Consider the following 576,716-nt stretch of genomic DNA (forward strand, 5'->3'; position numbering starts at 1 on the left):
TTGGCAAAGTAATGTCTCTGCTTTTAAATATGCTGTCTAGGTTGGTCATAACTTTCCTTCCAAGGAGTAAGCATCTTTTAATTTCATGGCTGCAATCGCCATCTGCAGTGATTTTGGAGCCCAGAAGAATAAAGCCAGCCACTGTTTCCACTGTTTCCCCATCTATCTGCCATGAAGTGATGGGACCAGATGCCATGATCTAACACCCATAATTACCTGGGCTTCCCAGGTGGCTCATTGGTAAAGATGCTGCCTGCCAATGGAAGAGACATGGGTTGGATCCCTGGGTCAAGAAGATCCCCTGGAGAAGGAAATAGCAACCCACTCCAGTATTCTTCCCTGAAAAATCCCATGGACAGAGGAGCCTGGTGGGCTACAGTCCATGGGGTCACAAAAGAGTCAGACATTAGAGTGACTGTAGAACAACAACAATGATCTGATAATCCAGTTATTCATTTCCTCAAACAAATCATGCACTCTCCAGGACTGGAAGGAGATCACATCCGTTTTATTCACTTCTGTACACTCAGCCCTTCTCTGTGAATCTGCCGCATGCTGGACATTTGATGAATGTTTGTGAAGGGAACATACAAAAGGAGTTGAGAAAGTCATGTCCAGTCATGGCACCATGGAGAGAGGTCGACTCATAGGTAAAGGAAACCTGCCAGGGAGGAGGTGACCAGATAAAAGCAGGTAGGCCAGGTAGGGAGGGATTCCAGGCATCAGTGATGATATTTAAAGAGGAGGCTGGGGACTTCCCTGGTGCTTCAGTGGTCAAGAATCCCCCGTGCAATGCAGGAGACATGGGTTCCATCCCTGTTGGGGGACTAAGATTGCACATGCAGAGGGGTAAGTGTGCTACAGCAGCAATGAAACATCCACATGATATGACCAAGACCTGGAGTGCCACATGTAAGACCTGACACAGCCAAACAAATTTTTTTTTTTAAATACTAAAAAAAAAAAAAAATAGAGGAGGCTGGTGACAGCATAGCCCAAGGGAGCCTTTGCTAGGAGTTGGTGGGGCTGGAGGACATGGAGCTCGGAAGATGTGAAATTAACAGCGAGGGTGTGTTAGTTTGTCTGTGGTCCCTGAGAAGGTCAGCATCTTTCAACTGTCTCACCTTGTCTCTCCCTGACGATCTCAGAATTACAATCCAAGTCATGAAAGCTGTCAGAAGACAGCAAACAGTAACAAGCAAGTGTGAAATGACAGGGCTTTTTTTTTTTCTCAATAAAAATATAAAACTAGAGCTTCACAAATCATATGGAGCCAAGAATTTTTTTTTTTAAACCCACATATTTGAAAGCTGAAATCCTGATGAAGATTATTTTGGTCTGACAATTGCCTATGATGTGAAGCTCAAATCACTTGGGCTGCCAGGACACAAATATATATTCTTTTGCAGTAGACTTGCCGCATCTCTTTATCTGTTTAAGACTTTAGACTGAAAAATTAACTCCAGTCAAGTGTTTCAGGGTTCGCCCTGAGACTCGAGTTCTAAAGGACAGAATAGCTTCTAATTCTCTAGCTCCTACCAAGTGTCAAGGGCTTTGCATGCATTGCTTCATGACCTCTACTGGATTCTGGATTTCAGTGGAGGAGATGAAGGAGGCGAAGCCATCTCATTTTCTCAGGGTCACAGAGGTGCATGTTGTACACGAAGGTTTTGACCCAGGGCTGAGAGATTTCAAAGTCCGTGTCCTTCTCATGATGGCAAACTCTTCCAGAATTACTTCTATTTAAACAATAATTCGGGGCTTCCCTGATGGCTCAGCAGTAAGGAATCCACCTGCAGTTCAGGAGACACAGGAGACGTGGGTTCAATCCCTGGGTCGGGAAGATCCTCTGGAGGAGGGCATGCAATCCACTCCAGTAGTCTTGCCTGGAGCACCCTCTAGACAGAGGAGCCTGAGGGGTGGCTACAGTCCAAAGGGTTGAAAATAGTCAGACATGACTGAGCGACTAAGCATGCCAACAGTAATTTGGGGTATAGGAAGCATGTCTATTTTCTCTCGTGTTTCCTAAAAATATTTGGGATAACTGGAACATTTTAAAATGAAGACATGAATAATTTACAGAAAATGAAAGTCACTCAGTCCTGTCCCACAATACAACCCCATGAACTATATAGTCCATGGAATTCTCCGTCAGAATACTGGAGCGTGTAGCCTTTTCCTTCTCCAGGGGATCTTCCTAACCCAGGGATCAAACCCAGGTCTCCCTCATTGCAGGCGGATTCTTTACCAGCTGAGCCACAAGGGAAGCACAATTTACAGAAGCTAAACTCTATTCCCAGTTTTCTTTCCTCCTTTCTTCTCTCTTTCCCTCCCTCCCTTCATTCCCTCCTTCCTATATTTACTGGTCATCTAAAATGGATTAATCATTGTAGACGACAAGGACACAGATGAAGAAGACAGTCTTTACACTCAAGGAGCTCTGAAACAGTGGTAAAGTCTGCAGAGTTCAGTCAGTTCATTTAGTCAGTTCAGTCGCTCAGTCGTGTCCAACTCTTTGCGACCCCATGAACCGCAGTACACCAGGCCTACCTGTCCATCAACAACTCCTGGAGTCCACCCAAACCCATGTCCATTGTGTCGGTGATGCCATCCAACCATCTCATCCTCTGTCGTCCCCTTCTCCTCTTGCCCTTAATCTTTCTCAGCATCAGGGTCTTTTCAAGTGAGTCGGCTCTTCACATCAGGTGGCCAAAGTATTGGAGTTTCAACATCAGTCCCTCCAAAGAACACCCAGGACTGATCTCCTTTAGGATGGACTGGTTGGATCTCCTTGCAGTCCAAGGGACTCTCAAGAGTCTTCTTCAACACCACAGTTCAAAAGCATCAATTCTTCAGCACTCAGCTTTCTATATAGTCCAACTCTTATATCCATGCATGACTACTGGAAAAACCATAGTCTTGACTAGACGGATCTTTGTTGGCAAAGTAATGTCTGCTTTTTAATATGCTGTCTAGGTTGGTCATAACTTTGCTTCCAAGGAGTAAGCGTCTTTTAATTTCATTGCTGCAGTCACCATTCTCAGTGATTTTGGAGCCCAGAAAAATAAAGTCAGCTACTGTTTCCACTGTTTCCCCATCTATTTGCCATGAATAGTGACAAATGGTGTGGTAGACCAATGTGAAATATTTAATGAGAGCACAGGAGTGAGAATAGAAAACTCAATCGTGATGTTGGTGAAGGTTCACTGGCTGGTGGGTGAATTATGATGGTTAAGCGGCTAAGACCCACAGAGCCTTGTTTCGAGGAGAGAGAAAGGGTGCTCAGAAGCAATGATTCTTTACTTAGTGGTGATTGGCAACCTTGTGAGTGTCAGATGCTGTGTGAGGTCCTGGGGCCAGTGGTATTCCAAAAGGATGTGCACTCTCTACCCTCCTGAAGTTTAACATATAGTCGGGAAAAAAGACTGCATCAGTCCTAGGTCCTCTGAGGAGCAGGCATCCGTGTTAGATTAAGCATTTAATCTATTTAAAGTATTTAGGGCATTTCCTGTATGAATAAAAGCAAGGGAGGGAGCCGAAGAGGCTGGGAAGGAGTCAGACTGCGATGCAAGAATGACTTTGACATCAGGGAATCCTGGAGCCAAACTTGGCTGTCAGAGGAGTCCCCTGACTCTGGAATAAAAGTCTGCTTTGGTGCCTCTGCTTGTGAAGACAGGCATCGGAAGGGTTGTGCTGTGCCATGCTTCCCAGGAGGTGCTAGTGGTGAAAAAGCCATCCCCCAAGGCAGGAGATGTAAGAGACATGGGTTCGATCCCTGGGTCGGGAAGATGCCCTGGAGGAGGGCACGGCCACCCGCTCCAGTACTCTTATCTGGAGAATCCCATGGACAGAGGAGCCTGGTGAGCTACAGTCCATGGGGTCACAAAGGGTCGGATAGGACTGAAGCGACTTAGCATGCATCACACAGAAGGGAGGTTATCTAATAGGAGATGGAGAGTTGTAATATCACCTGTGGATGCGTGTGGCTCCTAACACACCTAGCGATAGAAGGCAGGTCCTCGAGGTTTGAGGAGGTGTGTATTTTCTGTATTCCTACCTGGTCATGTTTAGCTGGGAGCAGTTTTCCATGCTCTCCTAGTGTTTCTCCTGAACAAAATCAGACATGAGCAGGTGCAAAATCCACGTTATCCATTATTGTTCCCTGCTACAGCAATCATCTCAAATATATATGTATATGTTGTGATTATTATCAAATATATAGATGAGTTAGACATAATTACAGAAGTGATTCACTCAACAAATGTTGAATTAGTTCAGTATATGCATATTCACTATTAATTCTCTACCAGGCACAGGTTAAGCCCATAGGAAATTTGGTCTCTTATGTAGCCTCTCAATTAGTGGATTCTGCAGCATCTCAGTGCTTGATTTTGGTAAGAGGTCCTCAGACTTGAAAAAATTAGGAAGCATTTGTTTAGGGATCAGAATGATTGAAGATCTGGGAACACTAACCATCTAAACGATGCTTCAAAGGACACTGGGAAGAATGTGATGGACTTCCTGTTAATCAGGAGAATTGAATATATGAGTTTATTTCTGTTCCTTCCCAAACCCTACTAATGTGATAACAAAGAAACAAGTAAGAAATAAACCCACAAAGAGACACACATAATAATTCCTTTGGACTGAGCTATTTCTTTTGTATTGACAGTCACTGTATTTCAATTAATTAATTTTTAAGTGGGTCAGCTGAATGGTTTCTTGTGCTCCAGAAGCACAACCTCTTAGTTTTGTTGTTGGTAGATAGTTATTACTCACACAGAAAATTTAGATCCTCTTTTCTCATATTCCACTCATTTCAATTAATTTTCTTTGAAACTTGTGTAACTTAGAGCACAAAGAACAAGGTCCATGCTCCTAAAAAACTTTCAATATAGAGAAGAGAGGACATACTGTCTGGAATTTATCTGAGTAAACATGAAAGGGATCTCAGGATTTTGTCCATCTTTTCAAAAATTTTATTGAGCATCTATTATGTGCCAGGTTCTATTGTAGGCAATGGGGAGGGGAGTGTGTTGGTGAGAAAATAAAGATCCTTGACCTTGTGGAGTTTATAATCAGAAGGAAAGAAAAGAGAGGGTTTAATAATATGAGGTCAAGGGGTGAAATATTCTATAAAGCAGAAGAAAGTATCTCAGGGCATGGAATCAAGGGGTGGCTTCTATGACCAGAAACCTGCTCATAGATTGAGGAGGGAGGCATCCCACAGGGGAGGAGCATTCCAGGAAAGGAAGACCAGCAGTTCCAAGGCTCTGATGGGGCTGCTGCAACCCCTGTCCCAAAACAGAGAAGGGACCTTTGTGGCTGAAAATGGGGGGGGGGTGGTCACTGGCCAGAGGGGCAGCTGAAGGCAGCTCCCACAGGGCCTCAAAGTCTGTGAGATGGGTCTGGATTTCATTGTAAGATGCGAGGCTGCTGCAGGCCTGACTTTGGGGAGTGATGCGTTCTGGTTTGTAATTCACGGGAATCCCTCTGTTTGTCTCTATAAAATAGACCCCAGGGAGGTCAAGGACATGACAGGGGAGACCAGAAAGGAGATCATTGTCATAACCCAGCTGGGAGATGGAGGCACTTCTTCATTCCAGGGTGACCTGGAGACGGTGAGAAATGATGAGAAAGTGGACACAGTTGTTAATGGAATGAATGGACAGGGCTATAAGGTAAAGGCCAGAGTCACGGGCAATGCGAATAACAGGATGGAGTTAAGGTTTTTAAGGGAACTTAGGATTAGTTTTGGAGCAGGCAATGGCACCCCACTCCAGTACTCTTGCCTGGAAAATCCCATGGACGGAGGAGCCTGGTAGGCTGCAGTCCATGGGGTCGATAGGAGTCGGACACAACTGAGCGACTTCACTTTCACTTTTCACTTTCACGCATTGGAGAAGGAAATGGCAAACCACTCCAGTGTTCTTGCCTGGAGAATCCCAGGGATGGGGGTGCCTGGTGGGCTGCTGTCTATGGGGTCGCACAGTCGGACACGACTGAAGCAACTTAGCAGCAGCAGCAGAATTAGTTTAAAACATATCACAACTCACTGTGTTCAGAAGGGTAGACAGGCTTGGGGTGTAAGATCTACAGTGGGTGTGTCATATGTCAAGGTGACAGGCAGGCCCTGGGGGCAGGTGCATCAAGCCTAGCATCATCCTGGCTCTGCCGCTGTCTAGCTCAGTGATCTTGGACCACTTATTTATCTCCCTGAGAGTCTCAGTTGTATAGTTACTGTTACAATACTCTATCACAAGTGATTTTGACAGTGATCAAATGAAATAATGCAACAAAGCACTGAGCGCAATGCCTCACATATAGGAAAACAAAAGAAACATCATTGTGGTGATTAAAATTTATTTCACACTTTGTTTAGATTATATCCTGGGACACAAAGGTTGTCAGAAGCAGGGAGAAATATGTTTGACAAACAGGTGGCGTCAGACCAGGGGTCAGCAAAGTGGGATTCCAGCCTCCAATCTCCCCTTGAACAAATCAATTTGTTTCTCTGGACCTCGGTTGTTTTATCTACAAATAGCATGCCTATTTCTATCTCAAGGGTTTGCATGAGCGTGAAACAGAGACAACCCCAGTTAAACTGTCTAGCTCCATGCCTGGCATAGGGCACTCAGTGGGTTTTAGCTGACTCTCAAACTGAATGACTACCTTAGAAGCCAGTCAAGGAGTTTTTATGTGATTTGGTGAGGGGAACATCTTGAAAGAGAATTTAAAAATCCATTCATTGTCAATGTTTTCCAAATGACTAGAGTCCATAATTGTTAATAACTCTGTCCTGGCACTCCACAGAGTCACAGCCTTGCCAGAGTGGAAAGATATAATATTAAGAAAGATTGACCATCAGACGTTAATGTATTTATTTCACAAAGTTTTCAGGGTGCCTAGCAACCACAGAAGTTTCTATCCACGCTTTTTTCCCCTCAAATGATACGCAGTCACTAAAACACACATTTCATCCTGCTTGAGGGAAACAGAGGGGTTAGCAGTTCAGGACCGTGATCTCACCATCCCTCTTTCCAGCTTTCATCAGGGAAGAGAATCCTGCCGCAGCAACCGTTATTGATTACTAAGTCTCTGAATGAGTTTATTTCATCTCTGCCGCGTGTGCTCTTCCTGCACTGCTGATTCCGCTTCCTCGTGTGGTCACTGTATGGCCCTGGGGGAAGAGTGAATAAGACAAGGTGGAAATGTAGAGGAAAGCACAGCTCCAGAGGCCCCCATTCCATCTAAGTCAACTCATGGAGAGTTGAATACAAACTCCCAGTGTATTTCCTGAACTCATACAAACTGAGGCCCAGAGAGGGGAGGGTCTGTTGGTCAAAACAAGTTGCAAGATGAGCCCAGATGGATGGGGGGCATATAGACACCACTTCTGGATGAGAGATGTTCAATGCAAAGCCTTATTGCAAAGGGTATGGCCCCAAAGAAGTTTCGTCTTTACTTAAAGAACAGAGTCCCCAAAGAGCCACTCATAAAACTGCAGATAAATTGGGAAGTTCAGTAAGAGGAGGAAACTAGATCATTCCCAAGTTGGGTCTCCTTTATCCATTGGGCTTGCCGACCTGGCTGGTCTTCTTGGAACAGGCCACAGAGCTTTGCAGAAGGGGAGCCTGGTAACACGTTCCTGCAGAAAAAGGAGAAAAGACATTTTCCTTGTGTTTCCTTTCCCGAGGGTTATAGAAATAGACCCTCTCCGTGCCCAGGTCCCAGAGTTTGGGTTCACAGTGGTGTGAGACTGGGGGACTCAGGCTGGGCGAGGACCTCTACACAGGGAGCTAAGTTCTTGCAGCAGAAGCATGGAGTACGTTGTAAAGGTGGGCCCTGAGAGGTCAGCAGGAAGGCATGGCCTGATGTGGAGGGAGTCCCCGCAAAGGGGGCTTTGTGAAGCAAATATCCAAACATCCATCAACATTAACAGGGGTCTTCCCTTGCTAGCTCAGTCGGTAAAGAATCTGCCTGCAATGCAGGGGACCTGGGTTTGATTCCTGGGTCGGGAAGATCCCCTGGAAGAGGAAATGGCAACTCACTCCGGTTTTCTTGCCTGGAGAATCCCATGGATAGAGGAGCCTGGCGGGCTACGGTCCAGAGGGTCGCAAGAGAAGGACACGACTTAGCCACTCAACCACTACCACCATCCTCATCAACCTTTTAGAAGGCCATCACTCCCAGAGCTCCCTTCTCTATGCTGTTATTCCCCCAAATCAGGGGATAAGACTGGGAAGAAGGAGGTGAGAAGAGAACCCCACAGCCTCTGCTCCCTTCCTCAGGTCCAGGGCCACCGATGAGGCATTGATTAGCAGGCACAAGTGCTGGGGTGGGAGGCTCAGGGTGTGGGGCCCCTAGAGTCAGATATGAGACAGAAATGTGAAAGTGACCGGCCATGTGAGCCTTAAGTAACTTAAGCAAGATGGCTTCAAAATGACTAAAACTATCATCGGATCTGATTTAGATGCTAAAGAAAATGACTCTCCAGAGAGTTTCACAGATCACAGCTGGGAATCATTATTGGAAAAGTGAAACGTTTTTATGTCTCTGCCTCCAGCATATTTGGGCTCCTCCCTAAAATAAAGATGTGATGACTATACCATTGATTATGATAAAAGACCGAGAGGCCCTGCTGGGTAATATCCATCTCTTATTTTTTCCTTTTTTTTTTGGCCAAGCAGGCTTACAGGATCTTTGTTCCCTGACCAGGGATCAAACCCAGATCCTTGGCTGTGAAACCATGGAGTCCTAACCCCTGGATCACCAGAGAATTCCTCTTACTTTTTCCTTTTGAAACCATCCCTAAGTTTATTCTCTTTAAAAAATCTATAGTTGTACTAAATGCCCATCAACAAAAGAATGGATCCAGAAGATGTGGTCCATATATACAATGGAATGTTATTCAGCTTTAATAAGAATGAAATAATGCCATTTGCAGCAACACAGAAGGACCTAGCAATTGTCATACTGAGTGAAGTAAGTCAGATGGAGAAGGGGACATATTGTATGACATCCATTATACGTGGAATCTAAAAAGAAATGATACAAGAACTTACAAAACAGAGACTCAGAAACTTGGAAAACAAACTTATGGTTGTGGTGGGGGAGGGATAGTTGGGGACTTCGGGAAGAGCAAGAAAACACTGCTATATTTCAAATGGAGACCCAACAAGGACTTACTGTATCGCACAGGGAACTCTGCTCTTGTTATAAGCCAGCCTGGATGGGAGAGGAGTTTGAGGGAGAATGTATACATGTGTATATATGGCTGAGTCCCTTCACTGTTCCCCTGAACTCCCACAACACTGTTAATCGGCTATACCCCAATACAAAATAAAAAGCTTAAAGTTTAGAGAAAAAAAGTGTCTATGGTTGTAGATTATGGGGAATGGGTGAGGACTCCTGAAATGGAGTTTTATTCTTTTTCTTATAGGTTTGCTGCTGGTTTTAAGTTATCCCAAAGTGTGAGTCTTAAAATGCTTATTTCTTCTACTTACTCTAATATTAAACACAAGATCCCCGATTTTTTTTTTTTCTGAAGAGAAGAGGAGGAAAGATATTACTTTCCCAGCAGCAGAAGAAGTGAATGGAAAAAGTTGATGAATGTCACAGGAAAGATTAGTTCTTCTGGAAAAAGAAAAAGAAATTAGAACACAGACACGGACAAAAAAGCAGTGCAGGCTCCTGGAAATTTTCATCTGGTTCTCACAAGGAATAAAACCAAAGGAGAGTGAAGAGTAAGGGCAAGCTCAATGGATTCATCGCTTCCTCTTCATTAAAAATTTAAAGTTGATAAATACCAGATCAAGTAATCAGAGAAATTCATTATGTATAATAAACTGATGCACAGTGAATCTGGCTGGTGCTGATTTTCTATAAATATCAAAATTTAGGGATTGTCCCTGAGCTATTCATTAAACTTCAAAGTCAATGAATAATGAATAGGAAATCCATTTGTTCATTAACTTGAGAAACAAAAGATACCTCCCTCCCCTGTTATGTTTCTGATTAATTTGGCTCTGAAACGAGTTAGCAGGTCTATAAACATCCCCCAGGGCTATATCTGGCTCAGGGAGCAGCACTTTTCTCAAAAGAGATGCAAGCCTGTCTGTGCTCAATCTGTTAGAACCCGGCCCTGTTGAAGGTGGGCTGGCTGTGGCTTCTTTCAAGCGAGTTTTGCTCCAGTGAGGAACTGGGGGTCCTTTGATAACATGTAAGCCAGACTGTGCCCGTCAGGGAGTACCGATTACTGGGCGCCTTGGGTAGTACTCTTCTGGAGGCGGATCACTTTTCCGGAAAGCATTTGCTGTCTGTAAGGAGACATCCTCACAGGGACAAGGAGCAGGAACGCGTTCCGGCTCCAGACAGCAGAATTCCAATCGAGGTCATCTCTGCAGGTTCCCGTTATATTTACTGCTCCATTACATGTTCCCATGACTCTGACCTGATTGAGTTTTGTTAGAAATCCCTCCACTTACACATCTAGTTATTGGCCCATCCATCCATCTGTACCAGCTTCCCAGGTGGTGCTAGTGGTAAAGAACTGGACTGCCAATGCAGGGGACATAAGGGATGTGGGTTCGATCCCTGGGTTGGGAAGATCCCCTGGAGGAGGGCATGGCAACCCACTCCAGTATTCTTGCCTGCAGAATCCCAGGGACAGAGCAGCCTGGCAGGCTACAGTCCATGGGGTCGCAAAGAGTCAGACACGACTGAAGTGACTGAACAGGCACGTACGCACATCCATCTATTCATCCATTTAATAGACTCAGGTATTTGTGGAGCACATGCTTTGAGGGCCATGGGAGGAATCTTGAACAAGGGAGACAAGATCTTTGCCCCAAGGAAATTACATTCTGGTGGGGATTTGTCACCAAATAAATAAGCCAGCCATGCTGAAACTCCAATACTTTGGCCACCTGATGTGAAGAGCTGACTCATTTGAAAAGACCCTGATGCTGGGAAAGACTGAAGGTGGGAGGAGAAGGGGACACCAGAGGATGAGATGGTTGGATGGCATCACCGACTCAATGGACATGAGATGGAGCAAGCTCCGGGAGTTGGTGATGGACAGGGAGGCCTGGCACACTGCAGTCCATGGGCTCACAAGGAGTCGGACACAACTGAGTGACTGAACTGAACTGAACCACAGGGCAGTGGGTGCAATGGAGAAACGCAGGCAGTGAGGTGGGATGGAAGGGTGGACAGTGTGCAGACTTCAGAGCATGCCATGAAAGAGCCAGGAGGCCAGAAATGAAACGTTGTCAGCCAGAAAGTAAATCCCCCTCCACCGGCCCCCACAACCTGAAGGGAGGTAGGAAAAGAGAGCTGGGGGGAAATACAAGACTAAGTCACCAAGAGCTTAAAGAAAAGGAACGGAGATCAGGGAAGGGAAGCAGACAGTTATGGGAAGTCTCTTCTGATTAAGCATTAGTGCATTATCTCCTTTAATTATTGCAAACAGGGAAAGAGAAAATTGAATCTCAGAGAAAGAAGGTGGTTTGCTGTCAGAAGGGACTGAAGTGGGCTGTGTCTTTAGAGGGAGGGGAGGAGTCGGGGGAAGGGAGGGAAGCGTGAGAAGAGAGAGGGGAGAGGGACTGGGCAAGGAACGCAGGAGTAGCTGGGAGAGGGAGGCGAGCTGGGAGCCAAGGGAAGGCGAGCTTGTTGGGAAGAGATGCTGTTTGGGTGGGAGACGAAAGAACAGGAGAAGCTCAAATGGAGAGAGAGAGAGAAGGAGAGGGGGCTGCCAAAAATTCAGGAGGAAAGAAAAAATACGGCATGATATCATTCTATGCGGTATCTAAAAATAGCACAAATGAATGTATATGCAAAACAGGGACAGACTCAGAGACAGACACAGAAAACAGACTGGTGGTTTCCAGGGGTGAGGCAAGGGGGAAGACAGACCCGGGCGAGGGGGAGGGGCAGACCCGGGCGAGGGGAGGGGCAAGAGGGAGGGACAGACCCGGGTGAAGGGGAGGGGCAGACCCGGGCGAGGGGCTAAGGGATGCAAACTGCTGTGCAGAAGACAGATCCGAGCAAGGGTGTACTGTAGAGGGCAGGGGATTAGAACCATGATCTTATGATAACTTTTAATGCAGCTCAATCCGTTTCAAAAAAAAACCAAACCCGAGTCACTATGCTGTACACCTGAAACTAATATGATCTTGTATGAATAAATCAGCTGTGCTTCAATTTTAAAAAACAGAGGTAGCAATGGAGGCGCGAGCAATGAGGTGAATAAGTAAGAAAGTAAGAGAGAGAAGGGTGGAGAGGAAAAGAGAACCGGAGGTCCAGGGAGCAGGGAGCACGAAGCCCGCAGCACACAGGGGCTGGTCGCCTCTGCCAGATGTTCCTGGGGAGGCGTCGCTGGCCTCCGCTGCTTCCTCTTCTCTCCAGGGGTCTTCATGGGTACCGTCTCTCAGCCTGCCCTTTGCCCCTATGCACGACCCCTCCCTCCTCCTTGGCTCTGGGTGAGGCTGCATCTCCAGGCAGCCTCTGGCCCAGCAGACCCCATGTGGCTTCTGGGAGGCAGAATCTGGCAATGCGCCCAGGGACTTGGAGCCCCAGCAAGATCGCAGCCCTTCCCGTGGGAAGCAAGTATTCCTCCCACCTGGAATGATTCGCATCCATACCGGTGGGTCCTGTCTCCAGCCTCAAGGCTCACCCTGCCTTTTTCCCTCACTGTTTCAGTGATTGTCTTTCTCCATCTCCTAGCATTTGGTTTTGTCTGCTATGTGTTCATGGCTGTATCCTCGGCACCAAGAACATCTCCAGGAGCCGGAGATGTTAGTGAACTGTGTGTGGAATAAACCAGAAGCTGTTTCTTCTGCTTCTTTGGACTCTAGTTTCCTTATTTGTAAAGAAGGAAGCTGGATGAGATGGTCTTCAGAGTGAATTTTGCTTCGATATCCCATCCCATTCACACCAGTCCATTTATGGTAGGCAGATTTCCCATCCCCAAGACCACCCTCTGACCCATGCCCTTGAACAATTCCCCTCCCCTTTAATTCAAGGGGGCCTGCAACTGGATCCTCAGCCACAGATGACGGCAAAGGCGATGAGACAACAGGACCGTGTTTGCACATCACTGTCACCCACGTCCATCCTTGACAAAGAGAGAGGAGTTCCATAGTCCCTAGTCAGATAGCTCTAAGGGGACTGAATAGGAGATGATCCTGAGTGCACAGGACCCAGTCGAGCGAGGCTTTACTTATTTTTTATTCATTTATTTTTTGGCCATGGCTCGCAGCATGTATGATCTTAGTTTCCTGCTTAGGGATCAAATCTGTGTCCCTGTACTGTGGAAGCTAGAGTCCTAACCACTGGACCACCAGGGTAATCCTGAGTGAGATGTTTAGAGGGAGGTCTCGATGTGAAGAGACTTGCTGTCTTGTCGGTTTTGAAGAAGCAACTCCATAACTTCTGCAGCTGCCGGGAGATGGATTCTCCCGACGACCTGGGGGACACAGGTGGATGCTTCCAGATGAGAAGGCAGCCCAGCTGATGCCTTCACTTCAGTTTTATGAACCATGGAGCTGTGTCCATCAGAGGAGCCTGGCTGGCTGCAGTCCATGGGGTCACAAAGAGCTGGACACGACCGAAGCTCAGAGAGGGGGGCAATCTTGCCCAGGGCTCCCAGCTAGCCGGCAGGCATGTGGGGAGTTGAGCTTTTCTGCAACTCCACCTCCCTACGCCTTGCCTTAGGATTCTGGGGCGGACCAGAGGAAAGTTTTGAATGACAAAGCAGTTTCTGGCTTTTAAGAAATGACAGCAAAGCCCCTGATAGCGCCTCTGTGCTGGGCTGTGCCAAAGCTCTAATGGAAGACATTAGTCAAATTGGAAACAGGCTGTTCTCATTAACCACAGAAAAAAACTCCATTTCACGCCCAGATGGAAAGCATCCTGCTGTTCTCATCAAACCCCCCTCCCCTTGCCTGCAGGCCCCTTTGAATTTGTCCCCCACCCTCACCTCCTGGGGCATTCACCCTGCTGAGGGCACTGGGCTCAAGTCTGGGGGCTCAAGGTGGGGCTGAGTGCCTATCCCTCCCCCAGGGCCCTGCGCAGTGGTGACAGTAAAGTCTTGGACAGGTGACGTACTCACAGCTGGGCTGAGAAAATAGGCTCTGCTGACAGTGGGATGGATGAGACTCCCTCATTATAACAGACACTGGGAAGGAAAAAAGAAGACACGATCATTAAGGTTTCCATTAAACATCTTTTGAACATCATCTTGGGAGCTGAGCACGGGGAACCTGGAGACGTGAGGACTGCACGTTGGTGCTTACTGAGCTCAGAGTCCAGGGGGCTGACGACTAGGCACAGCCCATCGGATGTGCTGCGGGCCCCACAGTGAAGGCAAAGGAGCAGCCATCACTTCTTGTATAGGTGGGGGAGAGGGGTGGGAAGCCAGGAAGCACGCTGGACCTGCATCCGGAACGATCCATTTTAGTATCATTCTGCCGCAGGCAGGTTGCGCCTTCCGAATCTCCGAGCTAAAATGGTACCTGTGGTGAGTGCCTGCGACATGGGTTCATGCGCTGCCCGGTGGGCTGCTGTCTGCAGTCTCCCGAGGATCTGCCTCCGTCTTGTTGTCTGTGGAATGCCCTGGTCCTGAGAACAGCTCCTGGCGCGTGGCGGATGCTCACAAACTATTTCCCAGAGGATGCGGTAAAACGAGCCACCTGCACAAACCGTAAAATGGTGATCAGACGCAAAGCCTTTTCTAAAGTTTAAAAAGAAAATTTTACGTGTGAAGCTGTTCACCCATCATTCAGTTCAGTTCAGTCGCTCAGTTGTGTCCGACTCTTTGCGACCCCTTGGACTGCAGCACGCCAGGCCTCCCTGTCCATTACCAACTCCCGGAGCGTGCTCAGACTCAGGTCCATCGCTTCGGTGATGCCTTCCAACCATCTCATCCTCTGTTGTCCCCTTCCCCTCCTGCCTTCAATCTTTACTGAGGCAATAAAAAGTGGAAACCATCTAACAGTGGGGATTAAGAAAAGTGGGCATAGGGAAGGGGGTTCAGGATGGAGGGGACACGTGTATACCTGTGGCTGATTCACACTGATGGACAGCAAAACCATCACAATATTATAATTATCCTCTAATTAAAATAAATTAATTGACTAAAAAAAGAAAAGTAGGCATATACTTTTAAGATATTTTGCCAGCCATCACAATTGTATTCACAAACCTAAGCAAAGATGGAAAAAAGAAAAGTGAACAAAATATAAAATGCTAAATCTTGTATCCTCCATCTTCACCGCTGGGTTAAAAAATAAATTCTCAGAAGTTTGTTGTTAACATCTGTAAAGAGGAAAATAAAAGTATAAAAGGAAATGTATTACAATGCTAACAGTGTGTCTCTGGCTGGTAGGTGAGTAATTTTATTTTCTTCTTCCTGAGTTGATACAATTTCCAAATCCTTTTAAATGAGTTATCTATTTTTTTTGGAATGGAACAAATAATAAGCCCATTAAAACCCCTACAAGGTTTCTTCTTGTGATGTATGCAGTGAATGTTTTCTGCACGATCCTCTTGCTTGATGTTCTTAGGCTGACTCATTGAAGATTGTACCTCCTTTACCAAGAAAATAAATCTTCTTCCTGCCATACGCTCATCACTACTCAGAGCTAGAATTCTAATCACTAGCATTTGTCACTGAATAATAGATATTCTTCATATTATCTCATTTGAGTCACACTATATCCCTGTGGGGTTAGGCTCCTTTTAACACCATAGTAACTACCTTATGTGGAGTCTTTTTGACATCCCAGGACCTGTGCCAAGCATTGTTTTTAAAGATTTCCTTAGATTTCTACAACAAGCACGCATACAGAGAACAGACCAATGTTCACAGGAGTCAAGTGACAGTCACGAAGCTAGCAGGATGAGAATGTGAATCCAGACTCTTGTTTCATTCACGTATTCATCCTTTCATTCATTCACTCATCCATCATTCTTTCCTGGATAACAATGCAGTCCCTCCTGTTTTAAAGGATTGAATGCTTAGCACGCTGGCAGTCATGTGCACGACACGCCACATCCAAGGGAAGTGCTTGGTGACGCGTGGGCTTGTCTCGATGGCTCGGCTCAGACACTTGTGACATAGGCTGGGAGTGTTCGCCTTCCACGGGCAGTAGAGCAGGGCATGGCTGACCAGCACAGCAGTCTCTGTCCTCAGAGACTGTCAGGGTAGAAAGATACCTTTAGTGAATATTAAAGTGGCATATGGGAATGACCTTGAGTGTTAAAAGGAAGTGCTGTCTCAGCATAACCTACTTCTAGGGGTCCATGGTGTGGGTCCCTTGGGACCCCTGGAACTCCCTTAAAGCTGAGATTTAGGCTCACTTAGCAAGACGTTCTGGCTTCCCTGGTGGCTCAGATGGTAAAGAATCTGTCTGCAATTTAGGAAACTGGGATTCGATCCCTGGGTTGGAAAGATCCCCTGGAGAAGGGAAGAGCTACCCACTCCAGTGTTCTTGTCTGGGAAACCCCAGGGACAGAGGAGCCTGGAGGGCTACAGTCTACAGTGTCACAAAGAGTCAGACACGACTGAGTGACTAACACACACGTACCCAGCGGGATGTTCACATGCTCCATAACTAGGTCCTACCAAGCCTGCTTTGGACAAAGCACTAAGCCAGGGCTTTGCACCCATGTTTTATTACCTGTCAGCTGCCCTGCAGAGGAGGCAGCATCCCCGTTTTATAGATGAGACAAGGCTGAGAGGGGCGGGGTGACCTGTGCAAGGCCCTGTGGCCCTTTGGGGGAGACTTGGTATCAGAGCCCACGTCTGCTATTTGCACAGCCACTGCACATCTGTTCATGCCAGGTGGCTGCGAAACACTCACTCTCCAGAGTCCTGGGACCACCGACAAGCCTAGAGGGATGCTGCGCCTCTCTGGAGGCAGCTGAGGCCAGCCCTCCCTTTGATTCCAGGTCTCTGGGCTCCTTTAGAGTCAACCCTGATGTAATAAGAGCTACAGCTATCTGAGTTTGTTTTTTGTTTGTTGTATAAGTCTTTATTGAATTTGTTACAATATTGCTTCTGTTGTTTGTGTTCTGCTTTTCTGGCCTTGAGGCACCGGAGATCTTAGAATCCGCAGCACCTGAACTGGAAGGCGGAGTCTTAACCACTGGGCTGCCTGGGAAGTCCGGCCAGTGTGGTTTTCATCGGCCTTTTGTTGTTGTCTGCCAGATATTAATTTTGATTTGTGATATTGTGTTAGTTTCCTGTGTACAGCAAAGTGGATCGGTTATGTATATACACACATCCACTCTTTTTTAGATTCTTTTCCCGTATAGATCATAACAGAGTCCTGAGTGCTGTTCCCTGGGCTACACCTTCGGTCCTGGTTAGTGATCTCTTTTATACACAGTGTGTATCTGTCAGTCCCAATCTCCCGATCTGTCCCTCCCCTTCCCCACCTTGCCGCCCCCACCCTCCCCTATAGCTATGAGTTTGTTTTCTCCATCTGAGACTCTTTCTGTCTGGTAGGTAAGTTCATCTCTACTCTTTTTGCTTTAGATTCCACATATAAGCGATATCCTGCGATATTTGTCTTTTGCAGTCATTTGCTTGTTTGCTTCTTCAGGGAACGTGACTGTAGGTTTTAATGTTAAGCTTTTAAGTGTGATCTTGTTTGTTTGTGGTGGGTCCTTGCCTGCACCTACCAAGAACTGACTCAGTGACGCAGCACATGACCTCCGAACCCTCCCCGTCAACATCCATCCTGTCACGGCCCCGAACAAAGACCTGGGAGGGGTCGGGCACTAAAAATATGACAGTGCTTCTTCACTCAGCTTTAAAATAGAAGCAGTAACACGCCATCAAGTTAATGGAGAGAAGTCCCATGTGTTCTCATCCTGCTGCTATTTTAGTGTTCAAATAGAAAATCTTTCCAGAAGAGCTTTTTAAAAAATTATTTCTAATGTCTCGGCTGGTATCCCAAGCACAAGGCTGGTGTTATTATAATACTGAGTAATTCAACACAGATGTATCCCAAACTTTTCTGCATAATTACTCAATTAATTATTGTTTTCCTTGTTGTCTAAGAATGTAACTCAATCCACACACACACACACACACACACAAACACACCCTTTCTCACTCACACACATACAACTCATTCACATATACAACCCCCCCCCCCCACATACACTAACAAATACCACTTACACACATAAACACACACTGGCCAAAGCTTCTCTCCAAGGGTTTACTAAGACCCAGAATATTAGGTCACCTGCCCACTTATTTGCCTTCTACAGATCTGAGAGAGGAAGAAAGTGAGGTCAGTGTGTGAAAACTTACTCTTTGGAATCCTAACACTGTCTGTTCCTTTAACATACACCATGTGACAGTCCAGGTGGGTGCTAGAAACTTCAGACTCCTCAGCTCATATAATCCTTACGACTTGCATTAAAAGACGTTTTGCTGATGCGCTCTTTTTTTTTTTAAATTGGAGTGTAATCGGTTTACCATGCTGTGTTAGTTTCTGCTGTATATGGAAGAGAATCGGTTGTATATATGCATATATCCCTTCCTTGCCCTCCCTCCCACCGCCCCATCCCACCCGTGGAGGTCATCACAGAGCTCTGAGCTGAGCTGCCCGTGCTTCACAGCAGTTCTTGCCAGCTATCTGTTTACACATGGCAGAGTCTTTATGTCAGTCCCTGTTTCCCAGTCCCTCCCACCTCCCCTTCTCCCACGTGCCCACATGTCTGTTCCCCATGTCTTCGCCTCTATCCTGCCCTGCAAATAGACTCATCTGTGCCATTTTTCTAGATTCCACATGTATGTTTATAGTTGAGGAAACTGTGACCCTGAGAGGCACTGGAAACTGCCAACTACTGAGTAAATTGACTGGAAAACAGAGCCCTTCATGGGGCTTCCCTGACCCCAGGACCACCCTCTTCCCCTTCCTTTCAATGACCCCTTCTGCCTCCTCCTCTATGTCCTTACCCTTCATCTCTTCGGTGATTTATTCTATAGTACTAACTAGGGATTTCCCAGGTGGCCTTGCTGTCCATCTTCTATTGTAGAAGAGGTGGGAAAACTTTCTTCAGAGAGTCAGAGGCTTACTATGGAAGGCTCTGTGGGCACACAGCCTCTGCTGTAACTACCCAAAACTGTCGCTGTAGCAAAAGCAGCCATAGACAATCCATAAATGAATGGGTGCCACTGGGTTCCAATCAAACTTCATTTACAAAAAGAGTCTCGCAGCCCACCTTTGTTTGACAACTCTTCTCTGGATGTGATGGTGCAATAAAACTCCAGCTGATGAGTTTGTGGAAATCGTGGCATTAGGTTCCAATCCAAAGGCCACCCTCTTGACCGTGTGGACAACACATCTTAGCCAAGGCTGAGTGAGAGCTGGGAGAAGCCTGGATCCCTGAGATCTCGGTGCAGCAGACTGGACCACAGACCTGGAATGCTTCCCTCATGACCTAGTAGGTCAAGAGAGAAATTATCTTGCCTATGATAACCCACTGCCATTTTGGGGTTTCCTTCCCGCACAGCTGAAACTAATCCCGATACATAAGTGAAGCCAGGCTCACAGCACATATTTTGTGGAATCTGCCTTCTTCAGACCTTTTACAAATCAAAATGATGTTTAATTCACCTCCACCCTTTGGATACCTGTCTGTCTCACGAGTTTTCAGACATCAGCCCAACAATTGCATTCGTAGTTTTTCTTAGTGCTTCCCAGCTGGTGCTAGTGGTAAAGAACCCGCCTGCCAATGAAGGTAAACGTTAAGAGATATGGGTTTGACCCCTGGGTCAGAAGATCCCCTAGAGAAGGGCATGGCAACCCACTCCAATATTCTTGCCTGGAGAATGCCATGGACAAAGGAGCCTGTCGGGTTACAGTCCATAGGGTTGCAAAGAGTCGGACACAGATTTTTTCTTAATACTTTATAATATCCCTTCTTTCTTTCCTTCCACTTTTGAACAAGTATTTATAGAACACCATGAACGAGCACTGTGTAGCTTTGGGGGCAAGACTGTGGAGAGGATAAGCAAGATACACACTCTTGTGGAACTGCATGCCCGCAGTCTTAAGCGCGGTCTCACCTCATCTCTACCCCTCCTGGGCTTGTCTGCATTTATTTTATGCACTCATTCGTGTATTTAATTTTATTTCTTTCCTTTTCAGTTTTCTCCTTTTATTTATTTACTTCTTCTGTTTCCCTTTTGAAATCGCTCTGCCCTCTGACCTGGGTTTGGCTCTAACTCTCTGTGCTGCCCAAGGATGTAGTCTCTTCCTCCTCTCGGATTCACGCTTCATACCCATGCTCTCTAAAATTTATTCTTTATTTATCTGCTGGCTGCGTGGGGTCTCCTTTCGGGCTTTCTCCAGTTACAGTGAGCGTGGGTTACTCTTCCTTGTGGTGCACGGGATTCTCATTGCAGCGGCGCCTCTTGTTGCAAAGCACAGGCTCCAGGGCACGGGCTCACTGGCTGCAGCTCTTGGGCTTAGTTGCCTGTGGCATGTGGAACCTTCCCAGATGAGGGATTGCACCCATGTCCCCTACATTGACAGGTGGATCCTTCACTACTAGACCACTGGAGAAGTTTCCGCATCGTGTTCTTTATTAAAAAATAAACAGACCATGTCACTCACCTGCTCAAAATCTTCCAAGGGCCTCCTCTGATGCTAAGAATAAAATTCCCAAGTCTCACACCACAGCCCATAAGTGCAGTGCAGGGTTGGGCCAGCTCAGCGTCTGGTACATAACAGATGCTCACTCAACATCAACCAAATGTTGTGGGCTGAATGTTGAGCTAGAACAAGAGGCTTTCCAGATCTGATATTTGGGATTCTACAGTTTTCTTTATTTACTTCCCCATTCCCAGCCTGTGTTTGTGTGTGTGGAGAAGAGGAGGGCAGCATTTGATGGCGGAAGACACCCATTCCTCAGTTAGTTGTGATGAGGGCAGTTGTAGTAAGAAGATTCTGAAGCCTGGGGCCACAGAAGCCAGCATCCAAAATGGGCTTTTCGCGGCTCCAGGGAAGAATCTATTTCCTTGCCTTTCCAGTGAATAAAGCTCAGCTGTGTTTTTTTAGCTCATGATTACACATCAGTCTGACTTCTGCTTCCATCACAACATCTCAGGCTTGATCTTCCTGCTACCTTCTTTTAGGGACCCTCATGCTACATGGGACCCATACAAATATTTGAAGTAATCTCCCTATCATTGTGGACTTCCCTGGTGGCTCAGACAATAAAGCATCTGCCTACAATGCGGGAGACCTGGGTTTAATCCCTAGGTTGGGAAGATCCCTCGGAGAAGGAAATGGCAACCCACTCCAGTATTCTTGCCTGAAAATCCCATGGACAGAGGAGCCTGGTAGGCTACAGTCCACGGGGTTGCAAAGAGTCGGATACGACCTAGTGACTTCACTTTCTTTTCTTTCTTTCCCTATCCTTAATTTAATCCTGTTTGCAAAGTCCCTTTTGCCATCTATGGTAACCTATTCAGGCTTCCTCGATGGACAGTAAAGAATCTGCCTGTAATGCAGGAGACATAGAGATGTGGGTTTTATCTATGGGTCCACAAGATCCTCTGGAGGAGGAAATGGCAACCCATTCCAGTTTTCTTGCTTGAAAAATCCCATGGAGGGAGGAGCCTGGTAGGCCACAGTCCATGGGGGTCACAAAAGGGTCATAACCTATTCAGAGGTTCTGGGTTTCAGGGTATGGACATCTGTATGAGAGTCCCTTGGACAGCAAGGAGATCAAACCAGTCGATCCCAAAGGAAATCAACCCTGAATATTCATTGGAAGGACTGATGCTGAAGCTGAAGCTCCAATACTTTGGGTACCTGTTGGGAAGAGCTGACACATTGGAAAATACCCTGATGCCACAAAAGATCGAAGGCAAAAGGAGAAGAGGGTGGCAGAAGATGAGATGGTTAGATAGGCTCACCCATTCAATGGACATGAATTTGAGCAAACTCCAGGAGGTAGTGAAGGACAGGGGAGCCTGGTGTGCTACAGTCCATGGGTCGCAGAGTCAGACACGACTGAGTGACTGAACAACAACATCCATGTGAGGGGCATTATTGCATCCACCACAGCAAATATATTCCACCGGAAGCTCTTATTCAGTCTCTGACTCAAACCAGAGCACTCCGCTTCATGTTTCCCATATTCTACTTCCAATTTAGATTTGTCTAAAGGAAGTCCTGCAATGGAAACAAATACGTTTGTTTGAAATGTCAGTTGCCTGGGTTACCTACAGCTCTGAGATGAATTCAGAGCTCTTTAATTCAGAGGGTGAAGAATATCTCTTCCATGAAGTCTTCTATAGACCGAGCATCACCACTGGCCCAGCCTCTCCTCTGGAGGATCTGATTCAGTGGGTCTAGGGTGGGGCTTGCTCACACATTTGACAAGCACTCAAAGGGTTTCTTAGCACCAGGAGAGTTTGAAGGACACTTCTTAACAAGCTCTGCACCGGTATTCTTTCCTCTGTCAACTACAAATTGGCACTTGCCATCTTCCTCTACAGGGATTAAATCACGTGCTGCTGAAGTTGCAGACCTCCAACAGCCCCTCAAAGGAGCTCAGGGCAGAGAGCAGAAATGAGGTGCTCTGTGCTCTAGGAAGACTGGTGGAACAGGTCTCCAGATAGATGGGCCGATTTTATGAGCCCAATTCTTGTACCTCCTCAAGTCTAGAAAAGCACTAAAATTTTTCATGATGACGCCTGCTCCTTGAGACCAGCAGAAACCTTCTGAAAAAAAAAAAAAAAAATATGTGCTTGATTGCATGTACTCTTCCCCCTTCACCAAAATCACATATATACTGACCTTCCCCACTATCTCTTTGGAGCAATTTCTCAGAGCTATCTGAGATGCTGTCTCCTGGGCTTAAGTCCTCATCTTGTCCCAAATAAAACTTAACTCACAATTTTCACATTGTGCATTTTTTTCAAGTCAATACCTCTGTGACGTAATCCTCCAGCAACCCAACCTCCTCGAGAAGGAAGAGACAGGGGAGGGAGATGGATGCATTTCTTGGGGACCTGCTGGAGAGAAGGAAGAGACAGGAGGATGGGGGCGAATTTCCTGGGGACCTGCTGGCAGTTGGACACCATGCCTTAGAGGCTCCTCATGCTAACCTGGGATGTCAGCACTGGTCTCTCTCTTGGACGGAGCAGGAAGAGGAGGGACAGACGCCTGCCCTTGTGCCATCCTTCATAAAGAGTGGAGGTGGAATTAGAGCTGGATCTGTCCAGATGAAGACACATTCTCTTTTACTCCAGAGAAAACATGGCAGAGATTTCACCAGAATCTATGCATGAGCGAATAGGTATCAAGCTGACTCACGTGTCACGCACAATAAAATCTCTGACTACGAAACCCACTAGAGAGAATCCATTAAAAAAAAAAAAAACAATCATCAGGAGGATGAGCTTGACCAAGAAGGCTAACCCATTTGTGTCGCGTCTGCTGAAACACTGCTTACTCTCCACTCAGTTATTGCTTTCCTTTTAACTCAAACGATTGGGAAAACTGTGTCAATCTTCCACTTTCTTCATTGTGTTTAAACACAGCCTCGACTCGCTGTTGCTCTCAAAGGAAAATTGGACAACAAACAACCAATCAGAAATTGGACCCATCGTTTTTCAGAGAAATAGAAAAGCTGGGAAGTAACGCAATTGCAGCCAAACTAAGGGCTTCTCTTTTCATTCACAGAGTAAAGCTGCTTAATTGAAAAACATTCTTTGCAAATGGACAAAGAGGGAGTAATAGGTAGGAGCCTGATTAGAAGTAATGGACGGGGGTGGGGGGGGGTGGGGGGGTGACGGTGAGATTCCGAGCTGTGTATTCTAAATTTCCTTGTAGTTTCTTAGAAAATTAAGAGAGCACATGGCAGCATCATGTGCCTTTAAAGCTAGTGAGGGAGGAAAGGTACAGGCCGAGCTGACTCCATCTTGACAAAGAAGGAAACTCCATCTCACACTTACAGTGAGCTTTGGACCATGTGCCTGGTAGCCATGGGGATAACATACCCACGGCCGAACTGGCCTCCTGGACTAATACACACAGATTCCATCCCAAGATTTCCCATCGCCAAAAAGAATGTGATAATCCCCTATGTAGTCAGTCACCTTTGTAGTCTTTATGGCACCCATTGGTGTAGGCTACAGTGTATAACCAGCTGACCCTTCTGATGGTGAATCATGGCTGTAACCTGGATCTCCCTTTAACACTTTCCAGGCTGGCTTTAAGGAATTTGGGGAAGTGAGCTTGAGCAGTACAAATAAGGTACATAAGGTTTTCACAGAAGTTGGTCGGGGTCCTCGGCTAAGAGGAGACTCTACCCTGGGCCCGTCGGTGTAATAAACTGCACTCCACTATCTGCATTGCCTTTCTGAGTGAGTTTGTTTCCCAGAACGCGTGGCTATAACGCTAGCGGTTACAACCTTCTGGGTAGGTTTCAAAGGAAGTCCTGGCATAATAATATGCTGTTAATTCAAGCTCATTCCAACCAGTGTAGTATTAAGAAAACAACTTTCCACGACTTAGAAATAAGCAAAGACTGATGGCACATCTTTTGAAAATCAGACTAGAAAGTCGCCTGTCAGTCACCACAAGGATGTTTTCTTTGACTTACTATTTACTACCGATGACGGTCCGGACTCTGACATTGAATGCCGGTCTGAAGGTTTTTGTCCAGAAGAAATGTAAATTACTTCTTCCTAGAAAGGAAAATAACCACAGAGCTTAAGATTTTATTGGCCAGCAGGACACTGAATGGGTTTCCTGGGAGGCTCGGTAGTGAAAAATCCGCCTGCCGTGCAGGAGACGCGGGCTGGATCCCTCCGGCGGAAGGATCCCTCGGGCGAAAGGATCCCCTGAAGAGGGAAATGGCACCGCACTCCAGTATTCTTGCCTGCAAAATCCCATGGACAGAGGAGCCTGATGGGCCGCTGTCCATGAGGATGCAGAGTCTGACACGGCATAGCAACTAAACAACAACACAGGACACTGAACAACATATGAAAGTATTATTTCTAGTTTTAGAAAAAGTCTATAAAAGTTGCTGACACGAAACTACAAAATCTTATTTTTCTATGTTGAATAATTCCCTCTATCATTGCCTTTTATTGGTTTTGACTTCTCTGTTGTTACATAATGTTTGATTAGAAAAACAAGCCTCAAACTTACAAATAAGGCCAAGAGAGTGCAGGGAACCTTCATCATGTCGAATGGGGCTTTGTTTAACAAGGACATTCAAGGATTATTTAATTATCTAGGGGAATTTACCTCTGTTTCATTTTAAAACTTGACATTTCTGTGTGGCATTCCCTATTCACGTCTCAGCTTTCTCTAATGATGCAAATTCTTTCTGCCTGGTAGAAAACACAACCTCTAGGGTTGTGATTTTATTACCCTGTAGAACACTGACCGGTTTGGTTATCTATTGCAGGCAACTTCTCTGAAGCTGAACTTGCTAGGGCTCCTTTTGCCCAGCATGTGGGCAAGTTTACTCTGGTGAGTGTGGTCAAGTAGCAGCAAACAGAAGCCAACCGAATTCAGTTTGTCCGTGATTGGCTCTGGAAACCCGGTGTCGCTTGCTCAATACTTTGAGATTGTGAAACCATCTGTGTTTCTCCATGATTAGAAAAAGCCAGAGGGGAAGTCGGCTTTTTGTGAGCACTATTTTTTCCCTTACATCATTTACAGAAATCCTTACAACAAATGGTTACACCCATTTCTCAGATGAGGAAACTGAGGATCAATGGAAGTGTGTAAATGGCAAAGCCAGCATTTGAAACCCAGGGTACAAGCTGGGTTCTAGCTTATTCATTCTGCAACTGCAGCTCACAACACCCAGCACAGCCTAGAAAGTTGTTACATATTGATATTCATTGAATGGGAAGAAGCAACTGCAACACAGGGGATAAAAGGAAATTGATTTCTCCTTTCCAGAGTCTTGGTGTTTGTTGCCTTCTTTGAAAACTTCTCAAGTGATTACACAGTGTTTTTGTTCCTTTCTTGACTCCTGCCTTCATCCATACCTGCCCTCTTGATGGTATTCCTCATGAGTCCACGTCAGACGGGCTTCCCAGCAGGTGCTAGTGGTAAAGAATCCACCTGCGAATGAAGGAGATGCAAGAGATACAGGTTCCATCCCTGGGTTGGGAAGTAGAAAGTGCCATCCCCTGGAGTGGAAAATGACAACCCACTCCAGTATTCTTGCCTGGAAAATCCCATGGACGGAAAAGCCAGGTGGGCTACAGTCCATGGAGCTGCAAAGAGCTGGACATGACTGAGTGCACACACACACGCCATGGAAGACACTCTGATTCTGGAAAGAGCCCTTAGTGATTGTGCTACCTGGCTGCACTGTGCTCTATTTGGAGTCTGTACAGCATTTCCCCCTCCCTCCACCACCCCACACCATCCCTGCTGCGCGCCAGCCACTGCAGATGGCCAGGGCCTTAGTTCTTCAGGGTCAGGGTCCCATTCTGTAGGGACATTGGCTGGGTCGCTTAGGAGTGTGTGTCCCTCTGGGTGGGACAAACCAATAAAAGGCAGGGTACCCAGTTATGTGTAAATTTCAGACACCTTTTAAGTAGAAGTGTTTCCCATGCAATCCTTGACACAAACTTCTACTCAAAAATTATTTGCTGTTGGCCTGAAATTCAAATTTAACTACACATACTTATTTTTATTTGCTGCGCCTGGGATCCTTACTCTGGTGAGATGGCTGGATCCTGGGATTTCTTTGGAGTCCCTTTGATGTACTCCTTTCTTTCAACTGCCTTCCTCCACATCCTTCTCCTCGGCCCTTCAGAGCTCCCAGCCCCAAATGTGACTGTGGTCCAAGGCTCTCTTTAGTTCAGTTCAGTTGCTCTGCGACCCCATGGACTCTCAACTCTTTGCGACCCCATGGACTGCAGCACGCCAGGCTTCCCTGTCCATCATCAACTCCTGGAGTTTACTCAAACTCATATTCATTGAGTCAGTGATGCCATCCAACCATCTCATCCTCTGTCGTCCCCTTCTCCTCCTGCCCTCAATCTTTCCCAGCATCAAGGTCTTTTCCAAGGAGTCAGTTCTTCGCATCAGGTGGCCAAAGTATTGGAGTTTCAGTGTCAGCATCCATCCATCCAATGAATATTCAGGACTGATTTCCTTTAAGATTGACTGGTCTGATCTCCTTGTGGTCCAAGGGACTCTCAGGAGTCTTCTCCAACACTACAGTACAAAAGCATCAATTCTTCAGCGCTCAGCATTCTTTATGGTTCATCTCTCACATCCATACATGACTACTGGAAAAACCATAGCTTTGACTAGACAGACCTTTGTAGGCAAAGACATGTCTCTGCTTTTTAATATGCTGTCTAGGCTGGTCATAGCTTTTCTTCGAAGGAGCAAGAGTCTTTTAATTTCATGGCTGCAGTCACCATCTGCAGTGATTTTGGAGCAGAAGAAAATAAAGTTTCTCACTGTTCCCATTGTTCCCCCATCTATTTGCTGCCGGGAGCCGGCATATTGCATATCGAGTGCATAGTGCATATTGAGTGCAGCACTTTCCACAGCATCATCTTTCAGGATCTGGAATAGCTCAACTGGAATTCTATCACTGCCGGTAGCCAGCGTGAGGAACTCCGCCCATGACAAAGGTCATGAGGAAGGAGGCTCGGCATACGCAAAGGCGGGATCGAGCTTCAGGAGTCCCCCTGGAAATTCTTGATCATATACCCCCAAAACCAGAGTCTGCCTACTTTCTGCTTTGTGCTTTCACCTACACCTCTGACTTTACGGGGGGCTGTCCCCCACTACCTCTCTCTGAAAAAGAGTTAGCTTACAGCTCCAGTTAATAATTCTTGGGTGTGACAGTGTTTAACCTACAAACTCCTTTGGAAATCCTCTAGCCTGCCTGAATAGGTTTTTCCGGCCACATGTGATTGTTCAGAGCCTCCCAACTGTGAGAGGCAGGAGATGTTCTAAACTGTGTAAACACAGATTCTTTTGAATAGTTAAAAGGTTGATTAGAAATTGTATTGGTGAAGGGATTTTCACTTGTTGGGCCAATGTTTGCTGCTAAGTTTCCATATCCCTTACCTGCTGTGTCCCTGGCAGTGTATTGATTAATATAATTGGTATAAGTAGTAGCTTTAATGTTTGTAACCTGGGACCCTTGAGTTAATTCTTTTTCTTGTTATAGCCCACCACACCTTTGCTCTGTAGGAATGCAACTTTATCTAAAGCTTTTGGAGGGTGGCTCCTGACCAATCACCTTTAGAGAAAAATAAGTTTTCTGAAGAAAGGGTCTTAAAAGGTTAACAGGCCTCCGGGCCAGAAGATGATGCAAATCACCTAAGCTTTTGCATATGATAAGTTTGCAGGAAGAAAGCCTGGCTTGCTGCCTGACTCTACCCCTTCCCCCATTATCCTCTATGCATAACTTAAGGTATAAAAACTACTTTGGAAAATAAAGTGCGGGGCCTTGTTCACCGAAACTTGGTCTCCCCATGTCGTTCTTTCTCTTACCTTCTGGCTGAATTATTCAGCCTCTTTTCTCCACTGAATTTCCTCACTGAGCTATCCTTATTTCAGCCTCTTTTCTCCACTGAATTTCCTCACTGAGCTATCCTTATTCTATTGCTCTTTATATCCTTAATTTACATTTAATTAAGCAGTTGTTTCCTGATCTTCGCCTACGCCGCCGTCTCTCCTTCGAATACCCTGGATCAGCCGGGGCTGGTCCCCGGCAATTTGCCATGAAGTGATGGGCCCAGATGCCATGATCTTTGTTTTTTGAATGTTGAGTTTTGTGCCAGTTTTTTCTCTGCGTCAGCTCTCGTCCCTCCACCTCTGAGGCGTCTCTAGATGCAGTAACTCCCACAGGGATCTATCCTCATGCTCGCTGCCCCATGCCATAGCTCTAGCCTCTTTTCACTCCCCTGAAAATGCCTCCTGCTCTCGGAGCTTTTATCAACACCCTGGAGCTTTGAGGTTGTGTTAGCTCAGGTTCGTGTGCCCGATGCACAGTGAGGCCCAACAAACTGAAACGCTGGAGTTTGGAGCAGAGAAAGGTGTATTGCAGGCCATGCAAGGAGGAGGGTGGCTCATGCCCTCCCCCCCAAAAAAAGAAACTCCTCCTGGAGCTCCCCAAAGGGTTTGGACAAAGCATTTTTAAAAGACAGGTAAGGGGGCGGGTCCCATCACTTCATGGCAAATAGATGGGGAAACAGTGGAAACAGTGGCTGACTTTATTTTTGGGGCTCCAAAATCACCATAGATGGTGACTGCAGCCATGAAATTAAAAGACACTTGCTCCTGGAAGAAAAGTTATGACCAACCTAGACAGCATATTAAAAAGCAGAGACATTTCTTTGCCAACAAAGGTCCGGCTAGTCAAGGCTATGGTTTTTCCTGTGGTCATGTATGGATGAGAGAGTTGGACTGTGAAGAAAACTGAACACTGAAGAATTGATGCTTTTGAACTGTGGTGTTGGAGAAGACTCTTGAGAGTCCCTTGGCCTGCAAGGAGATCCAACCAGTCCATTTTGAAGGAGATCAGTCCTGGGATTTCTTTGGGGGGAATGATGCTGAAGCTGAAACTCCAGTACTTTGGCCACCTCATGCGAAGAGTTGACTCATTAGAAAAGACTCTGATGCTGGGAGGGATTGGGGGCAGGAGGCGAAGGGGATGACAGAGGATGAGATGGTGGATGGCATCACCGACTCTATGGACATGAGTTTGAGTAAACTCCGGGAGTTGGTGATGGACAGGGAGGCCTGGCATGCTAAGTCCATGGCATCTCTGAGTCAGACACGACTATGCTACCGAACTGAGCTGAACTGAGAGGGAGCAGCTGAACTGAGAGGGAGCGTCACAGGGTGTGTAATCCTCCCTTGCACGGTTCTCTGATTGGCTGATGGTGCGGTCACCAGGTGGTATCACATCATCAGCCTTTAGGCTCCAGGAGGCCTGGGGCTACATGCTCCTGATAGTCAAGTAGTTAACTTCTTCCCTTTGTTGGAGAGGTGGATGTTTTTTCATTTGTAGAACAACTCAGGAAATACCTCTCTGGGTATTTCAGAGAGGAGCTACAGCAAAGGATGAGGGGGTGGGCTGTCCTGGGAAAGTCGGTGGGTCCTGCTTGGTTACAGCTGCTCCTCCTTGGAATCATGTGAACATTTTTTTTTTTTTTTTGGTCACCCACCAGGGAGGCAGCATGATATAAAGCAGATAGGGGACTTTGGAAGGCAGAAGGTTCTCTTCTTGAATCTGCAATGTGTCTTCAGAGAAGTGAACCCATATCTTGCCCTAGCTTTGATGCCAAGAGGCAAATAAAATGATGTGTCTAAAGTGCTTGTCCACAGCTGATTCTTAAAGCCATTTTTTTCTTTATTTATCACTATGAACTGTCTTTCTCTCTATAGATTTTAATCTGGATAGTAATTGCAATAATCCATGCACTAATCTCATTTTTAAACATTTTTTTATTTTATTTTTAAAATTGTATTGAAATATGGTTGATTCACAGTGCTGTGTTTAACTTTGGCTGTACAGGAAAATGACTCAGTTATACATATATATATAAATTTTGATATTCTTTTCCATTATGGTTTATCATGGGATGTTGAATATAGTTCCCTGCGCTATACAGCACAGCCTCGCTGTTTATCCACTCTGTATAATAGTTTGCCTCTGCTAACTCCAATAAATTCATTTTTTGAGCTTGACCATGGAGGAGATAACATCCTAAAGATGGTAAACTCAGCAACAGTCTCTCTTTGTATATAGCAGGTGCTTCTCAAGCAATGGCAGATTGAAATCTGCTATTTCCTTTACCCTAAGCTGCATAGCAGGTCTCTTGTTTTGTAAAAGAAGCATTGGAGCCATTGGTCACGTGGTTTTAAATCTGTCCCGCACACTCCACAGGCGCTGCAATGATGTGTCAATTAAACGGTTGATTATGCAACGAATATATAATTTTCATATTCATAAAGCAATCATCTATTATTAAGATTTCTTCTCCATTTAAATGAAAAGAATCCTTTGTGTAGGAAGTTAGTCAATTACTTTTACATCAGAAGGGATGGTATGCATTTTCTTTTAGACATCAAAGTCTTATTTGGAGCCTTTACAGTTTCCAAAGATGCCTTTATGGGAAAACTGCTGTTTGTGAAATGGCTTGGGTTTCTGTAAACTGAAGTGGGCACGCATGAAACCTACTTGCAAAGTTAAACACAACACTGTAAATCAGCCAGTGCAAATCTCAGGTCACACATACAGGAAGTGGAAGCTTTGAATGGGCTTCTGCATCTGTGCATTCTTTTGTACCTTAAAAGAACCCAGGCAGGCAGGCCAAGCTGAGGCCTCTGCCCCACTTACAGACGCTTTTACTGAAGACAAGATTTGAGCCATTCCCTGGAGGTCACCGAGCCAGCGAGCAGGACATCAGGGTGCTCAGTGAAGCATGGAGGTGGTGTCTGAGACTTGGGAAGGGCTTGATCCACGGTAGTTCTCACTGTTGGAACCAAGCCCTGCTTCTGTGACCCTCATCCAGCAAATCTTCCACTGGCATCCACTGTTCTCTGAACCTCTGCACAGAGTCAGACTTGGGAGTCATCCTGGACCTCGCTCGGTGTGCCTCTGGCCCACTGGCTCCATGCCCACCTCTCCTGGTCTGCTCTTGGCTGCTCCAGCACAACCCGCTGGCACAGAGGGGATGCTCCTGGTTTATGCTGTGATATGCACTCAGATCTCACGGAAGACAGCAAGATGTGAAGGAAGGACCACTCCACGGCCCAGCACCTCCTCCTTCTGCATGGGCAGATTTCTAAACTTCCCAATGGCTTTTGTTATATCCCAAGGGTCTGAGGGAGTGACGCTAAGTAGTGAGATTATCTTTTTCCCCTAGGGTGGATGGATGGAAGGATGGACGGATGGGTAACTATTGTTGTTTATTTGCCTAGTCACTTCCAACTCTTCACGATCCCATGGACTGCAGCATACCAGGCCTCCCTGTCCATCACCATCTCCAGAAGTTTGCCCAAGTTCATGTCCATTGCATCCAACCATCTCATCCTCTGTTGCCTTCTTCCCCTTCTGCCTTCCTTCTTATCCAGCATCAGAGTGACTATTAAAAATACACAAAAGTCTAAAATTCAAAATTTGGGTTTGTTTGATTCCAAGTGATTAAAAAAAATTAAAACATTTATTTTTTACCTGATGACATAAAGAATGATTTCTTATAGGATATTTAGAAAATGCAGCAAAACACAATGGAGAGAATTACAGCCACCTGCACTCTCCAACTCCCAGAGCCTATCTCTGTTTTACATTCTTTCGGGGCATTATTTTTTTATTGCTGGTGGTTGTTTAGTTGCCAGGTCCTGTTCACCTCCTTTCGAGCCCATGGGCTGTAGCCTGAGGCTCCTCTGTCTGTGGGATTTCCCAGGGAAGGGTACTGGAGTGAGTTGCCATTTCCTTCTCTGGGGGATCTTCCTGACCGAGGGACCAAACCTGGGTCTCCTGCATTGCAGGCAGTCTCCTGCACTATTGTAGGCAGATTTTAAATGACTGAGCCACCAGGGAAGCCTGGTATTACAGCATAGAACTCATACAATGGATTTTTCCACATAATAGAACATTTCCCTTTATTTTAAAATAAAGGATAAAATAAAATAAAGCATTTAACTTTAGTGATTGATTGATAGCTTATTATCTTTTATCATATCCAACTAGTCCCCACTATTGTTCGTCACTAAGATGTTTTCCCCGTTTTGTGTTACTGCAAACAGTGCGGGGATAAACATCCTCACTTTGCAGAAGAAAGGTTATCTATGACGTCACTGCATGGAACTTCACGCTGGTTGAGAATCTGCAGGTCGGCTCAGGAGTAGACCTCTGCTAGAGCCCTTTCCCGACCACTGGGTTATCAGAATCTGGGGACATCGTGAGAAGGGGACTGAGCGTTGCTTAATGAATTTGGTCTTTCCTGACTTATCTTGAGATCAAAGAATTTACCCAGGAGAGACGCTGATGGCGCTTAGTTTGTGTCCATGTGCCCCTGTGTGTGTGGTGGGGGTGATGTGAGATTTTAATTCTGATAAACAAGCAGTTATCTGCCACATGGCAAGCAGGAAGAGAGCAAGGGCAGGGACGCACGACTGGATGTCGAAAATGTGAGAAATGTCAAGTTGTGTGCTGTGTGTCTGGAGCGCCGACCACGTTGCAGGGGTGGAGTAGCAGGAGCCGGAGCTTCAGCCACCTTGGCTGCTAAGTAGTTTGGACTTGATCGTGTCCCAGGGCAATCAGCTTCCTAATACAATTACTATTTGTAAAGCAATCCACAGTTTATAGAGTGCTTCCTTAAATCTCAAGATTTGCCACGCTGTGTGAAGGACTTGGTAAGGGTTACACAGCTAGTAAGTGACCAAAGCTCCCGCTTCTGAAACCTCTTCCCCGAGCCATGCAAGCTACACTCTGGTGGGCTTCCTGTAGTGTTTGATTTATGATCTGTCCACAGGTCAGTGGCTCCTTTGAGAGACTGGGCTCTGCTGTGTTTTCAGAGTCGACCACAGTGCAGAGGCCAGGGCATTGCTGTTTGGTACAGGGCTGAGCCCTGTATCATGGATGTGGTGTTTCCTCCTGCGTTCTTCAGGCAGAAGTGAACATCCCCACCCACACTCACTGAAATCAACCTATCAAGTCCCTCTCCGACCATCATTCCTGGCCTCTCCTGGCAATGACAGAGAGGGGAGTTGCCTCCTGAGGCTTTGGTTCTGCTGGAGTATGAAGGAAGAAGGAAGAGCCTGAGGTCCACGTACCCCGGATGACATAGAGACCATATGTTCATCAGAGCTGGGAAGGACCTTAACACATAGCTTGCACAATCTTCTTGTTCACAGGAGAGCCCCATGTTACAAAGTCCCTGTTCCTAGAAAGGGGACCCCAGATGCTTCTGGTATTGAAGAGGAACTCCAGGTCCTCACACCCAGCAGGTTTTCTCTAGATTGAATGAGACATCTTTAATTCTATTTTCACCATTTGCATTACAGATAGGAAGGGCACTTCATGGAAAGGAATATGGTTGGCTTGGGAAGAAGGGAGTGGAGAAAGATCTCGGAAAATGGCAGAGGGAATCAAAAAGACTGACTCTAAGGAAAGGATTGTGGGTTATAAACTCAAGAGAAGACAAAGTTTGTTCCAGAGCTCCCTACTCCCTCTCTCTCTGTCTCTTTTTATATTCAGTGGGTATGCTGCTGCTGCTGCTGCTGCTAAGTCACTTCAGTCATGTCCGACTCTGTGCGACCCCATAGATGGCAGCCCACCAGGCTCCCCTGTCCCTGGGATTCTCCAGGCAAGAACACTGGAGTGGGTTGCCATTTCCTTCTCCTATGCATGAAAGTGAAAAGTGAAAGTGAAGTTGCTCAGTTGTGTCCGACTCTTAGCGACCCCATGGACTGCAGCCTACCAGGCTCCTCTGTCCACGGAATTTTCCAGGTATAGATGAGATCAAATTCAATTCTGGTTTATTTCTCTATGTGTCTCCAAGGAGAAATTTCCTACATAACATTTACCATTGGCTGGAGTATCAGCCCACACTGCAGATGACAGGGTCTGCGCTCACAGGTCCATCCTTGGCTGCAGTGAACTTACACTGATGTCTGACCAAGGTCCTGTGGGTGGGTAAGTGAAAGTGAAAGTGTTAGTCGCTGAGTCATGTCTGACACTTTGTGACCCCATGGACTGTAACCCGCAAGACTCCTCTGTCCCTGGAAGTCTCCAGGCAAGAATACTAAAGTTGGTAGCCTTTTCCTTCTCCATGGGATCTTCCTGAACAAGGGCTTGAACCTGGGTTGCCCACGTTGCCGGCAGATTCTTTACCATCTGAGCCATCTGTGGGTGGGGAGTGTGTTAGTCACTCAGTTGAGTCCAACTCTTTGCGACCCTGTGGACTGTGGCCTGCCAGGCTCCTCTGTCCATAGGATTCTCCAGGCAAGAATACTAGAGTAGGTTGCCATTTTCTTTTCCAGGACCTTCCTGACCCAGGAATCGAACCTGGGTCTCCTGCCTTACAGGCAGATTCTTTACCGTCTGAGCTACAGGGAAGATCCATGGGTGGGGAGGTAGAGCTTAATCCACTCAGTGCTCATGGCTTGAGCCAAAGCAACTCCATGTAGGGAGAGTTCATGAGTTCTCTTTCCTCAGAAGGGTCCTGTGGGCACACAGCAGTTTCTGGAACTGTGTGACATCCTCTGCAGGGCACATACAAGGGGCTAAGTTTGAGGGTCTTTGGCTGCGGACATCATACCTTTTCAATATGAGAATTTCATCCAACTCGAGGGATAAGGCACAGTAGTTTCCATATCGTGAAAATGATACTGTTTTCCTGAGCATCTTCTCTGTGTCAGAATCTGTGATCGGCATGTATTATAGGTTGCATGGTGCCTTTCCAAAGTTCACGTGTCAAAGTCTGAACCTCCCCCTCCACTCCCCATCAGCACCTCAGAATGTGATTGTGTTTGGAGAAGAGGTCATTAAAGAAGTAACTGAGCTAAAATGAAATCATTAGAATGAGCCCTAATTCCATAGTCCTTGTAAGAAGAGGAGATTAGGATGGAGACACACAAAGAGGGAAGAGCCTATGAAGACACAAGGAGAAAACAGCATCTACAAGGCAGAGAGAGGCCTTGTACAAGTCAACCCCACGAACACCTTGATCCAGGACTTCTGGCCTCCAGAATGGAGAAAAAATTAATCTGTTGTTTAAGCCACCAAGTCTGAGGCACTTTGTTATGGCAGCTCTAGCTGACGAATACCGCAGCTTACTTATATTACCTCAATTCATCCTCCAAAGGGAAGGAAAATGCTGAAGTTGAGAAAAAAATAAAAGAAAAATGGAATTATGGCTTCTGGCTCAGTGAGAGAACTTGGAAGTTATCTTATTCTCTGGGCCTCAGTTTTCACATATGTTTAAATAACAATAACAGTCATCATCATTAATATCAGAAGCAAAAATTATAGAATGCTTGTGTTCAAGGATCATTTGTCACAACAATCCTCTTGTAGGAATATTGCTGGGAGTTTTGAAAAACAAAGATATTGAGGTAGAGAGAGGTTCACATCCTACTCAGGAGCATACAGCTAGTAAGTGGCTTAACTAGAAATTGTTGTTCAGTCGCTCAGTCGCGTGTGACCCTTTGCAGCCCCATGAACTACAACATGCTAGGCTTCCCTGTCCTTCACCATCTCCTGGAGCTTGCTCAAACTCATGTCCATCGAGTGGTGATGCCATCCAACCATCTCGTCCTCTGTCGTCCCCTTCTCCTCCTGCCTTCAATCTTGCCCCGCATCACGGTCTTTTCCAATGAGTCAGTTCTTCGCATCAGGTGGCCAGAGTATTGGGGCTTCAGCCTTAGCATCAGTCCTTCCAATGAATGTTCAGGGTTGACTTCCTTCAGCATTAATACAGGCAATTCAGCATGGGCCTGGGCGAACTGATCAGCACCTAGGCAGGGGCCCTGGAACTGGTCACCCTGGCCTGTGCTATGTCTCCTGCAGGGCCCTCTGTTGGCCCATGAGGCACTCCTTCAAGTCCAGATGATTCAGGACAAGGGATCTTCAGTGGGTGCCATGTTCAGCAAGGTCTTCGGGGAGCCCTGAGCCAAACTGGTGCTATTCACCATGGTTAGCCTGACAGTAATGTCTGGAGATTGGCACTTTTTCTCAAGTTCTGGAAGAAGTATCATGACCATTATACAAAGATCACAGGAGGGACTTCCCTTAGGTCCAGTAGTTAAGACTCTGAACTTGAAATGCAGGGGGCACAGTTTCGATCCCTGATTCAGGGGGCTAAGATTGCACATCCTGCACGGTGCAGTCAAGAAAAAAAAAAAAAAAATGACAGAGAGCAAGATGGACGAGGCAAGGCTTTGTCCTGGCTGCAGCATTCATGGTGATGAGGCTTGGATTGAGAGAAGACCTCCTCCTCTGCCAGTGGGGATCACAGGACTTGTCTCCTTCAGGAGTTCTTGGCAAGAACAAAATCAAGAGGAGAACATGGATGCAAAATCATACAGTAAATGATTTGTTCTTTCAAAAAGCTCTGCAATTGCAAGGGATGTTTGTACCAAGCCAAGTCTCAATCTCTGTGCTTAAGCTTTGTTGTGAGTAAAATGAGGATGATAATATCTACGTCCCAGAGTGACAACAGGGATCAGAAAAGATGCTAAGTGTGAAATGCCTTACTCAGTTCTCTTGCCAATTTTGGGAAGTAGGTGGCACTGAGAATCAGAGCAGGAGGGTTGTTTGTTTTGGAGGAAGAAGGATTGGAGAAGAGCGGGGAGACTCAAAGCCTATCTGTGTAACTGTGCAAAGGGCTTCCCGTGTGGTTCAGTGGTAAAGAAAGCGCCTGCCAATGCAGCAGACGCAGGAGACATGAGTTCAATCCCAGGGTCAGGAAGATTCCCCTGGAGGGGGAAATGGCAGACCACTACAGTATTCTTGCCTGAAAAAATCCCGTGGACAGAAGAGCCTGGCAGGCTGCAGCCCACGGATGGGGTCGAAAAGAGTTGGACACAACAGAGCAACAGAGTACACACCACTGTGCAGAACAGGACTGCCTTCACAGACCACAAAGGCCACTGTGCCTTGCAGTGTCCATAAACATGGCAGAGCCTCAGGAACCCCCGTTTTCGATGGGTGAGAAGGCATAGAACCTGGGGTTCCTGAAATCTGCGACAATGGATTTTCCCAGGCTTCACTTCTCACCGACATTTGTGGGCTCAAACTCTGTCTCCTCCCAAAGTCCTGCTATTTCCGTGAGATTTCAATGCCCTGGAAATGACTTATCCACATTCTTGGCCTCCTAAATAGTGTTTGAGGTCCGTTAAATGTAAAGTGGTTTGGATTAGAAAGAGTGCATTTGTTCAGTTGCTCAGTTATGTCTGACTCTTTGCAATCCATGAACTTGTAGCCCATCAGGCTCCTCTATCCATGGGATTTTTCAGGCAAGAATACTGGAGTGGGTTGTTATTTCCTCCTCCAGGAGATCTTCCCGACCCAGCGATTGAACCTGGAGTAGAAAGACCTGTACTTAAATCCCATCTGAAAAATGTCCCAAGGGCATCAGCTTTTTGTTTGTTTGAGTATCAGCTTTTCATCTGTACATTGGCGAAAACACTGGGACTCACCTTAACCATGCTGTGCCAGGATTAAACTACATGATGTCTGCAAACCCCTTAACACTGCAGAGAATGGAAGGGTGGCCTAAAGGAAGACCACTCTGCAGCTTTTGCTTTCAGCCCTGGCTCCGTTGTGTCTTACCTAGAAGGTCCCTCCCATCTCCCTTCCATCGTGTCCCTAGGATTGACCCTAATCGTGACCCAACCCCAGATCTGGAAAACTTGAGCAGCATAAACTCAGGCCTGTCTTTCCTGATCACAACATCTGTCTTTCAGCTTCCTTGCCCTCTCCCATTCTTCCACTAAGCTTCCTTTTTATTTTGGCCTCACAGACATCCACTCCCCTGTTCTCTCATTCTCTTTTGGTCTATCATGACCCATCTCTTCAACCAACTTCATGCAATGACCCTTAATTCATAGCCCAAGAGCTCCCTTCATTCCTGCTCTAGGCCCTAGAATCCAAGCCCAGCAACTAATTCCCCGAGGATTTCTATTTCCTTTCCTTTCTCCCCTTTATCGGAAGTCTCCCTCTTGATGGTTCTTTCCTCTCCGTTTACAAAAAGGTTCAGTCCGGAACAAGCATCCCTCCTCCATCTCTGGGACCTCCCTTAATAACTATACTTCTCTATCTAGCATCTGCATCAATAATTGAAATTCTTACTGCACAGAGAATGTTAAGACTCCCAGTGATGTTACAGTTGAGTTAAATATTCAACAAAGAAATTCTTGCTAATATATCATACATTTTTTTTCAAAGAAGTAAAAAAAAGAGGAGACCCTACAACTTATTTTAAGAATATGGAGTCACTTGATTTTACAACCAAACGACGTTGATAAAGTAAAGGAAAATTGCATTCAAATAATGAAATAATTCTAAATAAAACACTGGCAGTCTGAAGAGGAGCATATATACAAAAAGATGGTACATTGGGAGCCACCAGGGTTTATTACAGGAATGCAAATTCATATTAACATTATAGAACAGATTAATGTAATCTACTCTATTCACAGAAGTGAAGAGAAAAACCACCTTATCTTAATAGACTTAGAAAAGAATATTTGATAAAATTTCAATGACTATTCATTATTGTAAAAGTTTAGCAATATACGAGTAACAAGAACTTATTTAAAGTGGTAACTGATGAGTATTACAGATAAAATAATGGAACAATGTACACAATATTGGGTTGTTAAAAACCACTTTTTAGTATAAAGATTAAGGCAAGATTGCTCCCCTTTGCTCTTCTAGTCTATCTTCTGCAGGAGAGCTCAGCCAGGAACTATGACATGAAAGAGAAAAAATTTATATAAAATATGAGAAGTAAAAATTACAGTTTCATTATTTGCAGATAACACATGTTCTTCTACATAAGAAACTCAAAGAATCTATAGACAGATTATTAGAATTAGCTGGAGATTAGACGGATCTCTCCAGCAAACAAGGCTGTAGTAATTGCCATTTCTAGCTACTGATAGTTTGAAAAGCCACTTTCAAAGGGATACATTTAAACTAGTAACATGTATATCAGTGGTACCTTGGTCCAAGTCTAACAAAATATTTGTAAGGAGTTTAAATAGAAAATGATAATATTTTACTGCACTAGAAGACTGACATAAATGTACAGTCATTTTCATAAATATGTCAGTTACTCCCAATTGCTCTGTGGATTCAGTACAATTCCAATGAAAAACCTAATTGGTGATGTCATGAAACTTAACAAAATCTTCTCTAAAATTAAATAAAGAAACTTTAGTTCCATTCCTTGCAAACTCCTACAGTCTTGTGTTACCAAGAATAGCTGATATGTAGTTGAGGAAGTCCCAGGTGTGTGGCATTAGCCTGCGCTGTGCCCAGTCATGTCTGACTCTATGCAATCCCATGGACTGCAGGCCTGCCAAGTTCTTCTGTCCATGGGATTCTCCAGGCAAGAGTAGTGGAGTGCGTTGCCATGCCCTCCCTCAGGGGATCTTTCCACGGATCCAACCCAGGTTTCCTGCATTGCAGGCGGATTCTTTACTGTTTGAGCCACCAGGGAAGCCCAAGGATACTGGAGTGGGTAGCCTATCCCTTCTCCAGGGGATCTTCCCAACCCAGGAATCAAATTGGCAGATTCTTTATCAGCTGAGCTACCAGAGAAGCCTGTGGCATTAGCCTGCTGAAGAGAAAAGTTCACTGTAAAACTAGAGCATGATAAACAGTAGCATATTGTTGTAGCATATTATTGATAAGAGCGGGGAGAAAACTCCATCAGTGGAACAAAATAGAGAACCCAGAGCCAACCCCCTCCATGGATGATAGCCTTGTCTGTACCAGAGCTGGTGCTGAAGATTACTGGGCTGAGGGTGGTCTGGACAATGAATGGTGTGAGGGAACTGGATGAGAGATTTAAAGGTAAAAACAACAACAACAACAACAAAAGCAACGACTTACAATTTAAGAAATAATAATACAGAGGAGGATCTTAATGTCCTCAAGATTGAGAAGTGGTCCAAAATGCATACCATCAACAGAAAGTGAAGAGAGAAGTTAAACTGACATAAATAAAAGGCAGTTGACTATCAAAGGGGGCTTTCCTGATAGCTCAGTCAGTAAAGAGTCCACCTGCAATGCATGAGATCCCAGTTTGATTCCTAGGTCAGGAGGATCCATTGGAGAAGGGATAGGCTATTCATTCTGGTATTCTTGGGATTCCCTTGTGGCTCAGCTGGTAAAGAATCCACCTGCAATGTGGGAGACCCAAGTTCGATCCCTGAGTAGGGAAGATCCCCTGGAGAAGGAAATGGCACCCCACTCCAGTATTCTGGCCTGGAGAATTCCATGGACACAGTCCATGGGGTCTCAAAGAGTCGGACGTGACTGAGCGGCTTTCCCTTTCACTTTTACTCCTCAAAAGACACCACGGACATGTGGATAAACAACTTCCACAAATGGTGAGATGATATCTGGACACATAAACCTAAGAAATTCTATAAATAAATGAAGAATTTGTACAAACCCATAAGACACAGATAAACAATCCAATAATAAAAATCAGCCAAATAGAAGCATTTCCAGGGAACACGAACCATGAACGGCAGCAAACGCGTAGAGCCATCGGAGCATCATTGCTCATCAGAAGTGTGCAAATTAGAACCTGTTCTGAATGAAACGTCATTTCCAATCCATCACCCAGGCAAGATCAAAGTCTGATCTTCCGGCTGTTGGAAACGCATGCCGCCATGGAAACTCGTGTCACCTGCTGATACTCCTACGAAATGAAGTGCTTGTTTGGAAAGTAATGTGATGCTACCCAGAAAAATTGGAACACATGTACTCTGTAACCCAGCAATTGTCCTTCTAAATAGAAAGAAAAACTGGCACAGGTGTACCAGGAGGCGCGTACCTGAATATTCATGGATATTCAGGAGTACATGAATATTCATGGAATTTTTATTGGAAACGGTGAACACATATACACACAGAGGAAATGACTCAAATGTCCCTTAATAGAAGAATTCCTTAAATGAGTTCCATTGTGTTCTTAAATGAAATATTCTACAGAAATAGAGAATGAATTTACAGTACTTGAGTCAATATGACTCTCTCTCAAAAACACTTGAGGGAAAAGGTCTCAGAAGAAGAACACATATAATTTAATTATTTTTATCCAAATAAGTAAGCAATGAATCTTCATTATATTTCAATATAAATGGAATAAAATGCATCTTCATTATATTTCAATACAAAGATTCAGCTAAGCAATGCATTTCATATTAATATACAAAGAAAGCATAGGACTGAATAACTCAAAATTCAGAATCACGCCAACCAGTGGGAAAAAGCCAATAGAATGGCATCAGGATTACAAAAGGACGCACACGACACTTCAGGGGTGTGGGCAGCGGTCTTTTCCTTAAACTGAATTGATTGCATCCAGTTTTTAAAAATTATTTTTAAAGAACATGTATGAGTACACTCTCTATGTATGTGTATAATATATGTGTAGAAACATTTTATCTGGTTAATCTATTTCAAAATGAAAAAAAACCTTAAGATAGTAGGAAATACATTCAGTTAAGGGAGAAAACACTGATATCAAATAAAGTAATATATTGTGATGAGCTTTGTGTCAAACTTGCACTTTCTTACACAAACCATGAGAGACCCAGAGGGAATGGAGCCTAGGTCTGGAGGCCCACAATCATTAACATTAGGAGGGACATTAGTGTTCCTCTTATAAGTCCTGTCCATTCTAAAGATGAGGAAGCTGAGGCTCAGAGGGTCACAGTAATTTTCCCAGAGTCACTGAGCTGGTTATTAGCAGATTCCAGGACTAGCAGCCAGGTCTGGGCTCCCTGGCTGTGTTCTTCTTAGGAAGTAATTGCCTGATCACTGAGTCTCTTACATCCCATGCAAGGGCATCTCAGAATGAAGGTAAACAGCAGGTCTGGGGAGGCGGCAGGAGTCAGGGAGGAATGGGTCCCCCGGGTGTCAGAGCTATGCAGGGGTCCTTGAGCCCCCAGGACTATCTTATATGGTACGCCGTTCACCTCCTACTTCACAGAGAAGGAAGCAAGCCTCAGCGCCAGGCTCACGACGAATTCCTCCCCTTTATAACTCACTGAGGGAAAGGCCTTGGCACAGGGCCTGGCGCTTCTGCAGACAGGAATGATATTGACATCCCAGACACTTCGATTACGAGAAGTGAGAAGGTCCTGGCCGCCTCCCAGTGCTGTGTCCTTTTGAGAAGGAAGAATTTGTCCCTAAAGAACTACTGTAGTCATTTAATTGAATGATTCACCCACTTAAAATTATATACATATGTATATAACACAAATATCCTTTGCTACTGAAGGCAAGTTTGTGTGCCAGATGCACAGCGAGGCCAGACAAACCAGAAACTGGAGTTCAGAGCAGAGAAAGTCTTACTGCAGGTGAGGGACGGGCGTCCCAGGGTATGTGATCAGGTCGAGCACAGTTCTCTGGTCGATGGTGGCCAATCCTTGGGTGCCAGAAGGTCTGAGAGTTACCAGCTAGTGATCATCAAGTAGTTGATTTCTTCCATTTGGGGGTGGTTTTACCATCTGAAAAACTCAGGAAATATGCATGAAAATGTATTACGGAGGTGCTTCTCAGAGGAGCCAAAGCAGAGGACCTGGAGGAAGGGCTGTTCCTGGGAGGCCCCTGGGCTTCTGCCCCCATTATCTGTTGAGTTAAACAATGGCACCATTGTAGCCTCGCTAGTTCAGATCAGTTCAGCGCTCAGTCGTGTCCGACTCATTGCGACCCCATGGACTGCAGCACGCCAGGTTTCCCTGTCTATCACCAACTCCCGGAGCTTGCTCAAACTCATGTCTGTTGAGTCAGTGATGCCATCCAACCATCTCATCCTCTGCCGTCCCCTTCTCCTCCTGCCTTCAGTCTTCCCAGCATCAGGGTCTTTTCAAATGAGCCAGTTCTTCACATCAGGTGACCAAAGTATTAGAGTTTCAGCTTCAGCATCAGTCCTTCCAATGAACACCCAGGACTGATCTCCTTTAGGATGGACTGGTTGGATCTCCTTGCAGTCCAAGGGACTCTCAAGAGTCTTCGCCAACACCACAGTTCAAAAGCATCAATTATAATCTAATTCAGTTCAGTTCAGTCACTCAATCATATCCGACTCTTTGTGACCCCATGAACCGAAGCACGCCAGGCCTCCCTGTCCATCACCACCTTCCAGAGTCCACCCAAACCCATGTCCATCGAGTTGGTGATGCCATCCGACCATCTAATCCTCTGTCGTCCCCTTCTCCTCCTGCCCCCAATCCCTCCCAGCATCAGGGTCTTTTCCAATAAGTCAGCTCTTCGCATCAGGTGGCCAAAGTATTGGAGTTTCAGCTTCAACATCAGTCCTTCCAATGAACACCCTGGACTGATGTCCTTTAGGATGGACTGGTTGGATCTCCCTGCAGTCCAAGGGACTCTCAAGAGTCTTCTCCAACACCACAGTTCAAAGGCATCAATTCTTCAGCACTCAGCTTTCTTTATAGTCCAACTCTCACATCCATACATGACCACTGGAAAAACCATAGCCTTGACTAGATGGTCCTTTGTTGGCAAAGTAATGTCTGTGCTTTTTAATATTCTGTCTAGGTTGGTCATAACTTTCCTTCCAAGGAGTAAGTATCTTTTAATTTCATGGCTGTGATCACCATCTGCAGTGATTTTGGAGTCCAGAAAAATAAAATCAGCCACTGTTTCCACTGTTTCCTCATCTATCTGCCATGAATTGATGGGACCAGATGCCATGATCTTAGTTTTCTGAATGTTGAGCTTTAAGCCAACCTTTTCACTCTCCTCTTTCACTTTCATCAAGAGACTCTTAAGTTCCTCTTCACTTTCTGCCATAAGGGTGGTGTCATCTGCATATCTGAGGTTATTGATATTTTTCCTGGCAATCTTGATTCCAGCTTGTGCTTCATCCAGCCCAGTGTTCCTCATGATGTACTCTGCATATAAATTAAATAAGCAGGGTGACAATATACAGCCTTGACATACTCCTTTTCCTATTTGGAACCAGTCTCTTGTTCCATGTCCAGTTCTAACTGTTGCTTCCTGACCTGCATATAGGTTTCTCAAGAGGCAGGTCAGGTGGTCTGGTATGCCCATCTCTTTCAGAATTTTCCACACTTTATTGTGATCCACACAGTCAAAGGCTTTGGCATAGTCAATAAAGCAGAAATAGATGTTTTTCTGGAACTCTCTTGCTTTTTCGATGATCCAGCGGATGTTGGCAATTTGATCTCTGGTTCCTCTGCCTTTTCTAAAACCAGCTTGAACATCTGGAAGTTCATGGTTCACGTATTGCTGAAGCCTGGCTTAGAGAATTTTAATCATTACTTTACTAGCGTGTGCTGCTGCTGCTGCTAAGTCACTTCAGTAGTGTTCGACTCTGTGCGACCCCATAGACGGCAGCCCACCAGGTTTCCCCATCCCTGGGATTCTCCAGGCAAGAACACTGGAGTGGGTTGCCATTTCCTTCTCCAATGCATGAAAGTGAAAAGTCAAAGTGAAGTCACTAGCGTGTGAGAAGAGTGCAATTGTACGGTAGTTTGAGCATTCTTTGGCATTGCCTTTCTTTGGGATTGGAATGAAAACTGACCTTTTCCAGTCCTGTGGCCACAGAGAAGTTTAACATATTTACTGGCATATTGAGTGCAGCACTTTCACAGCATCGTCTTTCAAGTGTTTATTTGTTAATGTCATCACACTATCAACTCAATAGTTCCTGTTTTCTTTCAAAGTGTTTGAATTCTGAAAGACAGTAATGATATATTTGTTGCAACTTCTTTTTTCAGCAGTAAAGTGATGAACACCCTGAAGTTTGACAAGTAAATGCAAGTAAGTCCTGTGCCTGGCATTCCGTCTTTCATCTCATAAACCTTTTTTGAGATGTCCCAGAGTTTGTCAGAGGAAGTCATGGAGAGGACATGATCGCCATTTGACCCAGAGCTGGGGTCATTTCAGAGGCTCCTTACCCGTCCCCTGTCCTTGGAATGTAAACTCTGCCCACCTTCCCCTCAATGAGAACACTTTCCAAGAATGCAGCCTGGAGGACTAAACAGCAGTTGGGACCTTCTGGATGGTCATATGTGATTGAACCCCAGGACAGCCTCTCTACAAACTTTGGCGATCAGGGCTGGCAAGTGTGGAGATTGACTTGTCTCTTGAGGCCCAAGACAAGTCTCCGAGGTAAGTCCCCTGCCTAGTAAACCTGTCACCTGCCCATCTGAAGTGGCCTCTTTCTTTGGTCTCTCCTTACCTTCCGAGTAATGGAACCAGTTTCAGACTTCACCCTGGCAAGCTCCCAAGGTTTTGAAGCAACAGAGCAGAAGTCCCATGTGTAGACCTTAGGACCGGTTGGTTAGGGTCAAACCCTGATTCTGCTGCTTTCCAACATGGGGACGTTCTGTGGACAAAAGAAATGCTGCCTGCCTTATCAGCAAAGGATGCTGCAGCCATCAAGTCGTCACCCTAACGGTGAGCTATGAGGGAATTTAGGATGGAGACAAGCCCTCAGCCACAACAACCACCTACAGTAGGGCATTTTGAAACTGAAACTCCAATACTTTGCCCACCTGATGCAAAAACTGACTCATTTGAAAAAACCCTGATGCTGGGAAAGATTGAAGGTGGGAGGAGAAAGGGATGACAGAGGATGAGATGGTTGGATGGTATCACTGACTCAATGGACATGAGTTTGAGTAAACTCCGGGAGTTGGTGATGGACAGGGAGGACTGCCGTGCTGCAATCCATGGGGTCACAAAGAGTCAAACATGACTGAGTGGCTGAACTGAACTGAACTGAACTGAAGGGACTCAAGGTGGGAAAGAACAGGGTACTGGCCCTGTGTGGCTAAGGTAGGTATCAAAGCAATGATTCTGGTGAGTCCGGACTTTTGCATCTTTCCATATGCAAACAACACATAGCTAGAAAAGCACTAAATTCATCAACTCAAGATATTTAGTTTTCTTTAATTAACAATAATCTTTTGATGTTCTGGCTACCTGTTTTCTCTTGCATAGCACCTATATATCCCAGCTCCCCTCTTACCTCTTTGAAGCAGTCTCTCAAACGATTTGAGAGGCTGTTTTCCAGGCTGAAGTCCTTGGAAAAATCCACTGAGTAAAATGATTTTCAACTTTTAGGTAGTGCTTTTTTCCAGTCAACAACTAGCTGTGCCTAGTTTTCTCATCTAGGAAAAAAGTGAGCAGTAATAGCATTCATCTCCTGGTGTGGCCATGTCAACTGTTGTTGGTCTTGTGGATTAAAAAAATTAACATTTATTTACTTGGGTGCACTGTGCTGTAGTTGTGGCATGTGGGACCTTCAGTTGCAACATGTGAACTCTCAGATGTGACATGTGGGATCTAGTTCCCTGACCGGAGACTATCTGTGTGTGTGTATGCTCAGTCGTGTCTGACTCTTTCGTGACCCCATGGACTGTACCCACCAGACTTCTTTGTCCATGGGATTATCCTGGCAAGAATCCTGGAACGAGTTGCCATTTCCTACTCCAGGGATTATCTAGTGGTTTGGAAGTTTGTGTTTCTCTACTCAGTGTTAGCCAATGTCAGGTATTCAATGCTAACCTGTAAAGAGATTAACTGAAATCTCGGTGACATAGATAAGTTAACTTTTGCCCCATCATAGTCTGATGCAGGTCAGGCCACCACCGTCAGGAGCTTCAGAGGTAACCTCTGGTGAGTCTCCATTTTGAACTGGCCATTTTCTTGTCTGGGCTTATGCATTTTTTTAAAAAAATTTTTAAAATATACATTTATTTATTTTAATTGGAGGCTAATTACTTTACAATATTGTATTGGTTTTGCCATGCATCAACATGAATTGTACCACTAGAGGAAACATTATGTGAATGTGTGTGTGTGTGTGTGTGAGAGAGAGAGAGCCTGTGTGTGTAACTCACACCCACTCTTTTTCCTCCCATAGGAAGTCACATCACCTCTGCTCACCCGATTTGGTACGGACTCCATCACGAAGTTCCTCATCAGCTACGAGGAGGGCTGACAAATGCAGCTTCATAGCTGCAAAGAATTAGAATGAATTAGAATGGTCACCATAACTGGCCTGAGGTTAGAGTCCTTTCCTGTGTATTAAACACTGTAAATCTGCAGATGAGGAAACGTGCTCAGGCAGATTATGTCCTAGGCACGTAGTCCTAAGTCACATAAGTGGGAAATGGCTGAAGTTGGTTCAGCCAACATTGGGCCCTTCTGATTCTAATGGATCCCTAATTGATTTTTTTTTTTTTTTTTAAACAGCAGGCCTCTAGGTTGGGAGTGGGCAAGTGCGAGGCTATCATATTTTAGAATCTAGAGTCCGAATATATTGAAGTATCCATTTACATTGAACTCTGCCTTTAAAAATGATTGTTCCATTAATGTTAAGTATGAAGATGGATTGAGGATGCCTTCAGTCCACATGTCGATGGGCACCTGCCTTGCATGATCCCGGGGGGTGGTTCCAAGCACCCTATGGCAAGTAGAACTTGACAGTGGTTCCCTTCACTCAGCGTAATGGGAAATGCTACAGCACATAGGTGCTTGAAAAGTGAAGGTGATAGTCACTCAGTTGTACCCAACTCTGTGGTGCCGTGGACTGTAGCCCCTCAGGCTCCTCTGTCCATGGAATTCTCCAAGAAATAATACTGGAGTGGGTTGCCATTTCCTTCTCCAGCAGATCTTCCCCACCCAGGAACTGAACCTGGGTCTCCTGCATTGCAGGCAGACTCTTTACCATCTCAGCCACCAGGGAATTAAATTACGATCATGTACGAATTTAAACTGATCCTCTCAAACTGTTTAAATAACTTGAAAAGACCCCCTTTGAAATACATGTACATAGATTAAAGATAGATGTACTTGCAATGGAAATACAAGCGAACAAGAAGAAAGGATCAAGCAAGCACCTTGACTGGAAGAAAGCCTTTGCCAGCCCAGTCTTCAAGGAAAAACAAAGATGATCTGATCATATCTAATAAATTCTGGCCTAATTTTAAAAAATGTAAGTAACTTTATTCAAAATTGGATTTGCATTCATTATAAGTTGTTACAAAATTTACCCTAAGTCTATTTTTTGGATCAGTGATTCTCAATATAGGGTGATTTTTTTCACCCTGCTCCCTGCCCAAGGACATCAGTCAATGTCTAGAGATTGAGGGTGGTGGAGTGGGGGGCAGGGTGCTACTGGCATCTAGTGGGCAGGGTTCAAGGAAGCTGTTAAACATCCCATAATGCACAGGGTAGCCTTCATGACAATCAGTTGAATTCAGTTCAGTTACTCAGTCAAATCCAACTCTTCTCGATCCCATGGACTGCAGCATACCCTGTCAATTCTTGGAGCTTGTTCAAACTCATGTCCATTGAGTCAGTGATTCCATTCAATCATCTCATCCTCTGTCGTCCCCTTCTCCTCCTGCCCTCAATCTTTCCCAGCATCAGGATCTTTTCAAATGAGTCAGCTCTTCGCATCAGGTGGCAGCATCAGTCCTCATGACAATCACCTGGTCTCAAATATCAATAATGCAGAAGTTGATAACCCTGCATTAGATGATGCGGGTAGGATTCCTATATAATTTACAAATACGGATGACAGATAATGTAAACCATAGTCACAACCGAGCATATAGGCTGCGTTACACAGTAGTCAGGAGCTGAAATCCAGGCTTAGCTCCCTTTAGTTGTGTGATTTCAGTGAAGTTCTGCAATTTGCCTCCGTTTCCTCCTAAGAGGGTTATCTAGGGGTTGTTGTGAAGATGAAATGAGTTTAAAATAGTGTCTGGTGCCTACTAGGCCCATCTATCCATCTGTTGATGGACACAGGCTGTTTCCATGTCTTGACTATTGTAAACAACGCTGCTATGAACACTGGGATCCATGTGGATTTTCAAATTCATGTTTTTGTATTTTCTTGGCTATATACCCAGGGGTGGAACTGCTAGATCATATGGTAGTTCTATTCTTGGGCTTCTCAGGTGGCTCAGTGGTGATGAATTCACCTGAAGAGCAGGAGACGTGGGTTTAATCCCTGGGTTGAGAAGATCCCCTGGAGAAGAAGACAGCAACTTACTGCAGTATTCTTGCCTGGAAAATCCCCTAGACGGAGGAGCCTGGCGAGCTACAATCCATGGGGTCGCAAGAGAGTCTGACCTGACTTAGCAACTAAACAACAACAACTTCTTCTGGGACTCCTATGATTCCAATCTTGTGGCATTTAATATTGTCCTGGAGGCCTCAGAGGGATGGTATGGGGAGGGAGGTGGGAGAGGGGTTCAGGATGGGGAACACGTGTACACCTGTGGCGGATGCATGTTGATGTATGGCAGAATGAATACAATATTGTAAAGTAAAAAAAAATAAACAACATCAACAACTAACCAGGAGTGGAACTGCGGGGTTGCACAGTAGTTCTGTTTTTAGCTTTTTGAGCAGCCTTCGCATGGTTCTCCATAGAGGCTGCACCAGTTTACATTCCCCCAAACAGTGTATGAGGGTTCCCTTTTCTCCACATCTCCTCCAACGTTAGTATTTATAGCCCTTTTGATGATGAGGGAAGCCTCACTGTAGTTATGATTTGCATTTCTCAAAGGGAATTTTTGTCAAAATGAAGACAGCTTACTAAATGGGAAAAATATTTGCAAATGATATGACCAGTAAGGGGTTAATATACAGAATATGTGTGTGTGTGTATATACATATATATAAATACATATACATATACACACACACACATACCTATAGCTCACACAAGTCAATAGAAAACAACCAAACTAAGACTAAAAACCGAGCAGAAGATCGGATAGACACTTTCCAAAGAGGGCATACAGATGACCAACAGGCACATGAAAAGACAGTTGCTTCTTTTTGCCACAGGATGTCACCATCGAAAGCCTGCTTTCTACAACAAAGTGAGACAATGCAGGTCCACTCAGCTGTCATCGCTTGCTCATTCTGAAGGGGCTCGAGCCCCTCTGGTCCTGTGAGGGGGGCTACCTCCTTCCCTCCAGAACCAAACGCAGCCAGGAGCTCCCCACACTCAGCTGTATCTCTCAGCTCTTCATGTGGGGTGTTACCTTTCACCTGGAGCTGGACTGAGCTCTGTGTCTGTCAGTGTCTTCCTGTCCCATCTGGAGATGGCCACCTCAAACCATAATGCTGAGACCCATTTCTCTAGAGACACTAGTACTCATTGCCTCCTACTGTAAGACATTAAAAAAAAAAAATTCCTGCGAGGTCCCTGCTAATGACAACGTTGATTGCTGCTTACATGGTGGAAATGACCGAAGGTGGTATCTCATTAGGTGTGTGTGGGTCAAGTGGAATGGGATGGGTAAAGACAAGCAGGCAGGGAGCCCAGGACCCCAGGGTGATGCTAGGTCTCTGGCTTGTGTGATCTGACGGATGGTGGGTCAGTCCCTGGCTGGTGGGGTAACTGTGGAGGGTTACTTCTGCTTTTTAGTTGGTTCCACCTAGACCCATCCTGGGCAGTGGTCAGGGAGGGCTTTTCTCAAGACCTCTTGTAGTCCCCTAGCTGTTCAGAGCCTCATTCAGCCGAGCTGAGAATGCACCAGTTTGGAGCAGGGCCCTGAGTTTCTGTCTACATGAGGGCATGGGGCAAGGGCACCTGAGGACCTAGAGGGCAGTGCTCCAGTTGCATGATATTGGATATCTTGTTGACCACCAGGGATCTGTGATTGGTGTCCATGGGGAGACCCCTGGGTCCCGATACATGGGTAATGTCCACACAGCTCCCTACTCCTGACTGCCTAGAGGCCTCAGTTTCTATAGTATCTCTGTGCTCCTCTCCTCTTCATGAGCAGAGCAGGAAATGAAGAAGAAGGCTTCACAGTGATAAGCCATAATGCTATTTACCCCATTAGGAGTTGGGGGTGAGTGGGAACATAGGTCTTGGGGCACATTCCTTTGGGTTAGACACTAATCACCCTAGTTGTAACAGTTTGGTTACAAGCACATCTCTTCTTGGATTGTGAATTAGTGCAACCCAGTCTAAAGGAGGAAGCACTGGTCTCTGCAGTCCCAATCTTGGCTTTTGTCTTTGAGGCTCTTATCTGTATCATGGGTGCCTGGAGTCCTTCCTAAAACAGAGATGGCAAGAATTAGAGACCTCTCCATGTGCAGTGCCTGGTTAAGCATGCTCAGTAGGCGGGGAGTTGGTTTAACTCTCCTCAGTCTTCTCCCCTCTTCCGGGGACCAAATCGTAGACATGTCTGAATCTTTAATGTCCAGCATGAAGTAGGTGACTAGCCAATGATGGGTTAGCAAATTGATTGACAGCCACTGCTGACTGTATTGGGAATATTGATTGCTTAGGGCATTCACCCTTTCTCGGGCATCTCATGTGTTGCCCCTAGGCCCCTCTTCAAAGTTTACCATCACTGCCGCCTGCTCTAACTCCTGTCATCCGTACCCCGCCTCCCTGGGCAGGGAAGAGGGCAGAGTGAGGTCTGGAGAGAACCTTTCTATTTCCCCGGGCATCCTAGTCTTTAATTCGGGAGGGCAACTCCCGAGGCGAAGACTGAGCATGCTCGCGGCCAGAACTGGCTGGCGGGAGCCGGTGGGCTTCGAGCTGCTTGCGCCCCCTTACACGGGCCGGGCGGGCGGGCAGGCGAGCGGGCGGGGTCTGGCTCCTGGGCATCCGGCCCGGCCCGCGGGCTCCCGTCGCCGACTGGCGGCGGAGAGGGCCGAGGCTGGGGAAAGGGGGCGCCGCGCCTCCGCGCCCGACGCGCAGCCTCGGGGCGGTGCGCAGGGCTGCGGGGAACCGGGCCAGTCGGCGGCGGCAGGAACGGCTCTCCAGGCCGCGAGGGCGCGCTGCGCGCCGGGTGCCGGGGTCTGGCCGCGTCCCGGCGAGGGAAGGGGAGAAGCGAGGGCGCGGAGGTGAGCGGAGCCAGCGGGCGAGAGCCGAGAGCGCGGGCGCGGGCGCGGGCGCTCGGTCCTTTTTTGCCTTTTCGCAGTGGTGGCGGCGGGTCCTTTTCGCCAGCGTTGGCAGCCTTGCCACCCGGCCCCGCTTCACCGGGGCTGCCCCGGAAGAGGCCGCGGCCGGGCAGCTGTTGCGCCGAGAGGGGGGCAGTTGCGGAGTTCCATAACCATAGCAACCGCATCAGCACCACGGCGGCGGCGGCGGCGGCGGCGAGGGCAGCAGCCTCTCGCTCCTCCTCCAGGCAGCCTTGCTGCGGGGACCCGAGACCCAGCTCGCAGGTGCCCGGACTCCGCGGTCCTCCCATTGCCGCTGCAAGTGTTGGCGACTGAAAGAGGCGGAAAGAGCTGAGTGAGGGACCGAGGAGCTGGTGGCCCCGGAGGTGAGAGAGGGGAGCCCTGCAGTGGGAAGACAGGTAGGTGAGAGCGCTCCAGGCTCGGCAGCTGCAAAACTCTGTCCTCTGTGGCAGTGACGTTTCTGGAAGCGTGGTTGCTAGTTGGATGCCTTTCTTACTTAACAGGGATTCCGCCGCCGCGAAATGTGCTTTATCTCCTTCTGTCTCCACCAGTCTCTGTCTTCTAGTCTCAGGGCACATCTGGACACGTCTTGAGAGGGTACAAGGGGCAATCTGATGTGACTTGGTGGGGAGACGCTGGGTTAATGAGGTGATCCCCACGGAAGTCCCAGGTGGAGGCTGAGAGGGCACATCCCGACCCTTCTGCAGGCAGGTTCTCGGAGCCCTTGACCCAGAGCAGGCTGGGGGGAGGACCATGTTGGGAAGAACTGAGGCAGGGATAGTGGTTCTCTGTGGTCCAGGCTGACCCTGTGGCTTGGCCAGGGGCAAGGGTGGGTGGTATTTGACACGGAAAGGGAGCAGAGCGCTCACCAGGTCTTGTTTTGTAAAGTCAGTTTCAAGCCTAGCAACTGGAAGGGATATTTAGATAAGGGGGAGTGGTAACTGTTACCATCTTTGGACCCAGGGTATCCCTGAAGTTTATCACATGATTGCCTTTGGCCATAACGGGTGGAGTGGGAATAGATATAAAATTATAAATGAACGGTCAAAAATTTCCCTCTTTTTTTCCCCTTAACTCATGTCTAGCTGTCCTTACAACTATTGTCAGCAAAATAAGACTTTTAGGGATTATAATAATACTCTTTGTCCCCTTGGCCAAAGAGGACACCAGCTGTGGGCAAACTATTTCACTTTCAAACAGCTAGAAAATTCAGCTTCAGTTCTCTGTTTGAACTACGGAGGCATTGTTTTTCCATCAGGTTCTGCTGTTCCTGGTATTAGGGGATGTGTCAGAGCTGAGAGGCACCAGTGCTATTCTCAGAGGATGGACTGTTAACCTTGTCTGGAGACCAGAGAGAGGGGCAAAGGTTTGGGCATGATTCCAAACCCAGCTCAGCAGGGGTCAGGGCTCCAGAAGACTGTAGAGGAGGGAGATGAAGTTGGGTGAATAATTTGGGTCTAACGTCTCTTCTGCATATGGGTAAGTGGGTCTCTGGGTAATTTCTGAGATGGGCAGCCATTGACTTTTACAGGCTCTCTCTTTATACTCGGGCTTCTGGGGATAGTGATAAGTCCCAGTTAAAAGGCCATGTTCTTTAATTGGGCTTTTAATTTATGCTGTAGTTATGTTGCCTGTGGGGTTGTGACTTGACCAGCCTTTCATTTGGGATTTCTGTCTTAATGAGAATGATATTACTGTATTCCAGGCAGATGGTGAGGTGTAGAGAAAAGAGGACATGATTTGGGAGCCAGGAAACATTGATGGGAGCCTTGATTTCTTCATACACTTGCTGTGTGACCTTGAATTTCCCCACCTCACTGAGACTCCCTTGTCTCATCTGTGGAATGGGGATGCTAACAGTTCTTGATGCTTGCCAGGCTCTTGAGACAGTCAGGTGGGATGATGGGGAGGGTGGATGGGGAAGAACTTTTCAAAACCTAATGTCTCATGCAAATAAAAGGAATTATCATTGTTTTCTAAAGAAACTCCCTTTCTCAGATCATTTAATGCGCTTCAGCTATGAACAAGGAGTAGAAATACCGGTCAGTGACTCACAGCTGAAACCCTGTAGTCTGGTCCAAGATACACTCAGGGAAATATAAAGAGGGCTTTATCAGAGGAAACACAGCATGTCATCCTTGCCTGCAGATGTTGAAGGTCAAGGGCTTTGGCATCAAATGCAGTACTTATCTAGTTTGGGAACACTGAGGTTTGCTCTCCGCAGGGCTGGACTAAGCATTTTCCCCTGTGAACAGCGGTTTGCACATGGTGGGGACTCATTTCAGTGCTGCTTAGATGGATTCGTTGGACGCACATTGTGAGCTCGTTGGGGCAAAGTTCACCTTCACCCAGCTGTGCTCTGTAATGCCAGGTGTTTACCAAATCTTCGCCAGTTTGAAGGCTTATAGCTTGATGGCATGGCTGGACTGTCTTATACCATTCTCTGCTCTTTTCTAACCCTGAGATTGCTCACGCTGGTCTCTCTGCCTCAAATGGACCATTTCTCATTTCCTTTTTCTGTTCACGACACAACTCAAATGCCCCTTCCTCCAGGAAGCCTTTCTGGACTCTCCCCTGTGCTCCCACAGCACTTTGGACCTGCTCTGTGACAGCCTGTGCTGTGTCATGTTGTCGCTTGCATTCTAGATTCCATGCTTCCTGTGGGCAGGATCTGGGTTCTATTCTATCCCAATTGTCGTCCCTGCACCTGGCACAGCCGCTGTCGTGACAGATGGTTGTTGAAGGCGTGCACAAGTCTTACCTGCAGCATGACCGCCAGCCCCAGAAGAGGCTGCACAAAGGCTGACCGAGTTGCCTTCCTCAGTCTCAGTCTGTGCAGTAAGCCTGAAGGATGCTTGCTGGGTTGTTGTGCGTTATTTAGGGTCAACCCACTGAAGCAGAGTGAAGGCGAACAAAAACCCATATTTTGTCTTAAAAATGCTCATATCTTTTTCAGCGGGTACTTTAGAATAACGGTAATCTGGTGTTGAATGGCCTTCCTATAGCATTTGCTGGAAACATCTGATGGCGTATTTTAAACTGAAAATGTACTTCACTCCATTCAATATCTTTCCTTGATTTCAGCTCCAGTGTAATGGAAAAGCACATAGGCTGGATCAGGAAGGCCTAGATTTGAATCCTGGTACTAAGAGGACCCGGGACAAGGACTCATGGCCTTCCTGTTCTCTCATTTGTGAAATATGGTGATCCCTGTATCTTGAAGACGCCAAGCGCTAGGGATGAACGGGAAGCTGTGCAGTGAAAAGCAATCCCAGTACCTTATTTCTTTTCATTTTTTTTGGTCCTAGAAAATGAGCAAAATCTCTGTGTCTGATTACACAACGTAAGACAAAGTGAGCTGGAAACACTGACTCTTACACTTGTTAGCTCTCTGTGACCTTCAGTGCCTCGCTTTGTCCCCTCAGCCATCTGCCTTGTCTCTGTACTGTTATAATGGCAGCTACCTTTCACGACGGGTTGGCAAGGCATACGTTATAAGAAAAGTGACATGCCTGGCACATAATTCACGATATCTGTAATTTCCAAATGACAGATGTAATTGCCCATAATAGAAGTTCCAACTTTTTTGAGAAATGTCCCCAAATGCATTCTCTCTTTATGCCTGTGTTTCATTTATCTTTTAGAGGGCGCTGGGGGCAGAGGACAGGCAGGGGTAGAAAAGCTACTAATAGGAGGATGGTGGTTTCTAAGGGCCCTCTTTCCATGTAGGATGCCAGGAAACAGTGGAATAAGCTCAAAGTTTAGATTTGAGTGCTGAGTGCTCATCCCGACTCTGAAGCTAACTGCTCACAGGACTGTCGACCTGGCCTCCTCACCTTTGTGGGCCTCTGTTTATTCATCTATAAACAGTCTGGGTGATTTTGGTGGCCCCATCTTCCTGATTTCAGTGTTCCCATCTGTTAATTAATATTTGTCCTCACCAAGGTTACCTCTGTGGCCCTCTGGCTGTCTTTTGGGTCAAAGCTTGTCACTTGTCCAAATACTACATTTTAATGCACATGGCCTCAGCTGATAAAGAACCTGCCTACAGTGTGGAAGACCTGGGTTCAATCCCCAAGTTAAGAATATCCCCTGGAGGGGGGTGTGTGGCAACCCACTCCAGTATTCTTGCCTGTGGACAAATTTCAGTTCATTAAAAACTGCAAAACCAATCTGTATCATGTACCAAACCAATCTAAAATAAATCTACATGTTTAAAAACAAAACAAAACAAAACAAAAAAAAGGGATCTTGCCTGTGGACAAAGTCTACAGTCCTTGGGGATACATGGGCTACAGTCCATGGGATCGCAAAGAATTGGACATGACTGAGCGACTAAGCACAGCTCATGCCTGTATACCGGCTTCTTCCCCACCATATTTCTCTTTTAGAATTGTCCCATGGTCATGGGACTTAAGCAGGTATTGAGTGCACCCTACCATCTCTCCTTGTCCTACCCTGCTTCTTACCTGGCCTCAAGTAAGATAGTCTGCTGCTCTGTCCATCCTGGAAGATCTCTTTCATTAAAAATATAAGACATTGTGTGGATGAAACTCTGTCTTACCTTCAAGAACTGGAGGGGATTCACAGATATCCCTTATATTCGCTGAGCTTCCCAGACTCTGGGTGCTCAGCAACATCAAATATTTCTGTTCAAGCATGAATCATTTCTAGATGGCTGCACACTGATTTCAGGAGCAATTCTCAAGGGAGGTTTTAGCATCACAAGTGAAATTGGCCAGCTGGGCCAAGGCTCTTTCCCATGGCCTTCCACCTCTGATGTGGTTGGACAGGCACTGTGTGTGCCCAGGTCAGGAAATTTGAATCAAGAGCCTGCTGCGTGTGACTCATCACACCAGGGCAGGGGTTTCACCTGTGAGCAAGGCCAAGAGCTGCCCCAGGTATTTGGGGATCAGGCATGGAAACAGAAGAACGAACTAGGCAAGGCTGGGTTCTGGAAAGCAAAGGGGAGAGACATTTGATACATTTCCTGGGAGGGACTGTCAAGAAAGTCTTCACAGAAGAGTGCGTTGTGTTAAGGTGCTTCAGTCATGTCTAACTCTTTGTGACCCCATGGACTATAGCCCACCAGGCTCCCCTGTCCATGGGATGCTCCAGGCAAGAATACTGGAGTGGGTTGCCATGCCCTCCTTCAGGGGATCTTCCCAACCCAGGGATCCAACCCTCATCTCTTTTGTCTCCTATATTGACGGGTGGTTTCTTTACCACTCGTGCCACCTGGGAAGCCCTCACAGAAGAGAGAGGGCCTAAAAGAAATCTACAGAAATTTCCAAGTAGGGGGAGGGGCCCTCAGTAGGAGGTAACCTGTAAAGCCGTGGAGGCTGGGGGTAGTGAAGAAGTGATATGAATGGGCAAGGCTGGAACACAAGTAAAGCGGTGTCTGTTGAGGCTGGGGACAGAAGAGGGGCACGTCTTGGCAAGTCTTTTGAGGCCAGCCAAGGAGCTTGTCCTCTAACCTGAAGGTCTTGGGAAACATGGAGAGGTTTAGAAGTGGACCGACAACTCTCCCTAGCTTCAGAATAGAGTTTAGAGTCAAGAAGATGGTTCAAGCCAGAAATATGATGGCCTCTCTGGAGACTTTTCAGATAAGAGTCTTGAATTTAGGACTTCCCTCATGGTCCGGTGGATAGGACTTCCTATTTTCAAGACAGGATTGATCCCTGGTTGGGGAACTGGGATTCCACATGCCACTGGGTGCCATCAGAAAAAAAAAGTCTTGAATTCAAGAAGGGGAATTAAGATGAAGAGAAGTGATGGATAGGGGATAGTGAGAGCAGGAATCCTAATGAGGGAGAGATGGAGAGGGGTCAGTTGAATGAACAAGCTACTTCCTTTGTCATAAAAATATCAGAGGAACACTGTAAGGCCTTTTGACCTTGAATGTGGGTCAATAGGAGGGAGGGATCATGGGCGACACTCAGAGGTTTCTTTACATCTTTACTGCACCCAGCACCTTCATCTGTCACCTGAACAAACACAAGAGCCTCTAAATGGGCATCTCTGCTCCATATGTGCACCTTCACTATACTCTGCACAGGGCAGCTAGAGAGATCTTTGAGAAACTAAAATCAGATGTGATGAGAACACTTATTATCCCCCATCTTAACAAATTTCAAGTGTACAATACAGTATTGTTACCTATAGTCACCATTCTCTGAATTAGCTCTTCAGAGCTTACTCATCTTACAGAACTAAAACTTTGTACCTTTGGCCAAAGGCTTCCCAGGTGGCTCTAGTGGTCAAGAACCCACCTGCAATTCAGGAGACTCAGGTTTGATCCCTGGGTCAGGAATATTCCCTGCAGTAGGAAATGGCAACCCACTCCAGTATTCTTGCCTGGAGAATCGCATGGACAGAGGAGCCTGGTGGGCTGCAGTCCATGGGGTCACAAAGAGTTAGACACAACTGAGACGACTTAGCACGCATGCACCTCTGACCAGTGTGTCCCCATGTGCCCCTCCCCCAGCCGCTGGTGACCACCATTGCACCTGCTGTTTCTGTGAGTTTGACTGTCTGATTTCACCTTTAAATGAGATTGTACACATTTTGATCTATATTGCTTAGCATTATATCCTCCTTTTATGTTGTTACAAATGACAGGGTTTCCTTAATTATTTTAAAGCCTGAGTAACAGTCCATTGTCTGCATCCACATCTTCATTCATTCGTCCACACGTGTGCATTGCTGCTTCTGTATCTCGGCTGTTGTGAAGAATGCTGCAGTGAGTGTAGGATTGCAGATATCTCTTTGAGATCCTGATTTCAATTCTTTTGGACATACACCCAGAAATGGGATTGCTGAGTCATATGGTAGTTCTATTTTAAATTTCTTAAAGAAACTTTCATGCTGTTTTCCATAATGGCTGTACTGATTTATCTTCCCACCGACAGTGCACCAGAGTTCCCTTTTCTCCACATCCTTGCCAACACTTATCTTTTTTTTTTTTTTTTTTTTTGCGCTATTGAGTTGTCTGAGTTCCTTAGATATTTTGCATATTAACTCTTTATCAGATATATAGCTTCCAAAATTTTCTCCTCTTTTGTAAGTTGCCTTTTTACGCTGCCAATTATTTCCTTGTCTATGCCGAGTTTTTTTAGTTTAATGTGGTCTCACTTATTTAATTTTCACTGTTGTTGCCTGTGCTTTTGGTGCTGTATCCAAAAAGTCATCGTGAAGACTTGCATTTGTAACTTTCCCTGCTATGTATCCCTAGGAGATTTTTGGCTTCAAATCTTTTGTTCTCCACTTTGAGTTGATTTTTGTGCAAGGTGTAAGATAAGGGTTTGGTTTTATTCATTTGCATGTGAGTGTCCAGTTTTCCCAACACCATTTATCAAAGAGGTTATCCTTTCCTCATTGTGTATTCACGACACCCTTGTCAAAGATTAGTCGACTGTATATGTGTGGGTTTATTTTTGCCCTTTCTATGTGTCTGTTTTTTACCATGACCGTGCTGTTTTAATGACTATGGCTTTGTGATGTAATTTGAAACCAGCAAATGTGATGCTTTCAGCTTCATTCAGCAGTGAGAGGATTTTACAGTGGGAAATGACAGACACAGAAGTGTATTTTGGATTCTGGCTGCAGTAGAGAGAGTGCATGTGAGGGGAGCAAGTCAGGACGTGTAGAGATGTGATTGGAGGTCATCGCAGGAGGTAGTGATGGTCCTGACCATGGTTAAGGTCACAGAGATAAAGAAAGGAGAATAAACTTCAGAAATATTAAGGCAGGTGAACACTGGGAAGTATGGATGACTCAATATACAGTATCTGAAAGTGCAGAATTATCAAGGATGACTCCTAATTTTCTAATGGATTGGCCTTGATGTTGTTCACTGGCCTGGGGACACAGGGGAAGGAAGAGATTTTCAGGGGGAAATGATGACTTCTATTTTGGATAAGTAGATTTTTAGATCTCTGTGGAAACCCATGTATGTTTTATGCAATTTGAGTTATCAGTCAAGCTCAGAAAGGAGTTCTTGACTTGAATCTGAGCTTAGAAGATCATCAGCACATAGATGTTAATTGAGAGCATGGGGGGAGCAGTGATCACCCCAGGGAGTATATAGAATGAGGAAATAAAAGTGTTCTTTTAGACTCACAAGGTCGATAACACCGCCTATTCAACCCATTCAAAAAAAGAAAAAAAAAAATACAAAACACACATTCTAGAATTTCCTCTTCCCTTAAGGGCTTTTTACTCTGTCTCCATACTGCCGGCTAGGAAGTCAGCCTTGATGTTTCCAGGGCTCTTTCCCCTCATCCAGTCTTTTCTTTATAGAAGTCTCCCTGGACCACCCTAGTCAAATAGCCCCTCAGAGCTTGCTTCATTTTTCTCCACATCACTCATCACTGTATAACTGTTTTAATATTATTACATATGTATTTGCTTGTTTAATTGATTATCTCCATTGAAGATGGTAAGCTCCGTGGTGCAGGGAGTTTGTCGTGTTTATAGCTGCACCAAGTTCCTAGAAGAGATTTCCTGGCACTCAGTGAGCATAGAGCCCATATTCATTAAAGTGCATATAGAGGAATTAATACCAGGAATCTCCAGTAATAGAATAACACTCTTCCAATTAACACAAATACCCACAGTCCTATATAAGTGCCGTTCCAAGCTCCTGATCATCAGGTGGGGACACTGAAACACTTCCTGGTCCCTTATGCACCCGCTCCCTGCAGGGAACCACCTCCCCTTCCTGTTTTCTCAGCCAACCCTGACAAATATGTTTCAAGTTTCCATTTAAATTAAAAAAAAAAAAAAAAAAGGAAAAATTTCTCCCGGTACTGAGATGAAGACAACCTGGGGATGAAGGTAGATGATTCCCACCCACTATGCTCTAGTAAATGCAGAGGTGGGTGTTTTGGCCAGCGAGGTGGGAAACAGCTCTGCTTGAGGCCAGCAAGTATGAGACAGAAGTGCAGCACCCCACTGTTCAACTTAATCTGGAAATAAAAGCAATGTGTTCCTGGACAATGGTTCTTAACCTTCATTACGTTGAGGATCACTTTGAGGATCTGATGAAATCTGCAGTCATTCTCCAAAAAACAAACAAAAAGAAAGAAAGAAACAACACTTTTATCAGAAGGGTTATGGATCCCCTGAAGCCCTTCCTTCCGTGGACCCCAAATAAGAATCTGTGTTCTAGGAGAGGGATGGGGTGGTTTCAAAGCCTACAGACATCCCTTTGTGGGCACCATGGGGTGGTGTGTTCTCTGTTGATGCCTGAGCGAGTAGGTGCCTAGGTTATACATAAATCAACACGCATTTTATTTTATTTTATTTATTTATTTTTTTTATTCCTTTTTAGTTTTTAATAGGAATAAGTTTCCTAATATTCAACACGCATTTTAATGAAAGACACTTCCTAGAGCCGGGGGCTGTTTAGAATGTGACTGCCTTGGATCCGTTTGTTTTGGCCTCACCTCATGGCTTGTGGGATTTTAGTTCCCCAACAAGGGATCAAACCCCAACTCTAAGCAGCAAAAGCCTGGAATCCTAACCCCTGGACTTCCAGGGAATTCCCTAGACCTGAGACTGAATCCCAGTCTGACTACAGTGACCAACTTCTCTCTCTCTCTCTCTTTTTTTTTTTCTGGGACTGTTCAAGTTTGCAAACTAAGAGTCTGGCATCCTGGGACTACCCTCAGTCCTGGACAAACCTGGTTGGATGGTTATCCTAGTTCTGACATTTGTCAGCCAAGTGACCCCGGACAGTTATGTGGCCTCTGTGGAGTGGTCCCCCCTGCTTCCTGCCTCAGGTTCTGTGACACAGACTTACCTGTCGCATCCCAAGATGGATCTTGTACAGGTGATTGGTTGAGAGGCTGCTCTCAGTGGAAACCTCAGAGGGAGTGAGGAGAGCAGAAATAGGCAGGGAAGAAGGCAGGCGTAGGTGTGGGTGCCTCACCTAAGCTCAGCCGGATCTGCTTTCCATCCTGAAGCAAGCAAGACCATTCTTGTGGAGCCAACTCTGGGGGATCTGTCTACCCAAGTATTTCTGGGGCAGGCAGCTCCTGTCAGCTCAGGAAAGTCCTTTGGAGGACAGAGCAATAATGGGTTATTACCAGCCAACACGGTAACTCAGTGATGGGCACACACGAGCCTGGGGCAGGGGGCAGGGTGAAGCACCAGTAGGTCTACCACATTCTAACTGATGTTTCCACTTCTTCCCATTAGAGCTCCCTCCAAGTCCTCCTTTAAGACAAACAAACCTCCCCATAGCTGCTTCTTGGGGAGCTCACAATGTTCGGTCGCACAACCCTGTGATCCCCTTAGAATGTCTGTTCGCATTAGGCAGTTGTGTAAACATGACTAAAAGGGTCTCCTTAAGCTGTGTAATGCTTGGAGCCCAGGGAGCCCTGCTGTGGGTTCCTTTCCCCATTTAGCCACACCTTCTCCTGCTCATACATTTCTTAAAAACATTAAAAGTTTAGTTCATCATGGATTTTTTTGCATTGATATAATTTTTTTTTTTAGGTTTATTTTTGGCTATGCCACACAACATACCAGATCTTAGTTCCTCAAGCAGGGATCAAACCCATGCTTCCTGCAGTGGAAGTGCAAGTCTTAACCACTGGACTACCAGGGAAATCTCCCCCTTACTCTTCTCTTAAGAGCATTGTAGGAAAGTTACAGTGGGCTGCCAGCTATGCTGGTGCCTATTGGACTGACCAGTCACAGACTGGTCTTTTGCTCACACATTGCTGTCCAGTCTCCATTCATTCTGGTCCCTGGGTCTTGTTTGCTTCAGCACCTGCCATTATCTTAGATGCCTTCCTAGTCAAGCTGAATGCCCCGATAGCACCTTGGCTTTCAGCTTCTCAGCTTGGATAGCTTTTCTTCTATTCCACTCAGCCATATATTCATTCATGTCTCATACTTGTTATAGACGCACCGAATAATGTATTGAACCTGGCTTCCTCTCTTTGCTTGCTATATTTTACACTTATATATTCAGTATATCAATAGTTCTCTATGCTGTACTGTAAGAGATTGTTGTTTATGCATTCTATATATAATAGTTTACATCTGTTAATCTCAAACTCCCAATTCATCCCTCCCCTGCACACCCCCAGCAACAAGTCTTTTCTCTATGTCTATGAGTCTGTTTCTGTTTTGTAGGGAAGTTCATTTGCATCATATTTCAGATTCCACATATAAGTGATACAATACAGTATTTGTGTTTCTTTTACTTTGCTTCATATGATAATTTCTGTGTGTGCTAAGTCATTTCAGTCATGTCCGACTCTGCAGCCCCATGGATTGTAGCTCACCAGGCTCCTCTGTCCATGGGATTCTCCAGGCTAGAATACTGGAGTGAGTTGCCATTCCCTTCTCCAGGGGATCTTCCCAACCCAGGAATCAAACCAAGGTCTCCCGCATTGCTGGAAGATTCTTTAGTGTCTGAGGCACCAGGGAAGCCCAACCCAGGGAATCAAATCAGCATCTCTTTTGTCTCCTGCATTGGGAGGCAGGTTCTTTACCACTGGTGCTGCCTGGGAAGCCCCATGACAATCTCTAGGTCCATCCATTATCCCTCTTTTCTAGGAGTTCCCTCCTTATGGGTCTATGGTATGTAATTCCAGCAGCGCTCTCCTGATAACCCTGCCATAACCTCAACTTCTCTTGAGGATATTGTGTTACATTACCTGCACTGATCTTAGTTTCTTTAAGTGTGAAACAACAAAAACAGGCAACTCATAAGAAGATGTTAATGAAAATTGAATGAAAAAATAAAGCAAACTCAACACTGTTGTAATACTTGACATGCTATAGGTGATTAATCAGTGTTTATTGTAAGTAAAGGCTCATTTGTGAACTTTAATGCCATCTCAGAGGGTGGTGAAGGCTTTCCCGATGACTCAGTGGGTAAAGAATCCACCTGCAATGCAGGAGACACAGGAGACTCAGGTGTAATGCCTGGGCTGGGAAGATCCCTTGGAGGAGGATACGGCAACCCACAGTATTCTTGCCTGGGGAGTCCCATGGATAGAGAAACCTGGTGGGCTACATACAGTCCATGGGGTCCCAAAGAGTTGGATACGACTGAGCGACTAAGCACACACACAGAGAATGGTAAGGTTGGCATCCTGCTGTGAAAACTGAAGAACCTGAATGAGACTCTTGTTTGAATGGAACCTCTCTATGGGGTGGACGAAGGGAAATCCCTTAGGTGGAGCCTTTGGATCCTGAGTGAAGGAACTTGGAGATGTTCAGGCTTGAGGGGTCTTTGAGTGCGTCAAAGCATAATAGCACAAAGCAATAAGTTATGTTCCGAAGTGTGACAGTGAGTCATCAAGGAAGAACTAAATTACAGTCTGTAAACTCTGCTGAAAGAAGGCATGGGAGTATAATTTCTAAAATGAGTTACATTGAAAATTGCTAAAATTAAATATAAAAGTATTTGATATTTAAAGCATTTGGTATAAGTCATCTTGAAAATTAATTTCTGGGCACACATCCTCATGGCAGAGGTATTACTACAGGGGAAGAGTGGATGACTGAACGGTGGTTTTTGTGAAACCTTATTGATTTTAAATCAGAATATAAAATGCACCGAAGAATAAATGGCCTTTTTCAGTTTGCTTAGAGGAAATGTTTAAATATAAGATTATCTTTGGAATCTTGTGCCCAAGGTAGAATTCATCAAGCGTGATTTTTTTTTTTTTTTTAGCGTGCTGACTGGTGTGAACCTTTGGGAGAATAAAATGAATATTAATATAATTGCTTCTGAATATCAGAATGAGATTCCCTTGGCTTTCTCTTTTCCTCTTTCTTTCCAAAAACATGCATGTATTGGAGACAAAAAAAAAAAATGATCATCAATCCTTTTAAAGTGACAGGCAGATATTGAGTTCTATGTAGTACAGATGAGAGAGACAGGAAGCCGTTTCGGAATACCTTCTCTGTGCTGGTGACTGTCATAAATATTTCCCTGGTGATAGTTTTATTTAATCCTCATGCAGGAGGTGTTACTAGTGATCTTTAAAGCCGGAGAGACGCAGGCACAGAGAGGGGGAAATCACTTGCTGAGTCCCACAGATAGCAAGAGAGGAAGCCTGAATCGTCCCTGAAACTGGCCTGATCCCAAGGCTTATTCCTTTTCAGCCACCCCATAGGCGTCCCTTGTGAAGGGCATTTAAAATTAAGCTATAGATCATAAAAGCAAAGCAAAACAAAAGACCAAAAGTAAAAGCCCAAAACTACTCAGTCAAAATATTTGGCTTTTAACCATGCAGTTGTTTAAACTTGGGAAATGGAATTGAGCTTCTGTTTGACTTGGAATATGAAGAAGATGAGAAGAGGATTTGTTTGATGACCTTTAATACAGGTCTGCTTCCAGCGTCTTTTGATTCTGGATTATACATGAAAAGGATACAGCATGTTTACTTGAAAAGACACTTCTGGAATTAGCGGCCTTTAAAAAAAAGAAGAAAGAAATCTGGAGAAGTCTGTGTCTTCTTTAATTGTGTAGGTAAGCAGTTTGAATTTTAAGTGTTTGCCTTTCCACTTTATACTTAGTTGACTATCTCCATCCAAAATGAAAGAAAATGTGCTTACTGAAACAGCAGATCTGCCTTGCTTTCTTTGTGTGGTTTAATTGCACATCCTCCTGGAAATTTTCATTCAAAATTCAGTGATTAATGTACGTGTCAAAACTTCTGGGATGTTAATTTATACATCTAAACTTTAAATCAATATGTGCTTTAGGATAAATCTCATTTTAAGTTAAAACTGAGGCTGGGTTGGCGCCCAGGGACATATAATGTGAGTCATGGCAGGAATGAAGTGTGCACTGTGCTTGAGGTTTCCTTTGCAGAAAATCTTGGGGTCCTGATTGTGGTTGCCAGAGAGATGGAGAGTGAATACACACAGACACACATGCGCACACACACATAAACATCTGCACACACCCCCCACATCATACCCTGACACGCTTTCATCTGGGCAACTTCTTCATTGATTCAGATTCACCTCAGTCATCATCTCTTGAAAAACCTTTCTCCATCCTTCTGAGGAGCTTCCCAGGTGGCTCAGTGGTAAAGAATCTGCTGCCAATGCAGGAGATGCAGATTTGATCCCTGGATTGGGAAGATCCCCTGGACAAGGACATGGTAACCCACTCCAGTGTCTTGCCTGGAGAATCCCATGGACAGAGGAGGCTGGCGGGCTGCAGTCCACGGGGTCCAAGAGTTAGATATGACTGAGCATGAACACTCTTCTGAAGGCTGACTCCGTCATCTTCTCTGGCCTCCCACAGGAGCTGGATGTAGCTTGACCACAGAATTAAACCCTTCAAGGCTGCTGAGTGTGACAGTGAGGCTCTGCTCAAAGCCTGGCTCTGCTCCTGGTGACCTGTGTGCCCATGGGCAGATTACTCATCCCTGCTGTGATTATATTTATGCATTTATAAAATTGGGATTAAAAAAATAGTATCTCTTGGGGCTTCCCTGGTGGTCTAGAGGCTAAGACTCTGCACCCCCAATGCAGGAGGCCAGGCTTACATCCCTGGTCAGGGAACTAGATCCCACATTCTGCAACCAAGAGTTCGCCTGCTGCAAGTCAGGATCCCACAAGCTGCACGGAAGAGGGAGGATCCTGCATGCTGCAGCTGAGACCCAGTGCTGCCAAATGAGCAAATAAATACAATAGTGCTGCTTTCAGATCTTTGTGAGGATTAAAGAACAAATATTAATATAAGTAAAATGTTTAGAATGGTATCTGGCATATTGCAAGACTCAATAAATGTTACTGTCTGCACATCAAACATTGATTTAAGTCCTTCTTTGTCTCTTTCTTGGGACAGAATCTGTTGCTTTATCTGTCAAATAGAAGGGTAGCAAGGCCACTTTCCTCATAGGTGGCCTGGACAATATGCCCACCTCAGGCATAGGGCTTATAAAAATGCCTGACACAGAGCAAAAGAATTGAGAAGGAAGAGCCATTTTATTAGTGAAAGAAGTTTACTCAAGCATGTACTTAGGGCCAGGCCTCATGCTACATTCTGGAATCTTGTTGAGAAGACAAGACTTAGTCTCTCTCTCTCGGGACTTACATTTTTGCAGTGGGAGAGTAGGGGAAGGCAGACACCCCGGGCAGTAGTAACTTGTTTTATTTCTTCTTCCAGACGGTGCACTTGAACCTTCATTCATTCATTTACTAATGCGTATGTACCTTCAACACGTATGTGAACACTTTCCCTGAACCAGCCACTTGACGTGGATTTTCTCTTGGATTCCTCACAACAGTTGTATGAGCTGAAAAGATTCTTTCTAGACCATTTTCACAAATGGAGATTCTGAAGCTTAGAGAGATGGAGTAACTTGCCAGAAAATTGCACAAATGATCACAGTTAGAGTACAAATTCCAATTTAGGGCCCTCTGATTCCTAATCCCTTTCATGAGGCTGAGTTATAAAACAGGAATGCTGGCAAAGTGCTCACAGAATGACGGGAACGGAAGCAAGTGCACTTGCTTCTCTGCTGCTGCTGCTGCTGCTGCTAAGTCGCTTCAGTCGTGTCCGACTCTGTGCGACCCCGTAGACGGCAGCCCACCAGGCTCCCCCGTCCCTGGGATTCTCCAGGCAAGAACACTGGAGTGGGTTGCCATTTCCTTCTCCAATGCATAAAAGTGAAAAGTGAAAGGGAAGTCGCTCAGTCGTGTCCGACTCTCAGCGACCCCATGGACTGCAGCCTACCAGTCTCCTCCGTCCGTGGGATTTTCCAGGCAAGAGTACTGGAGTGGGGTGCCATTGCCTTCTCCGTTGCTTCTCTAAGGCTCACTTTTTTTCAAAACAAGCAACTTTTTATTGGAGCATAGATAATTTACAATGTTGTATTAGTTTCAGATATACAGCAAAGTTTTTAAGTTAAATATATGTATATATATTATTTTTCAGATTCCTTTTCTTTATGGGTGATTACAAGACATTGAGTAGAGTTCCCTGTGCTATGCAGTAGGTCCTTGTTTATCTACTTTATACACAGTATATATCCATTAATCCCAAACGCCTAATTTATCTCTCTCCCACCCTTTTCCCTTTGGTAACCATAAGTTTCTTTTCTGTGTCTGTAAGTTTATTTGTATTTTGTAAATAAGTTAGTTTGTATCATTTTTTCGATTCTACATGTAGGTGCTATCATAGGGTATTTGTCTTTCTCTGTCCGACTCCACTTTAGTGTGATCATCTCTAGGTTCATCCAATTGCTGCAGATGGTATTTCATTCTTTATGGCTGAATAAGTACTATTCCATTTATATACGTTCCACACACACGCACACACACACCACATCTTCTTTATCCATTCACCTATCCATGGACATTTAGGTTGCTTCCATGTCTTGGCTATTGTAAATAGTGTTGCTATGAACATTGGGGTCCATGTATTTTTTTTTGAGTTCCTCATTTTTTTCTGGGTATATGTCCAGGAGTGGGATCGCTGGGTCATATGGTAACTTTATTTTTAGTTTTGTAAGGAACCTCCATACTGTTCTCCATAGTGGCTACCTGTCTCCCTATTTTTAAAACAAGGAGGACGAGGAGGTGACTCCTGTTGTTGTTTCTGTTGGGCTTTCTTCCACTAAGAAATAATTTCAAGTTTCTTTTGAATTTGTTCCTTTTCTGATGCTCTCTTTCCTCCCCCCCTTATTTCTTTCGTATATACTGTATTTATTCTTTTAATAGAGGCATTTGCTACATATTTTTTTTTCTGTCATATTAGAATGTGAGCAGTGTGAAAACTGAATCTATTTCATAGTTCATCTTTCTTCCCAATGCTTTCATACCATTTAGCTCAGTTCAGTTGCTCGGTCGTGTTAGACTCTTTGCAACCCCATGGACTGTAGCACGCCAGGCCTCCCTGTCCATCACCAACTCCCAGAGCTTGCTCAGACTCATATCCATCAAGTTGGTGATGCCATCCAATCATCTCATCCTCTATCATCCCCTTCTCCTCCTGCCTTCAATCTTTCCCAGCATCAGGGTCTTTTCCAGTGAGTCAGTTATTTGCTTCAAGTGGCCAAAGTATTGGAGCTTCAGCTTCAGCATCAGTCCTTCCAATGAATAGTCAGGACTGATTTCCTTTAGGATGGACTGGTTGGATCTCCTTGCAGTCCAAGGGACTCTCAAGAGTTTTCTCCAATACCACAGTTCAAAAGCATCAGTTCTTTGGTGCTCAGCTTTCTATATAGTCCAATTGTCACATCCATACATGACTGCTAGAAAAACCATAACTTTGACTAGATGGACCTTTGCTGGCAGAGTAATGTCTCTGTCTTTTAATATGCTGTCTAGGTCGGTCATAGCTTTTCTTCCAAGGAGCAAGTATCTTTTAGTTTTGTGGCTTCAGTCACCATCTGCAGTGATTTTGGAGCCCAAGAAAATAAAGTTTGTCACTGTTTCCATTGTTTCCCCATCTATTTCCCATGAAGTGATGGGACCAGATGCCATGATTTTCGGTTTCTGAATGTTGAGCTTTAAGCCAGCTTTTTCACTCTCTTCTTTCACTTTCATCAAGAGGCTCTTCAGTTCCTCTTCACTTTCTGCCATAAGGGTGGTGTCATCTGCATATCTGAGGTTATTGGTATTTCTCCTGACAATCTTGATTCCAGCTTGTGCTTCATCCAGATTTTTTCCAAATTTGCTGGCACATTGTGTGTGGTACTTTAATGGCATCATCTTTTAGGACTTGAAATATCGCAGCTGGAATTCCATCACCTCCACTAGCTTTGTTCATAGTGATGCTTCCTAAGGTCCACCTGACTTTGAACTCCAGGATGCCTGGCTCTAGGTGAGTAATTACACCATTGTGGTTATCTGGGTCATTAAGATCTTTTTGTACAGTTCTTCTGTGTACCCTCTGCGTCTGTTATGTCCACAGTGTTTTTGTCCTTTACTGTGCCAGTCTTTGCATGAGACGCTTTCATACCATAGGTGGACTTTAAATGCTTATATCATTGAATCGTTCAACTAGGATTTTATTGTACTGCCCAGTGCAATGACCCACGGAAATAGGGTGATCCCAGCATGTCAAGGTGCAAATGTTTTGGAACAGGATGGATCCGAATTACTGAAGTTCTGAGGTTTCCTCTGAGCCACCAGCCCAGGCTGAGAGCTGCTCATGCAGCCTAGCCGCCCTGAGCTGCGCACTGGTTGTGAATGGCCACTCAATTCTCTCCAGCCCTCACTTGCCTCGAGAGCCCCCATGGAAGTTACACAGGAACATTAAATTCTTAAGAATGGAAAATCCAGAGCCAAACTCCCAGAGGCCCAAGGACATCCAGTTCCAACTACCAGCTGCATTGTTCAGCCTTGTTTATTATTAGCCCAGTCCTGCCAGCACAATTGATTCCACCGAGAACCTTCTCAGAAAGCTCCTGCCCCAGGGTCTCACTGTGCTTGGAAACAGACTGTCTTAAGCAGGCACTGAGTCTGCTTAATGGGGTAAGCTCCAGGGGAGAAATATCAGGGGATATTTTGGTGGGAAAATTAGGTATCCAGGGATACCATTATGATTTCTGTATTATTTTAGGCTGGGACTTCAGAATGCTTTATAATTTAGAACTAAGAATAAACCTGGATTTCATTTGATTTCTACATCCAGAAAATATTACTGGGTACTTACCCTGGGTCAAGTCCAGGGCTGAGGATTCAAAGACACAATCATTATCATCCCAATAGCTAATATTGATTGAACTTATTTAGCAGGCATTGTGATAAGCACTTTTCATACATTATTGTTTTTAATCTGCAAGGTGCTCTACTCCAGGATTCCATTAGGATTTTATTCTGCACACACCCAAGGGTGGGGCACTTGTTAGAGTACAGAATGCTATGGTCGCTTTAGGCTTATCTCTATACATTATTTTAGTAATTTGGAGAAGCTGAAGGTCACAGCTTCAGTAGATGGAAGCCGTAGATTTAGAGGTACCTTTAAACACATGTTGAATGCCTGATAGCTCTCTGGGTTTCAAGTTATGGGGGAGGAGGCAGATGATTAATAATTTGAAAGTAATTTACTAATTGCTGTAAGAAAATCAGCCATGGGGTGCTGTCTGGAATTCAAAGGAGGGAGGAGCTATCAAGGAAGACTGTAGAGGAGGTGAGCCAGCCTTGGTAGACTAGCTTTATGTCTCCAACTAGTGGGAAACAGTATTCCACATCAGAAGAACCTGTGCAAAGACAAGTTCCTGTGGAAAGAAGGGTTTTTTAGGGTACTTGCTAATGGACCCATTAGAATGATTGGGACTCAGAGAGCATGTGGTGATGAGGAGGTGTTAGGAGATGAGAATGATAAGGTATGTGGGCTCTGAGATGAAAGAGCTGTTATGGCAGTGGGTTGGGATTTTACCCTGTTGGAGAATGTATTATATATAGTTGTGTGTCAGCAAAAACTGGGTTTAGCTGTGACAATAGACACCTAATGACAGTAAGTTATCCAAATGGAGTTTTATGTAATGACATCTGGCTTCTACCACTGGTTGCAGGAAGACATCAAGGACACAGCTTGATGTTCTGCCCAATTTCCTGCTCTGCCATCTTTAGCACGCAACTTGCTTTTTCAGATTCATGGTGGTGGGGTGTTTTCTCTAACATCAGGCATGGTGTCCGTATTTCAGATGTATAGGAAGCAGGAAGGGGGAAGAGTGAAAGACTCCTGTCACCAGGTCTCTCTCTTTTGTCAGAAAACAATTGCTTTCTCATAATCCCATCCAACAGGCTTCCACTAACATCTGCTTGGTCTGAACTAGGTCTTGTGACCCCTACTGATGAAAAGGGTGTCTGTAGAGTGCTTATTATTGTGGTATGTGACTGAGCCAGATAATGCCAAAATTCCATTTAGAGAGAAAAGGAAGTTTTTTTTTTTTTTTTGGATAACAAATGAGAAAGCGCCTGCCATTAGGAGTGACGTCATCAGCTTAGGTTTACAGAGATGGCTTTGGCAGCTGTCAAGTGGCAGACCTTGCAACCGTGACCATCAAGTAGGGCTCAAGTGAAGAAACGGGGAGAAAAACGAGGATAATAGGATAGAAGAGAGGAAGTCCGTGGTGATGTAGAAGCCACATGAAGGAGCGCTTTACCCTGAGTGGGGCAAGGTCTGGGTAGGAGTTCCCAGAGGATGTGATGATGGGAGGGATTGAAGGAAGAATGTGGGTTGGTGACAAAGAAATAAGCACAAGCAAGACAGCTTGGAGGAAAGAGGAACAGCCCACATTAATGATGGGGATTTCACTCTGGCTTAAGAGCCTCCTGCCTGTCAGGAGCTGTTTATCTCATGTAAAAACTGTGTAAGGAGAGCTTCTAGGATGCCTGAAAACACACGCTTAGCACAGGAGTCTCTAAGTTCAGAGAATTCCAAAACAAGGCACCCCCATCCGATACCCATACTTCTCCCAGTCCAGATTCAGTCTCCCCAGCAGGAGTCATTTTGCAATAAGCAATATTGTTTAGCGATAGAGTTCACATCATTATCTGTTTCCAGGGAAACAGACTTAGAAAGCTTAACCAGTGGTCAGATTCCTAACCCAGGAAGGGAGAGATTTGCTAACCTGTTGCTCAGAGCCCTTTAATTTGTGAGTTGTTGAAAAGCCCTTGGAAGGGTTTTTTGGTAGTGGATACCTTGATCAGATTTTCTGTTTAGAAATGACTTCTGGACTCAGTGGTGGATTAATGAGATAGGACCATGACGGTCCTGCATAACTACATGGGAGGCTTGTTGTTTATGGAATATTTTATTTTTGGCTGTGCTGGGTCCTCCTTGCTGTGCAGGCTGTCTCTGGTTGCAGCAATCGGGGGCTAGTCTCCAGTTGCAGTGTTCGGGCTTCTCACTGTGGTGGCTTCTCTTGCTGTGGAGCAGGGACTCTGGGCACCCAGGCTTCAGTACTTACGACTCCCAGGCTCTGGAGCGTGGGCTCAGTAGTTACGATGCATGGGCTTAGTTGCTCTGCAGCACGTGGGTTCAGGGATTGACCCTGTGTCCCCAGTATTGGCATGCAAATTCTTTCCCACCTAGCCACAAGGGAAGCCTTGTTTGTTTATTTTTAATGGGCTTTATTTTTAGAGCAGTTTTAAGTTCATGGAAGAATTGCGTTCTCCTGTATTCCCTGCCCCCACACGTACACAGCTTCCCCTACCATCTCCATCCTGTACTACAGTGGTGTGTCAGGTACAACTGGTAAACCTACATTGACACATTCTTGCCACCGCGAGTCCACATTTTACATCAGGGCTCACTCTTGATGTTGTGCATTTGGAAACATTTGTAATGACGTGTATCAAATTCATTGTGACATGACAAAATACCATTTTACAGTCATGCAGAGTGTTTCCACTGCCCTAGGAATTCTCCACTTCGGCCTGTTTGTCCATCTCTTTCACTAACTCCTGGCAACTGACCTGTTAACTGTCTCTAGTTTTGACTTTTTCCTGAATGTCATATAGTTGGAATCACACAGTCTGTGGCCTTCTCAGATTGGCTTCTTTCACCTATTCATATACGTTTAAGCTTTCTCCATGTCTTTTGACGACTTGATAGTTCTGTGTTAGTGCTGAATAATATTCCGTGTTCTGGATGTACCATGCTTTCTGTATTTATTCACCTACTGAAGGGCATCCTGGTTGATTATGGTTTTGGTAATTATGAATAAAATGGTAAACATCAGTGTGTAGGTTTTCGTGTGGGCGTTAAGGTTTCAACTCATTGGGTAAGTAGCGAGAAGCAGGATTGCTGAATCATATGGTAAGAGTGTGTTTTGTTTCATAAACTACTGCCAATCTTCCGAAGTGACTGTTCCATTTTGCATTCCCACCGGCAGCAAATGATAGTGCCTATTGCTGCATTTCCTCATCCTCATTTTGCATTTTCAGGGTTTTGTTTTCCTGGTTAAAAATGATGGGTCAGTGGAGACAGAGCAGGCAGATTCTAGAACTACCGCGGATTTCACGTCGACAGATCTTGGTGATGGGTTGGCCTTGGGTGTTACAGAAGTGTGTTGAATCTTGGATGACTCTAGGGTTTTAGTTTGGGCGACAGGATGAACAGTGATGCTACTTGCAAACACAGAAAAGTGAAGGACCAAGACAAGCTTTCACAACCACAATCTGGCATCTTGGTACGAGATATCCATAGAGTGTGTGGATGTTTGGAGAGATCTGGGTTGGTGATAGAACTACAAGTGTTATTGGCATGAAGATTGTAGTTAAATTCATGAGATCTGATGTGACTCCCTAGTTAGAGCATTTTGGATTCTTTCCTGTAGAAAGAGAAAAGACGAGGACAGGAGAAAGAAGTATGGATGGTACAGAAATCAGCTTCACTTGGGGTCTGGAGAGAAAAGCAAGCTCACAGCAAACAACATAGCATCTTCCCGGAACTTTGGAGCCCGGCAGAGCAGATACAGAACTGGATTATCCAGTTATTTCTGGCTCCCTGTTATCCTTAGGAAACATAAGTTGTAGCTTTCAAAAGATATTTTTGGATTTATTTTTGGTTAATCTGGAAGCAAAAAGAGCAAATATTACACAGTTTGGTAACAGCACAAGGTGGTACCAGGTCTGGTCCCAAAGTGAGTATGTAAACTATTTTATTCATTTCTTGTTGACAAATGTTTCTTGCCACTTACTCTGGGATGGAGACCATGGGAAGAGAAGGCAAACGAACTGGACCACATGCTCAGTCTTCTGAGCCTCAGATCCAGTGGAGGGAGTCAAAATACAAAAATAAATAAATTTAATGGGAAGTAAAAGCAGCAAAATAAAAGATGACAAGTGGGTCAGATCGAGGGGTCGGGGACACTGTCTGGTGTCAGATCATTTGAACGGAGACTTCAGTCAAGTCAGGGATGCTCAGGATGACATCTTCAGAGCCCTATCTAGATTGTCAACAGGTTTGCATGGCTTAGAGCAGGAATAACACAGACATGAAACTTGCAGAAGCAGAAATCTGTGCTGGGGTCCCATCAGGTGCTGGTCTCTGCACTCACCACTTGACCTTTTCTCATTTGTCTCTTAGAGCCACGTGAGAGAGGCAGTCTTATTATTCTCATTTTGGAGGAGAGAAATTGAGGCTCAGAAAAGGAATAATTGGCCCAAGATCACACAGTTAATGAATGAGATGAGGAGAATGATACTTGGGAGTCTGTCTGCCTTCAAGGTTCGCACTCTTTGTTCATCTATACCATCCTCCACACATGGCCCTGACCATACCATCCACAGCATATTCCACAAGCAATTTTCAACTCTCTCTGCACTGGAAAGAAGGCACCAGGGCTATATTTGTTTTCTGTTGTCTGTCTGACTCTTTAAAATGATTTCACAATCCTCATATAGAATCACTGAATCTATTTAAAGTTTTGCTCAAGACGAGTTGATAAAGTCAAATAAAACATGAAACACTGATCTTTATGTAATGTGCATAGCAAATCTGTTCCAAGGCACTCCTTGCAGTGTTGCAGTCCCCAGGGCTAGCTTGTGTTTGAGAGAGCTCATTCTGTTTATAATTTTATGCACATTTACACAATGCTCAGCCTGAATTAAAACAATAAAATTACAGTTGAATAGAAAAATTCACGATCTCTCTCTTTCTGACTTTGGTATATAAAAAAGGAGCAACCCAAATACTATCAGTTCGTCAACAATAATTCTGTTCCTGTTTGTTTTCATTGTTGTTTCTTAATTGCTGCGATGATGACTGAGCTCCTGGTTGTGTGCTCGTGAATTACCAGTGCACCATTCCCGTTGGCAGCAAGTAGCTGCCTTCAGTATCCAGAGAGTCTTTCAGTTCAGTTCAGTTGCTCAGTTATGTCCGACTCTTTGCGACCCCATGAATCGCAGCATGCCAGGCCTCCCTGTCCATCACCAACACCTGGAGTTTAGGAAACTGCTTTAAAAGACATGAGGCTGAATCTGGTTGGAGCAATGACTTTTCTTTTTTTAACATTTTAAAATATTTTTTTGTTAGTTATTTATGGCTATGCTGGGTCTTCACTGCTGCATGAGGGTCTCTCTAGTTGTGGCAAGTGGGGGCTCCTCTCTAGTTGGTGGTGTGCAGGCTTCTCATTGCAGTGACTTCTCTCGTTGCAGAGCATGGGGTTTAGGGTGAGCTGGTTTCAGTGGTTGGAGGACTCGGACTCAGCAGTTGGCAGCTCTTGGGCTCTAGAGCTCAGGCCCCACAGCTTGTGGAATCTTCCAGGGATTGAAACTGTGTCCCCTGGATTGGCTGGTGGATTCTTTACCTCTGAGACACGGGGGAAGTCTAGAGCACTGATGTTCTCATCTTTTTATTACCATTTCAAGAATGACTGTCTTTTAGCAGTTAGAAAGAAAATGGTTATAAGAGTTTAGGACTCCCCAAGGTATTCATTTCCATGTGGAATATGGGATCTGTGGTGGAAAGGAGCCAGACAAGAGTCTGGAGAATTTTTGGAGACTATCCTAGAGGGTCATGTAAGGCACATCAAGGATGGTATGCCTTATCCTGTGGGCATCATGGATCCTTAAAGGACTTTTGAGCAAAGAATGACATGAAAAGAGTTTAGAACTTTTTATAGATTGTTCTGTGGCAATGAGGATGTGGCTATAGGCTAGGTCAGGTTGGATATAAATAAGGTCAGTACTTTTGATTCTTAACACTTAGTTTCAGATTCGTTGACTAGAAGCTTCTGTCTCTCATGATTAATACAAAGCTGTAATTAGTCATGAGAAAAGCTGATCACATGATCACAGTCTTATGTGGAACAAAAGGTGAAATCATTTCAAGCAGAGAAGAATTTAATTACTTTCAGCTTATTCTGATTTTTCCAAAATGTAATAATTCATATTAACAGCTGTGCTTCTGACTAGAGTTCCTGATGAGCGCATGCTCTTCAAGGGACTCACAGGATCAAATGACCTCTGGATAAAATGTGCCCCACCCCTTTGTCTTTAAGGAAGGTGCCAGGTGACAGGAGTTAGTGTAGCTGCTTTAACAAAGCAGTCAGCAAAGACAAACCTGGACATCTGCACCCGGTAGCATCCAGGCTTGAATGCACGGCTCTCTCAGGCTGCTCTAGAGCTGTCCAGGGTTCTGAAAGACACCCCTGGCCCTTCCACTTTAAACCATCATCTCTAAAACTAAGCTTGGTTCTTAACTTTGCCTAGGGAATTCTTCAAAACCTTCTTAATCTGCTCTTCCTTCCTACTGGAACTTGAAACATTCAAAATCTTCCAAATCACCACCTTCCTGGAGTTAGCCACCATTTTCCCTCACCTCTGGGGGGAGATCCACCTCTCCTCCTCACTGCTTCTACTGCTAAGTCACTTCAGTCGTGTCCGACTCTGTGCGACCCCATAGACGGCAGCCCACCAGGCTCCCCCGTCCCTGGGATTCTCCAGGCAAGAACGATGGAGTGGGTTGCCATTTCCTTCTCCAATGCATGAAAGTGAAAAGTGAAAGTGAAGTCACTCAGTCGTGTCCGACCCTCAGCGACCCCATGGACTGCAGCCTACCAGGCCCCTCAGCCCATGGAATTTTCCAGGCAAGAGTACTGGAGTGGGGTGCCAGTGCCTTCTCTGCTCCTCCTCACTAGGCAAACAAAATGAAACCCTAACAAGGTGGGCACTTTCCCTGTGAACGACCCTGTTCTCAGTGTCACTCCATTTGTGCACATCCTTCCCTGGAAAGCATAGACCTTCTTTGAAGGTTAAACAACCCCATTTCCTCCTTCTCTGGACCTCAGCTCTCTTTCTCTCCAGAGAGAAAATGCACAGCATTTTACTTATATGGCTCTTGTAAGTATAAAGTAAGAAACTGGGTTTCTGAATGGTGACTGTTCTGCCTGGTTTCAGTGGCTTCACCCATACACAGGTCACCTGCAGGATGACAGGTGTCCAGAGAGAAAAGGAGCCTCCTGACAAGGCAGGGTGAAGTGGTGTCCTTACTTGTCCTTTCAAGTTCATTTATTGTGACAATCTGGCATTTATAGGACCCAGATAGGTACATTTGTGGGTTAATATCATATTTACTTTTAATTAAACTGCCCTCAAAAGAATGCATGAGTGACTTTAAAACATCCCTACAAGAAAACTACAGGTTTAAGACAATGCTTGATAATTACAACTTGAATGAAAATCAAATAGCTTTTTCTCTGGTCATGTTACAACTTAAAAAATAGTTGATGTAATGAAATAATACCAGAAATTTGAAAGTGCATTATCAAGAAGACCCTTGGAAATAGAGATGTCTGTTTCCCCACATGCCCAGTGAGCTCTAACCTCTAGATATACTGAGACTTGAAATATTAATGAATGAAATAATATAAATGTATATAGATTATATTATGCATGCGTGTGTGTGTATATGATCTTTGTTATCTGCTTGTGATGGAATGTTTAGAAAGCACCCCATGAAAGCTGCATGTATTTTGTAGTAGGGGATACACCACCCTCTTCCTGAGATATGCTGGTCTCTTCCCGTGTATGTCTTTCAGATTTCAGCTCAGATATTATACCACTCATGGCACTTGTCCTTATGTTTTATTTATTTCTTCGGTTATTTCATTAGCCTGCATGCTCCATGTGGAAGGGGACATGTTTGCTTTTGCTGACATCTGGGACTGTAGCCCGTCCTGTGTACCCCACCACATCCTAGAGGTTGAATTAATAACTCAAAGTGTCAATGAATACACGTCAGGGCTTTTGGCATTTGCACTGCAGCTGTTATATTTTCCCAGTGAATGTTGCCATTTGAAGAGCATGCTTGAAGCTCTGGGTTAGAGACTGCCACCCAAGCTTGTTAAAAAACCAGTGTATAAAATTCACATCCCTTCTTCCCACAGTGAAATTAGGTAGCATTAGCATACTCAGAGAGGGAACTTCCCTGGTGGTTCAGCAGTTAGGGCTCTGCGCTTCCTCTGTGGGGGAAAGGGTTTAATTCCTGTTCGGGGAACTGAGGTCCTGTGTGCCAAAAAAACAAAAAGATTCAGAGAGATTACATCTGCCCATTCTAATCCCTATTTTTTTCCTGCTGTGACCCATGTCTCAAGACATACGAAGTTACATGATTAATTGAGGTATCTCTGATATTTGAAGTTCTAGGGCAGAGGGCTTTGTATCCATCTCTTGGTATCAGGATGAGTCCATTGTTCATTTGTAGTGGGTGAGCTCAGCGTTTTCTTCTTTCGTTGACACTTCTCTTCCTTCTTGCCTCCCGCACCCAGTCCCTAAGATGTGCAGGATCTTCTGTGCCACATGGATGCACCTTTCATTCTCAGGATATCCCATTAGCACCTAGGTTTTACACTAAATTAGCTGCCACCTAAGCTACTTGGGTCTGTTCAGAGAAGTGCCTGCTTACTAGTTGCTCTGTACAAATGGCCTTGTCTTCCCTTTCCCGCGTCTAATCATGCTAGGTTCTATTTATCATGGAGTTTCTTAATTCTAGGAACTTGATTCCTTTTTGTTTTCCTTGGCTCATCCTGACACAGGGGAGCAACTCTAATTGTCAATTAAAATATTTTCATATATGTATTTAATCTTAAGTTTTGGAGTTGATGAGGAGGCTTTCTTGTGAGAGCTGGCTGAATCAAATGCGAGTTGGGATCTATGCCGGAGAAATGAGGTGTGTGGTGTTTAACGGGCAACCTGAAATAGATGTGTGCATTTCAACACACAGGAAGAGGAAGAGAGGAAGGAAGAGGAGAAAGAAAGACCACTGAAGCAGTATTGCAATGAAATTTATTCCTTTGGGACTGGGAGAACTTTGTTGAGGATTTCATGTTAGGAAAATGTGCAGGCTTTCTTCTGCCCTTGGATGATGAGCTGTGAAAAGTTGAAAGCTGTTGAATCACAGAGTACAATAAAGTTATTTCTCTCACTTGATCTCCTTGACACATGTAAATAAAACTGTTAGAAGAATGGAAATCTTCCATTACTAGGTTAAAAAAAGCAAACAGGGCTTTCAAATACAAATTTCTGCAGAGTTTTGACATATGTCAGCTTCTGTAAATTCCACTGGGCTGCTGTGTCACAAAAATTTTGTTATGAACCTTTTCAGTCATCCAGAAAAATTGAAGAAAGGCATGATGCTTGCATTTTGTATACCTAGATTTGGCAGTTATTAGCATACTAGCATGTCAGTTTTATCTGCATATGAATATATGCACATTTTCCTAGATCCTTTGAAAAGCTGCAGATTTCAAGACAACATACCACAATAAATCTTAGGAAAAGATATTCTTCAGTGCAACCTGAATGACATCATCACCCTGAAGAAAATTACCATAATACCTTTCAGTGTATCCGCCATACTCATTATTCCCCAATTGTTCAAGGAAGGTGCTTGTAGTTATTTTTGGCTGTACCATTTTGCATCTCCACTAGCAGTGAATCAGAGTGCCTGTTGCTTCACATTCTCACCAGCATTTGATGTTAGTGTTCTCTGGTGTAATAGGGGTATAGTGGTAAATTACAGTTGCTTTAACTTGTATATGGTATGTTTTCATATGCTTATTTACCATCTGTATGATGGAATTTCAGTGGAGCTATTTCAAATCCTGAAATATGACGCTGTGAAAGTGCTGCACTCAATATGCCAGAAAATATGGAAAACTCAGCAGTGGCCACAGGACTGGAAAAGGTCAGTTTTCATTCCAATCCCAAAGAAAGAAATACCAAAGAATGCTCAAACTATGGCACAATTGCACTCATCTCACATGCTAGTAAAGTAGTGCTTAAAATTCTCCAAGCCAGGCTTCAGCAATACATGAACTGTGAACTTCCAGATGTTCAAGCTGGTTTTAGAAAAGGCAGAGGAACAAGAGATCAAATTGCCAACATCTGATGGATCATCAAAAAAGCAAGAGAATTCCAGGAAAACATCTATTTCTGCTTTATTGACTATGCCAAAGCCTTTGACTGTGTGGATCACAATAAAGTGTGGAAAATTCTGAAAGAGATGGAAATACCAGACCATCTGACCTGCCTCTTGAGAAACCTATATGCAGGTCAGGAAGCAACAGTTAGAACTGGACATGGAACAACAGACTGGTTCCAAATAGGAGAAGAAGTACATCAAGGCTGTATATTGTCACCCTGCTTATTTAACTTGTATGCAGAGTACATCATGAGAAATGCTGGGCTGGAAGAAGCACAAGCTGGAATCAAGATTGCCAGGAGAAATATCAATAACCTCAGATATGCAGATGACACCACCCTTATGGCAGAAAGTGAAGAGGAACTAAAAAGCCTGTTGATGAAAGTGAAAGTGGAGAGTGAAAAGTTGGCTTAAAGCTCAACATTCAGAAAACTAAGATCATGGCATCCGGTCCCATCACTTCATGGCAGATAGATGGGGAAACAGTGGCTGATTTTATTTTTCTGGGCTCCAAAATCACTGCAGATGGTGATCGCAACCATGAAATTAGATGCTTACTCCTTGGAAGGAAAGTTATGACCAACCTAGACAGCATATTAAAAAGCAGACACATTGCTTTGTCAACAAAGGTCTGTCTAGTCAAGGCTATGATTTTTCCAGTGGTCACGTATGGATGTGAAAGTTGGACTATAAAGAAAGCTGAACACCGAAAAATTGATGCTTTTGAACTGCGGTGTTGGAGAAGACTCTAGAGAGTCCCTTGGACTGCAAGGAGGTCCAACTAGTCCATCCTAAAGGATATCAGTCCTGGGTGTTCATTGGAAGGACTGATGTTGAAGCTGAACCTTCAATACTTTGGCCACCTGGTGCAAAGAACTGACTCATTTGAAAAGACCCTGATGCTGGAAATATTGAGGGCAGGAGGAGAAAGGGACGACAGAGGATGAGATGGTTGGATGGCATCATCAACTCGATGCACATGGATTTGTGTGGACTCCGGGAGTTGGTGATGGACAGGGAGGCCTGGTGTGCTGCGTTTCATGGGGTCACAAAAAGTCGGACATGACTGAATGACTGAACTGAACTGATGTTTCCTTTGGTGAGATACCTGTTAGGATCTTTGGCCCATTCTGTAATTGGGTTGTTTGTGTTCTTCTTATTGAGTTTTAGGAGCCCTTTGTATATTTTGGATACCATTCTTTTATCTGATATGTCTCTTTTTTATAGATATTTTAAAATCAAGTTGAGAAAGTTCTCCTAAGTGTACTGAGTTTTTGTAATGAATGGGTATTGAATTTTGTTAAGTGCTTTTTCTATGTCTAAAGTTATATTCATATGGTTTTTCTTTGTTATCTTGGGGATAGGATGAATTACATGAATTGATTTAAAAAAAATATTGAACTAGCCTTGCACGCCTGGCATAAATCCCAGTTGGTTGTGGTGTATAATTCTTTTTATGTATTGTTGAATTTAATTTGTTAATATTCTGTTGAAAGTCTTTGCTTCTATATTCGTGATAATTATTGATCTGTAGTTTTCTTGTAATGTCTTTGTCTGGTTTTGGTTTTAGAGTAATGTGAGCTTCACAGAATAAATCAGGAAACATTCCATCTGTTTCTATCTTCTTAAAGATATTGTAGGGGATTGGTATAATTTCTTCCTTAAATTTCCAGCCTGGCTGTTGAAAAAAGAAAAAAAAAAATACATGCACACATACCAGTTAAAGAATTTAGCCTCAATCAGAGACAGTAACGTGTCTTGCTGACACTAGCAAGTTGTATTATGTAGTTAGATCCTGAACTTTGATAACTATATGAGTGTGATCTATCAGAGTCCTTCAAATGTCTCTTCATTCATTCATTGAGAGGAGAGGCCAGTTGTGTTACAAAAATTGTCACATACTGGAGTTGCCTGCTTTCTCGTAATGTCATTCACCTTGGTTCTCTCCCCCTTGCATTTCAGAAACACTACCAGTTAGGTCTAAGGCATTCCTGTCCAGTTGAACTTTGTGTGATGATGAAAATATCTGTATGCAACGTCCAATGTGGTATCCGTTGACCACAGGCATCTACTGAGCACTTCAACTGTGGCTAGTACAACCAATAAGGAAATGAGGTCTTACTTGTATTTAATTTATTTAAAGTAACCACGGGTATCTGGTGCTATGATATTGAGTAGCACAGATCTGGAGGGATGAATAAATTCAGATAAAATATTTCAGCTGTAATGCCTCAGGATACTTTAAATATGTTTTACAATTTTAAAGATTTTAGTTCTGTTCACCCTTAGGTGAACATCAAGGTTAAAGTGATTCACCACTAATATAAGGTAGCAGGTGGTGAATCAGACTGTGTTTTCCAAGTCCTTCTGCAGGCTTATAGAATAAGCCAGACAGAATCTTCAGCCAGTATTCAGGGAAGGCAAGAATTATGTAGAACTTTAGTGACCGAGGACTTATTTGGAGTTTGCCTTTTGATAGATTTTTGGAAAACCACCAGGAAGAATCCTTTTTCACTGTCTTTATTTCTGGGATTGTCTTCCGTTCTTCACACTTTGTCACACCTCCTTAATACATATTTCCATGTGATAATTGGCAGTGTTTCATCCATGACACAACTGCCTGATCCTGAGTCATCAGAGCAAGGCTTATATAAATTTGCCAACCATACTTATTAAGAAAGAAAAAGGAACTTATCAACAGGGATTGATGCAAAAATGATATCTCATCTCTCGAACTAAACTTAAACACAACATCCCAGCCCTACATTCTTGTTAACTAGTAGCTTTAAAGGGATTTCCCAGGGGGCACTAGTGGTAAAGAACCTGCCCGCCAATGCAGGAGACGTCAGAGACATAAGTTCAATCCCTGGGTTGGGAAGATCCCCTGGAGGAGAGTATGGCAGCCCACTCCGGTATTCTTACCTGGAGAATCCCATGGAGCCTAGTGGACTACAGTCCATGGGGTTGCAAAGAGTCGGACATGACTGAAGTGGCTTAGCACAGTAGCTTTAAAAACAGAAAAGTTTCTTAACCTAGTCTAGTTGCATTGGCACAGATATGTTAATTTTTTCAGTTTTTAAAAAGTTTTTATAGAATTTGTTGCAATATTGCTTCTGTTTTATGGTTTTTGTTTTTCTGGCCAAGAGGCATGTGGTATCTTAGCTCCCTGACCAGAGATTGAATCTGCTTCCCCTGCATTGAAAGGCAAAGCCTTAACCACTGGACAACCAGGGAAGTCCTCTAGATATATTAATTTGCCATTACCTCTCATTCCCTAAGGCACAATTTCTTTCTTCTTTTAGGTTTTTGATTCAGTTGTTCAGCCATTATTTCCCATTATTTTTCAAGCAAACCTTACATGAACAACTTCTAGTACCGGACACCAGCTCTTCCACCTGAAGCCTGGTGGGCATTCTGGCGGCTCCCTCCAAGCTGTGAATCTTGCACACTCTAGACTCACCTGCCCACCTGATCATGCTGCTCTTTGTGAGATCTTAGTTCCTCCTAGTGCCTATTCATGGGCCTTTCCAGTCATCCGCAGGTGTACCTCATCTCAGCCTAGCATTGACCCAGTTTCACTCCTGATCGAGATTCTGACCTGCTCTCTTTAACTGGGTCACAGCACAGCTCTCTTACTGACTTTGACCTGTCATAGTTTCTGTGCTAGAAAAGAGGTGTTAAGAGCGGGGACAGTCCATATCTTCTTATTGACTTGGAGAAGCTTTACTTCCTCCCTGCCAAGTGAACAGGACTGAGCAGGAGGCTAGGTGCACTGCCAGACTCGGGAGAGAGGTCAGAGGCTTTGGCTGTTGGCAGAGCTGGGCTCCCTTCCATTGGCAGAACTTGAGTGACGACATCCAGATGGGACTTGAAGGGTGGAGATTGCATTTGTTGATGGTTCCAACGGACTCACGAGCATGCAAAAGGAGTTCAGAGATGCAGCTCAACAGAGAGGAGGAACGGGGTCTCAGAGTGAAAAGGACAAGGAATCTGGGATGGGACAGCCTTGAGTTCCTCTGGGAACCCCGCCTCTTATGTAATCTGAAGGCAAAGTCCTTGACCTTGTGTAACCTCGATGACTGCATCTATAAATTGGGGATCCGACTAATCCCTCACAGAAAAGTGAAGATCACATGAGATGATGTGTTGGAAAGACCTTAGTGTGGGGCCAGGCACAGAGCTGGTGCTCCCTAACCACTTACTAGTAAAGGATCACCAAGGGTAATTGACAGATGGCATTTGGCTTCCCAGGTGGCGCTAGTCGTCAAGAATCCTCCTGCCAATGTGGGAGGCACAGGAGATGTGGGTTCGATCCCCCAGTTGGGAAGATCCTCTGGAGAGGGAAATGGCAACCCATTTCAGTATTCTTGCCTGGAAAATTCCAAGTGCAGAGGAACCTGGCAGGCTACCGTCCATGGGGCCGCAAAGGACTGAGCAGCTAAACAGTGAGTGAAATTTGGGTGTAAAACGCCTGATATATACAACTTCCATCAATGTTCCTCCCTTCCTCTCCCCACTTCAGGACTCCCCAAATAGTGCCCTGATGTTTACTTGGAAGCTCGGCTTATGCATACGTTTCTGCATTCAAACTTGACAGTCTGCTTTCTGAAACAGCAGCCTCTAATTTTCTTAATTGCAAAATTGCCCCGAAGCCTGTATTCCAGCTTGTTGCTGTTCCCTTATTAATTGTTCTTTAAACAATGAGTCCAGCCAATAATAGTTTTCCCCAACTTCGGAATGTGTTTTTCTGCAGTAACTGAAGTGTGGTACTATGGCCGGGTACTTCCGAGTGCCAAGTACAAAAGAAAGGCAGTTTCTGCTATTTTAACTGCTGTATCCAGGGCCCTTGAAGCGGGTGTGATGCTGCCTAGGCACCGGATGCAGTGGTCCAAAGTGTTTGGAGGCATTTTCCACGAGAACTTGTTTTTCTAGCGTTCTGGGCAGCAGGCCCACTCCATCCAGCCCCAAGGGTTTCTGTTGGGGTGAAGGCTCTGCCTTCACCTGAAGGTCCTGAAAGGCTTCCATTCTGTGTTTTTCCATCTCGGAATTGCAGTGTAGTTTCAGCAAACCTCCCATCTCCCTTCCCTCCTTTCTCAGGGCACCACAGCCTGAATTCTAAGGCGAACTCTTCAAGTCTTTAGAAGACCCCGGACAGGGGTATCCCTGAGGCCAGAGGGCTCAGAGGTGCAAGTGGGAGTCTTGCCCTGGGGGTGCCCTGTGTGTCCTGTGGGGGCGGGCTGTTGAGAAGTCCTTCTCTGGAAGTTTGGATCTGAGAGTGGGGCTACTTGATGAGCCAGTGGCTCAGGCGGTAAAGAATCTGCCTGCAGTGGAGGAGACCCAGGTTTGATACCTAAGCAGGAAGATCCCTGGAGAAGGATATGGCAACCTGCTCCAGTATTCTTGCCTGGAGAATCACAAAGACTTGGACACAACTGAGTGACTCACACTTTCACTTTCACCCTGGGGACTAAACCCAGCAGACCAAGGAGGTGTCCTGCTCAGGAGGAAAGAGGAGGCCTCCTGAGCTTCGTGAACCCCTCTGCGTGGTGCTGATGCTTCAGCACCTCACTGTCCATGCTGCTCTGCCGATTCCTGACATTAAGGATGGTGTTCGCTTCAGTGTGTCACTGTCACTGTCCGGTGAGGCTTGGCACGTGGTTTTGATAGTCAAATAATACCTGATGAAGGGACGAGCGAGTCCAGCTACATCAGCTCCTTGAGTCTCTTTCTCCTTGTCTGCGAAAGTAAGTGGTAAGTGCTTGAAAGTGAATGTGAAAGTCGCTCGGTCGTGTCCAACTCTTTGCAACCCCATGGACTATACAGTCCAGGGGATTCTCCAGGCCAGAATACTGGAGTGGGTAGCGATTCCCTCCTCCAGGGGATCTTCCCAACCCAGGGATTGACCCCAGGTCTCCTGCATTGCAGGTGGATTCTTTACCAGCTGAGCCACAAGGGAAGCCTGGTAAGTACTCATGCTCTTAATTTTAGGGAAGATTAAATGAGGTCAGGCAGTTTCAGGATTTCCCATCAAAACTTCTATTTTCCATTGCCCAACGTTGTTGTTTAGTCGCAAAGCTGTGTCCGACTCTGCGAGTCCATGGACTGTAGCCTGCCAGGTTGCTCTGTCCATGGGATTTCCCAGGCAAGAATACTGGAGTGGGTTGCCATGTCCTTCTCCAGGGGATCTTCCTGGATCAGGGATTGAATCCGCATCTCTTGCATTGGCAGGCGGATTCTTTACCACTGAGCCACCTGCAAAACCCCTCACTGTCCAATACCTGTTGATTATTGCTCTTGTTGTTGCTGTGATCTCCCCTCAGAGCCTCTTGACCAGTGGGCTTTTCTTTCTATCTTAAAATGTAAGATGGTTCCCTTTCCATGGGACCCTTCTACTTAGAATTAATTGCAGATTCAAGGGCCCTTCTCCAGAAATGTCCCTCCATTCTGCCACATCTCAGATTACCATCCTTTGTCTCCTTCTCTTTATTAGCTCCAGAGGTGCCCAGACAGGCTGCTTCCTTTTTCTCCCAAGCCTCTTCCCAAACTCCTGCTCTGTTAAAGGACCCTAGAGCTTCAGGGCCCGCGATGCTCCGGGAACCAGGCAGGGTGAAGCACGCCATGTCCTCTGCCCCAGTTTACACGGAGGAGCTCAGGCAGGGACTGTGCCTCCAGGAGGTGGTGGATCTGGGATTCTGTGCTTTTCTCACTTCATTTCGGTTTCGTAAGTTGTGATAACAGATCTTCGCTCTATCTGAGAAGCCTGACATCGCATTTTCCATTATAATCCTCTCTCATCCTCTCTGAATTCTCGGGTTCAGCTGTCTCTCCTTCTCTAACTGGCTGGGCCTGTGTCTCCTCTCTGATCCCCTGCACTGCGTGGGTTCTCTCTTGATTTCTGATTATTTGATAGTCGGCCTTTTCACCCTCTTAGATTTTCAGGAATTTGAAGGTAGCAATGCCCTCTTTTCTGTTTCTTCGTCTTCCAACCTGATGAAGGACGTACTAAATCGGTGCTTTTTGACCAAAAGTTCAGGAGCAGATCCTATTCCTAGGACTTGAAAATCTTCAGCTGTTTTCTGACACACAACTAGGTGCTTGTGGATAATTTCCACAAATAGTTTCTTGTGACTTCTTACTGTCTCATTTAACAATGTGATGTGAATAGTCTACCAGTAGTTAATTTTGGGGTGAGTATATAGAACAAACTTTATCTTTTGATTGATTGTTGTATATTGATTTATTAATTGATCAATTGCTTTTATTTTTGGCCACACCGGGTCTTCGTTACTGCCCGCGGGCTTTCTCTAGGTGGGGTGAGTGGGGGCTACTCTTCACTGCGGTGCTCAGGCTTCTCATCGTGGTGGCTTCTGTTACTGTAGAGCACCAGCTCTAGAGTGTGGGCTCGGTAGTTGGGGCGCATGGGTTTAGTGGCCCCACGGCATGTGGGATCTTCCTGGAGCAGGGATGGAGCCCATGTCCCCTGCATTGACATGCAGATTCTTAACCACTGGACCACCAGGGAAGTCCTAGAGCAAACTTTGGATCCCAGTGACTCAGAACCCTTGGAGAGGCTGTAGGTGAAATTCTCAGGCAGGCTGGACCAGGCAGTGGCTTTGCCTAACCTGGGCCTGTGTCCAGATGTGCTCTGACTCCTCCTCCTCCTCCTTCTTCTGCGTCTTGACCACCTTGCTTCTTTACATCGCATGCTGGTCCTTGCTAGATGGATAGCTCCTTAGCATTTTCTAGGGAAGGGTGCCAACTTACTCATGAAAAGGTGCCAACTCCTTTTCAAAGAAGTTAAGTAAAAAAATTCATACAGAGGCAATGGGAGAGGAGAGCTACTTGGATTGACTCGATGGCCCTGGGTTTTCCACTGCCCACCCCTCCTGTGTCTGGAGCAGTCTTCCAGGACCCACAGGCTCTCAGGAGAAGGTTTTAAAACCCACTGCTCTGCAGTTATTCCTTGTCTCTCATTGCAAATGCACGCTGAACAGTAAAACCACCTCCTTTGGAGATGATTTAGTTTATAACAGAATGCGTGTATGTGCGTGCTCAGTTATGTCTGATACTTCACGACACCATGGGGTGTTGTCCACCAGGCTCCTCTGTCCTCCAAGTGAGGGCAAGCTAGGATACCAGAGTGAGTTGCCATTTCCTCCTCCAGGGGATCTTCCTAACCCAGGGATCAAACCTGAGTCTTCTGCATCTCCTGCATTGGTAGGTGGATTCTTTACCACTACGCCACCTGGGAAACTTACAGAAAAACACTGGGGCTTAGTCCTCACCCTCTTGAATCCTTGAAAGAACTTGAATGTGACTTCCTCTACCAAATAGGAGAGCCTTCTGCAGAACAGCAGAACCAAGAATAATTGCAAAAAGCAGTAGAACAAATGTGCTGTCCCCAAATGGCCCTTGATGCATGAGAAAGTAGAAATCAGTGGAAAGGAGAAGAAGATAATTGAAGTATTACATACATATTTATGCACTTATTTTCTTGGTTTCTGGAAGTCTTTACATCAGATAGATATATTTAATTATTATTATTATTATTATAATTTGTGCCCATCAGGGCAGCCTTGGAAAATGAGCTCAGCTGGCCATCAAGGTGACTCAGGTTTCTGAAAGAGAACCAAGAGCTCTGTAGGGTGTGTGTCATTGGAGCAGGGTGATGGCCACATGAGTCATGCTGCTCTAGGTGGGTGGTTATGAGCACCCTGGTGGTTGAATGTGACAGCGAGAGCATCACCATTCTTGAGCATGTGCTGGATTTGAGAAGAATCAGGGAGCAGTGCCATTGTAACCATGACTTATAGAGGGATCTAGCCTGGACTTTGGTTCCAATACTGTCTCAGTTGGCTTTGACATAGACTCTTGGGGTCAGAACTTTATCTTTTGTTAACTAACCCTACTCATTTCATATGGAGAAGGAAATGGCAGCCCACTCCCGTATTCTTGCCTGGAGAATCCCATGGACAGAGGAGCCTGGAAGGCTATAGTCCATGGGGTCGTAAGAGTCGGGACATGACTTAGTGACTAAACCACCACAACTCATTTCATAGGGTTCACTTGAGGGTTAAATGTGGTATGTGTATCAAAATAAGGCATTTGTTAACATTTCATTTGCATATTGTAATAGGAGCTCAAGAAGCAAGAGAGAGTCTTGTCAATTCTGAAGCCATCTTTAACTGATTTTCTGGAAACCTCACTTGTGTGCTCTGCCTTTATCATGCCACACTGCTGTTCAGTTTAGCTCCTCACTGCAGAAAGCCAAAACCTCCAAATTGAGATGAATCTCTTCTGACATTTGATTTTTACAAATCTCTTTTTACAAGTGAGAATTGATATTCCAGAGGTTGAGTGTTCTTTGGGGAACAAGGATGTGTCCCCTGAACATGGACATGTCCTGCTTCTTGGTGGGTGCTTAGTGCTGTGCAGGTCTGAGTACCTTGCAGTGTCAGCCAGACTACTGTCATCTCTCAGTCATAGTAGACTTGACCCAAGGTGATGGCTTCAACTGCTGTTTAATGACAGCGTTACCTGGGGGTAATGTGTTCTTGGCTTTTTTTTCCCCTTCATAGTTTAAAATAAGGGATTCACTCTGTTTTTTGAATAAAGCTTTTCTTTGCCCTCCTTAGCTAAGGTCTTCTTGGCTCATGTCATAATACGATGACTAAGGATCCAAACATCACATCTGTGTTCAAGGAAAAAGGGATGGGAAGTTCAGCCCCAACCATTCACTTCCTTTGTCAGTCCCTCTGTAACAAAAACAAAAAAATCTTTCCAGAAGCCTCATAGAATATTTCTTCTTTTATTTCATTAGCAAAGCAGGATGGCATAGCTATTTAAACTAGAGGTTAAGTCTGGGAAGGTAAATATCTGTCCTCTTTTCTCAAGGCTTTAAGGGCTTCCTAGGTGGTGTGGTGGTAAAGAATCTGCCTGTCAATGCTGGAGATCTGGGTTTGATCCCTGGATTGAGAAGATTCCCTGGAGAAGGGACTGGCAACCCACTCCAGTATTCTTGTTTGGAAAATTCCATGGACAGAGGATCCTGATGGGCTACTGTCCATGGGGTCACAAAGAGTCAGACACCGCTGAGCATGCATGCCCAAGTCTTTAGAGGCAGAGACAGGCGTGAGTGGAGAAGACTGGAAATGAACAGCTCTTGGGTTGGACAGCCGGTAGCATCTGCTATGCTGGGATTAATACCTTGGGGGTGTGAACTGGCTCGTGGGCTTTTGCCACATCCTTTTCTCCCCTCCACTTCCAGGGTTGGGTGTGTTTCACCCTCTAGGCTTGTGCTTTGGACTAAGAAGAAGGCTCCGGGTCTGTGGGAGTCTTGGGCATAGCAGCATGGCCCTGGGTTGTTATTCTCATTGGGCTTCAAACCAGACAGTCCATGGAATCTTCCATTCCTGGCTCCACTGTTTCCTGGCTGTATGCCTCTGAACAGATCATGTCCCTGATCTGTGAAATCTCAGTGATGCTTTTGTCTTCTAGCGAGGCTGTGAGGAATATATGTGATGATGAACAGAAGATGCTCTGCACAGCTCACCTGAATGCTTCACCTTCAGATAAATCAAAGAATGATAATTAATACTTATAGGATACCTTCTAGGAGCACAGCTCCATTCAAAGTGTTTTTGCAACCATTAAGTCAGTTCATCTGCAAAATAAACTCAGGAAGAAGCCTCCTTTATTACATGTTTTACAGCTGAAGGAATGGAGCACAGATGAGAAGTAACCACCTCAGGTTATCTGGGATTCCAACCAAGGTGAATTCCGGTGAATTCCAGGTGAATTCCAGACCCAGCTCCCTGGACCAATCACAATATTAAGATGACACAGAGACTTCACATTATTAACCTCTCCAGTTCCCTTTGCTCAGGATTGGAAGAGGAGATGGGAAGGCCTGAGATCTCATAATATGAGCCCTTTGACTATAGAATTCTGGGAACCCCTCTGTGTGTGTGGGAGGGTCTGGGACCTACTTAGTTGGATTTCCATCTGAGTATGTGCAGAACTGAGGTTCAGGGTGTGGTTCTTCTTAAAAAGGACCAGATAGGCTGAGGCTGACCATGCATCACAGTCTTTCTAATTTGAGTATTGTATCAGCACAGCCTGTGCCTCCCATGATCAAGCTGGTCCTTAAGGAGATTGCCAGTAAGGCATTCAACGACTTCATCATTTTCAATAATCAGAAAGCAGCCCACTCTGGCTAGCTGGGCAAGAAATTGGAGGAGTTTCTGAAGTGGTTTTTCGAGTTTCTGATTTCACAATTCTGGCATCCTGCAGGTTTCAGCTCTCCCTGACACTGAAGCCCTCGGCCTGCCTCCCTGCCAGATCCCCGCTGCTGTTTCTGCCTGTGCTTCTGGCTTTTCCCCATCATAGCATTTTAGCTATTGTGAGAGGTGGTTCTGGAACAATATCATCAAATTCTCCTAATGCCTGAGAATGGGAGCTTTCGGAGCCTGCTGATGTTAATGGCAAAATAGCTTGAGTCCTTAATGTCTTCCTTGTGTTGTTCCATCGGTTACAATTTCTGCTGAGTCGCTATCATTCTCCATCACAGAATTTCACAGCCACTGTGCTCATGAATTTCCTCACTTCCTTTTGCTCTGGGCGTATTTTTTTTTTTTAGGGTGGGGGCTGTGTGGATTCAGAAGCCAAGATTCTGTTGTATTTCCTTGGGCTTCTGTGTGTAAGGGATTCCGACACCCATGCACTGTGTAGCCGCTGGTACATACTGACAGTTTTGAAAGTCAGAAATCTCATATTTTGCTTTTCCTCTGCTGAAATTAGCTGTGTGCTGGCAGAAAAGTCGTCATTTGCTACTCTTCCTGAACTCAGCATAATTCATAAAATAGCAGAAAATTAAGTAAACTCCTCCATCAGGGGTCAGCAAACAATTTCTGTAAATGGGTAGATGAGTGGTCAGTCTTTTGGGTTCTTAGGCCATAGGGCTCTGTCACAACTAGTCTAAGCTGCTCTTGTAGTGAGAAAGTAGCCTTAGATATATATACGTGAATGGCTGTGACTGTGTTTTAATAATGCTGTATTTATACGGACAGGCTATAAGCATGAAATTCCCCAGACACGTCTATCGTCTACTTACTCCCATTTCCAAAGGTTTCAATCTGTAAATCTGGGGGGGGTGTCTAAAAATAAATACCATAAATGAGGTGGCTGGTCAACTACAGAAACTTCCTCCTCACCATTGCAGAGTCTGGAGTCAGGATGGTCGTGCCAGTTGGTTGGGTTCTGGTGGGATCACTCTTTGGAGCTGCAGACAGCTGACTTCTTGTTGTACCTCACCTGGTGGGAAGAGAGAGCTTTGGGTAACTCATCTTCTTGTGTGGGCACTAATCCCATTGTGGGGGCCTCACCCCCAGGACCTGAGCCAAACCTGGTTACCTCCCAAAAGCCCCACCTCCTGTAATACAGGAGACGTGGGTTCCATCCCTGGATCCAGAAGATCCTCTGGAGAAGGAAGTGGCAGCCCACTCCAGTATTCTTGCCTGGAGAATCCCATGAGCAGAGGAGCCTGGTGGGCTACAGTCCATGGAGTTGCAAAGAATCGGACACGACTGAGCATCTGACACTTTCACTTTTGCTTGGGGATTGTGCTTCAACGTATGAATCGTGAAGGGACACAGACATTCAGTGCAGACTCGGGGGATATGATATACACCATGGCTCCTCAGAAGGGGCTCAGGCCCTCAACTGTAATACCCATCTCTGAGCGATAGTGAGCTGCTTGGTCTGAGTATTACACGTGGAGAAACTCTGGCGGGAAGGACGTGGTGAGGAAGGTACAGCATGGCTCTCACTGGTGTAGTGATTAGACGAGTCCCTCTTCTCGCCCTTCCCCATGTGCCTGAGCCCCTGCCTCTCTCCTATCAGCACACACACATACCCTATGCCCCTTTGCCTGTTGTCTGCCTTCCAGTCATCTTCCGAGGTCTAACCCAGACACTTGGTTACAATCCCCTCCCCTTTCCAGATACATCTTGGCTATTCTTTTATTACCCTGTACTTTAAATTCTACATTAGAGCTTCCTTTGGTGTCCCTTTTATTTTTCCTTTGACATCTTCTGTGTGTCCCAGTTTTATTCTCCCCAAAGCTTTCCCAAAATGATTTTCCTGGCCCTTCATTTCTTTCATCTTTCCATGTCAGAGATGAGAGAAACTGGGGATGATTCAAGGAAGGGAGTGTGGCTCATATCTACACCACCCAGCTTCCCCTTCATCTTGCTAAGTGCTGATCTATGTAGAGCATCACTCTCACAACATGAACATCCTTTTCATCTTCTCTTTGATAGGGAAAACTGTGCTTCTAAAGAGCTTCAAGGGAATATGGGGGAAACACCTTTTGGTGTACATTGTAGAGAAGATGAAGGCTAGGAAGGCTTTAAAGTGATCTTGTTTTTCCAGCTGGTGCATAATTATTACCTAGGAATTGGTGGAGCTGCTCATAGGAGACCCAGACAAACCCATTACTTACAGGCTGTCCATGCTTTGGGGATGGGGGCTACCTGAAGCCAAGAGATACCATCTCCCTAGGCTGAGTGCCTGGGCTAAATAGGTGCCAGACCCAGAAAGGCTAACACCTTGTCTTAACCTTACAGTCTCTCAGTGCAATGCTTCCTCCCAACTCTTTTCATAGCCTTTAGAAATGCACTTGTTTTACAGTTCAGTTCAGTTCAGTCGCTCAGTTGTGTCTGACTCTTTGCAACCCCATGGACTGCAGCACGCCAGGCCTCCCTGTCCATCACCAACTCCCGGAGTTCACTCAGACTCACGTTCATCGAGTCAGTGATGCCATCCAGCCATCTCATCCTCTGTCGTCCCCTTCTCCTCCTGCCCCAAATCCCTGTCAGCATCAGAGTCTTTTCCAATGAGTCAGTTCTTCACATCAGGTGGCCAAAGTATTGGAGTTTCAGCTTCAACATCAGTCCTTCCAGTGAACACTCAGGACTCCTTTAGGATGGACTGGTTGGATCTCCTTGTAGTCAAGGGACTCTCAAGAGTCTTCTCCAACACCATAGTTCAAAAGCATCAATCCTTTGGCACTCAGCTTTTTTTATAGTCCAACTCTCACACCATACACTTGTTTTTGGCAGAATGGAAATCTGCAGTTCAAAGATACAAAGTCTTAGGGAGGTTACCTGGCTTTGTGGATCACAATTAGCAGTTAGTCCATCCTGATGATTTAAATGTAAACAAAGGCAGAGCATTTCTACTACAAGTCTGATAATATGCATGAGGATTTACAGTATAAATCTGGAGACTTTGATGAATTTGTTGCAGTTGGGGGATTCTGTAGATTTTGTAGCTCACACCATAACATAAGAGAGACCCACTGAATCTTGACTTTCATCCGTTGTCAACTTATTTACACAGCCTTTCAACATACATTTACTGAGCACCTACTATGAGCCAGTATAATTTTTGATCCTTGTACATTTTTTTTTTGGTAGAAAATGTATTTCCCCCATTTAATATAGATAGAAATTGAGGCTCAGAGAAATCACACACAAGGGCAAAGAGTTTGTAATTGTGGAGCTGGCATATGGATGGGCGTATCTGACTTCTGAGCCTGCATACACAACCACTATTCTTGGCCTCCCCAACAATCCAGCATGACTCAGCCCACACAACAGTTACCCACACTGAATTATGGATTCGGCTGGTTACTTGGAGACTGTGTATCCATAACAGTGACACTGCCTTGGTTGCTTCCTGCCTCTTTCCGTTCTTTCGTTCACCCATCCGTCTATCTATCCATCCACCCATCCACCCACCTACCCATCCATTCACAAGACGAATGACGCCAGACAGGAAGAAGCAGAATCAGCATTTGGATGTAGTTGGCCTGTTGTGCTTAAATATGTCTTCCTGCTTTAGTTGCCTCCTTTGTAAAATGGGGATGATAATAAAAACAACCTACCTCTTAGGTTTGTTGTGGGGATTAAATATGGTGATACATGTAAAGCTTTTAGAACAGTGGTTGGCTCTTTGTAGTTCTTGTTATAGTGTTATTATTTATTATTATTATTGCAACTACATTATACTTAATTTCATGTAACTGGCAGAAACTAAGAGAATCGGTCCCACCAACTGCTTGGGATCTATGGAGTATGAGATGCTGCTTACTTTGGCCTTCAGGGACTGACATCTGACAGCTGTGCAGACCATGGTCCCATTGTGGTTTTTGGTTTTTTGATTCATGGTCAATAGGTTGCTGAGCAAACAGGCAGAACTAAAACGTAACTGCTTGGTGGGGGGGGGGGGGTCATATTTAACCTCCAAAGCACTTTAAAAGGATCTGGTACCAACAATGCTGTTTTTGTTGGGTTTGTAGCAGTCTTCTTGTTCAGTAACTTAGTTGTACCCGATTCTTTGCAACCTGGTGGACTGTAGCACACCATATTTCCCTGTCCTTCACCATGTCCCAGAGTTTGCGCAAAAAGAAGTCTTACTTCTACATTAAAATAGATCCCCAAAGGACTTCCTCTTTCTGAAGGCCATACAGTTACTACTTGTTCCCACACTTATACCTTGATTGGGCCAAACATTGATTGAAGCTCAGTCTATCATTTTAAGCTCAGTCCTTATCTGGTTTCTTTGTTGTTGTTCAGCTGCTAAGTCCTGTCTGAATCTTTGTGACCCCTTGACCTGTAGCATGCCAGGCTTCCCTGTCTTTCACCATCTCCTGGAGTGTGCTCAAACTCATGTCCATTGAGTTGGTGATGCCATCCAGCCATCACCTCCTCTGTCATCCCCTTTTCTCCTGCCTTCAATCTCTCCTATCATCTGGTTTCTTATGTGGTTTTTTTTAAGATTTTTTTTTTTTGATGTGGATCATTTTTTAGTCTTTACTGAATTTGTTCCATTAGCGCTTCTGTTTTATGTTTTCATCTTTTGACTGTGAGGCATGTAGCGTCTTAGCTCCCATACCAGAGATAGAATCCATATCCCCTGAACTGGAAGGTGAAGTATTAGCCACTGGACCACCAGGGAAGTCCCTGGCTTCTTAGATTTAAGTGAGATCATTCATTGACTCAACATGTTCATTGAATGTCTACTTCATGCCAAGCTTTCTGGGTGACGGCTAATAATACAAAGGTCAGAAAGGGTGGATGAAGGTCTTGTATTTGTAGAGACTACAGTCTTGTGGGGAATACAGGCTCTGTATAGGACCTGTAGTAGAGCACTGGGCACACAGTAGGTCCACAGCAATGAGTTGTTCTCACCCTTGCTAATTCCAGGTTCAGTGATGCTCTTACAACAGCATCCCAGTGAGCCTTCTCCAGTGAACTTAATTTCAGAACTTAATTCTGAACAAAAAGGATCATTTCCTTTTTGTTTGTACATGTTGAGTGACAGAGGAAGAAAGCGTGCAGAGTCAGACCTTAGCACTTGTCCTGGTTCTGCCCTATTTGCTTGATAATATTGAGACAATTTTATAATATGTTTGACTTCAGTTTCTTCCTCTGTTTAATGAGGTGGTTCAAGTAGATAAACTCCCTGGTCCCTTCTAGGGGAAGACACTAGAATCTGACCACCATTTTGTCATTCCTGCCAAGGGAACTAACACAATAAATCCCTTAAAAACCATCATACAAGGGAGGCATGGAAGGCAGTTATTTTCCATTTGATGGATGAGGGAAAAATTGGGACAGTGAAACATGGCTGTGTTCCAGTAATCCACTTTCCCTCTAGCTCAGCCCATTTCTCGGCCAGGAGAATTGACCTTTGAGGAGAAACTTGGCCAATGCAATGGCTTAAACTCTGGCTGCTTGTCACAAAAGAATTTTCTCAAAATCATTCTTCCCACTTTAAAAGCAGTGGACTTAAAAGGAACTATCCCGCAGTTACCTCTCCTTTCTCCTGCCTCAGCAGAACTATTCTCCCCTTCTGTTATTTGCCTATACTAACTCAGCATCTACCCCAGCTGGTTTTTAAAAATTAATTAAGTAATTAAATTTTGGCTGTGTCGGGTCCTCGTTGCACGGGCATTTCTCTAGTTGCAGCGAGCAGGGGCTGCTCTATTATTTGCAGTGTGGGGGCTTCTCATTGTGGTGGCTTCTCTTGTTGCAGAGCACAGGCTCTGGGGCAAATGGACTTCAGTAGTTCAGGGAACTCAGTAATTGTGCTCCTGGGGCTCCAGAGCACAGACTCAATGGTTGTGGTACAAGGGCTTCATTGTTCCACAGCAGCATGGGATCCTCCCGGGTCAGGGTTTGAACTCGTGTCTCCTGCATTGGCAGGCAGATTCTTTACCACTCAGCCACCAGGAAAGCCCTACCCCAGGTCTTGATGTTAGGACTCATGAGTCCTGGATGTAGCTTGCCCATCTGCATTATCCTTAGAGAAACCACTTAACTCCCTGGGAATCAGATTCTCCTTTAGTGAAATGAACAGAGTGTAAGATTGCCAAGAGAGAAGAGGAGATCTTCATACTTTAGGTAGATTAGTGGATTTAGTTTCCCGTACAGCTGTTGTCCCTACTATACAGATGCTGAAATTGTGCCTATAGAGTGTAGGTCGACTGGCAGATGTCACAAGGCCAATGTGTGCTGAGTGCTGTCAGCTGAACCCAGGCAGCCTGGCTCCAGAGCCTGCTCTCTGAACCACCACACTCCGCTGCTCCTAAGGTACTCAGGACAGCGCGTGACCCTGTTCATCCCAAGGGGTAACCTTGACCATGGACCCTGCCTTTTAGCTGAAGACAGTCCTCTTCCTCCTGCTCATTTTCCGAACTGATCTTCAGTTCAAATGCTGCTAATTGAGTAAATCCCAAACTTCAGGGAGACGCTCCTTTGGTTTGCGGAGCTGAGGGGTTCTAGGTACGATGAGACTGAAGGGCATCATTTTACTTGTTTTATTATTATTTTTTCCACTTGGACCTAAGTGGGAGAAGGGGGTTTCTTGTTTTATTGTTTGGGGTTAACACAGTCTACTTTACCTGAATGTGATGAAAATCGAGATGAAAAAACTCACTGCCTGGAATTCTGGTAGATCATGGACTTTCTCCACCTCATGTGTACTTAGTCACTCCGTCCTGTCTGACTCGTTGAGACCCCATGGACAGTAGATCACCAGGCTCCTCTGTCCATGGGATTCTCCAGGCAAGAATACTGGAGTGGGTTGCCATTCGCTTCTCCAGGGGATCTTCCCCACCCAGGGATTGAACCCAGGTCTCCTGCATTGCAGGTGGATTCTCCATAAACACACAGTTCTGTCTAGACACAGGACCTAGGGGGGTCGTTACTGTCCACTTTATGCAAGCCTTGGAAAGAGTCCTGACTCATCATCCAGAGAAGCTGCCTTGTAGCTGTAACCTACTAACTTAGTTAAGGATAAACCATCCTTAAGGTAAAGCATGAGGTGATGCAGACTTGTTCTCCTGAGAACTATTGTCTAGTTCTTTCTGATTTGTCAGTGGCAATGCATTAAAATTAACTCACTTCCCAAACTCCATTGCTGTTCTTTACTCATCAAATTAGAGCACCTCCTATGGTGCATCTGCCCTTCCCCCAGGGGTGGGAACTCCCCTGCACAGCAAGGCTCTTTGACACAATATGGTTTGCTTGGAATCCATTACTTGAGGGACTTGGTGAATTGAAGAGCTATTACTTTTTACATTTTACTTTCTGTGGAGTGCCCAGTGTAAAGTTCTGGCTACTCCCCAGAATCATTTTGATTGCTTTTGTCTCTCCATATATATGCGTACGCATAAAGACACACACACTCTCTCTCTCTTTTTATTTATTTTTTAGCTTTGTTTTCTTTTTCCCTTTGTATTTGGCAGTGGAGATTAGGTGGAGATAATATAATGGAAAGATATTTCAATTCTAGATCTGAAAGATGGAAGCTGAGTCCTTGTCATTTTATTTAAAGCCCATTGAAAAGGGATGATAAATAGCATCTGCATGAGGGGTGTTGTGTGTGCCTGGCACATAGTAGGTGCTCAGTTAATGTGTGTTGAGTAAGAGAAACATTAAACACAGAAACACACACACATACTGTGACCAAAAAGAGATGCTCAACTATCAACAGTTATAATTTCCATCTTCTTTGTCTTTAAATTCAACCTGATTATTTTAAAATGGGAAATACAAAAGACTTAGAAAAGCTGATTCTAGTCATGTCACACTATGTGAAGGTATTGTCAACATGGCAAACAACATCCTTGCTCTCACAGAGTGTATTTGCTAGTGGAGGAAAAGAAGAAAAAAGAATAATAAGCAAATAGCATGTCAGGCTATGCTAAATGCAGTGTGTTAGTTCTTTGCATGATAATGGTGGTGATGGATGATAGTTCGAGACTCCCAGTCTAGTCTGAATCCAACCAAATGCCCTGTTTCAAAGTGTCAGTGACTGGTACTCCTTCCCAATTCATGATCTAAAGTTCACACAAGAGATTTGATGAGTATGGGACTTCAGTATTCCTTGTCATTATGCAAGCTGTATAAATAAGATTTATTTCTGAGTTTTAGCCATATCTGCTCTTTTTCTATAAGAAATAAGAACTTCTTTTAAGGTTACCGTAGAAGCACTCATATTCTCTGATCAGAGTTGAGCTGATGCAACAATCTGAAGCCTGCATCTTGTTACTTTCTTCCTGCTGCCTGTGCGGTGCAGTGAGAAGGGTCCATCCCACTGGTGTCCTTGTCGTCACCTTTAATACAGTAACCCAGGCCAACAGCTACTCGGCACTTGCTGGAATAGGAGCTTTCTCCCAAGAATGCCTGTCTAGGCAGCAAATGAACTGTCATGTGACTTCTTGCCGTGGGTCATCCGTATTCCATTTTTTCATTGATAAGGAGTTCAGCACAGCATTCAACTCTAAAGACATAAATAAACAGACCATTCCTTGACTCTTATATTTGAGGGTGTGCATCTTTGGAGTAATTCTGGTATGAAGCAAAGTAGTCCTCAAAGCCTAATCAGAAAGACAGAACCCACAGTTAACTATTTCAAGCAGAGGGTATTTAATAGAGGCAATTGATTATATAAGCGTGGCAAGGTTGACAGAGCAAGAAGGGGACATTGGGATGACTTCACAATTAATGGTTAATAGTTATCATTGTTAACGATTATTAATGACTCAGCGATCAACACTATTGTAAGAAGAGGCAGTGATTGCTCAGGCTGAGGAACTAAAAGGAGGAATTTGTGTTCCCAGAACGTAATAGCTCTCATCTCTAGGTGGAGCTTCCTGTAGTCCACGCTCAGACCTCTAAGGGGCTGTTGCAAAGCTATCGCACGGTCCTCTGGGGAGGGCTCTCTGCAGGTGATATTTTGACTGACAGGGAGGCGCAGTCCATTTTTGTTGGTTGCAGCTTTGAAAAGCTGATGCTGGGAGTGCCAAACAGAACTGATGTCTGAAGTGGAGCTGTGCTCTGTTGCTAGTGCTGCATAGGAGGGTCTGAAAAGATGAAAGAAGTTCATTGTCCCTTTTTGTTGCTTCTTGTTCTCCCTCTGGTACCTCCATCAGCAGCAGCTAAGAGGAAGTCAGCCTACTAGTGTGACTGGTAATGTGGTTTGCAGAGACCTAAACTCTGAATCAAAGAACATAAAGCGGTGGGCTTGCGGCTGTGTGACAAAAGGTAAATAGCCCACGTAGAGCTACGGAGAGGTGGAGCTCAAGCCTGCAGTTCCAGGGTCTCTGCTGAGTGCTGGCGACTAAAGATCCCCATCACGTTGTCCTGACGACTGAGATGGGAGTCAATAAGGATAATTTCTGTTCATTGAAGGTTCATATGTGTACATACTCACCCACCCAATCTTATTTGTGTAGCAGGGCTCTTTTGATTTCATCTTTTTCCTTCTCCAGCTTGAGTTAATCTAGTCAAGTCTTGCAATACTTACCTGTTGAGTTTGCTGACAGCCCTGTCTCCTTCTTCCTTCGTGTATAATGTGGTTTCAGTTTTGCACCATTTTTTGCTTCCCTTACTAAAGGACTTACCTGGTCTCCTTCCTTCCTTGTACTTGATCTCCCTCCTTTCCTGTGCTGTCCTTTTCTTTTTAATTTATTTTTTAATCCCATGTGCTATCCTTTAACATTCTTTCCTATTGATGCCAGATAATCTTTCTTCTAAATTAAAAAAAAAAAAAGTATAATTCTTCCAGCTAAATGGCTCACTGTGGCAGATGGATAAATCCAGACCTCCTGCATTTTGGCTCACAAGGCCATTGATGATCTAGTTTGGTTTTCTCTCTCTCTTTTTTTTTTTTTTTTGCCATACCATCTGAGATCTTCATTCCCTGACTAGGGATCAAACCTGGGCTCCCTGCATAGGAAGTGCAGCATCTTAGCCACTGGACCACCAGGGAAGTCTCTATAATAAACTTTTACAACAACAGTCAGTGCTTTTCTTTGACTTGCACACAGCCTGTCACTTCTCCTCCCACCCCAGTAGACTCTAAGCTCCTTGAAGTCAGGAGCAAGTTCGTCATCATCACTCTGATTTCGGCAGCCCTAGAAAGGTGTCTGGCACACAGCACATAATAAATGCACAGATAGTTTCAGAAGCTGTCCTTCCTTCCCTATGATTGATGTGCTGTGTGGTCCATGCCATTCCTTGGGAGGCAGCTGGGGCACAATAATGCATACCTGGGCAGGAGTTAGGATTGAATTAGGGAGCAGTGGTCCATATAATCAAAGCTATGGTTTTTCCAGTAGTCATATACAGGTGTGAGAGTAGGACCATAAAGAAGACTGAGCACTGAAGAATTGATGCCTTTGAATTATGGTGCTGGAGAAGACTCTTGAGAGTCCCTTGGGTTGCACGAAGATCAAACCAGTCTGTCCTGAAGGAGATCAACCCTGAATATTCATTTGCGGGACTGATGTTGAAGCTCCAGTACTTGGGCCACCTGATGTGAAGAGCTGACTCATTGGAAAAGACTCTGATGCTAGGAAAGATTGAGGATAGGAGGAGAAGGGGCTGACAGAGGATGAGATGGTTGGATGGCATCACTGACTCAATGGACATGAGTGTGAGCAAACTCCAGGAGATAGTGAAGGATAGGGGAGCCTGGTGTGCTGCAGTTCATGGGATCGCAAAAAGTCAGACATGACTTAGCAACTAAAGAACAACAGGGAGCAGTGGTGAAGCACCTAGGAGAGTCCCTGGCACATGCGGGGCTTGAACCAAGACAAGTCAGCTCCTTTTTGGTCACTTTGTGGCAGCCCATCCACAGAATCTGGAGGACCCCTTGATGATCTCCTGTCACAGGGAAGCTCAAAACACTCCCTCTCCCTAGATTAAGTCTTCCTCTAATGTTATGTGGGTTAGTGTGAAGCGTTTCCTTTTGGATTGAACATGAGACTGTGCATTTGGATTATGCCGTGTAGTGAAGAGAGAATGGGATTTGTGATCATCAAGCCTTAGCTGACTCACCATGGCAACATTTGTGATTAGTTACCACCTGATGCGAAGAACTGACTCAGTAGAAAAGACCCTGGTGCTGGGAAAAACTGAAGGCAGGAGAAGAAGGGGACAACAGAAGATGAGATGGTTGGATGGCATCACTGACTCAATGGACATGAGTTTGAGCAAGCTCCAGGAGTTGGTGAAGGAAAGGGAAGCCTAGCGTGCTGCAGTCCATGGGGTCACAAAGAGTTGGACACGACTGAGTGACTGAACTGAACTGAACCTAACCCTCAAGCCTCTTTTATGGTTCTGTGTGCTGTGGATTTCCCTTATGGTGACCACACAGGGCCATGATGGAATGACAACTCGTGTGACAGCGAGTTTTAATTTGTGACAGTAGTTTGTAATCTGAAAGGGTACCATCTTTTTGCAGCCCTCCACAGAGATTTCCGTGGACACAAATGCTGGAACCTTTGCCTGGTAAAGCTCCCCGTGGATAAATGAAATCCTTCAAATTGACAGGAAATAATCTAATTTCCTTGAAAGTTAATTGAGATCTGTGTTTTATAAAGGCTAATGGTCTGGTGAGAGATGTCCTAAGTCAAGCTCATGTGATGGCACACTTGTTTTTTCAGGTACCAATTATCAAACAGAATTCACATCTGTCTCTGTTAACCTACTTGCACAGTGGCCTCTCCTGCTCCACTCACAAAGTCTCCATGGTCATTAGAGGGGGAAAAAAAGCATCCCATTAAAAGACATAAAATGCTGATGAGTGAAATGCAGCCCACTGCAAGCTTGGCTTGAATCATGGCTACATTTCATTAAGCAGCAGGATCTGTATTTCCTTAGGCCTACTAGTAGCTCAGTAGGTAAGGACTTGTCTGCCAATGCAGGAGACGTAAGAGATGTAGGTTTGATCCCTGGGTCAGGAAGATCCCTTGGAGGAGGGCATGGCAACCCACTCCAGTATTCTTGTGTGGAGAATCCCCATGGACAGAGGAGCCTGGCAGGCTGCAGTCCACAGGGTCACAGAGTTGGACACGACTGAGTGACTTAGCACTGTATACCTTTAGGGCTTCCCAGGTGGCACTAGTGGTAAACAACCCACCTGTTAGTGCAGGAGCGGCAAGAGACTCAGGTCCAATCCCTGGGTCGGAAGATCCCTTAGACGAGGGCATGACAATCCACTCCAGGACCCTTGCCTGGAGAATCCCCATGAACAGAGGAACCTAGCAGGCTACAGTCCATGGGGTTGCCAAGAGTTGGACAGGACTGAAGTGACTTACCAGTCCATTCTGAAGGAGATCAGCCCTGGGATTTCTTTGGAAGGAATGATGCTAAAGCTGAAACTCCAGTACTTTGGCCACCTCATGAGAAGAGTTGACTCATTGGAAAAGACTCTGATGCTGGGAGGGATTGGGGGCAGGAGGAGAAGGGGACGACAGAGGATGAGACGGCTGGATGGCATCACTGACTCTATGGAAGTGAGTCTGAGTGAACTCCAGGAGTTGGTGATGGACAGGGAAGCCTGGCATGCTGCAATTCATGGGGTTGCAGAGTCGGATATGACTGAGCGACTGAACTGAACTGAAATGACTTAGCACCATTTGCCAGGCGTCTAAGCCTGGTCCTCCGTGTTCACAGGGCTGGCTTTTTTATTGCTGAGTGAGAAGAAGATTTGAAATAAAATCTCAATGCATATTATGAGCCACAGTTTCATATTAAATAGGTATGAGATGAGGATGGGCTGTCATTTAGGACAGTGAATGCTATGTCGGTGTCTTTAAGGATTCCTAATTGCCAAGGGAAAGTATAAATACCATATCACAGACTCATAGAAGGAAGCAAATCACCCATTTTTACTCTTGGCACACTTTCTTCTCTTTTATTTATTGTCTTCATACTACTTATCAAAATTCACAATTGCCTTATTCTTTCTCTCTGTCTCTCTATATCCACACACACACACACACACACACAGTATCCTGGAGAAGGAAATGGCAACCCACTCCAGTATTCTTGCCTGGAGAATTCCATGGACAGAGGAACCTGGTGGGCTACAGTCCATGGGGTTGCCAAGAGTTGGACATGACTGAGGGACTAAAACTCTCTCTCTCTATATATATATATATACACACATATTCGTATACATACACACCCACGCACACACACACACACAGTACAGGGAGAGCAATACCTAGTACAATAAATGAAGACTTTTGGGGAGACCGTGAGGACTGCTGCTGCTGCTGCTAAGTCGCTTTAGTCATGTCTGACTCTGTGCGACCCCATAGACGGTGGCCCACCAGGCTCCCCCGTCCCTGGGATTCTCCAGGCAAGAACACTGGAGTGGGTTGCCATTTCCTTCTCTAATGCGGGAAAGTGAAAAGTGAAAGTGAAGTCACTCAGTCCTGTCTGACTCTTAGCGACCCCATGGACTACAGCCTACCAGGCTCCTCCGTCTGTGGGATTTTCCAGGCAACAGTACTGGAGTGGGGTGCCATATGCATGAAATAAGATTTAAGAAGACCCAGATACAATAGTTTCAATGGTCAATTATATAGTGTAAGCTAATTATCTCACACAAAGTGATGATCACGTATGATGAATATTTAATAGCAGGCCCAAGAAAGCTGGTAGCTTGTTGAGGTCAATTCTAGAGCTCTGCCTGAAGCCTAGTATCTTTTCAATAATATTCTGAATAATTAATTAAGTGATTAATGATTGTACAAAAGTTCTCATAGCTGGCTCATTCAAATACTTTGTTTTCCACCCCCATGGAAAAAATGGAAACTTTCCTGAAACTGTTATCTTTGTGAGATAAAAACTTTCCAGTCATATAGGAGTCTTTGCTTATTATTTTTCCTTTTGAAGTCTAAGGGATATGCAAGCTTTGTAGCTAATTTTTATTAGTTCTGAGCATATTTTCTGTTATGTCATTGAGCAGAGTTAATAACTGCTAATTCTAACATCTGGATCCTCTTGAGGTCAGTCTCCATTGATTGTCTTTTAAGAATGGGTCACGATTTTATATTCTTCTCACGCTGAACCCTTTTGGACTCTGTCTTGGATATTGTGAACATTGTGCTATAGTCCATAATATTCTTCCAATGAGTGTGTTTTGTTAACGTTCTTGCTGATGTGATGGTTGTTGTTTGTTGGTTTGTTTGTTTAGAGTGAAATTAGCCTGGTTGAACTCCAATGGCATCTTCTGACTTTGGGACAGCAGCTCAAATCGGATTTCAGTTATTTATTTGTTTTTTCATGACTCAGTTGAGTTTATTCTAAGAACTTTGATTCGACATTAGAAAATCGTCTTGTGCTTAGTGTCTAAGCCATGTCCAACTCTTTTGCGACCCCATGGACTGTAGCCCTCCAGGGTCCTCTGTCCATGGGATTTCCCAGGCAAGAATACTGGAGTGGGTTGCCATTTCCTCCTCCAGGGGATCTTGCTGACCCAGGGATTGAACCCGCATCTCCTGTGTCTCCTGCATTGCAGGCAGATTTTTTATCTGCTGAGACATCTCTATTAGTGTAATTAATCACATTAATAAGTTAGAAGAGGAAAGCCAAGTGAACATTTCAATCTATACAGAAAATGCACCTGGTAATATGTCAACCTCTTACTTTTAAAATTTTAACCTTAGTCCGGAGGCTTGGGGTCTGCCCCACACATGCGTGGTTTTGGGGGCAGCCAGAGATTAGGACAGAATGTCTACAGAATGTGTGGTTCCTTTCTTTGTTTCTTTCATTTCTAGGTATCTGCAGAGGCTGAAATTGTCCTGAATTCTGTCCTCTAGTCCCTTAGGCCGAAGATACTATCATCTTTTATAAGAGTGGTGCCCTCCCCGCATGCTAAAGCCATTTAACAAGGAAGCAGTGATGCAGTAACAGGAGTGTGATTTGAACTTGATTTGTAGATTTAGGGAGAATCAGAATTTAGCTGGTGTTTGAAAGCACTCAAAATATCCTTTCTCTTACTGTCTTTTATAGATGCCAACTGTACTCCACACTTTTACTGAGTAAGTAGAGTTCCAAGAACTCTTGGGAAATCCATAGGGTCCTACCCTCAGCTAGAAGATACAGCACCTCCTTGAGATGAGAGGTGTGGAATTGTAGGAGCTCCTTACTTGAGAGTCCCTTGAGTAATAATCATAAAAGATGTTATAATAAAATTTTGCATTTAAATTACCTCTTATTCTCAGGATGTCAGAGTGCTTTACAAACACAAATCGCTGGAAACCTTTTAGGTTAATTAAAATGAGCAGATTTCCCAGACAAAGAAGGTGACTGTTTTTGTACTTTCAAGTGTGTTTTGTACAGGTGAGTGAGTTGAGGCACCAATAAGTTCTTGAACTAGTCAACCACTATGTTCTGAGAATGGGTGAATTCAGCACGAGCACACCAACCACGTTGCCAGATTCCACTGCTCTTCAGAATAATAATGATAATATCAGTGATTCATGAAACTCATGAATACTGATGTTCTTGTGAGAGTCTCTGTGCTACCACTGGTCAAACGCCTGCCAGTCAGCCTGGCCCGTGGTTGGCAGTCGGGCATTGCTTTCTCCCAGAGCCTCTGGAAGTAGGTCTTCCTTTCGCCTTATGCTGCTGTAAGTTAGGTCTTCTCTTCACTTTACAGTCTAGGAAACTAGACTCAAAGCACTTGAGCCGCTTGCCCTGAGTCCAGCTAGGAGGTAGCAAACCCGGGAGTTTGGCTCATTTGTCTGATTCTTACGCCTGGACTCTTTTTCTCTACCAATATCATTCACAAATGCTATGACTTTCCCCCTTATTCCTAACATCCTGAGGAATATAATGCATTCTCATCAGAAATAGCAGCTCATCACAGACCAGCTGACTCAGAGTGGGAGTTCAGAATTGGGGCCTAAAGGAGCTGAGAGGCTGTTGATAGAAGTTGGACTGTGAGGGGCTTGGAGAACAGGCTAATGCCTCAGACCTTATTCTACCTTATGTGTCATCCATTTGTCAGGGTCAGTCTTCAGCACTCAGTCGTCCCAGAGGCAAAGGGAGGGAGCAACCCATGCTCATGAGCACGTACTGTGGGCAGACACTTTAGGAAACACATTACTAAGTGTTGCCGCCACCGGCTCTATGAGATAGGTTCTTATCTTCATTATATAGAGTCATGGACCAAGACTTAGAAAGATGAAAGGATTTCCTGAAGATTGCATAGCCCTTAAGTAATGTCACCAGCTTATTTAATTGCCAAGGCAGGTTCCTACCACTCAGGCTGTTTAAAAAGCCATGTTCTGTAGATAACCAAGGACCTACTGTATAGCACAGGATACTCTGCAGTATCCTGTATAGGAAAACATCTGCAAAAGAATGGATATATGTGTGCGTATAGCTGACTCACTTTGCCATACACCTCAGACTAACACATCGGTGTCAATCAGCTCTTTTCCAATATAAAATAAAACATACACTTAAAAAAGTCACATTCGAATCTTACCTGATGGCCAATCCTGTCTGAATCCAATATGCCTACCTGTGTGGATTCTGCAAGTGTGCTCAGTCACTCAGTTGTGTCTGACTTCATGACCCCATGAACTATAGCCTGCCAGGCTTCTCTGTTCATGGGATTTCCCAGGCAGCTGGACCAGTTACCATTTTGTACTCCTGGGGATCTTCCCAACCCATGGATCAAATCTGCGTCTCCTGCATTGGCAGGCAGATTCCTTACCAATGAGCCACCTGGGAAGCCCTGTGTGGATGTTACTATGTAAGGATTTTCTGTGCAAGGTGGACACAAGGTTGCCAAGTTTGTATTTAGAGACTATTGTGATTTTATGACTTGCTCATACCAGCAAAATGCAAGAGTGTCCTTTCCCTTATGCCTGTGCCAGCGTGGCATGTTTATGTTACAGACAGCCTTGCCCAGAGTAAGCCTGGGGGTGCTCCTGTGTTCTAACCTACGTTGTGTTCACAGAATTGTTTCTGAAGCCAAGATTAACCCCCTGTGCCTCAGTCTTTGATTTCACACAGAGCAGACGGGATGGGCACACAGGCCAGATCGCTATGTTCTTTTCACAGAGAGCTGTACTTAGGACACGGTGGTCACTGGCAAAACCCACGGGCACTTCGATCCCTGCTGTCCAACTCAAATTAATACCTTTCAACAAATATTTCTGTGGAGGAAGCCACTTCTCCGCATTGCATTGCCATCACAGTAACAACACACATAACATAAAAATGCAGTGCAGGAGTGTTTTGCAGAGAAATGGAAGAGATGTACATGTAAATATGATCTTTTCACCAAATCAGATACGTTGGGCCTCCTACATTATGCCCAGTGAGCTCTTCTTGTGAATATAGGTTCTCCCATCATTTTATTACCAAGGATATTGCTGAGTTCCATGATTTCCCTCTCCAGTGACCAATTGTCATGTCTAAGATATGTGTTAGGTTAAATGCTCCCCGTGTTAGGGGAAGGAGACCAGCCCCACCTCTTTAGTGACACTATTATTACAAAGTGGGGTACCCAACCCTCCCAGTACAATAGGGCATGCCGATCATCACAGATGGTGTGGTCTGAAGTCCAGGAGACGCAGGTGGTAGAAAGCTGAAACAGCCCTGCTCAATGCATCTGTAGTTTTGCAATATCTGCTAAATCCAGATCCTAGCCTTCCAGCTGGACACGGGGGTAGCTTGCTTCAGTTCCAATGGGGAACCAAATACAAAGTCTCTCTTACAGTTTTTAAACAAAAGGACTACTAGAACTGTGGTTTAGAAAAATCATTTTGAGAGGAGAGGGTAGTTTGTGACCTTTACATAGGTGGGGGCTTTTTTTTTTAAAGTTAGTTTTTATTTGAGTATAGTTGATTTGGGCTTCTCTGGTGGCTCAGGTAGTAAAGAATCTGGCCACAATGTGGGATGCCTGGGTTTGATCCCTGGGTTAGGAAGATCCCCTGGAGAAGGGCATGGCAACCCACTTCAGTATGCTTGCCTGGAGAATCCCATGGACAGAGGAGCCTGGTGGGCTTCAGGTCCATAGGGTCGCAAAGAATCTGACACAGCTGAAGTGACTTTTATAGTTGATTTACAATGTTGTATTAGTTTCTGCTGTACAGAAAGTGGATCAGTTATACATATACATATATCCACTCTTTTTTTAGATTCTTTTCCCATGCAGGTCACTAGAGTATTGAGTAGAGTTCCCTGTGCTCCCAAGTAGATTCTTACTTATCTGTTTTATATATAGAAGAGTGTATATGTCAGTTCCTATCTCCCAATTTATCCCTCCCCCTTTTCCCCCTTGGTAACCATAATGCTATTTTCTTTATCTGTGACCCTATTTATGTTTTGTAAATAAGTTCCTTTGTACCATTTTTTATATCCCACATATAAACGGTATCATATATTTGTCTTACTCTGACTTATTTCACTCAGTATGACAGTCTCTAGTTCCATCCATGTTGCTGCCAGTGGCGTTATTTCACTCTTTTTATGGCTGAGTCATATTCCATTGTGGATTTATTTAGAAACTTTTTCGTGGAGCTAATGCTCAGAGCAGACTGAGACTGGATGAGATAATGTTGGTGAAAATTCACAAAAGGTTTCAAAACTCTTATACCTAGCTATTTATAGCTATTATAATTGTTGTTGCATTTGATAATTAATATTTAGTGTAATGCATTTTAATAAGTAAGACATTCCTAAGGTCACTGTATTAAAAAACAGTGGTGATACTACATAGTAAAGCAGTGCGCCCGTAAAATGAAGATGACACCTTTGCTTCCCTGGTGGTGAGGAGGTATCGGTGGGATGCTAAGCCTGGAGCTTGGTTTCAGCCAGACTTGGGAGACAAAAGTCCCAAGAGGAAGAGCAGAGGTTGTGCCTGGGGTGCTCAGTGCAGGTGGTGGGCTGCTCAGGGAACGTCCTGGAGCTGAGAGATGGCAGGCTGACTGCAGCCACTCTTTGGTAATAATGTCTTTACTTGAACCGTATATTTCACATCAACTCAGAGAACCAGGCTTGGTTGGTATCTCCAATTCACACACAGTTAACAGGTCCTGAGATGATTTGCTTCTCAACTGTTCATACAGGGTCCTAAGATGATAGTTGGGCCTCGTTGGTCGTTCGGTGGTAAAGAACCTGCCTGCCATTGCAAGAGATGCAGGTTCAACCTCTGGGTCAGGAAGATCCCCTGGAGAAGGAAATGGCAACCCATGCCAGGATTCTTGCCTGGAGAATCCCATGGACAAAGGAGTCTGGTGGGCTACAGTACATGGGGTCGTAAAGAGTCAGATATGACTTAGCTACTGAACAGCAACAAACTGACAATAGATAAGAAATGTCATAGCCATGTTAAGGAGAGCACTGAATGTCGCTTCCCAAAGCAACCATGTCACGGGGTCACTCTGACATCCTTTCTTTATGCTGTGACCCGGTGAGCTGGGCAGGAGCATTGCAGTGTAGGACTTGGTGTCTGCAGTCTGTAAATGGATCCTAATCTTCTGCTTCTTACTAGGTGTGTGATGCTGGGCCAACACATTGCTTTATAACCTCTAGGTTCTTCATCTATAAAATGGAACCGTTTATATCTACCGTGGCTTCGGAAAGTCTAATACAGGGTAGATACTCAATACATGTCATTTTTTTCTGTTCTTTTTCCTTAGCTTTCCTGACTATCCTCCCTTCCAAAGAAAATGAAGGTTCAGAATTGAAAAAAAATTCAAGAGCTGCAGAAACAACATTAGATTCATATTTAGACAGCAATTGATTTTTTTCCTTGGGTAAGAAAAATTATGCATTTGCTTCTAAAATATGAAGAGTGTTGATTATGATTCATGCACACATGATTCATAGAGAAAGCTGGAGCTAAAACACAGCTAAACTAATAATATTTCGTCCTTGTGACTAAAGCTCGTCCAAGCTTAGAATGCAGACCCAGAGTTAGAGCAAAGAATCCCGAGGGCAGTTTTGCCCGTGTTTTGACTTAGTCACAGGGACAAGGGCAGGAGAGACTGCTGTTCCCTGGTAACCTACCTCCCCAAGGTGGGTGCATTTGTATTATCTGCAGCTGCTCCCTTTTCTTCACCCACTGAGCTTCCAAGTATGATTGATTTCTACTAACGATGCCCAGAGCCGGGCTTCATCTTCTCTGTTGTGGATTATTGCAGCAGCTCCTAACGGGTGTCCCCACTTGTTGTATCTGCCCCTCTCCAGCATACCTGTTCTCTCTCTTCTTACCGAAGTGGATTCTTAGAGCACCGGTCAACTGTGTGGCTGAGAAGAAAGGTCACAGACTCGGGCATTAGTCATTTTCTCACCACGTGACCCTCAGCCGCCTCGCCTTGCCGAGAATGAATTTCGTCCTCTATGAAACAGAAACGACATTCATTTAGCAGTCTCTTTGATGAGGATGAAACGTGTGTGAAATAGCTTGCACTGTTCCTGAAATACAATAGGTGATCAGTCAATTTTGTTTGCTCCTCAGTGGCTTTGTATTGCTGGAAAAATCAGACCTAATTTTATTACGCTTTTCGAGGCCCTTCATGTGCATCTACTCCCTTTGCTGGCTGGATACCGCATGGCTTCCCTGCCTCCTCTTCCGACTTGGCGTTTTCCCGTCGGAGTCTTCTAGGAACTGAAGCTTGAGTGGATACCACTCCTTCATCTTTTCTTCTGTGTGCCTTTTTATGGCGGTATAATTGCTTTAGAATGTTGTGTTAGTTTCTGCTGTACCATGACCTGAATCAGCTATGCCTGCGAGCTCAGTTGTGTCTGACTCTTTGTGACCCCAGGGACTATAGCCCGCCAGGTTCCTCTGTCCATGGAATTTTCCAGGCAAGAATCCTGGGGTGGGTTGCCCTTTCCTACTTGAGGAGACCAGCTCTATGTGTACATATATCCCTTCCCTCTTGGACCTCCCTCCTACCTCCGTCCCACACGTCCAGGTCATTACAGAGCACTGAGCTGAGCTGCTTCCCACTAGCTCTCTGTTTTATATGTGGTAATGTATATGCGTCAGTCCTGACCCTGCAACTCATCCCACCCCTCCTTCCCCCACTGTGCCCACATGTCCATTCTCTGCATCTGTGTCTCTCTTCCTGCCTTGTAGATAGGTTTATCTGTACCATTTTTCTAGATTCCACATAAACGCATTAATATGCGATATTTGCTCTTTTCTTTCTGATTATTGTGACTCTGTATCCAGACTCTAGGCCCATCCACATCACGACCCAATTTCATTCCTTATTACAGCTGAGTAATATTCCATTGTATATACGAGCCACATCGTCTTTATCCGTCCCTCTGTCGATGATTGAGTACCTAGACTCTTGCAAGAAAATCAAGTTCTTGTGGGGCTCCTTCAACCCCAAGGAAGTGAAGCAGATAGCAGCGTAGATCTATACTGTGTTTAATACAAGACACGTTCACTCACCAAGACCGTGAGCGCTGCGACCAAAGTAGGCTCCAGTTGCTCATTTGCTTGGAAGCCAGTGAGGAGGCCAGGTTGCTGGAAAGGAGCGTTTGCTTTATTTTGGATGCTAACAATGGGAGGGGGCAGGGGGGAGAGGACAGATTCTTGTCCAAGGGCTGGCTTCCCCCACACTTCACCACCAATCAAGAAGCAAGAAGTTTTATAGGCAGAAGGAGGAGGCTACATGTAGAAATGGCACAATCAGCTCTCAGTCATCTTGAAATTGGTCATGCAGTGGGTCTGACCAGCGTCATCTTGATTGTTCTCAGTACAGTTAGTTTTCAGTGTCAGGGTTGGTTTGTTCTCATTTCTTTGAGGCCAATTCTCAGAATTGTGGCAGCTTAAGTCATGGCTACGGTCTGGTCATCATGCAGTTAACTTCTTCTACCCTGTGTGGGTTTTGGTCTCTACAAGGCAGCTCACAGGATGTGGCTCAGAATATTAGGTACAGCCCTGGAGAAGGAATTTGACTTTGTTTACTGATGAAACTGTTATTATGTTGTCCTGTTTCACTGTATTTCTTTGCTTCTGCATGTTCTCACTTCTCTGATTAAACTTATTCTCTGGCTAAAGCTTTTCCATTGCAAAAGGCAGGTGGAGGACATGGTCAGGGAAGGACTGTAGAGTCCTGCTCTGTTTCTGTGCTGTCTGCTCACACTGTTCAATACTGTCAGAGTCGCTATGAGTCTGAGTCAAAATTGGCCACTGACCTTCAGGACCTTACATCGTAATAGGAGAAGAGAAGGCTGAGCTAATCCATGTTCCAAGAATCATTGGCAGTACAGGTGGAATGAGACAGGGGGACACATCTGCTCCAGAGGACGTGACTGAAGACTTTAAGGAAGACCATGAAATAAGTGACAGCTGGTGAAGAACCAAGGACACATTCAATAGGCAGCTTGGAGTGGGGAGGACTACGCTGGTTTGAATCCAGACAGGGGCTCTGAATACCAGCTCTGCTCTTAACCAGCAGTTCCTGTACCTGAGAAGCTCTTTTATACAATCTTTTGAAGGCCTGCTTTTTTTTTTTTTTTTTTGTCATCCAGGTCTGTGTTCGGATGTCATATCCTGAGTCCTTCACTGAACTACCTTTGTAATGCAATTTTTGACCCTTTTGCCCGCTGCAATCGCTCTTCATGTCAGATGTTGTAGGTGTCTAGTTCTTTCCTCTGTTACCCCCAGTTCTTCACGTGTGTACCTCTCCAAAATGTGATTTAGGAGAGAGGAGTCCTCCTGCTCGTCCCAGGGATTCTCCTATGGGTATCCGTCCATTCAGCCTCCTTCCCTTCCAGTGGCTGGTTTAGGGAAGGGCATGTGACTCAGTCCTCTACAGTGAGGCCTGGGGATCATGGGGGCCTCTGGGAAGGACTGTTTTTTCTCTCCCAAAAGAGGCAGTTTTAGGAGATGTCTCTCCTCCTTCTGATATTGATGCTATGTCAATATGTGGAATAACTGTAGCCATTTTGCAAACCTGAAAGGCTTCAGCTTGGATAAAACTATAACCTGAAAGCCACGGGTGGAGCCTGAGAACCTCACAACAGCAGGGGCCCGGGGCATGATGTCATTTTCCTCTGACTCTTCACTTACTGTGTGTATGTGTGTGGGGGGATGAGTATACATTTGTTATGTTTCTGTGTTGTTTAAGCCAGAGATAGGAGATCTGTTATGAGTTGCAGGCTTGTGACTTGTTACAAGTATTTGGTACTGCAGTTGCACCATGAGGCAGCCGTGAGGATATGCAAACAAAAGGGTATGGCTGTGTTCCAGCAAAACTCTCATGAAAAGGGATACCCGGACAGCCCTGTGAGCCACTGTGGGTTTAATCATTGAATCAGGATTGTCTGTTTCTTTCCGGTGAAGCCATGCTACAGATGCATTTTCTCTCCCTTTACCCTGACTCATTTCCATAGATGCCAGTATTACTGCAAACGGATTACTTACTTGTTTGGTAATCCCTTCTCTGTCCCTGGAGATAAGTTCTGTGGTGACAGGGATGTGTATTCTCTTGTTCAACACCCGGCACAGAAGGGGAGTTCCATGAGTGTGTGAGGGAGCGTGCACGCAAGCACACACACTTGGGTCAGCTTATTCATCTCTTTGAGTTTCAGTTTGCTTTCTTCCTTTCTGAAAGGTGAATGATAATAGTAGCTGGAGGTGAATATACACGTGGAGGTTTATATAAATATAAACCTCAGTGGATACCTGTTGATAAAACATGATTACACAAAGCAGCCCCCTCCCCCCTTCTCAAAACTGCCCAAAATTGGATGTTAAATTGCACGGTCCCTTTAGCATTAGTAACTGTTTATAGAGTCTTGCTCTGCATAGGCCTCGTGTTGAGCTCATTTTATGTGTTACTTTGTCTGCTCCCTTAGGAAATCTTTTGAGTATTAATCTCATTTCATTTATTATTTTATCTATTCCCTTAGGGAATCTTATGAGATGACTGCTGTTAGTCTCATTTTAGAGGTGAAAAAAAAAAAAAAAAAAAACCCGAGGCTCAGAAAGGAGAAATAACGTGTTCATAGACACACAGCAATGGGAGAGCTGACATGTCTGACTCCAAGGAACGTGGCCCTAACCATTATACTCTGGTAGATTTCATGTCCAAGGATGCCTGTAATGACATATCTCTCCCTTTGCAAGGTGACCTCGCTCTCCCCCATGGAGGCAGAAATTCTTTCTCCTCCCTTTATGCCTGGATCAGTCATCTCACCTGGCTTGACAAGTAGGATGTGACTGAAGTACTGTCCTTTATCTTCCAAGCCTGGGCCTTAAGAGGTCTGCAGCTTCTACTCTTACCTTCCAGAATGTTCTTTCATGGAGACCAGCACCAACGTGAACTCTGACTGCCCCTTAAGACGGACAGGCCAGGTGCCATTTTGCACATCCCAGCCACAACTCAGAGCCCCCAGGCTGGATTTAGGGTCAGGAAGCTGAGATCTGATCAAATTTCTGACCCAGGGAATTGGGAGCCGACAATAACACTGTTGTTTAAGTCAGTGAGTTTCAGGGTTATCTTGTCATGTGTCAGAGGATATCCAAGGCACATGTAAATGCCCTTTCAGTGTCCATCCTAGCATGAGAAGTGGTGCATGTCAAGTGTCTGGGTGTGTGTGGCTCATGGGTGATCAGTAAGTAGTGGCTGCTCATATCAGCACAGATGGAATTAGAAACCACAGGAGCCAAGTCAGGTACATATGAAAGTTGGCCAGGGGAGGGTGGGTCTGCAAAGATGTTGAAAGGATTAAATGAAACAGTGAAAATACTGACTTTGCCATCTCTGTAAACTTTCCTCTCTAGAAAGTACTCTCTTAGCTAGAATTTCATATTTTGGGTACAATGGATATAAGGTTTCAGTTATACAAGATTAAGTAAATTCTAGATACCAGCTGTATAACATCATGGCTATAGTTCACAGTATTGTATTGTACACTTAAAATTTTGTTAAGATGGTAGATCTCGTGTTAAATGATTTAACACAATTTTTTAAAAAGATGCACAGAATATGTCACAAAGTACAAGGAAAAATATTAAAATAACCAGGCACAGTGGGGGGATTCTTGCATATAAAACCCTCAAAGCTGGGACCCAAGACACGGTTTTGCCCTTTGCTTGCTCATGTTCTGGAATTGATCTTCCCAGGTCGCAGTCAGTGCCTTTGTCCTTTTGTGATGGGGGAGGATTTCTGAAAGGGGCCTTTCAGGTATGTGTGTGCATATATATATATAAATCCAGCTCTAATATTTAAAGTACTTAAGAGGAGATTTTGTTTCATGTCAGGACAGTTTATTTGATCTCTGCTCTGGTCCGGATGCCACCTCTGTCTGCTGTCCTCCTTGTAAGCAGGGGTTTTAGCCAGGCTTTTTGCAAAACACAATCATGATATGGGATTTGCCCATAGTCATCCACAGAAAGCTTGCAAGTTTGTGCCAGTGCTACAAGGAACTTGAGAGGAGGTGCTGAAAACAAATGAACATTCCAGAGAAGTAGTCAGAGTTCCTCAGCTTCCTCTTCTCTTTTATCATCAGCAAATGGCTGTTTTCTTCCTTTAGCTGCCAAGAAGTTATGGTTAATATAGAGTTCATCACACAGGGTCTGTGCTCACTTAGATGCTTCCTACATTTTTCTCCAATAATGGTGGCAGCCACAAGGAGAGCAGGAATAATGGTGATGATCATACAAGTCAATTCAAGAGAGATCTATTGACTGCCTATAAGAGGCCACCCAAGTTTCCTCGGACGTGAAATCAAGGCATGAATAAGGCACAGTCCAGACCTTGTGTTGCTCACAGACGATAGTAGAGACAGATAGAAAATGAATTACAGTGCAGTGAAGAGAGTGCAAACACAGAAGGTCCAGATGGTACCAGGTTAATTAACTCTGCCTGAGGAAGTCTTCCCTGACCTCCAAGACTGGCCCTGATGCTCCCTGTTTTAAAGCTCTCTGCATTGTTCATTCATAGCATTTACGACAGCTGGAAATTGTATTTGAGAGCGATGCACATGAGTCCTGCTTCAACAATGTAAGCACTGGAAGGACAGGCCATTTTACTCACTTAGTAGCTGGGCTGGTGACATCTATGCAGTAGGCACTCAGGGACAGTTTGTTGAATGGAATAAGGGAGTACGAGATCAGGAAAGACTTCTGAGGGAATGAGATGTTTAAATTAGGTTTTGAAGGATGAATAGAAGTCTGCATCTGTACTAGGGACAAAAGTAAATATAAAAATATTGACAATTTAAGAGGAAGGTATAACCTCTTTGAAAGTGAAAGTGTGAAAGTGTTAGTCACTTAGTTGTGTCCAACTCTTTGCAACCTCATGGACTGTAGCGCACCAGGCTCCTCAATCCATGGGATTCTCCAGACAAGAATACTGTTGAGGGTTGCCACACCCTTCTCCAGGGCATCTTCCTGATCCAGGGATTGAACTCAGGTCTCCAGCATTGCAGGCAGATTCTTTACTGTTTCAGCCACAGGGGAAGCCATGACCTCATTAGCTATTTGTTATTGAATCCCCAGTTGGACCATAAAGAAGACTGAGTGCCAAAGAATTGATGCTTTGGCATTGTGGTGCTGGAGAAGACTCTTGAAAGTCCCTTGGATTGTAAGGAGATCAAACCATCCTAAAGGAAATCAATCCTGAATATTCATTGGAAGGACTGATGCTGAAGCTGAAGGTCCAGTACTTTGGCCACCTGATGCAAAGAGCTGACTCACTGGAAAGACCATGATGTGGGAAAGATTGAAGGCAAAAGGAGAAGGGGATGACAGAGGATGAGATGGTTAGATAGCATCACTAACTCAATGGACATGAATGTGTGTTTTTTTTTTCAGGATAAAACATGAGCCTTTTGAAAAAATAAAGTTAAAAGGCATATTGCCATATATTAATATTGTGGAAGAAACTGTAAAAATAATGATTGAAATAATGCATATTTGTATAATCTCAATGGATTTTCCAAAACTCAGAAATTCAGTTTAACCAGCATCTATATCAAACAAACAGGCATCATATACACTCTGCCTGATTCCCTTTGGGTACTGAAAACCACTGCTAAGAACATACTGTCCTGACTTCTGACACCATAGGTTATTAGTTTTGACTATTTTGAACTTTATAGAAATAGGATCACACAGTATGCATTCTTTCTCATTTGGCTTCTTTTGTTCAAACATGACTATGTAATCCATCCATATTCCTGCTTATAGTAGTATTTTACCATTTAGTGTCTAAAATATAAATATACCCCATTTAATTTACCCATTCTACTAAGATTTGTATAATTTCCAGTATTGAAATATTATAGGTATGATAGTATTCATATCCATGCCTTTTAATGTATATGTGTATGCATTTCTGTTGGATATATTGCTAAGATTAGCATAGCTATTTTATAGGGTATGTGCACATTTAGTTTTTATAGATACTGCTACATAGTTTTTCAAAGTGGTCATATCAATTTACACTAACCCCATCTGTACAAAGAAATTTCATTTATTTCACATCCTCTTACACTTGGCATCATCTGCCTTTTTCATTTTGGCCATCTGGTCAGTGTGAACTAATATCATATTACAATTTTTAATTTGTGTTTGTAAGATTGCAAAGGAAGTTAAGCATTTGGGCTTTCCTGGTGGCTCAGATGATAAAGAGTCTGCCTGCAATACAGGAGACCCAGGTTGGATCCTTGGGTCAGGAAGATCCCCCAGAGAAGGGAATGGCAACCCATTCCAGTATTCTTGACTGGGAAATTCCATGGACAGAGGAGCCTGGTGGGCTGCAGTCCATGGGGTCACAAAGAGTCAGACACGACTGAGTGACTGACACTTTCACATCCTCTTACACTTGGCTTCATCTACCTTTTTCATTTGGCCATCTGGTCAGTGTGAATTAATATCATATTACAATTTTTAATTCATGTTTGTAAGATTGTAAGTGAAGTGAAGCACCTTTACATTTGATTACTAGTCATTTGGTGCAGTCTATTGATGTATAGTTCGAGGCATATGTTCCCTTTGTGCTGTGCTTACCAAATTGTACTAAAATTCTCCAGTTCCTGTAAACGCTTGGATGCCATGAACTAAGCCTCCTTTGTGTGGCTTCAGCACCAAGGACAGTGCCTACCAGCCCGGTTGTTCCCCAAAGCTCATGTGAAAGCTCAGCGTTCAAATAAGGTTCTTATTCAAAGAGGTGAAACCAGGATGGAAAGCCAAGCCTGGAGGATGCTAATCATGTGCTCTAAAGAGAATGCATTAAGAAGGCTTAGCTGCCCCTTTCATCTCCATTGCACTAGAGCCATTCCAAATGGAATGCTCAATGAAGCCAATGAGTGGAGTCCTTCTGAACAATGGACATTCTAATATGGCCACTGTCAGGAGAACACCTGCCTTCCCTCTCAACAGTTTTATGGATACAGGAGTGGGTTCTGTCTCATCTCCCTCCACAGCCACATCTCATTTACATGGAGCCTACTCAGAGTGATCCTTGATCTCCCAGTTACACCCGATGCTTCCAAGTAAGTGCTTATGGCTGAAATACAGTGCCCAAAAGTATGTGCTTTGGGATCCAGTTCCATTTTTCATTTACTCCATTTGAGCTTTGGTCAAGTGACTTGCCCTTTCTGAGTCTTTTCCAGCTTAACATTAGGTTAATCTCCCCCACCTCCAAGGTCATTGTAAGGGTCAAATAGTCCATGAATATGAAATATTTGGGAGAACTCCTGGCAAAGACTGATGACTCACTTAGTGACAGATCTTGTTATTAACGGTGATACTTAAGAGTGTGTAATTTTGAGATTTAGTAAAAGATAGCGATGACCACGTGTTTGGCCCTACATAGCTTTGGGATGCATTTGTGATGGGCTTGTTGTAAAGTAAGAGGCAAATCAGTGGAGTAAACAAACTACGGCTAACTGAGCCTCGTGAAGTGGAGTCGCTCAGTCCTGTCTGACTCTTTGTGACCCCATGGACTGTAGCCTACCAGGCTCCTCCATCCATGGGATTTTCCAGGCAGGAATACTGGAGTGGGTTGCCATTTCCTTCTCCAGGGGATCTTCCCAACCCAGGGATCAAACCTGGGTCTCCTGCATTGCAGACAGATGCTTTACCATCTGAGCCACCAAGGTTACACAATATCTGTGCATAAGGACACTTTGAATAACTACCTAAGAAATAATATTTGTAAAATGCAATGTGTTGTATGGCTCAGAAAATGTCAAAGGGTTGAAGAGGAGGTTGCCTGGAAGGCTAGGGTGAGAGATGAAGCTAAGAAAGTACTTTCAAGCCATATCAAGGACAGCCTTGTGTGCTATGCCAAAGGGAAGGACTTTAGTCTCCAGACATTGGGAAGCCAGTGGAGATGTTTGACAGAGGAAGTAGATAAAACTATTTTTCAGGGGATGGGCCTAAGGGGAGCTGAGGGATTATTAGAGTAAGTTACTATATCACTGCCTTTCATTCTTAGACTCCAGAGAGTAAAGGATTCCCTTGAGACAATGTCCTCTTAATTGGCTCTTTATATTAATTAACTGCCTCTTGACCTTCTATCTTCAGCCACTTAAATCACTGATGATCTCCTGAAAAGGCCTCTGCTCTTTGGGAAGCTTCATGGAAAGTGGAAGCGACCCTATTATGAATCAGAGACCATCCCAACCCGATTTCTGATGCTCCTTTGCTGTGTCCTGGGGTGTCTCTTAACCTGCCATGGTTTCAGTGCCAAATTCTATATTGAAGGAGGCAGCCCAGCAATTTCCCCACCAGGCAAAAATTCTGTGATTAAATCCTTTGTCACTGTCACCACAGACAGCTAAACTGTAGAGATTTGCAGGAAGGTCAGGGTCAGTTCAACATCCCGGGGAGGAAGCTGCTACTTAGTTTACAGCTGCTCCAGATCAGACACCGTGCGAGGCCCTTAGCTCAGGTGACATAGCTCACCAATCAGACACCATGTGAGGCCCTTAGCTCAGGTGACATAGCTCACCAATCAGATACTGAGGGAGGCCCTTAGCTCAGGTGACAGCTCACCAACCAGACACTGTACCAGGTCCTTAGCTCGCGGTGACAGCTCACCAACCAGACACCATACCAGGCCCTTAGCTCGTGGTGACAGCTCACCAACCAGACACTGTGTGAGGCCCATAGCTCGTGGTGACATTGCTCACTAGACACCATACGAGGCCTTTAACTCAGGTGATATAGCTCACCAATCAAACACCATGCGAGACTCTTAGCTCATGTGACAGCTCACCAACCAGACACTGTGCGAGGCCCTTAGCTCACGGTGACATTGCTCACCAATCAGACAACATGCCAGGCCCTTAGCTCAGGTGACAGCTCACCAACCAGACACTGTGCGAGGCCCTTAGCTCAGGGTGACATAGCTCACCAACCAGACACCGTGCAAGGTCCTTAGCTCAGGTGACAGCTCACCAACCAGACACCGTGCGAGGCCCTTAGCTCAGGTGACAGCTTATCAACCAGACACCGTGCGAGGCCCTTAGCTCATGGTGACATAGCTTACCAATCAGACACCATGCGAGGCCCTTAGCTCACAGTTACAGCTCACCAACCAGACACTGTGCGAGGCCCTTAGCTCAGGTGACAGCTCACCAGCCAGACACCATGTGAGGCCCTTAGCTCATGGTTACAGCTCACCAACCAGACACCATGTGAGGCCCTTAGCTCACGGTGATGTAGCTCACCAACCCAGGTTTACAAGGGATGTAGCTCTTTTTCTGACACTGAACTTCATTTCTATTCTAATCTCCAGGTTATAAATAGTAGCCATAGAGTCCAGAATCTCTCTTTACTCTTCTGTGAGGTTGAAGCCAAGTTCTTGGGCTTGCAGAAAGTCACAGTATCGGAGGTGAGGGTGGAGGTTGGGAGATGGAATTGTTTAACCCTTTTTTATTATCTGCCCTCATCAACATCATTTGAATTTTATATCTTCTTACAGGAGCCTTAGTCTTAACCTCTCATCTCTTAGCCCAGGGCCTCCTTCCATGTCTGGCTCCATGAACACTTTGAGGTCCTTTTTCTAGGACACCAGTCAGTGCCTGGAAAATACTGAGGACTTGCTGTGTCCCCCAGCCTGACCTAGGATGAGCAGATACAGGGGCAGTCTGCACAGAGGTTGTCAGGAGAGACTCATTGTCTCTGTAAGTAGGGATACCTGGCCGAGTTTGCAGGTGGGGAAGAGCATGGAGCCTCTTACAGGGAATGTGGCATCATTCCTCCTTTCAACTATCTCTCAAATTGCCCTGTTCCAGTAAAACGTTGGTAATTTCTAGTTTGAAGAGGGGGAAGAATAGATTACACTGTAATGTTCTAAAGCTACTATTCAGGCTGGAATTCCTAGACTTTTGAAATTCCAAAATGTTTGCTGTCAAATTTTGGTCTTTCTCATTACATTCAAAAGTCTGTTTTGAAACTTAAAATCAGGGGCCCAATTTTCTCTTTCTGTGTCTTCAATTTAAATGCACTGTCTCTCTTCTGGGACTGGGGAAGGCTGGATGCCCAGTGGCCCCAGATGAAAGACAGTGCTGGGACAGTCGTCTGCATGGAAGAGGGAAGCTCCTAATATTTCGGAGTTTTACTCCATTTGTATTATTTCCTGTAATCACCACTTCCACCCCTTGTGGGGGAGCCATGCTGGCCCATTATGGTTTTGATTATAGATGAAGAAGCTGAGGGTTAGTGGGTAGGTGACTTGTCACAGATCACATCCTTATAAAGACAAATCGAAAATCCTGTGTGTTCATTATTTAGGTGGAAACTGAATGAGCTGCCCCAGGTGTTAATGAGCTTCCCATTTTGTGGTGTGTGTGTGTGTGTGTGCGCACGTGCATGTGCGTGTGACCCAAGGGACTTAAAAAAAGAAAAAAATTGGCTGCTCCAGGGCTTAGTTGCAGCTCACAGGATCTGTGTCGTCACATGTGGGATCTCAATTGCAGCAGGGGATCTGGTTCCCCAACCATGGATTGAACCCGGGCTCCCTTGCATTGGGAGGGTAGAGTCTTAACCACTGGACCACCGGGGAAGTGCCCCCCCGCACCCCGCCACCAGGGAATTTTAAGTGGCTTGAATTATTAAGTTATCCCAGAAGGTCCTAAGTATCTTGATTTAAAGTCACTGATATATAGACACATTTCTCAGGCTGTAGAAGTTTGGATTCTTCATGTTCTCGCTTTTGGAAATACAGTCGGCATGGGAGGTGAGGTGTTGAGAGGTAAGGGTTGTTGGCTTAGCCAAGGTAAACAGGGAGGTGAAAAGCACTTGTTACCTTCTCTCTTGAATTGCTGTATATTTTTTAAATATACAAGGTCTCAAATGCATGAGGAGGGCCATGTTGTTGGCCTTGCTGGAAAGTGGCAATGGGGCCTGTCAAACTGTGGGCTCAAAGCAGAGAATTGCTTGAAAAAAATATGTTCTTTTATTCCAACCCTTCTCTTTGAACACAGAAATGAGCAGCTTGCAGATTTACATTGAAATTGTCAGCAGTATTCAAGAGAAAAGTGTCTTTTTGCCATTCTTTCTTTATCCTATTTATCATTTATTTAATAAAGAGTAGTGACATAGTCCTAGTTGAGCTATTTCAAATCCTGAAAGATGATGCTGTGAAAGTGTTGCACTCAATATGCCAGCAAATTTGGAAAACTCAGCAGTGGCCACAGGACTGGAAAAGGTCAGTTTCATTCCAATCCCAAGGAAAGGCAATGCCAAAGAATGCTCAAACCACCACACAATTGCACTCATCTCACATGCTAGTAAAGTAATGCTCAAAATTCTCCAAGCCAGGCTTCAGTAATACATGAACTGTGAACTTCCTGATGTTCAAGCTGGTTTTAGAAAAGGCAGAGGAACCAGAGATCAAATTGCAAACCTCTGCTGGATCATGGAAAAAGCAAGAGAGTTCCAGAAAAACATCTATTCCTGCTTTATTGACTATGCCAAAGCCTTTGATTGTGTGGATCGCAATAAACTGTGGAAAATTCTGAAAGAGATGGGAATACCAGACCACCTGCCCTGCCTCTTGAGAAACCTATATGCAGGTCAGGAAGCAACAACTGGACATGAACAACAGACTGGTCCCAAATAGGAAAAGGAGTACGTCAAGGCTGTATATTGTCACCCTGCTTATTTAACTTATATGCAGAGTACATCATGAGAGATGCTGGGCTGGAAGAAGCACAAGCTGGAATCAAGATTGCCAGGAGAAATATCAATAACCTCAGATATGCAGATGACACCACCATTATGGCAGAAAGTGAAGAGGAACTCAAAAGCCTCTTGATGAAAGTGAAAGTGGAGAGTGAAAAAGTTGGCTTAAAGCTCAACATTCAGAAAACTAAGATCATGGCATCCGGTCCCATCACTTCATGGCAAATAGAAGGAGAAACAGTAGAAACAGTGTGAGACTTTATTTTTTGGGGCTCCAAAATCACTGCAGATGGTGACTGCAGCCATGAAATTAAAAGACGCTTACTCCTTGGAAGGAAAGTTATGACCAACCTAGATAGCATATTCAAAAGAAGAGACATTACTTTGCCAACAAAGGTCCGTCTAGTCAAGGCTATGGTTTTTCCAGTGGTCATGTATGGATGTGAGAGTTGGACTGTGAAGAAAGCTGAGCATCAAAGAATTGATGCTTTTGAACTGTGGTGTTGGAGAAGACTCTTGAGAGTCCCTTGGACTGCAAGGAGATCCAGCCAGTCCATTCTAAAGGAGATCAGCCCTGGGTGTTCTTTGAAAGGAATGATGTTAAAGCTGAAACTCCAGTACTTTGGCCACCTCATGCGAAGAGTTGAGTCATTGGAAAAGATTCTGATGCTGGGAGGGATTAGGGGCAGGAAGAGAAGGGGACGAGGATGAGATGGCTGGATGGCATCACTGACTCGATGGACATGAGTTTGAGTGAACTCCAGGAGTTGGTGATGGACAGGGAGGCCTGGTGTGCTGGGATTCATGGGGTTGCCAAGAGTTGGACACGACTGAGCGACTGAACTGAACTGAACTGAGTGACGTAGTCGAGGGCTCTCCAGGTGGTGCTAGTGGTAAAGAACCAGCCTGCCAGTGCAAGAGACATAAGAGGCACAGGTTTAATCCCTGCGTTGGGAAGATCCCCTGGAGGAAGGCATGGAAACCCACTCCAGTATTCTTGCCTGGATAATGCCCATGGACAGAGGAGCCTGGGGGGCTATAATTCATAGGGTCACACAGAGTAAGACACAACTGAAATGGCTTAGCATGTATGCACGACATACTCAAAAGCTAGATGAGAGAAGATTTCATCCTTCTCCCAGTTGAGTTTGTGGCATCTTTGGAGAAAAATGAATAATTTAAGGCAGACAAATGCTTGAGGTTCTTCCAAGATCTAGAATAAAGGATGTTTAGACTGAACAGGGGTCCTTGGGGCAGATGTCCTAGATTACAGGATAGGATGCCCTTTCACATGAGTTGTTAAAAATAAGGAGCAAGTGTATGGCACAGGGAACTCTGCTCAACATTCTGTAACAACTTAATTGGGTGAAAAAGAATAGATACATATATATGTATAACCTTTGGTGTTCACCTGAACACAACATTGTTAATCAATGGTTAGTTCAGTTCAGTCGCTCAGTCCTGTCTGACTCTTTGTGACCCCATGAATCGCAGCACGCCAGGCCTCCCTGTCCATCACCATCTCCTGGAGTTCACTCAAACTCACGTCCATCGAGTTGGTGATGCCATCCAGCCATCTCATCCTCTGGCGTCCCCTTTTCCTCCTGCCCCCAATCCCTCCCAGCATAATGGTACTCCAATATAAAACAAAAAATTTAAAAAAAGAATGCTTAATTAGCTAGAGGAAACTATAAGCAAGGTGTCAAGACAACCCTCAGAATGAGAGAAAATAATAGCAAATGAGACCACTGTCAAAGTTGTATGGCTTTGACATAAACAGTATGGCTGCTGCTAAGTCACTTCAGTCGTGTCCGACTCTGTGCGACCCCATAGACGGCAGCTCACCAGGCTCCCCCATCCCTGGGATTCTCCGGGCAAGAACACCGGGGTGGGTTGCCATTTCCCTCTCCAATGCATGAAAGTAAAAATCTCCAAAATATATAAGCAGCTCATGAAGCTCAGTACTGGAAAAGCAAACAACCCAATCAAAAAGTGGGCAGAAGCCTTAAACAGAAATTTCTCCAAAGAAGACATACAGATGGCTAATCAACACATGAAAAGATGCTCAATGTCACTCATTACTAGAGAAATGCAAATCAAAACTACGCTGAGGTATCATCTCACACTGAGCAGCATGGACATCATCAAAAGGTGTGCAAACAGTCAATACTGGAGAGATTGTGCAGAAAATGATACAGCCACTATGGAGAACAGTATGGCTTCTGCTAAGTCGTTTCGGTCGTGTCCGACTCTCACTAGGCTCCCCCGTCCCTGGGATTCTCCAGGCAAGAACACCGGAGTGGGTTGCCATTTCCCTCTCCAATGCGTGAAAGTGAAAAGTGAAAGTGAAGTCGCTCAGTCAGGAGATTCCTTTAAAAACTAGGAATATTTAAAAAATGAATGAAGAAAAAACTAGGAATAAAACTACGATATGACCCAGTGATTCCACTACTGGGCATATACCCTGAGGAAGCCATAATTGAAAAAGACACATGTACCCCAGTGTTCATTGCAGCACTATTTACAGTAGCTAGGACTTGGAAGCAACCTAGATGCCCATCGACAGATGAATGGGTAAAGAAGCTGTCATACATATACACGGTGAGATATTGCTCAGCTATAAAAAGGAATGCCTTTGAGTTGGTTCTAATTAGATGAATGAACCTAGAGCCTATTATACAGAGTGAAGTAAGTCGGAAAGAGGAAGACAAATGTTATATATTAACACATACATATGGAATCTAGAAAGATAGTACTGAGGAATCTACCCAAGGGCAGCAATGGAAACAGATCAGACTTTTGGATACACTGGGGGAGGGAGAAGGTGTGATGGTTTGAGAGAGTAGCATTGAAACATCCATTACCATATATAAAATAGATAGCCAGCGGGAATTTGCTGCACAATGCAGGAAACCCAAGGCTGGTACTCGGTGACAACCTGGAAAGGTGGGATGGGGAGGGAGGTGCGAGGGAGGCTTACGAGGGAGGGAACATATGTATACTATGGCTGATTCATGTTGAGGTATGGCAGAAACCATCACAATATCGTAAACTACCTGTCCTGAAGTTAAAAATTAAAGAAAAGAATTAACTAGGAACTTCCCTGGAGTTCCAGTGGTTAAGAATCCACTTTCCAATGCAGGGGGTGCCAATTTGATCCCTGGTCAGAGAGCTAAAATCCCACATGCCTTGAACCAAAATAGACCAAAACACAAAACAGGAGCAATGTTGTAACAAATTCAGTAGCAGCTTTAAAAATGGTCCATCAAAAAAAAAAATCTTAAAAGTATTAAGCATAAGGTGGGAGGGAAGCAGAGGGAACAGATGAGCAGACTTGGAAGTATGAACAGATGGTGAGATGGAGGAAACCTAAGTTGGGAAGTATCAACAAGGCAGGAAGGACAGGGTGGTGGTGGTGCGGAAAGAAGGCGGGGATGCAGGAAGGAGAGAGTTAAGAAGAAAGCTCTTCATTAATGTGATTCCAAAACCTGTTCATTGCCCAAGAGCTTTGTGCCCCAGGAAGGCGAGAGGCCGTGAGAACAAAGTAAAAAGCTATGGACTTGTAAAACTTTCAAAGTCAAAGGGGCACAGTTGGGGTCACCCAGCCATAGAGAGAGAAGGCTCAATAGTTCCCATTGACCTCCCTCTGTGCTACATATTGTCTATCTCAGCCCAGCTGGTCCAGAAAGCAGAACTAGAGACAAAGGCCCGTGTGCTTTGGGGAGAGTGATTCCAAGGAAGGAGGGCCAGCCTGTGCAGGGGGTACCTGGAGCCAGCTCTACCCCAAGTGGTTCCACACTCCAACGGGCAGCATAGAGCTTCACCTGGGAGCCAGCTTACACTGCATCTCTGATGCCCATCCTGGGTGGCAGGAGAGAGGAGACTGTTTATCCATTGTTCCTGCCTGCCTGTGGTCAAGGGTTGTTCCCCAGCAAAGTAACTCCCCTGCGCTTCCAGACTGGACATGCATGAGGTCAAGCAGGTGGGAGGAGGGAGGGGTGTGGTAAGCATCAGGCAAGGTGAACGAAGATCTATCTCATCATGCATGTGTACATGTATGTGTCCATGTGTGCATATGTATATATGTGTGTATATGTGTATGTGTATATATGTGTGTATGTGTGTATATATGTGTATGTGCATATATGTGTGTATGTGTGTATATATGTGTATGTGTATATGTGTGTATATATGTGTATGTGTGTATATATGTGTATGTGTGTATACATGTGTATGTGTGTGTATATATATCTTTATATGTATGTGTATATATATGTATGTGTATATACAGGTGTTTTGCCTCATTGGTTCTGTTTAGTCCTATGAATTTTATTCTGTTTTGCATTGTTCATTGTTAGTGTATAAAAACAGAAATGATTTTGCATGTTGATTTGTATCAGCAACCTTGCTAGATTCATTTAATTGCTCTGAAAATGTGTGTGTATCCTGCTGTTTGCGTATATGTGTGTGTTTATATGTGTGATGACTGTAATGGTTTCTACATACAAGGTAATGACATCTGCAAACAGAGAAAACATTGCTCTGTCCTTCCATATATGGATGCCTTCATATCTCTTTCTTGGCCACTGGCTCTGGCTAGGAATTGCTGTACTATGTTGAATAGAATTGGCAAAAGCAGGCATCCTTCTTTGTTCATGGCTGTGTAGAGAAGGTTTTCAGGGTTTACTTACTGAGTTTGATTACAGCTATGGGTTTCCATGTCCTTTATTAAATTAAAGTGTTGGTTTTTTTTTTAAGAATCAGGCAAGGTAAGATCAGATTCTACCTACATGCATGAAGGTGATTGGAGCCCAAACAGTCCAGTCTGCTCTGAGATGGTTGGAATCAGAGCCGGGTGAGGCCAAGAGGGTTTGAAACAGCCTGCAGAAAGCATCTGATAGGCACGCTGTATTCGTTTTCTATGCTGTAAAATAAATTAGCACAAAGGTTATCAGCTTGAAAGAGCAAACGTGTATTATCTCACGGTGGCCGTGGGTCAGGCGGGTGGTTGTGGCTCAGCCGGGTAGTCTAGTGCAGGTCTCTCACCTGGGTGCCGCTAAGGTGCTGTCGGGGGCTGCGGTCCTTTTAAGGATGGTCCCCTGCCCGGTTCACTCGAAGGGTCATTGTCAGGACTTGGGTCCCACAGACTGTTGGCTGGGGATGTCCCTCAGTCCCTTTATGGCTGGCCCTTGCCGTGGGGCAGCTTACGACCCTGCGGCGGGTTTATCTGACAGAACAAGCAGAGTGGAACCAGGATGTTTGTGGTCTTGGAAGAGGGTCCACAAGGGCATGCACCCCAGGAGCTGGGGTTCCTGGGACCATCTTAGAGGCTGCCTGCCACACAGACTCTTGCATTCACTATTTACAGTCATCCCGGGACACGATCCTCTTAGGCCACTGAGGACGTCAGCCCAGAGGCCTTTCAACCCTTCCTGGGCCTGGAGCCCATCCTGATAACTTCAGCCCCGTTGCGCTCTGCTTTCTCCAGCTATGCTGTGGGCACTGTGGCTATACCAGGTGACACCCCAGTCATCCTGGCCTTGGTTCTACTGTGTCTGCTGCGGAGCCTCCCACTTCGACCACCAGAGGAAAACACAGGCAGTGTCTTCTTCTACCATGAAGGGCAGTTTAGAGTGTGTGCGCCTCTGAGGCTAGACTTTAGGGTGTCAATCTCCATTCTATGATGCAGAGCCGGAGAAGGCAATGGCACCCCACTCCAGTACTCTTGCCTGGGAGATCCATGGAAGGAGGAGCCTGGTAGGCTGCAGCCCATGGGGTCGCGAAGAGTCGGACACGACTGAGCGACTTCACTTTCACTTTTCTCTTTCATGCATTGGAGAAGGAAATGGCAACTCACTCCAGTGTTCTTGCCTGGAGAATCCCAGGGATGGCGGAGCCTGATGGGCTGCCGTCTATGGGGTCACACCGAGTCAGACACGACTGAAGTGACTTAGCATAGCATTAGCATGATGCAGAGCAACTGCAGTCAACTCTGAGCTTTCCACTTCCTCCACTTAAACAGAACAGTAGTTTTACTCATCTCATAATGCCATTTTGAAGATTGGTTAGTTTAATGTATAAAAACATGAAACAATGCAGAATTTTCTTGGCATATGATTTTCTTTTTAAAAAAATATGTATTGTTTTATTTGGCTTCTCTCTCTTAGTTGCGGCGTGTGGGATCTTTAGTTGCAGTGTGTGAACTCTTACATGAGGCATCCGGGATCCAGTTCCCTGACCAGGGATCAAACCTGAGCCCCCTGCATTGGGAGCCTGGAGTCTTAGCTACTGAACCGCCAGGGAAGTCCCTATAATTTTCACTATATACACTCTACACAGAATTTCTCAACCTTGATACTACTGTATTGAAGTTAGTTGCATCTCAGGCCTCTACTCACCACATGCCAGTGACTCTCTCTGGTTGTAAGAGCCCAAAATGCCTCCAGATATTGCCAGAAAAAATGGCCTTTCCCTCCAGTTGAGGACTTCTGCCCTGTGCTAATCAAAACTCAGGAATTTAAAAAAAATGAATGGCTGGATGGATGTTGAGGGTTGTATGTCTTCCGGGAAATGAATGGGTAGAGAGAGCTGCAGAAGAGTGTGTAGAATGTGCCAAAGGGGGAAGTGTGTCAGGGTCACTGTGTCCTGAGCACAGCGTCCAGCCTGGCTCTCCACTGGCATTGGGAAGCCTCTTCTGCTGTTTGGTGTCCAGTTTTGTCCCCTGTAGAACAGGGTAAAAAAAACCCATTCTTGTTTGGATTGTTATAAAAAGTCCTGTTCTTTTTTGAATTGTTGTAATGTTTAAATCAAATAATCTCTGTGTAACACTGTGAAGAAAGTTTATTTTTCATAGCAGCAGAATCCTTTTCATAGGAATACTCTGAAGTGGGATTGCTAGATAATATATTAGCTCTGGATTTAATTTTTGAAGGACCTCCATACCGTTTTCCCTAATGGCTGCACCTATTTACATTCCCATCATGTTTGCCTCTTGAATGTGAATTCTGTTTCCAAATAAAATAATAGATCCATGATCTGTAAGTGTCCAGGCTTTAGAGGACCTAGAACAATACCAGAAATATCCTGCATGTGTCACACCCACGGGAAAGGTTGGTTGTGTCTGAAAGGAAATGTTCCAGGTAATTCTGAGTCTGCAGGCTCCTAAAAGCCCCACGAATTAGGAGTTTACCCTTGACTGTTCTTTCTTTTTCTCTGTGCACAAGAGCCCTTTTGTTTGGAGAGCTTCTGCCAATTCTCCCTAACACACACACACACACACACACACACACACACACACACACGCCAGGGACACACACATAGTAAGCACTCAATAACTGTTTATAAGCCTCTTGACTGGCCTGTGAACAATATAAATATCTGTGAAAGACAGAGCTCATCCAGGAAAACCAAGCCTAGCTTCCCAGAGCTCTACTTTCTGTGAAGATCCACCTAAGCCAGGCGGTGCTCAAAAGTGAGGAGGTGAGTTCACTTTCCCCTAAAACGTGTCACCCAGAGGTGATACTTCTTGTCCATCAGCCACATTCATCACCCAGCTCCTGAGAAAGGAAATGCAATTGGTCATGACCTCTGAAGGGAAAAACACTGCGTTCACTAGAAAGACTGGCCTCCTTAGACTTTCCAGGTCCCAGCGCTGTGTCAGCTGGGTTAAAAGGCCATTTTTCTTTCTTTTTGCTGAAGGCTGGGAAAATAGATGTGAAGATGTCTCTGGGACCAACATTTGGCTCAGAGCCTGGGCTGGTAAACAGATGGGTCCCTTGCAAGTGTGTGGCTATCACTCAGGGAAGAAGGGTGGTGTGAGTACCATAGGGCTCCCGTGTGCTCGCTCCTGATTTTATAGTTATTTCTCTTCTGTCTGGAGCTGGAGGTGGGAATTCAGAGGAAGCAGCCAAGGCTCTGAAAGTGTCCGTGATGTGCTCGGGTTGCAGAGCTGGTAAATGAGAATTTCCTTATCTTTAATGGGAATTTGATCATATTATTTAATAGCTTTTCTCAAGAAGTGGACTGTAGTCTATTAGTCCAGGTGATAACCTACAAAATAGGATTATCACAATCAAGGAAGGTAGAGAGATACCCTGTGCTAGATTTGCTTGGATTGTCACAGAGGAAATTGTCTTATTAAAGGCTCTGAGATCAGTCCTGGGTGTTCTTTGGAAGGAATGATGCTAAAGCTGAAACTCCAGTACTTTGGCCACCTCATGTGAAGAGTTGACTCATTGGAAAAGACCCTGATGCTGGGAGTGTTTAGGGGCAGGAGGAGAAGGGGACGACAGAGGATGAGATGGTTGGATGGCATCACTGACTTGATGGACATGAGTCTGAATGAACTCCGGGAGATGGTGATGAACAGGGAGGCCTAGCGTGCTGCGATTCATGGGGTTGCAAAGAGTCGGGTACGACTGAGCGACTGAACTGAACTGAGAAGTCCTGCAGTCTTGACAGCTGCCTAACCCAGTTTCTCCTAAGCTTGGGTGAGCATTGAAACCTCCTTTGATATAATGCCAACAAGTATTTCATATATAGAAGAGTATCCAGGCTCAAAATTTTATAAAAATATGCTTAGTTAGATAATCTTAGAGGACTAAGAGGTCTTTCCTTGGACCTCAAACATTTTGTGAGTTTCCTAAATCGCCAGCTTGCCCACTCAGCACTGTGGAATGTCATCAGAGGTCTTGACACGGCTGATGGCTTAGTTTCTGCAAACTCACCAGATGTTGGACAGCAAACTGTACATAGTCCACCAATGTTTCAATTCTTCATCTTAGACAGCATTTCTCAACCCTTCTTAGAACAGGGACCCATTCAGGGCAACTTAGAATGTTGGATAGGGAGGTGCCTAAAGTCAGGGGAAAGAGTCCCTGCCCATAAGTGTGGAGTGAGACTGAGTAGCCTCGGGGGGAAATGGCCGTGGCGGCCTTGTAAGGTAGAAGTTCCCTGTCTCTGGGGGGTTTAAACATGGGTTGAGCAGCAGCGTGCTAAGGAATCAGAGGGGATTCCTCGGGTTGGAAGCATCGTCTCCACATTTGGGGTTCTGCTGGAAGAGTAGGTGTCTGACCTACTTTCTCTGACGCATCTCTCCCTGTCCTCCTCCTCTCTTTCTTTCCTTCCTCCTACTTCCATCCAGAGGTGGTGGGTGGCAGGTGAGCCTGGGATAAACCAGGGATACACATCAAACCTTGTGGAAATGACCAGGTTTTAGGTCCACCACCTGCTCTCTGATCCTCGGAACTGTATCCTATTCCCCAGCCACTCCAGAACTGATAACAGGCAGCATGCTGTTCTAGATGGGCTCTGGGTAAATGGCCATGTGGTCTCCCAGTCTGGGACACTCATATTCTCCTTAAGTCCCATCCTAGCTGTGATATCTCTGGCTTCAGCACTAGCCAGCCTTCCTTTTGACCTCAAGCAGAATGCCAGCCTGGGCTTCCCTGGTGGCTCAGATGGTAAAGAATCTGCCTGCAATGCAGGAGACCCCAGTTTGATTCCTGGATCGGGAATATCCCCTGGAGAAGGGATAGGCTACCCACCACAGTATTTTTGGGCTTCCCTGGTGGCTCTGGTGGTAAAGAATCTGCCTGCAATGCAGGAGACCTGGGTTCGATCTCTGGCTTGGGAAGATCCCCTGGAAGAGGCATGGCAACCCACTCCAGTATTCTGGCCTGGAGAATCCCAGGGACAGAGGAGCCTGGCATGCCACAGTCATGGGATCACAAAGAGCTGGACACGACTGAGTGGCTAAGCACAGCACAGCACACAGAATCCCCGCCAAGTCTTGCAATGCACCCAGAACACCTGAGCCCACATTCCAAAGAGAGCCAGCACAGGGGAAATCTTTCACCCCAAACATCCATCTGTGCGTGCATGCTAAATTGCCTCAGTCGTGTCTGACTCTGTGCAACCCTAAGGACTGTAGCCTACCAGACTCCTCCGTCCGTAGGATTCTCCAGGAAAGAATACTGGAGTGGGTTGCCATGCCCTCCTCCAGGGGATCTTCCCAGCACATTGACTGAGCCCTCGTCTCTTAGGTCTCCAGCACTAGCAGGCAGGTTCTTTACCTCTCGCACCACCTGGGAAGCCCCAAACCTCCATCCACACATCTGATATTTATTGAATCTTTACACAGCACTAAGTACTCTTCAGAGCCCCTGAGGAATTAGATATGAAAAAACCAAGTCCCTGAGGCTTCTGGCCTGATGGGGAAGGCAAGCAAATGAGGAATTATCTATGCCCTGGATAAATATAATGATGCACTTCCAGGCACTGGGGGATCAGAGAGGATGGGTGCTGATCAAAGGCTGGTTTTCAGGAGAAAATAAAAAGTATGTGGTTTTCTAGGTAGTTTCAGCAGATAATAATATGTGTTCATGGCTTTGCTTTTCTGTATAACCTTGCCAAGGGCATTCTTTTTACCTGCAAGGTCAGGTGACCTCAAGGATTCCTTTGTAATTAGGACTTCTGTTGTTTTTCCCTCTGTGTGATACCCTCTGCCACTGGGATTGGATGATTCTGACTTCAATATTTTGGTAGTGAATTTTGCTATGAATGTGAAGTCTGTGTCAGTCATGTTCAAACTAGCCATCAACCTGGGAAGATATTCAATATTGATTATAGTTAATCTGTTTGTTTGGTTAGCCTTTATTGGGGACCCAGTATGCCCAGCATTGTTCCAGGCCTTCAGTAAGCAAAATTGAAATTCTGTTTATTTTTTATTGATTTATCTTATTAAGCTTTTTACTTTGTATTGGGGTATAGCTGATTAATAATATGATAGTTTCAGGTGGACAGCAAAGGGACTCCGCAATACATATACATGTATCCACTCTTGCCCAAACTCCCCAGTTCAGTTCAGTTCAGTTGTTCAGTCATGTGACTCTCTGTGACCCCATGGAGCACAGCACGTCATGCCTCCCTGTCCATCACCAACTCCTGGAGTTTACTCAAACTCATGTCCATCGCATCAGTGATGCCATCCAACCAGCTTATCCTCTGTTGTCCCCTTCTCCTCCTGCCCTCAATATTTCCCAGCATCAGAGTCTTTTCCAATGAGTCGGTTCTTCACATCAGGTGGCCTAAGTATTGGAGTTTCAGCTTCAGCATCAGTCCTTCCAATAAATATTCAGGACTGATCTCCTTTAGGATGGACTGGTTGGATCTCCTTGTAGTCCAAGGGACTCTCAAGAGTCTTCTCCAACACCACAGTTCAAAATCATAAGTTCTTTGGCACTCAGCTTTCTTTATCAGATCAGATCAGTCACTCAGTCGTGTCCGACTCTTTGCGACCCCATGAATCTCAGCACGCCAGGCCTCCCTGTCCATCACCAACTCGCAGAGTTCACTGAGACTCACGTGCATCGAGTCAGTGATGCCATCCAGCCATCTCATCCTCTGTCGTCCCCTTCTCCTCCTGCCCCCAATCCCTCCCAGCATCAGAGTCTTTTCCAATGAGTCAACTCTTCGCATGAGGTGGCCAAAGTACTGGAGTTTCAGCTTTAGCATCATTCCTTCCAAAGAAATCCCAGGGCTGATCTCCTTCAGAATGGACTGGTTGGATCTCCTTGCAGTCCAAGGGACTCTCAAGAGTCTTCTCCAACACCACAGTTTAAAAGCATCAATTCTTTGGCGCTCAGCCTTCTTCACAGTCCAACTCTCACATCCATACATGACTACTGGAAAAACCATAGCCTTGACTAGACAAACCTTTGTTGGCAAAGTAATGTCTCTGCTTTTGAATATGCTGTCTAGGTTGGTCATAACTTTCCTTCCAAGGAGTAAGCGTCTTTTAATTTCATGGCTGCAATCACCATCTGTAGTGATTTTGGAGCTCAGAAAAATAAAGTCTGACACTGTTTCCACTGTTTCTCCATCTATTTCCCATGAAGTGGTGGGACCAGGTGCCATGATCTTCATTTTCTGAATGTTGAGCTTTAAGCCAACTTTTTCACTCTCCACTTTCACTTTCATCAAGAGGCTTTTGAGTTCCTCTTCACTTTTTGCCATAATGGTGGTGTCATCTGCATATATGAGGATATTGATATTTCTCCCGGCAATCTTGATTCCAGCTTGTGTTTCTTCCAGTCCAGCATTTCTCATGATGTACTCTGCATATAAGTTAAATAAACAGGGTGACAATATACAGCCTTGATGAACTCCTTTTCCTATTTGGAACCAGTCTGTTGTTCCATGTCCAGTTCTAACTGTTGCTTCCTGACCTGCATACAAGTTTCTCAAGAGGCAGATCAGGTGGTCTGGTATTCCCATCTCTTCCAACTCTTATATCCATATATGATCACCAGGAAAACCCCAAACTCCCCTCCCTACTGTGTAGCACAGGGAACTCTGCTCAATGTTATGTGGCAGCCTGGATGGGAGGGGAGTTTGTTCAGTTTTTTAAATAATAGACTTTCCCCCCAAGGAACTCCTATAAAAGCCCTCCCTCCCCCTCTGTAAAACAGAGAAAAGAGGCTTGATCTGCTGACGGTAGTAGGGGTGGGAGACTCTTCAAGTTCCACCTACTTGGTTACCTTGAGTTCTCTTGATGAGTTCTAAGAATGGGTTCTCCCCTGCCCTGGGGTTTTAGGCGTACTATCTGAAAACCACTCATGCTGAGAGAAAAGGATTGGGGGAGAGATTAGCACTCAGCCTCTGTTTCAGACCAGCTAGATTGAATCCTTCTCTGACACTTGGCTGAAATAATTCATCTGTCTGAGCCTCCAGTGCATTCTTTGTAAATGGGCAGTGCTCATGTGATCATGAGGTATCTCTTAGGGGGTTGCCATGGACCAGAGAATGTCTTGTTCATATCTGGTTGCTTCTGAGCCTGAGTGAGGACCTGTTAACAATTCTGCCAGGACAGTTGGATGTCAACTGGGACGTTCCCTGGAAAATAAAGACACATGGGTTCCTTAAGATGACGGTATGTGATAGGTCCTAAATGGGTGTTTCTTTAAACAGATATTATTATTGCTTCTATTTGTTATTGCTTTTCAGTTACTAAGCTGTGTCTGACTCTTTGGGATCCCCATGAACTGGAGCACACCAGCCTTCCCTGTCCTTCACTATCTCCTGGAGTTTGCTCAGATTCATGTGCATTGAGTTGGTGATGCCATCCAACCATCTCATCCTCCTGTCGTCCCCTTCTCCTCCTGCCTTCAGTCTTTCCCAGCATCAGGGTCTTTTCTAATGAGTCAGTTCTTTGCATCAGGTGGCCAAAGTATTGGAGCTTTAGCTTCAGCATTAGTCCTTCCAATGAACATTCAGGGTTGATTTCTTTTAGGATTGACTGGTTTGATCTTGCAGTCCAAGAGACTCACAAGAGTCTTCTCCAACACCACCATCAATTCTTCTGTTATTTAGTTGGCATCAGTTGCTCCTATCATTCTTCTATCAATAGGGAGTTCGAGACCAAATATCCACAGCAAGGGAGTATGGTAGAACGAACTGTTCCAGAGTCTGGAGGAACCAGTTCAAGTTCTAGTAAGAAAGTGCATAGTGTGCTCCTAGTCTGTCTTTGAACAAGAGTACCCCAAGGAATTGACTGGATGATGAATCGAGGGAAGCAGAGGCTGGAGACAGGGCCAGTGGGATGTGCACTGAGCACAGAGCATGTTTAGCACTTTCTCTTGGGGTCTGAGTGCGGGTGTCTCAATAGCATATTTTCCATGGCTGCTCCGGAAAGCCTTTCACTACACATTTAAAATGGTCACATTAACGTGCTGCCTTAAGATGAATGAAAGCCCTGCCCCTGCACTTGGGGGGATGTTGTCCACCCATTCTTTGCTCCCTACACCAACTTCTCCCCCACCCCACCTGCCAGACCCTCTCACATCTGCCCTGTCCCCCAGTCAAGCCTTCAGTCCACACCCTGAGGTTGGGTCTGCAGGTTGATAAGCTGGACCCCTCCCTCTGGAGTCTCTGAACTTGACTGATTTCTAGTAAAACCCACAGCTCCCTCTCCTGTGTACTGAGAGCATCTGTTATTAGCTCCCTGAGGCCTGAAGGCATGAGGAAGGAAGGTAACGAGGTTAAGTTGAGCAGATTTAATGGGAGAACCCATAGGAGAGCTGCTATTAATATTTTCAGCAGCGTCCTTTGGGCTACGGATGTCCCTTATACCCTTGAAAAGCCAGGCGGTGCCTCTGCACTTACATGCTGGAGTGTCTGTGCTGTGACTCCTCACCGCCCTGGCGGGTGCAGAATGGCAGTCTTTCCCTGTTTTACAGAAGATGTCAAGTAGCTGACCCAGCATCACAGTCCTTGAAGATCAGAGGTGCAGAACCTCGTTACCAGGCTGTGTTGTCTGGAGCTGACAAAGACGAGCAGGCTGAGGTCCAGGAGAACCCCACGCTGAGCCGAGGGTGGGCAGAGGCCCCAGGGCTGCCGTGCACTTAGATGCCGTGTCCAGGGGCGGGAGGGGGCTGCCCCGGCTGGTCCAGAAGACAACTTGGGGGTGCAGTGAGCAAGGGTTGTTGACAATGCCTCTCTCTTGTCTGGGGCTGAACGATCCCAGCACGTGCCATCTTCTGAGGAAAATGCTCTTGGGACACGAGCTCTGGTGTCAGACTCTTAAAGCCCTGTCCTATGGGAGAAGGAGGCTTAATCTGTGGATTCTAAACCCCAGCAAGTGGAATCCAGGAGGGGCAGGTGGCCTTGATGTCAGAGCAAAGATGTAAGGAAATTATGAGTTATTTTCAGAATGAAGTAGTGTTTCCTGAGTTGTTGGATAGGGGAGTTGCCTAGTGCAAGCGTGTGTGCTATTGGAGATGACATCTTTCCAACTGAGACAGAATTCACAAAACATCAACGTTACAACTTGAAGTGTACAATTCAGTGGCCCTGAGCACATTCAGGGTTGCGCAAGTATCCCCTTTAGTGTCACCGCCCTAGAGGGACAGCCTCTGCTCATTTAGCATCACTCACCTCCACGTCCCTCCCCAGTGCTTGGAAACCCCACACTGCCTTCTCTGTGCATATGCATGTCCTGAACGTTTCCTATGAATGGAGTTATTCAATATGTGACCTTTTTGTGCCTGCCTTTAATGTTTTTGAGATCCATCCCCACCGTGGGGCTCGGCACTCTGACTCTCTGGCTCCAGATCTCCCGGAAACATTTCACCTGTCACAGAGCCGGGCCCCACGTAGGATCACAGATGCACACCAGTGATCTCAATCTACTGGAATAGCTCGCCGATTCTTGGGCAGCTCAAGATTGGGGGTGATTAACCACCTTGCTCTCCAAACTTGAGTGTGGACTGTACACCCTGGCTCAGGCACAAGGGAGCTGGGATCTGGGGCAACTCAGCCAAGGACACCTCCTTGGATACATGTTTGGTGTGTTTCTGCAGATGCTTTGGTTACATGACTGAATGAGCCACGTGCCCCCTACAGATGCTTGTGAGGGAGGGGCGTGCACATCCTTTGGGGCAGAGGCAGGTGCTGGCTGGCAGTAGGTCCAGGCCAGGGAACCAGATGGGCTCCTGCTGATGCTCTCTGGGTTGGGAGACCAGGCGAGCTGAGTCAGAGCACCTTCAGCTCTGGGTGAGGTTCTCCTGTGTGTGCCAAGGTGGACAGAGTGGAAGCTTATGGAGGAAAATCTGTGTTCGAATCTGCACTTCTGCCATGTACCTCAACTTCCCCAGTGCAACAGTTGTTATACAGAAAGTTGCTGTGAGGTTTGAATAAATGACTGAGTGCATCCACAGACTATTTATGGAGCCCTCACTAACAGTATCTGGGAATCCCAGGTGGCTCAGTGGTGGACAGTCTACTTAAGAGAGAGATGCAGGTTGGATCCCCAGGTTGGGAACATCCCCTGGAGAAGGAAATGGCAACCCACTCCAGTATTCTTGCCTGGGAAATTCCATGGACAGAGTAGCTTGGCGGGCTACACTCAATGGGGTTGCAAAGAGTCGGATACAACTTAGCAACTAAACAGCAGGGTGCTGGGGAGGAAGGACAAGTTGAATCTGCTCAGGCTGTAGTCCCTTTTCCATCCTCCCTACCTCATGCCCGTGTGCTGGGGACTTGGTAGTTTAGATGGAGACTGAAAAGAATCAAGAATGAGTGTTCGCTAGTTCATACGGTCTTTTATAGCAGAGCTGTAAAGTGGCTGTCTTTAATTTGATCACTTTCTCTCCTTTATTCACTCTCAGTGATAATGGAGCCTGCCACATGCTGGCCACCATTCTTCCCTTATGGACACAAGGTCAAGGGTACACACAGGATTTAGAGGTCTGTGAAAGGAGCCCTCAGAGGTCCCAGAGCCCAAGGTCACGCTGCTCAGTAACGGGCAGAGCTAGCCTTCCGGTGCAAGTCTGCCCCCCAAACCTGGGTTCTTCTCAGGAGGCAGAACTGCCCTTCCATTGCACAGATGGGTAAACTGAGGTCCTTAAACAGAAAATAAATGACATGAATTTTTGCCAGGGATACTGACAGTGAAGCCCTGATACCCTGCATCCTGTTCACAGGTTATCAGGTGAATAACTGCCTTGATTTGTGAAGCACTGGCTGTGATCCAAAGACTGTGGTAGGGATTTACCCTGTATTATTTTAGTCATCACAGGCATATGGGAAAAGGTAACTATTCTCTTTGTGCAAATAACAAAAATGAGGTGCTTCAGAGTTAAATCATCTGCCTAAACTTGTCTTTTTTTTAAGCAGCAGAGGGGTTAAGATCACACAAGTCTTTGTGAGTCAGAATTTTCCTGCTTTCTCCCCACGAAGCACAGGGACCATCAATCCACTTTCGTGTTCGCGTGCGCGGTGCCGAGCGCACTATTTGGCACTGAGCGTGCACTCTGTAAATGTTTGCTGAGTAAATGAGACCTGATCCCAAGGAGACCCACCTGGGGCCTGGGAGGATGACATTCATCATTATACCTGCACTGATCCAAACTCTGAAATCTAACAGGACTGAATCTCAACGAGGTCGGGTGATGGCACCAAGGCCGTCCAGGTGGTGAGCGGCAGAGACTAGATGCAGAAGCTCAGGTGTGAGCCTCACCTGCCCCCGCCCCCACCCCACCTTAGTGCTCCTCTGGCTTCTGAGCTTTGTCTGGCTTGGTGTGGAACACATCTGCAATGCAAAGTAGGAGACCTTCCACGCTAGCCACTAACCCAGCGGTGGTGTGCCGTCTCCCCGCCAGGCTCCTTCTGTTTGGGGGCTGGCAGTTCTGTGGGGAATTCCTTAGAGGACCCAGAGACCATGAGGTGGCTAGAGAAGCAGAGATATGGCAGGGCGGTGCAGGCAAATTTCTCGGACAAGTGGAGACATTGAAATATAATTAAGGTAACTGCAGTCTTATTAGATAAATAGCACTTGGGATTCGGGGCATGTTTCCCTTGCAGACATGGGCCCGCAGAGAAAGGCAAAGGCGTTAACTTACTACATCAGGAATGTCCTGCTGGGTCAGTGGGGGTAATTTAAAAAGAGCAGGGTGGAGAAAGGTAGAGAAATAGGGGAAAATGAAAGTCTTGAGAAGGGTCACAGTGACCTAATTGTACCACACTATTAAATGATTTTCCTTAAATGGTTATATGTGTTTCCTTCCCCCATCTTTCAGGAAATTGCATGAAGTACCAGCTTCCTTGTATGTGCACAGTGAAAGTCGTGCAGCTGTGTCTGACTCTTTGCAACCTCATGGACTATACAGTCTATGGAATTCTCCAGGCCAGATTAGAGTGCGTAGCCATTCCCTTCTCCAAGGGATCTTCCCTACCCAGATATTGAATCCAGGTCTCCCACATTGCAGGCAGATTCTTTACCAGCTGAGCCACTAGGGAAACCCAAGAATACTGCAGTGGGTAGCCTGTCCCTTCTCCAGGGGATCTTCCTGACCCAGGAATTGAACCCGGGTCTCCTGCACTGCAGGCGGATTCTTTACCAGCTGAGCCCCAGGGAAGCCCTGTGCACAGCCTGCAGCTACCTGCGGCACTGCTGTTTTCAGTCGCACAGACCTGAGTTGGGACCTGCCTGCACTCTACTGGGGACTCTCTGAGCCTCAGTGGACTCACCAGGAAAATCAGAACCTCTCAGGGCTGCTGTGGGGTTGAGTGAGAGCTGATGCCAAGGACAAGGAACATGCGCTTCCGTGCCATTCACAGGAGGAGGCTCTCCCAGGTCACCCAGCTCTGACCCTGCTGTCTGGTGACAGGGAAGTTACTGACTTAACCTCCCTGAGCCTCTATCCTCTCATCTGTCAAGTGGGGATGATGATCATAAGCAGTCCCAGAACCGGTGGAAGGTTGATGTTGTGGTAAAGCCCGGCGGCCACTGAATAAACACCAGCTCATGACTATCTGCTCCACATCTCATGAGCTGGTGGCCCTTGGGACAAACACGTTCCACAGATGGAATTTGTTTAGACTGCAGATGGTTTTGAAAATTACTAAATTTATTTCCAACAATTGATGTCAGGAGATTTCACCTAGTAAGGAAGATGTTCGTCTTTTCTGTTGGAAAATAGATTGGGCAGCTCCAGATCTACGTAGCTCAAAAGCCACTATCACTGGGGCTTGGGGTGCTATTCTCTGGCCCATCACGTGCCCCATGGTCTCTACTGACTCATGCAGGTCACTTGTTTTGTAAACGAAGAGGTGGAGTCACAGGCATATATGTGCTCATGGAAGATCTGGGTTTCAATATGGGTGGTATGAATCCTTGATTAGCACTTTGACTCTCATATCATTCTGTCTCTTCACCATCCATCCATCTATCCACCATCCATCCATCCATCCATCCACCCACCCATCCATCCATCCATTCTTCCATCATCCATCCATTCATCTATTCATCTGTCCATTCATATTCATCCATCTTTCCATCCTTCCATCTGTCCATCCATCCATTTACCCATCTGTCCATCCATCCATCTTTCTATCCATCCATCTATCTACCCACCTTTCCATTCACCCATCTATCCATCATCCATCCATCCATCCATCTACCCACCCACTCATCCATTCCTCCATCATCCATCTTTCCATCCATCCATCCATCCATCCATCCATCTACTCATCTGTCCATCCATCCATCTACCCATCTGTCCATCCATCCGTCCATCCATTCAGTCCTCCATCCATCCTTTCAACCATCATTCTTGTGGATACTTACTTTGTCTCACACTCTGCTCTCCTTCCCAGGATATCAGAGACTCTGAGAGGCACACACAGGGATAATGAAAAAGAACAAAGGGTGGGCACAAAGGAGGGCAGATGCCTGGCATGTGCTCAGTGGGGACTGGAAAGTAAACCGCTTGAAGGTTCCAGCCCCTGGATACTCACTGAGCTGTCACGCCCATGCAGAGGTCCCCACACTGAAATCATAATTATCTTTTCAGGCAAAAGGGGATTTTCTGCTAATGCACATACCCTTCCAGCCTGTAAGCAAAGTTTCAGGAAGTAAGTTCATTGTTGGTAGATAGCAATGTTCATGGCATGTAGCATATTCTTAAAATGTAATTTTTTAAATATAAATTTATTTTAATTGGAGGTTAATTACTTTATAGTATTGTATTGGTTTTGCCATACATCAACATGAATCTGCCACAGGTATACATGTGTTCCCCATCCTGAACCCTCCTCCCACCTCCCTCCCCGTACCATCCCTCTGGGTCGTCCCAGTGCATCAGCCCCAAGCATCCAGCATCATGCATCGACCCTAGACTGTGACTTGTTTCATATATGATATTATACATGTTTCAATGCCATTCTCCCAAATCATCCCACCCTCTCCCTCTAATTTTTGGGACAAATCAACATCATAGTCCTTGGCTTGAAGAGTTGCTGCAAGTAGCATCGTGTTTAAAGGTTGTGAGAAGTTCTTCAGGCTCAAGAATTAACCTTGCATAATCTGGTGATTCCCAAGCTTACTGAACTAAGAGATTCTTTTGGGAAGAAACATCTGGTAAGAATATCTTCAGCACATAGCCCGGGAGGTGCGGTAAGTTCCCTACATGCGAACAAGTTCTGTTCTGAGAGCACATTCTTAAGTCCAATTTGTTTGTAAGTCCAACGAAGTTAGCCTAGGTACCCAGCTAAGACAATCATCTACATACTGCTCCTTTTACCCTTGCTACTGGACATCCTGGGCTGGAAACACAGACACTGTTCTACTGTTCTCTACACATACTCTACAGTAAAGTTCACAAAAGCACAAGCCCTTGCAGGGGATGCGCACCTGTGACAATGTGTGCCAGACATGCGAACTAACTTACGTGACTGGACACACGTTCAAATCTTTGAGAGTTCACAACTTGAGGGTTCGTATGTAGGTGACTTGGTGTAATTTCAAAGTCCTTTCCAGAGACCTGGAGAAGGGGAAAAGAGGAGGAGTGAGGCTGGCACAGGGAAGAGAGAGCAACGCTCAGCACACTGTCCCCTTCTTGTGCCAGGACTGTTTTGGGCTGATCTAATTCTCTCCAGACCCATTTTACAGGTAAGAAACTAGAGGCTCGGAAGATGTTAGGTTACTTGTCTAAGGTTGCAAAGCTCAAAAGTGGAGGGATTCAAACTCAGGTCTAATTCTAAAACACTGTTCTTTTCCCATTTGGCTCAAAAATATGATGCCAGTGGACAACTGAGTAATTTGGCTTTTGACTTTGAGGGGGAGGATCAAGGTAGGCAGGCTGATGAGTTTCCGCGGTGACCCCGAGTTCCAGAAAGTTGAGGTGCTTGCAACAAATAGAGGATTTACTCAGCTCCCACCTTAAAATGCCTTCTCCTCCCTGCTCCCCTCCCACTGTTGGCTTCATTCGCACTTTAGTGTGAATTACCCCATTTAGCTAATGTCTTCACACATAGCAAAGTGCTGCTTAGTCTTCTGGCCTAGAGAGTTCTCTGAAGCAGGCCTGGAGGTGCATGCAAGTTGGGAGTAGAAGCTCAAATGGGTGGGAGGGCTTCCTGGGCTGGGGGCCAGGAGATGAAAGAGCAGTTTGCAAAGACTGTTGCAGAGACAGGAAAGGCAAATATTTATTCAAATGAGAGGTTTACATTCCAAACTGTATTTGAATGTGTGACTACGCAAGGTGGTTTGCATATGTGATCCAACTCCTTTCAATTAATGAATTAATACCCAGTCCTATTCAGGCTTCCCTGGTGGATCAGTGGTAAAGAATCCATCTGCCAATGCAGGAGACATGGGTTCTATTCCTGGGTCTGAAAGATCCCTTGGAGGAGGAAATGGCAACCCACTCCAGTATTCTTTCCTGGGAATTCCCATGGACAGAGGAGCTTGATGGGGTCCCTAAAGAGTCAGAAATGGCTTAGTAACTAAACAACAACTTCCCATTCTACTCACCGAGCACCCTGAGCTGCCTCCTGGGCTTGGTTCTGGGTCGGACTGGTAAGCATCCTTCCTTCCTGCATGGTGCCTGCAAGAGGCACTGTGGCAAGAAGCTGGGACCAGCCACATTGCCTTGATTCTATTTAGCTGTGTGACCTCCAGCAGGTTGCTTAACCTATCTGTGCATCATCCATAAAATGGGAATGACTATAGCAGTATTTACCAGTGGGACTGTTGGGAGGATTAAATTAATTATACAGGAAATCTTAAAATTGGGCCTGACACCCAGGGAGCACTCAGTAAATATTAGCTGCTCTAATCATTAGAGAATGACCTTAGTGAGTAAGAGGGGAGCAGCGTCACGACTGAGGGCCAAGCAGCTAGGCTGTTTGATGTCAGAGCGCAGCTGGCGTGTAAGTTCTTCTTGAGTGAAGTGAGTGAGAGTCGCTCAGTCATGTTCAGCTCTCTGCGAACCCATGGACTGCAGGATGCCAGGCTTCCCTGTCCATCACCAACTCCCAGAGCTTGCTCAAACTCATGTCCATTGAGTTGGTGATGCCATCCAATCATCTCATTCTCTGTCGTCCCCTTCTCTTCCTGCCTTCAATCTTTCTCAGCATCAGGGTCTTTTACAATGAGTCAGTTCTTCACATTGGGTGGCCAAAATATTGGAGTTTCAGCTTCAGCATCAGTTCTTTCAATGAATATTCAGGGCTGATTTCCTTTAGGATTGACTGGTTGGATCTTCTCGCAGTCCAAGGGACTCTCAAGACTCATCTCCAACACCACAGTTCAAAAGCATCAATTCTTCAGTGCTCAGCTTTATTTATAGTCCAACTTTCACATTCATACATAACTACTGGAAAAATCATAGCTTTGACTAGATGGACCTTTATTGGCAAAGTAATGTCTCTGCTTTTTAATATGCTGTCTTGGTTGGTCATAGCTTTTCTTCCAAGAAGCGTCTTTTAATTTCATTGCTGCAGTCACCATCTGCAGTGATTTTGGAGCCCAAGAAAACAGTCTCTCACTGTTTCCATTGTTTCTCCATCTATTTGCCGTGGAGTGATGGGATTGGATACCATGATCTTAGTTTTTTGAATGTTAAGTTTTAAGCCAGCCTTTTCACTTTCCTCTTTCACTTTCATCAAGAGACTTCTTAGTACCTCTTCGCTTTCTGCCATAAGGGTGGTGTCATCTGCGCATCTGAGGTTATTGATATTTCTCCTGGCAATCTTGATTCCAGCTTGTGCTTCATCCAGCACAGCATTTCACATGATGTACTCTGCATATAAGTTAAATAAACAGGGTGACAATATACAGCTTTGATGTACTCCTTTCCCAATTTGGAACCAGCCTGTTGTTCTGTGTCCAGTTCTAACTATTGCTTCTTGACCTGCATACAGATTTCTCAGGAGGCAGGTAAGGTGGTCCGGTATTCCCATCTCTTGAAGGATTTTCCAGTTTGTTGTGATCTACACTGTCAAGGTCTTTGGCATAATCAGTAAAGCAGAAGTAGATGTTTTTCTGCAATTCTCTTGCTTTTTCTATGATCCAATGGATGTTGGCAATTTGACACTGTTAAAGTGCTGCATTCAATATGCCAGCAAATTTGGAAAACTCAGCAGTGGCCACAGGACTGGAAAAGGTCAGTTTTCATTCCAATCACAAAGAAGGACAATGCCAAAAAGTGTTCAAACTAACACACAATTGCACTCATCTCACACGCTAGCAAAGTAATGTTCAAAATTCTCTGAGGTTAGGTCAGGGCAGTGGAATAGTCTGTGCAGAGCTAGGGAGGTGAGAATTATTTTTTTTAATTAATAAATTAATTATTTTTGAGCTTTTTTTTTTTTTTTTTATATTGGAGTATAGCCAGTTAACAATGTTGTGGTAGTTTTGGGTGGACAGCAAAGGGACTTAGCCATGCATATACATGTATCCATTCTCCTCTAACCGGGAGGTGAGGATTATGAACTGTCTCAAATATTCTGGAAATCTGTGGGGTCTGTGTGCTGCTGGCAGGTTGGGAGAGATGGATGGGGTGAGTCCTGGGCTCCAGCTGGGTGTGGCCCTTTAAAGGCAGGACTTCGAGAGCCTGGCTCTGGTGCTACGCCTGCATTCCCTGCGGGGCCAGCTCTGTCATGCTCCTCTGTCTAATCAAGCGTGCTATTTGTGTGAACTGTTTATTATTTGTCCCTCTCCTTTCTCATATAATCTTATTGATTTATTTTTGGCTGTGCTGGGTCTTTGTTGCTGCATGGACGCTCTCTAGATGGAAGTGGGGGTTGCTCTGTAGTTGTGGTGCACGGGCTTAGTTGCCCCTTGGCATGTGGGATCCTTCCGTTCCAGGGATTGAAACTCTTGTCTCCTGCATTGGCAGGCGGATTCTCAATCACTGAGCCACCAGAGACTCCCCCATCCTTCATCCTTAAATATCAACTAACACCTCATATGTGGTTAAGCATGTCAGGTTAGGTGGGAGACGGTCACCGTGGCAGAAGCACTTCACATGTGCTCAGCCTTCACAGGTGTGTGTCCTGTTACATGATCTCCATGCCCCTCACCTCTTACATGGGTGAGACAATGGTGGGAGGCTCCATGGCCCTGGGACAGACTTCCTGTATGATCCCCTTGTAGCACTTACTGTAGCACAGACTAATCATCTGTTGTCTTTTCTCCCTTTCTTCAACTCCTGACTTACACATGCCTGTCTCCCTGGTACCTAGTACCACTGCTGACACATGTGAAGCCTTTAGTTAGTATCAGCATTTTCAGAATGATTGAACCAGTGGTCTCATCATGGCCACAAAGGGAGTCTGAGCAGGTGTTGCTGAGATGTTTATAAAGGGAAGCTTGTTTTTAAAAATTAAAAAGTGTAAGCTCATGATTAATTCATGCCCCAAAGCACATTGTCATCATCCTTTTATAAAGATTAATATTCACACCAGTGTGAAGGTTGCTATTTCAAGTCTGCTCTATGTCACACTTGAAGGTAACTACCCTAATCCTTCAACCTGCCACGTCTTGCATTGTGTTCATCCCTTTGGGGTCTTACCTTCCATCCTTACTCCCTGTGACCCCATGTCTCAGCACAACCCTGGTTTCCATTTTCCAGGATACTTATCATCCCCTTCTCACTGGTCAGGGACTCACAGCCGAGGCTGTGCTGTGGTAGAACCATCATGACATTTATTAGCCCACAGAAATCTGGGCATTTCTTTTTATTGGAGTATAACAAGGAGATCAATCCTAAAGGAAATCAACCCTGAATGTTCATTGGGAGGACTGATGTTGAAGCTGAAACTCCAGTACTTTGGCAACTTGATGGGAAGAGCTGACTCATTGGAAAAGACCCTGATGCTGGGAAAGATTGAAGGCGGGAGGAGAAGGGGATGACAGAGGATGAGATGGTTGGATGGCATCACCAACTCAGTAAACATGAGTTTGAGCAAACTCCGGGGCATGGTGAAGGACAGGGAAGCCTGGCCTGCTGCAGTCCATGGGGTCATGAAGAGTCAGACAGAACTTGGCAATTGCACAACAGGAATTGCTGACCTTGAATGAAAGGCTTATTGCTTCCTTCAGTTATTGCTCACTGAGTATTTGTTGTCACTATAGAAATCATGTCAATAACAGTAGCAGCTGCTTGGAGTGTTTTCTGAGGGCTGGCTAGTGCAGTACCTACTTAGTATACTTTACATATCAATTCTTCCATTCCTCACACTAGCTCTGCTGGAAAGGTGTCAGGAGCCCTATCCACAGATAGTAACACTGAGGACCAGAGAAAAAGAAATCTGCACAAAAGCAGGAACTAATCAAGGCCAGGACTTGTGGCTGTGACCGTTCATGGCCTTGATGTCACCAAACTTTGCTGCCTCCTCTGCGTCTGGCTGCCTCTCAGTGTACTCTGGCCTCAGTTTTCTCTTCTGTGTCACAGGGGGGTCAGGCTTTCTAAGCGCCAAGGCCTATGTAGCTCTGTGGGTCTATGAGCCAACAGCCCAAGCCTCGGCAGAGACCATTCCTGGTGGGACGCGCCGACCCCTGGAGGTACCTGTGTTCCCAGAGGAGGAGGAGCCTGCAGCATCAGTTCTAAAGAGCCGACACTGGACTCCCCTGTTGGTCCAGCGTTTAAGACTCTGTGCTTCCAATGCAGGGACACAGGTTCAATCCCTGGTTGGGGAACTAAGATCCCACATGCCATGTGGCAAAAAAAAAAAAAGAAAAAATAGACGTGCTGAAGCAGGCCAATTCTCCCCTTCCTCTTGGCTCCCAGGAGGCTCCACAAAACATCATTCACATCATTTTTAAGTCCTTTCCTCTCTATTTTTGGCTGAAAGGGTGGCTGGGAGGAGGGTGGCCATCCGTGTGTGAGAAGGTTGCCAGTGGGGGCTTCCAGATCTCGTGGGTGGTCCACGTGGGAACACCGCCTCAGGCTGAGTCATTGCTGCCTTTGTGAAGCTGGTGACAGATGTCAGCAGAATCAGATCCCTAAGCTCCGCGGATGGGGCACCAGCACACAGCGCGCCTGAAATGCCAGCCTCAACGCGTTGGGTGGGAGCCTCGCGGCTGGCATTCACCGCCTCTCCTGTTTACACTGTGGCTTCTGGAAGGATAAATAGAGTGTCCTCTGCTGTGGAGCCACCATCAGTGACTGCCTCCCTCTCGGATGTTGGCTTCTCTCTGGAATTTTCTTAAACATGATGGATTGAACTGCCTTGCGTTTCCTGCACCAAGCACAGAAAGGAAGTCAGGCTTGCACTGAAACTAAGAGCCATGAATCATTTCAGACTCTTACGTCCTAAGTCGGGGCTGGTGCCAGGTGCTCAGGGAAACTTTACATTTGATTGGAAATAAGAGAATCAACTCATCGATTCATTTATTTATCAGTGTGTATGTAAATTTCTCTTGCATTTGTTTTTGTTTTATTCCTTCTCTGATTTGTCCCACAAATGCTATTTCATGCTCTTCTCTACCATGTTTTCTACTAAACTCATTGAATGTCCTTCCTTTAAAGAGCTAACATTTTTTCCCCCATCTGTGCTGGGTTTTCCTTGCTGCTCCAGCTTTTCTCTAGTTGCAGAGTGTGGGGGTTACTCCCTGGTTGGGGGCTTGGGCTTCTCCATGCGGTGACTTCTCTTGTTGCAGAGCATGGGCTCTAGAGCATTTGGGCTTCAGCAGTTGTGGCTCCCAGGCTCTAGAGCCCAGGATCAGTAGTTGTGGCACACGGGCTTAGTTGCCCTGTGACGTGTGGAATCTTCCCAGACGTGGGTTTGAACCAGTGTCCCCTGCATTGCAAGGTGGATTCCTTCCCCCTGGACCCCCAGGGAAATGTATAACCTGAAAGACAGATGTACTTCCAGACACAGGCTGGTCGGGGTGGTGGTGGCATAGCCTGTTGGGGGCATAACTGTTGAGGAATGGTCCTGGGGGAGCTGGGTTGGACATTTAAGCCCTGGGAGCAGGTCAGGGAGGGAGGAGATATGTGAGCCACCTGGTGGACAGAGCGGATCACAGTCACGCAAAGGTAAGCCTTGTTCAGAGGAGGTGGAGCGTTTCCATGAGGCTGCCCCTGGAGCTTGTGATGGAGGTGGGCAACAGGGTGGAAGAAGACAGGTTGGCAGGACAGAGTGCCCCAGAGTTTGAAGGGCATGTCTGTCTTTGGGGCTCAGCCCGGGTTCTCCTGCTGGTTCCCCCACCCTCCAGGATGAACTTCTTTGGTGCTCAAGCTTGTCTTTGCTCTGTATAAACTCCTATTGTTATTATTAACTATTCTAACATTAGCCTTATTCACTATTTATTGAGCATCCATAATGTTGCTGGAAATATGTTAGTGTCCGTTTGAAAATATAGTCACTGCAAAACAGACACTACTTTTTAGGGTTGCAGATGTGGAAGCTGGGAGGACAAAATCTGGTTTAACAGGCCCTTGCTGCTGCTTAGTCGCTTCAGTTGTGTCCGACTCTCTGTGACCCTGTGGACTGTAGCCTGCCAGGCTCCTTTGTCCGTGGGATTCTTCTGGCAAGAATACTGGAGTGGGTTACCATTTCCTGCTAGTCCTTGAAATGGTCTGCACGTGACACGTATTTGGCAGGATCAGAGCTGCTGCTTTTTGTAGGCTTCTGTGTCGTCTTTCCAAGAGGTCACTCCCAACATGCATTTTAAGTATGTGTGTGTGTGTGTGCACAGACACACAGACTTAGGTGCCCACTTGTGTATGTGCATTTCAGGAGGTAGAAGGAGCGACACATTGCCACCCATTCTGGCTACATGCTTAACTTCTGGGTGGGCGCCACCAGCACCGGTGGGAAGGGACCGGCTCTGCGCTGGGAGCTGCCAACAGCAATGGTGTCTGCTCCCTTGCTTTTGGTGCTTTTAGACTACCTAAGTTTACAATTCTGTCATCCTTTTCCGAGGTTATGAACCTTATGTGCCTTTATGCCTGGGTTTTCAGATGCTGCCTAAGGCGAGCTCAGCATCCCATGGGAAATAAGACCTCAGTGCAGTGTGGGATGCTTCATTTGGCATTGTCTTCAGACATGAGAAATAATAGACATATACAGCCCATTTTAATTTCTATGCTGAAGGAAAGAAAATACTATTTTTTAACATCAGGGGGGCCAAGTGGCTGAGGTTGCATTCGCTGTGATGTGTGGGAATCAGAGACATGAATTCTAACCGCCCCTCTGCCTCCTGCCAGCTGGGAGACCCCAGGGAAGCTCACAGTCTGCCAGGGGGTCCAGTAACTTGTAGGAGGAAGGCAGTAATCATTTCTTTCCTGCCATGCTCATCGTATTGTTTTTTAGGTTTTCTTCCGTATCAGAATGGCTTGTACTTATTAAGTGTGTATGATAGGCTGTTTGCAAAGCAGTTTCCAGTTGGGAAAACCAAGGCACAGAGTGCATAAGGTCTTGCCTGAAGTCCTGTGGCTCTGAGGGTCTGATCTTGGTACCTGAGAGACTGGCCAGCCTCCTGCAGGCTACCCTGCTGGGTCTTCTCTGTACACCTTTATGTCAGGGTACCTACTCCCATGGACCACAGCTGTGACCCGGCTCTCTCCTTTCTGGCCTGTGTCCTCTGATGACACGGTTGTCTGTCTATCCCTGGTGCTCTGGGTGGGTCCCTGTGCTCGATTCTGTTCCCAGTGTCTGAAAGGAATGAATACCCCCGGGAGATGCTCCAATTTGGATCCTAAGCAATCCTGCCTGAAAGCGGGGTGTTGGCCCACATTCCAGGTGTGAATACGGAGGCTCAGAGATGCTGCTTGGCTGGTCCAAGGTCCCGTTCAGAGGTGAGGCCCAGGGTTGGCATATAATGCAGCTGGGGTGCTCTTGAAGCAGGGCTCAAACCTTCCTCATAGGTGAAGCTCCCTTTCCAATGAAGAGATGCTGGTCTTCATTCCCAATGAGATTGTTTTCTTTGAACGCAGAGCTGATTCCCATTGCAGTGACCAGGCAGAAAAGTGGAGCTATCTACCTTCTTAGAATGGCTGCCAGGAGAAAACTGCCCTGGGGAGAAGGGCACTCATGAATGCAGTTACAGGAGGTCAGAGGACCATTTCTGCTGCATCTCTCAGACCAGAGGAAGCCGCAGGATCTGATAGAGTGTTCGGGTCCCCCTGGAACGTTGCTGGGTTGTGCTCTGGCGTGCCTTCTCTGTCCTCACTTTCTGCTCCGTAGCATCAGATGGTCCTTTCCTGAACCTTCTCCACTCGCCGTGTTGTAATTCTATGGCGGGTAATCTTTTGAGCACAGTAACTTTGCATGCCCTTTTCATAAAGTCAATGCTGATGCCCATTAAGATCAACATGCCTTTTTTCATTTAATCTTTCAAAGGCCACACACTTTGAAGATTGATGTTTTAAGGGAAAGATTACATTTTAAAGGAAGACCTGTTTGTAAAGGGATTTGTTTCCAAGCAGTATCTAATGAGGTTTTGACATCGTGGTATTTCTCCAAAATAGACTTAATATTTTTAACAAATTTCCTCAGAGGCTCTTGAGGATGTTCTGAAACATTTTCTGAAAATGTAAGTCACTAATGAAACATTTAAGAAACATTGCAATGAAAAGTGCAAACAATTTTTCCACCTTAATTGACATGGAGGGCAGGCCTCCAGGGACCCCAGAACCTCTAATATAAAGGAGAGAGAATGAGTCTTCATTGGGTCTGCATTGTGTGAGGGGGCTTTTGAATTTCTGCCAGTGGTGTTGAAGGCAGAAATAAAAATACTTGCTGCTTCCACTGATGAATGATTGACGATTTGTCAGAAAATGACGGAAGCTCTTTATATACCTGGTAACCTTCAATCCTCTGAACCTCCTTAACGCGATTTCTTTCACCATACCCATGGAGAGATGGAGCTGGGCAGGATCTCAGTGTGTGAGAACTAAGGGGAGGGGATTCAGACTCAGCTCTGACGTGCAGGGGGAGGAGAGTCTTGTGCCTGTGTTACTGAAAGAGTGTGTGTGGGGTCCGGCTGCTGACCACCCAAAAGCCGATGAACAGGCCAGGTGGGTGGAAAGGAAAGTTTGCTTTATTTCAGATGTTGGCAACTGGAGGAGGGTGGCAGACATCTGTTCAAATTCTGACCTGCCCCCCTCCCCACCACCACCAAAAGCAGGGGGTGAGCGTTCTACAGACAAAGTGCAGAAACAGCATAGTCATCTCTAACAGTCATCTTCAAATTGGTCATCAGTGGCCTGACCAGCATCATCTTGGTTGTTTCAGCTACAGTCTTCCTAATTAATATTTAATCAGTACAGTTAATAGTCCTAATCACTTCCTAATGGGCTGCATTTGTTCCCATTTCTTTGCGGCCAGGTCTCAGAATTGTGGCAGTTGTGTCCTGGTCATCATGTAGGTAACTTCTCCACCTGGTGTTTTAGTATCTATGAGACAGCTCACAGGATATGGCCCAGGCTATTGTCTGTAGCCCTTGAGAAAGAACTAAAGGCCCTGACTATGCTTAATGACTGCATTATTATTATTATTATTTAGGCTCATGTGATTGATTTCCTTGGTTTCCCCATTTCCCACTTCTCTGATTAAATTTAATCTTTGATTAAAATTTTCCACAGACAAAAGGCAGGCAGAGGATGTGGAGGTGGATCGGGGAGGGGCAAGGACCACAGAGTCCTGCTCTGTTTCACTAGTGAGTGGAGGTAATCCCGAAAGAGAGTGGTGATCTGGTCAACCAGGTGCCGCAGGCCTGGGGAGCGAGCCCTGTAAACCACTGCTGTCACTGAGCTCTCTCTAGGCCTCAGAAAGACCAGGGAGGGGGTTGGAAACAGAGCCAGTGAGTTTGAATTCCTGCAGATTCCTGCACCTCCTTCAAAGTGGACCTAGTGGTTGCCAGCAGAATCAATGTGGAGTTTTAAAACTGATGTTTTGAACGTGAGCTCATCACCCTCATTGAATTACTGGGTGTTGGGTTATAATGAACCACGTCGGGTTAAAAAGGAAAAAGCAGCTTCTCACCAAGAAGCTGGGTTTGCATATACACTTTCCAGGATTGCATCCTATTAGTCCTGAACTGTAGGAGGGTGGGGTGTGACTTCCCAGGAGAAAATGTTCTGTATGATATTTTCTATGTATTTTTTTTTCTTCTAAATGTTAATTCCCCACTCTAAAACAAGACACTGGCTATTCTGCAGGTGAGGCATGGCGCTGGGAAACCAGGGCTGTGGGCCCCTGGGTCAGTGTTCTTCCCTCATGTGGAGTGGATAATCACCTGTGTGCATGGGGGTCAGTACTACCTGCCTCAGAGAGGACATGAGGAGGGTATGAAATAATGAATGGAAATCCCTGAGCCTGTGGGTGTTGGGGTGTCCTGTTCCTGCCCTCCCCCGATCTTTCCCCCCAGGAGCAGAGATCACAGAGGGTTCAGGAATTATTGGAACTGATATCTTCAAGCAAGGGTATCAGACACCTTTGCCAGTTCTGCCGTATTTCGAGAATTGAGACCGAGAGAGGTGATGAGAAAGACAGGATGTTGCATGGTTCCTGTTTAATGTGATAATGAAATGAAGCTCTGAATGGCTTTATTCGTTGGTCCCTCCACTGAGCTTTTACTAGAAATGCCTTGAAACTGAGCAGCGGGTTCTGACCTTGACTGGCTCTGATGCCTTTTGTGGGACTGGGGCATGCCTCAATGGCTCACCCATTAGGGAAATAGGTTTTTAACACATTTTCTGAGTTTGGCCTTTCAGGCTTATCAGCTTGAAATTCCATCCTACAGAATTTATAGAGCTTGGGTCCTAAGATCCGCTGCATTTTAACATGGTATGTGGAATCCTGCGTCTTCAGACACGGTGCCCCAGATGGCACTCTGGCCAGAGCTGAGACAAAGCTGTTGTCATTGTTTAGTTACTAAGTCTTAAAGCCTAGTTAATCCCTTGTGCTCTTATTTTTGGGTCTGGCATAGCATGACCCCATTACCTGTAGTGAGGTTGGATTCTGAGTGCCAGCAATGGTGGTCTGGTCCTCCAGGCAACTTGGGGGCAGAAAGAGGGGGGCCTTTGAAAGGAAACTTAGGTGCCAATCATCCTTTGCCAGCCAAGAGAGACCAAATCTCTTCTTACTCCCTCCTTATTCTCTCCCCTTTCCAAGATCATGCCAGCTACTGTTATGACCTATTTAGAAACATCAAGTTCTTTGAGGCTTCCCAGGTGGCTCAGTGGTAAAGAATTCATCTGCCAATGCAGGAGACGGAGGTTTGATCCTTGGAGATCCCCTGGAGAAAGGCATGGCAACCCACTCCAGTATTTTTGCCTGGAGACTCCCCTGGACAGAGGAGCCTAGTGGGCTACAGTCTATGGGGTCGCAAAGAGTCAGACACGACTGAGTGACTAAATAGCGGCAGCAGCAACAGTCCCCCCAGAACCTGCTCAGTTGCAAGGAATTTCAAGTAATTACCTTTTAGCTTCCTCCTAGGTAGCTTGTATTGTCCCGTTACACATGGTAGTAAAGAAAGGCTGCTGATGAAAGCACACACCACTAGAACATTCTAAAGTCACAAAGGGACTTCAGGTTAGAGACTTCCTGATCTCTTTCCTTATCTGCCATATGGGGCAAGAACTTTTATCCCAGCATTCTTCTGGGACTCTCCCTTGGACTGCAAGGAGATCAAACCAGTCAATCCTAAAGGAAATCAACTTTGAGTATTCCTTGGAAGGACTGATGCTGAAGCTGAAACTCTAATACTTTGGATGGGAAGAGGCAACTCATTGGAAAAGACCCTGATGCTGGGAAAGATTGAGGGCAGGAGGAGAAGGGGGCGGCAGAGGATGAGAGGGTTAGATAGCATCACTGACTCAATGGACATGAGTTTGAGCAAACTCTGGGGGCGGGGATGAAGGACTGGGGAGCCTGGTGTGTGCTGCAGTCCCTGGGGTGGCAAAGAGTGAGACATGACTTAAGCACTGAACAGCAACAAGAAACTGTGTGAAGTGCTCTCTGTGGCAGATTTATTTAATCTCCCCATCATCTATGAGACGCCTATGCTGTTACCAGTCCTTCCATTACAGATGAGGAAACTGAGGTTGGGCGAGGTTCAGTGACCTGCTCAAGGTCACACAAGTAGAATAGGGGTTGTTGCACTGCTGGTCATTATGCATGTGTTCGTAGCCAGATGGTAGTGCCTCCAGGCACTGACAGGTAAGGAAGGGCAGGGGCTAGCCCGGCTTTAGAAACTAGGGTATCTGGGTCTGAGTCCTAGTTCTCGGAAGTGTGAGCTGTTTGGCATTATGTAAGGCATCCCATCTCTCTGTGTCTTTCTTCTGAAAGGAGCCCCCCTGAGTGATGACATCTGGTGGACACACTATGGCCCATTGGCCAGACACTCTTGTCCATCTACATCAGCTCTGCTTGGGGTCCAGTTGTAGAAGCCCAGGCTGTCTGTGTTTGGCTGATGAGACCTCAAGCTCTTCATTTCCCTCTTGTTTTTTTAGGTAATGAACCAAGAAGATCATGTCTGAAGTACAAGGAACAGTTGAGTTTTCTGTAGAGCTACATAAATTTTATAATGTGGATCTGTTTCAGAGAGGGTGAGTATGCTTTCACTAATTGTGCTTCTTTATCTTGTTGCTTGTTCATTTCTCTTGTTTTGTTTTTCCTCTGGCAGGAGATGATGGTGGTAAGGAGAGGTTGGAGGGAATTTTGGATTCACAAGGAAAGAATTGTATGATTATTTTTTTCCTGCCAAGAGGAAAACCCAGACTTTTAGTGCACTTGAATATGAGCCATAAGTTGACAAAGACCAGAAAATGCTAATTTCTCTCTTCCTCCTGCACCTCTACCTACTTGCTATTCCCATTACATCTGTCAGTCAGCATTTAAGGAAGGTGAATTTATTGGAGATGAAGCTTGCCTGTGTAACTCTAATAAAAAGGTATCTGTAGGATCAATATTTGTAGAGGCCAGCTCACCAAACCACATATCATACACCTGTACCCAGATCGCTCAGAAACTGAGAATTTACAATGTCTTTTAAAAATACACAATTAAAATACAGCTGGGTTCACTTTTTGAGGATGTACTCTGACTTTGGCATTTGAATCCCACGCTGACAAAGAATGACCAGTTCATCAGAACCAGCACTTGGTAGACTGAGAAGCGTGAACTTACATATGGGTTTGTGACCCTAATTATTAATAATGTACCTCATCTGAGCTGTATATTGACCTTCAATATTGACTGAAGCTTGTGTGAAATCATTATTGTTAGCAAGATATCTCAAAGTGGCACATCCAGGGCACAAAGAGAGCTCTGTGCGGGTGGTAAAACTGGTTGAAAATGAATATGGAAAACATGAGTTATCCAGTAAGTCTGTGGTACTCTTCTTTCCATATCTACATGGTTTGGGGAGCCATCTTATTTAGCCATGTTCACTGATAAAGTCTAATATTGAATTGGGCCGAGTTAAAACCAGAACTTTGAATCACTATTCTGTGTTTTTTTATATGTATATTTTAATATATAATACATATAATTTTTATTATTGTATATTACCGTATGTATACTTACCACTGTATATCTATGTTATATATGCTATATATATTTTGATTACTGTGTATGTTACAAAAAGTTATGTGTTCCATTAACACATAAAATATTTTTAAACCATCAATTATCATATTTCTTATCTTTTAAATACCTTTCTTACATTTATAACACATACCATTTATGAATAGAACTGTACATGCATATGATTTATAAATAAACACACATATATTGGGGCTGCATGCCTGAAAATATTTTTACGGGTAAATATGCAGATCCTGAAGCTTGGAGACCACTGGTCCATCTCATCTCCCAGAGCAAGGAAGACTCTCACAGCTTTCTTTCAGCTCTTAATGCTTCCATTTCATGGAGTGAAGGGGTATGGAAATCTAGGCACACTTCAGAGTGGATGGGGGCATAATTGTATGATCTGAGTTGCTTGAGAGTAGGTTCAGTTAAGCTATATTCGGGAATAGGCCAGGGCAACTTTTGGATCAAGTCTGTTAGACTTCTCAGGGAGGGATGGCAGGAGTTTTAAGATCCCTAAGGTCCCATCTCCAGGAAGAGCTTGGTGTAGATGGTCCCCAGCCCCCTGGATTCTGTGAGCAGGGAGCTGCAGACAGGCTCGGCTGATGCTAGCCAGGATTCTGCCTCTGCCAGCGGAGTTCCTGACAGGCATGACCCCTGGAGCTCAAGGGCTAAGGATTTTTCTGCTCTGAACCTCTCAGGCACCCTGTGTATGTGAAATATAATTACTTTCCTAGCAGGCACTCCATGGGGATGTGATGCCTGCTGTCCAGACCTCGTGGGCACAGTGGGGGCCTGGGTGAAAGGTGGCGGATGATCTCCTGATGTCGTCAAAGAGAGAGAAAGTAGGCTTGGGGGCTGTGTGCTCCATGCTGTCCTTGGATGGTAGAGAATAGAGCTGGGGCTTGGAGAAGAAGGAACGTGTCCTTCTTTGAACTGTGTTTGACTGTGGTCATCTGTGTTCCACTTGGTTTCTCCAGTTAATGAGAGGCTTCTTGAGCCTCTGTCCAGATATGCCAGTTCATTTACCCTGTCTGCCAAGACAGATAATCCTTTTTTTTTTTTTTTTTAATGTATTTGGTTGCACTAGGTCTTAGAACAAGTAGGATCTTTAGTTGTGGCATGTGGGATCTAGTTCCCTGACCAGGGATCAGACCCAGGCCCCTTGCATTGGGACCATGGGGTCTTAGCCACTGGAGCACGAGGGAGGTCCCAGCCACTTCCCCGACTCTTGATTTGCTGTGAGGTGCTGTGTTGTGTGAGAGGCTGTGTTGTGTGAGAGGCTGTGTTGAAATCACATGGCTACCGAACTGAGAATGCTGACCGGGGATTTGTCCTGATCAAGGAGTTACTTGCTTACAGGACTTTAATGTTTATCATTAGTTTTTTCTAGTTCCAGAATGTATACTGCTTTTTGGTGATGTTGAACAATCAACTTGCATTTATCTCAAGTCTGCACTGAGGTGAGCTCAAGGATTTAGGGCTGAGGGCAAAGGTGAATTCTCAAAGGAAAAGCATCTCCTGAGACCAGTCAAAAGCTTCATGAATGGTCACCTCTGTGCTTGGTGGTGAGGCTCATCCTGATAAAAAGGCAGGGTGGGGAGGCACTGGGGAGCCTGGCTGTGGGTCAGACCGGGCTTTGAAGTCAGGCTCTGCAACGTGTAGGCTCTGACAACATGAACCAGCTATCATTCTAAAATGGTGATGACAAAGTCCATCTTGTGGGGTAATCTGATCAGGTAGGGCACTAATTGCATTAGTTAATACATGCAGAGCAAGCAGCTAACATGGAAACTGGTATCGAGTAGAGGCTGTCTAAATAGTCCTTTCTACCTGTGAATCCTGGCTTCCAGTCTGTCCTTCACACTGTTAGTGGAGTTATTACCCCAAAGGGTTGATGTTTGATCTTGCTTCCCTGTTCAAAAATCCCCCCTTCCTTTTCTCACTCTCAGCCCAGTGCTCAGACTCCCAGTGGTTTGATCTTAAACTTCTGCTATATTATTGTCTGCACTCAGACCCTCCTGCCCCTAATATTAATATCTGCCTTGACCGTTCTACCCTCTGCAAGCTCCAGCTCAAATATAACCTCCTCTCCAAACTAGTTCTGTATGTTGATTGATATTCACCTGCTCTGTTCAGCCCAGTTTTTGTGAATCCTCTTTTCCCCTGCTTCGAAGAGTATCTTTTATGTTTTATTCTGTCATCCATTCACTCACACATGACTATAATGTATGTGAAGGTTTTCATTGCTTGATATTAATTAAGCTTCATTTCCTGTCTTTCCTCCATTCCTTCTTTACAATGTCACTTAGAAGATTTTTCTGCCCAGAAGTTTTCAATGATTTTACATGTAAATTTTGTCCTGCCCACAGAAGGGTTGCACACAAAAGGACCTATAATCAAGACCCGATGTGGAAGGCCAAATATTGTAGAAATATTAGGGTTGAAATCCCCTCTGAAAAAACTCACTTGCCTCATCTCTGCTGGAGAGAAAACGGTTCACTCCTAAGTCAAGTGGCTCCTGAAAGAAAGTGCCATCTCGTATTGTTGCCCTGACATTTCCCATTGTGCCCCGAAGCCCAGTGACAGCTAAGCTCCCTGTGAAATTAGCTAACTAGCCCTGATGTGCCTTAATAGACTCAGAAATACAATTATCTTTGCTTGCCAGAGATCAATGAATTGATTTGTCTGATTCTGTCAGAAACAATCCTTCTCTTCACTTTTCTTATTAAAATTTGTTGCTGTCCTTTTCAGTCCTTCCCGCCTTTAGAAAGGGAGGAAGGACTACACGAGGTTTGATTTGGGACTTTTATCACTTGCTGCCAGTGGTTCCATCTAGCACAAGGGAGAGTAGATGGACTCAGTGATCTTTAAGTGTCTTTCTTTCTGTGAAATTCCATGATATTATTTTAATAAAAATTTGATCTCTCTTTCCCCATGAAATGGCATTTAAAAAAAAAAATTATTCCTATGGAGAGGGAACAGACGTCAGACACCCACGGGCTTTTGCAGCTGGACCGTCCGGATTACTTTTCTAGCAAATCCACATTCCTGTTAACAGTTACCCTGTCCCATTTTTTTCCCCCATTTTTTTCCGCTTTGAATCTGTGACTTCATAAGCCTATGGCTCTAAGCCTTTTATCCTCTTAACCCCTGGCTGAGGATACACTCGGCAGATCTGTAGAGAAAAGACCCTTCCAGGGGGCTGAGAGTTGGCCTGCAGAGACTGAAACATCTCTGTGAGCTCAGAGCCACCCACAGGGCCTGATAACTTCCTGGAGGAGTGCAGGTGGACCAGAATGCTGGTGGGTGGTGCCGGCCCCTTCAGTTCTGCACTCACTGCGGTGCTCGCTCAGGCCTCTCAAGCGGAATGAAAGGGCACATGGTCATGAACCTGGTGTGGAGGAAAAAGCAGAGACACAGGTCTGGTCTAAGAGTCAGAGATCTCAGGCCTGCTTCCACGTCTTCTGTTACGAGCCGGGCACCCGTGGGCGCAGCACTGACTCTCTGGCCTCAGTTTCTTCTTTGGCAGTATCTTATGTATGCCTATGGCTGATTCATGTTGATGTATGCAGAAACCAACACAATACTATAAAGAAGTTATCCTTCAATTAAAAATAAATAACCACACATACACACACACACACACACAAGAAGTCATGAGTGAGGTTTGTAAAGCATCTAGTTAGAGAGAGCCAGGCTTGGCAGTGCTGGCAAGGTGGGCTAAGCCCATCCTAGCCTTTCTCTCTCATTGGTCACAACTGAAATCTGCACCCGATGGTCCTCAGCTGGTTAGTGCCAGGGCTGGAGCTGACCTGGTCGGGCAGCTAGTGAATACTGCCGTCACTAGAGATCCACTGAACTTCAGCGTGTTTCTTTCCTGGAAGGGTCTTTGAGTGCACCTCGGGTCAGAGGAGTAGACATAAGACAGTCCTTAGCTGCTCTGTTTTTGTTCCCATCAGTTGTCAAATGTTGCTCAAAAGCAGTTTTAAATGTACTTCATCATGTTCTCATTTTAAGCTTTTAATGGCACACACATACACACACATAAAGCAGTTTTGCCTATTGAAAGAATTATGGTGACTTTTTCATCCTTGTACTTTTTCTTACTTTTCATGATACACATCATCACTTTTGTAATCAGAACTCCATCCCTCTTCCTCTCCTTTTTCACTGGGCAAACATTATTTCATATGCACATGTGTTTTCCTTTACAAAAATGTAAAATATTGGACTTCCCTGGGGGTCCCGTGGTTAGGACTGCGTGCTTCTACTGCAGGGGCTGCATGTTCGATCCCTGGTCAGGGGACTAACATCCCACATGCTGTGCAGCTTGGCCAAAAAAAAAAAAATGTGCGATATTAATTTGTTCTCTATTTTCTCTCTTTCCACATGGTGAACATTTTTAATCACCTGTATGTCCCTTTGCAACATGATTAACAGCTGCAAAGAATTCCGTCATATAACTCCACCATAATTTATTTAACCAGTGCTCTATTTTTGGATGTTTTGCTTCCTTTTTTACATATTAAAATGCATCTCATTATTCAGAAGTTACCGTGACATTTTTGTTCTTGAATAACTAGGAAGCACTTTAGTCTTAATAATATAAACAATACACCCTGAAAATGAACTTTCCCCATGTGTCTTGGTTCTAGTGAAAGTGAAGTGAAAGTCGCTCAGTCGTGTCTGACTCTTTGCGACCCCATGGACTACACAGTCCATGGAATTCTCCAGGCCAGAATACTGGAGTGAGTAGCCTTTCCCATCTTTAGGGGATCTTCCCGACCCAGGGACTGAACCCAGGTCTCCCACATTGCAGGTGGATTCTTTACCAGCTGAGCCACAAGGGAAGTCTGCCTTGGTTCTAAGTCTCTGATAATGTTGATAAAGATGAATACTCTTTGACCAAGCACCTTTAAAAAAAATTAGAGTATAATTGCTTTATAATGTTGTGTTGGTTTCTGCTGTACTAGTAAGTGAATCAGCTATGTGTGTACATATATCCCCTTCCTCTTGAGCCTCCCACCCCCAATCCCCATCCCCACCCACCTAGGTCATCACAGAGCAGTGAGCTGAGCTCACTATTTTATACAACAGCTTCCCACTGGCTATCGGTTTCACATATGGTAGTGTATATATGCCAATCTTATTCTCCCAATTCATCCCACCCTCCTCTACTTCCCATGTCCACGGGCCCGTTCTTTATGTCTGCATCTCTATTCCTGCCCTGTAAATAGGTTTATCTTACCATTTTTCTAGATTCCACTGGACAGGGTGTGGCAAAAAGAGAACCCTCTCCGCTGTTGGCTTCCCTGATAGCTCGGTTGGTAAAGAATCCACCTGCAATGCAGGAGACCCCCGTTCGATTCCTGGGGTGGGAAGATCCGCTGGAGAAGGGATAGGCTACCCACTCCAGTATTTTTGAAGTTCCCTTGTGGCTCAGCTGGTAAAGAATCTGCCTGCAATGCAGGAAACCTGGGTTCAATTTCTGGGTTGGGAAGATCCCCTGGAGAAGGGAAAGGCTTCCCGGCTCCAGTATTCTGGCCTGAAGAATTCCATGGACTGTATAGTCCATGGGGTCGCAAAGAGTCGGACATGACTGAGCAACTTTCACTCTTCCTGTTGGTGGGAATATAAATTGACCAAGCACTTTTATCGTCCAGTGAGGTGAGGGAGGGCATGATCTTCAGCCTAACCATCCCCATTTACCCCCAGATCCCTGTTCCATCTCCTCTTAGACTTCTGCAGCAGGCATTTACAAAGCTTAGAGGAATTAAACACTGATCAAGAGTCTTCATGGCATCAGGCAAATCTCCACCTTCTGTTGAGGAGCATTTGTGAACAGTAGGGATGTAACAATCTCCCATGTCACTGGTGTCTGGGTGGCTCCGCAGGTCCCAGGGGCTGACACTCAGGTCCCTGCAGGTACTGTTTGGGAACTTTGGGAAAACGAAAAGACACCCCCGCAAGGCTGGCCCTTTGCTGCTCCTTCTAAATGTAGATAGAACTTAACTTTCATCAGCATGCTGTGTGTTCCAAGAAAGGGGGAAATTCTCTCTTCTCTTTGAAAAAAGTCTCTTTAGTTCCACTGCATGAAACTTTTATGTCTCAACCCACTAGAGTCAACAGCAATGTATTTGGGGTTGGAAACTGTAAAATCCAACCCAGGGACTGACCCTGGGTCTCCTGCATTGAGGGCAGATTCTTTCACCACCGAGCCACCAGGGAAGCCCATTATGAAGAGCTTCACATAAGCCCTCAGTTCTGCAAGGATGCAGTGTTATCCACAAGTCACAGAGGAAGCACAGACTGACAGGAGATCCAGGTCTGGTTCAGTTTTGCACTTTGTGCAAGTGGCCAGGTGAAGGGCTTCTCCTGGGGTAGCCTGCACCCCAGAGTCCACACATGTGCTTTCTGCCCCGCTGGGCTTGTTTTGTTCCTCTTGGAGCAGACAGAGGTGTTCAGATGTTCTGACGGACACTCTCCACTTCCACTTCTTTAAATACTCCCACTTCTGCAAACAATACAACTTCAGAGCACAACTTTTAGGGGGAACTCTCACCCAGACTTCCTTTCCTGGCTGCCCGACACTGTCTGTCTGTCTACCTTGAACAATCAGAGGATGATGTACTGAGAATTAGATCCTCTTGGCCAATGACTGACAGACCCCAGAGGCATTTTCTTACCCAAATCTATTCACACATCCTTGACAAAAGATCTTTCAGTGAATGGAATCCTCAAAGATGATCTCTTGCCCTCTTTTATTTTTTCTTTTTGAGTTTTATATGATTAATATTTATTGGGCTGAACCTTAGTTGAAGAATGTGCTAGTTGTTCTTATTTATTTATTTAAATAGGAGGATAATTGCTTTACAATATTGTGATGGTTTTTACTATACGTTAGCATGAACTGGCCATAGGCATACAGGTATCGCCTCCATCCCGAGCCCCCTCCCACTGACCTCCCCACCCCCTCACCCCCCAGGTTGTCACAGAGAGCCAGTTTGGGGTGCCCTGAATCAGTCATACGTACATTACCAGGTGCATGACGCCATCCCCCTTTTCTACCCATTAAAGCTTTCTCTTGTCATCCTTCTCAAGAAGAAATGTGTGGCATCCCTCCCATGGAACTGTGGTGCAGACGGCCCCTGGTGAAACAGACAGAACCTTTGTCGGAGCTGCTTGTGTGTGTGTGTGGTGGGCACATGGTCTGCGAATCTGGATGCGAACTGGCCCCATAGAGGGAAACTGTTCCAGGTGCTGGGGAGAGCTACCACCTAAAGCTGACATGGTAAAGTGGGTTTGCTGTTCAATGTAATCAAGCCAAAATCGGGTGGATGGGCTGATGAGCACAGTCACCCATCGCTTGATGGCCTGTCTGAGCTGATGCTGCTGAGGTTGGGGAAGATACACAGAGAAGGCTCCTGGCTGGAGGAGCAGGTCTGGAAATACGGACCAAGGTGTTTGAACTTTCTCCTCTAGGGATAGGATGAAAAGAAAAAAGTGTAAGTGATAGTTGCTCAGTCATGTCTGACTCTGCACCCCCATGGACTGTAGCCCGCCACGCTGCTCTGTCTGTGAAATTGTCCAGGAAGAAATACTAGAGTGGGTTGCCATTCCCTTCTCCAGGGGATCTTCTCAACCCAGGGAGCTAATATGGGTCTCCTACATTGCAGGTGGATTCTTTACCATCTGAGCCACCAGGGAAGCCCCAAGGATGGTATAGGAGGGGAGAGTATGGCATGTTTTAAGAGAGGATCAAATTTGGGTTAAAACAACCTTTGGCTGAAGTGTGGAGAATGCAGGCACTGCCTGACAGATAGTTGACACTCATACATTTGAATCCTACTCATTGGGTGAGGTTACTTATCTGAGTCCAGTCATGATGATTAAGGGGATGTTTATTGAGCCTTGTGACAAGAAAGTTTCTCTTTGCACTCCAAATCCTGTTGATTGGTAGTTTCTGAGGTTTGTATAAAGCTCAGATCCCACCACTGATTTCTGTCTTCAGATGACTTAGTGGGCTCTAGACCCATAAGAAACAGTAATGAAATGGAACCGGTGTCCTTTATTTATAGCTGGGAAAGTTCCTAATACTCTCTTAGGGCAGGGCATTGAGAAAATAGATTGAGCAATAAGGATTAAGCATAGGCTTGCATGCCAAAATGGGATTTTTTCCTGTCTCTGTCTACCCCAACTGAAATAAATCTTTAGACTCCAGTGTTTAGAGACAGGGGAGGAAGAGGGAAGGAGAGAAGATGAATGGTTACCTCGGGCCCAAGAGGGGCCCAGTGTTCATAGACTGAGCTGTACTTACTGAATACAAGGAATAAATAGCAGAAGTCTGTGCACGGTGCTTGATATTTATTATCTATTATTAAAATACATCTCTTATTATCTATTATCAAAATACATCTCTTTCAGTAGCCCAGGTTTTCACCAATCAATTTGGCAGTGCCTTCCTACATTCACCCCTGGGTCACCTGGTCCAGTGGACTTAAATACCACCTATAAGCTCTGTTGTGCTAAGTCACTTCAGTTGTGTCTGACTCTGCAGTAGCCCTCCAGGCCCCTCATGGAATTCTCCAGGCAGGAATACTGGAGTGGGTTACCACGCCCTCCTCCAGGGCATCTTCCAGACCTAAGGATCAAACCCTCATCTCTTACGTCTCCTGCATTGGCAGGTAGGTTCTTTACCACTAGGGCCACCTGAAAAGCCTGCCTATAAGCTACTGACTTCCCTATTAGGTCATCAGTTTCTCCTCTCTTCTCAACTTCACACTTGCCCAGTAGGTGTCCTCCATCCAACATCATCTTGCTGTCTTAAGGCATCTTAAACTTGCTCTATCCAAACAGCAAACCTGATCTCCTGCCCTCCCAAACCTCTTCCAGCAAACAACCCCATCTCAGTTCATGGCACTTCCATCCTTCTTGTTATTGAAGTCAACATCTTAGAGCAACTCATGACTTCTCTCTACCTCACACCTCGTGTCCACTTTATCCAGAAATCCTACTGGCTTTATCGTCCAAGGTTATGCAGAACATAACATTTCTCACCTCTACTGCTAATGCTCTCTGGTTCTAGCCACCATCAAGTTCCACCTGGATTTGCACCATAATCTGCCCAGCTGATCCTACTGATCCATGCCCATGTCTAGTTTCCTCACAACGCAGAAGCCAGATGGTCCTTGCAAAGCCTAAGTCAGGTAGTGATGCTCCTCTGTTCCAACTTGCTGTTCTCCAGTTGGCTATGAATGAAGCCGAAGTCCATACGGCTGGTTTACTCGTTCCCTCTTTTGCTTACCTCTGGCCGCAATAGTCTCTCTGTAGTTTCTTGATTATACTGGACGTGGCCCTGCCTTAGAGCCTTTGTGCTATCTGTTCCCATTTCCTGGAATGCTCTCCCATCAGCTCTTTCAAGTTTGCCTCATATATGAATAAGGAAACTGGGTGCAGAGAAAGGATGCTTTGCCTTGTAATAGACAGCTGCAGAGCGGAAAAGTCTTCTCAGGATCTCAGATTTCCTGGTTCCTAATCAATAACTCTTCTCTCATAACCAAAAAATCCCCAGTGTCTTCTGTGGAACATTAGTCCCTCCATGGTCTCCTGCCAGAGTCCTCTCTTGGGATGTTCCTTGCAACAGTATTTCTCTACTCATGATATCACAGATGTGTGCACACACACATGTGTATTTGTGTGTGTATGCACACATGTGGAGTGGGCTGTGTGATACGAATGTTCCAAAGAACATCTCTTGGAGGTTGCTTTTTCTCTCATGCTGTTGTCCATCCATCACAAGGATAGATTTGCAAAACTGTCCAAAGTTGGAATTAACTGGGGGTGGGGCGACGATGGTACCTGACTTTTTTCCATTTTGTCCCGAAGCCTTCTTTTGAAGAATAAGCGATATGAATGCTGATGTTGGTGAAGGATCCAGGGTGACATTTATTGCCCTCTATTTGTATTAAGAATGTCGAATCAGATTTTTAGTTTACATTTTTGAGATACCGTATGACTGAGGAAACTTCTTAGATGAGCACACAAGGGAAATTCAAAGGGGCTTGCTCAGTGGCTGATGTTTGGGCTCTGGTGTCAGAACATCTGATTCTGGGTCCTGATTCCAAGCCCCCAGAGCAGTATGGTCCTGGACACATGACTTCATTTCTCCACATCTGAAAGCCAGATAATGATAGTATCAACCTCCTATGGCTTTTGTGAACAAAAAATTACATGTGTGTGTGTTGTGCTCAATGATTTTGAGCTATCTAATTATTATTTATCCTTATCATCATTATGGTTATTACACAATTTGCCTGAAGGAGCCCTACTGCTGGTGTCAGCCCAGGATTTAAGCCTGCCTCCAGCTTGCTGTGGAGCTCATATATTCTTGTGCGTGCTTTGCATTGCTGACTCCACACTCCTTATCTCAGCTTGCAGAAGGGGCCACAGAATCACCTCTCTTGAGATTTGACCGTTCATCTCTCCACATATCCATCCCTTCATCTCCCCATTTATGCTTCCTCTCATCATGCAGATATCAAATAGGTAATGGGTGGCCCGACCTACGCAAATAGTGGGGAAGTAAGCAAACAGGAAAAGAAACAAAGAAATGAATTGGCCTCAGCTTAGTCCTTGTAGTATCCTGGGAACTGAGCTAGGCATTTTATCTCCATCGTTTCATTTAATTATCCTGGAGAAGCAGATATTATCTTTCCCACTTTACACATGAGCAAACCGCCTTTGACAAACAGTAAAACAAAATGCCTGAAGCCATGTAGACTACTACAGCTGCCATTCCAAGTCTGTCTCACTTCCAACCCCACACGCTTTCTCAGAAGCCACACGGCTTCCCTTCCAAAACCCATATCCTGGACCTCTACATCCACACATCTTCTCGGGGTCTGAAGAACTGAGGAAACTCACAGACACTGTTCGTTTTGTTGGCGGTAACTTCACAAGTGGCATTGGTCCAGAGTGAGCTCGGCAAGGCCTTGCCCAACTCAGATGTTCTTGGCTTGCATTGTCCAGTCCTGGTGCCAGAGGGAGGCTGGGCATCACTCCCTCCTCTAGGCTGTGGCCGCGTCTCAGGGGCTTTGAACGCCTCTCAGTGTCTCACCTCCAGGACACCTGGCAGCGTGTTGACAAGCCTGAGTTCTCTAAGCTTACAGATGATGCCCCAGCTATGCCCAACAAGGAGTAATTAAATGAGCTGGGGAGGATTCAGGATTGTGATCACCATTTCAGGATCACTAATAGTCTTCCAGGAACGTGAAAGAGATTCATCAATAGTTTCTTCAACTGAGACCAGAACTAAGCCTGTGGGAGTGAAAGGAAGATATATTTTAAGTGCTTTATGTCAGGAAATGTTTTCTAGTGGGCCAGTCTTTAGTGGGCCAGGCTGCTTTGACCATCACGAATGTTCTCCTTCTGAAGAAGATGGGGTTCGGATGGCTGAGAATCTTGGAAAACTACATATTTGATGCAAAGGTGATGATATATTCAATCACAAACCTTCAAACGTTTGTGAAAAACTTTTGACTTCCTTTCCTCAGGATGAATCTTCAAGGAAATCTGAAATATAAAAGGGAAAAGTAGAGTTGGTTTGGTCAACATTTCTTGAGGTGTGCCCTCTGAGGCTGTTCATCAGGACACGGGGGTATCATTGCATCTGTTCGAAAACCACTGGGAATCCACCAGTAAATATGTAAACACCACATTGGCTAACATTTTTTTGAACCCTGAGCCTGAAACTCTTTTAGGCTTCATATTTATTATCTCATTCAGTTCTTCAAACAACCTAATGAAGTCAGGGTTATGATTGTGTGGACTGTTATGCAGACGAAAGAACAGAGGGTCACATTTGATGGGACACATTTGAGTCGACACAGCTGGGCTCAGGATCACAGGGTCGCTAAGGTTGTGCCAATTCTTTACCAGTCTCTGATTATCCCAGAACTGGTGTATCTGAGTCCAGTCCTGACTAGCCAGCAGCCCCTGTAGATATGTAAGCAGAGTGGACAGTGGGTGACCGAGGGCTGCTACCTGGATTATCTGAAGAGCAACTCAAAAATCTCAGGAGACTGCAAGAGGGCTGTTCGCTGGAGGAGAGGCACGTTGTCCCTCTCTGTGAGTACAGTGCTAATGGCCTGTGAAATCTTCCCGGGCTGAGGATCAAACTCATGTCCCCTGCATTGGCAAGCGGCTTCTCAACCACTGGACCACCAGGGAAGTCCTCTCATGATTCTGGCCGCTTACTTGCCTCCCACCCACCCTGTGCATTGGAAATCAGCCGGGGTTTTGCATGTTCTGTTGCCTCCAAGCCTCGTGCCTCCCCCACAGCTGCTGCAGTATTCTGTCTGCAGTGTTCTCCCTGCTAACTCCTGCTCAGGTTGTCTTTGTCTCTTCTAAGAGATCACCTATCTCAGGAGACTTTATTATAGTTTAGCCTGATCAGGAGCATCCTTCGGCCCTCCCTTTGTCCCACCGCTAGTGCCAACCACCTCCTCATCACTTGCTAGGTCTTGGCATCCAGGTTCCATCCACTCCTGGTTCCCAGGCTTGCCACTCAGGGCTGGCACCCAGTGAAGCCCAATAAAAGCTTGTTGACAAGTGGATGCTTTGGGTTGAAATATTTTGACCCTCCTCTTCTCTGTATTGAACAGTACAACAGTATTCATTGAGGGTCAGTTGTGTAGTTGACACAGTTCTGGGTGCCGTTTTCGGGGTGATGACCCAAACAAAGCAGTCCCTGTTCTCACAGAACGTTAGTCCAGTGGTCAAGACAGTCATTGAATCTAAGCTCCCTTTTCTAAAGGAGCCAGTTTGGTATGAAACGTGTGCTGTGATGTAAAGTGCAGGTGGCCGTAAGAAGTATGACAGGAGATGCTTCATGTATTAATAGATGAGGGCTCAGGAGGGATCTCGTGGAGGAAGGAACATTTAAAAGGAGACTTGAAAGTTACTTGAAAAATAATAGCCAAGTACGAGTGGGAGGAAAGAGAGCAGGAAGAAAGGGCAGGTATGAGGCCCTGGAAGGAGCAGCTTCATCCAGAAGCTGAAATAAGGCTGCTGTGACTGCTGGAAAGGTGAGCTAGGGCCAGATTCTCTTGCGTGTTACTGCTTGTGCTTGGATTTTCAGGCATGTGTGTGTGTGGTGTGTCTGCTCAGTCCTGTGTGACTCTTTGCAACCCCGGGGACTGTAGCCCGCCAGGCTCCTCTGTCCATGGGATTTCCCAGGCCAGAAGACTGGAGGAGGGTTGCCATTTCCTGCTCCAGAGGATCTTCTTGACCCAAGGATTGAACCCAAGTCTTTTTCATCTCCTGCATTGGCAGGCGGATTCTTTATCATTGTGCCTGGGAAGCCCTTCAAATGTGTGTGTGTGTGTGTCTCTCTCTCTGTGTATAATAATCACCTCTGTTCTGGGAAAAGTCTTGAATGAATCGAGTATTTTTCTACTGCAGTATTTGATTCTGTAGAGGTAACACTGTTTCATCAACAGAAGAAGCAACAGGGCTGTGGATACATTTTTGTTACTATCTACCACCTCTGTTGTTCTTCTGAAGCCAGGGATTCATGCACTTAAACCATGTTCTATTTGTGTTTGATTTTAAAATATCCATGTAAATTATATTTTTAAAAAGACTACCTGGTTCTGCATGGCTTCAGAGCGCCATTGAAGGTCTTCCATTGTAGCTTCTCCTGTCTCGGAGAATCACAGGCAGCCACACACAGAGGAACCTCAGAGTTATTCCTGGTGCTTCTTATGCCTCGGGCAGTGCCTTGGACTTATACTCACCAGGTACCCCAGACCCTCCGCAAGGCTCTGTCCTTCCTCTCTGGATGCCTTCCACTGCTCTCCCAGGCTCTGCTTCCTCCTGGTTCCCTCTTCCCTCTGTTGTCAGCACAGCAGCCAGAGGGTCCTTTTAGGACCTAAGTCAGGGAGTGTCACTTCTCTGCTCAAAACTTCCCAGTGACTCAACTCCCTGTTTCACTCAGGACGGCATCCTGAGTCCCTGTGATGGCCTCCGAGCCCCTTCCTGATGCTCCAGCCACTCTGGACACCTGCCCGTTCCTCCATCACTGCCCTCTGTCCCCCGCTCCCACTGTGGCCACCAGGCAGGGGCCTTTGGGGTATCTTCCTCTATCCGGAACATTCTTCCCTAGTATGTTTGCAGAGCAAAACTTCTCACCTCCGTTAAGTCTGTGCTTGTCACCTTCTTTAATCACACTTTAACCCCACAACTTCTCTGCATCACCTTCCCATGTACCGTGGACATAACTAGTTTGTCCCTTCTTTCTTTATTTGATCCTCCTGCTAAAATGTAAGCTGCACAGATGCTGTGATTTTCATCTGTCCCTTCCACTGATGAATTTCAGTACTTAAGCTCCTCCCTAACACTCGGTGCTCTGTGATGACCAAGAGGGGTAGGATGGGGGGGTGGGGTGGGAGGGAGGCTCAAGAGGGAGGGGATATATGTGTGCCTATGGCTGATTCACATCGTTGTACAGCAGAAACTAACACAACATTGTGAAGCAGTTATCCTCCCTACAAGTGAGTACATTCTTCCACTACTCTTCATGGTCCAAACTTTCAAAGAAAAAAAAATGCAGGCATACCTTAAGAATAGGTGCAGGTCACTGCAGCAAGGAACTTAAGCAAGTTTGGTTCCTTAGGGACTTAGGAAGATTGCTTGTCTGTGAACATATAACTTGAGTGCAGTTGGTTCTGAATCTCGTGCGTGCGTGTTTGCAGCAGCGCATGGTGTGTGCACCCATGTTTGTGGGCATGTATGGTTGTGATCATGCTTGTTTCCGTGTGCCCATGCCTGTGGTCATGTGTGCTTACATTTGTGGGCATTGCATGGGCACACACTCATGTCTCTGACATGCATAGTTGTGGACATGCATGGCTGTGTGCGCATGTTTGTGGGCACACATGTATGCTTGTTTAAATAATTGCTCTAGCAGATGTATCTGAACTCTGGCATGCAGAACTGGGGGCTCTGGACTTCGAGGAGGGACCTTGGTTCTGTCGTTTCTCGTGTCCTTCCCCGGAGTCAGTCTTTAATTATCCACCTCATTGTGCTAAAAGTGAAGTCTCCGCCGGATGTCAGTCTCCTGCTCAGCCGCCCTCTTGGACGTCCTCTCCTCTCCTGGGGGTCTGCGTGGCTGTGTTCTAAGAGCCGTGTGATTAGCACCAGCCCTTTAAAGTCACCCGGAGGACTCTTTGTCACAAGCACTGTTTCAAGTGCCTCCCCCTGCCTCAGATCTGGAAGGAGGCGGTGCCTTTTGTGAGCTTGCAGCTGGCTGCATTCATTTAGAGGTCATTTTTCCTCTGGTGTATTCAGAGTCCAGTTGAATTGGTTTGGAGTTCAGCGGGCTCCTCCTGACTCCGGCATGGGTTGACTGTGCTCTGTGTTCACTCCGGTCTCTTCCCAGCCCCGTAACAGACCACACAGACCTTCACCCGGGTCTTCACTTGTCAGGGTTAATGGCATCATAATGCATCCATTGCCTGAACTCAGGCAGGGCAGAGTGGTACAGAGGATGAGTGTGCTCTTTGCAACCAGGTCCGGGTCCCAATCCCAGTTCTACCGCCTCAACAGATGGGCTGGTTTGACCACGTTGACCTGTGACTTTCAGGTTCATCTCCTGGGAATTGGGATGTGGCACCTCAATAGCATAACTGCCAGGGTTGAATGCTGTCATTTATGTGACAGCATCCATCCTGGTGCCCGGTGCCTAGTAGATGCTCTCTGACTCCATTCCATCAACCCTGGATTCTGCCCCAGCACACACCCTCACTGCCCTCCTGAAGCACATGTAACAGCGAAGTCTGACCTGGCCAGACTCATCCACCTCCGCACCTTCGCTGATCTCTTTACCTGGGATGAGTGGTAGGTCACCTCTTTTTTGTCATATACAGGTTTCTCTCTGAACTCCTGCTTCCCCTTAAAACTGAGTTCAGGGCATCACTGAGCAGACATGGGCTCAATCCCTGGGTCGGGAAGATCCCCTGGAGGAGGGCATGGCTGCCCACTCCAGTGAACTTCCCTGGAGAATCCTATGGGCAGAAGAGCCTGGAAGGCTGCAGTCCATGGGGTTGCACAGAGTAGGACATGACTGAGCATGCGTGCACAGCAACAAAAACAATCATCTCAGGGTTCTCAGGGGGATCACCCTGATTCTGTTACATTTCTTTATCTCAGCTTCAACTCAACCTGCCATAAAAGAAGTAGAAAACTAACCAAACCAAACAAACAAAACCCAGTGCTTTGGGAAGCACTCAGCAGGTCACTCAAGTGTAAAGACATTTTTTTTTTTTTCCTTTCAAGTTTTCACTCATTTATCTTCAGTGTGAGGTTATTAAGGTTTGACTGTGTTACGCTCAGCTTCGGAAGATCTCTCTCTAGTATGGGATTATGTGGTTTAACGAGTCTGACAAACCTTGTTTTTAATCCCATCTCTGCTGCTTCTTGGCTGCGTGGCCTTGGGGAAGTCAGTCAACCTGTCTGAACCTTTTTCCTCACCTGTAATCTCAGATAATGATGACTATTAGACCCACTTTTAGAACGAAGTGAAGCTGTTTTCTGTCATCCTGAAGATAGTAGGGCCATTTTATTTCTTGAGAACTAAGTCATAAAGTCAGCTACTTGGGGTTTGGCACATCATTGTTTAAAACCAACCAGAGACTCTTGATTAGTACCTTGTATGCCTGAGTCAAGTGACAGAATGCATGCTGAAGGACGCATGTGAGATATTTACTGCATTTATGATCTATGCCATTCATTACTCAGTTCTTCATGTTTTGGGGACTCTGTGTTAAGTCAGCAAACGTTCCCTAGCACCCACTATGTGTGACGTGCCAAGGACATGGGGATATAAATGACAGCTCACTCTGGAGGTGATTGATCGCCTCCAGGATACACGTCTCATTAAGAAAAAGTGGGGTGGGGAAAGGACATGGGCTTTGAGGCTGGGCACCCCACTTCAGTACTCTTGCCTGGAAAATCCCATGGATGGAGGAGACTGGTAGGCTGCACCCCATGGGGCTGCTAAGAGTCGAACACAACTGAGAGACTTCACTTTCACTTTTCACTTTCATGCATTGGAGAAGGAAATGGCAACCCACTCCAGTGTTCTTGCCTGGAGAATCTCAGGGACAGGGCAGCCTGGTGGGCTGCCGTCTATGGGGTCGCACAGAGTCGGACATGACTGAGGTGACTTAGCAGTAGCAGCAGGATCTCAGTTCCCACTCAGCTAATTACGAGCAGCAGAGCCTTGGGAAAGCCACTTAACCTCTGAGGACTCGTTTCCTTCATGGGTAAGATGAAGATGGCTGCACTTAGGTGGTTCACTGACCCCTGGACAGAAGGTGTCCTCCTGGACTGAGCTGCACTCACTGCAGGGTCAGGGCTTGGTGGCCGGAAGTTGTGCTTATTTCATTGGACAGGGCAGCACCTTCTGGTCGGACAGTGTTGAGATTGCGACTGTGCAGGGAGCTCTCTCCAGTGTCCTCTGTGGATCCAGACTGCCTGGGGCTGCCCTGCCCTTGCAGATGTTGGTTGGGTGTTTGTCTTGCCCAGTCCTCAAGGGCAGGGAGGACACTGGAAGTGGTGGATTGCTCTCCATAAAAACGACTGACATGGCCCTGAAGGGCCTATCCCAGCAGCCGGAGTTTTGAACTCAAGGCCCCTTGATTGTAGATTAAGGGAGAAATGTAAGAAAAGGCAACTGATAGTAAAATCGAGCAGCTGGTGCCTGGCTGCAGAAATACAAGCAGATGCCTCAGCTTTATCGTCAGAGAAGACGGTGTCGGTGATGGGGTGGAGGGTGGTGGATGGTGGGCAGGAGAGAGAGAATGGTTGGAGAGTTTGCTTAGGGAGAGACTGAGCAAACCCAGCCCATCAAGGAGCAGTCTTTTGCCACCGGGGTGAGAGGCACCCCAGATTTAAGCTAGCATTCCTGGGTTCAGTGTGCCACAGCTTTCTTAAGCTGCCTCTGCATTCTGCTCTTAAGCATTCGGGACTCTTTTCCCTTGTCTGTCTGTGCAAGTCATTTAACGTTTAGGTGGTGTCATCTGTCTCTTAACTTCCTGACCCGGGTCTCACTCGCACTGAGCCCAGGGCTTGTCCACATGCACTTATCAGGCTTGTATTAGCATTCACAGCTGTGACCAGAGAGCGAAGGCTTGGCTGGGAGTCTTGTTGCCTTCTAAATACACCCCCCCTTCCTCTGAGCCTCACAGCCAAACAGAGAGGTCTTCTCACCCCAAGGCCTTGCTTTCTTCCCCACTCCTCCACTGGCAGAGACAATTGGCCTCGTAGAAGGATATTTTGGTTTCAAAATACCTCCCCCATGGTAATTATAGAGTGCATCTCTTAGTCAAATGGAGCTCAGGGACTTCTTCGTGGTGGTTCTGTCTGAATGGTTTTGCAGTAATAAAGATCTGATGGGTGAGGAAGTGGACATTTTTATGCAGACAAGGAAATTCCTTGAAGTCTCCAGGACGCCTTCAAACTCCTGTTAGTTTTTATAGCAAAAGGCAATCAAGAGACATAGCAGCCAAGGGAAGAAAATTAAGCAGGGTAGTGACCGTGTCTTCTCAAAAGAGACACGTTCTCCTTGGAAAGGGCTGGAAATTGGTCAGCGGTTCCTCTGAGAGAACAGTTGGTGAGGGTGTTTATGCGTCTATCTCCGTGCACTCATCATCTTTCAAGCTGTTTTTAACACAGATTTAGTACCCACTTACTCGTCATCGTGGCACATGCATGATATATGACTCACACCAGATTCCTTGTGTTTTTTTCAGGAAGAAAGCAGAGTAGAAGGTAATATCATCCAAAATGATGTCTGAAGAATCTTGTATTTTCTGAGTAGACGTGGAGTGGAGGCACTTTTCATACATTATCACATTTATTCTTCCAACAGACCTACCAAATGGGTGTTGCTACCCCTCTTTGACAAATGAAAAAAACTGAGGCTCAGAGAGGTGCAAGATTTTCCCAATGTCACACTCCTGGCAGGTGGCAGAGCCAGGATTCAAACCCAGGTTTAACTCCAGATATTGGTCTTCCGCGGTGTTGCCCAATGCCTTCCACAAAACTACCTTTATTAGAATAATCGTGGTGATAATTAATTCAGCCAACAATTACTGAGGACTGACTCTGTGCTGTGCTAAACTATCGTATGTCACCCTTAGGAAACACTAGCAGTTTGGTCTAATTGTTTATCTGTATGTTGCAAGGGAGGAAATGGTAGCTCAGAGACACTGAGTAACTTTCTTGAGGTCAAACAGCTGGGAGGTGATGAATGTGGGACCAAACTCTCTTTGATTTCACAGTTGGTGTCTTTAGCCATCACACTTACATCCTCTGGTGCAGGAGGTTATCTTGGGTATCTTGCTGTTTATAATAGCAAATGGTGGTACTAGTGTAAAGAATTCTCCTGCCAATGAAGGAGACCTAAGAGGCAAGAGTTAGACTCCTGGTTTGGGAAGATCCCCTGGAGGAAGAAATGGCAACCCACTCCAGTATTCTTGCCTGGAGAATCTCATGGACAGCAGAGCCTGGCTCCGCTGGGCTCGGAAAGAATCAGACATGACTGAGTGAGCACACATACTAGAGTAAATATTTGGGAAATATGTATTTATAGTTCCTCCTACCCCATCCTGCAGTCCAGCCAAACTCAGCTCCCTACTGTTCTCACTCACGCTCTCCAGAAACCACCCCTCTGCAAGGTCTCCAAGTTGCTTTTCCACTTTAAAATATCATTCCATCTTCCTAGCATGGCCAAGATCTACCCATTCTTCAAGGGTGAGCCAAAATGGCACTGAGCTTCATCAGTTCTAACCTACACCTGTGAGATGGCTCAAACCCTACAGAAATCAGGTGAACTCACGCATAAATGCATCAGCTACGTGCAACATGAACACACTTCTGTTCCAGAGCACCCCTGCCTGCCAGGATCTCAGTCACGATCGGGGGCAAAGCCTGCACTCTAATACCTAAGAAGCACATCGTGGTTCTACTGAACAAGGGTCTAGCCTTATTTCCTGGAGACCAGCATTATAATGCGGGCATACTGAAAATGGGTGACATTCAAGTTAGCCCTCTCTGCTCCAGCTACTCTGATGTCTTCACTGGGCTTGAACACTTGGCTTGCACCCCTGTCTCTTGACATAGGACGCCTCTCCAGTACACTGTGCTATTTTTAAGGACGAGTTTTAATTCACTTCTGCCTTGAGTGGACCCCTGCTTTGTACCGGAGGCAACATCTCGCACTCTGAGCTAACCTTGCCCTTCATCTCATCTTCTTGAAAACTCAGAGAGCCTCCCTATGATTAGAATAATTTGTGAAATCAATTTTCATATCTGCTGGACTGTAAGCTCTTTAAGGGTGGGGACTGTTTTCTCGTTTGTCTCTGGGCCCTCAGCCCCTGCCTTGATGCTTTGCACTTAGCATAGGTTAATTTCCAGTTGACCATAACTGAGTAGCAAGAATGTGGATAAAGTGGACACAAAGGTTGCAAATTTTTTCGCCATTATGATCACTGGCATGATGGAATGTTTGGATTCTTCCTGTTATTATGAGCCATCACTGCACCCCACGTACATTTGCAGGTGACCAGTATGTATATGAAATGACCTTGATTTGTTTTAAGTTAATTTGTATTGGAGTATAGCTGCTTTACAATGCTGTGTTAATTTCTACTGTATGGCAAAGTGAATCAGCCATGTGCATACATATTTGTCCTCGTTTTTGGATTTCCTTCCCATTCAGGTCCCCACAGAGCACTGAGTAGAGTTCCCTGTGCTGTGCAGTAGGTTCTCATTAGTTATCTATTTTACACACAGTATCAATGGTGTCAGTCAATATACATCAGTATCCATATGCATCCTGACCCTCCTCTGTCTCCTGTGGCGTCCACGTGTTTGTTCTACCTCTGTGTCTCTTTCTGTTTTGAAAATAAGATAATCTATTTTTTCTAGATTCCACATATATGTATTAGTTTGTGATATTTGTGTTCCTTGTGCTGACTTATTTCACTCTGTATGACGCTGTCTAGGTCCACGTATGTCTCTGCAAATGATTCAGTTTCATTCCTTGTTCTGGCTGTGTGATGCTCCTTTGTATATATGTGCCGCATCTTCTTTTCTTTATCTGTTGATAGACGTTTTGGTGCTTCCGTGTCCTGGCTGCTGTAAATAGTGCCGCAGTGAGATTGGGGTGCATGTGTCATTTTATTTTGAGTTGACCTTAATTTGAAATATATGAATATATTTTTATCTTTGGAGTTACATAGCCATGAGTTTATATTTCAGTTCTAGCGACAAGCTATAAGTCTATGAGTGTTTAGTTTTGTTTTTTATGAACTTCAGTTTCCTCAAAGGAATAGTAGAGGAGATAATGACCACCTTTTATGAGTATTATCCAAATAGAATGTGACACTGCATATTAAACATCTGGTATGGTGCCTGACTCAGACTGGCTTGTAAGAAATATGCTTCCTTTATTCTTACTATGATATTGTGGTGGTTGTTAATATGTGCAGAGTATCCAAAGCTACAATAAGATAATTTAGTCATCTCTGTGTAGAGGGCCTTATCAGTTAATATGAAAATATATCCTAGAATTAAATTGTATGCAAATATATTGGTAGGGTGGGTTGGACAGTGGGCCAGAAGGAGCAGTCTCGTGTTCTAGCATGGTGTTGGCATGGTTTCTGCAAACCAGCTTGGTGGTCTTGGGATTGTTTTCTCTTTTGATGCATGTGCTTCTCAATGGCTGCATCTAGATAAGTCACGATTCTTTTAATAATTACAATTATAATTTTAAAAGGAGTTGGTGCTTCCCATGTCTTATGCACTGTGCCATGCGCTCTCCCTATAGGGCCCCATTTGTTCTTCACAACCATTAATTTTTAAGATGAGGAAATCAGTGCTCAGAGAGGTCAGATGAATTGCTGAAGGTCACTTATAAGAGATGAGCCAGTGTTTAACACCTGCCCTGTGAGGTACAAGCTCCAGGGTTCCATCCCATGCCTCTGACCTTGCTATACAAAAGACCTGTGAGTTGTGTTTGCTTTCCAACCCTGCCCCTATCCGCAGACAGCTTGGAACTTGTAGCTGGGTCGGGTCTCACCCATCAGAAAAATTCTCTCTGCAGAGACCCTCACCCCAGTGTGATACCGCACAGTAGATTTTCTGGTCTGAGGTTTTAAATTACCCCTGTCATTTCAAGCTGCAGGAGAAGCTTGCAAGCCTGCTTCCACCCAATGTCATTTAATCAAGCAACACAAATGTGAAGAAAATCAAACACGGCCTCCAGTCAAAAAGGAGGAGAGCCTGCTGCCCTAGGTGTCAGGCATCCCATCCTAGCCTGGCTCTTGAGAAGGCGCCTTCATTTTACCTGCACAGGGTGCTTTTCTGGGTGACATAAAGACTGGCGCTGACAACACTGACACACGGCCACTCGTGCACATTAGAAACCCCATCTGGCTGACTCATTAGGTGGGAACAACAGGTCCAGCAGCCAGTGTGAACGCAAACAGCGCAGGGAGATGCCAGGATGGGGAGGTGCATCTCAGTGCTCCAGCAGGCGCACAACCTCGTTTTTTACAGAAGCATTTCCAACGAGGCTCCTGGTGTTGCAGCTTTGCGTTCCTGTAAGTGGCCTGCTTTTATGAACACAGGCGTTTGTTTGTGAACCCGTTAGGGTTGATGTGTAAAAGTAACAATAGCAAAAATAATATCCATCATTTTTTGCAGCCCAGGGTTGCTCTTGGTTTTTATTTTTATCAGTGTCAGCTCCAGAAGGGAACTGATACATCCCTTGGTAAATGAGAAAACTGAAGTTCAGAGAGTTTAAATTGTCTTAAGTCACACAAAAGCATCATGGCTGTTGTTATTGCTGTTGTAGTTTTTTTTGTTGTTGTTGTTGTTTGTTTTTTGGCCATGCCGTGAGACATGTGGGATCTTAGTTCCCCGACCAGGGATCGAACCCACACCCCCTTGCATTGGGATTATGGATTCTGAGACAGTTCACAGTGTGAGTGCCACACACAGACCCTCTGGATCAACAAGGAGGAAAAGGATAAAGGAATGAGGAGGGTCCTCAACGTAAACATTACTGGAATCTGACTGAATTGTTATAATCATTGTTTGACCATGTAGAAATATCTAGATAAGTTTTGCTGAAATAGTAAAGTGAACTTTTCTTCAAGAAGTATCATTTGTTACTGGGGCCAAATGGCTTGTAGTCCTGTCATGGTGGGTGGATACTGTCAGAATAGATGAACCAGTCTATGAGTGTGTAGTGAAACTATATCGGTCATTCTCCTGGGTCTTTGTTATGGTTAAGTTTTCAGAACACTGAGCCTCTATTTACTGGCAGGCCTTTGCTGGTTTCCCTGCTACACCAGGGAGTTTCACCTGAAAGGCAGCAGGTCTTCCACTTTGCTTTTAATTTGCCATAAATGGAATTTTATTTTATTTTATTTTTTGACTTACAAAGAAATTTTAATAGTTGCATATAAAAACATAAAAGTTGAAAAGACAGTCGAAAACAGTATGTCCTTCAGTTCAGTTCAGTTGCTCAGTCGTGTCCGACTCTTTCCGGCCCCATGGACCACAGCACACCAGCCCCCTTGTCCATCACCAACCCCTGGAGTCCACCCAAACCCATGTCTATCAAGTCGGTGATGCCATCCAACCATCTCATCCTCTGTCATCCCCTTCTTCTGCCTTCAATCTTTCCCAGCATCAGGGTCTTTACTCACATCAGGTGGCCAAATAATTTGAGCTTCAGCTTCAGCATCAGTCCTTCCAGTGAATATTCAGGACTGATTTCCTTTAGGATGGACTGGTTGGATCTCCTTGCAGTCCAAGGGACTCTCAAGAATCTTCTTCAACACCACAGTTCAAAAGCATCAATTCTTTGGCACTCAGCTTTCTTTATAGTCCAAATCTCCCATCCATACATGACTATTGGAAAAACCATAGCTTTCACTAGATGGACCTTTGTCAGCAAAGTAATGTCTCTGCTTTTCAATATGCTGTCTAGGTTGGTCATAGCTTTTCTTCCAAAGAGTAGGCATCTTTTAATTTCATGGCTGCAATCACCATCTGCAGTGATTTTGGAGCCCAAGAAAATAAAGTCTCTTACTTTTTCCATTGTTTCCCCATCTATTTGCAATGAAGTGATGGCACCAGATGCCATGATCCTCATTTTTTGAATGTTGAGTTTTAAGCCAGCATTTTCAGTCTCCTCTTTCACTTTCATCAAGAGGCTCTTTAGTTCTTCTTCCCTTTCTGGCATAAGGGTGGTGTCATCTGCATATCTGAGGTTATTGCTATTTCTCTCAGCAATCTTGATTCCAGCTTGTGCTTCATCCAGCCCAGCATTTCGCATGATATGCTCTGCATGTAAGTTAAATAAGCAGGGTGACAATATACAACCTTGACGTACTCCTTTCCCGATTGGGAGCCAGTCTGTTTTCCTTCAATCTCACAACTTTTAATTATGTCTGATGTTCAGGCCCTCCACTTTGAGGTTTTTACATGACCAGTAACAGGCAGAGTTTCAGAGTTCACACTCTTAACCACTGTGCTATATTGACTCTGAAGACTCAAAGAAAGATGCTTCTTTTTGCAGCCATATGAACAAAGCCATATCAGAATAGAGAGTTCCATCTTGTGTCTCCCACTTGTATTATGAAGTACTCTGTGCCACAGGCATCTCTGAACCTTGTACCCCTAGACCCTCACCTTTCCCCAGCTCCACCCCAGCTATGAGGTTGGAGGATAGAGTGGGATCGTGTTTGGGGAGGATGTGTGTTTCACACCCGTCTTAGGTAACAGTAACACCAGTATCCTGTCTTTAATGGAATATGGGGTTTAGACTCACCCAGGGCTTTACAGGCACTGCCCTGTTCACATCTCATGACAGTTCTGTGTCATTAGTGGTGTCATTGCCCACAAGGAAAGAAGCTCAGAAAAGGAAAGTTACTATCTCAAGTTTGTCTGCTTGGCTCTGGAACATTCTGGCTCCAGAGTCTTGGTGTTGACCTTTCTGCAAGTACAGTGATTTGTGTTTTAAGTCATGTCAGACGTCCCTGGGTCAGAAAGGTGGTTTCATAATACTTCTGGCATGAAAGTGGTTATGACAAAATGCCATAGACCTCTGTATTCCCATTATAGAATAGTATTTCCACTTTGTATTTATTTTTATGTGGCCCATTTTTAAAGCCTTTATTGAATTTGGTTCAGTATTGCTTCAGTTTTATGCTTTGATTTTCTGGCCACGAAACACTGGAGCTTAGCTTCCTGACCAGGGATTGAACCTGCACTCCCTGCATTGGAAAATGAAATCTCAACCACTGGACTGCCAGGGAAGTCCCTATTTCTAGTTCTGTTAATATTAGAAGAATCACACGTGGGTTCTGAGCCACTCACCCAGTTGTAGATGTTGGGGTTGGATTGTATATCCTTGTGGTTTATTGAGGGAATCTTAATGTGGTTTATTGAATGAATGAACTCATTCATTCATTCATGCATTCATGCATTCCTCTGGCACTGAATGAATGTCAGCTCTGTGTCAACATCACGGTAGTTGTTGGAAATAGAAGAATAGGGTGTGGCTTGTCTCCCCCAGAAGCTGGATATTTCTAATCAACTAATAACTGATGTTTATAAGATGTTTTTCTTCCCTTTGTATGGTGCTGTTAGTAAGAGCTCTAAGAAACATAGACGCAAAAAGCAGCATTCATATTCTGACTGCATTTTTGAGAAAACAGACGAAAAATACATTAGTGATCAGAATAAGTGGGGTTAGGCTTCTGGGGAAAAATGGACAATGGGGAAATTTAAGTGAGCTTATGAATGTTAAAGCACCGGGCTTTGCTTCCACCACAAATAAGAACTTAAATTTTAGTCAAATGGTCAAAGGTTCATACAGTCAAAGCTATGGTCTTTCTAGTAGTCATATATGAATGTGAGAGTTGGACCATAAAGAAGGCTGAGCACCGAAGAATTGATGCTTTTGAACTGTGGTGCTAGAGAAGATTCTTGAGAGTCCCTTGGGCAGTAAGGAGATCAAACCAGTCAATCCTAAAGGAAATCAACCCTGAGTATTCCTTGGAAGGACTGATGCTGAAGCTCCAATACTTTGGCCACCTCACGGGAAGAGGCGACACGTTGGAAAAGACCCTGATGCTGGGAAAGATTGAGGGCAGGAGGAGAAGGGGGTGACATGAAATGGTTGGATGGCGTCATGGACTCAATGGACATGAGTTGGAGCAAACTCCAGGAGATAGTGAAGGACAGAGAAGCCTGGTGTGCTGCAGTCCATGGGGTCGTAAAGAGTAGGACATAGCTGAGTGACTGAACACTGACCACTGGTGTTTTAATCCCCACTAAATCTTGCCATTAACTAGCTGTGTGCCTGCAGGAGAATTATGTAATCTTTCTGAGTTGCAGTTTGTATATTGTTAACATAGAGATAACCTTTCCTGTCTATTTGTTTTGTCATGAGGAGGGGATTTGAAAGCCTGTACACATTAATCTATTATTGCTGTAATACATCACCACAAACTTAGTCTTAACACAATGTAAGCTTATTATCTACCAATTCTGGATAGGATGGAAGTCTGAAATGAGTCTCTCTGGGCTAAAATAAGAATGTTGGCAAGACTGTGATCCTTTGTAGAGTCTCTAGGGGAGGTTCTGTGAACCTATCTTTTCCAGCTCCTATAGGCTGTCCACATTCCTTGGCTGGTGGCCCCTTACTCTTCACAGCCAGCATGGATGATAACCTTTCTCACATTGCATTCTTCTGTCACTCACTCCTCTTTCACTGAAAAGAAGCCTGATGAATGCTTTGGACACACCCAGGTAATCCAGAATAATCTCCTGATTTTTTAAAAAACTTATTAAAACTTTATTGATTCACTTATTGGCATTATTTTAACTTTTAAACACCATATTGGAAAAAATTAATGAGGATAGTCCCATTAAAAATGTGTTGTACATTTTTCCTTTGTTAAGTAGTCCTCAAAATCATAGTTTTTATAGGTTAAATAATTGTCATCATAGGATTTTATTTAACCATTTCTTTGTTGTTCTAATTTTTCACTATTATAAAAATCACACACCCACTTTTAAAGTTAGATTCCTAGGGACTTCCCATGGTGGTCTAGTGGTTAGGACTCCGTGCTTCCACTGCAGGAGGTACAGGTTTGATCTCTGGTAGGGAGCTAAGATCCTGCATGCTGTGCAGTACAGCCAAAAAATAAAAATAAAGTTAGATTCCTATTGAACTATTGCGTCAAGGAAAATAAAAATGTTTGATATTCTTGCCAAATTGCTTTCCAGAAAGGCTATCATGATTTTTCCATTCTACCAACAGTGTACAAAAGTACAGCTCTCATTATACTTAAAATACTTTTTTTTCTTTGATTAGCAACTGTAATTCCACCTGCAACCTTAATTTTTCTTCAAAGGTTCTGAAGATCAGGATGTAGCTATCTTTGGAAGGGACATTATTCTACCTGCCACATTACGTAAGGGGCATAGTTCAGTGTCACTTTTACAGGTGGAAGCCAATAAAGGATGCCTGTTTTCCTCTTATTTCCCAAAAGGGCCCTTTGCAAATCTAGACTGTTCAAATATACCGGCATGTAGTCTGAAGGTTTTCGCTTCCTGGTCTTATCTTCTCCATCTCTTCTGACTGGTACTTACTCCCATCTTCTCCTACTGCTTGTTCATTCCCCAAGGATTGGTGCTAACTACTCCCTTCTTCATGGGGTCTTCCTTGAGTCATCACAACTGGAAGAAGGTGACTTTAAAATGGTTAAAGTATATCTATTTGAAGCAATAAGGTCTAGGAGATGCACTAACATTATTTACTGAATATGTGAACTTGGACAGATGCCTTCATTTCTAGCTTTCGTTTTCTAATCTTGAAGATGGAAGTCACAGGAAGTGCAGCAAAGATTTCCTGAAAGAATCAAACAAAACCATCTATGTCATAGATGTCATGGTTTATGAGTTTATGGCCTGACAGAAACTTGTTTTCAGAAAAAAGATAATTGCTAAAGGGATGGAAACATTCTGTGTAATCAAGACAGAAGCCAAATGGGCCAACTTAATTGAAACCTGTTTCTTTCAACATATGCCTATAAAACATCTGAAGTTCAAGATGACTAGTTCCTGGAAATAAGGTTCAGTACCATTAGCGCTTTTAAGGAGCACAATTCAGATAATGCTCCGGAGTTGATAACAAAAGAATTATAATTTGTGCAACAAATATGACTCTTATCAGATATAATAGGCAAAAACAAATTACTGTTGTTTCTCAAGTTAGAACCTCTTTGCTTTTTGCTAACTTAACTACTTTAGCTAAGTAGTTTGAGTCCTCCAAAACTCAGTGTCTTCTTTGGTTGACACTTGAGATAATGTTTTCTTTTACAAAGACTTTATTGCTTAGTCGCTAAGTCCTGTGTGACTTTTTTGCAATCCTATGGACTGTAGCCCACCAGGCTTCTCTGTTCATGGGATTTCCCAGACAAGAATACTGGAGTGGGTTGCCGTTTCCTCCTCCAGGGGATCTTCCCAACCCAAGGATCAAACTTACATCTCCTCCATTGGCAGGTGGATTCTTTACCACTGAGCCACCAGGAAAGCCCTATGAAGCCTTTGTGGAGGACCAAACAAGAATACATACATGAGAGTTCCTAGGATAAGTCCTAGCACAGAGATGCTTAATAAAGCTTGAGCATTATTGTAACTGCTCTGAGCATAATCCAACAGAAAAGCAATGCATAGCCTCTGGCAATAATTGACCCATTTTATGTTTGGAGAGGAAACCATTTGAATATTACAACTGCTGCTGCTGGTGGTGGTGGTAGGATTTGTGCCTCTTCCTTTGATGATGAAATTATTAAAATGCATTGGTCTTTTATTATAGAAACACTAAAAGTGACATCTTATATTTGTATAAATCAGAGTTTGCCAATTGCTGGCCCATGGAGATTCAGCCTGCAAGTGTATTTTATCTTGTCAGCACAGGGCTTTATTGTTAACACGGTGGCTGTGGTTGCTGCTGCTAATTGTTTTTGCTGTTGCTCTTGGCATTGGCATTGATTTATGAACCAACATTCAAAAATTTTAAAATGGTTTATTAAAAATCTGAATTACTGTCTTCCTTGGAAAAATAAAACGGTCTAGCATTACACAGCCAGCATTTCTGCACAGTGGTCATTAACTATTGCTAAGTAGCAACTGTCTGCTGTAGACAGCGCAAGAACCTTCCCCTCTGCCTCTGTCTCTCTGACTCAGATGCTTCCTCTCTGGATTTCATCATGGTGGTAAAAGATCCTAGCAGAAACACAGGGTTATGTTCCTGACAGCCTCTGGTCATGTTCTCATCACCTGATCAATATATAGCTTGTTTAGGTGTGTTTCTGTTTATAGCTGTATGTGGAAACACCTAAAATAAGTGTGTATATATATGTGCCTTTACATGGGCTTCCCTGGTAGCTCAGCTGTTAAAGAATCCACCTGAAATGCAGGAGCTGCTGCTGCTGCTACTGCTGCTAAGTCACTTCAGTCATGTCCGACTCTGTGCGACCCCATAGGTGGCAGCCCACCAGGCTATCCCATCCATGGGATTCTCCAGGCAAGAACACTGGATTGGGTTGCCATTTCCTTCTCCAATGCATAAAAAGTGAAAACTGAAAGTGAGGTCACTCAGTCATGTCCGACTCTTCGCAATCCCATGGACTGCAGCCCACCAGGCTCCTCCGTCCATGGGATTCTCCAGGCAAGAGTACTGGAGTGGGGTGGAAATGCAGGAGAGCCCAGTTCAATTCCTGGGTCAGGAAGTTCCCCTGGAGAAGGGATAGGCTACCTACTCCAGTATTCTTGTGCTTCCCTGGTGGCTCAGAAGGTAAAGAATTCACTTGCAATGCAGGAGACATGAGTTTGATCCCTGGGTTGGGAAGATTGCCTGGAGGAGGGTATGACAACCCACTTCAGTATTATTGCCTGGAGAATCCCTATGGACAGAGGAGCCTGGTGGGCTACAGCCCATGGGTTTCCAAAGAGTCGGACATGACTGAACGACTAAGCACAGTGTAGCATATATACATATATATGTATCTGCCTATACAAATATATTCATCTGATTCATTAACATTGAACTCATGGCTGACAGCAGTGTAACTCATTCCTAAGTGAAGCCTACCTGAACACCCTCTTTTCTGTGTCCGGCACATCGCAGGCTTCTTGCTTTTAGGGACACTAGACAGCACTTTAGCTCTATACTCAGAGGCCATTTTAAATATCAAAATAAAAGCTCCAACCAAAAATGTCTGCTTTCTTGAGACACAGGACCAGGAAGGAAGCAGCTGCAGTTCATTCAGTCGCTCAGTCACGTCTGACTCTTTGTGACCCCATGGACCGCAGCACACCAGGCTTCCGTGTCCATCACCAACTCCCAGAGTTTACTCAAACTCATGTCCATTGAGTCGGTGATGCCATCCAACCATCTCATCCTCTGTGGTCCCCTTCTCTTCCTGCCTTTAATCTTTCCCAGCATCAGGGTCTTTTCCAATGAGTCAGTTCTTCACATCAGGTGGCCAAAATATTGGAGTTTCAGCTTCAGCATCAGTCCTTCCAATGAATATTGGACTGATTTCCTTTAGGATTGACTGGTTGGATCTCCTTGCAGTCCAAGGGACTCAAGAGTCTTCTCCAACACCACAGTTCAAAAGCATCAATTCTTCAGTGTTCAGCTTTCTTTATAGTCCAACTCTCACATCCATACATGACTACTGGAAACACCATAGCTTTGACTAGACGGACCTTTGTTGACAAAGTAATGTCTCTGTTTTTAAACAGGAAGCAGCCCAGCAAGACAGAAAAGTTTTGACAATAGTAGTTCTGTATGAGCCAAGCAGCATAGGAAAAACTGTGGCTTGACCTCCACCCACACCAGCAAAGGCCGAGTGGGACCCTGGATGTCCAATGTTGCCAGGCTGTAACAAGCACCTCCCCCCTCTCCGCCAGCAAGAGAAGGTCTCAAATAGAGAGCTAGGTTTTCCCTACGAGCAGGCGGTGATGGGAACCAGAACTCCACCTGGCCTGGTTTAAACACAGACCACATGGGGAGCCTGGACCTGTAGCCCCACACAGCAGTCAGAGGTCACCCTGGAGATCCTTGACAAAGTTTCAAAAGTAATTCTATAAAGCCTTTCCAATAAATAGTCCTGAAGCAACCGGACACCCATAGGCCCCAATAAGACGAAACAGAAACTTAGCTTATCTCACTCCTCATGTAAAAATGACCTCAAAGTGGATCATAGACCTCAATGAAAAATAGAAAGCTTTTAGGAAAACAAAATAGAGGAGTTTTGGGATCTAGAACTAAGCAGAGTTTTTAAACCTGACACAAAACACATTACCCATAAAAAATGGTGAATTCAGCTTCCTCGAGATTAAAAACCATTGTTTTTTAAATGTGCTGTAGAGAGGAATAACAGATGAACTACAGTGAGAAGTTTGTGAGGCAAAAGAATATCCAGAAAACCCACCACCATGCCTTTCCTTGGACCTTGAGGTCCTAGACGGTTTGCTTTCTTCTTCACCTTTGAGAACCTCCTTTTGTTTCTTTTTCTGTACACTGTGTAGAACTTTTGGCTATGGTTAGTGAGAACAGGGAAAAATATGTCTACTCCATATTTCCTGGAAGCAGAAGTTATGACAGATCTTTTTCTTTCTTTCTTTTGGGGCTACCCTGGTGGCTCAGGGGGTAAAGAATCTGCCTGCAATGCAGGAGACCTCATTTTACAGATACAAACAGCTCAGAGAAGGTGTGTGATGTCCTCAGAGTCACCCAGCTCTCACGTGACGTCACCCAAGCTGCATGAGTGCAGTGCCTGTGTTCTCTGCTCTCGGTCTCCTTGGATCACCGTATACCCATGAACGCATCAACAGGGACCTTCTCTGACTGTATTCACATGCAACGGACTCAGTCGCAGAATAGCTCCCAGCTGTGAGTTCAGTGAGCCATGAGAAACTGATGCGTGTTCATAGTCTATTTTACTTCTATTTCAGTTTGCTTCATTCAAAGTCTTTTACCCAATGGGTTTGAAAACAGTGGAAGGGGAGGACAATGATAGGCCAGACATGTTCCTGCAAATGAAAGGATCGTTAATTGCGAGGTGCAGAACTTCCAAACATGCTTCAGCACATGTGGCAGAAGAGGACAAATAAGAGTCTCCCGACAGCATGGGAACCTGCTCGACATTCTGCAATGACCGAATCTAGAAATGGGGGTGACATGATAAAACCTAGAGTGTAGAAATATACTGTTGACATTGTTCGCTGATACCCCCAGGACTGGCAGCTCAGCTGCTGTGTTTCTAAAGGAAATATTTGTGTTGCAATGTGATAGCAGTTCAGTTCGTGTATGGATTGTCCATCACACACTCAAATCCTATTTTCTGTAAAATGGACTTTTTCACCTAAAGACAAGCCATCTCTCATAACGTACCTGTGGCATATGACTTATCGCTCCCTTGTTCCTATTTCTATTACCACAACCTTTTCTGTGTCTCATAGGATCCTCAGATGTACTCAACTTCCTGTCTCCATCTTGGCCCATCTCATCCCTCCCTGACAGTGCTGGCAAAATAAATCTCTCTCTGATGCTAGACGATCATGCATGCCATCCAGAAACTAGCCTGTTGCCTACAGTCTTTAGGATTAAGTCTAGGTGTTTTTAGAAGCAGGCAATAATAAGTCCGATATTCAGCAGCCTGTCCTCTGTTCTTTTCTTAGGTATTATCAGATCCGAGTGACCTTGAAGGTGTCCTCAAGGATCCCCCACAGACTGAGCGCCTCCATCGTTGGGCAGACAGGTGAGCAGGAGGATAACAGTGGGGCACTTGCTGCCCACTGGTAAGCCTTCATTTATCACTGTAAACCAGGGCTTAGCAGGGCACATAGAGGCACTCAGTGAACCATTGTTGATTGTTGAATAAGTGGATTTTGGAAACGTAGACCCACTGTTGCTTTGGCCCTGTGTTATTGCAAAGGGGACCTGACTAAAAGAAAACAAAAAAACAAAAAACTCTCCTAGGAGCGGCTGGTATCTGAGGATAATCCTGGCTGTGAATGCAGGCTCAGTTGCTCAGGTGTGTCTGACTCTTTATGACTCCATGGACTGTAGCCTGCCAGGCTCCTCTGTCCATGGAATGTTCTGAGCAAGAATACTGGAGTGGGTTACCATTTCCTCCTCCAGGGGATCTTCCTGACCCAGGGATCGAACCTGAGTCTCTTGGGTCTCCTGCATTGGCAGATCGACTCTTTACCACTGAGATACCTGGGAAGCCCCAAACCTGGCTGTAGAGGTTGGCTAAAATCAAACCAGGGAGGAAGAGGATGGGAAATGGCATCTAGCTGGTAGGTAAGAAGCCTGCTGTCAAAGAGGAGTTAATAATCTGCTCAGTGTATGGGACTGAGTCAGTAGGCAGGTGTGGTAGCACTTTCTGTGCACAATAAGAAGTCAAAGGCAATCCTCCTTGGGAAGAAGGATTGCCAAGGACAATCCAGGTTCTAACCTTGGAGCATTAGTTAGGTATCCCAGGCGATCAGCAAGTTCAATGTGATAGCATTGAGTCAGAAATACAGAACTTATTACATAAAAAGTAAAGCTAGACATCAAGATTATATTCTGGCAGAAGTATTTGCATTAGTAAGTTTGGGAGAATGTATATATAGATCAACCAGACCTTAAGAAGGAGGAGACATAGTTTGGAATGGAAGACAGAGAAGGTAAGGAGACAAAAAGACAGAACAGTGTAAAAGCTGCTTGACTTTCACTCTACAAGGTAGCCAAGAATACTGTAGAAATCAAATTTAGTAAGGTCAAGAGTTCTGGTCATTCATAGCTACATTTCCAAAAATTAATTTTGGGTTGCCTTGGCAATTATATTACCCCGTTGTTGGCAGTGATATTATGGCGAGTAGAGTTGTAGCAGTTGAATGACTGCAAAGTTAGGGTAGATGTGGTGGTCTGTTTAGCTCCTCCTTGGGGGAGGTGTGGGAGATGCAGGGTAGAGGGAGCTTACGTGGACCATGCAAGGGGCAAGCCAGGGAGGCCAGTAGTTTATGGGCAACAGGCTGGCTGGGGCCTATGATTCAGAAAGAGAAAGACCCTGGAGACCACTAGCTTCTCCCCTGACTCTGCATAGAGTTAAGCAGTAAGTAGTAGTCAAACCCCCACATTTCCAAGGAGGTCCTTCTCCTCCGCTCTTCACTCCTCCTTTCTCCGGGGAATGTCAGGCATCCGAGACTGGAGGTCACCCCCTCGCCTATGTCCTGTGCTCATTCAGGTGCCTGCGGGTTCCCCCTGTGCTGCCAGCTGTATTATGCCTCCTCCCACTGTAGCTTCTGCCAGAAGAAGGTTCGTGGAGTTGACTGAGGAAGTAGGACGCTTGAACCCTGATGCTGCATGACTAGTCATGTGATCCCAGGCCTTGACAATTTGAGCTTCACTTCCTCACCTGAAACATGAGGATAAATATCCGTCCTCTGTAGGGCTTTGTCTTACACATTATATGTCTGTTTTTGCTTGTTTGGGGCCTGTCTTTTCTTCTTGGTGAGCCTGGCCAGAGGATTGTGCATTTTGTTTACCCTTTCAAAGAACCAGATCTTGGTCTTACTGATTTTTAAAAAATTTCTATTTTATTTATTTCCTCTCTGATCTTTATTATCTACTTTCTTCTGCTAACTTTTGGTTTTCTTCGTTCTTCTTTTTCTAATTCTTTTAGGTGGTGGGTTAGGTTGTTTGAGATCTTTCTTCTTTCTTAAATAAGGCCTATATTGCTATGAATGTCCCTCTAAGAACTGCTTTTGCTGCATCCCATCGATTTTGTATGGTTGTGTATCTTAGAGATTATAAATGTAAAGGGCACTTTACATGTTATAGAGGTTATTAAAGGAAATGTCCCAGGTCAGAAACAGAACCTTTTTCAAAAATTTTTAAAATTATTTTTAAATTTTTTTGGAAAATTATTATTAATTGCAGGATAATTGCTTTAAAATAGAAATAGGAAAAACTCATTGTGTCTAGTGAGGCAGAATTCAGGAGTGGTACAGGCCGCACATTCCAAAATTTCCAGGTTCAATTCCTGCTTCTGACACTTCTCAGCCTTCTGGATTTAGAAAAGTTAGTTCACCTGTATGATTTCTTGGATTCTTCATCTATAAAGTTGGGCTGGTAGAAGGTCCCTACCTCATAGGTTTGTGTTCAGGTTTGAATGAATTATGCAAGGAAATGACTAGAATGGTCCTGACCCATAGTAAGCTCACAGTGACCACCAGCAAGAGTCAGTGATGCTCTTACACGTTCAACAGTTGTTTACTTAGTAGCATCTGCTGCAAGTTGGTGTTGTGGAACGCATTCTGGGGATGAGGAGATGCTTTCCTGCTCTGGAAGCACCCAGTCTTCATGGGGAGACAGAAGTGTCACAGTAATTAATACAGTAGAGGTGGAGGCTGAGATGAGATTTTTGTCTCCCAAGGCACAGCCAGATGACACAAAAGCACTGCTGCTGCTGCTGCTGCTGTGTCTCTTCAGTCGTGTCCGACTCTGTGCAACCCCATAGACAGCAGCCCACCAGGCTCCCCCGTCCCTGGGATTCTCCAGGCAAGAACACTGGAGTGGGTTGCCATGTCCTTCTCCAGTGCATGAAAGTAAAAAGTGAAAGTGAAGTCGCTCAGTCGTGTCCGACTCTTAGCGACCCCATAGACGGCAGCCCACCAGGTTCCTCCGTCCATGGGATTCTCCAGGCAAGAGTACTGGAAACTAAAGCACTAGGAAGCCATAAACCCAGTGCTGTTCACACGGAGAATGTTGCCGCGTAAATTAAGGGGCAGAATTATGCAGTCTTGTTCTCTTTGAAAATATGTTCCTTCTCTGGTAGCCATATGATATGAAATGTGCTTTAATTACGCAGGTTTAGATTTAGATTCTGCTTCTCTGGATGGGACTTACTTTCTCATTGGGTTTTCCAAGGTCGGTGTTTATGATTTCATTTTGTGAATAAGAAAAAATAGTAACTTCCCCTGGGAAATGTAGTCATAATTGATATACTACAATGTTTCTTTTCTCAATACTTTTTAAAAAGGTGACTTGGGAAAAATTGCTCAGGTAAATGGATGGCTCCTTCTTGTCTGAGTTAGCAACGTATCTTGTGGAATAGACTAGAACAGTCTCTGAGCTTGCACCAGGTAAGAGTTATCCTCCCCAGGCCTTCTAGAAAGACCCCCGCATTACAGTAGGGACATGTGTGTAAAGAGGTGAATACACCCCCACGGCGACAGTGCATTCCTCTGTTCACGGCACTGGGTGCAGGGCATCAAGGGAGCTTGTTTTCTGTGGATGTGGATGTGTGCATGGTTTGGGCTTAGATGTCAGTACGATTCTAAAGGCCACTGGATCTTGGTCATCACCAAAAATACAAAAGTAAAAATTGTAGGTGATCCTCTAATGTTTCACTGAAGCCAGGATGGCTCTAGCTCTTCCAAAACTTTTCAGATTCCTCCTATAAGCCAAAATCCTAAGCGTTGAGAGATACAGAGATGAATGATGGTGAATAAAAACATGAGGGTTACAGTATTCTAGGAAGAGAAACCAGAAGTAAGAATTTTTTTTTTTTAATGTGATTCTGCTTGATTTGAAGGCTTGCATTTTGTGGGTTTCACAGATTTGTTTTCTGAGTTCAGGGTTACAGGTAATTGTCTGTGAATGAATGTTATGTATACTTACCCTTGGCTGTTTCCTTTCACCCAAGTGATGCTATTTAATAGGTTTTGCAACCCTTCCTACCTGGAGATGTCAAAAAATATTATTTTCTCTTTGGGGGATGATCAGTTAAGTCATATATGGGGGAGGGACACTGCTTAAACTTACTGAGGCTGTGTTAAGTGGTTCGGCACAAACAGACATCTGCTAGTCACTGCTCATCAAAGCAAGAGAAAAGGATGAGCAGTAAATTGTGGAAGCATGAAAAAATTGCCATGATTAGTTTTAGTAATGTTTTGAGAGGTAATTTACATTTTCATTAAGTGAAAGCTTTTAAGAGTTTCACCGTGTAAGGGGTGGGGAGAGACGTTTATTCTTCAAATGAATCAAACTAATTTCTTTTCAGAGCCCATTAAAGTGCAGCTAAATACCAAATATGCCTGTTTTCATGGACAGTATTAATCAGGTAAAAACGCCCCCGCTCCTAGGCTGCGAGTGCCCTCCTGGGGTTGGAGGAGAGCGCTGCTCAAGAAGGACACGTCTGGAGGAGTCCAGACCTGAAGGATGTTGGCACCTCTGCTCCTCACAAAAGTCATCTCGGAAACTCTGAAGCCAGGGCCCCTCGCCTTGGACTCCCAGTGTAGACTGTGAATCTGCTCTGCCAGCTGGTTCAGTGATCAGCTCCCTGGGGGTCCAAGCCAGAATTGTTGTCCATCTTTGTCCTTGAGATCAAATCTTAAAGTCTGCTCAACCTCCAAGGTCCCTCTTTGGGAAGATTCCTTCAGTCTCTTGTACCCTGGTTCATCCCTCTCTGCTTTGACTTAATGGGCTTCCCAGGTGGATAAGGAATCTGCTTGTCAGTGTGGGAGGTGCAGGTTTGATCCCTGGGTCAGGGAGATCCCCTGGAGGAGGAAATGGCAACCCCCTCCATTATTCTTGCTTGGAAAATTTAATGCACTGAGGAGCTTGGGCTGCAGTCTACAGGGGTTGCAAACTTGGACACAACTGAGCGACTGAACACACACACACACACACACACACACACACACACACTGGTTTTTAATGCCTGTCCCTTTCTTCCTCACCTTCCACCCCTCTAGCCCACTCAACTGGCAGAAAGGATTTGTGTTGGTTCTCTGCAGTGATCCCTGTCCCTGTGAGAATCACTCATTCCCTGTCTGAGCATCCTCACTGCCTGTACACACGTGTGTCCCTCCCCGTCTCATGCAATTCCCCTGCCCCTTTGCTCTGGGGACCTGCATTTGGGACTCTGCATTGGAGGACCCAGCCCCAGGCTCCCGGGAGCACGCTGTCTGGGATCTGAACTTGCCTGGGAGTTTGAAGCCCAGCGTCCCCCATCCCCACCTCTAGCCCTTGCCACGAGCCTGTGATTATCAGTGCACGTGTGTGGAGGTGTGCTCCTGTCGGGGGATGGGACAGGCTGAGATGTAGTTCCCTCCCCTGCAGGAGCAGGCTGGCGCTCCCTTCGTGGGGACCTTTGCTGAGATGCGCCTCTGCCTGCCTTCCCCGCTTTCCCTGCCCTGGGTCCCTGCTTCCCCAGTCTCATGGGACACATGTGTGCTAAACCACCTGTGCACAGGTCCTCATCTCTGCATCTGCTCTTCATCATCTGTCCCCTGAAACCACTAGAAGTGGTACAGCTGCTCCTTATCACATGGGAGGCAGGGTGTGGAGTCAGCCAAACCTGCGTTCCCCTGCGTTCCGGGTGACCCTGTGCCAGCAGCCTCTATAGAAATGACCCTGAAGGACCATCTGGGGCATCAGTGAAAGTACTGTGTGGGGGTATTTAATGGGCTTCCTGTCGCCTGGGAGCCTGCACGTATACCCGCTCATCAGAACATAATGTTCTCGGTCACCTTTGTACCACATTTGTCAGGAGGAGTCCCCTAATCTGTCTACCCCACATTTAATGAGCTTCCAGCAGAGGTACTTACAAAGCATCAGACCCTGGTTCCTAGAGCTGGCTGTGTGTGAGGCACAGTTAACACAGAGCTGGATGGCTGAGGCTGCTTTCCTGGAGCTCCAGGACTGGGGTGGGAAACTGAAGGGTGAGTGACAATCACGAATGACAAGGTGTGTGTGTGGGGGCTGTGACCTCAAGGCAGCCTCCCTGGGAAGGCTTGACTGCCATCTTCCTGGCCGGTCTTCTGTGAGCACACCTGACTTCCAGGTGTCCTGCCTTCGGTCCAGGTCATCAGTGCAAATCTCTCTGTGTTCAGAAAGTGGGCAGAGTCCCGCCACCAGGTCTGCACAGCCTCAGCTGCCCGGGTGCCTCCCTCCCAGCTGAACAAGGCTCCTGGGCCCCCTGCTGCCCCCCCACCCCCGCTCAGGCTGCAGCACCACCAGGGTGCACCCACATCTGGGTGGGCACACCTTGCACCTGGGGAACCGTGTTTCAGGGAGACACACCTGGAGAGAAAGGTGAGGGAGAGGGCAGGGCCCTGGAAGCGTAAACCAGAGAAGACACATGCATCAGATACACATGCCTGTTGCTGATGAAAGAGAGAACAGTCTTTATCTCTAGACCCCACACACAGGCTAGAGAAGCAGGCAGCTGCATCCCGCACACCTTGTGTGACCTTGGACTCGGTTCTAACCTTCCTGTGTCTCATGTTCCTTCTCTGTAAAATGGCAATGGTAATAATATTAATAACAGTAACTTCTTCATGGGGTTGTGAGCATTTTAATAGGAATACATATAAGTGCTTAGAGGGGAGCCTGCCATCCTAAACCCTCAGTAAATGCTGGCTATTTTTAGTTTTATTACAAAAGCTGGAATCAGCAGACTTGGGTGAAATTTACACGGACTGAAATGTTAGTCCTGATGGGTTTTATGGTTTATTCAGTACCTGTTTCTCTGCCGCCTTCTATGTGTCAGGCACTGTTTCTGGAGCTCTTGAGCCTCCAGATGCCCAGCTTCTGATGTTATTATCTTCAGAAGTGGTGAACGTCTCATCCTTAGAAGCTTCATGCAGAAGTTTTCACATGGCAGAAGACAGTGGCTAATGAAAAGAACATTGCATGGTAGTGTACCTATATTATATGCAGTCATTCCAGTCTTTTTTATTTTTATTTATTTACTTTAAAAACATGTATTTATTTGGCTGTGCCAGTCTTAGTTACAGCATGTGGGATCTAGTTCCCTGACAAGGGATCAAACCCCATTCCCCTGCATCAGGAGCTCGGAGTGTTAGCCACTGGGCCACCAGGGAAGTCCCCAGTCTTTTCTAAAATAAAGGGGAATTATTATTATTATCATTATATACTTATAGGAATAAATTAATCCTCAGTGTGGAAGTTGACGCTTACGTTTACACACCAGAGTCCTGGTACCATGTTGCTTCTTTATTCAGTTCTGGCTCCCTGGTGCCTGCCGGAGTGCCTGGGACACAGTTGGCATAACAGGTACGCTTATTGTGTTAGTAATAAAGACCAGAGGGCAGAGCTTGGGCTTTAATGAAAGGAACGGGGAGGCTGAATTCCACGCAATTAAAAAAATTATAATAATAAGCTTTTGAAGCCTCAGTGAACAGGTTGTTTTGAAAGGAAGCATTTCAGTGGGAAAGGATACTGTTTTGAGATCTTGCTAGTCAAGCAGTTGTTTAAAAAAAAAAAGACAGTGAAAGTGAAGTCGCTCAGTCGTGTCTGACTCTGTGACCCCATAGACCGTAGCCTACTAGGCTCCTCTGTCCATGGGATTTTCCAAGCAATAGTACTGGAGTGGATTGCCATTTCCTTCTCCAGGGGATCTTCCTGACTCAGGGATCGAACCCGGTCTCCCGCATTGTAGGCAGACGCTTTACCATTTGAGCCACCAAGGAAGTCCCCCTTCCCCCCAAAAAAGCTGATGATTATTTAGAAAAAGCCCTGAAGTATGCAACAAAGGCTGGATAACTTCTTTCTGACTCAGCCAAGTAGTCACTGAGGGTCTGAGAATGGACCACGGGGTGTGGAATTTGGAGTAACAATGTGAGGGGTCTTCAGGAGCGGGTGGCAGGGACTGGGGTTGTTCAGGACCTCTCGAACCACTGCAGTTTCTCCCACTGTGGCCCAGGGACCTCCTCTCACAAGATCCCTCGGGACTCACAAGCAGTCAGTTTCTTGATCCATCCTGCCCCGCCTCCTAAGTCAGACTCTCAGAGTAAGATGAAATGATACGTGGATAAAATGCTGAAGAGGAAATTCACAGGGGGGCACACAAGAGCAGAACCTTAGAATTCCATAATTGCAGCTAAGGAGTTGACGCTAATGATGGATAATTAAATGATTTAGTCTTCTTCCTTTGGTGACTTACAGTTACAAGAAGAGATGCTGAAGTCTTAACACCTTAATGTGAAAGACAGGTCCCTGAGGATGGGCCCAAGCAGCAGAGGGTCTTTATTTCCCGTCTGCTGACAGGTGCACTTTTATCCATTTCCTCTGGAGAACAATGCGATCATGAAATGAAAAGGAATATTTTCTGCTGAGCTGGCTGAGGCTGATAGACAAGTGGAATAATAACTGCCATAAACTGCAGGAAGCCTGCTTCTCTTTGGTCCAAACTCTCCTAAATGTCTACCCTGACTTGGGCATAAGCTCTCTGTTTACCATGAGGAATGATTAAGTCTGTCCTATAAATGGGCTTCCTAGATGGCACAGTGGTAAAGAATATGCCTGCCAGTGAAAGAGATGCAGGAGATGAGGGTTCGATCCCTAACTCGGGAAGATTCCCTGAAGGGGGGACGTGGCAACCCACTCCAGTATTCTTGCCTGGAGAATCCCATGGACAGAAGAGCGTGTTAGGATACAGTCCACTGAGTTGCAAAGAGAAGGACAGCCCTGAGCACACACACACGTCTTGTCAATATTCTCACGTGTAGAATGAGGGAGTCTGCAGCCCCGTTTACATATGGATTTCTTTTTAATTCAAGGGAGCACGCAGAGGAAGGGTCAGATGCATCAGAACCTCTGGAATAGAGGGAGGAGAAACATGCTTAAGGGTATAGCTCCTGCTGCTGGAGCTTCTGCACTCTCCACGCGGAGCCCCAGAGCCATTTCGAAATCCCCATCCAGGCTCACTCTAGCCTTTTATAGAGTGCCTTTGATTCATGGTGCTATTTCTGTGCACCCAGTTAAAAAAATATATCAGGAAAATGTTACTTGAAGCTCCACACAGAGCAAAATTCCTCCACAGGTGCCCAGCCATTTGAATAATATCCATTTGAAAGCAGAGTGAGGTTGTCCTGGAGAGGGGTTACTGGATCAGGCTTTCCCACCCATGGGCTCTCCATGCTTCTGTCTAATAAGCCTTTCTTTCCATTACAGCCCCAAATAAGAGGATGGATAGATGTTAGAACTGCTCAGGCAGGAAAATGAACAGAAAATTGCTGTCTTACCTTTTCATATCTGTATGGTATTTGGACAGTTACAGAAACAGGGTTTCCTGTTTTGTCTTGGTAGCTACTTGTGACGATCATAGGAAAGGCTGTGAGGAATGCATGACCTCTGAAGGGCATGGCCTTTTACTCAGAATGTTCCTGAAGGAAAAGCTTGTTTTTCTTTACTCCATAATTATTTTTTTCTGTAATAATACATCCACTTTAAGTAGATGGTGGTTTTCTAAAAGACTACTTGGCTTGATCCCAGACACACACATTCTCAGGGAAACTTGGAAATCTAAATGCACAAAGCCATCCAGACTAGAATTTTTTTTTAAATTATTTTCCTGATGTATGGCTAACTTACAGTTGTTAATTTCTGCTGTTCAGCCAAATGATTCAGTGATACACATGCAGTACATGCATTCTTTTCCACGCTCTTTTCCACTATGGCCTATCGCAGGATGCAGAATAAAGTTCCCTGTGCTGTGCGCTGGGACCTTGCTGTTTATGCATCCTGTATATCGTAGTTTTCATCTGCTCATCTCAGACTCCCCACCCATCCCTCCCCTGGGCGCCCACAAGTCTGCTCCCGGGTCTGGGGGTCTGTTTCTGTTTAGCAGTAAGTTCGTTTGTATCACATGTTAGATCCCACATGTAAGTGATATCGCATGGTGTGCGTCTTCTCCTTCTGACTTTTTCCACTTAAGTGAAGTAATGATAATCTCCAGGTCCATCCGTATTGCTGCAAATCAGCCCGAGAATTGTTCCATCCAAGTCCATTGCAGCGATTTCTCTCCATCCCTCTCAGACTCACCTCATTGCAACCATTGCCAAAGGCCGGCCTGCATCACCTTCACAGAGAAGCCAGGGTAATGTATTTTACAGACAATTCAGACTATCAGGCCCCTACTCACAGTCTGCTAATGATGGCGATGATGATGATGATAATGACCCAGAATGCTTACTGTGTGCTGGGCACGGTTCTGTTCTTTGCATGTGTTACATTTTCTCACTTCTCACAACTCTACAGGGTAGGTGTTATTCTTATTGCCACTTTACAGATGAAGATACTGATGGGAACACCTGGGAAGAGGTGGGTTCAGGATCCCAGCCGAGAGATCTTCTGCATCACATTGCTTCTTGCAGACCTGGGAATAAAATACAAAGTCCTTAGCAGGTCCTGGTGGCCCCGTATGGTCTGATCCTTGACTTTGCCCCTAAACTCCTCTTTTGCCCTCTTCCCATTGCTCTTACTCTTCCTTAAATATCAAGCTCATTCCCAACTCAGAGCTCTGAACTTTGGGGGTCCCTCCCCCTGGAAGTTGGTCTTTCCTCTCCCAGTCTTATCCTGGTTTGCTTTCTCAATGAATTCAGGTCAGGTCTCTGCTCAAATGTCACCTCCTCAGAGAGGCTACTTGCTCATTTAAAAAAAAAAAAAGATTTCCTGTTGTAACTTAATTTCTTATTCTGCTTTATTTTTCTTCAGACTACTTCAACTAGTTTTATTACATATTTATTGTCTGTGTCTCCTCTACAATTTAATAATAATGCTACTTTTCAGTAAATCATCATGGAGTGTTTTCTATGTGCTAGGAAATAGAATGCTTCAAATGTGTTTAGTATTTATGGGAATGGATGTACTTTATTATCACACTTTTCCTTAGTGATAAGTTACATGAATAAGCCCTGTTTTACAGAAGAGGAAATTGGATATGGAGCACCTAAGGACTGGTTCAAGGTCCCCCAGGTAGTGGTTCGTGCAGCAGGATTCAATCCCAGTGAATCGGACTCCAGAGTCTGGTGGGTCCTGTGTGTTGCCTGCTCCACCCGCAGTGCTGATGGCAAGACTTGGGCTGAGCATCCGCTGGAGGAAGATGTCAGCTGTGCTGATGCATGGTCTTGCTACCCAGCTGGTCCAGCAGGATGAAGCAGAACTACTCCTCGGACCACTTTTCCATGCCCACCTCAAGTCCTGTCCCTTGAGATTTTCTCCTCTTCCTCATGTCTCTTGGGTCCCTTCCAAGCTCACAGACCCCATTCTGGTCATGCTCAGTTTTCTTTCCCCGCCTCACCCTTCTCCCAGCCTCGCTCCCTTCACCCTTCAGCCCTCATTACCCCCATAGATGCTGCAGTAGCAAAGTCAGACCTTCAGGGGCTGCCCTGCCAGTGCCCCATGGATGTGCTTTTAGGATGCTGTACGTGCATGCATGCTACATCGCTTCAGTCCTGTCCGACTCTTTGTGGTGCTAAGGACTGTAGCCCACCAGGCTCCTCTGTCCATGGGATTCTCCAGGCAAGAATACTGGAGTGGGTTGGGTTGCCATGCCCTCCTCCAGGGGGTCTTCTGACCCAGGGATTGGATTCGCTTCTCTTATGTCACTTGAATTAGACAGGTGGGTTCTTTACCACTAGCACCACCTGAGAAGCGCCACCCAAAATACTGTACATGTCATCTCAATTTTACTTTCTAAATATTTTCAGCGTTTTTAAAAAAGACGCAATAAGCCAAATGTTTGTCATTATTTTAATGAATATTTATGCCTGGAAGACCTATTGAAGAGCATGAAATAGTGGTTACAGTCTATTCGGGTTCAAATCTTGGTTCCTCGCCTTTGAAACAGTGAAACAAGTGCCTGGTGCCTCATTTCCACGTATGAAAACAACAGCAAGACCAGAACGTCTCTCACAGGGTCTGCTTGAAGACTCGGTTAGGTGATGCTCATCCCTTACAAGCAGCAGCAGTGTTCAAGCGTCAGCTCCTTTCCTCCTCCTGTTCTCTCTCCCATATTTCAGCTGTGCACTCCTGCAGAACTGACTTGGCAGGGACATCCATCTTTCATTTGGCCCGGTATGCACAGATCTGACATGTGACACCATGTCCACAGGCTCCTCCTTGTAGCATCATTGCGAGGGGCAAAGTGATTCAGTGTATCTGCCTGAAAGTGAAAGTGAAAGTTGCTCGGTTGTGTCCGACTCATTGCGACCCCATGGACTAAACAGTCCATGGAATTCTTCAGGCCAGAATACTGGAATGGGTAGCCTTTCCCTTCTCCAGGTGATCTTCCCAACCTAGGGATCAAACCCAGGTCTCCCGCATTGGAGGTGGATTCTTTACCAGCTGAGCCACAAGGGAAGCCCAAGAATACTCAAGTGGGTAGCCTATCCCTTCTCCAGCGGATCTTCCCACCCCAGGAATAGAACTGGGGTCTCCTGCATTGCAGGTGGATTCTTTACCAACTGAGCTATCAGAGAAGTGGGTTGGCCTTAACTTCCTGAGGAGGCAGACGTGCCCTGGCCCTCCAGTCCCCCGATGGGGGGTCTACATCATGCTGTTTGAGTAGGTGCTCTATTTTTGGCTGAAAGAAGTTACTCCTCTTTTCTCTCCTCCACTGGAAGTGGTGTAAATAGAGACTGACTTCACAGACATCAGTTCAGTTCAGTTCAGTCGCTCAGTCGTGTCCGACTCTTTGCGACCCCATGAACCACAGCATGCCAGGCCTCCCTGTCCATCACCAACTGCCGGAGTTTACCCAAACTCATGTCCATTAAGTCGGTGATGCCATCCAACCATCTCATCCTCTGTCGTCCCCTTCTTCTCCTGCCCTCAATCTTTCCCAGCATCAGGGTCTTTTCCAATGAGTCAACTCTTTGCATGAGGTGGCCAAAGTATTGGAGTTTCAGCTTTAGCATCAGTCCTTCCAGTGAACACCCAGGACTGATCTCCTTTAGAATGGACTGGTTGGATCTCCTTGCAGTCCAAGGGACTCTCAAGAGTCTTCTCCAACACCACAGCTCAAAAGCATTAATTCTTTGGTGCTCAGCCTTCTTCACAGTCCAACTCTCACAGGCATAGCTTTCTCCAAACAACTGTATGGATGCTCTCTCCAAAACCCTTTCTTCCCTCTCCACCTGATGCCATATTATTCCCCTAGTCTAACTGAGGAGTTTAAATCGGTGGTCTCACCCACTCCATTTGCGAGCTGTGCTTTTGAGTCTAGCCTTTGACATTGGTTTGCAGGGTGTGTTGTGGTCTCTGTCAAAATTTAATTTTAGTAACCCATAAGATGCCTCTTTTTACCTTTAGACGGTACACTTCCCCCACTCCAAATTAAGTGTGCCATATTCCTTTCGGCTTCTGTTTTTTCAGTATTTATGACATTATAACTGAATGGTCACTTGAGCATTTCTTTTTCCCCGTTACCCTAGTATAAGTCTTAGGAGGACAGAAACTCGCTTACTGACACCACTCACGCACCTGCTATCACACCTTTGTGATCCAGTGCGGGTATGTTGAGTCAGTGGACTGATGGATGGGTGAAAGGATGAGTAGGTGATTGCCAAGAATTCACATCACTTCCAGACCTCATTGAAAGATGCTTTCCCTTTCATCTAAATCCTCTTTGAAAGCTTCACCTGAACACGTTCTCCAGTATTGATTGCCTTGGTTTAAAGCAGTTCAGGTCGATATTATTAAAGTTTAAAACACGATAAAAGTCATGACTCCTGAAAATGAATGTTCTTGTTTATCTTCATTGAAGTCAATGTACTTTGCCTCAGCCTTCTGAAATATGTGCCAATGGATGACCCATATTTTCATGGATTGGTAGCAATGACAGTAATGAATTTCTATTGATTTTGCAACTGAATATACCAGGCACTGTGCTAGGTATTTCATAAATACTATTTTATCAATCCTCATAACAATCTTTGGAGAGAAGTTATCTCTGTTTCCATTTTCAAAGGAGGAAACCATCTCAAAGATTTTATAAATCAGTAGAATCAAGGAGTCAGGCATTTCTGAATCATTGCCACAGTGAGTGTTAATTTTGTTTGAAGTAGATAACTTGACCTCTCTATTTTTATTATTTTTAGTAATGGTAAAAGGAGAAAGAAATTTAAAAAAAAATTAAAAAGCCAGTAGGTTTAAGTATTTATACATTTTTTTCAAGCCAAAAATGTATATTTTTAAAATTTCACATTCAATAAAAGTCAACAAAAGAAGATTTCTTTGGTCTATTTGAGCAAAAAGAACTTATCTTTTGCAGAAGATTTAATGTAGGAGATTATTCAATTAGTCAGTTCTACATCAGCTAATATCACAATATTCAGAGAAATGCATTGTGTTATGTGAGCTTGTAATCACAGGTTTGACAATGTTTAGGGCGATTAGAGAGCATTTTCTGGGGAAGCAGACGGTGAGCAGAAGTGCATCTGGTCTCCAGGGAAATGGGTGTGGTCTCCAGGGGAGTGGGCGTGGTCTCAGGGAAGTGGGCGTGGTCTCCAGGGAAGTAGGTGTGGTCTCAGGGAAGTAGGTGTGGTCTACAGGGAAGGGAAGTGTCATACCAAGGAGAAGGAACGGCAGGGGCAAAGGTGATGTGACAAGGAGGGTGGCATTCAACTGTGGCTGCAGGAAAATGAACTAGGGAGCCTGGAAGGTGATGAGGCTAAACAGAGGCAGGTGGGCTTTGAGGACTATATTAGGGGGAAAAAGCCTTCCCTTTATTCTGGTTTGAAGCAGAGGAGCAGCTTGGTTCTATTTGCATATCGAAAATACACTTCTTTGGAAACATTGTGAAGCTTTGGAACCAGAGACAGGTTGAGCAGACTGAAGGCAATTGAACTGTACAGGTGTGATGCCAGCTAAGAGTGGGCAGGTTGGTTGGTGGTTAGGATAGAGAGAAGTGAGCATTTAATGAGGATCACACATGGAAGGCCAGGGAGATGGTGACTGTCAGATTTCTCGTTCACACGACAGGCTGGCTCATAGAGCCATTTACTAAAATAAGGAACGCCGGATGAGAAACAGGTAGTTTAACATTTTTTTTCCCCTCTAGTTGGGGTTTGCAGAATTTACTTTTGGAGAAGGAAATGGCAACGCACTCCAGTACTCTTGCCTGGAAAATCCCATGGACAGAGAAGCCTGGTAGGCTACAGTCCATGGGGTCGCAAAGAGTCGGATATGAATTTACTTTGGAACATGTTAAGTATGTGGTGCCTTTGAAAATCCAAACAGAAGATCACAACTAGATAACCGGCCTTAGAGGTCTTGAACGTTGAGAAGTCTGGGTGATTAATAGATGCATAGATTTCGTTGGCTGGCTATGTGCTACATTTTATGTACAGGACTTAGAGAATGCGTGAAACAGGCAAATGTAGTTCAGTCACAGGGCTTACCTTCTGTTGGAAGAGAAGACAGTCAATATGCCTCCAATGATACCGTAAGATTTAAGGTAACACCAACTACCATAAGGGAGGTAGGGAGTGATGCTGAGGATGGCAGAGAGGCGGCTGTGATAAGGAGGCAGAGGAAAGTTACCCAAGCATCAAGAGGAAACTGGTGGGACTTGATCTAACCGAGACAATGGGAAGAGAGTATTTTAAGGAAGAAGAGTTGACCAACTTTGCAGAATGCTTCTGAGGATTGAAGTACGATGTGCACTAGAACTTTCCTGAAAATCTTGCAGGCAGGTAGAGCATTCATCACCTTGATAGGAGTTCTTTGGGCGGTGAGAAGGGTCCAGAAACTATATTTGGGGGAGACACTGAAGTGTGAGTAAAACGATGAAGAAATGGAGACAGTCAGTAGGGGCATTCTTTGGGTAAGTGTCACTGCCATGGCATGGAGGCAGACAGAGAGGTTGCCAGAAGGGCTGTGAGTTTGGGCTATTTGTATTTTATTTCTAAAGAGAGAAAGTTGACTTCATTTCAAAGCCATTGGGAAGGATCTAGTCTGGGAGAAGTTAAACCCGTAAAATAAAGTAGGGAAAGTCATTGAAATTCTCTAGTCATTAAAGGTTTACTTTTGTCAGTCCCAGTCCAGTGGCTGCTGAGATGAACTACAGGATGACTGAATCCCAAGAAATGCATGCAGACGTGTAAATAAACACTTAGAAGCTAATGTGTGATCATGGGGCTTCTCAGGTGGCACTAGTGGTAAAGAACCCATCTGCCAATGCAGGAGACATAAGAAATGCAGGTTTGATCCCTGGGTTGGGAAGATCCCCTGGAGGAGGGCATGGCAACATGCTCCAGTATTCTTGCCTCGAGAAAACCCATGGAGAGAGGAGCCTGGTGGGCTACAGTCCATAGGGTCCCAAAGAGTCGGACAGGACTGATGTAACTGAGCATTTGTGATCATTGGACATGTGCTGCTATGGTGGCCCAGCCTTGGGGGAGGACGTCCAGCAGTGAGCTGCCCCCGCCCCCACATCCTGACCCCAGCTCATGCCAGTTAGGTGATTGTGGTCATGGCACACATCAGTGGATTTGCGCTATCCTCTCTTCACCAGGGTGGAGATGTTGAGAAAAATGAGCCTGAGAGAAGAGGCCATCTGGTAATTGAATCTAAAGCTTCAATAATTAATTCTGAGGCTCTAGGCCTAGGCGTGCATTGATTTTGGAGCCAACTGGCTAAGCGTTGGCTGACACCCAGCCAGGTGCTGCTGGTCACCTGGATGCTCTTTATAGAATTTTGGATGCTGTTTTGGATGCCGTTTATAGAATTTGCTCAGACACAAAGGCACTAAAGCATCCTTGGAAATAGTCCTTTGGTGCCCCACTGAGCATCGAGGGAGGGCACTGTGGGACGGGAGGAAGGCCCTGGACTTGGAGGTTGAATTCTGGGTCCTGATACTAGTTCTGCCCTTGGGCTGGGTCTGCCATCTTCTTGAGCCTCCCAGTTCCTTTCTGAAATGGATTTACAGAACTATGTTATTTTCTCTTTGCTCTTAGTCCCCGTATTTGTGTGTAGATTCTCGTCTGTGAAATGGGTTTATAGAGCTATGTGCTTTCCTTTTAGCTATTAGTCCCCACATTGATGTGTGGATTCTCGGACTTAGGATAGTGGCTCAGACAAAAAAAGAAAAATTTGCCTTCCTCAGTGAGGACTCAGTCTACCTTTGGGGGTAGCCAGGCAAATGCTCTACCTGCATGTGGGTGAGGATGAGGCGGTGCCAAGTTGAATGAAACAGAAGGTGGGATATGCACAACAAAGGTGTGAATGTGGAAGGATAAAGTGTCTTGTTAATACAAATAATGACCCAGTCACCGTCTTATTTAACTTTCACCATAACGCTTTAGAAGAAGAGATTTTCATGGTTAGTTTATACATGAAGAACATTAGGCTTAAAAAGCAAAAATAATTTGCAGGTGGGTATATAATCAGAAAAACTGAAAAATGCTAATTTGGAGAGATGCCTGCACACCTGTGTTCATAGCAGTACTATTTACAACAGCCAACATATGGAAGCAACCTAAGTATTCCTCAGCAAATGAATGGATGAAGAAAAAAAAATATGTATATATAGAGCGATAATGGAATATTATTCAGCCATAAAAAAGAATGAAATTCTGCCATTAGCAGCAATGTGGATGGACCCAGGGAATATTGTCCTTCATAAAATTTGTCAGACAGACGAAAACAAATACTGTATGATATGACTTAGACGTGGAGTCTAAAATAATGATACAAACAAATAAGCAGAAACAGACTCACATTTAGAAGACAGAGGGAAGAGGGAAGGGAGGACGGACAAGATATGGGTTTGCATTTAACATACATAGGCTACTGTGTATAAAATAAATAAGAAACATATAGTATAGCACAAGGAATTATACCCACTGTCTTGTAATAACCTATAATGCAGTATATACTATACACTACTGGAGGAGGAAGTAGCAACCCACTCTAGTATTCTTGCCTGGGAAATCCCATGGACAGAGAAGCCTGGCAAGCTATAATCCATGGGGTCGCAAAGAGTTGGACACAACTTCATAGCTAAACACACAACAGCTATATGCTATAATTCAGTACATTTTTTAAAAGAATTTTTTTTTTAAAGGCAAGTGAATGGAGAGTGTGAACGTGAATGCAGATCTGATGTCAGAGCCTGGGCTGCTTGTAACTACACTGAAAGTGAAAATCTCCATGAAGAGGTGACATTTGCGAAGAGACACAGGGTTTTGAGATGAGATCCAGGCTATCAATTCACTTAAAAGAGAGTAGTTTTGTGCCTTTTATGCCATGCTCCTTCCTAGAGGCCTGGCGCCTGGGGTATCTAGTGATGGAGATGTTTTGAGCCGGAGAGAGGAGAGCTGGCCCTGGGGTCATTCCCAGTCACACAGACTCGGCTTCTATGTCCTCACGCATACGAGGGCTCTTGGTGCCAATGCACAGCTGAAAGAAAAGATGCTGATGAACAGAAGCTGCAAGACCATCTATGTCCTGGAGGACAGGCTCTCAGGTGTCTCTGGGCTGACACTGAGTTTAGAAGGAAAAGGACTGAGGCAACAACAGCCTGAGAAATCAAGAAGGAAAATGCCTCTAGCTGCAGGGCCTGGTCTCAACAGGAAGGCTGGGCTGACCCCCCACATGGTATGGAGATGCCGTGCTCGTGTTAACCAGGGGATGTGTTCAGCCAATGCATCTGGTAGGAGCAGTTGTCAGAGCAGCCACTGCCCTCCAATTTCTAAGCTGCCCCTTCCCTGGCCGGTTAGCCTGGCCCCTCGCCCAGACCCTGGCATCCCTGTAGTCCGTGGCCCATGAATAAAGGCTTTGTGCCTGGCACAGCAGATGGCCTGCAGGACACTGCTCCTCACTGTGCCTGGAGTGCATTCTGATCAGTTGGTACCTGTCAAACGGACAGGGTCCATGCCCTAACACACAGGAGGCAGGAGTCTAAGCAAGGAGGGTGAGGCATCGGAGGAGAGTCCAGGTGAGAATGGCCTTGACTGGGGGGTTCAGATCAGTTCAGTCTCTCAGTTGTATCTGACTCTTTGTGATCCCATGGACTGCAGCACGCCAGGCTTTCCTGTCCATCACCAGCTCCCGGAGCTTGCTCAAACTCATGTCCATCAAGTCAGTGATGCCATCCAACCATCTCATCCTCTGTCACCCCCTTCTCCTTTTGCCTTCAATCTTTGCCAGCATAAAGGTCTTTTCCAGTGAGTAAGTTCTTCTCATCAGGTGGCCAAAGGATTGGAGTTTCAGTTTCAGCATCAGTCCTTCCAGTGAATATTCAGGACTGATTTCCTTTAGGGTGGACTGGTTGGATCTCCTTGCAGTCCAAGAGTCTTCCCCAACACCACAGTTCAAAAGCATCAATTCTTTGGCACTCAGCTTTCTTTATAGTCCAGCTCTCACATCCTTACATGACTTGGGGGTAGCTCCACTCATTCACAACTTAGGCGGGGGACTGTGGTGGGGTCAACCCTTGGAGAGAGTTGAGGCCTGAGGCTTCAGAGAGCTTGCTGGACTGGTCAGTCTTGGCTCAGCCATAGCCCTGGAGCTGGTCTTTTGGAGGGAACTTCAATGTCTATGGAAAAGAAAGGCGGAGTGACCACCCATTCTTATCTACTGAGCAGTGCCTCCGGGGACGCCCTGATATTTTCCTAGTAAATCTCAACTGCCCCTTCCATCCATGGTCTCCCATCAAGGACCAGGTCACCTTGGGCTGGAGAAGGGCTCCGCGCTCCCTGGAACACGCCAGGACCATGGCTGGGCGGGGACGCTGCAGCTCTTACAAATATTTGATTAGCTGCAATTGTGCTATACTTAGTTCTCCTTGCGAAGCATATGGCTGAGACAGATGGCTCGGTCAAGACTGAAGCACATAAACAGGGTTCTTTGCCTCCCATTTGCTGGGTCTCCTGATGACTTTCTACCAGTATGGGATTCAGAGTTAGAAGAGGGAGCTTTGCTTCTACTCTTCTCAGAAAACCCCAGGCTGTATGTTTCAGGCAGACTTAGTGCCGGCTGTTTGTAAGGGAGCAGGGTAGGTGTGGGTGACAGGTCATCATGAGGACAGAGCAGGAAACAGAGCCAGCTTCTGGGACCCAGCTGCTGGAGCCCAGATCTAGTTCATGTCCACAAATGTTTATGAAACACGGCTGCCAAGTTCTCAGGAATTGGATCCCTCAGCCTTGGTCAGTCATGCGTTTTATAAATATTTGCCCAACTTGGACACCAGGAAAAGAGTTGCTTCTGTGCTGCGTAAACCCTTACCTGGACTGCAAGCCTCCAAAGTGTTCACTTAAGGCCGGTTCCACCATAGTAAATAATTTAGATTTTATTTCAAGTGCGATGGGGTTTGATGAAGTCTGGTTGAGATTTTACAGTAATCAACTGAAGAGTAGTAATAGTAGAAGTAGAAATAAAGTTTTCCATGTTGTCTATTGAGAAAAAATTATGAAGTGACCCAGAATGGGTTCATCAGAACCACATTTTGAATGCAAACTCGCAGGATTTGTGCAAGATTGGATACAAGGCTGAGGGAGGCAGAGGAATCGATGAAGAGTAGGAAGTGTGTTACTCTTTGTGGTTAAGTTTTTGGGTAAGGGACACATGCGGGAAACACAACCATCTGAAGGCTCTGTATTGGATTATGTAAGTTTATGGTGTGGATTTAACACCAGAGGAATAATGTCAAGTGAGCAAGGGATCAGGTCTGCTTGAGAGAGCAATGGAGCTGGAGTCAGACATTTGAGGGCCCTGAGCTTGTAGGTGGCATATTGTTTTGTCTTGGATTGTTTAATTGCTGAGTCATGTCTGACTCTTTGGAGACCCATGGACTGCAGCACACCGGCTCCTCTGTCCTCCACCATCTCCTGGAGTTGTCTCAAACTAAGTCCATTGGGTCAGTGATGCTATCTTACCATCTCATCGTCTGCCATCCACTTCTTTTGCCCTCAGTCTTTTCCAGCATCAGGGTCTTTTCCAATGAGTGCCATATAAAATCTTGGAAACAGTGAGACCTGGAGGGAGGTTACAACCCAGAGACAGGAGGGGCAGGAGAAGCAGGAGATTCCTAGGGGGAGTTGGGGGATGAGAGGGAAAGCATGAACTTAGCTACTTTCAGTCAGCAGGCAAGTGGGGTGAAATAAGGAGTCTTCATCTGTCCACCCTGTTGAGTCAGATCTTTATTATCATCTTTTGTCTGTGAAGGAACTAAGGCTGGGAGAGCTAACATCTCACCGAAGGACTCCCAGCAAGTCAACAGGGAGATCCCCGATGCTCTGTCTTTCCAGGCATCACCCACTGCCCTGGTCCAAGCCCACTCTCTTCCCAGCATCAAGAAACAGTTGAGGGGACTTCCCTGATGGTCCGGTGGTTAAGACTCCACGTCTCCAATGTGGGGGACATGGGTTTGATCCCTGGTCAGGGAGCTAAGATCTCATGAGCCTCACAGCCAAAAAAAGACAAGAACAGTTCAGATATTATGAAATGCAATGAGACATTTGTCCATCTGATCATAATAAAGATCCAAACGAAAAAGAAACAATTAGGGGGTCTCCCTCCCACTACCCCAAGAGTTCTGCTAGAAGCTGCTGGAATTCCTTTCTGGATAATGTTTTATCATCGTATCAGCAATACCCTCCTCCCCCATCCAGTGGTGTATTCACTGCCATCTCTCCCATGGTGGCTTAGTCGCTCAGTCGTGTCTGACCCTTGTGACCCCATGGACTGTGGCCCACAAGGCTCCTCTGTCCTTAGGATTCTTTAGGCAAGAATACTGGAGGGGGTTGCCATTTCCTTCTCCAGGGGATCTTCGCAACCCAGGGATCAAACCCAGGTCTCCTGCACTGCAGAATCTTTACCGACTGAGTTACCAGCGAAGCTCTGCCTTCTCTCCGAGTGCCTGTTAACATGACTCTCTGCACAGTAATCTGGGTATTCAACCCTCCCTACCCTTGAGCACCCATCCCCCATCACAGGGGGAGGAAACCCAGTTGCAGACCAGGTACACTCCTGTTAACAGGTGTGTGAGGTACACGTGACAGTGGCCTGAGAAAATCCGCATCTTGGAACTCTTTCCATTTCTTGTCTTTACAAAAGTGAGAGGGACAAGGCCATGGACTGGGCTCTAATTAGAATACAAATGGAAACACCTGAGACTGCAGAGGGTTAGGACGGATCAGAAGGAAGCCCAGCAGGGAAACCACTGGGTGATTGGAGTGTGTTAGAGGTGACCCGCTGGTCTTTTACTTCTGAAATTACATAGCAACACACGTTATTGGCTAATAAAGTGTTATCAAGTGCTGGCCTTTCTGGGCTCATTCTAATAGGTAGGTGACAAGGGTTTATAATTAAGTCATTAAGCCCACTCAGTGTTGATGGGAGGATGCTCATGGCTAAATTACATCAGCAGCCCTTGTTCATTTTCAGCAATTTAAGTGTATTGTTTTTTTCCTGTATTCTTTGGTTTGGTCACTCTCCTTCTGCAGGGATGGATTTCTGCCAGGCCACAATCTCTGCTTTGAAACTTGAGTTTTCTTGCAGACTAAGATTGGAGTCAAGTGTCCTGGGAACTGAGCTACACTCAATGTAGGGAACCTTCCAAAAGCCATCCCTCTTCATCCCCGCCCTCATTGATAACTAATTGATTGATGGACTCGGTGAATATTTGTTTGGATATAACACTCAAGCCCCGCTGTTCCATCATGCTAGGACTTCAGTTCTTTTTCTGCAAAACAGAAGTGGGTAACGAGTTGGGATTTTGTGATGGAGTAACATAAGTGTGATGAGAGAAAAAAGAAGTTGGAAAATATTGCATTAAACATTGCAGACCATTCCTTACTGTTGGTGTACCATGATCAGTAACTGGCATTATGTCTAGCATTGCCTGTGGGGTCATTTAGTTACATAGTTAATGAGTAAATAAGCTCAGAAATGAAAGAATGAAAAGAAACACACGATTTGGAGTCGCCATGACATTTGCTGCTGAGGATGTGAGGGCAGGAGGAGAAGGGGCTGACAGAGGATGAGTGGTTGGATGGCATCATCTCCTCAATGGACATGAGTCTGAGCAAACTCTGTGTGTGTGAATTGCTCAGTCGTGTCTGACTCTTTGCAAACCCATGGACTGTAGCCCACCAGGCTCCTCTGTCCATGGGATTTTCTAAGCAAAACTACTGAACTGTGTTGCCATTTCCTTCTCCAGGGTATCTTCCCGACCCAGGGATCAAACCCAAGTCACCTGCAGTGAAGGCAGATTCTTTACCTTCTGAGCTATGAGGGAAGCCCTAACTGGGAAATAGTGAAGGATAGGGAAGCCTGGCGAGCTGCAGACTTGGGCACGCTTAGTGACTGAACAGCAACAACCACAGTGTAACATAGCCCTATGATCCTGAGTCCCTCCAAAGGAAGTGAAGAACTCTCATCCTCAAGGTCAAGTGAGAGTATCTTATTCTCTGGAGAAACAGTGACCATCTGGTTCAGGCGGCTTTTTTCTTCTGCCTGTTCTTTGAAACGGTTGGAAACAATAACGAAGCTTGGCTTCAGGGTTATTTTATATTATTATTATATCCCTTATTATAAAGAAGGGACTTTCTGTTCTTCCTGTTCCTAGAAATGGCCAGCAAATAATCTAATGTAAAGAGTCATCATCCTTGTCATCTTCATAATACCAGGAAATCTGTTGGGTTTTGAGAATTTCACAGTTAAACACACACTTCTTTAATCCTCGTCTCATCTGGACCTGACACTGATTGTGTCAAATAAGCAGGGCATGACTTTTGCCTCATTTAAGCTCCTGTTTACTGTCCTGCCTGAGGCCACACAGCAAGAAAGTAGCAGGGGTGAGCCTAGAACATCTCTGTTTGCTTTACTGAAGGAGAGCCTGTTCTAAGCCATAAAAAATTCAAGGTCATGACCTTGAGTTGTTCATAACCTTGAATTGTTCATAATCGGACTTGGCTTTTACAACTTCCCTGAACTCTAATATTCTGGAAAGTTGTCCCACATGAATGTGTCCTGGGTTACAAGAAATATCATGACAACTTCTTAGCATCTTTGTTTTCAAATAGCCTAGACCTCACCCAGACATCGTCAGGCCTGGAGGGTTGGGAGGGTTTCCCCCAGAGTTTTGACTGCTTAGCACAGACCTGATTCTCTGGGGGGCTCCTGTGTGCACGCAGAGTCATGGCCATCTGCTTGGAATGGGAGAGGGAGCTCAGGCTACAAGCCAGTGCCCTTGAGAGCATCCTGGCTTGGACTCTGGGACAGAGGGTCTCTGCCAGATCAGCAGCACCTGTGCTTCGTAATCTGTGCTCTCGGAGCCATGTGGGGCTGGAGGGAGATCTCCGCGGAGGGAAGGTGGTTGTTTGAGTTGTAGGCATTTAGAGGCACATAAATATGCAAAGTATTGATATCACTCATTTTTGGGGAAAAGAAATAGCAGAACCCAAAAGTGTTTTACTCTTGCTTTCTGGTTTGAAGTTCCAGATTGAACTATTTCCTTTGGACAGTGGGAGTCATTGGAAAGCTCCTCTCCTTCATCTACCTGCTCACTTGTTTCTACTCGTCTCCCCTCCCTTCTGTTCCCTTCTCTTGATCCACCCACCTTCTTTCCATCAATCTTGTTTTCCCTCAAAGTTCTAACTCTCCTTGTATATCCTCATCCATGATATTGATCCTGACATGTAAAAAATGAGACACATATTTGGGAAGACTCTAAGCTACATCTTCTCATTGGACCAGTGGTCTGGTCACCAAATATGCAAAAAGCAGTCTAAAGATAACCTCTAGGTCTTTCCATGTTGCTGCAAACAGCATCGTTTCATCCTTTTTTATGGCTGAGTAATATTCCTTTGTGGTTTCTCTGGTGGTTCAGAGGTAGAGAATCCACCTGCAATGCAGGAGATGAGGCTTTGATCTCTGGCTCAGGGATATTCCTTGGAGGAGGAAAAGGCAACCTAATCTAATATTGTTGGTGGGAAAATCCCATGGACAGAGGAACCTGGTAGGCCCAGTCCATGGAGATGCAAAGAGTTGAACCTGACTGAACATGCGTGAAATATTCCATTGTATATTTGTACCACATCTTCTTTATCCATTCCTCTGTTGATGGCCATCTAGGTTGCTTCTGTGACTTGGCAATAGTGAAATAAGTCAGAGAAAGACAAACATCATATAAAATCATTTATATATAGAATCTAATTAAAATGAGGCAAATGCACTTATTTATAAAACATAAACACAAATTTCGAAAACAAACTTATGGTTAACAAAGGTCAAACATGGCTGGGAGGGATAAATTAGGAGCCTGGGATTAATATTCACTACTATATATAGAATGGATAACCAGTGAGACCTACTGTTATAGCATGAGGAACTCAATATTCTGTACTAATCTATATGGGAAAAGAATCTGAAAAAGATGAATATATGTATATGTATAACAGAATCACTTTACTGTACACCTGAAACTAACACACTATTGTAAATCAACTATATTCCAACAGAATTAAGAAAAAAGTGAGTCAGAATATTTGAAATAACACTTGGGATATGCCAAGACATGTTCTTTTCACTAATGTAAAAAATATTAAACTGTGGAAAGAGGAAATGAGCATCATTTCAACAACAACAAAAAACAGTTGAAATAGAAAAGTGACTTTTACCCAGCAGCTGGGAAGGGGCAGCCTCCCAAAGTCTGAACAAGGTCTTTCAGCACAGAGAGAGCGGGCACCACCTTCACCTCTGGGTGCCCAGTACCTGGTGCATGAGAGGGTGCAGAGCACCGGGTGTGAACGAGCACCCTCTGTCTGCCAAGGAAGGTTCTGTGAACTAGCAAGAGAGCCAATCATAGAAAATTCAGGAAGTGGCCTTGCAGAAAGTCAGGAAGAGGGAGCCAGGATAATGAGCAAGGTGTCCAAGTGTGGGTTGTCATTGTCGAAGAAGGGAGAATCCTGGTGGGAACAAAGCTGGCAGGCACTGTCACAGTGATGCCCACAAGCCCAGAGGGTGCCTTGTGATCAGTGAACCTTCCTTGGCAAGGAGGCACTTGTTTATGCCCTGGTTACTAGTGATGAGAAAATGCCACAGGTCCCACAGGGCATCAGAAATGCCTCATCCTGGGCTTAATGGGGCATCTTGGGATGTGAGGGTCTCCTGTAAATACTGCTAAGTCCTGTTTGTCAATCTGCTGAAAAATCAGAGGAGCTCAGTCTCACGTATGTAGCCATTGGAAATGCATTCAACAGAAAGGTGCTACGACTTTTCTCGAAACACAATTGAAAAATCATCCTCCTGTATTTTGCATGTCAGCCACGTGCCTGGTCTTCAGATCTTGATTTATTTTATCCTCTTTGGTCTACACTGATCACAGAAGGTCAATGTGTGGAGATGCCCATTTTTCACATGGAAAGCTGCTCTTACAAGGAATGATGTCACTCGCCCAAGAAGGCAAGTGATTGAACTGTTTTGCTGGCTGTCCCTCCAGGTATTAGACGGCTCTGCATTGCTCTGACCTTCAGAGTATTTACTCCATCCATCCTTGGGCATGATGTCAGTCTGACTTATAGATCAACCTGGCCTTGACAGTGATAGAGAAAGGTCTGGTGCAGCAAATAAAAACAGAAAGGCACTTGCACACAAGGATCATTTCTGTTTAAAAACCACATCAATTTGAATCCAACAGGTCTAAATAGGGCTGCATTGAGCCAGTAATTTTATTTCCTTCATGATGAAGTGCCAATCTGAGCGGCCGTGGAAACAACCTGGGATTTTACATTTCTTTTTTTCTCCCTCCTCTGAAGCAACAAGGCAGGTGTGCAGCGTCACTGCGCATGGGGTGGCGGCCGTGACCGTGTGTCCCTGTTTCTGAGGGACAGTTTGAGCCAGCTGGGGACATTGCACAAGGCACTCAAGCTGTTTCCCCTTGCTGGTTGAGCTCATTTTTAAAAACATTTTCTTGCTTCCTCTGGCAGTCACATTAGTTGTTTCTCAAGAGAGCTTACCTTTTGCTAGGAAACGGGTGTGTTTAAAAATTAGGCATTTATTCATTTTGGGTTGCACTGAGTCTTTGTTGCTGCACGGGCTTCAGTTGTGGTGAGCGGAGGCTGCTCTGCATTGCGGTGCGCAGGCTTCTTATTGGGGTGGCTTCTCTTGGTGCAGAGCACAGGCTCTGGGTGTGCTGGCTCCAGTAGCTGCAGCAGGCTCGATAATCGCGGCGCTTGGGCTCTACAGCGTGGGCTCAGTAGTTGTGGCACGCGGGCCCCGTTGCTCCGTGGCATGTGGAATGCTCCCGGGCCAGGGGCCGAGCCTGTGCCCCCTGCATTGGCAGGCAGACTCCCACCCACTGTGCCACCAGGGAAGTCTGAAATGGGAGCATTTTGCTCATTCACCGGAGACTTCTCTTCCCGGATGTTATACATAGACCTGAGAATGGGTCCACACAGCACCTTCTCCTGTAGCAACCGACGGGACACCTGCCTCCTCCTCTTTGCACCTTGGTCTCTTCATCTGTGATGAGGACTTACCCTAGCAATTTTCTGTAAGGACTAAGGAAAGAAACACATTTAAAAAATATGTTGGAAGCTGTAAAATACCACTTGTTTGGCCATTATTATGAATGCATAATGATTACTTTATATAAATATTAATATTATTGATTTTAGAAGATTTCTAGATTTTTCTAACTGTGCAGTTTAAGTGATTTGGAGGAATTCACCTATTTTTCTCTCCATAGTAATTCTGATCAATGGACACAGGAAGATCCTGAAATTCAACTTAACTCTGAGTCAGTGTTTAGGGATTAGGGTACATTTAGAACCCATTCTAGTATTCTTGCCTGGGAATCCCATGAACAGAGTAGCCTGTGTAGGGTCATAGACAGAGGAGCCTGTATAGGGTCATGGACAGAGGAGCTTGTATAGGATCGCCAAGAGTCGGACACGATTGAGCATGCATGCACAGAATGTATCAGAGGACATGAAGTTGAACAGATTCCTTAATAAACTGGATATCTAGTATAATGAGAATTAACACATTTATCTAAAATGAAAGACAGATTATCCTTCATATCTTGTGTGGTATGTAAGCCACATTTTCAGGAGAGAGAGATTCTGTGGGCACTAGGGCATCTCTGGAGAAGGGAGGGCAATTTCTGTCTTTATCTCTGTGTTATTATCTCTTGGAGAGGGGGATTAAGGAAGACATTATGGAGGAAGGGGTGTGTAAGCAAGAGAAGAATTTCACAGGTACTAATTTCTAGCCAGGGGCTTCCCTGGTGACTCAGATGGTAAAGAATTTGCCTGCAATGTGAGAGACCCAAGTTTGATCCCAGCATTGAGAAGATCCCCTGGAGAAGGGAATGGCAGCCCACTCCAATATTCTTGCCTGGAGAATTCCATGGGCAGAGGAGCCTGGCAGGTTGCTGTCCATAGGGTTGCACAGAGTTGGACACAACTGAGCCACTAACACTTTCTCACTTTCACTGTCCAGCCAAGGAGCGTTGCCCATGTGATGGCAAGTGATTTTGCTAAGATCTCACGACTTACAAAGGATTGAACAATGTTCTTTCTGACATTTGGTGACCATAAATCTTCCATGATGGAGTCGTGTTCATCTGTAGACCTTGGTCTTTGGGAATTGAAATGCAGTTTGGGGCCACTGCTTTCCTTGAGCTGGACTGATAGCCCAAAAGGCTGAGGATCCAGGGCAGGACGGGAGTTCATGGGCTTCTACCGGTTCTTGTTTTGTAGACAGCAGCAGCCCACACTCAGCTTGCGTCCACGACAGCACCTTGCGCAGCCGGGTCTTCCAGATCTTATACAGGAACGAGGAGGTGCCCATCAATGATGCCGTGATCTTCCGAGCTCATCTGCTCTTAGACGGTGAAAGGGTAAGTCCTGAGCCTACCACCAGCCACAAGTGCTGAGTCCTCCTGTGCCTTTTGTACCCATTGCTAGGAGCCTGCCAAGTCGCTTCAGTTACGCTGACTCTTTGCAACCGTATGGACTGTAGTCTGCCAGGCTCCTCTGTCCATGGGATTCTCCAGGCAAGAATACTGGAGTGGGTTGCCATGCCCTCCTCCAGGGGAATCTTCCTGACCCAGGGATCAAACCCATGTCTCTTATGTTTCCTTTATTGGCAGGTGATTTATTTACCACTGTGCCACCTGGGAAGCCCCATTGCTAGGAGAATGGGGTGCAAAGAAGATGCTCTGGGTTGGTTCTGAAATCTGACAGATCAGGACTTGGGATTTTAGAGCATTCCTGCACTTCCTGATTTAGCCAGTTTTGTACTCATTCTTTTGTTCATTTACTTGCTTGTTTCATGTACCAAGTGAATCCTGTTGACTAACTTGCTGGGTCTCTGTCAGTGGGTCAATCAGCAAGTGTTTGCTGAGTACCTACTTTGTGAAGGGATGTGGGGCAGGCCCTCAGATGATGAGAAAGCCTGAAGAAGGCACCAGGAGTACTCCCTCAAAGGATGGATGCTTCATCAGAAAAAAGACATACAGACAGGCACTGGTAGCTGGAAAGACTCTTGAGAGTCCCTTAGACTGCAAGGAGATCAAACCAGTCAATCCTAAGGGGAATCAACCCTGAATATTCATGGGAAGGACTGATGCTGAAGCTGAAAGTCCAATACTTTGGCCACCTAAAGTGAAGAGCTGACTTATTGGAAAAACTCCTGAGTTGGGAAAGACTGAAGGCAAAAGGAGAAAGGGGTAGGGGAGGATGAGATGGTTAGATAGCATCACTGACTCAATGGACATGAATTTGAGCAATCTCCAAGTGACAGCGAAGGACAGAGGAGCCTAGCGTGCCGCCGTCCATGGGTTGCAGAGTCAGACACGACTTAGCGACTGAACAGCAACTAGTAGCTGAGATGCATGTGCCACTGTATCTGCAGATGAGCACAGGGCACGGAGGATGGAGGGGAACTCTGCAGGGAGACATTGATGCCTTCACAACGAAGCCGGCTTTGAGATGCCAGGACTAAGACTTCCTCAGACTAAGAGAAAGATGAAGGGCATCCCATACAGGGGGAACAGTATGAGTCAAAGCCCAGAGGCCTTGGAGCCAGGCATCCCTGGAGAGGGTGCCACTAGAACAGAGGCCCTGAGGTAGGGATGGGAAGGTGGTGAGGAATCCTGCCGTTACTAAACCCCAAGGTACCCAACCATCATCACTGGTTGCTTTCTTTACGTTCTCCCCACACCTTTGTAAATCAACTCTGTTTAATGAACTGAAGCCATCATCTACTTCTTTCCTGGACTCTGGTGGGTACAGGCCATTTAGGCAAAGATAACTAGAGGTGGTTTTGGGGGCTCAGGGACTCCCGGTTAGGCTGAATGCCCAAGCTCAGCTTCCCCGAATTCTACTAAGAGAAGGTCACTTGACTTCTCATGGGCCATTGTCCTTTGGCACATTGATCTCAGAGAGCTTCATGGACAGAATGGTTATGATTGGAGGCTAGGTTTTGGACATGACTCAGGTCTCTCAGTCATTATTCCATTTGAATTCCATCAGACTCTCTTTCCTGCCCCTATGAGTTCAAATCTTTTCAAGGTTTGCACTCAACACTCGAGTTGAGATCACATGAGGTCGCCACAAGCCAAGTTCTGAGCATGAACGGGGCATGTTTGCCAGCACTTAGTCCTGTGTTCATTTTGTACAAGACGTTGTTCCTATGGAACACTGTGTTTTCTTCTGTGTGGAAAGTCACTTATCTTTACTAGCTAATAATTTATTATTGTGTTGGGGTTAATCTTTATGGCAGCAAACAGTGTTATCATTAATCATTGCATCTGGATGAGTGACAATTAGAGTTAATTAGATATGTTCATAAAAGCTGTATCTCTGGAATGGATGTGTTAGCTCTAGGGAGTGTCTGTTTATGGTAGCCAAAGCATTGCGTATGGCCAGGAGGCCAGAGTTCATGGTCACACATGCACACAGTCCTGGGTGTGAGCAGTAGGCGTATGCAGTGCTGACACAGGCAGCACACAATGTGCTACGGTAAGTGCAGAATGGCCTTTCTTCACACACTTTTATGTGCTTTTTCTTGCGTAGTTACACAAAAGCAGTGATCTATGGAGTAAGAGTGGGCTTCCCCGCTGAGTGGGCACAGTGGTAAAGAATCTGCCTGCAGTACAGGAGCCACTGGAGACTCGGGTTCAACCTTTGGGTTGGGAAGATCCCCTGGAGGAGGACATGGCAACCCACTCCAGTATTCCTGCTTGCAGAATCCCAGGGACAGAGGAGCCTGGTGGGCTACAGTCCATGGGGTTGCAAAAGAATCAGAACGACTTAGCAACTTAGCATGTAGGCAAGGAGTGTAAGCATAATCATTTTACCCCCAATTTACAGATGAAAAACAAACTTAGGTTGGTTGGCCCAAGGTCACACAGATGCTAAAAGACAGAGCAAGATCTGCACCCATGTAACTTGGCTTCCAAAGCTGCTTTCTTATCCCCTCAGCTGTGGTACAGCTCAGAAAAGAGGTTCATAAGGGAAGAGAAGACACAAGAATTACTATTATAAGTGGAGTTGAAATCAGTTACCTTAAACTGTACAACCCACAACACAGGTTAGGCTGAGGGAGAAGACTGAAAAAGTGAGAAACCCTTGACTAAATCTGGACTTTGGACCCACTAACTAGTTAAGCCTTGGAAGTGACTTTCCTACACTGAGTCTCAATTTCTTCATTTGTAACTGGGGAAAATATGTCTTATTTCAGTTATTCCCACATTAAATAAGATAGTGTATGGCAGTGGTATGTGTCCTATATAGTGTCACTACAGAGTAACCCTTCTGTAAATCCTGGCTAGGTTATTGTTTCTATTACAGTATAAAACAGTAGCAAGTCACCCACCTGGGAGGTTGGCATTAACAGATGCAAGCTACTATATATAGGGTGGATAAACCACAAGGTCCTGCTGTATAGCACAGAGAACTATTTCAATAAGCTATGATAAACTGTAATGAAAAAAATGTAAAAAAAGAATGTATACGTATATACATTCTTTTTTATAGTTTTTACTTATATTGTACTTACATATTCTTTAACATATATGTATGTACTATAACATTCTTTTAAAACGTTTTTATGTTCTTTATATATTATGCATATATACACACACATATTTTATATATATATACACACACACATGACTGAATCACTTTGCTAAGTAGCAGAAATTAACATTGTAAGTCAGCTCTTCTTCAATTAAACAAAAAAAACACCCTTGAAAGGAAGCCATCTCTTTAACCAGAATAAGGCAGGGCAATGGAAGAGCAAGTTTGTGTGTGTGTGTGTGTGTGTGTGTGTGTGCGCATGTGAGAGTGTGTATTTGGAGAGAGAGGCAGGTAATGAAGAAATGAGAGAAGTGAATGGTTCAAGAAACTAGTGACTGCCTTCTGGAGCATCTTGCAATTAAAGATGTATTGGGACCTCAGTGAAGTCATAGCCAGGCTCCATCTAGTGACAGCTGATCCTGCTCCTAAATTTCTCTCTTTGCTCCAAAGAGCCTTGCAGCAAGTTTAAAACTGGAGCCTACAGTGAATTTTTGTTCAGTAGACAAATGCGTGCTCCGAGGTGGTTAGGAGGGCTGGTTTTGCCAGTCTCACTCCCCAGGGGCTGGTGACAAGAGGCTGAGTTGCTTGGGTTTTGTGTATAAAGCGGGGTGCATGATTATGCAAAACAAAGCTAAGAGAGGAAGTTATTCATAGCTCTCAGATTCAGCAAAATGTGAACTTTGAAATGCTTAGATTTTTTTTTCACAAATTTTAAAACCCTGGGAAGCTAAAGATAAATTTCATCCATATGTCTCTGCCTAAGTTATGCTTAACCAGGAACATGCTTCCGAAGAGGCTTTTGGGTAGGAGACTTCCATCCCTGCAGAATGAGGGCACTCTTGTAAAGAAACAGAATCTAGAGGTGGGGGTGGAGAAGAAACACATTTATTCATGAATGCTCTTCACATGGGGGGCATTTTTCCTGGAGCTGTGGATCCAGAATGGATTAAGCCTAGTCTGTCCCTTAATGATATCAGATTACAGGGGACACTAGGCAAGAAAGTGGCCAGAGGGGTTTAGCCACAGGCAGATGGAGTTTCTCAGTGAGTCCCCTGAGCCAAGTGGAGCTTCTGAATGCCAGCTCAGCGTGGCCAGATCCGGGGATTGTTTTTTCAGAAGCTGGAAACCTGCGATGGAAATGTGAAAACTGCCTGATTCCTAAGTGTTTTCTGCTTGTTCAAAACACAGTAAGAAATGTGATGAGGACTAAACAGAAGGTGTCCGCAGCTAACATTGTTGTTGTTCAGTCGCTAAGTCATGTCTGACTCTTGGCAAACCCATGGATTGCAGCACTCCAGTCTCCTCCGTCCTCCCCTATCTCCTGGAGTCTGCTCAAATTCATGTCCATTGAGAAGTTAATATTGGGTTGGCTAGAAAGTTCGTTTGGGTTTTTATGTACCATGTTATGAACTTCTTGGCCAACCTGATATTTGTCTCATGGGCTTGTAACCCCAAAGTTATAAAGCTGAGACGATTTTATAGGAAGCATTGAATGCTAAGATAGAAAACAACAATAACATGGTTTTGCGGTTCATGGAGGAGAATGGTCCCATCCGGCCTGAGGGTGAGGAGGAGGTGACCCCTGTCCCAGGCATGTGGTACTCACCTGGGTTTCCTGAATGGGGGCATCAGTGAGATCTGGTTTTTAGCAAGTGACTCCTGGGGTCACCATCTTTTAGGTGTGCGTGAGAAGTTGGCAAGTAGAACAAATAGGTTCCCGTGCTAGTCAAAGAATACGGTGTTTTAAAAGCTGAGAATGGAAACAGTCACAGGTAGGATGTGAAATGCTGAAGTGTCTGAAAGCATAAAAGGCTACATGTAATGGATTGCAAGACAAAAGTGCAGGGTCCGCTTTCTTGTGAAGCTGAGTTGCCTTGGGAAGTGACTTTATTTCCTTCTCTGAACCTGAAGGATAGTGCCAGCCCCTCGAAGGCACCACAAGTAATGCCACCTCCATCATTTTCCCATCTCTAGCCAAGTGGGGTTTCCTCTGTGGAAATTCCCTGCTTTCACCTTTCCAAAGCAGGTGCCAAAGAACCCTTCACCTCTGCTTCTGAAGATTCCAGATCAAATCTCTTTGGGAAATAAGTTTCTCAACAGTCCTGCAAGCTAGAAAACTGACTTAACATTTATTTTCCTGTAAACTGACTTTTCCTGAAATCTGACTGCATAAATCCCTTCCATTTTCCATGTAATATGGACGCCCTGTGCCACCAGAATTCCATAGAACATGGAAATTCTGCTTTACACATAAATGATATTTATTTTGCAATGAGCTTATTATTATTATTATTTAACTTTGGGAAATTGACCACCTCAGTGTTTTCTCTCAACCAGATCTGACTCCTGCAATCCTTAAACGTTGTTTCTCTTCCAGGTGGAAGAAGCGGTAAGTGAAGTCGATTTCCAGCTCAAGGTGGATTTGCACTTTACGGACAGTGAACAACAGTGAGTGTCCTTGGAATCCTTCAAGCGTGATGGTACAATTCCCTCTGCTCAGCCCTTCTCCAGCTCTAGGGTATCTTGATAGCCATGAACCTCAGAACCTCGCTTAGAAACCTGGTTCCTGATCAGCTGAAGAAACGTGGACAAGCAATATCTATGTGGTCATTTCAAGCGGCGTGCCTTTTAGGCAGCTTGCTCAGTGGCTGCAGACACCGACAACTCCTGACTTCCCAGCTTTATTCACTAGCACCTTCTTATCTCCAGCACTCACCCCCATACACTTGCAATGCAGTATTAATTAGGTCTTTAGATGATTGACCCTGCTGCTGCTGCTGCTGCTAAGTCGCTTCAGTCATGTACAACTCTGTGTGACCCCATAGACAGCAGCCCAACCAGGCTTCCCTGTCCCTGGGATTCTCAAGGCAAGAACACTGGAGTGGGTTGCCATTTCCTTCTCCAATGCATGAAAGCGAAGAGTGAAAGTGAAGTCACTCAGTTGTGTCCTACTCTTAGTGACCCCATGAACTGCAGCTCACCAGGCTCCTCCATCCATGGGATTTTCCAGGCAAGAGTACTGGAGTGGGGTGCCATTGCCTTCTCCGATGATTGACCCTATAAGCCTATAAACCTCAAGGCCCCTTCTGCCTCAGAGGAGATTCTGCCTGGATCCTCATCTTTACACTGAATTTTTGCTCTTATGTTTCAACTCTGAAAATCCACTGATGTATAACCTACTGATTCAGTAAGGAATCAACCCTCCTTTTTCTCATAACTGCTTCCTTTAAGCTTGTTCTGTGGCCTCTTCCTTCTACCCTAGGGGTGAAACAGTCATGTCACAGCCTGTTCTTTCATGTCATAAATAGTTCTTTTTTCAGGTATGAAAAAGTCCATTCCCAATGGGGAATGATCCCAATGATTATTGGGATCGGCACTGCCTCTTGGCTCCACTGCACCCCAGCTCCGAGATTTCTCAGGGTGGGAAACTCCCACTGTAGCAAAAGGGTTTGTGGAGCCTCTTTTACAGCTTCCTGTTTCCTTCCGCCCGGGTTGTGTGGGCCTCTCAGGGTCAGGCACAGAGACGAGGGAGGATATTGCAGATGGCGCTGGGAGTCATGCTTCATGGGTTCAGTTGCAGGCAGGACGCTTCACAGGGTAGATGCTGGATCACTGCTTTATCTACTCTCGGGGTGTGCTTGTGACTCCTTGGAGCTAGGCCCTTTAGCTGGTTCCCCTCTCCTCCAACCCCTGCAGTTCTTTGAAATAATGATGCCTCTTATGGTTGGGTTGTTCACTCCTTGCCAGAAGCTCTTTTGGCAGATTCTTCTCTGGGGACTTCACATCTGGCTCTTGGATAATGACCACAGCACTTTCATCCTCATCTCACGCTGGTGGGGACTCCCACCCCATTGCGGTTCACTCTTCTTTGGCCTTCCCAGCTACCCTCAGCTTCTTTCCTGAGGACCTTTGCAGGATACGTCAGGCACCAGGACCTGTGTTCCTTCTATTCTAGGGGACACAGGGCATGCCCCCTTGAAGACTCCCCTGATTAGGCTTAAGGTGAAGATGGAGGTGCTTCTTTTCCATTGGTTTTATTAGCACAATGTCAGCACAGTCTGACCACTTGATGCAAATTAATCCTCGCTTCTGAACTCCACAACCTCTTCAGCAAGTGCTTCGCCTTCTCCAGTGGGGAATAGATCAGGTGGCCAAGGGGCTGATGCCAGTGGAACAATTCCCAAACCCTTCAAATTTCAGAGTCCCTGTTAGAGCTTTGCTTCCTTTCTTAAGGACTGTCCCATCCCTGAGATGTGTCTGATTGTTAAGGGAGTTTTCATAACATGGGGTGTTGAATCAGAGGGACCATTTCTAAAATGTTAGAAACCTGACTGTGTCTCTGCTTTGAGAATAGACACCTGCTGATGTGTATGTAGATGGTAATGCCTCATGGCTTGGCTGGCAGGAGGATCTGTCCATGGGCCTGCCACTGGATCTGTGCTCAGCATCACAGATTCCTCACGCTTGTCTTTATCTGCACCCCAAGCCCTTCTGGCCACCTGCTTCTCTCATCACTTCTGCTTACCTTTTGGAGGGGTTGTGGATGCTTGAGAAATCTTACCTTCCTCACCCCATCCCCAGGACTTATTGTTCTAGCACCATGTGGAACTCAGAAGCCCCATATGAAGCTGGCCTTCTTTCTAAGCTATAAACTCAGAAGTGAAGTCCTTGTCTGTATTGTTCTCATGTTCCTTCTCAACAATCTAGGATTTCTATCATTCACTCACTTTATTAATTTCATTAGGACCCCCTGATCTATATTCTTACGCCTCTTCCTTCAGAGGTGTGCATCCATATCTCCCTGGCACACATTTCCACTGGATCACAGAACCTTGTCATTGATCCTAAACTCAGCCTAGAAGTCTTCCCCTACCCAGCCCTCCAGGGTGGGAAATGATCAGGTATGCGAGATACAATAAACGTGCCTTATTACCATCAGAATAGTAGTTAACAGAGAGGCTACGTGCGTGCCGGGGACTGGCCCAAAGCAAATGTAACACAGCAATGGGCTCTGAGCTCATTGACCATGAGACACTGGGTACATTCCGGCAGTTTTCTAAATCTCAGTAGTCTCGTTTATAAGACAGGCTTCATTACCGGTTCTGTACCTCACAGGTCTGTTATGAGGATAAAGAGAGGGAATATCCAAGCCGGGCCAAGCGCGTGGCCCAGGGATCAGTGTCGTCTTCCTCTCTGTGGCTTCCTAGATGTGTGTGGCGCAAGTTTCCGTGGGTCACTTCCTCCCTATAGCACAAAGTACTTAATAACCATCAGAGCCGAGTGTTTCCTTGGAGTATAAGATTAGCTAAGAGGAACAGGAAGCCAGAGGCCAGGCAGGACTTGAAAATGCCATATTTTTTAATTTTCATAAATTGGGTTTAGGAATGACAAAGCATCTCTATTACATCCTGGGGGTAGACTTCAGGCTTTGAAACATGACCCAGGCAGTCAGCTTCTTTTGGATCCATTTAGGCCTGAGCAGGATCAAAACGGAGGAGCATGCCAGGTGATGTCAGGGGCGCAAGGGCTCTGAATGTCCACCCTGTCCAGTGGTTCTCAGTGTGGATGGGATGATTGTGTCCCCCAGGGGAATTTGGCCAAATCTGGAGACATTTTCTCATTATTAAATTTTTTTTTCACATTTTAATTTTTTGGCTGTGCCATACAGCGTGGATGCAAGACCTTAGTTCCCTGAGCAGGGATCGAACCCAAACCCATGCCCCTGCATTGGGAGCTCAGAGTCTTAACCACTGGATGGCCAGGAGGGCCCTCTGGGGACATTTTTGATTGTCACTCTGGGCAGGGGGTGGGTGCTCCTGGCTTCTAGTGGGTGGGATCCAGGGACAGTCCTAAACATCCCATGATGCATAGATTGCACCCCACTCGCCAGCAGAGCATTGTTCAGCTCCCAAGGGTCTGTATCACTGAGGCTGGGAAACCTGCTCTAGCCTGACCTTGCATTTGAAACTGCTGCTCTACCAAGAGCCATGAGCGTGTGCTTGCACAGGGATGGGGGCCTCACTTCTCCCCGACAGATCCCACCCTGTCCTGGGCAGTCCTGCCTATCAGGACATTCCTCTTTACTTCAAGGGACAGGTCACCCCTGTGTGCCTTCCCTTAGTTGCTCTCAGGCTCAGTCCTTGAGGCTACACATGAAAGACCTCAGCTGGACACACACGGCTCTTCACGCCATCTCTTCCCCTCCAGTTAAACACCAGGGCCCTTTCTCTGTTTTGTGTTTGTTTGATTTTCTTCTCAATGCCATCCAGTTCATCTCTGTTTTCTCCCACCTTGTCGTTTTGTTGTTCTTTCGCTCAGTTGTGTCTGACTCTTTGCAGCCCCATCGGCTGCAGCACACCAAGCTTCCCTGTCCTTCCTCTCTCCTGAAGTTTGCTCAGACTCCTGTCCATTAAGTCAGTGATGCCATCCAACCATCTCACCCTCTGTCACCCGCCTTCTCCTCTTGCCCTCAATCTTTCCCAGCCTTAGGGTGGGAAAGATTGAAGGCAGTTCAGTCCTTTCCTATATTGAGACCCCCCCCCCCAAATAACTGAATTCTGTCTCCATCAGTTACAAAACACGAGAGAGGAGGTATGGGGAATCCTGGATGAAACTGATCAGACTCGATTGCTCTTCGGAGGTCATTTATTCATTCAGTCACATATCCCTTTTGATAAACAAATATCTGACTGATTTCTGATGTGTGCCCAATTCTGTGTTTGGTGTTAGGGATTCAACAGTGAATTAGTCACAGTTCTTGCCTTTAAGAGGTAGGACTCTTGCAGAAAACACAGTGGTAGCAAGGAAGTGCTGTGCTGGGGGCCCATGGGGGAAACACAAGAGCACGCTGGGACATTGGAGTCCAGGAGGGCTTCACTGTTGAGCCTGGGAAAGCATCTGGGCATCTTTTCATCACTGCAAGGTGAGCTCGGCATCCGTGATAGCAGAGTGTGAGCCCAGCTCTGCCACATAGCAGCTGTGTGAGGTCCCGGGGGTTGCTTTCCATCTCTGAGCCTCGGTTGCTTCATTTTTCCATCATGGCAAAAAAGTTTTTACCTGGCAGAGTTATTTGCAGGGAGGGATTGGATAAGCCAATGGGTGCACAGTGTTTGTGTGTGGGCAAGGTTGCCATGGGACTCTCCTGGAGGCAGGGATGCGCCACCACCACTCACGTAAATCACTCCCCTCCCTTGCAGGCTGAGGGACATGGCCGGGGTCCCCGTGATCAGCAGCCGTGTGCTGGGCCTGCACTTCCACCCCCGGAGAGGCCTGCATCACCAGGTGCCCGTCATGTTCGACTATTTCCACCTGTCGGTGATCTCGGTGACCATCCACGCCGCCCTGGTGGCCCTGCAGCAGCCGCTGATCAGGTATGAGGTTACATGTCCTGTGGTTCTGGGGGCAGGGTGACCGCTTTGGTTTCCTTGTTATGCTTGAGTCTCCCATGTGGCTGAGATGCTGAGAGCTGCCCAGGGGACATCAGTGCAGACCAGAGAAGCTCCCCCAGGCTGCAAATTTCAGCTCTGAGCCTCCCTGAGGGGCAGAGGAGAGGTGGACAGGGGCCTGGGGGAGGACATGGATGGGGAACCTAGGAGCTGAATGGTTTCAACTTGCTGTCTTCAGCTGGCCTGGCTTCTTTCTAACTGTGCCTTATTTGAAAAGCCACCTAACATCTCTGAGATACACGGTCTCCATCTCTAAGCCAGGACACTCGTGGGGGCTGTCCACATAGGTTTTAGTGAGTCTCACATGAGGACAGTGCCCAGCATGCAGTTTTCTGCCCCCTCCTCCCGTGGCTGTTTGTTTAAGGGTAGGACCACCTGAGTGGTCCCATGCTTTCTCTTCAGGGAATTGTCCCAGCATCTCCATGGCCTCAAGGTGCATTGAGGTTCTATGAATGCCACAACAGAGGGCCCGAACTGGCAACAACAAGCATGTCCTATCATACCCGGGCATCTTCATCCAAATGCCTGGCAGGACCAGAGGTGCCATCAGCTCGCTTCAAACCTCCTCCATGCATGAGGGTGTGGGTTACACATGTGAGCAGAGAGATATTTGGGGATGAAATCTTGTATTATGCAGTTTCTGGAAGGGAACTTTCCTGATGTCCCTTTTCAGGACACTTCTCAGTGCTGGGGGTTGAAATGCAGGTTGGGGAGACTCCAGTCCCCACTCATGGCTGCGTAGGGGTCAGTGTCCTGATCCCCTGCTGGGGTCAGCATGTAGGAAATGAGATCTTGGTGGGGTGATGTGACCATGCTGTACTTCCCTGGTCACCATGCCCATCTGCTTGCTGAGCTCCGTCCTGGGCTCTGCCTGCTAATGGGGCTATTTCAGCTCCTCTGCATAGAAAGTTTAACCTCCTAACAGAAATAATTCTTTGCAAGTTTGTCTGTAGCCACCTTGCCAGAGAGCGGCGCAGATAGAAATTCACCAGCAGAGTTGAGGCTTCTCCAGGGATGGGGGTAAAAATAGACCTGCCTTCTGTTCTCTGGGCTCTGCAGGAAGGATTCCTATGAGTTCACTCACAGTGTTTGGGAACCCTTTAAGGTTATGGGAAATACCTGTCAAGTAGGGCAAGCTCCAGTTTTTCCAGAAAAGCAGTTTTAGCATCAGTTGTTAAGTCCAGCGAGGAAGAAGCAGGTGTGGAATGAAAATTTTACCTTAAAAGATCCTTCCCTGAAACAGACTCAGGTCTGTTTAACCCTCAGTGTTTAAACCTCAACTGGGTACACCTGAGGGACTCGGCAGCTCAAGGTCACACTGAAGTCAACGATGAGTTATTCTAGTGACTAATTTGCAGTTGGTCCTCTGAATGTGCCATGAGCATCATGGCTCATACACAAATTCTCCATTTCTACTGCAGTGTTCCATTTATCCACATTCTAGCTAAACTGTAGAGTTGCTTCAAATCTCGGTTCTAAACAATTCCAAGACATGATTCTATTAGAGTGGATTGTATTTGTGGTATTATTAACAATAGCTACATAAATAGAATAATGGTTATGTTAGATTTTATGATTTTGTGGTATTATTGACAAGAACTTCTAGCATATATTGCATCATTGTTCTTTGCCAGACATTGTACTTGCACATGGCTAAACTCATGGAATCCTCAGACAACGCCACTGTTAAGGTGCTGGTATCAACCTTTTTGACTTATGAGGATACAGGGAGGTTTAAAACTTTCCCCATGGAGCTGGAAAATGCTGCTGCTGGAATTTAAACCCTGGTAGGCCTCAGTGGGTAAAGAATCCACCTGCAGTTGCAGGAGATGCAGGAGACAGGGTTCAGTCCTTGGGTCAGGAAGGTCCCCTGGAGGAGGGAATAACAACCCACTCTAGTATTCTTGCCTGGAGAGTTCCATGAACAGAAGAGCCTGGTGGGCCATGGTCCATGAGATCACAAGAGTTGGACATGACTTAGCAACTAAACCACCACCAACTCCCATGGGCTTTTCTGATCTCCCTTGATCCTAAGATGGATGGTTACCATCTCTCTGTGCTCGTTAATCTTGTGATGACTTGCAGAGCTGAGCAGGGTCTGTATTTTTGTCTGTGGAACAGGTACACAGTTTCTAACTAGTGTTGACACAGTGAAAATCTTTGACATCCACGATCCTATGAAACTTCTGTGTGGTCATGTCGTGGAGGTGGATATTGTTTTCCCTTCTCCCACAGAAGAACAGAGGTTCAGGAGGGGCCTGGGGGTTGAAGGACTTCACTCTGGGTTGTACCAATGACAGGAGTAGTTGTAGGACTCATACCACATCAGATGGAGCCTCCCCTTGTCTTTCTGCCCAATATCCCATGCTGCCTTCCCCTTGGTTAAGTCACCTCTGCCTCCATGCATCTCATCAAGCAGGTTGTGGGCATTTATAGACAAAGTGGAATGTGTGACATCCTTGGCCCCAAAGCTCATGTGCCAGTTACACCCACTTGTCCTGGTGGCATCCATAAATGTCCCACCCAAGCATCCCTCGGGGGTGAGCTGTGTGTGCGTGCTCAGTCGCTTCAGTTGTGTCCGACTTCGTGCCATTCCGTGAACTGTAACCCTCCAGGCTCGTCTGTCCATGGGGTTCTCCAGGCAAGAATATTGGAGTTGGATTGCCATGCCCTCCTCCAGGGGATTTTCCTGACCCAGGGATTGAACCCACATCTCTTGTGTCTCCTGCATTGACGGGCTGGTTCTTTACCTCTAGGACCACCTACTATCTCTTCTAAATGGCTTATCTCAGGCTCCCCAGCAACAGCGTCAAGGAGGCGGAATTAATGGCACCATCTTTTCCTTTACATCCTTTGTCAAAAGTTAGACACATTTTCAATTCTTTCAATTCACTTCTTTACAGTTTTACTCGCCCAGGAAGAGGCTCCTGGCTTGGGAAAGGCGGCCCAGACACAGGACCAGAGCAGTCTAGCCTTTCCCTGGAAAACCTGGTCTTCGGAGCTGGATACTGCAAGCCGACCTCCTCAGAGGTAACGTCTGCGTGCGGCAGTGGCCCCAAGACTGCAGACCTCACTTGGCAGGCTGTGTCTGTTCTGTGAGACTTCTGTTCATTTCAGATGCTGCATATAGAGTTTCTCTGCTCCCTCCATCCTTATCTCTTGTTGACCCATCCGTTCCTTCTTTGGTTGGCTGCTACATTTATCAATCATATTCCTAATGCCAGCCCCCAGGGTAGTGGCAGAGAGGAGGGTCTTCACATGGTACCCCTGTCATATGGCCCCTTGAAAAATATGGTTCCATGGAGGTCATGGGACATGTTGTAAGAGGCTTTCCCTCCTGGACCATGTGGAACCTCAAAAGCCCTTTGACCATAAGCTCATTTCAAAACCTGGCTCCATCCTTCATTTGCTCACTTCTCTGAGCCTCAGTTTTCCCACCTGTAGAGTGGGGTTGCTGATACTCAATAACCTCGCAGGTGAGTATGTGTGTTCGTTGCTGTAATAGGTAAAAAGTTCCATCCCTGCTCCAGACCCCCCAAGGCTTGACCGAAGGCTTTATCGTGACCATATCATAGCCCAGCCTCACCCTCTGTCCCATGCTGCTTCTCACTCCTGCATATGCTCTGCCTCTGAGACCTCCCCAGCAGACCCACCTGAAAATCTCCGACTTAGACTCTGTTTTCCAGGCAACATGGTTTGGAACATCAGGGCATATCAGGGGTTGTAGATCAATTCAATGCATCTTTGACGACACTTCTATCCCCAGACATGAGCCTTTGCTGGGACCACAGGAGCACAGGGTATGATGGTGATCAGGTGTCTGTCCTGAAGGAACTCCTGGGTGCCTGTCTGCACATCCTTGAATGCCCCTCTGAGAAGTGCTGTCTGATCTCCTAGCAAGAAATTCTCCCTCCCAAATGCTTTCTCTACAGTCAACTCTAGGCATCTCTGTCTTTCCTCCACTGGGCTCCAGACAGCTGGGGACAGAGCCCAGTGCCTTCAACTCCACATCCTTAGGGCCCAGCACCATGCCTGGCACATGTGGTTAACCCTCAGGAGGTGTGTGTTGGATGGATGACTGATCCAAGTACCTGGTCATGTTCATATAGAACTCTGAGCAGTGAGAGAGCTGAGTCACAGAGGGGTTCCTTGCCTTATACGATGGCAGACAGAGAGCAGGGGGAGAGTGAGGCATCTCCATGGACACCTGGATGCTAAGAGGGAACTGTTCAGAAGCCCTGGACCTGGTGTGGCTTGGGATGAGGAACAGGGTAGATCATCTCCGCCTGTCTGATTCTGTTACATCTGGAGAGGCCGAGCATCACTGCAGTGATGAGGCAGAGAGAAGGCTATGCTTTCAAATATCTGCTCTGCTCAATACTTTGTGATGTGGCGGACTCTATTCACCCTGTAAAAATTTAGGCTCCTTCAGTCTAAAATGGGACAATACCTATATCTTAGAAAGGATTTTAGTACAGAAATAGGCTCACAGCGGGCGCAAGATACAGTATCTTTTTTTTCCCCCTCCATTCTTTTCTTGGCTATTTTTGGGGATGTGTGTCAAAGAAGACATCTCTGTCTTTCACAAGAGTCAGATAAAATAGCTTATTGGTGGGTGCTCAGTGGTGAACTTGCTCACAGCTCAATGGGCTATTTTCAGGACCAGTTCCATTTGGGTCCCATCTGATTATGTGGGCTCAGAGCCCCGTGCCCATCCTGTGCCTTCCCCCCCGCCCCCCGCAAGGCAAGGGCTGCCAAGCAAGGAATAAAATCCACTCCCCCGCCTCCCTCACGGGCTGTGCCTTCAAGTCCCCGAGAAGCCCAGTGCATTAGCAAATAACATCACAATCTGTGGAGATTGCAGCATCAGCTGGAGCGATTAGGGAACAGGTGTTCCCTTCAAAATAAGCCTTTGTGTGCAGAGACATGTGCAGGAACTAGAGATTCACAGCAAAGTAAGGTCATTGGCATGAAAAATCCTCGGGGGGTGAGAGTTGCCATGACGTGACACGCCTCCTTCCCCAGGAGCCCAGGCGTCTCTGGTCCTGCAGCCTTGCTCTTTCCTGCAGCATCTTAAGCAAGGAGGGCTTCCAATTTAGGGCTGAAGCTGCAGCTTGCATCCCCTTCCCCTCCCACCTCCAGAAAGGCCAGCAGCTTTGCCCCAGGGGAACTGTTTTCCCTCTCCCACTCATGGCTTATCTGTCAAAGAGGATACTAATGCCTGCCTCGCAGGGTTGCTGAGAAGATTAAATGAAATAAGCATATAAAATCCTGCAGCGGAGAGCTTGGCACAAAAGTGCTCAATAAAATCCTCTGCTGGTCTTATTTTTCTTTGCGTTTGTCCACATAATTAAATTGAATGTTACCTCAAGAGCCTTGTGTTGTCGTGTGGGAGGGACGTGGAGGGTCTTAGATGTTCCCTGTTCTTGGCTTCCGCTCCACCCCGCTGTGTGACCCTGAGCCAGATAATTGCCCTCTCTGGGCCTCGGTTTCTCAATATCAGAAAGAGGATTGGGTGAGATCACTCTGGAGGCCTCCTTGAGTCCTCGCTGTGGTCTCTTATATTGTGATACCCTGACACTTCCTGGTGTAACTGAGGACACCTGACTTGTGCTTAGTGTATTCAGATTCTCCACAGAAACAGAATCAATAGGATAGTAAGATCACATGTGTACATACACACACACACATATACACATGTGTAAAGAGACAGAGAGATAGACAGACTTATCTTAAGGAATTGTCTCATGTGAATATGGAGGCCAGCAAGTCCAAAATCTGCAGATCTGGCTAGTAGGCTGGAGACCCAGGGGACAGTTACAATTTGAGTCCAAAGGCCATCTGCTGACTGAACGACCGGCTTCTTTCTCCTTTAGAGTGGGGAGGACAGGTAATGTGTGTGTCAGTCTTTTTTTTTTTTTTTTTTTTTAATATCTTCAACTGATTGAACGAGGCCCACCCATGCTGTGTGAATAACCTTTACCCATGATTCAAATCATGATTTAAATGTGAATCTCTTCTGAAACACACTTGCACAGAAACGTCTAGAATAACACTTGACTGCCTATCTGGGTACCACGGATGGGCCCTATGGACACGTAAAATTGACCGTCAGTGCTCAGGGTCTGACAGACTCTACTTGAAGGTCAGGAATCCAGTGACTCACAGTCGGGAGAAAGCCTTTTTTCCTCAGGAGCTCGGGCACACTCACTTTCTTCTCGCTGAAAGAAGTGGGGTCACTCCACTGCCCGGGGGAGGAAGAGCCACGTTGTGGAGAGACACAGACGTTAGGACTCCCCTCGTTCTCAGAGCCCCGCCTCCTTGGGCGGCGGAATCTGGGAGTCTGTTCACTTATCTGCTAGTCCTCCGCTCTGCTGGCCTCTGTGTGCCGCAGGGACAAAAATGAACAAAACTCAGTCTTTACCCTCAGTGGGTCATGGGATCTAGTGTGTGAGGCAAAGGAGTAATTAAAATGTTTAAATTCCATGTTTGTGTGAAAAGTGTCAGTCAGTTCAGTTGCTCAGTCATGTCTGATTCTGAGACCCCATGGACTGCAGCATGCCAGGCCTTCCTGTCCATCACCAACTCCCAGATGGACCCAAACTCATGTCCACTGAGTCAGTGATGCCATCCAACCATCTCATTCTCTGTCATCCTCTTCTCCTCCTGCCCTTAATCTTTCCCAGCATCAGGGTCTTTGCAGATGAGTCAGTTCTTTGCATCAGGTGGCCAAAATATTGGAGTTTCAGCTTCAGCATCAGTCCTTCCAATGAATATTCAGCACTGATCTCCCTTAGGATGGACTGGTTGGATCTCCTTGCAGTCCAAGGGACTCGCAAGAGTCTTCTCCAACACCACAATTCAAAAGCATCAATTCTTCAGCGCTCAGCTTTCTTTATAGTCCAACTCTCACATCCATACATGACTACTGGAAAAACCATAGCCTGGACTAGACGGACCTTTGTTGGCAAAGTAATGCCTCTGCTTTTTAGTATGTTGTCTACGTTGGTCATAACCTTTCTTCCAAGGAGCACTTTTTCCCACTTTTCCAAGTGAAAAGTGTGATACTTATCATTTGAAATCATTTTTTTTTTTAAATTCTGCTTTTATTTGTTGTCCTCAATGTGCAGCATGTGGGATCTTACTTCCCAGACCAGGGATCGAACCCACACCCCCTGCAGTGGAAGCACAGTCTTAACCACTGGACGACCAGGAAAGTCCCTGAAATCACATTTCTGAATGCCTGCTTTACACCAAGATACTCTATTAAACCACTGATGCATGTGGATTCCATCCATTTCCACAAAACAGTTTCCTATTTCCTTTGACAACTGAAGAAACTTAGAGGTTAAGCCGTATCTGTAAAGTCACACAGCTGGGCAGGGGCCAAGCTGGCATTTTAATTCAGCCTCATGCCAACTCCCCACCCATCTTAAGCTGCTGAAAAACTGAAAGTATTATTTGCTCAGTTATGTCTCTTTGTGACCCTGTGAACTGTAGCCTGCCAGACCCCTCTGTCCATGGAATTCTCCAGGCAAGAATATTGCAATGGATTGCCATGCCCTTCTCCAGGGGATCTTCCTGACCCAGGGATTGAACCGGGGCCTCCTGCATTGCAGGCAGATTCTTTACCAACTGAGCCACCAGGGAAGCCCCTCGGTTAATCAGCCACTAGGTTGATGGTAACCAGAGAAAGGGCTTGGGCTCGTCTGCTCTGCCCAGGCAGGTGAATGTTTGCTTGGCTCCCGTGGGTGCGCCTTGCACAGGGCACATGCTCAGGAAGGCTTTGTTGAGTGAATGAGTGGCTGAGATCCTAGAATCTGAGAACATCAAGATGAAAGAGATCAAAAGCCCGAGTCGGGAGATGGTTAGGCCTCTAACTTTCCCACAGATCTATTTCGTGCTGGTGCTCTGAGCCTCGCCAGTCCTGTGCTCACCGGCGGCGATCACAGAAGACATGCTGCCCGAGCAGAGGACTGTGCCTCAGAGGAACACGCCAGCCGCCAACGTGAAGGCCTTCCTTCCTCCACTTCCCTTAGAAGGTGCTTCCCCAGATGGAGGGACGTGTGTCCTTGAGAGGAAATGCTGGCTCCCTTTTGTTTGGATCACTGAGAAGTGAAGAGCAGCATCTTCCTCGAAGGGCGTGGTGCTCACCCGGCGCGTGCACACATGTGCGTGGCTTTGCAAGTCCTTCTGTGCTGAGCTCTGTGGCCTGACAGCCCCGCCCTCACTGATGGGAGGCGTGTGCCTGTCGGGGGTGGGCACGTGGAGGGAAACTGAGGCACAGGCCTGACTTCCATGTGGAAATCTCCCCTCTCCCAGATGCACTGTGCTCTTCTTTATTTTTTTCCTTTTTGCTCCATTTCTGTTGGGTTCTTTCCTCTGTACCCTTTGCTCTAAATACACCCTTGCTCCTTGTGAGCATCTTCAGGTCCCTCTTGTGGGGATCCGGAGTTATGAGGGTAAGACATGGACGCTTGTTATTACTGTTAACACCTCATCAGGATGCCGTAAGGAGAGACACTGCTGTTGGTTTGTTCACTAGTCAGGTGATCATCAGGCGCCTCCCGTGCCTCAGGCTCTGCACAAGGATGGTGACGTAGGGTGAACAAACACGGCAGCCTCGGCTCCCAGCTCGTGGGGTGCGGTCCCTTCTGTTGCCCTTGGGGTCCATCCGAGTTGCTGGCACATCACAGGTGCTCAGTTAATGTTGGAGGCACAGTTGAGTTGAAATGAGACCTCACTGGATTATTATTTTTTTAATGTTTATTTATGTATTCATTTGGCTGCATTGGGTCTTAGCTGGTATCTTTGTTGTCTCATGCAGGATCTTTCATGGAGGTGCTTGGACTTTCTAGTTGTCGTATGTGGACTTAGCTGTTCCATGGCAGGTGGGATTTAGTTCCCCAACCAGGGATTGAAGCCTCGTCACCCACTTGCAGGGCAGTCTTAACCACTGGACCACCAGGGGAGTCCCCCTCATTGGCTCCTTGGCTCTCTCTAGCTGCTGCAAGTGGGGGCCACTCTTCCACGTGTGGCGTGCAGGCTTCTCACCACAGTGGCTTCTCTCGCTGTGGAGCACAGGCTCTAGGGCGCGTGGGCTTCAGTAGTTGCAGCACAGGGGCTCATTAGTTGTGGCTCATGGGCCCGAGAGTGTGCAGGCCTCAGTAATTGTGGCGAATGGGCTCCGTGGTTACGGCCCGTGGGCTCTGGAGGGCTCAGCAGTTGTAGCGCATGAGCCAAGCTACCCCACAGGGAATATGGGATCTTCCTGGACCAGGGATCAAACCCATGCCCCCTGCATTGGCAGGCAGATTCTCATCCACCGTGCCACCAGGGAAGTCCACTTTCTACTATTTTGAGAATTAAGTTGGCAAACGCTGTTGTGTTCTCCCTCTCCCTCTCTGCCAAACAGTTTCAGCAGTCTCATTTAAATGATTATCTAATTTCCTTAAAATCCTGGGGACTAAATAGTAGGTTGCTAAATGGTGCCTGGGCTATGATGGGCTTTCCGTTACATCAGTCTGCTTATGGATGCAATATAATTGTACAGGTTATTTCTAAAAGAGGATATAAATCAGTGGAAATGGGCTTTTCGTGCAGAAGTCTACAGTATTGATTATTTATGCACCACCCTTTTCATTAGTGAAGAGCTGCTTTATTCCACACTGCCTGCTTTCAGATGCCTTGCTCCTCTCCAGAGAGTCAAGGCATGATGGGAGGTGTCAGCTACGAAAGGAGAGGATGGTACCCTCCTTCCCAGACTGCCTTGCGTTTCCTCACTGCGTCATCAGGGTCCAGTGCAGCAGACTCTCAGTAAACACATACCAAGGGACTTCCCTGGCAGTCCAGTGGCTAAGAATCTGCCTTGCAGTGCAGGGGATTCGGGTTTGATATTGGGTCGGTGACCTAGGATCCCACAACCCACAGAGCACCTGAGCCCGCGTGCTGTAACTTCTGAGCCCACTAGCCACAGCTGGAGTCCAGGTTCTGCAACTGAGAGCCAATGCAGCCAAATAAATATTAAAAGATAATAAACACATACCGAGTGAATTACAGGATGTGGATGCAGCAGGACACGCAGGCAATATCACCAGATTTGGAGGAAGAAAACCTGGTAGGCCAGGTTCTTCCACGGGTGAACTGTGAGAGCGTGGGCAAGTCAGATCACCTCTCTGAGCCTGTTTCTTCTTGTCTTTTGTTGTTATTCAGTGGCTAAGTCATGTTCAACCCTTTGTGACCGTGTGAACTGCAGCACACCAGGCTTCCTTGTCTTTCACTGGCTCCTGAAGTTTGCTCAAACTCATGCTCATTGAGTTGGTGATGCCATCCAACCATCTCATCCTCTGTCGTCCCCTTCTCCTCTTGCCCTCCATCTTTCCCTGCATCAGGGCCTTTTCCAATGCATTGGTTCTTCACATCAGGAGGCCAAAGTACTGGAGCTTCGGCTTCAGCATCAGTCCTTCCAATGAATATTCAGTGTTGATTTCCTTTAGGCTTGACTGGTTTGATCTCTTGGCAGTCCAAAGGACTCTCAAGAGAAGAAAACTGCTCACTTTGTAAATTCTGCTTTTGGTTCAGATGGGAGAGGGGGCTCCCCCTTGGCATACCCCTCTCTCTCTACTGTCTTCTCTCCCATCCTGTTCTCCAGGGATGATGAAATCATGACACCACATATCACATTTGCCTTCTAACGTAATTGTACCAGTTAAATATATCAAACACTTCTCCGTGTTAGGCTCTTGTTGGATATTTTTAATATGCTGTCTCTCAGCTCCCTGCATAGGTTCACATGCTATAATTGAGAAAACTGAAGGTCTAACAACTTCAGCAAATAGCTCAGCACCAGGCAGAAGGTCCCTGATAGGCCTGGCACATGAGCCCAGGAATGACTGCATCTGACCCCTGCCTTCTGTCCACTTGGAATTATTATTCACCTGCCTGTCTCCTTTAATCTTCTAGTAAGTGAGGGACCACGTCTGCCACGCTTGGCATCAAGCATTCAACACAGGTATCTCTTGAATCAATAATTATATTAATGTTGGCTCCTTTTTTGCAAATAATAATATTTTTTGAAGAACTCAAGTCGAAGCCATTCTGTGTGTACTTTTTCAGATAGTATTTTAGTTAATGCTCAAGTGTGAGGTTGAGTGATGTCACCATGAACAAATTAGCCCCATCTGTAGTCTCATGGAATTTACAATCTGGCCAGAAAAAAATACTGAAAAAATAATTTCATGCAAGATAAACATTAAGAAAGGGTCATCTACGGTGCTGTAGCTCTGCAGAAACATGTAATGGGGTCAGGGGGTTGGTCCCAAGGATACTGGGGTGGGACTTCCCCGATGGTCCATTGGCTAAGACTCCATGCTTCCCATGCAGGAGGCCTGATTTCGATCCCTGGTCAGGCAGTTAGATCCTACATGCCAAAACTAAAGTGGCTCAGATGATAAAGAGTCTGCCTACAATGCAGGAGACCTGAGTTCAATCCCTAGGTTGGGAAGCTCTCCTGGAGAAGGAAATGGCAACCCACTCTAGTATTCTTGCCTGGAAAATCCTGTGGATGGAGAAGCCTGGTAGGCTACAGTCCATGGGGTCACAAAGAGTCGGACACAACTGAGCAACTTCACTTTCATTAAAAAAAAAAAAAATCAGTAATTGAGGGCAGGCTTCTTTGCAGGAGGAAATTGAATCTGCTTGTTCAACTAGAAGGTACTCAGGATGCAAGACTGAATTTAGATCCACCTTTTGCCATGACTAGTGGCCTCCCAAGTCCTCCATCTTCCAAAGCTAGGCATTGCTAGGGGCCTCCCAAAGCATGTGGTCCATCTTTCTTTTTTTGAGAGAATATCCTTTGTTGGAGTTTTTACGTATTACTTTATTTAGCATGTTTCTATAGAATACCTATTTTCATTACCCCCCTGATGGATTAGACAAGCACAGCCAAGGGAGAGATGAGGACCCCACATCACACGGGGTCAGTCTTTGGCTGGGGGTCTCCTAGGGAGGCACAAAGGAGGGTCAAGCTTCCCGAACTCAAAAACAGTCACGAAACACTTCTCAGAGTGAAGCATCTCTAATCTGAGTCAAAATGAGTGGATTGTCGATTGTAGCTGGGAGAGGAGGGCTGGAGAAGAGTGTTAGCAGGGCTACGGGCAGGGAGTGAGAGGGCAGGGTCCATCTGGGGACTCCAGGGAGGTCATTGTGGACGGACATGGGGCTGGGATGGTCACAGTGGTCTGATCATTAGGAACCCTGGCAGCTAGCTTAGCCACAAAAATATGGCAAGTCAGGGATTGGAATGACAGGATGGGTTGTCATCCTTGCTGCTATGTAGAGGACTGATCGGAGTAGAGTTTACAGCTGAGGCCAGAGAGGCAAGGTTGGAGGCCAGCACAATGGTCCAGGAAAGAACAGAACAATTACCTTGGCAATGAAGAGGTGAGTTGAGCAGAGAAGAAAGATAGATGGATGTCAGAACTGCAATTGAATTCGAATGGGGAGACTTGCAAAATAAGTGATGGTCAGGGATCACTACAAGTAATCAACAAAATAATTGTTGGTCAGGGATCACTACAACTCGGTTGTGAGCTAAGTTCCTAATAAAGAGAGTTAGTAAATTTGATTCACACTCAAGTGTGAATGGCTAGAATAATCCATTTTCAGTTCAGTTCAGTTCAGTCACTCAGTCGTGTCCGACTGTTTGTGACCCCATGAATTGCAGCACACCAGGCCTCCCTGTCCATCACCAACTCCTGGAGTTCACTCAGACTGACGTCCATCGAGTCAGTGATGCCATCCAGCCATCTCATCCTATATCGTCCCCTTCTCCTCCTGCCCCCAATCCCTCCCAGCATCAGAGTCTTCCATTGAGTCAAATCTTCACATGAGGTGGCCAAAGTACTGGAGTTTCACCTTTAGCATCATTCCTTCCAAAGAACACCCAGGACTGATCTCCTTTAGAATGGTTGGATCTCCTTGCAGTCCAAGGGACTCTCAAGAGTCTTCTCCAACACCACACTTCAAAAGCATCAATTCTTCGGTGCTCAGCCTTCTTCACAGTCCAACTCTCACATCCATACATGACCACAGGAAAAACCATAGCTTTGACTAGATGGACCTTTGTTGGCAAAGTAATGTCTCTGCTTTTGAATATGCTATCTAGGTTGGTCATAACTTTCCTGCCAAGGAGTAAGCGTCTTTTAATTTCATAGCTGCAATCACCATCTGCAGTGATTTTGGAGCCCCCCAAAATAAAGTCTGACACTGTTTCCCCATCTATTTCCCATGAAGTGATGGGACCAGATGCCATGATCTTCATTTTCTGAATGTTGAGCTTTAAGCCAACTTTTTCACTCTCCTCTTTCACTTTCATCAAGAGGCTTTTTAGTTCCTCTTCACTTTCTGCCAGGGTGATGTCATCTGCATATCTGAGGTTATTAATATTTCTCCTGGCCTTCTTGATTCCAGCTTGTGCTTCTTCCAGCCCAGTGTTTCTCATGATATACTCTGCATAAAAGTTAAATAAGCAGGGTGACAATATATGACCTTGACGTACTCCTTTTCCTATTTTAGGTGACCCTAATTGACATTTTAGGAATCAGTAAACTAAAATGGATGGGAATGGGCAAATTTAATTCAGATGACCATTATATCTATTACTGTGGACAAGAATCCTTTAGAAGAAATGGTAGTCAGCAGAAGACTAATAATCAGCAAAACATTCTGAAATGTAGTACTTGGGTGCAGTCTCAAAAATGACAGAACAATCTTGGGATTGTTTCCAAGGCAAACTATTCAATATCACAGTAACCCAAGTCTATGCCCCAACTACTAATGCCAAAAGAAGTCAAATGATTCTATGAAGACCCAAAAGACCTTATAGAGTTCACACCAAAAAAGATGTTCTTTGCATTATAGGAGCTGTGCTTAGTCGCTCAGTCATGTCTGACTCTTTGCGACCCCATGGACTATAGCTCGCCAGGCTCCTCTGTCCATGGGGATTCTCCAGGCAAGAATACTGGAGTGGGTTGCCATGCCCTCCTCCAGAGAATCTTCCCAACCCAGGGATCGAACCCAGGTCTCCCGTATTGCAGGTGGATTCTTTACTATTTAAACTAACAGGAAAGCTGCAACATAGGGGATTGGAGTGCAAAAGTAGGAAGCCAAGAGATACCTAGAGTAACAGGCAAGTTTGGCCTTGGATAAATGAAACAGGGCAAAGACTACTTGAATTTTGCTGAGACAACACACTGGTCATAGCAAACACTCTCTTCTGACAATGCAAGAGATGACTCTACACATGGACATCCCTAGATGATCAATACTGAAATCAGATTGGTTATATACTCTTTGAAGCCAAAGATGGAGAGGTTCTATACAGTCAGCAAAAAAAACAAGACTGCGAGTTGACTGTAGTTCAGATCATGAGCTCCTCATTGCAAACTTCGGGCTTCAATTGAAGAAAGTAGGGCAAACCACTAGCCCATTCAGGTATGACCTAAATCAAATCTCTTATGATTATACAGTAGAGGTGATGAATAGATTCAAAAGATTAGATCTGATAGAGTGCCTGAAGAACTGTGGATGGAGGTTCATAACATTGTACAAGAGGCGGTGACCAAAACCATCCCAAAGAAAAAGAAATGCAAGAAGGCCAAGTGGTTGTCTGAGGAGACCTTACAAATAGCTGGGAAAAGAAGAGAAGCAAAAGGCAAAGGAGAAAAAGGAAGGTTTCCTCACCTGAATTTAGGAGTTACATTTAAAAAGATGAATGTTTATCTCACAAAAGGGGAATGTTTATCTCTATTCTCTCTGCCCAGAATATCCTTCTCTGACCCCTCCCATCACTCCCTCCATCCAGAGAACTCCTAGTTAGCCTTCAAAACCCAATTCAGTCATTACCTTTTATGTGAAGCTTTCTTTGACTAACCCAGATAACCATAAGCTGCTGATTTGTCTGTCCTACATTTGCACTTTAAGCATACTTCTCTCATTTTGCCTGAAAGTAATAACTGTTTAATGAGTCTCTTTTGTTCCATCATTTCAAAGCATTCCATGAGGACATAGTCATTCATCTCAATATTCAAAATTAAATCACTCCAAGGACATTTTACCCTCCTTTCTCAGGGTGAAACCAGGTCACCCCTTGAGGAAACAGATGACAGACTTGGTCAATAACCAGAATTTTAAGCAGAACAGGAATTAAGGACCCTGGGACTGAGCTGACAGTGTCCAGGGTACTTTACCTTTGTCCCTCTTTGTGGAGATAATGACAGGTCGTGGTGGGGGGGGTCTACATCAAGGAAATTGGGGGCCATAAGAAGTGGAGACCAAACGCTTGACCACTGCAAATACTAATGAGCGAATTAGAGAGGAGGACACAGTTCTGGCCACAGAGGCAATTGGCTGGGTGTTGGCTCTCATTCTGCCAGGATATATTTAGCATTGTGTGAATGTGAAAACAAGGTCTGAACATAAAGCATTTCACTGCTAATGGATTTGTGGGACCCACTTCTCTCAGCTGGTTCTTGATAGATGACAAGGGCCTGCAACTGACGTTGCCCAGCAGAGTAGTTATTCATTTGGTTCTTTCTTGACGTCTAGCTGGGCAGATATCTTCCAAAGGAAGTCTTGATGTCAGAGAGAAGGCCATTTCTATTTACTGCGGTCTTAATGGAAGGGACGCTGATGCAGGAGCCAGAAGCTGGAGGTTCTAGAACTGATTTCCCTAGTGTCTATGCTGTGAGACCCCAGCAGAGCCCACCCATGCAGATGGGCTAAATCAGGAAATGCAGAACCTTGGAGTTGGGTGGGGTGGAGGTCTGGAGGAAACTGCAGAGATGCTCCCACATACCCTTCATTCTTTTTGTAAATTAATTTTTAATTGGAATATAGTAGCTTTACAATGTTGGGTTTGTTTCTACCGTATAGCAAAATGCATCAGCCATGTGTTATACATACGTCCCTTTTTTCTGAACTTCCTTCCCATTCAGGCCACTACAGACCCCTGAGTAGAGTAGACACTCATTAGTATTCATAGTGTTCATAGACACTCATAGTATTGATAGTGTGTATATGTTAATCTCAGTCTCCCAATTCATCTCACCCCTCTCTTTCCCTTACATTTGTTCTCTGCATCTAGGTCTCTATTTCTGCTCTACAAGTAAGATCATTTATACCACTTTTCTAGATTCCACATGTATGTGTTAATATGCAATATTTGTTTTTCTTTTTCTGACTTACTTCGCTCTGTGTGACAGTCTCTAGGTCCATCCATGTTTTGCAAGTGGCACAATTTCATTCCTTTTTACTGCATTCTTTTAGGCATCTCTAAGGACTGCATTTCCCAGGCATACTTGGAATTAGGTTTAAGCCTTAAGACTAGATTCTGGTTAAATGGGAGCAGAAGTGATACAGGCCTCTTTCCCCACTCTTAAAACATCTTGCTTGATGATCTGGTCTTTCTTTCCTTTCCATGGTGACCTCAGTGGTCATGTGTTTAAGAGGGCAGTGGCACCAAACAGAAGAATTTGGATCTAGAGACACCCACACAGGAGAGTCTCTGAGCTCTATCAGACTTTGGGAAAACAGAAAGAAAAGAAAAATAATGTTAAGAAACTGAGATGTAGCGGTTTCTTGTTATATAGTTAGTATTAAGAAAAACGTATTCCTTTCTATGTGTCAGGCACAGTGAAAACCGAAAATGCATGGCACTGATCTTAGCGATCCACAATCTAGAAATGGAGACTTTGATACGAGAAGATGGACCCGTGAGGACCCATGTTCCAGGTGGCAGGGCATCTGGTAAACTCTCACCTCTGAGAATTGGAAGGCAGACCACAGGCTTGCTGAAATGTGTCTCTGGAGGGAGGTTTCTCAGACTCGGCACATTTGATACTTGGGACATTTGGGGACACTGGGGGTGGGTGATTCTTCGCTGTCCTGTGTGTTGCAGGGTTTTTGGCAATATCCCTCGTCTCTGCCCATTAGATGCCCCAGCACCTGCTACTCAGTTGTGACAACCAAATATATCCCCAGACATTGACAGATGTCCCCCAGGAGGCCAAATTTCCCCTGGTTGAGAACCTCTGCTCTGGGGAAAGAGGTTGGAAAACAGAAAGTTAGCAGCAGCGTATCTTACTGCATGTGGCTCTGTTTGAGGAGGTGTTACAGAAAACTGGTGAGCTCGGGAGGAAGTAAGTGTCTTCCAAACACACATGGAAAAGAAGAGAGAGTCTGTGCACAAGTTTGGGGAATGGCAAAGCTCGAAAATCTCTTTCTCTTTGAACACAAACATTAAGATGATTATTTTTAAAAGCAAACAAAAACTTTGTGTGACAAGAAAACTCCTCATTTAAATAAAACGACAGTGGGCTTTCCTGTTGGCTCAGTGGTAAAGACTTCACCTGCCAATGCAAGAGACGAGGGTTTGATTCCCAGTCCTGGAAGATCCTACATGCCTCGGAGCAACTAAGCCCATGCTCTAGAGCCCAGGAACTGCAGCTCATGAGCCCACATGGCACAACGACTGAAGCCCACGTGCTGCACAGTAAGAGAAGCTACCGCAATGAGAAACCTGTGTACCACAGTGAAGAGCAGCCCGCACTCCCTGCAACTAGAGGAAAGCTTGCAAAACCATGAAGACCCAGCACAGCCCAAATAAATAAATATATAAATAAAGTGACAGTGACTGGGGGCAGAAATCAGATTAGTGCTCCAAATCTCCCACATATCGACCCAGAAACCTTCAAGTCAACTTCCATTTAGTTCCTAAGAGAAACCTGGAGGCAGAAAATCAAAGAAATGAAGCAGATTTAAGAGCACATGGAAGAGACTAGGAGCAGATGCCCTAACCCTAAGCTGTGATGCTGAGAGCGCACGGCGGCGTGAACCCAGTGACCCTCCTTTAAGCAACTTTCTCCAGTAATGAAAATACACAGCAACCGGCTGATTGACTGTTTGGTGACACTGTTGCCCAGGTGAGTGTGGTGTGTGCACACACGCTCACACACATGCACGCGCACACGCACACACACACACATGTACTTGCACAGCCACGTGTGGTTATATTTGCAGGAAAGATGAAGCAGTCCCCCCAAAGTCACTGTGTTCTGGTTTGAATGCAATCAGCCAACAAGCAGGGCAGTGCACACTTATTTTCCTGATGCCCAGGCTTCTGTCTTTGGTCTGAGATGTGTGCTGGCCGAGGAGGAGCAGGTGCTGCAGGCAGATGGCTGGAGAGAGTCCTGGTAACTGGAGGGTGATCAAGGGCCTCTTGCTGCAATTCAGGCAGAACTTGCAAGCCCAGCTAGCCTCTTTGCACCTTCCTCCTTTCTCCAAGGCTCGCCCTGGACTGAAGGTGCTCTTGCATTGAAAAGGAAGAAAGTGAAATTGGGATGGGCAATGTGAGAGCTGACATACATGGCACTTGCCCCCAATAAACTGGCTCAAGAGTGTCCAGCTCAGCTCAGCCTGTCAAACCCACCTTGTCAAACGTGGGTCTGTCCACTGCTAACTCATGTCTGTCGAGCTCCATGGCTGCTTAGCTCTCAGTTATATTTGTTACCATAGTATAGACATCAGAAGTTCAGGATATTTGCACTTTAAAAAAATGCATTATTTACCTGTATTTTTGGTTGTGCTGGGTCTTTGTTGCTGTGTGTGCGGCTTTTTCTGGTTGTGGCAAGTGGGGTCTACTTTCCAGTTGCAGTGCTCCAGCCACTCTTATTGCAGAGTGTGGGCTCAGTAGCTGTGGGGCAAGGGCTTCATTGCTCCTTGGCATTTGGAATCTTCCCAGAACCCATGTCCCCTGCATTAGCAGGTGTATTCTTAACCTCTGGACCACCAGGGGAGTCCTATCCACACTTCTTAGTAGCTTATTGTCAGTAAACAACCTTGAATATGGTACCAGGTCACAGGCAGAGAGTGCCTTTCCCTGGGGCCTATAGTTGGCGATAGTTATTATATTAACCAGGAGTGCACATCAGAATCTCCTGGGAAGCACTTCTTTTTAAGATGATGTTTTCTGAGTCTTATTTCCAGAGACTGTGATTTAGCTCAATCAGAGTAAGGCTTAGAGAGCAGTATTTAAAAAAATCTCCCCTGATTCTGGTGTATCCTTGAGTGGAGGTCTCCTGGAATGAACCAGAAGGTACAGACTTTGGAGTTGGGCTCACTTGGGCACAAACCCAGGATGGGTCACTCTAGTCCTTGAGTTCATCACCTCTCTGAGCTTGGGATAATGTATACACACAAGTGCTCAATTTGGAGGCAAAGCTCAATGACCTCCCTTTTCAATTGAGATATTTGGTCCAGTCCATGAAGAAGGCAACCCAAGCTTTAACATCTATGATTCTGCATATTCTAATTAGGCTTTGTTGATTGTAGCATTTCTTCCCTCCAATTTCCACTCTTTCCTCTGACCCCAGGTTGCATTAGGAGGCCCTTCCTGGACCCCAGTATCTTCTTGCTCATTCTCATCATCACAGACTTTGTAGTTGATTGTCATTGCTCTTTGTCTAGCCAGTCTCTCATGAGACTTCAACTTTCTAGATTGCAAGTATTGGGGGCAGTTTCTGTTCACTGTATCATTTCAAACCAACAGGTGCCCCCACCCCAGAAAGAACCCTACGTGCACAGCCATTGTCACGTGACTCTTTTAATTAATTAGTTGATTTTGGGCTGTGCCGGGTCTTCCTTGCTGTGCGGGCTTTTCTGTAGTTGCTGCAAGCAGGGGCCGCCCTCCAGCTGTGGTATGCAGGCTTCTCACTGTGGCAGCTTCTCTCATTGCAGAGCAAAGGCTCTAGGGCTCACAGTCTTCAGTGGTTGTAGCATGTGCGTTCGGCAGTTGCAACTCCCGGCTCTAGAGCGCAGGCTTAATAGTTGTGGCAAACAACTTTAGTTGTTCCGTGGCGCGGGGAATCTTCCCAGACCAGGGATCAAACCTGTGTCTCCTGCATTGGCAGGCAGATTCTTTCCCACTGAACCACCAGGAAGTCCTGGTCACATGGCTCTTGATGCTTTCTATGCTTTATCCTATTTAATGCCCATGATAACCCTCTGAGCTAAATCATCACCTGTACTTTGGACACGAGGAATCTGAGGCTCAGGTCACACAAGTGCAAAGCTTCAGAAGAGAATCCAGTGTGGCAGAGAGTGTCTAACACTGGTGTGCCTGGCCTTGGAAATTGCCCATGTAGGCACCTGGTCCACAGTGCATAAGAATCTCATGTTCATGGCAGCAGCCTGCCACCTTGCCACACCTTGCCCATCCTATTGCTTCACCCTCATCCGCAGCTTTATAGAATGTTTCTTCCTCCTAAATATAGCAGGAATGCTCCCCAAACCTCTCTGTAATCATAATTGCTCCATCTGAGAAAACAAAAACCATAATTTGAGCATAACTACTCATTGAGGAGTTAAAGACTTGGCAAGAGTTACTGAAAAGAATCATTTTATGTTCTGGCTCTTAGGCATGCCCTGGACTTGGAGTTAAGAAATCCATAATTAAATTGGACTCTGACCTTTATTAGCTTTTGTTCTTGAGTAAGTCAGTAAACCTTCTGAGATTCAGAGCCCTGGTCAGGAAAGTAACAGTAATACTTGTTCCTTAATTCTTTAACATAATCAGTAACTTGGCCATCTCACCGTATTCCTGTATCTGGTCATTTTTAGTGAGACTGCAGCTAACCATGTGTTCTCCTTCTGTCACGGACAAGCAGGACACTAGTGGAGGGTATATATTTTAAATAAACAATTATATCATTAACTGTTAAATGTGTTAGTTGCTCAGTCATGCCTGACTCTTTGCAACCCCATGGACTGCAGCTCACCAGGGTTCCTCTGTCCATGGAATTCTCCAGACAAGAATACTAGAGTGGGTTGTCATTTCCTTCTCCAGGGGCTCTTCCTGACCCAGGGATTTAACCCAGGTCTCCTGCAATTCAGGCAGTTTCTTTATCATCTGAGCTACCAGGGAAGCCCATTATATTATTAAATCATACATTATAATTGTGATGAGAGTTAAAAATGAATAGAGCAAGTGATTGCTCTTCTACTCTCTCTGTGTCTTGTTTATGTCCTGTTTAGGATGATTCACCTACGTGCCAGAGAACTCTTGTTATATATGATCATCTTTGGGAAACCCTAGCATTTCAAAATATATACCTGTTTAAGTGTCTGCAGTATCTGCCATGAGCCCTGGACTCTGGACCCAGGTTGCAAATGTTGCATTCTTGACTCTCTGCGTGAGTGTGTGTGTGTGTGTATGTGTATATGTGTGTGTGCAATTTTAGACAGTTTACTTATTCTCTCTATACCTGAGTTAAACTCATCTGTAAAATATAAATAATATTAATATGGAAAATGTATAGGTTTGGAATGAGAAATCAACGTGTTAATATACGAAAGCCTGCGACATAGCACAAGGTACAAGATCAGCCTTCCATAAGTCGCTATACATGTACTGGTTCCTACTAACAACTTATCACGAGCACATCATACCCGTGTGCCTGTCAGCTGATGGCTCCTAAAGGGAAAGGGTGAAACAGGTGAACAAGCAGAGGGGCCTTGCAATAATCCAGGAAAGAACCTGCCCCCAGGTAATTACCCCAGGAAATGGGAGGAGGAGTGGAAAGGGTGAGAGGAATTTTGGAGGGAGAATAAATAGATCTGGGTGCGGGAGAAAAAAATTCAAAGACAACTCTGGTTTTTTTTTTGGCTAATTGGGAATGGTATATATAGCTTTTCCCATTTATTCCCTTAAACTCTTTTTTGGTATTTTCTCAGTCTTCCATCTCCAATGTGTAACCAGATCTGGTGCTTTCCACCATATGATTGCTGAGGGTTTTCCCTGCGTTTACAGTGCTCTGAACCTTCACTGGTGCCTGGTGGGTTTTTGTAATACGACTGAAGCCTGGAGTTCAAGGCCACGATGAAAGCTGCCTAGGTCAGGTTCCAGGCTCAGCAGTTCTAGAAATTACAGGAAAACTGGATATTGTGATGTTTTCCCCCCACATATCAGCCTGTTCTCCTAATCAGTGTCCCTTTTTTCTCACTGAAAAATGAGCAGGACCAATGGAATATTCCAAAACTCCATACTTTCTATCTCCAGTGTTATGCATAATTGAATATATTTGATAGTTTCTATCATCTTGAAAAATCACTTTTCAAATATTGAAATAATAAAAGATCCATCAAAGAACAGTGGTGTGATATTACCTTCTGTTCCCATGGAGACCAAATCACCAGTGTTCAGCTGTGTGATTATTAATGGCATCTGCTCATATAAGGTACACTGAGTGAGCTTGGTAAGTAAGCAAATGATATTTATCATCGCCTGCAATGTGTTCAACTCATTCAACTTATGTTTGTCATTGGGATTTTATAAATGGTTTTATTTTCTAGTTTGGTTCCATTTAATTTTTTTGAAGGGCATGTTGCCAGTGTTTGGTAAGATATTTCTTGGCGATGTTGCGTAGTCTTATGAGAAACACTTTATTTGTGTGTGTGTATATGGGTTTGTTTGGGGAGGCATGTCATTGAACAGGATTTCTGCAGTGTAGACTCAACAGCTATAGCATACTATAGGAAGTAAGAAACCCAGTAAAACCGGAGAGGAATTTTTATTGAGCAAGTACTGTATGGTGTACAGAATGTTCAATTTTTGCAAACAGGGTCTCTTCTGAGCCTTGTAAGATCCATGAACATTTCACATTATGAATCCCATTCTATAGATGAAGACACTAAGGATCTGAGAGGCCAAGCATTTTTCCTAAGGGCACTTATTTGAAACATAATTCTAAACCACCTGTATGTAGTTCTGAAGTGATTGCTCTTCTTTGTGTTTTTCACTAAACTAAATTGTGGTTCTGAGCATAATGCTGGCCCCTGTGGGTTGTTCTCATGGTTAATGTATTTAAAGCGATGGGCACATAGCCACTGTTGAGTGAATGGTATTGGGTTGGCCAAGACCGGGGAGCGAGACCATACCTCTCACTTTAACAGAGTCTGCTCCACTAACTGTTGGAACTGAATCTCATTCCTCGCTGACTTCTGCCATCCTCTCTGCCTCATTGGCTGCTGCCTCTGGGTAGCACAGAGTCCTGTTCCATATTGATCTCATTGTCTTTCCCAAGAGAACTTTCAATGAAAATGATGCCTGTTTGTGGCTGCCAGGGTATCAGCTGGAGGCTTCGGGGAGCACTCCAACTTTGGCTTAGCCCTGCCTGTAGGCTCTGATGCATTCATGGGAGGGAGAGAGGGTTGGAGGGTGGAGAGCCCCTGAGAACTTCCCACGGTGCCTTAGCTACACTTCTTGAGACTTATCGTCGATGCTTTGAGTCTTGGCACTGTGATCCTTGAGTACCATAGTGCGCTCTCTGTCCCAAAGCCCCTTCATCCTGTTTTACTTAGCGGCCAATCACACCCCTTTGATTCCTGAACCCCTTTCATAGACAGGGACCCTGAAGCCCTGAGAGCAGAAGTGACTTGCCTAGGATTGTCCATCTGGTAAACTTTAGATGTTGGATTTAAGACTGCATTCAGTGTTCTGTCTGCTATGTAAGTTGTCTTGGTGATCATGGCAGGGAATTCATAGAGGTGTAAGGAGTTTTGCTCCATGACTAAGATTCAGATCAGACTCTGTACTTTCTGTGAATTAATAGAATAATATTAGCTAAAATATACTAATAATATTAACTAAAATATCTTTTCCGGGCACTGTCTTAAGCCTTTGCATACACTCTCTGCTTGCAGCCTATGAAGAAGCTGCCTTTTATTTCCCTCGTTTTACAGGCAAGGCAACTGAAGCCTACAGAGATAAGCACCCGGCCCAAGTCCAGGTAGGCTGTGAGTGACGGGGCTGGAGTTTCAGCCCACGCTGGTATAACCCTAGAGATTTGCTCTTAGCCATTACGTCTGTTCAGCTGGGGTCATCTTCTGGGGACGCAAACACATTTTCTGTGTTGCTTATCTGAGTGAGTCACCAGAAACCTCAGAATCACCTATGACTGCTTCTCCCTTGCATCCTCATCAGTGGCTGATTCCTTCAAACTCCAGGAGTCTTAGTTTGTCTCCCTTATCCCTCTTCTACCGCCTGAGCAGATGCCCTTTTACCTGGAAAACGCTCAGCGTCCCACTTGTCACTCACCTTCTGGTCCTCTTCTCTCTCCTCGCCTCACCCAGGCTGATTGGAGATGATGGACCGTAAGCGCATCATCATGACAAACAAGAGGGGGCGTCATATTCACTTATTTTACATCTTTCAATCTGCACTCACCTTCAGCTTTCTCCCCACGTGTGCACTGTGCTAAAATCGTGTTTTCTTTTTTCACTTCTGCCAAAGGTCTTCCTTTACTTGAGTTTTCACATACATGCCTGGAATTTTCATCCTCCTTGAAAAAAAAATATGACTATGTCTTTTAAATTATAGGGTCACTTCTTACATGGCATTTTTTCTTGACTTGACCAAGAACGATACAGATACTGTGTGTGTGTGTATGTGTGCGTGTTGCTGTAGCATTTATACACAAATTTATCACAGCATTCACCAAGCTGCACCAAAACCATTCACCTGTGTGCTGCCTCACACACTCAACTACAAGGGACTTGAATCCAGAAATTATGTACCAATAATCTTTTAAACTTTCTAACAACATTCTGCTTAGTGCTTAGCCCAGAAACAACACCCAATAATTGATTCTTGAAGAAACTATATGCATGATTGATTTGGGCACCACGCTGAATATTTTATGTATGTATATTCTACTTTGGGTTTCCCTGGTAGCCCAGTTGGTAAATAGACTGCCTGAAATGCAGCAGACCTGGGTTTGATCCCTGGGTCAGGAAGATCCCCTGGAGAAGGCAATGGCAACCCACTCCAGTATTCTCACCTGGAAAACTCCGTGGATGGAGGGCCTTTGGCAGGCTACAGTTCCTGAGGCTGCAAAGAGTCAGATATGATTTAGCAACAAAGACCAGATGTATTCTTCTTCATTCTAAGATAATGGCTCTTTGTAATAATATCAACCATAATTAGGGTTAAAACCACCCAAACTCTTCTTGAAAATTTCTCTTGGCTGGGTGTAGAAGTATTACTAAAAATAACATTTGCATAAGGGAAATGGTGGAGTAGTTTGTAAAAAGAGAATAGCTCTCATTTACTAGGATCAAATGGCAACCCACTCCAGTACTCTTGCCTGGAAAATCCCACGGATGAGGAGCCTGGTAAGCTACAGTCCTGTGAGCCGCAAAGAGTTGGACATGACTGAACAACTTCACTTTCTTTCTTTCTGTTGAGAGGCAGAGAGTGGCCAGCCCTAGGGGATCTGTGACTTGGGTTTGGTGAGGGGAAGGGTATATAGATGCTGGCAGGTGGGGATGGGAGACTGGATTCAGGGTCAGAACAGGCTGGTGTCTGGACAATTGAAGTCAGGGCAAGGGGAAACCATGGGCAGAGGGCCCAGGCTTTGGTCTCTGGATTAGAGTGGCTTTCATAACAAACCCAGGGGGCCTACTTGTCAAGTTACTGGGAGTGAGCTTGAGAGCCAGGCGTCCAGCCACTGGTCTCCAGGGCTGGTGAGGGATTCATACCCATCAAAGCCCTCCTGTTCTGCATGGTGCCTACTTGGTGCCAACCTCTGCATGGGTTCCAGCTCAATGGAGCTGGCGGCTTTCTCTCTGCTGCTCATTGAGCTCAGCAAACCTTCCCTCCTTTGCACTCCATTTCCTTTCACTTCTTTTTCTACCCTTCTTTTGCTTAAATCCACAAACAGCAATTTTCAAGGGAGATAAACCTCCTCAGTATTTGATCCTGAACAAGCTAAAATCCAATTCCCAAAAGATGTTCGTGCCAGATCAGGGAGTCAAGTCTTTAAGAATCAAAGGCATCAAGTGAAACAAAAAAGGAATTATATGAAATCAGAAATAATGCCCAGAGTGGAACTAACCTCTCCCATTGCTCCCACTGCCTGCCTCCTGTAACCCTTGAGCGTGATCTGATTATGAGGAGAAATGAGATGACATTATATTAACACTAAAATATTATTAATAAAAATAATAGAATTAACTGTGATAGTGATAATAGTCATCATTATTATTTATTCATTGTATCTACTATTTATGGAGTGGCCATCTGGTGTACTTAATATCTACCAGGCTCTTGATTTATTACATAACTAAAATCTGTCATCAATCTTGTATTATGGATGGCATCTCATTCCAAATTTTTTAACAGATAGATTCAGTGATTTCATATGCAGAGTGGAGCCCTGATGAGGTTAAAATCTGCTACGCCAACATGTCAATTCAGACTGACCCTGACAATGGAGGGCATGCTCATTTCATTCAACACGTGGTCTCTCATGTTTTTAAAATATCACACATACAATTGTTTGGGAATTTTTAAAGAGCTTTGATATGCATCCAATTGCATTGATGGATAGTTATTTAGTTAAGTCAGAGCCTTCCTTCAAACTAGACTTTAAAAATAAAGACATTCATCAGAAAGGTGTTTGGGGTTTTTATGATGATCTGACAACTAAATTGCTTGTTCAGTTTGAGTTGTATAATGTTGCTCTCAATTAGATTAAATATTAAGCATCCAGTTTGCCAAATGCTGGCAAAATTGCTGAACATTACATACAGTTTGGAGAACTGCTTTTAATGAAGAACAAATGGAAGTTAAATACTAGAAAGTGAAAGTGTCAAAGCTATAAATGTTTTAATGGAAAGATTCAGCATTTTCAAATGTTGGATATTTCAGGATATTCTGCATTGTAATGATGGGTATTGACTCCAGTTACCTTAATTAAAGAATCTACTGTCTGCAGAATCCTCGTTAGTACATACAGTTTTCAAGTGGCCTATTCATATCATTTGAAGGCTCTGTCTATAATACTGAAAATCAAAATCACCCATATTTAGGGACTTCCTTGGTGGTGCAGTGGTTAAGACTCCACAATTTCAGTGCCAGGAGCATGGGTTCAGTCCCTGGCCAGGAGACTAGGATCCTGCATGCCACATGATGTAGCCAAAAACACAAAACCTAATTAAAAACAAAACCAGTATTACTCATCCCCTCAAGCGAAGTCTGTAATAAACTTTAAAATTAAAAATTAAAAAAAAAAATCACCTGTATTTGGAAGAGAGTAGGGACATGGGATTCTGGCTCACCTCCCATTTCTATGCCTTGATCTCTTTAGTACAGAGAAAAGGGAGACAGTGTCTGTATGGTGTGGTTACCAGTACAAAGGCCACCAGCATCATGCTAGCTTCTGGGCTCTCTGACCTGTCCTTTCTGTGCGAGTTAGAACTCTGTCATCTGTCCTCCCACATCTATAAAGTAGCATACATGCACCTTTTCTGTATTGCTGTAATACAAGCCCTTGTTATTTGTGAGATGTTCATTCTTTGCCAGATATTCTTCTAAGTACTCACCTTCCATTTCCTGTCTCGGTTGTTCCTCACTATATTTCTTGGTGGTAATTATTCTTACTATTTTTGTTTTGTAGGTGAGGTATTAATCACACATTCAGACTGGGCTATATGTCATATAGAAGGTGCTCACTGTATTCAACAGAGTAATAGCAAATAATATGCAGTCAATAAGTACAGATGGTTGGATAGCATTACCAACTCAGTGGACATGAAATTGTGCAAATTCCGGGAGATAGTAAGAGACAGGAAGGCCTGGCGTGCTGCAGTCTGTGGGGTCACAAAGAGTTGGACATGACTTACTGGAGCCTATTATACAGAGTGAAGTAAGCCAGAAGGAAAAACACCAATACGGTATACTAACGCATATATATGGAATTTAGAAAGATGGTAACAATAACCCTGTGTACGAGACAGCAAAAGAGACACTGATGTATAGAACAGTCTTATGGACTCTATGGGAGAGAGAGAGGGTGGGAATATTTGGGAGAATGTCATTGAAACATGTAAAATATCATGTATGAAATGAGATGCCAGTCCAGGTTCGATGCACGATACTGGATGCTTGGGGCTAGTGCACTGGGATGACCCAGAGGGATGGTATGGGGAGGGAGGAGGGAGGAAGGTTCAGGATGGGGAACACATGTATACCTGTGGCGGATGCATTTTGATATTTGGCAAAACTAATACAATTATGTAAAGTTTAAAAATAAAATAAAATTAAAACAAAAAACAAAAACAAAAACAATGATGAGTATGCTGCTGCTAAGTCGCTTCAGTCATGTCCGACTCTGTGCGACCCCATAGACGGCAGCCCACCAGGCTCCCCCGTCCCTGGGATTCTCCAGGCAAGAATACTGGAGTGGGTTGCCATTTCCTTCTCCAAGGCATGAAAGTGAAAAGTGAAAGTGAAATTGCTCAGTCCTGTCTGACTCTTAACGACCCCATGTACTGAAGCCTTCCAGGCTCCTCCATCCATGGGATTTTCCAGGCAAGAGTACTGGAGTGGGGTGCCATTGCCTTCTCTGATGATGAGTATAGACCAGCATAAAAATAAGTCAACTGCCCTAGCCTCAGTTAAGAAGTGTTGCAATATTAATGCTGTCACTTTAGTGGCCTTACATTTAACAGTTTGGTCTTGAATGCTAAGGAAAATGCAGCTATGTAAACTGCACAGCAATATTTGAATGCAACGTGGCCGTGGACACAATCCAGATTTTACTTAACATGTGTTAAGATTATTATTGGTCTATAAATGTTGATAGTATTTTATAGAAAGCTCTTCTTCAATTCCTGACACTTTGTCTCTTTATCTATAAAATGAGGATTATAATGACACATCCTTTATAGGATTGATTTAAAAGCTCTAGTTATACTATGACTTCTTATGCAAACACTCTTATTTTGGTTTCTGCAATAGCTATGATCATTCCAATAAAAGCCAGAAGTATTCTGAGCTGGTTTCTTATAGAAGTAAACATTCTAAAATGACAGTATTGGTGCAGTGGCCTCCCATTTGCCTTAATAATCTCTTAGAACAGCATGATCTGTTTTCTGCAGAGGCCAAGAGAGAACCAGTGTTTGCTCCAGAGAGGCTGGAATTGTTGGTGGTTAGGAAAGTGGGCTCTGGGATTAGTTACATGTCATTCCAGCCATAGCCGTGACCTGTACCCTCCATGTGACCTTGAGCCAGTCATCCCCCGCCTTACTTAGAAATGACTCTGAATGCTGTGTATCTCAGACAAGGTTTATAAGGAGCCACATGGGTGGTGTTTATATGTTTGCTATCAGAATATAGATTCTTTCTTTTCATGTTGCCCTACTCTGGTCTTCTTTCCTGGTTCCCCATAGAATGAGCTGTGTATAATAGAAAGTCCACCTGAAGTACTAGGGAGAAAGATAAGGACCCAATTCACACAGGAGACTTCAGAACTCTAAAATAGGAGAGTAATTATTGATGCTGACTCTATGCTGACTTAATTCCAGTGCCAGCTAAAGGAATTTAATACCTTTGATAATTACTAAGTCACAAAGGCATAGAATTTTACGTCTTTAAGAGACTGTAGTGAACCCCTCCAGCATTCTAAGTAGAAACATTTACCATGGTCACCATATCCCAAGGTGCTGAGACTGACTGCTCACTTATTCTGCAGATATGTCTGGGTTTCTGATCTGTAAACTAGTCCCTTGGGATGGAAGTATTAATTGCTTGACCCTTAGCACACTACATAATTTACCCAGTGTATCTGATGGCCATTTCACCTTACTTATGCCAGTTTTATTGTCCCTGTTCTTGCTGTCTTATCCTCAGTTGAGACGATGTTGTTTCTGGTGAATTTAGAATAGGACCCAGGGGAAGAACAGAGCAAGGCTGTGCTGCTTTGGAATCCTGGACTTGTCTTTTAGTAATTATGGAACCTCAGGCTATTTACTTAACATCTCTGGGACTGTTCCACTTTTGCATATTTACATCATGATTTCAACTTCCCTGAATGTTTGGAGGGCCAGATGCAATGACTAATGAGAAGCCAGTCATAGAAGAAGGCTAAACATGTGTCTTCCCATCCCCACTGACGGGCATACCAGCCATGTATTGTCCGTTTCTTACATGTCTCTTTGTGCCGGGGAATTGTTTTTTGATCCCTTGGAGGAGGGCATGGCAACCCACTCCAATTCTTGCCTGGAGAATCCTGTGGACAGAGGCTCCCTGAGGTGGGGCTACAGTCCATAGCATCACAAAGAGTTGGACATGACTGAAGCAACTTATCATGCACACACAACATGATATGTCTGACCCTCCCATGATCAGACTCCAGGCTGTCTGTCCCGAATCATCTCCTGCTTGTTTCTCCTGACTATTTACCTTAGCAGCAAAGTACTGATTATATTTCCCTGCACTTTATTAATTTGTTCCCTCACTGCCTTTGTTTATGACTGTTCTGGTTCCCTCCCTCATCCGTGGTCTACCCACCTAGCCTTTTGAGTTTCGACTGTAGCACTGCTTCTTCCAAGAAGCTTTCCCTAGCTGCTCCTTTCCACACACTCATTGCATCCTAAGGTTTTCTCTAGTATGCTTGCCATGTTGTGCTACAATTTTGCATTCATGTCCCTGGTTCCTCCAACTTGAGACTATTTTCTTCCAGGGGGAGGAGGGCAGTGTGTGCTAATGTCTGGAGCTCAAGTGCTTAGGACACTGATAGACACACAGGAAGCACCGAACATAGAGTAATTAGGATCATGATGATAACCCAGATTGAACTGACCCCATTGATGTGCTGAAGACACCCAATGGGACTTCCAACCATAGTACTTCTAATATAAGGATACAGTTCTCCGAAGTCCAGTGGATCCAGAACAACAGTATATGCATTTGCCCAAATTACTAAATAGGCATTAAGGAAACTTTGAAGATAGTTATGAATTATTCAGGGTCAATATGTCATCTTATCTAATAACCAGTGAGTTATTACTTTTTAAACTTTTAAATAAATCTCTTGGTGATATAGAGATTGAAAAAAATTATTAATGAAAATACCACCCCTTCAGTGCATCAGTGGGAGAATTCATATGGAGTTCTTACCAATAATGATTAGAAGACTAATGGGCTGGTGTTTGTTGTACTTTAGGAAAGAAGACAAAGAGCATTTTTCCTTTATCCCTACTCTTGTCCAGTGAGGCCAATCAGCTACTGTCCGAGGTGCTGAAGTTGGTGAGCAGCAAAAGCAGGATTGTAACCCCTCAGTGTTTTCTTAATTTTTGTGGGGTAAAGCAACAGAGTTCCATAGAAATTCATTGAACTTGGAATTACAGAAATGACCTGGGGTCATTTCTTTCCTTTAAAAAACTTTCTGAAGTCTTTTAAAAACTGCTGTTTAAGACAGGCAGTGTGAGTAAAGAAGAAAGAAAACAATAATTGAGAATCAGGAAGGAAAACAATAAACAACAAAGACTGTTGAGGTCTGATTTTCAGCCACACAATTTAGGCTTGTCCTCTGGACCACAATAGAACAGTTGAGCACTCAGGGGCATTAGCTTTGTGCAGTGATTTTCAAGTTTTATTTATTTATTTTTAAACTAAGGACTTCTTTTTCAAATGAATGCCTAGGCAGAGTCCAACATAAAACTGCTGTGAACAGAAAAGCTCTGATGAAGTGGGGGCCTCATCCACCCTTCCCCTTTGCTGCTGCTGTGGTAGCCCCATGACTTCTCAAAATAGCGATTGAAATCCACTAATCCATTCTAACCCTCCAGCCAACACTGACCAACTCTTCTGTTTGTGCCCTGTGTTCCTGAGCACCCCAGGTAATATGACACAGGGAAGAATTAGTGTCATCAAAGGAGATCAGATCTGCTACATGTGGAGGGAAGCTTCTACACAATATCTTATTCCCCCCAACTGAGTGCTGTGCCAATTGGAAAATAAGACAAAATAATAAGACAGATTAGGATTAAAATGAAGATGTGAGATCGCTTGGTTTATATATTTGATCAAGGAGGTCCCAGATCTTGAGCTCCAGAATAAACTGCTTACTTAATCAGATACAGCCATGCTAGATAAATGCAGGCCCCCCTTGAAGACCTTCTCATCTACCAGGCTTCCCCCAGGGCTGAGAGTGGACTTGCTACCAAGAGAGGGAGAGTCCAAGGAAGAACCTCGTTTCTTATCCAGAACTCACCTTTTGCTCAGTAAGTGGGTGGAGAGGAGCTGGAAGTATGAAGCTAGTGGATGTCCCTACATCAAGAGTAGAGGAAGAGTGTTCTCATCCACAGCATGTGCCTTTAGGACTTTGATCCATTAGCTCCCCTCAGTGGGATGTTGTGCCATAACCACTGCCCCTTCCACCGGTGATACTCCTTTACAGCGCATCTCTTCATTTTCCCTATTGCCCTTCATTTTTTCTAAATTCCCCTTCAGTCAGCCACATGGATGGAAAGTATGTGAAAGTAGCTGGGATTAGAAGATGAAGAATATTCTGTTTCTGATTTCCAGGAGGGGAGGCAGGGGTACAACCAACTTGCAGAGGGAGAGAAACACAAAACCAAATTTATTCATTTTATGGCTGGAGCCACATAGATCTCCCTGGGATTGTTCAACAGTCATTTGTATGATCATTCAGTCCTGGAGCCATGTGGTGCTGGAGGGCAGAAAGTACATACATGCAAATTGGAGCAGATGCCTAGGTGGGAATATGGCCTAGGCTTGAGACCATGAGTTACTTTCCACACATCGTGTCTGCTCATCTGTCCAAGCCTGGCAACTCTCCTTCACCTTTGCCCCTGCTGAAAGAACCTCTGTGGATTACCAGTAAGAGGGTGATAGGAACGACTTTGAATTTGTGATTTCTATATGTTAACCATTTTTGGTAAGAAATAATTGTAACTCAACTCACAGCTAGTCACCATGACCCAGTGTGTTGGGACACAAAAATTGGGAACCGTTAACTAAGGTAGCAGCAGTGCGTTGTGTGTGTGCTCTATCGCTCAGTCATGTCCGATTCTCGGTGGCCCTGTGGACCGTAGTCCACCAGGTTTCTCTGTCCATGGGGTTACCCAGGCAAGAATACTGGAGCGACTTGCCATTTCCTCCTCTAGAGGATCTTTCTGACCCAGGGATCAAACCTGGGTCTTCTGTGTCTCCTGCATTGGCAGGCAGATTCTTTACCACTTGAGAAGCCCAGCATCAATGTGCTGCTGACAATTAAAAGGGCAGAAAGTTAAAACTGTTTTCCTGGAATTACAGCTAGTTAGTTACAAAGTGAAGGCTAGCACAAGGGGGTTTTGATTCCTCTTGAAATCCGTAGAGTTAGTTTCCTTTGAAAATTGAGGCTTTGACTGGAATTAGAAGCTTAACTCTTCTGCCTCCTGGATGGGTGAACACAGACTCTTTCAACTCCCTGAAGCTCAAATCGAAGATTAAATTCAGCATTAAGACTAGGAATGTGTGGTTTCCAGTGTCAGACTGTGTCTGCATTGCTGGTGTACATTTTGTATGCCATGACACCTGCAGAAAAGTTATTTGATATTTACCATTCTGGAGTTCAGTTTCCCAATCTATAAAATGGGGATAAATAATTGTGCTTATTTCATTGGGTTGGCATATGAATTAAATAATTGATACCTATAAAACACTTATTGCCTGACATTTAATAGAATTAAATAATAAATGTTAGCTGTGTATTAATGATGTTGCAGTTATTATTGTTATTTTTTATTGGTTAAAACAAAGATAGTGGTGAAAAACTGGCTAAATCGCCAAGAAGAGGAATTCAGGGACCAGAAAATAGTACCAGGCACACAGCAGGCGTACAATGAACATTTGTTGTTGTCAGTAGCTAAGTTGTGTCTGACTATTTGAGACCCCATGGACTGTAGCACACGAGGCTTCCCTGTCCTTCCCTATCTCCTGGAGCTTGCTCAAACTCATGTCTATTGAGTTGGTGACATCATCCAACCATCTCATCCTCTGTCACCCTCTTCTCCTGCCCTCAATCTTGTCTAGCATCAGAGTCTTTTCCAGTGGGTCAGCTTTTCTCATCAAGTGGCCAAAGTATTGAAGCTTCAGCATCAGTATCAGTCCTTCCAGTGAACATTCAGGGTTGATTTCCTTTAGGATTGACTGATTTGATCTCCTTGCAGTCCAAGGAACTCTCAAGAGTCTTCTCCAGCACCACAGTTTGAAAGCATCAGTTCTTTAGGTAAGTGTTTCAGGTTCAAAGACATAGCACACCGTCTAACCTCAAAGTGTGCATGGAGGTTTGGAGAGAGAACTTTACAGAAATAACTGTGGTCTGATGAGGTATGTATAAGGGACCCGAGAGGAGGGGGTAGTTGGAAAAGCTTCACAAGGGACAGGACATTGATCTGATTCTTTGTGGTGAGTTTCAAGCAGCAAGGGGATGGGGTTTTAAAAGAAGGAATGGCAACTAGTGGGCTCTGGAGTGAAACAAGAGGCAGCCACTGACCCTGGAGTTGTGATTGGGGCTCGAGGCTTTGGATGCCATTCCAAGGGATACAGACTCAGTCTTGTAGACAGTGTCTGTGCGCTCACTCGCTCAGTCGTGTCTGATTCTTTGCAACCCCATGGAGTGTGGCCTGCCAGGCTTCTTTGCCCGTGGAATTTTTTCAGGCAAGAATACTGGAGTGAGTTGCCATTTACTTCTCCAGGGGATCTTCTCGATCCAGGGATGGAACCTGTGTCTCCTTTGTCTCCCGCATTGGCAGGTGGGTTCTTTACCACTAGTGCCTCCTGGGAAGTCAGTGGGGATGCTCTAAACCAACTTGCATTCAGTGGTGCTGCAGATGAAAGGTGCTACCTGGGCAGTGAGAATGATTAGAAGGATGTGGTAGCAATTAAAGTAAGCTATAGAGAAGACTCAAGGTAGGGCAGAGGCAAGAGTGTCTTCAAACTTTCAAGATTCTTGAGATGAGAGAGGTCTAGAGACTAAAGGAACTTCTTGGCTTCCTATAATGTTGGGCAAGGTGGGTCCATTTACAAAGACCAGAGGGAAGAGAAGGATCAGGTAAGAGGGACAGTAATAAGCTCCTTTTTAAAAAAAATTAAATTTTTAATTGGAGGATAATTGCTTTACAATGTGTTGGTTTCTGCTGTAGAACAATGTGAATCAACTATAATGATACATATGTCCCCTCTGGCTTGAGCCATGTCCTCACTTCCCCCACCTCCTACCCCTCTAGGTCATCACAGAGCACCAGGCTGAGCTTCCTGTGCTATAGAGCAGCTTCCCACTAGCTATCTACTTTACACATGGTAGTGTATATATGTCAATGCTACTGTCTCAATTCATCCCACCCTCTCCTTGCCCTGCTGTGTCCACAAATCTGTTCTCTACATCTGCGTCCCTATTCCTGCTCTGCAAATAGGTTCATCAGTACATTTTTTTAGATTCTATTTGTTGTTGTTCAGTTGCTCAATCGTGTCTTTTTGCAACTCTGTGGACTGAAGCACACCAGGCTTTCCTGTCCTTCACCATCTCCTGGAGCTTGCTCAAACTCATGTCCATTGAATCAATGATGCCATCCAACCATCTCGTCCTCTGTTGTCCCCTCCTCCTGCCTTCAATCTTTTCCAACATCAGGGTCTTTTCTAATGAGTCAGTTCTTTATCAAGTGTCTAAAGTATTGGAGCTTTAGCTTCAGCATCAGTCCCTTCAATGCATGTATATTAATATATGACATTTGTTTTTCTCTTTCTGACTTACTTCACTCTGTATAACAAGTATTTTAAGATGCCTTCGTGACAACAGGCAAGCAATCCAATCATCAGTTTGGAATAGAGATCTAGAGATCAGGGCAGGGATTAGATGCAGAAATGTAGGTTTGAGAGGCATGCATATAAAGGTCTAATTTGATGGAAAGCTTAGCTATCTTCATTAGGTAATAAATGAAGGAGAAAGAAGAACTTCCTAACTAACATTTAACAGATACCTAATATAAACCAGACACTGTACTAAACAATTGAACTTTATTATCCCCACTTTCCATGTTTGGAAACTGACATTTCAGACATTTAAGGACTAACTTAGTCACATGGATAGTATGCAAGCAAGGAATAGACCCTATTTGACTTTGGATTCTGTGTTCCAACCAATCTTTATCCCTGCACAGCTCCCTGAAGACTTCCATTAAGTTAAAGTCCACTTGTCGGTTTCAACCTCCTGGTTGACCCTGGAAGTGAGAGCTGCATAACTGATAGACGTGTTTTCAGAGGCCATCAATGGGTGTGTCCTAATTTTAAAATTTCCTTTTGGTGTACCCTGACATTGCACTGAGCCATCATATAAGTCCATGTTTTACCCAGATGGTTTTGTTTAATCCTTAACCCTAATAGACCATACTATGATCGCTTCCTCTATGTCATGTTGTACAGATGATCCCATGGGGGTGGGCCCTGGCCAGGAGCGCCTTCCATTGTGAGTCTGCACACAGTCTCCTGTTTGGCTCACCCTGCATGAATCCTGTTGTATTATTTAGGGTTTCCATTCCAGACTGTTGATCAGGAGGACGGCTAAAAGTTCTTCCTTTGTGCTGGGGAGATTGGGCAAGTTTTTCATTCCACTTCTTGCAATTCTGTTAGGGGCATAGGTTCATCCATGCTGGCTCTGCAGGCCTGGAGGGTCAGCGAATGGGATTTCCTATGGCAAATCACTCACTTTCCAAACATGCGGTTGAGTACTTATGGAAATACCATTTGTTTTGTTTATAATAATAGGCATAAAATATCCAGGCATATTTTATTAGGATTTCTCTTTGGGTTAGCATTCTGACTTCATATTATCTCAGTAATCATCTTGAATCAGCCTTCTGAATATTCTCCAACATTCTCTGTATGTCTCTCTGTATAAGAACATTTGTATAAGATTTGTGTTTAGTCTGAAAAGTGGAACTTAATAATGGACTTTATAGATCCTTTGCCTCATCCATGGGTCCTGGAGCACTGTCAAAAGGAGGCCTTGGTGATAAGAAAATGCAGTTGTGAGCAGGACTGGAAAATGGAGGGTTTCGGGGCTGTCAGAAGCAAACAAGCTGGGAACTCAGAGCCACGAGATCCGATGCCCTTGTTAATCCTCTGTCGCTTTTATTTCTGCTTAGTCACGGCTGAGGGAGGCACTGCAGGGCTTGTATTCAGGCCTCTGTCATAGTTAAGCGGAGCAGCTGTCCTCTGCCAGCGTGGTTCCCAGAGGCACACGTGGCAGGTGAGCAAGGACTGCCTTTGCTGAGCCCCTGAACTTGAGAATCCTTCCTGCTGCGGGCAGAAACGCGGAGTGACCTTGTGCAGCTCACTGTATCCTTTGAGCCACAGCCTTTAACATGCGGAATGGGAATTGGATTTCTATCACTTATTTGGTCTGAGAAGAAAGAACTTCAAGGCATAAGTGATAAAAATAAGTAATAGAGAAATGTGCCAGAACATCTTCCAACATGCTATGCTATGCTATGCTAAGTCACTTCAGTCGTGTCTGACTCTGTGTGACCCCATAGATGGCAGCCCACCAGGCTTCCCCGTCCCTGGGATTCTCCAGGCAAGAACACTGGAGTGGGTAGCCATTTCCTTCTCCAATGCATGAAAGTGAAAAGAGAAAGTGAAGTCGCTCAGTCGTGTCCGACTCTTAGCGACCCCATGGACTGTAGCCTACCAGGCTCCTCTGCCCATGGGATTTTCCTGGCAAGAGTACTGGAGTGGGGTGCCATTGCCTTCTCTGACATGAGTCTGTCTGTTTTAGAACATACATGCATGTAAGTGCACATAAATATACATCAATATGTATGCATATGGAAGCTTAATAGAAGGACGTACAAGAAAATTATTCACTCTGGGGAAAGGGAACTGTATATCGTGCTTCCTTTGGTAATACTGAGATTTTTTTTTTTTTTTTTACCATATCTGTATTATATTTTGAAAATCAAAGTGAGAATATCTGCCTTATAAGGTGCTTGTTAAGGATCCAGTGAGATACAGTGTGATGGGAACATCTAGATGGTTCATGAACAGTGAATTATTTCTTGCTCTGTAGACCTGGAGAGTGCAGCACACATGCTCCCTGCTATGCACAAACTTTGCTTGTCTTCCCACAGCTGTACTGCTTCTGATCTTAATATAATAGGAAAGATGAGAAGTAGGAATATACAGATTACCCTGGGCCACTGGTGACTACAGGTGTCCTGCCTGGGTTTTCTGCTTGATGAAATGGAGAAACTTTTCAATGCCAAAGCTTGTTGAATGTCTTTGTTCAGTCCAAATCAGTAGGGACCTCGTTAGGCAAAGCCAGGGTTAATTTGAGGTGCTGGGGAGTGAAGGACGCTGCTGGGACTTTCCACAGGGAATTCTGTGATGCCCAGTTTCCACCTTTAGACCTGAATCACTCCCTCCTGCTCTGCCAAGGACAATGGTGGCCAACAGTGGGTGGCCAAGTCCCTCTCTGGAGGCTGCTCTGTCTGAGAGAGCTGCTGACCAAGGTCACACCTCCTCCCTGGGTGACCAGTAACAGTCAATGCATGAGTACAAAGGCCTGGCCAGAGAGTCTGCAGGTCCAGAGCTTCCCCTGGGATTGACTGAGGTCTCTGTGCAGCGGGCTCCTCCCTCTGCCCCACCCCCTTCCCATGGACATTGCTCTCCAGAGCACAGGCCACGATCTTCCTGCTGGCTAATGTCTGTCCTGCAGTCTCTTACCAGGGAATTCAAAAAGCAATTCGAAAGCTTTTGAATTGTGGCACTGGAGAAGACTCTCAAGAATCCCTTGGACTGCAAGGAGATCAAACCAGTCAATTCTAAAGGAAACCAACCCTGAATTTTCACTGGAAGGACTGATGCTGAAATGCCAATACTTTGGCCACCTGGTGTGAAGAGCCAACACATTGGAAAAGACCCTGATGCTGGACAAGATTGAGGGCAAGAAACGGAGGTGACAGAGGATGAGATGGTTGGATGGCATCACTGACTCAGTGACCATGAATATGAGCAAATCCCGGGAGATAGTGAAGGACTGGGAAGCCTGGCATGCTGTAGTTCATGGGATTGAAAAGAGTCAGACACAACTTGGTGACTGAAAAAACAAGGAATTAACCTAAAACTGACTCAGAGAGAGGTGACGGCAGACCTGACTGAGACTTCCATCCAGGTTTCCTAAGCATTCCATGACTCAGCAAACATGATGTAGTGATGAGAGTGCCAACAAGTGCACCCACCTTCGTGACACCATTGGGAGTAGAGGAAGTTTCAGATGGCTGCTGACCCCTATCAGACCTGTCCTGCCCCCACTTCACCGACTCAGCCCTCTTAGAAGGAGGCAAGGGAGAAGGAGACAAAAAGGGCAGGAGGCTGCCTCATAGACAGCATGCAAGTCAACTCACAGGAGCCAAGAGGACGTAGTCTGACAACATTTTACCTGGAGTTTCACCCAGCAGGGCAGGCTAGGAAGCACGAGATGGTGAAGAGACATTTACTTGCTCCCCTCATAGCCACACGGGCCATAGATTCCTACACCGTGGAATTCTCCAACTCAGTACTTGGTGTGTGCTAAGTCGCGTCCAACTCTTTGTGACCCCATGGACTGTAGCCTGCCAGGCTCCTCTGTCCATGGGACTCTCCAGGCAAGAATGCTGGAGTAGGTTGCATTTCCTTCTCCAGGGGATCTTCCTGACCCAGGGATCAAACCCATGTCCCACGTCTCTCACATTGGCACATGGATTCTTTACCACTGGCGCCACCTGGGAAGCCCACAGTACTCAGTACCTCTCTTTTTCTGTCCAAACCCATCTCTGAGAATCCTTTCTCTCATTTTTAAGTCCTTCCTTAAATTCACCTGAAGTCATCCTTCTCTGGCGGGGTTGCAAGAAATTCATAACTGTCCTGGTCTTCCTCCATCATGTCTCGGCCTACAAGTAACTTGTGGACTCAGGCGTCTTTTCCTGCAAGATAAATGACTTACAATGTGTAATTATGGGTGTAATGTGTCTTACACCTACAAACACAGTATGGAGCATTCTCAGACTCCATGGTCACACCCACAGCCTCTGACACTTTCAACACTGAGAGCTGAAACTCACTGACTTCTTCCTAATTTACAGCAAAGCTTTTTTTCTCCTTCTCAGCACTGTGCTCTTCATCCACCAATACAGAGGTCTTTCTAAATGCCTTACCTCCCTGTGAGAAGGAGCCCCCTCTGTCGGTCACATGACTACTTCTTACAGTGGCAAGAAAGAGTCTTATAAGAGGGGGCGACATTCACTTGCCCCAAACCTGTGAGGTCCCTGCCCTCATCATGGTCATCATCATCATCTAATGTTGTTATTACTATCGTTATTGTTTTAATTTGAAAATTATAAGACAGAGGCTTGGCCAATTTCAGTGGGTTTCCCATGCAGAAGGGGAGGGAGGAGATTCCAACTCTTTTGCTGGAGTCTTGACCGTCTTCCCCAGTTTTTTCAGGACCAGGCTCCAGGGATGGTCCTCAGCTTCTGCTTCTGTTTCCCCCCACAGGGGAGCTTCTACGTGCCATCTGAGAACTGCATGCAGCACGCTTACAAGTGGCACCGGGAGCTGTGCTTCCTGCTCTTGCACGCCTACCGGGGACTGCGTGCCTACTTCCTGACCATCCTGAGGGACATCCCCGAGCTGCCGCGCATGGAGCTGGGTAAGGGGCTGGGAACTAGGAATGGGGGGGGACTCAGCCCAGCAGCTGACCCTCTGCCCTCGGGCGTCAGCATGCTCTTATAAATGTCACAGTAGCAAGCACTGTTTCGGGTAGGTTTGGTTTGGTTTTTGTTTTGGTGTTTGGGCATTTTACATCATTCTAGCAGGAGGACACCGTGGGCATGCCAATGCAGGAAGAAAAGGCACATGTGCCTCTAGTCATCGTGTTCATTTACTCATTCATTCATTCATCCACCAAGTTATTAAATTTATTAAACATGTATTAAACATCTACCCTGGGTACATAATGTGGATTTGCTTTCTAAGGGAAACTGCCTGTTTGCAGCCTTTTTCTTAATGAGGCTGTAGCTACGGGATTGCAACTTACAAGAGTGTAAAACAGTCCAAGAAATACCTAAATGTATGTGTTTAATGGGTTATTAGAGAAAGCTCTCGGTAGTCATCATCTTTGGCTTTCCAGGGATGACTTGCTTCTTGTACATCACCAGACATCATGATCATTGAGCCCCTTCCCTCTTGACTGACGGATGGTGGGACTGCAGCTCAGAGAGGTGAAATGACCACTCAGGGTCACACAGCCACGTGTGGCAGGATGGGGCAGGAGCACAGAGGTGCTGTGCTTGGGGCAGCCTTTTATATCAGGTCACACTCATTCACAGTAGGCAGTGGGTTATTGTTCTGCTCAAAGTCCCCTAAAGAGGCCCTTTGTCCTTGAAACAGAAACCAGGCCCTCAACCTGGTGCGTGCTTAGTTGCTTCAGTCGTGTCTGACTCTCTGTGACTCCATGGACCATGGCCTGCCAGGCTTCTCTGCCCATGGGATTCTCCAGGCAAGAACAATGGAGTGGGTTGCCATTTCCTTCTCCAGCTCAGCCTGCTATTCACGGTTAATAACAGCCCTGCTGTGGGGAACCTCAGCGTCTCTCCCTGAACTCTGAGATCTTACCTTTGGAGCGAGTTGTAGATTTGGTGGGATCAATGGCCTTGCATGTGTCTGTTATTACACTGAACACGCCACACAACAATCCTGTATTTGCATATTTCTCATCCCCACTAGACTGGGGGTCTTTAAGGGCAGAAGCCGGATCTGAGCCCAGATGCCTCACACCCAGTGCTTGGCGTGCAGAATGAAGAAGTAGTTGCAACATTGTTGTTGCCTCGACCTCTGGCGCCCTCTTACCACCTGGGTTTTGTCAGCTCTAAGGCCCTCTTTTGAAAAAAATTGTATTTGGCAACACCGCGTGGGATAAGGGATCTTTGTTCCTTGACCAGGGATTGAACCCATCTTCCCTGCACTGGGAGCACAGAGTCTTCTTAACCGCCGGACTGCCAAGGAAGTCCCTCTGATGCCCTTTTTGAAGCACATGATCTTGGAGTTGAAATTTTTCAGGTCAGATGCACTCAAAGGAGACCCGCACAGCTCGGAGCCAGTTTAGCTCAGACAGAAAGTGAAGCCAGTGTCCTTGTAGTTGGCTTCTTGCTTCAACTTTTTTTTTTTAGACCAAAAAAAGAACTGAATGTATTTGTTCATTCACTCACTCACCATATTTTTATTGAATGTTTACTGTACCAGGCATTGTGCCAGACCCTGAGTGCACAGCCACGGACACTGACCAAAGCCTGTTCCGCCTCGTGTGGGGCTGAGGGCAGCTGCCAGGTAGGCAGGTGTGTGCCACCCGTAAGGACGTCGGAGCTGAAGGTGTCCTCGCACTCACCTTTTCAACGATGCTTTAAGTAAAACTCATGCAGCAGCTACCCGCAAGGTCTCACCACAGCCACATGGAACTAGGGAGAGTTCAAACACAGGCAAAACTGTGAAGCCGCAAATGGCCAGAGTCCACCCAATTCCAACTGAGAAGACGTCAAGGTTACAGGCTCCTCTACTGCCTGCATGGAAGGTCGTGATGAGATGGTGGTGCTGAGCAGGAGGCTAGGCTCTGCCATCCCACGTTCCTGGACTTCTGAACATCCACCTTTGTGAAGGAGATCTAGATCTAGGTCCCAGATGTCAGGATCCAGTTTTGTGTGTGTGTGTGTGTGTGTGTGTGTGTGTGTGTGCACGCGTGCCCGTGCACACATACCACAAAAGCACAGCAGAATGTGGGATTGCTTTGGACCACACAAAGTGAACTTGGGGATCTTCCGTTTCTCAGAAATGCATCACATGGAACATGTTGACTCTAACCCAGGGTGACATCACATGGCTTCAAATCATGCTTTTTATAAATAGGATCTTTTAGACACAAGAGATGACAGGAGTCCACAGAGCCTGTATTTTTTTCTGTGACGTCAATGCCGACTTGAAATCTGTGCTTCTTACCTTCCATTAGCAATTCCACAGTTCATTATGTGTTTGTTTCATTATGTTTTTTTTTTTTCTTTTTTCTTTCTAGAGTCACTTGCTGTTGAAGAAACACTCTCTCAGCTGTGCTCAGAGCTGCAGGTAATCAGGGAGCCAACTCCTTGATTCTGAACAGCAGTAGTTATATGGGGCAGCATTGCTTGCTTGGTGTAGAGATCAGAGATGAAGAGACAAGACTGGTAACCTCCTGTTACATCTTCAACTGAAGAAACACTCTCACATCCCACTGCCCTAAATCTCTGGATCTCTTAGACATCTATTGTGTGCCTGGCCACATGCTAGATATTTTGAAAAATACCAAACAGGTTAACAGGTCTTGGTTTCCCTGACATTTACACTATTTATTGGGCTTCCCCAGTGGCTCAGTGGTAAAGAATTCGCCTGCAATGCAGGAGCCACAGGAGACGTGAGTTTCATCTCTGGGTCAGGAAGATCCCCTGGAGGAGGGCATGGCAACTCACTCCAGTATTCTTGCCTGGAGAATCCCATGGACAGAGGAGCCTGGCGGGCTATGGTCCAGAGGGTTGCAGAGTCGGACATGACTGAAGCAACCCAGCACTCACACTTTTTATTGTCCATTATCCATCCACCTAGCAAACGTTTGTGGACTTTGGGTTATGTGCTTCTCATGGAGGGTGACAGAAATCTTGTGGCTCGGCTCAGACGGCTCACATGTATCATGAGGCTGGCTTCAATGATGACGATGATGTTGAAACAGTGATGTGTTTTTGCCAGATGTTCATCAAGCGTGTACTAAGAGTCTGTGCTTAATAAGTACTTGGCCGATGCAAGCAGCTGTTTACAGTCTCTGGAGCACTGTCGCATCCCATGGTGTTGGCAGGTCTGGGTGAGCACGGTTATCCTCATGTCATGAGAGGCACACGAGGTGGAAGGCAGCATGCACTTCAGGGTTGGTGACATGGCTAATCCATGTCTGGGCAGGACTTGAGATGGTCTCATTGAAAACTAGCATTTCTGCCTTTTAAACCAGTGTTTCTTATCCCTGGCCTTTCAGTAGAAATACACTTGGACTTTAAAGAAACATCTTGACCTGGGTCCCAGCTAAACTGGTTGAAACAGAGGAAATGGGAGTAGAGTGGAGCTCATGGGTTTGCATGTTTAATTAAAAGCTCTCCAGATATTAATAAAACTACAATAAGGTATCACCTCACACCTGTTAGAATGTGCTGTGCTGTGCTTAGTCACTCAGATGTGTCTGGCTCTTTGCGACCCTATAGACTGTAGCCCTCCAGGCACCTCTGTCCATGGGGATTCTCCAGGCAAGAATATTGGAGTAAGTTGCCATGCCCTCCTCCAGAGGGCATCTTAGCCACCCAGGGACTGAACCCAGGTCTCTCACATTGCCGGCAGATTCTTTACCATCCGAGCCACCAGGAAAGCCCACCTGTTAGAGTAGCTCTCATCAAAAAGACAAGAAAAATGTGCCGGCAAGAATATGGAGAAAAGAGGACCCTTGTGCCCTGTTGGTGGGAATGTAAATTGATGCAGACACTATGGAAAACAGTATGCAGGTTCCTCAAAAAAATTAAAACTAGAACTACCATGCTGCTGCTAAGTCGCTTCAGTCGTGTCCGACTCTGTGCGACCCGATAGACGGCAGTCCACCAGGCTCCCCCATCCTTGGGATCCTCCAGGCAAGAACACTGGAGTGGGTTGCCATTTCCTTCTCCAGTGCATGAAAGAGAAAAGTGAAAGTGAAGTCGCTCAGTCCTGTCTGACTCTTAGCGACCCCATGGTCTGCAGCCTACCAGGCTCCTCCGTCCATAGCAATTCCAACTTCTGGGTATTTATTCAAAGGAAATGAAATCACGAAGAGATATCTGCACCCCCATGTTCATTGTAACATTATGTTCCCAAGACATGGGAATACCCTGAGTGTCAACCTGAATGCATAAAGAAGATGTACCGTGTCTAAGTGCAGTGGAATATTATACAGCCATAAAAGAAGGAAATCGTTATATTTGTGACAACATGGATGAAACTTGATGGCATGATGTTGAGTGAAATAAGTCATTTAGAAAAAGACAAATGCTATATTATCTCATTTATATGTGGAATCTTAAAAAAAAAAAAAAGGCTCATAGGAAAAGAGACCACATTGGTGGTTGCCAGGGACAGGGGTGTGTGGAGGTGAGGGAAGCAAGTGAAGGTGGTCAAAAGATATAAGCCTTCCATTATATGTAACTTCTGGGGCTGTAATATACAGTACGGTGATTATAACTAACACTTCTGTATTATACATTCAAATTTACCAGGAGAGTAGATCTTAGAAGTGCTCATCACAAGAAAAACTATTTTAGCTCTATGAGGTGATAGGTGTATTAAATAACTTTATTGTGGCAGTCATGTTGTTACCAACTAGGGTTCTTGGTCTTCTTTATCAATAGAAATTGATCAGGGGCCAGACAGGGAATTCAGGCAAGGCTTTACTGGGGTCCCCGCTGCAGTAGGAGGGAGTGAGAACAAGTAACAAGTTTCCTTGCTTGCTCACTCCCCAAGGTGGGGGCAAGCTGGTTCTTTATATGGGGCGAGGGTGGGGTGTGACCAGGGCCAGGGGCAGGGCTTAGGTGTTGTGTCCACCCCTTAGGAGGCGTCTTGTGCAGGGGGCATGCTTTTGCTCCAGGCTCTTCACGACTGGCAGTTGGGTTTTGGTCTGTTTGTATCTTTTGCCCAGAATTTGCTTCAAGTGCCCGTGCCCCCAGTCACGTGTAGTCCCGTGCCCCCAGTCACATGTAGTCCCGTGCCCCCAGTCACATGTAGTCCCGTGCCCCCAGTCACGTGTAGTCCCGTGCCCCCAGTCACGTGTAGTCTCGTGCCCCCAGTCACGTGTAGTCTCGCACAGTTTCTTTGTATTTGTTGCTGGAGGAGAGGGGTGTCCAGATGCAGGCACTGCAGCACTGCTGCATAGGTCCCAGGTCCCGGCCTGTGCCGGGGTCACAGTCTGTGGATACGTCATCATACTGTGCACCTGAAATGCACACGTGCCCCAGGTGCTTCCCCCACGGCAGCCCCGCAAGTGCCTGGGGTCGGGGGGACACAGGTGTGTCCCCATTCATTTTGCACAGAGGAACATGCTGGTTCCTGCACCACTAAGGGGTGGGCTTAGGGCCTGAACCCAAGGCCATCTGGGAGCCACTGCAGTATTGATGCATCTGGTCCCCGCACTGGTTCAGGCAACAACTCAGGCTGCTAGACATATTTCACGAAAAGCCAGTGGGTTGCCTGCCTGCTTTGGCATGGAGCCCACAAACTGCAGGGAAATGGCCCCTGGTTTTGAGTGACGGTGTTGCCGCAGACTTTAATCTGGTTCAGAGTAACCAGATTAGCTGCAGGGAGGGAGGCAGCTGGGTGTCAGGGAGAGAAAGGGAGAGTTGGGGTGTGCACCGGGCTGCTCCGTGGTTTCCTGAAGGGCTGGCCCGCTGCCGGGAGTGAAAGAAACAGAGCTGCCTCCCCAGAACCTTCCGAAAAGGCACATCACTGCCCACAGGGTGTTTAGAGGCAGGGCATCACCCCCAAGTGGTCAACCAAGCACATGGTCACAAAAGGGTGGACTCTGAAGTGGAAACTGTTTCGGGCGATTTAAGACAATTTGAAAACATAGAGCTCTACAGTCAAGGAGCAATTCACCTGCACTTTTTAAAAAAAATTTATTTTTATTTTTTGACTGTGCCACGCAGCATGTAGGATCTTAGTTTCCCAACCATGGATCGAACCTGTTACCCCTGCAATGGATCTGTGGGTTCTTAACCGCTGGACTGCCAGGGGCGTCCCTGCACTTTTACTCTATGTGAATCTTACTCACATTTCTTAAGCACCTACTATGTGCCGGCTACTCTGTTGGGAATACAAGCACGAAGATGGCAGAGAGCTTCCCAGGACTCACAGCCCACGTGAGGCAGAAGCTGTTACTGCTGGACCAGGAGCATAAGATGGGGGCAGGGCTGTAGGAGCACAGGCGGCTCTCAGTGAGGTCAGGAGAGAGGCAGGAAGCGATCACCGTGCAAAACCAGTGCAAGACTGGACCTGATGGAGTGCCATGATGTGGTTGGGACCCGGGATGGCTTCAGGGAGTACATTTGAAGCTGGCTGTGGGAGGCTGGGCTGGAAAGGTGAGTTGGAGCAGCTGGTCAGGGTCCCTGCTGTGCAGTGTGCTTTAAGAAAGGACAGGTTGTGCTCTCTGTAACCGATGGAAAGGTTCCAGTGAAACTCAGCCATGTGCTTCGGTACAGCAGACAGGGTCAGATCACAGTGTCTACCAGACAGTAGTTGAAAATTCCTGATGTTTGGGTCCCACCTTCAGAGATAAGCCCAAACCCTGTGATTCAGTTGGGGCTTCAGGTGGTGCTGGTGGTAAAGAACCTGCCTGCCAGTGCAAGAGACTTAGGACATGTGGGTTCGATACTTGGGTTGGGAAGATCCCTTGGAGGAGGGCATGGCAACCGACTCCAGTATTCTTGCCTGGAGAATCCCATGGACAGAGGAGCCCTGCAGGCTGTGGTCCATAGGGTTGCAAAGAATCAGACACGACTGAAGCGACTTAGCAGATGATTCAGTTTGCAGCCAGGACTGAGGCCCATGACGAGAGAACACGGCTAACTCAGGGGAAATAAAGCAGGCTTTCTCCACCTGACCCTGCTTACCTTGAAGACGCAATGCTACCATCGTCTCCTCCAGGAAGCCTTCCGTGACTTTTTTACAGTACTCAGGATCCATTTCTTTCATAGCACTTTGTAGGTTTAACTATGGAGATAGATAGCTATCATGTGCCTCTTCCAGGACTAGAAGTATGTGTCTTTGGCTCCCCAGAGCTCAGCATCCTCCAAGCTCACAACAGACATCAGTAAACCCCACAAGGGGGTTAGGGGTGGGGACGCGATTGAGCAAAGGAGCTTGTCTGGGCCCAAGTGAAAAGCGTGAGGGCAGTCACAAGGTAGAGCAGCTATGTATTTTGTAGGCAACTTCCCCCTGAAATGTCACTGGGTCCAAGATGCCTCCTTGTTAGCAGGAAGGGCTTCTCTTTTTCTCACCAGAGAGACCCTTCCACACCCATCATCAGTAATTGAACAGGCTCAGGCCTCCGTGAGGGTAGGAAAGTCCTCTTGTGGCTTAATTAGAGGCTTTCTTAATCTTATCTGGAGTCATTTCTGTCATCAACTAGGGGAAAAAATAATTCTCCCAAAGACACATTTAATGAATGGCTTTGCCTTACCTCTCTGGTGGCTGAGCTCAGAATTCATGCTGTGTTTGCCAATATTGCTGAAATGGAGGGTGGGAGGGCTGGGGTGTTGGGATAAGAAGCCCAGTGAGGGAAGTTCAGTTGCTGAGGCCCAGGTGCCTCTCAATAGATGCAGAATCACCCTTTTACTCAGAAAAGAGCTGCTGAGTTTTCATCATCCATCAGCTGTGGAGAAGATACTGAGAATATTGAAAAGGATAAACCTCAGCATGCAGGCCAAGCCGGGCACTGAGCAATACCTGGCAAGTGGTGCCCTGAGAGTGGTCTGTGCAAAGCCAAGTAGACTTCAAGGAGAGGAGGGCTAGTCTTACACTTGAAACACAGTAGAAGTTTCAAAAGAACCATCAGAAAGCAGGAAGACTGATGTGTCTATATGTATGGCTGATGCATTTTGCCATACAGTTGAAAGTAACACAACATCATAAAGCAGTTCTAACGAAAGTTAATTTGAAAAGAAAGAAACAAGGCAAACTGCATTGGTTCTAGAAACAGTTCCCTGGTGGAGAACAGACAAGGCCAAAGTGGTGAAGAGAAGAGGAAAGGAAATTGGAAGATGGGAGGAGACCTTCCAAGAAGTGCAAGCCGATCAAAGGTCTGGTGCTTGCAAAGAGCTGTGTGTTCAGGTTGATGTGGCTGGAGCCATGGGTAGCCCCAGGCCAGAGGTACAGCTGGGAACATGATCAGGGCAAAGAAGTGTCTTGTGCTGATACAGGAGCTTGGTGTCCATTAGTGAGGGTAACAGGTTGGAGAATTTAAAGATAAGTGAGAGAGTCAGTTCCTAGGCAGGTTGATAGGGAGTCTAGGGGTCCCCAAAGGAGAGAGGGGTCTGGAATTCTCAAGGAGGAAGAAAGGACAAACTTTTTTTCCTTCTCTACATTCCTTAGGATTATATAACAATAATGTATCCTGCCTGAGGACAGTCTCCGGATTAAACCTTCTGGCTAATTCTGTTATCTTAAAATGTAAATTATGGGAGGTCTTTACAACCTCTAGACATTTTTTGGATTCATTGGAGAGTATATAACTTCATTGTTAACACTAGCAAGTGGGTACTCTTTCTGCCTCCTTCTGATGCCTATGTCAGAAGATTTCTCTATCTCCTTTATACTTTAATAAAACTTTATTACACAAAAGCTCTGAGCGATCAAGCCTCGTCTCTGGCCCCAGATTGAATTCTTCTCCTCCGGGGGCCAAGAATCCCGGTGTCTTCGCGTGATTCAACAACAACCTTTCAGTAGTCCATCTAAAAGCTTTACTCTCCAGCCTAGAGGTTTTCCAGTGGCTGACCATGTCCCCCACCCTCCCAGTCCTTCCTTTTCTGACCCTTAACACTTTGGGCCATGGATTATGGGCCTGAATCAAGACTGAACATCCTGTTTTCTCTCTGACTCCCAAACAGAACCAGTGATAGAAGCAATGCTTCCATGAGAAGAAAGTAAGGGTCATTCTTTCATTTTGGAGTTTTGCACCTCGTGTCTTCATCAAAGACATATCTTTCCCCTTGGAAGAAGCAGCTTAGAGACGCTACAGTTGAATGATGCTTTGTATCTGGAAGCTAGTCATTAATTACAAAGCTTCAATACCCCAAAATTAAAGAGCCTTACTGGGTGTCAGATTTCTTCTTCTCTGTTTTTCTTGCTCTCAGATGCTTTGCTCCACCCTCTGTGCATTATGCTAGTGTCAGCTGTTGGTCCAAGTAGAGTGAAGAGAACTTGCAGTGTTTCAGGCTAAGCTTTGGACCTCATTATGTCCAATAAACAGTTATTTGCTTTGCACCTTCGTTTTGCAGAGAGACTGAGGCACACGGCAAAGAAGGAGCTCAGAGATGAGTTTGAAATGGCCATGGTTATGTATCTTTGCATCATCTTCCAGGGCAGATAGATCCCTAAACTCTTTTTTTTTTTTTTTCAATGTTCTTGAGCTCATGTTTAACCATATCCTAAGGATAAGGATACTATACACATTTGTATTGAAGTATTGTTGAATTATAATATTACATGGGTTTCAGGTGTACAACATAATCTTGATATTTTATAGGTTATACTACATTTAAAGTTATTTGAAAATATTGGCTATACTCTTCATGGTAAACGCACCTTCCTACTTCCTGCACTGGATGAGGCTCTCTGTAGGCAGAGACACTCTCTTATTCATCTTCGTGTCCCCATGTATTCTAAGCATGAGCCTGGGTCATGGGAGATGCACTTTAAATTATTGGTAAATAAATGATGAAGCCTAGGACTCAGTGTTAGGCTTGGACCACTGGTTCTCTGGCTGTCCTCAGAGATGTAATCTCTCTTCTTACCTCTCCAGAATAAAAGTCGCCCCCAAGCAGGTGGCTCTCCTAGCTTTAAACTGAAGCTAGCCCGAGGTTCCTCCAAGAGCTCTAGGCCCTTTCTAGGCTGAGTCCTTAAAGCTTTTGTTAAGGCAGCCTTGGATTCTCCTTAGGAAATATGAAGTCGTGGCAGCAAGATGGTGCTGGGTCTGTGGAGCCCAGATCAGATCAGATCAGATCAGTCACTCAGTCATGTCCGACTCTTTGTGACCCCATGAACTGCAGCACGCCAGGCCTCCCTGTCCATCACCAACTTCCAGAGTTCACTGAGACTCACGTCCGTCGAGTCAGTGATGACATCCAGTCATCTCATCCTCTGTCATCCCCTTCTCCTCTTGCCCCCAATCCCTCCCAGCATCAGAGTCTTTTCCAATGAGTCAACTCTTCGCATGAGATGGCCGAAGTACTGGAATTTCAGCTTTAGCATCATTCCTTCCAAAGAAATCCCAGGGCTGATCTCCTTCAGAATGGACTGGTTGGATCTCCTTGCAGTCCAAGGGACTCTCAAGAGTCTTCTCCAACACCAGTTCAAAAGCATCAATTTTTCAGCACTCAGCTGTCTTCACAGTCCAACTCACATCCATACATGACCACAGGAAAAACCATAGCCTTGACTAGACGAACCTGTGTTGGCAAAGTAATGTCTCTGCTTTTGAATATGCTATCTAGGTTGGTCATAACTTTCCTTCCAAGGAGTAAGCATCTTTTAATTTCATGGCTGCAGTCACCATCTGTAGTGATTGGAGCCCAGAAAAATAAAGTCTGACACTGTTTCCACTGTTTCCCCATCTATTTCCCATGAAGTGATGGGATCGGATACCATAATCTTCATTTTCTGAATGTTGAGCTTTAAGCCAACTTTTTCACTCTCCACTTTCACTTTCATCAAGAGGCTCTTTAGTTCCTCTTCACTTTCTTCCATAAGGGTGGTGTCATCTGCATATCTGAGGTTATTGAAATTTCTCCCGGCAATCTTCATTCCAGCTTGTGTTCTTCCAGCCCAGCATTTCTCATGATGTACTCTGCATAGAAGTTAAATAAGCAGGGTGACAATATACAGCCTTGACAAACTCCTTTTCCTATTTGGAACCAGTCTGTTGTTCCATGTCTAGTTCTAACCGTTGCTTCCTGACCTGCATACAGATTTCTCAAGAGGCAGGTCAGTTGGTCTGGTATTCCCATCTCTTTCAGAATTTTCCACAGTTTATTGTGATCCACACAGTCAAAGGCTTTGGCATAGTCAATAAAGCAGAAATAGATGCTTTTCTGGAACTCTCTTGCTTTTTCCATGATTCAACGGATGTTGGCAATTTGATCTCTGGTTCCTCTGCCTTTTCTAAAACCAGCTTGAACATCAGGAAGTTCACGGTTCACATATTGCTGAAGCCTGGCTTGGAGAATTTTGAGCATTACTTTACTAGCGTGTAAGATGAGTGCAATTGTGTGGTAGTTTGAGCATTCTTTGACATTGCTTTCTTTGGGATTGGAATGAAAACTGACCATTTCCAGTCCTGTGGCCACTGCTGAGTTTTCCAAATTTGCTGGCATATTGAGTGCAGCACTTTCTCAGCATCACCTTTCAGGATTTGGAATAGCTCAACTGGAATTCCATCACCTCCACTAGCTTTGTTCGTAGTGATGCTTTCTAAGGCCCATTTGACTTCACATTCCAGGATGTCTGGCTCTAGGTCAGTGATCACATCATTGTGATTATCTGGGTTGTGAAGATCTTTTTTTACAGTTCTTCTGTGTATTCTTGCCATCTCTGCTTAATATCTTCTGCTTCTGTTAGGTCCATACCATTTCTGTCCTTTATCGAGCCCATCTTTGCATGAAATGTTCCTTTGGTATCTCCGATTTTCTTGAAGAGATCCCTAGTCTTTCCCATTCTGTTGTTTTCCTCTATTTCTTTGCATTGATCACTGAAGAAGGCTTTCTTATCTCTTCTTGCTATTCCCAGCCATGTGGAAATCACCTAGTGAGTTTGATGCTGTCTGTGAGGTTATAAAGACTTTATCATTTCTCAGGAGATGTTTTCCAGCACCTACTCTGGAAAGGCAGCATGGTGCCCTGGCTTTGTGGGGGGGATGATCTTACAGCTTAATCCCAGCTATGTGTGACTTTGGGTATTCTGATGTATTTAATTCTCTCATTTTATTTTTTATGTAAAATGATGACTACAATAATTCTAACAAAGGTTCATTGTAGAGATTAAGTAGTTCATGTATATATTTAAAAGATGCTTTGTGTTTTACTTACCAAGTAGTAACTATTAATAATTGGAAGCTATCATGATGGCCAGATACTGAGTTCAGAGTATAATGGGCTATAGAGGAGAGTCTGGAGAAAGAGAGGGATTCATTACAAGCAGAGAAGCCAGCAAAGCCCTCAGAGGAAGATGGCAGTGGCTGCATGGAGCGGAGGTCCTTCACTGCACCCTTTTGCCTCCCCAGATGTTGAATAACCCAGAGAAGATAGCTGAGCAGATAAGTAAGGATCTCGCCTGGCTGGCCTCCCACCTGATGGCCCTGTGGACCCAGTTCCTGGACACAGTGACGCTGCACTCCCAAGTGACCACTTATCTCACCCAGGAGCACCACACCTTGCGGGTAAGGGATCAAACAGTATAAGTTCTGTAGTCACATGGCAGAGATATCAGGAAGCTTTTCAACAGTTGGTTCATCAGGCAGAATAAAAGTCTGGATTGGCTGCTGTCAACCTAAGTGCTAGTCCTGACCCACCATGAGCTTGCAGAGAAACTTTGTGACCTTCCTTTGGTTCTCAGTTCTTTGCTCTGAAAGTTGCTCAGTCGTGTCCGACTCTTTGCGACCCCATGGACTCTACAGTCCATGGAATTCTCCCAGGCCAGAATACTGGAGTGTGAGTAGCCTTTCCCTACTCCAGGGGATCTTCCTGACTCAAGAATCAAACAAGGGTCTCTCCTGCATTGCAGGCAGATTCTTTACCAACTGAGCCACAAGGGAAGCCCATTTGCTCTAGGGAAGTTTTTTGCTCTACTGTTCATTAAATACCAGCCTTGGCTACCAAGTGATGGCGAGCTGATCTTAAAGGATATGATGAAGTGCTTTGAAAGTATTTTGAGGAAGTGTCTTCACATGTCATCCATTGTTCTTAAGGCCTTTTTTTTTTTTTTTTTGCCACCAGGTGGAAGTACACAGGGGGTGGGGACTCATGCATAATAAAAGATGTTGGTCTTCTCATTTCCAGCCAGAGGACAAATAGCTGAGTCTCCGGACACACTTACATGACTGATATTGCAAATTCTAATTCGTCTGCATTTATTTATGGCCTCTGTTTTCAAGTGTCTTTTATTCTAGTAGAAGAAATAAGGCCTAAATTTAAAAAAATGACAGAATGCAAAACAAGAGCAGATCAATAAACATGTGTTCAAAAAAAAAAAAACAAAACACATGTGTTCAATTGTGTCCATAAATCAGGTTTGTGTTAAGAACTAGAAATGAGAGAGGGCAGCTGTGGAGGGTAGAAAGGTGTTTCAGAACCTCTGGGTTGTGGGCTCAGCTCTCTTCTTATTAATATATGTTACTTCCCTCATTGAGCCTTAATTTCCTTTTAGAAAATGAAGGCCAAACCCACCCAGTGAGTCACATTGTTTATACTGTTTTATTCTTCAGGTCCGAAGGTTTTCTGAGGCCTTCTTTTATATGGAGCACCAAAAACTTGCAGTCCTGACTTTTCAGGAAAACCTGTAAGTAACCAACGGCATGTCCACGTCACACCATGAGCACCAAGGACATTCTTGTTCAAAGTTAGCTCTTCCCTTCATCCCTGATTATGAAGGAGAGAGTCTGCCCATCTCTTTACATTCAGGTGCATTTTCTCTGAAGGCAAGAGCCAGACAGATTGCAGAGGTTGGAGCTGGCAGGTGGCAAAGAAGGTCAACAGCCAGAGTTTTTGCGGTTGTTGAGTATCATGATGGTTCTATAGACAGATTCAAGACTTCCTAGGTCCCTGAAGACATCTGTGCTGAGTCCTCTTTGCAAAATGAATTAGGAGCAGGTGGTACGGCCACAAGCAATGTCAGGGAAAAAAAAAAAAAAAACCCACAGAATTCACCTGAGACTTTGTAGCAGCTATGAAATGCATTGAGCATAAGAATTAATACTGAACTACCTAATTAGGAGGATAGATGGGAAAAAATGTAAAAATACTCAGAAAAGTCAGAGGGTTGACAGAAGAGAAGATCATTGTCTCTTGTTATAGATTTCCCTGGTGGGCAGAGTCAGTGCTTCCTGTTTCCTCCAAGATGTTTGGTCTTGGCTACACAAGTTTATAGGTTTCTTTCTGTTTCTGAATAGTATGTTTGTCTCCAAAATAAATTTGGATGGAATAATGTTTTGAGATGCCCCAGTAAATCCAGCAGGAAAAACACTGAAATTCGTCTATCACTTAGGACAGACCTGAAGATCTTTTCACTTTCATCTTTTTTACACCTGTAAAACCTGTATGTAGTCATGTGTGGATGTGAGAGTTAGACCATAAAGAAGTCTGAGTGCCAAAGAATCGATGCTTTCAAACTATGGTGTTGGAGAAGATTCTTGTGAGTCTCTTGGACTGCAGTGAGATCAAACCAGTCAATCCTAAAGAAAATCAACCCTGCATATTCATTGGAAGGATGGATGTTGAAGCTGAAGCTCCAATACTTTGGCCACCTGATGCGAAGAACCAACTCATTGGAAAAGACCCTGATGCTGGGAGGGATTGGGGGCAGGAGGAGAGGACGACAGAGGATGAGATGGTTGGATGTCATCACCGACACAATGGGCATGAGTTTGAGCAAGCTCTGGGAGATGGTGAAGGACAGGAAAGCCTGGTGTGCTACAATCCATGAGGTGGCAAAGATTCAGACACAACTGAGCAACTGAAGAACAAGCTGTATGTCAATATAATATGGCTAAAGCATTACTTACAGGTTAGGAATGTTTTGGCCAAAGTGATAAAATACCACTTTTCTGAGGGTGTAGCATTTGAGCAGAGACTGGGATTATACTAGAACTCCGGGTCTGGGAGTTGGTGATGGACAGGAAGGCCTGGTGTGCTGCAATCCATGGGGTCACAAAGAGTTGGACGCAGCTAAGCAACTGAACTGAATTGGGGTTATAATAAGTCATGTCCTGATATGAGAGAAGACGGTTGAGTCAGAGGGGATAGCTGGTGTAAAGATTTCTTATATGGGAACATAAGGTGTTTGAAAGCATCAGTAAGCAAGCATAGCTACACTGGAGTGACAAGTAGGAGAAGTGGGGTGGGACCCAGCTTCTGTGGAAACTTATGGGCCCACAGGATAAAGAATTCAGACTTCGTGCTATGATAATTGTAACTAACATCTTAAAAAACTGGCAAGTGACTATGGTAGAAAGACTTTGGATTTCAAATCTCATATACATGTTTTGACATTTTGACCCTGGAACTTATACTACTTGTGACATCTGACTAGTTACTGAACCTCTCTTAGTTTGTGCTTGGGTGTAAAAGGCAGATTCCTTCATTCAACAAGAGCCTATTTGGTGTTGACTGTATGCCAGACACTATTTTGGGCATTAGGATATCCAGCAGTGAACCAAACAGACACATTCTCACGGAGCTCATATTTTAGTAATGGAAACATATTTAAACATAAATAAATAAATATGATATGCCAAATGCAGTAAATGCTATGGAGAAATATATCAGTGTGACAGGCTGTAGAAGGGATGGGGAACATGGACCCGGTGAGCATCATCAGAGATGGGCTCCCTGAGGAGACATATGAGCAGAGCTCTAAAGCAGGTGAGGGTCTGAGCCCTGCAGATACCTACGTGATTATATCATTTGTCCCATAGTGCAACTTCAGATATTAGAGAAATTGATTACCATTCAATTAGTAGTAGATATTAACCTATAATAAAGAGCATACACTAGGATAGCAATGATGCTGTGTAGGAGGAGGTAAACTTAGAAGACTCTTGAGAGTCCCTTGGACAGCAGGGACATCAAATCAGTCAATCCTAAGGGAAATCAACCCTGAATATTCATCAGAAGGACAGATGTTAAAGCTGAAGCTCCAATATTTTGGCCACCTGATGCAGAGAGCCAACTCACTGGAAAAGACTCTGATGCTGGGAAGGATTGAGGACAGGAGGAGAAGGGGCCAACAGAGGATGAAATGGTTAGATATCATCACTGACTCAATGGACATGAATTTGAGCAAACTCTGGGAGACAGTGAAGGACAGGGGAGCCTGGCGTGCTGCAGTCCATGGGGTCACAGCGAGTCAGACATAACTTAGTGAGTGAACAACAGCAACAGAACTTTTAATTAGGTCATTAAGAGTAAGAACTATATTCTAAAGGGGTCGGGTTAAGGGGTGGGAGGGAGGTTCAAGAGGCAGGGGATATATGTATATGAAGCGACTTAGCAGCAGCAGCAGCATACTGTACATTGTTGTACAGCAGAAACAACCTTGTAAAGCTGTTATCAGTAAAGCAACTGAACAAACTAAAAGTAAATTGTAAAAAATAAAAGAATAAGAACTATAGAATTGAGAGGGAAATTTTATTTCAGATTGAGAAAATTACCAGGGGACAGGCCCTCAGTGCTGTGAACAGAATTAAACCTTAGATTGAGATAGTGAACGTGGGCTCTGTGATGCTGGCAGCAAAGCATGCATGCAGGCATTCTCATCTAGAGTCAGATGGAGGGGAGGGAGGTCACAGTGTTTGCATCAGAGACAGAACCATCCTCCCAAATCAGGGTGGACAAGTGAACTCAGCCGTCAAGACCTGTCTTGTTCAAGCACAGACTAGAGTGTTTCTCAAGTAATAGGTTACAGCCATTTAGTGGACTGTGAAATTGTCTTCATGGCTTTAGAACAACACTTTTTAAATGAAATAAGATAGGTAGTAATAAGAAGAAGTATTTCTGAAGCTTTTGTTTCAGCATGAGTGTTTCTGGGAGTGTGTGTGATTGTACGGGGTGGCCATGGAAAATGAAGGGCATTTCTTGCCATGGGTTGCACTATTTAAAAAGTGTTTAAAAGTGACGTAGAACTGGTGAGTAGCAAGGGTGTGTTTTATCGCCTCTCTTCCTGTTTGACCAATGCCAGCCAGTTCTTTTCACATAGGAAGGAAGTGTTCAGTGACAGTTTGTTGAATGAATGAATGTGAAAATGTTGATAGTATGAAGACCTATAGCCAGGGCTTTGGGGGCTGGATAGGTAGCTGGGAAGAAAGGAAGTGTGGATAGATAGATGGCAATTGTTACTGTCTACTGTACATCTTCTAAATGCTGTCATGGGATGAGAGGGAAGGGGCAGCAAGAATAAAACCTTTAAATCTCCCTTGGATGCTCACCGGGTCCATGTTCCCCAGGATCCAGACCCACAGCCAGCTGTCCCTGGATATCCGGAATTCGGAGTACCTCACCACCATGCCCCCGCTGCCCGCAGAGTGCTTGGACATTGATGGAGACTGGAACACCCTGCCCGTTATCTTCGAGGACAGATATGTGGACTGCCCAGCCACAGGTGTGTCTTTTTAGTTTTGGAAAAACTCAAGAGTTGGAATTACCACTGGGTTCCCATCGGCTGCTCTGCTTACCTCTCAACAGCCATGGGAACAAATCAGTGAGGTGTTTTGTCAGTTCACAGAGGAGAAGCAGGAACTAAGATTAAGCTTGTTATTGGAAGTGACTTCACCTCAGTGAATGGGCAAACTCATGGAACTCAAGGACAGTTATAGGAAAGACCTGCTTCTGGACTTCTGGGGCGGGATGTGGGAGGGAGGTTCAAGAAGGAGGGGACGTTGTGTATACCTATGGCTGATTTGTGTTGATGTACGGCAGAAACCAACACACTATTGTAAGGCAATTATCCACCAATTAAAACATAAAAGTCCAGGTGACTTCTGAAAACGGTGTAGTGTTTCAAACAAAACACGTTATTCGGTTTTCAGTTAGTTGTACCCTGACATCTAGTGTCTACACTGTGCATGACAGCTTGAATGTGTATAAGCTCCAGAGAGAGCAGCCAACCCAGCTGCTCACAACAAGTACAAAACATTGGCTTGTGTCTGTGTGTGTATGTGTGCACACGTGCATACACACATGTACATGTGTATATATATAATCTAATACAGGTTCAGTCAGTTCAGTTCAGTTCAGTTGCTCAGCCGTGTCCACCTCTTTGCGACCCCATGAATCACAGCACGCCAGGCCTCCCTGTCCATCACCAACTCCTGGAGTTCACTCAAACTCACGTCCATTGAGTCGGTGATGCCATCCAGCCATCTCATTCTCTGTCATCCCCTTTTCCTCCTGCCCCTGATCCCTCCCAGGATCAGAGTCTTTTCCAATGAGTCAACTCTTCGCATGAGGTGGCCAAAGTACTGGAGTTTCAGCTTTAGCATCATTCCTTCCAAAGAACACCCAGAGCTGATCTCCTCCAGAATGGACTGGTTGGATCTCTTTGCAGTCCAAGGGACTCTCAGGAGTCTTCTCCAACACCACAGTTCAAAAGCATCAATTCATCAGTGCTCAGCTTTCTTTATAGTCCAACTCTCACATCCATACATGACCACTGGAAAAACCATAGCCTTGACTAGATGGACCTTTGTTGGCAAAGTAACATTTCTGCTTTTCAATATGCTATCTAGGTTGGTCATAACTTTCCTTCCAAGGAGGAAGCGTCTTTTAATTTCATGGCTGCAGTCACCATCTGCAGTGATTTTGAAGCCCCAAAAAATAAAATTTGACACTGTTTCCACTGTTTCCCCATCTATTTCCCATGAAGTGATGGGACCAGATGCCATGATCTCTTCGTTTTCTGAATGTTGAGCTTTAAGCCAACTTTTTCACTCTCCTCTTTCACTTTCATCAAGAGGCTTTTGAGTTCCTCTTCACTTTCTGCCATAAGGGTGGTGTCATCTGCATATCTGAGGTTATTGATATTCCTGACGGCAATCTTGATTCCAGCTTGTGCTTCTTCCAGCCCAGCATTTCTCATGATGTACTCTGCATAGAAGTTAAATAAGCAGGCTGACAATATACAGCCTTGACGGACTCCTTTTCCTATTTGGAACCAGTCTGTTGTTCCATGTCCAGTTCTAACGGTTGCTTCCTGACCTGCATATAGGTTTCTCAAGAGGCAGGTCAGGTGGTCTGGAATTCCCATCTCTTCCAGAATTTTCCATAGTTTATTGTGATCCACACAGTCAAAGGCTTTGGCATAGTCAATAAAGCAGAAATGGATGTTATATGTATGTTAATCTTCATTATATTTATATGGTTGAACTACAGAAAATTTGAACAGTTGGAAAAGATATTTAAAATAAGCACCGCTGTCTATCAGAATCCAACACAAATAACTGACATCCTTTGTTATCGTTTAGTCGTTAAGTCATGTCCGACTCTTTGCAGCCGCATGGACTGTATCCTGTCAGGCTCCTCTGTCCATGGGATTTCCCAGGCAAGAATACTGGAGTGTGTTGCCATGCCCTTCTCCAGGGGATATTCATGATACAGGGATCAAACCTGCATCTCCTGCATTGGCAGGTGGATTCTTTACCACTGAGCCACCAGGGAAGCCCTTCTTACTTGTGAAATTTCGAGAATTTAGAGGTTATCTCTCAGGATCAAGGACTAGAGTGCAGATAAACTCTTTATTATACAATCAAGTGGATCATTTGTGAATGTAGATTTTGAAGAGTATAACACATTTTTCTTTCTTTTTTTTTCTTTCTGTAGGATGTAATTTGAATATTTACCCTAATTTTGATGTTCCAGCAACAAGTCCAGCAATAATGAACCTAAACAACAGAGAGGAGAACCTTGTTGTAAATAGAAAATCACCTCTGAGGGAAAACCTAGTCTTGGCCTCCATGAAATCATCCCCCACAGACTCTGATGAGGAGGTTATTAGGTGTCCAGGGCCCAGTAAGAATGTCGCCACACCCAGTCATACGGACGTGTGCTCTGAATCTCAGGTGTATCTGACAGTTGGTGAATTCCAGAGCAAGGCAGGTGTGCCTGAAGTTGACCATCAGACTGGCCCAAGGTCTGATGTTGGGGGGCATCTGCTGGCAGATGAGGATCTGCCCAGGAGGAGCCCTGGTCCAGAGGATGGCCAGGCCCCAGTACTGACCTACATTGATGTGAAATCTAGCAATAAGAACCCCTTCAGAACAGAACCCACAGTGCCCACTGGCGCCCAGCACGACAGTGGGTGCTCCAGAGCCAAGCACGAATTAGGCAGAACTGAGCGAAGCAAAGGGGTAGCCGGTGGAAGTCATCACTGTGCCGTCTCTTCAGAGAAAACCACCCTGCATGAGTTAAGCAGTCTAGGAAAGGGGGTGGGCCAAGGGAGCAAGATGGTGCTGCTGAGTCTGAAGGTCAGCCCCTCGGAGCCCTGCGAGCCCCTGAACTCTTCTTTGAGGGACCCTTTGGACATCAAGGGTTTGGCAAAGGACCCTCACATAGAGGAGAAGGAGGAAGTGTGTGTCCTCTCTGGGGTCATCAAGAGATCTGCTTCCATCATCTCCGACTCAGGCATTGAGAGCGAGCCAAGCTCTGTCGCCTGGTCCGAGGCTCGCAGCAGAACCCTGGAGCTACCCAGTGACAGGGACTTCTTGCACCAGCTGGTCCGAAGACATGCCCTGCACAGAAACTCCCTGGAAGGGGGGCACACTGAAAGCAACACGAGCTTGCCGAGCGGGATCCAGGCCTCCCTCACGTCCATTAGCTCTTTGCCTTTCGAGGAGGAGGAGCGGGAACTGGCACTCACGAAGCTGACCAAGTCAGTGTCCGCCCCCCAGATCAGTAGCCCCGAGGAGTCTGCTGAAGATGCGGACTCCACGCGGCATGGGGGAGGTCCCTCTGAAACTTCAGCTGTGCCCACCGAGAGCACCAACCCCTCAGGACGCTGCCTTCAACCCAGCAATGGCCCCACAATCCAGGAAGCCAGGGTCGACTATGGCCTTGTGGAGGAAGTCTCAGATGCTGACAACCTGCAGGGCCCCGGTTACATAGATATCCCCAAAGGTCAAGAGCATCAGTTTGACCCCCAAGGCCCCTGTTGTCTGGATGGCAGGACTGACCACCCTCCAGGTGTTGAAACCAAAGGTCTGGGTTTAAAAGTACCACGCCTCCTCGGACTTGAATCACCTGGGCACAGAGTTTTGCCCAGAGAACTCGTGGAGACCCCGAAAGGCGTGCCTGGAGACTCCGATGTGGGGACAGGAGCTCCTCTCGACAGCGACATGTTGGACGTTGAGAGTTTCACCTACCCCAGGGTGCCTGAAGTGAGCTGTGCACCAGCCGCCAAAACCATCGACGTGGATTCTGCAGGTGAGCAAAGCAGCTCCCTTGGCATCACGGAGGATACGGCACCGAGCAGAGGAGCTGACACCTTCCCAGAGGATGAGCGTGAAGCAAGCGCGGGCTCCACTGTGACTCCGTCCGTTCCCTCCCAGGTTACGGGAAACCAGGAGCCCAGGGCAGGCACCTCCATCCTGCTGTCCCACGTGACCTCTGCAGAGAGCTCCTCCCTGGACAGCCTGAAAGCTGTCGAGGTCGTCAACCTGTCTGTGTCCTGCGCTGCCACCTGTCTCCCTTTCTCGTCTGTGCCCAAGGAGACCCCTGCCAGGGCTGGATTCTCTTCCAAACAGACCCCGTTCCCCATCACTCATCAACCTTTGGGCTCCTTTGGAGTCGTTCCTAACCATTCCAGAAAGCTGGAGGAGGAAGTCAGCGAAAGGATGTTCAGGTAGGTTTGCTGATGGCTAACCTATCCCAGCATCATCTTTCAGACTTTCCCACATATTCCGCAGTTTCACGCATACTGTTTCAGGATTGCATATCAGGTATTTTCTGATTTAAATAAAGTAAGATGCTCCTATTGTACAAGTCAGGAATGTAGAATAGTAAAAGGAAGTAAAAATGATCAATAACCTCACCTCTCAAATATAGCCCATGTGTAAGTTCTTCTATATTTTTTCCTGTGTGCATTTTTATGTATATATTGTGTTGTTTTTCTTTACTCACTAAATCGTGTCCAACTCTTTGCGACTCCGTGGACTACAGCCATCCAAGCTCCTTTGTCCATGGGATTTCCCAGGCAAGAAAATTGGAATGGGTTGCCATTTCCTTCTCCAATGTATATATTATTAATCTGCAAAAGTAAGATAATTTTTACCAACTCCAAGTTTTTTCCAGCTTCATATATTGGAAACATCTTTCTATGTTTATAAATCTATTTTGCATTACCATTTTGGTGTTTAAATAATATTCCATTGTATAAATGCACCATGAATTATTAACAAAATCCTTTAGAGATAAACTGTAAATGTTTTTTCAGTTTTTCTTATGATGAATGACCTCTGTCTTTGCACAATTCCTTTAAGAGCCATTTGAGAATAGGACTAATTCATCAGATTTTCTTCCTAAATACCTCTTGTGTGATTATTAAGTTTAATATTCCTTTTGAAATGCCAGAATCCAGCCCTTTATCCTTGTCTTAGGTTTGCATTCATAGTAGTCCTTCCCCTATAAACTATGCATTTGATTAAATTTAGTATTGAATCATTTAACCAAAATATCCCATTTCACTCACTTGTTCAAAAAAGCTTTGAACAGTTACCCATTAATAATATCTCTGAAAGAAATGGCACAGACAGGTAAATTTTGGATCCCATGTTTTATGAAGACTATTAAATACCTATCCTATGCCCATGTCATCAGTTTAATTAATACATGGCAGAACTGTCCAGCACTGGCTAGTGTTCTGGGCTCTCAGTCTAAGAAGGAGGTGGAGAGATGACAGAAGCAGATGAGAGCAGTTGAGTACACGGGGTGGTTCATGTGTGCACAGCTGAGCCAGAAAAAGGAGGACCTAATTTTTCTGTGGAGCAATAAATGTGGATGGAAATGGATGGTGGCCAGGAGAAGCTTTTTAGAGATGACACCCAAGTGGAGGAGAAACTATGAGACATCCTGTTGATGACAATGATGGTGATGATGAGAAGGCTGGTAATAGATTTCATCTTTTTATTTCACTATTTAATCTGTTTCAAGTACTATTTTAAGCATTTTGCATTGATTATATTGCTTCAAACACAAAACAAAGACGACTCTGAATTCAACGAGGGTGTGATTCCCCTCATTTTTCACAAATGAGGAAACAATGCAGGGAGGTTACTAGTCGGCCCACGGTGGTTGTGGTTGCTGCTTGGTCACTCAGTTGTGTCTAACTCTTTGCCGCCCCATGGACTGTAGCCCACCAGGATCTTCCATCCATGGGATTTTCCAGGCAAGAATACTGGAGTGGGTTGCTGTTTCCTTCTCCAGGGGATCTTCCCAACCCAGGGATGGAACCCATGTCTCCTGCATCGACAGGCAGATTCTTTACTACTGAGCCACTAGGGAAACCCCCAGTAGTAACGGTCAAAGCTGAGATTGTGACCTTGGGGTTCTGACTCCTGTGTTCGTGCTTTTAATCACCACCTGGTCAGGTAGCCAGGCAAAGAAGATGATAACCAGGTGGGAAAGGCATTTCAGGCAGATAGACCCGAATACACAAATGCATGGAAGTAAAGAGAAGAGACATAATTCATGCAGGGAATGAAATATCTCCTCCAACTGTTCTTTTGGGGGCTGGGGGATGATGCTGGAGAAGTTGGTGGAGGCCAGGGTAATAAACTTTCATTCCTGGAACACTGCTTAAAGATTGTATGGGTCCTTGAAGCTGGATAGACTCTCTGGGGTTCTGTTCATTGCAGGAACCGCATCTGCAGAAACCAACTCAATCTAGCCTTTGTTTTTCCTGGATTGCTTTCTTGCCTCCTTCAGAACCAAGCCTCCTTCACTAGCCTCTCCCTTGAGGTACCATATTCAGCCTTTGCTGCTTGGCAGAGACTTCCTTGTAGATGTTCATCACTCCTACATCTCAGCTCAACTCATCTCCTGTTCAATGTGGAGCACACAGCTCGGCTTGTGATTAATTAGTGTATTCTCCAGTTTTTATCAGGCCAAAGAGAAATTTAAAAAAGAGCTGAAGATTGATGGATTTCTGTACAGTGACTTATCTGTACTAGCTTCTGACATACCGTATTTCCCACCAGAGGAAGAGGAAGAAAATTTGGAAGATGGGATTCACCTGGTAGTCTGTGTCCATGGCCTGGATGGTGAGTTCTAACAGGTTTTCTCCTCAAAAGGTGACATAGACACATTATCACATTTATGATTGACTCTAGATCAGGGAGTTGTTCAACAAATGATCAGTAGGCAACTGTGGATTGATAGTAAGTATACTGGATCTAGGAAAATGGCATGGCCTTGCTCCCAAAGGAAATATCTCTTTGGCCAAAAATATGTTCAAGCTAATGAAATACCCAAATGAATGAATTAATGCAATGGAGGGATAAATAAGTCATATCCACTTTAGATGGGATCTAACAAATAAGTAAGGGTCAGAGAAATGAAAGGGCTTCTCTAGGGCTTCACTGTTGCTGAGCAGCAAAACCTGTGGTCTCATACTTCTTATGATAACTAAATAGGGAATGGTGATAACTTTACTTCCGTGACACACTCTTGTTAATATCCTTAATTTTTCTCACTCTTGGGGCTAATGCATTTAATTGTCTGTATCCAGTCCTGGCTATATGCATCACATACCAGAACGCTGAGTCAATAGGTCTATTTGGTGAAATGTTCAAGAATCCAGCGGTAGATCACCCATTCCAGATGATGATGATGGTGGTGGTGGTGGTGGTGGTGATGATGAAGACCAGGTTGTATACATCACTCACCATGGTCCCAGAGCCTTTTTAGCTGCTTAATATGTATTAATGTGGTTGATCCTGACAAGAGCCCTGCAGAGTAGCTGCTATTATCTACCCCATTTATAAAGGGGGAAACTGAGTAAGAGGGCAGCTCAGTAACTTGTATAAGGTCCCACAGCAACTGCAGTTGACTCTCCATGGTGGTCTAGTGGTTGAGACTTTGCCTTCCAGTGCAGGAGCTGGGGATTCAATCCCTGGTCAGGGAACTAAATCCCACCTGCCTCATGGCCAAAAAACCAAAACATAAAACAAGAACAAATTCCACAAATTGTAGCAAATTCAATAAAGACTTTAAAAATGGTCCACATCAAAAAAAAAAAATAGCTATCAATGCGGGAGGGAATATATATGTACTTGCAGCTGATCTGCACTGTTACAGCAGAAACCAACACAACATTATAAAGTAATTATCCTCCAATTAAAAATAAATTAAAAAAACACCTATCAGGCTGGGTTTTGCTGCTTATCAACAACACTTGCAGAAAGTCCTGAATAAACAGAACTGTCAAAGAAGGGAGGGGCAGCGTGTCTTCAACTCTTCCTGGACCATTACGTTCACAAGCCAGAAACTGGTAGATCGGGGAATAATCCCAGTGAGAGAGGGCTGCCAGGGTGGCCCTGAGCCTGTGTGGATGGGAGGAGGGAGCAGCACAGGGACCAGTGGACTGGGCGTGTGTTAGTTGCTTTTATTATGGACTTACTGAAAAATGGGAAATAGGAGGGATAGGAGAGAAATAAGAAGTACATCCTTAGTGTGTCAGAGGTCACATGATTCAATGTGGGTCTATGTGGGGTCATCTATCCTCTTTAGGGAACAGTGCAGACCTCCGGCTGGTAAAGACTTTCATAGAACTGGGGCTCCCTGGAGGAAAACTGGATTTCCTCATGTCTGAGAAGAATCAGGTATGACAACAAAAACATCTGAACCGAAACAATCCCTGAGTCACGTCTTAGATGAGCCTCCTAAAGTCGCTGTGATGGTTATGGCTACACAGGTGGGAGGGAGCTTTGCCAGGTGACCCTGGCCAGGTGCTCAGGTCTGGAGAGCTCCTTTTCCTTGGGGAGGAGGAAATAGTAAGAAGGGGGAACATGTGGATCGGGTGACTGGCCCTCTAGACCTCACAGGTCGTAGGTTGGCTGACAGCTTGGAGCATAAACGATGGGGCATCCGTGGGTCTGTCTGGGGAAGAGGTTTGTCACTGGTGTCGGTGTAACTGGTAGAGCTGGATCGTGACCTTTTCATCACCAGAGGGAAACTATGGAGCCTTTGCCATTTCAGGGCTGGAACTTTAATGGGGTGTCAAGGTAGATGAGACTTGCAAGAGTCCATGACCAAGAGGGGGGTTGGGTGTTGTCACTGATTCCCAGCCCAGGGGACTTGAGATGGATGAGGCTAAGTATCCTCTGGAGGCAGAGAACGGCTTGTAGCTAAAGGGTCTCATGGCCACGGAACATGGGAGCTGCACAGAGAATAGTCAACAAGCGAACACGGGATGTTAGTCTCACTGCTCCCCTCTTAGTGGTCAGTCCTTTTCCTTATCTCTGACACCTGCTTTGTGCAAGGCCGTGCACTCTGCAGGGTGAAGGAACAGACACGTGAGGAAGAGGAAAGAGAATCATTTCGAACGTCTTCGATGTGCTGAGCACTTGTACCTGTTTGCTCTTTTAATCTTCACAACCTTTCTTTGAAGTGTGGACCTTGTTATCTCCCCACGGAAAAGGGAACCCATAGTCAGTCCAACCTGGAAAGCCCCAGTTGGGGGCTCCTTTTCTTGATATTGAATCCTAATTTGTAGCCCGAAGGTCAGGCATGGGCACACACCCAGGATATGCCCTGAGGCTTGGTGGAGGAAAACGAGCTTGCGCACAGAGCCTGGCCTTGTGCAACTGCCCCCTCGACACCCGTTTCGTCTCTCTCCTTCCAGATGGACACGTTTGCGGATTTTGATACCATGACCGATCGGTTACTGGATGAAATAATTCAGCACATCCAGTTGTACAACCTCTCCATATCGAGAATTAGGTAAAAGGAAACCACAGGTAGTTAATGCTGGGGGGAGCGGTGCCCTTTTTAAGTGTTTGCTGTGTACGAGTTCAGCACGATGCCATCTGAATACCAGGCTGGGATTAGTTAACTTAGGGCTTTCAAGGGACTAGATTACTTCCAGAGCAGCCGTGGATCCCAAGCCTGCTTGACACACCCATGTCTGGCATAGCCGCTGTGTAGAAGCCTACAGCTTGTGCAGCTCAGTACAAAGAGAACTGGGCTTAAGTATGTGTGTTCTGTGTGCTCAGTCGTGTCTAACTCTTTGTGACCCTTTGGGCTGTAGCTTGCCAGACTCCTCTGACCACAGGATTTTTTCAGGCAAGAATACTGGAGCGGGTAGCCATTTCCTTCTCCAGGGATCTTCCCGACCCAGACATCAAACCTGCGTCCCTGCATTTCCTGCATTGCAGGTAGATTCTTTACCTGCTGAGCCATCAGGGAAGGCCTTAAACAAATACTCTAGGTTTTAAATCCCTATTCTTTTGACAGTTACAAGTTTGTGTCTGCATTCTACCATGTAACCTTGAACAAGCTTTCTACATCTCTGATCCTCTGTTTCCCCATTTATTAAGTGGGACCAGCCCGAGGGGATTCACTAGCTGCCGCATAAAAGGGCTTCATTCAGCACTAACTGTGACCTTACACTGTAATAGACAACTGGGTGTCAATGTTGAAAGGATTAAGGGGATAGTCCATAGCGTGTTCCTCAGGCATTTGCCAATGTGGACACATCTGGAAATGAGTCCTCGATAGCCACCATCCTATTTAGGCCTTGGGGATGAACCATCACTTCTTTATTTCACAAATGAGGATTCAGAGGTTGACAGAGTTAGATGAAAATAAAAGGGTGTGGGAATTCCCTGGAGGTCCAGTGGTTAGGGCTCCGTACTCACTGCCAGGGCCTGCTTTCGACCTCTAGTCAGGGAACTAAAATCCCACAAGCTGCACAGCACAGTCAGACAAATAGACTGTCAACAAACTGAAAAATTCATGGGAATTCCCTGGTGGTCTAGTTGTTAGGACTTGGTGCCTTCATTGCCAAAGACCTGGGTTCAATCCCTGGTCGGGTTACTAAGATCCTGCAAGCCCCACAGTGGAAACAAAATTAATAATGATAATAGTAAAAAGTAAGTGGATACCAGGGCTTCCCTGGTATTTCAGACGGTAAAGAATCTGCCTGCAATGAAGGAGACCCAGGTTTGATCCCTCGGTTGGGAAGATCCCCAGAGAAGGGAATGGCAACCTACTCCAGTATTCTTGCCTGGAGAATCCCATGGACAGAGGAGCCTGGCAGTCTATAGTCCATGGAGTTGCAAAGAGTTGGACAGGACTGAGTAACTAACACTTTCACTTAAACTTTTCAAGAGGATACACAGGAGAAGAGCTAGGGAACTCTGCCTCTCATCTAGTTGGGTTTCTGTAAATAATTATTTAAGCTCAAAGTGCTGATGTGTGGGATTCACAGATCTCGAAGCAGTGGAGCAGCTGGAGCAGAGAGTGTGCGGGGGGCTGAGCAGGGTGACGGAGGGTGGAGTAGCCCTGGAGAGGCAGGTGGAAGTGGGCCAGGCTGAGAAGCCGGGACTTGACCCTATGAATGACCAGGAGGGTTCGTGCCCCATGTGTATTCCAGAAAGGACCCCCAGGTGTCCCGAGGGGGGCGTAGAGATCAGAACTGGGTGGAGGGGCTGCTCTAATAACAATGTGGGAAGGTGCTCATACTTGTGATCACACTGGGCCCAGGGTCTCCATCACAAGGCTCCATCCTGGGCTCCACGTATCCAGCATTTGGAAACCCAATGGGGATGAATTATTGCCCCCCGCCACTTCGCCCCACATGTCCCCCTAAATCCTGAGGGAGCTGGAGGCTGGCTCACCCCTTGTGCTCCTGGCGCAGCGTCTTCTGGGCTGCTGCCGTCCTGCGCTCACTCACATGGACCCTTCCCATCTCTCCATAGCTTCATCGGCCATTCTCTCGGCAACATCATCATCCGATCGGTCCTCACGCGGCCTCGGTTCCGGTATTACCTCAACAAACTCCACACCTTCCTGTCACTGTCTGGGCCCCACCTGGGGACCCTGTACAACAACAGCGCCCTGGTCAGCACAGGTAAGATGCCACCAGCATCGGCACTCCTCAGCATCATGCAGGGCCCAGGGGAGGGCAAAGCAGAGACAGAGGCTCTTCCTGATGGAGCCTCCTGGCTTTGGAGCCAGCCTCTTCAAAGTGGTGGCGCTGGCTGTCTGCCACTGTCCCCGCACCCATACCCACCTGCCCTCAGGGCAGACTGGGCTGTGTTATGTCCTCACAGGAGGTGGCTCAGATCTGTTTGCTTTCACGTTATTACAGAACATAAGCTGGGAACATAGGTTATTTGACACACTGATATATAACAAATGGAAGTTCTTTCCTTTGTCAAGCTGTCTTCCTTCACAAACCAAGGAAGCCAGTTCTGAACAGAAACAAATGATTTAGACCACATTTTTCCCAACAGTAATTTTGCAACACTAGTGAAATGTCTCACTGAAAAATGAGACATTACCAGTAATCCTTCCAATCTAACATATTTAGAGTGATTCTGTATGGCTCACTCTCCTTATATTTGCATCCATGCACATTTGCATGGCAGCAAGGCTTCCCAGGTGGCTCAGTGGTAAAGAACCTGCCTGCCAGTTCAGGAGACATGGGTTTGATCCCTGGGTTGGAAAGATCCCTGGAGTAGGAAATGGCAAACCACTCCAGTATTCTTGCTTGGAAGATCCCACAGAGAAAGGAGTCTGACAGGCTACAGTCCATGGGGTCACAAAGAGTCAGACACAACTGAGCATGCACATCATCACGTCAATCATAACATATATACACCCTGTGTCTTACTTATTTCCTTGCATTTTATCAAATTCATGTATTTGTGCATGTGACATAATACTCATCCCTGTTACTGTCAGCATAACCAGAGTAAATAGCTGGACTTCGAAATGAAAGGTTGATTTTCACTTTGCTGTATCCTAATTGGATCTGTTCAGTTCAGTTCAGTTACTCACTCATGTCTGACTCTTTCCGACCCCATGGGCTGCAGCACACCAGGTTTCCCTGTTTATCACCAACTCCCAGAGCTTGCTCAAACTCATGTGCATTGAGTCGGTAATGCCATCCAACCATCTTATCCTTTGTCATCCCCTTCTCTTCCTGCCTTCAATCTTTCCCAGCATCAGGGTCTTTGCCAATGAGTCAGTTCTTCGCATTAGGTGGCCAAAGTATTGGAGCTTCAGCTTTAGCATCAGTTCTTCCAATGAACACTCAGGACTGATCTCCTTTATAATGGACTGGTTGGATCTCCTTGCAATCCAAGGGACTCTCAAGAGTCTTCTCCAACACCACAGTTCAAAAGCATCAATTCTTTTGCACTCAGCTTTCCTTATAGTCCAACTCTCACATCCATACAAGACTACTGGAAAAACCATAGCTTTGACTAGATGGACCGTTGTTGGCAAAGTAATGTCTCTGCTTTTTAATATGCTGTCTAGGTTGGTCATAGCTTTTCTTCCAAGGAGCAAGTGTCTTTAATTTCATGGCTGAAATCACCATCTGCAGTGATTTTGGAGCCCAAGAAAATAAAGTCTGTCATTGTTACCATTGTTCCTCCATCTATTTGCCATGAAGTTATAGTCTGGATGCCATGATCTTAGTGTTCTGAATGTTGAGTTTTAAGACAGCTTTTTCACTCTCCTCTTTCATCAAGAGATTCTTTAGTTTCTCTTTGCTTTCTGCCATAACAGTGGAGTCATCTGCATATCAGAGGTTATTGATATTTCTCCCAGCATTCTTGATTCCAGCTTGTGCTTCATCCAGCCCAGCATTTCGCATGATGTACTCTGCACATAAGTTAAATAAGCAGGATGACATTATACAGCCTTGACATACTCCTTTCTCAATTTGGAACCAGTCCATTGTTCCATGTTCAGTTCTAATTGTTGCTTCTTGTCCTGCATACAGGTTTCTCAGGAGGCAGGTCAGGTGGTCTGGTATTCCCATCTCTTTGAAAATTTTCCACAGTTTGCTGTGATCCACACAGTCAAAGGCTTTGGCGTAGTCAATAAAGCAGAAGTAAATATTTTTCTGGAACTCTCTTTCTTTTTCTATGACCCAACGGATGTTGGCAATTTGATCTCTGGTTTCTCTGCCTTTTCTAAATCCAGCTTGAACATCTAGAAGTTCTCAATTCATATACTGTTGAAATCTGGCTTGGAGAATTTTGAGCATTACTTTGCTAGTGTGTGAGATGAGTACAATTGTGCGGTAGTTTGAACATTCTTTGCCATTGCCCTTCTTTGGGATTGGAATTAAAACTAACCTCTTCCGATCCTGTAGCCACTGCTGAGTTTTCCAAATTTGCTGGCATATTGAGTGCGGCACTTTCACAGCATCATCTTTTAGGATTTGAAATAGCTCAGCTGGAATTCCATCACCTCCACTAGCTTTATTCCTAGTGTTGCTTCCGAAGGCCCACTTGACTTTGCACTCCAGGATGTTTGGCTCTCATTAAGATCTTTTTTTGTATAGTTCTTCTGTGTATTCTTGCCACCTTTTCTTAAAATCTTCTGCTTCTGTTAGATCCATACCATTTCTGTCCTTTATTGTGCCCATCTTTGCATGAAATGTTCCCTTGGTATCTCTGATTTTCTTGAAGAGATCTCTAGTCTTTCCCATTCTATTGTTTTCCTCTATTTCTTTGCATTGATCACCAAGGAAGGCTTTCTTATCTCTTCTTGCTATTCCTTGGAACTCTTCATTCAGATGGGTATATGTTTTCTTTTCGCCTTTGATTTTCTCTTCTCTTCTTTCCTCAACTATTTGTAAGGCCTCCTCAGACAACCATTTTGCCTTTTTGCATTTCTTTTTCTTGGGGACAATCTTGATCACTGCCTCCGGTACAGTGTCACGAACCTAGTTCTTTAGGCACTCTGTCTATCAAATCTAGTCTTTTGAATCTATTTGTCACTTCCACTATATAATTTTAAGGAATTTGATTAGGGTAATACCTGAATGGTCTAGTGATTTTCCCTACTTTCTTCAATTTAACTCTGAATTCGGCAATAAGGAGTTCATGATCTGAACCATAGTAAGCTCCCAGTCTTGTTTTTGCTGACTATATAAAGCTTCTCCATCTTTGGCTGCAAAGAATATAACCAATCTGATTTTGGTATTGACCATGTGGTGATGGCCATGTGTAGAGTCGTCTCTTGTGTTGTTAGAAGAGTATTTGCTATGACCAGTTTGTTCTCTTGGCAAAACTCTGTAAGGAGCATCTTTAATTTTTTTTTTCTTTCGGTATTTCAGACTGTTTCCTTAGGCTAGATTTATGGAAGGGGATTGAAAAATCAAAGGGTTTGGTTAACTTCATGACTCTTGAAGCCTGTCTCATAAGATTTTATCTCTGCCTCCGGATTATAACAATACAAATGTATGTCAAACTTCCCAAGGATTTGCTAAATTGCACACTCTCCTTTTTAAGTTAACTAAAAGCCACAGTTGAATGTTAATCTTTCCCCTATTCTTTTTTGCTTTTTTGTTTTTTTGGTTGGATGTGTTTGATGTCGGTCTGGTTTGGTTGTTCTCTTTCTAGGTTTGTGGCTCATGCAGAAACTGAAGAAATCCGGGTCACTTTTGCAGCTGACCTTCAGGGATAATGCTGATCTGCGCAAATGTTTCCTCTACCAACTAAGCCAAAAGACAGGTGAGTGGATCCCCCAGCTGCACCCTGAAGTGGCAGTGAGTGGGAGCTGGAGAGCCAAACCTTGAAACCCAAATTAGATTCAAAGTTGCATTACTTCACTCACAGAAGGGTGTCATCAGGAGCTGCAGTGTGACATAGCTTCCTCAGTTCACAGAGAGCCCAGCGGCTACCCAAGAACTAGCTGCCTCTTGACCATCTCCCCTGCAGCCTGGGGGCCAGAGGCAGGTGTGTGCAGTGTCCTCTACCTTAGAGTTGCAGCATCTACTTCCCACCAAGCTTTTAATGTGCCCAGGTCTGTGTGCCAACCGACAGCTCCTTTACCCGGGTGCAGATTCCCCTACCAAAAGGGCAGGTGGACACTGTCCATTTCTGTTGATAGGGCAGAGGGACATGGGGGTGCTTAAGATCACACCTTTACCCACACTTGCAATGAGGAAGCACATACAGGTGTTGAAGACTCTACCTGCCAAGGGAGTGAGCAGAGCACAGCAGTGACTTTATGTCACTGAGGGAGCAGAGAGGGTGACCAGTTGTTGTACTGAGTCCTGCCCAGCAAGCTGGCCTGACCCAGGGTCTGTCTCATGGGCCACAATCTTCCATCAGTGTCAAAACACTGACTCTGATGCTATCTCTGCCTCCCTGGATGTGAGCCTGGTGTAGCCCTGGACTGATGATAACCTTGGACAAGTTCCTTACCCATGTCTGTATCTGTGTGCTACCATGAGAGCTACACCCCCGTGGGGAAGGGACGGAAGCAGGCTTGGGCAGAGGAGCAGTTGGATCACAGCGTGGCCCCTCCAGAGTTATCCTGCAGAGGGAGGAGGTCTGGTATCTGCCCCCTGCGGATCACTGAGAGTTGGCCAGCCCCAGCTTGTGGTCTTGGGCTGTTATCTGGGATGAAAAGGCTCCCTCCATTGGAGGCGTCCCCCACAGGGTCCCTGGGCTGAAAGCAGATTGACGGGGGACCTGGGTAGAGCACCGCAATGCTGGGATATCCCTGGTGAGCTCGGGGACTGAAAGAATAGGCTGTGATGCTTCAACTGGGAGATCCCTCTGCCTCAGAGCAGGCTGATTCAGGGAGGTGAGGTGACCTGCAGAGCGATGAGGTCAGAGGCTGTTTTCCTCCCGCAGGTGACGGTACTGGGGCTGGCACACAGGGAACCATGGGGTTGGGGAGGAGGAGCGGCAAAATACTAGATTTACTTCCTTATGGACTCCTTTCTGTTCCCGCCCAGAAAGGCATTTTTGTCACTTACCTGTTATTTATCTTCCACTGCTCAGGGTCATGAGCTTAGTTTCTGCGGCTGATGAAGTCAAAGCCGCCCCCTCCCCTCTAACTTGCAGAGCCTCTTTCCCCCGTCCCAGACCCGAAGACCTTCATTCAATGACTCCACTGGTGTGTCTGGTATCTTTCCGCTTTTCCTTTCTCCCGGGCAAGTTTGTGAAATGTGTGCAAAGCAGGGGCTGTGGGTTGAAACCGCCTGAGCAAAACAGCACCCGCCCGGCTTAATTGCAGGTCTGCAGTATTTTAAAAACGTTGTGCTGGTTGCTTCTCCCCAAGACCGCTACGTGCCCTTTCATTCAGCCAGGATCGAGATGTGTAAGACCGCCCTCAGAGACAGACACACAGGTAAGCCACATTTCCTTTCCTTTTCTCTCCTTTTTCTCCTTCCCTTCCTGTTTCTCCTCCATCTCCCTCTTCTTTTTCTTCTCCCTGCCCCCTTCTCCTCCTCCTTCTTTCCTCTTCCTTCTTCTTCGTTTTTGTGACTTTCTGATTTGAAAAGCAAAAGGAAATCATGATGAAGGTAACTCTGCCTAGTAGGGCGCATCAGATATTCTGCCAAGGACTAGGAGCCCAATACATACCTGGTGTTTTTCTGTAGATTCCACTGCTGAACTTTTGCCCCCACCTCTCGTCCATCTTCCCTCCTCCCAGGCCCTGTTTACGCGGAAATGATCAACAACCTTCTTCGCCCTCTGGTGGATGCCAAGGACTGCACTTTGATCCGACACAATGTATTCCACGCCTTGCCCAACACTGCCAACACCCTGATTGGCCGAGCAGCTCACATCGCTGTGCTGGACTCCGAGCTCTTCCTGGAGAAGTTCTTCTTGGTGGCGGGACTCAACTACTTCAAGTAGTGGCTTTGAGCGCGCGGGCCTTGGGGAGCTCGCCAGAAACGTTTAAGATCCATGAGAGCTCTGGCTGAGACATCCTTTTACAGACCTCTGTCATTCCAAGGTTGAGCTCAGAGAGGAAGGCGCTGAGGGGTGGAGGGTGGGGTGGGACCGGACATTCGAGGTGCTTCCCTTTTCGGAGAGTTTGGGAAAGCTGAATCGATAGTGTCAAAGACAAGACTTTGCCCGAACCTGTCTAGCCACCTGGAGTCTCATTCAAGATGCTTTCTAGCAAAATTTGGAGAAAATAAAGAAACAGAATCCTTGGAGTTGGTGAGCCCACCTTCTTAACTCCCATTGGCTCACAGAGAGATGGCTCCAAGTTAACTAGATTTGTTGGGTATGTGACTAGTTCATAGCTTTATCATTTTTGATGCACTCAAGCATTTCAGAACTCAGGTTAACCTCTGTGCAGAAGTGGAACATATTTATGTAAATATAATCCTTAATTGATTCAAATGTGCCACTTGTTCAAGACCGTGTGAACCCATATTCTTATGCTCTCCTCATATTTTCTCAACAAGGGACAAAGGAATGCTTCATAACCTCTGGTTTTATTTCTTAACAGCAGCCGGTGGGGTGATTTGAGGTATAGAGCGATGCTATCAGTAAATGCAAGTTTGTTGCAGAGAAAAATTTAACTGGTGAACTGGCTGCTCCACCTACTCCTCCAGACTTTTTCTATGCATAACCCCGGTTCACACATAATTTTTTGTGATTGCTGACATCTCTGTCTGTAGTAGGGAAAACAGACTGAGACTAACCCTAGCAGAAGGAGGCCCTTAAATGTGCACACACCTGGTGAAGCTCCTGCTGATACCCGTCCAAAGAAATGCTATGTTAGCATTTGACGCACTCGCAAACAAATGAAAACCATCACATGGCCAGCTGCTTCTCCTCTCCGTGGAAGGGGAAAGACATCTTAATGGAGGAGTGCTGGATTTAAAACCTCAGGGGGGCTCTGAGAAGGGTGCTGGTTATCTTTCACTAGAAATGTCTTCTTGCCTTAGGAAAATAAAGGGCTAGGGAAGGTTATCATTGATTCACACACACACACACACACACACACACACACACACACACACACACGAGACAACAGGACAAATGTGAGATCAGACAGAACAACAGCCAGGTTGGGGATTCAAATTGTTATTGGTAAGAGACTTAAGGGGACTTTTGAAAAATTACTGGAGTGTTTAATATGGTTCCAAAGACTGAGTATGCGCTATGGGCTAACAGAAGCCTGCAGGATCATTTAGTTGTAATGAAGGAACACATGACCAAGGACCATAGGGATCATTAACACAGAAGACACGTCTTCTGCAGACAGAAGCTCCTCCCACTTCTGCAAAAGTTGCTTCTGAAACTGAAAACTCGTCTGGAACCAGAATCCTGGTCCCAGCACCTGGATCATAACCTTAGTGATGCCCACCAGTGCCATGGTAGTAAGCCAAGGAATTCTCAGCTGAGACTTTCAGTTCCTCAGGTATTAACAGTGTGACTTTGAAAACACAGTAGACCATGGCAATCAAGTCCAAGTAGACAGCTTTGCAGGAGAGCAGACTGAGGCATTTCTAAAGAAAGGAAAAGCTGGAGAGGGGGTTGGAAAAACCTCTGACACAAGAGATTCAGGGTCTCTGTGGGTCTTCTTCGAAATCTCATTGTATCTTAGTCTTAACATGTATGGGATAAGTAATGCCTTGGGTCACTCTCCCACTGGGTATTTTTCCAAGCTCTTGATGGGCATAGGCTCTGGTTACTCATGAACATGACCAGTCTGCTGTATGACCCAGAGAGGGTGTGGTTCCCACAGTGCAGCCTATGAACTTAGAGTTCCTTACAAGTGCCCAAGTGCAGGGCCGGACCATGGTTTATAGCATCTTCTCCTTTTTGGCCAAATAAGGAGCATTTCATGTTTGTTTTTCCTGTGCCCATCAGCAAAGTTTGTCATCCCCTGGTCATTTGAAAGACCGTGCAGCCAGCGGCTATGAAGCCAGGGTGAATCAATGACTGTCGTCTTTTCCAATAACCAGATGCCATTTTTAACTTCAATATGCTGTCTGGACATAGAACTAATGGCAATAAACATCCAGCTGTGTGGTGCACCTCTTTTTTATAGGGGTGCTCTGCTGTCTTTGTAAACCCTCTCTGGCCTCTGATCATCTATTATAATTGTGTAGAAAGTATATATCTCTATATTGTAAATAAGAGCGTCCAGTGTTGCGTGTCATGCCTCATTTGAAAGGCTTTTTTATGTCTCTTTCTATCGAAGTATAGACATATTATATATATATATATACATAAATATACATATAATGTAAAACAGGGACATTCTATTATTGACTATAAAATTATAACAAAATGCCTGCCAAGATAATAATAGTATGTCTTCATTCTCAACAGAATTTTTGTTTTTGTCTTTATGATTTGTTAAATTTTTCAGAACTAGTTTAGAAGTAAAAATGATTAATATTGAGATGAATGGAATTTGTTGTTCATGAGCCAGACACACCCAAAGAAACGAATGTGAAGCTAAAGTCACCTTGGGGCAAAAGTAATACCTCCATGGCAGGTTGAAATCAGCTGCAGTGATGTGTACCTGGGGAGCAGGTGGGGCGAGAATGGATTCCTATTGGTTTCTGGAGTCCACAGGTGTTCACTGAGCAACTTCCACCTGTGCCAGGTGGGACCACAGAGCTAAAATACAGAGTCTGTGTCCTCAGAGAATGCAAGGAAGATCTGGCCCTGTTAGTAAAGCATGGTGTGATGAGGGCTTTGATGAGACACAGGCAGGATCAAGGGGATTCTAGAAGTCTAGTCTTCATTGCCTGGAGAATAAGAATGGGGCTTTCAAAGGGAGACCTGAAAAGGGTGATACTGACCTTGTACAGCCTGTTACCACCAAGTGTATGCATTCATCAATTCATTTATTCAATCATTCATTCAACAAACACATCTCGAGGGCTTACTGTGTGCCGGGAATGTATTGGTAAGATTCAGTAGTTCATAGTTTAGCAAGGAATATGGCCAATCAGATGGGAAGTTAGAGCAAGCAGGCCCCAGGGAGGTGGCAGGGATCTGATGGTGGCTTAGAGGAGGGACCCTGTGGATGTAGGATGGTGTGTGATCAGAAGGGGCCTCGTGGAAGATTCCGTGTCTACACCTAGACACCAGGCTGAAGAAGAGTTGGCTGGGTGGAGGGTGGGTTGTGGGGACCCTCAGGGAGTGAACAGGGTAAGTAACAGGTTTCATATGAGAGAGAGCTGAGAGCCTTTGTTACACTGGTCAGGCAGATAGAGTCAGTTTTGGTACAAGAAAGGAGGTGTAGGAAGTTAGCCACCATGGGGGATTGCCTTCTTATATCAGGAAGGAATTTCCATCATTAACACTAGTAGGGAAATTTCTGCTCAGTAAGGAGGTCCCATGAGAAACCAGACTCCACAACTGTAATCACATCTCTCTCCAGGGTTACTGAACTGAAAGCACTATCTTAGGTATTTTGCTATATGCTGCTGTTTAGTTGCTAAATCACATCCAACTCTTTTGCAACCCCATGAACTGTGGCTCACCAGGCTCCTCTGTCCATAGGATTCCCAGGCAAGAATACTGGAGTGGGTTACCATTTCCTTCTCTAAGGGGTCTTTCCTTCCCAGGTAATGAACCTGTGTCTCCTGCATTGGTAGGTGAATTCTTTACCACTGAGCCACCAGGGAGGCTATTCTTAGGTATTTACAAGCCCCCAATTGAGAGCTTCCCTGGTGGCTCAGCTGGTTAAGAATCCACCTGGAATGAGGGAGACCTGGGTTTGATTCCTGGGTTGGGAAGATCCCCTGGAGAAGGGAAGGGCTACCCCCTCCAGTGTTCTGGCATGGAGAATTCCAGGGACTGTGTAGTCCATGGGGTCACAAAGAGCCGGACACAACTGAGCAACTTTCACTTTCACTTTCAAATGTAACTGACAGGTTGTCATCCTAGGGTGTAGAGATATTAAGATACATCATATAATTCTAAACACTAAAAGGATCTGGATCAACCATCAGACTTCATGTTTTATTTTTAGCTGGTAGTTTTTAAATTAAAACCTTGAAATCTCAGAACTGGAAGAGGACCAAGGAGTTGTTTCATTCAGACTTTACCTGATATTTAGCATCTGAGCTTTGTTCTCCCAACCTCCACTAACCATGTGAGTCTTCATCCATATATGTCGAAGTGCATACATGAATACTCCTTTGAGGTTACAGGCAGTAGTACATGCATGCCTGCCTGCATGCTTCTTTCAGATAAAGGACTGTCCCACGAAGACTTTTCTAAACCTTCAAGGTGCCTTCCCAAGTCTTTCTATGTCCCTTTCTCTTTTGACTTTTTTTCAAAGCTTTTTATCCCCAAAGTACCTCTTTACCATTACACATAATGCTAGAGATATTGCAATAGAAAACACTATGGAAAGTCTCGAAAAAAGCTGAACTTCTCCCAGTGCTTGTTTTATGTTGAATGGTAATAACACACCTTACTATTCAGTGGATCAAATTCTAAAAACCAGTTTTAGTTTTAGGGAAAAAGGCTCCAGTGCCTCCTCTCACACAAAGGAATGGCCTTACTGTATACAAGTACACTTAGAACAGATGTAAACATATGGCCGTGTGGGTCACGCTCTGTTTATATCTAAGCCAGGTCATAGCCCTACAGTTGATCTTTTCACAGCTAAATTATCAAGTGTCTCCACTTGTGTGTGTCTCCATTTCACAGATGTGGTTATGATAGTATGACTGCAAGGCACGATCCTCAAACCTGAAACTCCATGACTTAACATGGATTCGGAGACCTCTAGAGGTAAAACAAATCCGGGCTCTCATTTATCTTCTTTTTAACATGTGAAGGAGCAAAGGAATGGAAATAACATGCAGCACCCCACTTTGGTTTGCTAGGTCATGTGCATCTATGAGTTCATTTAATCTTTAAAACTCATATAGCATGCAGATGGTATTGGGAGAAGTCAGGTAACTTGACTAAGGTCACACAACTTAGCCATGGTAGAGTCAAGATTCGAGCCCTGAGCTTCCCTGTTATCCTTCATGCTATTGAATGCATCCAGCCCAGAGATGTTAATAGATTGCAAAAGTCATATATCTGTTAAAAATCAATGCCAGGATTCTTCAAATCCTAAACCATAATCTTATGAGTTTTCTCTTATAGCATATTCCTGTTCAAGGCGCCTACATAACTGATAAATGAGATGGCAAAGGAAAACATAATTCAATGATAAGGGTGGTTTAATAAAGCACTGTCCATAAGCATAACGGGGTGATTGGCTGGCCTGTTGGCTCTTGATTAATCATCTGTCTTTCCCAGTCACTGTGTCTCAAGTTTTTCTTTCTCCTACCGGCCTGAAACCACTTTCCCCTAGACCACAATGCGTTCCATAACTGCTCAGACCACACCCTTGCATCTATACTCCTGTCTCTTTCTGCTTTTCCCACATTGGAAGGGCTCCTCATTTTCACATGGGAATCAATTCCTTGTCCGTTGGTTGTGAACCTGGACCCAGTGGTTCATGGCTTGTGGATTCCTGCTTCAGCATGATGTCTTAGCATCAGAGCTCAGTTTTCTCATGTTTCCATGAAGCCACGCTCATCTCCTTCCTGTGTTCTGGTGGCCCTCCTCCATACGCACTCCTTAGAGCAGGAGTCTTGTTTTGCCAGTGTTTCCCATTACAGAGTCAGGGTTCAGTAAGGAAGTTCTGGACAGGCCCAGTTCTTTGAAAGCTTGCGTTTTCTTCTCTAGCACCTCATCCGACACACAGCAATGGATTCCCATAAAGAAACAGTTTGACCTTGGTTCCTGTTTGCCCTCTAGGCTTCTGGATTTGCAAGAGGAAAGTAGTTGTGTCAGAGAAGATCTCACCGTGGCAGGTTCCTGTAACGGGAAGAACCACTGTATCTCTGGGGCGTGCTTTCAAGCCAGGGGGCTAGTGTCCTCAGCTATAAAACAGACTTCCATGGGTCTGCTTTAAAGGTTGCTGTCGGGGTTGGAGGGGCATCTGGATGAGAAAGGGGTAAGCAGAGAGGAACAGTGCCCGAGCAGAGTAAGCACTGAGGGGATGGCTCAGAAATACTTTATAGCAAAAGTTCGCTCTGAGGAATTTTCTTTATAACTCCACACCTTTTTACATTCATATTTGATGGTGTGAAGGAGATCACCCTGTTTGAAACTTGAAGACTCAAACTTCCAGAAGTTAGAACATTCCGTTATGATTCCAAGAGCCTCCAAACTGGAGTTTTCCAGCTCAGTTCATGAATAACAGGATGATCTATGTAGTAAAACTATTTTCCTGCTCAGGGTATAATGTAAGCCATGGTTAAGTTGAGAGGAAGGGCTGAAACCTGATACCCAACTAAGAACAATATTACATCAAATTTAAGGTGTTCAGAAGTGTTAATTCTGTAAATGTCACTCAGAATCTTTTTATTGCATCAAACAAAAAAGACTTTTAGTGCTTGGGCTGAATGTCCTTTAGTCCAAGGTTAAGATTACTGCATATGGCAAAATATCCTGCTCCATCCTTCTTGCTCCAAGGAAGTTTAATAATAATCCAAATACTGAATTTAATAATAATCCTGATAACCTATGCATATATTACTATCTTTTGCTTGTTTTAAACTTTTTTTTTTAAAGGAAGCATCCCATTCTGTCCCACAAACTGTCTTGCTCGTATGTAACAAAATCAAAGTCTGATTTTCCCTTCATTCCTAATATTCCCAGAGCTTACACTTGACTGGATTTCTTTTTAAACAGTGTTTATTTAGTCTCTGCTGAGTTCTATGCTAGCTACAGGTGGCTACAGAAATTCATCAGACGAGACCCTGCCATACAAAAGTTTATAATCTGAGGGGAGGAGAGGAGACCCACATACACAGAATGTCCACCTAGAGTAATAAGGAAAAAGAACAGATGGGAAACACCAAGAACATTACCACTTCAGCATCTCTTAGAACAAGCCAAACTGCTTCTATCAGGATGCCAGCATCCTGCCAGGGTCTGGAAGGAAGAAACTAGCCCAGAGGAGATGCCATAGTGGTATAAGCCGTGCCTCTCATGCAAGACCTCCAAGCTTCCTTGCCGACACTGACACCATCCCTAGGTCAGTGTCAAGTCAGGAAATTTGTCAAAGGAGATGTTCAGTGGTGCCGGTTACAGCTCAGTCTGCCTAGAAGCACCACCTCCTGAATGGCATGTTATCTGTCTGTAGTACAAAGTCTCTAGATGCTCTGTGGCTAAACTGTTTATTCTACTTTTTTTTTCTTTCAAGTTAATAGGGGAAAGTGTGAAAAGTGAAAGTGTTAGTTTCTCTGTCTTGTCTGACTATGATCCCATGGAGTGCAGCCTGCTGGGCTCCTCTGTCATGGAATTCTCCAGGCAGGAATACTGGAGTGGGTTGCCATTCCCTCTGCCAGGGGTTCGTCCCAATCCAGGGATCGAACCCGGGTATCCTGCCTTGCAGGCAGATTCTTTAACGTCTGAGCCACCAGGGAAGCCCCTTAATAGGTGAAACAGATTATCAAATAAATAAATGGTCCACTGATTGTGTCCATAAACATTACCACACTCCAGCTTAACCAGGAGAACCAGCCTGTGGCTTTTTGTTTATCTGTCATACAACGCAGGGCTCTGGAATTCATTTTGTTTTATTATGTTGTAATCTAGTTTTCAAATGTGACCTCCTACCTTGTAGAAGGTAAATAGAGGCAGGGTCTTCAGCACGGTCCCTTTCTCTGAAAAAAGAACCTGAATGTATAGCTTGATGCCACTGTGAATTCCTAATGCATATTTATTCTGGTGACAATGTATACAATAATTATAATCTCCCAAACATCCTTGGAAATTGTAAAATTACGGTGATGGGAATAACAAAGTCATCAGAACCAATATAATTCTACTATTTTTCTACATTTGCTTTTTGGTCGGCATTTTGTGTAGCTCGTGATGTGTATCAATGATAACAACAATCATAATAAAAAAAAATCCTTTGACTTTCTTTGGCCAGGACTTTGTGTTTATGCAATGTACATTAGCCTCTCTCTAGGAATGCACTTAGGGCTGAAGGGGTTATTTCTACGTTTGGTCAGGGGACGTCTGGCAGGTGGAAGTTATTTCTGTTACTCACACGGCAGAAAGGGTCCAGGGTGTCTTGGGGTGGTTGAACAGGGCAGTGAGGAGACTCCAAACTGGCCTTTAGGAGGGTCCAGTCAGGGCATGGGCCGTGTCCTTCAGTGAGCAGGGGACCCCCAAGTCTTCATCCGTATGCCCAGCGCACCCTGTGTACCCGCACAGTTTAACCCTCAGAGCTGCTCACTCAGAATGCTTCTGGAGGAGTGAACTCTTGGACTCTGGGTGGTGTCTTGGCTGAAAGTGTCTGGATGATCAATATTCTGAGAGAAACAGAATTACAATATTTAAGTCAACTACTGGGATTCAATGTTCTAAGTATTTTAAGTAGATAATTTCCTTCTCTCCAAAAAGAGGTGTTTTTTTGTTGTTGTCTTTTTTTTCTTTTTTTGCTAAAAATCACAAGGACAAATAACATTATATATATATATATATATATATATTTTTTTTTTTTCATTTCTTAAAGAAAAGAAGCATCACACCATGGAAAAAAGAACCCATTGTTTCCTGCTACATGGAAAGGCCCTTTGCCATGAGTTCATGCCCAATGCCCACTTCCAGTAGAAACCGCCGGTCAGTGTAACTCCTGTTAGGCTGGCTCACTGACGATTCTTATGGCTAATAGTTAATAGTATTATTGATGCCTTCTCCTATTGTTGAGGGTTTGATTTTTTTCCCCCCTGTCAGATTGTATTCTTCTTGGAGGAATATTCGAATAAGAATAAAACAGGGATCGACCTTTCTAGATTTCCTGCTCCTCATTTGCAAACAGTAGCCATAACCCCCAGCTGTCAAAAAGGATAGAGCCCAAGGGATTCACTTGGGGAGTTGGGGTCCAGAATTCCTGCCCTTCAGGAACTTACAGCAGGATACTTCTAGCATCATTTTCCCTCTTTGCAATTTTTCTTGCCCCTCCTGTTTGTATGTTAAGTGAATTTGTTTATTCCAAGAGTTTATGAAAGGCTCTGATGTTTGTCAGACAATGTGTAGGGAGGAGAATGGCGTGACCACAGATCGAAGTATCTATTGCCCAGAGTTTTAAAAAAATGCAAAGAACTGGCCAAGCTTTTCCCAGGACCTAGTATTCTTGGCCACCATGGAACCAGTCCCTTCTTTCCTTATGACAGAGAGGCATTGGCATTTTTAGAATGGGGATGTCCCTTAAAAATCATGGGTCCAAGCACCTATTTTACAAATGAGGAAACAGATTCAGAAGGAGGCAGCTAAGCTGCTCTAGGGCCCGGGTCTTTGCCTGTGGCCTCTAGAAGCCGTGACCCGGCCTCATGCTGGCTACACTGCAGACTGTGTTCCCCTGTCTGTGTGGGGGGGTTTACTGACACCATCTGAGCCGGGAGTTCGGTCTGTTACAGCTGCATCTCCACCAGTGGATCACCCCACAGTCGGGTCTGGGGCTGCTTTTTTAACACTTTCTGCCCCAAGTTTCCTTTCTCTATCTTGTCCCTTAAAAAATGAACTTCTGAGAGACGGAGAGTGACTTTTACTCAGACACAGGGGCCCTCTGAGCCCTTTTAATGGGAGACCAGATGTTGGATGAGTTCTCATTAAGTCCTGGGCTTGTAGGTTGAATGTTAATATTTGCCTTTTGAATTCATATCATTATTACTCCTGCCAGTAATATACTTTTCAATAAATTAAATTGAATTTTCCAGTATAATAAATGGAAAGGGCTTTTGGCCGTGTGTGTGTGTGTGTGTGTTTCATGCTCTTTCCACAGTCACTCTCAATGACAGGGCTCATGGTGGCTGATCCACTGGTCTCAAGGATGATAATCAGAAGTGAGGCAGTGGAATTCATGGACTTTGGGCTTGGGACCTCATAGGGGGAAAAATTCACCCCTTACATTTGCAAAACTCTAAGTTCACAAATTCATCTTTAAAAATGTAAATATAATATGTTGCCTGCAGTTTGTGACATTACAGTGAGTCCCATTGTTCTTGGGACAAAGGCTAAATGTCTTGTAAAACCTGACCTATTCCAGCCGTATATAAGCTCTGTCTCTTGCTTATTATTAAAGCCCTAAAACCTAGCACATAACACTGATCATGGGGCTTTGAACTGTTCACCATTATCCATTCACCCAGTTGGCAAATGCAATTATAAGATATTTTACATTCTTAAATAATTGCATTTAATTGACTGCACTGGGTCTTCGTTGCTGCACAGACTTTTCTCTAGTTGCGGTGAGCAGGGTCTGCCCTCTAGTTTCGGGGCCCTGGCTTCTCACTGTGGTGGCTGCTCTTGTTGGGGAGCACCTCGTTGGGGCGGATGGTATTTACAGAGGACAACATGATGACGTGATGTGCAAATGCACTGTGAAAGGATCCCTCTCCATCTAGTTAATGATCACATCCATCACCTCACATATTCATTTCTTTTTAGGGTGAGAACTTTCAAGTTCTTGTTTCTTAGCAAACTGCAAGTAGGCAATACAGTGTTACCAATTGTAGGAACCGGGTTTCACATTAGATCCTCAAGCCTTGCCATGCCTGTAACTGCAAGTTTGTATCCTTTTACCAGACTCTTCCTATTTTCCTCACCTCCTGCTGCTACTGCTAAGTCACTTCAGTCGTGTCCGACTCTGTGCGACCCCATAGACGGTAGCCCACCAGGCTCCCCCTGTCCCTGGGATTCTCCAGGCAAGAACACTGGAGTGGGTTGCTGTTTCCTTCTCCAATGCATGAAAGTGAAAAGTGAAAGTGAAGTTGCTTAGTCGTGTCCGACTCTTAGCGCCATGGACCGCAGCCCACCAGGCTCCTCTGTCCATGGGATTCTCCAGGCAAGAGTACTGGAGTGGGGTGCCATTGCCTTCTCCTCCTCACCTCCTAACACCCAACAATCATTTTTTAATCCTCTGTTTCTATGGATTCAACATTTTTTATAGATTCCACATGTAAGTGCTAGCATGAAGAAATTTTTTTCTCCGTCTGGTTTATTTCACTCAGCATAATGCCCTCCACTTTGATCCACGTTGCTTCAGATGACAGGATTTCCACCCGCCCCCTTTTTTTTAAAGGTTGAAAAATGTTCCATTTTACATATATATTATCCATTCATTCATTTAAGGAGCACTTAGTTTGTCTCCATGTCTTAACTATTGTGATCAATGCTGCAATGAATATGGGACTTCAGATATCTCCTTGAGATTTTTTTATATATATATATATACACCCAGAAGTTTGGATTGCTGAATCACATGGTAGCTCTATTTTTAATCTTTGAGGAAACCCCACACTGCTCTCCAGGGTGGTTTCACTGGTTTAAGTCCCCACCAACAGTGCACAGGGGTTCCCTTTTCTCCACATCCTCACCAACACTTATCTCTTGTCATTTTGAGACTAGCCAGACATGAGTTTGAGCAAATTCTGGGAGATGGTGAAGGACAGGGTGCTGCAGTCCATGGGTCACAGAGTCAGACACGACTGAGCGACTGAATGATGACAAAAATTCTAACAATGTGAGGAGATACCTCACTGTGGTTTTGATTTGCATTCCCCTGATGTTGAACACCTTTTCATATGTCTGCGGGCCTAAACCTTCTATGGAAGAATGTCTATTCAGGTCTTTGCTGATTTTTTAATATGGATAATTTAAAACTCAGCTAAAATATACCCCTTATGAAAGCCAGGATCTTTCTTGTCTATTTTGCTCATCCCTATCCAGGGCATATAGGTCAGTACACAGCACAAAGCCGACCCACACTAGTCCCTCTGAGATGCCTGAGGTGAGGCTAAGCCCTCTCCTTATTTTCTTACTGAATGTGGTGGTCCTGTGCCGAGTTGCTTTAGTCGTGTCTGGTTCTGCGACTCTAAGGACTGTAGCCTGCCAGGCTCCTCTGTCCTTGGGATTCTCCAGGCAAGAATACTGGAGTGGGTTGCCATGCCCTCCTCCAGGAGATCTTCCTGACCCAGGGATTGAACCTAGGTCTCCTGCATTGCAGGCAGATTCTTTACCAGCTGAGCTACCAGGGAAGCCCCATGGTGGCCCTGCTGCTGCTGCTAAGTTACCTCAGTCGTGTCCAACTCAGTGGGACCCCATAGACAGCAGCCCACCAGGCTCCCCCGTCCCTGGCATTCTCCAGGCAAGAACACTGGAGTGGGTTGCCATTTCCTTCTCCAAAGCAGGAAAGTGGAAAGTGAAAGTCAAGTCACTCAGTCGTGTCCGACTCTCAGCAACCCCATGGACTGCACCCCACCAGGTGGCCCTCAGTTCAGTTGAGTTCAGTCGCTCAGTCATGTCTGACTCTTTGCGATCCCATGAATCGCAGCACACCAGGCCTCCCTGTCCATCACCAACTCCTTGAGTTCACTCAAACTCATGTCCATCGAGTCAGTGATGCCATCCAGACATCTCATCCTCTGTCGTCCCCTTCTCCTCCTGCCCCCAACCCCTCCCAGCATCAGAGTCCTTTCCAATGAGTCAACCCTTCGCATGAGGTGGCTAAAGTACTGGAGTTTCAGCTTTAGCATCATTCCTTCCAAAGAACACCCAGGACTGATCTCCTTTAGAATGGACTGGTTGGATCTCCTTGCAGTCCAAGGGACTCTCAAGAGTCTTCTCCAACACCACAGTTCAAAAGCATCAATTCTTTGGCGCTCAGCTTTCTTCACAGTCCAACTCTCACATCCATACATGACCACAGGAAAAACCATAGCCTTGACTACTGCTACTGCTAAGTCACTTCAGTCGTGTCCGACTCTGTGCAACCCCATAGACGGCAGCCCACCAGGCTCCCCCGTCCCTGGGATTCTCCAGGCAAGAACACTGGAGTGGGTTGCCATTTCCTTCTCCAGCGCATGAAAGTGAAAAGTTAAAGTGAAGTCACTCAGTCATGTCCGACCCTCAGCGACCCCATGGACTGCAGCCCTCCAGGCTCCTCCATCCATGGATTTTCCAGGCAAGAGTACTGGAGTGGGGTGCCATTGCCTTCTCTGAACGGACCCTAAACCAGTCTTATTCCTGAGATTTTACAATGTGCAGTTTCTGAGTCCCTGCATGTACAACTTTGCCCACTAGAGGGCAGAGTTCACTGCTTTTTCTTTTTTTCTGGTCCTTTAAAGGGCCTGGCACGATGCCTCTAACAGTATATGGTCAGCTTTTTCGTCTCTGTTAAGGGATATCACATAAGTAGTTCTCAGTACCCACAAAATAAAATTGCCTAATATAATTTGACTTTATTATTCTGTCAAAGTTAGAAAGTAATACAAATGAATTTCAAAACAAAAACCTAACATTTCTCTATTAAACGATTTTCTCCTTACAAAATGCTGTCACAGCAATAAAATGTTATTAAAAATAAAATAAAAACCAAGGAAACACATTTATGTACCTACATCTGCATTAGTAGCAAATCAATCACTCCAAACCCCTATGAAATAAATGTTAAAGAACACTTAAGGATGATCAGTTTGAAGAGCACCAAATTACTGGCCATCTACTTCACTCTGTCTGGTGGGTCTCTCTTGTCCATCACTAGGTGGGGCCAATGGGCTTTTAGTGCCTCTGATCCCCTTGCAAACTCAGGCCAATTGCTACGTCCGGGCATAATCCTTATCCTTGGACAGGAGATACGTAATCAGCTGCCTCAGTTTTACTACAGTGGTGCTCAAACTTGCTGGATGGTAAGAATCACTCTGTGCGATTCTTAAAAATACACATACCTGACCTCCAGAAACATCCAATATGAGCTTTATCTCCTCCATCATGTAACCAGGCCTGTTGAATAATGTCCTTTTCCCTAACCAAGTGGTTCTCAGATCTGAGTATATGTAAATATCATCTCAGAGCTTAAAAAAAAAATCCTAACGCCCACTCTTTTCCCTAGTTCAACCAGAGTCTCTGGGGGTGGAGGCCAGGTCATAAGTGGTTTTAAATCTCCATGGTTGATCCAGTGAGCAACCTGGATTGAGAATCACTGTGGATCATTTAATATGGATCATTTAAAACTCAGCTAGAATATACCTTTTATGAAAGCCAGGATCTTTCTTGTCTATTTTGCTCATCCCTATCCAGGCATTTAGGTCAGTACACAGCACAAAGCCGACCCATACTAGTCCCTCTGAGATGCCTGAGGTGAGGCTAAGCCCTCTCCTTATTTTCTTACTGAATGTGGTGGTCCTGTGCTAAGTTGCCTTAGTCATGTCCGATTCTGTGACTCTAAGGACTGTAGCCCACCACGCTCCTCGGTCCTCGGGATTCTCCAGGCGAGAATACTGGAGTGGGTTGCCATGCCCACTCTGATATGAGACTCAAGCCTGACAACTAGTGTTTTCATAGAGTCATTCCTTTCATCGCTGATACCTTCATTCATTTGATTATCCATTCATCTAAAGTGCTTTGGAGTCAGACAGTTGATCTCAAATAAATGATTTACCTCCCTAAGCTTCATGGGTCTCACGTCGACTTTGGAGACTGAGACACCCACCCACATCACTAGACTGCTGTGACAGTTGGTTGAGAAAATATATGAAAAGTAGCTGGTAAATAGTATGTATTCAATGAACCGTAGCTATTAAGTCATTCAATCATTTTACAAAACATGTTGTCAGCACTGTGCTAGCTTCAGTGGTTGTGGTAGCCCTGACACACATAGGGATGCTGCCCGTGCCTTTTCTGGCATCCTGAAATTGTAAGCATCGAAGTACCCCACAAAATATTGTAAGGTGCAGATGATAAAGAGCGCTCTATTCAAACTCTCTGATGGCCCTATTAACTAAGGACCAAGGTAATGATCAAGCCAATTGGTATCTGGAGATCCCTCCTGGATGGGCAGGAGCTGTTGCGCAGGGTCTATGAGTGGGGACCATATTTGGGCTTCACTGGACCAAGAGACCATTGGAACAGTGTGACTTGGGGGAACAAAATATCCATCAGAGCGAACTGGGCAAAGATAGGGATAAGGCCACGGGGAGCGGGGTGGGGGGCAGCCAGAATCCTCAAGACCCTCTCAGAATTCATAATGGAGAAGATTCTAAATACCTGAAACAAGCACAATATTGTAACTCCACTATGTCTCAATAAAAACATTTATAAATGTTGTTAAATCACGATGGTAGGCAACAAGGGGACTGGCAGGGGGCAGATCCATCCAAAGACACTATGGGGAAAAGAAGGTTCCAAACGGCCAGATCTTTAGGATTTTTTTTATTGAAAGGATAAATATGAATTTTAATGTGAAATCCTTCATTTCTCAAATGTTGATACAGATTTTAAGCCTGCTAGGCTCCTCTGTCCATGGAATTCTTCAGGCAAGAATATTGGTGTAGGTAGCCATTCCCTTCTCCAGGGGATCTTCCTGACCCAGGGCTCGAAGTGGATCTCCTGCATTGCAGACTCTTTACTGTCTGAGCCACCAGGAAAGCCCCAAACTTAAATATACCATGGCAAAAATGCTTTGGGCAATTAAGACCAATGGATGTAAAATGTAAAATGGGAAGGTAATTCTATCAAGGACTTTGCTAATTGAAAAATTCAAATAAACATTGCTGCTAAATGAGCCAAAACCCCAACATTTATCTCTATAAAAATTTCCAAAAGTGTTTGGTTTGACTTAAAACACTGTCTTTGTTGAGCTTCTTACGCTCAAAGGAGAGTGCTCTCAGAACAATATGACAATTGCATTGAGTTCTAAGAGAAGTGTCTTTTTCCTCATTGGTTCATGGAATTGTTTGTGCAGCTGTCTGAGTGCCCCCCAAATCTCTTCCCTTAGAGAATTAAGGGCACTTTTCCTGGTGTCTCAGATGATAAAGAAGCTGCCAGCAATGCAGGAGACCCAGCTTCGTTCCCTGCATTGGGAAGATCCCCTGGAGAAAGAAATGGCAACCTACTCCAGAATTCTTGCCTGGAGAATCCCATGGACAGAAGAGCCTTTACATATGGCGGCCCCACATCATAAGTTCAACACTCTCTGGATTTTATTTTAGATAATTCTTCTCTATTAAGGGGCAATTTTCTTTCTTTTTTTTTTTTTTGAAAAGTGAAAATCTTAGTTAATTAAGCAATTGTACAATTCTTACTAAAAAATAAAAAACATTCTGTATATCAAGGGCATTTGTTTCATTTTTTTTTTTTATTACTTATTGGATAGCTTTCTGTTCACAATTCCAAACCAAAATATACAAGTCTCAGGCAACTCTGACACTACAAAACCCTTGACGTTGTACTGCTTCATACAGATACTAAATGAATATTTGTTTAATGAATGAATATAGAAAATAAATTGGATTAAATTAGTGATCATATCATCTTGCACTCGTATATTGCTTTACAATCCATAAAGTGCTTTCACATTTATCCTCTTAAAGAAGAAATTAACTCAGTACGCTAGATCCTACTTTAAAGCTTTGGAGTTACCAAATTTGTCCTCAGCCTGAAGTGAAAACAATAGTAGAAATGTGCTAAGAAGTGTGAATAATTAGAAGAACAAAACAAAACAGAAACAATAACATGTACATAAAAAGCTTAATAAAATAAAATTGAACCAGAAAGGAAAACTTTGGTTTAAATTATTGTCCTACTATTATTTTTATATAATCTGGGGCAGAGTTGATCCCTAAGCCAGCATTCCACATCCAAGGAATGTTTACTCTTATGTGTATGAATATGTGCACGTGCAAAGACATACACAGGCGTGTGTACTGCAGCTTCACTATTCTTCCTAGAAATCGAGCCAGGAAAACTGGAGAATCATACATTTTTACAGTAGAGCTTCGCTGCAGGCATCCAAGGTGGCAGCCATTCACATAACCAGACAATGGAATCTTTCATTTTTCCTAGTTGGAGCCATGGCCTTGATCTAGCTGAATGTCAGTAATAATAGTGATCACCAGTGCTCCCGGCTAGTCAGCTAAGGACCTCCAAACAGATCCCATCATGCAACCCTCTTTCTTTGCTAAGGCTGTGGATGACAGAAAGGAATTCCTTCCTTGAGGAATGAGAGGAAGCTCACTTCAGTTCCTGGACACCCCAGCTCTCATTTTTGTCCCAAGAGCTCAGACATCAGTCCTGATCTTAAACTGCTGTGCGTTCTAAGACATCTCCCAGAGAAGAGCATTTCAGCTGTATGAGCTGAGGGATGCTACCTGCACTGTGGTGAGTGTTAAGTTAGTAGTAAGTAAACTACTAAAGTCCTTGGGTTTTTCTGTTGTTGCTGTTGTTCTTATTTTTCTCTTGGACAGTTTTAGTCAGTAAACACACATAGTAATGTGGAGTTATAATTAATTCACAGGAAGCTTTTTTTGTTTTGTTTTGTTTCTTTTTTTTTTTTTAATTTTACTGTGCTTTGCTTTAGTGAACTTTATAGATACATGTTTTTGTTTTTTTTTTTGTCCCTTGTTAATTTTCTGTTTAGTTGATCTATCCATAGGTGTGAGTGGGGTATTAAAGTCTCCCACTATTATTGTGTTATTGTTAATTTCTCCCTTCATACTTGTTAGCATTTATCTTACATACTGTGGTGCTCCCATGTTGGGTGGATATATATTTATAATTGTTATATCTTCTTCTTGGATTGATCCTTTGATCATTATGTAGTGACCTTCTTTGTCTCTTTTCACAGCCTTTGTTTTAAAGTCTAATTTATCTGATACGAGTATTGTGACTCCTGCTTTCTTTTGGTCCCTATTTGCATGGAAAATATTTTTCCAGCCCTTCACTTTCAGTCTGTATGTGTCCCCTGTTTTGAGGTGGGTCTCTTGTAGACAACATATGTAGGGGTCTTGTTTTTGTATCCATTCAGCCAGTCTTTGTCTTTTGGTTGGGGCATTCAACCCATTTACGTTTAAGGTAATTACTGATAAGTATGATCCCGTTGCCATTTACTTTATTGTTTTGGGTTCGAGTTTATACACCATTTTTGTGTTTCCTGTCTAGAGAATATCCTTTAGTATTTGTTGGAGAGCTGGTTTGGTGGTGCAGAATTCTCTCAGCTTTTGCTTGTCTGAAAAGCTTTTGATTTCTCCTTCATACTTGAATGAGATCCTTGCTGGGTACAATAATCTGGGCTGTAGGTTATTTTCTTTCATCATTTTAAGTATGTCTTGCGATTCCCTCCTGGCTTGAAGAGTTTCTATTGAAAGATCAGCTGTTATCCTTATGGGAATTCCCTTGTGTGTTATTTGTTGTTTTTCCCTTGCTGCTTTTAATATTTGTTCTTTGTGTTTGATCTTTGTTAATTTGATTAATATGTGTCTTGGGGTGTTTCTCTTTGGGTTTATCCTGTTTGGGACTCTCTGGGTTTCTTGGACTTGGGTGATTATTTCCTTCCCCATTTTAGGGAAGTTTTCAACTATTATCTCCTTAAGTATTTTCTCATGGTCTTTCTTTTTGTCTTCTTCTTCTGGAACCCCTATGATTCGAATGTTGTAGCGTTTAATATTGTCCTGGAGGTCTCTGAGATTGTCCTCATTTCTTTTAATTCGTTTTTCTTTTATCCTCTCTGATTCATTTATTTCTACCATTCTATCTTCTAATTCACTAATCCTATCTTCTGCCTCTGTTATTCTACTATTTGTTGCCTCCAGAGTGTTTTTAATTTCATTTATTGCATTATTCATTATATATTGACTCTTTTTTATTTCTTCTAGGTCCTTGTTAAACCTTTCTTGCATCTTCTCAATCCTTGTCTCCAGGCTATTTATCTGTGATTCCATTTTAATTTCAAGATTTTGGATCAATTTCACTATCATTATTCGGAATTCTTTATCAGGTAGATTCCCTATCTCTTCCTTGGGGGGGGGGCAATTTTCTTTCTCTGCCTGCCATATTTTCTTGAACATCTTCACAAGATGTATTTACGGAATTATCTAACAAGACAACTAAGACCGCCAAATTTGTTTAGCAATTTAGTCAGCAGTTTTCTGTAACAACTTTCTTGGATCCCTCTCTTTCCCTTTTTCTCTGGACCTATACCAGTGCCAGATCTGTTCTTCCTTACTCTGAGCATCAGTGAACAGGCCAAAATCAACTCTTTGGGACAACACATTTTACTCCATTTTCCTGCAAAGTCACCTTAAATTCTGAGGGATTAGCACAGTTGCTATGCCCACCAGACTCACCCCTGGGAGAATTTTCTGGGGGTAAATGTGTATCCTCCCCCGGGCTGATTCCCTTCCCTGACTTCTTTCTCCTCTTCCACCTTCCCTGCCACCTTGACACTCAGCTTACCTGGCCCCGTGTGGAGTTTCACCTTTATCTTAACAATTGCAGGGAGGCGGTGTGACTGCCTGACCCTCGTCTACTCCATCAGTCCTCTCAGTGTCTGCCTTAACCCTGAAAACATTAATTCTCCCCCATTGCCTCCATGCAAGTGTGGTATTTCCTCCATGAAAAGTGAAGAAATTACCCAGAGTGGTGCAAGTTACACTTTTCACCTGTCTTCATACATGCTCTCAATCTCTCCTATTCTTGTGAATCTATGCAACATGCTGTCTCTGTTCTCCCAAATCCCAGCTTATGTGTGCGATAGCTACTAGGAAAGAGTTGGTACCCTGCACAAGGGCCCTGCATCCTTCCCGGTAATGAGCAGAATCACTAAGTCACGTGGAGAAGGGATGTTTCACCCTCTGCTGCCTCCTAGATGAATTGACGCCCACATTCCAGCTTCACACTTATCACCATGCCTGTCACACCTCTAGTCATCGCCTGCTCACTCATTCATTCAAAATATCTTTACTAAGAACCTCTTCGGTGTCAGGTGCTGTGAACAGTGATGGAGATATTTAAATAATTAAGACAGGAGCCTTGCCTTGAAAGCTCTTGTAATCACGCAGAGAAGAGGAATGCGGAGGAAGATAAATTACAGAACAATGTGACGAGACAAGCCAGACAGATGTCAAAGGTACAAACAGCCCAGCAGAGGAGGTGGGACACTGGGTCTGGGGCAAGGAGGGACATCTTGAAGAGGGCCCGCTTAGATGTTGAATGATGACCGGCTTTGTTAGCTCAACAAGAGAAGACATTGCAGGCAGAGGAGCCAGTCTGTGCAAACCCTGGGGGCAGGCACTGCCTTTCTGTTCACTGACTCATTCAGCAATTGTTTATCAAGCACCTGGAGACACATCTGTGCATAAAATGGAAAAAAACAAACAAACAAAAAAAAAAAACAACACCCCTGTCTTCCTGGAATTCACACATTCCTAATGTTTCAGGCTTTAGACTAAGATGGAAAAATGACATATGAAAGGGCCAAGGTGTAAAATGGGGCTGTTGTATCTGGAGCCGGGTCACAGAGGGTCTGAAGGACGAGCTGAGGATTTGGATACCACTCTGTATAACGGGCGGGATTTCCAACTTCAGTACTGGTGGCATGTTTGGCTGGGAAGTTCTTCATTGCAAGGGCTCACTTGTGAGCTGTAGGATGGTAGCATTCCATCACTGTGTATCCCACTTCTGATGATCGAAATTGTCTGCTGATATTGCAGGACAGGAGCAGGAGAGAGGAGTCACCGCATACTGAGAGCCCCTAGAATCCGATGAGGCCATTCTAAACGGGTCAAAAGACAGAGCTGTAGTCTCCCCAGAAAGCAGTGTTTTATTTCCACAGGCACATCTGGAAGGGAAGAGCGCATCTTGGGGTGATTGTCATTTGCTGAGCAAAGACCCTGAGGAGAGGCTGGAAGGTTCCTATTGGGAAATATCCCAAAGTCTGGAGTGGATGGATGAGGGTAGACCTTTAGCTGTGGGAATTCCTCAAAGTCAAATAGGAAGAGATACACATGCAAAGCTGATCACTCTAGATTGTATTCAATCCTCAGCTCTGGCTTGATAATGATTTTTTAAAGTTAAATTTACTTTTAATTGAAGGATAATTGCTTTACAATATTGTGTTGGTTTTTGCCATATGCCAACTTGAATCAGCCACAGGTATACCGATGTCCCCTCCCTCTTGAGCCTCCCTCCCACCTCCCTCCCATTTCGCAGAAAGGTACACCGAGGTATGCAGAGGTGCAGTGGCTGTGCCAAGGCCACGTGGGTAGTCATGGGGTTCTCCTAGGTCTTTCATGTCCAGGAATAAAGTGGCTGCATTCGTCTGGAGCGTTTGACCTCTTAGACCACATGCATGTCCAGTCAGGTTACAGGAAAGGGAAGGGCTCCACAAGAGCTAAGGATTACCATGATGAGACCAAATGGCAACATCTCCCATGCTTTGGGGCTTCCCTGGTGGCTCAGCTGGTAAAGAGTACACCTGCAGTGCAGGAGACCCGGGTTTGATTCCAGGGTCGGGAAGATCCCCCGGAGAAGGAAATGGCACCCCACTCCAGTATTCTTGCCTGGAGAACCCCAAGGACAGAGGAGCCTGGCGGAGCGCCGTTCCTGGAGTTGCAAGGACTCGGACACGACTGAGCGACTAAACCACCACCACCCTGCTTCGAGCGCACGTGTAAACTGAGAGAAAGAAACTGTGCCGGGCGGCTCCGCGGGGAGATGCCTCTCTCCCAAAGCCTCTCTCCGGCGTCCCCCAGCCTCGGCAGAACAGAGTGGACAAGATCGGGAGGGTGAGAGAGGACCCCACCCCTGCCTCCTCACAAAGCTTGTTTTCCAAACATCTCTATAGGAAGCACCTGCTGATAACTGTCTAATGAGGCACAGATTGAAAATGGCTAAACACGCTTGTAGTGAAACAGGGGTGATGGGACCCAGAAGTGCTGTGAGGAAATTCCTCTAATTGCAATTTTTAGTTATTATTAACATGATCCCCATACTTCAGGAATAACTACCAGAGAGGTATGTTCTTTTTTTTTTTTTTTCCTCCACACTCTCCAGGTCTTTTAGAAAATCAGGAGATTTGGAGCAATTGCCCACTTCAGGACAGAGGACAAATCTGCCTATCTTTAGAATTTTAGTGTCACTCCTGAATATTCACGCACAATCCTTTTGAGAGAGTGAATAATAAGTGCTTAGCATTGGGCAAACATTATTTCCATGTTGGCCTTTTTAATATTAATATAACAATTGCTGTTAACATTGATTGCTTACTGCAGGCTAGATATTCTCCTAACTGTTTAACATGCATTGACAGTTACATTTAAAATTTCTGGGGTTTGTTGGGTGTCAGACATTGTGTTAAATGCTATGCACCTTAAACATATTACTTAATTTTTATAATGATATTTGAATTATTGTCAAACCCTATATACAAATGAAATACAAGGCTGGAGATAGTAAATGGTTGGCCCAAAGCCACAACAGTCGAAACTCCAGTACTTTGGCCACCTGATGCGAAGAACTGACTCATTGGAAAAGACCCTGATTCTGGGAAAGACTAAAGGCAGGAGGAGAAGGGGATGACAGAGGGTGACATGGTTGGATGGCATCACCAATGTGATGGACATGAGTTAGAGTAAGCTCCGGGAATTGGTAATGGACAGAAGCCTGGTGTGCTGCAGTCCATGGGGTCACAAAGAATTGGACGTGACTGAGCAACTGAACTGAAATGAACTTAAAGTGACAACTGGAAGAATCAGAAACTCTAGGTCCAACTCATTTGACTCCAAACTGCCTAGCTAATCCTGGAAAGCTGCTTGAGGGTGACTCTGTGTATAATTTATGTTTATACCAATACCACAGTGTCATGAAGGCTACTACTGTAGCTTTATAATAAGTCTTCAAAGTGAAAGTGAAAGTTGCTCAGTCGTGTCTGACTCTTTGTGACCCCATGGAGTCCATGGAATTCTCCAGGCCAGAATACTAGAGTGGGTAGCCTTTCCCTTCTCCAGGGGATCTTTCCAACCCAGGATCAAACCCAAGTCTCCTGCACTGCAGGCGGATTCTTTACCAGCTGAGCCACCAGGGAACTCTTATTGTCTACTAATAAATGATGCAACCTTTTCCTTAACGTTGCCCTCGCAGTGACTATCACTTTGAAACTCCACATGCATTTAGAATCACCTTATCAATATGACTGAACTGAACTGAACTATCAATACTCACTTTAAAAATATGTGGGATTTTGTCACAAACACTTTATGGTTCAGTCTGAGGAAAACTGAAATATTTCTAACAGTGGTTCTTTCAACAGATTATCAGGATGTATCTCTCCTTGTATTTAGGTTTCATTTAATTGTTCTCTTTTGTATTTGGCAGTACTGTGAAGACAGGTCTTATATGTCATTTATTGTGCTCTGTGCTGTGCTAAGTCACTTCTGTCCTGCCCGACTCTTGGTGACCCCATGGACTGTAGCCCGTAAGGCTCCTGTGTCCATGGGATTCTCCAGGCAAGAATACTGGAGTGGGTTGCTGTGCCCTCTGCCGGGGGATCTTCCTGACCCAGGGATTTTCCCTGCATCTCCTGTGTCTCTTGGCAGGCAGGTCCTTTACCACTAGCGTCACATGCAAACCATGTCACTTATTAGATTTACTGTTAAACATCTGACATTTTAATGATATTTAAGTGGCATTTTGAAAATGCTTATTTAAATGTTTTTGATGGAATATAAGCATGTAACTGAGTTTTGTATATTGATCTGCATCCAACAATTATCTAAATTCATTCTTCGATTCTAAATGGTGATTAGTCAATTTTGTTACATATTTTACTTCTGCAGTCATGCTAATTGTAAATAATATTTCTCTTTTCTTCCTTTCTGATCCATATATCTTATTTCATTTCTTTGTACTGGCTGCAGAATTATTTCTTAATAATACCTATCAAGAAAGTTTGCCTCTATTCTTTGCTTAGAGTGTTTCTTTTCTATTATGAAGCAATGATGACATTGGTAAAATGATTTTCTTCCATCTACTATGATGAAAATATGATGGCTCTCCTTTATTCTGTTAATATTAAAACTCACATTGATTAATTTTCAATTATTAAGCTACCTTTGAATTTCTGAAATAAACCCAACTTGGTTGAAAGGTATTTGATGTCTATTACATATCTATTAATATTTTACTGATTTTTTTTTTCATTTTCTATCTGTGAGAGAGATTGGTTAGTATTCTTCAGTTTTGTTATCCCCCTTTCTAGTTTCCATACTAAAGTTATATCTAGGCTTCATAAAGCAAATTAGAGAGTTTCTCTATTTTCCCATTTTCTGAGGGGGAAAAAGAAGCATGCTATTAGTGTATATATATATATATATATATATATATATATATATATGTATGTATGTATTTCAAATACCTGGAAGAGTTTATTGGTCTAGCCATCTTTTCCTGAGGATATTTTCATGTACATCTTTGAAGTATTTAATATGATTATTCAGATTTTGTTAATGTTACACTTTGTTTCAGTTTGTGGAAACATTTGTTTTCATATGAATTTGTCTTTTTTTATCTGCATTTTCAAATGTAGATTTATTAGTAAATAAATTTGGTAAATATAGTTAGTAAATTTATTTGCTATATATTTTAATGTCTTTAAGATTTAGAATACTGTGCCCTTTGATCATTCAGGATATTTCCTAATATTGTCTTTGTCTTATAAAATTTTTGCTAGGGCTTTTCAACTCTATTGGTCTCTTCAAAGAACCAACTGTGTTTTGTTGATTCTCACAGGCACATGTACATAACCTTACATAGGCTTCCCTGGTGGCCCAGTGGTAAAGAATTCACCTGCAGTGTAAGGAACACGGGCAATGCAGGAAGCACAGGTTCGATCCCTGGGTTGGGAAGACCCCCTGGAGAAGGAAAGGAAACCCACTCCAGTATTCTTTGTGGAGAATTCCAAGGACAGAGGAATCTGGCTGGTTATACTCCATGGGATCACAAAGAGTCAGACATGATTTAGAGACTAAACCACAACAACAACCTTACATATATTTTTTCTTATCCTGACAGTGTCTGAAGGATTGATCTATGGACAAGTCCCTGTTTCAGTTCTGACTTTAGCAACTTGTGTCTATTCTCTGTCATTCATTATTCAATCTGACTAGTGGCTTATCATTTTTATTGATCATTTCAAAGAACCTTTTCTTTCTTCCATTGATTTTCTGTTTTTTACTCTTTGCAATTACATTTTTTTTCTCTTTATTTTTTTCTTTCTTTCACTTGATTTGGTGCATTTGCTTCCTGCCCCCAGTTTCTTAAAGTAGAAGCTCAGGTCACTGGTATGAGACTTTCACTCTCTCTAACATAAACATTTAATGTTGCAAATGCCTCAAGTCCTGCTGTAGCTGTTTCACATGTTTTGCTATGTCATATTTTTGTTTCCACTCAATTTAAAATGTCTTCTAATTTTTCTTCTAATTCTCCATGTGACCCTTGAATTATTTATGTATATTCTTCAATTTCCAAATATTTGATGGTTTTTCTCCCACTTTTCTGTGATCAGTTTCTTATTCAAGGTCATGTGACCAAAGAATATACATTTTATCCCACCCCAGGTTCCTATTCCCCTGAGAATATGGTCTATGTTGGAGAATGATCCCCTGGGCATTAGGAAAAAAGATTCTGTTGGCATGAGATGTTCTATAAATCTCAAATAGATAAATGGTTCAACAATGTTAAGTCCCTCTACATCCTTACTGATTTCCTCTGTTTGTTCTGATTACTAAGAGAGGAATATTGAAATCTCTAATGTTAATGGTGCATTTGCTTATTTTTAATTTTAGAGCTACTGGTTTTGCTTCATGTATTTTGAAGCTGTATTGGTAGATGGGTATAAAATTAGATTTGTTATGTCCTCTTAGAAAATGACTCTTTTATCACTTTGTATCGTTCCTCTTTATTTTCAGTAAAATGCCGTGTCCTCAAGTCTTCTATGTATGATATTACTGCTGCTGCACTAGATAGCTTCTTTAATGAGTTCTTGCAATGTTTGTCCTCTTCCATGCTGGAGAGTCCTATGGATTAAGGAGCCTGGCGGGCTATAGTCCATAAGGTCGCAAAGAGTTGAACACGACTGAAGTGACTTTGCATGCGCACACGCATGCCGTGCTTGTAATCTTTGTGTGTGTGTGTGTATATACAAAATGTGTTTTTTTGTAGACGATATGTAGTTTGTCCTTTCTTTTTGCTTTCCAAACTGATCACATCGCCTTTTAATTGTGTCTGGCGTGCTTATTTTTCATATAATTATTTATACTCTGGGGTTGGAACATGCCATCTTGTTAGTTGTTTCCCATTTGCTTCATCTGTCCTGTGTGTTTTTTTTTCTTTCTTTCTTTTTCTGACTGTTTTTGGGTTAATTGGATATCTTTATGTTTTATTTTGTGCCCACTGTTTGTATATTCCATCTCTCTCTCTAAGCTTCTTATGCCGTCTTTGGGTTCAATATACACCTTTAATTCATCACAGCCCATGTTTAAATGACAACATACCGCTTCATGTAAAGTGTTATAAACTCACAGCCTTACAGTTACGGTTGCTATTGTTGTTTAGTTGCTCAGTCATGTCCAGTTCTTTGCGACCCCATGAACTGTAGCTGCCAGGTTCCTTTGTCTATGGGGATTCTCCAGGCAAGAATACTGGACTGGGTTGCCATGCCCTCCTCCAGGGGTTCATCTCGATTCAGAGATTGAACTCGGGTCTCTTGCATTGCAGGCAGATTCTTTACCATCTGAGCCACCAGGGAAGCCTGCTGGCCTTACAATAATGCCAGTTAAATCATCCTCTTCTTCTTCTTCTTCTTTAACAAGCAAGACCTGAAAGTGGCACACAGTGCTTCTTGCAATCCCCCAGCGGCTAGAACTCAGACTCTTGGTGACGCCCACCTATGCGGGAGCCTGAGGAATGAAGTACGGCTGGGTGTCCAGGAGAAAAGGACACGGTCTTAGATGAAGAGCTAGTACTGTCTTTGTCAAAGGATATGTTAAATGTTCCTGACATGTTCCCGATTTGTTATCCTGCTTTTTCCACCAGCCCTGCGAGAAATGGCACTATGTAGATTGAGATAAAGTTTCAGCACCCAGATAAACCAAATGGTTACCTGTCTTTAAGGATAAATATATCCTTGGAACTGGAGACTAAGAAAAATCTCAGGAACCAGGCAGTGCTGGAGAGAGTAGGAAGAACAGAACAAGGTGGACTTGCATTGAAGTCATATTGTTTAAAACAAGGTTGAAATTCTTTCTACCGGAGGATGATAAAGAGGCATGTGATAATTTGGCTTAGAAAAATTCACATAATCCATTTTTAGAGAAAATTTTAAATGGAAAACATTCAGTGAGTAGGAAATTATGGGTTTCTGGATAACACTGCCAACTTAGGAAACTCCTAAAGGAGTTGTACAAGCTTTAGAAGAGGAAAGACAATTTTTAACAGCAAAATAGATCATTTTCAATTTTTTTGAATAGCTCTCATGTGAAAGAATGTTCTGATTTGATCTCATTGAGAAAAATGTCCAAAATAAATTTCTCCTAATGCGTTTTATCATCTTTACTAGGAGTGCGCTAAGCACCATGGAAACCTGCAAGAGAGTACCAAGTCCTCTCTGCACTTCATTTCTGCAGTCGTGCCTGACCTGGCTCCTGCTGCTCTTTACAGCAACCTCCTCTAAGAGTCACAAACTGTCCCCCTGAGAAACGGTGCCATGGCCTCAATGTTTGTGTCTCCCCAAAATTCCTATCATGAAAGCCAAATGATTCAAGTGATAGGGTTAGGAGTTGGGACCTTGAATGGCATTTAGGGCATGAAGGTGGAGCCTTCACAAATGGGATCGATGCCTTTATTAAAGAGGCTCTGTGGGTTCCCTCATCCCTTTCCACCATGTGAGGAAACAATGAGAGGTATACCTCCTGGAAGAAGACCCTCACCTGACCATGCTGGTGCCCTGATCTCAGACTTCCAGGCCCTGGAATTGGGAGAGGGAAATTTCTGTTGCTTTTTTAGCTGCCCACTTTGTGATTTTTTTTTTTTTTTTGGTTGTTGTTATAACAGCTCATATGGACTAAGACAATGGATAAAGCCCCAACAAATGAGCAGCTGGCTTGATGCTGGACGTTAATGCATTTGGCAAAGAGCAACAAACACTCTGAAAGATTCTGTAATGTATGGAGATATTTGAGATAATGTGACCAAAACATGAAAGTAATTTTCTGGCAAAATGGAAACCTGTATCCTGTCTTGTAAGTGTTAATAGGTGGGAAGCAGCTTAGCCTCCATCTGGTACCTAACAAGCACTGGGAACTTTTACAGGTAACTCACTGCATCCTTTATAGTTGCAGATCATAATGGTGCTGGAGATTAGAAACAGTAATCTTCGCCATCAAGATTATTTTGTTTTACTGAATGCAGTAGTAGGAAGGGGCTATCATACAGCAGACATTACTGCTCCCCCAAATAATTGAGTATTCCATCTATTAAAAAGACTCCAAATTCTAGAGTGTGGGAAAAAAGACCAAACAATGGACTTCAAGATGCAGAAAAAAAAAATCTAGTTCTTGGTTCCTAAAGGATTTCTTTTCAGATGCTCTCTGTTATTTTGATATATAAAAAGGAGTGTGTCTGTATTTTGTATGAAGTATAGGACCAAGGAGAGAAACTCTTCTTGGGGCCATCAAGTATTATAGCATTGTGGTAATGAATGATTAAATAGAGAAAGCATAGTTCTCAATATAAACACCCAAATAAATTAGTGAGATGAGACTCAAAGTTCAGCAATTAAAAATTTTAAAAGGAACATAATTCTTTATCTGGATCTATTCATTCTCCCTCTCAGAATGTAAATAAGACTGTTGAAAGATGGAATTGGCCCAATATAAGTTGCCTTGAATTTTTAATCCTAACTCAGATCTTTTTTTTTAATGGTTGCTTGAGAGGAACTGTGTGATCAAGTGACAAGTGGTTCTCTTTTCACTGATCTGAGTTTTGATCTACTGTCCACCAGTTAGGAGTTTGAGACTTTTGTCAATTTTATTAAACTTTTGGAACCCCGATTTCCTTATCTTGAAAACAACTGTCATAATTCCAATTTCGGGTGTTTTTGTTTGTGAAAATTGAATGAAATCAAGAAGGCAGAGTGTTCAGCATGATGCTTGAAAGTCTTACTAAAGTCTGTAAACATACCAAAGATTGTGACCAGAGCACAAGCTCCAGATTAGAGGAACAGCCAAGAGTACAGGAGGCCAAAACTTAGGGAACAAAAAGCAAAGCAAATCTGATGAGACTTCTCTTAGTACAAGTTGGATGGATCCCAGTTTGGTGGGAGCTGTGAGCCAGGTATTCAGTCTGACACAAGATGCTTCTGCTGAGTCAATAAAATAAAAAGCAGGCAGGTGAATGGTTCACTCGACCGTGTTTTTCTGGAATGTGTAAGGTATTTCTCATTTGACTTAAATTTATATTTGGGTTCAAAAGACCTAATGTAAACTCCCGATCCTTCTATTTTTAAGCAAGTCAATCAACGTGTAAAGTACTCCATGCTAATTTGTTATATTAAGTTGGGGGAATCCAGTGTGGAAATTGGTATAAAAAGAGAGTGTGATCACTATTTCTTTGCTCTAAACCTGCACTATCAACATAGTAGCAACATGTGATGATCAAGTGATTGAAATGTAGCTTGTTCTCACTGAGACGCTCTGTAAATGGATTTCAAAACTGTAGCACAAAAAAGTTGAAGAACATCAGGTTAATGGTTTTGATATTGAATACATGTTAAAGTTTGGGACATGTTGAGTTAAATCAAATATATTGTTGAAATTAATGCTGTTTCCTTTTGCTTGTTTAATGTGGCTACATGTAAAATTACCTTTATCACTCATATGCCGAATCTAATTTAAAAAAATAATACAAATGAACTTATTTGCAAAACCAGAAAGAGTCTTATGGCTATGGAGAACAAACTTATGGCTACTAAAGGGGAAATGTGGAAGGGAGGGATAAATCAGGAGTTTCCCTGATTGGCAGGCAAGGCTCTCATCCCCAAACCTTCAGGTCCTGCAAGTCACAGCAGCACGAAAAAGCCAGCTCCACAGTGAATTCCTGAAGTCCAGTCTAGTAGATTGTTTCTTTGGCTCTCCCAACAATTCTATTACCTCCTTAATACTCTGTAATAAATCCCCTGAAACTAGCCAGAGGAGATTCTGTTCTCTGTCAATGAACCCTGATCAATATAGCATTCAATATATATGCTTGTTGTTCAGTCACTCAGTTGTGTCCAACTTTTTGCCACCCCATGAACTGCACCCCATGAACTCCTCTGTCCTTCGCTGTCTCCCACAGTTTGCTCAAACTCATGTCCATTATGTCAATGATGCCATCCAACTGTCTCATCTGTCGCCCCCTTCTCCTCCTGCCCTTAATCTTTTCCAGCATGGGGGTCTTTTCCAATGAGTCAGCTCTTTGCATCAGGTGGCCAAAGTATTGCTGAAGGAAATGCTTAAGAACAGAAAAAAAAAAAATGTACACTTAAGAATAGTAAAAAAAAAAATGCCCAAGAATAAAAAAAAAAAAAATTGGACCCAGAGATATGCAGTGCTTGTTGAAGACTAGCTTGTCTTCCATGGATTTTCAACCTGATACTTCAAGTAAACATCCAATCAAAATAAAGTAAGAGTAGGCCAGCTCCCAAGGTTGCCCACAGATGCTATCTTAATTCGGAACACAACTGAACTCTCGTCCATTGTAATCTGTGATGAGTCTTAGAGCCATTTGAAAAACAGAAGCAAAGGGGAGATGTGTAAAGGCAGGTCTTGCACAGTTTCTGAGTGTACATTCAGTTTGAACAAAATTTTTCAACAGGCAAAATTTGCATTTCAACTCGGAAATAGTATGATTCGTGGTAGATATTTTAAATGTAATTGATACTAGGTTCCCTCCCATCCTTGTCTTCTTCCTCTTCCAACTTCCCCCTGTGACCACGCAGAAAAAATCCTCTTCTCACCTCCACCTCCAGGATGCACAGCCAGCATTTTCTGAGCTTTCCAAAAAGGAAGCAGACTCACTGGTGTGACAGCTAGCATCAGAGCCGGGACTTGAACCGCCTCGCAGAAGACCATGGCTTCCCAAGGGTGAGTGCTGGCAGCTCTGATGGTGTCTAAGAAGAATGAGCCTTCTCTTAAAGCTCATGTGGAGAGGACTCAGTATGCAACTCACTCTCCTCGTTTGGAGTGGAAATACTGCAATGATTAGCATCCTTTTCAGACAGTGCAGGGTTGCTTAATGAACCCATCTGTCAGCGTAGTCTCTAGGGTTCCTCTCTTTTGTCTGTTGACTTCCTCTGGTGGTTCTGGATTCGTTGGCTCCTTTGTTTCCTCCTTCTGACAAATCAGCCATGAATGCTTTCTGTTTTTCCCACTGGAAGGTGGTTGTTTTTTGTTTGTTTTCCTATTAATTATATAACAGATTCAGCTTCTGGAGACTCAAGTGAATTATTGTGCATGAAAATGAGAGGAAGCTGGTAGATACAGCACTGAAACTAGGAGCTTTGTAGACAGGACACCTGACTTCAAACTCTGTTTCAAACCACTTTCTGCTGCAACAGACTGTGGGAGGAACATCTCTGAGTCTAGCTTTCTCCTCCATGAAATGTGCCCTTCCCCTGCTCTTCGTTTTCCTCCTCAGAGGCTGCTCATAGTCTGTTATGACCATTGTAATGATTTTCTAGGAAGCTGGATCTTGTAGAATAAGAAGAGATTCTACATCTCCTCCATTTTCTGTCTTATCATCTCCTCTCTCGAGGTAATTTACTCTTTTCTTCTTCCTTTTGTCATTGTTAGAAAATTATTATTTCATCATCACTCTTCACATTTCCTTCAAGATATCCTCCTGTTTTTCTCTTCTGCTCACCTTAGTCTCTTCGTTCCTTCTTCCCTTTCTTCCTTCCTCCTTCCTTCTCTCTCCTTCTCCTTTGCTTCCTCCTTCCTCCTTCTGTTCCTCTTCCTTCCCTGCCTCTTGCTTTTCCACTCCTCCCAATCCTCAACCTCTAACACATTACCATTTCCTGTGATCGTCTTCATCATTTGAGAGAGAGCAGAACTATCGGTATGGATTTATTTCCAGATGCTTTATTTCAAAAGAGATTAAAAAAAACAAAACAAAACAAAAAAAACCCTTGGTAATCTAAAGTATTCGCTAAGAAGAAAGAAGGTACATCAAACAACCTTCTTCAAGGTTTATTTTCATCACATTCTTACAAAGGACCGTCAAAAGCAAATGGACTGCGACTGTTCTTAGCAAGATTCTATGCTTCATTTGGTGATGACATAGACCTAAAACGTGCACTGTCAGTCAGTGTAGGACAGATAAAGCTGGACTGAGGCAGTCACTCTAGACAAAGTAATAAACTTGGCTTCCCTGCAAAGCACGCATCCTGTAATTTTATTTGAAGCAGAGGCTAAAGACTTAGAGAAGAATTAAAAAGAAGGATCTCTGCAGGGGTGAGAGCTCTTCTGGGGTAGGACAGGCATTACCTTCAAACTTGCTGAGAAAGTGTTGTGTTAAAGAATTCAAATTATCACATGGGGCTTGTTAATTTTTCAGCACTTATTTATTAAACGCCTACTATGTCTCTGGTGTACTTCTAGGAGCTTGGAATGTGGCTGCTAATGCAAAGTCCTTGTTCTCATGGAACTTACATTCTAGTTGGGAAGATACAGCAAGCAAAAATTGGGCATAGGTATAAGAAATAACAATGGATGGTAGGAGTTAATCCCAAGGAAAGAAAAATTAAAGCAATAAAAGGGGGTAAAGAGTAAGGAAAGATGTGATTCTAGACAGGCTCGGTGGGAAAACTGGTAAATAAGCAACCTTGAATAAAGAAGGGGTTCAGTTCAGTTCAGTTGCTCAGTCGTGTCTGACTCTTTGCGACCCCATGAATCACAGCACGTCAGGCCTCCCTGTCCATCGCCAACTCCCGGAGTTCACTCAGACTCACGACCATAGAGTCAGTGAGTCCATCCAGCCATCTTATCCTTTGTTGTCCCCTTCTCCTCCTACCCCCAATCCCTCCCAGCATCAGAGTCTTTTCCAATGACTCAACTCTTCACATGAGGTGGCCAAAGTACTGGAGTTTCAGCTTTAGCATCATTCCTTCCAAAGAAATCCCAGGGCTGATCTCCTTCAGAATGGACTGGTTGGATCTCCTTGCAGTCCAAGGGACTCTCAAGAGTCTTCTCCAACACCAGTTCAAAAGCACCAATTTTTCAGCACTCAGCTGTCTTCACAGTCCAACTCTCACATTCGTACATGACCACTGGAAAAACCACAGCCTTAACTAGACAGACCTTTGTTGGCAAAGTAATGTCTCTGCTTTTCAATATGCTATCTAGGTTGGTCATAACTTTCCTTCCAAGGAGTAAGCGTCTTTTAATTTCATGGCTGCAGTCACCATCTGCAGTGATTTTGGAGCCCCCCAAAATAAAGTCTGACACTGTTTCCACTCTTTCCCCATCTATTTCCCATGAAGTGATGGGACCAGATGCCATGATCTGTGTTTTCTGAATGTTGAGCTTTAAGCCAACTTTTTCACTCTCCTCTTTCACTTTCATCAAGAGGCTTTTTAGTTCCTCTTCACTTTCTGCCATAAGGGTGGCGTCATCTGCGTATCTGAGGTTATTGATATTTCTGATGGCAATCTTGATTCCAGCTTGTGCTTCTTCCAGCCCAGTGTTTCTCATGATGTACTCTGCATAGAAGTTAAATAAGCAGGGTGACAATTTACAGCCTTGACGAACTCCTTTTCCTGTTTGAAACCAGTCTATTGTTCCATGTCCAGTGCTAACTGTTGCTTCCTGACCTGCATATAGGTTTCTCAAGAGGCAGGTCAGGTGGTCTGGAATTCCCATCTCTTTCAGAATTTTCTACAGTTTATTGTGATCCACACAGTCAAAGGCTTTGGCATAGTCAATAAAGCAGAAATAGATGTTTTTCTGGAACTCTCTTGCTTTTTCAATGATCCAGTGGATGTTGGCAATTTGATCTTTGGTTCCTCTGCCTTTTCTAAAACCAGCTTGAACATCTGGAAGTTCACAGTTCATGTATTGCTGAAGCCTGGCTTGGAGAATTTTGAGCATTACTTTACTAGTGTGTGAGATGAGTGCAATTGGGTGGTAGTTTGAGCATTCTTTGGCATTGCCTTTCTTTGGGATTGGAATGAAAACTGCCATTTTCCAGTCCTGTGGCCACTGCTGAATTTTCCAAATTTGCTGACATACTGAGTGCAGGACTTTTACAGCATCATCTTTCAGGATTTGAAATAGCTCAACTGGAATTCCATCACTTCCACTAGCTTTGTTTGTAGTGATGCTTCCTAAGGCCCACTTGACTTCACATTCCGGGATGTCTGGCTCTAGGTGAGTGATCCTACCATTGTGATTATCTTGGTCATGAAGATCTTTTTTGTATAGTTCTTTTGTGTATTCTTGCCATCTCTGCTTAATATCTTCTGCTTCTATTAGGTCCATACCATTTCTGTCCTTTATCGAGCCCATTTTTGCATGAAATGTTCCCTTGGTATCTCTGATTTTCTTGAAGAAATCTCTAGTCTTCCCCATTCTGTTGTTTTCCTCTATTTCTTTGCATTGATCACTGAGGAAGGCTTTCTTCACTCTTCTTGCTCTTCTTTGGAACTCTGCATTCAGATGCTTATATCTTTCCTTTTCTCCATTGCTTTTCACTTCTCTTCTTTTCACAGCTATTTGTAAGGCCTCCCCAGACAGCCATTTTGCTTTTTTGCATTTCTTTTCCATGGGGATGGTCTTGATCCCTGTCTCCTGTACAATGTCATGAACCTCAGTCCATAGTTCATCAGGCACTCTTATCAGATCTAGTCCCTTAAATCTATTTCTCACTTCCACTGTATAATCATTAGGGATTTGATTTAGGTCATACCTGAATGGTCTAGTGGTTTTCCCTATTTTCTTCAATTTAAGTCTGAATTTGGAAATAAGGAGCTCATGATTGGAGCCACAGTCAGCTCCCAGTCTTGTTTTTGCTGACTATATAGAGCTTCTCCATCTTTGGCTGCAAAGAATATAATCAATCTGATTTCGGTGTTGACCATCTGGTGATGTCTATGTGTAGAGTCTTCTCTTGTGTTGTTGGAAGAGGGTGTTTACTATGACCAGTGCGTTCTCTTGGCAAAACTCTATTAGTCTTTGCCCTGCTTCATTCCATATTCCAAGGCCAAATTTGCCTGTTACTCCAGATGTTTCTTGACTTCCTACTTTTGCATTCCAGTCCCCTATAATGAAAAGGACATCTTTTTTGGGTGTTAGTTCTAAAAGGTCTTGTAGGTCTTCATAGAACCATTCAACTTCAGCTTCTTCAGCATTACTGGTTGGGGCATAGACTTGGATTACTGTGATATTGAATGGTTTTCCTTGGAAACGAACAGAGATCATTCTGTCGTTTTTGAGATTGCATCCAAGTAATGCATTTCGGACTCTTTTGTTCACCATGATGGCTACTCCATTTCTTCTAAGGGATTCCTGCCTGCAGTAGTAGATATAATGGTCGTCTGAGTTAAATTCACCCATTCCAGTCCATTTTAGTTTGCTTATTCCTAGAATGTCAACGTTCACTCTTGCCATCTCCTGTTTGACCACTTCCAATTTGCCTTGATTCATGGACCTAACATTCCAGATTCCTATGCAATATTGCTCTTTACAGCATCAGACCTTACTTCTATCACCAGTCACATCCACAACTGGGTATTGTTTTTGCTTTGGCTCCATCCCTTCATTTTTTCTGGAGTTATTTCTCCACTGATCTCCAGTAGTATATTGGGCACCTACTAACCTGGGGAGTTCCTCTTTCAGTATCCTATCATTTTGCCTTTTCATACTATTCTTGGAGTTCTCAAGGCAAGAATATCAAAGTGGTTTGCCATTCCCTTCTCCAGTGGACCACATTCTGTCAGACCTCTCCATCATGACCTGCCTGTCTTGGGTGGCCCCACGGGGCATGGCTTAGTTTCATTCATATATATAAATGTATATTATATATAATAAAATGCTAGAGTAAATTACATATGTAGTTTATTAAAAATCTACATATATAATAAATTATAAACTATATATACTTTACTATAAATAATATAATTTATAATATAAATAATATTATATATTTATAAGGTATATTATTTATTATATAATTATCTATATATAATAATAAACTACATATATATAGCTTATTAAAAGTTCTACATTAAACTATATACATGTAGTTTTTGAAAGCTCTAAGGATTTCTGCAGTAGCAAGCTGCTTTATCATTATTTGACCCAGACTTTCTCAAGGCAATTTGGCTAAGAAACCTTTCCGTCTTATGATACACATATATGTACATGGAGCTAGTGTTCCACAGTACACATTTTGAGAGTTGCTGGCAGAAAGCACGGAGTAGAGACCGAATAATTATATGTCTTGAAAATCCACCTCTGAATTAAAAAAGAAGAAGGAAATGTCCTTGTTCCCCCAGAGACATGACGCTGCAGAATCAGTGCTCAACCCATTTGTCTCCTCATTGTGCTCATCACGCTGAAAGTAGTGACTAGTCATTGTTGGAGGTAAACTGTGCTTAAATCCGATTCAGGCTTGATAGTCGTTTTTCATTGGCTACCTTATAAATATGTCACAACTCTTAAGAGCTGAGGCAATTGGTTCTGAAAATGGGGGTGGAGCTAGAAGGGAGCCCTTGGCCATTGTGTTCAACCTCTCATGCTGATGGAGGTGCATAAAATATATGGGCGTGGCCTTTGGCAGGATTTTTTCAAACAATGAGTAGAAAGTCATGATTAGGATACAGTGAAGCGTGTTTAGGTTTGAAACACTCTTGTTAATTTAACGTTCTGGAATGCTGTGAGATAGAAATGGGATGAAATGGATTGAAGTGAGAATAAACAATATGCGTGTACATCCCAGGTAGGAAGGTTAAATATTGTTTCCTGCCTTTGTTCAAATCTGTGTGCATGCCATACCTCTCTCTCTCTTTCTCTCTGTGTGCACACATGCATAAACTCAGAGATTTTTGGACTATAATGTACTGATTTACAATATTCTTACAAAGAGCCATGACTAATACCTTTGAAAAACAGGAATATAGACAGATGCTTTCAACCATGACTTAAAAGATGGAAGAGATAAAATGATTAAAGAAATCCAAATTCAAGAGCCTGTCAGTGTTTGCTTCAGGATCTCGGATCCAATTACTAAACGGTTTCTGCCATTCCTCCCCTAGTCTTAGCCATTTCCTATTCTAAGCATTGTAACTGTTGAGAATGAAGTATCATGGTAACTACCTAACTGATCTTTCTTCTTCTGTTCTTGCATCTTTCAATTCATTCTCCAATTAACTTTAAAAATATATTTATGGTAACATCTCTTCTCTCCCCACACACTCTCTCTCTCACATGTTGACAAACAAAACACACACACACATCTTGATGAGCTACTCATCGCCTTTAGAATAAAGTTCAAAATACATAAACCAACACAAAATCCCTGGCTTCTGCCTCCAATTTGGATTCATTGATTTCTACTGTCTCCCTGCTCTTTCAACCTTATGTACATCTTCAGTTCAGTTCAGTTCAGTCACTCAGTCATGTCGAACTCTTGTGACCCCATGAACCTCAGCATGCCAGGCCTTCCTGTCCATCACCAACTCCCGGAGTTCACTCAAACTTGCGTCCATCGAGTCAGTGATGCCATTCAGCCATCTCATCCTCTGTCCTCCCCTTCTCCTCCTGACCCCAATCCCTCCCAGCATCAGGGTCTTTTCCAATGACTCAACTCTTCGCATGAGGTGGCCAAAGTATTGGAGTTTCAGCTTCAGCATCAGTCCTTCAATGAACACCTAGGACTGATGTCCTTTAGGATACACTGGTTGGATCTCCTTGCAATCCAAGGGACTCTCAAGAGTCTTCTCCAACACCACAGTTCAAAAGCATCAATTCTTCGGCACTCAGCTTTCTTCAGAGTCCAACTCTCACATCCATACATGATCACTGGAAAAACTATAGCCTTGACTAGACGGACCTTTGTTGGCAAAGTAACATCTCTGCAAAAGTTATCTAGGTTGGTCATAACATTCCTTCTAAGGAGTAAGCGTCTTTTAATTTCATGACTGAAATCACCATCTGAAGTGATTCTGGAGCCCCCAAAAATAAAGTCTGGCACTGTTTCCACTGTTTCTCCATCTATTTGCCATGAAGCGATGGGACCAGTTGCCATGATCTTAGTTTTCTGAATGTTAAGCTTTTTATTTTTTAATTTTTTTTAATTTTTTTGAAAATTTCATTTAATTTCTTTTTTTAAAATTTTATTTTATTTTTAAACTTTACATAATTGTATTAGTTTTGCCAAATATCAAAATGAATCAACCACAGGTATACATGTGTTCCCCATCCTGAACCCTCCTCCCTCCTCCCTTCCCATACCATCCCTCTGGGTCATCCCAGTGCACTAGCCCCAAGCGTCCAGTATCGTGCATCGAACCTGGACTGGCATCTCGTTTCATACATGATATTTTACATGTTTCAATGACATTCTCCCAAATCTTCCCACCTTCTCCCTCTCCCACAGAGTCCATAAGACTGTTCTATACAGTGTCTCTTTTGCTGTCTCGTACACAGGGTTATTGTTACCATCTTTCTAAATTCCATATATACGCGTTAGTATACTGTATTGGTGTTTTTCCTTCTGGCTTACTTCACTCTGTAAAATAGGCTCCAGTTTCATCCACCTCATTAGAACTGATTCAAATGTATTCTTTTTAATGGCTGAGTAATACTCCACTGTGTATATGTACCACACCTTTCTTATCCATTCATCTGCTGATGGACATCTAGGTTGCTTCCATGTCCTGGCTATTATAAACAGTGCTGCGATGAACATTGGGGTACACGTGTCTCTTTCCCTTCTGGTTTCCTCAGTGTGTATGCCCAGCAGTGGGATTGCTGGATCATAAGGCAGTTCTATTTCCAGTTTTTTAAGGAATCTCCACACTGTTCTCCATAGTGGCTGTACTAGTTTGCATTCCCACCAACAGTGTAAGAGGGTTCCCTTTTCTCCACACCCTCTCCAGCACTTATTATTTGTAGACTTTTGGATCGCAGCCATTCTGACTGGTGTGAAATGATACCTCATAGTGGTTTTGATTTGCATTTCTCTGATAATGAGTGATGTTGAGCATCTTTTCATGTGTTTGTTAGCCATCTGTATGTCTTCTTTGGAGAAATGTCTATTTAGTTCTTTGGCCCATTTTTTGATTGGGTCATTTATTTTTCTGGAATTGAGCTGTAGGAGTTGCTTGTATATTTTTGAGATTAGTTGTTTGTCAGTTGCTTCATTTGCTATTATGTTCTCCCATTCTGAAGGCTGTCTTTTCACCTTGCTAATAGTTTCCTTTGATGTGCAGAAGCTTTTAAGGTTAATTAGGTCCCATTTGTTTATTTTTGCTTTTATTTCCAATATTCTGGGAGGTGGGTCATAGAGGATCCTGCTGTGATGTATGTCAGAGAGTGTTTTGCCTTCTTTTCATGGCTGCAGTCACCATCTGCAGTGATTTTGGAACCCAGAAAAATAAATCTGACACTGTTTTCACTGTTTCCCCATCTATTTCCCATGAACTGGTGGGACCGGATGCCATGATCTTCGTTTTCTTAATGTGGAGCTTTAAGCCAACTTTTTCACTCTCCTCTGTCACTTTCATCAAGAGGCTTTTTAGTTCCTCTTCATTTTCTGCCATAAGGGTGGTGTCATCTGCATATCTGAGGTTATTGATATCTCTCCCGGCAATCTTGATTCCAGCTTGTGCTTCTTCCAGCTCAGCGTTTCTCGTGATGTACTCTGTATATAAGTTAAATAAGGAGGGTGACAATATACAGCCTTGACACACTCCTTTTCCTATTTGGGACCAGTCTGTTGTTCCATGTCCAGTTCTATCTGTTGCTTCCTGACCTGCATATAGGTTTCTCAAGAGGCAGGTCAGGTGGCCTGGTATTCCCACCTCTTTCAGGATTTTCCACAGTTTATTGTGATCCACACAGTCAAAGGCTTTGGCATAGTCAATAAAGCAGAATTAGATGTTTTTCTGGAACTCTTGCTTTTTTGATGATTCAGCAGATGTTGGCAACTTGATCTCTGGTTCCTCTGCCTTTTCTAAAAACAGCTTGAACATCAAGAAGTTCACGGTTCACGTATTGCTGAAGCCTGGCTTGGAGAATTTTGAGCATTACTTTACTAGTGTGTGAGATGAGTGCAATTGGGTGGTAGTTTGAGCGTTATTTGGCATTGCCTTTCTTTGGGATTGGAATGAAAACTGACATTTTCCAGTCCTGTGGCCATTGCTGAGTTTTCCAAATTTGCTGACATATTGAGTGCAGCACTTTCTCAGCATCACCTTTCAGGATTTGGAATAGCTCAACTGGAATTCCATCACCTCCACTAGCTTTGTTTGTAGTGATGCTTTCTAAAGCCCACTTGACTTCACATTCCAGCATGTCTGGCTCTAGGTCAGTGATCACACCATCGTGATTATCTGGGTCGTGAAGATCTTTTTTGTATAGTTCTTTTGTGTATTCTTGCCACCTCTTCTTAATATCTTCTGCTTCTGTTAGGTCCATACCATTTCTGTCCTTTATTGAGCCCATCTTTGCATGAAATGTTCCCTTGGTATGTCTAATTTTCTTGAAGAGATCTCTAGTCTTTCCCATTCTGTTGTTTTCCTCTGTTTCTTTGCATTGATTGCTGAGGAAGGCTTTCTTATCTCTTCTTGCTATTCTTTGGAACTCTGCATTCAGATGGGTATATCTTTCCTTTTCTCCTTTGCTTTTCCCTTCTCTTCTTTTCACAGTTATTTGTAAGGCCTCCTCAGACAGCCATTTTGCTTTTTTGCACTTCTTTTCCATGGAGATGGTCTTGATCCTTGTCTCCTGTACAATATCATGAACCTCCATCCATAGTTCATCAGGCACTCTGTCTATCAGATCTAGTCTCTTAAATCTATTTCTCACTTCCACTGAATAATCATAAAGGATTTGATTTAGGTCATACATGAATGGTCTAGTGGTTTTCTCCACTTTCTTCAATTTAAGTCTGAATTTGGCAATAAGGAGTTCATGATCTGAACCACAGTCAGCTCCTGGTCTTGTTTTTGCTGACTGTATAGAACTTCTCCATCTTTGGCTGCAAAGAATATAATCAATCTGATTTCAGTGTTGACCATCTGGTGATGTCTATGTGTAGAGTCTTCTCTTGTGTACATCTTACATGTCATCAAATGTTCTATGATTTCCTTTGACTCTAAAATTTCTCTTCCATTTCATTCTGTCAATCCCTGTCTTTCAACTTCTATATTTAGATCTTTTAATTTCAGGGTAATTTATTGAGAGGTAGGGTTTGAGTTTGCCATTTTATTATCTGTTTGTAGTTTGTTGTCTTTGTTTCTCATTTCTTTCTTTCTCCTTTTTTGCCTTTCTATGGGTCACATTTTTTTAAGAATTACATCTTGACTAATTTATAGTATTTTAACATATTAATTGGCATATTTTTATTAGTGTGTTCTGGTTATTGTAATCACATGCCCAGGTCTGCTGATGTGTTTATATTTTACCACTTGAAGAACTCACCCTCACATAGGATCTTTTGCTCTCTGAACCTTAAAATACAGTCACGTTAAGTATTTCCTCGAGATACATTGAACACCATGTCCAATGGCAAAGTTGAACTTTTGCTTGAACTATTGAATAAGATTTAAGAAGCTCACAGCAAGATGGTCAATTACATTTACTCACTCTGATTTTTTTTTCCTTTCTTTAGTTCCAAACTTCTCTTAACATTCCTTCCTGTTCAGAGAATATTCTTTGAGGATATGCTTATTAACAAATAATTCTCCTAGTTTGCCTTCATTGGAAAATGTTCATATTTTCTTTTTTATTCTTCCTTTCTTGTGTCCATGGTTTCAATAAGGGATCTGCTGGATATAACTTATCATTTCTCCCTGACTGGTTTCAAATTTTCTTTTGTCTTTAATTTTCAGAAGTTTAATTATGATATATGTTGGCATGGGTTTCTTTGTATTTGTCCAATTAAGGATTTTCTTAGATTCTTGAATCTGCAGGTTTCTTTTGCCAGTTTGGGAAGGGTGCAGATATTATTTATTTACATAAATTTTCATCTTTCTCTCTCTCTCCCTCCCCTATCCTTATGACACTCCAGTAATATGAATGTTAGGCCCCTTTGTTATTATTTCAAAGGTCTATGAAATTCTGTTCATTTGTTTTTCCAGTGTATTTTCTCTCCATTGTTCAAATTGAATTCTATTGATCTGTCCTTAAATTCATTCCAAATGGTGTGTATAGTTTATCAACCACTTAAGCAGCTCTCCACCAGATTTTATGTTATCATTTTCTTAAATATTACCTCTATTACTTTTAAGGAATAGTTTTTGTACATATTATATGTCGGATAGTGCTACATGCTTCACTCAAATATTCTTATATCCATTTCATAAAAGTGTTGGCCATACTTTTGTAGATGACTATCAACATTATTTTCAACAGTTTTATAAATGCAGAAACTGATTTAGAGACTTTATATGTTTTATCTAAAGTTAACACTGTTGAATGATTGGGTGAGTTTGTTATTCAGGTGCCTTACAAGTTTAAATTATAGAACCTTAATTTTGTATTATTGTCCTTTTCAATATAGAACTATTCAAAGATGCCACCAAAACTGGGGAGTTGGAAATTCTACTGGCCACAGACAGGAGACTTGGGATCCAGCCTGACTCTGCCACAGCAGCGCTGAATGTGGACAAGTCCTTGCATTAACCTGGAGCTCATACCTTATCTGCAAGAGCGAAGGTTTACATGCAATGATTTCTACCATACTTTGCATCTCAGGCCCTGGGAACTAAATGCTGGTTGGTACATTTAGTAATGACTATTTTAGTTTTAATATGAGATAGAGGTATTTGTGTCACTGACAAAATCTAGTCCAAAGAGCTAAGTGTTAGTGGGTTTCAGGAAACATTAACCCTAAAAGATGATGCACACAGGATTGGAAGTCCTGTAGTCAGTGTGAAGGGAAGAAAACACATTCCCCTTTGGAGAGCAAGTGAAAGCAAAAGCCACTCAGTCGTGTCTGACCCTTTGCGACCCCATGGACTATACAGTCCATGGAATTCTCCAGGTCAGAATACTGGAGTGGGTAGGGGATCTTCCCAACCCAGGAATCAAACCCAGATCTCCTGCATTGCAGGTGGATTCTTTACCAGCTGAGCTATCAGGAGAGTCAAAATGTGCCTTACTCCACAGCACCCTGGGAATAATAATCCTCTTTAATTTATGCTCATCTAGCATTTTCCCAAACGAGTCCATTTTCAAAACACACCCTTTTAAGCTACTTTGGGAAAACTTAGATTAGATTTATTCAGCTTGATTGCAGGGGCCCTGGCTTACAACTGCTTAAATTGTATGCATCATAAGACAAGACATATCATAGACCTTACTTTATTAGGTGGAAATAAAAGGAACTGTTGTTAGATGGCTATTTCACTTTTGCCTGTTTCATTTACCAAGAGGAGAGAGGCTGTGATTTGTATAATGGATGATCATTCTTTAGGAGTTGTTTATGAGACCCTCATTAGGACAAGCTTCCTTTCATTTTGATTAATGAGAACCTGCTCTGTGTACCTACTGTGTTCAAGTTCTCTGCTCATAAGAGAGTGAGAGGAAAAATACTCAATGCAAGAAGTTGCTGAATCATTACAGTCCACTGACATCCTTTTCATCCTCAGAATCAGAAGTTTTGCTCCCTATATTCTGGGAACTAATTAGGAGCTTTCACATGTACAAAAGTATGATATATTCATTCAAACTAATAGTTATAGCCTGCAGCTCTGAGTCATTGATATGGTTTGTAAGGACACTAATATCTAGGACAAATTCTCATCTCTTTAAGTTCCGGCCCATTTGTGAAAAGTAATGTCTCCTTTCCAGTGGTCTTGGTTTCACACTAAAAATACTTAGAAATAGCATATATAGGTTAGAGAAGCAGTTTTCAGATTTTCTCCAATTCCTGACAAAAGGCTGTGTGTAGGGTATGTGGCTGATGATGGTGGCTTGGAATAAGCAATGAAGGGGATGGAGGTGGGGAGAATGACTTTGACAGCTTCTTATCACTAGCGATTTCCTGGTGGCTCAGATGGTAAAGCATCTGCCCACAATGCTGGAGACCTGAGTTTGATCCCTGGGTCAGGAAGATCCCCTGGAAAAGGAAATGGCAACCCACTCCATTACTCTTGCCTAGAAAATTCCGTGGATGGAGGAGCCTGGTGGTCTACAGTCCGTGGGGTCGCAAAGAGTCAGGCACGATTGAGCGACTTCACTTTCATTTTTCTTTTACCACTGGCAGCCAGAAAACCTAGTCCCACCCCCACCATCTGTCACCAAGTTGACCGAGTTAGCCTCTTAATGGGCCTTCTGTCTGATTGCTCTGCCATCTCTTACCCACATGAGACCCAGAGGAATATCTCCTTTTGAACTCCGTATTAACATATAATACAAAAAGAGTATGTATACAACAAGCCCCCAGCTTGATGAATTTTTACAAATTAAACACCTCTTACAATTGGCTTCCAGATGAAGAAGGAGAACCTGCTTCTTGGTCCTCAAACTTCCGCCTGCTCCCGCCAGACACCAGCTATTCTCCACAGCAACCAGCATCCTGACTTCTGAGAGCAGAGAAGAGTTGTGCCCACTTTGAATGAAGAAATTCAGCACTTCTCTTTTGTAGCCATGATTTTCTTCCCTGTACAATGTATTTGTCAGATTCATACATACTGTTGTAAGTGAAAACTTTTAAAAACATAGATCACACCACACCACTCTCCTACCCCAAACCTTTGGATGCTTTTCTGTCACGTTCAGAATGAAAATCTTACGTTGAGGCACAGAAGTCCATTTGCTCCATCTCCCATTCCTTTCCCACCTGGCCCTGCTTCTTATCTAGCACCTCCTCTTTGCTGCTGTCCCTGGAATTCACCCAGGATGTTCCCCATGTCAGAAGCCACTGTGTGAGTTTGGGGTTCTGATACCCAGTTGATAAATGCCCAGTTTATCTGAGGTCCTAGCTCATGAAAAGCCGATATGCAACCTTGAATCCACTCCTCAGTCTCCAGTGCCCCTCCTCTCCCCGCAGAGCCTGACCACCAAGTCTCTGAAAACATGCCTCCCATTCTTCCTGCTACATCAGTCTCCATGGGACCTAGTGACACGGTCACCCTTCATCAGCAGCCACCCTTTCCCGCAATCACTCTTTACTTCTACAGCCATATTTTACCCAGATCACTTCCTCCCCATGGAACGTAACTTCACTTCCAAACCAATCTCACCATCTCATCTGCTACCAATTATATCTTTAGATCTGGTCCATTGGCCATGGCTGGGTTGAACAAATGTAGTTTCTTTTATATGAAATCATGGAATTTGGAGTCAAAGAACTTGGATGTTAGCTTATCTCAATTTCTATCTTTGATTTGAAATGCAGACTACTATGCAGTGGAGACATTACTTTGCCAACAAAGATCCATCTAGTCAAGGCTATGGTTTTTCCAGTAGTCATGTATGGATGTGAGAGTTGGACCATAAAGAAAGCTGAGTGCAGAAGAATTGAAGCTTTTGAACTGTGGTATTGGAGAAGACTCTTGAGAGTCTCTTGGACTGCAAGGAGATCAAACCAGCAATCCTAGGGGAAATCAGTCCTGAATATTCATTGGAAGGACTGATGCTGAAGCTGAAACTCCAATACTTTGGCCACCTGATGCAAAGAACTGACTCACTTGAAGAGACCCTGATGCTGGGAACTATTGAAGGCAGAAGGAGAAGGGGACAACAAAGGATGAGAGGGTGGGATGGTATTACCAACTTGATGGACATGAATTTGAGAAAGTTCCAGGAGTTGGTGATGGATAGGGAAGCCTGGTGTGCTATAGTTCATGGGGCTGCAAAGAATCAAACACGACTGAGCAACTGAACTGAACTGATGCAGTTGGTAGGAACTAGCATTTATTGCTGAGTGCTTAGAAGTTGAATGTGGGAGTCAGACCACCTGGATTTGAAGACTAGCTTTCCTTAGGTACTCACTGTATTTTTGTGAAGATTAAATGGGTTGGTACACACAAAGTATTTAGAAGAATTCTGGGCCTGAGCAGTGCGCAATACTTGTCTGTATTATTGTGATCTGCCACCTCCTCCAGGAAGCTGCAGTCACTCCTCTAAACACATTTCCCCCAGTGAGTTGGAAATACTTTTCTTGAAGCTTTCCTGACTTCTGGGCTTCTTCTTCTCTATTAGCAAGCCACGGACCTGGACATCTCTCCCGGAAGGATTTTACTTCTTGAGGTCAGGGGGCTGTTTTTTGGTCTGTATCCTCTGTGTCTGCAGAGAGGAAAACTTTACCTTGTTAGACTTTTTAGTCTGGAGAAAGAAAGGGAAAGTCCACAGATGCCCACGAGATGGAGCTGTGAGTCCACAATCATGATGAACAGGGATTCCAAGAAAAGAAGAGCCAGAGAAAGACCCCATACAAATGGCCACCAAGCCTGTTTCCTGGGGGCCGGGGGGTTTCCCAGGTGACACTCGTGGTAAAGAATCCACCTGCCAATGCAGGAAATGTGAGAGACGTGGGTTCAATCCATGGGTCGGGAGGATCCCTTGGAGGAGGGCATGGCAACCCACTCCAGTATTCTTGCCTGGAGAATCCCACGAACAAAGGAACCTGGCGGGTTCTACTGTCCATAGGCTCTTAAAGAGTCAAACACAACTGAAGTGACTTAGCACGCAGCATGTAAGCCTACAGTATGTGTTCTATCAAGCTTTCTTTTCAGATGTTAGGGAAAAATTCAAAAAGAACTCTTTTTATTGAACGACTAGTATGACATTTGTGCATTGATGTAATTTCATTTCATGGTCACTGAATGAGTAAATCCTTACAATCACTTTGCAGAGCCTGCACTGTTATAATGAGCACACTGAGGATTCCAGAGGTCAAGTTCCTGGGCCGGGCTCCCTTACAACCCTCATTGGCTGCCAAGTCAAGATCTGATTGTTACTCCTTATAGATTTCAAGCCCACATTATTTTCAGCTCCAGTGCCCTACAATTTCAGAGAGTGATGGCATGAACTTTCATGGGTACCATTCATGGGTGTATTTGTCCTCTCTGTAGTCCCTCCTATGGGGACTAGGGGATGAATTGGTCACCCATGACCTTGTCTAAAAGTTCCACAAGCAGTCATCACACACAACTTTTATTACATAGCTTGCTGTGTTGAAATTATTAGTTTAGGCTCTAAATGATCTCCTGTGCTATGTATTGTAGTGGGTCTGTCTCTTTAATAGATTTTCCAGTTTTCACTGCAGGCTAGTAAAATGCAGACAGTAGCGGGGCAAGGGATTATGTCCCTGGTCTTTTATGTCCCTAATTTACTAGATGACCCCGGGGAAATCAGTTACTATCTCAGAATTTGAATGTGTAGACCTCTGAGATCAGTTAGGTTGGTGAGAAAGCTTCTCTTTTCATGGCTGTAACCATGCTTTGATTTTTTTCTTAAAATAATAGACCAAATTTCAGGACATCAGATGACAGAGATCAGTCCAAGAGTTTTATGCTCCTCTTTTTACAGGTCAACTGCCCGAATAGATTTTATCCTTTGAAAAACATTTCTCTGTGCCTCTTGGCAATAAACCGAGTGGAGAGAGAGATGAGTTGGGTTCCTGCTCTGTGCTCCTTAATCAGAGAGCCCCACCCTGCATTCAGCCTTCTGCCTAAAGAGGAGCGTCTGGGCTCAGTGAAGTGCATCTCAGCCCAAGCCTGATGATCAGAGGCAGTTGACCAACCAGGGCTTGTCCTCAGCCAAACAGCCCAGAAACCACACATCCAACCCGGCTACTTGCAGCACAGAGAGGGACTTCCTGGTCTCTTTATTACTCTTCTATGGTGTTTCCAATATTCTGTGGTAACAAATTTCTGTGAACTCAGTAGTTTGAAATGGCACAAATCTGACAGTTGTTCAGGATCTGTCATGGGTCTCAGCATGACATGGCATCAGCTGGTCCATGCTTTTTGCTGGAGGCTCTAGAGGAAGACGCACTTCTTTGCCTTTTGGATCTTTTAGGGGCCACCTGCATTCCATCATTCGTGTTGCCTTTCTCCATCTTCAGCATATTTCATCTCTCACTGGTGTGTGTGTGTGTGTGTGTGCACGCGCACACTCAGTTGCTCAGTCATATCTGACTCTTTGGCACCCCATGGACTGTAGCCCACCAGGCTCCACTGTCCATGAGATTTCCCAGGCAAGAATACTGGAATGGGTTGCCATTTTCTCCTCCAGGGGATCTTCCAGGGATGGAACCTGTGCCTCCTGCGTTGCAGGCAGACTCTTCCGCACTAGTGTCACATTGAGGTCATCTCTCTCTCTGACCACATCCAGAAGAGATTCTCAGCACTTAAAGGAGATCATGAGGACATCAGCCCATCTGGAGAATGCAGGATAATCTTTCCACTTTAATGTTCCTTAATCACACCTGCAAAGTCCCTCTTGTCCTGTAAAATACCATCTTCATGGGTTCTGGGGATTAGAGCCAGGATATCTCTGGGGCACCAAAATTCTACCTGCTACACCATCTCAAGGTGGGAATTGTGAGTTTATGGGAAAATCCATGTTCTACTTATTTCTCTCTTATTTGGAATCAAAGGGACACATTTCTTCTTAAACTGTATAAAAATATGTACATCAAACAAGTTGAGAAATCAAAACAATACTCAGATTTCCTTTGTTCAGAAAGGCAAGTATTTTATGGGAAAGATGGTTGTGAATTTGGTCTGCCTTGCTTAAGAATACTGATCTTCATTTCTTAATATCCTCTCTTCCCACAGATAGGATGAAAAAAATCATGTGACAGGAGTCAAGGCCCTTGACGCACACTTGGAAAAAAAGTTATCAAGAGGGTTAGATCTTTTCTCTGGTAGCTTCTGATTTCCAAGTAACATCTCTCTGCTCCTACATCCTCAAGAACACTGGAAATAGTTTATATATCCTGTTTTATAGTATGTAGGAAATGATAATAGAAACAAGTGAAAGTGTTAGTCGCTCAGTTGTGTCCGACATTTTACAACCTTATAGACTATAGCACACCAGGTTCCTCTGTCCATGGTACTCTCCAGGCAAGAATTCTGGAGAGGGTGGCCATCCCCACCTCCAGGAGATCTTTCCAACCCAGGGATTGAACCCATGTCTCCTGCATTGCAGGCAGATTTCTTACCATCTGAGTCAGAGGTGCTAGTTAAATATAAGGTTTTAACATGGGAAATTTAGACAGCCCTGGGATGCAAGAGCTCTCATACATTCTTGTATGTGGGAAGAATTTTGGTCTCTTTAGATCAGATGCCTGGAGCACTCCCTCCAAGACCAAATGTCTCCAGACATTTCCCAATGTCCCTCGGGGGCAAAACTGCTTCTTGTTGAGAGCTGAGAACATTACTCTAGAGTGGACTTCCATCATTCTCTCTCTTTTCCTTTCCTTCCCTCTCTCTTTCTGCACACACAGACACAATCTTTGAGTCTGACAGTTCCCCAGACACTAGTTATCTCCCCGCTAAATATTCTCCTCTTCTATGATACATTTTCCACAATACTATTACCCATCCATCATTGGAAACACAACGTTGGGATTGTCTCCTAGGCTCCTCTGTCTACTCCTCTTTCTGTTTCTGAAGCAGTTCTTCGATGGATCTTATTCCCTGAAGTCCTATTGTTAAGTGTCAGTCACTCAGTTGTATCTGACTCTGCAACCTTTGTCCATTGGATTCTCCAGGCAAGAACACTGGAGTCGGATGCCATTCCCTTCTCCAGGGGATCTTCCCAACCCAGGGATCGAACTTGGGTCTCCTGCACTGCAGGCGGATTCTTTACCAGCTGAGCCACCAGGGAAGTCCTATTACCACCACCCTAACCAGGCCTTACTCATCCCTTTCCTGTTCCCTACTGGCAGTTCAGCCCCTAACAGGTCTCGCTGCTCCATTCTCCCTTCCCTTCTAGCCATCAGCCACACTGCCAGCACACCAAACTTTCTAAAATGCAAATATAACACTTGGAATCTGGCCCTTGTAATCAAAGCTTCAAGCACAGCAGAGGCTCTTCAAACTCAGTCTCAGGTTGTATTTCTAGCCTTTACACTTAGAATTTCTGTGCTTGGGCCTCAGTAGACATGGGCAATTCTCTGGTCAAACTTGCCTTTTGGGGACATTACAGTTGTAGTTAGGGTGATACCAGTTTGTTTCAACTTTGCACATCAAAATTCTTAGAAATGTCCAAGGTTCAGCTCAAATGATGCATTTCTTTGAAAATTATCTCAAAAGGGCAACCCACTCTAGTATTCTTGCCTAGAGAATTCCATGGACAGAGTAACCTGGAAGGCTACAGTCCATGGGGTCGCAAAGAGTCAGACAACACACTTATACCTTCTCCAAGCCTTCTGCTTCCCTGAAGAATCAGTCTGTTCCCATTTTATTTTGACATCCATTTGTTTTTGTCTTTTTAAAATTCTTTTGATGTGGACCATTTTTAAAGTCTTCATTGAATTTTGTTACAATATTGCTTCTGTTGTTTATGTTTTGGTTTTTTGGCCTCCAGGCATGTGGGAAATTAGCTTCCTGACCAGGGATCTAACTCATACCCGCCTGCACTGGAAGGCAAAGTCTTAACCACTAGACCACGAGGGAAGTCCTTGTGCATTCATTTATGATTTTATTTGTCATATTAAGTGCTCAATAAATATTTAATTGAGTTGAGTAGTTTGATCATCACGATTTAAATGGCACTAATTGCTTAAACAGGGCACTCGTGGCAAAATAAAACCAATGGATGACCAATAATGTTTAATTGCTAGATGAAAATGTAGGAATTGATGATAGATGAGGATATTATTGATAGGGACTTCTTTGAACAATCTGAGCCCAGCACCAAACAGATCTGGGTTTCATTTGCAACTCACAATGGTTTCTGTGAGGTTGGGTATGTCCTGTTAACGCTAATACGCAAAACAGGAAATCTTATGCCTACCTAGAAGTGTCAAATCTGTGTGTGTAAATACATACATCACCATACTGACCCTCTTACTGACCATGAAAAGCTACTGATTTGTTTTTAAGCATTGGGATGTGAGTATGGAATGATGGAGCAGAATGGGTTCGGAGGAGAAACAGGCTATTGTGAATATCAGCCAAGAGTAAGCTAATGTAGGGTAAAGAGAAAAAGATATTCCCTGGGGGGACAGACAACAGGCTTAGCCCTGAACATACTGGAAGACACGGCCAGAGCATATCCACGTGATGTCCAGGTCTCAAGTCCCATTCAAACTTTGATGGAATAAAGGGACCAGTGACTGTAAACTCAGACCCTGACTGATTCCAAGCTCCGTGTTTGGACCACAGCCTTCTTTGGTTCACATCCCTCACTTGCACTGGGTGAGTGAAGCTGTTTTGTTGTTCAGTTGCTAAGTTTTGTCTGACTCTTTGCGACCCCATGGACTGCAGCACGCCAGGCCTCCCTGTCCTTCATTATCTCCCCGAGCTTGCTCAAACTCATGTCCATTGAGTCGATGATGCCATCCAACCATCTCACCCTCTGTCATCCCCTTCTCCTCCTGCCTTTAATCTTTCCCAGCATCAGGGTCTTTTCCAGTGAGTCAGCTCTTCCCATCAGGTGGCCAAAGTATTGGAGCTTCAGCTTCAGCAGCTATTCAGGGACTAAAATTCATCGGTCTCACGTGCTCTCAAGTTCCTGGAAGTCTGCCCCAAGTTCACTGTATAGACACCAAGTTTGTAATTCTGAAATAGCACTCGGAGAGAGGTTGTCCTTCAATTTAATTTGATTCAATCAATATTTACCAAAGGTCAGCCGGGTTAATGCAGTTAATATAGTGGATTCCACAAAGAAGAACAAGAAAAATGAAAGGTTGAGCTTCCTGGCTTTTAATAGTTTACAATATAATTGGAGCCAAAAAATAGAGGCAGGACAGAAAATAATATCTCTTAGTAGAATGCACTGTCTGTTTATGAAACATATTTAAAAGACCACTATGCTTTATATTATGGATTTAAAAGGTCCTTAGAAAATTTCTATAAAATGGATCAGATATCACTAGGGGTTTCCATTATAAAATGACAGACATGTACCATCTGGGGAGAGGGTTCTTGCTGGAATGACTCAAAAACCTTTGGGAAGATGGAAATTGAGGAGTTGTTGGTTACTCTGTCCTTCTGGAGGCAGCTGTCTTCACTAGCAGTTCATCCCTGTGCCTCCTCCGGGGAACCTCCCTGCCTCTGATGGATTTCCCCATGTGCAGTGATCCTCTCTGGGCTGCAGAAGTTTGAGATGTAGTCCGTGAGAGTTGGGCATGAGCAGGTTATTAATCACGCATACTCACAGCACAGAAGAAGAAAACACGTGTGGGTCAGGGCACACCACGTGCCAGGAGATTATGTTGGAGAGCAGAACAAACATCCCGGGGTGTAGGAGGCAGGCTTTGCAATATCAGGAGGGGCAGGTGTCCCTTTTTTCCCGTAGGAGGTTGTGATTGGCTTGTTTGAATAATTCCACAGGCTGGCAGAGAACAAAAACCTTCTACTTAGGAGTAAGCAGGAGGTGTGCATGGTCCCTCTGATAGAGAGGGCTGTTTGGCTGTGAGACTTTATCCATGGGAGCAGGGGTGGGGCCATGGAACTTGCAGTTAGGTCACTGAAGCTCCCTTGGTTTCTCTAGATGTCAATATAACATTAAGGCATAACACTGAGGCTTGATTTTAGATCTTACACAACAATGGGGATTGTGAGTATCCATTCCCTCTCTGCTATTGACTTTATTCTCCCATTGACAAATGGCAGCTACTTTTTCAAAATATTCAAAGCCAGGTATTTTTGTTGTTGTTGTATTTACTGAACCAAATTTCATTTCCTCCAAGAATCTCCACTTAGTAGCTTTTATTAAAGGCTTTTGAGGATGAGCCACCTTGTTTGTTATGAAATCAACCAGCCCAGACCTTGGAGAAGGCAATGGCACCACACTCCAGTACTCTGGCCTGGAAAATCCCATGGACGGAGGAGCCTGGTAGGCTGTAGTCCATGGGGTCGAGAAGAGTTGGACACGACTGAGCGACTTCACTTTCACTTTTCACTTTCATGCATTGGAGAAGGAAATGGCAAACCACTCCAGTGTTCTTGCCTGGAGAATCCCAGGGACAGGGGAGCCTGGTGGGCTGCCGTCTTTGGGGTCCCACAGAGTCGGACACGACTTAAGTGACTTAGCAGAAGCCCAGACCTATGCTGTCCTGCCTGGTTCTGTGTAAGTACTTACTGATTGAACTGCATGTGGGTCGGCTGTCCCATCTTCCTCCTTTAGAAAGCTCTCAGTCCTGCAAAACAGTGGCATTGATAACATCATGAATGATATCCATAGTCTCTAATCCTATCAGGAAAGGGGGTTATCTTATTAATTTATCAGGTGATGACATGGAATCCCAAAGCAGTTAATTAGCCTGCCCAAGGCCACATTGCTGGTGAGAGTTGGGTCTGGGACATTTCATGTTATACTCGGGTTTGTTTTTTTTGTTTGTTTTTTTCTTTTCTTAACTGGCCATACAGTAGAGCATGTGGGATCTTAGTTCCCCAACCAGGGTTCGAACCTGTTATTCCCCACTGTGGAAGTGTGGTGTCTGAACCACTGGGCAATGTGGGAGGTGCCTCACATTATACTTGTAATTGCTGATGTAGATTGTAGCTTATTCATTGCTTATACCCTGTCTCTCTCACCTACAGTGTATTTCCTGGTGACAGAGACCATTTCATAATCCTCTGCATCTACCACAGTAGCTTCATGGTCAGGGCAAAAATAAATGTCTGATGAAAAGACATCATGTTTTGCTGTAGTCAGAATGAAAGAGGAAGTTAAAGAGGAATGAGGAAAGGTTGAGTTACTGAATTAGGGAAGCTAAGGGGACCCTGAGGATCTGAGTGGGTCCCCTTGGGCAGGTTAGATGTCTTATCTATCTCCTCCTTCTTCTACATAAGTTGGAGGTTTGGTGATGGTTAGTGATTCAGTTCCCCTTAATCTCGTAAGTCTTAGCCCATCCTGGATTGGCTAAGGAGTCAGATCCCAATAGAAATCGAGTGGGCTAAGTCTGGATTGGAGTCTGAAATGAAATCTCCCACGACCTTCAGTGAACCTCGCCTTTGGAACTCACTTCTGGAGTGACTTGGGTTCATCTTCAGGATCTTTGCTACAGTAGGGCAGACTTGCCACCTGCCCTACAGTGTGGCCACAGGAAAAGAGAGCCACAGAAGTAGGATTCAAGGCTGCACTTTCTTTCTGACTCAGGTAAACTGTGGAGCAGGGCCCACCCTCAGTGCCTGATGCAAACTGTCCCACTAAATCCTCCCAAGGGCTGTCTGAGGGGACGACTGTCCTTCTCTGCAGTTTACAGTTCACACGTGAATTCCGTGGCTAAACCAGGAGAGGCTGGAGCCCTTGTCTTACTTCGATACCGTCAGTAAGGAGTCTGCTGAGAACTAAATAGATATTCACTGGGCATCGCCGGATATGAGATGAAGAATGCAGCAATTAGCCAAGAATGCACCTCTTCAGGCTCCAGAATCTGACGTCCAGGCTGAGGATCCTCTCCGCCTTCCCTTACGTCTGCTTCCCGAGGCCCCGAGCACGAGGAGGTGCCAAACGCCGCTCAGAGACATTTGTCAGGTACGTCTCTCCCTCTGACAGTTTAATTGGGGCAAATTTTGGAAATTTTAGAAAGATTAGTGAAGAGGTTTTTAAATGTCTCCCAGAAGAGCCTGTAATAGCTCTTCCCAAAGGGCACGGAAGTGAACAAGCAAGGTGGTCTTTCCACAGGTGACACATTCAGAACTCCCTCCTCCCCACCGCCCCCCGACCCCACCCTTTGCTTTTTCATGTACATGACAGACTTCAGCTTCAAAAGGAAACACTAAAACACAGCCTGCTCTAGAGAGGATGCGTCCCGCATTCTCTCACTGGCAGCAACTTTCCCTCCTAGTTTTAACTGCTCACATGGCTTCAGTTTTGAAGCTCGCTGTTTATTCCATTATTGAAAGTTGCTTCATGCCCACGGTTACAAACTTGGCTCGGCTGTGTCAAGCGAGAAAAGTGACAAATGGAATTTCCCTTTTAGAAAGAGAGCAGAGGGAAAAAAACCTCTGAGCTGGAGTTAGGAAATACCTTTCTGCAGCTGGCACTTTCCTGAGGAAAAGACAAATTAATTCCCCCTTTACCCATCCACCAGGAAAAAAGCAAGATGGTTGCTTTAAGCTCTCCTCCAATTAAAAATATCTCCTCTTCTGGAGGATAAATCATACTCTGATTCTTTTGATTAGGATGAGATGGAAAATTCAGAAATTCCAGGGACAGAACCTGGCCAAAGTGATTTGCTCTCCGGAAAAACATAATGTTAGAGAGGACACCAACCTAGCCCCGTTTCTCACCTTGCCAACATCCACCCTGGGTGGCAGGTAGCTTTGTGCAAAAGCTTGGATGCTTTGTCACACACACGTCCCTGAGTTCCAGGCCCTCTCTGCTTCCTCAGAGACCAGGGGTGAAAGAGAGGGAGTGGTACCCAAGTTTGATGTCAAATGGCCACAAGTTCCAGCAGGTGCACCTTTCAGCAAGCGGAAGGTGATTCTGGCACCTTGAAATCCTTTCATGGGACAGAAATCATGATGTGTGCTGATTTCCCCTGGAGCTCTCCTTTGACATGCTTGTGATCTATGTTTATCTGATCTTATCTGTGGGACAAATATGTCTACAAATGCAAACAGGTAGAAGTTTGTCATTAAAAAATAAATAGTGCATGGTTATTAAGAGTGAAGGTTGACAGTTTTAGCGAAACATTTAGAGATGATATGCATTTCTGTCTTTACACAAGGGACATGGAGGCTGTGCTCATCTAACTGAGGTGTAATGGGTCCAGTATTAAGTCCCATCTATTCCTATGAAAAATGAAAAATGTCATTCTTCAGCTAAACCAGGTTACATTGGGGGACTTTTCAAGGCTGCTCAAAATAATAAGGGATTGTTTTTAAAATGGATATTGCCATGTAATGGCTTGAATTGTTTACCTCTCTTCTGAGAGATGGGCAAATTATCTACACATTTCGGTCGATCCTTATTTCTAAGACAGTCAGTGGCTTCATCTGCTCCACACCTGGCTGGGGACCCGTGCAAGGACCCAGGGAAATTCAATTCCCCCACTGAATGAGCAAAGTCTCTGCCCATTGTTAGCATCATTTATCAGTTGCTATCTTGAAATATGCTCGGGAACCCCCGAGGACACCTATATATTAAAAAGCTATTTTTACAAAGTCCTCAGTTCTTGTTTCCATTTGAAGCTAGAAATTGCGATTGTTTGGTCCAGCCAGGAGGTAGGCAGGGTCAGAAGGCCAAACTGGTGATGGCGATTATGAAAAGAGTCCATGTGCCAATGGAGGGTAAAATATCACCAGTGAAATGCTGCTCATGGTCATTTTGGGCACTAAATTCATGTAAACTGTCTTGAGAGCAACTGGGAAATATACATGAAAGTGGCTACAAAAGTTCCTGACACATAGTAAGTGCTCAGCATTGGTCAGTAACCTCTCTCTAAGGTGGCCCTGGGAATTTCACAGGAAGGGTCTGCTTACACACCTAGAGATCTAGAATTCACGGAAGAGCCTCACTTGCTGGGTTTTTGTTCATATAGCATTTTGAAGACAACTCTGGCCACGTCGATGTAATTTTCTGGTGGCCCATCACGTGTTGTCACACTTCCCGGACGTGCTAAAGGGCTGACGTATGTGTATATGCTGTCTATGGCCACGGTAATGCCGTGTAACAAACAGCTTCAGACCCTCAGGGCATACCACGAGAGGCATTTTTTGCTCTTGTGTCTGGGTTTGCCTGGGTGACTCTTGATTCTGGTGCTGCTTGCTTAGCTGTGTGGGGTTGGCTGGCTCTTCCCTGTCCTCTGAGCTTAGTTGCGCTTATCTGCGGCAGCAACTCTGACTCAATCTGCCTCTCTTCTCACTCATCCTCCATCAGACTGCTCCAGTATGCCCTCACAGCAATGACAGTGACCTCAAATGGCCGTGCCCATTCGAGCATCTTCCTTGAGTTTGCTAGTATCACATCTATGAACATCCTTTTGGCCAAAGTTAATCATGTGATCAAGCCCAGGGGCCAGGAATCACACTCTGTGAAGATCTGCCTAGCTCTGATATTTGAAAGGACACCAGATTTCAGAAGGAATATTCAAGTGAGACCTTTCATTTCAAGGCAAAGGATGTGGTGCAGTGAGATAAGGGGAATGGAGTGAAGCACCAGGAGTCAAAGCCTCCCCCTGCACATCCCATGGGTCTGGGGAGGGACTTCTATCCTCCCAGCACTGGTACAAGCTGTAGGTTAATTGATGGATTGCTAGAATGGGGATGTCAGTTCCAAGGTACCTGAGACCGGTGATAAGAGCCCAAATCAGGGCCAGGTGAGAAAACTGTAAAAATCACTTTGTTGTCATTGTTGTTCAATTGTTAAGTCCTGTCTGACTCTTTGTGACCCCATGGACTGCAGCACACCAGGCTCCTCTGCGCTGCACTATCTCCCAGAGTTTGTTCAAACTCATGTCCATTGAGTTGGTGATGCTACCTAACCATCTCATCCTCTGTCGTCCCCTTCTCCTTCGGCCTTCAATCTTTCCCAGCATCAGAGTTGGCTCTTCGCATCAGGTGGCCAAAAGATTGGAGTTTCAGCTTCAGCTCAGTCCTTCTGATGAATATTCAAGAATGATTTCCTTTAGGATTGACTGGTTTTATCTCCTTGCAGTCCAAGTGACTCTCAAGAGTCTTTTCCAACACCACAGTTGGAAAATATCAGTTCTTTGGTGCTAAGAACAAAAACTCTGTTGTTTGGCTAAGGCACAGGGCAGGGGGCAGGGGTGGGGTGGTTCTGTAGTTACTTGTCAGCCAGTGCGACAGTACCTGGTCTCCATCAAGAGGGGTGGCCAGCAATCCTAGTGCTAAGGCTCGGGAAATTAAAGTGCTTATAAAAAGGACTTTGCTCTATAATGTCTGAGGATGAAGCTATTTATTGGGATTTAGTGAAAAGAATTGGGCAAAGTAGAGTACATACCCTGATTAAGTTTACGATTGTTGTGGTTGAATAATTTTGCTGGGCTCTGAGCGAAAAGAATGGTCCAATTGTCTGGTAGCTGGCCCTAGGGTGATTTAGGGGAGGGGAAATACTGAATCAGTGTGTGACAGTTTGACAACTAGGTGGTTAGGTGTGTGGGTTCTGAACTAGATGTTTTTTATATCAATAGCATGCTCTTAAGACATCTTTTGCAATCTCTAGGGATTTGCTAACTCTGGGAGGGGCAGTCTCTCCAGGATCATGTTGACAAATGCCAGAGCATCAATAATACAGAAAATAAGAAGATGTAGTCAATACAGGAGTCCTTCTGGTTCTGGTACAAAGCTTGGCTTTGGTTCTTGCTGAAACAGAATTTTAAGCAGACGAGTATTAAAACATAATCTAATTGACTGGATTTCATCTACTCATATGGTTACATTGGTTTTATAATCATTCATAATTTTATGTATTATTCTGCCAGTTCAATTCTGTATACCATTGATTGTAAGACACCTCTCATGTGAGAGATGTCACAACATGAAAAAAAAAATGTGTTTCCTGGAATTTTAAATACAACGTATTTTTCAAAGTATATTCTGTACTTTTTTAGAAAAAAGGATGGGGGTACTTTTCAAAAGTAAAGTCAGGAAGAGTTAGCATATATTACTTTATTGACCCAGGCAGACATACTAAAGTTGGTCTAGGATGTGGGTAGGTTTTGACCCCTCTTGTGGACAGAAGATGTCTTTGTCCAGTTATACTCATAATGGTCTTCAAACTGACTGGTATATGGGTTAATGGCACAGCTGCCAACTTTACTACAAGATATTTTGGTTGAGCAGAATAAACACAATCATAAAATTGTCTGAGTAGACTCAGAGCAGCCTATGATGAATCTGACACAAGTCAGGGCAGGACTCACCTGCAGAGAAAACCATACATGTTCTTAATTGTCTAACAAACAGGTGGTTCCCATTTGGGTCTTTCTGACTTTTCTATGTCTCATATATTTGTCTTTCACTTTTAACTTGACCTAAGTCAGGGCCACTTTTTACCCACCTGATTGCACCCTTCAAATATGTCCCTGTACTACTTATAGATTTTTCTTTCAAATCATTGATCCAAATTTAAGAGTACATGCAATGACTAATTCAGCTGTTCTATTTTCTTTAAAATTAGCAACAACTCAGTTCTGACTTTGGGAATTTTAGTCAATTTCATGGACATAGAAATGAGCAAAGAATTATGCAACTAGAACATAGCTTTCTAAATTAATTCCTCTGGTTTTTAACACATATTACTTGCCAAAAATATTGGGGTGATGTGCTATGAATAACACACCAATATCTGCTTTATTGACTATGCCAAAGCCTTTGACTGTGTGGATCACAATAAACTGTGGAGAATTCTGAAAGAGATGGAAATACCAGACCATCTGACCTGCCTCTTGAGAAACCGATATGCAGGTCAGGAAGCAACAGATAGAACTGGACATGGAACAGACTGGTTCCAAATAGGAAAAGGAGTATGTCAAGGCTGTATATTGTCACCCTGCTTATTTAACTTATATGCAGAGTATATCATGAGAAATGCTGGGCTGGAAGAAGCACAAGCTGGAATCAAGATTGACAGGAGAAATACTAATAACCTCAGATATGCAGACGACACCACCCTTATGGCAGAAAGTGAAGAGGAGCTAAAAAGCCTCTTGATGAAAGTGAAAGAGGAGAGTGAAAAAGTTGGCTTAAAGCTCAACATTCAGAAAACAAAGATCATGGCATCTGGTCCCATCACTTCATGGCAAATAGATGGGGAAACAGTGGAAACAGTGTCAGACTTTATTTTGGGGGGCTCCAAAATCACTGCAGATGGTGATTGCAGCCATGAAATTAAAAGACGCTTACTCCTTGGAAGAAAAGTTATGACCAACCTGGATAGCATATTCAAAAGCAGAGACATAACTTTGCCAATAAAGGTCTATCTAGTTAAGGCTATGATTTTTCCAGTGGTCATGTATGAATGTGAGAGTTGGACTGTGAAGAAAGCTGAGCACCGAAGAATGGATGCTTTTGAACTGTGGTGTTGGAGAAGACTCTTGAGAGTCCCTTGGACTGCAAGGAGATACAATCAGTCCATTCTGAAGGAGATCAGCCCTGGGATTTCTTTGGAAGGAATAATGCTAAAGCTGAAACTCCAGTACTTTGGCCACCTCATGCGAAGAGTTGACTCATTGTAAAAGACTCTGATGCTGGGAGGGATTGGGGGCAGGAGGAGAAGGGGAAGACAGAGGATGAGATGGCTGGATGGCATCACTGACTCGATGGACATGAGTCTGAGTGAACTCCGGGAGTTGGTGATGGACAGGGAGGCCTGCTGCTGCTGCTGCTGCTGCTGCTAAGTCACTTCAGTCGTGTCCGACTCTGTGTGACCCCATAGACGGCAGCCCATCAGGCTTCCCTGTCCCTGGGATTCTCCAGGCAAGAACACTGGAGTGGGTTGCCATTTTCTTTTCCAGTGCAGGAAAGTGAAAAGTCAAAGTGAAGTCACTCAGTCGTGTCCAACTCTTAGCGACCCCATGGACTGCAGCCTACCAGGCTACTCCGTCCATGGGATTTTCCAGGCAAGAGTACTGGAGTGGGGTGCCATTGCCTTCTCCAATAGGGAGGCCTGGCATACTGTGATTCATGGGGTTGCAAAGAGTCGGACACGACTGTGTGACTGAACTGAACTGAACTGATCCTCTGATGACCCAGATGGTAAAGAATCTGCTGCAATGCAGGAAACCTGGGTTTGATCCCAGGGTGGGGAAGATCCCCTGGAGAAGGGTACAGCAACCCACTCCAGTGTTCTTGCCTGGAGAATCCCACAGACAGAGGTGCCAGGTGGGCCACAGTCCATGGGGTGGCAAAGAGTCAGACACAACTGAGCGACTAACACTTCTACTTTTTTTATCCATCTCAGGTTGTAATGAACTTAATTGTTCATGCATATTTCCAGAGACTAAAAGTTTCCCCAATTGCTTATAAAGTTTATTTCTTTAAAATAAGATTTTACCCCCAGAGTATGTTCTCAGGCTTCTTGATTGTGGCTAAGAGCCTCAACTCTCCTTTTGCTGTTGTTTAGTTTCTCAGTCCTGTCTTATTCTTTGTCGCCCCACAGACTGGAGCCTGCAGGCTCCTCTGTCCGTGGGATTTCCCAGGCAAGAATATTGGAGTGGGTTGCCATTCTCTTCCCAGGGGAATCTTTCCAATCCAGGGATCGAACTCACATCTCTGGCATGAGCAGGAAGATTCTTTACCCCAAGCTACGAGTGAAATCCAGCCCTTCTTTATTCTAGTTGAATAAAATAAAATCAAGTGATGTAATGTGAAAGTGACGTGTGAAATCTAATGAAGATGACAGAGAAAAGGCAATTTCAAAGGGTGCCCCTGTTCTTTAGAGGTGTGTCTCAGAAGAGAATTAGTAGTGACTGAACACCAACTCTTTGGAAAATAATTATCATTTAATTTTGACAACAAAATTATGAAGTAATCCTCACAATGCCAGTTTTACAACTGTGCAGGTGGAGACTCAGAGGCGCAAACTGGTCTTCTCCGTCTCACTGAGAATAAATAATAGCAGTGAGATTGAGAGCTTGGTCTGGGGAAATCCCAAGTTTCTGAGGTCCTTCTAAGATATCTTACCACTCTCCTTATGATATATATATATATCTCATACATTCAGTTCTGGACCGACTTGTGTCTACCCGCAAGTTCAAAGGTGTAAGCTCTAACCTCCAATGTGGTTATATTTGGAGATAGAACCTTCAAGGAGTCAGTTAAGGTTAAATGAGGTCATGTTTAACCTTATTCCAACAGGACTAGTGTCCTTGACACAACGGAGAAAAAGCCCACGTGAGTATACAGTAAAAAGGCAGGTCAGGAAATGGGGCTTTACCAGAAACCAACTCTGTTGGCACCTTGATCATAAAATTTTGGCCTCCAGCACTGTGAGCAAGTAAGTGTCTGTTGTTTAAAGCACCCAATCTGGGGTATTTTACTATGGAGGCTCTAACAAGCTAATCCACATGTGAGACTCTATTCCTACCCCAATATCAAAAAGCAAGAGTTGCTAAAAGATTCCTTGAATTACTCCCTTAAAGACTAATGGATATGTAATTATTAATGTTGTTAAATCAATAGCTGTATTATCACTTCAGCTAAATAAATATGGTTTTTTTTTTTCAGTGATCTTCCATTCTGTGTCCAGACCAAAAGGGAAAAAAGTGAATTCACTGAACAGCTCCACAAGGCGCTATCCTGGTGCATTTGTCATTTGATTCTTGACACAGCCATAATAATTAGCTAAAAGCTATCTCCATCTTGCAGGTTTGCTTGCTGAGGTTTACGGAAGTTAAATTACTTGCCCAGCGGTCCCTGACTCCAAGTCCAGACATCGTTACAGCTCATGGCTTCCTGTACACAACTTCTCCCCAGACCTGGGATCACATTCAATGTTTCTTTCAGGCCCATAATGAGGCTGACTGAAGGGATCAATTTCCTAAATGGTCGGATGACTTCCTGTTCCACCAGCTCTTAATCTCTTGTTCAGCTACAGGTATTTGCTGTTGGCACCACTAATCTTTTTTCTACCACTCCCTGTCCGACTTTTGTTCTCTGAAAATTAATATTCTGCTCCAAGAAATTTTTTCAGGTAACATTAAATTATTTTTCTTTTTCCAGTCATGCTGCGTGACATTCAAGACCTTAGTTCCCAAACCATGGATGAAAGTGTGGAGTCCTACCCACTGAACTGCCAGGGGATCCCCCAACATTAAACTCCTAACACTGAACTTCTGATCGTTTTTTTTACACTTTCTCCTTATAAGTTCAATAATACACGACTTAGCAACTAAGTCATGTTGGAGGAGTCTTTTGTGACCCCATGGACTGTACCCACCAGGCTCCTCTGTCCATGGGATTTTCCAAGCAAGTGTACTGGAGTGGATTCCATTTTCTCTGGGGATCTTTCAGCCCCAGGGATTGAACTTGTGTCTCCTGCATTGGCAGGCAGATTCTTTACCACTGAGCCACATGGGAAGTCCTTACTCTATCTATGCCAGAGTAAGAATAGCAAACACATAGGAAGCATCTTCCATGGATTAAATCTTGGACAATGGCCCATTGATGCTTAGCTGTTAATATATGAATAGGTATATTTATTTATAAATATGCATAGGTTGCTGGTATGATGCCTATTAAAAATAATTACTGTCAGTATATTCAGGTTAAGTTCTGACATTGCTTCATAACGGTGGTATTTACATAAATTTATATATTTATCTTTATATCTCTGTGTCATATAATTCATCACATATAGTTCACAATTAATAATGTCTTTTTGGAACTTAGCCTTTAATCTGTAAGATGGAATGATGAAAGCTGCAAAGTTTGGGGATTGAAGTAAGACATATGCAAAATGTAAACTTCTTTTAATTCTTAGAGATGTTTATAATTGTTTTTCTTAAAATAGGTAATGTTATTAAAGTTAAATAGGAAGAAGTAAGAATCTTATTGAAAACAAAAAGGAAGATCTTTCTCTACATGGTATTGGACCACAGGGCATCAGGGCTCAAAGTTATCACTACATAATGAACAAGATGGGTGTTAAAGGGAACCTCAGTTTCATAGGCACAAAAACTGGGCATGATATACAAACCATCCACATACAGGATACACAATCCTTTAGGAAATATCAGACTGGGAGAGCAGCTTGATGCGGTTCGTTGCGGTCAGGGACTGATGTTGCAGTTAAAGGAAAATCAGGGGAAGATTCAGAGCAGAAACATGGTGGCTTCATTTCCTATCTAAAGGCATGAAGACAGCTTCTCTTTAGAACGGAAAAACATCCATCATATTTTCCCTCATATCAGACCCTGATTGAAAAAACTGCAGATGGTGTAAGAAGAGTGAGTGCAAAATGCATGGTGTTTTGATGAGAATCTGGAGCAGATTGAAAGCACTTAAGGATGAGGGCAGAGAAAGTGGACTTCAGAATGAAGGAAGGTCCAGAAGGAGATTGGAAAGGCACAAAAGATATTGACTCTCTCCAGGAAGGAGATTGGAACTCTCTCAATGGAACAGGTCTCCTAAAGATATTCCATGTATCCACGTCATCTTTGGATCAGCACTTTTTGTGGGTTGTTTTGAATTAATTGCAGGATGCTTGTAGGATTCTGAAAGGCTCTTCAGGCACAGAGAGCACAATTTCTTATATCCGAGGCCCTGTGGGATGCTGCATACTGGTGATTTGGAAACATTTCACTTCAAGGTCACTCTCCAGATCCGTCTGTCCTGCAGGGTCCCAGGTGGCCCTGGAAGAAGCATGGGTGTGCCCAGCGGTTCAGAGCTGTGTAGGATGACATGTTTAACGTGACGGGACCATGTCGAGAGGAACCGATGCAATGCATCCAGATGGTGAGCGGGGACAGCTCCACCTTCGCTCCCAGGACTGATGGACTGTTAAGCTACAAAAACACCAGGTGCTCCCAGCTCGGGAAGGACAATGCTTTCCACCACTGAAGGATGCTGGATTGAAAGAATAGCTCACAACATGGAAAAATGCTCAGATAGAGTGTGAAAAATATTAGTATCCATGTTTTGCTATTCGAAGGAGGCATTTTGATGTCCATCTCTTTGAAAATGAATCCAGGCTTGATAAAAGTCTCCTTTAAATTGTTCAGTCTTCTAAACGCAAGGTGGTGTGATGCCTACACACCACAAGTTGTGATGTTGTATGCTATCTACCTAATTATATCAAGTGGTTTCCGGGCATTTAGAATAACATTTTATTCACTTCTGTGTTGTTTTGGTTATTCTGTAACTTTTTTGGTATTCCAAATGCATTTTAGAATAATATTTTGATTGTGATAGTGTTTAATCTATAGATCAGTTTAGGAAGAATGAAATCTTAGTATTAATAATATTGAAACTTCAGATTCATTTATATGGTAGATCTCCTTTGTTTAGATTTTCTTTGGTTTCTCAACAATGCTTTGTTCTTTTCAGTGTACTAGTTTTTCACATATTGATCAGATTCACCCTTACATATTTCACATTTTTATGTAATCACTAATATTTTAATATAAATTTCCAATTGTTCATTGGTAGCATATAGAAATACAATGAATTTTCCTATATGGTTCTCCTATGCTGAAAATTGATAAATAAACTTATAGTTCTCAAGTTTGTACATCTGATCAGATTTTATACACAATGTTCATGTTCTCTATGAAAGAGTTTTGTATTTCCCTTTTTTAGATAGATGTCCTTTATTTCTTTCTACTGTCTTATTGTCATGCTAGATCCTATAGTACAGTGCTGAATAGAAATTGTGAGAATAAACATCCTTGTCTTGTTTCTAAACTTAGAAGGAAAACAGCCAGTCCTTCATCATTAACCATTATGTTGAGAATTGATTACTAAAAACAAACAAGCAAAGCAATGGACAAATTAGTAGATCTGCCCAATTGAACTAATTTCCTCTTCTAGTTTCTCTGCTTTCCATAAATGACAACACTGAAGTCATGACTGGCATGTCATTCACCTGTACCCTCTCCACGAAACCCATCACCAAGTCCTGCATGCCTTACCTTCTGAACACATTTCTTAAATTCGTTTATTTCTCTTACCCTGCCAGTGCCCCAGTCTTAGTTACCACCTTCTTCTGCTTCCAGTGAATCTAATAGACTCTTGTGTCCTTTGCTGTCTTTCAATACATTTTCCTCTTTGCTTTGAGATATTAGGTCAGGGGGGCTTCCCCCAGTGGCTCAGTGGTAAAGAATCCGACTGCCAGAGCAGGAGATGCAGGAGATGTGGGTTCAACCCCTGGGTCAGGAAGATCCCCTGGAGAAGGAAATGACAACTCACTCCAGTATTCTTGCTTGGAAAATCCCTTAGAGGCACCTAGTGGGCTACAGTCCAGGGGTCGAAAAGAGTAAGACATGACAGTGACTGAACAACAGCAACAGTAATAATAATTATAATTGATAAATTAATTGATTAAATTATAATTGTAAAATAATTGATAAATTAATTTATAGTTCTCAAGTTCGTACATTTGACAAGATTTTATACACAGTGTTCATGTCCTCTATAAAAGAGTTTTGTATTTCCCTTTTCTAGCTAGATGTCCTTTATTTGTTTCTACAGAACAGGTAGGGGGTGGGCATAACAGAGCAACAGTGAAACACCTTAGATCAGGTCATATATTTTCCTCTTTAATGAACTTCCTCTAGTTTCTCAGTGGACTTAGGGTAAGAGGAGACAGTCTATCAACCTTGGAGACTATCTGGCCAGGGTCTAGTTTGATTCTCCTTTATCTCTCCAAATTCTTAGCTTGGAATATCCTTTGCTTGTCATATTTAGTTGACTTCTATATATCTTTCAGATATCACCTCAAAAATCAAAGAAACTTTCCTTTTTTAGTTTTATGCAAAAATGAAATGTAATGGATTACATGTTCAACTTTTTTTCTTTCCACCACCATGTCTGAGGATAAGTTTTCTTTAATGTTGCCCTGGCCACATCTCCCAGGTTCTGTTTTACTTACTACTCACTGGTCATTCGCATCTAATGGTTTATGATTTGTCTGAGTTTCTTCTTCATTCCACGTTACGTGCGTGCGTGTTCAGTCCCTCAGTGGTGTTGACTCTTTGCATTCCCACAGAGTGTAGCCTTCCAGGTCCCTCTGTCCGTGGAATTTTCCAGGCAAGAATACTGGAGTGGTCTGCCATTTCCTAATCCATATTTAAATGATGCGTGCGTGCTAAGTGGCTTTAGTCGTGTCTGACTCTTTGTGACGCTATGGACTGTAGCCCGCTAGACTCCTCTGTGCATGGTATTTTCCAGGTAAGAATATTGGAGTGGGTTGCCATTGCTTTCTCCAGGGGATCTTCCCAATCCAGGGATTGAACCCATGCCTCTTATGTCTCCTGCATTTGCAGGTGGGTTCTTTTACCCCTAGCACCACCCGGGAAGCATTTATGCAGCACAAAACTTTTCATGCAGGTTTAAGTTTACCTTTTAAGGCACGGAAACCATTTCTCCTCACGTCTAGGTATATTAATTTGTGCTATTATTAAAGTTGAATATTTCAATGTTTGATAAATGTGTATTGCTTTATTTTGTAAATTCTCTATTCATGCCCTTGTACACTTGTCCCCTGGAGACTGTATTATTTTGGATATGAAAGCTTGAGCTTTTTGTATAATAATTCTCACAACCATTGGGAAATTATTTCCTGAAAATACCAGGACATATTTGCCTTTTTAATTTAAATTACTTTTTTTTTATAAAATGCATTTAAAATTTTACGTATTCAAGTCTGTCCATTTTTCCTTTTTGATTCTTCTTTCTTCTAGAATTTAAAAAGCCGAACCTTTCCCCAGAGATTTAGTAAATTTTCAATGCTATTTTGTTTTTCTATGAGGACTATTTAAAATTTTAACTCTGATTGTTGAGGGATTTATTGTTATGCTAGTGGTGAGGTGAGACCCAGAGTGCTTCCTCTAAATAGCTAAATATTTTCCCCAATACCTTCCTTGGAATATCTGTAATTTGCTTTGTCATATTAAATTCTTTTCTATGGAAAATATGTTATCTGTTTTATATTGTAACAGTCTCTCTTACTTAAAGAAGGATCTTCTTCACAATTTCATTTTTTAAAGAGACATCAGAATTCACTAGAAATTGCTAGATTTTGACAACCTCTACAGTTACCTGTTTATAAAATACTCTTATAAGATGTCTACTTAGGCTACAATTAGTAAGCTTTAAACACATATTATTAGATCACTGTCTAGTCAAAGCTTTGCTTTTTTTCAGTAGTCATATGGATGTGAGAGTTGGATTATAAAGAAGGCTGAGTGCTGAAGAATTGATGGTTTTGAAGGGTGGTGTTGGAGAAGACTCTTGAGAGTCCCTTAGACAGCAAGGAGATCCAACCAGTCCATTCTAAAGGAAATCAATCCTGAATAGTCACTGGAAGGACTGATGCTGAAGCTGAAACTCCAATCCTTTGGCCGCCTGATGTGAAGAACTGACTCATTGGAAAAGAGCCTGATGCTGGGAAAGATTGAGGGCAGGAGGAGAAGGGGATGACAGAGGATGAGATGGTTGGATGGCATCACCGACTCGATGAACATGAGTTTGAGTAAGCTGCGGGAGTTGGTGATGGACAGGGAAGCCTGACGTGCTGCAGTCCATGGGGTCACAAAGAGTTGAACATGACTGAGCGACTGAACTGAACTGAAGTGAAGTGATTAGATCAGCAATGCATGGTTTTTCCCTCTATAACCATCATATCATATCAGTTGCTCAGTCTTGTCCGACTCTTTGCGACCCCATAAATTGCAGCATGCCAGGCCTCCCTGTCCATCACCAACTCCCGGAGTTCACTCAGACTCACATCCATCGAGTCAGTGATGCCATCCAGCCGTCTCATCCTCTGTCGTCCCCTTCTCCTCCTGCCCCCAATCCCTCTCAGCATCAGAGTCTTCTCCAATGAGTCAACTCTTCGCATGAGGTGGCCAAAGTACTGGAGTTTCAGCTTTAGCATTATTCCTTCCAAAGAAATCCCAGGGCTGATCTCCTTCAGAGTGGACTGGTTGGATCTCCTCACAGTCCAAGGGACTCTCAAGAGTCTTCTCCAACACCACAGTTCAAAAGCATCCATTCTTCGGTGCTCAGCTTTCTTCACAGTCCAACTCTCACATCCATACATGACCACAGGAAAAACCATAGCCTTGACTAGATGGACCTTTGAAGTTTAAAAACTGAGGCAGAGCATCCAAATATTTCAAGGTGCATAAAGACAGGTCTGGATTAAAACAAACTTGCCTCCTGGTTTTTAATCTCACATGAAATTGAGTTGGGCAAATGTGACTGGGCCTGAAAGGAGAGGTTTTAAGATAACAATTTGGTCAAAATGGAGAACTGTCAAGGATTCTTCAACACCGTTTGGGTGATTCTTGTATACCACAGAATAGGCTTGAAAATGGATAGATGTCCACATGTCTGCTGATGATTTAGATTCCCAATCCTCCAGTCCTTGCAGGGTTATGGCCACTGTTTTGCTTTATTTTTTTTTTTCCTTTAATTTCCTGTTTGTGCACATTCATTACCATGTTCTTCACTGAGGAGAGACATGACTGGTTCTGGCCCTGTTTTCTTTGAAGACAGGCCTGAAAGCTTTGTGAAGGTCTCTAGTGGCTCTATCAGTAAAGAATTCACCTGAACTACAGGAGATGCTACTTCAGTCTCTGGTTCGGGAAGGTCCCCTGAAGAAGGACATGGCAACCCACTCCAGCATTCTTGCCTGGGAAATCCCATGGATGGAGGAACCTGGGCAAGCTACAGTCCATGGGGTCACAAAGAGTTGGACATGACTTAGCAACTAAACCACCACCTAGCTTGTAATTATACTTATAATCCCTGGTGAATTGGATGCTGTAGTTACTGTAGGATGAAGCCAGCTGACCAGCTATCTATGATCCTTCTGTGTATCTCTCTATATATCATCTATTTATCTCTCTCATTTACCAATTTACCTAACTTTTTATTTATTTGTGGGGGATTTTTGCAACCTAAAATATTGGTATTGTCAATACCCATTCCAGGCTTCAAGGAGGAGGATGGTACTTAGAACCCAGAGGTGGGTGGGTTCCAGGATTTGCATGCAGTCTTGGTCTGGGCTTTAAATTCTATCAGGCTTTTAGATATTTTTAGAATGATCAGTTACTTGGTTATTTGAGGATTCCCTGGTGACCTAGTGGTGAAGAACCTGCCTGCAATGCAGGAGACACAGGAATCGATCCATGGGTTAAGAAGATCCCCTGGAGGAGGAAATGGCAACCCACTCCAGTATTCTTGACTGGAGAATCCCATGGACAGAGGAGCCTGGGGCACTACAGTCTAATCGGTCACACAGAGTCAGAAATGACTGGGGCGACTGAGCAAAGTGTAGCTGAATCAAAAAAAAAAAAAAAAAGGAGCACAGTGGGTTATAGAGAGTATGAAATGGGCTGGGACCTGAAAGTGAATCACAGGAAACTCCCCAGGAAGCGTTACCATTTCTTTACAATTGGGAAGTGGTTTCCTTAGGTCATTGTTGTTGTTTAGTCCCTAACTTCTGTCTGACTCTTTGCGACCCCGTGGACTGCAGCATGCCAGGCTTCCCTGTCCTTCACTATCCCCTGGAGTTTGCTCAAACTCATATCCATTGAGTTGGTGATGCTAACCAACCATCCTTTAGGTTAGGGAATACTGAAGTACCCACTTTTCCACTAAAATGGCCAAGGTAGTTAATTTTGGTTAATGCACACCTATATTGAGTCAGGCCTGGTGCAAAACATTGTCAGTAACATCTACCTAATTATTGCTTATATTCTTGTTTTCTGACATTAGTTCAGTTGATGACTGAGGATTCTTAATTGTGATACACTTGCCCAAGTTCATGTACCAACAGTCCCAGGGCTGGGATTTGAACCCAGGTAATTTCTTTTTAAATTATATTTATGTATTTTTGGATACACTGGGGCTTTGTTGCTCTGCCGGGCTTTCTCTAGTTGTGCTGAGTGGAGACTACTCTTGCAGTGCACGGGCTTCTCATTGCAGTGGCTTCTCTTGTTGCAAGCACAAGCTCTAGAGGGGGGTTCAGTAGTCCTGGTACATGGGCTCAGTTGCTCCACAACATGTGGGATCTTCCTGGACCAAGGATCAAACCCACGTCCCCTTCATTGGCAGGCGGAGACCAACCGCAAAGTCCCAAGCATTTCTAGGTTGAAAGCATGACCCCCTAATACCTTCTGCCTCTGAGCAGGAAGAGTCTGGAAGCTCTATTCCATACCAGAACTGGGACTTCTATGATTCCTACATATGTGTTCCCTCTGCTTAATTCCTTTTTGGTTTCATATGATTATTACTTTTTCTTTGCTTTCTTTCTTTTTTCTTAAGTCCAGACTCTCTTAGCAGTACCAAGTTGAACCAAAAGATGAGAATTTCTTTTTAGTCAACCTGTGGAGGAACTTTTATAGTATTAATAAATGCACCACCCCTGTAACTCTTATTTAGCATATGAAGCAAAGATTAATTGATGTTTTAAAAATATGTGCAGAAAAATTTGTCCCCTGCCAGAGAGATATAAATGGACTTCCACATCTTTTATGATAGAAGTGCCAGAGAGCTAGAGTTCTTTAAGACCCATTTAAACTCTCAGATGCTGTGCAGGTTGAAAAAAGTTTACTGAGTAAAAACCTCATAGTAGAAGGAATTAAATATTTTGGGGGGAAGGTGGTAGAGAAAAGTGTACAAAATCAAGAAACTTTCGTACTGGATCTTAAAGGATGAGTGGGAATTTTAAGACAGGGATCAGTTCAGTTCAGTCGCTCAGTCGTGTTTGATTCTTTGTGACCCATGAACTGCAGCAAGCCAGGCCTTCCTGTCCATCACCAACTCCCAGAGCCTACCCAAACTCATGTCCATGAGTCGGTGATGCCATCCAACCATCTCATCCTCTGTTGTCCCCTTCTCCTCCTGCCTTCAGTCTTTCCCAGCATGAACTGACTCTTTTCCAATGAGTCAGTTCTTTGTATCAGGTAGCCAAAGTATTGGAGTTTCAGCTTTAGCATCAGTCCTTCCAATGAACACCCAAGACTGATATCCTTTAGGATGGACTGGTTGGATCTCCTTGCAGTCTAAGGGACTGTCAAGAGCCTTCTCCAACACCACAGTTCAAAAGCATCAATTCTTCAGTGCTCAGCTTTCTTTATAGTCCAACTCTCACATCCATACATGACTATTGGAAAAACCATAGCCTTGACTAGATGGACCTTTGTTGGCAAAGTAATGTCTCTGCTTTTTATTATGCTGTCTAGGTTGGTCACAACTTTCCTTTCAAGGAGTAAGCTTATTTTAATTTCATGGCTGCAGTCACCATCTGCAGTGATTTTGGAGCCCCCAAAAATAAAGTCTGACACTGTTTCCACTGTTTCCCCATCTATTTGCCATGAAGTGATGGGGCCAGATAATAAGATCTTAGTTTCTGAATGTTGAGCTTTAAGCCAACTTTTTCACTCTCCTCTTTCACTTTAATCAAGAGGCTCTTTAGTTCTTCTTCACTTCCTGCCATAAAGATGGTGTCATCTGCATATCTGAGGTTATTGGTATTTCTCCTGGCAATCTTGATTCCAGCTTGTTCTTCATCCAGCCCGGCATTTTGCATGATATACTCTGCATAGAAATTAAATAAGCAGGGTGACAATATACAGCCTTGATGTACTCCTTTTCCTATTTGGAACCAGTCTATTGTTCCATGTCCAATTCTAACTGTTGCTTCCTGACCTGCATACAGACTTCTCAAGAGGCAGGTCAGGTGGTCTGGTATTTCCATCTCTTTTAGAATTTTCCACAGTTTATTGTGATCCACATAGTTGAAGGCTTTGGCATAGTCAATAAAACAGAAGTAGTTGTTTTTCTGGAATTCTCTTGCTTTTTCAACAATCCAACAGATGTTGGCAATTTGATTTCTGGTTCCGCTGCCTTTTCTCAAACCAGCTTGAACATCTGGAAGTTCATGGTTCATGTATTGTTGAAGCCTGGCTTGGAGAATTTTGAGCATTACTTTACTAGCGTGTGAGATGAGTGCAATTGTATGGTAGTTTGAGCATTCTTTGGCATTGCCTTTCTTTGGGATTGGAATGAAAACTGACCATTTCCAGTCCTGTGGCCACTGCTGAGTTTTCCAAATTTGCTGACATATTGAGTGCAGGACTTTCACAGCATCATCTTTTAGGATTTGAAATAGCTCAGCTGGAATTTCATCACCTCCACTAGCTTTGTTTGTAGTGATGCTTCCTAAGGCCCACATGACTTCATTCCAGGATGTCTAACTCTAGGTGAGTGATCAAACCATCATGATTATCTGAGCCATGAGATCTTTTTTGCACAGTTCTGTGCATTCTTGCCATCTCTTTTTAATATTTTCTGCTTCTGTTATGTCCATATCATTTCTGTCCTTTATTGAGCCCATCTTTGCATGAAATGTTCCCTTGGTATCTCTAATTTTCTTGAAGATAGGGATAGGGAAAGATTTTTTTTTTTTGAGTGTTTCAAAAGTGAATTCAGTTTAGTATTATATAAATGATTACATAAAACTTAAGTTTTCACAAATAGGTTACACAGTCTTTAAAATCATTCATTACAGAGATAAACTTTTTGTCTATATTATGTATAATATACATAAAGGGAAAGATTTTTGAGTTAAAGAGTGAGTATGAAAGAATATAAAATGAGAATGGTGTGGAGGTTTCATAGAATATTTGAAATTCACTGTGGTTGCAGCTTATTATTCATGATGCCCCACATTAAGGAGCCAAAGTTTATCCTCTAAGTTGCAAGAACCTAACAATGGCTTTTCTACTAGGCTTTAGAACCAATCATACTTATTAAATGCTCACTTTGCACCAAGAACTATTTTAAGCAATTTACATAAACTAACCCATTTAATTAGCACAGTGAGAAATGCTTTTATTGTCTCTACTTCTTTATAGTTAAAGAAACTGATGTCCAAAATACTAAATTTTTATGTCATTTAGTTTCTAAGTGTCCAACTCTTTTGTGACCCCATGGACTATAGCCCACCAGGCTCCTCTGTCCATGGAATTCTCCAGGCAAAGAATGCTGGAATGGGTTGTCATTTCCTTCTCCAGAGGATCTTTCCAACCCAGGGATCGAACCTGTATTTCTGCATTGGCAGGCATATTCTTTACCACTAAGCCACCAGGGAAGCCCAGAAGAATAAATAATCCATCTCATTCAAAGTTTCACTGTATTAAGTGGCAGAAACAGGATTTGGATCCTGAGAGTCTGGCTCCCAAGCCGTAGGCCCTTAACGATATGTCTTTCTTCCTTGCTGGTGTCAATGCTCCTCTTGCTTTCCCTGATTTGGGGAGCAGAAGCATGGGGAGGCAGAGATGAAGGGTGACACGGCAGCAGTCACTGCGGCTCCAAATTGATTTGAACTGTAATGATGGAGAATGCGGTCTTTGTACACTCAGATTCCAAAGCACATCAATCAGGCAGCCCAGGAGGGGTGCAAGTGACCAAAAGCTAATTTCTTCCAGACAGTTCATTTTCCTTTCCTGTCTTTCCTCTAAGTTCTCCTGGTGTGTTTTGGAAAATCATTTGTGCAATGGTAAATAGTATTCTGTCTATGAGGGTCCAGGCATTTCCCTTCTGTCATCTCAGATTTCCATCACATCCACTGCTACCTTGATCTATAAGGACGGGTGAGATTTGAAAATGTTAACTCTAGAAAAATGATGGTTTCCTACCTGCTGTTTTGGCCCATTTATGATAAATAGCCAGACAGGGAGGCTGTGGAGGGTCTGTGGGAAATAATACACAGTTCCACCCAAACAGGAACACCTCCTTTGCAGGTCCCTGCCCGGAGGTCGGGTGCTGGTGGGGTCTTCAGTGTTTCCTTTCCACGCCTAGGTCAGCAGTTTCTAAGTCATTGTACTTTCTAACCTTCTACTCCTTCCAAAGGCTCCCTGGGTCCCCAAACTTGCCAAGAACTTTTTTGCACATCTTTCGAAAACCATGTTCATATTTTTCACCTCTACCTAGACATCGTTGTGTGCCTGTCTTGTTATCTGCAGGTTTTTATATATTTTTTTGCAGGCAGAGCCAGAGCTGAAGTCCAGAGTTGACAAACTACACCCGTAGGAAAATCCTACCTACCGCTTGTTGTGTGCTTCACAGGTGAGAATTCACATTTTTTAATGACTGGGAAAGAAATAAAGTCAAAAGAATCATGCATTTTAGGACATGTGAAAATTATGTAAAATTCAAATTTCAGTGTTGATAAACTTTTCCGGGAGTGCGGCCACATACTGTCATTTACATACTGTCTGTGACTGCTTCCAGGCTGCCACGTGGACATGAGTAGTTGTTGCAGAGATCTCAGAGCTCACAGCGCCTGAAATATTTGCCATCTGACGCTTTATAGGGAAAAAAATATTCCCACCGTTGGTCCGAATCTCTGTTTTGCCTCTCAAAACACACAGTTGCATGGTGCAAACAGAAGTGCATTTTGCAATAAATTTTGTAGAAGCTTCTGTGTTGCAGGCATAGATGTCTTTTCCTTTCATCCCCCACCAGGACCCTCCCTCATTCCTTACAGAGTAGCTTCTGGCTGGTGCACGTGTGCTAAGTCAACTTCAGTTGTGTCTGACTCTTGGTGACCCCATGGATTGTAGCCCGCCAGGCTCCTCTGTCCATGGAATTCTCCAGGCGAGAATACTGGAGAGGGTTGCCATGCCCTCCTCCAGGGGATCTCCCCAACCCAGAGACTGAACCAGCGTCTCACGTCTTCCGCATTGGCAGGCAGGTTCTTTACCACTAGAGCCATCTGGCTCATTAGTCCTAATTCTTTGCGGATTTTGCATTATGCACATGGCCCCTCAGATACCCTGCTCACCACTCAGGAGCTTGTCCATCTCTGGTCCTCCAGGTGACCCCCGATGTCCACTGCCACCATCCAGCTTGACAGGGACCCAGAGGAAGCCTATGGAAGGGAAAAGGGGCACCTTCTTTCCTCATTTGCTTTCTCTCCCTGACTTCGCTTCCTGTTCTGGCAACATAACCCAAGCGATGCTTGTTCATGCAGGCAGTGGTAGTTCCTTCCCATAAGCAGCCTGTTATTCCAAAACGCACATATAGATCCAACTGCTAACTTTATCATGTTTCCTGAGACATCCCGACCAGCTGGCCGCTGTCACTTCTTTGGAAGTCCAGGGCCCAGCTCCATCAAGACCGTCGTCTGAGTTTAGAGATGCCAGCATCAGCTCAGCAGCGCCCTCTCCTGTAACGCCTGAGTTTCAACTCCTTGAGTCCTCTACTGTTCAGTTCTTAGTCATGTCTGACTCTTTGCCACCCCATGGACTATATAGCCCATCAGGCTCCTCTGTCCATGGAACTTCCCAGGCCAAGATTTGTCCTTTCTCACTGATTGCTCAGAAATGTTGTCCACGTGTATATTTTCTTCACTTGCTATGATGCAATTTCCCTGAAGGCACTGAATTTACATTTCTCTTGCATGTCTCATCCTGCTGCTAAGCTGCTTCAGTCATGTCCGACTCTGTGCGACCCCATAGACAGCAGCCCACTACGCTCCTCTGTCCCTGGGATTCTCCAGGCAAGAATACTGGAGTGGGTTGCCATTTCCTTCTCCATAGCATCATGCAAATATTATTTGATTGATTTAACAAAAAAGCAGAAGTGACAAGGTTCCAGAGATGTATTATGCAATTAACTGTTCTGCATAAATACTATGCTCTCCTGATGTGCACGTAGGTACACATATGTGTGTGTGGCGGGCACGTGTGCTGTATATGTGATGTGTGTACAACATATGTGATGGGCATGCTGCGTGGTGTGTGTATGACTGTACCTGCACTGAGGTGTGCCTCAAAGAGCAGAAGGCAGAGGCGACTTTCATTTTGGGCCCCGACGTTTCTGCTTCCGTAGTTCGCTCTCGCTGCCCCAGGTTCATGGTACGATGTTGGCCAAAATGGGCACTAGGAATTGAGAATACTGTTTCTAAATGTATAATTGAAGTGAAGCATATTGTTTACTGAGACTAATGGGATCCTGAGGTGGCTCAGAACAGGGTGTGATTGCAGCGTGTGAGGAGGGAGGGTAAGCTTGCCAGTGGAAAGTGGAGGCGAGCAGGGTTGTGGCAGGTGCAGGCAATGTAGGGTGAATAATGAAACAATAGACCGTGTAATTGGATGATGCACTGTCCTGGTTGCTGGGGATTATTGCTGCAGCCCAACAGTGCACCGTGCTGAGCCTGCCTGCCGCAGGGTACCGCTGGGTAGAGAGAACACAGAGCGGGCCGCAGGTTGGAGTTTCAGGGGTCCTGGAAGCACCTTCCCTTCTCCCCACATGCCTGCCATAGTCTCTGACTTGAAAAGATCTTCTTCCCATCTTTCTACTTTGCATTATAAAGATTATAAATGGGGGGCAAACTTCTTGAAGTAACTATAAAATGTAAGTGAGTATGTTTGTTAGGACTCATTTTTTTCATTCATTTAAAATGTGTAATATTTTATTTTATATTGGAATTTTATTTAATATTGGAGTTTTATTTATTTTATATAGCCAGTTAACAGCATTGTGCTAATTTCAGGTGGACAGCCAAGGGACTCAGCCATGAGTATACATGTACCCATTCTCCCTCTCCCTCCCCTCGCATCCAGGCTGCCGTATAACATTGAGCAGAGCTGCCCATGCTGTTCAGTAGGTCCTTGTTGGTTATCCATTTTAAATGTAGCAGTGTGTGCATGTTCATCCCAAACTCCCTATCCCTTTCCCTCATCCTTCCCCACCTCCCGCCCTGGTAACCGTAAATTTGTTCTCAAAGTCTGTGAGTCTGTTCCTGTTTTGTATGTATGTGTATCGGTTCAGATCAGTTCAATTCAGTCACTCAGTCGTGTCTGACTCTTTGGGACCCCATGAATCGCAGCATGTCAGGCCTCCCTGTCCATCACCAACTCCTGGAGTTCACTCAGACTCACGTCCATCGAGTCAGTGATGCCATCCAGCCATCTCATCCTCTGACGTCCCCTTCTCTTCCTGCCCCCAATCCCTCCCAGCATCAGAGTCTTCTCCAATGAGTCAACTTTTCGCATGAGGTGGCCAAAGTACTGGAGTTTCAGCTTTAGCATTATTCCTTCTAAAGAAATCCCAGGGCTGATCTCCTTCAGAATGGACTGGTTGGATCTCCTTGCAGTCCAAGGGACTCTCAAGAGTCTTTTCCAACACCACAGTTCAAAAGTAGAAAAAACAACAGGAACCGACTTAAGCCCAGAAGAGACTCATTTGTACTGTATTTAGGGTTTGCAAATGAACCAAGAATGGGCATGCAGGCAGTTTCAGAAATCAACTGAAACCAGGGCCTTGAATTTATCCAAATGCTTTATCTTCTTCTCTTTTCCTCTCTTTTTGAATTCTTTGCTCTCTCTCTCTTGAACAGCTTCCTCCAAGGGCCAAGTCAATTTTGGATAATCATGGCTGTCAGCAGTACCTGAGTTTTACACATTACAGCTTCAGGCAGCCGATGAATGAGTTGGGCTTAGCTTTAGTTTCAAAATCATGAGGTAAAGAAAAGTAGAGGACCTCACTGTGTCACCACACATCACTGATTAATCATGAGTGGCCAGCGTTGTGTCATGCTGGACAGACACCAGTTTCTAGAGGAACCATGTGGCTGGTGGGTAGAGGGAGTTCCAAGGAAACAAACATACATTTCACCTGATATTAACATATGACTTCAGGCTTACACTTTCTCTGTGCTTGGCATATATTTTCTGTCCAATTGCTTGAAGCATATTGTGTCTTTACATATAACATCTTTGAAAGAGGAGATGCTAGTCTAGGTTCTGAAAAGATGAAACATTAGCTGTCCACTGAAGTGATATATGCACATTGTATACTGTGAATGGCAATTTGGAAAATGTGTCAGTGGGTTATGATGCCTTCCCTGATCATTGGAAATCAATAATCCATTCAACAGTCATTGTGGAGTACTTTCACTATATGGAGGCTTATAAGCAGACTCTTGGGCTTCCCTGGTAGCTCAGCTGGTGAGGAATCCGCCTGCAATGCAGGAGACCTGGGTTTGATCCCTGGGTTGCAAAGGTCCCCTGGAGAAGGGAACGGCTACCCACTCCAGTATTCTGGCCTGGACAATTCCATGGACTGTATAGTCCGTGGGGTCGCAAAGAGTCTGACACGACAGAGAGATGTTCACACAAGTAGAATCTCTACACTTAAGAAGCTGTGACTCGGTCAGGAGACTGTTCTAAGCCAAACAGTCTCTTTTGTAGGTTCTCACTGGTTGTCTATTTTATAGCTAGTAGTGTGCGTATGTCAATCCCAATCTCCCAATTCATCCCATCCCACCTTTCCCCCTTGGTGTTCATGTTTGTTCTCTACATCTGTGTCTCTATTTCTGCCCTGCAAATAGGTTTATCTGTACCATTTTTCTAGATTCCACATATATGTATGAATATATGATACTTGTTTTTCTCTGACTTTCTTCCCTCTGTACTCCAGTCTCTAGGTCCATCCACGTCTCTGCAAATGGCACAGTTTCATTCCTTTCATGACAAAGTCAAGATTCTTAAATAAGACTCAGCCTCAGAAGTCTGAGTCTTCTCTTTTGTCACATAGGAAGGGTGATAATATCACCCCCCTGCTTGACTCACAAAGCTTTTATTTTTCATTTCTTAATATTCTGATTTTGAAATATATTTCACTCGATATCAATATACAACTTCAGGCTTACATGTTCTCTGTGCTTGGCGTATATTTTCTGTCCAATTTCTTAGAGCATACTGTGTCTTCACATATAAAATCTTTGAAAGAGGTGATGCTAGTCCAGCTGCTACTGCTAAGTCGCTTCAGTCCTGTCTGACTCTTAGCTACCCCATGGACTGCAGCCTACCAGGCTCCTCTGTCCATGGGATTTTCCAGGCAAGAGTATTGGAGTGGGGTGCCATTGCCTTCTCCATGCTAGTCCAGAGGAGCACCCAAGTTTGGAACTAACAGACCTGCTTGTGTTGTCACAGGCATTGCTGGGAGCATGGCGGTAGACAAAATGCAGCCAGATCTGGGGCAGGTAAGCGCTCACTTGTGGGCACTTCTAGGCGTGAAAACAAGTCAAACTTGACAGAGATTAGAGAGACTGGATGTCAGGATCAGGGGAAAGGTGGTCGAAGGGAATCAAGAGAGAGAAGAATGAATCAGAGCTTCTGGAAAATCAAGAGCTGTGTGCCATTCCAGGTAGAATGGAATCAAAACAGAGAGTGAAGAGGGGATGGAAGCGTGAGGGTGGGCAGATACAAGCACCCAAAGAGAGTCTGCAGGGACGTTGGTGTGCCTTCAACTATCTTTTATTTCTGCCTATTTCATGTTTGAATAACTCCAGGCTTTCTGACCAGAGGCAAAAATCTTCTATTTTGGAACTTGCCCATGCAGAGCTGCTGTAAAGAAGAGGTCTGAATACATAAAGAAATTGGTTACAGGCATGGGATGTAACTGTGGATGTTTTATTCATCCTTAAGCCAACACTTACAGAACATGGGAAGGGACTATTCCATAAAGAAAGCTAAGGCTCACAGCCTGTGGCTCACAGCAAGGACTGAGCTCTCTCAGATACTCTCTCTGCAATTAAAGAATTCATTCATTTGAGACATAATGTCAAACACCCAGCCTATGTTAAGCCCTTGCTAGGTACTATGAATATACTGTTAAATAGGCAAGACATTAACTCTGCCCTGTAAGGACCCGTGAAATACCAGCTGGTATTGAACCTTAAATACCCGAAAGTTATGACATATAGAAACATCAAGTTCAATGATGCTATGATTAGGGGAAACAAAGTGGCTTGTGTGAGGGATTTCTTAAACAAATTGAGTGGTAGACAGACATTGGAGGGACCCCTCTGATCTCACTTCCTGGTAGTCATACCTTGGAGTAATCCCAGGATGGGATTACTTGATTCTAACCAATATATTGCACAGAGATGGCAAGGCACCACTCTCATTATTATGCTGTGTATGTAAGACTGTGGTTTGTCCCCTCACCACTTCTATTCAACATAGTATTGGAAGTCTTAGCTACAGCAATCAGATAAGAAAAAGAAATAAAAGGTATCCAAATTAGACCATGACTTGTTACCCAGTTCTCTCTGGTGTCTTTTTTTCCTTGACAGCTTTGAGGAAAAAAAGTGATCTTTTTTCTCTTATAAGATCCATAAGTCTTACAGATATAAGGAAATTAATTCTGCCAACAATACCAGGGTGAGGGGTGGGATTGGAAGCAAGTGCCCCTCCAGTGGAGGCTCTGAAGAGTCACCAGCCCTAGATAATAGCTGCTGCTGCTGCTGAGTCACTTCAGTCATGTCTGACTCTGTGCGACCCCATAGAAGGCAGCCCACCAGGATGCCCCGTCCCTGGGACTCTCCAGGCAAGAACACTGGAGTGGGTTGCCACTTCCTTCTCCAATGCATGAAAGTGAAAAGTGAAAGTGAAGTCACTCAGTCATGTCCAACCCTCAGCGACCCCATGGACTGCAGCCTTTAAGGTTCCTCCATCCATGGGATTTTCCAGGCAAGAGTACTTGAGTGGGGTGCCATTGCCTTCTCTGAGATAATAGCTGGGGAGACTCAAAACAGAGGACGTAACTCCCTGCCTACACCTTTCACCCTCGAACACTGAGATTGTGTATGTTAGTTTAAGCTGTAAAGTTTGTGCTAATCTGTTATGGACTAATAGAAAACAAAACCACAGAAACATTAATATGTTAAATGTCACACTCTGTTCTCAGCCCTGCACTTGGGACCTGAACCAGTGATAAAGAATTCAAAAATCCCCAGCAACCACACCTAGCTACGCTTGTGGGTCACAGTCCAGTAGGGGACATTGTAAAGGCAATGACAAACCCGGTGAGAAGCAGCCGTGGTTTTGTGGTCATTCAGAGAAGCAAGCTTCCAGCTCTACCTTGTGGGAATCAGCTAAGTTCATGCTCTAGAAAAGAGGGGAGCTGAATCTTGGAGAGTGAGAAGATGGTCACTGGCCAGAAATGCCAGGACCAGCCTTACGGGCACTGAACAGATGGCAGGGCATTCGCTAAGGCTCAGAGCTGTCAAAGATCACACATACCATCAGATCTTCTCATCACTTTAAGGCGAGAAGAAACCCTTGAGATCTCAGAGAAAGAAGAGGAAACACGGCCTCTGTTTATTGAACAACTGTTTGTATTAAAAATCAAACAGCACTACTTCATTATTCTCCATTCCAGCTTCTCCCCCTTCCCTGAGTTACACACCTCTTGCTGATTTATGACGTGTCGACAGAGTTATTATCTAGCGAAAATTACCACCACCCACGATGGGAATTTCTGCTGTTATAAAACAAAAGCAAACGCCAAATCAGGAGGAGAAAGAGTGCATATGAGAGAGGGCCTTTTGCATCTCTTTTCTGGCAATGTTCTTTTTATGCTAATATCTCATAGTTTCCTACCTTAATGACTCCATTAAATGCCATAAGAGTATTTGCAGGAGAAAAGTGCTACCTGGAGATGAAGATGTAAAGTTACTAAGTGTGTTTTGAGGAACAGAGAAGATTTCTCAGTAAAGGAGTTAATGTTCCAAAGAAAGCTTTGTTTATCCGACAGACTTTATGACTGTGCTGTTTTCTTCACTCAGCACCTTAATTCTCAACCACCATAAGGCTGTCCAGATGTTTAAAATAAAAAGCCCATTTGGGTATTATCAGAGATTACTGGGAAGAGATAGACAGACATGATGTTTAGCTATGCAACATAAATTCCCCACGTATGTGCCAGCCAGCACACTCTGTATTCTCACCCTGCTGGAAGACTGAACCAATAAATCACAAGAACGAGACACAGGGCCCCAAACACAATTTACCTCTAGACAGCTGCCGTTGCTGGGAGGGAGCCGGAGAGGTAGAAATGAAGGATGGGAGCAGGCCTGGTGCCCAGGGCTTTTCACTCTGCCTAACTTGGAGAATCTGTGTTCTTCTCCCGACCTCCCTCATCAGACGTAGCATCAACCTCGTGAGATGCATATTCTATTGGAAGCAGCCTTGTCAATTTGTCAATAGCTTGCCAGCTCCCTTTTCTCATTCCTCAGCTTTGATTTATTTCATTCCTTCTGCCTGCTGTGCCTGTCCTTTTTATCTCTGCCAATTAACTTTCTACTTCTCCTTCAAGGTCTTTCTTGAGACCACAAACGCCTTGACACCCTCTAGAATCAAACTAACCAAAGTGAGTCTCTCTTATGTTTGCATGTTCATTAGTCTGTCACCTCTAAGGCGTTTAGCATGCTACTCCTTGAGTGTGTGGGCATCCAACCTCTCTACAAGACTAAACGCCTTGAGAACAAGAAATGTGTGTTTTGTTTTGTGTAGTTCTAATGATAGCAACAATTCTGTATTCATCTTTCTAGCACAGTACTGCCCTGGAGTTCGTGCGAAATATTTGCCCCATCGGTGCACTTATCTGTGACACTGCAATTATCACTGTGATTCCAGGAGGTAAGAACCATTGGTTTTGCTTTCTAGATATGGAGAATGAAACCTGTACATGGGGAGTGTTTTCCTCAAGGTCACATAGCAGGGACTTGAGCCAAAGCTGTGACTGACTGCACTGCCATTATATCAGATCTCCCCAAGCCAAACACATAGTGGGTGATTAAAAAAAAAAGTTATGAAATGAATGAGAACGCAATGCAAGCACGAATGAATACTTATGCGGAAACTTTATTTACTCTCCTCTGGGGCAGTAAAACTCACCATCGATTATTTTGTCTTTCCATCTTTTTATCTTTTTATCACTGTTTGCATGCCTTGTTTGTGCTGATAAGTGCGTGGCTTAGTTGACCATACACCTTGGCTGGACTCTGGCTTTGTTATTACCTTGGGCAAGTCCCTTAACTCCTTTTTGCCAGTCAGGAAGCTTAGGGACATCATTCACTGGCTTACCTGACAACTGGTACACATTGATGCCAATCATGATGGTATGCCAATGACCTTAAAAAAAGCTAGATAAGATCAAGAGAGGAAAAATGAGATACTATTTGAATTTTTTAAGAGGAAAACTAAGATAAATAAGGGGCATTGACCTTGACCTTTATTGAAAAGGAACATTGTTTGTTCTCAGAGCAGAACAGAGGGACTTATTTTTCAGTACAGTGATGCTCTTCTCCAGAAAGAACGGGGTCTTCTAAATCCTTGGTTCACCCACTCACAAGGCTGGCTGCTTACTCGCCTGTCAGTCATTACTGCACATGCCCAGGAGGGCAGAGATCTCTTTGGACACTTTAGAAGGAATAGTTCTAGAAAGAAAATAATTGCATGTGGGGTGGCTGACAAATCAGGGTTCTAGCCCAGGTCTATTATGAACTATTAGTGGTTGTGTGACTTTTTAATTCCTGAGCCCACATTTATTTTTCTATGCAGCGAGGGTATCCTTTCAACACTCATATTCCATGTATGTGTATGCACACTCACCACAAGCATTCCTGGGAATTTTGCTCCTGCTATTTCCTTACAAACAGATGGCCAATAATGAGGATGTTCCTGTCCCTTACCTGTAATTCCTAACTACACAGCATAAATACAAATTTAGTTTTAATTCAATTAACTGGTAATGAGGTGAGGACATAATACTTGAATATATGATATCAGTTTGGGAGTGGTAAGCCATGGACAATAATATTTGTGTTCTATTATATTCTCTGTGGTATTTTCAAAATCTCTAAAATGCCCTCAAAATATTCTGGCTGGAATAGCCATAGAAGCAGGAAAAACATTATTGGAGAAAAACAAATATATACATGTTCAGTTCAGTTCAGCCACTCAGTCGCGTCTGACTCTTTGCGACCCCATGAATCACAGCACGCCATGCCTACCTGTCCATCACCAACTCCTGGAGTTCACTCAGACTCAGGTCCATCGAGTCAGTGATGCCATCCAGTCATCTCATCCTCTGTCGTCCCATTCTCCTCCTGCCCCCAATCCCTCCCAGCATCAGAGTCTTTTACAATGAGTCAACTCTTCACATGAGGTGGCCAAAGTACTGGAGTTTCAGCTTTAGCATCATTCCTTCCAAAGAAATCCCAGGGCTGATCTCCTTCAGAATGGACTGGTTGAATCTCCTTGCAGTCCAAGGGACTGTCAAGAGTCTTCTCCAACACCACAGTTTAAAAGCATCAATGCTTCGGTGCTCAGCTTTCTTCACAGTCCAACTTTCACATCCATACATGACCACTGGAAAAACCATAGCCTTGACTAGACGGACCTTTGTTGGCAAAGTAATGTCTCTGCTTTTCAATATGCTATCTAGGTTGGTCATAAATTTCCTTCCAAAGACTAAGCGTATTTTAATTTCATGGCTGCAGTCACCATCTGCAGTGATTTTGGAGCCCCCAAAAATAAAGTCTGACACTGTTTCCACTGTTTCCCCATCTATTTCCCATGAAGTAATGGGACCAGATGCCATGATCTTCATTTTCTGAATGTTGAGTTTTAAGCCAACTTTTTCACTCTCCTCTGTCACTTTCATCAAGAGGCTTTTTAGTTCCTCTTCACTTTCTGCCATAAGGGTGGTGTCATCTGCATATCTGAAGTTATTAGTATTTCTCCAGGCAATCTTGATTCCAGCTTGTGCTTCTTCCAGCCCAGTGTTTCTCATGATGTACTCTGCATATAAGTTAAATAAGCAGGGTGACAATATACAGCCTTGACGGACTCCTTTTCCTATTTGGAACCAGTCTATTGTTCCATGTCCAGTTCTAACTGTTGCTTCCTGACCTGCATACAAACTTCTCAAGAGGCAGGTCAGGTGGTCTGGTATTCCCATCTCTTTCAGAATTTTCCACAGTTTATTGTGATCCACACAGTCAAAGGCTTTGGCATAGTCAATAAAGCAGAAATAGATGTTTTTCTGGAACTCTCTTGCTTTTTCGATGATCCAGCAGATGTCGGCAATTTGATCTCTGGTTCCTCTGCCTTTTCTAAAACCAGCTTTAACATCTGGAAGTTCATGGTTCACGTATTGCTGAAGCCTGGCTTGGAGAATTTTGAGCATTACTTTACTAGAGTGTGAGATGAGTGCAATTGTGCAGTAGTTTGAACATTCTTTGGCATTGCCTTTCTTTGGGATTGGAATGAAAACTGCCATTTTCCAGTCCTGTGGCCACTGCTGAGTTTTCCAAATTTGCTGACATACTGAGTGCAGGACTTTTACAGCATCATCTTTCAGGATTTGAAATAGCTCAACTGGAATTCCATCACCTCCACTAGCTTTGTTCGTAGTGATGCTTTCTAAGGCCTACTTGACTTCACATTCCAGAATGTCTGTCTTTAGGTCAGTGATCACACCACTGTGATTATCTGTGTCATGAAGATCTTTTTTTATAGTTCTTTTGTGTATTCTTGCCACGTCTTCTTAATATCTTCTGCTTCTGTTAGGTCCATACCATTTGTGTCCTTTATCGAGCCCATCTTTGCATGAAATGAACCTGGAATGTCAGGTCCATGAATCAAGGCAAATTGGAAGTGGTCATACAAGAGATGGCAAGAATGAACATCGACATTCTAAGGAATTAGCAAACTAAAATGGACTGGAATGGGTGAATTTAACTCATATGACCATTATATCTACTACTGCAGGCGGGAATCCCTCAGAAGAAATGGGGTAGCCATCACGGTCAACAAAAGAGTTTGAAATGCAGTACTTGGATGCAATCTCAAAAACGACAGAATGATCTCTGTTCGTTTCCAAGGAAAACCATTCAATATTACAGTAATCCAAGTCTATGCCCCAACCAGTAATGCTGAAGAAGCTGAAGTTGAATGGTGCTATGAAGACCTACAAGACCTTTTAGATCTAACACCCAAAAAAGATGTCCTTTTCATTATAGGGGACTGGAATACAAAAGTAGGAAGTCAAGAAACATCTGGAGTAACAGGCAAATTTGGCCTTGGAATACGGAATGAAGCAGGGCAAAGACTAATAGAGTTTTGCCAAGAAAATGCACTGGTCATAGCAAACACCCTCTTCCAACAACACAAGAGAAGACTGCACATGGACATCACCAGATGGTCAACACCAAAATCAGATTGATTATATTCTTTGCAGCCAAAGATGGAGAAGCTCTATACAGTCAACAAAAACAAGCTGCTTGTGGCTCAGCTCATGAACTCCTTATTGCCAAATTCAGACTTACATTGAAGAAAGTAGGGAAAACCACTAGACCATTCAGGTATGACCTAAATCAAATCCCTTATGATTATACAGTGGAAGTGAGAAATAGATTTAAGGGACTAGATCTGATAGATAGAGTGCCTGATGAACTATGGACGGAGGTTCGTGACATTGGACAGGAGACAGAGATCAAGACCATCCCCATGGAAAAGAAATGCAAAAAAGCAAAATGGCTGTCTGGGGAGGCCTTACAAATAGCCGTGAAAAGAAGAGAAGTGAAAAGCAAAGGAGAAAAGGAAAGATATAAGCATCTGAATGCAGAGTTCCAAAGAATAGCAAGAAGAGATAAGAAAGCCTTCCTCAGTGATCAATGCAAAGAAATAGAGGAAAACAACAGAATGGGGAAGACTAGAGATTTCTTCAAGAAAATTAGAGATACACATGTTAGAGACCTAAATTTAAGTCACTGTAACAATTACCTTTTGAGGGATTTTCCCAGAAGTCCAGTGGTTAAGACTTTGCCTTCCAATGAAGGGGCTGCTTGTTCAAGCCGTTTGGGGAGCGAAGATCCTCCATGACTTGGGGCCAAAAAATCAAAACATAAAACAGAAACAATATTGTAAACAATTCAGTAAAGACTTTAAAAATGGTAGACATCAAAAAAGAATCTTTGCAAAACTGCAAATCCACATTTACTTTCTGAGCCCCTATTAAGAGCAAGACATCGAAGAATAGTATATAGTCTTCACACCTTCTAGTTCATGTCCCAAGCGGTGTCAAAGTGTGTCACGCAGCTCTCAGGTCAACTCTGTGTTCTGGACTTCCCACCTCAGTGAAGGAGACTCCCCTTTGTTTGGGCTGCCTTCTCCCCCTTGAACCTTAAAGTCTGCAGTCATCTAGCACTACTATTACCGAAATGTTAAACCAGTCTCCCTCCATCCCTAGTTGTCTGCCCTGGCCCTCACATCCCTCCTCACCCACGACGCCTGTGCTGAGACACCCAGGCCAGCCGTGTCACACCCCTCACTCCTACACCACCTCCTCCTGGACGCCTGCTCCTTCCGCCCTTGCCTGAAACCCAGGGCTGCCCGTCGGCACAGTCTTTTCCTATTAGCTCTTTTCACTTCCTTAGCTTCAATCACTTTCTGGCTTAGCTACCCTGAAAAATTCCAAACACAGATCAGTGGATCAGAACACCTTTTTTTCTGTGTATTTGCTCTCAAAAATAATGAAATTCTGGATGCTTATGTCAATCACACACATGTATTATATCTTAGCAGAATCCTCAACCATGCATATTTGAATAGGCTCCTATTTTCCGTACGGATTCTTAATAAAGCTTTGCTACACTTATTCTGAGATGAGCAGAGATCACTGATTACAGTGGATAAAGTGAGTCTTTCCTGGTTCTTCTTCTCCTTTACTCATAACCAGTCTCTCAGCAAACTCTTGAATCCCTTCATTTATCTTTGTGTAACAATACCGTGTTTTCTAAATCACCATGACCTCCTGCTGGAATACTATAATATCCTGCCAACTAATTGCCCTATTTTGACTCTTACCTACCTAAAACCCATTACACCCCTACAGCTCTAAGAGTGTCTCTAAAACAAAGTCATACACGGTCACTCTTCTGACTCCTCTATACTCCATTGGTTTCCTATTATGCTTTTTTTTTCCCCATAAAAGTGCTTTTTCTCTGACCTAAGAAGCAATACACTTCTATGTGATTGGTTCCCAATGTATTCCTTAAACAACATTTTTCCCCATTATCTCCTTTGTTTACTTTGTTCCAAACTCCTTAATTTAATTAAATACAACTATATTTCTCATTTTTGGAGCATTATTGTTGCCATGCCTTTGTATAAATCCTGTTTCCTTACCCTTCATATCACCTGTTCTTTCTTGTATTTGAAGTTTCACTTCCCATGTTATTTCCAGAGAGGGGTCTCCCCAGACTACCCTGTATAAAGTGTCTCTCAGACTGATATTCTCTATCTGAACTTTTTTGTGCATTTTTAAAATAGTTATTTCATGGCATTTATCTCTTTATCTGTTTTAGTTCCCTAACCTAGTAGAATGTACAGTTCTGAAATAATACGGAGAAAGGTAATTCCTATTTCCTTTGTTTAGGACACTGCTTGGCACACAGTAGCATTTTGATGTACGTTTGACAAGTGAATAAAAGAAGAGGGAGAGAGGACAGGGAGAAGGAGGAGAAGGAGCAAGAGGAGGGGAGGGCGAGGAGGAGGAGAAAGGGGAGTGGGAGGAAGGGAAGGAGGGAGGACAGGAGGACAAAGAGCTCTGCCTTGTGCATGAAGACGTTTGGAGGGAGAGAGATGAGATGACTTATTTCCAGGACAGACAAGAGACTAATGGTCTTCGCACCACTGGTGTTCCAGATCTTGGATGTCTGAGACGGGAAATCTGCAGACAACTTACCTTGTATTTGTCTACATAGCTCATACAAGACAATGGGAACATCTCTGACTGAACTGAGGTTATTTTCCCAGACCCTTCCCCTTGCCGTGATGACCTCAGGCCATAACACATAACAAGGTGGGAAAAATGAAGCCTGACTCCAAAAGCATGCCTTTGTCACAGCATCGTCTCTCATCAGTGATGGATGAGGCCAGGGCCAAAGTCTGTCTGGATTCCCTTTCTCTCAGAATCTCTGCTCTTCTAAGATTGTGCCCATGAAGCATCCTGCTTGTGTCCTGCCACCTGCCTTTCCCCTATCTAAGGGTCACCTTTTTTGATTTTCTGTTTTTTTGCCAGGGCTTCCTTGGTGGCTCAGTAAAGAATCCACCTGCCAATGCAGGAGACTCAGGTTTGATCCCTGGGTCAGGAAGATCCCCTGGAGAAGGAAATGGCAGCTCACTCCAGTATTCTTGCCTGGGAAGTCCCATGGACAGAGGAACCTGGCAGGCTGCATCCCATGGGGTCAGAAAGGGTTGGACATGGCTTAGAAACTAAGCAACATTTTTTGTCTATATGAAGCAACACCATGACAAAACCTGGGGCTTCAGATGTTCATGCATTTGGCACATGACCCCAGCAGTGTTCTACATGCTGGGACATAGAGTGGTCCAGCCTCATGTTGCTGCCGCTTCTCGACTTCTTCACCCGAGTGGAGGGCCTTGGGATGCCCTCTTTTTATATAACCCTGGGCTTTCCCAAAAGAATCCGAGTAGGCAGCTTGCTGCCTTATGAAGTTAGCTTTATTAGCTATTAGTCTCGCCATATGTCAAGACAGAAGGATTGTTTGTACAGGATTGTATCGAGTTCGCTGTCACTAGAATAAATCACTATTGACCTTTCCACTTTTAAGAGTTTAATGAACTTAGGAATGGAAATTACCCCCAAAAGTAACAACTGTAACCTTGGCTTCTATAATTAAGACCCATTGTCATTAATGTGAACTCTTTGACATGTCGGGGGTCACTGCTGTTAATACTAATGAATCAGACCAAGGTAGAAAAACTGACAGAAAATTGAAATGGTCCCAATTCAAAGTCAAACAAGAGATTCTAAATGAAGATTCTAAGTAGATAGGAAATGCAAAAAGACATGGAACCATAATGGACTTGTGGACAGTCAACTAACATGTATTACACAATGATTGTTTTTAGGCACTATATATACCGTATGTGGGCTTCCCTGGTGGCTCAGTGGTGAAGAATTCGCCTGCCAAGGCAGGAGACACAAGCTTGGTCCCTGGGTCAGGAAGATTTCCTGGAGAAGGAAATGACAACCCATTCTGGTCTTCTTGCCTGGAAATCCCATGGACAACAGAGCCTGGCAGGCTACAGTCCATGCAGTTACAAAAGAGCTGGACGTGACTTAGAGACTAAACAACAATAACAACAAATACTGCATATAATCTACTTTAATCATTATCGTATATCTGTGAGTTAGCAGTCATTATCTCTAACTTCAAATTATTGTCATTACTTCTTCACGCTACAGATGACTTAAAGATAAGGAGACTAAAGCTCAGAAGCAAAAAAAAAATAATGTTCTAAAATAATTTATTCATTTGACAGTATGCATTTCGACTCCTTTATCGAAAGTCTTCAATATTCTAGGAGTCAAACATACAGAGACACCTAAGATGGACTTCCTGGCTCATCATTCTAGAAAAATAACATACAGATTTTTTTCTTTTTCATTTTTTTTAGCCAGGCCATGCAGCATGTGGGATTTTATTTCCCTGCTGCTGCTGCTGCTGCTGCTAAGTCACTTCAGTCATGTCCGACTCTGTGCGACCCCATAGACAGCAGCCCACCAGGCTCCCCCATCCCTGGGATTCTCCAGACAAGAACACTGGAGTGGGTTGCCATTTCCTTCTCCAATGCATGAAAGTGAAAAGTGAAAGTAACGTCGCTCAGTCGTGCTTGACTCTTAGCAACCCCATGGTCTGCAGCCCACCAGGCTCCTCCGTCCATGGGATTTTCCAGGCAAGAGTGCTGGAGTGGGGTGCCATGGCCTTCTCCATTATTTCCCTGACCAGGGGTCAAATCTGCACCTTGCCCTCCTACACTGGAAGCATGAGGCCTTATCCACTGACTGCCAGTGAAGTCCACATGACTTTTCAGTGATATAGTTTGAACTTTTGCTAATTTGCATTGAGCTAACAAAGTCATCTAGCTGTACTCCTACCTTCTAAACCAGGTTTCTGGTCCAATCTCATCATCACCTGTCTAATCCCCTGAAATGCAATCTATCATTTATAATAATGAGACTATAGTTTTACCTGGACATTTCACCACCAAGATAGTTTACCATTTAGAGAAGTAAGGTCTTGTGATTAACTTGTGGACATTGAGTTGAAAGCTCACTCTGACATGCTAACATGGTTATTGGATAATTTGGGGTTGGATTCCAGGTATGACTGGTTCTGAAGCTGATTATTTCTGTATGTTAGTTCCCTTTCTCAGACACAAGGCATTTAATGTGTTTTTGAGAGACAGATAACTCCATTTCAAATCCAAGTAAGCAAAGACGAGTATAGAACCCTGATTAAGTTATTCATCCTTTGTGAAATTTCATTGTTTCAAACTTTTTAAAATTAACTTATTTGTAAATGAAACAAAAATGGATAGTTTAATGATAAAAGGTACAATTCACAAAGAAGATATCATAAACCATTAGACATCTAACAAGTAAGAAACAAAGGTACATAAAGCAAAAATCAGAAGAGCTATAAGGGAAAACAAAAAAGAAATATAGTCATAGTGAGACATAGTAACATTCCTCTGAGCTTCTTTTATCACATGCAGAAAAAATAAGAATAAGAGCACCTTGAATGATGTCATTAATAATTTAAGCATAAAAGATATCTATTTATACTAATCTTCTATCCTACACAAATATATTTAAAATTTTGTATCTCATACATCTTTATTAGATGTCCATAGGACATTTAGGAAAACTGGCACAAAGATAAACAATACTAAATTTCAAAAAATAGATTTTTAAATTCAGTTATACGTATATACATATATTATTTTTGAAATTATTTTCCATTAAAAGTTATTACAAGATATTGCTTATAGTTCCCTGTGCTATACAGTAAACCTTTGTTGCTTATTACACACATATTTTTTAAAATTAGAACTCTAGCATTCTACTCACACCAAGTCAAACAAGTGGAATCAAAATGTTATCAATTTTTTAGTTAGACAAAAATTCATGTTTTCTAAAATATATATATTATACATATGATTTGATAATATGTATTGATATTTATATTAATATTTATATTGGTATGTGTATTAAGATTTGATAAGGTCTTAAGAGAGAACATCAAAAAATATGAGAAGATATGGAGAAACTGGAAAACATAAATTAAATGAAATGGGAGCATTTAATATGAAATAGAAAAAGTGAAACAAACCAGATAAAAGTAAAAGATCCTCATATACTCCAGTTGTTTTTATTTTTATTTTTTTATTTTTTTAAATTTTATTTTATTTTTAAACTTTACAAAATTGTATTAGTTTTGCCAAATATGGCTGTTCATTAGAAACATATCTGGAGCTCTGGTGAAAAAAATGCAATACCTGAACATTAGTATTTTTCAAAAAATTCCAAGATAGTTCTGATATGCATCTGGATTTTAAAAAGTGATTATAGGCTTTTCTATTCAATGGTAGTTTTGGTGATATAGAATTCTATTATTTTTCCTTAGTGTTTTTCAAATTATTCTACTTGCATAAAAATTTTTTAGTGTCTTAGTTATCTAATGCTACATAACAAAGCATCCTGAAATGTTTTATCTTACAAGAGCCATTTAACTTGTGCAAAGTCAGCTTAGCAGTTTGGCCTGGGTGCACCTGGGCAGTGTGTTCACTGGCCTTGCCTGGCAGCACTCACTTGCTTGTAACCATCTGATGGCTCAGTCTCAAATTCATGTCGGGTGTTTGGTGTCGGCTGTTGGTTGCGGTATCTCTGTCCTCATTCAGATGGCCTCTCCCGCAGGTTAGCTCAGACGTGTTCCCACGACAGTCTCGGGGCAGCACAGAACCAAGTAGAGAGGCTGTCAGGACCTCTGAGATCTTGGCTTGGAACTCCCATCATGACCTTGCCACTGCAAGTCTACTGAAGCAAATCATAAGGCCATAACAGATTCAAATATTGAAGACATGGAAACATCTCTTGATGAGGGGAGCCACAATGTCACATCTCAAAGGTAGGGGGAGGGCATATTGAAATAAGAGGAATTTGTGGTCATTTTTTGAAATCTACCAGAACCTGTGCTATGGTTACAAAATATTCACATTTTCCCATAATCAATTTAAGTTTATCTCAATCTCAGGACCTTCAAAATTGTCCTCCCAACTAGATCAGATCCAGGCTTCAAACCTAGTATCTCATGATCTGTGTTAGCTCTAAATGAGGATGGGGCTTCTCTTAATTGGAATAAGGTTAATAAACACCTTAGTCCTGAAAGTGAACATTGCTCTGCACCATCTCCAAGAGATCCATTTTCTGCTGAGCCTTCTTGTGATCTGAGTTATATAAAGGTATGTGCCCACCCCTATCATATAACCATGCAGAGGGATAAAATATAAGCACTCCTACTAAAACAGGGAGGAATGGGAGGTACTTAGCAGTTGTAAGCCCACAGCAATTCTGAAGTCCAGATGGTCCATGTGATCATGTTTCCATACTCTGAGGCCAGGGAAATATTCCTGATTAGGGCCCAGTTCTGCTCCCAGACATTTGTTGAATGGATTTTTAGTACATTGTTATTTTTGACTCTTGGCTCCACTCTCTGAGCTCTGAGCTCTACTTTCTGGGCACTTGGCTCCTCCCTCTGATTTCTCCCTTCTTTTCCATAAGAAATACCTCATTCTGCAGCCAAAAGGCTTTCCTGCCTGTAAACAGTGGACAATCCCAAAGCCTCTTTTCAGTTTTAACTCTAGCAGTCCTTTGAATACAAGCTGCAAGCATTTTTACATATTAAATTTTCTTTGAAAACTCTGTGAATTTCCTATAATAATAGTAATAGTAATATTTGTTGGCTCAGCCATGTACAACTGTTTGTAACCCCATGGACTATAGCTCACCAGGCTCCTCTGTCCATGGTATTTTCCTGGCACTACCAAATTATTCTTGCCCTGCTGGGTTTTAGATTTGTTTTAAATCAGTGACTCTTTTATTCCTTCTATCATCTCCCTTTTGGAATTGGAATTCTGTCCTATGCCTGTTCCACCATTATATCTTGGAAGCAGACAACTTGTTTTGTAATTTCACAGGTCTACAGATGGAGAGAAATTTTGCCCACGGATGGGTTACTTTGCAGGATGGTATGTCTCAGGCCAATTTTGATGTGGACAGGAATTAACTTGATGGAATATTTAATGAGAACACCATGGTAAGTGCCTTGCTAGAGGTACATTAGGGTGCCAGAGTCTCATTTATATACCTTATTTAGATGATTTAGATGATGAGATTTGGAACACTTTGAGTTGATGACATTTAGATGAGATTTTGAGTTTAGCATTAATACTGGAATACATTAGGAGTTTGGTGATGTTGGAATGGGGTGAGTGTATTTTGCATCTGGGATGGACATGGATTTTCAAGGGGCCAGATGGTGAACTATACTCAATTGATTAGTGTCCTTGAAAAATTCATGTTCAGCCAGAATCTTAGAATGTGACCTTATTTGGAAATAGAATCTCTGCAGATGTGCTTAGTTAAGAGGAGGTTATACTGGATTGTAGTGTATCCTAAACCCAGTGACTGGTGTTCTTCTAAGAAGAAGAAGAACATACAGAGATACTCACAGAGAAAAGAAGTCCATTTAAAAGTGGAAGCAGATGGAGGGAAGGATGGGGAGGAGGGATAGGTAGGGAGTTTGAGATTGTGTACACACAGCTGTGTTTAAAATGGATAACCAGCAAGGATCTACTATATAGCACAGGGAACTCCACTCAATGTTACGTGGCAGCCTGGATGGGAGGGGAGCTGGAGGGAGAATGGGTGCATGTATGTGCATGGCCGAGACCCTTCTTTGCTTGCCTGAAACTGTCAGAACAGTGTTTGCTCTTTTTTTTTCCAAGTGTGGATTTTTCGCAAGAGACAAAAATGCCTTCCCATATACAAGTGTTTACAAAACACAACTGATTCAACAATCCACAATGTTGTTAATCAGCTATATCCTAATAGAAAATAAAAAGTTTAAATATAAAAAAAATGAAACAAAATGAAAGCAGAGATGAGTGACCTATCTACAAGCCAAGGAACACCAAGGATTGCCAAGAATCACCAGAGGATAGGAAGAGGCATAGAGCGATCGTCTTCTAGGACTTTCGGAGGGAGGAAGGCTCTTTTAAAAAACCTTGCTCTTGGACTTCTAGTCTCTAGATCTGTAAGAGAATACATTTTTATTGTTTGAAGCCACAAAGTTTGTGGTCATTTGTTATGGCCACTTATAGGAGACTCATACATGCTAAGTGCCCTCATGGCTCTAAGGATTATGCAGAGTCTCTGACTAGAATGACCTTGCCTGTCCCCTTGTCATTTATCCATCCAAACGCTAGCTTCGCTTGGCGCTAGTGAAGCCGCCTAGGAATGTGGCTTTCATCTGGCCCTCTCATCTCCCTCCCGTCAGTCATCTCTGGTTGAAAAACCATCCCTTTCTGGAATGCCCCTTCTTCTGTTTGTTTTGCTAAGTGCCCTTTTGTTTATGACTCAGCAAAGTATTTCCTTCTAAGAAAGTCTTCACTGACTCCTTCTCTCCAGGCTGTGTTAGGACTCTGGCTCTGCACTTGGGGCAGTCTCTTTACTCCTATGATCTCTGTGAAACTGCTCTACAGATGTCTAGCTACCTGCCTCCCCTCCACCACTTTTAGCTTGAGAACATCTGGGGAGGACTGAAAACTCTTGTGTACCTTCTTATCTCCAACACTTGCTAAGGAGTCTGGTACATTGTAGGTGCTAAATAATACTTGCAATATTATTCAGACATATGTTCAGAAAGGATGAGCAGAAAGATGGAGGACAAAAAAGGAAGAAAGGGAAGAATAAAAGAACAAAATATGAGAAGGAAAAATAAGACAAAGGCAACACAGAAGGGAAACATAAAAATGAGAAAGAAGGAGAAGCATCCTTAGAGAAATGTGGATTGTCTGACATGGCAGTAGGAAAAGATACTTAAGTGGTGAAATATCAGTGTCAAAGGGTATATTACAGAGAAATGGAGAGGGTGGTTTGCTGTGTGCGCACAGAATGTGAGGCATGATTGTAGAACTGGGGGTTTCGGAGACAAGAGATACTTTCTCACCCTTCCCCAGAGAGCACAGATTCTAGTAGAATCAAATAAGAAAAACTGAACCATGTCTTTTTTTTTTTTTTGCAATTCAGGTTGATATAACAGGATATCCTAGAGAGGGTGCTTATAAATGAAATATAGGCTGGAAAGTCCAAGATCAAGGCGTGGGCAGGTTCAGTGTCTGTGAGGGCTCACTTCCTGGTTCACTGTCTTGCCGTGTTCTCACAGACCAGAGGCGAGAGCTTTCTGGGTCCCTTTTTTAAGAGTACTAATCCCATTCACATGGGCTCTAGCTTCACTTGACCCTCATTGTCTGATCACCTCCCTAAGACCCCACTTTCAGATACCATCACACTGGGGATTAGGTTTCTGGGTATGGACTCTGAGGGGACATAGACATTCCGTCTAAAGCAGCTTTGATAAAAGCATTGTACATAACGTGATAAAAGCCATGCTTACAAGAAAAAAAAAAAAAAAAAACAGCATTATTGCCCTGTGGAGGATGAAACATAAAGGAGTGTTCTGCTGAACCCAAGACAGCAAGGGGATGCCTTCAGATTAAGGTGAAAACCTTGTTAAGCCTGAATGGATAAGTAGGAGTTAATTAAGTAAAGGACAGGGTATAGTAACATATGAGAGACAATAGTAAATACAGAGTATATTAAAAAAAAGAGAGAGAGAGAGAGACCTGTAATGGGAAAGCAGAAAAGTCTGTATGATTGAAGGGTGATGCTAGCCAGACCCCAGATACCAAAGGGGGTCCTGCCCTAAAGGAAGTGTGGCCGCTGGAAGAATTTGGGAATCATAGAAAGATTTTTAAATGGAAAGTAGACTGGGTTTATGGTCAAGATGACAGAAAGTAGAACAGGTTAAGAGACTTATAATAATCAGATAAGGAATAATGATTTGAGGTGAGTGAGATCAATAATTATTTTTTTCATTACTTTTAAGCAACATGAAAAGCACTTACATACTGAAATAAATTTCATCTGAACACTGACACTGCAATCGGAAAACAGTCAGTTCTCATACAAGATCACTGTTCTACCATATCACACATGACCAGTTCAGGTAAGAAGGACAGAGTTACAAAGATGACACCTAGAAGACAGGGTTGCACATTGTCAATTCTCAGAAATATTTGTTGGCTCGTGTAGTGTTTAAGAGTGTGGGCCCTGGAATCAGACATACCTTCTTCTACCTCCTAACATCCAACCTCAGAAAATTTCCTTAATTTTTCTCATGATATCACCACAGTATGAAGGTAGCAATAGTGTCTACCCTACAGCACTCTTGTGAAGATTAAATAATTTACTATATGTAAAGCATTTAGCACAATGCCTGGCAGATGGTAGATATTCCATAAATGTTAGATGCTTTAGATGGATAAATTGATGAATTAATAATTCTGGAGAGGGCTAGGAACATGTAGCTAAGACTCCATGTGGTAGAGTATTTTGGAACAAATTTGAAGAGTCGAGGTGAATGAAGTGAGGTTGGTCCATATGCCCCTTGGGGTAAATTGCCCAGTGGATGCACAAGTATCTAAATGGTGACTGGCCAGGAGAGCTCAGTGGATTTGCAAATGAATTTGCACACCTGCACCTGGAAGTTGGCTCCATTCCAAAAGAGAAGTTACAAATCACTTGTTTTTGAAGGTGAAGGTACCACTTCTGTACATTTTGTTGAATTCTGGGTCTTTCCCTCTGAAAAGAAGATTTGTGTGTAATATATGAAGCAACAGGCTCCAGGTGTTCAATGATCTGACATAAGGTGACAGCTCAGTTGAAGCACTGTTCTCCACAACAAATTTGGCTTAAGCTCTGGAGCTTAGAGCAGTGGAACTAGGTTAACCCCAGCTTATAGCATTGCAAACGACCACACCCACCTTAGTAAAAAAGGGGTTGAATCCTCCAGAGTTTGTTGGCTGCTGACTCCCTTTCACTACTGGCAAAACTTGATTTTATTTGCAAATATCTCTGAGCATCTTCTATGTAGCAAGTAGTACACTAGTTGTGAGGATTGCGAAATAAATGATTTATATGCTTTCTTCCCTTAAAGAACTCATAAGCCAGAAATGGAGACAACCATAAATCCAACTAGCTTTAGTGCGGTGGGAGAAATGCCTTAAAAAGGTGTAAATATTGATGCTTACTGGGGCAGAAGAAAGGAAGAAGTCTGCTGTCAGTTTTACAAAAGGGGTTTATAAGTTTTAAAACTCAATTGCTGAGGGTCTGGGCTGTGATAAATCTCACACCTTGTTGCGGGGATTAGGAATGGGCAGACTTCAGAGAATGAATCGGTGGCATGAATCATGAGATTCAAACATATGTGCACTTGGATGCCAGCTTTCTTCTTTTAAGCATCTATACCTGATATGGACACACACATGTACACAGAGATACGCACAACTACTTCTCTACAAAGAACTTGATTCTAGTGATTAAAAGCTAAAGATAATATGTCTAATAATAAATATTTATTACTAAATTACAGAACAGATTAGAGTGATCTATTATGCAGCAGATGCGGGTTTGATCCCTGGGTCTGGGAGATCCCCTGAAGAAATGGCAATCCACTCCAGTATTCTTGCCTGAGAAATTCCGTGGATGGAGGAGCCTGGCGGGCTACAGTGCATGGGGTCGCAAGGAGTCAGACATGACTGAGTGACTGACACACACACAGTAGAATAAATGAGGGCTCGGTGGTAAAGAGTCTGCCTGCAATGCAGGAGATGCCGTTTGAACCCCTGGTTTGGGAAGATCCCCTGGAGGAGGGCATGGCAACCCACTCCAGTATTATTGCCTGGAGAATGCTATGGGCAGAGGAGGGTGGTGGGCTACAGTCCATGGGGTCACAAGAGTCAGACATGATTGAAGCAGCTGGGCACACAAACACACACAAACGAAACCATCAGACGATGCTCATCTATGTTGACAAGTGATTAAAAGGAACATTACCAAGCAGTAAACAGAGGGCAATCTAATGTTCAGAAGATATTTTTTTCCTAGATGAAAATATACCAAAATTTTGTATAGGACAGAAAGAAGGAGGTTAGGACAGGAACTAAAGGTTGGTCAAGTTTCACTTAGGTTTTGAAAGGTGTTTGGGATTTGAAAGGTATCTGGATGTTGAAGGGTATTTGGGTTTTGGAAATGAAGAATTGACAAAGCTCAACATATGGGACACAAGCTCCTGATATTCAATATCAAGATATTCAGTGACTTTGGGGTGATGGCTAGGGAATCAAGAAAAAGTTAAGTTAGGGTTCCAGCAGGGACCTTCAGTTGCTGTGTCACTTGGGAAAGTCATTTCAACTCTTCGACCTTTCAGATCAGGCATACGCTGTTTATCTCTGATGTCTGGTATGACCATTAGATGTCAGAGTTCATATAGAGTCCATCATAATAGTTAGTAGCATAGCACAGTGGGTAGAAGTCCAGGCCATGGGGCCTGAATGCCTCGTGCAGTTTCTGACTTCTCAGTTTACTAGCTGTGACCTTGGAGCAGTCAGCTAACCTCAGTGTCTTTGTCTGTAAAACGGAGATAATAAATAACACCTAAATCTATTTAGTTGTTCAGGGATAAACTGAAACGACGCAGGTAAATGCCCAGAACCTGGCACTAATGAGTGCTTCATCTGCACGTTGCATGCAGTGCATAGTGCAAACTCACCGCGTTCCTTTCCTTTGATGTGATTAAAAAAAATAGATACTGTATGGCTTGTATATGAATGAGAAAAAGAAACAAAATGGGTATCTTGCATTGCTAATAATGTGGTTCTATTACCATCACAGAATAGGGGATCTTTAACTGTTACTTTTATATTAATCTGTTTTATATTATTTATATTAATAGTAAAATGTAATTTAAAATTCATAAAATTATCTTGTTTGTGCAAAATCATTTAACTTTGTCAAAATCTTATTTTAGGAACTTTCTTGGAGGTCCAGTGATTAAGACTTCGCCCTCCAGTACAGGGTGTACACATGTTTCACAACCAAAAAAAAAAAAAAAAAGAAAGAAACATAAAGCAGAAACAATATTGTAACAAATTCAATAGAGACTTAAAAAATGGTCTACATCCAAATAGAATTATTTCTATTTATTAAATTTATCTAATTACTCAGAAAACTTGTGCTGATGTCTGTTCTGTTCCCTGCTCCAGAGAATTGAAAAGATAAGGTAAATAAGTGAGCACCACCCCAGAACTCTGCCTGGCATGGTAGGTGCCGATGAACACTTGTGGAATGATCAACTGAGTGAATTAATTAATGGTGGGCACTTGCCCCTTTCAACGTTCAAAAGATGTGGAATTAAATGACACGTCTGATGTCTGCTTCAGGGTAGAGCTGGGTGAAATTCTACATCTCCTAAGAATACTCTCAGTTTTCTTTGCACACCATTATGCTGCTTGCTCATGCAAATACAGGCAAGTAGAGACTCTATAAATATTATTTATCAAAGCTAGGAAACAATGGGAGGGCCTTCACAGCAGATGGGCATCTTGCTGTAGATATTTCAAACAGACCTCTGATGGGATTGGAGTCAGTGATGCTGAGAGAAGCACAGCAGAAGTGGACATGTGGCATCAATCAGTGATGCAACCTTTCCTTAGTATCCAGATACCAAATGCAAGCCATCCTTGCAAAGACAGGGCGTAAGTTTTCTAAAAGTTCCTGGCAGGGAGGGGTACTGAGCAGCACCTGGCCAGAGCAAGGACCTGGGTCAGATGCCCTGGGTTCAGATCTCAGACCTGCTACTGACTGATGATAAAGCTCAGGCAGTCCCGTTCCTCTGTAGGAGTCCCAGCCCCACAGGTGTCACTGTGAATTAGGTACTACAGCACCCTGTGCTTCGAGCACCTTCCCTGTGTGGAACTGGCTTTCCTTTTCACCTCTGTCTTCATCCATCCTAAAGGGCTTTGGGAAAGTTGTAAATAAAAACAGATCCTTCCGAAGGTCAGGAATGCAAGTCTACCAGTTTGTCTGAAATAAGAATAAGGGGAGTCTTAGAGCCATTGAAAAGGACCAAGTGTGGGTCTCGCACGGGGCTTCCTCCATGTGAGGCGCTAGAAGCGTGGCTTCTGCCTTGATGTTTAAAGAATTTAATCAGAGTATGGTTGATTGCCAAGGTGGTGCTGGTTTTAGATGTACAGCAAAGTGAACCACACACACACACACGTGTGTGTGTGTGTGTGCATGCTCAGCCACTCAGTTGTGTCTGACTCTTTGTGAGCCCATGGACTGTATTGCGCCTACCAGGCTTCTCTGTCCATGGAATTTCCCAGGCAAGAATATTGGAGTGGGTTGCCATTTCCTACTCCAGGGGATCTTTCCAACCCAGGTATCGAACCCATGTCTCCTGTGCCTTGTGCATTGGCAGACAGATTACCTCTGAGTCATCTGGGAAGCCTATATATATATACACACACACACACACACACACACACACACACACACTCAATTCAATCAAGTAGAGTTCTTCCCTGGTTGGTTATAAACCTAACAGATTTTTTCCCTCTTGTGGATTAGTCAAATAGTTCAAAGAAGTCAACAAAAATAACCCTAAACATATAAACAATGAATAAAACATTAAAAAAAAAAGTTGGCAAAACTGCACAGAACTTTATCTCATTATTTAAGGGTACTCTAAGTTTTCAAATGTTTTCAAAAATGACACAAGAAGACCATTTAGAATTATGAGTTACTGAGGCAGCATGAAAATTAGTATAGCTAAAGAATGTGCAAGAGCTGAGGTTTCTGGCACACACCTTCTAGTGATTTAGTATCTGTGTACCTCAGAGTGAGACATCGAGGACTAGTTTCGTGTTCACTTACAAGGGGCAAAATCGTTAGCTCAAAGCTGGTTGAACCCCATTCATTTCCACAGAATAAGTAAGAAGACTTATATGTTGCACATTCTTGAGAAAGAAATGAAGTCTCTCTCTTTTAACATCTGCTTCCTTCCCATAAATTATCCACCCTGCTCTCAGGCCCAGTGTTAGCAGGTAACCAGCTGCGGTGCTCTGCAGTAATTCATTCCCTTGAAAGTGTTTCTGGAGATGGTGGGATTTACATGTTGTTGAAGTTTCCTGTAAGACAGGGAAGAATGCACTTGATTAATGGTGATTTCCTTTCCAGTTTTGAGGATCTGAGAACACAGAGTGCATTTAACCTGTGCTCCATCCCAGACTAGGGGCTCAGTTCTTGTTGATAGACTGGGCAATGGAATCCTCTTCCTCTTCTTCACTTGCTCTATGTTTCTCATTCTATTCCACTGAATACAGAGCTTTGGTCTTCACCAGCACGTCTTCCTGACTCCTGAAACTTTAGATAAGTTCCTCACTCAGTTTAGTTCAGTTCAGTCACTCAGTCATGTCTGACTTTTGCGACCCCATCGACTGCAGCATGCCAGACCTCCCTGTCCATCACCAACTCCTGGAGCTTACTCAAACTCATGTCCATTGAGTCAGTGATGCCATCCAACCATCTCATCCTCTGTCATCCCCTTCTCCTCCTGCCCTCAATCTTTCTCAGCATCAGGGTCTTTTCAAATGAGTCAGTTCTTCACAGCAGGTAGCCAAAGTATTGGAGTTTCAGCATCAGTCCTTCCAATGAATATTCAGGACTGATTTCCTTTAAGATGGACTGGTTGGATCTCCTTGCAGTCCAAGGGACTCTCAAGAGTCTTTTCGAACACCACAGTTCAAAAGCATCAATTCTTGAGTGCTCAACTTTGTTTATAGTCCAACTCTTACATTGATACATGACCACTGGAAAAATCGTAGTTTTGACAAGACAGACCTTTGTTGGAAAAATTCCCCACTAGTTCCCCACTAGTCCCTGCTGAATCAAATGCAACTTCCCCAGTCTCTGCTTCCCTCACTAACTCTCAGATCTAGCGCACTGATGGTCATGTAACCTCTACCAATTCAGATAACCACGTGTGGTAGTTGACTAGAACGTGGTGCTCAGCTTTCTCACCTATTGTATGGGTTATTCTGAGTATCTGGTGAATAATACGTCAGTATTTCACTTGAGAAATATGTTATGTGCCTAACAGTCAAAGCCCCAGCTGGATACAGGAAATACAAGGCTGACTAAAGCACAAGGGGCTTAAAGTCTAGTCGACTACCGTCATTATGAGAAGACAAAATGGTTTCACAATTAGCCTATGTTTTTAGAAGACTCCGAACCATAACTTATTTGTGTTTGCAGAACTTCTAGTTAAGTTTCAGAAGAGTGAATCATAACCAAGTTCCAAGAAACAGCGGGGCTGGTTGCCATAAACAACCTCATGTGTGAAACTGGGAATGGATACTCCCTGATATTTTTCAAATGTCGAGGTGAGAAATGAAGATGGCAGTTCTGAATGTGGGGGCTGATCCTGAGAAATAAAAGACTGAAATGAAAAGTAAAACCAGAACACCTTTTTTTTTCCTTGAGATAGAATTGACTGTGTGGCTGAGTTTTGCAGCAAAAAGGTGACAGTAATGAAGAAATGGGTGTCATTTCTCTTCCAGATTTTCATGGTGCAAATTCACAAATGTATAGAACTTTTCCAATTTCTTAGAATTTAAACTTTGTAATAATTACCACTATTTTGAGTGCCTACTCTACATATGTATGTATGGATATGCCTGTTATTTCTGGGCCTCTTTCCCTGTTTAATAATGATCATTTAAAATAAGGAAACTGACGCTCAGAGACTAAAAATGGAGAGCAATTGCCTTGCCTTCATTTAGCATATCTTATCATTTCTGAGCTGATTAGAATAATATATTAGAAGAGATGCCCACGACCCAAGGGGAGATAATAAGCCTGAATCATCTTTAGAGAGCAAAGAAGAGTTGTGTGATGAATGCTGTTTTGTTAATGGCACAGCTCGTGGGCGCCACAGAGGTGGTGGAAAATGAGTGTGACAACACAGCTAGAATAAAGCTCTTGTCTGTAATTATAGTAAGGTCACATTTTTTGTGCATTAAACAGTTGACTTACTGAAGTAGATTGGAAAGAAACACTGTTGTTCTTTCCTCTTCCTTTCCTCCTTTCTCCATTGAGACTGTGACACTCCTTGGGAGCCAGGTATCTAAGACATTGAAGGGGAACGTCCGGCAAGAATCTGAGATGTAGCTCAGCATTCAAGGCTTCATATGCTTAGCTTCCTGCTTGACTCTCTCTGCCACGTGCTCAGCTGTTTTTTAGCATTGAGACTCTGCTGTGGTTTTCCCCAGGTGCCATGCCGTTTCTAGTTTCATGGCTTTACTCATGCTGTGCTCCCCTCCTGGAATATCTTTGAGGGAGGTTCACTGGCTCACTGGGCTTCCCTAGCAGTAAAGAATCCGCCTGACAATGCAGGAGACCCAGGTTTGATCCTTGGGTTGGGAAGATCCCCTGGAGAAGAGAATGGTAACCCACTCCAGTATTCTTGCCTGGAGAATCCTATGGACAGAGGAGCCTGGGGGGCTACAGTCCATGGGGTCACAAAGAGTAAGACAAGGCTGAGCATCAAACACTTTCATTTTGTTGGATCAAAACTTAATTATCCCTGCAGACTCGACACCTGAGGTCACCCTCTTCATTACCTTTGGCATGCCATTTCAGACCTGAGGGAGCCACTTAGGTTTTCCAGTCTGCCTTATAATTGTCTCCTAAAGTCCTCTGTCACACCAACAAGATCCTAACTCCTTGAACACAGGGATATTGCCTTATTCATCTCTTTATCTCCAGCATCTGGCATATAAAGCACTTTCAGGAAAGATGTCCTGAATGAACAAGTATTGTGTAATGTTCTTCCTTTGAAATCCGATGCTTTGATTCTTTTCATAACATCTCTGCCAGTTGCTTTCTAGTCTCTCATAGGTACCCCACACTGATAACTCACCAGTATCAGAGCTCCCCCACTTCCTCTTCGTTGTGGTTTACTTTTTCCCCATTGTTACTGGCAGGTTTTAGAAGGTAAGATGTACTCATGAAGAGTACATATGTCTTCAAATTATAAAATCTAAGACATCCTTCTGTGGACCTTCTACATACTTACCTAGGCTTGCATGTGTGATAAGTAGCTTCAGTCATGTCTGACTCTATGGACTGTAGCCTGCCAGGCTCCTCTGTCCATGAGATTCTGTAGGACAAAATACTGGAGAGGGTTGTGATTTCCTCCTCCAGGAGATCTTCCCAACCCAGGATTGAATCCATGTCTCTTGCATCTCTTGCACTGCAAGCTGATTCTTTACCACTAGCGCCACCTCTTAGATATGACTAATCTTTAGTTCTGTGATATTAAAGTCACTTCATCCATTTGGCAGTGTTTTTGTAAAAGGACCAAGTAAGGAAATATATTTTTAAAAATTTCCTAAGTTATAAAACTATTTTTCAGTTATTACTTATAATTTCCATGATATATTTTGTTCCCTAGAGTCAGACAGGATGAAGTACCATTTTAGATTGACTCAATTTATTTTTAAAATCATGTTAGATATTGTGTCAGAAAAGGTACATAATGAGGTGCATCATTAATGCTCTCTGTACTTTTTGTTTGATGATTTTGAAAAATTAATGTTGTCTAATGGGCTAGTGGAATAATACTTGTAAGATGTGATTGTCTTGCTTGTGCCTTGATAGTAATGATAATGAGGACTAACGTTTATGAGGCTCTGGTCAGCAAAGTACATCTGGATTAATTACAAAAACAGCAACCGCACATGAGCACTTGTAAGTGCCATGCACTGTTAGGTTTTATATGTACAGAATCTCAGATCTTCACAACAAGTCTAGTAAATGTTTGCAAGTCTCCTTTCACACATACAGAGACTGAGGATCAAAACGATCTGATGCTTGGGCACACATTTTGCAGGAAGTTGCTGACATAGTATATTAAACCACTGTGAATGGCACTGCCCTTCTGATCCGGAGCATTTGCAACCACAATTAACAGGATCTCATCTGATCCTGACAATGACTGTGTGAATGATGCTTTATCAGGTTTCCATTTACAGGGTCACAGAGATCCAGCAGTATTAATAAGTTATTTAAGAGCCCAAAGGTAGGCAGATAAAAAAAAAAAAAAAACTTTCAATAGCCATTAGTCAATTTCTAAGCATCGTTCAACCAGAGCTATGGGGCTGGTCAAAATTCAGCTGACGTGGTAGCCATAGAGAGAGGCAAGTCTTCTGTAACAAGACCACTAACACAGGGTGATCTTATCATCACTCTATACATGGTGACATCCTTTCAGTCAGTTCAGTGCCGTCGCTCACTTGTGTCTGACTCTTTGTGACCCCATGGACTGAAACATGCCAGGCTTCCATGTCCATCACCAACTCCCGAAGTTGGCTCAAGCTCATGTCCATTGAGTCAGTGATGCCATCCAACCACCTCATCCTCTGTCGTCCCCTTCTCCTCCTGCCTTCAATCTTGCCCAGCATCAGGGTCTTTTCCAATGAGTCAGCTCTTCACATCAGGTGGCCAAAGTATTGGAGTTTCAGCTTCAGCATCAGTCCTTCCAATGAATATTCAGGACTGATTTCCTTTCAGATTGACTGGTTGGATCTCCTTGCAGTCCAAGGGACTCTCAAGAGCCTTCTTCAACACCACAGTTCAAAAGCATCAATTCTTTAATCCTTTAATCTCTCATTATTTTAAACAACAGAATTCATTATTTTCTTGCCATACCACATAGGGCAAAAATAGCAACAGACTCTTCAAGTGTCCCTTGCATCCTGCTCCCCTCAGTGTATCCCCAACCACGCTTCATTTTCGAAAAAGCATTACATTAGAACCTGAGATTTTTGTTTGGTCAGAATCAGCTCTTTCCAAGGGCTTTTTACAAATGGTAGATGATGTGATGTCCTCTAAGGCAAGGGTGCCAATCAGAGAACTACATGGCATTTTGCAAGATATGATGAGTGTCAGAAAAGTCTGATTTGCAGGTCCAATTTCTTCCTTTGACAACCAGTGACCTCTCTAAACCCAAGGCACATGGAGTGGTGACATGGAAATGGTAATATTACCTATCTCCCAGGGCTGCAGAGAATGGTACATTAGAGTGTATGAAATCCCTTGCATGCAAACGTGAGTCCTCATTTTCTTTTTCCAGTTTTGTCCAAAGTTAGTTTGTAGAATGTTTTTGTTGTTATTTGTTTGTTTGATTTATTTTTGAGAGATCCTATGAAACTTTGGATTTAATTCACATATTTGTTGAAATTTCATTTAGGTCAAGTTGACTGATGGGTAAAGGTCATCAATGTGCACACATTAAGAGAAAACTCAAGGGGCTTCCTTGGTGGCCCAGTGGTTAAGAATCTGCCTTGAAATGCAAGGGACACAGGTTCCATCTCTGGTCGGGGAACTAAGATCCCAAATGCTGCAGAGCAACTAAGCCCATGTGCTGAAATTACTGAGCCCATGCACTGCAATGAAAGATCCCACCTGCCACAGCTAAGAAATGACTCAGCCAATTAAATAAATTAAAAAAGAGAACATTCAAATCCTTGAGTCATGTTTACCTGCATTCCTAATCTAGCTTCACCCTCCCAGATCTCTGAGACATCCACCATCCTTGACATGGTCCCTCCCATCTGTGCTGGCTCCCATGTGGATGCTCCTAAAAGACCAGTAGTGTCAGAAAAAGGGAAGGAAAACATCTGGTTGATACTGAAATTTCTGACTCAGCTCAGACAGACCAGTGTTCTCTGTGTTGGGAACATGGAGGAGGAATGCATTTGGGGAACAAAGTTTTAGGGGCTTATGGCATGTTTCTGCTTGCTAAACAAGACTGATGCCAAGACTCAGCTCCCCCAGAAACCTCCTCTGATCCCTACACACACTTCAGCCCCAGGCTACATGATGTACCCTCTGCTCCGCTTTTGCACCATTTTTTAAAGTTTTTTTTTAATGTAATCATTTTATTTATTTTTTCTTTATCTATTTTTAATTGAAGCATAATTGTTTTACAGTATTGTGTTGCTTTCTGCCATACATCAACGTGAATCAGCCAAAGGTATAAAAAATGCTTGCTCCTTGGAAGAAAAGTTATGGCAAACCTAGACAGCATATTGAAAAGCAGAGACATCACTTTGCCAACAAAGGTCCATATCGTTAAAGCTATGGTTTTTCCGGTAGTCATGTGAGAGCTGGACCATAAAGAAGGCTGAGCACCAAAGAATTGATGCTTTTGAACTGTGGTGCTGGAGAAGACTCTTGAGAGTCCCTTGGACAGCAAGATCAAACCAGTCAATCCCAAAGGAAATCAACCCTGAATATTCATTGGAAGATCTGATGCTGAAGCTCCAATACTTTGGCCACCTGATGGGAAGAGCCAACTCAATAGAAAAGAAACAACCCTGATGCTGGGAAAGATTGAGGGCAGGAGGAGAAGGGGACAACAGAGGATGAGATGGTTGGATGGCATCACTGACTCAGTGGACCTGAGTTTGAGGAAATTCTGGGAGATAGTGAAGGACAGGGAAGCCTGGCATGCTACAGTTCATGCGGTCAGACACGACTTAGTGACTGAACAACAACAATATGTACGTCCCCTCTCTCTTGAGCCTCTCCCACCTCCCACCCCATCCATCCCTCTAGGTTGTCACAGAGCCACGGTTTGTGTTCCCTGAGTCATACAGCAAATTCCCACCGGCTGTCTATTTTGCATATGGGATTTTATGTTTCGTGCTACTCTCTAATGTGGACCATTTTAAAAGTCATTATTGAACTTGTTATTGCTTCTGTTTTGTGTTCTGGTTTTTTGGCCTCAGGGCCTGTGAGATCTTAGCTCTCTTACTGGGGATCCAACCTGCTCCCTCTGAATTGGAAGATGAAAGCTTGACCCCTGGACCACCAGAGAAGTCCCTTTCATAGCATTCTGACCTGCGTAAATGATTATACCTCTTACAATATACTCAAGCAGTATGTTTTAGAATTTGTTTCCCAAGGGACTCTGAATCTTGTTCATCATGGACCTAGTTAATTTATGCCATGCTTGCATTACAATGCCTGATGCATATTAAGCCCTCAATAAAGGTCCCAAAGAGTTGGAGACGACTGAGCAACTGAACTGAACTGAACTGAAAGGTTTGGTGAATGCATAAAATAATTTATGAATCCATTGCTTATGTCATCAAGGTTATTGTGCTTATAAAGGTAGCACCATCTCTAAAGATGCCCCTTCTTCCTGCCAGGCTCCATCTACTATGATTAATTCCACAGTGAAAAATCCGCTCAGTCACCGAGGTGTGGGTATGGGGTTGCGTGTTTGGTGAATCATAGGAAAGGGCCCTAGCACAGCTGTGGGTGTCTCGCCCACCTTTCTTTGGCAGTTGTCACCAGCTCACCTTCCCCTCCCTCTCTCCCACCCTCTCAGCACTGTCCAGACACCCAGCATCCTTTCCCAGCCTCATCTCTGACGCCAAATTGATAGCCAGAGAAACCCTCAGCTCCTGGCTGTATTTTTCCAGTTGTGTTATTCTGTCTCTATCTTCATTTTATGATTTCTCACCTCGAGGGAAAAACAGAAAGAGCTATTTTTCCCCCCCTCTGCCCTGCAGGGGGTTGAGCAGATTCTGAACAGTATGAAATGATCTTGCCAGGGGCTGAAGGCGTTCTCAGGTCCTAACCATCTCTCTGTGCATTCGGGGGGCTGGATGGGTTAAGTATTTCATTTCCTGTCAGCAGAATCCTGTCTTATTTAGGTTCCATGGGAGAAGGAAAAAAAGAAAATAGAAAATGTCAGAAATGAGGGCAAGGTGTATGTCCACGGATAATTTTTTTTGCAGTCATTCAAAACACTGACACATACTTTCCTGACCAGAGATGTGCATAGTTGAAGAATTCCCTTGACCTCACTCCACTTTTCTCTTATAATAGATCCTTCTATTTGCATAATCCTTTTCATTTTGCACAGTGGTGCTGCATCTGTCAGCTCATCTTACTCTTTAAAGATTCCAGTGAAATTAGTAGGGTAAAAATGATCTCCAAGGTTAACCCTTGAGGAAATGGAGGCTGGTAGAAGGCACCGTGCTTCAAGGATTGACCACGGGCTCGTCACCAGTGGATGACAACCTGGACGGTGACCTTTGTTTTGCCCAAACCCTCCCCTCTGTTCCTTCTCCCTGCAACATGTGACCTTCTGAAGTGCACAACTAATACAGACTTTGTCTATTTGAATCATTTATTTGATGTATTAAGAGAACAAATATTATCCAAAACACATTTTTTTTTCCTGATTTTAAAATTTGCTTTATTTTTAACATTTAAGTTCTCTTTCCTAAAGGATTATAAAGTGGACCATTTCATTCTTGATGAAAATTAATCTTCAGGATTAAGAACTTCCAGTTGTTCCTTACTATCTTCAGTGGGTCATCATGCTGCCATCTCTGAAGCTTGACTTTTACTGAGTTCCAGTTCCAGTTTAGTTGCTCAGTCGTGTCCAACTCTTTGCAACCCCATGAACCACAGCATGCTAGGCTTCCCTGTCCATCACCAACTCCCGGAGTCTACCCAAACCCATGTCCATTGAGTCAGTGATGCCATCGAATCATCTCATCCTCTGTCATCCCTTTCTCCTCCTGCCATCAATTTTTCCCAGCATCAGGGTCTTTTCCAATGAGTCAGCTCTTCACATCAGGTGGCCAAAGTATTGGAGTTTCAGCTTCAACATCAGTCCTTCCAATGAACACCGGGGACTGATCTCCTTGAGGATGGACTGGTTGAATCTCCTTGCAGTCCAAGGGACTCTCAAGAGTCTTCTTCAATACCACACTTCAAAAGCATCAATTCTTTGGCACTCAGCTTTCTTTATGGTCCAACTCTCACAACCATACATGACTACTGGGAAAACCATGGCTTTGACTAGATGGACCTTTGTTGACAAAGTAATGTCTCTGCTTTTGAATATGCTGTCTAGGTTGGTCATAACTTTCCTTCCAAGGAGTAAGCTTATTTTAATTTCATGGCTGCAATCACCATCTGCTGTGATTTTGGAGCCCCTCAAAATAAAGTCAGCCACTGTTTCCACTTTTCCCCATCTATTTGCCATGAAGTGATGGGACCAGATGCCATGATCTTAGTTTTCTGAATGCTGAGTTTTTTATTTTTTTTATTTTTAAACTTTACATAATTGTATTAGTTTTGCCAAATATCAAAATGAATCCACCACAGGTATACATGTGTTCCCCATCCTGAACCCTCTTCCCTCCTACCTCCCCATACCAACCCTCTGGGTCATCCCAGTGCCCTAGGCCCAAGCATCCAGCATCGTGCATCGAACCTGGACTGGCATCTCATTTCATACATGATATTATACATGTTTCAATGCCATTCTCCCAAATCTTCCCACCCTCTCCCTCTCCCACAGAGTCCATAAGACTGTTCTATACATCAGTGTCTCTTTTGCTGTCTCGTACACAGGGTTATTGTTACCATCTTTCTAAATTCCATATATATGCGTTAGTATACTGTATTGGTGTTTTTCCTTCTGGCTTACTTCACTCTGTATAATAGGTTCCAGTTTCATCCACCTCATTAGAACTGATTCAAATGTATTCTTTTTAATGGCTGAGTAATACTCCATTGTGTATATGTACCACTGCTTTCTTATCCATTCATCTGATGATGGACATCTAGGTTGCTTCCATGTCCTGGCTATTATAAACAGTGCTGCAATGAACATTGGGGTACACGTGTCTCTTTCCCTTCTGGTTTCCTCAGTGTGTATGCCCTGCAGTGGGATTGCTGGATCATAAGGCAGTTCTATTTCCAGTTTTTTAAGGAATCTCCATACTGTTCTCCATAGTGGCTGTACTAGTTTGCATTCCCACCAACAGTGTAAGAGGGTTCCCTTTTCTCCACATCCTCTCCAGCATTTATTATCTGTAGACTTTTGGATCGCAGCCATTCTGACTGGTGTGGAATGGTACCTCATAGTGGTTTTGATTTGCATTTCTCTGATAATGAGTGATGTTGAGCATCTTTTCATGTGTTTGTTAGCCATCTGTATGTCTTCTTTGGAGAAATGTCTATTTAGTTCTTTGGCCCATTTTTTGATTGGGTCATTTATTTTTCTGGAGTTGAGCTGTAGGAGTTGCTTGTATATTTTTGAGATTAGTTGTTTGTCAGTTGCTTCATTTGCTATTATGTTCTCCCATTCTGAAGGCTGTCTTTTCACCTTGCTAATAGTTTCCTTTGATGTGCAGAAGCTTTTAAGGTTAATTAGGTCCCATTTGTTTATTTTTTCTTTTATTTCCAATATTCTGGGAGGTGGGTCATAGAGGATCCTGCTGTGATGTATGTCAGAGAGTGTTTTGCCTATGTTCTCCTCTAGGAGTTTTATAGTTTCTGGTCTTACTTTTAGATCTTTAATCCATTTTGAGTTTATTTTTGTGTATGGTGTTAGAAAGTGTTCTAGTTTCATTCTTTTACAAGTGGTTGACCAGATTTCCCAGCACCACTTGTTAAAGAGATTGTCTTTAATCCATTGTATATTCTTGCCTCCTTTGTCAAAGATAAGGTGTCCATATGTGCATGGATTTATCTCTGGGCTTTCTATTTTGTTCCATTGATCTATATTTCTGTCTTTGTGCCAGTACCATACTGTCTAGATAACTGTGGCTTTGTAGTAGAGCCTGAAGTCAGGTAGGTTGATTCCTCCAGTTCCATTCTTCTTTCTCAGGATTGCTTTGGCTATTTGAGGTTTTTTGTATTTCCATACAAATTGTGAAATTATTTGTTCTAGCTCTGTGAAGAATACCGTTGGTAGCTTGATAGGGATTGCATTGAATCTATAAATTGCTTTGGGTAGTATACTCATTTTCACTATATTGATTCTTCCAATCCATGAACATGGTATATTTCTCCATCTATTAGTGTCCTCTTTGATTTCTTTCACCAGTGTTTTATAGTTTTCTATATATAGGTCTTTAGTTTCTTTAGGTAGATATATTCCTAAGTATTTTATTCTTTCCGTTGCAATGGTGAATGGAATTGTTTCCTTAATTTCTCTTTCTGTTTTCTCATTATTAGTGTATAGGAATGCAAGGGATTTCTGTGTGTTGATTTTATACCCTGCAACTTTACTATAGTCATTGATTAGTTCTAGTAATTTTCTGGTGGAGTCTTTAGGGTTTTCTATGTAGAGGATCATGTCATCTGCAAACAGTGAGAGTTTTACTTCTTCTTTTCCAATTTGGATTCCTTTTATTTCTTTTTCTGCTCTGATTGCTGTGGCCAAAACTTCCAAAACTATAGTAATAGTAATAGTAATGGTGAAAGTGGGCACCCTTGTCTTGTTCCTGACTTCAGAGGAAATGCTTTCAATTTTTCACCATTGAGGATAATGTTTGCTGTGGGTTTGTCATATATAGCTTTTATTATGTTGAGGTATGTTCCTTCTATTCCTGCTTTCTGGAGAGTTTTTATCATAAATGGGTGTTGAATTTTGTCAAAGGCTTTCTCTGCATATATTGAGATAATCATATGGTTTTTATTTTTCAATTTGTTAATGTGGTGTATTACATTGATTGATTGTGGATATTGAAGAATCCTTGCATCCCTGGGATAAAGCCCACTTGGTCATGGTGTATGATCTTTTTAATGTGTTGTTGGATTCTGATTGCTAGAATTTTGTTAAGGATTTTTGCATCTATGTTCATCAGTGATATTGGCCTGTAGTTTTCTTTTTTTGTGGGATCTTTGTCAGGTTTTGGTATTAGGGTGATGGTGGCCTCATAGAATGAGTTTGGAAGTTTACCTTCCTCTGCAATTTTCTGGAAGAGTTTGAGTAGGATAGGTGTTAGCTCTTCTCTAAATTTTTGGTAGAATTCAGCTGTGAAGCCGTCTGGACCTGGGCTTTTGTTTGCTGGAAGATTTTTGATTACAGTTTCAATATCCATGCTTGTGATGGGTCTGTTAAGATTTTCTATTTCTTCCTGGTCCAGTTTTGGAAAGTTGTACTTTTCTAAAAATTTGTCCATTTCTTCCATGTTGTCCATTTTATTGGCATATAATTGTTGATAGTAGTCTCTTATGATCCTTTGTATTTCTGTGTTGTCTGTTGTGATCTCTCCATTTTCATTTCTAATTTTATTGATTTGATTTTTCTCCCTTTGTTTCTTGATGAGTCTGGCTAATGGTTTGTCAATTTTATTTATCCTTTCAAAGAACCAGCTTTTGGTTTTGTTGATTTTTGCTATGTCTCTTTTGTTTCTTTTGCATTTATTTCTGCTCTAATTTTTAAGATTTCTTTCCTTCTACTAACCCTGGGGTTCTTCATTTCTTCCTTTTCTAGTTGCTTTAGGTGTAGAGTTAGGTTATTTATTTGATTTTTTTCTTGTTTCTTGAGGTGTGCCTGTATTGCTATGAACTTTCCCCTTAGGATTGCTTTTACCGTGTCCCACAGGTTTTGGGTTGTTGTGTTTTCATTTTCATTCGTTTCTATGCAAATTTTGATTTCTTTCTTGATTTCTTCTGTGATTTGTTGGTTATTCAGCAGCATGTTATTCAGCCTCCATATATTGGAATTTTTAATAGTTTTTCTCCTGTAGTTGAGATCTAATCTTACCGCATTGTGGTCAGAAAAGATGCTTGGAATGATTTCTATTTTTTTGAATTTACCAAGGCTAGATTTATGGCCCAGGATGTGATCTATCCTGGAGAAGGTTCCATGTGCGCTTGAGAAAAAGGTGAAATTCATTGTTTTGGGATGAAATGTCCTATAGATATCAATTAGGTCTAACTGGTCTATTGTATCGTTTAAAGTTTGTGTTTCCTTGTTAATTTTCTGTTTAATTGATCTATCCATAGGTGTGAGTGAGGTATTAAAGTCTCCCACTATTATTGTGTTATTGTTAATGTCTCCTTTCATACTTGTTAGCATTTGTCTTACATACTGCGGTGCTCCCGTGTTGGGTGCATATATATTTATAATTGTTATATCTTCTTCTTGGATTGATCCCTTGGTCATTATGTAGTGACCTTTTTGTCTCTTTTCACATCCTTTGTTTTAAAGTCTATTTTATCTGATATGAGTATTGCTACTCTTGCTTTCTTTTGGTCTCTATTTGCATGGAAAATCTTTTTCCAGCCCTTCACTTTCAGTCTGTATGTGTCCCCTGTTTTGAGGTGGGTCTCTTGTAGACAACATATGTAGGGGTCTTGTTTTTGTATCCATTCAGCCAGTCTTTGTCTTTTGGTTGGGGCATTCAACCCATTTACATTTAAGGTAATTACTGATAAGTATGATCCTGTTGCCATTTACTTTATTGTTTTGGGTTCGAATTTATACACCGTTTTTGTGTTTCCTGTCTAGAGAATATCCTTTAGTATTTGTTGGAGAGCTGGTTTGGTGGTGCAGAATTCTCTCAGCTTTTGCTTGTCTGAAAAGCTTTTGATTTCTCCTTCATACTTGAATGAAATCCTTGCTGGGTACAATAATCTGGGCTGTAGGTTATTTTCTTTCATCATTTTAAGTATGTCTTGCCATTCCCTCCTGGCTTGAAGAGTTTCTATTGAAAGATCAGCTGTTATCCTTATGGGAATTCCCTTGTGTGTTATTTGTTGTTTTTCCTTGCTGCTTTTAATATTTGTTCTTTGTGTTTGATCTTTGTTAATTTGATTAATTTGTGTCTTGGGGTGTTTTGCCTTTGGTTTATCCTGTTTGGGACTCTCTGGGTTTCTTGGACTTGGGTGATTATTTCCTTCCCCATTTTAGGGAAGTTTTCAACTATTATCTCCTCAAGTATTTTCTCGTGGTCTTTCTTTTTGTCTTCTTCTTCTGGGACCCCTATGATTCAAATGTTGTAGTGTTTAATATTGTCCTGGAGGTCTCTGAGATTGTCCTCATTTCTTTTAATTTGTTTTTCTTTTATCCTCTCTGATTCATTTATTTCTACCATTCTATCTTCTAATTCACTAATCCTATCTTCTGCCTCTGTTATTCTACTATTTGTTGCCTCCAGAGTGTTTTTAATTTCATTTATTGCATTATTCATCATATATTGACTCTTTTTTATTTCTTCTAGGTCCTTGTTAAACCTTTCTTGCATCTTCTCAGTCCTTGTCTCCAGGCTATTTATCTATGATTCCATTTTAATTTCAAGATTTTGGATCAATTTCACTATCATTATTTGGAATTCTTTATCAGGTAGATTCCCTATCTCTTCCTCTTTTGTTTGGTTTGGTGGGTATTTATCCTGTTCTTTTATCTGCTGTGTATTCCTCTGTCTCTTCATCTTGTTTAAATTGCTGAGTTTGGGGTGTCCTTTCTATATTCTGGCAGTTTGTGGAGTTCTCTTTATTGTGGCATTTCCTTGCTGTGTGTGGGTTTGTACAGGTGGCTTGTCAAGGTTTCCTGGTTAGGGAAGCTTGTGTCGGTGTTCTGGTGGGTGGAGCTGTATTTCTTCTCTCTCCTTTCGAAGAGTTGGGTTGCTTTTCTGGGTGCTTGATGTCCTCTGCCGGCTTTCAGAAGTTGTTTTGTGGAATTTACTCAACGTTTAAATGCTCTTTTGATGAATTTGTGGGGGAGAAAGTGTTCTCCCCGTCCTACTCCTCTGCCATCTTGGCTCCTCCCTTGAATGCTGAGTTTTAAGCCAACTTTTTCACTCTCCTCTTTCACTTTCATCAAGAGGCTTTTGAGTTCCTCTTCACTTTCTGCCATAAGGGTGGTATCATCTGCATATCTGAGGTTATTGATATTTCTCCTGGCAATATTGATTCCAGATAGTGCTTCCTCCAATCCAGCATTTCTCATGATGTACTCTGCATATAAGTTAAATAAGCAGGGTGACAATATACAGCCTTGACATACTCCTTTTCCTATTTGGAACCAGTCTGTTGTTCCATTTCCAATTCTACTATTGCTTCCTGACCTGCATACAAGTTTCTCAAGAGGCAGGTCAGGTGGTCTGATATTCCCATCTCTTTCAGAATTTTCCACAGTTTATTATGATCCACACAGTCAATATAGTTACTGTTCTCAAATTTAAAAGTTAAGGGTTTGAAAAAAAAACTCTTAATCCATGGAATATCAGGAAGACGGCCTCAATCTTTGTCTTAGTACAAAATTAGGGTGCAAAGTTAGCCCTAGACTCAACGATGTTCTTGTCTACAATCAAAGACTTTGACATAGTCAATAAAGCAGAAATAGATGTTTTTCTGGAACTCTCTTGCTTTTTCAATGATCCAGTGGATGTTGTCAATTTGATCTCTGGTTCCTCTGCCTTTTCTAAAACCAGCTTGAACACTTGGAACTTCCCGGTTCATGTATTGCTAAAGCCTGGCTTGGAGAATTTTGAGCATTACTTTAGTAGCGTGTGAGACAAGTGCAATTGTGCGGTAGTCTGAGCATTCTTTAATGTTGCCTTTCTTTGGATTGGAATAAAAACTGACCTTTTCTAGTCCTGTGGCCACTGCTGAGTTTTCACTGAGTGCCTTCTCATTATTCACATCCAGACACATCTTGAAAATACTTTTATAACATGCCTACCATTGAACTTCCCTGGTGGCTCAGTGATAAAGAATCTGCCTGCCAATGCAGGAGATGTGGATTCGATGTCTGGGTCAGGAAGATACCCTGGAGAAGGAAATGGCAACCCACTCCAATATTCTTGCCTGGAAAATTCCATGTGCAGAGGAGCCTGGAGGGCTACAGTCCATTGGGTCGCAAAGAGTCAGACAAGACTTAGCGACTAAACAGCAAGAACCATATGTTGCTGCTGATGCTGCTGCTAAGTCACCTCAGTTGTGTCTACTCTGTGCGATCCCTTAGACGGCAGCCCACCAGGCTCCTCTTTCCCTGGGATTCTCTAGGCAGGAACACTGGAGTGGGTTGCCATTTTCTTCTCCAATGTATGAAAGTGAAAAGTGAAAGTGAAGTCGTTCAGTTGTATCCAACTCTTCGCGACCCCATGGACTGTAGCCTACCCAGCTCCTGTGTCCATGGGATTTTCTAGGCAAGCATACTGGAGTGGGGTGCCATTTCCTTCTCCAAGCATATGTTAAGTTTACATATATAAGTATATAAGAATCTGATGTATTATTGCAGTAGGGATAATAATAGTAGCATCACTTAGAGAGCATCCAAGAGTCCCAGCATCCTCATGGGTACATAGGGAAATGCAGTAAAGGACACTTGAAACTAACCTTGATCTCATGACAGACAGCAGTGGTGAGGTTCTGAATGCTGGTGGAAGGACAGGATGGTGGGAGTCTTAACAGGTACATGGAGGTCATGAAATTACACTTGACCCTTGTCCAGAGAAGTATTAAGAAGCTGTGTTAGGGCTTCCATGGTGGCTCAGTGGTAAAGAATTCACCTGCCAATGCAGAAGATATGGGTTGAATTCCTGATCTAGGAAGGATCCCATATGTTGCCGAACAACTAAGTCCATGCTCCATAACAAGATAAGCCACCACAATTAGAAACAGGCACTGCAATGAGAACGTAGCCCATGCTCTCTACAACTAGAGAAAGTCTGAGCAGCAACCAAAATCCAGGACAGACAGAAAAAAAAGAAAAAAGCTGTGTTAACTGGAGCACAAAGAGTCTACAGTATCTCTGAACTCACTGAAAACGATAGAGGTCTTTTCTCAGCATCATCACTATTAACATCCTCGTCAGTTTTATTAAGCCCATTTACTGAAATGTGCACTGCACTTGACCCAGAATACTGGAATGGCTAGCCTTTCCCTTCTCCAAGGGATCTTCCCAATTCAGGGATTGAACCCAGGTCTCCCTCATTGCAGGTGGATTCTTAATCAGCTGAGCCACCAGGGATGCCTGACCCAGACTTCCCATATTTCAGAATTCACCTCTTCCAAAATAAAAATATGGATATCTAGGGAAGCCTAAGTTATAAAACTCATTGCTGTGCTTTGGAAGAGCAACCTCTCCCACATCAAAGAATATCTTTCAAATGAGAATAAATATAGTATAGAAAACCCAAACCATGAAGGTGATTTGGGTTTTCTCCAGAAAGCTGTGTAACCAATGGAATATAACAAACAATTAAAAAAAAATAGGAGAAGGAGAGCAAGGAATCACAGACTCTAGAAAAGTGGGAAAATGCCAAAGAAAAATCACTCACCAGTGGGGATTCAGCACCATCCACAGGTTTGCTCCTGTTTCCTGGCTCCAGCTCACTTTGATTGCTCTGAACCCAGCTCCTGGCCAAACGACCTTATGATGACACCGTAGTTTTGTTCATAGGCAATCCAACAGGGCAGAAGAAACTGATCAGCTTGTGTAGCAGTCCTGTGGGCCTGCTGCCATTTTTTTTTTAATGAAAAAACCCAGCTGTCATTTTTATTTTTCAGTTTAAACAGTAAATTGACATCTGATTTCTCCTTCTGTTCCATGTAAATTTGGTCACTGCAAGTTAGTCTTCCTGAGACTAATCGCCTTTGCATGTTTTTAAAAGTGGAGATTGAATACCTGCAGAGCCAAAGGGAAAACTTCAGAACCAGTAGGATTTAGTTGAAGTGGTTTTGAAAGAGAGGCTTCCTCCTAGACATTCGACAATGTCTGTGGACGTTCTAGGTTGTCACGACTAGGGAGGTGCTACTGGTGGCTAGCGGATAAGGGCAAGGGATGATGCTAAGCTTAAAATTAAGGTGAAATTCCTATGATCTTAATCCTGCAATGCACAGGACACCCCCACCCCATTCCCATCAAAGAATCATCTGGTCTGAAATGTCAGTAACAGCAAGATTCGCAAAGTCTGAGCTACAGCAATGCCATCCTTGGTATGAACCACTCCAGGCCATTTTCTCTGAATTCACTTTGACACTATAAGACAAGCAAGAGCTCTTGTGTTTTCTGATTTATTTTATCTTCACTGGTATCTGGTGTATAAGAAACACTTGCCATCTCCATTTCACAGATGTATCAACCTTGGAAGAGATGCTATTGAGTTTGTTAAAACTTCTTGTAGCGATTAATAATTGCTTCACAGACTAGAACTCAATTTTTAGTTCCCCTAATTTGTTATCTTGCTCTGCTGCTTGGCACCTTGAAACAATAACCCTTGACTTTTTGTCTAGAGTTATATCTGAATGAACTATCTAGATTTTGGTGACTGTACTGATTAAACACCTTATTACTTGTAAAACACATCAAATGTTTACTGTCAATGCCATACATGGCAAAGAAAAACCAAAAAAAAAAAAAAAAAGGAACAATTCACTTTATGTCTGAAAATATACTGCAGTTGATGTGAGCTGAAGTCCCATTTGCATATAATTTGATACTTATCTTGTGGTGCAAAAATGTTAGTCTCTTAGATCTGCAATGATACAGCTGAGGAGTCTGAGCCATCTGCTGAAAAATTCCCTTGTTTTCTTCTTTTACCTCTGATTTATTTAATGTGAAAGAGGCAATGCTGCCAGTTGGATGAAGGGTGAGGGAACACCAGTGGAAATGTCAGATGTACAAATCACAGGGAAATGTGGAATGCTCTTCCCTAATGCAAAATGAAGATAGCTTATCAGCCTGTGGATCTGAAGTACAGAGGTGGGATTCCTAGTCTCAGTAACAATTCTTCCTGAATGCATAGCACTCACAGAGCTGAACTTCAGAATCAGTCATACGACTAATAATTGCTGGAGCTGGGAATAAAACAAGAATCCTATCTACCAAACTCATATAATTACAGAACATTAGAGACGGGAAGTTTTTAAAGGATTATCTGGGATGTGAAAACATTTGTAAACATGATCCAAATTATTTTCTGAATGAATGAATGGGCACATGGTAAAAAGTTTGTGAAACCAACGCCTGATGCAGGAAGAAATTATAATCCTAAAGGGACGCTTAGAGCAGGAAGAAGAATGAAGAATTCCTTTAGAGATGTGATCTCAGAGTTGATGTGTGTGTGTGTCCAGGCATGTGATGAGGCAGGAAAGTTGTACCCAGAGGGTTGAGGTCTAGTTAGAAGGAAAGGTTTTTGTAATAAATATAAAAGATGTAGAAAGGATATAAAGAGGCAAATATGTCAGATGGCTGAAGGGCAGGAGAGTTGAGAGAGAGGGACTAGGGCCTCACACAGTTTTTGGTGCCACTGGGCACTCTCTGTGGTGCCCAGCATGAGGGACTCTCGAATGGCAGTTTGAAAGAACTGTGATGGATCGAACAGTCGGGGCAGTTTATTACTTGACATTATGTGTATGCCTCAGTTCCTTAACAAAGAAAAGTAGGAACATATATTGTTGGTTGTTTTTTTTTTTTTTTTTAATTTGTCTCTGGGAGGATAAACATGTACTGATCCATGATACATTTGCAATAATGAGTAGCTATTACTTTTATCTGTTTTTTGTGTGTGTGTGTTGAATAAACTTTATTTATTTATTTATTTTATTGTTTTTTTTCTTTTTAAAATCTTTTTTTTAAATTTTTTAACTTTACAATATTGTATTGGTTTTGCCATATATCAACATGAGTCCGCGACAGGTATACACGTGTTCCCCATCCGGAACCCTCCTCCCTCCTCCCTCCCTGTACCATCCCTCTGGGTCGTCCCAGTGCACCAGCCCCAAGCATCCAGTATCCTTTATCTGTTGTTAGTAAAGTACAAGGGATAAGATTAAGCTGAAATACTGAGAAGATAATGCATTTTCAATGGCCTTAAACATAGTAGGAGCTCAGTAAAGCTTTCTTCCTTCCATGTGGACATGAATTTGAGTGAACTCCGGGAGACAGCGAAGGACAGGGAAGCCTGGTGTGATATGCTGCAGTCTATGAGGTTGCAAAAAGGTGGATGTGACTGAACCACAACACAGTCTCCTTTGTGATTTACATGGTAATTATTTGATGTACACCAGCTTTCCCAATGGCTTGAAATTCTTGGGGCAGGATATACAGAAGTCCTCCGAGCAGGTCTATCACTTAGCTGGTTCCACACATAGTCAGTGTCTTCCCTTCTACCCTCTCTCTCTCTCTCTCTCTGCTTAAAGCAAAAATATGTGCAAAATGAGCTCCAGGGAAGACAAGGGAATTATGGCCATGGTGATGGTAATCGAATGCCTTTCTTGTTAAATGTTCATTATTCAAGCCCGTGGGCATCTTCTTGGGAGGCTCTGGATACAGTTTAATTTTTATTTGAAACTCTCCTGGTTGAGAACTCCTGGGGTAAAGTCCAGCTAGCAATGGGTCTCATTAACATATCCATCCCCACATGCAAATATCTACAGCTCCCTTGTGTTGGACTCCAGAGGGAATCTTTATTACTGGGATGAGCTATATCGAGGGTGACAATCTTTCTAGTGTCATTAGGGTAAATGAGGTGGTAATGGAAGTGCAGATTATAGCGACTTCAATCATTTATTTCACACTCCCCCATCAGGGTAGCTTTTACAAACAGCCAGTGTCCTTAATTGAAATGTAAATGAATGGTAAATTATGAAAAATGTATTATGAAAAGGAAAACATGGCCCAAATAAAAGATCAGAAATAAAAGGTTTTATGAAGTTGAGAAAATGAGTCTGAAATGTTAATTGCTTGGCAGGGAATAGATCACAGGGTCAGGGCATGGGAGAAGGAAGGAAGAGGAACATTTCCATGTCCTTTTCTTCTCTGGAAGATGTTAGTGCAGCCGAAGCCCTGCCAACCTCCCCTCCTGGAGACAGAAGTCAAGGAAAAGAAAAGGAAGGAGAATAAATGTCAATGGAGGCTATTGGAGGAGTTGGTGAGGGTGCTGCTAAGCCTTCCAGGACGTGGTGTCCTCTTTTTATGATCAATCCTTTGGATGAATAAAAGTACCTAGAACTAGAACAGTAGCCAGCAGCACATTTGAAAGTTTGATTGACCCAAGTTGTCCACTTCATCATGTTGCTACTGCTGCTAAGTCACTTCAGTCGTGTCCGACTCTGTGCGACCCCACAGACGGCAGCCCACCAGGCTCCCCTGTCCCTGGGATTCTCCAGGCAAGAACATTGGAGTGGGTTGCCATTTCCTTCTCCAATGCATGAAAGTGAAAAGTGAAAGGGAAGTCGCTCAGTTGTGTCCGACTCTTGGCGACCCCATAGACTGCAGCCTACCAGGCTCCTCCATCCATGGGATTTTCCAGGCAAGAGTACTGGAGTGGGGTGCCATTGCCATTTCATCATAGACCATAGGAATTGTCTTTGTCCAAACATGAGTTAGAAAGGAGTACACAGCATGTAAAAGATGACATGCCATCATATTGCACAAGTGATCTTTTGAACCTGTAACCCGGCAGGACCCAGGGGCCTTCCCAGATGGCCCTCCCCAACAGGCTGTGCTCCAACCCCTCTCTGAAGGACCCGGGGAACAGTATCTGATCACATTTTCTGAGTAGTTGAGCTGTTCTCAGATGTGAACAACCCCCCACCAAATGAAAGGTGTTAATGACTTAAGACCTTGAGCACACAGCCCCAGACCTCCTGGAGTCTAAGGACTGACAGGGTAACCCGGATACCACCCTCTGTAACCCTCCTTTCTCACTTGGCTTTAAAAAGAGCTTTGCCAAGGCTTCAGGATCTAGGGGCTTTTTAGGACATGAGCCACCTGTCTTCTTGCACAGCCCTGCAATAAATCTTTCTCTGGTCCAAATTCCATGGAGAAGGCAATGGCACCCCACTCCAGTACTCTTGCCTGGAAAATCCCATGGATGGAGGAGCCTGGTAGGCTGCAGTCCATGACATCGCTAAGAGTTGGACACGACTGAGCGACTTCACTTTGACTTTTCACTTTCATGCATTGAAGAAGGAAATGTCAACCTGCTCCAGTATTCTTGCCTGGAGAATCCCAGGGATGGGGGAGCCTGGTGGGCTGCTGTCTATGGCGTTGCACAGAGTCAGACACGACTGAAGTGACTTAGCAGCAGCAGCAGCAGCTCCAAATTCCAACATCTCAGTTTGTTTGGCTCACTGTGTCGGGCCCATGAACTTGTGTTAACAGTCCCATCTCTTTCCTCCATTCCAGGAGGGGCTCCACATAAGGGAAGGGGTGGAGCTGGGTTCTGTGCTGTGACGGAGTTGGTGTTACTCTACTTGGAATCCCATGGTTTACAACTCCTGCATTAGGGACACCAGTAGCTTTGATAAGAAAGTGCGTTACCTTCCTTTGCTACTATAACAAATTCCTATCAGCTTAGTGAGTTAACACCACAAAAATGTATTATCATAAAATTCTGGAGGTCATCTGTCCAGAATCAGTCTGAGGGAGCTGAAGTTAATTCATCAACAAGGCTGATTTCCCCTCAAGGATCTAGAAGACAATCTGATCCCTTGCCTTTTTCACCTTCTTGAGGCTCTGTGCTTATGGCCCCTTTCTCAGATCCCTCCAATCTATTTTCACCTTTGCATCTCTTCTCTCTGACCGTAACCTTCCTGCTTCTCTCTTATAAACAGCCTTCTGACTATCTGTGGTTACCAGGATAATTCAGGATAGTATGAATCTCAATATCCTTAACTTAATCGCATTCACATAGTTCCTTTTAACATCTAAACTGGCATAGTCACTGTTTCTAGGAGTTAGGACATGAATGTCATTGGGTGTCTTTGTTCAGCCTACCATAGCAAGCTATTTAGATATTACTCATCAGTGGGGAGATGCTAAAGTAGCTGTGTTTATCTCAAACAATTGCCTGATGTGGAGTAAAAGGAAAGGAAGGTAATTATGCAAAAACACACCATTCCAGACCTCTCCGAGATCATGGCCCAGGAGCAGATTCTAAAGTGCGTGCTTGTCTGAGTCATGCAAACTGAATATCGACAGCAGGTATTGAAGGTCCTTTTCTTCTCTGAATATGTACCAGGAAATAAAGAGATGAGTCAGAATGGTCCCTTCCTTCAAGAAACTTAATGTCAAGTAAAGTTAGAGATTAAATCAATGCCTTCAGTGTTTCATGACAAGTGTTAACATATTGTTAATATATGTCTGTGAAGAGGAGCCTGAGGCCAGATCAACTGTGTCTCTTCCTGAAAGGGTTGGTGGGGAGGCCAAGAAAGATCCAGAGTAATGATGGTTTCATCTCAGTGGAAATGGAAGAGTTTGCCAGCCAGCAATGAAGGGGAAGAATGTTAAAAAGTTGCTTACTGTCTACTCCACGAACCTCCCTCTAAAGATTTCAGCGGACACACATTACATTTGGTCTCCATGGTATAGTCCACCTGAGTAAGAAACAGGTGATATTCATTAAGCAGAATGTCCAAGAAAAGAATTATGGTCTGGTCTGTGTTCTTTGCTGAGTCTGTTGGTTTTTAATTCCACATGGTCCACACGGAGATACTCCTCGCCTTGCTTCACAGCTCTTCATTACTAAATGCAGAAATAAAGGCTTAAATTCTGATCCCTATGTTCTGAGGCTGGATCACTTGGGTTTCTGATGAAATTGTTGCCAGTAAACAAGATGTTCTTGATAATTTAAAAAATACAATAATTTGGAGGCAGGTGATGGCTGTCTGATTTCCTTGCTGTGAAATGGAATTATTTGGAGGAGAACATAGTACTGAGACTAATTTTCACATACAGTAAACCACAAAATGGGCTTCCCAGGTGGTGCTAGTGGTAAAGAACTCACCTATCAAAGCTGGAGATGTAAGAGGAACAAGTTTGATCCCTGGGTGTGGATTGTTACAAGAAGTATGTGCTTTTTTTTTTTTTTTCCTTGCTTGGGTCTTTATTTATTTATTTTTTTAATTTTTAAACTTTAAAATATTGTATTGGTTTTGCCAAATATCAAAATGAATCTGCCACAGGTATACATGTGTTCCCCATCCTGAACCTTCCTCCCTCTTCCCTTCCCATACCATCCCTCTGGGGCGTCCCAGTGCACCAGCCCCAAGCATCCAGTATCGAGCAACGAACCTGGACTGGCAACTCGTTTCATACATGATAGTGTACATGTTTCAATGCCATTGTCCCAAATCTTCCCACCTCTTCCTCTCCCACAGAGTCCATAAGACTGTTCTATACATCAGTGTCTCTTTTGCTGTCTCGTACACAGGGTTATTGTTACCATCTTTCTAAATTCCATATATATGCGTTAGTATACTGTATTGGTGTTTTTCTTTCTGGCTTACTTCACTCTGTATAATAGGTTCCAGTTTCATCCATCTCATTAGAACTGATTCAAATGAATCCTTTTTAATGGCTGAGTAATACTCCATTGTGTATATGTACCACAACTTTCTTATCCATTCATCTGATGATGGACATCTAGGTTGCTTCCATGTCCTGGCTATTATAAACAGTGCTGCGATGAACATTGGGGTACATGTGTCTCTTTCCCTTCTGGTTTCCTCAGTGTGTATGCCCAGCAGTGGGATTGCTGGATCATAAGGCAGTTCTATTTCCAGTTTTTTAAGGAATCTCCACACTGTTCTCCATAGTGGCTGTACTAGTTTGCATTCCCACCAACAGTGTAAGAGGGTTCCCTTTTCTCCACATCCTCTCCAGCATTTATTGCTTGTAGACTTTTGGATCGCAGCCATTCTGACTGGTGTGAAATGGTACCTCATAGTGGTTTTGATTTGCATTTCTCTGATAATGAGTGATGTTGAGCATCTTTTCATGTGTTTGTTAGCCATCTGTATGTCTTCTTTGGAGAAATGTCTATTTAGTTCTTTGGCCCATTTTTTGATTGGGTCATTTATTTTTCTGGAATTGAGGTGTAGGAGTTGCTTATATATTTTTGAGATTAGTTGTTTGTCAGTTGCTTCATTTGCTATTATTTTCTCCCATTCTGAAGGCTGCCTTTTCACCTTGCTAATAGTTTCCTTTGTTGTGCAGAAGCTTTTAAGTTTAATTAGGTCCCATTTGTCTATTTTTGCTTTTATTTCCAGTATTCTGGGAGGTGGGTCATAGAGGATCCTGCTGTGATTTATGTTGGAGAGTGTTTTGCCTATGTCCTCCTCTAGGAGTTTTATAGTTTCTGGTCTTACGTTTAGATCTTTAATCCATTTTGAGTTTATTTTTGTGTATGGAGTTAGAAAGTGTTCTAGTTTCATTTTTTTACAAGTGGTTGACTGGTTTTCCCAGCACCACTTTTTAAAGAGATTGTCTTTAATCCATTGTATATTCTTGCCTCCTTTGTCAAAGATAAGGTGTCCATATGTGTGTGGATTAATCTCTGGGCTTTCTATTTTGTTCCATTGATCTATATTTCTGTCTTTGTGCCAGTACCATACTGTCTTGATGACTGTGGCTTTGTAGTAGAGCCTGAAGTCAGGTAGGTTGATTCCTCCAGTTCCATTCTTCTTTCTTAAGATAGCTTTGGCTAATCGAGGTTTTTTTGTATTTCCATACAAATTGTGAAATTATTTGTTCTAGCTCTGTGAAGAATACCGTTGGTAGCTTGATAGGGATTGCATTGAATCTATAAATTGCTTTGGGTAGTATACTCATTTTCACTATATTGATTCTTCCAATCCATGAACATGGTATATTTCTCCATCTATTAGTGTCCTCTTTGATTTCTTTCACCAGTGTTTTATAGTTTTCTATATATAGGTCTTTAGTTTCTTTAGGTAGATATATTCCTAAGTATTTTATTCTTTCCATTGCAATGGTGAATGGAATTGTTTCCTTAATTTCTCTTTCTGTTTTCTCATTATTAGTGTATAGGAATGCAAGGGATTTCTGTGTGTTGATTTTATATCCTGCAACTTTACTATAATGGGCCACAAATCTAGCCTTGGTAAATTTAAAAAAAATAGAAATCATTCCAAGCATCTTTTCTGACCACAATGCAGTAAGATAAGATCTCAATTACAGAAGAAAAACTATTAAAAATTCCAACATATGGAGGCTGAACAACACGCTGCTGAATAACCAATAAATCATAGAAGAAATCAAAAAAGAAATCAAAATTTGCATAGAAATGAATGAAAATGAAAACACAACAACCCAAAACCTGTGGGACACTGTAAAAGCAGTCCTAAGGGGAAAGTTCATAGCAATACAGGCATACCTCAAGAAACAAAAAAAAAAAGTCAAATAAATAACCTAACTCAACACCTAAAGCAACTAGAAATGGAAGAAATGAAGAACCCCAGGGTTAGTAGAAGGAAAGAAATCTTAAAAATTAGGGCAGAAATAAATGCAAAAGAAACAAAAGAGACCATAGCAAAAATCAACAAAGCCAAAAGCTTGTTCTTTGAAAGGATAAATAAAATTGACAAACCATTAGCCAGACTCATCAAGAAACAAAGGGAGAAAAATCAAATCAATAAAATTAGAAATGAAAATGGAGAGATCATAACAGACAACACAAATACAAAGGATCATAATAGACTACTATCAGCAATTATATGCCAATAAAATGGACAACTTAGAAGAAATGGACAAATTCTTAGAAAAGTACGACTTTCCAAAACTGGACCAGGAAGAAATAGAAAATCTTAACAGACCCATCACAAGCACGGAAATTGAAACTGTAATTAGAAATCTTCCAGCAAACAAAAGCCCAGGTCCAGACAGCTTCACAGCTGAATTCCACCAAAAATTTAGAGGAGAGCTAACACCTATCCTACTCAAACTCTTCCAGAAAATTGCAGAGGAAGGTAAACTTCCAAACTCATTCTATGAGGCCACCATCACCCTAATACCAAAACCTGACAAAGATCCCACAAAAAAAGAAAACTACAGGCCAATATCACTGATGAACATAGATGCAAAAATCCTTAACAAAATTCTAGCAATCAGAATCCAACAACACATTAAAAAGATCATACACCATGACCAAGTGGGCTTTATCCCAGGGATGCAAGGATTCTTCAATATCCGCAAATCAATCAATGTAATACACCACATTAACAAATTGAAAAATAAAAACCATATGATTATCTCAATAGATGCAGAGAAAGCCTTTGACAAAATTCAACATCCATTTATGATAAAACTCTCCAGAAAGCAGGAATAGAAGGAACGTACCTCAACATAATAAAAGCTATATATGACAAACCCACAGCAAACATTATCCTCAATGGTGAAAAATTGAAAGCATTTCCTCTGAAGTCAGGAACAAGACAAGGGTGCCCACTTTCACCATTACTATTACTATTACTATAGTTTTGGAAGTTTTGGCCACAGCAATCAGAGCAGAAAAAGAAATAAAAGGAATCCAAATTGGAAAAGAAGAAGTAAAACTCTCACTGTTTGCAGATAACATGATCCTCTACATAGAAAACCCTAAAGACTCCACCAGAAAATTACCAGTATGTGCTTTTGAGATCAAATAAAAGAAAACAATGACTGTGAGCAAAATTAGAGAATGACAGACTTCTAGCAGGACAGAAGTACAAAACCTTGATGAAAAGCCTGGAGCTGTCTGTTATTACGGAAACTGATATACTGAGCAGGACCTTCCTATGGGGTTTCTGGGCACAAAAACCTTTCTGTATCACACATTTCTTGATTACAGGAAAGAGGTTCCATGCAGCCTCTATGACCTTTCCTGAGTTCCACCAGGAAACTTCAAAGAGTTGTTAAGTAGGGAAGTGAGGGGATGCAGAGACAAGGGAGGAGCAGTTAAAAAACCAAACAAACAAACACAATAGTGCATCATTAGGGCACAGTCCTGGTTCCTCCTTATGGGATACACATAACAATACCTTTGAGCTGTTTTGCAGATATTGAAACCCCCGCCAACAAGAAGTTAACACTATGCTACCTACAAGCACAGAGACTTCAGCCTTTGGAATCAAAAAGTTCATGGTGTTGACCTCCATTTACCTAACAATCAACCAATCAGAAGAATATCCACAAATTGATCACACACTTTTTGAACCATTACTATAAAATTCCTCACTACCCTCTTCAAGTGGAGACACATATTTGTGAGGGTGTTAGCCTGGTATAACCCCCATTGCCTCAGTTCATTAGCTCAGTCATGTCCGACTCTTTGTGACCCCATGGACTACAGCACACCAGGCTTCCCTGTCCATCACCAACTCCCGGAGTCCACCCAAACCCATGTCCATTGAGTTGGTGATGCCATCCAACTATCTTATCCTCTGTTGTCCCCTTCTCCTCCTGCCCTCTAATTTTCCCAGCATCAGGATCTTCTCCAACGAGTCAGTTTTTCGAATCAGGCGGCCAAAGCATTGGAGTTTCAGCATCAGTCCTTCCAATTTACACCCAGGACTGATCTCCTTTAGGATGCACTGGTTGGATCTCCTTGCTGTCTAAGGGACTCTCAAGAGTCTTCTCCAACACCACAGTTCTAAAGCATTAATTGTTTGGCACTCAGCTTTCTTTATAGTCCAACTCTCACATCCATACATGACCACTGGGAAAACCATTGCCTTGACTAGACAGACATCTCTTGTCAAAGTAATGTCTGCTTTTTAATATAACTGTCTAGGTTGGTCATAACTTTCCTGCCAAAGAGTAAGCATCTTTTAATTTCATGGCTGCAATAACCATCTGCAGTGATTTTGGAGCCCCCCCCAAAAAAAAGTCTGACACTGTTTCCACTGTTTCCCCTTCTACTTCCCATGAAGTGATGGGACCAGATGCCATGATCTTAGTTTTCTATTTCTCCTGGCAATCTTGATTCCAGCTTGTGCTTCATTCAGCCCGGCATTGCTCACGATGTACTCTCTGTATAAGTTAAATAAGCAGGGTGGCAATATACAGCCTTGATGTACTCCTTTCCATATTTGGAACCAGTCTGTTGTTCCCATGTCCAGTTCTAACTTTTGATTCTTGATCTGCATACAGATTTCTCAAGAGGCAGGTCAGGTGGTCTGGTACTCCAATCTCTTGAAGAGTTTCCCACAGTTTGTTGTGATCCACACAGTCAAAGGCTTTGGCATAGTCAATAAAGCAGAAATAGATGTTTTTCTGGAACTCTCTTGCTTTTTTGATGATCTAACGGATGTTGGCAATTTGATCTCTGTTTCCTCTGCCTTTTCTAAACCCAGCTTGAACATCTGGAAGTTCACGGTTCATGTATTGTTGAAGCCTGGCTTAGAGAATTTTGAGCATTACTTTATTAGCGTATGAGATGAGTGCAATTGTGCATTAGTCTGAGCATTCTTTGGCATTGTCTTTCTTAGGGATTGGAATGAAAACTGACCTTTTCCAGTCCTGTGGCCACGGCTGATAAAGCTTTGAGGAGAAATCAACCTTTCTGCATGATTCAGGTTACAATTTTCAGATCCCCTTTTCAGATTCTTTTTGGTACCCTTTGCTTTAGACAGGGTCCTGCATAGAATTTATTTTCTGGACTCTGTTACTAAAGTTTTAAATGTGAACACTCACTCAGCAATACATAATTATTGTGGATGCGAGATCTATCAGTTACCTTTTTCTGAGTAACAGATCACCCCAAAACATAGTAGCTTTGTGTGTGTGTGTGTCTTAGTCACTCAGTCGTGTCTGACTCTTTGTGACCCCATGGGCTGCAGCATGCCAGGCCTCCCTGTCCATCACCAACTCCTGGAGTTGACTCAAACTCATGTCCATCGTGTTGGTGATGCCACCTAACCATCTCATCCTCCGTCGTCCCCTTCTCCTCCCACCTTCAATCTTTCCCAGCATCAGGGTCTTTTTCAATGAGTCAGCCCTTCACATCAGGTGGCCAAAGTACTGGAGTTTCAGCTTCAGCATCAGTCCTTCCAGTGAATATTCAGGACTGATTTCTTTTAGTATGGACTGGTTGGATCTTCTTGAGTCCAAGGGACTCTCAAGAGTCTTCTCCAACACCACAGTTTAAAAGCATCAATTCATCATCGCTCAGCTTTCTTTATAGTCCAACTCTCACATCCATACATGACTACTGTAAAAAACATATCTTTGACTAGATGGACCTTTGTTGGAAAATGTCTCTGCTTTTTAATATGCTGTCTAGGCTGGTCATAACCTTTCTTCCAAGGAACAAGAGTCTTTTAATTTCATGGCTGCAGTCATGAAATCATTTTCAGTGATTTTGGAACCTCCAAAAATAAATTTTCTCACTGTTTCCATTGTTTTCCCATCTATTTTTTTTTCAAAAGTCATTATTTTTGCAAAAGTCAATACTGTAAAAGCATTACAATATTGCTTTTGTTTTATGTTTTGATTTTTTTTTTTTTTTTTTTTTTGGCTGTGAAGCATATAGGATCTTAGCTTCCTGACCAGGGATTGAACCAGCACTCTCTGCATGGCAAGGTGAAGTCTTAACCGCTGAACGACCAGGGAAGTCCCAACTTGGTGGTTTAAGATGACATCACTTAAACCTCAGTCATTTGGTGCTGGCTATTAACTGGCTTTTCTCTTATCATTAAGCTCATCAGCTCAAGCTAAATTAATGAATTAAGGAAACAAGAGAATGTGAGTGGAAGCTGCAAGAAATTCCTTAGGCTTAGGGAATACAACAATGTCACTTTTTCCACCTTGGCCAACTGATCATTAGCATGTGGTCTGGAAGAATCTGCCAATGGCAGATTTCTATAGGGAGTGACACTGGATTTGACTGGTAGAGATGAGCAGAAAATTTGATATCCTTAATATATTTTGAGTACTTACTATACATTAGACATGATTCTAAGATTGACGTATATTGTCTCAGTTAATGCTCAGAATAACCATAGGAAGTAGGCATTATAATTTATTCTTGTTTATTAGACAAAGATATCTAGGCACCAAGAAATTAAAGTATCTTTTCAGAGGTCAGACATCCTCTAGATAGAAAGACTAAGGTTTGCATAATTCAAAAAACACATGCAACCCAGTGTTCATTCATTATTAGCACTCTTTACAATAGCCAGGACATGGAAGCAACCTAGGTATCCACTGAGAGATGAGTGGATAAAGAAGATGTCGTACGTGTTTACAATGGAATATTACTCAGCCATAAGAAGGAACAAAACTGGGTCATTTGCAGTGATATGGATGAACCTAGGGTCTGTTATATAGAGTGATGTAGCTCAGAAACAGAAAAACAAATATCATGTATTAACACATTTGTATGGAAGCTAGACAAATGGTACCGATGAACCTATCTGCAGAGCAGGAATAGAGATGAAGAAGTAAAGACAGACTTGTGGACTTTGGTAGGGAGAAAGGGTGGGACAAACTGAGAGAATAGCACTGACATATGTCCATCACCATGCTAAGGCAGACAGTGAGTCAGAAGCTGCTTTATAGCACAGGGAACTTAGTGTCGGGTTCAGAAGGGAGTGAGGCTCAAGAGGGAGGAGATACACACATACTTCGTGTTGATTCACATTGTTGTAAATCAGAAACTAACACAACATTGTAAAGCAAGTATCTTCCAGTTAAAAAAAATGACAGTTTAGTTCAGTCACTCTTTGCGACCCCATGGACTGCAGCACACCAGGCTTCCCTGTCCATCACCAACTCCCAGAGCTTGCTCTAACTCATGCCCATCAAAAAAAAAAAAAAAAAGACACTCCAATCCAAAAAAAGAAAAAGCTAAGTTTTGTTTCCAAGTCATCAAACTTTAGAGTCATCTCTTACAGCATTCTGTAAGGATCATAATGATTCAACAGAGAGTTGGAGAGACTGCAAAAGGTCATTCATTCCAGTAAAAGGAGGCAGCCTGTCCAGACTGCCTGGGGCCAAGAGGCAAGGCATGGAGAAAGGGCACTGAAGGAAAATGGAAATAAGAAGCAGATGGAGAGGCATGAAACACATATCCTGGTTAGAACTGGAAGGACAATGGGTACCGCATGGAGGAGTTTGGTTTTCTACCTCAGCCATCAGAAAATAAATATAGAAAGGAGAGGGGTCCATGTTTAGTCACCATGGTAATTTTTCAGTGTATGGGTATTTGCCATTCAATCTCATACTCTGGACACTGTAGTTGCAGCATCCTTCGCCTTCCAGGTTGACTGGACTAAGCCATGTGGTGATCTACTGTTGTTACTTGTATTTCTTTTGTATTTCCTTGTGTTCTCATTGATAAAGTAAGGTTACTTAAAGTTACCCTTTTGCAGAAATGGCCATATTCTTACTGACAGTCTGCTTCTGTCTTGCTTGCATCATCTTATTCACAAACAGCTTTTCTTGGGATGCATTTTTCCAATCAGAAATTTAACATTTAGAAAAATGTCACGGATCATGAGTTGGAAATGGTATTGAAACATCCATTAAGCATCTGAACACATTCCTCTCTCAGGTTAAAAACAAAACAAAACAACACAGTAAGAAACAAATCAAAAAGCTGGTGGTGACTCTGAGTAGGCAGGAGCCCAACCAGGATGTGACCTATGTTAAGCCTCCTTAAGCAAAATTGTTCAAGTTCCCAGGGAGAGAAAAGACATACAAGAGTAAAAATTACCCACCAAGTATTTCTTAGTGCAAGGCTGTCCTCTTTTGAAAATATTGAAAGCCAGCGTAATGTAAAATATATCTAGTCATGCTATTCAGAACAGTAGTCTGATTGCTGGGATACCCTCTTTCTGGAATTTCCAAGCTTATGGGAACTATGCTTCAATTACTGTCTCCTTTCCTAACATGTGACTCTAAATTCAAAGATGAGTACATGAAGAATTGAAGGAGGTTGTGTATCCAGTGGTGATCAAAGTTGGTTCTGCTTTACTATGATCGAGGTCAGAAGAACTGCTTTGGGCAAATTATGTTTTATAAAACCCTCCCTGAGTCAAAAAGTTATGAAGGAATAATTATCCCTGGCAAAGGATGAGGGCTTCTCTGATAGTTCAGTTGGTAAAGAATCTGCCTGCAATGCAGGAGCCTCCCAGTTTGATTCCTGGGTCAGGAAGATCCCCTGGAGAAGGGAAAGGCCACCCATTCCAGTATTCATGGGCTTCCCTTGTGTCTCAGCTGGCAAAGAATCCGCCTGCAGTGCGAGAGATCTGAGTTCTATCCCTGGGTTGGGAAGATCCCCTGGAGAAGGGAAAGGCTACCCACTCCAGTATTTTTTGGCTTCCCTGTCCCCTAGAGAAGGGATAGGCTACCTACTCCAGTGTTCTTGGGCTTCTCTTGTGGCTCAGCTGGTAAAGAATCCACCTGCAAAGTGGGAGACTTGAGTTTGATCCCTGGCTTGGGAAAATCTCCTGGAGAAGGGAAAGACTACCCACTCCAGTATTCTGGCCTAGAGAATTCCATAGTCATGGGGTCGTAAAGGATGAACAGAGGGCAGAGGAAGAAAGGGACAACATCGATTAAGCTGGTGGGTCATTTATAAAACCAGCAGAGAGCTTTGTAGCCATGTGTAAGTCACTTTTGTCCTCAGAGCCTCTGTTTACTTTTGGAAGCCAGGGACTAATAGTATTTTGCATTGTTGTCAGGATCTGGTGGTGGAGAGGGGGAGTATATAAAATGTTGATTAATGTTGAGTGATGAGTAGATGTTTTTATAATGTGAATGTTTACCATGTGTGTAAAAGAGTGAAATGAAATCCATTGGTCGTGGTTGTGGATATTCTGTAAGAGGATTCTACAAAACATAATTCTATCAGATATGGAAAAGCTTTGTGAGCTGGAAAATCCAATTTCCATGTCAGGGAAGTGTTTATGGGTTGAACTGTGTCCCCTAAAAGTTGAAGTCCTAATCCTTAGTCACTCAGAATGGGAGCTTACTGAGGAATAGCGTCTCCACAGATATAATCAAGTTAAAATGCGGTCATGAGGGTGAATGCTATGCAGTATGACTGGTGTTCTTATAAGGAGAATAGGGTACTATTCTCCTTATAGTATAATAAGGGTATTCTTATTTGTTATTCAAATGAGGAAATATAAATAGTTGCTTAATGCATATTAACAGTGCCTGCCTCCAGTCAGATTGTTAGAATGTACTTAGTGATCCAAGAATTCTTCCCCAGATGTTTCTGACTCCAAAGCCTGCACTCTTTTTACTGTTTGGAGCAGAGTCACCTGGTACCAAGAGATGTACATAGATGTGAGAGGAGAACACGGAGACTAAACTTGACCGTGTCTTCTCCGCTCTTCAGATGATGCTAATGGGTGCACCAAACTAAAGCAACGTATCTTTCATCTTCCTTTCCACGTAGTCAACCACCAGTCAGTCTCTGGATCAATGCTGCCTTCTTGTATGAATATCATTTATCTTTGTCATTTTCTCTGGAGTAATTATTATGATTTGTCTCCTCAAAAAAAAAGCTATTAATGTCAGTCTATCGCAAAAAAAAAATTAAATAGAAACATTTCAAAGAAATGTCACAACTGATTATAGTTCTAATTGTGCTTGTTCCCAAGTTAAGTACGACACTGCATATTACCGGGTAGAAACAAACCATAAATTATTGTATTTATGGCATGCATTACAGCACAGGATTGCAAGACAAATTCTTATGACAGGCATAAAAGAATTATTCAGAAACACTTCTCTGTTTGGTGCCAAATTTAGCGATAATTTATAGCTGTCTGAATTTCTACACCTGCTGCAAATTCCCTCAGATCCTCAAGTTTGACTGATCCCCCAGTGGTGGAATTTGAAGAGCCTTTTTTTTTTTTTTTTAACCTGTGGGGAAACTGTGACTCTTGCTGTGTACTTGAGTACAAAAATTTAGAAATCTAGATATTCAGCCCTTGCCAAGACTTGACTACGGCTGGGACAAAATAACTCCTGTCATCCCACATTCTGGCAGGCAGCTGAGGTACCTGGTCTGAAGGCCAGCTTCCTCAATCCATTATGGTAGAGGGTGGTTTAAAGGAAAACACTGATGCCAAAGAGAAACTTGGGATCCAGTCTGTATCTGAGTGAACATAACCAGTGTTCTTACAGAGATGGATTTAATTAACAAATAATATGGTCATTTATTTATTATTATTATAAGATTATAATAATAAGTTATATATTATTATATAATAATAAGTTATATATATATATCTGGTTATAAGGCAGAGTAAGAGAAATATCACATAGTATTGCTTATCCGCAGAATCTAAAACGAAATGATACAAACAAACTTGTTTACAGAACAGAAACAGACTCACAGACTTAGATAACGAACTTAGGGTACCAGGAAGAAGAAGCGGGAAGGGATAGTTAGGCAGTTAGGGATGGACACGTACACACTGCTATATTTAAAATAGATAATCAACAAGGTCCTAATGTATAGCACAGGGAACTCTTCAATATTTTGTAGCAACCTAAATGGGAAAAAATTTTGAAAAGGAATAGATCAGTTCAGTTCAGTTCAGTCGCTCAGTTGTGTCCAACTCTTTGCGACCCCATGAATCGCAGCACGCCAGGCCTCCCTGTCCATCACCAATTCCTGGAGTTTACCCAAACTCATGTCCATTGAGTCGGTGACACCATCCAACCATCTCATCCTCTGTCGTCCCCTTCTCCTCCTGCCCCCAATCCCTACCAGCATCAGGGTCTTTTCCAATGAGTCAACTCTTCACATGAGGTGGCCAAAACTGAAACTGGAGTTTCAGCTTTAGCATCATTCCTTCCAGAGAACACGTAGGGCTGATCTCCTTCAGAATGGACTGGTTGGATCTCCTTGCAGTCCAAGGGACTCTCAAGAGTCTTCTCCAACACCACAGTTCAAAAGCATCAATTCTTTGTGTATTTATATAACTGAACCACTTTGCTGTACACCTGAACCTATCACAGCATTGTTAATCAACTATATTCCAATAGAGAATAAAAAGTTAAAATAAAGAAGCTATTTATCCATAAACTCAGTAATTGGGATCTTTGATTTCTTATTTATAATATCATTATACTTATGTTGACAATCCGAGCTTCCCTGGTGGCCCATTGATAAAGAATTCACCTGTGACGCAGGAGACAGGGGTTTGAACCCTGGGTCAGGAAGATCCCCTGGAGGAGGGTGCTACCCTCTCTTCTTCCCTAGAGAATCCCGTGGATTGAAGGGCCTGGTGGGCTACGGTCCATGGGATCACAGAGAGTCAGACATGACTGAAGTGATTGAGCATGCATGCATGTGATGACAATAATTCATTTTTTCTATAAAACTTACCACTAATTTCTATAATATGCACCTACTCCATTACAAACTTTTTTCTAGTACATCTAATAACATCTTTGCAATTCGGGGATCTGGTAGCATTGGTTACATCATAAGGAGGGGAAAACCAAAGCTCAGTAAGATTATGAAGGCCCATAGATGGTGAGAAAAAGCTAACATTCCATCAATATGTCAGGCTGGCTCTAAGCATCCAAAGTTTAGGCATCCTTTTCTCAGTCTCAGAGACAAGTACTATCATTCCCCTGATTTAAAAACAAGAGCCCTGGGGCATACAAGAGTGACAGGAACTATCACAAACCTCACAGGTGTGAGTCCCTATCTTTGGGAGTTGTCTCATAAGACCTTATATTAATCTTTAATATGTTTGCATGAATTGGAAACTACAATATACGGAGAATACCACTTTCTCCTGCCCAGCCTTCAGGTCCACGGTGTTGAATGCCAGCTCTCTGATTTTCCTTTGAGAAGACATGCCTGTGGCCTTGTAAAGCCGTATTGGCAAGTTGGCCAGGCAAGGGGTCCCATCCTCCCCCTCCAGGGCATGAGATCATGATCTAAGCTGAGACAGAGCTGCTTTGGAGCCTGTATCTTGATTCAGATAACACAGAGACAGAGGGTGATTACAATGCATGCATCCAGATCGTGGTGACACAGATAAAATGTTCCATACTCTGCTCTGCCAAGAGCCTTATAACTGCCTGGACTCCAGTCTTTCTTTATTATTCAGTTCAGTTCAGTTCAGTCACTCAGTCGTTTCCGACTCTTTGCGACCCCATAAATCGCAGCATGCCAGGCCTCCCTGTCCATCACCAACTCCCGGAGTTTACCCAAACTCATGTCCATCGAGTCAGTGATGCCATCCAGACATCTCATCCTCTGTTGTCCCCTTCTCCTCCTGCCCCCAATCCCTCCCAGCATCAGAGTCTTTTCTAATGAGTCAACTCTTGGCATGAGGTGGCCAAAGTATTGGAGTTTCAGCTTCAACATCAGTCCTTCCAATGAACACCCAGGGCTGATCTCCTTTAGTATGGACTGGTTGGATCTCCTTGCAGTCCAAGGGACTCTCAAGAGTCTTCTCCAACACCACAGTTCAAAAGCATCAATTCTTCGGCGCTTGGCTTTCTTCACGGTCCAACTCTCACATCCATACATGACCACTGGAAAAACCATAGCCTTGACTAGATGGACCTTTGTTGACAAAATAATGTCTCTGCTTTTGAATATGTTATCTAGGTTGGTCATAACTTTCCTGCCAAGGAGTAAGCGTCTTTTAATTTCATGGCTGCAATCACCACCTGCAGTGATTTTGGAGCCCCCCTCCCAAAAAAAAGTCTGACACTGTTTCCACTGTTTCCCATGAAGTGATGGGACCAGATGCCATGATCTTTGTTTTCTGAATGTTGAGCTTTAAGCCAACTTTTTCACTCTCCTCTTTCACTTTCATCAAGAGGCTTTTGAGTTCCTCTTCACTTTCTGCCATAAGGGTGGTGTCATCTGCATATCTGAGGTTACTGATATTTCTCCCAGCAATCTTGATTCCAGCTTGTGCTTCTTCCTTCCAGCTTGTGCTTCTTCCAGCCCAGCATTTCTCATGATGTATTCTGCATGTAAGTTAAATAAGCATTATTATTATTATTTACTAAAATTTCTGTAGCCCAGACCATTTGTCAGAGACTATTTGAAATGGTACACATATGCAAACTCATTTAACCCTTATGTCATGTATTCCTTTCTGAGGTTTGCCTTCAATTTTTGAACTCACCCCTCTCCTCCCAGTAGGGTTCCCATAAAGTTTTTCCCCTTACATTTGCCAGATTTGGTCTTTGTTACTAGCACTTAAAGATTCCTGCTTCAAAGTAAAATAAGCATATAGGCAAATTAAACAATAGAAACTGATTAATGAGTATTAGTGTCCCTTTCTTTATTCCTACCACTCAAACAGCCACGGAACATAAACACAAGAATGCAAAGAAAATGAGACGGTGCCAAAATAGGAGAATCACAGATTTCTGGAGCTGGCCAAGGGTTCAAAGCCCACCTGAGCATACTCCACATTTTACATCAAGAAATGAGCACATCACAGTTACTCCCTTATTCCAGGGGGTGCAGTGGGTCTGCATGGGGTGTGGAGTGTAGATCTAATTAGTTATAGGTGGTGCTGCATCGAGTTTGATTAAATTCTGCACAGATGGGGTTGGGGAGTGGGGCTCAGCTTAATGAAATCATTAATGGGATGAGGCTTTGGTTTGAAGGTGCGCATGACAGTGGAAAGAGGATTGAACTAGTCCTGGGCCTCGGGTCTAACTCTGGGACTAACTTGTGAGCTGATTTTAGGTAAGTCACTTCATCTTGCATTTCAGTTCCTTCATCTCCAAAATGAAAAATGTTTGGCCTGATCATCTCTGAGAGATCTCACCTTCTAATCTCCAATTTTATGATTTCATGGTTTTTATTTCAAGAAATAGCAGGTACATCGGAGAAATGGGGATCATGGTAATTTACTGTGAATCTGGCAATTCATAAAGCGTTGTGCATTTTATAAATCCCTCCTACATAAACCTCATTATTAGAGCCATATTACCCTCGTGAGTTTTATCCTTTCCCTTTTAAAGGGATATGGAGTGAATCTAATAAGGATAGCACCATGGGCTATCCAATCAACACAGGATTTGAGTCAGACCTTTTCGGCTCTCGTCTTAGCTCAGCCAGTTCACAGCTTCGCTCTTACTTTCCCTTTGGGATCTGCAATAAACAGGGTGATCACACGTGTGGCAAAGTGTTGTTGAGAGTGTACGAAAGAGGCATGAGTTCATCTAGCACAGGGCCTGTCACATGTATTCACTCTGTTAGTACCTGTTTATCATTCTTGTCTTTAAACAAGGTGATTGCTGTCTATGAAGTCACAGGCCCTCATAAAGCTCCAGGGTTAGTACATTTTCTTTTAAATATACAGTACCTAAGAGACAAAAAAGGGGGTCTGGGGAAGAAGAGTGTAGTAGGGCATAAAGAGTGGGCACTGAGTGTGTGCGTCTGTATTTTTCACACTGACACCCACCGGGAGCCTGTGGCATAGAAGAGGCACCAGAACATCTAGTGGGTTGGAGGAGTTGGCCACCTCTGCCCTTAGCAAGCCCAGGCCTTACGTAGGGGTCGTACATGAGTAGCCGTGGTGTCAGGAACGAACACTGTGTGACCATCAGCCTGGTGTCCTCTTGCTATGGCTGATCTACCTACACCTGCTGATAAATTATTCATCTGTCAGAAAGAGGTCAGTGCTGATCCCAAGATATGGTACAATCACTACAAAAAGATCAATAAGCTGTGTGGATCACAATAAACTGTGGAAAATTCTGAAAGAGATGGGAATAGCAGACCACCTGACCTGCCTCTTGAGAAACCTGTATGAAGGTCAGGAAGCAGCAGTTAGAACTGGACATGGAACAACAGAATGGTTCCAAATAGGAAAAGGAGTACATCAAGGCTGTATATTGGCACCCTGCTTATTTAACTTCTATGCAGAGTACATCATGAGAAACACTGGGCTGGATGAAACACAAGCTGGAATCAGGGTTCCTGGGAGAAATATTAATAACCTCAGATATGCAGGTGACACCACCCTTATGGCAGAGTGAAGAATTAAAGAGCCTCTTGATGAAAGTGAAAGTGGAGAGTGAAATAGTTGGCTTAAAGCTCAACATTCAGAAAACTAAGATCATGGCATCTGGTCCCATCATGTCATGGCAAATAGATGGAGAAACAGTGGAAACAGTGGCAGACTTTATTTTGGGGGGCTCCAGAATCACTGCAGATGGTGACTGCAGCCGTGAAATTAAAAGATGCTTACTCCTTGGAAGTAAAGTTATGACCAACCTAGATAGCATACTAAAAACAAGAGATATTACTTTGTCAACAAAGGTCTGTCTAGTCAAGGCTATAGTTTTTCCAGTGGTCATGTATGGATGTGAGAGTTGGACTATAAAGAAAGCTGAGTGCTTAAGAATTGGTGCTTTTGAACCATGGTGTTGGAGAAAACTGTTGAGAGTCCCTTGGACTGCAAGGAGATCCAACCAGTCCATTCTGAAGGAGATCAGTCCTGGGTGTTCATTGGAAGGACTGATGTTGAAGGGGAAACTCCAATACTTTGGCCACCTGATAGAAGAGCTGACTCATTTGAAAAGACCCTGATGCTGGGAAAGATTGAAGGCAGGAGAAGAAGGGGATGACAGAGGATGAGATGGTTGGATGGCATCACCGACTCAATGGACATGAGTTTGAGTAACCTCCAGGAGTTGGTGATGGACAGGGAGGCCTGGTGTGCTGCAGTCCATGGGGTCTCTAAGAGTCGGACATGACTGAGTGACCGAACTGAGCTGAGCAAGCTGGTTATATAGGTCTTATAGACCATTGCAAAGAGTTTATTCTATTTAGAGTAAAATAGAAAGCCTTTGGAGGTTTATAGCAGAAAGGTATAATAATCTAACATAGGTTTTACAAGAATGACTTCTAGGTTTGGTGGATATAGACAATAAAGAATATGTTTGAATAAAGGAAAATGGTGAAAATATTATTTAAATTATTTTGGTAGAGATTTGGACTAGGATTTTTATAGTGGAAATAATGAGAAATGTTCATATTCTGGATATATTTTTAAGGTAGAAGGTATGTGTTGATGGTTTAGCATTACAGTTTGAGAGTATGAGATAAATTTGAGTGATCCAAATTTTTTGGTTTGTTTCCAGGAAGAAGAAGACTGAAAAAAAAAAAAAAAGAAGAAGAAGGCAAAGGAAAAAAGTTATCATGGTAAAGATCATCTCAGTGTGTGGCTGTAAAAACCATTGTGAAGATTTCAGAAAAAATTATGGGAACTTTAACAGTGCCCCCTGAACTATGCAAAAATTGCTTTTAAAAAAGTTAAGGCTATTTTTCTTACAGAGTCTTGATTCTGATTTAAAGCCAAGGGGATAATTATCTAAAAAGAGCTGTTTGTATAACTGTTTTCTAATAGACTAAACCTCAGTAAAATACATTCAGTTCAGTTCAGTCGCTCAGTTGTGTCCAACTCTTTGCAACCCCATGAGTCTCAGTACTCCAGGCCTCCCTGTCCATCACAAACTCCCGGAGTTCACTCAGACTCACGTCCATTGAGTCAGTGATGCCATCCAGCCATCTCATCCTCTGGCGTCCCCTTCTCCTCCTGCCCCCAATCCCTCCCAGCATCAGAGTCTTTTCCAATGAGTCAGCTCTTCGCATGAGGTGGCCAAAGTACTGGAGTTTCAGCTTTAGCATCATTCCTTCCAAAGAAATCCCAGGGCTGATCTCCTTCAGAATGGACTGGTTGGATCTCCTTGCAGTCCAAGGGACTCTCAAGAGTCTTCTCCAACACCACAGTTCAAAAGCATCAATTCTTCGGTGCTCAGCCTTCTTCACAGTCCAACTCTCACATCCATACATGACCACAGGAAAAACCATAGCCTTGACTAGACGAACCTTTGTTGGCAAAGTAATGTCTCTGCTTTTGAATATGCTGTCTAGGTTGGTCATAACTTTCCTTCCAAGGAGCAAGCGTCTTTTCATTTCATGGCTGCAGTCACCATACAAATACATAATGTGCACAAGACATTGATTTAGTTAATTATTGTCACTATTATTATTATTTTATCAGAAACATTTCCTGCTTGGACAAAAACATACAGAAACAGTGCAAAACGGAAAGGATCCTCTTAAAAGTGGACCTCAGGCATCTTCTGGGCAAGGAGCAGGCAGAGGCAACTATAAAGAGGCTCCTTCTTCTGAGAATTGGATGGATGGCTCAGACAGGGGACAAAGAACCACCGAGAACCAGCAGCCCAGGGAGCAGGGCTGGTCTCGAGTCAAAACCCTGGGAACAAAAGCCCAACTGGACTTCAGAATCACTAGAGACGAGTAATTTCTGTGTGCTTCAGATTTTCATCCTTTTAACAGGAATGTCTACTGAAGTCATTCTTCTCTCTAATGTATGTTTGATGGGTGTAGAGTGGATGATTTGATCTTTAGCTCACAGTCCCGCAGATGGAGATAAATTGTACTCAAGATGCTGATTCAAAGAATTGTTCCTCGGAAAACCTCCATCTTTGGATCTAATTTAGCTGATGAGAGTCTGGCTTTGAGCTGATGCTATCCTGGGGTGAGTTGAGCTCGGGGGTGTGGTAAGCACCATTTGCAAGTGGGAGATACGTGAATCGCTGTAGAAGATTGTGTGGTCTCAGTATGGCCCAGCAACACCTTCCATCCACTTACCCTTGTGCTCTATGGCCGTGCCAGCCCCCTGTCGGGAGCTAAAGCTGACCCCTCCACTCCATTGAATTTGGTGTTATGATTGGCGCCATGACACCTTTGACCAATACAATAATGTGCAAATACTTTGCCTGTGTTAGTCATTGTCTTTATTCAGCCAGGAGCTTCTATTTTTTCTCTCATAGAGTGCTTACTCTCACGACGAGATCGCTCCAAACCCAGACATCATGGGTTCAGAGAGACCCCTTGGGTCTGGAGAAGCCCACACCACATCCAGAGACCACGCACAGACACCCTGGTGATGGCTCTGTCTGAGCTCTGCAACAACCGGCACCAATCTTGGAACTCAGCCTAAGGGACTCATTTCACGGCTACTGTGTCTCTGCAACTGCATCACCCATAGCTGAGCCCGGTCAACTCAGGACAGAAAGAGGAAAAAAATGAGAACCTGTTATCTAAGCCAGTCAGTTTGGGGGCAGTGTGTCGCACAGCAATAGATAATGGTAACGATCGCCTTCATTCCGTCTCGGTGATGGCTAATGAGCCAGCAGTGCAAAACAGCTAGCACAAGAGTTTGACGCTAGCAGGTGATTAATACATGTTCTTTCCTTTTCAGTTCACATAAAGTTGACATAAAGCCGAGTATGATGTTGGCACCACCTGAAATTACTCACATGTCTTAGTATCTGGCTGCTGCCTGTGGCCGAGTGAAACTTCCTCCCCCAAACTAGAATATAATTCCCCAGCTTTATGCCACATGATTCTGTGATTCAGTCGTGGGATCACTGTCACTTATGAGAGGTTGGTTATTAACCTTATTAAGGTTTTCTGGGCGGGGGGGGGGGGGGCATGCTGTGAGAGCAACTTTCAGGACACATGGCAACAAATGTTATCATCAAGGGCAAAAAAGAAACACTGAGACAACTTTATAACACAAAGGCGGTTTTCAGTCCTGCGAAATATGTTTAGCAGTTTGGATTGAGTTTTCACTCTTCTGTTGTAAGAAGGGTTTATTTATGGAATATAAAGTTCTACTGAACCCTGTGTGACAACTCAGCACGAATTTCAAATTCAAATTTCAATTCCCTTCAGGGGAGTAGCAACACACTTTTGACACCACAACACTCAATACGCAGTTTACCATCCCTACGGTCATCAGAAGAGCGAAATTCAAGTTCTAAAAGCAAGAGTCTGCAGAACAGAATTCCCTTTGATTTCTAATTCTTTCTTGGTCAAGCCTAGAAAATAGAACCCTCACTGTACACGCTAAAGCTGAAACTTGTTTGAATCAGGTTCTATGTATAAGGAAATCCTCAATACTCCCCAGACTCTGTGCCCCCCACTTTCCCTGCAATGATGCCTGAAGTTACCACGTTGCAGAAACCTCGCAGGGAAAGGACAGACGCTTCCCTCTTTCTGTGAATGACTGCATTTGCAGATTGAATGCCGGAGTCGGGTATTTGGATGCTCCCTGGCAAATGGCGCCACAAGGGGGCAGCAGAGGGCTGTGTTCCTGAACCCGGGCAGCCTGTCCGTGGGTCCTTCAGCGTCTCACCTGAGTCCCTCCGGACCTCTGACTGGAAAATTCACTTGTCTGGTACAGTCCAGAGAGCCGTCTTGATTCTACTCCTTGATTCTATTTCCAGTTAGTCCATTTTCTCAGGGGCTTGATGAGTTTTACTTGTGCGTTGCTACAGGTATTCGCTCCATCATCCATCAGACCCTTGGTTTCTCTTTTCTGGGCACCGTTCTGATCGCTGAGTCTACAAAACACAGCTGATCGTTTCGCCAAGACCTTTTCCTCTTGGGAGTCCTGCCAAGGCAGAGTGACTCTGTGGAAATGACACCCGTCGAGGACCAAAGCTACCTGGGTCCAGCCCTGCCCGCCTGCCTGCCCCACTTGCTCAGCTGCAAACCACCCCTGGATTCTCGGAGCCCCCGGGCTCATCTGATTCCTCACTCCCCGCTGCCCTCACACCTGCATTTCCTCTGCTCAGAGGCGGTAAGCGTGGCCCCTGTCAAGTTTCTGAAACCATCATGAGGTGAGGGTGTTTGAGTGTTTCCTGTGCTCCATTACTTCGTGTAAGAGCTCAGCCTATGCCTTTAATCAGCAGGCATGGTGATCCATTTTTATTCCTTTCTCCACTCGTTCTTCCATTTCTTTATTAATTTTTCTTACAATAGAGTTACTTTACAAGGTCGCATTAACTTCTACTTCATAGCAAAATGAATCAGCCGTGGGTAGAGTACGTATTTTTTTCAGTACCTTTGTGTGCCGGATACAGACCTTGATGATGAAGCTTGGATCAGGCAGACAGAAGACCCGCCCTGATGGTAGTTATGCCCTAGGACGAGGGGGGAGCAAGTCGACAAATACCGTAATTACGGAATTTGTCACACGGTGACTTGTGCTAAGCATGGGGAGTGAAGCTGAGCCAGGCAGAGAGAAGGAAAATCATTACCGTTGTTGTCATCGCTGCAATACAGCTTTGGGAGGTTATCTACATAATCAATTGCAATCAATAAGAGTGGGAGATGTGGACTTCCCTGGGAGCCCTAAAATCAGACTGTGGGATTCTCCCCAGGCCAGAAGACAGCATTCAGGTGGGCCGGTGGTGTCGACATAGGGTTTGAACTTGCCTTTGAAGCAATGAATGGGAATTAGCTGTACAGGAAATGAAGCAGAGGCTGGGGTCTGAGACAAGAAAATAGCAGGTGGGAAGAAGAGGAGTGGAGCGAGGTGGGTGTGCAGAGCTGTGAGCACTGGCTAAGGTCAGCTGAGGCATGGATGAGCCACTCAGGGAGAGGTCGAGACTAGTTCCAGGATCTTGGGCTCCCAGTGCCCATGGGCACCGTGCTGGGTGAGTTTCATGCATTGACACATTGAAGGTTCACCCTGGCTTAACAAGGTGGGTATTGATACCCTTATTTTCAGGCAGATTTGACCTTTGGCCTATATAGAAGTAAAATCTAGCATGTGTACACAATGCCTCTTTTTTTAAAAAAAATATTTATTTATTTGGTTGCACTGGGCTCCTCCTTGCGGCCTGCCGGCTTCTCTAGTTGTGGCATGTGGACTTAATTGCCCTGTGGCATTTGGGATCTGAGTTTCCTGATCAGGGATAGAACCTACGTCCCCTGTATTAGGGGGTGGATTCTTAATCGCTCATCACCAGGAAAGTCCCCACAATGTCTCCTTAGTAGGAAAATACATTTGTGTGCTTGGTTATGTTTGCAGGGCACCCAGTCTGTCCAAACCAACTCATGGTGCCCAGCTAATGGCTCCCTATATGGCCGGACTGATGTTCCTAGAGGAATTCCTAAGGGCTTGTGCCATCTGGTGTTGATGGCCTCTTAGATCAGGCTGGGGCACAGTTTTATTAATTTCCAGCCAGGCCTTCTTGGTACCATGGCAGACTCCTCTGGGAAGTCCAGGGACTCACTCCTGCCTTGCTAACACCTGATCTTCAAAGCAGCTTGTGATGCTGTGACGACAAAGAGAATTTTAAGCAAGGAGCAGCCTTGGTCTTCTCGCTCAGGGCTGGGGGAGGATGCTTTCATGGGAACCACAAGAGGATAGCCTGTGGGGGAAGAAGAGCATCCTGCCGCCGGAACTGGACACAGGAAATTGTTTGGGAGAGGCTGGGCTACGCCACGTTGCAAATGGTTCATTGATTCTTGATCCATTTGTTTACTTTCTCATGTGTGCACTCTTCTATTAAGTGTTATTTGTCTTAGGCCCAGGGACACTGAGAAAAAGAGACACATTTTGTCCAAGAGTTCAGAGTCTACTAGAAAAACAGATGGGTAAACAGAAATATCTGATTGAGAACAATTTTTGCAAAATTTAACATTTCTGCAAAATGTAACTGTGCTTCCCAGGTGGCTCAGTGGTAAAGAATCCACCTGCCAGTGCAGGAGACACAGGAGACTTGGGTTCCATCCCTGGGTCAGGAAGATCCCCTGGAGTAGGAGATGGCAACCCACTCCAGCATTGTTGCCTGGAAAATTCCACAGGGAGTGGAGCCTGGTGGGGGTCGCAAAAGTGTTGGACATGACTCAGCGACTGAGCACCCATGCAACCTTTATAAATTTAACATCTTTGTGCCTCCACAAAATAAGGGTTAATAATAGTAGGTATCTCGATGATCTATTATGAATACTAAACAAGATAATACAAAAGGAGCATTGGGCTTATTTGTGACAAAGAATATAGGCTACAATAATTATAGTTATTATTATTGTTCGTTGACACAGCAAAGTATAGAATCAGAGAAGAAATTAAATACAGTGACTTTATGAAAGCCATTTCCTCTAAGGGTGGAGGAAGGGAAATAGACTTGGTGAAGGATACAAAGAAATAATGTACCTGTAATATTGTACCTGTAATATCAAACGCATTTATTTAAAAAAAAATCTGGAGCAAATTAGACAGAATGTTAACATCTGTTAATTCAGCATGCTGCTCACAAGAGTGTTAATTGAATTGTTACATCTTTACTCATTTGTATGTTTGACATTTTTAAAGCTAAAAAAATGAAAAAACAATGAGAATAGGATGCTGTAAATGGAATGATGTGTGGCTGTGTCAGCCTGGGTTAAAGCAGGATTTAGGGTTTGGAATCAGGATCCGACTGGGAAAACCTCCCAGAAGTGGGCAGATATAGGGAATTTGGGGTCTGGAAGATGAATAAATCATGTGTTAAAACTCCTACTCTGTGCTAAGCACTACACTAGATTCTTTTTGGTTTGAATTCACTTTAAGGGGAAATGTAGCAACTGTGCAGAATTCCAAGGGGCTCCACTGTGGTCTTGTTGCCACCGACATCACAGCTCAACTTCTGCTTCCCTCTCTTCCTCCCTCCAAGTTAGGGCTCCCAAGAGCAACTTCCTTCCTTCAAACACTGTCACTTGGGGAACTTGCAAGAGATCATGGAAGCAGACGGGAATATGGGCTTTTGGAACTGTCACCATCTGTGGCTGGCAACACACCTCCTGTCTCCAGGGAGTAAGGCAGCCCCAGGAGGTTGTACAGCTTCTGTCCATGGTGGCCTGGTGGGGACATAGTGCAGCAGATGGGGTGTCCCAGGCTTTGGAGAAACACAAGAAAAATAACTGGATCCTCAGATTTCAGGGAACTCTCATCCTATAGACACAGCGCTCCTTCTGTTAAAAACCTAGTTCTTCCTTCTTCAGGCGATGTAAAAGCTCTGACTTAAAGATAGCATGTGCCTCTGAGGACATAGCTCTGTCTCCTTTGTGGAGTCCAGACCAGAGCAGGAGGTGAGGCACAACACAACCCACCCAGGAAAGGGCTGCATGCAGTAGGAGGTGAAAGAGATGAAGCCCCAGAAGAGCTGCAGGACGGAACCAGCATGTCCTGGTGGTTGGACCCTGGTTGGGCTGGACAGAGTGGGGAAGAACCCAAGGTTTGACCAGGGAGGCTTCGGTGATATGGGGACATTCTCTATGGTACAGAATCCTCATTGCCCGCAAGGAACCACAGAGACAGTCCCAAGAAATGTCAAAGCTGCCATAACAGAGATGCCTGTTGAACTCCTAGTGTGGTACCCTGCTTTGAGGACACCAACCAGCCAGCAGCAAGCTGATTTCACTGAACCCATCCATTTTCAAAGGTGTTCTGGTTGCCATCTCTGGGAAGCAGATACTCAGCCAGATTTGGGAGGACAACAGGTTTATTGTGTAACAGTGGAAGGAAAAGGGTAAGGACAGGTCAGTGAGGGACAGCCATCAGACTGATGGAGGGTCAGCTGCTGGGACTGCTGGCTGCTACCCACTCTCAAATGGGAATCCCAGACCACCTAACCTGCCTCTTGAGAAATCTGTATGCAGGTCAGGAAGCAACAGTTAGAACTGGACATAGAACAACAGACTGGTTCCAAATAGGAAAAGGAGTCCGTCAAGGCTGTATATTGTCACCCTGCTTATTTAACTTATATGCAGAGTACATCATGAGAAACGCTGGGCTGGAAGAAGAACAAGCTGGAATCAAGATTGCCAGGAGAAATATCAGTAACCTCAGATACGCAGATGACACCACCCTTATGGTAGAAAGTGAAGAGGAACTAAAAAGCCTCTTGATGAAAGTGAAAGAGGACAGTGAAAAAGTTGGCTTAAAGCTCAACATTCAGAAAACTAGGATCATGGCATCCGGTCCCATCACTTCATGGGAAATAGATGGGGAAACAGTGGAAACAGTGTCAGACTTTACTTTTTGGGGCTCCAAAATCACTGCAGATGGTGACTGCAGCCATGAAATTAAAAGACTCTTGCTCCTTGGAAGAAAAGTTATGACCAACCTAGACAGCATATTAAAAAGCAGAGACATCACTTTGCCAACAAAGGTCCATCTAGTCAAAGCTATGGTTTTTCTAGTAGTCATGTATGGATGTGAGAGTTGGACTATAAGGAAAGCTGAGTGCCAAAGAATTGATGCTTTTGAACTGTGGTTTTGGAGAAGACTCTTGAGAGTCCCTTGGACTGCAAGGAGATCCAACCAGTCCATCCTAAAGGAAATGAGTCCTGAATATTCATTGGAAGGACTGATGTTGAAGCTGAAACTCCAATACTTTGGCCTCCTGATGGGAAGAACACTCATTGGAAAAGACCCAGATGCTGGGAAAGATTGAAGGCAGGAAGAGAAGGGGACAACAGAGGATGAGATGGTTGGCTGGCATCACCGACTCAATGGACATGAGTTTGAGTAGTCTCCAGGAGTTGGTGTTGGACAGGGCAGCCTGGTGTGCTGCAGTCCATGGAGTTGCAGAGTCAGACACATCTGAGCGACTGAACTGAACTGAACAGAACCCTCTCTCAGCTGAAGGCTTCCTGGGCATGGCCTCAGCTGAAGGGCACTGAGTCAGGCTGTGTCTTCTTTAGAGAGCTTGCACTCAGGGACTGACCATTCAGTACAATAAATCCCAGTACAGAGGAGCCTAGAGGGCTCCAGTCCATGGTGTCACAAGAGACAGACATGATGCAGTGACTAAACCACCAACGATGGATGCTTAGGTTTCCTTTTCTCAACTTGGGATGACTTGGAAGAGGGATACCAGCTCCCAAGCTCCCCAGGGGATCTGCTGAGGTTTTTCTTGGTGAGTAAATCTCAGCTGGACATTTCCTTTCACCCAACCTTGCTTCTTTGAGTCCTTGATGTGTATTTATCCTGAGAGCGCTTCCCAAGTTTCCTTCTTCACATCAGCCTCCACTGCAGAGAAGCCTCCACTGCTGACCTAGATGTGTGGTTAAGCGTGTAGAGTCTAGATCAGCCTGCCTGGGTCCAAATTTATCTCTATCACCAATTAGCTGCATGATCTTGGGTGAATTATTTAAGCTCCGACGCCTCCTTTTCCTCATCTGCTACATGGAGATGATAACACCTATTGTGTTGTCATGTGAAAATTAAGTAGGATGTAAGTGAAAGAGCTAGCACCCTGTCTGCTGCACCGTAAGTACTATGGAGCTGTCCATTATTACCGTGGAGGTTATGGTTGTAGAATATGTTTGTTAAGAATGGAGTGATGCAGACAGTCTGGGTTTGACTGTGGGGTTTTCTGCATATGAGCTTTGTGATCTTGACTCTATCTGCCTGTGTCTGAATTGCTTTCACTGCACAGTGGAGGTAATAGTAGTACTCATAGAATATAATTGTTATGGTGGCAATTCATTGAGTAGTCTTCACAGAAAAAAAATCACTTAGCTCACTGCCTAATCCATACTAAGTCCTCAGTGAGTAATGGTTATAATTAGGGAACAAATGAAAACTAACATACATGAAACAGTTATTGTGTGTCAAGAACTATGTATTTCACTGAATTCCATAACATTATTTGACAAATAATTTGTCCCAAACTTTTAAAGTTGCATGGATGAGTGTCAGAACAATTGCATTATTAGTGCTACAATATCCCACTTTTAGGAATTCTCCTTTGATAGATGCCTCCTGTCCCCACCCACTCCCCAGCATATAGTGGAATAAGTTTCATCCATGACACCTGTACTACCCAAGTCATTAGCTTTCTCACTCTTAATTTTCATTGGGTTTTTAAAAATATAAATTTATTTATTTTAATTGGAGGCTAATTACTTTACAATACTGTATTGGTTTTGCCATACATAAACATGAATCTGCCACGGGTATACACATGTTCCCCATCCCAAACCCCCCTCCCTCCTCCCTCCCCGTACCATCCCTCTGGGTCATCCCAGTGCACCAGCCCCGAGCATCCTGTATCATGCATCGAACCAGGACTGGCAATTCATTCCACATGTGATAATATACATGTTTCAATGCCATTCTCCCAAATCATCCCACCCTCACACAGACTCCAAAAGACTGTTCTATACATCTGTGTCTCTTTTGCTGTCTTGCATACAGGGTTATTGTTACCATCTTTCTAAATTCCATATACATGCGTTAGTATACTATATTGGTGGTTTTTTTTTTTTTTCAGGCTTACTTCACTCTGTATAATAGGCTCCAGTTTCATCCACCTCATTAGAACTGATTCAAATGTGTTCTTTTTAATGGCTGAGTAATACTCCATTGTGTATATGTACCACACCTTTCTTATCCATTCATCTGCTGATGGGCATCTATCTAGGTTGCTTCCATGCCCTGGCTATTATAAATATTACTGCGATGAACATTGGGGTACACGTGTCTCTTTCAATTCTGGTTTCTTTGGTGTGCATGCCCAGCAGTGGGATTGCTGGATCATATGGCATTTCTATTTCCAGTTTTTTAAGGAATCTCCACACTGTTCTCCATAGTGGCTGTACTAGTTTGCATTCCCACCAACAATGTAAGAGGGTTCCCTTTTCTTCACACCCTCTCCAGCATTTATTGCTTGTAGACTTTTGGGTAGCAGCCATTCTGACTGGCGTGATATGGTACCTCATTGTGGTTTGATTTGCATTTCTCTGATAATGAGTGATGTTGAGCATCTTTTCATGTGTTTGTTAGCCATCTGTATGTCTTCTTTGGAGAAATGTCTATTTAGTTCTTTGGCCCATTTTTGGATTGGGTTGTTTATTTTTCTGGAATTGAGCTGCAGGAGTTGCTTGTATATTTTTGAGATTAATTCTTTGTCAGTTGCTTCATTTGCTATTATTTTCTCCCATTCTGAAGGCTGTCTTTTCACCTTGCTAATAGTTTCCTTTGTTGTGCAGAAGCTTTTAAGTTTAATTAGGTCCCATTTGTCTATTTTTGCTTTTATTTCCAGTATTCTGGGAGGTGGGTCATAGAGGATCCTGCTGTGATTTATGTTGGAGAGTGTTTTGCCTATGTCCTCCTCTAGGAGTTTTATAGTTTCTGGTCTTACGTTTAGATCTTTAATCCATTTTGAGTTTATTTTTGTGTATGGTGTTAGAAAGTGTTCTAGTTTCATTCTTTTACAAGTGGTTGACCAGTTTTCCCAGCACCACTTGTTAAAGAGATTGTCCTTTCTCCATTGTACATTCTTGCCTCCTTTGTCAAAGATAAGGTGTCCATAGGTGCGTGGCTTTATCTCTGGGCTTTCTATTTTGCTCCATTGATCTATATTTCTGTATTTGTGCTAGTACCATACTGTCTTGATGACTGTGGCTTTGTAGCAGAGCCTGAAGTCAGGCAGGTTGATTCCTCCAGTTCCATTCTTTATCAAGATTGCTTTGACTATTCAAGGTTTTTGTATTTCCATACACATTGTGAAATTGTTTGTTCTAGCTCTGTGAAAAATACCATTGGTAGCTTGATAGGGATTGCATTGAATCTATAGATTGCTTTGGGTAGTATACTTATTTTCACTATATTTATTCTTCCAATCCATGAACACGGTATATTTCTCCATGTATTGGTGTCCTCTTTGATTTCCTTCACCAGTGTTTTATAGTTTTCTATATATAGGTCTTTTGTTTCTTTAGGTGGATATATTCCTAAGTATTTTATTCTTTTCATTGCAATAGTGAATGAAATTGTTTCCTTAACTTTTCTTTTTATTTTCTGATTATTAGTGTATAAGAATGCAAGGGATTTCTGTGTGTTGATTTTATATCCTGCAACTTTATTATATTCATTGATTAGCTCTAGTAATTTTCTGGTGGAGTCTTTAGGGTTTTCTATGTAGAGGATAATGTCATCTGCAAACAGTGAGAGTTTTACTTCTTCTTTTCCAATTTGGATTCCTTTTATTTCTTTTTCTGCTCTGATTGCTGTGGCCAAAACTTCCAAAACTATATTGAATAGTAGTGGTGAGAGTTCCTGACTTAAGGGGAAATGCTTTCAATTTTTCACCATTGAGGATAATGTTTGCTGTGGGTTTGTCATATATAGCTTTTATTATGTTGAGGTATGTTCCTTCTATTCCTGCTTTCTGGAGGGTTTTTGGAGAGGACAATGGCACCCCACTCCAGTACTCTTGCCTGGCAAATCCCATGGACGGAGGAGCCTGGTAGGCTGTAGTCCATGGGGTCGCGAAGAGTCGGACACGACTGAGTGACTTCACTTTCATTTCTCAATTTCATGCATTGGAGAAGGAAATGGCAACCCACCCCAGTGTTCTTGCCTGGAGAATCCCATGGACAGAGAAGCCTGGTAGGCTGCAGTCTGTGGGGTCGCACAGAGTTGGATACAACTGAAGTGACTTGGCGGTGGCAGATGGTTTTTATCATAAATGGTTGTTAAATTTTGTCAAGGCTTTCTCTGCATCTATTGAGATAATCATATAGCTTTTATTTTTCAATTTGTTAATGTGGTGTATTACATTGATTGATTTGTGGATATTGAAGAATCCTTGCATCCCTGGGATAAAACCCACTTGGTCATGACGTATGATCTTTTTAATGTGCTGTTGGATTCTGATTGCTAGAATTTTGTTAAGGATTTTTGCATCTATGTTCATCAGTGATATTGGCCTGTAGTTTTCTTTTTTTGTGGGATCTTTGTCAGGTTTTGGTATTAGGGTGATGGTGGCCTCATAGAATGAGTTTGGAAGTTTACCTTCCTCTGCAATTTTCTGGAAGAGTTTGAGTAGGATAGGTGTTAGCTCTCCTCTAAATTTTTGGTGGAATTCAGCTGTGAAGCCGTCTGGACCGGGGCTTTCGTTTGCTGGAAGATTTCTAATTACAGTTTCAATTTCCATGCTTGTGCTGGGTCTGTTAAGGTTTTCTATTTCTTCCTGTTTCAGTTTTGGAAAGTTGTACTTTTCTAAGAATTTGTCCATTTCTTCTAAGTTGTCCATTTTATTGGCATATAATTGCTGATAGTAGTCTCTTATGATCCTTTGTATTTCTGTGTTGTCTGTTGTGATCTCTCCATTTTCATTTCTAATTTTATTGATTTGACTTTTCTCCCTTTGTCTCTTGATGAGTCTGGCTAATGGTTTGTCATTTTTTTTTTATCCTTTCAAAGAATCAGCTTTTGGCTGTGTTGATTTTTGCTATGGTCTCTTTTGTTTCTTTTATTTCTGCCCTAATTTTTAAGATTTCTTTCCTTCTACTAACCCTGGGGTTCTTTATTTCTTCCTTTCTAGTTGCTTTAGGTGTAGAGTTAGGTTATTTATTTGACTTTTTTCTTGTTTCTTGAGGTATGCCTGTATTGTTATGAACCTTCCTCTTAGCACTGCTTCTACAGTGTCCCACAGTTTTGGATTGTTGTGTTTTCATTTTCATTCATTTCTATGCATATTTTGATTTCTTTTGTGATTGGTTGGTTATTCAGCAGCATGTTGTTCAGCCTGCATATTTTGGAATTTTTAATAGTTTCTCTCCTGTAATTGAGATCTAAATCTTACTGCATTGTGGTCAGAAAAGATGCTTGGAATTATTTCAATTTTTTTGAATTTACCAAGGCTAGATTTATGGCCCAGGATGTGATCTATCCTGGAGAAGGTTCCGTGTGTGCTTGAGAGAAAGGTGAAATTCATTGTTTGGGGGTGAAATGTCCTATAGATATCAATTAGGTCTAAATAGTCTATTGTGTCATTTGAAGTTTGTGTTTCCTTGTTAATTTTCTGTTTAGTTGATCTAGCCATAAGTGTGAGTGGGGTATTAAAGTCTCCCACTATTATTGTGTTATTGTTAATTTCCCCTTTCATACTTGTTAGCATTTGTCTTACGTACTGTGGTGCTCCTATGTTGGGGGCATATATATTTATAATTGTTATATCTTCTTCTTGGATTGATCCTTTGATCATTATGTAGTGTCCTTCTTTGTCTCTTTTCACAGCCTTTGTTTTAAAGTCTGTTTTATCTGATATGGGTATTGCTACTCCTGCTTTCCTTTGGTCTCTATTTGCATGGAATATCTTTTTCCAGCCCTTCACTTTCAGTCTGTATGTGTCCCTTGTTTCAGGGTGGGTCTCTTGTAGACAACATATATAGGGGTCTTGTTTTTGTATCCATTCAGCCAGTCTTTGTCTTTTGGTTGGGGCATTCAACCCATTTACGTTTAAGGTAATTATTGATAAGTATGATCCCGTTGCCATTTACTTTATTGTTTTGGGTTCGAGGTTATACACCCTTTCTGTGTTTTCTGTCTAGAGAAGATCCTTTATCATTTGTTGGAGAGCTGGTTTGGTGGTGCTGAATTCTCTCAGCTTTTGCTTGTCTATAAAGCTTTTGATTTCTGCTTCATATTTGAATGAGATCCTTGCTGGGTACAGGATCCTTGCTGGCTGTAGGTTATTTTCTTTCATCACTTTAAGTATGACCTGCCATTCCTTCCTAGCTTGAAGAGTTTCTATTGAAAGATCAGCTGTTATGCTTATGGGAATCCCCTTGTGTGTTATTTGTTGTTTTTCCTTGCTGCTTTTAATATTTGTTCTTTGTGTTTGATCTTTGTTAATTTGATTAATATGTGTCTTGGGGTGTTTTGCCTTGGGTTTATCCTGTTTGGGACTCTCTGGGTTTCTTGGACTTGGGTGATTATTTCCTTCCCCATTTTAGGGAAGTTTTCAACTATTATCTCCTCAAGTATTTTCTCATGGTCTTTCTTTTTGTCTTCTTTTTCTGGGACTCCTATAATTCGAATGTTGGGGCATTTAACATTGTCCCAGAGGTCCCGATATTGTCCTCATTTCTTTTAACTTGTTTTTCTTTTTTCCTCTCTGTTTCATTTATTTCTACCATTCTATTTTCTACCTCACTTATCCTATCTTCTGCCTCCGTTAATCTACTGTTGGTTCCCTCCAGAGTGCTTTTGATCTCATTTATTGCATTGTTCATTATATATTGACTCTTTTTTATTTCTTCTAGGTCCTTGTTAAACCTTTCTTGCATCTTCTCAATCTTGTCTCCAGGCTATTTATCTGTATCTCCATTTTGTTTTCAAGATTTTGGATCATTTTCATTATCATTATTTGAAATTCTTTATCAGGTAGATTCCCTATCTCTTCTTCTTTCGTTTGATTTTGTGGGCATTTATCCTGTTCCTTTACCTGCTGGGTATTTCTCTGCCTCTTCATCTTATTTATATTGCTGTGTTTGAGGTGGCCTTTCCATATTCTGGCAGTTTGTGGAGTTCTCTTTATTGTGGAGTTTCCTCACTGTGGGTGGGGTTGGACAGGTGGCTTGTCAAGGTTTCCTGGTTAGGGAAGCTTGTGTTGGTGTTCTGGTGAGTGGAGCTGGATTTCTTCTCTCTGGAGTGCAATGAAGTGTCCAGTAATGAGTTATGAGATGTCAGTGGGTTTGGAGTGACTTTGGGCAGCCTGTATATTGAAGCTCAGGGCTGTGTTCCTGTGTTGCTGGAGAATTTGCATGGTATGTCTTGCTCTGGAACTTGTTGGCCCTTGGGTGGTGCTTGGTTTCAGTGTAGGTATGGAGGCATTTGATGAGCTCCTATCAATTAATGTTCCCTGGAGTCAGGAGTTCTCTGGTGTTCTCAGGATTTGGACTTAAGCCTCCTGCCCCTGGTTTTCAGCCTTATTCTTACAGTAGTCTCAAGACTTCTCCATCTATACAGCACCAATGATAAAACATCTAGGTTAAAGATGAAAAGTTTCTTCACAGTGAGGGACACCCAGAGGGGTTCACAGAGTTACATGGAGAATAGAAGAGGGAGGAGCGAGATAGAGGTGACTAAGAGGAGAAGAGGGGGAATCAAAAGAGGAGCGAGCAAGCTAGCCAGTAATAACTTCCTTATGTGCAGTCCACAGTCTGGACTACTCAGAGATGTTCACAGAGTTATTCAGAGAAGAGAAGAGGGAGGAAGGAGAGAGAGGTGTACAGGAGGACAAAGTGGGGAATCAAAAGGAGAGAGACAGATCCAGCCAGTAATCAGTTCCCTAAGTGTTCTCCACTGTCCAGAACACACAAAGAGATTCACAGAGTTGGGTAGAGAAGAGAAGGGGAGGGAGGAGATAGAGGTGACCTGGTGGAGACAAAGGAGAGTCCAAAGGGGGAGAGAGCAGTCAAGCCAGTAATCTCACTCCCAAGTAAAAATGGGTACTGAAGATTGGGTTCTTAAAGGTACAAAATTGATAACAAATACAAAAAAGCAAAGATTAAAAATCTAGAGTAGAGGTTGGATTCTCAAAAATACAGTATTAAAGAAAAAATAGTCACAAAAATTATAAAAAAAATATATATGAAGTTTGCTTTAACAAGTAGCGTCTTTTTTTTTTTTTGCAAAGTAATAGTAGGTTATAAAAATGAAAATTAAAGGAGTAATAGAGGACTTAAAAGTATTTTTTTTTAAATTAAAGAATGATAATAGTAAAAATATATCTAGGACTTTTCTCTGGTGTTGTTGTGGGCAGTGTGGGATCAGTTCATTTTCAGATAGTTCCTTGATCGGCTTATATTTCTCAAGATCTATAGGCCCCTTCCTAGGTAGTTGGTGCTAACTACAGGGATTTAATCTATTGCCCCTGTCACTTCCAAGGCGGTTCCCTCTGTTTCAGCTTCTGTTTGGTGGTCTCTTCAGTGTCTAATTTCCACCCTGCCACAAGGGGGCGGTGGTGGACACTTTTTTAGGCTCACTTGTTCAGTCGTGCTGTGGGGAGGGAGGGACGCTGCAAACATAACACTGGCATGTGCTCGCAATGTCTCAGCCACACTGGGCCTGCCCCTGCTCAGGGCGCATGTGCTTTCCCTGTCTACACTGCTTAGGCTCTAGGTTGCTCTGCTGGGAATTGTCTGAGTCCGGCCCTGGGTTGTATGCACTTCCCAGGTCTAAGCTGCTCAGGTTCAGGCACTCGGGTAGTCCTCAGAGGCAGACTCGGTTGGGCCTGCGTTTTATGCCCTTCCCAGGTCCGAGCAGTTCAGGTGACCAGGTGTTTGGCGAGCCCGATTGCTGTGACTTATCGCCTCCCCTGTCCCTGCCGCTCAGTTTTCTGGGTATACAACCGGCGCACCTTCTCAGGTGGATGTTGACCGTCCAGAATCCCAAGAAGTCTTGGTTAGCCACGAAGCCTGCCTGCAGTTTGGTAGATGATGCCTCTCTGGGGCCGCAATTGCTCCCTTCCGGCTCTGGCTGCCCTTGCCTGCCTGTTACTGGAGGGGGATGGATTGGTCTGCAGCCATCTAGCTCTGCTCAGTCCTTTGTTCTGTGAGCAGGCTTGATGGTATCTTAGGTTAGGGCTTTTTGTGTAGCTCTGTTGCTGCTGCTAAGTCCGCTTCAGTCGTGTCCGACTCTGTGCGACCTCAGAGACGGCAGCCCACCAGGCTCCCCTGTCTCTGGAATTCTCCAGGCAAGAACACTGGAGTGGGTTGCCATTTCCTTCTCCAATGCATGAAAGTGAAAAGTGAATGTGAAGTCACTCAGTCGTGTCCAACTCCTAGCGACACCATAGACTGCAGCCTACCAGGCTCCTCCATCCATGGGATTTTCCAGGCAGGAGTACTGGAGTGGGGTGCCATTGCCTTCTCTGCGTGTAGCTCTAGTCAGTCCTTGGTTCTGTGAGCGGGCCTGGAGGTGTCTTAGGTTAGGGCTTTTCACAGGATAGCTATCCCACAGTCTGGTTTGCTATCTTAAGTTAGTTCCCTCAGATTGCCCTGGGGGCATTCAGGCCCGGTCCTTACTCTAAGCAATGCAGCCCACGCCTCCGTGCCCAGCCCCCACTTGCTAGTGGCAGATGCAGGAGTCTGCGCTGCTTCTCCACTGGGAGTTACTGTTGGGCACGTAATCTGTGGGTTTTAATTATTTTTTTATTTTTCCTCCCGGTTATGTTGCCCTCTGTGGTTCCAAGGCTTGCCACAGACTCGCTAGTGAGAGTGTTGCCTGGTGTTTGGAAAGTTCTCTCTTTTTTAAGACTCCCTTCCCAGGCCGAATCTCCATCCCTACCTCTTTTGTCTCTCTTTTTATCTTTTATATTTTTCCTACCTCCTTTGGAAGACAGTGGGCTGCTTTTCTGGGTGCCTGATGTCCTCTGCCAGCATTCAGAAGTTGTTTTGTGGAATTTAATCAGTGTTCAAATGTTCTTTTGATGAATATGTGAGGGAGAAAGTGGTTTCCCTGTCCTATTCCTCTGCCATCTTAGGACTTCCCCCTTCATTGGGTTTTTAATCCCAGTTGTCTTGCTGAGGGCAGGAATTTTATCTTTACTGCTGACTCCCCAGGTCTAGGTCTAGCCCCTGACGCAGAGCCAACATTTCACAAAATTTGTCAACCAATGATGAATTCAGTGAAATTGCATATTATCACCCACATGTAAACTTATTTCACGTTCTGGGTGCACTTTGGGTTTCTCTTTCCAGTGCCATGTTGAGTTTTCTTCCTTGTTGGAGTTTCACTCATGGCAACACCCTCTCCTCCCTTGTTATTAGTTATTAAGATTCCTAACACAGACGTTAAGAGGCTAGGATCCCTGTCCAGCCCCTTCCCCACCCTACACCTAACTCAGAAGCATGTCCTTTGAATTTGGGAGACAGACTGTCTCCAATGCACCTTCCAGCAGGGTTTCCATAGCAACCACTGCCACTTCAAAGGTGCCAGAATGTCTCCATCTTACATCTGACTTTCTCCCTCCCTGTGTATGTGCCGTTCAGGTAACACCAGGCGGTTGAAATGAGCCTTAGGTCACCTTACCAAATGTTTCACAGCTGGCAGGAGCAGGTGTACTTATTAAATAAATTACGTGAGCAACATAGAGGCTGGGGCGTCATCTTCCTGCCACTCCAGAAAGAAGGCTGCTTTCATCGGATTTGCTGTCGGTCAGGAATCCCTGGTCTTAAAGGGCTCAATGTCTCGGTGCTCCGCGATGATCTAGATGGTGGGGTGGGGTGGGGATGGGGGGAGGTGTATATGTATACACGTGGCTCCTTCTCTTCATTGTACAGCACAAACTAACAAACATTGTAGAGCAATTACACTACAGTTTAAAAAAATGACTCAGTGTAGTTTTATCTTTTCTTATTTTTCCCATTGCTCATGCTTGCTTTTGAATGTTCCCCATCCTTGTTTTGGAAGTCAAATGGGAAGGCAACAATAGTCACATATTTTGAGGGGATGAGATTTCAGACTGGGTATCTCATTTTTGTCAGGAATCCACTCACACCTAGAATCCTCACTCTTCTAATAAAAAGATTTTGAGTTGTGTTCCCAGGGTCTACCCAAACTCAGCTGTGCACAGCACCCTTCAGTAACACGGTTTATGTTTACTTATTTATTACTTGATTTAGCAAATATTGGCTGGGTTTACATGTAATCTCAAATCCTTTAAGAGTCAAGAAAATTTTATTTATTTAGAAATCATTCTTGTATAGTTTGTAATGTGACATTTATATTATGATGCATGTTGCTTCATGTTTAATTTTCTTTCCTTTTTATTTCACTGAGCTGGGGAGGGTGTGGCTGGGAATGTGATTATCTGATACTTATAATATGCTTATGAAAAGGCTTCTAGCTGTTGAAATCACCCCATGGCGAAACTTGTGTTATAAGGGAAAGTGTACCAGGAAAAGAAAGATGGAAAAAAAAAAAGAAACCAGAAGATCATGAGAAGGGTTTGCTGATCTTTATGTGAATAGAATTCTGCATATAAAATAGAAAATGTATCTATTTCACAAAATGAATTTGGATGAATTTTGGGAAACAGACATATGTACATAAAAAATGAACATAACCTAACCTGTTACTTAAACCACTAGATGTGGACTATCCTCTACTGTATCAGCGTGTGTAGAGCTAATGGATAGAGTATGTAATAGTTACATCACCTTAGAAATTAAACATTCCCAGTTAAAATTGATGATTTGATACTGATTCCTAATATCATTCTATACATCAAGTCATCGATGCCCAGAGTGTCAAGGCCACTGATTTTAAAGAGCCAGGAGTCTTATAGTGTGGTTACCTGGGTTAGAGAGGACTTTGAAGTGTCACATTTTCATAGGTGGCTTCAATCAAAACAGAAATTCTTATTAAGGTAATGATGTATCTCATTTGTTACAAATCCTAATTTCAACTCAGACAGTATATATGATTTAGAGAAAGAATTGTGTGCATGCTCAGTCATTTCTGATTGTGACCCCATGGACTGTAGCCTGTCAGGCTCCTCTGTCCATGGGATTTCCAGGCAAGAATACTGGAGTGGGTTGCCATTTCCTTCTCCAGGGGATATTCCTGACCCAGGGATTGAACACATGTCTCCTGCCTTGGCAGGCAGATTCTCTACCACTGAGTCATCTGGGAAAGTAAATAATAAAATGCCTAGACTCTTCTCTCATGAAACGTTCTAATTCTAATCTAACTCTATTTTTTCCCCCAAATTGATTCTACCTTGAATCTTTTAACTTGGAGGTAGAGTGTTCCAACCCATCAAGCCATTTCCATAGGGGCTTGAGAAATTAAAGCTCCCTTCCCTGGTGGCTCTGATGGTAAAGAATCCACCTGTGATGCAGGGGACCTAGGTTGGATCCCTGGGTTGGGAAGATCCCCTGGAGGAGGGAACAGCTACCCACTCCAGTATTCTCGCCTGGAGAATTCCATGGACAGAGGAGCGTGGCAGGTTAAAGTCCATGGGATCACACAGAGTCAGACTGAGTGACTAAGCACAACATTGGTTACTGTGTTAAGGGGAAGTCAGGATTCAGAAAATAAACCTGTGTGTCCCAGAATCATCTGTATGCAGGGTAATTTCTTCCTTTTGCAGTAAACTTGTTTCTACGCATGGAAATACAATAGAATGATTAACAAGATGTTTTCTGAAATCTTGGGTACAAAAACATCTGTTTTGTTTTATGACCTTTGAAGCCTCTAAAGCTAGGTCTCTTCCCTAACTTTCTATCTCTGTTAGCTCATTATATTTGTTCTATTCATGTAACTTTGTTTGTTAGAACAAAGGTACAGCTGGTTTGATGGAATATATTTTTGAGAAAGTAGATCGCCTATAAATTCATTTGCTTCACAATAATTAATTTGAACAAACTCCAAAAATATGCTTTAATAACTTCTCAGATCCCAATTAGGGCCAAATTAATGGCTTCCATTTATGGCAGGGCCAATCTGATTAGGTCTCTTGTTTGGTTGTGCTGCAAGCATTATCCACCCTGAGGGGAACCAGGCTAAATACAAATCTTCAGATTGATTTAACCACAAATGTGTATTTATAAATTGCAACTGACTTTTCTAATTAATTTTGCATCGTGCTAATGGTTTTTCTTTGTAACCACTGATTATATCAGGAGGGATCCAAGCCAGATCTGGAGCCATTTGCAGTCACTGTTAGTGTAGAGAGAAATGAGAGGAAGCAATAAAGAAAGCAGCTTCCAGGGACCTAACTCCTGGAAGGTAATTACTGATTTCACCAAATGTCTAGAAAAGCAATGCAATCCACAGCATCAGTTAGGAAGATCCACCCTATTACCCGTTTTACAGCTGGGTTTCCTTGCAACTGAATTTTTTTTTTTTTTTTGCTGAAGAAAATGTTTAAATGATTATTGCAAAGTCTGTGTCAAGGTTAGACATCAAAGAATATGAAATGGCCTCCAATTATGGGAAGGAAAAGTCATGAGGACAGATTATCAAGAAATATAAGGTGTCAAGGACAGGGCTAAGGAGGAGGAGACCTGGATATTCAGGGTACTTTTGCTTCTTAATAAGATTCATTTCCAGTTGGCCAGCTGGTGGTATTGATATGAGTACAAGAAAAAAAATGAGATGGGGCTGGCATGAGAGAATAGAATATGTCAGATGGAAGAAGTGTGGTTGAGCCTTAGCAAAGCTAGAACAAACTAAACAGAGCTGAGTCAAAACACAACTATCAGGAACTATCACAACATTGTAAACCAAGTATATTTCAATTAAAAAAAAAGAAAATAATGGTAATAAATTTAAGTCCTACTGGAAACAAGGGAGTAGAGATATGAATGGAGAAGGATGAAGCAATTCAGAGTGTCCTATTAGAGTCTTGGGCTTCCCAGGTAGCTCAAGTGGTAAAGAATCCACCTGCCAATGTAGGAGCCTCAGGGGACTCAGGTTCAGTCCCTTGGTCAGGAAGACCCACTGCAGTAGGAAATGGCAACCATCTCAATATTCTTGCTGGAGTAATCCCATAGACAGAGGGGCTTAGTGGGCTCCATGGGGTTGCAAAGAGTTGGACTTGACTGAGCACACACCTGCACACGTATTAGGGTCTACTAGAACCTGCTGCTGCTACTGCTGCTAAGTCACTTCAGTCGTGTCCGACTCTGTGCGACCCCATAGACGGAAGCCCAACAGGCCCCCCCGTCCCTGGGATTCTCCAGGCAAAAACACTGGGTGGGTTGCCATTTCCTTCTCCAATGCATGAAAGTGAGAAGTGAAAGTGAAGTCACTCAGTCGGTTCTGACTCCTAGCGACCCCATGGACTGCAGCCTATCAGACTCTTCCATCCGTGGGATTTTCCAGGCGAGAGTACTGGAGTGGGGTGCCATTGCCTTCTCCACTACTAGAACCTACTAGGAGATAAATAAGTGGTACACTAAGTGCTTCTGGCTGAAAATCTCTACTCATCTTCACATATCCATAGCTAAGACAATGCAAGGATCTGGAGCTCACAGAGGGGATTCTTGGACCATGATTCCTCAGTTGATGTAGGTCGTTCTATCAGTAACACTTCCATTGTTTTATTATTCTACAAAATGCATGGGATAGATTTCTGAATAGAAACACATCTTGACTGGTCAGGGAACATGAAAGATTTTAGTCTCAAGTTATGTTTGCAAAATTTCTCTATCCAAATGCTGGCACCTGGGAAGATAAAAAATTGGGCTATTTCTCTAGAGGATTTACAATTTTTTCTATTATTTTCAATTTTTTTCCCATTTATTATTTTAGAATATTGAGCAGAGTTCCCTGTGCTATACACTAGGTCCTTGTTGGTTATTTTTAAATAACCAGTGTGTACTCCTGTTAAGTTGGATTTGGTGAGTGTATGTGTTCATATTTCTTGTGTTTGTGCTTTAGTAACCCACTTCATTTTGTTTAAGAAATATAGGGTATAGATTCCAAGCATAAAATGATGCCTCACAAGACCCAAAGGCAGGATTGTAGCTGAGTTTGCCACACGAACTAAGGTAAAGTCTCCCTCGGGAGTCTTTTCTCTCAGATCAGCAGATCCTCTGCCATTTCTTTCCAGTCAGCATAGGAGAAAGTAGCTTCCAGTCAGTCACCAACTGCTATTAATAATAAATCCACTCAAGAGAGCACTGGATTGGCTGAAGTCTTCCAGTCCTCATTTCTGATTGGTTGGATGAGGACCAATCATTCTTGGGTCATCATGTGTAGAGAGTGGAGGGGCGGCAAGGCCACTGGGAGTTTTCTCCTGTGGTTCCTTTCACGGCAGCCACGTAGACCAGGGACTGAAAGAGAGTGAGAATTTCTAGAGGAGGTCATGGTGAGGGTGTTCTGTCTGCATGGCCAATAGCACTGAAGAGGTGCTTAGTAACCAGAAAAATAGGTAGCAAGACACAGAACATAACCACCAGTATTGCAAGGAAAAAGCAAACAAACAATATGACACAAAAACAGATGAGCCCTATCAGCAAGAGTGAGTGGTGGGGTCCGAGCAACCAGACTGTCTGGTCACTGTCACCTCCCCAGAATTTAACAAAGTTCCAGCTGGGACCCTTGGATGAAGATGTTTGGAATGATGACCTGAGTTATTGGAAAGGAGGGGGAGATAACTTGAGGCTGCTTTCAAAAGGAAAATCCTTTTAAAGGAAGGGTAACTAGTTAATTTGTGGAGGCATGTTTCAGGAGGGCTTAAAATGGAGCTGCCATTGGTGAACATTCTTTACCTTGACTCACGTGCCTGAAGAGAGAATTGGCAGCCCACCCCACTGCAACTGAAGAAGTTGTGTTTCATTGTCAAGTTAGCAGACCCAGCCTGTAACACATTTCATACCCTTCTCCAATATGTGTCCTCAGCATCGAATTCCTTCTTTAGTTAAGCATATTTTTCCAATATGTGATTTTGTTTGGTCAGATCAACACATTTTGCATCACATCAATCATTTGCAATTACCATCTGGTGATCCCTAAAATTGCTGTGTGTAAACTTTTGCTTATTTTTTCAAACTGTTTCATGTGTCTTTATCTTGGTCAGTATACACAGATAACTGCATCTTTACTTGTGTGCTCAGTTGCTAAGTTGTGTTCAACTCTGCAACCCCATGAACTGTAGCCAACCAGGCTCCTCCATGGAATTCTCCAGGCAAGAATACTGGAGTGAGTTGCTGTTTCCTTCTCCAGGGGATCCCTTCCCAAACTAGGGATTGAACCCTCATCCCTTGCATTGCAGGCGGATTCTTCACCATTGAGCCACCTGGGAAGCCCATTGCAGGCTTAGACGGGATATAAATTATTAGGGACCATTCTGATTGCAAACCATACTGCTTGATATCAAGGAGGCAGGAGCAGGGGTGGGGATGGACATGAGTAGGGTGACTAATGTGAAATTTCTTGAGATCTCATTCTTTCCACTTATAGCTATTAGCTGATTCATGGTTGAGTGGCACTACCAAACTACCACACAATTACATTCATCTCACACACTAGCAAAGTAATGCTCAAAATTCTCCAAGCCAGGCTTCAGCAATACGTGAACTGTGAACTTCCTGATGTTGAAGCTGGCTTTAGAAAAGGCAGAGGAACCAGAGATCAAATTGCCAACATCCGCTGGATCATTGAAAAAGCAGGAGAGTTCCAGAAAAACACCTACTTCTGCTTTATTGAATATGCCAAAGCCTTTGACTGTTTGGATCACAATAAACTGTGGAAAATTCTTCTCGGGATGGGAATACCAGACCACCTGACCTGCCTCTTGAGAAATCTGTATGCAGGTCAGGAAGCAACAGTTAGCACTGGACATGGAACAACAGACTGGTTCCAAATTGGGAAAGGAGTATGTCAAGGCTGTATATTGTCACCTGCTTATTTAACTTATATTCAGAGTACATCATGAGAAATGCTGGGCTGAATGAAGCACAAGCTGGAATCAAGATTCCTGGGAGAAATGTCAATAACTTCAGATATGCAGATGATACTACCCTTATGGTAGAAAGCAAAGGAGAACTAAAGAGCCTCTTGATAAAAGTGAAAGAGGAGAGTGAAAAAGTTGGCTTAAAGTTCAACATTCAGAAAACTAAGATCATGGCATCCAGTCCCATCACTTCATGACAAATAGATGGGGAAACAGTGGAAACAGTGGCTGACTTTGTATTTTGGGTTCCAAAATCACTGCAGATGATGACTGCAGCCATGAAATTAAAAGACACTTGCTCCTTGGAAGGAAGGTTATCAGCAACCTAGACAGCATTTTAGAAAGCAGAGACATTACTTTGCCAACAAAGGTCCATCTAGTCAAAGCTATGGTTTTTCCTAGTGGTCATGTATGGATGTGAGAGTTGGACTGTAAAGAAAGCTGACCACTGAAGAATTGATGCTTTTGAACTGTGGTGTTGGAGAAGACTCTTGAGAGTTCCTTGGACTGCAAGGAGATCCAACCAGTCCATCTGAAAGGAGATCAGTCCTGGGTGTTCATTGGAAGGACAGATGTTGAAGCTGAAACTCCAGTACTTTGGCCACCTGATGCGAAGAGCTGACTCATTTGAAAAGACCCTGATGCTGGGAAAGATTGAAGGCAGGAGGAGAAGGGGACGACAGGGGATGAGCTGGTTGTATGGCATCATCAACTCAATGGACATGAGTTTGGGTAAACTTCGGCAGTTGGTGATGGACAGGGAGGCCTGCTGTGCTGCAGTTCATGGGGTCACGAAGAGTTGGACAGGACTGAGCAACTGAACTGAACCGAACTGCTTGACACTTCGTTCAAGTTGTTTTAAGTTCTATTTTAAATTTTCAACCATTTAATAAATGTCCATTTTGAATATCTAGTAGATACCAATCACCAACTATTATCATGTGAAATTCACCTCAGGGGTTTTGAAAGGATTGTGAATATTACTATCTTCCCTTGGTAGATGAACAAGTGGAAACTCAGGGAGGTTAAGTAACTTAGGCAGGATTATCACGCTAGTATCAGGAAATGTTATTAACCTAAATTATCCAAAATAATCCTATTTAATTCTATTTGTATGCTCTAGACTAGTGCTTTAGCTGAGTATATACCTTCCCCGAGGTGACACCCAGGCCTAGTCTTACCTGGAGTCTTCTCTTTGCAGACTGGTTCCTCACCTTCTTGCTCTAACTGTAACGGGGCTGTCTCTGAGTTGAACTTTCTGTCACAGCATCTCAAGTAGATGCTGTTTCCTTCTTTTACATCCCAGGTACATCCAGGCTGAAAGGGAACATCTGTGTCCTCCTTCCTCTCCGTGGCTGTTTTTAATGACTTTCTTCCTCCCTGGAACAAAACAAAACAATCAATCAAAGGAACAAGCAAAAAAGAAGTAAAAGTAAAAAAGACACTCTTCAGAACACAATGTTGATGCCAGTCTCTTGAATTAAGTTGTCAAATTTGTTGACATGAGTTACACACTTACCAGGGATTACCACAGTATTAGCTATTATTAGTATTAGAATTGTTATTATCAACTATATATCTTAAAAATAAAGCAACCTATAAATATGGTCATATCACAAAACCCACAGTCCTTCCTTTAAGGAAAATAAAAGAGTTGCTTAAATGTGCATCATGCATTTGGAATAATTCTTATTCAGGGAAGCTGGCTTTATATTCATGACAAGCATTTTCAATTTTAATATGTTTGCTTACATGAGATGCAGATTGTAATTTAATGGCAGACTGTTTAATTATGCCTTCATTTGTATAAATTGTAATGTTGCTGCTGCATAAATGAAGTAAAAATCTCTTTAATTTCCTCCTCAATATTTAATTTAAATCAATGATAAACAGCAGTTGTCTCTTTGAAACAATGTTAATTAATATTCAGAAGACTAAATTTGTTTTTGAATGTATGGCATGTGTGGTATGTTGGTTTCATAATTGAACTGGAAATAAGATTGATAGGATTAAATAAACCCCAAAAGGGGGAAAACGCCATGCAGTTCATTTCAGTGCATCTCTGCCATTAGGAAGATGTACAATATGGGCTTTACATTGTGAAACTGTTCCTGTAATCGTTGTCCAATATGTAACTCAGGGATTAGCCTTAAACATATTTTATTCATATACTACAAAATTATTCAAATGATTGAGCGTCATTTTTTTCTTTCAAGCTAATCTGGTCTGTTTTTACATCCAATTAAAGATTTAATAAGATAAAGAGGGGAGTGAGAAGAGTTATTTTGCTAAACCTCTGTAGGCCAGATGACATACCTTATACCAGGGATATAAATGAATAATACAAGATGGCAGCTCTTAAGGGATTTATAATGTAATGCCGTCCATAAAAATGGAGAATTCTAATACATACAAAATGGTAAGTGCTTTTATAGAGAATAATGCAGTATTCGTGGCAGGAGGAGAAGCAAGGCACAGTTAACTTTACCTAAATTAGCATCCATGGGGTTGCAAAAAGTCGGACATGACTGAGTGACTGAACTGAGCTGAACTGAAATTAGCATCACCTGTGGAGAAGGCAATGGCACCCCACTCCAGTGCCCTTGCCTGGAAAATCCCATGGGTGGAGAAGCCTGGTAGGCTGCAGTCCATGGGGTTGCTAGGAGTCAGAACCGACTGAGTGACTTCACTTTCACTTTTCACTTTCATGCATTGGAGAAGGAAATGGCAACCCACTCCAGTGTTCTTGCCTCGAGAATCCCAGGGACGGGGGGGGGGGGGGGCTGGTGGGCTTCTGTCTATGGGGTCGCACAGAGTCGGACACGGACTGAAGCGACTTAGCAGCAGTGCGATCAGCACCACGACTTTCGTTACTAATAATGGAGTACTGAGTCTCTGTTATACATAAGACGATGTTCCAGGTAATTTGTATTTGTACATTTAATCCTTATGATCCTCTGCAGGTCCAGAGATGTTCAACAATTTGTCCAAGAAGACACAGCTTATAAACAGCACAATAAACCACATAATTTGAACACATCCAAAATCGTCAAGGTATCAGAAGAATTTGTCCATTTTGAGAGTGGCCCTAACTGCTAGGTCAAAAACAGAGGAATCAGAGCCCCCCCATGGGGAGGTAGCATTGTAGAGGCAGTCACTCAGTTGTGTCCGACTCTTTGCAACCCCATGGACTGTAGCCTGCCAGGCTTCTCTGTCCATGGAATTCTCTAGGCAAGAATACTGCAGTGGGTTGCCATTTCCTACTCCAGGGGATCTTCCCAACCCAGGGATCAGATCTGTGTCTCCTGCATTGCAGGCAGACTCTTTACTATCTGAGCCACCAGGGAAGCCCAAATATAATGTAAGTGCTGTGTAAACTGTTGAAGATGAGTGGCAAATTCAAGTTCTGTTTTTTTCTGGAATATCACAGATTTTTTTTTTTCAAGTATTTTCCACCCTTTTTTCAGTTCAATCCCTGGACATGCAGATACATAAGGAGAGGAGCTGGCATAAGCCCAGTCATTGAGAGGCTTTGACTCCACAAGGACATCATCCATTCAAGAATTCAAACTCAAACTTGAAACCAAGCAGAGAGAAAGAGGTGCCTCTAGCTCCTTGTTTAAAGCAATCTCCCCTTCCCTACTAATTGTCACTTTCCCATCTCTTGAATTGAGTCTTCCCTCCCTTAAAAAAAAAAAAAAAAAGTTTATTTACTAGATTGCATTCAGATTCCAGTTGCATCAAGTGGGATCTTTCAGTTGTAGCATGAGAACTCTTAGCTGTGTCATGTAGGATCTAGTTCCCTGGCTGGGGATCAAACGTAGGCCTCCTGCATTGGGAGTGCAGTGTTTTACCCACTGGACCACCAGGGAAGTCCCTGAGTCTCTGCTGCTGATCTCAACTGCTCTTTCATTGTCCTCTATTAGTTTTTTGCCTGGATCACTGCTGCTGCTTCCTAACTGCTTTTTCTGCCTTTTGCCTCACCTCATATTAATATACCCTACAGTTTGATGCATGATCAATCATTCAGAATTTTAAAAACCATCACTACACTCCAGGGTTTAAGCTCTGTAATGACTCTCTATACCCTAAAGATTAAGGCCAAGTTAATATGGCACCATTCATAGACCCCCATGTCAGCTAGTGTCCACCTACAGATCTTGACATGTCTCCCCCCGCCCAGCCCATGTAGACCCTCTGACCCACAAAAGTGTTTATTTTATCTGTGCAGAGTCAACCTTCATAGCTATAGATTTTGTTGCACATATTTCCTCTTGAGCAACTTTTGTCCCCATAGAGTGTTTCCCAGGTGGTTCAATGGTAAAGAATCTACCTGCCAATACAGGAGATGCAAGAGATACGGGTTCAATTCCTGCATTGGGAAGATCCCCTGGAAGTGGAAATGGCAACCCACTCCAGTATTCTTGCTGGAGAGTCCCATGGGCTGAGGAGCCTGGCAGGCTACAGTCTACAGATTCACAGATTTGGACATGACTGAGCATTGAGCTGAGCTCAGAGTGCTAATACTTGCATCTTCCTTATAAGATTTTCTGAGGATTAAAGTGATAACATGCCTGACACACAGAAGGCACCCAACAATTCCCGTTTCCTTTCTCACCATTGTATCTGACCCAACCATGTATCTTCCTCATCGTTGATGTTCATTATATTTGTAGATCTGTTGTTGAAACAATCAAGACCTCCATATCCTTCTGGAAGCAATCACCATAAATTAGCTTTGTAATTCTCAAAATAGCTAAATGTCAACAGCAAGTTTATTCTATTTTTTCTCCTCTAATTACTTCTTAACTTCCTCCTATTTTGAGAGCACATTCCTCCATTTTTCTCCTTCTTGGAACACTGGAGAGTTTGCTGCATTTCCCAAAGCTGCCCTCCGGGTTCTCTTTCTCATCCTCCTTCTCCTTCCCTCCTTCATTTTTTTCCTCCTGAAGTATAAGTCACTAATGACCTTGTATGCTTAGTCACTCAGTCCTGTCCGACTCTCTGTGACCCCATGGACTGTAGCCCACCAGGCTCCTCTGCCCATAGGATTCTCTAGGCAAGAATACTGGAGTGGATTGCCATGCCTTCCTCCAAGGGCTCTTCCCAACCCAGGGATCGAACCCAGGTCTCCCACATTGCAGGTGGGTTTTTTCCCATCTGAGCCACCAGGAATCTTATAGACCATCAAATATCACTCCCACCCAGAGCAGGGGTGCCCCTTGTGAGTCATGGTGTCGCAGCCTTCTGAACACAGCCTCATTTAATTTTCCAAGCACTTGTGCAGGGCCCCAAATGGCCAGTCACTGAGCTAAGGGCTTTGTGTGAAGGGATGAGCGGTGAGATGTTTGACACCTGAATGATCTGGTCTTACCCTGAGCCTTTGTTCCTGTCACTTAACCCCTCATGGAGGGCTTCATGAACTACACGAATAACTCTGGACTCTCCTCTTTTTTCCTTTAAGACCAATTGAATACCTGAAGATCCAACTGAAATGTCAGTCGTGTTGGGTGCCACAAAGCCATCTCAGCAGACCACACCCTGAATCCCATCACTCCCTCCTTAGGCTGCTCTGGGCTTCCTCTCTCAGTAGCTTGGACCATTTACCTCAAACCCCAAAGCTTCTGGCGGTGAACTGTCTTCATGGATCACCACCCCTGCCCCAAAGATAATGTGTGCTCCTTGAGGAAGGAAACCACATCCTTGTTCTCCACAACTGGCCACAATGTTTGTTCAGAAAACTTTCTTCTTTTCAATGGAGATGAGTCATTTATTTTCAATGTGCACCTCACCCACATTCAAAACAAGTATTAGAGACAACTTAAACTCAAAAAGACATCCAAAATCCCTTACAGCAGGAATACAAAATGGAAAACAAAATCAAGAGACTGGGAAATAAATAAGTCAAATCCCCCGTTAGGTAGTTTTATATAGTTTCTGTCTTTTGAAGCTTTAAATTCAATTCTGAACTTTCTGAAAGCCCAGAGAGAAAAGAGAAAATGGCCCTTCATGTAATTCTCACTGTTAGGAGTTACTGTGTTCTCAACTTCTCTTCAATCCTCTATCATCATTAGATCACAGCGTGGTAATAGAAAGTGACCATTGCTTGCCTGTTTTTCCACTGTGGCCCCTGCAGGGGCTGGGTTTTGTCTGTTCTTGCTCATTCAGCAGAGGCCTCTGCAAACATGGTCTTACAAGGTCCAGAGTCAATCCTGACCACATTTGCATTGCGTATGTCTAAGGTCAACCAAAACTCATCACTGACATCCTGCCTGTTCACCAGACATTGACTAAAACCTCAAAATTTATGGTAATTCTACACACATAATTTCTATAGCTATTCCAAGTGGGGTTTTTAACTATATACAACAAAAAGGAACTTGACTAACTTAGAGAATACATTTCTGGAAGTGTATCATAGAGAAGCAGTGGAAAGGCTGGAGAATCAGACTGCTACAATGGACCAGAGATTTGTGTTGAGGAAACCAAGGAAAATAGTTTGATGGACAGATTCCATCAAACTCAGGGACACTGCTGACACTGGAGTTTGCCACTCTGTCGTGAAATTTCTCTTACGCTCTCCTTCATTTGTCTTTTTCCTTCCAAACTGAGTAGAGGGTGGGGAGGTTAATTGACAGAAGTTAGGCCATGCCTGAGCCTTTGTTTCAAGCAGACAGGGAGAAGAAGACTGGGTCTTCCATAACATGGATCCCTGCTGCCCTCTAGAACTCAAGCCCCTGTATGGAAAGGAGCTCCTGTGCTGGACGGAAGATTCCCAGCAGGTGATGCTAGAATAGTCTTGCTTCTGCTTGGTACTTTCACATCCCCTTTGCCCCCAGCCCAGACTTGGAGGGAGCTGCATGCCTCTCAGAGATGGTTAAATGGGCTAGTACATACTCTCACTTACTTCAGACATTTGAAGGATTGACAGTGCCAGGGAAATTAGGCTTATTCTTGTGCCTCCAAGTGACAGAACTAAAACTAAGGTGTGGATGTTATTGGGAAACCCTTCTCCATGAAAGAAAGAACTGCCAAAGACCAGGTGCTGCCCAAAGATGGAACGGCAGGCTTGGGAGGGTTTGGGAACCCTGGCCCTGAACCATTCAAGGTGAGACTGTGTGAAGGCTCAGCAGAGAACCTCTAGAGCTTCACTTTCCAATGTGGGAGCTCACATTTAAATTTAAATTAATTTGAATTTCAACATCAAGTTCCTCAGTTGCACCAGCCACATTCCAATGATGCAGTAGCCACATACAATCACGTGCTATATTTGAAAACAAAGATATAAAATCTTCCATCATCACAATAAATTCTATTGGACAGGACTGTTATGGAGGGCTTCATTCATCAAATTAGACGGCCTTGAATGAAAACCTTCCAGTACTAATGGTATGTTGTGTTGTGCTGAGCTCAGTTGCTCAGTTATGTTGGACTTTTTGCAGCTCCATGGATCATAACACACCAGACTTCTCTGTGCATGGAATTTTCCAGGGAATAATACTGGAGTGGGTTGTCATTTCCTTCTCCAGGGGATCTTTCTGACCCAGGGATTGAGCTCATGTCTCCTGTGTCTCCTGCATTGGCAGGTAGATTCTTTACCACTGAGCTACCTGGGAAGCCCCACTAACAGTATATGTGAAATCATATACCTTAGGATAGATACTGTTCTTTCTATTCATATTCAAATGAGGCCAACAATACAAGTCGAGGCTCCAAGCTGGAGGCGACAACTGGGCTCTGCCCCAAAACTGTTGACAATGAATGAAAAGGACCGATAGTAAATATTCTAGATTTTGCTGTCCATGTGATTTCTGTCGTAACTGATCAACTCAAGCTGTTGTAATGCAAATGTGGCCATAGACAACACAAAAATAGCTGTGATACTGTGTTCCAAAACCACTTTATGGATAGTAAAATTTGAATTCCATATAATTGCCACGTGTTACACAATATACTATTCTTTTGATTTCCCCCCCCAAACACATGTAAATGTAATAAGTGTAGTTAGCAACCTCTTCCCTAAAGGGTCTCTCAGTGCTGGAATAGCTAAGAAAAGATCATCTGACCAATCCTCTCCAATTTCTGCAATTGCCAAAACACCTTGCCTATAAGCAGTAGATTATTGCGGTAATGTTAGTAGTGATGTGATTATTGCCCTTTGCCCTTCACCATTTCTTCACCCCTGACTGTCCTGAAAATCAGTATAGCTTAGTAATTACCAGCACAGACTCATTTGTGAGTGCTCAGTTGTGTCCGACTCTTTGCAAACCCATGGACTGTAACCTGCCAGACTCCTCTGTCCATGGGATTTCCCAGGCAAGAATACTGGAGTGGGTGGCCATCCCCTTCTCCAGGGGATCTTCTCCATCCAGGAACTGAACCTGGGGTCTTCTGCATTTCAGGATGGTTCTTTACTGTCTGAGCCACGCAGGGAAGCCTTAGTAATTACCAACACAGCCCCATTTGTGAATACGAGCCTCACTACTTGATAGGGATGCCATTTCAAACAATTTAAGGAATCATTTTACACATCTGTTTCATTGCTGCTGTTACTGTAACTTTAAATTGCAAAATATGACAGGCTCACATACCTACTGGAGTTATTTTGAGGGTTACATGGCATAATTTTGGTAAAACCTTTAGGAAAATAGATGTCAACTGTGCATTCTAAATGGAAGCTATTGTTGCTCACATTCATATAGTAACAATCATTAGATGGAAACTGGTTGAATATGTAATAATGTGAGATTGACAGAGGCTGCCCAGAAAAAATAAGTTCTATCAAAGCCAGCACTAGTTAGAATTTTATTCCTAATGCAAACATTCCTTCCCAAAAGGAATAATTTTGAGGGCTATGCCAACTGCTAAATGCCACATGACATCAGGAAACTTGACTCGTAAGGAAAGAGAAATTATGTATTTGATTGGAACAGCATTTCCTCCAAGTTTCAGGAAGCCATGATTAGTTTCCTGCAAATGAGGCTTTAATTGGACCCACTCTGAACTGATGAGCAGATCTGGGGAGTGTTATGTTGTTTCTCAGGTGGATTTGGTCACACTTGGGTAAAGAGCAGAGATTAGCTTGTAGCCCAGCTGTGACCATGAACCGTCACAGTAGAGGGGCTGGAGGGAGGGGTGTTTATTGCTTCCTAATTTAAAAGCAACCCTCCCCCAAACCATCCAAACTGTAAAAGATGAGCCACTAGTTCTTCTTTCTTTATCATCACTTTGTGGACAATATGTACTAAAAGTGTCAGTTCTCATTTTCAATAAACTTTTATTTAAAAAACATTTTTATTGAAGTGTAGTTGCTTTTCAATGCTGTGTTAGTTTCTGTTGTACAGACAAAATGAATCAACCATACATATACACATATCACCTCTTGTTCAGATTTCCTTCTCATTTAGGTCACCACAGAGCATTGAGTAGAATTTCCTGTGCTTTCCAGTTTGGTTCTCCATAGTTATCTATTTTATACAGAGTATCAGTGGTATGCATATACATCAATCCCAATCTCCCAATTCATCTCACCCCTCCTTTCTGCCCTGAGTGTCCATACATTTGTTCTCTATATCTGTGTCTCTATTTCTGCTTTGCAGATGGCTTCATCTTTGCCACAGCTCCAGATTCCACAAATATGCATCAATAAACTATTTTCTTTTAAGCATACAGATAAAGACTAAGTCACACCATAGAACCAGAATGACATAATAAAAAACAGTAGCAAGAAACATAATTCTGAAGAAAAGTATTCAGTACAGAAAACATTTATTGAGCAGTAAACATTTATTGAGCCAGGCACTGTGATGATATACATGATCCCAATAACAAAGAAGCCAGCCCCTGCTGTCCAGAAGTTCTTAGCCTAGTATGAAAGAACGGCATGAACAAAATGTGTTTAAAAAGTGGGACAAATGCAGCATTAAGTTCCAAGCCTCCCCAGTGCTGAAGAACTGTCATGTGCGGGCTGTTTCCTGGTTAAGGACTCTCAGGCCACAAGTAGGGATGGCATCAGTCCCAGCCACTGATGCCATGTTGTGGGTCTGGGCGTCAGCTCCAGGGACATCTTCCAGGAGGAGGGGCACATCTTTCTCTCTTCACAAAGGCTCAGTGCATTTATCCAGCCTTTTTCTCATTGTGGTGAAAAGGAAGGAAGGAGGAGGAGGGGGAGGAGGGGGAGCAGGAAGAAGAAGGCAGAAAAGAGGAAAGCAAAGAAAACAAAACCTACTTAGAGAACAGAAGGTGGAAGAGAATTATTATAAAGAAAGAAACAAACAAAAGATGCAGAAGAATTCTTACAAATGTCAGAGTTGAGAAGGTCCTTAGCATCATCTAGTCCACAGTTGGCAAAATTTTCTCTAAAGGGCCAGATAGTTATTATTACTTTTTTATTTTGAGGATCAGGTGGTCTCTAAACAACTGCACAACTGTTGTTGTAATAGACACTATGAAATAAATGGGTATGGCCGTGTTCCAATTAAATTTAATTACAAAAGCAGGCAGTGATCGGCAGGCTACAGCTTACTGACTCCTGAATTCTAACCCATGGATACCAACCACACAGCTGAGCATCTTGGTAATGCTTTAGCCAGGTTCTTGGTAATTTCACATATATTCTCCATTTAATTCCACCCAAACATCCTTATGACAAAGGCCCTGCTTTTCTTACTTTATCAGTGAAGAAACTGAGATTTAGAGACATTAAGCTTGAACAAACTCACCTGGAAGAGTGACTGGGTCTTACTTAAGTGCTCAGTTGCTCAGTGGTGTTCGACTCTTTGGAGAGGGTTGTTATTTCCTTCTCTAAGGGATCTTCCTGACCCAGGGATCAAACCTGCGTCTCCTGCATCTCCTGCATTGTTAGGCAGATTCTTTACCACTGATGCCTTTATCCATTTTCAGTCACCATAATATTTCTCCATTTTCTGAAATACATGACAGGTTCTCAGTTCTAACAGTGTGGGAAATGGGAGGTTCAGAGAAGTTCAGCTGCTTGCTCACATGGGTCAGTAAATCCATGCCAGAGTGAGGGCTGGAACACACGTACCCTGAATTCTATAACCACTTGTCCAGGGTATAGACACGATACCTTGCTGGACCATTAGGCACACCTCAATGTGTCCACATGAGGTACCCTTCGCAGGCAGCCTGGCTTCTTGAATTTGGCTGGCCCTGGTGTTTCAAATGCGAACTTTTAATCCAACTTTCTTTTAAACTAAAAAAAAAAAAAAAACACACCATAATTTCCCTGAGCTGTTGAAATGAAATAATTGCCTTGAATATTGTGAGAAACTGGCCAAGTGCTAGAGAGAACAATGTAATTCTAATTTAGTGGGTTTTCAAGTTTTCTAGTATAGATCACTGGTGGGGAGGGGGGTGGGAAGATGCTATGTTTTTCTTTTCTGTTCAAGCATGAATGGAATATTTGCAACCTGAGATGACAGTTTTAGCAATTTGAGATGAGCTCATCTCCAAATAAACCTAATTTTCGGTATCATCCAACAGTCACAATCCATTCGTTCTGACCATTAAAACGAATGACAAATAACAATGAGCTTCACAGTTCGGAGGCGTGTGAAATCACTGATGCGGTCAGAAGGGAGTGCTACCACCCAGTCAGGGGGTCTCCTCTTTCCACCTGGTGAGGACGTAGAGGCCCTGGAAGGGAATCAGGCACAGTAAATGCAGACATGCCGGACGATTTCCAGATTAAACTGAAAAACAGACCGATGTGGTCTTCACAGCAGCCTTGTCTTCCATCCCATCCCATCCCATCTCTTCAATTAAGTTCCATGTTGTTCTAGAGTAGAATTTATTCCCAACTTTGCCACACATAATGTATGTGACCCTAAGACATGTATTTCATCTAACTGAACTTTAATGTCTTCATCTGTGAAATGAAAAAAAAAAAAAGTTTTCTGAAGTCTTGAATTTAAAGCAGGTACTATATACATAAAATGATTGACTCAGTGCCAGTATTATTAAATATTACTTCTATCCCTCCTCTGACTCCCGGAGAAATAGACGACGGATGAGACACCCTCACGGATTTAAGTAATGAAGAGAGCAGACAGCACCTCCTTACAGACACTTGTTATCCCACACTCAGCTGTATTTCTTGTAGTTTCACATTTTATTTTATTTTGTCTTACAAAATAAATGAAGATGAGTTTAAAGGGAGTCACGCTGTCTTCAGTTACTTTTTTCATCTTTTGTCTCCTGTGGGAGAAAAGGACCTTCAACACAAGCCCAGGGTTTGGGGTTCCCCCATCATCTCTGGTTTTGGTGCTAAAACACCTAATTGTGCTGTGAAATTAGTGCCCTACCACCATTTCTCCCTGTTATTATTATTATCATTTTCTTCTCATCCTTAAGTTTCACTATCTGCGGTGTTTGAAGTCATGCAATTCTGCATTTGAAAGCAGCCAGCTCTAATATATTTGGTCAGGGAGACTCAGTACTTCTTTAAATTATGAGACTCAACACTCCAGAAAATTAGACATGAACTCAACACACAAAAATAACTCTGCAATGGCTCTACGATTCCATTTCTGGACAGAGTGGGCCTCCAGCCTAAGTGAAGTGCTTTTTTTTTTTTTTTTTAACAGATTGAATCATTGTGAAGACACCCACAGCTCTCATTTCTAACTTTGCAAAACTGTCATTTTCAATCAAGGGCAGGAGCTAGCCATGAAATTAAGAAATGTTAAGGAAGGTGAAGAGCTTAAGGGAAGAAAGGAACTATTTCAGAATTGAAATGGCTGGGATGAACTCCACTGAAGGTAACAGAATATTGGAATAACTGCCTGAAAAGTGGGTGAATCATCTCCCTGTATCCATTGTGAGATATATCTGTGTGTTTGTGTGTCTGTGGATGGAGGACAAGGAGGAAGAAGATTGAGAGGAGAGGAAAGAAGAAAAAATGTGGAATGGGATGGTGGGAGGGATATTTCCTCTTTGGTAAAGGAGAGGTTTGGGGCTTCTCTGGTGGCTCAATGGTAAAGGATACACCTGCCAATGTAGGAGAAACAGGAGATCCCTGAGTGTGGAAGATCCCCTGTAGAAGGAAATGGCAACCCACTCCAATATTCTTGCCTGGGAGAGTCGCATAGACAGAGAAGCCTGGCAGATTACAGTCCATGGGGTTGCAAAGAGTCAGACACGACTGAGCATGCACGCACACACAAAGGAGAGGTTTTATTTTCAATCTAAAGTCTTCTACTCCATGGCATTTCCCAGCTGGGTGATCTTATGCCAATTTGACCTTTCTGGTTTTCACTTACAATTTTGTAAAGTGAGGTGAGGTGAGGTTCAGTTCAGTCACTCAGATGTGTTTGAATCTGCGGCCCCATGGACTGCAGCACAACAAGCCTCCCTGTCCATCACCAACTCCCAGAGATTACTCAAACTCGTGTCCATTGAGTTGGCGATGCCATCCAACCATCTCATCCTCTGTCGTCCCCTTCTCCTCCCACTTTCAATCTTTCCCAGCATCAGGGTTTTTACCAGTTCTTCCCATCAGGTGGCCAAAATATTGGAGTTTTAGCTTTAGCATCAGTCCTTCCAATGAATACTCAGGACTGATTTCCTTTAAGATGGACTGGTTGGATCTCCTTGCAGTCCAAGGGACTCTCAAGAGTCTTCTCCAACACCACAGTTCAAAAGCGTCAATTCTGTGGCACTCAGCTTTCTTTATAGTCCAACTCTCACATCCATACATGACTACTAGGAAAACCATAGCTTTGACTAGATGGACTTTTGTTGGCAAAGTAATGTCTCTGCTTTTTAATATGCTGTCTAGGTTGGTCATAACTTTTCTTCCAAGGAGCAAGTGTCTTAATTTCATGGCTGCAGTCACCATCTGCAGTAACTTTGGAGCCACAAAAAATAAAGTCTCTCACTGTTCCCACTGTTTCCCTATCTATTAGCCATGAAGTGATGGGACCAGATGCCATGATCTTAGTTTTCTGAATGTTGAGTTCTAAGCCAACTTTTTCACTTTCCTCTTTCACTTCCTCAAGAGGCTCTTTATTTCTTCTTCACTTTCTGCCATAAGGGTGGTGTATTCTGCTTATCTGAGGTTACTGATATTTCTCCTGTCAATCTGGATTCCAACCTGTGCTTCATCCAGCCCAGTGTTTCTCATGAGGTACTCTGCATATAAGTTAAATAAGCAGGGTGACAATATACAGCCTTGACATATTCCCTTCCGGATTTGGCACCAGTCTCTTGTTCCATGTCCAGTTCTAACTGTTGCTTCCTGATCTGCATATAGGTTTCTTAAGAGGCAGGTCAGATGGTCTGGTATTCCCATCTCTCAGAATTTTCAACAGTGTTGTGATCCACAGTCAAAGGATTTGGCATAGTCAATAAAGCAGAAATAGATGTTTTTCTGGAACTCTCTTGCTTTTCTGATGATCCAGTGAATGTTGGCAATTAGATCTCTAGTTTCTCTGCCTTTTCTAAATCCAGCTTGATCATCTGGAAGTTCACCTACTGTTGAAGCCTGGCTTGGAGAATTTTAAACACTAGTTTACTAGTGTGTGAGATGAGTGCAATTGTGCGGTAGTTTGAGCCTTCCTTGGCGTTGCCTTTCTTTGGGTTTGAAATGAAAACTGACCTTTTCCAGTCCTGTGGCCACTGCTGAGTTTTCCAAATTTGCTGGCATATTGAGTTCAGCACTTTCACAGCATCATTGTTTAGGATTTGAAATAGCTCCCCTGGAATTCCATCACCTCCACTAGCTTTGTTTGTAGTGATGCTTCCTAAGGCCCACTTGACTTCACATTCTAGGATGTCTGGCTCTAGGTGAGTAATCACACCATTGTGATTATCTGGGTCGTGAAGATCTTTTTTTGTACAGTTCTTCTGTGTATTCTTGCCACCTCTTCTTAATATCTTCTGTTTCTGTTAGGTCCCTACCATTTCTGTCCCTTATTGAGCCCATCTTTGCATGAAATGTTCCCTTGGTATCTCTAATTTTCTTGAAGAGATCTCTAGTCTTTACCATTCTATTGTTTTCCTCTATATCTTTGCATTGATCACTGAGGAAGGCTTTCTTATCTCTCCTTGCTATTCTTTGGAACTCTGCATTCAAATGGGTATATCTTTCTTTTTCTCCATTGACTTTGAGGTAATTTCTGCAAACTCTCTATGCCCTGCTGAGTGATTGATGTCCCTACCCCAAGTAGAGTAACTTGCATTCTACTTATGTCATAGATATCTCCAGTTCTTGGTACATCTTTGTTGACTGAGAGATTGCATTAATACAAATTCAAAGGGATTGACAACCTGGGTTAAAATTAGTTGACTTTGTTAAAATCCTATGCCTCCAAATTTAAATATTAAAAAAATTTTTTTTTAACTTTTCAGGAAGCAGGGTAGAAGGCTTGGGGCTGTGATGCTACCTTCTCTGAATGGTATGAAGGGACACATTGAGATGCCAATGCCCTAGGAAGATAGCACCTTTAGAAACTGGTTACAAACTGCTGCCCGTCACAACCCATGTGATGGTCTGCCAAGAAAGCGAGTGGCAACCAACAGTTATTCAAACAATGAATATTTTATGATTAATGATATAGTGTATTGAAGTCAAGTGGGCCTTAGAAAGTATCACTACGAACAAAGCTAGTGGAGGTGATGGAATTCCAGTTGAGCTATTCCAAATCCTGAAAGATGATGCTGTGAAAGTGCTGCACTCAATATGCCAGCAAATTTGCAAAACTCAGCAGTGGCCACAGGACTGGAAAAGGTCAGTTTTCATTCCAATCCCAAAGAAAGGCAATGCCAAAGAATGCTCAAACTACTGCACAGTTGCACTCATCTCACATGCTAGTAAAGTAATGCTCAAAATTCTCCAAGCCAGGCTTCAGCAATACATGAACCGTGACCTTCCCAGATGTTCAAGCTGGTTTTAGAAAAAGCAGAGGACCCAGAGATCAAATTGCCAACATCCGCTGGATCATGGAAAAAGCAAGAGAGTTCCAGGAAAACATCTATTTCTCCTTTATTGACTATGCCAAAGCCTTTGACTGTGTGGATCACAATAAACTGTGGAAAATTCTGAACGAGATGGAAATACCAGACCACCTGACCTGCCTCTTGAGAATCCTGTATGCAGGTCAGGAAGCAACAGTTAGAACTGGACATGGAACAACAAACTGGTTCCAAATAGGAAAAGGAGTATGTCAAGGCTGTATATTGTCACCCTGCTTATTTAACTTCTATGCAGAGTACATCATGAGAAACGGTGGGCTGGAAGAAGCACAAGCTGGAATCAAGATTGCTGGGAGAAATATCAATAACATCAGATATGCAGATGACACCACCCTTATGGCAGAAAGTGAAGAGGAACTAAAAAGCCTCTTGATGAAAGTGAAAGTGGAGAGTGAAAACGTTGGCTTAAAGCTCAGCATTCAGAAAACGAAGATCATGGCATCTGGTCCCATCCCTTCATGAGAAATAGATGGGGAAACAGTGGAAACAGTGTCAGACATTTGTTTTTTTTTGGCGTGGGGCTCCAAAATCCCTGCAGATGGTGACTGCAGCCATGAAATTAAAAGACGCTTACTCCTTGGAAGAAAAGTTATGACCAACCTAAATAGCATATTAAAAAGCAGAGACATTACTTTGCCAACAAAGGTCCGTCTAGTCAAGACTATGGTTTTTCCAGTGGTCAGGTATGGATGTGAGAGTTGGACTGTGAAGAAAGCTAAGTGGAGAAGAATTGATGCTTTTGAAGTGTGGTGTTGGAGAAGACTCTTGAGAGTCCCTTGGACTGCAAGGAGATCCAACCAGTCCATTCTAAAGGAGATCAGCCCTGGGTGTTCTCTGGAAGGAATGATGCTAAAGCTGAAACTCCAGTACTTTGGCCACCTCATGTGAAGAGTTGACTCATTGGAAAAGACTCTGATGCTGGGAGGGAATGGGGGCAGGAGGAAAAGGGGACGACAGAGGGTGAGATGGCTGGATGGCATCACTGACTCGATGGACGTGAGTTTGAGTGAACTCCAGGAGTTGGTGATGGACAGGGAGGCCTGACGTGCTGCGATTCACGTGGTCGCCAAGAGTCAGACACGACTGAGTGACTGAACTGAACTGAACTGATAGTGTATTGAATATATTGCATGCAAAGTTAAGAGAAATGGGTTCCATCCCTGGGTTGGGAAGATGCCCTGGAGGAGGAGATGGCAGCCCACTCTAGTATTCTTACACGGAGAATTCCTTGGACAGACTTGCCTAGTGGGTACATAGTCCATAGGGTCACCAAGAGTCAAACACAACTGAAGCAACTGAGCACAAAGCTATGTTATGTATTAGAAAATATACGTGCACATTTCTGCTCTTTATTCTACACACAGAATAAATTTTACGTGGTAGTATAAAGAATTTCTAGGTCACACTTGATAATCTTTCTATATTGGGAAGGTCAAAACTTTTTTCTTTCAGTTTTCTTTTCAATTAATATTTTGATAGGTAATAATTTACATGATTCAAAATGCAAAAATATCCATAAAGATATGAACAAAGAAGTATAGTTTCCATAATACTCCCTCTTAACTGGCTTATCCCTTTATTTAGGTATAATTGATATTCAAAATGTGTTCTTTTTTAATGTGTACATTTTGATGGTTCTGGACAAGTGTGTACACATGTGACACCATCTTTATGACCAAAGTTCTAAACATTCCCATCACCTCCAAAAATGTCCTGATGTTCTTGTGTGTGTGTGTGTGTGTGTGTGGTAAAAAGGCTTAACAAGGGACCTTGTTAAGGAAACTTGTTATGCTCATAACATATTTTAATGTGAATAATACTGTATTGTTAGTGATAGGTATTATGTTCTACAGCAGATCTCTAAAACGTACTCATTTTGCTTAACTGAAACTTTATGGTTGTTGATCTGTAACTCCCCATTTCTCTTTCCTCCCAGGCCCTGGCCACTACAAGTGTATTCTTTGCTTCTCTGTGTTAGACCATTTTATATACCTTATAGAAGTGGATTCATGTAGTATTTGCTCTTCTCTAAGTACCTTTTTTCACATAGCATGGTATCATCTAGGTTCATCCATGTTGATACAAATGGTAAGATTTCCTTCTCTTATAAGGTTGAATAATGTTTCATGGTATGTATCTGCCGTATTTTCTTTTTTTAATCTGTTTATCTGCTGATGGAGATTTGGCTTGTTTCTGTGTCTTGGCTGTTGTGAATAAGGGTGCAATGATAATGGGGAGCGCAGCTATCTCTTGGAAGCTCAGTCTTTTTGGGGATCCTTGTATTCCTTACAGGTGGTGAATGAACACTGTGCCAAATGTAAGGGCTCTGAATGCTTTTTACTTGGACCATTTCTCAGTGTTGTTTATGCAGCTGGTGTTGACCTAGAACAAATAGCCTGCCAGATATTTTGGCAGCAAAGATGTGCTTACTCAGAGTCAGTAGAGAATTGCAATTTGGGATCTGCAATCACGGTGAGCCATATTCAAATCTCCACATGGCAAAGGAAGGAGAATGCTTTTATGGTGAGGAAAGGAGGCTGGGAGAGCTTTAGTAAACAAAGAGTCCACAGCTTTAAATTGGCTGCTTTCTTGCCAGGAAAGAGGACTCTTTCCTTTTCCTATTATGCTCTGTAATCTTCACAGAGCATGACAGCTTCCCATTCTGATCTCTCAACCAGGGAAGTTTCTGGGTTTTTTTTTTTTTCCCATTTCCCCCTTTTAATCAAGGGGAAGTTGAATAGAACCTTTCTGGAAGTGTTTTTTTCTGATAGACAGAATGGCTAATTCAGGGGGTAATGCTTAAGGTCTTCATCTCTTAAGAACACATTGTGAAAAGATTGCTCTACCAAAACATGGTTGTTTTTAATTGAAGCAGTTAAGCTATTGAAATATTGGGGCATCTCTTTTTATCAGTTGTGGGTGAAAAGCAGCAGAAGCCAGGTGCACTGGGCTTCCTGTAACTATCTTTAAGGATCAGAGTTCATGAGATTTGAAAGGGGTGGATATCAGATTTACAAGAACCAAGGGCAGAATTTTGGGACAGAGGATTTGGTTCAGTTCACTTCACTTCAGTCGCTCAGTCGTGTCTGACTCTTTGTGACCCCATGAACTGCAGCATGCCAGGCCTCCCTGTCTATCAACTCCCGGAGTCCACCCAAACCCATGTCCATTGAGTCGGTGATGCTATCCAACCATCTCATGCTCTGTCGTCCCCTTCTCCTCTTGCCCTCAATCTTTCCCAGCATCATGGTCTTTTCCAATGAGTCAGCTGTTCGTATCAGGTGGCCAAAATATTGAAGTTTCAGCTTCAACATCAGTACTTCCAATGAACACCCAGGGCTGATCTCCTTTAGGATGGAGTGGTTGCATCTCCTTGCAGTCCAAGGGACTCTCAAGAGTCTTCTCCAACACCACAGCTCAAAAACATCAATTCTTCGGCGCTCAGCTTTCTTCACGATCCAACTCTCGCATCCATACATGACCACAGGAAAAACCATAGCCTTGACTAGACGGACCTTTGTTGGCAAAGTAATGTCTCTGCTTTTGAATATGCTGTCTAGGTTGGTCATAACTTTTCTTCCAAGGAGCAAGAGTCTTTTAATTTCATGGCTGCAGTCACCATCTGCAGTGATTTTGGAGCCCAGAAAAAGTCAGCCACTGTTTCCACTGCTTCCCCATCTATTTGCCATGAAGTGATGGGACCAGATGCCATGATCTTAGTTTTCTGAATGTTGAGCTTTAAGCCATGCCATGTGGGGCCACCCAAGACAAACAGGTCATGGTGTAGAGGTCTGACAGAATGTGGTCCACTGGAGAAGGGAATGGCAAACCACTTCAGTGTTCTTTCCTTGGGAACCCATGAACAGTATGAAAAGGCAAAAAGATAGGACACTGAAAGATGAACTTCCCAGGTCTGTAGGTGCTCAATATGCTACTGGAGATCAATGGAGAAATAATTCCAGAAAGAAGGAAGGGATGGAGCCAAAGCAAAAACAATACCCAGCTGTGGATGGGACTGGTGATAGAAGCAAGGTTCGATGCTATAAAGAGCAATATTGCATAAGAACCTGGAATGTTAGGTCCATGAATCAATGCAAATTTGAAGTGATCAAACAGGAGATGACAAGAGTGAACATCAACATTCTAGGAATCAGCGAACTAAGATGGACTGGAATGGGTGAATTTAACTCAGATGACCATTATATCTACTACTGTGGGCAGGAATCCCTTAGAAGAAATGGAGAAGTCATCATAGTCAACAAAAGAGTCCAAAATGCAGTACTTGGATGCAATCTCAAAAATGACAAAATGATCTCTGCTTGTTTCCAAGGCAAACCATTCAATATCACAGTAATCCAATTCTATGCCCTGACCAGTAATGCTGAAGAAGCTGAAGTTGAACAGTTCTATGAAGGCCTACAAGACTTTCTAGAACTAACACCCAAAAAAGATGTCCTTTTCTTTATAGGGGACTGGAATGCAAAAGTAGGAAGTCAAGAAACCTGGAGTAACAGGCAAATTTGGCCTTGGAGTACAGAATGAAGCAGGGCAAAGGCTAATAGAGTTCTGCCAAGAGAATGCACTGGTTATAGCAAACAACTTCTTCCAACAACACAAGAGAAGACTCTACACATGGACATCACCAGATGGTCGACACCAAAATCAGATTGATTGTTTTCTTTGCAGCCAAAGTTGGAGAAGCTCTATACAGTCAGCAAAAACAAGACCAGGAGCTGACTGTGGCTCAGATCATGAACTCCTTATTGCCAAATTCAGACTGAAATTGAAGAAAGTAGGGAAAACCACTAGACCATTCAGGTATGACCTAAATCAAATCCCTTATGACTATACAGTGGAAGTGATAAGTAGATTTAAGGGACTAGATCTGATAGACAAAATGCCTGATGAACTATGGTCAGAGGTTCGAGACATTGTACAGGAGACAGGAATTAAGACCATCCCCAAGAAACGAAATGCAAAAGAGCAAAATGGCTCTCTGAGAAGGCCTTACAAATAGCTGTGAAAAGAAGGGAAGTGAAAGGCAAAGGAGAAAAAGAAAGATATACCCATTTGAATGCAGAGTTCCAAAGAATAGCAAGGAGAGATAAGAAAGCCTTCCTCAGTGTTCAATGGAAAGAAATGGAGGAAAACAATAGAATGGGAAAGACTAGAGATCTCTTCAAGAAAAGAGGATTTGGTGGGCCTGTACACATTTTGCTGATTGTATGTAATAAAATCATTAGTGTGCTCAACTAAACTCGAGGATGGAGGCTGGTAAGTGCAGTGAAAGTGTTGTAAATCTCATGAAACAGCACAGGTTTGTCAGCACACCTTATCAGTAAAATGGGTTCCTTGATGACCATGACATTCAAAAGGAGTTCCCCCTTCACCAGAAATACTTAAGCCACAGAGGAGGCAGTAACCTGTCTGCAAGGGAAGGCAGTATTGTTGCTTAATGGGGCAACATTCTACTTCTTATTCTGGACTAGGAAGATTCATTTGACCTGTGAGGTTTCAGATTAGCCCCCTGTCCCTCAACATGAAAAATTCATTGGCCACAATATGTGTCTGGAGTGAGGGCTTTATCTTTTTCTTCTTGTATTTTCTCTTGCGCATACTTTCATCTAGATGTAAAAAAAAAAAAAAACAAACATAGATGCAAATAACATTAAAAGACCTAGTGACAGAAACCTTGATTTTGATTTAATACTGCTAAATGGCTTTAACTATCAACTCTAGAAAAGTCACTGCTCTTCCTGAAAACTCTATTTTCTTGTCTGTGAATAAGGGAAATAATAGTAACTCATGGCATGTTTAGAAAGCTTGGAAATAAAACATGAAAAAATCCTAGCACTGATATCCTCCAAGCAGATGATAAATGTTTTTTTTATTTTTTTCTCTTAGGTCACCTTTTTGCAGCTCTTGTCCCTGCCCTGCCCTTATCTCTCATTTTTTGCCACTTCAGTGCATCCTCACTCAATTTCAAACACCAGTAACTGAGTTTCTTGGCTGAGGGATTTCCTCAGTGGGGTCAGCGGGTACTCAGCCTCTTCACATGATAGATCCCCCGCCATCCTCAAGCAAGGGCTAATGAAAGTTGGTGTATAAAAGATCTATGTATAAAAGATCTATTGCTTGGCCCTTGGGTGGACTAACTCCCAGGTGTTTCCCAAGGTTCTTTTATGGGATTAAGCTCTGGTCACTCAGCAACTTGATCATTCATGCTTTACTAGCTGTCTTTCTTGTTCTGAATACTTTTTCTCTACCTCTTTCCAATAAAGTGCTTGTACTTGAGTCTATTGCTGGGGGAATCCAAACCCTCATAGCCCTCCTTTGAAATTCCAGAAGAGCTAGTTGCATACATCAAAAGCTACTATGTACATAACCATATGATGTGAAAACTGCATCCACACAACAGAGGAGACATCTTTCCCTTAACCTTTGCACCTATGTTTCCTAGCAACGTGTTTATCAACAGATTTTGCTTTGTGCAGATAGCTGGATGTCCTCTTGGTTGGGTACGTTGACTCTTCTGAGGACCAGTTTATAGAAAGGTACAGTTTAGCGAGCATGATAGGTTGCTTCAGTCGTGTCTGACTCTTTGCGACCTTATGGACTGTAGCGCACCAGGCTCCTTTGTCCATGGGATTCTCCAGGCAAGAATACTGGAGTGGGTTGCTGTCCTCTCCTCCAGGGGATCTTCCCAATTCAGGGATTGAATGTTCAAATCTTACATTTCCTGCATTGGCAGGTGGGGTCTTTACAACAAGCACCACCTAGGAAACCCATACTTTAACTAACTTTGAATTTAATTTTCATCTTCACCTTGCCTGAAGCCATAGTGTGATTAATCTTTTATTAGCTTGGAATATGTTGTTTCTTTATGGCCTTATGAAGGGACATTATTCTGTATACTTGTGAAATTATTGTCATTCCCACAGTGAATCCATGTTAAATCAGTTTTTGCCAAAGATAGTCATAAATCATAATGATGCCAGACTCAGGTAAAACAGATCTTCCCAACCCAGGAATCAAACCAAGGTCTCTTGCATTGCAGGCAGATTCTTTACCAATTAAGCTATCAGGGAAGCTCCCCTTATTTTTTTTTACCCTAAATAATATAATTTTGCTATGTACCTTCTATCTTCTTAAAAATTTTTCATTCCCTATGTTTATAATTTAACATTTTTTTAATATACTCATTTCAAGGCCATGCTAGCCATCTTGATGAGCAAGGGGTCCTCTCCTGACACTCAGCCTGTAGACAGCAAGGGCTGGAAGGTGAGCTTTGCAGCTCCCTTCTTTTGGCACAAACACAACCTGTAAAGGCAAATGTGGTAGAGGAGAGAGAGGGGGCCCGGGCAGCCACTGGCCGCCCCCCTTCCTCGGTGAAGGCAGGGCCAGGACACGGCCAGCCCTGTGCTCCCTGCACCTGCTTCTTCCCACTCACCACACTGTTTTCTGTTACACATGAGGGCTGTAGGAAAGGGAGCACTCTGCTTGTCCTAAATGAACCCCTCCAATTTGCCACTGCTATTTTAAATACATAAAAATAAATGAAAAAAAATTAAGGAAAGAAAATTCTGTGACAGAAGACACAGCAGGTTACTTCACACAGAGCATGAGGTGTATGACGCATTTCTCCCTGTGACATATGCAGTGCGTCTCTGACATAAATGCACAGGCAGATGAATGATTATCACCCATTTCTGAGAGCTTGCCGTTTGAGGAGGGAGGAAGAACTGGAAGCTTACAAATCTAGAATAAAAAAAAAAAGTCAGCAGAGAAAACCCTGGGAAAAGCAAAGAACAAAACCCAGGAACTGAAGACGATGTACTGTCCTGTCTGGTGATTTTAAGAGGCAGGCTGGGTTCGTTTCCAGTCATGGTTACGTTCATGTGCCCGGTGTTTATGGGTTTACATGCAACATCGACACACTATCTTTCATTTATTAAAACTGCTTACAACTGCTAGCGACTTCAATACATATTTTCAAGGACATAGTGTACAGAATGCAGTAGTAATAAAAGGAAACACAGACCAGTAAATGAAAGACAAAGGGAAGGCCCTGTCTTCATAGAGTTAGATCCTAGTTTGGGAAAGAGAGACAGTAAGTAAATAATGGTATACTGTATTGTATACCACTGTACAGGGTTCATCTGTAATTGAACTTTTGTAATTGTAACTGTTGTTGTGTAATTGTATACTACACTGTCACAATGACAGTGAGGTGGAATATGCAGACAATGATGCCCAGTAGAAAGGACGGACATCTCTTCTTAAAGGATGGAACAGAGAGAAGCTTTCTGAGAAGGTGGGATCTGAACAGAAGCCTGAAAGGACAGAGAGAAAGATCTATGTGTCTGAGAGGGAGGAGGGCAGAGGAGGAGGATGGAGAATTCCAAAGATGGGGAACCGAGTTGAGAGCTCTGAGTAAGGGGGTCACTGTCGCTGGGGTGGAGTGAGCACACACAAGGTTTGAAGGACAGAAGGTGAGCAAGGTGGTGTGGGGCGGAATGTAAGGATTCTCAAGAGTCTTCTCCAACACCACAGTTCGAAAGCATCGATTCCTTGGTGCTCAGCCTCCTTTATGGTCCAACTCTCATATCTGTACACAACCACTGGATAAACCAAAACTTTGACTGTACGGACCTTTGTTGGCAAAGTGATGTCTCTGCTTTTTAAAACACTGTCTAGGTTTGTCATAGATTTTTTTCCCAAGGAGCAAGTATCTTTTAATTTCATGGATGCAGTCACCATCCACATGATCTTGGAGCCCAAGAAAATAAACTCTGTTCCTGTTTCCACTATTTCCCCATGGATTTGCCATGAAGTGATGGGACCAGATGCCAGTTACAGAGAGATGAGTCTAAAATTTCCAGGCAAACAAAAGATCAGAAAGATGAAAAAGTAAGAGGATAGTGCATGGTGCAGAGACACAGGTCACTCTGGCAGGTTTGCAGGGAAGATTAGCAGGAGTGAATCAAAAGCTGTGCGCAGGGAAGCAGACACAGGTGAGATCTGGTTGTGGAGCAGAGTTTATCTAGAATAAATCTTCCAAAGCCCATCAAAAATTTTTTTTTGGGACTTCCCCAAGGCAGTGCTATGGTTAAGACTTCCAGTGCAGGGAGTACAGGTTCGATTCTTGGTCTGGGAATTAAGATCCCACATGTTGCATGGTGCAGTCAGAAACAAACAAACAAACAAACAAACAAACAAGATAACCCCTTTTCTACTCAAAACCATATAGCATGCCTCCTTGGGCTTCCTTTGTGGCTCAGCTGGTAAAGAATCCCCCTGCAATGAGGGGGACCTGGGTTCAATCTCTGGGTTGGGAAGATCCTGAAGGGAAAGGCTACTCACTCCAGTATTCTGGCCTGGAGAATTCCATGGATACAGTCCATGGGGTCACAAAGAGTCGCACACAACTGAGTGACTTTCACTTCCCTACTTGGAGCCAGGTGATCAACGTTTGCCTTTGGCTACCTCCCGAGGGATTTGCAGGAATGTGTAGGGTAACTTGACCTTTCTATGATGGGCAGAGCAAAACCAAACTAAAACTCGGTTACAAGGTACAGAGCAGGTCATGTCTGGGGATTCAGTCGTAGTCCTGCCCCTTAGTTGAAAACTTCAAAGCTCCAATCGCATTTCTGAAGCTTTGCGATCTTATTATTGTCTGACTTGAATTTTAAGTTTGGAAATAGCCATGTCCCCACAATTTGAAGTAAAATGTGTAGAATTTTGGACTTCCCTTGGTGGATCAGATGGTAAGGAATCCTCCTGCAATGCAGGAGACACAGGTTTGATCCCTTAGTGGGGAAGATCCCCTGGAGAAGGGCATGGCTACCCACTCTAGTATTCTTACCTGGTGAATTCCATGGACAGAGGAGCCTGGTGGGCTACAGTCCATGGGGTCACAGAGAGTAGGACAGGACTGAGTGACTAACATACACACACATAAAATTCACTTCATGGGAAATAGATGGGGAAACAGTGGAAACAGTGTCAGACTTTATTTTTTGGTGCTCCAAAGTCACTGCAGATGGTGACTGCAGCGATGAAATTAAAAGACTCTTACTCCTTGGAAGAAAAGTTATGACCAACCTAGATAGCATATTGAAAAGCAGAGACATTACTTTGCCAACAAAGGTCCATCTAGTCAAGGCTATGGTTTTTCCTGTGGTCATGTATGGATGCGAGAGTTGGAGTGTGAAGAAAGCTGAACACCAAAGAATTGATGCTTTTGAAGTGTGGTGTTGGAGAAGACTCTTGAGAGTCCCTTGGACTTCATGGAGATCCAGCCAGTCCGTTCTAAAGGAGATCAGCCCTGGGTGTTCTTTGGAAGGACTGATGCTGAAGCTGAAACTCTAATACTTAGGCTACCTCAGGAGAAGAGTTGACTCATTGGAAAAGATTCTGATGCTGGGAGGGATTGGGGGCAGGAGGAAAAGGGGACGACAGAGGATGAGATGGCTGGATGTCATCACACCAACTCGATGGACATGAGTTTGAGTGAAGTCCAGGAGATGGTGATGGACAGGGAGGCCTGGCATGCTGCGATTCATGGGATCGCAAAGAGTCAAACACGACTGAGTGACTGAACTGAACTGAACAGGGTCTAACAAGAATTATTTTACATGTAGAAGAAACTATCTCATAAACATAATTAAAATACCCATGTAACCATTCTTACTCTTGGAAACTTACAAATGAAAATATGGAGGCGGCTCAGACTTTCCCCAGAATTTCCTAGTAGATTAGGAAGGGGAAAAGATCTAGAAGGATATATATAATAATTTGTCCATGGGTCTGGAAACAAAAAGGTAACCTTTACAGAGCACCAGTTCTGTGCTTTTATGGATGTTTCCTCACTTGAGATGGCTGGGTGGCATCACCGATTCAATGGACATGAGTTGAGTAAACTCGGGGAGTTGGTGATGGACAGGGAGGGCCTGGTATGCTGCAGTCCATGAGACCACAAAGAGTCGGACACAACTGAGCGACTGAACTGAATGCCCAGGTAGGAACGTTGGAGCTCTTTTTACTTCTTTTTGTTATTTCCTGTTCATCCTTTTAGCAAGAGGATGGGAAAGGGATAGTGATAAGGTTAGGAAGTGAAACTAGGCAGAAGGAAGCTGTTAAGCACAGACTGATGATTTCTGGTCCCAACTCAGAGGCAGTCTATGACTGTGGGCACATCCTCAAATCCTTGCTGGATCCAGAATTCTAAAACATGAAATATGGCTCCGGAACAGATGCTCTCCAAGCTCCTTTCTGATTCTGATATTCTAGGATTCAAAGCAGGGATGCCCAGATGCTCCTAGAAAATGTGAACATATGGAGGAGTTTCTGACCTGCTGGCACATGGGCTGCCTCCCTCATTACCAGGCAGGATGGGCCCGTTACCCAGAATCTCACAGATGTCCCAGGTCCTCATTAGGCAAACTGTTTGGATCACAGTTTCCTAAAAGCTTTTCAAAATATTTTGTTTTGTCTGTCCTTTGATTCCTGTGCCCTTCTGTTTTCAGTGATGGAAGGGAAAAATTGAGAAGAAAAGAGAGAAAATTACCATCACCACTTTTTAAAAATTAATTAATTTATTTTAATTGGAGGCTAATTACTTTACAATATTGTAGTGGTTTATGCCATACATTGACATGAACCAGCCATGAAGGAAACCATGCTACCTAATGCAGTGTTCTCTACAAAGTCTTGCAAAGCTATCAAGTTCAGACAAAGAAATGTTTAGGATTGTCTTCTAGGTGACCAGCTCCATGTCAGGAGCTGATGTGACAAAGGTTAATAACACATGAGACCCATCTTCCAGGATCCTACAATCTGCTATGGAAGAGGGACACTGATATATTATAGTCTACCAAGTGTTAAGAGAAAGGAAAACAAAATTCTATGGGGACTCCACATGGCCTGGTTTGAGGGGTAAAATGTCTACTCTAGGAATCTCCCATGGTTGTTTTGTGGATCTGATGAGGTCATATGTACAGAAGTACTAGGTGGATGTGTGATAAAGAAAAGTCATAATCATTTATTACATGAACTTTGTAAAATTTCACAAAACATCAGCAATGTGAAGGCTCTTCAAAAGTCATGCCCTGCAGTTTAAGCTTTATTATCTTTCTAATAACTTTACCCAGGGGCCCCTTATTCTAACAGCATCAATTAAATGCTATAAAAATGCTCCACAAATGCAATCAGACTGCAAGCATCAGAAAAAGATGCCCTGAAACCACTAAGCCCATGTCACAGGTAATGAAACACAGTATGTCTTGGGCTTCAGAGTAAATAGAATTCGATCTTTTTCAGTGGCTGTCACTTACAGAATTTTCAGGGCAGATCCTAGGGTAGGATCCACTATTCTAGCGCCAACTCCCATTAAGGAATGGGAAGGCATGCAAGGCTGGATCTTCTCTGAACCTTTTCTCTGTTACCGAGCTTTGGACCTCCATACCCAAACCCTTCTCTTTCTTGTCACAGTTATTAGATGTCTGTATTGTGTCAGGCACTAATCTGAATTAGAAAAGTTTTGCAAGGACAAAGGGGACCTGCTGGAGCACAAAACATGCTGAGATCTCAGTGACCAAGGTCAGAGGACGGCAGTGATTCTTCAGTCAGTGAGTGGTGGGATATCTAGGAAGAAATAAGGACCGACAAAACCGAGAACGGGACATGTAGTAGTCAACGGACCCAAGTCGCTGTATCTCATTCCTTATACACAAATCATTTGGTGTATTGAGCACCAGAGATTAATTCTAAGAGAAAACCTTCTGAAATATGCTCGGAAACTCTCCTGATTAGATTAGTGACTTGGTTTGATAGATAGAAATCAGTCAGTCCAGTTAGGAGAGCTGCTTAAAGCAAAGTCAGAGGTGCAGACTGAACTCCAAGATCAGATTAGATATTATGTGTTTCCATGTGGATGAGTAATGAGTCATGTTGGTTGGCTCCTCCTCCCAAGAGGCATTTAAGTGATGTAGACCTTGAGTTTAATTCAGGTTCTATGGATTTTGTGCTGAGAAATATTTGTCAAATGATACCTGTATAAGCATCAACTTCTTAATCAGTAAATCTAAGACAATTGCGTTGACTTGATCTGGATTTTCCAGAAAGCAGACCCTGAAACAAAAGGTCAAGTGCACTTTATCTGGGGAGCCAAGTTAAGTCTAGGAGCCAGTCTCCAATGGAGGAAAAGCTAAAGCAAAAATGCATTGTGGAGTTGAGTTCTTTGATCCTGGGTAAGTGCTTTTAGAATCTTCGGGAAGGCACAGAAGAATCTGCTTTCAAGAGAAGAGATCGGAAAGCATTTATTCAATCATTACTGTGTTAGTCTGCTCAGGCTGCTATCATGAGATACCATGAATTGTGTTGCTGGAGGAATAGGCATTTATTTCTCACAGTTCTGGAGACTGAGAAGTCCAAGATCAAGGTGCCCACTTATGTGGTTCCTGGAAGAGTCCCTCTTCCTGGCCTGCAGATGGCTTTCTTCTTGCAGCGTCCTCATGTGGTAGAGAGAAGGACACACTTTTTGTCTCTTTATAAAAGGGCACTAATCTCACCATGAACATGTCAGTTTCAGGAACTTCAGTCAGTTCAGTCACTCAGTCATGTCCAACTCTTTGTGACCCCATGGACTGCAGCACGCCAGGCTTCCATGTTCATCATCAACTCCTGGAGACTACTCAAACTCATGTACATGATGTCGGTGATGCCATCCAACCACCTCATCCTCTGTCATCCCCTTCTCCTCCTGCCCTCAATCTTTCCCAGCATCAGGGTCTTTGCCAACGAGTCGGTTCTTCACATCAGGTGGCCAAAGTATTGGAGTTTCAGCTTCAGCATCAGTGTTTCCAATGAATATTCAGGACTGATTTCCTTTGGGATTGATGAACTTATCTAAACTTAATTATCTCTAAGGTCTCATCCTCAAATTCTACCACACTGGGTGTTAGGATTTCAATAAATAGACTTTGGGGGAGACACAAACACTCAGTTCATAAACACTCCCATTCATCCTCATTTCGAGTTTCACTCCTTGGGCTGTTAACTATCCTGCATTTCAAGTCTGCACGCGGAGGGGCTGCTAGTGGGTTCCTGGGATGCTCATTACTGTAGAGTCAACAGAGAAGCCCCTTGGAGGTAAGTAAGACTGACCTGGCTCAGAGGTGGGGTTTGGCAGCGTGCACATCGTGGTACAAGTTACTACAAGTGGTGGCTGAATAAGGGGAAGGCACTGCTGATGGAATAATGGGCTTCCCAGGTAGCTCAGCTGGTAAAGAATCTTCCTGGGTTGGGAAGATGCCCTGGAGGAGGGCATGGCAACCCACTCCAGTATTTTTGCCTGGAGAATCCCCATGGCTACAGCCTGTGGGGTCACAGAGTCAAACATGACTGAGCAACTAAGCACAGCACACACAGCATTACTGATGGAAGTGAAATATTAAAATGTATCCAATACACACATAACTGTATAGGTTAATTTTGACTATTAATGTTCAAAAACAAGGGTACAAAAGAGACATCTAGGGCTAAATAAGTGTCAGCTCCCTTTTCTACTTCTTCTTTTTTTTTTGTCTGACATTCTTCATTTATTACAACTAAGGTCAAACTCCACCAGAAGAGCAGCACATAGAACCAATCTTGAGCTATTTACAGGTTATAGAGCCAAAGAGTTCCATGTAATGACAAGACCTATGGGGCTCATCTCCTATAACATGTGTTCTTTGTAGTTGAAACATTTGTTGTGTCTTAATAATTTTTCAATAACTGTCACCCTAGGAGCCATATAAAGCCACGCAACAGTGGGCTCATCCCCATGAATGTGCTCTACCTCAGTGAAAATGCCTTAAACCCATTTAGCCTGTGCAATTTAACTTGTTCAATGCAAATCACTGGGGCTTGATGGAATTCAACTGGACACAAATCGATAGAAGTCAATTCCAAGAAATTAGCCTTCACATTCATCAATACAATTAAATGAAAGTGAATTTAGAGAAGATTTACCTAAATGGCTGACAGATGTCTAAAATGTACTGCAAATGACCATGGTGTCAAGTTGTTGGTGAGAGATTTGGAAGTTATGTTTTGACTCCTGATGGACTGATGTCACTGCTCCAGGTGGAGAGGAATGTATGAAGAAAAAAAAATAAGGAATATGCTTGATAGCTAAAGACCTTCACAAACAGATGGTTCATCTTCCCAACACCCAGAAAAAATAGGTAAGGATAAGTTTATCTTTGATGGTAAGAGTGGTGCTGACTCATGTTGGGTGATTTTTTTATATTGATATATCCCCCAAATGCTAGGCTGTAGATGCCCATCTGATGGTGTATTGATGTCCATATTTTTTGAGAACCCTTCTCTCTCACCCATACCAGTGGAAAATATTTGTAACCATTCTCCCTACTTGAGTTTTTGGTCCGTAGCAATCTGTTAAGTGTAGTCTTTTTAAAAACATAATCTTGAAGGATAATTTGATAGATTTCATACAATATGCCAAAGAAATACAGGTGGTCATCAGATCACATTTCAAGAAATGCTGACCTGGGTTAGTCTCCCACTCACTGTGAGAATCTTCTCTATATCATTTTTGCTGGAGTATAGTAACTCAACTTCTTTTAGTGCTATCAAGCTTTTATGTTATATCATTGGCATTTCCAGCTTTAAATTTTGTGGCATTGACTTTTCGATTGAACTCCAAAATTTCACAACATGCACTTTCAGTCTAGTATTCTGCTAATTTATAGTTGAAAGTGTTCCTAAATGATTTACTTCAAGATCCATTGGGAACATAATGGGAGTTTAAAACAAAACGGGCATCAGGGGTGCAGAGGAATGGATGGATATGTGGGTCGTGAAAACTGCTTAATGTAAGGGTTTGAGAGGTAGATGTTAAGCTCATGCCTGTAAAGCAGCCTATCTTTCACTTTGGAAAGCTGTGGCTTTTGAAAGATCATCCTCATTAACTCATTGTTGCATTCTTTGAAGGGATTCAAGATACAGTGAAATATTAGACTTGATCCAGGCAAGGTAAAATGGACTGAAATTAATTTCCCTCTAGCATACATTTGCCATCCTAATCTTGCATCTATAGTGAGAAGAAATGTATAGATTTGTCTAAAATTGTTCAAATACTTACAGGCAAATTTCATTATCTCTCTTATAGATGAAATACCTGCGGTCTTACATCATTCTTCTGGTGAGAATTTCCACTCTCCTTACCACCATGATCACTCTCCTAAGATTTACACTTAGCAAGTAGCTCCAAGGCATAAAGAAAGCTGAGCAACAAAGAACTGATGTTTTTGAACTGTGGGGCTGGAGAAGACTCTTGAGAGTCCCTTGGACAGCAAGGAGATCAAACCAGTTAATCCTAAAGGAAATCAACCCCGACTATTCATTGGAAGTAGTGATGCTGAAGCTGAAGCTGCAACACTTAGGTCACCTGATGTGAAGAGTCGACACATTGAAAAAGACCCTGATGCTGGGAAAGATGGAAGGCAAAACGAGAAGGGGACAACAGAGGATGAGATGGTTGGATGGCACCATCGACAACGGATGTGAATTTGAGCAAATTCCAGGAGATAATGAAGGGCAGAGGAACCTGGCATGCTGCAGTCCCTGGGGTCACAAAGAGCTGGGCATGATTTAGCAACTGAACGACAACAACCAAACCTAACATAGAGCATGAAGGAAGCAGAAAGGATAGAAACCAGTCATTTGCTTGGGACACGGCTCACATGAATCAGATTACCTTCAAACATAAACCTAGGGATTTTAGTTTGGAACAAAGAAGACAGTTGGAATGTTAATTATTTTCAAATATTGGCAAGATTGCCATAGAGAAGTAGAAAAAATATTTAACTAGAAGTTAGAAAAAGCTATTCAGGTAATGGCTTTGTCTTTATTCTAAAATATGACCTTGGGAAAGCTACATAATCTCTCTGGATCTCTGTACATTGGAGATACTAATAATATGTTTCTCAGTTTCAGATCAAAATAGATATTTTGTGATTTAAAAAGTGAAACATGCAGAATGCATATGAGATGATTTTTTAAATTACTATTTTCTTGTTATTTTTTAAGACTCCAGAGTACTGGAAAGCAAACATGAAAGATACTGTTAGAGAATAGTTGTTAGGCCAATGTAATTGAACTTTCTAATGTCTGAAGCTACCTATGAACCGGCTTGACTATTTCACTAAGTGAGCATGTCTCCGTAAAACGTGTTTGAGAAGAGCATAGACAAATTTGTCCAGATTCATATACATTATAATTGTTATTGTATATGGGTAAATTTTACAACATAGATTGTCAAGTTGGTTTCATACTGGCTTTTCCTTCCATAATGTGATGCATTTTTTAAAAAATGGACAACAGTTAAATAGTCAAGTTAGGGAACTTGGTGTTAAATTCAGTATGTTGTGGAGGTAACATGGGGAGTTTTAAAATGTGTTAGACCCAAAATGTTGAGATCAAGGAAATGTGAGTTCTGCTATTGAAACTGTGTACAAACCCCTGAGTCCTTATCTTTTGAAGATGCTGACTCAAGAGTTAACGATTGGGATAAACTATATGTGTACACCACCATTATGGCAGAAAGCTAAGAGGAACGAAAGTGCCTCTTGATGAAAGCGAAAGAGGAGACTGAAAAAGCTGGCTTAAAACTGACTGAAGGCCGGAGAAGGCGGGGACAACAGAGGATGAGATGATTGGATGCCATTACCAACTCAATGGACATGAGTTTGAGTAAGCTCTGGAAGCTGCTGATGGGCAGGGAAGCCTGGTGTGCTGCAGTCCATGGGGTCACAAAGAGTTGGACATCACTAAGCAACTGAACTGAACTGAACTGAAACTTTAGAAATGAAGCAACTAAGGCAAAGAGAATGGAGATGACTTGCTTAAGGATACACAGATAACAACCAAGTCCAGAATTCTTATTTGATGTACCATTATCCCCAATAAATAACTAAAGATATAGATTTAGAAATAAATCCAGATATAGACGTATAAAGACATAGAAGTAGGTACTTCCTGCTCCCAGAGTTTACTTTGGATTCAGATACTCACATGCCTTCTCCCTGAATTTCTCCCTGACACACTCATAGTGCATAGAAAGTGAATTCTACAAGGACTTTAAATAGGGTTTAATACAATCCATTTACAGATGGAAAAAAAAAATGAAAGATTTTCTCAAGGTCGCTTACCGAGACACTGTCTTCCCTTCTTAGAGGTCACTATTTTTCTTCATATTTTGATGACTTCTTCCATCAGAATTAATCAGTCCTGATTTTAACTGTATCTTACCCAGTTCTCCAAGGATAACTTAAATTTAGAAACAGCATTTATTTTCTTATGCTCAGTAAAGCAAGTAGTGACATCCCTGTAACTGAAGTACACAAATACCCTATATTTCTCAGAATTTAACCATAAATATTAACCACTCTACTGCCATCTCCCATTTCTGTCTATAAACTAATAAGAGCAGAAGGTGAGTTGAATCTTGCCTAGCTTTATATTGTATTTGTCCTCTCATTTATTTATTCATTTTATAAATATCTCGAGTGTCTACTCTATACCCAAGATCATTCTTAGTAATGTGAATACAGAAGTAAACAAGTCAGACAGCATTGCTGTTCTCATCTATCATACGCGTGGAGGGAGGAGGCAATGTATAGAAACAATAATTTCAAGACACACTACATTTTACGAAGAAAATAAGTGTGCACATGTATGTGTGTTTGTATGTGTTGCTTTATACAAAGAAAGCATCTATGTGGAGGTAAAATTTGAGTTGATATTTAAATGAGAAAGATAGCCATTTGATGAGCCACAGCAAAAGACCCCCAAGCACAGGAAAAACCATCATAACGCCCCTGATGCAGGAATTACCTTGGAGTGTTTCAAAAACAGGAAGTAAGCAGCAGTGTCTAGATTCTCTCCAGGGAGGTTAGAGAATACTTAGAACTAGTGTCAGGAATGTAGTCAGGACTCGATCATGTGGGACTTTGTGGGCATTGTAAGGAGTTTAGATTTGATTCTAAGTATAAAAGAAAGCCATTGGATAGTTTTAATAAAAAAAAAAGACCAAGACACTAATTTTGTTCATTAAAGATTTTGGAGCATAAGGGATTGCATGTGGTAGGATTGGAAGAAGGAAAAGCAGGTAGGAGCCCATTGATGTCCATGTGGAGATGATGATCATCTTGACTACAGCTGTAGCAGAGATGGTAGCAAGAAGAGGACAGAAGTACAGTGTATTAAGATTTAAAACCTGTAGGTAATTTCAATGGGATGGATTTTAGGGGAGAGGGAGATGGAGGGATTGAGGGTGATTCTTGGATTTCCAGGTTAAGCAGTTGGCAGGAAAATGAATCAATTTATTCTGATAAGAAAGGTGTGGGGGTTAGAACAGAGTTAGATGGAATAAAGGGATGAGAGGAAACATTAATGGAGTAGAGGAAATGAAAACTAGATTGGAGTGAATTGAACAGTGCATGGGCAAGTAAGATTTGGATGTAAACAAACTTCTAAGAAATTCCTCTCTGTTACTTATATTCTAGCAATGAGTTAGAAATGGATAATTTAGGATCAAGAGAGCAGCTGCCCGAGGGAAGGTTTTGAGTAGGTAACTGGGTTTAGAGCACATAGTGACCAAACAAAGATTAACTAAAGAGTCTTAGACTGAAGTTACATACTGTGCTTATGCTCAGCTGGTCAGTAGTGTCCAACTCTTTGTGACCCATGAACTATAGCCTGCCAGGCTCCACTCTCCCTGGGGCTTTCCAGGCGAGAATCCTGGAGCAGATTGCCATTTCCTCCCCCAGGGTTTCTTCCCAGCCCAGGGGTTGAAACCATGACTCCTACAGTGGCAGGCAGATTCTTTACCACTGAGCCACCTGGGAAGCCGTATCTATTTATTATGTAGAGACATGGGTATAACATATTTGTGCTTATTCATCTTTATTTCTGCTTTTAGATTGTATAATTTCTACTGAATTTCTTTAAATTCACTGTTTTTCTTTTTTCCCTTGCTGTCACCAACCTGCTGTTGATCTAACCAAGTGAATTTCAGATATTGTATTTAGTGGTTCCATTAATTTGCCTCTTCTTAATACTTTCCATTTGATTTGATGTTTCCTATTTGTTTACCCATCATAACGATTTTTGACTTATGCCTTTGAACATGTTCATCATCAAGGGTTTAACATCCTTGTCTGATATCCTTACATTTGGGTCAGCTTGGTGGGTTTTTATTGACTAACACCCACAATAAATAAATAGCTTTTGCATTAATGGAAACAAAAACTTTGAAAAATAATTGCCCAAGATAAGAGCAGATAATTTATAAAAATATAAATGGCAGACATTTGACATAATTAAAAAGGTGCTAGAAATCAAGGATATACAGATTAAAACAATTACCAGATACCATTTTCAACCCATTAGAGGGGAGATTTAAAGAAAATGAAAAAAATTAATCACTTTTATCAGGAAAGTATGTTCAACTAGTACAAGAAGATAAAAATACAAACTTCAAAAGTGCTTCTGGGAAACAATGTGCAAGCATTTCTTTTCCCTCAAAGTATGCTTACCTTTTGATCCATAAATTCTGTTTTATGAGAGTTACACCCGACACACATCCAGAGATTTCTCCCCTGCCCTTCACTTCCTCTCTCCCTTTGTTCTCATTGGGAGGAGAGCTAAGAAAGAACAACCACCACCAAAAAGCTTGAAGTGTTTCTGGTGTTTTCTGAAGGGTAAAAAAGAATGCCTGCGAAAATTATTGTTGTGATATGCAAATTGCAATCCACATTCAAAACAAAAGGGCAGCGAATCAAGGTCTTTCTCAGAGTCTTAGTTTTATTTCCGTCTGTCTTGGGGGTGCAGAGTAACTGCTAATAGACGTGTCAGTGGCTCCGCTAAAGAATTTTACCCAGCCCACTGCCTTCCTCTGATCTGTCGCTGGCATACATAATGCTACCTATTAAACTAATTAGTTGTGCTCCTTTGGTATAATTAATAAGCAATAACCGTACTGTTGTTTGAGGATGCTACAATTTTAATGCCCTCTTGTTATCTGCCTCACTTGAACACAGAGGAACGTAATGGTTCCACAGAGTCATAACGTAGCCAGGACCCTTTTTAGTTTTATTGTTATTGCCAACACTAGTCTACTTTTGACTGTGATGTTAAACCATTTCAGATAATTGAGATAGTTACAGGCACCGGGTGAGAAACACTTATGACATGAATATGAATACTAGGTGATTACATTTACGGCTTGTGTCTTCACAATTGGAATGGGAAATTTAGGATAAGGAGTTGTCCTTAGTTCAAACTTTCCTGGCTGTTTAAAGCTAATTCACTACCCAGAAGGCTCCTAAATTTTTGTTTTGGTATTTGTTAGTCATCATGTGGGCTTCTGTAGTGGTTCAGTGGTAAAGAATCTGCCTGCCAACACAGGAGACACAGGTTCAATCCTTGGGTTGGAAACGTCTCCTGGAGTAGGAGATGGCAATTCACCGGTATTTTTGCCTGGAAAGTCCCATGGACAGAGGAACTTGGTGGGCTGCAGTCCATGGGGTCACAAAGAATCAGACACAACTTAGTGACTAAACAGTAATGAGTCAACAGGTAAGTTCAGTGCACCTCCCAGATGGTTAGTTGGGTGGAGAAGAAACAGTTCTAATTGCTCGTTTTATGTGTTCTTATTGAGTAAACAGTGAGCGCTGGTCCCTTCCCTGAGACTAGAGGACACAGACTATCTTCTTGTGGCTTTCAGACTGAATCATAGATCCCCAAATTTGGAGCTAACATTGAAGAGTATCCAGTACAACTCCACATCAAATGGTTGTTTTGCACACCCAGCAATCTGACTCAATGGTTCTTCAGCCTGGGGTTGGGCTTCCCAAGTGTTGGAGAAGTCACTACCACTATGTCAGTCTGTTGCACTTTTTGTACAACTTAGGTCATCAAAAAATAGTTTGTAAACTATGCATCATTTTAATTTACCATATAAGCTTCTTCAGAGCATTATGAGAAGGTTGCCTGTTCTTTGACAGGGAAATGTTTCGTTATTATGCTGATATGGCTTTTCTTTGCCTGTCCATTCTCTGCCTACATGGTATGATTTCAAGTCACTTCAAGACTCTTAGTAGATGACGTTTTGTTTTCTCCTGCAGATCTATGTGACTTATGGAGTCTAAAATGGAATTTACCTGCCCTGGCAGGAGCTTATTGATAAAGAGAAGAACTATCATGTCCCTTGTTCTAGATTTCCATAATCAATGTTAACCAATTTCAAATTAGAACAGAAGAAAAGCAATATATATACATGTGACCTTGAAACTAGTCTTGCAGGGGAATTGCCCTGCTTTGCCACGAGGAGATTCACAGATGTTTTTTTAGTGATGCTGAGAACAGAAAGAGAGAACTTTGGGGGGATCAGAATGGCTTCTCTGAAGCAGTCAGATTTCCTGGGCCTTGGCCATGAGGATGGGTAGATGACAGTGAGATATGTTAGTGGTTAGGAAACCTTTGAAAATATCTGATGCTTAAGATAGGGTTGAAAATGCCACTTTGAATTACTCCCAAAGTCAAGTAATCAGAACAGAATGCACTGATCCACCTGGGATACTGTGGGTTCACAGACTGGACCCCAAACATAAAGACCAGGGAGAGAAGGAAGAAAGGCAACCACTCCAGATGAGTAGGTGGCAGGTGGAATAAGCAAAGAACTCACAGATGAGTCTTATTTGAGGCCAAAAGATGAATAGATCTATGCATCCACCCACCAGCATCTTCAAAGCTTATAGAGAAGCCTTGACGGGGGTCAGTCAGGTGCACTGTCCAGGTGGTCTTACAACACATTGCCCTCAAGGCTATGTCTTGAAATTGCCCTCTCTGTGGGAAGAGGGGGCAGAGCATACATTCCAAAGCCAGGGAGCAGGTGGGGAGCCTCCAATTGCCTGGGTTCAGCTCAACTGGCAGCCACCTCCTCTCCATGACCTCCAATGACAGTTACACAAACCCTACTTGTCTCCCCGCAAATCGCAGCCTGCTGGGATGAAGCTGTGTGGATAGCCAACTGATGCAGCACAGAGAACTGGAGTGGGTTGTGATGAGCCAGTCGACAGTAGGCTCTTCTCCCAAGTGAGAATTCAGAACAGTTTCCCTGAAAATGAAACAGTAATCTAAAAAAAAAAAAAAAGATAAAATATATTACGTGCTTATATTTTGCTAGAATTGTGCTGAAAGCACTGCAGACTATATCTCATTCCCTGCATGGAATTTAGTGGATGAGTATTTTACTATGCCTAGTTTATAGATAAGGAAAGGCAGGAGTTCGGAGGGGTTGTATAATGTGCCAGGGTCCCCTAAATAGCAAAAGGCATAGCAAGGAAGAAACTCGGTAGTTTGATTCAAAAGCCTTCAGTCACTGCAACAAAACACGGATTCTGTGTTTTTCACAGCCAGTCATTAACCAGTGGTTTATGTGGTTGCCATTAACATTCGATTCACCTGAAATTAGTTTTGACACTGAATTATGGCTCAAGGCTGACTGGGAGGTTTCCTGTCAACAGAAAACAAAATTCCCTCAGAGGCTGATAAATCGCTTTGATGTTGACTCTCTGGATTGAAGTGTGTATTAGGGCCTTGCTACTTGGTGCCCTTTGCATATTCAAAGTACCCACATCCCCTAGGAACTTGTGAGAAATGCAGAAGCTTGGGCTTTACCCCAAACATAGGGAATCAGGATCTAAACTCTGAAAAGATGTTGTTTGCACATTAAATTTCAGAAGAGTTGCTCGAAAGGACTCTTAGGAGGCATAGCCTCTACTGATGTAAAGAGACGAATGTAGAACCATCACTTCAGCATAACAGGCTTGTGTCTTGAGTTATAAGTCAGGTCATCAGCAGACATGGATTTAGAGATATCAAGGTTTAATTTATTTTACAAAATAAAATACTGAGTTTATGATATTACCACTAAATCTACTGCTATTAAAAACAACTACAGTTAAATTTATTGTCTGACTATTGTGCACCAGGACACATAGTGTGCTAGGATTTAGAGATTAATTAGACATTTTCTCTATCATCAAGATTTTCATAGGATTATAACTCTTGTTTTGCTATTCTTTACAAAAATACGAGCTTCCATGGTAGCTCAGATGGTAAAGAATCTGCCTGCAGTGTGGGAGACCCAGGTTTGATCTCTGAGTCAGGAACATCTCCTGGAGAAGGGCATGGCTACTCACTCCAGTATTCTTGCCTGGAGAATTCCAAGATCGGAGGAAGCTGATGGGCTACAGTCCATGGGACTGCAAAGTGACAGACACAACTGGGTGACTGATACACTTCCAAAGATACAGAATGAAAGCAATGGGGGCAGAGTGGAAGGGGATGTGTGTGACGTCAGGCATGGCTCCTTAGAGATGTCATTTGAACTCGATTCTGAAGGCTGAAAGGAGCCTCCGTGGTGATGACTCCTACACACCAGTGGTTCACAGTTTTCTTCTTCTCTTCCTTCCTTCCTAATTTTCTACCTTTCTTTCTAGCTCTTGTACATCCTTACAAATTTTGTTAAGACCTACTATGTGCATTCAGTAATGATTTGGGCAAGGTTCTGTTGTAGATACCTATATTGAAAGGGAGATCTAACACATAACCTTTGATTTTAGTCAATGTCCAGCTTAGTGTAACAGCTAATGAAATATAAGCAAAGCAATGAGTAGATAATACTGAATTGTTATAATAGGGAAGAAAGTAAATAGTGGGTAACAAGAGAGAAAAGCATAAGGTGACTATTTTAAATAGGATGGTTGGAGTAAATGATATTTAAAAGAGAAAAAAAAGAGGAAAGGGAGACAGATAGGTACAGAGTAGGGGAAAGGGTACCCCAAGCAAAGATAAAGTCACAGGCGAATGTATACAGTGGGGAAGAGTTTCACAACCTGGAAGAAGGCTCAGTGAGTGAGTGAAAATTGTTCAGTCAGTCATGTCGTAGTCTTTGAAACCCCATGGACTAGTCAGTTCATGGACTTCTCCAGGCCAGAATACTGGAGTGGGTAGCCTTTCCCTTCTCCAGGGGATCTTCCTAACCCAGGTCTCCCACATTGCAGGAGAATTCTTTACCAGCTGAGCCACATGGGAAGCCCAAGAATACTGAAGGAGGTAGCCTATCCATTCTCCAGCAGATCTTCCTGACCTAGGGATCAAACCCACGTTTCCTGCATTGCAGGCGGATTCTTTACTGGCTGAGCAGCAAGGGAAGCCCCTGGTAATAATTAGACAAGAATACCCTTGTGGGAATTCTATTTCTAAGGAATAAGAAAGAAGGCCCAGATCAGATCAGATCAGTCACTCAGTCGTGTCCGACTCTTTGCGACCCCATGAATCACAGCACGCCAGGCCTCCCTGTCCATCACCAACTCCCGGAGTTCACTGAGACTCACGTCCATCGAGTCAGTGATATCATCCAGCCATCTCATCCTCTGTTGTCCCCTTCTCCTCCTGCCCCCAATCCCTCCCAGCATCAAAGTCTTGGGGGTTTCAAATCATGAGGGACATGACATTGGAAGAGTAGGCAGTGACTCTCAGATTGTGAACTCACTTCTGCAGTTCAAGGGTAGAAGCACCTTGCATTTTATTCTATGTGCAATGGGAAAACACTGAAGAACGTTAGGAAAAACAAAACAGAACAACGCCTCCAATCATTGTATATTTTGTAACTGCACAGCGTGATGAATGAATAAGGATAAGTCAGGAAAGAAGTCAGGAATAATATCAGTTTAGAGACTGCCAGGTCAAGACATCTACCTCCCTTTCTAAGAACCTTGCTATCTCAAGTAGTCATACTCCCACTGTGATTGCACCTGAACTTGGAAATATTTGACCTTCCCTTAGAGTTTTGACATATGAACTTAATACCTGGGTTCCATGATTCAGCAGGCTGGTCTGGGCTCCCACCTCCAGCCAGAGGAAGGCATTGCTCTGTGCATATGTTGGACAGCAGAGAGCTGCCTCAATCCCCTGTCTGCACACGTGCCACCAGTCTTCACCCTCTTCCACATACCTTGTCACAAAATTGAGTCATGTTGCCAGGAGAGCAAAACCTTAAGTCTCTGGGGGCCTGCTTACTTGTAGGGCTGATTCCTAGAAAGGTTGTATAAATATTTTCCCACAGGCCTACTATGTGCCAGACTCTATGGGCCCTGGGGCTACTGTCAAGAACACATCGGACCAGTTTTCCATGTTTATAAAATTACCATGTTTATAAACACAAATCTGACAACACAGAGGTATAGTTAAGGCTGGTGTGTTCAGAGGTATAGCCTGGTACCAGATAATGTCAGTAATTTCTGCCATGATAAGGAGTGTGCATCCTGAGAGTAGGACAATGCAGTCAAACTATACTTATTTGGTTTCCATGAAAATGTTTGTTCTAATTTTACATTACTCACCTGAGTTTAGGGGCTTCCCAGGCGGTGCTAGTGGTGAAGAACCTGTTTGCCAATGCAGGAGACATAAGAGAAGTGGGTTCAATCCCTGGGTCAGGAAGATCCTCTGGAGGAAGGCATGGCAACCCACTCCAGTATTCTTGCCTGGAGAATCCCATAGACAGAGGAGCCTGGAGGGCTCGAGTCAATGGGGTCACAAAGTGTTGGACACAACTGAAGTGACTGCAGTCAGTTCAGTCACTCAGTTGTGTCTGACTCTTTGAGACCCCATGGACTGCAGCACAACAGGCCTCCCTGTCCATCACCAACTCCTGGAGTTTACTCAAACTCATGTTCATTGAGCTGATGCTATCCAATCATCTCATCCTCTGTTGTCCCATTCTTCTTCAACCTCAATCTTTCCCAGAAACAGGGTCTTTTCAAATGAGTCAGTTCTTCACATCAGGTGGCCTAAAAATTGGAGTTTCAGCTTCAGCATCAGTCCTTCCAATGAATATTCAGGACTGATTTCCTTTAGGATGGACTGGTTGGATCTCCTTGCAGTCCAAGGGACTCTCAAGAGTCTTCTCCAACACCATGGTTCAAAAGCACCAATTCTTAAGCACTCAGCTTTCTTCATAGTCCAACTCTCACACCCATACATGACTACTGGAAAAACCATAGCCTTGGCTAGATGGACCTTTCTTGGCAAAGTAATGTCTCTGCTTTTTAATATGCTGTCTAGGTGGGTCATATCTTTTCTTCCAAGGAGCAAGTGTCTTTTAATTTTATGGCTGCAGTCACCATCTGCAGTGATTTTGAAGCCCAACAAAATAAGGTCTTTCACTGTTTCTTTCCACTGTTTCCCCATCTATTTGCCATGAAGTGATGGGACCAGATACCATGATCACTTTTCTGACTGTTGAGTTTTAAGGCAACTTTTTCACTCTCTTCTTTCACTTGCATCAAGAGGCTCTTTATTTCTTCTTCACTTTCTGCCATAAGGGTCGTGTCATCTGCATATCTGAGGTTATTGATATTTCTCCCAGCAATCTTGATTCCAGCTTGTGTTTCATCCAGCCCAGCATCTCTCATGATGTACTCGCTGTAAAAGTTAAATAAGCAGGGTGACAATATACAGCCTTGAAGTAACCTTTCCTGATTTGGAAACTTTCTGTTGTTCCATGTCCAGTTCTAACTGTTGCTTCCTGACCTGCATACAGATTTATCAAGAGGCATGTCAGATGGTCTGGTATTCCCTTCTCTTTCAGAATTTTCCACAGTTTGTTGTGATCCACACAGTTAAAGGCTTTGACATAGTCAATAAAGCAGAAATAGATGTTTTTCTGGAAGTCTCTTGTATTTTTGATGATCCAATGGATGTTGCAATTTGACCTCTGGTTCTTCGGCCTTTTTTAAATCCAGCTTGAACATCTAGAGGTTCACAGCTCACATACTGTTGAAGCCTGGCTTGGAGAATTTTGAGCTTTACTTTAGTAGCTTGTGAGATGAGGGAATGAAAACTGACCTTTTCCAGTCCTGTGGCCACTGCTGAATTTTCCAAATTTGCTGGGATTTTAAGTGCAGCACTTTCACAGCATCATCTTTTAAGATTTGAAATAGCTCAACTGGAGCTATTTCACCTCCACTAGTTTTGTTCGTAGTGATGCTTCCTAAGGCCTGCTTGACTTTGCATTCTAGGATGTCTGGCTCTAGGTGAGTGATCATACCATCGTGATTATCTGGTTTGTGAAGATCTTTTTTGATTAGTTCTTCTGTATATTCTTGCCACCTCTTCTTAATATCTTCTGCTTCTGTTCAGATCAGATCAGATCAGACCAGTCGCTCAGTCGTGTCCGACTCTTTGCAACCCCATGAATCGCAGCACACCAGGTCTCCCTGTCCATCACCAACTCCCGGAGTTCACTCAGACTCACGTCCATCGAGTCAGTGATGCCATCCAGCCATCTCATCCTCTGTCGTCCCCTTCTCCTCCTGCCCCCAATCCCTCCCAGCATCAGAGTCTTTTCCAATGAGTCAACTTTTTGCATGAGGTGGCCAAAGTACCGGAGTTTCAGCTTTAGCATCATTCCTTCCAAAGAAATCCCAGGGCTGATCTCCTTCAGAATGGACTGGTTGGATCCCCTTGCAGTCCAAGGGACTCTCAAGAGTCTTCTCCAACACCACAGTTCAAAAGCATCAATTCTTTGGTGTTCAGCCTTCTTCACAGTCCAACTCTCACATCCATACATGACCACAGGAAAAACCGTAGCCTTGACTAGATGAACATACAATTTATGTCCTTTATTCTGTCCATCTTTGAATGAAATGCTCCCTTGATATCTCTAATTTTCTTGAAGAGATCTCTAGTCTTTCCCATTCTGTTGCTTCCCTCTATTTCTTTGCACTGATCACTGAGGAAGCCTTTCTTATCTCTTCTCGCTATTCTTTGGAACTCTGCATTCAAATGGGTTTATCTTTCCTTTTCACCTTTACTTTTCGCTTCTCTTCTTTTCACTGCTATTTGTAAGACTTCCTCAGATAGCCATTTTTCTTTTTTTGCATTTCCTTTTCTTGGGGATGGTCTTGATCTCTGTCTCTTGTACAATGTCATGAACCTCTGTCCATAGTTCTTCAAGCACTCTGTCTATCATATCTAATCCCTTGAATCTATTTTTCACTTCGACTGTATAATCATAAGCGATTTGATTTAGGTCATACCTGAATGGTCTAGTGGTTTTCCCTACTTCAATTTAAGTCTGAATTTGGCAATAAGGAGTTCATGATCTGAGCCACAGTCAGCTCCCAGTCTTGTTTTTGCTGACTGTATAGAGTTTCTCCATCTTTGGTGCAAAGAATATAATCAATCTGATTTTGGAGTTGACCATCTGGTGATGTCCATGTGTAGAGTCTTCTCTTATGTTGTTGGAAGATGGTGTTTGCTATGACCAGTGCAGTGTTTTCTATGACTAGTGTGTTCTCTTGGCAAAACTCTATTAGTCTTTGCCCTGCTTCATTCTGTACTCCAAGGCCAAATTTGACTGTTACTCCAGGTGAAGGAAAATCCTATGGACCAGAGAAGCCTGGTGGGCTACAGTCCACAGGGTCTCAAAGAGTCGGACACAACTGAATGACTTCACTTCCAGGTGAAGTAACTTAGCACGCACATAACCTGAGGTTAAGTGATGCAATGAAATTATGTTTCTCTAAGCCACTCTGTGATTAGTGAATGATTAAATAATGCTATAAAAATTATTCATCCTGATTATTCTTTCAGTTAGCTCCCTTTATAAGAGTTTTCATAGGCATCAGCTCAGCCCAAGCTCCTGTCATGCTTCAATGCACATATGGTAGGGATGACTGTACCCATTAAACTGATGAGATCACTGATGCCAGAGGACATGATGGAATGTGGGAAGTCACATTAATTTCTTTTTACAGGAAGACAGATATGTACATCTTGGACTCCCACATGCCTCCTTCATCAAACTCCCTCTCCCTGGTGCTGACAGACATGACCAATTCATCAAGGCATTTCTCTGCTGAGCCCAGATGTAGCTTCCAAATTTTATATATATCCCTTCAGACATGACCATCAAATGAATTGAACTGGGCATACACATCAAAATGTATCTGCTCTCTATCTTTGGCGTGTTAAGTGATTGCTATTGTGCTGGTGCACTATATGTATCATGTTATTTAAATCTTTTAGCAGTTAAAACATAACAAGTGACAAAACCAATATTCACACACATTGTTCATTGAATCCAATGTCCTTTTCTGAAGGTAGCCCCTTGTTCAGTTGCTAAGTCATGTCCAACTCTTCAGGAGCCCATGGACTACAGCATGTCAGGCTCCCCCGTCCTTCACTACTTCCCAGAGTTTTCCCAGACTCATGTCCAGTGAGTGAAAGTAGCCAGAATGAGGCTAGAATACAGGTATCATCTCACTGCAGAACTTGCCAGCTATTTTATGGAATAAAAACGTTAACTAAAATGGAAAGTCATATTCAATTTTAATTTATAATTCTTACCTGGAATTTGATGAATAACAATAATATATTAAGAAGAAAATGAAGATATTATATTAAGTACCAGATACACTTCATTTTGCTTAATATATATGCTGTCTCAATTTGCATGCTTCTTAGTAACCATGATGGACACTACACAGGACTGAAGAGTTTTAGATTTGGGGCACGATGGTTCTCCAAGTCAAGGTTCAGCAGATTTCTGATGACGACCAAGAATCCACAATGATGCTGATTCAGCCCAATGAGATGTGCTGTCCTGAAACACTCAGACACAGTTGTCATGAAGGCAGATATGACCTCTAGCTTCCCAGAAGCCTAGTAGAGGTATCTCAGTTGAGATCTTCATTTGGTTGATACAGCCTTAGGCTGCATGGTGATGCACACTACTCCTATCTCAGCATCTAGGGTTGTGAAGTTCAAGGGCAAAGAACTAATAAATACTGTGCACTGACTGTGCATCAGGCTCTGTGCTACCTCTTCGGTACAAAAAGCAGTTGAGATGGGATCCATCTCTTGGGGACAAAAGACAAACTGGTTGAAAAGAACACACAAGTAGAATACTCAGAAACCGCAGATTTCTTCAGCTTGAGTCTGCACCACAGTGTACGAGCTCCTGCAGTTGCATATCAGAACAACAGAGACAGACTAAATTAATGCTATTCCTAACACAGGATTTGTTTATTAAAGTGAACAGAGGTTTATTGCTTTTCAGAGGAGAGAGGTTTTGTGGTTTTGTTGTTGTTGTTTGCTAGGTGGCAGGTGAATTATGAAATAGTATCTTTCCATTGTACCTAGTATTAGAAAAGCATTCATAACTTTTATTCTCTTCATTGCATCTCTTAGTGTAAGATAAACAGAGATTCACCTCTGCCAGTTTAATCTCTTATCGCCTTTAATCCCTTTGAAAATAGCCCCCATGTTTCTTTGTAACCCACCTATTTCCCATTGACCCGTTCCTTCAGAGCTCACAGCTTTCATAACCATGGTAGAAAATTCTTCACTGACTTCTTATGAAAAATTTCCTATTGTACTTTCAAATTATCATGCACATATGCTTATTAACACTCACAACTAATAGAACTTTCTATTTATGTTTGTGATTATTGATTATCTCATGACTAACTACTTTCTTTGCTACTATATAACTTTCATGAAAGCAGAGGTTATCTATCTGTTCATCTTCTGTTTCCTAAGTACCTAGTAATCTTGGATATAAGAACAAATAATTTCTAAAAACAATGTATCATTTTATAGCTAAAGAAATAGGTTCAATACAATTATATAGCATGCCACCTGTCACAGAATTCATAAATGCACAGACTGATTTAGAAACCTTGTTTTCATGATGGGCTTCCCCAGTGACTCAGTGGATAAGGAATCTGCCTGCAATGCAGGAGACACGGGAGATGCAGGTTCGATCCCTGGGCCAGGGAGATCCCCTGAAGAAAGGTATGACAACCCACTCCAGTCTTGCCTACAGAATCTCATGGACAGAAGACTCTGGTGGTCTACAGTCCAAAGGGTCCCAAAGAGTCAGACAAGACTGAGTGACTAAGAACGCATGCACATTTACGTAACTCAAAAAGTCCAATTTTCTACCCACCCTTACATAATTGTGTGTTCCTCTAATTATAAGAAAGACACAATCTCCATCAGGATTGTGTGCCAGATCAGGAGAGAAAAATGGACTAGCTGATGTTTCTAACTATGGTTGGCATCTGGGTCCTTATTCTTAGTTCATGATGTGCAGAGAACATTTCTCTTTCTGGCTAAGTGTGAACCTGACATTTCCCAGTAAGACTGGGACCAGGAGAGAGATGTATGTCCAGTGGAATGTAGAAATCATGTCCTGAACTGCCAGCCAACTCCTATGATATTCTTATTAACTCTCATATTCTCTCTCCTCTGCCCTGAGGTGCTTTTAATAGAAACGCATCACTCTAAGATGGCAATGATACTTGGAGGGAAGGAAGTCAGATTTCTTTGTCATCAGTCAGAATGTATCCTCAGAGAGTGTCTGAGTGCAACAGGGTAGAGGATTGAGCTGGCAGACTTGGGAACCAGGCAGTACAGAGTTTCACATAGTAAACACTTACTGTGTGAGTGTTAGTCTCCTAGTCATGTCCAGCTCTTTGAGACCCTATGGACTGTAGCCTGCCAGGCTCCTCTTTTCATGAGACTCTCCAGGCAAGAATACTGGAGTGGGTATCCATTCCCTTTTCCAGGGGATCTTCCCGACCCAAGGATCGAACCTGGTCTCTCACATTGTAGACAGATTCTTTACCTTCTGAGTTACCATGGAAACCCAAAACACTTCCTAAACATTAGCAAATATTAACAAAACCTCTGCCATGTCTTCAGCACCTTATTTGCAAGCTGGGGAAGCACATAACTATCTCATCCAGTCATGCTGTTTAATGCAGCGAGCAGTAAGCATGACAACACAGGTGAAGCCTTGGACTGAGGCTGGCACAAGTAGTGATCCAAAGACGAGTAGCTATGACCTGGGTCTTCTTGCAGACCAAGTAACAGAGCCTGGCATCAAGACTGGCTTTCATTTTCTCTCCTAATGATCCTATTGTGAATGCCTAAACAATAACATTTATTTCTTCCTGAGGCAATGTGGACAGATTTAATATCACTTCAAGGCTTTCCTGGTGGCTCAGATGTTAAAGAATCTGCTTGCAATGCCAGAGATCTGGGTTCAAGCCCTGGGTGGGGAAGATCCCACTCCAGTGTTCTTGCCTGCAGAGTTCCATGGACAGAGTAGCTTGGCGGGCGACAGTCCATGCAATCCTAAAGAATCGAACACAACTGAGTGATTAACACTCTCACTTTTCACACTTCAAGGCCAGCATAACTTTTCAAATATCCAAAACTGCATATCACCTGGTGGAGGTGAAAGATGGTGGGTGCTAGCGTGTCAACAATCATGGTCCTTTGCTTGTTTCCCACAGGACAGAGCAGTGTTCAGCCTGGAGATGGTGTTCTCTTTTCAGAAATTTTCATACTTGGTCCCCACTTTTTTTCAAAGAGTTGCTAACTAGACCAAGTGCTAATAAAGTACTTAATATTTCTGGACATAAAGACAAGAGAGGATACCACATTTTTTCAAGTCCCTTGAATGTCTCAGGGAGCTCCATTAATGGTTGTTAGAGTACATCTTTCTATTATATGTATTCAGTCGTCTTTAGGAAAGGGATACCATTATTTCTCATTGTTACTGAAATACCTCAAGAAATGCTTTTTAGCAGACACCCACATCCTCTAAGATATCAGAACTCTCTCCCTCAACTCACCCATGGCTGTCTTTACATTCATTCATCCATCTGCAGTTCAACACAACAGGTATTAATTAGGTTCTCATTGCTTACTGGTGTGTCTTAGGAAGGTTTGAAGCCAGACAGAAATATGACCTTTGGGTTTCTGACACTCAGTTCAGTTCAGTTCAGTTGCTCAGTCATGTCCGACTCTTTGCGACCCCATGAATCGCAGCACGCCAGGCCTTCCTGTCCATCACCAACTCCTGGAGTTTACTCAAACTCACGTCCATTGAGTCAGTGATGCCATCCAGCCATCTCATCCTCTGTCGTCCCCTTCTCCTCCTGCCCCCAATCCCTCCCAGCATCAGAGTCTTTTCCAATGAGTCCGTTCTTCGCATGAGGTGGCCAAAGTACTGGAGTTTCAGCTTCAGCATCATTCCTTCCAAAGAAATCCCAGGGCTGATCTCCTTCAGAATAGACTGGTTGGATCTCCTTGCAGTCCAAGGGACTCGCAAGAGCCTTCTCCAACACCACAGTTTAAAAGCATCAATTCTTTGGCGCTCAGCCTTCTTCACAGTCCAACTCTCACATCCATACATGACCACAGGAAAAACCATAGTCTTGACTAGATGGACCTTTGTTGGCAAAGTAATGTCTCTGCTTTTGAATTTGCTATCTAGGTTGGTCATAACTTTCCTTCCAAGGAGTAAGCGTCTTTTAATTTCATGGCTGCAGTCACCATCTGCAGCAATTTTGGAGCCCCAAAAATAAAGTCTGACACTGTTTCCACTGTTTCCCCATCTATTTCCCATGAAGGGATGGGACCGGATGCCATGATCTTCATTTTCTGAATGTTGAGCTTTAAGCCAACTTTTTCACTCTACTGAGATTAAAAAAAAAAAAAAAGGAAAAGAAAGAAAATGAGACAAATGAGAGGCTTGGGAGAAAGCAGGTGGATGAGATATCATGTGGAGTTTGAGGTCTTAAAACTCTTGCCTGGAAAATCCTGTGGATGGAGGAGCCTGGAAGACTGCAGTCCATGGGGTCGCTGAGGGTCGGACACGACTGAGCAACTTCATTTTCACTTTTCACTTTCATGCATTGGAGAAGGAAATGGCAACCCACTCCAGTGTTCTTGCCTGGAGAATCCCAGGGACAGGGGAGCCTGGTGGGCTGCCGTCTATGGGGTCGCACAGAGTTGGACACGACTGAAGTGACTTAGCAGTAGCAACAGCATAATGAGTACAGTTCCATAGAACTGTAGCTCAGAAGAACATTTTGAATCTTTTTTTTTTTTGCTTGCAAATATATATCTGATTAATATGTGGTGTCCATAATATATACGCAAATCTTGTAACTCAGTGGGAAGAAATAGACATTCCAATAAATAAGTAGCCAAAATATTTGAATAAACACTTGACCGAAAATAACCCAAGGATTTTGAATTTTAAGGAGCAAAAAAAAAAAAAAAAAAAACTGCAGAGAAAACTGAATGAAGAATTGAAAGTTATACTAAAGATACACTACGTGACCTGCCCCTTGAGAAACCTCTATGCAGGTCAGGAAGCAACAGTTAGAACTGGACATGGAACAACAGATTGGTTCCAAATAGGAAAAGGAGTACATCAAGGCTGTATGTTGTCACCCTGCTTATTTAACTTCTATGCAGAGTACATCATGAGAAATGCTGGGCTGGAAGAAGCACAAGCTGGAATCAAGATTGCTGGGAGAAATATCAATAACCTCAGATATGTAGATGACACCAACCTTGTGGTAGAAAGTGAAGAAGAACTAAAGAGCCTCTTGAGGAAAGTGGAAGAGAAGAGTGAAAAAGTTGGCTTGAAGCTCAACATTCAGAAAACCAAGATCATGGCATCCAATCCCATCACTTCATGGCAAATAGATGGGGAAACAGTGGAAACAGTGGCTGACTTTATTTTTCTGGGCTCCAAAATCGCTGCAGATGGTGCCTGCAGCCATGAAATTAAAAGACGTTTACTCCTTGGAAGGAAAGTTATGACCAACCTAGATAGCATATTCAAAAGCAGAGACATTACTTTTTCAACAAAGGTCAGTCTAGTCAAGACTATAGTTTTTTCCAGTCGTTATGTATGGATGTGAGAGTTGGACTGTAAAGAAAGCTGAGCACAGAAGAATCAATGCTTTTGAAGTGTGGTGTTGGAGAAGACTCTTGAGAGTCCCTCAGACTGCAAGGAGACCCAACCAGTCCATCCTAAAGGAGATCAGTCCTGGGTGTTCTTTGGAAGGACTGATGCTGCAGCTAAAACTCCAATTTTTAGGCCACCTGATGAGAAGAGCTGATTCATTTGAAAAGTCCCTGATGCTGGAAAAGATTGAGGGCAGGAGAAGGGGATGACAGAGGGTGATATAGTTGGATGGCATCACTGACTCAATGGACATAGGTTTGGGTGGACTCTGGGAGTTGGTGATTGACAGGGAGGCCTGGTGTGCTGCAATTCACAGGGTTGCAAACAGTTGGACACGACTGAGCGACTGAACTGAACTGAACTCAGTCTTCCAATACTTCTCATATGTGTGGAAGGTTACCTTTCTCATCTCCTGTCATTGCAGCAGTTCCACGTGAGTAGTTCCTGGCACTTGTTTTCATCAGGAGGTGATGTGTATACTTTCAGCTGAAACTTTTAGGATCTGGTGCTTGATTTTCCATCCATGCTCCCTTTTTATGCTGCTTGGGATGGAAGTCACACACATTTGAAGCATACCTTTGCACAACAGAGTCACCACCTGCAGACAGCTTGACCATGAGTTGGCTGGACCTACAGCACATATTGGGAAAGCAAGGAGTCAGTTTTTGTCGTGTGAGTCCATTAGAGTTTGATGTTGTGTTATTGTTATGCATTATTGTGCTGCAGAACAGCCTCTTCTGACTGATACAACACCTTTGCAACAACTGGCATTAGGCTTCCAGATCTCAGGGACTCCAAAAATAAGCATTGGCCCAGCCTGAACTACTAAAGGAAAATTCTAGTATCAGCACATGTCTTCAGCAGAAGACAGTGGAGTAACAGGTGCTTCAGACCACAGCGGGTGGGAAGAATATTTGGAGCTAGTTTGAGAGGACGTAAGTACACTGTTGCTGTTAGTCACTAAGGTGTGTCTCTTTGTGACCCCATGGGCTGCAGCATGCCAGGCTCCTCTGTCCTCCACTATATTCCAGAGTTTGCTCAAATTCATGTATGCTGAGCACAGATGAAATACTCCTGGGACTCCTTGAGCTTGTCTGTTTTCCACAGAGGGAATTGTTAATAATAATTAGAAATTGTTCTTATGCAATCAAATATTTGAAGTGGCAGGATCCTTGAAGAATTGGATCTAGTCACCAGCAAGAAGAAGAGTAACTTCTGAATAACAGAATTACTTCAAAGGAAAGGATGTTCCCATTGAAAACAACTTAGTAGATTACTAATATGGAGCTATATATGTGAATGTATATATATATATATATATAATATATGTATTGTGATGTAATATTGTGATGTGATTAATGTTGTGATGTAAATTATGTTTTACAGCACATTTAACATTTTTAAACTTTTTTTTTTATTAAGTTTCTGTTGTCCTGATTGTGTTAATACATGTGTCACGATACTTAGCATCCTGGGGATTTTGCCATGAATGACTTTTTCTGTTCCTAAATTGGGGGACTCCTTGATGCAGAATATCCTTTATGATGACCTCTTAAGGCTTTTCCTTTAAAAGCTAAGAGGCACTGAGCCCTAAGTAAATGGCTGCCCTTTCCTTTCTCCTGGACTCCATTCTATTCTCTTTCTTAGAAAGGAATATCACTTGCTGTTGTGTTCCTGTCCCTCAGTGAGTTTTGCATGCTGAACTACTAGGTAAATCACATGTAGATTTCAAAGGCAGCTCAGACGGTAAAGAATCTGCCTGCAAAGCAGGAGACCTGGTTCGAACCCTGGGTCAGGAAGACTCCCTGAGAATTAGGGAAGGGGATGGCTACCCACTCCAGTATTCTTGTCTGTAGAATTCCATGGACAGAGGAGCCTGATGGGCTACAGTCCATGGGGGTAACAGAGAATCTCTTTTCTAACCAATGACAAATTTAGGAGCAAAGGAATAAGGAGTAATAAAAGAGTGACCTTGATGTGGCAAAGAGCTGCTCTTTCTGAGATTTTTGTTGCAAAGAAAGAGGCTGAATGAGAGGCCAGTGGTCACCAAGAATTATTCATTCATGGGAAGGATAGTGATCTATCCACAAGCGTAGCCAGTGGCAATGCAGCTAATTTTAATTGTGTTATTAGTTGCAAACTAATCCATACAGGGAATACCTGGATAATTTTATATGATTTCAGTGATAGCTAATATAATTTGCCCTGAAATCTATTAAGTAAAAATATAATAATTTGTAAGTACAAAACTGGTTATTTGTTGTTCTGTCTATTCGACTTTAATCAGTTTTCAATTCTTTCCCATTTAGGGAAAATGTTTTCGAACTGCAGGCATATATTTACATAACACATGCAAAGAAACCCTGGAAAACAACCACAGAAAAAACCTTAACAGAAATTCAATAAGGTTAAAATTTCCTATGGAAAGTGTTAAGTAGCAGTTGTAAAAACAAGTCAAACCAGAAACAAATGAAATTCATCCAGGTATCCTTGAATATAGGAAAAAGATACATTAATTCATAAAGGGAAATTTAGCTTACTGTATGCAGAATTTTGGATACAGGAAACTTAGGTAAAAATGAGACATAATCAAAAGAAAGAAAGTCTCCTTTTTTAGAATTCAGTATTGGAATATACCCTAGAGCTAAAAAAAAAACAAGAAGAGTTAATATCAGAACTAAAGCTAGTAATAATAATAATAATGGTAACTGACTAATGCAATCAGTGATATATTTATATTTTAAAATTTAATATTTATTTACAATTTAACAGACATTTGTTAGGCAAATACTAAGCTCTGGAGACTCTCTCTCTATATATATATTTTTTTTCTTTCTAAATTTATAGCTCATTTAATCCTTAAGTAGGTAAGTAAGTTCAGTCACTCAGTCGTGTCTACTCTTTGCAACCCCATGCATGCCAGGCTTCCCTGTCCATCACCAACTCCCAGAGCTTGCTCATACTCATGTCTTCCAGTCGGTGATGCCATCCAACCATCTCATGCTCTGCTGTCCCTTTCTCCTCCCGCCTTCAATCTTTTCCAGCATCAGGGTCTTTTCCAATGAGTCAGTTTTTCACATCAGGTGGCCAAAGTATTTGAGTTTCAGCTTCAGCATCAGTCCTTCCAATGAATATTCAGGACTGATTTCCTTTAGGATGGACTGGTTGGATCTCCTTGCAGTCCAAGGGACTCTCAAGAGCCTTCCCAGCACTATAGTTCAAAAGCATCAATTCTGTGGCACTCAGCTTTCTTCATAGTCCAACTCTCACATCCATACATGACCACTGGAAAAACCATAGCCTTGACTAGATGGACCTTTGTTGGCAAAGTAATGTCTTTGCTTTTGAATATGCTACCTAGGTTGGTTAAAACTTTCCTTCCAGGGAGTATGCATCTTTTAATTTCATTGCTGCAATCACCATCTGCAGTGATTTTGGAGCCCCCCAAAATAAAGTCAGCCACTGTTTCCGCTGTTTCCCCATCTATCTGCCATGAAGTGATGGGACTGGATGCCATGATCTTAGTTTTCTGAATGTTGAGCTTTAAGCCAGCTTTTTCACTCTCCTCTTTCACTTTCATCAAGAGGCTCTTTAGTTCTTCTTCACTTTCTGCCATAAAGGTGGTGTCACCTGCATATCTGAGCTAGGGGGAAGTTAATTGACTGAAACAGAATTAGTCTTATCCTGAGAACCCGGGTCAGTAACTCTTAAAGAGAAAAGGCATTCAATGAATGGGAAGTCTGTTATTCAAACATTCTCAGAAAGAAATAAAGGATTACTTGTGAGTTTGAGCTAACTACGGAAGATGGTGAGAACAAGGAAGCCTGATGTGCTGCTGTCCACGGGGTCCCAAAGAGTAGGACACAACTGAGTGACTGAACAACAACAACAACAAAATACAATATATGTGGCCCCACAAGGCCGAAGAAGTAGAATACTCACTGTGGTCTGGAAAATTGGGAGAAGCTGCATGGAGGGTGGAACTGAGGGTTGACTGCAAAGGATAGAGTGGGATTTATTAGATGGAGAGGAAGGGAAGGATGCAAGTGCTCAATCGATATTCTGGGGCTCACTGGTACAACTCAGACCCAACGGAGAGTGATCTAAAACGGGAAGAGGCATACTAGCACATTAAAGTACACCAGCCCTTTAGCAAGATTTCTGTGCCCACCTAGGTCTCAAGCATAACAGTGGAGGGAAGTACAGTGGCCACTATACACAGTACAAATTGCGTGTGTTTGTATAATCATATACCCTTTGTATTATGCACATATACAAATGTGTATAACATGTATACGCTACATATGTTATGCTAATCACATTACATAATAAAATGTATGTTAATACATTATATAATAAAATATACACAAAATACACAATATGTGATTTAAATATCAAACTATTTTGCACTGAAATTATATGCATATGTGAATATGTATTGTCAGCTACAAATTGGCACTTGCCATTTACCTCTGCAAGGATTAAATCATGTGACACTGAAGCTGCTGACCTCCAACACCACTGAAGAAGCTCAGGGTGGAAGCAAAAATGAGGAGCTCTGTGCTTGGGGGGTGGGGGGAAAGCTGGCAGGACAGGTCTCAGATATTTTCAGGAGCAAATTTTATGAGTCCAATTCTTGTATCTTGCATCTCCCCATACCTAGAAAAGCACTAAAATCCTTCATGGTGATGACTGTTTCTCGTGACTAGCAAAACTTCAAAAAACTAGTAGAAACCTTCTGGGAAAATATGTGCTTGACTGCATGTACTCTACTTTAACCAAAATCTCATATATACCAATCTTCCCCCTTGCCGCTTTGGAGCAGTCTCTCAGAGCTCTCTGAGATGCTGTCTCCCAGGCTGCAGTCCTCATTTTACCCCAAATGACACTTAACTCACAGCTCTCACATTGGGCACTTTTTAAAAGTTGACAGTATTACGTATATATTTATACCCTTGGATGTTGATAGAGACACAATAAGAGTGGTCTCTAAGACCTAAAATTGCTGGGGAAAGGAGTTTGGGAGAACTTATCTTTTCTCCAGCAACTTTAGGTCTCTTGATTATGCCAGGGTAAATCATATCCTCTCATTATGTCTATATCAACCTGAAATTTCTTATTTGGGAAAAGATTCTTCCTCATAACATGCAAGAGATTATGTCTGATTTTTGAGTCAACTATAACTGTGTTTTCTTTGGGCATATTTATATTTTTCTTTAACCTTTCTGCAATGAAAATTGCTATTGAGGAAATAAATAGGGACTTCCCTGGAGGTCCAGTGGTTACAACTTTGCCCTCCAGTGCAGGGTGTGTTATTTCAATTCTTGGTCGGAAAGATAATATCCCACATGCCTTGCAGCCAAAAAAGCAAAACATAAAACTGAAGCAGTATTGTAACCAATTCAATCAAGACTTTTAAAATGGTCCACATTAAAAAAAATATTTTAAAAAATGGAAATAAATAAGGAATTATGTAAAACGTGCTGTATAATGTCACACAACTTACAAAGAGTTCCAGCACACATTCATTCCTTTAACATGTATAATATTCATAGCCTTTGCTTGCAGCCTTGCTACCGTGTCCTTGACCTACTTTGGGTGTGAGACTAAAAAGACAGCTACCTGGGGCCTGCGAAGGATTCTGGTCCAGCCCCTGTGAGTCCTTCCCAGCACACAGAGAATCCGTTCTGCCTGCCCAGCCATCAGCGTTGGGTGGGGTATATTTTCCTATCCAGGTGACTCCACAGCTGCCCTTGTCGTGACAATCTGATAACCTTCTTTCTCTTCAAGTGCAGAGAAGCAGGGACAGGCAGGATCAGATAGGAGAAAATGGATCCTGACAAGGCATTTTAAGGTTTTCAAAAGGCTGGTCTTCATTCTAGCCCGATGTTTCATCGGGATTTATAATCTTCCATTATGACAAAATCAAAGGAGGTCATTTTGTGAGGTTTTATCTTCCTCTTCTTCTGAGAGGCCCTTATGAAACATTTATGAGTTTTCTGACAATATCAAACCAAGCTTTCTCTGCAGCTCTGTCTTCACAAGCTGTGCCCTTCAGAGGTGCAGCTCCTCACAGTCCACAGTGGGCGTGCTCTGTGCTGCCTCTTGAGGTTCACTCATTCATGACCATGGTTTGCTTTTCTGCAAATCTCCCCATGGTGACTACCAGCCTTCTGAGACAATGGGTGCTAAATTGGTCAAATGGAGTGGCTTCATTTTGGAAAGCAATTTTCTGCAGCAATTACTTATTTTGAAATTAACCCCAAATCTGAGATGGCAGGCACATACTGAGGTATAAACTGAAATCTAAATTTTGTTTCTTGTTCCTTGCATGTCCTAAGCTGAGATTCAACTCTTTTCCATCTTAGCTTCTTCAACACAAAATTAAAGCTGCCAGATTTTTGCTGCTAAGTGGAAATAAGACATTAGCAAGAATCTTATAAACACTTCAGAGCTACTTTTTTATTAGCTTTTAATTTGTGTATAGTTGCTTTACAATGTACAGCTGTACAGCAAAGTGAATCAGCTATATGTATACATATAGCAAACCAGTCAATCCTAAAGGAAATCGGTCCTGAATATTCATTGTAAGGACTGATGCTGAAGCTGAAACTCCAATACTTTGGCCACCTGATGTGAAGAACTGACTGATTGGAAAAGACCCTGATGCTGGGAAAGATTGAAGGCAGGAGGAGAAGGGGACAACAGAGGATGAGATGGTTGGATGGCATCACCGACTCGATGGACACGAGTTTGAACAAGCTCTGGGAGTTGGTGATGGACAGGGAAGCCTGGTGTGCGCAGTCCATGGGGTCACAAAGAGTCAGACACGACTGAGCAACTGAACTGACTGACTGATCTCCTCTTTTGGGGATTTCCTACCGCTTTTTGTCACTAGTGAGTACTGAGTAGAGTAGTCTGTGTATACAGTAGATTCTCATTAGTTTTCTATTTTATACATACTAGCGTATATACGTCAGTCCTAATCTTTCAATTCATCTGACCCCCTCTTCCCTACTTGGTATCCATACCTTTGTTCTCTATGTCTGTGTCTCTATTTCTGCTTGGCAAATAAGTTCAGTACCATTTTTCTAGGTTCCACATATAAGCAGTATAAGCATATAAGAATATCTGTGTTTTTGTCTTTCTGCTTTACTTCACACTGTATGACAGTCTCTAGGTCCACCCATTATCTCTGCAAATGGCACAATTTTGTTCCTGTTAGGGCTGAATAATATTCCATTGTATATATGTACCACATCTTCTTTATCTACTGCTCTGTTGATGGACATTCATGTTGCTTCCATGTCCTGGCTATTGTAAATAGTGATGCAATGGACATTGTGGTGCACTTTTTTTTTTTGAATTACAGTTTTCTCCAGGTCTATGCCCAGGAGTGGGATTGCTGGGTCACATGGTAGATCCATTTTTAGTTTTTTAAGGAACCTCCATCCTGTTCTCCATAGTGGCTGTATTAATTTATAATCCTACCAACAGTGTAAGAGGGCTCCCTTTTCTACATATCCTCTCCAGCATTTATCCTTTGTAGATATTTTGATGATGAGCATTTTAACTGATGAGAGGTGAAACCTCATTATAGTTTTGATTTGCATTTCTCTAATAATTAGTGATGCTGAACATCTTTTCATGTGCTTGTTGACCATCTGTATGTCTTCCTTGGAGGAATGTCCATTTAGGTCTTCTGCTTATTAGGTTGTTTGTTTGTTTTTTTTTTGATATTGAGCATATTTTGGAAATGAATCCCTCATCAGTTGCTTTGTTTGCAAATGTTTTCTCCTATTCTGAGGGTTGTTTTTTCATCTTGTTTATGGTTTCCTTTTGCTATGCAAAAGCTTTTACATTTAATTAGGTACCATTTGTTTATTTTTATTTTCATTACTCTAGGAGGTGGGTCAGAAAAGATCTTGCTGAATAGCTACTTAAATATAAAAAAGTTATCAATATTACTGACTTAATTTTGCAAACATAATAATAAACATATTATTTATCAGATATCAGGCCCTTTGCATCTGCAGTGCTACAATTATAAAGATGAATATGGTGACAGATAACTTCAGATCTCAGATAGCAAACATAGAAATAATGTGTTAAATATTAAAATAAGTCAGGTATACAAGTCAATAGAAAACTATTAGCAAACTGGTATAAGAGGAAAGAAAAATAATTTAAAAACTAACAGCATCTACTCTGTGCCAAGAAATTAAAATATTATTTCATTCATTTCATGTAATCATTAAATCCAGTGGTTCTTGTTATTTCCATTTTATAGATGAAAAAGGCTGATGCTTTTTGAAAAGATTTGAAAAATTTGTTTGAAAGATTAAACAACCTGCCTGACGTGGCACGACTCATAGGTGTGTGAACAGAATTTAAATAATTTATATACAACTCCAAGCACACTTTCTCCATCACACTATGTAATGGGGTTTGTTCACACACACACACACACACACACACACACACACACCCCAGAGGCTACATTAATTAATATAAATGAAATATGGATAAAACATCTTACTAAAGAATTGTAAGTTAAAAATGGAAAACAAGTGTGCTCAATTCAGTTTATTATCCAGCTCCAGAGTCAAATGGAGAATCAACCAAGTGAAGAATCAATCAACTGGGATCTTAACATACTGAAATGGTTTTCTTGAAAATTCATGTAATTACTTTTAATTGCAAAATGCCTTGAATTTTGATTTACAATTATATGTGGGTGTTTTCTCCTTTTTTTCTTTTTAATTGTTCTGCATGCATATTAAAGTGCGGGCTTTAAAGCACTTATAGAAAATTTAATGCTTCCTGTTTCTTTAAGATGAGGGATGGATAAAATTGAAGCTGCTGGAGTTCTCAACACTGTGTTAAGTCATTACTGTAAACAACTATGAAAACTTGATGTGTTATAAGAAAACATAATAGCAATTTAACAGTGCTAAGTTTTAAAACAGGAAGCGCATCTCAAATAAATGAACCCTATTGTAGCTGATTGTCTTTTCCAAAGAACAAACTGGAATAGATCCCTCTTACAGGTTCTTTTACAGCTTATTGCTGCCAGCCATATGTTAAGGTGATATCCCCTACATTTAAACCTGGCTGGACACTAGTAACTGACTTGGCCAAAACAGTATGTCAAAAAGAACCTTATAGAATGTCCAAAGCTAGGCGAAATATGCCTTATACATTTCCCTAGGTTTTTGTGGAGACTGTTGCTTTAAAACTCAGCTGCCATTCTGGAAGAAATCTCCAGAAGCCCTTCCCAGGGCCTGCATGGGAAGAAAACAACGCGCCAAGCCACATTCTCAGCTGGGCTCCTAGGAGACGGCCGGCACCAGCTGCCCAGCTTAGTGCGTGCACCATCTTGAAAACGGAGTCTTCGTCCACCAGTGTTGCCAGGACTGATGTTTTGTAGAGCAAGATGAGTTTCTTCCATCAAATCTTGCCTAATTTGCGATATGTAGGCAATCTAATTAGTCATCTCCATTCAGTTCAGTTGCTTAGTCGTGTCTGACTCTTTGTGACCCCAGGGACTATAGCACACCAGGTCTCCCTGTCCATCACCAACTCCCAGAGTTTACTCAAACTCATGTCCATCGAGTCGGCGATGCCATCCAACCATCTCATCCTCTGTCGTCCCCTTCTCCTCCCTCCTTCAATTTTTCCCAGCATCAGGGTCTTTTCAAATGAGTCAGCTCTTTGCATCAGGTGGCCAAAGTTTTGGAGTTTCAGCTTCAGCATCAGTCCTTCCAATGAATACCCAGGACTGATCTCCTTTAGGATGGACTGGTTGGATCTCCTTGCAGTCCAAGGGACTCTCACGAGTCTTCTTCAACACCCCAGTTCAAAAGCGTCAATTCTTCAGCACTCGGCTTTCTTTATGGTCCAACTCTCACATCCATATATGACTACTGGAAAAACCACAGCTTTGACTAGATGGACCTTTGTCGGCAAAGTAATGTCTCTGCCTTTTAATATGCTATCTAGGTGGATCATAACTTTTCTTCCAAGGAGTAAGCATCTTTTAATTTCATGACTGCAATCACCATCTGCAGTGATTTTGAAGCCAAAGAAAATAAAGTCTATCACTGTTTCCATTGTTTCCCCATCTATTTGCCATGAAGTAATGGGACCTGATGCTATCTATGATCTTAGCTTTTTGAATGTTGAGTTTTAAGCCAGCTTTTTCACACTCCTCTTTCACTTTCATTGAGGTTCTTTAGTTCCTCTTTGCTTTCTGCTGTAAGAGTGGTGTCATCTGCATATCTGAGGTTATTGATATTTCTCCTGGCAATCTTGATTCCAGCTTGTGCTTCACCCAGCCTGGCATTTCACATGATGTGCCCTGCATATAGGTTAAATAAGCAGGGTGACAATATACAGCCTTGATGTATTCCTTTCCCAATTTGGACAAGTCTGTTGTTCCATGTCCTGGTGCTTTAAGCCACTAAATCTTCAGGTGGTTTGTAGCATAACTATGAATAACCAATTTGCTTCTCAAGAGAAGTGTTTGCAGATACTCTATGCATAACCATAATATCATCAATTTAGTTTTGTTCGCTATTTATTGATTATATGTATTGCTGTTTGTTAAGTTGCTAAGTCATGTCTGAGTCTTTTCTACCCCATGGACTATAGCCCACCAGGCTCCTCTGTCTTTGAGATTTCCCAGGCAAGAATACTGGATTGGGGTGCCATTTTCTTCTCCAGGGGTCTTCCTGACCCAGGGATTGAACCCATGTCTCTTGCATTGGTAGGCAGGTTCTTTACCACTGAGCCACCTGGGAAGCCTGATTGTATGTATATGCTTCATAAATGAGGTGTTAACACGGATTAGGCTTACTCCAGGTGAAACCCAGGTTCTAACATTGTGTCCAGTAAGTGTGTTCAGAGACTGGTTTACATTCATCCTTGAAACATTATATACTGGGAAACAGTTGTTCTGGTAAATATGATCAGTTATTAAGAAATGAAGGGTTCTGATGGATGCTAGATTTAGGAAGGACTGGGGGAATCAGAATATGTCATCTCATAGTGATCTATGAGAAATCCTATTGGGGAAGACTTTCTTTTGTTGAAATGTAATTTTGTTGAATATTTGAAAATATATATTTGATCCAGAGATATTGATTCTCTCACATGATTTTAGAACTGGTTTTTTGAGGCATAGTTGATGGAAAAAACTGCACATGTTTAAATTGCACAATTCAGTAAGTTTTATTATTTGTGGCTTCCCCGGTGGCTCAGTGGTAAAAGAATCCTCCTGCAATGCAGGAGACTCGGAGATACTGGTTAGATCCCTGGGTTGGGAAGATCTCTTGGAGGAGGATATGGCAACCCATTCCAATAACCTTCCTGGAAAAATCCCATGGACAGAAGAGCATGGTTGGCTACAGTCCATGGGGTCACAAAGCATCAGGCATGACTTAGCAACTAAAGAACAACAGCAGTACCAATGAGACCAGCACCACAAACAAGATAGTGAACATGCTTGTCACTTACAAATATTCTCCATGCCCTTTTGTAATTCCTCTTCCCCAGCTCTTGTTGGGCCCCCTTCCAAATGCAAACACTGATGTGCTTCTGTCATTATTGTAAGTAAAATGAAGCCAACAGACATCATCACCCTCTGGGTAGGAGCCATTGACACATAAAGTATCCTTACGATATTTTTGTCAAACATTTTAACTAAATACAATCATAATGTAACACGTGAACAAAATCCAGATTCTGGGAAATTCTTGTGCATGTCACACTTATTATTTTTTTAGCTAATGAAATTAACATAGTTGATAAAGAAAAAGGGGTCCAATTTATCTATGTACAGAGAGGAGTAAGGTACCATTTCAAACATCAAGAACATCATAAGCAAAGGTGATTTTGTAACTTAACCAAGCTCCCCTCTAGAGAAGCAGAAGGACAATGGAAAATATGCAAATATAAAATGTTATATTTTTGTGCTTACAAATCACTCATATTCTATCAATGAATTCCCATTCGGCTTCCACTCCCATCAAGCTTTACCATGAATCCAGGTTGCTTCCCACCCAGTCTGCTTAAATCAGGGCTGCACCTGCTCTACTGAAATGCTGGGTGCAGGGAAGATGAAATCTGGAACCATTAGTTACCCTGGCCAATGGCAAGCAGCCTGGAATATTGAGAAAACAGAAAAGCTTCTACTGACAGTTGCCTTTTCCAGAGTCTTCAATTATATCTGAGATGTCACCATAAAAACTGGCATTCGAGCAATAACAAGTCCTCGCAATTCTCTCTTTGGGATAGGAGATTCATGAATTATGCATGTCTATGCAGATTTTTCACCTGTGACAGGTGTAGTATGGGCAATTTCCCTAACATATTAAGAAAATCAGCCATAACACCAGTAAAGGATACAAATGAGATGTTCCTGTCAGTTTACTTAACTATTTCACATCACCACATGGTGGGAGAATGCCGCAGCGTGAAACTCAATTATTGGTGGAGATCCTACAGTTAGCAACCACTGATGATGGGGTTCTTGGAGAAAAGATGGACAGGTTGTGTCTTGTTTACTGCTTCATTTATTTATTTTCCTCTGCTGAGCCATACCACCTGAGTCGTAGCACACCCCAGCTGAAAAACCAGCTGGCGAGCTCTGCAGAGCATTTCCCCGAGAGAAGAGACAGATGTCAAGAGTGGAGAAAAAATTACCAGTAACCCGTACTTACCCTACAGCTGCAAGGTGAAAGTTCTGCTTTCAGGCATCTGGGTCACATAATTCTGTTCTGAGATTCCTTTTCCCCTATAGCCACTCTAACTGGCAAAGTACTCAGTGAATTACTTTTCAGGAAATCAATCAGTTAGTGCCTTTGGTATCCCATGTGAATTATGCACATTAAAGATTAAGAAAATATTTTCAGAGTGAACGATTTCTAGTTCAGAGAGAGGACTCCCTGTATGAGGAAACTAGAGACTCTAGGTCTCACTCAGATTCTGGAATTGACTGCTGAATCCCTCCTCAGAGAAGTCACAGGACTTTTCTGAGTCTTACTCCTCTTACCTAACTGTAACCAATAGGACTTCCTGGGCAAGTCACATGACCTCTCCCAAGACACGCCTCTCACTTTTGTTTTAAGGAAAGTGAGACCCGGCATTTACTGAGAGAATATGCACTCACAGTTCAGCTTCAGATGCGATCATAAAATAAAGCACATCTACAGTGTTTGTTATATACTTGAGTGCTTTATGAATGTTGATGCACATAATGCTACCCTCTTACACTGTTGGTGGGAATGCACACTAGTACAGCCACTATGGAGAACAGTGTGGAGATTCCTTAAAAAACTGAAATGAAACTGCCATATGATCCAGCAATCCCACTGCTGGGCATACACACTGAGGAAACCAGAATTGAAAGAGACACGTGTACCCCAGTGTTCATCACAGCACTGTTTATAATAGCCAGGACACGGAAGCAACCTAGATGTCCCTCAGCAGATGAATGGATAAGAAAGCTGTGGTACATATACACAATGGAGTATTACTCAGCCATTAAAAAGAATACATTTGAATTAGTTCTAATGAGGTGGATGAAACTGGAGCCTATTATACAGAGTGAAGTAAACCAGAAAGAAAAACACCAATACAGTATACTACGCATATATATGGAATTTAGAAAGATGGTAACGATAACCCTGTATGCGAGACAGCAAAAGAGACACAGATGTATAGAACAGTCTTTTGGACTCTGTGGGAGAGGGAGAGGGTGGGATGATTTGGGAGAATGGCATTGAAACATGTATAATATCATATATGAAACGAAACGCCAGTCCAAGTTCGATACATGATACAGGATGCTCGGGGCTGGTGCACTGGGATGACCTGGAGGGATGGTATGGGGAGGGTGGAGGGAGGGGGTTCAGGATGGGGAACACGTGTATACCTGTGGTGGATTCATGTTGATGTATGGCAAAACAAATACAATATTGTAAAGTAATTAGCCTCCAATTAAAATAAATAAATTTATATTAAAAATAAATAAAATAAAACAGTCCCATTTTACTCATGTGAAATCTGAGAAACAGTTAGAATATGCCTCAATTACAAGGCAAATCCAGTGGCAAAACTGGGATATGATCCCTGATCAGATAGGACTGATTCCAAAACAACAAACAAATGGAAAAACATCCCAGCATCTGAGGCTTTGAACAGTATCCCTACTTCCTGAAACTGACCTATGGCTTTCTCAAAGTTTAGCAACCAGAACTGAGCAATTTGTTAAGTGAACGATTGTCCACCTCTTTTTCCTCCACTAGTGACCCTGTGTGATGGAGAGATGAATAAAACTTACTGCCTTTACAGCTGAGAATACAGTTTTGGAGACTTTGGATGTAAAAAGGAAAGAATGGGGGGGGGGGGGGGCGGGGAATGATACCACTTTAACCACTAGGAAAGAACATCAGTGCTGTAGTTTCCCTCAATTATTTCCTTCCATAGTCAAAAAAAAAAAAAGAAAGAAAGAAAGAAAGAAATTCTGACTGTATATCAGTCAACATAGAGAAATATAGCCAGAATCCGCTATGAATTTTATGTTACATATAGATACATATTTAGAGCATATCTAAATGAATTCAAGTTGTACACGATCTTGGCTTGTTTTTCTACTGACCACGACTAATGGCATGAGAAGCCTTATCCTTGTAAGTCTCCAAATCTTTCCACTGGGTCATCTTCCCCAGGGTTAGTTTCATGACTAGCAGAGGCCCTTTTGTCTCTCTGCACACTCAGAATAACTCGTTCTCCCTCTAGTATTTTCTCTGTAATTCTGCTGTTATATATGTGTTCAAACACCCAGAAGTCCAGTTGCTCAATTCAATTGTTAATGGGTCTTATCCAATACCTTTATTATAAGGGAGTCACCCTGTAGAGAAAGTGGCTAAAATGAGATGGTGTGAAAGACCAAGAAGGGACTATTTTTAAACTCAAATAAGAAATTTTTAAAAAGGAATATTAGTGATCCATCAAGAAATGGATATAATTTAGACCCCTTGGGTTAATTTCTGCCAGCAAATGTTTTGTGAGTTTAAAAACTGCATCACTATAATTCAGCTCTCAGAGAAATTCTCTAATAGACTCTATTTATGAAAGGGGCCGAGTCATAACCCAAATGAAGCTGTGAAATCCCACAGTGTCTGCCCAGAATCACTTTCCACAGATATCCTCTGGGTTCCACTGGGTCACAAACCCTGTAATTAAAGCTACGAAGATAGTTGTAGAGAGGTGGTGTTTTTAATTTGAAACAAACTTTTATTCCCTTTAAGAAACAACAAGCTATGTAACACCAAATAAAATGGATTCCTTTCTTTAAGCTTCTTTGCTTTTTATTTCTTGGTTTCTGCCATCAGGGGACTTTGTGTTGGTTTTAGGTGGCCCAGTGTGAAAGAATCCACCTGCTAATGCAGGAGATGCAAGAGATGTGAATTTGGTCTGTGTGTGGGGAAGATCCCCTGGAGGAGGAACTGGCAACCCACTTCAGTATTCTTACCTGGAGAATCCCCTGGTTTTCAGTTATATATATGCATGTATCTATTACATATCTCTATATATGCATATATCTATTCTTTTCCAAATGATTTTCCCTTTTAGGTTATTTTGCAGCATACTGAGAAGAGTTCCTTGTACTATACAGAAGATTCTTATTGGTTATCTAGTGTGTATATATGATAAATAATAATTGATATTGATAAATAAGAATATACACACACTGCACATATACTACATGTATATGTATATATTATATACACATGCACATGTATACCTAGATTTTTTTTTTAAAGTACATGTATGCACCAAGAAACATTTGGGATACTAAAGAAAATGCTGTTTATCTGAAATTCAAATATTTATTTGAAATTCAAATATTTCATTTCACACCCGTATCCTAGTTTGTGCTTGCCTTAGACTGGAACAATCTATTCTGGCCCCAGCGCTCTCAGTTGAAAACAGGAAACTGTTTTAGGGCTACATGGTTTGGACATTCTTGAGGAAATCAGTTCTTTTATCCTCTCCTATTAAGGAGATCAGGCCCCTGCTCCTACCCCTAAACTGACCTCACTCCAGATCATTCTGAGACTTTACAAAACCCCGAGGAACGAAGAAGCCCACCACACCTTACGGATGTTTCACTAACGCCTGCACTCAGGCATCAGAATCAGAGAGCCTGAGGTCTTCAGTTCCTGGAAAATCTGGCCCCTCATAAATTTGAAGGCACTTTCCAAGGGCAGAGTAGATGATCCCCAATTCTCTTAATAGCAAAAATATCTGCCCCCACATAGCATTAATTCTATCACCTTTATTATTTACCAAATACTACACTCTAACACACCACACGCACCCTTCCTGCTGAGGACACAGAGCTCTGTGTCTATGGACTCTTTCATTGCTTCCCTTGGTGACTTTATTACCCCTATTTGCTCTGATTTTGTTAAGGAGGAGTCTTAATTATCATCATCATGCTCAGAGTCATTGCCCTTGCCAGAAAGATGGGAAGGTTGTTCACCAAAATGCTGCCCTTACACTCAGACACAGAGTCGGACTACATTTCCAGCCTCCTTGGCAGCTAGGTAAAGCCATGTGATGGGTCGTGTGACAAGCCTACCCGGAGAATTGTGGGCAACAGAGATACATTTTCAGGTTGGCCTCATTATACCCTCCTACATTGATTTTCTGCTCTCTTTTCCCATCCACAAGCCATGTGAAGAGGACTCTGGGGGTCTTAAGGTCGGAGAATCCATAAGGTAAAGGAGACTAAGGTCTTTGCTGAAGGAAAATCACCAGGAGACTCTCCTAGCCTGGAACATTCACATTGAACTACAAATACAAGCATGACAGAAGCTTTTATCCCATTAATGTAATGTATCACATCAATTAATTTTCATATGTTCAACCATCCTTGTATCCAAGGGATAAATTCCACTTGAAATGGTATATGATTCTTAAACTGTTCTTTTGAATTTGGTTTGCTAATATTTTTCTGAGAAATCTTTTCATCCACATCCACCAGGACTGTCAGCCTCTGTTTTATTTTGTTGTGGAGTCTTTGTCTGGTTTTGGTATCAGGGTGCTACTGGCATTATTGATTTTTAAATGTCCTATCTTCTTTTTCCTGGAAGAGTTTAAGATGAGTTTAAGAAGCATAATTCTTCAATAAATGCTTGGTATAAAGCCCATGAAGCCATCTGATTCTGAGTTTTTGTTTGTCAAGAGATTTTTGAGTATGAATTCAACCTCATGTTATTGGCCCATTCAGTCTTTCTATTTCTTCTTGATTAACAATTGGTAGGTTGTGTGCTTCTAGGAATTTATCCTCTTCATCTAGGTTGTCCAATTTGTTGAAATATAATTTTTGATAATTGTCCCTTATGATTTAAAAAAATAATTCTGTGGCATTGGTTTTAAGGTCTCCTCTTTCATTTCTGATTAACTTTGAGTTTGTTCTCTCTATTTTTTCCCCTTGGTTAATGTTAAATCTCAAAGAAACATCTTCCAAGTTCATCACAACATCATTCACAGTAGGCAAGTCATGGAAACAACCTAGATGTCCATCAAAGAATGAAAGGAAAGAAAGAAAAGTGTACACATGTTACAGGATAGTGTTCAGCCTCTAAAAAGACAGAAATGCAATTGTGAGGACATGGATGAACCTGGAGATTATTATGCTGAGGCACACATAGAAGGACAAACATTAGGTGATACCACTTATATAAGGAATTTATAATAGTCCAGAACATAGAATGATAGTTTCCAGGGACTGGTAGAAGAAGGGACATGGAGAGATATTAGTCAAAGGGTATAGAGGTCCATTTATGTGAGGTGAATAAGTCCTAAAAATCTATTGTACAGTACACTGCCTGTGAAAAGTGAAAGTGAAAGTGAAGTTGCTCAGTCGTGTCCAACTCTTTGCAACCCCATGGACTGTAGCCTACCAGGCTCCTCTGTCCATGGAATTTTCCAGGCAAGAGTACTGGAGTGGGTTGCCATCCCCTTCTCCAGGGGATCTTCCTGGCCCAGGGATCAAACCCGGGTCTCCCACATTGCAGGCAGATGCTTTACCGTCTGAGTCACCAGGGAAGCCCCAACAGAGCCTATAGTTACTAATAATGTATTGTACACTTACAGATTTGCTAATAGTGTGGATCTCAGTTGGTCTATTCACACACACACGTGGTAATAATAGATGAAGAGGGTGGAAGGAAACTTTTGGAGGTGATGGATATGTTTATAGCAGATTGTAGAGATGGCTTTGTGGATCTCATCAAGTCATATGCATTAAATGCATGTAGTTTTCTATATGTCAAACATTCTTCAGTAATTTGATGTAAAATTAATAAAAATATCTTTATACATTCTTGGAAAAGTGTTCTAAGAAGTTCTTTGGAATCCTAGGGCATTCCAAATTGCTCAATTCTGTTTTCCAGTTTTAGTACATTAAAAATGCTAGTAACATCCAGGGGAATATACTTCCTGTGCACTAATTGTGCTGTTCAGGGAAAAGTGACTAAATCTGTTTTAAGGTTGAATTATTGGAATTAAAGAATTCATTAAAATCTCTACATGAGCTCTATTGGGAGAAAAAACACACTGTCTTTGCAGTCAGCTCTGTTCAAATCATTCACTGGAGATGTAAGGGGACATTACCCATTTTATGATTTCTGTTGTAAACATCACCCTTGAGTGAAATAAATGGTTTCTTTTAAGCCTTTTTGTTTGGAATGTGTCTCTATCTCTCTGTCTTTCTCTCCTTGGAGGCTAGTAACAAACACTAGTTTATTTCCTTTGTGGTTAATATACAGGTACTTTTATACTAAACTGTGAAAAACCATAGGCTCATTTATTTAACAGACACCTGAATGCACCAACTCTATGCCAGACCATGGGCTGAAAGTGGGAGGTACCTGGAAGTCACTGTCTTAGAGTCAAGAGAGATAACACGCTACAAAGTCATGCAGTAAGAATGACATATACCCCAAACTGCCAGAGATCCCTCTCCTCCAAGGGATCTTCCTGACCCAGGGATCAAGCACACATCTCCTATGTCTCCTGCATTGCAGGTGGATTCTTTACTGCTGAGTCACTGGGGAAGCTCTTTCTTTCCACAGCTCCTGCTTATTCACTGGGACTCAGTTATGCACTTCTCCCACTACTGCTCTTACTGAGTGGTTTTTGTTCATCATTTTGCCTGGAATCTTCTCCCCTAATCATTTAAGGTCTAATCTCTATTCTACATTCCATGTCCATCCTGTGACTTTTCAAACCCTCAAAACTTTCCAAACTGAAGCAGACTTTATGAAAATCACATCACTCCACACTGAAGCATCCAGAAGGAAGACACAGATGAAAGTCATTTTTCCTATTTTTTAATTTGAGTGAACCAGAGTGTTGGTATGGGTAAGGGTGCAGATACAGATGGAGATACAGAGTAAGATACACCTGGTATATCAGACACCAAGATTGTTGAACTTTACTTCAACATCTGGTCGATACCACAATGACTGAATCAAAAAAGGGTCAAGAGATTGTGAAAGTGAAAGTTGCTCAGTCGTGTGCAACTCTCTTTGACCCCTTGGAGATAGTCCATGGAATTCTCCAGGCCAGAATACCGGTGTGGGTAGCCTTCCCTTCTCTGGGGTATCTATGCAACCCAGGGATTGAATCCAGATCTCCCACATTGCAGGCAGAGTCTTTACCAGCTGAGCCACAGGGGAAGCCCAAGAACACTGGAGTGGGTAGCCTATCCCTTCTCCAGCAGATCGTCCCGAGCCAGAAATTGAACTGCAATTGACCTGAATTGCAGATGGATTCTTGACCAACTTAGCTAACAGGGAAGCAAGAATACTGGAGAGGGCTGCCACACCCTCCTCCAGGGGGTCTTCCCAACCCTGGGATGGAACCCAGGTCTCTCACATTGCAGGTAGATTCTTTACCGACTGAGACACCAGGGAAGTCCAAGAGACTGTGATGGGATATAAAAGATTTTTATATTTGTTATTATTTCTTTGTTATTTCTACTTTCTGTTGAAAGGTCTTGCATTTTCCTTCCATCTTCAGTGAAGAAGGTGGATAGTCTATAATTCTCCTCATCTAAGAGCCTGTCCTTTTCATTATAGGAGACTGGAATGCAAAAGTAGGAAGTCAAGAAACACCTGGCTGCTAAGACACTTCAGTCGTGTCCGACTCTGTGCGACCCCATAGACAGCAGCCCACCAGGCTCTGCATTCCAGGCAAGAACACTGGAGTGGGTTGCCATTTCCTTCTCCAATGCATGAAAGTGAAAAGTGAAAGTGAAATCGCTCAGTCATGTCCGACTAGTAGTCACCCCATGGACTGCAGCCTACCAGGCTCCTCCGTCCATGAGATTTTCTAGGCAAGAGTACTGGAGTGGGGTGCCATTGCCTTCTCCGGAAACACCTGGAGTGACAGGCAAATTTGGCCTTGGAATATGGAATGAAGCAGGGCAAAGACTAATAGAGTTTTGCCAAGAGAATACACTGGTCATAGCAAACACCCTCTTCCAACAACACAAGAGAAGACTCTACACATGGACATCGCCAGATAGTCAACACAAAATCAGATTGATTATATTCTTTGCAGCCAAAGATGGAGAAGCTCTATACAGTCAGCAAAAACAAGACCAGGAGCTGACTGTGGCTCAGATCATGAACTCCTTATTGCCAAACTCAGACTGAAATTGAAGAAAGTAGGGGAAACCACTAGACCATTCAGGTATGACCTAAATCAAATCCCTTATGATTATACAGTGGAAGTGAGAAATAGATTTAAGGGCCTATATCTGATAGATGAGTGCCTGATGAACTATGGAATGAGGTTCGTGACATTGTACAGGAGACAGGGATCAAGACCATCCCCATGGAAAAGAAATGCAAAAAAGCAAAATGGCTGTCTGGGGAGGCCTTACAAATAGCTGTTAAAAGAAGATAAGTGAAAAGCAAAGGAGAAAAGGAAAGCATCTGAATGCAGAGTTCCAAAGAATAGCAAGAAAAGATGAGAAAGCCTTCCTCAGCGATCAATGCAAAGAAATAGAGGAAAACAACAGAATAGTAAAGACTAGAGATCTCTTCAAGAAAATTAGAGATACCAAGGGAACATTTCATGCAAAGATGGGCTCGATAAAGGATGGAAATGGTATGGACCTAACAGAAGCAGAAGATATTAAGAAGAGGTGGCAAGAATACACAGAAGAACTGTACAAAAAAGATCTTCATGACCCAGATAATCATGATGATGTGATCACTGACCTAGAGCAGACATCCTGGAACGTGAAGTCAAGTGGGCCTTAGAAAGCATCACTACGAACAAAGCTAGTGGAGGTGATGGAATTCAAGTTGAGCTCTTTCAAATCCTGAAAGATGATGCTGTGAAAGTGCTACACTCAATATGCCAGCAAATTTGGAAAACACAGCAGTGGCCACGGGACTGGAAAAGGTCAGTTTTCATTCCAATCCCAAAGAAAGGCAATGCCAAAGAATGCTCAAACTATCGCACAATTGCACTCATCTCACATGCTAGTGAAGTAAAGCTCAAAATTCTCCAAGCCAGGCTTCAGCAATACATGAACCGTGAACTTCCTGATGTTCAAGCTGGTTTTAGAAAAGGCAGAGGAACCAGAGATCAAATTGCCAACATCTGCTGGATCATGGAAAAAGCAAGAGAGTTTCAGAAAAACATCTATTTCTGCTGTATTGAATATGCCAAAGCTTTTGACTGTGTGGATCACAATAAACTGTGGGAAATTCTGAAAGAGTTGGGAATACCAGACCACCTGACCTGCCTCTTGAGAAATCTGTATGCAGATCAGGAAGCAACAGTTAGATCTGGACATGGAACAACAGACTGGTTCCAAATAGGAAAAGGAATATGTCAAGGTTGTATATTGTCACCCTGCTTATTTAACTTATATGCATAGTACATCATGAGAAATGCTGGGCTGGAAGAAGCACAAGCTGGAATCAAGATTGCCAGGAGAAATATCAATCACCTCAGATATGCAGATGACACCACCCTTATGGCAGAAAGTGAAGAGGAACTAAAAAGCCTCTTGATGAAAGTGAAAGTGGAGAGTGAAAAAGGTGGCTTAAAGCTCAACATTCAGAAAACGAAGATCATGGCATCCGGTCCCATCACTTCATGGGAAATAGATGGGGAAACAGTGGAAACAATGCCAGACTTTATTTTTGGGGGCTCCAAAATCACTGCAGATGGTGACTGCAGCCATGAAATTAAAAGACGCTTACTCCTTGGAAGGAAAGTTATGACCAGCCTAGATAGTATATTCAAAAGCAGAGACATTACTTTGCCAACAAAGGTCCATCTAGTCAAGGCTATGGTTTTTCCCGTTATCGTGTATGGATATGAGAGTTGGACTGTGAAGAAGGCTGAGCACTGAAGAATTGATGCTTTTGAAGTGTGGTGTTGGAGAAGACTCTTGAGAGTCCCTTGGACTGCAAGGAGATCCAACCAGTCTATTCTGAAGGAGATCAGCCCTTTGATTTCTTTGGAGGGAATGATGCTAAAGCTGAAACTCCAGTACTTTGGCTACCTCATGTGAAGAGTTGACTCATTGGAAAAGACTCTGATGCTGGGAGGGATTGGGGGCAAGAGGAGAAGGGGACGACAGAGGATGAGATGGCTGGATGGCATCACTGACTCGATGGACATGAGTCTGAGTGAAGTCCGGGAGTTGGTGATGGACAGGGAGGCCTGGCGTGCTGCGATTCTTGGGGTCGCAAAGAGTCAGACACTACTGAGTGACGGAACTGAACTGAACTGAACTGAAGAGCCTGTGAGGTATGGGGGAAGGTGCAGTATCCCATGGTAATGGATATCAGGAATGAGGACACCCCAGACTTAGGTTCATTCAGCCCTGTGTTAGCTTCATGACCTTGGTCTCCTCTTGTCCTCTCTGAGCCTCTTTTGTCAAAGGGAAGGCCTTTATAGACTTTGCCCTACTGAAGTTTTCTTTTTTTTTTTTTTTTTAAAGTAAGTCTTGTAACAAGGTTGCAAAAGTGAAGAGAAACTGCACAAAACACCCCTGCTCCCCTTCATGCTGGACATGAAATTCTATAATCTTATTCAGATCCTAATCCACTGAACAAATGAGTCTGGCAAAATGCCTCCAAGCTCCTTAATGCAGTCCTTTTCAAGAGGAAAAACATTTTCACACATTAAAACAGGAGACGCAAATGAGTCATTCTCTCCCTGGTGACCAGACTGTTTATTCAGTAAACATTTTCTCCCCAGCAGCCCTTTTCACAGTCCCTGCTGTGAGTTATCAGTCGACATCTTATTACATGAAGTCTGAGCAGCTATGACTCTGGACTAATGGGGTTGAAGCCAATCTATTGTGAGGAAGGATTCATTAGATGCTAATTGCACAAAGAGTGTCCAAGTTAATTCCCACCTCTTCTGTTTGTATATTCCTTGGCCCTCGACAGTAATAGCAAAAAAAAAAAAAAAAAAAAATCCATCTATCTCCATGGTAACAGAGGAAGCCATAAAGAACCAATAGAGCTTGACCATGCTAGGGAGAGAAGATCCTAGGTAGATGGTAACTGCATTTTAAACAGGGTGTCAGCTTTCAGAATAAAAGCTTTATACTCAAGCTAAGAGAAGGGCTACAGGGACACTGGGCATTCACCCCAGGGCTTGGTAACCACTTAAAAGTACACCAGGTGGTGATAACAACCCAGGCAAGAAAAGCAAGACGTAGGTGGTAGTTACGTTGAGGGCCTTCCCTGGCAGACCAGTGGTTAAGACTTGGACCTTCCACTGTAGGGAGCCTGGGCTCCATTCTTGGTTGGGGAACTAAGATTCCCTGTGATGCTCAATGTGGCCAAAACCAACCAAACAAACAAAAAACCAAACTAGTTGCTGAAATGCAAGAGGTTTCAGAAAAGGGAGTAAGAAGTGGTTCAGGTTGCATTCACTCACTCAGTCAGGATATCCTTATACATTGTCTGGTGAGTATAACACTCTATGTGCTTGCATACTAAGTCGCTTCAGTCGTGTCCTACTCTGTGGCTCCTCTGTCCATGGGATTCTCCAGGCAGGAATACTGGAGTGGGTTGCCATGCCCTCCTCCATGGGATCTTCTTGACCAGGGATCGAACCTGCATCTCTTACAATTCCTGCATTGGCAGGCAGGATCTTTACCTCTAGTACCACCTGGGAAGCCCTTATAATACTCTACACACTGGGGGTAAAATAACAAGTAAGCAGACACATGTGGTCCCAAGCCCCATGAGGCTTGCAATTTTTAAAGGATAAAGGCAATGAATAAGCTGGCAAGAAAATATGTAAAATAATTATAAATGTCAAGAAATGTTGCAAACATAGGGAAAAGGTAGGATGCTAAATTAGAAAAACAGCAGAAAAAATTATCTTTTAATTTGAGTGGTCAGAGAGGACCTTTTTGAGAAAGACAAAGGTGAGAATGAAATACTAAGAGAGAGGCTGAGTGCAGAAGGAAAGAAGTGGGTGGGGAAGGCTGACAGAAATGCATTGAAATATGCTAGAAAGTAGCTGGAATTTTTGACAAGCTCTAGGAATAGTTCCCACCTCTAAGGCTGAGGCCGAAAACAGAAGCAGATAATAAAAGAGAGAAAACTTCTTTATTTGGGATCCCATCATCCTGGAATCCAAAGGTCTCCGATCAAGAATAAGTGAACACATCACAGGGAACATCACAGGGAATATTGTATGGAGAGCTGCCTGGAGCACAGAGACAGAACCTGGCTGGGGTGGAGGACCCGCTTCTCAAGTAAGACAGGCCATTGTTTGAAGGAGCAGCGATCAGAAGTCAGGACACACTCTGAAGGCAACAGAGGTCTCCCAGCTGCGGCCACCCTCACTATCTTCTTTTAAAGACGACAGCGTTTGTAAAGACCTGTGGACTGGGAAGTCTTTGGATCATTGTCCTCCTTCTCAAAGGCAGTTGCAGCGACATGGATGGACCTAGAGATGGTCATGCTGAGTGAAGTAAGTCAGAGAGAGAAGCACAAATATCACATGATATAGCTTATGTGTGGAATCTAAAAATAATGGTACAGATGAACTCATTTACAAAACAGGAATAGAATCACAGGTATAGAAAATAGTCTTATGGTTTCCAGGGAGGAAAGGGAGGGAGGGATAAATTAGGAGATTGGGACTAAGACAGACACACTTCTACATATAAAATAGATAACAAGTAAGGACCTAATGTACAGTATGATGTGGAACCTGTGGGTGCACAGTCGTGTCCGACTCTTTGCGACCCCATGGACTGTAGCCCACCAGGCTCCTCTGTCCATGGGATTTCCCAGGCCAGAATACTGGAGTGGGGTGCCATTTCCTCCTCCAGGGAATCTTTCCAACCCAGGGGTAGAACCTGTGTTTCCTGCATCTCCTGCATTGGCAGGTGGATTCTTTACCACTACGGCACCTGGGGAGCCCATATAGCACAGGGAACTCTACTCAAAAGTCTGTAATGACCTACATAGGAAAATAATCTAAAAAACAGTAACTCAACTGTATTTCAACAAAAATGAAAAGAAACCAAAAACAAACAGGCAAAAAAACAGAAGATACAAGAGAAGTTCTTTTTCAAATTTATTTTTAATATCATTTGCACTAGTTGCTGCATTTTTCATAATAGTAACAGGAGAGAGAGAGAGAACCTTGATGTCCAGCAAAGGAGAATAAAGTGAAAGGAAGCCCTGACGCCACTATCAAAAGGCACACGTGAATACCAGGCACAGGGAGGCTGGTGAGTAAACAGAGGCCGTGGGGGAAAACGAGGCGCAGAACTATTGGTGTGAGGCAGTGTCTCAGCAGAAGTCTTACTGACTCACAGGGAAGGCAGTGAATTGAATAAGCCTGACTTAAAAAAAGAAAAAAGCAGGCAGTCTTTTTGGAATAGACATGGAAGCCCCGAATTTGAACCGAGTGAAGGTTACTCACTTTATAACATATTTACTTACAAAAACCATCTTGCCATTTCAATTGTAGATGTTAAATTCCCTTGACTTTTGTGGGTTTTGGTAAAAACAAAGGTTGATGTTCCTTTATCCTTTTTTTTTTCAAATTATTTTCTAATTATAACTATATTTTCTGGCAAATTCCAAGTATATCTACAGTTTGTTTCTTTAGGCTTCCAACCATTCATTAAGAGGCAAGAAGCTTCAAGTGTAAGGAGAACATTGAGACAGGAGGAAAAACCTGAAAAGCCTTGAATAATAGGCAGCATAACAGAATATTCTCTGTACAGCAGTGCAGAGAAGTGTCTCCCTGTCCCTGATTTCCCACTAATTAGGTTTGAGATGTTGGGGAATTTATATTCGTTTTTTGGCTTCAATGCTTTTAATTGTGTAACTGAATGAGCAGAATGGAGTGGAGAATTTTCCTTTGCATGTTGCTGGGGACTTGGGCACGGTCAATTAAGAGGAAGAGATGGGTAAAGGGAAACTGAACTGAGGGACAAAAGTTCCAAAAACTTCACTCTTGAATCAGCCAGATAAAAATCTACTTTGACTATATTTTTATATTGAAGCTATAGATACTTTGTGACTGAGAGCTCCATAGCTAGCTAAAAACATATTTAAAACCCATTAGCCTAAACAATCTTCAACATCCTTTCTACATCAAAATCTTCACAGACCCAAGAAAAGATACAGTAAAGATTATGAGTCTGGAGGTGAAAATTACTTTTTTGCTCCTTCATTTTAATTTCAGTTTAAATTTCATTTTGAGCAAATGCAAGATCTTTATCATTATAGCAGTCTTTCTCTTTTATCCCATATTTTGTTTTAGGTTTGTGATAAACCTTCCTTCAGTTTATTATGTCAACAGCATGCTCCAGATTTGATGTAGACATATCGTTGTTTTAGAAAAGCCTGTGAGCAATTACAATCTACAATTTATGCCCTACCTTAGATGGTAATAACTGTGATTCATTTTAGAAATGGCTGTTATAATCGAACCATTAAAATTCCATAACAAACTACTATTTGCAACCATTAAGCTGAAACAGTGCATGTTTTGAAGATTTTTTTTTTTAATAGCCAGGATTGTTCTGTTAGCTCTTTGCTTTGTTGAAAGAATATTAAACCCCCTGATGAAAGGTTCCAAGAGAGACAAACTTCTCTAAGGTCGTAGCTTAATCAAACATTTGTTAATGAAAATTAATGATAGGGATATAACTTTCGTAATGTAAAAATTTTCATTGAAGACAAAAGAGATATATACAAATACATTCTATTATTTAAAATAAATTGACCAAAGATGATTAGGCCAAGAAGTATTAATCAAGTGGTGCAGGAAAGAGCCCTCACTTGCCAACAGAAATAGATATTACATATGCATGGATCGAATTCAGGACTCACATCCCCCACAGTGACAGTTTCTCATTTAACCTTGGAAGAACTCAATGTTTCTGGGTCCCCAGTCTCTCATTTCTAAACCAAATTGCCTGGACTACATATTCTATGAGGCACTTAAAGACTTGGAGGCATGAACACATAATGAGAGAGTTATGATACTAATTAAAAATAGTATTTAATTTAAATGCCAACACGATCAAATCATATCGTGTCATATAGTATCAAAAATCGTTTTAATACCTGTCCTTAACTTTTAGCATAGAGACTAAACTTCTTACTCTGTAACTTTCCATGCAGCTAGATGGACTTAAAGGAAACCTTTTTGTTAGGACATAGATCTTTGTAAGAGCCATGGGTGAAAGAAATAAGTCTGTTATAGTCTGTAATATCCAGTTTTATCTGAATATTGGAAGAAAAAAACATGCCCTGTTTGAACATTTTTTGGTGAGGAATCAAGTAGGTAATGGGAATAACTTTCATGGTGTTCAGTAAAGCATAGCTGTTCATGGTATAACTACAAGGTAAATAGTTTAAGAAACTTGAGCACCATGTACATGTATAATAATTATTGCAGCCAGTGAAGTTGTGTGATTATTTAGTAATAATATTTAACAGGGCACATTGTCTGAAGCTGACAAAAACACGAAGCTTAAAATGTGTCTACTACAAAGAGAAGTTTGTTACCTCGTAGAATGGTTGAGGGCAAAAGCACATCCAGAGACAATTAGGTCACGGGACTCCCTGGCACCTGTGGTAATTTATCCACATCTCGTCTTTGGGTCAGTCTGCTCTTTGGCTTTACCTTCTTCTGCTGCTAGAGACTATACCACTTCCAGCTATTAGGCTCAAAGTTTAAGGGCGATGGCTAGAAAGGAATGAAGCATCTCATGCCTGGATACAAAGGAATAATTCCCAAGACTTTGAATCAGCCATTCTTGGGTTATACACTCATCCCTCAAAACAATCACCATGGCTGAGAAGCGGAAGGACTGATTAGCCAAGCTGGGGCCACTTGCCCCTTTGCTGTCCTTCAACCTAGTGCTGTAGCCAGAGAAACAGCTGCTAAGCTGCTAAATCACTTCAGTCGTGTCCGACTCTATGAGACCCCATAGACGGCAGCCCACCAGGCTCCCCTGTCCCTAGGATTCTCCAGGCAAGAATACTGGAGTGGGTTGCCGTTTCCTTCTCCAATGCATGAAAGTGAAAAGTGAAAGCAAAGTCGCTCACTTGTGTCCGACCCTCAGCAACCCCATGGATTGCAGCCCACCAGGCTCCTCTGTCCATGGGATTTTCCAGGCAAGAGTGCTGGAGTGGGGTGTCATTGCCTTCTCCATGCCAGGGAAGCAGAGAACCCCTTATATCTTAGGGGCTGAGGATGCTGGCTTGTATTTACCCCCACAAATGGAGTTGGCACAGGTAAAGCCATTGAGTGAACGGACATGGATGCACAAATATTTCTGTGGTGTCCATCAAGCCTGTTCAACCATAAGCAACCTACATCTAGATAGTTCCAAGTCCACTCTTTGCAGGTGTTTCTTGTGGCATCATTTCCACCATGGCCCATTTTCAACATAGCCAGGTTGGAGTTTCCTTTATCCCTTTGCTCATAGCACTGAGGGATTGAGGACAGAGGCTGGACATTTCAGGAAGGACCATGGCTCCCTGGGCTCTGGGATCCTAATCCTAGTTTTGCTCATACTATTGCCAATGGGCCTTGGGATCATTTCCAATTCCTGGATCTTAGTTTTCATACATATAGAGTGATAAGCCTCCAATGCAGGGGCTTCCCAACTCTATTTTCTTTAAATTTACCTATTTGTATACTGTCAGAATCCAAGAAACTTATTAGAGATTTTCATTTACATGCACCTTTCTGATATTGGTGGCTAGTCGCTAAGTCGTGCCTGACTCTCGCAATCCCCATGGACTATTATAGCCTGCCAGGCTTCTCTGTCCATGGAATTCTCCAGACAAGAATACTGGAGCGGGTGGCCGTTTCCTTCTCCATTTCTGATATTGTCCTTTCTCTAATTGAGACATCTATTATCTCTCTTTCTCTTATTTTTTAAAACTTAGCACAATATCTGAGCTGCTACAAAGCCACTATCAATTACTATTATTTCCTGGGAGAGGCTTTCAATTTCTCTCTAAACTTCTAGGTCTTGGATGGGAGAAATCCACCTGCTTCCTCTTCAGACTTTATTAATTCACTCTCCATGGCCTTGCTTCTTTTCCTTTCTTTGTTCTACCAGCTCTTAAAATGGTCTTCAAAATGTTCAGTGTTTCAGTAATTGTCCTGGTTTTCACAATTCTCACTGAATTCAGAATTCACAAACCCATTGGTATAGGACTGTTAGATGTCTATGTGTCTACTATAAATGGGTGCCTAGAAATTTAAGTCCAGCGGGTATAGTCCATATATGTCCTTCTATAGGATACTTGTTTTCATTAGAGAGAGTTCATAAAAGTATTAGAGCATCTAACATCCACTCTAGCAGGAGTTGGGCCATGTTTCTTTTTATAGACACCTTAATTCTACATTTTTGCCCTGAGAGAATTATTTGTGAAATGAGAGAAAGAGAGACAGGTTGTATTATGAAGACGGTGGTTTTCTGTGTACTTTCTCTTTTTTTTTTAAATTTTATTTTATTTTTAAACTTTACAATATTGTATTAGTTTCTCTTTGCTTGAACCAAATTTTACAATTCCTAGTGGGAAAGACTGTACCTAATTTATTCATAACTATTTCTTCAGAGCCTATCAGAACCTGGCACAGAGATTACACTCAACAAATAAATATTGGAAAAGATAAAAAATGGCATCACTGCTTAGTAGATGCTGAGATACAAATATGGTACTTTTCAATACTCAAACATTTAACAACCATTTACTAGGTATTTTCTACACACTTTATCAGTATGAAGATAGGAAGAGATAACTCTTGATTTTTAGTAACTTAAAAACCCTCTGGAGGGATCACAGGTCTTAATCACAATTATTTGCAATTTATTTTGCTACGCAACAGAAGTCCCTCTTCTGTGTCCCATGCTGGCTTCACAGTCCAGGGTGAGTTCCAATCCTCCTCCACTGGTTTGTGAGCTAATAACTGTCCTGGAATGTCACTAGGAGTGTCCCCTAAGGGGTGACCAAGCTGTTTTCCTTATGAGAACCGGACACAGTTGCATGCCACGGCCTTCGCTTATATCATTCTCATCCTCAACATCACAGCGACAGTGATGATAATAGCTGCTGCTGCTGCTAAGTCGCTTCAGTTGTGTCCGAAGCAGGACATGACTTCCCACAGTCCGAAGTTGCGCCTGTGCGACCCCATAGCCGGCAGCCCACCAGGCTCCTCTGTGTTCCAAATGTTTACTTTGTTTCAGGTCTGATGGAGCGGTTTCATCCCACACAGCATAGGTAGGTATTTACTCTTGGATTGCAGATGGGAACATCAAAAACACAAAACTTGGAGGCATAAAGGAAGACTAAGTATCTTCCTTCGGGTCACACACTACAAAAGAAAAGAATTGAACTGAGCACCTGTGGATCTTGACCTTGAAATGGTCTGTTGCCCTACTCTGGATGGTTACAGTGACATTTCCCAGTGAGTGAATATTCACTCTATGCCAGACTTGTTCTGCCTATGTCTTAGTTAATCCTGGTAAGATCCCTTGTGAGACAAGCATTTCTGTTACCACTTACAAATGAGGATGAAGGACACATTTTGGTCTGTGAAGTTTTTATTTTTTTGGTTGTGATTCTTTTTTTGGGGGGGGGCTTGGTATTACAAATGTAAAATTGTTCTAATTTTCTAGCATCTGCAATAAAAAATATAAATACTCTATGTTGTATTAATTTTAAAATATTTCATTGTGAATATATTGTTTATCTGCAAATAATAAATAGGCTGTTTTCCTAAAAACAAGTCTTGAGAAATCAAAACAACCTGGAAGTAATTTTATCCACTGTCTCATTAGTATTATAAGAAAAGTTAATGATTTCTGTGGGCTTCCTAGTGGCTCAGTTGTAAAGAATCTGCCTGCCAATGCTGGAGACGCAGATTCGATTCCTGGGTCGGGAAGACCCCCTGGAGAAGGAAACAACAACCCGCTTCCGTATGCTTGCCTGGGAAATCCCATGGACAGAGGAGCCGGGCAGTCTAGAGTCCATGGGGTTGCAAAAGAGTCAGACACGACTTAGTGACTAAGCAACAACAAATAAGTAAGCAGAGGGATGTGGAGGAGAAATAACCGCGACCCCACATCTGCCCAGCTGATTCGTAGAGGGAGCTGATGACTTTGAAAGGGGTGAGTCTCACACACTCTGCTGTGAATCTTTCTAATCAAAACAAACCACGCTCTTTAGCTTCTAGTGACTGTATCCTCTGCCCAGTTGACCTGAGTTGTTCATTAAGTTAATTCCCTTAATGACCTTATGTTACAAGTATTCACTATTCCCATTTTACAAATAAGGCTTCTCTGGTGGCTCAGATGGTGAAGAATCTGCCTGCAGTGCCAGAGACCTGGGCTCAGTCCCTGGGTTGGGAAGATCCCCTAGAGAAGGGAATGATAACCCACTCCAGTATTCTTGCCCGGATAATACCATTGACAGAGGAGCCTGGTGGGCTACAGTCCATGGGGTCACAAAGAGTTGAACATAATCGAGCAACTAACACACACACACACAAATATTAAGAACCTCACATAAGGCTGTAAAATTAATAAGTGCTGGAGCTTGGATTTCAACTCAAGCAATATGACTCCAGTAACCAAGCTCCTAACTGCGGTGTTAAACCATCTTTTAGATCTGGAGGCTGGACGAACTGATATCAATACTAAGGAAGGGAGTGAGTGAAAGTTGCTCAGTTGTGTCTGACTCTTTGTGACCCCACGGACTATACAGTCCATGGAATTCTCTAGGCCAGAATACTGGAGTGGGTAGCCATTGACTTTTCCAGGGGATCTTCCCAACCCAGGGATCGAACCAGGGTCTCCTTCATCGAAGGCAGATTCTTTAACAACTGAGCTATCAGGGAAGCCCCAGGAAGGGGATCCAATAATGATAATAAACTCCCCTGTGACGTGGTTACATGCCGAGTACAAGTGCTTGGCCAGAGTCACCACCTAAAACAACTCGTGCACCCAAACCATACTCCCAGAGCACTTCTTAGAGGGTCTTTCCCTGGCCTGCTGGAGGGAAGCTCACTCTGCAGCAGCCAGACTGCTGGTTCCAGGACCTCGTGTGCCTGCTCCTGCCCCATGAATTCCTGCTTAGACGCCAGTCCTTCCCTGAAGAAAGGTCTCCCCAGCAGCCCCTGTATGTGTTTTGTCTCCTGCAGCACGCTGTCAGCCGGCAGCTTCTCCACGTACAAGGTTTTCTCTCTCTCCTTCCCGCCCTTTCTTCCTTCTATCCTCTGTTTCTCTTTCTTTTTCTTAATTCTTGTTGGAAGATAAAGAGGGTCTGGTTCTTAGAATCAAATATTAAATAGATAATGATGCTAATGCTTGTTGTTGTTTTTTTTCCTTCCTACTGACTGTCTCAATAATTGCAAATGGCTTCTTGAAAACATCAAGAAACACACACACACACACATATGCATACATATGCACATACATAGACACTTTTTATTTGCAGGAAGTATTTCAGTTCAGTTCAGTCACTCAGTCACGTATGACCCTTTGTGACCCCATGGACTGCAGCACGCCAGGCTTCCCTGTCCATCACCAACTCCCAGAGCTTACTCAAACTCATGTCCATTGAGTCAGTGATACCATCCAACCATCTCATCCTCTGTGGTCCCCTTTTCTTCCTGCCTTCAATCTTTCCCAGCATCAGGGTCTTTTTGAATGAATCAGTTCTTCGCATCAGGTGGCCAAAGTGTTGGAGTTTCAGCTTCAGCATCAGTCCTTCCAATGAATATTCAGGACTGATTTCCTTCAGGATGGACTGGTTGGATCTCCTTGCAGTCAAGACTCTTTAGAGTCTTCTCCAACACCACAGTTCAAAAGCATCAATTCTTTGGTGCTCAGCTGTCTTTTTAGTATTTATAGTGCATTAAATCATTCACTTTTCCTCAAAGCCATCATGAGATGGCAAAAATAAATATCATTATCTTCATTGCATCCATGGACTTTAAGACTCAGGGTAGTTATCTGAGCAATGCCCTAACGGAAGGTGGCTCATCTGAGATCAGTGGCTGGAATTTCCTTGACAAGTCCAGTGTCCTTCCTGCTGGACAAAGTCACCTTGTGAATAATTCGGGGACAACACAGGAACAAGAGAAATGCTCTCTTTTTATGCTGCGAGTGTTCATACAACACCTGCTCTAAAATTTATTGTAGCAATAATTATTTATATCCAGGAGATGAGAACATTTTAAACTAAGGTCTAGAAACTTGCTTTATTTCTTATTGTGGAAACTGCTTCTGTATTTAAAACTTCCCAGATTTAAATGGTGACAATTATTTTCATTTTTTGTATTTCAATCAAAAGGGTTTAAAATAAGGCAAAATGTATTCAAATCAAACTATTTTTATTCCCCTTATCTAGTTGGGAAGTATTTTAATAAGGCGTGAAGGGTAAATGTAACCATAACAGAGTGAAGAATTAATTTGCTGGTAACCATGTCGATTATACTGACGTGCATATTTGAATGAAGATAGGAAATGCCTTTCAGAGAGAGACATGTGTACTATATAAATCTCTAGCTGAATTATAATTAACACTATAAAATGTGGCAGGCTGAAAAATTTGGAATAATAAAACTTGATAGCAGAACTGACTTCCTTGATATCAAAGAAAGAGTGTGAAGGAGCCAATGAGAGCAAAAGGAAACCTTATTTTATGGACACTTCTCAATGTGTATCTGTATTAACTGCATTTTATATCAGATGAGTCAAATCTCATTTTTAGATCATCTGCTGAGTTGCTGTTTTGAGTGTCTCCTAAAATGGAAACTTTCAAGGTGCAGCAAGAAAAAAAAAAGAAAAAAAAGGACAGTAACATAAAAACCCAAGAATAAAATGTAGTGCTTCAAATAAATCCCAAGTCTTAACTGCTTATGTGAATTACTGATTCCTCTGCATTTCTCTAAAATGACCAGTATTTGCATCAGGCAGGGGTGAGGTAGGGACAGGTATCAACTCTTGACAGAACTAGATTTCTGTTCTTGGCAAAAAATTTACATTCACCAGAAAATATGCATTGTTTATAAATAATTCATAACATGGAATGGGAAACATCGTTATAAGCACGTTCTTCCTATATGGATGTTTAGTTCAGTCTTTCCCCAAGATCACATTTTCAAGGCTAAAGTTAAATGTGTGCCACACAAGTGTATGCCAGCCTGACTTGGGATGATGATTTTTTTTTTCAAAGAGAAATGGGTATTTTGTTGAGATCCACTGGTACTGCTGGGGTTTGTGTGAATGTGTACAGTACATGTGCTTGGGATGAATTCTATCATTTTGAGGGGAGGAAGAGAGACTTACTTTTATTATTTACTTACTTTTATTTTACTTTTATTCCAGACTGCCCTTTTACCACTTCTTTCTGATGGCCATGATCCAGAAAAAACTTTTTTGTCTTTCTTTTCAATTGGATAGTTGCTCACTGGTTGTGTTCACTGGTTGGATGAGATGTTTCACTTTGGGGGTACTGTAATGTCACCAAGGGTAAACATTTTCATAAAAAACAAATAAACTTTCCTCATTTGCAATGAGATGACTTCTTTTAATGTATCATAGTCTAGTTCCTTTTCTTAGGTGTGTAAGACAGTTAGGGCAGGTGGCTCAATCGGTGAAGAATCTGCCTGCAACACAGGAGAGGAGGGTTTGATTCCTGGTTTGGGAAGATCCCTTGGAGAAGGAAATGGCAACCCACTCCAGTATTCTTGCCTGGAGAATCCCATGGGCAGAGGAGCCTAGCAGGCTACAGTCCATGGGGTCGCAAGAGTCAGACACGACTTAGTAACTAAACCACTACCACCACGAGTGTGTGGGTCGTTTGGTCATTATCTAGAAGATTTAGGAGGTATGTTGCAAAGTGGGAGGTGCTTTTTTAAACTAACAATTTAAATAAGATTATTCTTATTGAACACTCTATCTACCTCTCTTATATGTTGTGGTGTTGTTTAGTTGCTAAGTCGTATCCGACTGTTTTGCGACCCCACGGGCTGTAGCCTGCCAGGTTCCTCTTTCCATGGGATTCTCTAGGCAAGAATACTGGAATGGGTTGCCATTTACTTCTCTAAGGATCTTCTGGATGCTGGACTTGAATCTGTGTTTCCCGCATTGGTGGGCAGATTCTTTACTACTGAGCCGCCCATCGTCTATTATATATGCATCTGAAAATATTTTAGGTGACTATTTAAATAAACAAAGGTTGCTTATTACTTTTGACTACAATTTCAAAAGGATATCCTACAAAATTAACGTTTATAGGCGCTTTAACATTTTTCTAAATGTCCCATATTTTAGCCTTATTGTCAATGCCTGCAGCTTTATCAAGCTGGAAATAGGTATCAAAGAAAGGGTATATTGTTACTCGTTCTTCTCAAAATATACCATTCCCTGAGTTAGTTTTTTTTTTCTCTCTCTCTCTCTCTTTCTCCTCGTTATTCCACTCTTTCTCCTTGTCTCTCTTCCTCTCCTCACCCCTCCTTCTGTCTGCCTCTGCCTGTGTGTCTCTGGTTGTATAATAAGCATAGCGAAGATAAGTTTTAATGACTTCTTGCATCTCTTCTTTTTCTCTTGATCTGGATCTTCAAAGCCTTTATTCTCTTGATTTACAGAATAAATGCAACCCAGACTCTACTTCCAAACTCACTCCAACTAGAGCACTCAATTTAATATTTGGGCAGATCTGGAAATCTAGTTTCTAGATGTGTGTTACTGTGTGTGTTAGTCGCTCAGTCGTGTCCGACTCTGTGCAACCACATAGGGTGTTGCTCACCAGTCTCCTCTGCCCATGTGATTTTCCAGGCAAGAATACTGGAATGGGTTGCCATTTCTTTCTCCATGGGATCTTCCTGACCCAGGAATCAAACCTGGGTCTTCTGTATTTCAGGCAGACTCTTTACCATCTGAGCTACCAAGGAAGCCCTTATTTTTAGATATTTCATATTATTTTGACCCATCTCAGATCATACAATATAGAGAAAATCCAGGTTCAGATTTCCTCTGTAGTTTATAAAAATAATAAATGATGAAAAGTAATGGCACATAAGTTGATGAATTTTTAATCTTTCCAATTGAAACCCAAGGAGTCTAACATTTATTCTTTTACATGTAAGTTTTTTTTCTTTCCTTAATGGTTAAATAAATACCAGAATCCATTACTCCAATCAATTACTCAATCTATTGCTTCTTTTGTCCTGCTTACAAAGTAACAGCAAGCAATGATTATTTCCAATTTGGCTTCTCTTTGCATGTTTTCTTGACAGCTATAAAAATCTATCATTTGAAGTGTAGTGCTAGCTGAGAACGGATGCATAATTTAGGTTGCATAATTTGATAATAAAAATAAAAACTCCATTTGTCGATGTACAGTCATTGTTCCTGGGGTCCATTCCATAGCAACGGCTTGAAGTGTTGGTGCTGACTGATCTATATGTGCTTTTCTCTTATGTAAACCCAGCAAAGAAAAAATGTCTTTTAAAATTTCTAAAATATTCAGCATACTTTTTCATATTTCTACATTTTCAGTGCTTAGGGGTGTTTCCACTGAAATAGTAGCAGAATAAATTGGACAGTTCTACTTCTCTTATAATGAACTGAACTAACTTTACTCTTTTGCACCGAGCGGAAGGTGAACATATCCTCCTGGGATGTAGGTTGCTGACTTTGCAAGCCCGATTCAGGTGCCCTCGTCATGGTGATGCACTTACTGGAGTCAGCCTCACCCGGCTCCTGAGTTAATCCCAATGAAGTCTGATAAACTATAAGGTTGCTCAGAGACACCAGCAAAGTAGGTGGCTCCAGGATTCCCTAAGTGAGTAGAGTTAAAGGCAGCACTTTGGTGTAAGCTATAGAGTTGGGTTTACCAGTGTAGGGAGACTTGTACCGAAACTGTGTTTGAATAAGCAGGTATCGCTACCAAAATTGCCCGTTAGGGAAAAATAAAAGTGCTGCATATTTAAATAATCTTGTATAATTTTTATGTAAAGCTGAGAACACACCGATTTTGATTAATAACAAAAATTGTCATAGTATCAGAGGGAGGAGAGGGTAATGTGAAGAATCACGAAACCAAATCTGTTGCTGGTGCCATAGCTGGTCTCTAGAAAGGATCCTGCTGCATCACCAGGTATCCAGGCAACTTATCCATCATGTCTCCTCTGTTATCATATGGCTGTCTGTGTCTATCATGTCATGAGGCCTGTCAATTTTGTTCTCTTTAAGAAAAAATGTTTGCAATTCCTTCTTCCATCCAAGATGATACAACAGAAAATCTATTTACTCAACTAACTGCCTGGAGAATAAAGAGGTGGTATTCAACAAATTGAACATCACATAATGAAAAACAGTTACACCTTAAGGATGGGAGGATAGGAAACAAAGTAAGCACTATTATTGCCCCAGTTTATTGCCTGAGGAGTTTCCAGACCACAGAAAACAAAGGGGGAACCCAGAAAGAGCTTGGCAGTCCTCCTGCTTGAGGAGACGGGGCTGAGTATCAGAGAGGAAAGGAATAAACAGAGAAAGGAAAAGAGCTCTCCAAACCTGCAGATCTCCTTCAAGCCTTCACCTGAACACTGATAGCGTGTGTGAGTCAGTTACCAGAGGGCAGTGCAATAACCACCTGAAGGTTTGGAAGGAACAAATCTTAGGCCCAGACAATCCTAGATATAGTTACTGTTGCCAAATTTCAAAATTAAAGATTGGGAACATGTGTACACCCATGACAGATTCATGTTGATGTATGGCAAAACCAGTACAATATTGTAAAGTAATTAGTGTCCAATTAAAATAAATTTAAAAAATAAATGAATAAATACATAATTTAAAAGAAAAAGAGTTTGAAAAAAACTCCTAATCCATGGAATAGAAGGAAGAGGACCTCAACCCTTTGTCTTAGCACAAAATTAGGGTGCAAAGATAGCCCTAGACTCAGTGATGTTCTTGTCTACCTAATGAAGCTTACAAGCAAAATATCTGTAATAAAGCAAAATATTTATCTACCAAAAATATCTGTAATAAATTAGCTGAGATCCAGAATAAAGTTCAATAATATTTATATCAAGATGTATAAAAATAGCCAACACACAACAAGGTATAATTCACATTATTGGATACAATATATATATAATTGGATATAATATATATAATTCACAATAATTCACATTATTGGATAAGTCTAGTATCCAATAATGGAGAAGGAAATGGAAACCCACTCCAGTGTTCTTGCCTAGAGAATCCCAGGGATGGGGGAGCCTCGTGGGCTGCCGTCTATGGGGTCGCACAGAGTCCGACACGACTGAAGCGACTTAGCAGCAGCAGCAGCAGTAGCCAGTAAAATGTCATTTATGCAAAAAAGTGGGGAAAATATAAGTAAGTAGAAATATTAATCAATTGAAACCAACCCAGTAAGACACAGATGATAGAATTGGTAGATAAAGACATTAAAACAATTATAACTGTAGTTGACATGTCCCAACATAAAAGGAATACTGAGAATGTTAAGTAGAGATATGGAAAATATGCATGCGTGTGTGCTCAGTCATGTCTGACTCTTTGCCTACCTATGGACTGTAGCCCTCCAGGTTCTTCAGTCCATGAGGTTTCCCAGGCAAGAATATTGGAGTGGCTTGCCATTTCCTCCTCCAGGGATATTCCTGATCCAGGGATTGACCTCTCACTCCTGCACTGCAGGAGAATTCTTTCTACTTGAGTCACTGAGGAAGTCCATGGTAAATATACTACATGCCTAAATAAGACATACTAAAGAGGAAAAGTAAAATATCTGAGTTGAAAACTACCCTGGATGGGATGAATAGCATATGACACATTGCTCAATGAAAATAAGGTTGGTTCTCACAATCATTGTGCTGAGTCAAAGAACCCCAGGAAACAATACATAGATATGATTCCATTTATAGAAATACCTAAAAAATGCAAACAAATCTATAGTAATAGAAAGCAGATGGTCCATAGCGCGCAGTGATGGGGGTGGTGATGAGAGTAGGTAGAAGGATTATAAAGGGTCACAAGGAAGCCTTAGGGTGTGGTGTGATGTTCATTGTCTTATTGTGATTGATTTGTGTGTATGCACATATTTCAAAACATCACACTGTATATTTCAAGCATTTACAACTTATTACGTATCAATATACCTGTTAAGAATGTAAACAAATTGTGTATGAAATGGAAATAGTAACCATTTATAAGAAGTATATAAGATTGCATATGAAAATGTGGCATGTAGTTAAACTCAAAATATGAGACAAATATATGACACTGAATACCTATATTAATCAAGAGCAAATACTCATTATTTATGAGTAACCATTCAAATTTAAAAATTTAAGAAAAATAATTCAAAGTAAAACACAAAGTAGAAAAAAGATAATGAAATTAAGAACAGAAATGAAGGCCGTATACTCTTACTTTGTAAAAGAAAAAAAAGAATAAAGTCAAAAGCTGCATTTTTAAAAGATTAGAGAAATAGATCTCTTTTAAGATTGAGCAAGGAAAAGCAATTGAGCACCAACAAACTTAATGGGAAATATAAAATTTAGCATGAGTATAGATCAGCAGAAATAGAGAAATATTATGAACAACTTCTGCCAATGAATTTGAAAATTTCAGGGAACTTAATAAGTAGAAATTATAGCTAATCAAGTCATGTACCAAAATTCTAAAGAAGCAAAAAATACAAATTATATACTATAATTAAAATAATTGATATTATTAGTTAAATTCTTCACTTAAATAAAATATGCAAGCCAAAAATCTTAGCAACAACAGATTATTTTACAGATAAACTTACAGGTAAATTCTATGAATATTCAGTGACATAAAAGTAATCTGAGAGAAGAAAAAATAGTTATGCTTTAATTTATGAGACTAGTATAATCTTTATAGCAAAAATAGTCTAAGAAAGTTATTTTTCTTAAATCGTGTTAGCATCTGTCTTCCTGTGTTCTTTTACTCTTTGCATGATTTACTGCCTGGGACCAGGAAGAAAGTGTCAAGCTATTTTTCCAAGTTCAGTCCCTTTAAACATGTGAGCGACATTACTATGTGGCTCAGTTTTTCCTTCTTGAATCTAAACAACCCCCTGTTTAAATTGTGTCAAACCAAATTGTAGTATACACAGAGAAGTAAGGAAGCCAGATTCTCACATATTAGAGTCTTTTTCTCTTGAGAAAGTCTTTTAAAAGTCAGGAATTGCAGAAATCCGATGTACAAAATACTAATACTTTTCTCTCTCTGTGCTGTGCTTAGCCTCTCAGTCGTGTCTGACTCTTCATAACCCTTTGGACTGTAGCCCACCAGACTCTTCTCTCCACCGGACTTTCCAGGCAAGAACACTGGACTGGGTTGCATTTCCTTCTCCAGAGGATCTTCCTGATCCAGAAATAGAACCCTCATCTCTTGTATCTCCTGAATTGCCGTGGATTCTTTACCCTCTGAGCCATCAGGGGAGCCCTCTCTCTTTCTTCGCCACCACAGCCTCTTCCTTTAATCTCTTCCTCTCTGTCTCTGTACCCTTCAGGATTGGGTCTCCAGATTTTCTGCCCCGTTACTTGTATCACCATCGTGTCCAATTATAACCCACCGCATAAACAGGGTTCATGTTTTAGAAGATAAAAGACTGCATCTGAGCACTCACTTCCATGGCAGTTTTGGCTAATCCATTATCAAAGCCCAATATCTTGGAACAAAATGTCAGCTGCTCCTTCCACCAGTATATAGTGTGTGGTCAAGGGGCATCAAGTCTCTTTACTTTTGGTCCAGTTCCTAGTTTTCTCAGAATGACTATTTTCCCTGCAAAGTCCTGTATCTACTCTTCTCTACTGTCCTAGATAGAGAGGAAAAGATGTCTATGTTAATAGACAGATGTCTGCTAAACATATGAAATAGTAGCAGAAAATTGTCTCTCTTTTTCAGAAGACTTTAAGTTGAGGAAAGAAACAAAATGAATGTATGTCAACAATGATGTCATTTATTTTTATTTTGTTTCAGGGTACCAATAGAAGTCACCAGTGTTACACTTGAGATTATTTCAAATCTGTATGCTTTATATTATCAGTTTAGCTATCTCTGTATGCTTGTAAACCCCAGAATTCCATAATTAGTGGCACTCAATATGTGTAAGATATCTAGTAAAGGCTGCCGGAGGTGCATAATGAGCATCTATAAATAACTACATTTCTGTGGTTGCTGAGCACCATACACATAAGAGATTTATACCGTATTTCAATCCCACCAGAACCGTCACTCCTACAAACAATTCTGTTCATCAGAGTATCTTTCCTAGTTGAATTCCCTCTAAGCAACTCTCTCATGATCAATAGCTTTGTTATCCAGCCGATGTAACTGGTGCTTAATGCATCCCTTCATGTGGCATCATGTAGGTCTCATTTATTGTAACACCGATCCAAGAATTTCTTAATTCCTGCTAGTCCCAAGGGTTTGGAACATCTGTCTCTTGCCTTCTCCTGACTTTTAATTTCTTTTCTTCAATTAATTACTATGAGTAGACTGATTTTCTGGGAAAGGTAAGTGCATGTGTGTATATATATATATATATATATATATATATATACACAAACACACATATGTGTACCATTGAGTAAAAGAAGACGCATACATAGTGAGTACATTAGGAAGATAAAAACAATATCATATATTACTGCATATATGAGGAATCTAGAAGTGTACCGATGAACATATTTGCAAGGCAGAAATAGAGACACAGATATAGAGAGCAAACGTATGGACATCAATGGGGCAAAGGGTTAAGGGATGAATTGGCAGATCAGGATTGACATATATATATATATATTTATATATAACTACTGATATTATGTAAAAAATAGATGAATAATGAGAACCTACTGTCCTACTGTATAGCACAAGTAACTCTATTTGATGCTCTGTGATGACCTAAATGGGAAGGAAATCCAAAAAAGAGGGGATATACACTTACAGCTGATTCATTTTCCTGTACAGCAGAAATTAACACGACATGGTAAAGCAACTATCCTCCAATTAAAAACTATACGGTCAGTCTGTCTTATCTGTCCATCTTAAAGCAGACTTTGAGACAAGGACTTGGAAGCAGACAGTTTGTTTGGGAGATGATTTTAGGAAGTACAAGAGAGGGAATGGGAAAGAGAAAACAGGAATGGGAAAAACAAAAAAGAGCACATCGGTGGTGAGGAGGTTTAGCAGTCTGAACAACTGGGACTCAAACCCACAGAGGTCTCTCTGAGAAACCTGAACACTTTCCTACCCGAAGCTGGAGAGGCTCAGGTCCTTTGTCACTGACTTTCACCCTCTAGCTCTTGAACGTTGATTCTGGCAGCATTAGCTCCCTACTACTTGCGGGACAGAGAAAATTCATGTGTCTAGAGCAAGCCTTCAAACAAAGAAATCAGGGAGAGACATGTTGTCTTGCTGGTAATTATCTACTGGAGCTACAGGTGAACTCAAAGTTGTCAGAGAATTATGGATTGCAGCAGACACAACTGCTATACTATCTGGGTTTTCTTGTATGGTTGTCATTCAGCTGCTAAGTCGTGTCCAACTCTTTGTGACCGCCTGGACTATAATATAGCCCATCAGGGTCCTCTATCCATGGGTTTTCCCAGGCCAGAATACTGGATTGAGTTGCCATTTCCTTCTCTAGGGGAACTGTCTAGCCCAGGGATCAAACCTGCATCTCCTTCATTGGCAGGTGGATTCTTTACTGCTGAGCCACCAGGGGAGCTGCCCGGTATTCTTGTATTTAATGAAAATATCTGGGTATTATCCCTGAAGGTCGAAAGTACTGATGGCAAGTGGAGAGAAGTGGGGATGTAATTTGTACCATATTACACAGAAATTTGTGGACAGTCAAGGACTAGAAACGAGAAATACTGGGCTTCGGTCTAAGCTCTGTCTGTATGATAGCAATTCTATTTTGTTACAACTGCCCCTTCCCCCGCTTCCTCTCCTCCTTCCCCTCCTCCCCCTGTTCCCCGCTCCTCCCATTATTATCTAAAGGACTGCTTTCTCACTATTACACTACTACTAGGCTTATTTGCCCTTTACTTACAATATCCCCATTCCAATATGAACTCAAATATAGAAGATGTAACCAGGCAATGTTTTCGAAACTGAATGGTAATGATGGAGAATTGGGGAAATTTAAGTAGGAATTGAGGAAAAAGAAACAGTAGGTGGAACTGAATCCACTATAAAACAAGAAAAAAAAATCGTTAGACTCCTTCTGTCCATCTGATATTCTGATGGCCATTCCTCTCAAAGGCACTCACATTAACCCCAAATTCCCACTAGTCTCATGGACCCTGCAAAGATTCAAATGCCCCTCTGAGAAACTAACTCACTCTGCACCACCATTAGATCAGTGATCTGGAAAGGCAAAGGTCTGTGGTTTTGACATTTGATTAATAAGAATAATATGCTTGGTATTTCCAACTGTGCTGGTATGTTGATATTTGGCTTTTTCAGAAAAAAAAAAAAGGATTTTATTTTTTCTTAAAGGGAAAACCAACCAGCTGTTTTCTGATCTGTTAAAAGAAATTACAGTCTTTCCCATTATCACCAGATACTTTATGGGTCTGGGTTATTTACTGACCCACAAAATCTCAGTTGGGACTTAGCATCTGGCTGCTCAATGAAGTCTAACATTTTACACAATTTTCCACCTGGACTCACCAGAAAATGCAAATCTAAACTTGACATAAATGCCAAAGACTCCTTTATGTCAGATTAATTTATTTTCAAATTTATATGAAACTGTTAGGCTACCAAGAGCCTCTAGATTGAGTTCCCATCCCAGCCCCCAACCCCACCATATCTTCATGCCTGTGTGGGTTCCAGCTTTGATGAGCAGTTTTAAATGAGGGCAAAGGTGAGAAGCAGGTGATGTAGAAGAGGGAGAGTCCTGCAGGAAAGGCACGACACTATCTTCCCAGCATCCCATATTCTTACCTGTCCTCTCGTCCTCATTGTTGAGGTCACTTATACTCACCTGGGTGAGCAAGGCTGCCTAGATCTGCTCAGGTTTTCCTTTGCAGGGGAGGTCTGAGGGGTTAGGGGTGGTCTGGCCACAGGTTCAGAATCTGGTTATGTGCCTGATACACAGTAAATACACATAATTCATTTGATTAAATTGAATACTAGGTGTTTGTACCCAACCAGCTCTCTGCTAATAGTCTGCACCCTAACTAGACTGAACACTTCGTTAGGCAGCAGTATGACCATCGTTTACAACTGCAGATGCTGTGCTTAACAGAGTGCCTGGCATATGAAGGTATGTACTACATCTTGTAGTATTAGAGAAGGCGATGGCAGCCCACTCCAGTACTCTTGCCTGGAAAACCCCATGGACAGAGGAGCCTGGAAGGCTGCAGTCCATGGGGTTGCCAAGAATTGGACACAACTGAGCAACTTCACTTTCACTTTCGTGCATTGAAGAAGGAAATGACAACCCACTCCAGTGTTCTTACCTGGAGAATCCCAGGGACGGTGGAGCCTGGTGGGCTGCCGTCTATGGGGTCGCACAGAGTCGGACATGACTGAAGCGACTTAGCAGCAGAAGCAGCAACTACATATTGTGAAATAAATTAATAGCAATGCTAATCTATTTCTTTTTTTTTAATTTTAATTTTATTTTATTTTTAAACTTTACAATATTGTATTAGTTTTGCCCAACATCGAAATGAATCCGCCACAGGTATTCCTGTGCTCCCCATCCTGAACCCCCCTCCCTCCTCCCTCCCCATACCCTCCCTCTGGGCAGTCCCAGTGCACCAGCCCCAAGCATCCAGCATCGTGCATCGAACCTGGACTGATGACTCATCTCATACATGATATTACACATGTTTCAATGCCATTCTCCCAAATCTCCCCACCCTCTCCCTCTCCACAAGAAAGCAATATCTCATCCCCTAGTCTTCTCCCCCTGCCCCTGAATCTCTGCCTTTGAACTCTAACCTGAGGCTTGCCTGCAACTGAGAGTTTTCTGGCCCCTTCATGTCATCCTAAAGCTGAGAATCTTTATCTATTGTTCTGACTTCTTAAAATGTGTCCTGTAAGATACCCTGATCAAATAATGTCTGTCCTATGAGACCACATGTTCTCCTGATGTGCTTCAGTGCTTACCTCTGGGGTTTACCGGTTCACTTCCTATACCTCCTCTTGTCATCAGCTGGTTAACTCCACATTACTTACTATCATCTTATCTGAGTATTTTGATGGACTCCATGTCTCAGCCAGTTATACAGTTTCTCCATCTCCCCTAACCCATGTTTTGCCTAAAGAAAGTAAAAGTGAAAATGAAAGTCACTCAGTTGCGTCCTATTCTTTGTGACCCCATGGACTATATAGTTCATGGAATTCTCCAGGCCATAATACTGGAGTGAGTAGCCATTCCCTTCTCCAGGGGATCTTCCCAATCCAGGAATTGAATCCAGGTCGCCCACATTGCAGGTGGATTCTTTACCAGCTGAGCAACTCAGGGGCTTCCCTGGTGGTGCTGGTGGTAAAGAACCTGACGGCCAGTGCAGGAGATGTAAGAGACCTGGGTTCCATCCCTGGGTCCAGAAGATCCCTAGAGAAGAGAATGGCAACCCATTCCAGTATTCTTGCCTGGGAAATTCCATGGATAGAGGACCCTGGCAGGCTATAGTTGGGTCACAAAGTGTCAGACATGACTGTATTAACTTAGCAGATACAGGTGACCTAAAAGTACATTCCACCAAAGAATACATGCCAAGTTCAATTGAAGTCATGTATGGATGTGAGAGTTGGACTGTAAAGAAAGCTGAGCACCGAAGAATTGATGCTTTTGAACTATGGTGTTGGAGAAGACTCTTGAGAGTCTCTTGGACTGCAAGGAGCTCCAACCAGTCAGTCCAAAAGGAAATCAGTCCTGAATATTCATTGGAAGGACTGATGTTGGACCTGAAACTCCAATACTTTGGCTACCTGATGTGAAGAGCTGACTTATTTGAAAAAATCCTGATGCTGGGAAAGATTGAAGGTGGGAGGAGAAGGGGATGAGATGGTTGATGGCATCACTGACTCGATGGGCATGAGTTTGAGAAAACTCTGGGAGTTGGTGATGGACAGGGAAGCCTGGCATGCTGCAGTCCATGGGGTCACAGTCAGACACGACTGAGTGACTGAACTGAACTGAAGTGCTTGTACATTTTGCCTAAAGTCCACATGAAATGGCAGGGCATTTGCAAGATACACTTACCAGCTTTCAGGTGGAATATTATAAATCACTTATTGGCTACCACCCAGAGGTGGTGACAGATTTAATGTTATATGATTCATTAGTAACTAATATCTCGGAACTAAATGGACCCATAAGCCTCAGTGCTGACATTTGTGTGATCCTACAGGTGTGACTTAACTCTGTTTAAACAGGGACTTCCTCATAAGAGAACATGATGATAACAGTATTAATAGATTGTCAGAAGAGCAAGCAAACATCTTTGCCTTGATCAAAATCTTAGGGGAAAGCATTAACTTCTTCACTTCATTTGTAAATATGATTTTAGGAGGCCTTTTGTAGATTTTTAAAATCAGGTTAAGGAAATCTCCCACTGCTCCTAGTCTTCTGAGTTACTGAGAATGGCTGTTGAACTTTACTAGATGCTTTTTCTACATCACATACGATTATGTGATACTTGCATTGATGCCCAAGTATCAGTCTTGCATCATGAACTTAACCTGACTGCTCATGTTGTATCATTCTTTTTGCATGTTGATTCCATGTACTGATGCTTTACTAAGGATTTTTGTATCTATATTCCTAAGCAATATTGCTCTGTAATTTTTCATTCTGTATTTGATTTTTAAAATTTTGTTTATTTTTACTTGGACGATAATTGCTTTACAATATTGTGTTGGTTTCTGCCATACAGCAACGTGAATCAACCACAGGTATACATATGTACCTTTCTTCTTGAACTTTCCTCCCACCTCCCACCTCATCCCACCCCTCTAGATTATCACAGAGCACCTGATTTGAGCTATTTATTTGATTTTGATACCAGAGTGATATAGCTTCAAAAAATAAATTAAGTAGTGTTCCCGCCTTTTCTATTTTCTGGAACAGTTTTTTTAGATTTGGTGCCATTTCTTCACTAAACATTTGGTAGAATTCTCTTGATTATGTTTGCCATATTGTTAATTTTTAATGTTGTTTTCTCTGTTATTTATTTTTATGTCATTCTTTGGGTTACTTGCACAGTCTAGGGGATTTCATTTTGATTTATCTATAGTGCTTTTGAGTATAACCTTTTGTATAACTTTGTAAGTAGTGGTTCTATATTTTAACTTATACATACATAACTTATTATAGTGTGTTGGTTGTGATGTTTTATCAGTTCCAGCAGAACCCAGAAACTTTATATTCTTTTATCCTCCCTTGTTTGTGATACAGTCATTTAAAATATTTTCTCTACATACACTTATAACACCCTTCAACAGTGCTGTAATTTAAAAAAATATTTATTTTTTATTGAAGGATAATTGCTTTATAGAATTTTGTTGCTTTATGTCACACCTCAATA

General features: G+C 43.5%; 1 protein-coding gene across 5 annotated transcripts; it reads left to right on the forward strand.

Moving 5' to 3' along the window:
* The first annotated feature begins 52,539 nt into the window (after positions 1-52,539).
* On the forward strand, positions 52,540-316,221 carry FAM135B (family with sequence similarity 135 member B). Of its 5 annotated transcripts, none has more exons than XM_061438529.1 (20): positions 52,540-52,626; positions 159,301-159,396; positions 193,223-193,302; positions 222,056-222,195; positions 227,757-227,827; positions 232,576-232,749; positions 235,728-235,854; positions 273,257-273,410; positions 275,823-275,872; positions 285,837-285,992; positions 287,037-287,110; positions 290,772-290,926; positions 293,143-295,159; positions 297,409-297,575; positions 299,044-299,135; positions 300,158-300,255; positions 302,235-302,386; positions 305,901-306,011; positions 307,528-307,641; positions 307,948-316,221. In XM_061438529.1, the coding sequence occupies exons 2-20, from the start codon at positions 159,320-159,322 to the stop codon at positions 308,151-308,153; spliced, it is 4,215 nt and encodes a 1,404-aa protein (XP_061294513.1). In that variant the 5' UTR covers positions 52,540-52,626; positions 159,301-159,319; the 3' UTR covers positions 308,154-316,221. The 5 variants fall into 5 exon arrangements, with proteins under 5 accessions (XP_061294513.1, XP_061294511.1, XP_061294514.1 ...); XM_061438527.1 differs by lacking the exon at positions 52,540-52,626 and adding an exon at positions 52,757-53,081; XM_061438530.1 differs by lacking the exon at positions 52,540-52,626 and adding an exon at positions 52,757-53,048.
* Positions 316,222-576,716: the final 260,495 nt, after the last annotated feature.

Source organism: Bos javanicus, chromosome 14 (genome assembly GCF_032452875.1).
Source record: "Bos javanicus breed banteng chromosome 14, ARS-OSU_banteng_1.0, whole genome shotgun sequence".
NCBI classification, from domain to species: Eukaryota; Metazoa; Chordata; class Mammalia; order Artiodactyla; family Bovidae; genus Bos; species Bos javanicus.

Bases quoted from the DNA above. Each gene is read 5' to 3' on its own strand.
- FAM135B (XM_061438529.1), top strand. From the start codon at position 159,320: ATGTCTGAAGTACAAGGAACAGTTGAGTTTTCTGTAGAGCTACATAAA. The intron at 295,160-297,408 runs GTAGGTTTGCTG...TGTATTCTCCAG, and splicing joins GTCAGCGAAAGGATGTTCAG to TTTTTATCAGGCCAAAGAGA. The intron at 300,256-302,234 runs GTAAAAGGAAAC...ATCTCTCCATAG, and splicing joins CTCTCCATATCGAGAATTAG to CTTCATCGGCCATTCTCTCG.